A 474,174-nucleotide genomic window follows, 5' to 3' on the forward strand; every position below is an offset into this window, starting at 1 on the left:
TTTTCCGGTAGATGAGTCTCTAATGATATGTAATATACATTACTTATATGATGTGTACGAACAAAGATTCTTTTCGAAATATCATCACCAACGCTAACATCATTGACTACGACGATCTGATACGTAGACCCTTGGATGAATTAAATCATGTTGGTTTGACGTCTGCTTTGACGACGTGGAAATCTGCATTTTTGGGCGAGGAGCGGGGGGTTCTTCAGGCACGATGACGTCGCTTGATATGTGCCAGGACGCCATTAGAGAACCGGCGGCCCCACAACACGCTATGCAATGTATAATGCTGTCATCTCATATATTTCTTCACTGGGATGTCGCCAGAATGGCCGCTAATATGATCTTCTGGGAAACACTTGTTTTGGCAACGACTACCCGTATAGAGCATGCGTGAGCAAGTCAATAGCAGAAGATAGGACAAGGGCGTGAAGAATGGGAAAAAGCAGCTAATATTTGGAGTGGAGGCCTGCGGTGTTTGCTATGATGGAATCGCAGGGCATTCGTGAGATATTGACCATATCAACGATAACGGGCGGCAGATACATCTCGTGGCTACTGCCGAAGCGAATGTTGATATTTCAAGCGGACTTCATAATAGGTCTTAGGTACCTGATAGCTTTGGCAGACGCTTTTCTTCCTCTAGCCATGATATTGCCATGCTGTGAATGCTGTGACCGGGTTCTCTGTCCACATCACCCACACAGTTATCTCGTCGCCTTCCATTTTACGGAGATGGCACCGTTATACCACTTTCGTGAACGCGGAGTTGATACAGGGTCTGCTTCTGGCTCAGAGCGATCCTTCAGCAATGTTTCACAGGGGACATTTCGGTGGCTTGCTCTTAAAAAAGTAAACATGAAGGCGCCATTCAGCTCGCTCTTCGGGTGCGCACTCTTGAGTGGCTTTTGAGGTCCAATTGTCGAACAAACCAAAACAAACTTGAGAGTCCAATGCCAGTATTGGCGAACTTGATATTGAAAGATGGAACAGAGTCGTGATAATTTTGTATGTTACTTCCCAAGCTAGGTTCGTCTCCCATGCTCGAAAGTCAGGTTTGCTCAATAATCAACGATTAACGAGTATCTACAGCAATATGGAAGCTGCGGACCACTTATTGATTAGATCAAAGAGAGGGAAGCTGTCTCTCTAGATTGTTTGCCCGAGAAAAAAAAAGATTTGATGCTAATGTAAGGAAGATGTGTGTGCCAAATCTCGTACTTGACTCTGGTTTGGGGGTACCTGGAGAAGGTTTGCAAACGTTATATTCACCTCGAAACACACGATCCTAGTATGTCTGAGTCGAAGGTCAATGAATCCCTAGTGCAGGGCTGGTGACTCCGGGAATCATATGTGTCCTGCCATGCCAACCATTTTCAAAGGCATCTCGATTCGCATTCAAGATCGTCCTGGTACACCCTTCCCCCCCCCCAAATCGTCGAGGCTCGGACTGATCACATTGATTCAGATGTGTTTACGGGTGCTATTCTCCTTGACGGAGGGCTAAGGGGGTCGTCCATGGGGAAGCAGCCTCTGGACCGCAGCAATCCCCAACAGCACTCGCAGTACTCACAGCAGCTAAATTTGTCGCATCTAAACAGAGTTCTCGTTAGATCCTGGATACCAGAAATCTCATTGGAACAAATCAAAACTCATAGTCCACAGCAGACATCCTCAAGTCACCGCCACACGTGCACGTCCATGAATCCAGGAGATCCCTAAAGTTACTGGTCAACACTTGGCAATCTCTGGGCAAGACGTCAAACAGGATGCTTACTGGCTGCGCTGAGACAGTCTGATTCATGGCCGGGGCGGCCGGGCGGTTCGGCTGTTGCATGGCTACCGTATTGGCATCCCATTTGTTCTCGAGATGGACTTCCGGGCCGGCTGGAACCAGCTCTTGATGGTTCCGAACATGACGAATAGATCGGTCTTGCACAAGAAGAAAAGATGACAAGCAAAGCAAAGGTAGATCCTCAGGAAAGCGCAACCTGCGATGCCGAATCAATGGCTCGTTCCACAGATTTATCCCCTTCATGCTTCTTTTTTTGCTGATCTTGCCAAACTTGTGCTCAGTTATTCACTCTGCGTCAGTGGTGCCCCTGGGCCGCGTAACTCAGCGCCACGCTCTCTCCGCTGTGGATCCACCGAGTGCTGCGGTGCGGGTAGGGCTATGCAAGATTGGTGGCTTCGCATTTGCTTGCGTGGACATAACTGGCTAATTGGGGACGACGTTTTCAGTATGCATTTCATTGATCCGTGTGATGTCACTGTCCTTGAGATATCTGGACTGCTGAAGATATCTACGGAGTAGATTGGCCGTCAACCCTTTTGTAACTTGTGGCAAAGCTTATCCCGGACGATCGCCGATAGCTTATGTGAGGAAAAAAACTCAGGCAAAAATATAACCCGCCCGCCCTAAACTCGAGCCACAGATTGAGCAAATATCCGGAGAGGTCTTGGTAGGCAACCGTTGATGATCCCCAAGTTCGAAAGTTCTTGGCATCGTAGGGCTGCTCGGCAGACCCCCGGTTCGATTTCAATACGCCACCATGGTGGACATCCTCAACTCTGAGCCACAAGATTTATTCTTAGCATAGCCGTATATAAGGGTCGCAAGCTACGTCCCACTTACGAGCGCAAACTACAACCTCTCCATCCATTCCTCTCTTTGACCTTCTTTCTATCAGATATACTACACCAAAAAGCAAAGATGGGTCTTTTCTCGCATCATCACCACCACCACAATCAACCTGAAGGTGGCCCTCCTCCCGGCAACCACCAGGGAGGCCCCGGCGGTCCTGGTGGTCCTGGAGGATTTGGAGGCGCTGGCGGCCCTGGTGGCTTTGGGGGCCCTGGCGGTCCTCATGGCGGACCCCATGGCGGACCCCATGGCGGCCCTCACGGAGGCCCCGGCGGCCCTGGTGGTCCTGGTGGATTTGGAGGCCCTCCTCATGGCGGTCCTCATGGCGGCCCTCATGGTGGTCCCGGCGGCCCTGGTGGCCCTGGTGGCTTTGGAGGACCTGGTGGCTTTGGACGACCTGGTGGCTTTGGACGACCTGGTGGCTTTGGAGGACCTGGTCACCACGGCGGGCCTGGAGGTGGCCCTCACGGTGGCCCTGGTGGCGGCCCTGGCGGCCCCGGTGGAGTAAGTCAATATACTATCTTGCAGTCAACCTGGCCTGTCTAAGCTCTGACGTCTTCTTAGCGCGGCGGCTGGTAAGCGGAGTACGTACGGAAATGGGTATGAGGTGCGGGTGGAAAGGGATCGGGCATGACAAGCTGCATATGAGCCCCACGAAGGAATGTCAATGAACATTCTGCTTCAATGCACCATGACAATTTAGTGGTATCTGCGACGTGCCGAGATACATCATGATTAGGCGTCAAGACGGGGAACTCAAGGATCGCATGATCGGCATGAAGCAAAGTATCAGAAGCGGGAAAATACGATTTGATACGGGATATCTTGAAGTAAATGAATGCTTGCGAGTACAATCAGGGTATGTGGACATCAGTAAACCGGACACCAGCTCCTGTGTCCAGTCCTAACACGCTTCAATGCCCAATCATAATACCAATCAACTCCGTAAGCAGCGACCAAAGAAAACAAATCAGAAGTCCCAAAAATGAACGTGTCAAAGGCTTTCGTAATCATGATCATGATGCCGGTTCAACAGTGTTGAGGCATGGAATGACAGTAATGTCAATGTGGGGTAGAAATGGAGGCGTCTAGAGCGGCCGTCCAGCGGTCTTTCGCTGCTGACGTTGAGCTTTTTGCAAAGTCCGATATCGTGTGTTGCTCGCTTTTCCTTTCCAGGCCTGGTGTTTCCTCCAATAACGAGTGATCACCTCCTTCGCCCAGATAATTTCGTTCCTTGTTTGGACGACGGCCGCGCAGTGCGCAGCAAGATTGCGTGCAATCATGCGACGGAACTCATCCCGCTTTGAAATGTGAGCTCGCCAAGCGCGCTGCAGCACTGTGGCTGCGCGGGCGCGCTTCGAAGCTGAGAGCAATCGAGAGCAGAGGAATGCAAGGGCAGCAAGTGTGAAGTCTCCGTCAAGGAGATGCGATGAGGCTTTGCCTGGGGAGACGAGGCATGCTATTGTCATATATTAGTCTTTGTCTTGAAGAACCACTTCTTTCTCTCTGTGAATTCCCTTACCAAACTGAGAGCTACATCCCAACAATCGCAGGCGAGGCTCTAAAGACATCAACACTGAATGTCTATTCATCAATTCGGTGTCTTGATGGGCACTGCCAGTGATATAAGGCTCATACTCATCGATGATGCTCCCATAGATTTTGCCATCAGCAAAGCTGGTTGTCATGTTGCTGATGGTCAGGCCATTAAGAGCTGCCAGGATTGCAGCCCACTGCTGGAGCGATGCAGCATGCTCATCATTATTGGAAGACGGTTTCCGTGTAAACCATTGTTCGTCCTTGACCCAGTCATAGCCAAGTTGCGAACAAGCCTTGCGCTGGAGCCTCGCAATGTCTTTACTGAGATCCTCCCAGTCAACAAGGCCAGAAAGGCCCCATTTGCTGACCAGAGCCCAGAGGAGCGCGATGGTCTTTTCACGATAACCGTCCACAATATCTTCTGCGCGTACATCACGAAGTATTGCGCCGGAACCCTTGATGGGATTCAAAGCGGAGAGTGCGATTTGAACATTGTGAATTTTCGTTGCCCGGCTGACGCAGGGGTACTTCAGATGTTTGGAGAGAGGCAAATCCCTTTCATCGCCAAGAAGTGAAAGCGCCTCTCCCGAAGACAGAGTGACTTCGGTCAGGTCTTCGAGCTCAGTCTGCAGGTGCTCTGAGGTATAAAAAAGAACTTCAACAATCCTAGTCAGGCGCACGCCATCTCTCAAGTCCACGGCGATGTTGTCCATTAGGTAGTCATATTCTTGCAGCTGATGCTGTTTGTAAGAAACATAACAGCCAAGATGGCCCAGAGCCTTCGTGATGTCGCCAGCAGAAGGTAATAACAGACGGGATAGAGCATGGAGGACTTCAACAGAAGACTTGTAAGGAGATGATGATACAAACAGCCGACGAGGTAAACCGGTGCCCAGATTTTGTCTTGCTTGGTCCAAAAGGATAACGAGCACAATGCTTCGAAGAACCGTCCGACGATAAGACTTTGCGTGCGTTTCTGCGTGGGCATCAATCACATGATCGATATCATCGTTGTGCAGCAAGAATGCGTCCAGAAAGCGTTCGATTTTTCGGGAAATCGCGTTTCTGGCTTTGAGTTCGTTCCCAAAGGGCTCGCTCGCATGATCAAACAGATTGGAATCGCTGGAAACCTTTCGACCCACGACCGTCTCCAAAGCTGGCACCAATGCGCGAAGGTCATACGACTGGATCCAGATGTCAAGATACTTCCTCCGTAAGCCCACATCTTGCTTGAGACGACTGTCCCGGGCAAGGACATCTTTGGGGATACTCAATATTCCACATGATAAGGATGCCTGAAGTCGTTGATAGAGTTGTGTAAAGTATTCGGTGTGGTAGAGTTCAAGAAATTCTAGGCGAAGTGCATGTGGATCAATGGCAGTTGGGTCTCCATTAGTGCACTCAAACAAAGCATTGACCAACTGAGTGATCACAGTTTCCTGATGCGAGAGCCAGTTGTCTTCGTACAGAGAGGGTTCCGAGATGTTCTCTGTCAACATCGGATATTGGTGGTTCAACTCCTTCAATCTCAAAACATTTCCAACCTTCGAAGCACGCCCAGTCTGCGGATGATCACGTCGTTCTGACAATGCAGATGCGCGGGCGTTGAGCGATGCGGATGCATTTTTCAGACGATCCTTTGACTCAGTGCGAAGTCCTTTTCCAAGATGAAGAGAAGGTGGCAAGAGTTGGACACTATTCTGCTTTTCACCTAAGACACCCCGCTTTGCTGACTGCTTCTTTGCTCCGGCGACAGAGCTCGTAGACTCTGACTTTCTCAGCTGGTGGGTTGTTGTGGTGCGGCGAGCAGGTTTCGATACCGGGGCTGTACTGATTCTTTTCGGCTTTGATGGCACACTGGCTTCCGTGGTGCTTTTCTTTTCAATTTTGACGACAGCTCCGGGAGGAACATTCTCCTTGCCGCCATTTTTGCCCGCAACATCCACCCTGAACGTAGCTTCCTGCGCGATTTTCGTACTAGGTTGGAGGGGAGCCCTGCGGGCAGATACTGCCAAGGACTTCCTGGCTTGTCGTTTTGCAATTTGTGCTTCAAGGGTATTGACTTGGGTATCTTCCGCTACCGGAGGCACGGCATTTCCACAAGGGTTTTTGAGCGGACTAAAAAGTCCCATGAAAACGCTAGCCACGGTGGTATCATCTGGTGGGATATAGACTGTGTTACGCCGAACATTCTTTTTCAAGCCGTTTCCCTGATCCTCCCAATTCAATCCTTTGAGGGCAGGTCGTGCGACAGACAGGGATCCGTCACTGGTCTTCAGTTGGAGTGTTTGCGGTATTTGTAGTGTTTCAGACTCCAGTTTCAAATGTCGGGATGGCGGACTCGGGGCAAAGTTGACTTTTGGGCGGAATCGCTGGGCGGGTTGAGCAAGCAAGGATGACTTGCGATCAGAAGGGCCTCGAGGCACTGCATTTGGTCTCCTCCGTTTCTCTGCTGGGCCAGCCGGCTTCTCGGCAATATCTTCGTGGACATGGAATGTATTTCCGGCTCGATTGGCTCGTCGAGGGCGAACCCCGGTCAGGATCGGTGCTCGTACTTCGGTAGTGTATTCAATCTGTCCCGTCGGTTCGAAGACCGATTCGCCATCCAACAAGCTGTCGAACGTGTCGCTACCGCTGTGTTCACTAAATCCAGAGGACCGCGACCTCGACGGGCATGGTGTGAAGGCTTCATTGAGAATTCCAGACATGCTGTCGAGGCACGGGCGGTTGAAGGCAGATATTTTATCGGCGCATAAGGTCGTTGGAATGTAGTTTGGAGGTTGCGGTAGTCGATAGTGCAGTGCAACCTTGCAGCTTGCTGATCACAGAGAAGCGGTGAGGTTGATGCGTGGGGTGTTTCCCAACACACACTTGTTGGAATGTCGAGTAGGATAGTTGATTAGAAGTGGTAGCTGACGATAAACACGACTGCTACTGACGAACCACGCGTATCTATCGCGTGTCTGTGATCCAAAGCACCCTCCGTGCTGTTGACACGCGCGTTGTCTAGGGCAACTATTATTACCTAATATAGGTGGGGCATACAAACGTGACTGTTGAGCATCGCTCCTTCCCAAAGGAGAATAGCACCGACATGGCCCAACCAGGTAGGTGTGCACTTGCATAAACCCAAACCGGCTAACTATCTTTGTCATCTACTTGTTCAATGTACGGAGACAGTCCCAAAGTCTATCTTTGTATCCAACTACATTCGGCGCTATCCACCGTGTAATCTGCGTAGGCTGCAGCCGGAAGCTCGGTCGCAGGTACTTTGCCTTTGTCCCGCCCCCTGGCATATTCTAAACGACGACACCCTACTCCTCGTTCACCTCGGATCTACCGGCGGATATAGTAGATGAGTTGATCACAATCGGTTGTTGTATAGGCTACCAATCAGATGGATGGAGATCAGGGTCATCGTATTGGTTGACTGGTTGAACATGCAGGGCAAAGCTATGTCATTGCGAGAAAAGGAGGCGAGTGGGTCAGCAGCCCTAATTTAGACAAGTTAGACTCTCGTGACTTCTCCTTTCCCCGGATGATCCGTCAACGTGGCCGCGCCCCTAAGCTCCTTGTTCTTTGTTTCTTGTCTGAGACTGTTGGACTAGCATGATATTGTGACTGGAGTGTGTTGGTTGTTCTGCGACATGTCCCTAGGCGCGCGCCTTTTCCTGTAACAACCTTCGCCATCCCCCTCCACTCCGTCACCATTCCGCCAGCCCGCCACCTCCACTTCCATTCCTCGCTCTGCTCTCCGGCATGATTGTCGGCTATGGAGTCTTTTGTGCCTAAGGACTCGCCTCTGGACGACTACCTCCAAGGTACGTGTGGCCTTGCGACGCAATACGGAGGGCCCGCATACTGACACGCTTTGGCTCTAGGGGTGGGTGAAAGTGAGGAGAAATGGCCAGCGTCGGAAGCGAACGGCGATAGTGAACACGATGTCCCGCCCTCTGACTTTGCTCCTCGCGGAGCTTCTCGCTTCCAAAAACGTGTTCGCAACAAGCTCCCAAAGCCCTTGAACCTCCGGCACTCGCCACATGGGGCGATTGTCGAGAAACTATACAGTGCCTGCACGGTATGGCTCCTGCGATACAATGATGGGAAATATATCCTAACCTATGTGCCCATCTGTTTAGTCTGCCCTAAATGCACGTATTGCAAGAGGAGACAATGAGAGATTCCTGGAACAATTCGGATATGTCATCGTCGCCTCCCAGTTATTGAACGAGCACAGCGCGCCCTCCTACACATCCGCTGTGGACGTCCTTTCAGCATCGCAACCGGCCGAACTCCCCTCCCTCTCCACAACTTTCGGCTTGCAAGGCGCCCTTGTCACTGCCGCTACATCCTTCTCGATAGTTTGGTCACTACACTGGGGCCGTTCGAAGACTGGATCTGGGCTCAATCCACGTAAAGTCGGGATTTTGCTGGTTTTAGTCCCGGTTCTCGGAGTCTTTTTCTATGCATTCGCGAAACGACAATGGCTGAAGTACTTGCGGCACCAGGCGGTGGAAGCTGCCGGGACTTTTGTGGGCAATGCTCAGGGATTTGACTCGGCTGCTTCAGCTTCGGTGGTCTTCATACAAGAGGTGGAGCTGGTTTCCAGAGGCTACCGGATGTAAGATTTGTGCATCAGGTCGGGGAAAGAGTACGAACTGACTTGGCCTTCCAGAAGTACCCCCTTGCCCCCTATCAGTCGACTGGAGGACCAGGTGCAAATCCGACGGTGCTTGCGACTTCGGAGAGCTGTGTCTGAATGTTTTTGGTCAATCCTTGAACGCTATATTCGGTCGCAAAATATATTACGGCCTCTGACCGATGAAGCTAACCTAGCCAAATACTACGATATCTACGATATCGCACTCGAGGACCTCGAAGCAATCGAGTCAGCATTATCGCATCGGTCCATGGAAGACCAGTATTCGTTGCGGTTTCTGCGCGAATTGTTTGGAAAACTATACACTGTGAGAAAGAGTGTTCTATGCTGCCTCCTGGCGCTCAGTGCCGATGGAGATGGATCTGATATCACGAGGTGGAGTGCCGCCGTGGAGGAGATGCGCGAGCTTGCTGCAGTTACTGGAACTAGCATGGCCAAGATGGCCAACATCTTGAACGAGGAGGATCGTGAGTGTCTCTTTTGTCTTTTTTGACCTGCTCCGAGAGACACCAGCTAATTTTTGCAGGGGACGCCATCCCGCCGTCGCCGTTACCGTCCGCCTCTCCAAGCAAGGAGCATATGCGTGCGCAATTTCGGCGACTCAACTCCTTATCTCAGGCCGTTCGTGCCTTGCATGCCAAAATGCACATCATCAGCGAGGAGTCCAACGCCAATCTCGAAAAGTCAGAGGCTGGGGAATTTGAAGCGAATCTCCTTGTGCAATACGATGCCATCGGTGGCGATATCAGGGCTCTACTCCAAGAGTGGGAATTAGGGAGAGCCGCCATTGTCAACAATCCAGGTCGTCTCAGTGCCACAGATAGCTCCAGGCCCCCAAGTACAGCCTTTCCACTGTCTCCCACCCCTAGTCTTGGCGGTACTACCGCCGTTGAGGGTAGTCCGACCGACGCTCTCAAAGCCCTGAATGGGGAGAGCCGTCCAGATTTGACACATAGCTTCGATGACGAGGAGATCTTTGAAGCAGTCGTTCTCCCTGCCTCGCGAAACAAGAGAGCGTCTCTGACAAGAGATGAGCGTTTGGCACGCGTTCGAGAAGCCCGTGCGAATAAAGTGGCAGTTCAAGATAAGGCAAATGCAAAAACCAATATGCTCAAGGAACTGGAGATGGTCATCCAGCAAAGACCTCGCAACAATACCTCAAAACGGGTGACCAGTATCTAACCAAATACTGTCCCCAGAAGCTTCAGCACCCACACAGCCTCGCGCTCTCTTGTTCTTTTTGTTTTCTTGCTCAATGCGAAGCATGGCTTCACGTCGCCATAGCTTGCTGACACGATACCCATGAAATTTATAGAAGGATCCGGCGATGGTGGTGTTTTCAATGTTGTCAAACTTTCTTTATTTTCATATTTTTTTCGCTATTTGGCTATACAGGGCTATATGTGGCTTGTCTCATTTCGTTTGTATTATCACTTATTGGAGGGTTTGTTTCGCTCCTCGGTACAGTTTTCTCGCTTGCAGGTTGGGATTTTGGGGTCTCATTCCAGGCCTTTTTGTACATTGCAGCTTTCCTCGTTACCAATGGACCTGTATTTGATTATTTTTCACGCCTCTCCTGAGTTGCCCCTCATACATAGAGACGGATGTAGACACCTTGCAGCCTTGGGCACCACGCTAACCGAAAGTGGTCATATCGCCAAACGCGTGCGCGCGTGTTTCCCCACTAGCCCTCGAACGCGATTTCGCCTGAGATTCAGACCGCTGACTCTTCTACCTTCATTAGCAGCCTCAACTCTGGATTCCCCTCTCCCTCCTCCTCACACCTTCGCCGTCAATCCGCCGTTTCCCCGTCTCCCCCATTCTCTTAATACATTTCCTTTTTCAAAAACCCACAAACGCAACCCCACATCAACAGTAAGTGCACAAACTCCAACCCGACCGTTGTGCGAAGAGCCCAATTAACACGCTGGAACAGTGCTTGAGGCACGATTGGAACAGGCAAGCCTTCTGAAGCGCGTATGTAACCCCCTAGCATGGATACTTTCCTCGCCGTCGGTCCTCTATGCTGACTTTCGCTCTTCTAGGTCGTCGACGCCATCAAGGACCTTGTCCAGGACTGCAACTTCGACTGCAATGACTCCGGCATTGCCCTCCAGGCCATGGACAACTCGCACGTTGCCCTGGTCTCCATGCTGCTCCGTGCTGAGGGATTCTCTCCCTACCGCTGCGACCGTAACATTGCCCTCGGCATCAACCTGCTCTCCCTCACCAAGGTCCTGCGGGCTGCCCAGAATGAAGACATCTTGACCCTGAAGGCTGAGGACTCGCCGGATGCTGTTAACCTGATGTTCGAGAGTGCCGAGACCGACAGGCTAAGTGAGTATGATATCAAGCTCATGGACATTGACCAGGAGCACCTGGCCATCCCCGAGACTGAATATGCCGCAACCGTTGAGATGCCCTCCATGGAGTTCCAGCGCATCTGCAGAGATCTTAACGCTCTCTCCGAGTCCGGTGAGTATATCAGATTGCCGTATTCTGCGGAACGAGAAACGTGAGGCTAATTCGCTTATCTCCAGTCGTCATTGAGGCCAGCAAGGAGGGTGTCAAGTTCTCCTGCTCCGGTGACATTGGCAACGGCTCCGTTACCATCCGCCAGCACACCAACGTCGACAAGCCCGACCAGAACGTTACCATTGACCTTTCCGAGCCTGTCGCCCTGACCTTCTCCCTCAAGTACCTCGTCAACTTCTGCAAGGCGTCGAACCTGTCCGGCTCCGTAAGGCTGAACCTGTCCCAGGAGGTGCCTCTGCTTGTTGAGTACCCTCTTGGCAGCGGCCACCTGCGGTTCTACCTCGCCCCTAAGGTATGTGAAACTACTTCCGAGCCTGTGCGAGCAATGCTAACCCGCTCTCTTTTCCACAGATCGGCGATGAGGAGTAGATCACATGAACTGGTCAAGACCAGGCAAAACGAAGCCCCTACGATAATGGAGATCCCCTGACGGAGGCAATGACTTGTTACTTTTTTCTGCCCTACGTCGTCCCGGAATAGAAGGGATGGCAAAGTTTTTTTTCCCATGATAGTTTGTTCCAATTACATCCCGTGTGGTCTAATTAAAGGCTCTTGGGCTATTTCATCTACCCACCTTGCATATTACCAGTAAAGAGTTCCGGTGCTGAAATCTTCCATTTTGCACGTTCTGTACTACTAGCCCACAACAATGGGAGGTACAAGGATGCTTCCATATCTCGCAAAATCTTCGATTTCCTTTCTTTAACGAATCATACAAACAACCCAACCCTAAAGCCCAGCCCATCAAACACCATGTACAGTCAAGGACCCCATAAGAGAGACCTAGCAGGGACATGGCCCGCAACCCCACTAATTAGCAGAGTCGCCAAAAATCAATCCTTTTCAGACCCACTCCTGGCGCACAACGCAGCAACAGCAAGTGGAACGGGGGTAAAATACTGACCTGGGGGGAGAAAAAAGGTGAAGCGCCACCCCCGCCAGAATGATCGGAATCGAATGATACCACCCCCTCCCCGTAAAGGAGAGGAGCACAGTATGCCGCGTATTGCACTAAAGTGTCATCACACACAATCTCCGCACCGACGCTCCCATAGGGTATCGAACCAGCCCCCGAAGGAACCAGCCGTTTCCCCGGTATTTCTGATGCCGAATGCAGGTGTGTCGACTAGGTCACACCAGGCCCTCGCGGGCAGCACCGGCCCCCGGACTTCGCGGGCGAAGAGAGGGCGGGTAGGGTAGTTGGAGATTTCTCCGAATTTCTCATTTGCAAAAGGTCTTGGGCTGGACGAAGTCCAGGGCACCAAGGACAGGGGCGAACCCGCTGTCGTGTGTAGCAAAGAAACGCAGCATTGGCAGGGATGGCGCTTGAGGAAAAGAAAAAAAGAAGAGAGGAAGTGAGTCAAAAGAAAATGGGAAGCTGTGGGCTGTCATGTTGACCGCCTTCTGGAGTGGGTGCTAGTTGGGATTCTGCCGCGGAGTGGAGGAAAGCCTCCTAAGCTATGGTCGTGCACCTGGCTATCACTATCGAGAATGCCTTTTTGGACGATGAGAGAAAGTTTGAATTTATTTGAATGGATTGCCCTGTCCAAAGCTCTGGGTTGGAAGCCGGGAACACTGCGTAGCTTGATCAAATTATCACGATATGTTTTGTAAGGCAGCGAGCTCAAGCCGAACTATACAGCCCGGATTCCCCATCCTCCAGATACTTTGATTTGTTGAAATCAAATCTCTTCAAACGCTCGAACAATAAAAGACCTCCCATCAATGTTCAGTTTCTCTCCAGGCACTCTCCAAGGCCCTTTACCCTCGCCTTCAAATCCAGTTCTCATAGACGGCAGCACCGCTCCTGCCGTTCCAACTACATACCGATCCTTCCAGGCTGAGCTCCATTCCTCCCTTCTGACACTAACATCGGCCCCAGTCTTAATCACAGTCCAAGCTCCAGACTTATTCTTCTGTCGTTTATGAGTCTGAGACTGCTGCAGTGCAAGATAGGTGCCCCAGATCCGGCCGAGGAATGTCTTGGTCACGGTAATCTCGCCCTCTCTTTCCAGCTCACTGTCGTCAGACTCTAGCACCCACGACATTCCTTTACTCATCCCCTCGGGACCTTCTCTAAAGGGCAACTCCCGCCAGACCTCCTCGTACTCCGTTACAGGTGCCCCCGGCAGGTCAGGGCGGGGCATGGATCCTGTCTCAAGGTCATCACCGTTTGGCAGTGAGACAAACGTGCCGCAATCAACGCTCTCGAAGGCATTATGCGAGTCGAGCTCGTGAGTGAAGGATACGCGCACTAGAGAAGCGATTAGCTTTGACTCGAGATTAGACGAGAGTACTTGGTACTACAGACGAGGCTCTTGACTTTCAATCAGTCGTTGTCCAGCAATTGCCCAGTCCACTTGACCGGTCTCTTTGTCCATTCGCAAGTCTAGGTACCAGTCCTTAACAGACATGACGATTGTATCCGTCGTTTCCTGCGCAGGCTCGGGGAGCCATCGTAGGGAAATACGGGTGGAGAAGCGACAAGACGAAGCTGCGGGATTACCGGTATTGGCCATATTAAAACTTGATCGGTCTCCTATCCTTGGAAAAGGAATCAATGAAGTCAAGGGGCATTTAGGGGAACAAAAGCGCCCTTGCAATGACTGGATGCTGTCGGATGGATCGGAGTTCTCCAGATTCCGTGGGCCCTAATAGGGAAGTTTGTAGGTCGCTGCGGGTATTTGAACTTTAAACCCTAGAAAGTAGGGCCTGCGATAGAGACGAATTGGGTATGTCGAGGAGAAGAATGCGCAGCCTATAAGGTGGGTGTCGCTAAACGACACACCGATCGCTGCGGGCCTTATCGGCTTCCCCTCATGCCCCGCACATCGGCTCGAGCAGCTCTTTTGGAACACGGACTCCATGGTGGTTGATCACACCTGAGTGTCCCGCTTAACTATCGTCCGTATTATGCAACGGTGCCATTAGAAGCTGCGGGAACAAAGTAAAAAGCCGGCATAGTGAAAGTTCTTCTTTCTTATCACAACCTCGACCCGAATGATCCAGAAGACGATTCACTCAAAAGCAGCTCGCCGCAACGCTAATGTGGGCAATCGTGGAAGGCCACGCTGAGATTGTACAAATGCTCTTAGATCAAGGTATGAATCCAATGGAGGTTTGGAATGTCCAGGGGTCCGCGCTGAAGGCTGCCTCCATGTCCAGGAATATGGCGATCAAGAAGATGATAATGAGGAAAGTGGTGGTGATCAAAGGACAGAAGCATATGGAATAGAATACCACCTAAGATATGAAAAAATTTGAGCAGGAGTTTAGAGTCGGGCTTGAATTTTTATATAACATGGACTGTATATGGCCCTAGGCCGCAATGCTTCACTAGGTACGTCTGAAAATGAACGTGCTAACAAATATTCCCTGGTATCGAATTTTCACTTTTCAACTTGTCTACAAACATCAATGGTAACTCTTCACACGCGAAAGGTCATTCATTAATCTCATTTCAAACATGAAGATGCACCTATATCTCCGTAAAAGTCAATTTGCACGTCTGGCCCTTCGGTCGTGCCGAGATGATTTGATCATCCAGCTTCATAGAACCATTCATGTCAGGCGCCACTGTGGTAGTAAATCGAGAGTACACTTCCCGAACAAGTATTTTCATCTCAACCAGGGCAAGGCTAACACATTAAATATTAGTACACATCTTAATCTAGAAAGTGTAAGATAGAAAACTCACTTCTTCCCAGTGCACCCCCTCCCACCGACTGCAAAGGCAAAGAAATGCCTATTTCGCTCCGCAGCGCCTTTGGCATCGAGCCATCGATCGGGATAAAACCGGTCTGGGTCTGGAAACACCTCCTCGCAGCTCCGGTGCACAGTGTATGGCTGACAGCTTACAATTGTTTGTGCTGGGATGAAGTATCTATCGATCAATCTTCCTCCTGCGGGCACATATCGCGGTAAAGACATCGGGATCGGTGGGGAACAGCGCAAGGCTTCTTTGATCACTGCATCAAGATACACAAGGCTATCGAACGAGGCGTCAGATGATGAACTTTTCAACTCATGTTGTAATTTTTCCTGAAATTCAAGATTATGGGGCCGTGAGAGCTCCCACATCAAGAAGCACAGTCCGTCGCCGGTAGTGTCGATGCCCGCGGCCATGTGGTCCTTGCATTCGGCAGCTGCTTGCATGAGTTCGAGGCCCGATTCTTTACGCTTAAGCTTTTCCAGAAGCGTATATTCCTCAACCTGGGTTTGTGCAGCCATGTCCAGAACGAACTGGTTGGTCTTCGGTGCGCTGCGTGGGTAGAGGAACTTGGGGAAATAGGGCTCCCAGGAGGGAAGATAATATGCCAGAAGGCTTTCTGGTTTCACTAATCAGCACAAAGTAATCCGAAACAGTAAGGGAAAGAGTAATATTTACTCTGAAGGCTTTGGTGGTAAGTCAGCTCTTTCATTATCTCAAAGTCCTTTTCAATATTTAGTGACTTGAGCCCGCCCGGGCTGAACATGAAATGTGTGACACAGTCGACAGCATAGCAATGGAGGAGCACCTGAACTGTAAGGTTAGCAGGCAGGAGGGAAGTTGGGAGGGTTCAGTAAGCGTACATAAACATCAACGCTTTTCTTGCCAGCTTCTGTGCACTTGGATACGAAAGCCATTGCCCGATCCGTAATAGCAGCAAGAGGCCTTGCTTTCATGACGTTGGTCATCGCATACCGCTCGGCAAACAGACGCTTTCTCTTGCTATGCTGCACAATTGTCAAATAGTTGCTATGAGAGTCTTCATGCAGATGTCAACTTACATCGTCCTTGGATAGTGTTGAAAACAAGGTCCTTTCACGTAGGATTAGTCTAAGTCAACCCACGGCATCATCACGGTAACCCACTTGGTTTTGAATTGTTTGAAAAGGGTATAGAATTCAGTCTTGTCATAGCCACTGCCTCCAGAGGCGTAAATCTCTTTGATAGCATCTGAACCCGTGAAGGATACCTCATTGGGTCCCAAACGTACAACAGGGCCATATACTTGATGAAGACGATGGATGGACTCCCGTCTATTCGCTGTAAACTCCTGGTACTTGATCCAAAGACTTGTGAAGCGAGTGTACCAAGGACCTGGTACCTTGGATAGAGGTGAGACAAGCCCTTTGGCGACAAAATAGCCAAAGAGAAGGACAGCGCCCACCCACACCGATGACATAGTCATACCTACTGTGAAATGCAAGTTTTTGTCCGTAGAATGAACTGTCTTGAGAGCTCCGTGGGGGGTAGTGGGTATTTGAGAAGGCTGTTCACGGCCCTAAATATTTATACCAGAGCACTGATCCCATCAGGGTTCCTATTAGATAATTCGTGTATACTATAAAGACGCCGATAAAGGGACCGCCGATCCCCTCAATGTACCCAATATCCGCCGCTCATCGAATCGTGCGGGGATGAGGGGGTAGACGCGCGCTGAATGGCTTGGTGATGCCCCGATAACATATGGCACTTAGCCCCAATTAGGAAGGCGGAGGAGATGCCACGAATCAACGTCATCAAAGGGATCGGCTAGTAGCCCGTTTGGTGGATTGGCAGACCAAGCTTACTCCTCGCCCTTGCCGGCTAGCCCATCTGACCCCTATCGTGGCAGAAGTATGGTAAATGGAAGCTAAGTGATTGACATCCCATGTCTCAAAATAGACTTCCCAGCGACGAAGAAACGTCCAAGGATCCACCGACACAAATCCGTCTCAACCTCACTGGAGATCCTCTAAGCTCACTAGCATAATTTTTAAACGAAAACAAGAAATGGGTGAACTGGATGTGTGTTCCTTGCATGCAGTGAATTGTGTTTTGATTCATGTGGCCGGTATACTGGGGTCCCGAGGAATATATAGGCAAGTTCAGATGGGTTAGAGGCCTTATTTGAGACTCAGCTCCCGATTGAGGTTGGCCAGGGTGGTATGCGGCTCATGGAATATGGAAGGGGGCTCATGCCCATTCCAGCGTTATATGCGTGGTAGGGCAAGGAATTCAAATCCTGTCGTAAAGTTGCACTTTGAGATTCAAGACGAGCCGATAAGAAGGGATATGAGAGTGATCGAGTAAGTTGATCCGCGCTCCCCCACTCTCTATTTGCATCCTATTGCCGGTCGGGTCGCTGGCTTGTGCACGGAATGGCAGACTGGCAATTAGCCGGAAGCTACCGATAAACATTCGAATGTGCCTTGGAGAGCAGGAGACTCACACAAGAAAGGAGTAAACTCAGATTATTAGCTCGGTTTGAATTGGGGTTCGGAAGTTAATGCATCTGTCTGAAGAAGTATACCTGATTTCGAAGAGTATTGTAGGATGGAGCTGGACCGTCTTGCCCCAAGCGATACTCTGCACCTTCGGTTTGGACCTTGCATATGCACCTGCCCCGGGAGGGTTTCCGCATGCACAGGCCCCCTGAGTTCTAAGAAGAAGAGTTACACAAATCACCCTGCAAATTCCGTAATTTGCGGCTAGAGGAAAACAATTAAAGGATAGATACTGGTAGTTAGAGTGCGATGATAAGTGATAAGACAGGGAACTGTCATCATCGACATGAAGGCTGTTTCAGGCTGGCAGTCAGCTAAGGCATACATCAAGTCGGAGTTATGTATAGCTATTGATCTAGCTAATGAGCGCAAGAATTTGTCGAGACGGGGGTATTGGGAACAACATGTGCAAGCAAGTTGCGGTAACTGCGTCCGGAAATAAACAATAGTGATACTATTAGTTAGTCCCACCGTAAATGGTGCTTACGGGAAGTTGGCTTACTGAGCAACTCCCGGATTAGGTCAATGGTGTCGCTCAGCCATAACTAGTATTCCCAGACTAAGTCCACGCAAAAAGGAGCACACAAAGCTCTTTCGAGTCCAATTGGCGCAGTAAGGGTGCGGACCTCATACAATGCGGGCATAAAACATGGGGCTTCAATGGGATACGACTATGGAGGGCCGTGTACAGAGTAGCATTCCAGAGGGCCGGAACTCCGGCGCCCAGCCGCGCCCCAGCCACCAATTCAGCATATTTCACGGTGGTAACCAGCCACAGCCATCTGACTGGCCGGATTCTTGGCTGTGGTGGAGCCGACAGCATGTTTTGGCCTTGAGGCGTGTGGCGTGGGGGGTTTTGACCAGAGCCAGGGCAATTTGGGGAGCCACTGCAAGTGCGCTAGAGACCCCGCGGTTTCGCAATGAGTGAACAGGGGCTGAAGCGTCATGACAGGAAGACGATCAGCTCTGCTTTGGAGCCGGGGCCAAGAGTGGAGGAAAGGGAACGCGAGGAACGCTCGCCAGAGGCAAGGCAGCCGCCAAAAGGCGAAGAGCGAATTGATGTGGCCAGCTGCAGGTGAGCAACGGAGATGGATCTGGCCCGACAAGGTTTGGCGTACCTGTTGCGCGCCGATGGGCCTGGACCCACAGGAACCACCGCCCAACCAGGGTCGGCTCGCTGGAGAAACCCATCGAGCTGCGAGTGTCTAGAACCTCGAGAAAAAAGAAAAAGAAAAGAAACGGAAGAAAAGGGAAATAGGTTCCCAGCAATGTGAGAGGAGGCCGTAAGACCTAGGAGAGTCTAGCCCGTCGAAGCTGTGTGGTGGAGGAGGGATGGTTGTGTGGCCCGCCCGGCGCTGGTATGTGGACGAGGCGGGTGTGTCTGGGAGTCCAGTGACATGGGTGAGGGTCGTGACTGGTAAACCCCGGATGGATCCCCCTTTTACCGTTGAGGCTGCCATTCATTGTTTTCCACAATCCACTTCTCTCCTCCCTCCCGACACTCGTTCATCCTCCCCCATTTACGTATCTCTTTTCCTCTTGAGAGAAAGAGAGGAAGGGAAAGGCTTCTGGCTCCTCCTTTCTTCAATCGCTGATCCCGACCTCGCCTCCCACTCCCCGCCTACTGTACCCTGCGGCCTGGCCCAAACAATAATTCAAGCATAGAGACGAGTGCTCGTTCCACCATTTATCGTCGCAACATCACCCTCGCCCACGACTCGGCTGGCTCGAGCAGTGCACCTTCACCCTCCGATGTTCCTGCGGCTCGCTACTCGTGTTTGATTCACCCGGCCCCCATCCAACGAAATCGCCAAGCCACCGGGCACACGAGCCTCTCGGCGTTTCAACACACCCACGTATCAGGGACTGGCAGACAGCTGCACTGCGTTTCGCACCTGACTTGTCCTCCCTCGCCCCTCTCTCTTAAATAGCACATCCCACCGGTTCCCCGGTGGGCAAAACCGTCACTGTGCCTTCCGCCGCTCAGCACGCCGCCGAACCGAGCTCCGTCTCGGAACACTTCGGCAAGATTCACTCTCACGGGTCGCGCGCCTCTCTCCTCGGAGGGGCTTCGTTTGACCCTTCATTTGACCCTTCGTTTCGGCCACTCCCTGGTGGGTTTCGGGGTCGCGAAGGGTACGCAAATGTAGCACCGGCACCAAAAGCTTCCAGGATGTATATCCCAAACACCCTGTGGACGTGGTCCTTTGCCATCGTCACCCTCGTCCAGACAGTGGTAACGCTGGCCCTAGAATGGTATGCGCTTATTTGAAAGTCTCGTGGGATGAATATTGTGAGCACATGAATCGAATCTAACGGTCGCACATAGTTACATCTTCGCCAATTTCCAGATTCAGGAAAAATCGAACACGAGCCCCACCTCCAAAACAATCCCAACCTTCCTAGCTCTCTACAGTTTCGGGTTTATCTACGAATTAGTCCTCGTGTACGATGCGCTGAAGATGAAGAACACCATTCAGGTGATCGGGCTGTGTGCGTGCAATATCGGTCTCCTGATCTATGGCGCCGTCCAAGTGAAACAGATACAGAATGCAGTTTCCATCATGCACGACAACGGCGTCATTGACATGGTCGTCTGGGCCGAGTCACAGCCATTTCTGATCATCATTCCGTGCATTGTCGGGCTCGGATCCATCCTGATGATATTTGTGGCATGGAAGCTGTACGACGAGTTTGCATGGACAATCTACAAGCACATCAGCGCAGATCTGCGCATGAAGCGCCGCTTCCTAACCTATCAGATCTACATCGCTCTGCTGAAGTTCGATTTCTTTTTCTTCCTCGGCTTCACCGTACAGTTTTTGGTCGTGGTGGCGGAACACAACGCGGAGTTCTATTTGACCATTATCGCTGTCCCTGGGACCATCATTATCCTGGTCTGCGGTGCCTGGTTCGTCCGTCGGGAATCCACTGCCGGCATGATCATCATTATCGTAAGTGGTCCCAGCTGGGCGCAGGATACGACTTATCTCTAACCGGTTCTGTTTTAGTTGCTTTTCTTCGCGGCCATGGGATACTTCTGCTTCAAGCTGTTCCGCATGTACGCGCCGGTAACTTTCACGCAATACCTAACCGCTCGCCCGTCGATGACATTTTTCGCCATCATCACCCTAATCCTGATCGTGATTACCATCATCAACGCCTGCATGTGCGTGCACAATTTCCACCATGGCTTGAAGCCGCACATCAACAAGAAGAAGGGCCAATCCGAAGAGAAGACCACCGAGCTCTCAGACAACGTCAACAGCCAAGTTCCTTCCCGGATGATGATTGACTAATTGATCTCTTCGGTCTTCTTTGCCGACGTTGCAACTTGGAGCGGGTATTCCATTTCCTTTTTCCTTGCCCACTGCTTGCGTCTTGTGTCCCTTCGCACATCTTGATACTTACGCTTGAATCTTCCCTGCGTGTTTGAATATTTTGGCCTTTCGATATGATACCTCACCCTCGTCGAAGCTACTGTATGGTCTTCCTCTATCCTCCTTCTCAACATGCGCACGCCTTCTACATCGGAAGTGTGCTGTATTCAAAATTCCTGTGACTTGACTTGGCCTTGCTTCATTTCTTTCCCTTCCTAACACATCCTTCATGAAGTGCACTGGTGGCGTTTTTATTTTATTTTTCTTTCTGGATATGATTCCCGGGCGTGTTCTTGTCCCTTTCTGTTTGACCACATGTCACTTATGATGACAGATGCCCGCTGGCACTCCCCCTCTATGACCGTGACTTAGTTCTATCTAGGATCTCAGGAATCTCAAAATACTCAATATATTATGAATTACGCAATCTTTTATAGAACAATTAGCAGAGTATTGAGTAAACACCATACTGTACTTAAAACGAATGCCAAAGTAAACCGCAGTGTACAGTAACATCAACGCTGAAGCTTTCTCATTGGTGGATTGGCAGTATTTCATACATAACATACGCCGGAATCGAGTGGGATACCCTGTGCGTGACGGTGTCAATACATACACTAGTATCAATCAGGAAACCGCGATCGTGGCCTCAACTCCGCAACTTTGGACCTCTCCCCTTCACCCCCAACCTACTTCTTTCTCTTCCTCTCTCTCCCCCTCTCTTTCCTTTCAATCCTTTACATCACTTTAATCACAATGGTACGTTCATGTTACAAACTTCAATTGACGCGCCATTGGCACCCTCGAAAGTCGCCACTACCCAAAGCCCCCTGCCAAAACCTCCTTTCTAGTCCCAATCCCAAAATCCAGCTAACATTATCTCTCGTCGAACAGGCCTCCCCACGTCCCGCCTCTCCTCTCACCTCGGGTGCCGAATCTGGCCCCGACTCCAAGTCCGCAGGTGCAGCGGCCGCCTCTGGCTCGTCTATCAGCCGTCCTTCTTCGCCCACTCCCCCCGGCGGTCCCCGTGCTGCTATGCGCCGCCGCGCCGCCGCCGACCACAAGGAATCCCTGCGTAATGCCCGCCCTGCCTCTACCCGCTCCGCCGGTGCTGGCGGCTCATCTGGCACCATGCTGAAGCTGTACACTGATGAGAGCCCCGGTCTGCGTGTTGACCCCGTTGTTGTGCTGGTGCTCAGCCTGGGCTTCATTTTCTCCGTCGTTGGTCTGCACGGTAAGATTATATCTCATGCTAATGACATATCTGCATGGGGACTGAAGGGCTAACGTGCATGTTACAGTCATCGCCAAGATCACCCGCAAGTTCTCCGCATAAGCGAGTTCTCCCATCGACGACCTCAATTTCACGCATTCAATGGATCCGCTCCTTGACAATCGGCTACTTGCGTGACACCACCATCCTCATTCTCAACAACCCTTCCTCCTATACCCCGAGACATTTAGTCCTTTCGAAACCTTGTCGGTGGCGGCGCAGGGGATCTCCAGTTTTGGCTTTGCTGGTGTGATTCCGTTTTCTTGACATCTGCGGTGTTTTTCTTTATTTTATTCGGCGGTGCTTCTACGAATGAGCGAACGTGGGAAGACCTATCTGCTGTATAGGTCGGGTTGGATAGCACCGAGTCGGTTACCCGAATGCTTCCTCGCCCTATCGGGGTTCGCGCTAGAATAAGCAGCGGCAGCCCTGCGTGGACCGAGACTGCCCGGGCGGCGAAGTGACATCTGGCATTGTCTGTACCATATCAAACCAGAATCAATCTGTCTTGCATTAAACTATTAGTGGAGCCAGTATACGATACCTCATTTCATCCACTAGCCTAATCTTGAAAAATGCATCGATATCAAACCCTATCACAATATTGATATGACCCTTTCCATGGGTTGTAGCCTTGATGTCACAAACCATTTCCCCAATCTCACGGTTTCCCCATATGTGTTGATCGGCTCAACAAGCAGCTTGCCTCCATCAGTCAAACAACGTTGCTGATATTTAGTGCAGTGCGGCACGGCGTGTCTCGGATACTAATCATTCATAGACTTTTTGGGATGCATCGAAGGGCAAAGTGATAATCCTTCAGCGGCGAAACTGTCTCACTCATGTCTTCCTCGTCATCATTACTTGAGAGACTTTCCAGTGTCAGATCTACCTCGGTAGCAGGTGTCTTTCGTCTGGAGGATTTCTTGCTTCTTGAGTTTAACGCGGAAGTTATCATACGCCCTTTTACAGTTCGTGATTGCCAACTGCAATACAGACCTTGTAGCTAGAGAAAGCCTTTCGAGCTTCGTACCTCAAAGTGCTTCGTCTACGGTGGCTAGACTGGCCTACGCTGTGACTATCTCGGTCTTTATGTTGGATATCTTTTTGCGGCCATTTCCAATAGCGTCAATGTCATTAGATAGGGTGTTGAGCTTGTATCGCCGCATCCAGAAGTCATATGTATTAGTGATAAGATCTCAAGATTCCAGGCAACGGATGATTTACGAGTAGGGTAGTCCGGATCACAAGTACACGACTCAGAGCCAGGGAAGTCAGTATCCCACCATGCCATTTGGTCGAACCACTCTATTAATTGTTAATGTGGGGGACGGGGGAAGAATAAGTTGTCAGAGTCGCGTAACAGTTACTGTGATACTCATGCTGTTTGGAGTGATCTTCTCTCATTACCACCGGATTCAATCGGTCAAACCAATCACCTAAAGAGATTTCCATGACCTCGGAGTCAAACACCGCGTGGTAATTCAGTCCACGGGAAGCCCCAGTCTCCTGTATGGCTATTTTTCGCTGGAAATAACAAATATTTGTCATGGAAAAGCTTTGAATCGAGAGAGTGGTGTATATCATCCCCCAGATCCTTTTCCACATCTCACATGCATGACTGTCAAAGCGCTGCGAATACGACCTGGCTCGATTGTGTCCATCATTTCCCTCCTCGTCCGTCGGAGGGAGGCCATCCTTCAAGTTGACAGATGTAAGGGTAAGGATCGCCAGAGTTGTCTTGGCCGTGCTGAAAAGCACTCGTAAGGCGTTATAAGTCACATCAATAGAATGCAAGCGAAGCTCTTTGAGGTGACCAAATTTGATGCCTTTGGAAAGCCCGTCGAAAGACTGCTGCCTCATTGTGTGATATGAAAAGCTGAGCACTTCCAGCTTTGGTGCAACTATGTACAGAAGATCAAGGGCAGTTTCAGAACCCAGCTTTTCATCTGAACTGATTGACTCATGGCTTATGCACATGTGAAGATCCTTCAACTCGTCCAGTACCACTAACACCGAGTTGTACTGGCTCTAATCAAGGTCAAGACTCAAAGATATCTGGGCGCAAGTGATGGGACCACAGGTGCTCGGTTTCTTGACTTTATTGAACCGACAGTTGGGTTCTGTGAGTGTTTGAAGAAGCTTCGATAGCATCATAGAATTGAAGTCGCGTACGGCTAAAATTCATAGAAGACTAAGTGATCTCTTCCAAGGCGAAAGTCAATTTGCTTCTTTATACTGCGATATCCAAGACAGCGAAATCGATTTTGTCGGGGATCGAGTAGGAATGGAGTTGGACAATTTAATAGCCCGACTGCCTCGAGTTTCTTGAACCTTTTCACGCAGTTGCCAAGCCTAGCGGTAAAATCCCGCGATTGAACAAGGGTGAGATGATCTGCGACGATCGATTGATACGTCTTATAGCGTGCTGCAAGCTCGCTATCCTTGACCTTCTGACAACTTTTAGAGGAGACTGCCCAATCGGAAGATCCAAATTGCACTTGCTTCATTTCGTGAAAACCTTCGAATACTGTGGGTATCATCCAGAGTTCCCGAATCTGATTGCGTACTAGATCATTTTCGGTGATACTTTCTAGTTCATGGAGACCGTTGCTAGTGGCGATGAAGCGAATACTTGTAAAAATTTTCCTCTGCAAAAGCGTCGAGCGTATTCGTGTATAACGTCGAGCAGGTCAGTCGGAGTGCATTCCACGTCGACAGGTCCAAATAGCTGCATACCATACATATCAGCTCAACTGGGAGAGTGGTGATGTACATGGTGATTAATTGGGGCTATTGTTCACGAGATAATCTCAGGAATAGTCAAGAAGCAGATTCTTCCCTTCGCCGGGCGAGTGTACATGTGGCCTCGACCATTTGAAGTGCGCCAAGGCCATACTTGACTAACCTATTACCTATGGTAACCCAATTTCTCCACTGTGGCCCGAAGGATGGAGCCTAGGCTATCTTTAGTAACGCGTGAAAGTACTCATAGCACAAATACTACTAGATTTATGTTACAGTATCTACTTGCAGGGTAGAGGGCCTGTTGATCAGGTAAGGAGGAACCAGTGTAGTCACTTTTGAACAGAGACTGATTGTTAAGGAATCAGGAGGAGATGGGGAGATGTAGGACTTTGTATACTGGAGCACCTCATGGGATAATATACTAGTTTATATTTAATACTTCGGCTATATATGTCCCTTAAAAACCGGGATTAGCTATGTAAGTTAAATATATATTAATGGGCTAGAAATGAACTCCTTTTCCCTTTTACCGCTACATGGCAAGGCTGGGAGGCCGTGCGAGGCGCAGCCTGCAAAACCTTGTAAGTCTATATCGACTTCCACTTTGATGTGACCTCACAGTGTCCGGCGGGATGCGTTTCAGTTTCCCCACGTCTCAAAGATGGGCCATATTAGCCGAAGGGCCCTCTCAATTACAGGATGACCTTCCTCCAAGGAGCTTAGTGGCTGACTAGTATTGTATGTACACTACTTTCCTGGGATGTGATGCGTTCTTGTGTTTGAATTGCAATGGGTATTGCAGCTGCGATCCCCAGGATGTCGAGGACTAAATCTCCACACCCAGCCGAGTGACACCAGGCAAATAATCCATAACTTGGAGCATTTTTTGGAGGTGGGGAAATGATAGTTGGAAGACTTTTGCCGGATAGCTATTTAGGCAAGATCATGCAGACAGAATATTGTCTGTTTGCCGATCCACCAGCATTATCTGCACGGATGCGCTATATGTGGGTGGGCTTCCGTTGTATTTTGAAACTGAAGTATTCAAAAGGCAATTGAAGCTGACTTGAGGAGCTCCATAACCATGCTTGTCCTGTAGCAGATAAGTGATGATTACCTGCGCCGTAATCTTGCAACCGCTGGCACGAGTATCGGCCGACAGATAACTTGGCGGACATGAAAGAGGCATGCTGGCAAGAAGATTTTTTCATATGATTGAAGCACTGCTACCTTTCAAAGCGTAGTCGGGAAATGCATCGCGTGGAAGAAATAGTGACTAATATCCAAACAAGCGATTGGTCCAGCTTCACTGACACGGACACTAGATTCTTCTTTATTTTCCCCGATCTCGCTATTGCGAGCGCAAGGCCAGCTCTGTGGCCCAAACAAGCGCCACGGTGAATGCTGGAAGCCCGATCTAGAATGTCTCGTCGTGAGGAAGTGCACGGCTGACAATAACGCAACTATGTATCACTATCTCACCAATTATGTTGTTCAATTCCCCGTACAATGGGCAATCTAGAGTTTTCGCGATCCGATAGCCCTATGAGTACTTCGTATTCCGTACATAGGTCTGGAAGGAGTCCGGACATATTGTCTTGCTGGCGCGAATGGCGCAAGCCTCTGAGCCTGGCTGAGGGAGACCGAGACTGAGAGGCTACAGAGTACAGGTTCGGTAAGCGTGAACACGAGCACACGTTCGTTATATAATACGCTTAGGTTTTGCATAGACACGATAGAGAATGCACTCCAAGGTGGGATTTGGTAGCTAAACCAAACATGGTTTATCATAGGCGAGATAGCCCTTTGGGATGGCCGCCGACTGGCCCATCGGCTGATTTTCGCGCTGCCTCTTATCTTGTGGGCTCCGCGGAGCCAATCGCAGCCTCCAGTCAAGATGGTCTGATAAGCCCAACCACCACGATGATAGGTTGATTCCCACCTTCACGCTCCAATTCCACCCTCAATCCCGGGTCAAGCCCCTTCGGTCCTCATTCCTCCCATGTGGTGCCGTGGTCGTCCTGCCGTGGGCGAAGGGCCCGCCGACGGCGCGTCCCGGTCCCAGCGCCCAAGCCATTACGAGAGCAATGCCATCCTTATCGACGCCTCAATTTTGCGGGTCGTATCTTGCTATCCAAGCTCCTGAAGACCCATGCGTGTGTTTCCGGGGTTTGATGCGAGCGAACTCGGAGCTTGGGAACTTGACTCAGATGTGCGTGGTTGCTCGCATATATCTATGTTGTCCCCGCCATGGAATGAGGATATTTTGCATTCTGTAGGCTCTTGTTTCAAACCTGTTTCACTGCAGGCGGGAATTCAATTCTCTGTGATACCTTCAATTAGGTTCACGTTTATCTATTAGACGTCATACACTCCACGGCATCGACAATTGATCAGTCCCGTTGCTCTTCCCTTTCCCCCTGCCTCTATCGGCCGAACAATCGTACCCCACAATCATGTCGGAAGGGGTGGCTACCTTTGAAGCGCCATTGACGCAGGGCTTTGGCTATGGCATTATCCTGGGCCTGGGATTTGCTTTTGCGCTGCTGATGATCTTCATCACCTGGGCTCTGAAACGGTGAGCAGTACTTTTCTACCCCTTGCGGCGCGAGTCAACTAACAGGCTCTCGAACCCCAGCTATCAGAATGAAGTTCAGACATCCGAAATGTTCTCGACCGCAGGACGATCCGTCAAATCGGGCCTGGTCGCCGCTGCAGTCGTGAGTAGTTGGACATGGGCCGCAACTCTGCTCCAGTCTTCTGCCGTGGCATACAACTACGGAATTTCAGGCCCCTTCTACTATGCGTCCGGTAAGTGTTACGTTTCGAGATGGATATATACCATGACGAGAAATAGGAACCAAACGCTAATCTAGAACAGGTGCAACGGTCCAGATTCTCCTCTTCGCAACCATCGCAATCGAATTGAAGCGCCGCGCCCCGAACGCCCACACCTTCCTCGAAGTCATTCGCGCTCGCTACGGAACCACCGTCCACGTCGTCTTCATCGTCTTCTGCCTCATGACGAATGTCCTTGTCACGGCGATGCTGCTGACCGGTGGATCCGCTGTCATGACATCCCTCACAGGAGTACCCACTGCTGCTGCGTGCTTCCTGCTTCCAATTGGTGTCGTTCTGTATACGCTGTTTGGCGGTATCAAGGCCACTTTCATCACGGATTACATGCATACCGTGGTAATCTTAGTCGTCATCTTCCTTTTCGCGTTCTCCGCGTATGCAACCAACGCTGAGCTCGGCTCGCCAGGGAAAGTGTACGATGCGTTGGTTGCGGCCGCCAAGGCGCACCCCGTGGAAGGCAATGCGGAAGGAAGCTATCTCACTATGAGATCCAAGGAGGGCGGCATCTTTTGGATTATCAACCTGATTGGAAACTTCGGTACCGTCTTCCTTGATAACGGCTACTACAACAAGGCCATTGCTGCAAGCCCTGTCCACGCATTCCCCGGCTACGTGATCGGTGGACTCTGCTGGTTCGCCATCCCATGGCTGTGCGCCACCACTATGGGCATCTCAGCACTGGCCCTTGAGGGCTCTCAGCGGATGAGCAGTGGCGATGTGACCGCTGGTCTAGTTCTCCCTTTTGCGGCCGTCAGGCTGCTTGGCTACAGTGGTGCCGTCGCAACAACCTTGATGATCTTCATGGCCGTTACATCCGCCTTCTCCGCCCAGTTGATCGCTGTCTCTTCTATCGTCACATATGATATCTATCAGGCTTATATTGACCCCGCTGCCAAGGGCAAAAGGCTTGTCTGGGTCTCGCACATGGCTTGTATTGTGTACGCCATCATCATGGCGGGCTTCGCTACTGGTCTCTACTATGCTGGTATTGGCATGGGATACCTGTACCTTCTGATGGGAGTTATCATCTCCTCAGCTGTGTTCCCGGGCGCTATGACTCTGCTCTGGAAGGGCCAGAACTGGATTGCCGCAGCTGCATCGCCGCCGCTCGGTCTTGCCGTATCGCTGATTGCCTGGCTGGTGACTGCGAAGAAGGAGTACGGCACTCTGACCGTAGAGACTACTGGTTCCAAGTGAGTAACTCGAATTTGCGTCCCATGCTAAACATCTTTACTGACAAAATTCTTCTCAGCTACCCCATGCTTGCCGGCAACGTCGCTGCCCTCCTTAGCCCGGTCATCTTTGTCCCCATCTTCACCTTTGTCTTCGGCTCCCAGAACTATGACTATGAGTCCATGCGCGCGATCCGCAAGGTTGACGACACAGACGTCGCGGCCGCAGCGCATATCGATCTTGAGCTCGTTCCAGGTGAAGGTACCGGCCCCTCGGCAACAGAATCGGAAGAAGAAACTCGCAAGCTGAACCGCGCTGCGTTCTACTCGCGTTCCCTGACGATCTTCATGACGCTGGCTCTCATGATCCTGTGGCCTATCCCCATGTACGGATCATCATACGTCTTCAGCAAGAAGTTCTTCACTGGCTGGGTTGTCGTTGGCATCATCTGGCTGTTCTGCACACTCTTTGGCGTCGTCTTATTCCCACTTTATGAAGGTCGCGCCAGTATTGTGCGCGTTGTGCGGATGATGAGTCTCGATCTGATGGGTCGCAAGCCTACGGTCTATCGGGCCCACAAGGCGGATGGCGCGCAGGCTTCTGGCATCGCGACACCGGCAGAAAAGATTGGAGAGGAAGATAAGGGGGCGCTTGAGGCGTCTGCTTGATTTGATGGATCTACTTGTAATGTCTGCTTGGCCGGGCCTTCTTCTCCTGATCGGGATTTAATTTATGTATACCCCTTGATATGAGTGTCTTTATAATATCAACAATTTTTTTGGACTAATTTGATATCAAGCAAAGGTAGATTTCTGGAGAATGGCCGTTGGTGGCATCACTAAAGACCAAGAAACTCAACGCCTAAAAGTAACTGTTTGCCGAAAAATATTTGAAATCCATCCTGCTTTTGCCCCTCCAGTCATTTCAAGAAAACACTTGGATACTGCTTCGTCATGGAAATGTGTAACTCCAGGGACCTTCTCACTTGAAGTTACTTGTAGCCATCGGGCAACTGCTGGGCCCCATGAGCCTGTGGGGGCGGCTGCGGTTGAGGTTGTTGCCATTGAGCCCCAGGGGGAGGTTGAGGCCCCCATTGCATATTTGGGGGCGGTCTTGTGTCCGGCGTGATGTCAGGCCGGTCCCTGAATTTTGTCAGAATCAAATTTCGATTCAACTTTCATACGGACGCTGGGCAACTTACCGTAGGTCTTGAGTGAAGCGGCAAGTATAGCAGGTGACTTCCTACGAGGGTGTTAGCCATTATCATATCAGCGGAATATGGATATAATACTGACTTTATACTTGTGCATAGCAAGTGGGATCAAAGGCTGGATAAGGGCAATGTCAGTCGTCATGTATAAATCCTAGAGGACTAGATTGAATTTGATAAAAGCGTACAACAAAGCAGACAGTAAAGAATGGCCTGGTTCAAAGCCGTTAGTTCTAATTGGAAATTGGGGCCATGTCTATTTCTATTAGCCACGTACCATCGTGTCAGACAATGTCCGTTCCAGTGTTGGCCTGTGCGGAGCGATGTTAATCAGTTAAGGGTTCACGTGCATGACCATCACCCAAAAGGCCAAAGAAAGAACAGCATTGGCTCACAGTTGTAGCAATAAGCTCGGACATTCTCGTAGCCCTCCAGCATGGAAGTGAACTCTGTGCGCGTGTCAGTCTGGTGTAATATAGATGGGGTGGACTGGGTCCCGCCAGGGTAAACACCGGAGACAAGTCCTGACGACAAGTCCCACTCCGATGTCTGAAGCTGCTTCAACCAGAACTGTAACTCACCATGCGTGCCAAATGTAATACAGATTGCCATGGTGTCGATGAAGGCTGAGTAGAGAGCAAAAGAGAGATGAAGGGAGCATGCGAAGGCAGCGGCGTAGGGGCGCTGTGGCTTAGCTGCTTGGCGGGCACGTGAGGCCCATGTGATTTAAGGTTGAAGTGACAACAAGAGACTACAAGCAGACTTCCCCGCAAAGAAGCCAGAATTCTAAGAGACGCTCGTTTTGCAGAAAAAATGTCTCATCGGTATTTAGGTAAAATAAAATTTGTGTACAAAGTGCAACAATTCTCGTGCAGAAAGCGCTCCGGCAAAAAAGCTGAGTCATGACACGAAGACAAAATGATCGCTGTGGAAAGGCAATTTCGCGAGACTTCCCCATGAAGGATTCCATTTCTGTTTCCCCCAAGCGCACATATCCCGATTACTGGGTCTTGAAGAGGAGGATGGCGCAGTGGCCGAGGTAGAAGTAGATGAAGTGCTTCGTCTCTGCCGAAAGTTATGAGCGGGGGATTCTTGGTCACAGAGGAACAATTGACACTAACCATGAGTGACAAAACTTCCAAAGTTCCGTCCGACGACGCAATGCCAGGTAGCGCCCTTCCGCGAATCAAACTAGGGAGGTCATTAGCGGCGATGTGGGGAGGGACAGGGCGAGGGATAACGAACTTCTTTCTTGATGTACTGCGCAATGTCCTGTTGACAATTAGTGTCGTGTTCCACTGAATAGCTCCTGGGAGTGATTGTAGAGGTCCGTACCTTCTCAATGTGGTACTTCTCCATAGCCTCGATCGCTGAGGAATAAGTCAGCTGCGATTCAACTGTCCCGGGAATCCTGGGCTCCTACCGAGAGCAATGGCCTCCTGTTGCATATCCTCCGTCTATTTAAGGGTGTGAGAGCTCGTTTCGGGGGCATAGGAGCCAGTGTGTCCTACCATATCGACAGACTTAATCTGCGCTGCGGGAGAAGGTTAGCAGGCGGAAGTCCAACTCGGGATAAGGGCGACTTACCCTCCATCTTGTCTTTCTTCTCGGCGGCCATAGTTGCGGTCGGTTTCTCAAGAACCCGATAGGTCTGGACGTAAGGATATCGTCGGAGTGGCAGAGTGATGTTCGGATCGCAGCAGCTGCGTGGTGAAGGAGCGCGTCAAGCCCTCGACTGACCGCCTTTTGGACGACACAGTTATTGCTGGATTTAAGCGTCCACACCAAAAGGCTCTGCCCCTACCGCCTTCGGCCCATACAAGACAGAAAAAAAAATTTCCCGGAACTTTCAACAACTGCACTCGCCCTGGGCTTTACCTCCCGCAAACACTCATAATGGAGAACACTCGGGTGTTTGTCAGTGGCCTTCCGCCTTCTTGCTCTAATGATCAGCTTCGCAATCATTTTGCAACTCGCTTTGCTGTCACAGATGCCCATGTCCTACCCAAGCGGCGGATGGGCTTTGTCGGCTTCAAAAGCAATGAAGTAGCCAAGGAAGCTGTCAGCTACTTCAACAGGACATATATGAAAATGTCCAAGATCTCGGTAGATCTTGCTCGACCGGTACGTGAAGTTTGTCGTCAACTTGCTGCGTTTTCTTCTTTCTTTTGCCTGCGTTCCCGCTGACCAGTTCAGTTGGTCTTGAGACTGACCCAGTATTGTTGTAGATTGGTTCCAACCCCACAGAGCACGCCCATCCTACACGGAAACGTGATGCTGCGGATGATATCTCACCGGATAATGGCCTCAAGCGTAAGAGGGATGCCGACGCCAAGTCGCAGGACCCCAAGCTGCAAGAGTATCTTGCTCTGATGCAAAACTCGTCCAAGACCCGAACATGGGCCAATGATGATAGCACGGCCATGGCCCAGGCGTCCGAGCAGCCCGAGGTTACAATTAACAAGCCGACACAGGATGACAACACAAAGGAGGAGTTTTCTTCGCAACCCAAGAAAGTTCGTGTACAAGAACCTGTCACTGATGACAATGCCGAGCAACCTCAGCCCATGGAGGTGGACAAGAGTGGTGAGGATGAGGATAGAGACACATCGGCGCAGGAGGACGCTGAGGTCGCGGAGGCCGCGGAGGCCGAATCAGGTCCAGTATCAGATGCTGACTGGCTTCGCTCAAAGACAAGTCGTCTTCTTGGTCTTCTGGATGAAGATGAGCAAGCTGAATTCGAGCAACACAAGGATACCGAGCCAGCTGAATCTCGCAGTCCCAGCAAGGAAGAATCTCGCACGGCTGCCTTCGAGAAAGACGCGCCTCAAGTTGCAACTAACGATGAGGATTCGGTTGAAGATGTAGTCGAGCCGACTCCTGAGCAGCCGGACACGAATGTTGACCTAATTCGTGATTCGGCCCGCTTGTTCCTTAGGAACCTCGCCTATGACACAACCGATGCGGATCTCCAGCCGCTTTTTGCTCCGTTTGGAAAACTCGATGAGGTTAGTTTGTTACTATCAAATTCCCTATTCCCCCCCATATTTCCCATTACCCCAGCCGATTATGCTGCCATGTACCTCCCCCCATGTGCTAGCAGAGTGCTCGTATGATGATTGTCCTGATAGGGACATCCGATGCAAAAGCAAATGATGTCAACAGGCGAGAGATTTTAGTAGATGCTTCTCGATTTTCTGAAAGAGCCACACTCAATCAACACTTTTACACATACAACTTGCAATTTCTCTTTGGCCGAGTGCTAATGATGATGCAGGTTCATGTCGCTTTCGATACTCGCACTGAGACAAGCAAAGGCTTCGCTTACATTCAATATGCGAATGCGGATGCAGCCGTCGAGGCCTATCGGGCTCTCGATGGAAAGCATTTCCAGGGCCGTCTCCTGCACGTTCTTCCAGCTGCCGCCAAGAAGACGTACAAGATTGATGATATTGAGCTGTCAAAGCTTCCCTTGAAAAAACAGAAGCAAATTAAGCGCAAGATGGGTGCTACGTCATCAGCCTTTAGTTGGAATTCTCTTTACATGAATGTGAGTTGTCTTCTCCTTGTTTTAAAAGTAGCCCTGTATACTGATCATTCTAGGCCGATGCTGTCATGTCCTCAGTGGCAGAAAGACTTGGGGTGACCAAGGCAGATTTACTGGACCCCACATCTTCCGACGCAGCTGTCAAGCAAGCACATGCTGAAACGCATGTCATTCAAGAAACAAAAGCCTACTTTGCATCGAATGGAGTGAATATTGAAGCTTTCAAGGGTCACGAGCGTGGAAACACCGCAATCCTGGTCAAGAACTTTTCATTCGGCGTAAAGTCCGCTGAGCTCAGGAGCTTGTTCGAACCATATGGTCAGATCCTTCGGCTGCTTATGCCACCAAGTGGGACCATCGCTATTGTCGAGTTCGCAAGGCCCGACCAGGCCCAAAGTGCGTTCAAGGGCCTTGCATATCGCAAGATAGGTGACTCTATCCTGTTTTTAGAGAAGGCGCCCAAAAACTTGTTCGATGGCACGGCGACTGCGATCACTCTTCCTGAGGCTCAAGTCAAGTCTCAAGGATTTTCTACGTCCGACACCTTCGCGGCTGAAGAGGCTGAGACAGGCGTGACCTCAACCCTCTTCGTCAAGAACCTGAACTTCTCAACTACCAATGAGAAGTTCCTAGAGACCTTCCGACCATTGGAAGGCTTCGTTACCGGGCGCATCAAGACCAAGCCCGACCCCAAGCGACCTGGGCAGACCCTCAGCATGGGCTTCGGTTTTGCGGAATTCAGGACTAAGGCTCAGGCTCAAGCAGCTCTTGCGGCTATGAACGGCTACAAACTTGACCAGCACGAGCTTGTTATCCGCGCCTCTCACAAGGCCATGGATGCCGCGGAGGAGCGGAGACGCGAAGATACCGCCAAGAAAATCGCGGCCAGACGGACGAAGATCATCATCAAGAACTTGCCGTTCCAGACTACCAAGAAAGACATCCGGTCCTTGTTCGGAGCCTACGGACAGCTCCGCTCCGTGCGTTTGCCTCAAAAGTTCGATCGGTCAGCTCGCGGTTTTGGCTTTGCCGACTTTATCAGCGCTCGCGAGGCGGAAAATGCCATGGACGCGTTGAAAAACACGCATCTCCTGGGTCGCCGACTGGTGCTGGAATTCGCGAACGAGGAGGCTGTCGATCCCGAGGAGGAGATCGCGAAGATAGAGAAGAAGGTAGGGGAACAGGTGGACAGGGTCAAGCTCCAGCAGCTTACGGGCGGGGGGCGAAAGAAATTCACTGTAGGGGGAGAGGAGGACGAAGCATGAAGGTAGCCCGTCCCCTTTTGCTCTCCCTGCGAGAAGGGCGTCGAGTGGATTGGCCCGGTTGGCCATCCCTTGCGTGGTGGGGAGGAGACGACCATGTACGATTTCTTGCATACACTTTTGTTTTTTGTACCTGCGCTCGACAGAGAAAAGAGATACCCCCGAACACGTTCCTGCGGCTGTCAAATTTGGCCTGCAGTTAAGATCCGCGTGCAGCTCGTGTGCTTCTACTGTACCTGCTTTGTATCTTGCCGTATTCTCCTCATGGAAGGTGGCCGCCCTACTTTAGCCCTAACTCACCACCCCTCAACTGTATACCTACCTACACCTGTTCTCTGCTTCCACAACTCAACACCACCCCGACCTTGAACGGCAGGGTCATGAGTTATTTTTTGTGTCACTGGATCCTGCGCGGTCCATCCTCCAGATCATGTTGACCTACATTCCAACGCCAGTTGCTGTTTGTGTGTGGTGGTACATTCCTGGCCCTGGGCAAATAGGATGGCGCCGTTCACCGTTCAACATTCCTGCCAATCTTCAATTGCCACTGATGATAGTCGACTGTTGTCGGCACTCGTCCGCGCGATGGTGCTCTAAGGCCACTTCACGCAGCTCAAAATCTCCGAACCGCTCGTCACTGGATCGTGCTGCTCCAGCATCCCTTGCATCCGGGAACAGTTCCTTCATATCGTGCCCTTTCTTTACTCCTGATTTGCTGCGGCAAGGACGGCAGGCCGGCTGGTCCTTTGCTTCTCCACGGCAAGTGCCTGGACGCGCCGAAGGCTCTCTGGTCGAGAGGGGGCCTGTCCTAGGAGTATGGGAGTTGGCGTTCGAGGGACGTGGTGCCAGGCCAAAGCAAACCTGGCGTACCTAGCAATGTTGCTACTGGGACTACAGACCCCCTCCCCAAGGGAATTATGCTTCCCTATAAACACCATCGTGCTCGCCTCTCACATTCTCTTTCCCAGGTTCTGACATTCTCTTCAGACAGCTGCGTTCTTTGCCAGGCAGTAAGCATTGGGCGGTGCCTCTCTACTCCCCCTCCTCTTTGGAATCTGTCATTCTTTTGAGAGAAGCCCGTCCTTGGTACGCTCCATGGCTGCTGACTGGCAACCCGAGTGCCTCGTGCCTCAGAACCAGCCTTCGTTGGAGGCTGTGGGAGCTCATTCGGATCGAGCTCTTCAAAACACCTCCGGGAACGTCCAGTCATACTCGGATAGTCTCGCACAACATGATGTCGCTGGACGAGAGGAACACCTCCAGCAGCTAGCATTCAAGTATCCTCAGCACCCTGTTGCCCCTCACCCAGTATCAGCTCCCAACCTCCACCACCAGGCTGTGGCGGCTCGGCTTCATGCGAGAAAGCTACGTCGGCTCCACTCCGTTGGGCCCAATGTAGCGCCCCGCCGAGGACGAAGCTACCTCAAGTCCCAGAAGTACTTGGAATATCGGGCCCGTCCTCGACGAGACACCGGCAAGGATGGGGAGCCGGTCTGGTCCGATGAGTTGGAAGATGCGTTCCAGCAAGGTATGTGTCTGGTCGGGTCACTCCCTTAATTCGGTGCAAAGTGGGCTTTCTAATACGAACAACATCAATATAGCCCTCGAAGCAAACCCTCCTATGGGCCGGAGGAAGTGGTCTGAGCGAGGAAAGTCCTACGGGCGGAACGAGCTGATTGCCGAGTATATCTACAAATTGACCGGCAAGCGACGGACCAGAAAGCAAGTCTCGAGTCACCTCCAGGTGCTTGACTCATTCCTGAAGGGTGACCCCGATTGTGAGTTCCCGTTCTGAGGGGCAGCAGGAAACCACTGTGAATGATGTACTAATATTGGGTTTGTTAGGGGAGCGACTCGTTCGGGAACAGTCCGTCGACCGATCCAGTGGACATGCTTCAGCATCCGGGCCCAAGTGGAGGTCGTCTATGGATCACCATGCGACATCTAGCCATTATGGCGGTCATGGGCATCCTCAATATCATGATCTCATGAGGGCAGGGCAGCCTTACGGAGAAAACCTGCCACCGCCTCACTATACCCTGGGCTCCAGCATGCAGGATGCCGGAACCAAGAACATCCATGGCTTTAGTTTTGATATGTGGGTGAGCGCGCCTCAGCAGGCGAACCGCATCGACAAAGCCCTTCACGCATATACTCGGCTTCAGGGAGATCTCCACCACCCTATTGCCGCTCCCATGCCTCTAGAGAATGTTAGCGGATGGCGTTCATCATTTCCCCATGTGTCTTCGTTGATTGATGACCTCAATGCCCCCCTTGACTGTGACATTATCATGCTGGAAGTGAACCTCCAGCTCATGACCGACTTCCCTCCTTCGGGTTCCCGGCTCGGAATACAGCTTGATCTAGACTTCGGTCATCCCACTGCCGGCGATGTGCTCATGGTGAGCCAGATGGAAAACTGGACCTGCAGCACTCGGTTATACGAAGATGGACGGGAGCTATGGGAGACTTACCATGACCTTCCTAAGCCTCAATCAACCAAGGTCAAGCCACTTTTCGAATCATCTTGGTGGGCCAGACTCTTCACGGAGTTGACACAGGATAAGCGCATTGCCGAAGACTCCGGGCAGCCCGAAAGCATTCACGCCACTGATGAACGTACGCGCCGTTTCTTCCGTTCTCTGTCTGCAGTGCAGGAGATCCGCGCTGTTCCCCCCAGCTCTCGCCGCCTCTCGAACCAATTTCAGGGGCATCATGAGGAAAGCGAGCGCATGGCCATTTTGGTCTGGAAGTTCCGCCAGACCCGGCCTGGCGAGGTTGGAACAACCACTTGGCGACGACTGGTCCCTCCCCCAGATCGTACTTCGACCAACAGCCCACGTCCCAGCTCTGGGGTTGATCTCCCCCCGCTGTCCCTGGACTCCATTCTTCTCAACAAACCCCCCCAGGGCGTCTACCAAACGCCGCAGCCGCAAGACCTCCTCCACCACCAAAGCCAATCCCAATCGCAATGGCCGATGTACCCTTCGTCCCACGACAACGTGGCTAATATTTTCAACTCCTCCGGTCACCTTGATTTTTTGACCGCGATCACTAAACCCGAGGACGGCATGGGTGAGAAGACAGCCGTTACCTCGGTGCTGGACTCTTTTTCCGCCAGCTTGGCTCCAGAGACATCTCAGCCCACCAGGCTGAACGTCTCCAGCGGCGGGCCTGTGATGATGAACATGCACGACCTGCCCCTTTCCCACCAAAGCCTGGGCTACACCATGGGCCACGACGCTAGTCAATACGTGCCCTCACAGCAACACGGTGTCAATCTGCACGACAGCAACAGTGTCCTGAGTGGCTTCTTTCCCGGAAATGCTCAGTCCCTTGACGATCTAGGCAACGGGCAGGCCTCGTGGGGTGCCCACTCTAATTCCATCACCGGCGATGTTAGCGCCGGCGGCTACCACCACATCCCTTTCCAGACGGAGCACCAGGCGTCCGCGTCGCGTGAATCGCAACAGCCGCACCACTTCGACGGTCTCATGCCTCCGGATGATCTGATGGACAAGATCGTCGGACGTATGTCCAACAGTTCCAACATGCATGGGGCGGGCCCTGAGCATGCGAATGCCGCATATGCGGAGAATGGAACCGTGGATGCGGTTTAATGAACTGAACTTGACCAACTGAAAAGAAACAGAACGTATTGGTAATGATAATCTTATTTCTGGATCCCTGTACTCTTATACCTCGTCTTTCATATCTCTCTTTCTCTTTCCCCTGTCCTCTCTCCCTCCCCCTTTCTCTTTCTCTTTCCCTTCCTCTTTACCTTTCTCTTTTTTGTCCTTTCCTTTCTTCTCTTCTTCCTCCATTTTACCTTTACATGGGTTGAGGCAGCTTCGTTAGGATGTTGCCAAAAAAAATCCTGGAAATACAATTTAAACTTCAGCACCGATACATTCACTTAGTTTCAAAGTAATACAACACCCTCGGGAAATGCCGAGGGTGGGTATGTAGCCTGTATACCACTTTTCGGAAATGCTATGCTTCATTTTAGCTTCAGCTAGAGACTTGGCTATATCTGTGCAATGAATTGATTGTTTGGTCGCTCGCCAAGCTCTGCGATTGCATTGAGCAATCTCAATCGTCCATCAACTCGTGATCTATTACTGGAGACAGTCACCGAGGCGATTCCATGAATATTACTGGGCTGTTTTTGTGGGCTGGGATCTATTTGGTTCACGGGATCTTACATTTACAAGTTGGGCTGACCTCCAGTTCTATGATATGGACTTTGGAAGTATGTTAGGAAGTTCCTCGCTCATTGGAATTCAGGCAAATCGAGTTGTTATCATCCTCCGGCGAGAACAGTCTCTGCGAGAGATCTATCTGAAGTGCTGGAGATCCGTAGTGGTGCGGTCCGGTCCAGTCTCTTGCGGTCCTTGAAGCCGCGCGGTGTCATCGCACTGGAAGTATCTTTTCTTCTTAATCTCACGGCGCTCTACACTCCCGATGTATCTTTGGCCGACTAGGAGACCTTTATCGAGGGTGAAATCGGCTCCCTCTACCGAGTCGAACTAGATACTAAGCGATGTAAATGTCACCTGCCCATTACTTTCTTCGGTGCTTGCAAACTCGGGGTTCGAGCATGCGACAGTGGTGGCTTCATTCCCATGGCGAGGGTTTCTTCTCTTGTGAGGCACGACGTTCGAAGTTCTCGAGCGTGAAAAACGTTGCCCCTCGTTGGGTGTGGGAGGGGGTTCGGGCCCTCCCCCGGGTCATCGGTGCGGGGCTAGCTCCGCTCGGTACAAAACACGCCCGTTCTTGAAGTCACGGCTGATTGCGGCTCCAAAAATAACCAATCGGCCCGAGACCCCTAAATAGCCCCCACTACCCTCACAAGAAACTTGCTTGATCTCACGTTCTACCTTTTGCACGAAACTTCAGCTCTAGCTTCGAGCAAAGAACGTTCCAAGCCATGAGTGCGCTCAATATGATACCAGAGATATGGTCTCTGGTTTTCCAATTTGTACGCTTTATACTCAGTTCTTTTCTGATGCATGCTCCAGAATCTAACTTATCCTGAAATGCCATACAGTTAGCTACTAGGAATGATCTCAGAAATGTGTGCAGTGTATGCCGACTATTTGATGCAATCGCAACCCCTTTCTTGTACCGGTCACTTATTTTTCGCGATGAACCTATCAACGGACGTCACTGGTCCAAGTTTCCAGATGATGAAGATGTGAAGACACAAGATGAGGCCGATGATCTCTCCTTTGGCCTCTTGTGCAGACTTCTGGACGACCGCAATGATATGCTACGGGTGTTTGTGCGTGAAATTATTTTTGAAGGAGAATTGAACGATACGAGAACAGTAGATCGTGTTTGGTGCAAGCTGCAGCCGCCCAACGATGTTCTCGCTACCTTGGTAAATTGTCTACCAAATTTAGAGGTCATACAGTAGGTTGCAAACTGGCCCTTTTAAATTCTCTACACCGTTGATCAGCCTATGCTAAAATTCGGATATAGCTTCGAGAGGAAGCTTCCAATAACAGATAGGTTTGTGAATGCGCTTCTCAGCCATAAGAAATCTCCGAAGCTTCATCTCCTGGGAGAAGATGGCACAACTAGGGTCAACATTAAGATGCCCTTTGTACAGAAACTGCATACTTCTGTGGACACCCAAGCTAGAGCTCCCATAGACCATCCGGAGACAGATAGATCCGGGTTTCACGCGTGGGAGCCGCAGAGGTTGGCTTTGCATGAGCTTTTCAATGCCTTTCCGAATCTTGAAGAACTCTCAGTATCTGTCAATTGGCTGCGAGGAGGCTGTGCGATGGGTGGCCGGCCCTCTCCTACGAGGATACTAGGGCTTGATCTATCCGAAGATGCAACATTCCCTCCGCTTAAAAGCCTCTCACTGAGCGGTTATCCTGTCCAAGATGATCCCGTGGAAGATGATGAAGTGGCTCTCTGGCGAGATAGGTTCCCTTGGGACAGACTACACTCTCTCAGTCTTGGCGTCCAGCTACCAGAGTCTACCCCAGGGTTTTTGGAGCTAGCCACAGGAAAGGTGGCCAATTTGAAAGAATTTCAAATTACTAGCTACGATCCTTTAAGCTCGTCAGCCGAACTTGATGCCTTTTTGTGCTCCTTTGATACTCTGGAAATTCTGACCGCCAAAGGAGCAGTCCCTTCATTGACTTCGGTGATTCATCAATCCAATCTGAAGCATATTTGCTTACATACGATCGAAGACCCTGATAGGGAAAGAGAGACTCTGGACGTTGAGCAGATAAAAGACTTAAGTCAGCATTGCCCCAAGCTTACAACCCTGGAAATTGATTTGGATCCCAATGGCACATGGGTAAGTCGTGACTAGGATCCCTTCCGCTGCTGGAGTTAATCTTTATCGATTTAGCCCGACGATATTGTCAGTGTTATAGCAACCGGCTTCAAGAATCTTTGCCGACTTTCCATTCATGTCGGACTAGGAATTGCTCATGTGAAAAATGATGATTCAATGGAGGAGAAGTTTGCGCGAGTTTTGACTGAGTCAAAAGCACAAGACTTTGCAAAGCGGTTCTTTGAACTCAGAGGACCGTCCGTTCTGGAGATGATTACGCTTAAAACGGGCGAAAAACTGCGTTGGTTTCCGCAATGGCATCCAAGGTATGCCGACGCAGAAAAACACTGCGCCAAGATATTTGAAATCTATGCTCCTCTTGAAGATAATGACGAGCCGCGTCTCAACGAGTTGGAAAGCGACTATGCCCGTTGGATGAGAGGATTAGAGGAGGGCTACAGCGGCTTTCGCTCTCTCAATTCTAAGAATCACTCCAACGCAGATTCAAAGCCCCAACGGCTCAGCAGGTCTCCTCGTGTATTTAAAGATCCAGCTTTTCCACTTTCAACCTAGCACGCTGTGCTGTGCTTGTCTTCTACTGATTTACGGCTGTTCATCAGATTGAGGAAACTGTGAATTATGTGCAAAATTCATTGAAATTATGATATACATAGTAAATAGAGAACCTTCATCCCAACCCTCCGTACTCCTTGCAATCATCGAGCAATAGGTCCTGTATATACCGAGGATTGATGCCTTTCACCAGATATTCTATAGAGGCTCCAGTCTATGACAGTGATCTATATGATGCTGCGTAGCCTCGTTCAAACTGTGAGGCTACCAAAGGACCAACCAACCTAGGAAATATTTCCCCCTCATTTCCCCCCTCGAGACCAGGAAGGCTTCCTGCCCCTCTTGGCTGGGGTTCAAGATATCAGTGGCATATGGCGAAGTGATCTGACTCATATCGTCTACCTCAAATGCGTCCTAGGATTAAATACAGGCTCCCCATCTGAAGGATGAATTAACTTCAACGAACTATCCTGTGCGTCAGAAAACCAGAAAGACAACGGTTGGGAACTCGGCCAGCTTCGGAGCAAGACGAGTGAAACTGGCGCATATCTGATACAGGCGCTTAGACGTTGGAAAGCGTCTTGAAAGATTTCCTCAGCATCTCGGGTTTCTGCTCGGCATTGGGCTGGTAGTTGTGATCAGAGCTATTCAACGCCAATTGTACCGTTGCTTTCATCGTTACCACAAATCTACCGTATTGAGGGGCCTATCTTAACGGTCGAACTAGATTTGACTAAGAATACAAATATAGAGGCTGCCTGATGTGTCCTGACTGTGCGTGCTGATATTTGAGGCGGAGCAAGAGGTCCTTCGAATTAGATAGGAGTCCTGGGGTGTTACTTTTGTGGACGGTGCGAATGCGCCCTACAAGCCCGCGAGTTGGGATGAGACACGCCCCAAGAACTCGAAGCATATATTTGTGGCAAACTATATCCGGTTACCCTATGTTGGAAGGCAGGTCCGGTTCTAAGCATACTCTTATGCAGCAGTTCAACCGTACTGTGAAAGCTCAGACGAGCAAGGCTAAAACCACCCCATCTCTATCGGGGACGGGAAGACCGTTTGCCCTGAGTATTTTGGTCCTTCTTTGCCTCTTCTTTGACGAGAGACTTCTCCAATCTTCGTACAGACCCAGATTCGTTAATAAGGCCTTGGTCAGGCGGCGCCTAGCAGGAGATTTACATTTACCCGGAGCAAGGTTATCAGTAGGAGGCTCTTCGGGACCTGCGTACTCCGGAACAGGGATATCCTCAGCAAAAGCGTCTTCTGGTTCTGCGGGGACAACATTCTCATCAACAGAAAGCTCTTCGGATGTTGGGTACTCCGGAACAGGATAGCCCTCAGCAGGAGGATCTTCTGGATCTTCTGGATCTTCTGGATCTTCTGGATCTTCTGGATCTTCTGGAGCAGGATTCTCTTCCACAGAGGGTTCGTCGGGCGTTGGGTACTCCGGATCCGGATATACATCAAGAGAATCTTCTGGAGCAGAACTCTCTGGATCAGGTGGTGGGTATTCCAGAAGAGAATCCTCCTCAGCACACGGCTGTTTTGGAGCAGGATTTTCTTCCACGAAAGGTTCTTCGGGCGTTGGGCACTCCGGAACTAAAAATTCCTTGGCAGGAGGCTCTCCCGCATAGGGTCTCAGCCCATTCCAGAAGCTCTCCCCGGCGTATCTCGCCGGAAGGACTTCGGTTTCGTCTACCCGATTGTTTGTCTGACCGCAATGACTCTTCACGTTCTCGGGATTTACCCCAGAACGCAAGCGAGTGGAGAGTACGTTGATCATCATTCTCATCACCGTGTTGTCAAAATAGTGATCCTGACCAAAAGCGTTATGAAGCTCATCCCAATTTGGCTCAGATTCGCCAGATGGCAACGATTCTCGGAGGTTTCTTTCAATATAATTCTGCAGCCAGGTTTCGTCTTTCGGGAGCTTTGAAAGCACCTCCCTTGTGATTTGCAGTATATCAAACATCGACATGTCTTCGCCAAAGCGTTCTATGTACTTTTTGGCAAGGGCTTCGAGCGCAGGAAGCTCGTATATCCTGGATGCGTGGTAGACGAGGACGCTTTTCCTAAATTCTCGAGCAACATCGGATAGGCCGTCGTTGAGCAGGAGGTGAGCCGTCTCGTAACTTCCTGAATACAAGAAATGCACAAGTGTATGGCCAGCATCCTCGTGAACATCCGACAGGTCAATGCTTGAATTCAGCAAGGATCCGCGAAATCGCGGGCATTTCCGAAGAAAAGTCTCCGGAACGCCATAATTCTGATTCCCGATCGTGACTGTGACGATTGGAAGTTCGTATGGTCCACAAAACGTCAGATTCCGTCTCGCGCCAATAGATTGAGAGAGCTCACGAAAATAATGGTTGATCATAGTCGATCTTTGGGGATCCCAGATCACCTTTGGTCTGACGCGCCTCGAGTTTCGTCGTTCCCATTGTTGGTACCGGATAGTGTTGGGTTGGGGGGAAATGGAGGGGAGGGAGGAAACTGGGGAAAAGCGGGGAAAGGAATTATAAGGCATGATCAAGCACGATAAAGCACGTACTTCTGCCTCTGTTGTTAAAGTGACCGGGGTGCAGACTGCAGCAGGGAAATGCAGGGAGGAGCTGTGCTGCATGCACCGTCAAATGAAAACACTCCAGCAACACCTCAGGTGTACTAGCCAAGCCAGAGGAAACAGATAGCGCGGAGTCGGGGGCGCGGGGCCATGCGGCACTCCGCGCCCACGCGCCTACCACGCCCCGAGGGATAATTGCGCAGCCACTGTGTAGTTCGTTGCCGGGCTGCAGGGAAAGGACTGGTTCTGATGACTGAGCACTGTGACGCCGTACCACATGTCTCGCAAACGTACACTCTGCCAATCACCGCAATCCTGAATGACGTGAATTCTAGGGGAGAATTACCGTGGGGGGCGATGTCCAATTCCAATTCTCCGGTTTCTGGTCAAGAATGGCCCGTCTGCCGGGGCGGATAAATTGGTACAATTTGCAGTTTAACCGCAGGCCACTTTAGCCGGTATCAAGTGGGGCCCCGGAGATGCGTGTTTACCAGTGGAAGGAGGGCGTAGAGGGGCATGGAGGAGCGTGGAGGGGCGTGGAGGGGCGTGGGAGAGGGGCTTAAACGCCGGACTTTAGCCTGTCCGAGTCGAATGTCGCACTGCCCCTGGAGGGATTAACTTGTCTTTAAATCTGGCGCTCGCTGTTCGGTCCCTCCTTTTCTCCGCAACTTCCAGTCAGTGATACGACCAGACCTGCTCCCGCACCGCAATTGCTAACGATCGGGCAGAAAAGTTATTTGTCCGAACTCTTTCAAAATGGTTTCTCCTACCGTCACGCTGAATAGCGGCTTCGAAATGCCCCTCGTGGGCTTCGGTCTGTGGAAGGTCAACAACGACACCTGCGCCGACCAGGTCTACAGCGCCATCAAGGCCGGCTACCGCCTGTTTGACGGCGCCTGTGGTATGTTTGCAAAGCGTTCGCCATTCTTTCTACCTTTTTCGCAGGGCTAATCGGGACAATGCAGACTACGGCAATGAGGTCGAGGTCGGCCAGGGCGTCGCCCGCGCCATCAAGGAGGGGATTGTCAAGCGCGAGGATCTCTTCCTCGTTTCCAAGCTGTGGAACAGCTTCCACGACGGCGAGCAGGTCGAGCCCATCTGCCGCAAGCAGCTGGCTGATCTGGGCATCGACTACTTCGACCTGTACATCGTGCACTTCCCCGTCTCCCTGGAGTACGTCGACCCCAAGGTGCGCTACCCGCCTAGCTGGCAAAACGCAGAGGGCGTGGTGAAGCTGGGCAAGGCCACGATCCAAGAGACCTGGACCGCCATGGAGTCGCTGGTCGACCAGAAGCTGGCCCGCAGCATTGGTGTCAGCAACTTCAGCCCACAGCTGCTGATGGATCTGCTGCGCTATGCCCGCGTCCGCCCCGCCACCCTGCAGATCGAGCACCACCCCTACCTCACTCAGAAGTCGCTGGTCAACTACGCTCAGAAGGAGGGTATTGCTGTGACCGCGTACTCGTCGTTCGGCCCGCTCAGCTTCGTCGAGCTGGAACTCAAGAATGCGCAGGACACCCCCAAGCTGTTTGACCACGCTACCATCACGTCCCTGGCCACGAAGTATAACCGCACACCCGCGCAGGTACTGCTGCGCTGGGCGACTCAGCGCAACATTGCGGTGATCCCCAAGAGCAACGACCCCACTCGGCTGGCGCAGAACCTGCAGGTCACCGACTTCGACCTGGCGGCCAGCGAGCTTGAGTCTATTAGCGCCCTGAACCAGGGTCTGCGTTTCAACGACCCTCTCAACGTAAGTCACGATTCTGGCCTCTGGGCATCCCGATGTTATTCTGACATGATTTATTAGTACGGACTGGACATTACCATCTTCTAAGCTGTCCGATCAAGGGCTGGATGATCATACGAGGATGCACTAGATATTAGCCTTGGCGAGATCCCCCGACTCCATGACCTCGGGTGCTCATGTGTAATACGAAATGAACGAAATAGAATTCAACTGGATTTGAATGGACTCATCATGTTCACATGGAACAGTGTAAATTTCTGTAAAGAAGAGTGTAAGGGCGGTGTGAATCCATCAAGCAGCCTGAAGAGGGACCGGGTAGGCCAAACCGCCAAGAGCGGAGAGAACCAGCGGGACTTCACTTTTCTCCGCACTCCACGTGCTGCTGCCCTTTACTCCTCAACTTCAACCCCAACTTTCTATTCCAAATGACGTCCCCGGCGGCACTCGCCTTGAGACCCCTCACGCGGCTATCATGCCAGGTACACATCAGCCCGACGCCCAGGCCACGAACCCTGGCCGAAAGCAAGCAGATCTTCGCCGCACTGCAAAGCTTCGGCGAGATAGTGAGCTTCCGGAATCTCAAGGTAAGTCTTCAGTGGCAACGCCCTACCCTTCGCGATTGCGAGCTGCGATTAACACTGGTGTAAGTATGACATTCGCAATGACACCGGAAGAGAACGACCACTCCTCGCCATGTTCGACTCCAGCGATGCCGCCGAGCGCGCCATCGCCGCGTCGCCGCTGACGATCTCCCTCCCCCCGGCAACTACCTCAGCGCTCACACCCAATCCCTTCGCCTCCTCGTCTGCCTCGTCCACCGAAACACCTCAATCACCTCAAGCTCTGAGTCCCTCAGATCCGAAGCCAACAACACTAACATGCACCATCGAGGCTGCCAGGCATAACTATGAGCGGTCGACGCGGCGCAACCCATTTTTTCATGGATTTATGGTCGATGAGCGAAGCCCGATCTACAAGGACATGATGAGCGAAGAGACTGGCACGCCACTTGCAGGATTAGCGGACGTCCTCCAGCGCTCGAGAAGGCCCACATCCGTGAACCAGCGGTTCGGGAATCGGGTGCATTCTGAGCGGATGGGCGCCGGCAGCTTGACGAAGCTCTGGGAGATGGGCCAGAAAAATAGACAGAGTAGACATGCCATGTCGAGGAATCCTGAGAAACAACAGGAGAGGAAGAAGGTGAGGGGAATACTGGGATTGGAGGGAGGGGAGGCAGAGGCGGAAGAGCAGAGAGACGAGATGGGCCTTCCAAGTCCAGAAGACGGAGCGCCGAGGTCGCAGCTCGCCCGTGTGAGCTATGACAAGTTACGAAGCGCAAAGCGCACGGATAACAGTGGTTGGGGTCGCAGGAGACTCGGATGAAGTCAGCTGGCGCTCAATTCGCGGGATAGAAGGGGTGCCGAAGTCTGCTTTCACATATTCTGCAAGCCTATCCGGAAGGCTTGCTGCCTCAACGCTCTGAACCCACGTCAAGTTGAACCCTGGCTAGGTCCGAGCAGACAACATCTCCGGCCCTGGCCGTCATATCGTGCTTGCCCATGAGCTAGCGATCTCACGCATGATCCTTGATGGATCCATCAAAACCCATTCAGGCATATCCATTCTACGGGACGGGTTGCTTCGGGTGGCATACTCCGCGCTCTCACGCCCCAGTCGGTATTAAGGGTGGGATTCACGATATTTTTAAACCGGGAGCGGTTTATATAAGCATTGGACAAGCCTGACCAAGATATGTGAGCCTTGGTCGTAGATAATAGCATAAATGATACCCCCGCCATACATCCTATCCCAAAGCTCGATCTACGTATCTATAGTGATCTATTAGTACTGTAGACCTCAAAAAGTATATGGTGCCCTTGCAAGGCCATGACCCGTTTCGTTTCTCATGAGGTGATCCCCCTGCTAAAAGCAGACTATAAGACAGAATTCCCAGAGCCATCATCCCACCCCAGCCGTCAGGTCACATAAGAGTGTATAGAGGACCTAGGCCAGTGTGCGTTCTCAAACTCGTACATAGGCTGCAAAGAACACAGGGTTAGCACGGTATCAACCAAACCCAAGGACAAACGTTGCGTAAACATACTAGCATCGATTTGCTTAATGTGCGGCAATGCCAACCGCACCTTATTCCGGTACACAGCCGGCCCATTGGTTTGCAGCGGATTCCCCTCGAAATACACCGTCTCCAGCTTCTCTTTATCCTTCAGCTCGCGCTCAACCTCGGCGAAGCTGGTCAGCTGGTTATTAGATGCCCACAGCTCTTCGAGGTTCTTGAGTGTGCCGAGGTGTTCCAAGTGCGAGACCTGGTTGTTGGAGAAGTCCAGTATGCGCAGGGTAGTGTTGGACTCGAGGCCAGAGAGGTCGGTGACGGCGTTGTGAGAGAGGTAGAGTTCTTCCAGTTTGGGGAGTGAGGAGAGGCCGGTAATATTGGTGAGGCGGTTGGATTGAATGGAGATAATGCGAAGGTTTGACAGGGCGTCCAGGTTCTATAGATGGGTTAATGGTAAAAAACTTGTTGGACGCAGTGCAACCGCAAGCGTAGAAACGCACCTTCATCTCCGTAATCTTGTTCTTTCCGAGCCAAAGTTCTTCCAGGGAGGTGAGTGTTTCCAGGTTTTCGATTTCCTATACAGACACGTCAATCCCCAGAACCAATCTCCCAAATCCCAATTATTCTCTTCCATGCGAAACCAGAGCCACATACCCGAATCCGATTAGCACCCAGTTCCAAATTCCGTAGCTGATCTAAACCCTCCAGCCCTTCGATCCGGGAGATCTTGTTCTGGACGAAAAAGAGATCCGTCAACTTCTTGAGATGATCCACATTCTTAATATGCTTGATCTTATTGAAGCTGAGGTCGAGGTTGATGAGGTCGCGGAACTCATCCAGGCCCTTGATATGTGAAATGAGGTTATCGTAGAGATCGAGCTCGGTCAAAGTCTCGGCGATGTTGGGCGGAAAGTTGATGCGTGTTATTTGGTTCTGGCGCAGGCATAGTCGCTGAGAAGTCCGTTGTCAGCCCGCCGTTAACAAAATTTGAGACCTGTCGAGCGCAAAGGGTCCGCCGTGTTCACGCGAGATATAATCGGCGTTGGACAACCCATTTCCCACCCTCTCCTCTTTGTCGGACCGAACATAGGGTACGAGGGAGATATACCTGAAGTTTTGTGAACCGTTCCAAGCGTAACGCGGTGATCGACGATATGCGGAAATGGACCAGATCAATATCCTATCCTCAAAACCAAACCCATCAGCGATCACCTTGTCACCCGAAAGCGAGGCCATCCAGCAGAACCACAAACCTCAACATTAACATCCTCATGCGCGAGCAAGTCTACCACCCATCAGCGCCTTGTTCAAAGCTGTAAACCCCGCGCGTGCGCCGCCAAAAACCTTACCCTCGTCCGCGTCAATCTCCTCCACGGGCGGTGCGTCCGGGTCCGAATAGTCCGAGTCCTCCAGAGCCTCGGGGTTTGTGATGACAGCCTTGGCGTCGACGCGTAGTTTGCCGTCCCAGCCTTCCTTGTTCTTCATGATGGGCATGTTGAATGATGGAAGGGTTGACGGTGGCGGGCGGTGGGATGGTGCGATGCGATTGCGGGGAGCTTGCGGGCGGGCTGGCCGAGGTTCCGGAGTGAGCCTGGAATTTGTGGCGATGATTTCTGCCGGAGCGCGATCGCATCAATTGACATGCGAGCATGAAGATCTCGAGGATTTAAGCTCTATCTGAGCTGGATCAACATGAACGCTCAATACATCATCCGAATGCGGGCCGGGGGGAACTGTTCGATGCGGCATCCCACGGGCTTTACCACGGAAATCTACCATCTTCACATCACGTTTCACGTCTTTTACGTCTTTTACGTCTTTACCTCTACCAGATCTACACAAGTACTTCACACTGCGCCAAGCTACTGTTAATTCGGACAAGATGTCTTCTCCTTCTCAGGGATTATGTACAGCATAAAGCGCGGCAGAGTCGCAGCCAAACGAGCCATGTACATTGCACGTAGAAATCAATCCAGCGATACAATCCAAACGACCAACCCGCCGGCAGTGTGCAGAAAGAACGGCATTAGCTGACACCGCCCAGGAGGTATACCAGACTCAGCACTACCAAAGAAGACAGATCGACTGCATAGTCTTATATTGGAAGAGCTGGCAGCAGGGTAGCAAGGGTGGGGAAAGAACAAGGGACGAGGACAAGGCAGGGGAGGGATACAGGGGGAACATGACAACCAACAGACGCCTGCAGAATGCATTGGAGAATGCGGCACTTGGGAAGAGGAGATCAAGGCAAGACGGCAAGGAAATAACAGGGAGCATGACAGGGAATCGAATCGAATCGAATCGAATCGACGGGGAGTGGGTGGCTAGGAAATGGAGGGATGGTCAAGTGGCCCGCTCGGAGCATGGTCAGATAAGTAAGATCACAATGCCCAAGCTCGAAAACACAGAAGAGGAAAGAATATAAGGGGGGATAGGAAAACACGAAATGCCAGGCTTATGGCGGGCCATCCCGCCGGGGAAACGACGACAAATACATCAGATGGGCCACGACCCCCGGGGAACCAGTTCCAATCTGGGTCAATGGCCGGGCGTCGAAGAAGAAGCGAAGTAGAAGGCAAGGTGATGTGAGCAGGAAGGGTCCATGCCCATCACCGAAATGCTGGAAATATAGAGCAGGGGCTGGGGTTGAAACTGGAACAGGAACTGCAGTGGGAAAAAAGAGCTTTTTCTCGCGACCAAAAATGAACAAAAGGGAAGGACTCGCTTAATGGGGAATCTTAGGCGTAAGAGAGATCCGGACACGACATTCGTTTCAAAGGGTAATGTCCAGAACCATGCTGACATCTTGGACTTGCGCCCCAGCAAGATCCTCGAGAACCGGAATGAGGTCCAGCAGTTCATTGTCGTGTGCGTCAGAGAACCAGCTGCTGATGGGTATCGCGTGTTGGGGATGGAAGATGTAGGAGGTGGGCGAGTTGTCGATGATGATGGTTTCCCGTAAGTCGCGGCCTACTTGTGAAAGGTCCTGTTTGCAGGTTAGAAGACCGTCATCGCTGAAGATGACATGGGAGGTGGAGCGGAACTGACCTTGACGTAGTTCCCCTGGTGATTGTAGCAGCTCTCGCGGAACAGGCGGTGGTGCACCACATTATGGATGTCCAGTTGATCCAACAGGGGGTCACCATACTGTGTATAACGATTAGTCGTCAATGTTGTTTCTTAGTCGGCGCCCTCCCCCGGGTCGGGGGCGAACGTGCCTAGGAAGATGGCCAACTTACCTTTGAAACTGAGGCTGTGAACACCACAACCTCATACAACTCACCCACGCGCTTCATGAACTGATCCACACCAGGCCTTTTGATCACGTAAATGTTGTGATACTGACCTTCAATCTCCACGGGGATGGTGAAATCGGCACGCTCGAGGACCTATAACCACAGTTAGTCGGCATTGCATACGACTGTTCCTCCAAGCAGCGCACGTACTTTAAAGCTACTGTGCACCAGCGTTTCATCAAGATCCAGCACCAGACATTTGCGGTTCGACAGGTGTGGCAGGGCCGGCGGAAGCAACCATTGCTGCTGACCTCCCTCCGACATGGTGGAAACCTCAGGGGCCGGTGGTGGTGGTGGAGGGGGAAGCACGGCCGATGCCTGTGCAACTTCCTCTTCATGCGCTATGGTTTCGCCCTCGCCCGTCGCCGACTTCTTCGGGGTGGTCTCGGTAGCCGTGGAAGCTTCTGTCGCTGCAGTCTGCTCGTCTGATCTCGGAATATCGGACTTGGACTCTGGGATTATCCCATTCGCCGCCACAGCAGTATCTTCCTGCTCTTTGGCGCCCACCACCGGGCCATCAGGCTGACTGGCCCCAGCAGAAGCCCCCTCACCTGGCGCATCGGCCGGAACTTCAGAGATGCGCTCCTCCTCTTGAGGTTGAGAATGGTCGGCGGTGATCGCAACAACCTTCTCGTCCCCGAAGTATGTCGGGTCCCGAGACTCAGCGGTACTCGAGTCACCAGTATGGGCATCTGCTTTGTCTGGAGTGGGCAATCGAGTCGATGCAGGTGGCTGTTTCGACGTCCTCTTCGGAGGCACGGTACTGTCGTCACCATCGACATCGGGCGAAGAACAGCAGGTCAGGAACGCAAATAGCTTGGATCCCATCTTCTGCTCAGGCTTCGAGGGCCCATTCATCTCAGGGGTAGTCGGAGTCGTCGTCTCCTGGCCCTTTTCGACATTCGCCACTTCTTGTGTCCGTCGCGACCGTCGACTACTCGCCCGACTACGATCCCGTCTAATCTTCAAGATGCTGACCTTGGAGCCTCTCCGAGTGGACTCGTCCTGTGTTGCCTCCTCGGCCTTTCCCGAAGCCGATTGTTTATCTGTCTTGGAGGACCGTCGCGAGGGAATTGGGATCAGCAGATGGCGCTTCTTGGGTGCTTCGGCACCCTCCGCGGGCTCGGAAGCACTCGGAGGCAATGCGGCCGATGCAGAGACCGGCTGAGAGGATGCGCCAGCGTTCGATTTCTGAATGTCAGCAGCATCGGGGGCTGACTGGTCAGAAGGTTGTTCCGGATCTGGTAGCAACGAGGAGAGTCAACAACCGTGAATTTCCCGATGAGAGCGCATCATGAATGGCTTGCGCTGCCTGTGCGAAAGGGAATTACTGACCACTCAGATCCAAGTTCCCAGAGGAATTCATGGGTTCTTTACCCGCAGGCTCAGGAGCTGAAGCAGAGGGATCTCGCCCCGTGCTCGTTTCTACCATCGGGGGTAGCTGCAGATAGCGTGAATCTGCAAGGTCCAGCAAACGTATCAAAGCAAGCAGATATAAGAGCAAAGTGGCGCAGCGAGCTCAAAAGCTCAGCAGGTCGAGAGCGCGGCTACTGACGAAGTCAACACACCTCCTGGAAGCAGCAGGCGGGCAAAAGCGGGCTTTGTTCGCACGTACCCCCGGGGTGAACCAGCAACGTTAGAACGCCAAGGCTGACGAGACCAGCCCAAGCAAAAAGGGAGAATGCGACGCGGATGATGCTGGAGGGGAGAATGTTATGGGGGAGGCAAGAGAGGAGTCGAGGATGTCACGTGTGGGGAGGTGACTGGGGCCGGGCTGGACGTTCCCTTCAGGACTGGGCCTTTTCGTCCGGAGTCTGCACTGAGGGACGGACCAGGGCCAGTAACATGTAACATAGGCTATGGTATGCTCTCTACGGAGTACAGAGTACCTATGTCATGGGCGTGGCTAAGGGGCCTGTCTTTCACGGGCCATCTTACGTCCTGGTCGCCTTCTTGCGCTTCTGCGGTTCTACTCTCCTTTCACGCACTATTGCAAGCCCTCGGCGGCTACGGTCTAATTATCACCTATTATCACACCGGGGCGCGCCACCCAACTCGGGCTTAGGCCACTGTATCTCATCCCAGCGGATGACCAGTAGAAATGAATGACAGGTACGGAGTACCTCCTGCATGTAGAACTGCGTACTGCTCGGCAGTGCGGGCAGAGGGGGCAGAGAGTGCTGGGGAAACAGGGTTACGGACTCAGGACAACTAGCGCAGGGCCTGAGCCAGCAGCAGCTCCTGCAGAAGACTCCCGTTCATGATTCTAGTCGGGATGCACGATCGGGCTGGCCCCCACCGGAGATCGAGTGGAAGGCTCAGCCCAGGTCTGCCCCCTTTTTTGAGCTGGTGTTTTCGCCTACAGCGTACTGATAATCCCCTCGTGGAGGAGCTTTGACCTTAAGCCAAGTGGATGCATTGGCAGCCACTATTGGCGGAAACGGGGGCCTACTGCAACGGGGATTGGAGGTGACTGTGACCAATCCCCGACCGACATGAGGGCCTGCGGGCATGGCGCGCGAGCGGAGGGGGAGAGAGAGCAGGCATGGGGGAATGGCTGTGGGGGGAAAGAGCGTTGACCAGCCTGACCAGCAGCAGCACCTGCTGTCTCGTTCGATGGCACTTCCTATGGAGTAAATACCAAGCATAGTCCCATCGTTGCAACTACAGTATAACCCTTATAGTTGCCCGGGTAAGAATTGAGGCCCAGCTCGTGTTTGCCGTCAGATTGCCTTGCGACGACCTTGTGGTGACCTGGTGGTGGCAAGAAGGGATCGACTCGCCCTGTTGGGCAAGTGTTGAGCGTTCGCCGGACCATGTTTCCTTCCATGTCTCCCATGATGATCCGGGGGTGAAGAGGATCAGAAGATCCAAGTATGTAGCCGTCCTGCGCCTGCGTGTACCTCCGCTGGAGCTTTCCCCGGGCACGTGCCCTTCTCCGCATCCCGAGGTTCACATGCAATGATGCAACTCTCCCTTGGCTCGGCCTGTTCTTTCGTGGCATCTCACTCTCTCCAACTTCGCCATTCGACTCCATACTTTGACCTCGACTACCAACGTCCTAGGAGCTAGCCTCTTGCTCGCCCATGGCATACACCTCCCGTTAACACGCCACTTGGGCCCAAGAAGACGGAGGCCGACCTAGGGCTTAGCAAATGGCCGCCCAGTCGACCCTCCGGCGCCCGGAGGATCCCCTCCTGGCACTCTACTTACACTACTCAGAGATAGTCCGATCCCGAGTGAAACGGACTTCGCGAACGACTCGGCTGGTCGCGATCGTTGCGCTGCTATTGTCGATCGTCGGTTCGGGGTATGGAGGATACAGGTGGTTCCGCGAGCGGGCCAAGGATCGCGCCCAGGGCCGTCGGTTACTTCGTCGAAACTCCGGCATCAGAGGCAAAGATGGATCCCGTACTATCTATGTTCCCTACAAGGGATCGCGAACCTCGAAGGTCTTGATCCATCCGACAAAACCGACCACCTTCGATGCCCACCGGCGATTGTTCTTGAATCCCCCCGCATCGGCTCGGAGCATCGAAGAGGGCTCGGCAAATCAGATCCCTCCACCGACAACCAAACCGGGCCTGAACCTAGCCTTTCTGCATCAATTTTTGAGTCTGGGAAGCATCATGGTACCAAGATGGGGCAGCAAGGAAACCGGATTGCTGATGAGCCACGGCCTTTTCCTTCTGCTGAGAACATACCTCTCCCTGCTGATTGCGCGGCTAGATGGTGAGATCGTCAGGGACCTGGTCGCAGGGAGAGGAAAAGCCTTCCTCTGGGGCATCGTGAAGTGGTGTGGCATCGGTACTCTCGCCTCGTACACAAATGCTATGATTAAGTTCCTGCAGTCCAAGGTGTCGATCGCTTTCCGGACCCGCTTGACGAGATATATCCATGACCTTTACTTGACCGATAACAATAATTACTACAAGTTGATGAACCTGGATGGCGGCATCGGTCATGGCCCCGATCAGTTCATCACGCAGGACCTCACTCTCTTCTGCACGGCCGCAGCGTCGCTGTACTCGTCGATGGGCAAGCCCATGGTGGACCTGTTTGTGTTCAATTACCAACTCTACCGCTCTCTTGGCCCTCTTGCGCTGAGTGGAATCCTCGCCGGGTATCTCAGTACGGCGGTGGTGCTCCGGAAGTTGTCCCCGCCATTTGGGAAGCTCAAGGCCGTCGAGGGCAAGAAGGAAGGCGACTTCCGGGGCCTACACGCGAGACTTCTGGCAAATGCCGAGGAGATTTCTTTTTACGGCGGAGCCGATATTGAGCGCGTGTTCCTTGTCCGAAGCTTCAAGGACTTGCAGCGGTGGATGGAGGGGATCTACAGCCTCAGGATTCGCTACAACATGCTCGAGGACATGATCTTGAAGTACTCCTGGTCGGCGTTTGGCTACCTTGTGACCTCCTTGCCCGTCTTCCTTCCCGCCTGGGGCGGCTTGGGTGGTACGATGGAGCTCGCCGATGCACCAGAGGGAGTGGGCCGTGAACGAGGCAGAATGAAGGAGTTCATCACCAACAAGCGGCTGATGCTCTCGCTGGCTGATGCAGGTGGTCGCATGATGTACAGCATCAAGGATATCTCAGAGCTGGCAGGCTACACCTCGCGAATTTACACTTTGATCTCCACCCTGCACCGAGTCCACGCCAGCGCCTACTACCCGCCGCGTGGCTCGCACCCTGAGCTGTACTCCCTTGCCGATGCCCAGGGCACCACCCACAATGGCTTCGATGGAGTCCGCCTGGAGCAGGTCCCCATCGTGGCGCCATCCCTCTACCCGATGGGCGGCGATGAGTTGATTGAGTCATTGTCATTCATCGTTCATTCGGGCGACCACCTCCTCATCTCAGGCCCCAACGGCGTTGGCAAGTCTGCAATCCCCCGCATTGTGGCTGGCCTGTGGCCCGTCTATCGCGGCCTGGTCAGCCGACCCAGGCCTGTGGGACTCGACGGCATCATGTTCCTCCCTCAGCGGCCCTACCTGAGCGTGGGCACTCTGCGCGACCAAGTCATCTACCCTCACACCGAGATCGACATGCGCGAGGCTGGTGAGTCCGATGCAAACTTGCAGAAGATCCTCGATGCCGCGCATCTGGGCTACCTGCCTCAACGTGAAGGTGGCTGGGATGCTCGCAAGGAGTGGAAGGATGTTTTGAGTGGTGGAGAGAAGCAGCGTATGGCGATGGCCCGCTTGTTCTACCACGAGCCTCGTTACGCATTCGTCGATGAAGGAACATCGGCCGTCTCGTCCGATGTGGAGGGCTTGCTGTATGAGCGAGCCAAGGAGCGTGGTATTACTCTCATCACGATCTCAACCCGCGCATCTCTGAAGAAGTACCACACTTACAATATGACTCTCGGCCTCGGCGAAGAAGGTGAGCGGTGGGAGTTTGAGAGGATCGGCACGGAGAAGGAGAAACTCGGCGTCGAAAAGGAGCTCCAGGAGCTGCATAAGCGTCTAGACAAGGTCGAGGGGTGGAAGAAGCGCCGGGAGGAGATTGAAAGTGAACTTTGCAAGGTTTGGGCCCATGGCAGAGAGATCGCGCCCCCTCCTTACCAAGAAGAGGAGGAGAAACTAGCGTCAGAGAACGACGTAGAGGCGCCTGTCGAAGCCACCGTCTGAGGCAAACATATGAATGTCATGATGATGGAATGATTTGTATTTGAGTTCTCGTATATTCGAAGCGCCTCGTTCAATGCATGTTTACTCTTTACTCTCCGTTGCAACCGACTTTTTGCGAATCAATAAAGGTAGGAAAGATAAAGTGGATTTATTCTGCCTGATTGTGACTTCACCGCTATTTGTAAAGTGCGATAATAGATCACACCGCCTGCCCTAAAAAAACCACTCTCTTTGTCTGGCAACATCACGTGTACGTTATTGTTTGAGCTCCAGGGCATCGCCGCAAATACACCCCCCATCCATCCGCTCCATTATACTGCATATTCTCCAATCTCCTCTCGTCAAAAGATCCTGAGCACTTTTGAAATTCACTATCTCAATCCTGGTTGTCCTATCTATCACAGGGGCCTTCATCGCCCCGCAAAACACCCTCACACTGATCGGGCCATTGATATCCCAATATGTCGAGCGACAATGAGATATCCGATGACCCAAACGTGGTTGTCATTCCAGTTGAAGACTCCAAGAGTGATGGGAGCAAAGCTACCTGGCCTGTTAATGACAAAAATTCTCAATTCATCTACAAAATGCAGGATGACTATCGCTGGAGAGTTGACCTCGCTGAGAAGTGGGTTACGAAGGAGATGGGTCGTCTAGAGGATGGTAAGTGGTGACACCTTCCTTTTGATTCAGGTTCTACCCCCTTTGTTTGCTTGAGCGCGTTCTTTGGTCCGAACGACGCGTTTATGGGGTTGAAGAAGATCTATACGGTGCTGTTCCAAAACCGGTGCGCTCTTCACGCGTTCCGGCTATACCTATGTGTGGGCCCTATGCTTTGATGAGCTTAATGTGACTGATGGCGCTCCCATCCTTTGGACCATGTTTCCTCACAGGTTTATATTGCACGGTGGAATTATTCGTTACTTTACATTGCTTATTCGCTACATGTGCTAACTATTCACTTTGAAAAGGCGTGACCTACATTCTGGAAAAGCTGCCTGAGGGTTATGCTTTGATGGACCGGCCTCGAGGAACCAATCATGCCATAGTAAGTTGCTCTGATCCTGTGATCTCTGATATCTGACAAAACATCCTGATTGACGATGCAACAGCGAGATTCCTTTCTCTTCGGGCATCCCAGTGGAAAGTACTTCCAGTCCCGGGTCACTTTCTTCCCTCATTTCTACTGGCTGATGACGGATCGAGCTCAACCGTGCGAGTGTATTCCCTGTGCCAAGCAGAATCGGGGTTTCAAGCCTCGGAAGCGTAAGTCGCCCTCGCTCTACCGTCATTCGTGCTCCATGACAAGCCGGAACGTCTGCTCACCATCACCTAGGGCGCACCAAAGCCGAAATGGAGGCAGACAGGATAAAATCGAGCGGCAAGACAGCTTCTCCCAAGCTTCCCCTCGATGTAGAGGGCCCTGATTACTGGAAAATTCACATCAAGGACCTCAAAGATAAGGGCGAGCTGGACGAGGAAATCAACCACCCTTTCAACTTGGACTGGGTCCTTACCCACGACTTCCTCACTGACTACTTCATCCGTCTGACCCTGCAGCCGGCCTTCGTTCCCCGCCGCGGCGAAGTCGTCCTCTGGACTGCAACCCTCGACGGTAGACTGGAGTACAATGAGCAGACTCAATCGGTGCAGATGCGCGCCGAAGACGGCACATGGCTCGGCATGCCGGACTGGCGTGCCGGCGTCGTCACGCAGATCGCAGAAGAAGAATCCAGCTACCTCGACATCGTCCAGGAAACCACCAAGAAGAATCCGATCTCGTACTCCGGGTTCCGGGTCGAAACGCTCCCCGACCCCGTCGAAGACGACAAGTCCTACTCGATGCAGTATAAATACCTCCCCCTGAAATGCATCAAGCCCTTCGGCGCCTTCGAGCGCTTCCTGTACCCGACGCCGCGTGAGAAACTGCACCCGTCCATCGAAAACGCGCTAACGACCATGTCGTCGTACAGCCTGCTGCATAAGGTCCGCTTCAAGGGTAAATGGCCCAACGCGCGGGTCTACTGTAAAGGCATCTTCATTGGCCCGGAGCTCCTCGCTGTCATGGACACGGTCCGCCTGAAGCCCTTCGGCATGAAGGCCAGTGACCTGGAGGACAAACAGGGCCAGGTGAGAGGGGACATGGGCCCGACGGTCACGGACGTGATGGTCATCGAGGCGATATGGTTACAGCTCGACGAGTGTAACGCGGACCCAAGCAACGAGCAGCTCGCGCGGAAGACGGTCCCCTACATCGCGGGCAAGGTTTACACGCTCGACCCGCGCCGGCTGGAACGGGAAATGCCCTTTGCCACGGACCCGTTGCAGAAGCTCACCTCTTGGGAGATTGACAATACTTTCCGGCAGGTGGGCATGCGCGTGTATGGCAAGTGGTACCGGGTCGCGGGGGGCAAGACCTGCGTCGTGACCCCGGGCATGATACTCGGCCGGTGCTACGAGCCCGAGGCTACGTACCTGCACTACGGGAGCTTTAATCTGGACTATGACCTGCACGGCGTGCTGAGCGGCCGCCGCTTCTCGACTCAGGCTGACGGGCGCATCCCTGAAGGCGTGGAGTTCTTCTGGGGCGACTCGCGTGTGGAAACGCTCGGCCTGGCCACCATGAACGGGGTCGACGTCGGACCAGCCGCTGAGCAACGCGATGATCCTGTGCGATGGCAAGCCATTCTGCGGATTCTGCACGGGAGTACATCGGACGTGGACGTGAGGCTTGCAGATCTGCCGAGCTCGAAGAGCGTGGGCCGGCCTCCGTCGAAGAAAACATTCAGTGAGGTGAGCAAGATGAGCAAGCTTGTTAGTACCGGGCTGGGTGCCACTACTGAAAACGAGGAGGAGGGGAATAATTCTGCAACTGATGAGGGCACCACGTCGGATATGGATCTCTCTGAGAGCGAGCTTATGGTTGTGATTCCAATCCGTGAGCAGAGCGAAGGGCCGGAGTACGTGGATTGAAGCGGAGCCTCTTGCTTGTGGACATTTGTTGCAAGGAATTTTCAGTCCAAGCGGTGATTGATGGTCTGCAGCTTTGTCGATCTACTGATCCAACTCAGGACGAGGCGATTTGATATTCGGGGGCTTAACGACTGATGACTTGCATGCAATACCTTGTAACATAACCTAGCGATGAAATGGACCTGAAGAATTCAAGCAATGTGTGGGCAGCTCGGAGCTCGGAGCTGGTAGACTCGGATGTTCCAGTATTACATTTGACGTCCTGGTTTGATTGCCGTCGGGAAGTGACAGGCAGGATCGTCCCAACTCTACACCACCCAAGCACCAATTTGCCCTGAAGGAAGGAGCAAGCACTGGCCATTCCATTCTCTTTCATTCACAGCATATACAAATCTAAAATCTAATCCTCCCAACGAACCTATACAGCCGCCCCTTCGTAATTCTTCGCAACAACCCCCCTCGCAAACTCCGCAAAGGTCAGCCCCTTCTGCACCTCCTCCTCCAGATTCGGCTGCGTAAACACCGCCAGCGTATTGCGCGCAATCTTCTGCTTTCCACCGGGGCACTTCGCCCCCTTCACAAAGTGCGGCACGGCCCGGAACTTGCCCTGCGTGATGAGCTGCAGCGCCTCGCCCGTCTGGAACGCGAGGCAGTCCTTGGGGATGTTGACTTTGACGATGGCGCCTGTGCGCGAACGGATGTACAGGCCCGCTGCAGGGTCGGGGGACTGGGGCAGTTCGCGGAGGGAGGTGGTGGGCGAGGGGTCTGGAATGGGCAGGGTGGCTGCTTCGTCGAGGAACATGGCCGATGTCAGGCCGGTCAGGCAGCCGTGATCGACGTGTGTGGCGCACCAGTCATCGTCATCAACATTGGGCTCCTCCGTTGCCGAGGAGGTGAGTGCTGCTGCGGGGAAATAGTGTAGCAGGCGCGCCTTGGTCGTGAGACTGGTCTTCACCACATGTGTGAGGTACCCGGGCTTATAGCCCTCGACATTTGCCTCGGCGTACCGATCACAGGCTTTCGCGACGAGCGCCGCCGTGTCGATGATTAGCGAGCAGAGTGCCTCGACGCTGGGCCGGAAGCTGGGCAGCTTAGCCTCTGGTGGCCAGATATTCGGCGCGGTGTACTGGGGCAGATCGGGGAATCCGTCGGCGGGGGCGCCCTGCAGAGCTGGATCCTGATAGAACGCACAATTGACGTAGTATGAGCCCTTGAGCGTGTCGAAAGTTCCTGACTTGAGCGTTTCCTTGCCGCAGGACCAGCCGACTAGGTACTTGGACTCGGGGCTTTCGAGGGATTCTGTGGCGGTTAGCGAGTGGACGGATGCGATGAGATCTTGGGAGCGGGGGGGCCGGAGGGCTGCTTCTCACCCAGTTCTGATTCTGGAAGTGCTGCGAGATACGATGCATGGGAGAGGACCTGCGCCCGCAATTGGGCGAAGTGCTGGGGGAGGTCTTTCACAATGATAATGCCGAGCGAGGAGGGACCGAAAGCCTCGGTGAGGGTGTCGAAGGAGACGGTGCCTGTGCCGATATCAGTATCTGGACAGGCAATGTGTTATCCAGGAGCAGTCAGACCGTTTTCAAGATCTTTGAGACTGACAGTGACCGCCTGGGCCACGGGCGCTTGGGTGGTGCTCATGGTGGTTGAAGGCAGAAACAAATGCATGTTTTCCCCGCTTCGCGATCCAGGTCGATAAAACACGACGGGCCGCGCCGAGGCAGCCACGGCTATCGCCGGGCGAGCCTGGTGCAATCGAACCAGGGCCTCTACGCCGGAGCGATTGGAAAAACTGTAGGGTATGGCATGCCCTTGATCTCAGAGAAATTGAATATACAAAAACTGTCGTACATAACCGGATACCCCACCACCGCTGTCAGCCGCACCTACTCCGTACAGGGGACTGCATACATACTTTCCTCTGCGTGTTCCGTTGGCCACAGAAATATAAGCAAACCCCAAGCTGGAACAGGCCAATCCGGTGTGATGGTTTATTTGATTGTAGGGGCGTAAGTATGAGTGCCGATGGACGCACCGGCCTTGGCGGAACTAGGGCCATCGATCTCCTTGGCTTCTGGGCTAGATTCCAAGAGGGCCGGCATCATCTGCTGCATCGCCAAACATGAGGTCGGTAACTCACCGGGTCCTTTTTGCTAGCCTACCGGAATGTTTTGTTCTTGTAGAATGCTCGAGGTCGCTGGCGGGGAATGTATTGAGCTGGACGGAAGGGTCTGCTACTCGTCTCTTTATATATACCTCGATCTATATCGATCCCCCAGCGACGAATGAGTTGGAAACTTCTTATAGACTCAAAGCAGAACTGATATTCTACAAGTCATAGTGTATGATCTATTATCTATATTTCATTATATACGATAGGAGCTATGGAGGAAGAGATTGAAACGACACAATATCGGAATTACATGCCATTGAACCGAGAGGATATGAACAGACGAAAACTAGTGTACAAAGCCAGATATCTCACCACCGCCTTCTGCTCTCCCCTTCCCCTATTCATTCACACCACCAGGCCGTCTCGTCACTGCCCTCAAGTTCCCAAATGACAAGACATCGCCAATCCGCTTTGCCCCCGTAAACAGCATGACCAACCGGTCAATTCCGCAGCCCCAGCCGCCCGTGGCGGGCAGCCCCCACTCAAGTGCTTCGAGATAGCTCTCGTCAATTTCGCCAGGCTCATCAGCGGCCCTGCTATAGCGTAGCTGGTCCTCAAACTTGCGGCGCTGCTCAAACGGCGAATTCTCCTCTTCGTAGGTGTTGACCACCTCCTTCCCTTCGATAAACAGCTCGCCGCGGGCAGCGACGACTTGCTTGGTCGTTGGGTGAATGAAGGACTTCGATAGTGGGGAGAGGCACTCGGGCGGGTTGATGATGAAGGTTGGGTCGATACAGGTGGGCTCGAGGTAGATGGCACACAGCTCGTCGAGGAGACGGGGCAGTGTTGCGTTCGTGGGAAGGGGGAGGGAGAGGTCGTGGAAGAGGGTGTGCATGTTGGCGAGGGCGTCGGGGGCGGAGAGGTCGGGCAGGGAGCGGTTGATTTGGGTTTCAATGCCGGTGATGAAGTCCACGCGGCGAAAGGGTGTGGTGAAGGTCGCGGTGGTCGGGTTGAGGAGGCCGTCCTGGTTGAAGGCCTTGATGTGCTCGGCCATGCCGGACAGGAGAGTCTCCGTGATGCGCATCAGGTCGTCCAGGTTGGCGTAGGCCTGATAGAATTCACAGGTGGTGAACTCGGGGTTGTGTGTCTTGTCCAAACCTGTACATTCTGAGTTAATAGTCTCTTGACTTCATCTTGGGCCGAGTTGCGTACCTTCATTCCGGAAAGATGGCCCAATCTCAAACACCTTGTCGAACCCACCGACCACCAGCCGCTTAAGCCACAGCTCCGGTGCAATGCGCAGCGACAGTTGACGCTCGGGGAACTCGGTGGCCGCCGTCGAGAAGGGCCGGGCAATCGCACCACCCGCCACCGACCCAATGATGGGGGTAGTGACCTCCATAAAGGACCGGTCCACGAAGAATTGGCGCAGATACTGGATCAGAGAGGCCCGGGCCCGGATGATCTCCGCCGTCGCTGGGTCGGCCAGGAACTGGACATGACGAGGGTAGGGCGAGGTTTCGTGCGAGCGATCGTGGACGGGGACATCGTGCAGACACGGCGACAGCAGCCGTGGCAGTTCCGTGGCGTCGATGGTGAGCTCGCCCCGGCCAGTACGGTGCGGTCGTCCAGTGACGGCTAGGATGGAGCTTCATTAGAAGAAAGCATGTACTAGTCAAGCCAGCAACACATACAGAAAGCATCTCCGCGGCGCAGGAGCCGGTAGAATTTCTTAAACTCGGGGCCCTCACCCCCCTCGAGTTGACGCTTATTGCACATCACCTGGACTTTGTGTCCGTCTTGCACGATATCGAAGAAGATCAATTTGCTCCCGGCAAGTCTATAGGTACGAATCCTACCTAGCTAATCTAAGTACATGTCCTGATACCGCAGGGCCGGGAAAAGGCGACCTACCAGATACCACGACCGAGTCTGCATCTACTGATTCATTATCCTTCAGGTGGGCATAGCGACTGCGGAACTCGGCACAGCTGAGGGTCCGCGAGTCCACCGCCAGCCGCGGATAGGGTTCGGCGCAGACAGTGCGAATTTCCTGCACACGCTCCTGGAAGGCCTTCTCGGGCGATGCATGGGAACTCGAATACCGGATGGACCGGAGCTTAAGCTGGGGGGTTAGTCGGGACAGACCCCAGGGAGCTGGGATACGGGGGTTGGAAGGGCGCAGGCCTGCACTGCAAAGCCGAGTTAGCTTATAATCATAACCAATTGATGGCAGGCAATAGAGAAAGAGGCAATAAAAGATCAGAAATAGAATTCCAGTAAGTTCATGTGCCCGAGAGGGCATCAGTTGCAGCGGTTCTGAAGCAAGTGGGAAAAACTCATCATATAGCAAAGGAAACGAAAACAGAAGACAAAAAAAGGCAAAGCTTACCTGCTCCGCAGACCTGCAAGGCCTCGCAGCGCCCGGGGGCGAATTGAATGCATAGAAAGCCGATGCAGACTCCCACTCACATCGCGTGGGTGAAGAAGGAAAGAGGAAGGGGAAATCGAAAAAAAAAAGACGAGGGAAAACTCGGCGCGGGCGGACAGCCGCGCCAAGTGGGAAGTGGCCCAAGCTTCGCGACCTCCGACCTCAAGACTTCCGCATTTACCCTGCAAGAACCACATCCCGACTCCAACTAGCCCAACTACGTGAGTAGGACATCAAACTCCCTCCAAAGATAGCTCTTACTAATACCCGTCGATAGTTTGACTCTACTTCCCATTTCCTACCACCTCCCATCACCATGTCGTTCCTCTTCGGTGGCCAGCCCAAGATGTCCTCGGAGCAGAAGATCGCTGCTGCCGAGACTGAAGTCGAGATGATCTCGGACATGTTCACTCGGTAAGCATATCCAATAACAGAAATAACTTCACGTCATCCATCTTCCGGGGATAAATCTTGCTAACAATTCAATCCGACCAGTCTCACCGAGTCCTGCTCCAAGAAGTGTATTCCGACCGACTACCGCGAGGGTGACCTGAACAAGGGGGAGTCCGTCTGCCTCGACCGCTGCGTCTCCAAGTTCTTCGACGTCAACATTAAGGTCAGCGAGAAGATGCAGCAGGGCGCCGGCCAGCAGGGTGGCGGCATGGGCCTCAGCATGTAAAGCGGCAGTACCTGCCGGACACGATGAGCAAGCCCGCTACGGAGGAAACGGGGATGTAGAAACTGGAGCAGCTGGGGCAGGGAGCTGGCAGTGGACGAATTCGTGATGAAATGCCGAGTACAACTAGATGTTGATCTACTGCTAGCCTCGAGCGCGCCCGGCCGCCCAGGCAGTATTTGTTTTATGTCGTCGTGATGAACCACGCCTATATCATCACAGTTGTTTGCCGGCGCGGAACGCCGATGTTTATGTACAATAGGACAGGAAAAGGGGCAAATGGAAAAAAAGGAAGTACTATACAACACGTGGTCTTGAAGCAGACGTCAACGTCACTGCGCAGTAAGCCCGATCGACCGCCGTAACCAGGTAATCCAGGAAACGCTATGCTTCTCCTCGCCCTGGAGCAAGCCCTTAATGCGTGTTTCCACGTTCATGATGTGCCGCTCGAAATCGCCCAGGCCCGCCTCCATATCCTCGACTTTAGACTCGAGAACATGCAGCTCGTAATCCAATTTCGCGCCCAACAGCTCGACGTGCTTCACGCTGTCGCTGAGATGGGCGTGCTCGTCTGTGAGGAGGTCGCTAGATCGTTCGCGCAGCCGCTGGTAATCACGGAAGCGTTCCAGGTACACGGCGTTCAGCTCTTCGTGATGGTCATACAAGATGTTATTCAGACCATCGACGGAATCGACCTGGCGCTCAACCCATGGCACAGTATGTTCGCTGAGTTCTAGGATGCGGGTGCTGAAGATGCGAGCGTCCGATGCAAGCATATCCTCTTCTGCAATAGCCTCTTCTAGGTTCGTCGGGTCTTTGATTGTAGGCCGACCGCCCAGCGGAACCCAGCTGAGTACAGCCTCTTCGACATTGCTGAAGGAGAGGTGTCGCGCGCACCAATCGTTCCGTCGTGGGTCTTGGTTGTCGATAGTCCGAAGTTCTTCGCAGCTCTGTGGACGACGGAGGGCCATCATAGCTAAATCGGAGCCAGGCTCATCTCGGCCCTGTCCTCGGTCGCTTGAAGCAGCGCTAGACCGGCTCCTGACGCGTTCGAGGCCTGATTCCTCGTCTATCGTTGGGATGGGCTGCAGCCATGCTACTTGGTCTGCTTGCTCGGACTGCTCGTCGACTTCAAATGTGGGCGGCACAGTCTCAACGTGGATTTCGGGAGGCTGGACCTCAGTGACAAACTCCGCCGTGGCGGAAAGCTGATTATTCTGTTCGTCCTCTGGTCGAGTTCCGAACTCATCGCCCACCTTCGTTTCTGACGGACCAGAGCCACTTTTGGACTTTTGAGCGGACGTCTCAGTATCGCTGTCGATCTGCGGATAATACGCAATATCGTGGGTCAAGTCCACCCCTTCTCGTGAATGCTTGTGGTGATGTGAACGCAGGCCCTGTAGCCCAACGGCATCTTTAAAACGACCCAGACCAGCCCGGGCATCTGAAACTCTGCCACTGACACCCCTTTTCCGATGATCCCTTTCTTCTGGGATCACCAACTCAGGAGCCCTCCATTGTCGATCAAGACCAGAAGCCACCCGCTCGGCGTGCAAGTCCTCTGTGGAGTGTTTCTTCCGACTCGTCCAGACGTAACCCCCTTGGTCATCCGTCGTAAACATCATGTCTGTCCCCGGACCTCGTGTGAAACCACTGTCAATTCCACTTTTGCGCGGCTTCCCGAGCCACAGCCATTTCGCCCTGGAGCCGTACACGTACTGTACAAAGTTGTCGAGATCAAGAGTCTCGACATCGGCAATTCCGCCCTTCTCGCGGCGGCGGACCATACCCATGACCATTTCACCACCCTGTCCACTAAGCTCCGTCATGGTTGACTTGATCGCATCGGTCCATCCGTCTGCATTGGCTGCCTTGGCAGTAGCACGATGTAGTTTATCCAGAGTCCGCCGGTCCAATCTGCGAGACCGATTCATTTTCTGGGCCTTCTGAAAGCCGCCGATTCCCCTCTTAAGGTTATCGATGTCGAAGGCATCCTTTCCCACCGGGGCACCGTAGGCATGTAGTCGATTCCGAGCCCCCAGAAGCGTGCCCAGCAGAGCGGCGACAGTCGTGGGCCCCAAAACACCATCACTTGGCTCAACATTGTACAGGTCGGTTCCGATATCCGCCCACCAGTCGCTGATCGCCGTCTCAGTCACGTCGCATAGCAGACCGTCCACATACTCGGGGGCTAGCTTGTCAAACACCATCAAGGCAATTTGGCACTGCTTCACCAGCTCAAGAACTGCGGTATAGAGAGGTACCCGCTCACTCGTCCGGTAGAGCTGATGAAACTTGGCTTCGGTAGCAGCCAACGGCGGCTGAAGCTTCAAGCCCGCACGACCCGCGCAACCGAGCCGTTTCAGGTCCTCGTTCACGATAAAGTCTAATCTATGTTTCTTGAGATCGCCGTCAGGCACCGGAATCACGGTCAGGGCAGACGGAAACGAGCCCAGATCCGTCACCATGACCGCTCCCAGCGGCGTCTCCTTCCTCCGAGCATGGTATTGCTTCACGGCGTTAAAGTACATCCGCAACCGCGGCGACCATGTCGACTCATCCGTTGGGACGCTAAGCACGCCCACGACCACCGTATGTGACGGGTCTCCAGTGTAGGTCGAAATAATAAAAGTCGGGTGCGAGCGTGAGCAGGCCCATTGTTCGACGACGTATATCTCGTAGCCCTGCAGCGTCTCGCGGCGGTGCAGCACGTCGGTCGAAGGGTCTTCTTCCAGGTATCGGAGGGCGACCGCATCGGTGAAGACAATTTTCTGGTGACCCTGGGACGTAGGACGCTGGTCGGGCCCAGTCGTCTTCGAGGCAGGGCTTGCACGTATGCCGTCGAATGCCTTGGCAGAGTCACTGCGGGCGACCGCCGACGAAGGCGGTGCGTTGGCCTGCATCACCGCTGTTGGTCAATGGCAGGACTGCGGACGACCAGGCAGTCCAGGAGAGGATGGTAAGGAGCCTAAGGGGACAGCACCATTTGAACCCACGCACGCCCACCGCCACACCTCGGTCACTCAGGCAGGCGCCGAGCGTCCTTCGATCCTCCTGCAGTACGGGTCAGGTAGAGGCGACAGGAACATATCCTGGCGAAGGCTGTCGCGGCATGATCCAGCGCTGGCACATGCAATAATATAGAACACAAAGGGGTCTATCACCCTGTCAATCGAAAGAAGGTCGAGCGTGGGGAACCTCCGAGGCTACAGGAAGGCCGACGTCACTGCAGATGTGGGCGGTGAGTGACTCGGCATCAGGCACCCACTCTGAGGGAGCTTCTACAATGCGAGACGAGAGGCAGCAGTACGGAGCAGGGGAATGGCCCAGCAAGGGTCATCTATCGTTCCTGAGCAAGCTACAGTATTCATGCATGGAATGAGGGGGTTTGAAGTCGACGTAGACGGTCTACAGGAGCTAAAGTATCAAGGTCCTCAGTGACCTACAACCCCATCCGGGCGCGTCCAACATGAAAACTGATTGCATCTGGAATATAACTCTTCTCTAAAGGCCACCAACCTGGGTGACAACAGTAGTGAAAAGAATACCGCGATGGCACTCGTCGACCGGCTGGGCCATGTCAAAACGAGCACCGAATCCAAGCCCGATGACCTGGCAGCCAAGGGAGTTGGGGCAACTTCAATTTTCAAAAATTCCTGTCCGATCCGAAGACCAGACAGAGTGGTCAGTTTGGTAGTTTTCAACTAGCAAAAACACGATCTCGGATGTCTCCTCACTGATACGTGTAAAACCCGTGCACTAGGATGAAGAAGAAAAGAAAAAGAAGGGGAAAGCAGCGTGAGGGACGGCAGTATTTATACCCTCGCCTACATGGCGCTAGCATAAGCGAGGTGGGGTCGGACCTCCAAACAACAGCATGCTATTGGTCTGTGTGCTGCGGTGACTCTGAGATGACTCATCCCTTCCGGGTGGCTCCTCAAAGGGGACTAGTTCCGTTTAGCAGCTATCAGTGGGGCATTCGCCCGTGCGTACCAGAACATCTGTGCATGGTATGATATAAGACCTTATTCTTAAATGGTTCTAATAACTTACTATGCTTGTTCAAAAGTACTCGAAAATCTCAGTTTACTAAAGCTGTCTGCTTCCTCCCCTATAAGGCGGTAGCACAAGCGGCAGAATCAACGCAAAACTTTAAGAGCAAATTTCTCAGTAATCACAAAGGCTAGCAAAGCCTAAAGTAGTTTTTATAGTATCATTAAGGAAGGCTCTCATTAGCTCGTCTAGACTATGTGGTGGTCGAACCGCGAGGGCAGGCTTGTGTAAACAGAAAACAAGCCGTGTTGATGTGAAAACAGGTCCAGCGCCGTCATCGACAAACTCCCGCCCAAGGACTAAGCATGGCCGTGACGAATCATATGATAGGACTGAATTCCCATGAGTGCACCAGTCTTCGCGCCGTTTGCCTCTTAGACTCTCCCTACACTAATAATACCTTGAATCTATTCATCTGAGCTCCGTTATCTATATTCCTACATATTTATCTCTCTTCATCTTACTACCAGTTACTTCTTCGATCCAAGCCCGCCCAAACCATACCGCGATGTCAACGACACTCCAGCCCCCAGGTCACCCAATCGCACTGCGGCCAACCCACCTCCTCGCCTCGATGCCAGATCTGCTGACCGACTCAGCGACCACACTTATTATCACTCGGGAGAACACGCTATTTGGGCCGGACTTTTTAGTACACCTGCTGCGGTGGCACAAGTCTCTACACTCGCGACAGGGGCAGTCGCTACTCTTTACCGTAACCAGCAAGTTCTGGCGCAACTCGCAGCGCCGACAAATCCGAGACGCGTCAGGGCGGCCGCTATTAGAGCTACGGCGACAGTGGCGGCAGCGGATCTGGAGTGTTGAGCAGGCCGGAGGCGGTGGGGAGGAGCTTCTAAGCGCAAAGATAAGCTTTGCGATTGGGATGAAGATCTTGATACAAGTAACGAACGCACTACTAGCCCCGAGTCAACTAGACGAGTGCAATCAGCAGCAGCTTGAGCAGCACGCGCAACTCCAAGCCAATCGACATGCCGTAGTAAGTCAGAGGCCCGCAAATCGCTGCCCTCCACCACAGGCGCGACCCCCACCGCCATATAGCGCCGTGATCGCCAATCACACTAGCGACTACTTCACAAGCAGTAACAACAGCAACACGAGGGGCCTGGCTGAGGACGACAACGGCTTACTATACTTAAACGATGACGATAACACTAGTATATTACCGCCATCTTACGACTCCTCGCAGTACTGCTCGAGCCATCAATCTCTACAGGATTTACTACAGGCATTAGAGCCGCCACTGGAGCCGGCGCCATCTTCCTCCTCTACGTTCACGCCAGCGACACAATACTCGGGAACGGCAGCAAATAATCAAGAAGAGCTAGAGGTGCTACAGCTCAGCAACGCGGTGTCGACGGTGATGATGGGAGATCGGACTATCATCTGGATTCGGCGCAAGAAGATAATGAATTATCATACCCTATCGGGGGCTTTGCCGCAGTGGGAGGTGCAGATTGCGGAGGGCGTGGACTTATTACTAGTAAGTTTCCTGCTGGTCCAAAATTCAATATACCTTGATCAGCTGCCTATATCATACTATCGATATAGGCTAGCGATCTAGCGTTAGTGCAGTGCTAAAATTATGTATAGCCAGTATGTATCGTATTAATCTTAGCGGAGGTTGCGAAATAAGAACTAGAAGCGGATTAACAACTAAGTTCTGTTATTTGAAATTATATACCTGGACCTACCTGAATTTATCTATGGGGTTTGCCCAGTCTACATGGAAGTTGAACGCTTACCTATCTCCCTTCTTACCTAACCTAGATCCTAAGCAATGAGGGTTATAGACATTAGAAGGTCTATGCCTACTGTTCGGCTCTTCGGGCTGAGAGATATAATCGATATCATAAGGCTTCAAGTTATATCCAAATCGTATTTTAGCCCTTCAGAGGCTTACTGTACTATAACGATGATCATGTATCTCCGTTCATGCAACATGATACAAATTGACGATGGTTTGGGGGTGAACTAACTACATCCAGGCTAGCGTGCTTTCAAAATGGGGCTCGGAAAACAATTTGTCAGTGTAGGAGGGGAAATCTGATTTCGAATATAGCAGTATTGTTGAATCACAGACTCTTTTCCCTTGGTCGTACTATTTACCTGTGAAGGAGGGGTGGTGGAATCAGTCACGTGCCTATGTCGTAAGGCACGACGATCATCCGGAACAGCTCAAGCCCCGGGTCGCCTCGGCGATTGTTGACTCTTTCACCTATCAACTCCCCATAAAAACTGACGATAGGGCCCATAATAGGTTTACTGAGTCTCCAGAGTGCCCCAGACTACAGCTAGAAACCCCTTCCTCCGTGCCGGACCCTCTCCATGGCACTCTGAGGCCTTGCCGGGCGGTACCCTGAGCGACTCCGCATCGAGTACTCCGCAGCCTGTGCACCACAATGGATCTGGTTCAGAAGGAGCACGACAGGCTTCTGAAGAGGCTGAAGGCCTCACAGGGTATCAACAATGTCCAAGCGACCATCGATCTGCTCCAGTCCGCCCGGGACACTATCGCTGCTGGTCAGTCAAGATCGCCCAGATATCGTGGCATTCGGGATATGCCGTCCCGCTGTGAAGCACCGCTAGCTGACTGAATCTCACCTTCACTCTCGTAGACCCAAACCAGGCAGCAGTCACCTTGGCCAAGCTCCAGAATCCCGTTAAAGCATCTCTCAACTCAATTAACGACAGCCTCAAAGAAACCCACAGCGGGCTAAACAAGTACACCAAGTCTCTCGATAAGGTACCTCTCTCGCCACGGCCCCTTTCACCTCCCGATGCTCCCCCGCATGCAGTATACTAACCATCTCCAGCTCTTCAAAGACAGGCCCCTCCCCAGTACCGAGCACGATGCCCTTTCCGAGCAAGAACATCTTATCAACCGCGCCATCGCGATGCACCTCCTCCGTGAAGGCCAGTTCTCCGTCGCAGCCACCTTCCTCTCCGAAATTGCCGAGAAGAAAGCCTTCATGCAGAACCACCAATCCTCACCCGCTTCCCCCGAGCAAGCCACCAGCCTCCTAGACCTCGACGAGGTCCCCTCACCCGAGATTCGCAAGGAGTTCGCCTCTATGTACTACATCCTGTCCCAGCTCAAAGAGAAGAAGAACCTTCTCCCGGCCATCGAATGGTCTTGTGAGAACCGCGAGGCGCTGGAAGCCCGCGGCAGCAACCTGGAATTTGAGCTGTGCCGGTTGCAGTTTGTCTGGCTGTACCACGGCGAGTCGGAGCCGGGTCAGAATGCGCCCGGGAACTGGCGCGCGGCGATGGCCTATGCCAAGCGTGAATTCCACGCCTTTATCCCGCGCTACCTCCGCGAGGTGCAGCAGTTGATGGGCGCCATGGCGTTTTGCCCAAACCTGCAGGACTCGCCGTATTCCTCCATTTTCAATAATTCGACGGTGTGGGATGACGTGGCCCAGTTCTTTACCCGCGAGTTCTGCTCGTTACTGGGGTTGTCGGCGGACTCGCCGCTGTATATTGCTGCGACAGCCGGTGCGATCGCTCTACCGACACTACTGAAACTACAAACGATCATGAAGGCGAAGCGCACGGAATGGACGAGTGAGAATGAGCTACCGGTAAGTTCCAGTATCGAAAAATATTTGAATGATATCACTCACATGCGGTGTCCAGGTCGAAATTTCACTGCCCCCCTCGTACCTTTTCCACTCGATTTTCGTTTGCCCCGTCTCCAAGGAGCAAGCCACGGATGCGAATCCGCCCATGATGATGCCATGCGGGCATGTTATCGCGGAAGAGTCCCTCAAGCGACTCAGCAAGGGCAGCCGGTTCAAGTGTCCCTACTGCCCAAGCGAAAGCCACATGAAAGACGCCCGGAAGGTGTTCCTGTGACGAACTGACTGGATCCTTTCCGTTGCACTTCTCCCCTACTCATGACGGAACGGCAATTTCGGGACTACGGACTCTTCGGTAATTTAGGATCGGCGTTCGGGGAAGGTATCGGCGTTTCACTTGGGACAGAACACACCCTTCCGGTCTCTTTTTTTCCCCCTTTCTCTTTTGCCTTGTTTCTTGGCTAGTCTGAAAGTTGCTCGTAGTCAAATGCCAGATGATCAGCTGTACATGCGCCACCAGCACTTCATTTCCCACTTCTCCACTCTCCGACCTCACCAACTCTCCTAAACCGTGCCCGAAGCAGCCTAACTCGCCCCTAACCGGCCCTAGCAGTGCTAGCGGTCCCGTGACCACGCGCTCATTTGGCGACGCCCACCCGGGCCCCATCACCCTTTATACGCGTTTCAAACCCGTCATGACGCGTCGAGGGCCCTTCTCTTGCCCAAATCGGGTTATATTAGATAGGCTGATCGGCAGGCAGAGCCTGCAGGTACGGTGTATAACCACCGTCTGGGTCCCCGTCCTGTACTCCATACAATCATGACAGAACACCCCCCCAACCCGGGTGGCCCTTTGGTCGGAGCTGAGCTGCTAGTCCCAAGGGATAAATAGGGACTGGACGCCCCTGAATCGTAGAACGATTTTGCTTCTGCATCATCATTTCCTTGTATTTGGTACGTGTCAGCGCTCGCAGTTGCTCTAGAACATGGATGAGAGGAGTCGCAAACGGGCAATGCTGTCGAGAAAGGTCGCTCCGTCGGAGCATTTCTCCAGGTATCGCGCTGCGAAGGCCTCGGCCGTCCGGTCGAGAAGAGGGTTCCGCGATAGCTCCAGCTCGAGTGGTTCGAGACGGGTTCGGAGAAGACCGGTGTGCCCACCTGATATATCGTACGTCTCCTTCCATGCCTCTCTCATCTTCCACGATCAAACATAGGGCCTATCTAAATCGCCCCGAATGGAGCACTCCATATCCCCATTGATTCCCATTCCTTGCCCCCAATGCATCCCTACCCGTAACCACCCATATCCCTCTACATCGATGCTAACCCCCATCTCCAGCAGCCCAACACGACCCCCCACATCACCCATTGTAATGCTCCGCGTCGGCCCTCAACAGCGCCTCTTCGCCGCGCACGAGTCCATCCTCAGCGCCTCGCCCTTCTTCGCAGCCCACTGCACCACCCAAACGCCCAGCCCCCCACCCCCCTCCCACCCACACATCACCGCACCCAGCAAACGCATTGAGCTCCCGCACGAACAACCCGAAGTCCTCTCCTGTATCCTCGAGTACCTCTACAAAGGCGACTACTCCCCGCGTCTCCAACACAATCCCGCCCGCGGAACCTGGACACTCGAAGACGCCCTGCCCCCGCCCTCCTCGCCCGCTCTCTCCCCCAGCGCAGTCATCTGGCATCACAGCGTGAACGCCCCGATCCTGCGCGACACAGCCGTATACTGCGCCGCAACGAGCTACGGGCTTCCCGCGCTGGCGCGCCTGGCGCTGCGCAAGCAGGGTCTGCAGGCCGGGATACCAGCCAGCACGATCCTAGCCAGCGCGCGGTTCGCCTATGCGCATACGCCGGACACGGAGTCGCGGCTGCGGGCGCATTATTTGGCGCTGATTATTCGGTGTCGGGGGACTTTCAAGAAGAGCGGGACGATGCAGGTTGAGATGGAGCAGGGTGGGAAATTGTTTTTCGATTTGTTTGTTGCGATGTGTAATCATATGGTGAGTCTGGGGCTTGCATGCTTATTTCCTATTGAATGGGAGGCGGCGAGGGGGGGTTGCTAACTGATGTTTGGTAGGATGATGTGTTTCCGTCGGCGATGTCGGTTTGTAGTTCGGCGCTGGGGCACGGGCAGGGTCGATAGGTAAGGCGGTCTTGTTGGGCGTAATGGGGGTGGATAAGGGTTGGTATGTGGGAATGGTTCTTTTTTTAATAATTTTTTTTACCGCTGCAGGGTCGGTGGCCTAATATTTAATACCCGTGTACCACTAGATATATTGTTGACTGCAAGGTAGATTGATGTTGGAATGGAATTCGTCCATATCTTGAATATGAACTCATGCTATTGACTCTTCCGTATCAATGTTCATTGTGACCCGTAGGGATTTGTTGTAACCCCCATATCGTCTCATGGGCAGACGAATTAAAAATGTGGCTTTTTCGAGAGTGCGCCATGTGTATGGTCGGTTGACGCTGGAACCCCATAAATTCAACCAGTTGATCGGCAATTGCTGGACGCGATGAATTCTATCATGGCCTGCGGCGTTTAGTTTTCATGCTGGACCGAGAACAGTCGTAATCTTGAGTCGACTAAAAGTCGTTCGGCTTCCTTGGGCTGTGACTGAGGCCGGGGGTATCCAGAGGTGCAAGTCGTCGTAGAAAGGTGCTCATCACAGATGAGAACGCTTGATATTTTGAGAGGGGTTTCCTATGTGCAGGCCATTCTATACGCCGGTGCCGGGGAAGGCGGTGTTATTCTTGCTCAAAACGACTATGCCTCGTTCTCGCGCGATATAACCCTTCATGAGACCCTGCACAGGCAAATCATAAGGGATCACAGTCAGCTAATGCACCGAGCAATTGTTCAAGGATGGTGAATACTGACCTTGTACACGAGATTGGCTAACAAGCACTCGACCTCATCAGTATCCACCCGTGTCCGGCCTGTCGCATGTGTACCAATCCTCAGGGCAGCCGCAAACTCAGCCACGGGAACACGGGTCCGCCGAATAGGCGGCTGGCCATCTTTGGCCTCTTCAAACCCACCAGCAATGAAGACTTTGCGAAACAGGTTGCGCAACGCAATATCGCGCCCTCGCTCGAGCGGAAGGTAGATGCGCCTCTTGACGAACTCTGCCTCGCCCGCAGACATAGCCTGGTCGAAGCCCACAAGGTCGCCCTTGCGAATGCAGTTCGACAAAGAACCGAATAGTTGCTCTAACCGTGGGAAGGGCGCGAGAAGTTCTTTTCGGGGGAGGTGATGGTTCGTGACCAAGTGGCAGGGAATAAGGTATGTGAGAATCAACCTAGATGGACTCATGAGAAGGAATCCCAATAGATAAATGGGGGCATACTGACTCTCGGTTCTTAAAGGCCCCACGATGGCACAACCTCCACGCAGTAGACAGGTGCTTCTCAGCCTGCGATTGTTGCCTCGAATTAGTCTTCAGTCCGCTCATGACCACAGGTCCTTCCGTACCTCTGCATAGTTTTCATCCAAAAAGTGTATGACTCCGACATAGTACTCAAATGTGACGATATGAGACTTTGGAAACGCTTCAAGAGGCGGCAGGTCATCAGATTGAGCATTGAGGGCACGGAGGAGGTTCTTTGTCAGGCCAACGGAGTTGATCTATATCAAGTCAGTAGTCGCTCTCTATGGAAGCCAAGCATCTATACCTTAAAATAGGTCTTGAACAGCAGATTGGTAGTTTCATAGATGCCCCACTTGCGGGATTCCTCGATGGGCGCCCTATCTCGGTCAGCAATGAACCGCGAGTATATGAATCAGTTTTGACTCACCGGTCGCTAAGACAAAGAGTAAACATTCGATTCATAATTCGCGCCGCCTCCTCCAAGTTTGCATTCTTCTCAACCTCCACCGAAAGATCATCCTGGAAGCCGAAGCCCGACGAATCCTGCGACGCTGCTTCGACATCGGCTTTGATCGCAAAGGTGCGCAGGAATTTGCCGACTGTGTACAAGCACGGCAGCGTCCAGGCAGGGAGGCCAGAAGAGCCCGAATACCCTCTGATAAGGGCATTGGCAAGCTTCTTCCAGGCAGTGAAGATTGCGACGGCACTGGATCCAGGGTGTCGGTCCTCACACTTCAGCACCTCCCCCACTGCTTCCCAGTACGCCGCAAAGATGTCGACCCACGCATTCTGTTCGGGTTTTGGCACTTTCGGGCTCTTGCCATGGAATAGGTTGGTATGGAGGTCTTTGTTGAGGTATTGGATATTTGTGAACTGGTAGAAGGAGTGCAGCCGATGTGGGTTGTTTGGGGTCGCAATTGGCGTCAGGACTGCAGCGAGGTCTGGGCCTGAAGCGGTGCTGTAGGCGCGTCTAAACTGGTTAGCTAGCTCCATGTTGCGATAGCCCCGATAGCCGGGTGTATATCTCGGAAACCTAAGAAGCTTGCAGGGAGCGTGTTGAACTTGGTGGCGGTGCTCGGGTTGTTAATGTAGTTAGTCCCTTCGCCAAGTGTATGGACCAAGTCGCGGCACGTTTGGACAACCGATGAGCAGCCGCAGCTGGTGGAGCGTGTCGTGGCGGTGCATCATGATGTGGCGGTGAAGCCCTCCCTCCAAGCCCCAAGTGTGGCTAGTGGGATAATTTCCTAAGCCGGTTAGCGTGGTTCAAGGGCCTCCACTCGCTTAACCGAAGGGTGGTAGCCCTAAGCACATTGCAACACAATCTTTGATTTCTCTCCCGACGGCACCACTAACGACTCAACCACCACAGCGACAATCACAGTACGTATCACCCCCATTTGATCTGTTGCAAGTCCACTGCTAACATTCATCTTTCCAGATGGGTAAGTCGCCTTTTTTCGATATTCCAGCGATTTCCTCGAGGCGACTACGGTGTGTGCGATACGGTCAGATGAAATATCATGCGGAGCGACAACCCCGACAGCAGCGCAATAATTCCAGGACAAACCACAAGAGGAGGAGAATAGATGATTGACTTGATTGGAAATGATCGATATGGAGGAATTGGCACAACGCTGTCGATCAAGCATACGTCGCGGTCCATCTCGAAATTTTCAACTCCCATCACCCACATCCGCACATATCTTCCCCCTTCATCTGCTGGGACTTCTCCTCCGAAATCGCACGCACCGTTTCATCATCGCAAGGAAATCAGCACCGGGATTCAAAAAATCAGCACTCAACCAGAGCCATGACTGACGGATTCCTAGGGCGTCTTACTGAGTACCAGGTTATCGGGCGTCACCTGCCCACCGAGGCGAACCCCACGCCCAAGCTGTACCGCATGCGCATCTTTGCGCCCAACACCGTTGTGGCCAAGTCGCGGTTCTGGTACTTCATGTCTCAGCTCCGCAAGCTGAAGAAGTCCAACGGCGAGATCGTCAGCCTGAACGTCGTAAGTGGAGAGAACTGCCATCATAAATTCCTGTTGATTTGCATTCGTTACTCATTCGATTTCTCCCTCTCTAGATTGCCGAGAAGCACCCCCTGAAGGTTAAGAACTTCGGTGTCTGGCTCCGCTACGACTCGCGCTCCGGTACCCACAACATGTACAAGGAGTTCCGCGAGATGTCCCGCACCGACGCCGTCGAGGCTCTCTACCAGGACATGGCTGCCCGCCACCGTGCTCGCTTCGGCTCCATCCACGTACGTTCCCATTGTAGCCTGGCAAATTCTGAATACAATGTTCTAACAGACCCTTGCAGATCCTGAAGGTTGTTGAGGTCACCGATGCCGACAGCATCCGCCGTCCCTACATCAAGCAGCTCCTCACCAAGAACCTCAAGTTCCCCCTGCCCCACCGTTCCGCCAACCCGGGCAAGAAGCTGTTCTCCTACTCTCGTCCCTCGACCTTTGCTTAAATGTGATGTTTTTGGGGTTTCGGAGATGGAGTGTGTGGATGAAATAACTGCGATATGGCCAATAGCATGCATGAAAGATACTGGTCGCGTGGAAACGGCCTGTTTGTACCCAGTTATGGGGGATGGGTTGGATGTCGCTAGTCCCGTGTAGTGGCATCTGAGGATAAATTCAAAAAATCATCGGGTTCAAGTTCAGTCTCGTGCATCGTAGGCGCTCACATGCGACCCTACTCCTGCCATGTATGTGAACGTAGTTGGAACCACCAACTCGAATTGTACTTACGGCCATTTGAGTTTGGTTATATCGACTATATTATGACCTGGAGGGCACGCGGTCCAGACCCATCTGCTATCTATAGAGAACATTCGACTTGATTATTGAAGATCGTTAACTAGAGACGAGCCTAAGGTCCTCCGTTGAACTATCATTTCGGGGCGAAGCGGCCGATGCTTCGGGGGTTCAGCATGTCCCGAGCCCGAGCCCGAGCGCCAGGGCAAGCCTGGAGAGTTTCCTAAGCAGGGGCGGGTACCCTTCACGGGTATACCCCGGCGACGCTCAACTAGGGGTGTTTGGGAAGCACCCAACATGGGCAAATAACAATGCAGAGTAAGTGAGGATTATCACATCTCGCTCGTAGTACGCAACAGCCGAAAGTCGCTATATCCGCGAGGTCAAGAACCGCTTATTGCGTCATTGCGCTGGGTCGACAGCGGAGCGCCCTGTCCGCTTTTACATCCGATTTCTTCCCTCCCCGGCCTCCCCCAAACCCACTTCCCCCATCTCTCCCCAATTCTAATACCATCCATTCAATTTGAAGCCACCATGTTCGCTCGCCAGACTTTCCGCTGCGCGCAGCCCCTGAAGCAGGTAAGCCTCGCGGCTAGTCCCCCAAACGTCCGCACAATTACAAAACAAGTCTAACCGTTGCTTCGTCATCAACAGAGCTTCCGCAAGTACTCTGCTGAGGGTGCCCCCAAGGCCGCTCCCAACACCGCCGAGCCGGCGCCCAAGAAGTCCAACCTCACCCCAATCTATGTCGCCGTCGGCCTCGCCGGTCTCGGTGCTGGTTTCTACCGTTACAGCTCCAGCGCCAGCTCCAACTCCGCGCCTATCGAGCTCAAGGACCGCCCCAAGGTCTTCAATGGCGAATGGGTGGACCTCAAGCTTGCCAACATTGAGACACTGAGCCACAACACCAAGCGCTTCCGCTTTGAGTTCGATGACAAGGAAGCTGTCTCTGGTCTCCCTGTTGCCTGTCAGTGCACCTGCCCCCTCGATCAGAGTTCCTATCCGTTTCTGGGCTCCCACTGACACCCATGTACAGCTGCGTTGCTGACCAGGTTCAAGCCCGCGGGTGCTGAGAAGAACGTCCTTCGTCCCTACACCCCCACCAGCGATGAAGGTAGGTCCTCCCATACCCCCCTTGGATCCCAATCCGTGTAATTAACACCGGGCCCACCTAGATGTTCCCGGCTACCTCGAGCTCGTGATCAAGGCCTACCCCGGCGGCCCCATGTCCGAGCACATCCACTCCATGAACGTCGATCAGCGCCTGTCGTTCAAGGGTCCGCTCCCCAAATACCCCTGGGAGGCCAACAAGCACGACCACATCTGCCTGATCGCCGGCGGCACGGGCATCACGCCGATGTACCAGCTGGCGCGCCGGATCTTCAAGAACCCCGAGGACCGCACCAAGGTGACGCTGGTTTTCGGCAACGTCAGCGAGGACGACATCCTGCTGAAGAAGGAGCTGCAGGATCTGGAGAACACGTACCCGCAGCGGTTCCGCGCGTTCTACGTCCTGGACAACCCGCCTGAGGGCTGGACCGGCGGCAAGGGCTTCATCACCAAGGAGCTGCTGAAGACTGTCCTCCCCGAACCCAAAGAGGAGAACATCAAGTTGTTTGTGTGCGGCCCGCCTGGTCTGTACAAGGCCATTAGCGGCGGCAAGGTCAGCCCCCAGGACCAGGGTGAACTTTCTGGTATCCTGAAGGAGCTGGGCTACTCCAAGGACCAAGTCTTTAAGTTCTAGATTACTTTTGACTGTAGAATAGATGGGCCGGCGGAGCGTGTGCGCACAGCTCAGCATATACATTGACGCGTCGGTGGTTGTTAGGCGCGTACCCTAATGCGCCGCGGTGTCTCCGCGATGGTGTTATTGATGTCATAGGTAGAATTTCTAACATACCTTGTACCATTCGGTGAATTTTCGTTTCGTGTTCAAGACTAGTTCAAAGCTAGGGTAGAAGACAGAACTCATGTCGGCGCTGCGCTGGGTTGCTCATCTGGCGCATGGGGATTACTGGTCGCAAGCCTGCTGTGTGGCAGTGCAGGACCCGGGAGACCCAAATATATCACTCCCGAACACCTGTGCAAAACGGCCACCATGAGTTCAATCAATTTAGAACCCAAATGTAGATATCAGTCGCTACATCTGTTGAATATTGCACCTATTTAATGAATGGAAAATAAGGAAAAGTAACGAAGAAAATGCAACTCGATAAGTCGTCTATTTTCAGCTGACAGGGTTGGGGCACAACTAGTCATTATGTCACCGCCGGAGGGGGCGGGCGCCTCGGGTAGGCTGGGTAGTTTGAAGGGGGGGGGGAAAGGTGTGGTGTTGCGCGGGACGGGGCTGACTGACGCATGACCTGGTTGAGGCGACACAGTTAAGCTAAGCGCCTGTGAATGAGGGGAGTCCTAGAGGGGGGAAAGGCACAATGGGGGAGAGCCTAAGCCTAAAGCAGCGACAGGAGGTAGCTGAGGGCCGAGCCTGCCGGGGTGGTGCTTGGGAGAATGCCCGGGGGATTTGGGGGGAGTGCTTGCGGGTGGTTTGTGCGGGAGCCAGCTGGTGGACGGGCGAGAGACGCGCCCTGGTATTTAGTGGACCTCATCCCCCGTCTGAGCCGAACGGCTCCCCTATTCCCACCGGCTTCCCTCGCCCCCAAAACCCAACAAATTTTCTTCTTCCCTCCCCCCCCCTCCGGCCTACCCACCACCACCGTCACATCATTATTATGGCTCCTAAGCAAGATTCTGAGGCCACTGTGGCCGTGAATATCGAAGAGCTGCGCAACTCCAAGGATGCTGTAAGTCATTTCTTTTCCTATTGCCTTTCCCCTGACTTTTTCGCGCCTGTTTTTGCTCGTCGCGGTGCTTGCCCCCGTGGCCCGCCGCACCCGCTTGCGCGGTGCCCTACGCGTCGCATATAAACAGAGCTTTCCAGTTTGCGCGCACAAGGCCTATGGCCCTCGCTGAACTTCGGGGCTCTGTCGCGGCATCTTTACCTTCCCCATGAAAGCTTTGTAAATATGTTATTCCTCTCGTGTGGGCGGCGCGTCACCCATGAGCCATGCCAGCCCGCGCGTCATGTTTCCCGCAGTGAACCCCCTCAGCCCCCGGCTTGCTTACCTACCTGTCCCTGCACTAAACCCCCAACCCTCCAACCCCTTCACCCCGCATTCAGTTGAACCCTGAAGAAATCAAGATGGACTCGACCCCTCGTAGCTATCCCTCTGCCATGTGCATATGTCACTAACATTGGCCCCAGGTCATCATGCGCCTAATGGCCCTGCAATCCTACATTGCGGATCTGAGCAAGGCGTACGTCGAGCATGTCAACAATGTCATCAACGGCGGCCCCGCCACCATTGACATCCCCGCCATGCCCACCGGCTTGTCCGGTCAATTTGATCTCAACCGCGTCGCCAGCCCCGGCGTCAAGTCTGAGGCCGGCGGTCTCAAGAAGCGCAAGCGCGCCCCAGTGGACCCCAACGCGCCCAAGCGCGCCCTAACTCCCTACTTCCTGTACATGCAGCAGAACCGCACCAAGATCGCCGAGGATCTGGGCGGTAGCGCTAAGCCTAAGGATGTTGCGGACGAGGGAACTCACCGCTGGCAAACCATGCCTGCTGCCGAGAAGGAGGTTCGTATTTTCTCTTTTGTGCCGCTTTCTCTTGATTCCGAACTCCGGTCAGCGTCAACTGTGGGATGTCTCTAGCTAACCAGGTACCCTTGAATAGACCTACAAGAACCAGTACCTCGAGAACTACGAGGCGTACAAGCGCGACATGGCCGCCTACAAGGCGGGCCGCAAGACTGGCGATGACGACGCCGCCAACCAGCTCCAGCAGAGTATCGCGGGAGTCGAGAATGCCGAGTCCGAGTCATCCGACTCTGAAACCTCGGAGTCCGAGGAGGAGGAGTCTCCCTCCCCCCCTCAGCCCGTCAAGCAGAAAACCCCGCCAAAGAGCGCCGCCAAGCGCCGCCGCAGCGACATCAAGGCCGTGAAGGAGGTCGCCGAGTCGCCGGTCAAGGCCTCGCCTGTGAAGAAGGGCCGCAAGGCCGCGGAGCCTGCGTCGGTGAAATCCACTCCTGTGGAGCCTAAGCGCAAGGCCAAGAAGCGCAAGAGCGAGGCTTAAGATGGTAAATGTATCTTAACTGCAACTGCCACTGAACTCGGGGAGAGAGAGAGATATGATGCTATTGCTGAGTGGTAGGGGAACGAGATCGCCTTTTCTCCTTTCTCTCTTTTCTTTCTTTTTTTTTTTGGTTCGGAGGATAATCGGGGGATTTGATGGCGGGAGCGCAGTCTTTGTCTTGTTGATCTGATCGCAAGGGCGTTTTATGTGTTAAAAGTGTATTTATGGGGCCTGTGTCTTGAATGTTATTCATCATTGATCGGTCGACCTGTCTAACCCGTAGATATCAGTGCTTGTCGTCTAGTATATCCCGTAGTTTCGGGCGTATAATCTTCCCCGCTGCTTAGTTCCGGGCGCATATAGGGCGGGGAACCTCCACTAACTTCCCCTTGGTGGACTTGCCGCAAGACATTAGCAACAGCGTGACTAACCCGAGCCCCCGCCATCCAGGCGCCCAATCGCCAGTCGGCCAGGCCGGCAGCGAGCTTATCTTTTGTTATCGCGGCCACGGCAGTCGACGGGGTAGAAAACGAATGGATAAGATTAGTCTCGCATCCCATCAATGACTCTCCCCCCACATTCTCAATCCTCCTCCCTCGTATCCCTGGCTCTACCGGAATTGAGACACTGAATCCTCCTCCCTCTGCTTTAATATACGAATTCCCTCTCCTGATCCACCCCTCCCTCCCGATAGCAGTTCCCTCCTGTACGCCAAGCTCCGGGTTCCACCTGCGCCATGCAGCTTGTTCCGAAGGAGGTAGGTCGACCAGCCAAGACTGGCCAGGATGGCAATGACGCTAACTGCCCGCACAGCTTGACAAGCTCACGATCGTGCACCTCGGGTTCCTGGCGCAGCGGCGTTTGGCGAGAGGCGTGAGGCTGAATCATGCAGAGGCCGTGGTACGTTTTGACTGTAAATTGCTTTGTTTTGCGGGGCACGTCGCTGAGATTTTCTTCTTTACTATTTACATCACAGGCCTTGATCTCCAGCGTTCTGCATGAGGTATGATCTCCACTTTTCTTGATTGATGGCATAGCATGCGCCAATGGAGCCCGGGGCTAACGGCATAACCTGCGTATAGCTTATTCGTGATGGACACTACTCCGTGGCCGATCTGATGTCGATCGGGAAGACGATGCTGGGCCGGCGGCACGTCTTGCCCTCCGTGGTGGCGACGCTGGTCGAGCTCCAGGTCGAGGGCACCTTTGTGTCCGGTACGTATCTGGTCACCGTGCACCACCCGATCAGTAGCGACGAGGGCGATCTGGAGCGTGCTCTGTACGGGAGCTTCCTGCCCGTCCCGCGGCGCGAGGCATTCCCCGACCCGGACCCCGAGGACTATATGCCCGAGAAAATGCCCGGTGCGGTGATCCCGGCGAAGAATGCCCGCATTGCACTGAACGAGGGACGGAAACGCATTCGTCTGAAGGTTATGAGCAAGGGAGACCGGCCGATCCAGGTAAGTGGTGGGGAGTGGTGCTGTGCTGAGCTGCAAGCCGAGAGACCAATAACTGACGCGGAACAACATTAGGTCGGATCGCATTACCACTTCATCGAGACGAACCCGCAACTGCACTTTGACCGCATACAGTCCTATGGGTTTCGTTTGGACATTCCCGCTGGCACATCCGTCCGTTTTGAGCCCGGAGATACGAAGACAGTTACGCTTGTTGAGATCGCTGGCCACAAGGTTATCCGCGGAGGCAATTGGCTGGCCAATGGGCCGTTGGATATGAGTCGGACGGAGGAGATTCTCACCAAGCTGCAGGCGGCCGGGTTCGCGCATGTGCCGGAGCCGATGGCGGATAGTGCCCTGGTGACTGGGTTCTCAATGGAGCGCGAGGCATACTCGCGCATGTTCGGCCCAACGACTGGGGACTTGGTGCGCCTGGGCTTAACAAACTTGTGGATTCAGGTTGAGAAAGATATGACCAGCTACGGTGATGAGTGTGCCTTTGGAGGAGGCAAAACTCTGCGTGAGGGAATGGGTCAGGCATCTGGACGCTCGGCGGCTGAGTGCGTGGACACAGTTATTACGAACGCCCTGATTATCGATTACACTGGCATCTATAAGGCCGACATTGGTATCAAGGATGGCATGATTGCTGGAATTGGCAAGGCTGGCAACCCGGATGTCATGAACGGAGTACATCCCGACCTGGTGGTGGGCGCGTCCACGGACGTGATTGCCGGCGAGAACAAGATCGTCACGGCCGGTGGCTTTGACACGCACATCCACCTGATTTGCCCGCAGCAAGTGGACGAGGCTCTGGCCTCCGGTATCACCACCTTCCTTGGCGGCGGCACCGGCCCCAGTACCGGCTCGAACGCGACCACCTGCACCCCCGGGCCCAACCACTTGAAGAACATGATGCAAGCCTGTGACAGCCTCCCCATCAACATTGGTATTACCGGAAAGGGCAACGACTGCGGTGTCATTAGCCTCGAAGAACAAATCAAGGCCGGTGCCGCCGGCCTCAAGCTGCACGAAGACTGGGGCTCCACCCCGGCCGCTATCGACAACTGCCTTGCCGTCTGTGACCAGTATGATGTGCAGTGCATGATTCACACCGACACGCTCAACGAATCTGGCTTCGTCGAGCAAACCATCGAAGCCTTCAAGGGCCGCACCATCCACACTTACCACACCGAAGGTGCAGGCGGCGGCCACGCGCCAGACATCATCTCGGTCGTGGAGCACCCGAACGTGCTCCCCAGCAGCACCAATCCCACCCGCCCCTTCACCCTCAACACGCTGGACGAGCACCTCGACATGCTGATGGTCTGCCACCACCTGTCCAAGAACATCCCCGAGGACGTCGCCTTCGCCGAGAGCCGCATCCGCGCCGAGACCATTGCGGCCGAGGACGTGCTGCACGATCTCGGCGCGATCAGCATGATGTCGTCGGACTCGCAGGCTATGGGCCGCTGCGGCGAAGTCATCTTGCGCACCTGGCACACCGCGCACAAGAACAAGGCGCAGCGCGGCAAGCTGGCGCAGGACGAGGGCACGGATAATGACAATTTCCGCGTCAAGCGGTATATTAGCAAGTACACGATTAATCCCGCACTGGCGCAGGGTATGGCCCATCTCATTGGGAGTGTGGAAGTGGGCAAGGTGGCAGATTTGGTGTTGTGGAAACCGAGCACGTTTGGCACGAAACCCGTGCAGGTGCTGAAGAGTGGAATGATTGCAGTTGCGGAGATGGTATGCGTCCTCCTGACTACGGACCTGCGCTTTCCATTGCGTGTCGCTAACTGCAGTACAGGGTGATGCTAACGCCTCCATCCCCACGATCGAGCCCATGATCATCCGCCCGATGTTTGGCGTATGTTGTCCCCCGTGCCCCCCACCAGGCCCCCTCTCTTCCTCCCCTACTACCTATTCCCCGAACGACATCGCTAACAGCGAATAGGCCCGCGTTCCAAGCACATCGATCATGTTCGTCTCGCAAGCTTCCATTGATAACGGCACCGTGCAGAGCTACGGCTTGCGCAAGCGCATCGAGGCTGTCAAGGGCTGCCGCACTGTTGGCAAGAAAGACATGAAGTTCAACGCGACCATGCCGAAGATGAAGGTTGACCCGGAGAGTTATGTAAGTTGGCCCCGTCCGCCCCTTACCGGTCCGATCACGGCTTTCTTGCATGGGCGAGATCTCAATGGCCAGGCGTGAGGATTGTGCTAATACCGATTTGACGATAGACGGTCGAGGCTGATGGCAAGCTGTGCGACGCGGAGCCGGCGGCCGAGTTACCGCTGACACAGGCATACTATATCTTCTAAGTTCGGGGCTGGAGCTGTGCGATACTTTGGTGCCTGCAGGCGGCGCCTGTGTTCCTCGTTCGCTATCGCTTCCGCTCCCTGCCTCTGCCTCCCTGCCTCTGTTTCTTGTGTCACTTTTTGTTTTTCCCTTTCTCCCTTTCTCGCTTTGGTTTTCTTTTTGCCGTTTGCCACTATCCCCCCCCGCATTGGCCGGTTCTCGTATACCTCTCGAGCGTCTCTTACTATCTTCGGGAATTTGTTTCGTCTAGCAAGAGAGCGCCCTGCTTGTGGTTTGCATTGCTTTGAGTTTTAGTGCGGTAGCTACGAAAGTGACGACTCGTTTCTCTTTTATTTCTGGCCTATTGGGTTCTTGTAGGTTCCTGACGTACTATTTGTAGAATTGCTCGTCGCCACTGCCATCTATGATAGAAATACGGAACTTGTATAGTGACCACAGCTCTGCATCCGTCCACCCCTGCGGCCAGCGATCGGCCCCCGCCAGCCCCCGCCAGCCCCCGCCGGGCGCCACTCCAGGCCCGCCCGGACCTCCCCCGTCATTAACAAGGCATCAAAACCCATGCGCCCTCGTCCATTCGGATACCTGGCGCCGCGCCCCATTCCCATCCCCCCATGGCCACTCCCACCCTCTCACTGGGCCTGCCCCAGATCCACGCCACAACCAAACACAACAAAAGCACCCCGCCAACCAACGACTTCCTCACCGGCACCTGGCACGTCACGCACTCAAGCCTACCGCTCTGGAAAAACAAGCGCAACGTCCAGATCACCTACACTGCCCTCCCCGCCCAATCTGGAATCACCAAACTCGACGATCGGGTACAGTACCAGGCTTCCGGCTCAGACAAAATCAAGTCCGTGCATGGCGTCGACACGCCATCCCGATCGAACCAGGGGGCGTGGGACTGGCGTGGGAAGGGCTGGTTGGTGATTGCCAGCTCGCATTGGGAGTGTTTGGGGTTTGGACGGGAGGATGATGGGAATGAGTGGGTTGTGACTTATTTTGCGAAGACGCTGTTCACGCCGGCGGGGATCGATGTGTATTCGCGGCGGAGGGCGGGCCTGGGCGAGGGCATGGTGGAGCGCATTTTGGGCGTGGTGAGGGGGTTTGGAGTGCTGGAGATGCAGGAGTTGGCGGATGCGATTTTTGAGATTCCAAGGGATTAGTTCCAGTAAGTTGTATTGGGACGTGTGAAGTGTGATGTATGTTGCATAGATAGGATTAGGATTGGATTTTGTATATCGAGTACTAGTTAGATTCCAGAGTAATGTGTGAAATGAGGTGGTCCAATGCTGTTGAAGATCGAGCGTGGAGACTTTAGACCACACATACCCTCATCTCCTTTGACGAATTACACCGTGTATAGATTCATAGTACCTTTCGTCTAAGAATGCTCATTCTATTCTGGTTGAAGGGTTACCCCCGGCCAGGTCAACCCAGACCCACCGGACCGCCGTGACAGGACGGGTGTTCGCCCACAGCCAGACAGTCAGGCTCGGACACGTCCGATTTATAACTGGACGCCACGCTAGGAAAATGCTCTGCACATGGAATGCAGAGAAGGGTCGTTTTTAGCAAACGAGTTAAGAGGGTTAGACTAGCGTCTTACGCGGGTGCGGTCTGGCCACGAACTGCACTCGGGTTTCAGCTCAAGTTGAAAGTCACTTTTGATTGGTAGACTGGCAGGTACATGAGGGGGTGAGAAATAGAAATAAACATCTCCGGCAGAGATCCATAAGAAACCTATCTTCTGCCATCTCGTGAGAAATATGAAATATGAGCATGGGCGCTTCCAAAAACTATGTAGGGTATCACTAGACTTGTCTTTTCCGAGCAGGTTCGCCGGGGCAGTCTTGCCATCTGCCGACATTCAATGGACAGCAGGAGGCCGCGGGATGCGAGGAACCACATCTCTTTGCTACAGCCGTTGCCATCAATCATCCGCAGCGTCTGGAGACATCCAACATCCAACCGCAAGACCAGGGACATTGGCTCGTCAAACCCAGTCAGGTGCCGTCGTCGGTCATCATCGCAGAACCAAGTCCTCTCCCGACAGCCTGATTTTGCGCATCATTCACAGCTCGATCTCCTCTTCGCCGTGGTTGTCACCCGCCGAGGTGAGCGGGATATCCGCCCAGGCGGAGTAGCTGTCCTCCTTGGCGGCAAGGTATGCCGCGACTCTGGCGCGTCGGCGCCCTGATGAAGACCCTTCCTTCTTCTGCTGGGCATCAAGTTCTTCGAGCCGCTCGCGGGTAAGCTCTTCGGACCCCTCCGGTGTCGGAGACGGAGCGAATGCGGACTCGGGGAGTGATACCTGGCTGTCTAGAGTACCCAAAGTCGACTCGGACGGCATCTGAACGTGCAGAGACGATGGTTCCTGGGGCCCTTGAGTTGCAGCTCCTTCGATGTCGCCTCGCTTCTCAGACTCCGCGTCATCTGAACAATCCACCTTCCCGGTGGAACATGTGGAAGGAAGGGGTCCGATTTGCAACTCTTCGGGATCAGCATGTTCCTGAAGGTATTCGTGTGCGCGTCGAACTTCGTTCCGCTTTTCTTTGATGGTATCAGGGGTGGACGGGCGGGCATCTGCAAGCGAGTTGCTGGACTGGTCCGGTTCTTGGACGGGAGGCACTGAATCATCTTGCTCGACCGTTGCGAGAAGCAGCCAGCCCGGTTTAATGGCTCGAAGCTGTTCATAAGTCGGCGGGATGCCTCCGGGCCAGGGGTTCAGCTCGGTAGGGGCGTCAGGATCATCTATGACATGTTGAGGAGAACTCCCCTTTTTGTAGCTTTTTCGCAGCTCTGCCTTTGCTTCTTGAACCTCTCGTGCCTTCTGAGCAGCTTGCTTGCGCGTTTCAAGCCCGATGGGGAGACCAGGAGTGTCGGCGAGCAGGTGATTAAAGAATTCGTGGACGAGGTCATTTCCCTCTGAGAGGTCTCGGTCGTGCACTACGCAGGCATGGATATTCTTAGGTTTGAAGACACGGATGAGATGGCAGAGCTCGGAATACGAAGAGTGCCGTGCGTAGGGAAAGCGCTATGAAGGGTGAGTATAGCAGACGGCACCAGATGAGAACGGGTAGTGCTCACAATGACCTTTCTCCGAGGCTTGCCGGCCAAATTCTCCATGCACACGCGCTCCACGGTGTCGTCAAAATCAAGGACATTGGCAATGAGCTGGTCCGCGAGCTCATCAATAGTCAAATTCGAATCCGGCATGATACCATACTTGGTGAGCGAAAGTTTTCCGTTGCGGACCCGGAAGTCGGTGACCAGCCGCCATTCCAGTGTGAGTTTTTCTTGTTTGGTGTTGTCGGTCATGCGCTCGTGGCAGATTTTCACTAGATCCATGGCTGTCATTCCTTCCGGGAATTCAACTTCGTGTTGCGTGTACGCATCGCCCGAACCCACCCCAGACCCCATATCCGGCGCTTCAAACCCATCCTGGCCGCGCTGGAGGAATGGCTTGATGAGGACGGTATCCGGTCGACAGATCATAATACAGGGAGGCACACAGAGGTGAATTCGAGCCTCACAGATATCGTTGGTCAGACAGCCTGGAATGCTTGTGTTGCCCAGCTCGAAGCCATTGTAAGCTGCAGACTCATGGATCCCTCTGCCAGCCTCGGCGAAAGACTGATAGAGCCTCAGCTGGTATGGATCAGGATGAACCTGCGATGCGAGTCAGTAACAACATAAGATATGCGAGAGTTTGAAAGAGGGGCAGGGATTTTGGGCTCACCTTTGTATTCAGCGCCGCTGCAAGGGCAACCCATACTTCCTCGTACCCGAATGTCCAGGCTGAAAGGTGGAAGATGGTGTCCGGCGGAAAGCGCTGCACCTTTTCGAGAAGCTCCGCAATGCTGTCGGCCTTGGAGAGAAAGGTTTCGGGAGGCACACCGTCGCTATACAGGTGCGTAGTGTCGAGGTACAAATTATCGAGCTTCTTGCCGGCCAGCGTGTATGGAATCAGGACGGGATTTCGGACCAGGCTGTTGACCCACCAATTCTCCGCTGGAATTCTGTTAGCTGGGGAGTTAAGTCAGTGGATTCAGCCCCGCTGACCTCGGATATCGCCAGTGTAAAGTATTGCCTTGCCGTCCCCTTCAATCAGGAACATGACACTTCCAGGGCAATGGTTGGCATCGACAAGAGTCACCCGAATCCGCTTGAGAGGGGTAAGTTCGATCTCCGTTGGTGTATTGAGCGGGATCGGACGCTGAAGTTGTTAGCCACGGAAATCCATTCAAAAGTTCCCGAAATGACAGGTTGATTGATCCTTACCACTAGCTTTCCGAGGTGCCTGTATGTGACCTCCCGTGCTTCTAGAATTCCCGATCCGAAATTAATGCGATGCGGAAACCGTTCAAGACGCAACAGTAGCTGTTTCGGCCCCGGTCAGTTGGAGCCGCTTCGAGTCGCATTGGGGAAAATCCTACCTCGCGTGTGGCCGGAGAACAGTAGATAAACGGCGCCCGAAAGGACTCAAGGCCCTGGAGATGATCGGTGTGCACATGGCTGAGGAAGCAAGCCAGTGGCGGCGGGCGATCAGCGCTCTTCCGGAAGTAGTCGACTAGATGCTCTTCTCAGCTGATGTCCCAGGGTCTTTCTCAAAGGTTATACATACTCTGTATGTCCGGGAACTCTAGAATTAACTGTCAGCCGTGGTACTTGCGGTATGTTGGCGAAGTGCCACTTGCCTGCAACGACCCCGTTGAAGGTTGACATGATGGGGGCCGGGCTGCGCGGTGCTAGCCGGGCTTAGGCTAGGCGTGCGCTTGGTGTATTTGGTGAGTGGAGCGAGTCTGGCCGCGATGCGAATCCACCAAGTCCAGCTGGCGCTGCAGTTGTCGTGCAGGAGGGTGTGGTGGTGCAGGACACGACAACGCAGCACCGGCCAACAGGCCAACGTGGTGTTGGTGTTGGCGATGCGATCGATTAGTCGTCGGGGCATATGAGGATGAGTCGTTGGGCTTGCCCGTGACCAGCCCCAAACTTCACGTAGCCTCGTTCTTACTCCTTTACTCCTTTACTCCGCTGCCTCTGCCTCCTCTCTTTTTGTTTTCTTCTTTCTCTACGTAACTCTTCCTGTCGGTCGTCCACCTTCTCCCTCTCTCGCCATCTCCACCCGTCAAACTCTCCTGATGACTTGTTCTCCCCCCACCAGCGTCTAGACCACCCCACCGCCGGGAGCTCCCCAGCATCGTCGACAAGAGAGGGGCGGTTCGCCTGAGCGCCTGAGTTGTTTCACACCTGCGGCTGAGCGCCGCGGGCTCCTGGCAGATTCACACCCCTCAATCCCGATCCTTTCATTTCTTTCATTTTCACATCTCTGTCCTCTCCCCTCCTTCCACTCACCCTTCACTCTCTCACCAACCATGCGCAAGCCTTCGCTCGCTCAGACTGTGCACGACACGCTCTTCCCTCGCGCGCGCTCCAGTGACCCGGTGTCATTTGCTGCCCATATCACTCGCAATCTCGTTCCGGAGGTACGAATCGAAACAAATGCCTTCTATGGCCCACTCGACTGCATCGAAGCCCAGTACCCCGGCCTGGATTATGCCTACCAACCGCACCGCGTGAGGCTGGGCCGTTTCCAGTGGCACCGCCGCCTCTTCCGCGCATTCGATGAGCTCAGACTAACGGAAGATGAAATCTCGGAGCTCTGCTGCTGGGAAGGCACGAAGTCTGCGCGCCGGCGCTATGAGTTGGAAGAAGGCATCACGGTGCGGGACACAACCGGCGACGACATCCGCATTGCGACACCACCACCTCTGCCCTCTGTGACCATTCATCCCGACTTCTTCACCTTGACAGAGAGCTGGGAAGAGGAAGACTACGACATGGCTGCTGAGACCCGGAGTGATGACACTGTCCGCGCGAGCGGTTCACGTAGCTCTAGTGTTCTGTCCGATTTCCGCTCCCCCTTGGGCGACGATGAGTACAGCGACGAGGAGGTGGAGAGCTGCGGCGTGGCCCTCAACCATCGGCTACTGGCTGCAACGGCTGCACGCGCCCAGGGTGCCGACGTGCCTCTCGACGAGGACTACGAACAGTGGTTGAAGGAGGCCAACGAGCGCGGTGGCTACAACTGGATGGTTGAGGCGATTCGCGCAAACCAGCCATTGGGATTCCCCGAGGCGACGGTCTCATCCCCTCCAAGTCCAATCACTGACGCTTTTGGCGCGCGAACCCGCTCAATGCAAGTAGAGGTCATCCGGACACATGAAATCTCTCGGGCTAGGAATACTGCCTACTATCCGGACCCTCCAGACACCACCGAATACTTAGTGGCCCCTCGTCACTATCTGAACTGGGGCGAGCTTCTCTCGGAGGATGATTTGGACCACGTCTTCACCCCTCCACCTCAGGCCCCCCGCACTTCCAATACAGCACGCTGATCGCCTGCTTTTGCTTTTGTTATGACTGACCCCCAAAAGCCATTCGACATGACCCACGGACTGCATTTGCTGGCGCATTTCCCCTCGATATCTCCCTTTCGCATTCTTCTCTCCGAAGTGGACTGGCTCCGTTCCGGGCGTTTCTCTTTGCTGTTTCTATCCATATTTGTCACTTTCTTTTTTATCGCGGTTACTGCTCAAGGTTCACAAAACCCCAGGGGACGAAATCTCTCTGCGGATAGATATTTCAAGATTGTCTCCGGGCCGTCGTACGGCTCACGATTTCCTGTTTTATTTAATACCCTCGGCCCATTTGCTGTGTCATTTTGTGGTCGCTGATACAATTGAATTTTTCTATTATTTATTCTGAGCTTTGCATCTCACTGAATTTCATGTCTTAGATGTACTCGTGGACTCAGGAAAGAGGACTGTAGAAATTGCCCTGCTGAGTACATCAGTACGGAGTACATAATCGCGACCACCGCGGAGCTCTTGCGGTGGACCCGCCGATAAGGACGTCGATCGACTCCCACCTCTCCGACTTCACAATGCGTACCGGCGCGCTGCGGGCGCCGTGCTTTGCTTCTGCTTCTCCTTCTTTGCTACTCGATCGCACTAAAATCATGGGTCGCTAGAGCCTTCCAAAATCTCTCGCTCAATCGACAGCTGTTCCCATATGCCTAATAGCCCATCCCTAGCTCCGATCGTCGCACTACCTCCAGGATGATCAGGGCAATCTTCTATAGCAAATTCGACACCCAGGAGGGTAAGATCGCGAGCTCTTCATCCTTTCAGCTGATTTCATTGCTGACAGGATCATCCTACAGGTCCTAAAGTCGTCCATCAAGTCCCCGACGGTGCCATCGTACCCTCCTCCACCGCTCCCGCGCAGCCCCTCTTCCTAACCTTCTCTGACGTCTCCTTCTTCGTGATCCCCCGCCAGGAGCTTTGCGGTAACCTGCTGCAGGTTTGTACAAATGGTTACCGTATCCTGGGGTATCCAATATGCATGAAATCGGACCGCTACGCTCGCAATGAGTTCATCTTCAATTTCTGCATCGTGCTGACTGAGGAGGAAGACTTTAGTCAGTACAAGAGTGTGGTGCAGAAGCTGGCAGATTTGATGCACGCCTTGGAAGAACAGAACGGGTTCTTGTCGAGGGACTTCTCGAAGAGTGGCGAGGGAAAGGTGTATAGTCTTTGCGAGATGTTGATGGAAGATTTGAATAATTATTGCGAATGCATGATTCCTATTGGTAGGTTGCTGCGCTTTTGCTTGGATTGTGATGATGCTGACGGTGGCTTAGATGAGCTCAACACTTTGAACATCAAGTTGTTCCCCATCTATCCCTCCCCGCCGCCAGTCAAGGCGTGGCAGGTGCCTTTATTCACGGTACGGTACCAGGCCTTCATGGACGAGAACTGGGACCTGTCCCTGCAACGGGTACGGACACACTTTCTACGAGATACTTGAGCTCGTTGGCTAAAACCCAGCAGATAGTGCCGTATATCAATGGCGTCAACAGCGTCCGTATCATCTCTATTCTCGCAGACACCGACTTCTCTCTCACCTGCCGTGCAATCCGACACCTGTTGTATTACGGCTGTCTCTTTCTCTTGGATATCTTCTCTTTCTCAGCCATATACGCGCCAACGGCGCAGTTCAGCTCCGCAATCGGCTCGGACGAGGCCATGCAACTCGAGTGTGCGCGTTATGTAAACACGCGCTTCGCACCACATCCTCCCATCGGCCCTCAGTCACCACTCCCGTCGCAGATAGCTCCAGCAGCAGCGGCATCCAGTGCCGGCAGTCCTGGCGGTGCTGGGCCTCTATCAAGTCCGCTCACCGATGCCGCCCCTAGCCTGTCTCGCGACGACTCCCGCTTCGACGCGGAGGAAATATGGCCATTGATGGGCGATCTAGAAGACGCGCCAAACGGCAGCCGCAAAGTTGCCGAGACACCCGAGAATGACACGGTACCTGCGGGCCAAGGGCCCCGCGTCGTCGATGGCGTAGGAATCGTCGAACTCTACGCGGGCCTGAAACAGGGCCAGAGCGTGAAACAGTGGTACGCGCAACACAGCCGCGCGCTCGCTAACATCGATATCCGCCGCTTCATCACTTTTGGCGTGATCAAGGGCTTCCTTTACCGCGTGCACAAGTACGCTTGCGCCACTGGCCAGCCAGCTCCGGCACCACGCTCCTCATCTGTCGTCCCCGTCAACCTTTCCACCGGCCCATCGTCCCGTACCACAACCGGTAACAACACGCCCTACGCGGCATCCAGCGTCGGGGACGACGCGCCTATCTCCGCCCGGCGAGATGCCAGCCGTGAACGTGCGGCGTCCTTCCATAGCGGGAGCCGCGGTGGGACTGGGTCTGGGAGTGCGCCGTCTGGGCTGTATGGGGACGAGGAGAATGAGATCGATGATCGGACGCTTTCGAAGTATCTTGACGGAACGCACAGCTTCGATCAAATATGTACAGAGTTGGAGATTAGTGAGCGAGAGTTGACTGTTAGACTGAAGCGGTACCCGGGGAGGTACTGATTCTCCATCGGTGATCTCGATGGAGAATCTTGGGTGGGGCTGGATACTTGGTACTTTGAAGTCTGTCGCCAGTAGATACCCGAATCATGACTGTAAGCGCTGTTTGTACTTTCATTCGTCCCTGCATTTGCTGTTCGCTGTTTAGAGCAGTGGCTGGATAAGAGTCAGCAAGGTATAGATCGACCTTGCCCTAGACGCAATCGTGGCGCAACGTGGATCGAGTAGAATCAGATCTTGCCGCCCACAGCGCCCACAGCCTCATTGATCAGTATCACCTGCGGCTCAGCTGCCTGCTCGCTTATCAACCGCTTCTTCTTCGTCTTCTTCTCTTGCACCTTACTATTTCTACAGAATGACTTCAACGTGACCGGATCCTACCATGTCTGATCCCCGCCCCGTCAAGACGGTTGGCTTGACGCAGATTTACAGTCCCCGCGCCAACCCCACCGTAGATATTGTCTTTGTTCATGGGCTCAGCGGCCACCCCCGTAACTCGTGGACCAGCCAGACCGGCTGCTTCTGGCCTGCCGACCTCTTACCTCAAGCTCTGGCTTCGGTGCACCCGCGTGTCCTCACTTACGGCTACAACGCGACTGTTCCCTCGGTCGCCGCTGCGCGCCATCCCCTTCTCATACAAGCGGAGACGCTGTTATCCGACCTGGTGGCCGATAGAAAGGTGAGTTATTCGTATTCCAAATGGATTATCCACCTACATATACATGGCCTGGTGGACAGACCATTCCAGAGCAAGAACTGAATATGAATGACAGTTCCGAAACTGTTCTGAGCGACCGATTATTTTCGTCAGCCATTCGCTGGGTGGGCTAATCGTCAAATACGCCCTTATTTCATCCGATGAGAAGACTAACCACCTGCGATCCGTTTATATTTCGACGTTCGGCATTCTTTTCTTTGGCACGCCGCACAACGGGCCCGACATCGCCGATTGGGGTTCGTTGTTGCAAGGTATCTACTATGCCATTAACCCCACAGAGTCTAGAGAGAATTCCTCACTATTGATGAAACTGCGGTATGAGAGCACAAACTTGGAAAGCATCAACACTCGATTCTTAGACATCATATCCCGGTTCCGTATCTACTTCCTCTACGAACTTCGCCCAACGGAACTCAAGCATGCAACACCCTTGGAAACAGCTTCAGAATCATGGCTTGCACAATACCCCGCATGGCCTGCGTTGGAGGGGCGTGATAAGAGATCCCCGTTTAGAACGAACATCCGCACGGGATCTCCCAACAGCCTGAGTCGCACATCGACTCATACAAAGCCACAACCATTGCAAGAGAATGTTGAAGAGCCTGAGATTTCATCCGACAGGATGAAGAGGGTCGATGAAGTCAATCTCATCAAGAGTACTGAGATGATTATCGTGGATGAAGCATCGGCGGCACCACCTATACTAGGCGTTGACAGAATGGGTATCGAAGCAGACCACGTCCATATTTGCAAATTTAGTGATCAAAATGCTCCTGGCTTTGAGACTATAGCGAAATCTCTCCTCAAATACTCCCGCGAAGCACCCTTCATTATCGCAGACCGCTGGTGGAATGAGGAGGGGAAGAAAAATGCCTATGAAGGGCCAGGCGGTCCCCGAGAAGACGATGCCGGTAAGCCTGCTCTTTACCGCTCGATTCATTGTCCGCACACTACCCACTTGGTACTTGAGTATGGGATCAGTACTGTTGAACAGTCAAATATAGAGTTAGTGGCTAGAATTTGAATCGGGTACTGATCAGCTCGAGCAAGTTGGTCTGCCAGAGAGGATATGTTCCTAAGGGTCATCCTCATTTTGGCTGCTCCTCCCACTCCCTCCCTCAGGGCAATTGCTAATTTGACTACCTGTGAGGGCACTCTCTGCCAGATCTGGATAACTTCATGATCCTTGGCGAAGACCATAGTAGCTTGCCAGTCTCGACGAACCAGCAGCTCTTTATCGTACCACCAGGATTCCGTCCCAACGCAGGTTTTTTCGGCATGCAGAAAGAGCTAGAAGTATTACACTATCGCTTGTTCCAGCAGAGAGCTCATGCATATCGAACCAAGGCTGTTCTTATTTCTGGGATCGCGGGATCCGGCAAGACACACCTGGCACGAGAGTACGTCTACACGCATCGTGAGTCCTACCCGGGCGGAATTTTCTGGATTAATGCTACCTCCCGTGAATCGAAATACCAATGCTTCATGGAGATCGCCGGAGTAGCTAGGCTTCGTGGCCTAGAATTCGACGGAGTTCAGAGTCCCGTGTTTGAAAAACCCCTAGTCTCTGCCGTTCGTCGCTGGTTTGAGACGCGCCAAGAATGGCTTTTAGTCTTCGATGGGATCAAATTCACCGATGATGATGATCTTAATACCTTCAGATCTTTTCTTCCATGGAACACGCGATGCAGTATCATATATACTTCGGTCGACGCCACTCTTGGAAACAATATTCGTCTTTTCGAGCCATACTGCTTATCCATTCCTCGGCTAACGGTAGAAGAAGCTTGTAAGCTTCTCTATAAGGAGCTCGGAATAGAGATACCAACGCCAGACCAGACTCTCCGAGCCGTCGAGCTTGTGGAACGCTGCGATTGTTTGCCATTGGGTATTCATGCCTTAGGTCACCGTCTCAAGGCAACGGGCCAACGTATCGAGGATATCCAGGTGGCTCACATCATGGACACAGAGATGGCTGAAGCCTTTCTCATTGCAAGATTTCCTGGGTCAAGCTCGGGAGATGCTGGGGTATTGAGCCAGAATCCAGATGCCATGGACTTTGTTGTCACGGAAAATTCGACTGTGGCACATCAACTTGATACCGCGATAGACTCCGAGTTCCAATACAGGTCTGATCGAGTATTTTCTACAGGACCACTCTCGACTTTGAATACCCAGATCGCGCAGACAGCATCAGTGTTGGAGCTGGACGATTTGCACACCATATATTCTGATACTCTCACCATGGATGGTTCAATAAAGGAGGCTTATGTCGACGAGCTCGTTGCTGAGCTCCTCAAAGCTGTTTCCAGTTTGCAGATAGACTCGTCATCCATGGACCGGGTCACAAGCGCCCTGCCCGATTGCCTCAAAGCCTTTTCCTCGAGACTTGGGTCCGTGGAATCATCCCAACAGGTCCACCGAGATGTTCCTGTGTTTATTCATAAATATCGACAGTGAGTACTGAGTCAACTTTATCCCCAGGCACACCGTATTCCAATAGCTGACAACAAATAATAAAAAAGAGACATCGCCGATGCGTTCAACAAGTCACTGGATGCTACAACTACGGCACCCAAGTCCAGGGCGGGTGACATGGCATTAAACGAGAAAATGCAGCTCTGGTTGCAGCATAATGAGGACTCCGAGGGTGATGATACCTTAGCCCCAATCTTTGGAGACGACGAGGCGGACCTTGCCGGCCTTTTTACCATGCCGCCTCCAGAAATTAACACAGATGAAGACGTTGATCCCGTGATGCCAGGATTACAGAAGTACCGCGAGTGCATTCTCGGAAACCCAGCATATGACTGGCTCCTTGGTGATATCCAGAGGCATTGTCTTCTCATTCCATCACGCCCCGATGTGATGGCAGAAATTCGCCGAACCATTCTGCAAGGCTTGCCTTCACAGCTTCGTTTCAGCAGACGAGAATTGGTCCCTTCCTATAAAATGACATACACGGTGGAGTGGGACCTGGTTTCATTTTTGCAGGACCAGGAGTACAGCGAAGAAAATTCCAAAGCACTACCGTTGGTCATCACTCTCACGGGCTCTCGGGAAGCAGCCCAGGCACTCACATGTTCACAATATCTGCATCAGACATGGCCATCATCTGCGGGAGTGATTCTCGAGTTACTTCAGACCCTGCTAGATTATGAAAACAGAATTGGAGCCTTAGGTATACTATCTAGGATCATTCCCAGGAGGTATATATTGTTTTATTGACGGCTGATTGGCTCATCTAGGTGAACTCCCTGATGACATGAGAATTGTTACCTGGATTCCGTCGTTTCAGTACTCGAAGAATCCCAAGCTTGTTCAGACCCTGCTAGAAACTGAACCCATAATTAAAGTCTTAGGTATGCTATCTAGGCTCATTTTCAGAAGGCATGTATTGTTTTATTACCAGCTGACTGGCTCCTCTAGGTGAATTCCCTGATGGAACAAAGATCGTTGTTTGGTTTCAGTCGTCTGAGCACTCGAAGAACCGCAAGGTTGAGGTTGAAGTAATGGGTTCCGCCTATACAATCGCGGAAATTGGGGAGCAGCTCTCCTGGCTGGGATCCGCCCTTCGATCTTCATCCTGTCCAGATCACACAGCATACTGTCAGCCCCATGTTGAGGGATTCAAGGTCATTCAGGATAAAAGGCAAGGTGCAGAGCGACAATACGCTGCAGAGTTAAGTGCAGATATCTCGTTTACGATCAACGACAAGGCATTTCCTTCCAAGATGAATGGGGAGTGCTGGCACAATCTCTTCCGGAGTGCTGTTGTTGTCGAAGGCTACCCAATATCCCGACGACCTGAAGTTGGTGCTGTAAGTGGCCTTGAAATCCCCCTTCAGATGATGGCTCGTCTTGCACGGGCGAACTATGTGAATACCTTCCTGGGCGGACCAGTCATCAAAGGCTTCTCTGCTATGTTAGTTCCCACCGAAAATCACCAGGAGGTTATTATCTGGCATTTGGTACACAACAAAAATGGCGATCGAATTTCATACCTCGATAGCCCGGTGGTCCCTGCGGATGGAGTGACAGCTGGGCGGTTTTCACAGACACGTCACATCCTAGGATGGTGTTCGGATGCCAAATACCTCGCCGGTATGTGTTAATGCGCTACATAACTTACTTCGCTAAGAGTTTTGTTTTTTAGGGACGCGAGAAGCCAAATATGAAGAAGTATCAGGTTCCCGGCTTCCCCGGCCACGCGAGGATGGGCTCCTTAGCCAGGCTTTCATTTCCAGCGGACAGATAATTACAGGCGGCGTGTCTTTCTTGGTCGGATACAAAGACAGGCCTTTCCATGTGTCTCGGGGTGGATACCTCAGAAAGCTTAAGTGGATCATCCAGAAGTCTGTGGTCCTATGGGACGAAGAAGCAAAGCGCGGATGGCTGTTGAATGGAGCAAGCGCTCTCCTGCATCTTGTGCGTGCCTCCATAGTGCATGACAGTACGGGCCCTCTCAGTTCAGCGTGTGTGTTCAAATGGGAGAACCTGAAGGAACCACCAGGCGATTCAAGAAGCACCCCCGGGTCCGCTGTTGCAGTGCTTTTGAACGAGACTAACCGAGCCTTAACGATCTATCCGGGCAAAGATGACCAGGTGCAGTTTGAAGATCGAGTGGAGCACTTCTTGAACATCCTGGAGCAAATCTTTGATTATCAAGTACATAGTGTCGGGCCAGATGGCAGCGGATACAGTTCCAAGTGTATTCCCCGCGCACATTTCGAAGGCTGGGATTTTCACGATCTTGCCACTGAATCAGACCCGCTACACCCCCGATTAGCGACCTTCGCATCGAAGGGAAAGACTTGGGTTGACTTTACGCGCTCAATCCATGCAATCAATCTTCTGGGCCGTGGATTTGGGGCCCTTCTGGAGCCATCTGGCGTTACATGTCCTCACTGGGCCTCGCTTCCCAAAGGTCAATACTATCTGGCTGCTGGAATTGCAGATTTGAAGATGGTTCTCGAATATACTGGTGATTTGACAACAAACCCGATACGGTTGAGCGAAAACCTCGCGTGGCACAACTCAGCTACGGTCCTCGAGTCCTGTGGCTGCGACGATGCTGCCGCAGATCACGCCGACATGGTCCAGGTGATACTACCGGCTACCCTGTCAAGTAGTCCAGAGAAATATAGTGATGCTATAAGTCTGGCTCCTGATGGGGCAGTGGTCTTTGGATATAATCGAAACTGCCAGTGGCGATGGGGCGATGCTGGGGACCCTGAAAGGCACGACATCATGGCTAATGAAACATACCCCCTTTCCCCAAACGATGAGACTGGACATGGCAGCAGCAATGCACTCTCAGTTGGGTCCGAGAGTGATTCCCTCCGACTGTCGAGCACCCAGGTCACTTCGATGTCGACGGAAGACACCATTGAAAGTACCTCTGCTGACAATGAGTCGGCACGACCCAAGCCACTGGTCCGATCGTACACGAGATGGAACTTGGAATCTCTCAGGCCCGAGGATTACACTGTCGGTATTGTGTGCGCGTTACCGCTGGAGCTCCTGGCTGTTCGCGCTTTATTCGACCAAACCCATCCTGATCTCTGCCTCTCGGCTGCGGATTCGAACCACTATGCGCTAGGTAGTATAGGGCGACACAAGGTCGTCGCTGCTTGTCTTCCAGATGGTGAATATGGCACAAACTCTGCAGCGGATGTCGCGTCCAACTTGAGAAGGAGCTTTCACCACGTCAAATTCTGTTTGATGGTGGGCATCGGCGGTGGTGTTCCATCATCCAGAAATGATATCCGCCTAGGCGACGTCGTGGTGAGCAAGCCGATTGGCGCGAGCCCCGGCGTTATTCAGTACGACATGGGCAAGGCTCTCGAAAACGGTGTTTTTGAGCCATGTGGATTTCTCCAGCCTCCTCCACGACTAGTAATGACTGCACTCAGCAGCCTGAAGTCTGACCCCCATCTACCCGACGCCCCGCTCCAAGAATACATCAGAGAGATCGCAGCGTGCAGGAAGGAGTATCGGTATCCAGGGCCAGAGAATGATCGCTTATTTTCTAGCGTGTACACGCACAACTCCCACCACGCTACGTGTGATCCTTGCAGTGTTGCCCATGTCACGACGCGGCCAAGTCGGTCGAATCAGCACCCGCAGATACACTATGGACTGATTGCATCAGGTAATCGAGTCATGAAAGATGCCAAATTGCGCGACAGGTGGAGCGTGGAGAGAAATGTGCTTTGTTTCGAGATGGAAGCAGCCGGCATCATGAACACCTTGCCTTGTCTGGTTATCAGAGGGATATGCGACTACTCGGACAGTCACAAGAACAAACAGTTTCAGGAATATGCGGCGGCAACGGCTGCTTCATATGCGAAACTGTTGCTGTCTTACATGAAGGATAGCAATGACTTAGAAGGGATAGCGTTACGTTCAACTAAGGATGACCAGAGCCTGCTGGGTGTTCTCCGACGGGCCCTAGCATTCATTGGTTAAAGAATTTGACTAATAGTCCAATTTCAAGCAAGCCTAATTTTGACCTAGTAGATCTGCTGGTTCGGCAAGGTAGGTCAAGAACAGACTCAGTTGATTATCGTTGGTTTTGACTTTGACAGTTCCCCGGCTGCCTAGAAGCAACCACGTGCACCTGCCCAGAAAGAAAAACATCAACCCTCTACATACTGCCGAGGATGCGATCAACAAAGAGTGTATCTTTCAAGACAAAACCAGTATCGAGCACAAATGGTGGCTCCCGTTGGGTTTAGACCTTATTAAGAAGAGAGATAGAAAACGAAAGAAAAATCCCACCAACGCCGTGTCCGTCGTACCAGTCGTGTCGTGCCTAGGTATCATGTGCGCAGAAAAAAAGAATAAAAGTAATGGAGATGTGGTCAGAGACTGCATGGGGTGGAAGTTTTGCGGGTGAGACGAAAGGGTGAGTGGTTGAGATGGCGGGTAGTTTCAAGGAAAGATTTACTCCTCATCCCAAGCCTCCAGCTCGGCCTTCTCGTACTCGGCCATGGTTGCCGAGTCGAAGATGGTTTCGTTCTCAGATGGGATAGTGGTCATTATGTCGTCGAAGATAGGCAGGAAGGCATCGTTCCAGCGCTTACGTCGGTCCATGACGATCTTAGCGGCATCACCGACAGCAGGACGGGAAACACCAGCGCTGGCAACGTGGCTGCCACCACCAGCACCGCCGGGGCGGTGCTTGGCCTGCGAGCCCTTCTTACTCTTGCCCATGGTACGAGTGCGCTTGAGGTAGGCCTGCTGAACCTGGGAGTCCAGGTCGTCCTGGATGGTGGTGAATTCAAGAAGGGCCATGTGCTCCTGAGCGATCTTCAAGATGCGAGCCTTGCGCGCGTTGTTGGTAACAATCTGTTTCTTCAGCTCGCCCTGGAGAAGGCGCAGGCGCTCAGCCACTTCATCATCATAGTGCGCATCATAGTCGGGATTGTCATCAGCTCCCAGGAAGCCAATATACCGCAGCTCTGCCTTGGCACGCTCATCGAGCTGGGCGTGGTCGAGTTTGGCGACAGAAGTCTTAAAGCCAGTTGGGGAAGCGTCACGGAATGCAGTAGCCGGCGGAAGGGACTTGCTGTCAGAAGACTTGGGCTCCAAGCTACCGTTAGGCGGGTCTAAATCCATTGCGTCCCCGCCCAGACTATCGTTGGCAGGTGCATCGCCATTAGTGGAGGTTGCACTGTCCTCAGGAAGGGTGCGGTGCTCGTAGCGCAGAAGAGAGACCAGACGGCTGAGCAGGGGTCCGATCGAGATGTCGTTGGTTTCGGTCTTGTCGTCAGTCAACTGTTCGATGTTGCCACGGCCCTGATTCAAAGGGAGCTGATCCTTTTCATCCTGGCTGGGGTCGTAAGAGATGCCATCCTCCTCCGCCCAGATCTGACGGTAGCTCTTCTTTCCGCGACGCGGGATGATGAATGGAGTCGCGCGATCCCCCTTGTATCTGTTAGTGGTGGAAACCCGTGAAATCAGGTTGTAGAACTTACTCTTTCCTTTAACCACGCAATATCCTCCTCCGTGAGAGGTCGCACGTATGGCTCAATGTAGGCCTGGAAAGTGTTGGCGCTAACCTGGTTGGAAGGCTTGGCATTGCTAAAGTCCTTGTCCGGCGGCACACCAGCCATCATATGGGCAAGATCGCTCTTGGGGAAGCGGGCCACACTGTAGATTTCCTTCTTCTCATCATCGCCCATTTCAGGCTGGACGTCGCGAATATGGTAGACGGTGGGATCGTCGAACTTAAGCGGATTGTCGCCGAAAACTTGAATCTGGGGAATGGCTGGCTGGGGTTCAGGCTGGTGAGAGTCCTCACTGGATTCCGAGCCGGGAGATCTAGGCGCAGCTGCGCCGTCAGCCCCGGTAGCGGCGCCATTCGGAGATAGCATGGAAGGGGGTGAAAGTGAGGAGCTCCTGTCGGAAGCTGCGTTCTTCGAGTGCTTGGAAACTGGAGAAGCAGCTGTGGCTAGTCAGTCGTTGTCAAATGAAGGGGAAAAGTGAGGTGTGGAGTAATGGGTAAAAGGAAAGTGGAGTGGGAGCTCAGCAATCGAGCTATGAGTCGCATCACGCACCTCCCTCAATCTTCGTCTCGGCCCCATCCTGCCGGGCGAGTTCGTGGGCCCCATGGCTCAACGGCCGTTCCTCCTTTGTGCTCGACCTCTCCTTCCGCTTTTTCAACTTTCCTTTGTGCACCTGGTCGTCATCATCCTCGGTCTCCCGCTTCAACTTTGCACGCTCTCCAACCTCACGACTAAGCTCCTGGTCCTCCATGACCTCCTTCCGCTTCTGAGACATCTCTCGCATCCCAGCATTGCAAGCGTCTCCACGAGCATCCGCCATATCACTGAGGCTCTTCAAGTGTTCCACAAGGGTCTCGAGGGTTTTCGAATCCGGGATGTTTGGCCCGGCCACGAGGTCAAGCAGATCAGTGTATTGGCCATTTGCCAGGTCGATGAGCTTCGTTACATCATTCTCAAGATAGCTTGGTATTAGCGGCACTGCAACACCAGGTGCGCCGCCCGCATTCGATGGAGTTGTGTTGCGGCTACGCGACTGGCGCGCATCACGGCCTTTACCCTTGCTCTTATAAGCGGAAGGCATTCTGCCTGCTTCAATTTGGCAGCGGAAACGATAAGTTAGGTCAACCGGCCGATCTGGGGGCAACGATAGGCAGATAGAGGTATCGATCTGTGAGTTGGGCGGTTCTCAGAGGGCATCCGTGGATGTTAGATGACGCATGCTGCCAAGAGCTGCTAGGTCAAAATTCAACTCAAGGGAAGTAGGAATCTTCCCCGGTCGATGAAGGGGATGAGAGCTACCGTGGATAAGATGATCCGAAAGCTTAAGGTGATTTGACAGAGCAGTAAGCACCCAAAGTCGCGCGGTGCTCTCCGATCTGGGGCAATCTCCCCACGTGATATTGCACCTCCGGCGTTTCGGAAAAGCTAATCTCCGAGGCGGTGGGAAGCGCGGTGAGTAGTTCATGTCCATTCTGCAGGTTGTTTTTGAGGCCTGCGATCGCTCCAGACTGGACATTTTCTGTATTATTGTTGTCCTTTGTAGCAATTCATGAATAATAGAATACTTTATATCAGGTCACTGATAGCCTATTATAGGCTTTGTACAAGCAGAGTACAAATGTATCCCGGTCTAAACGGAGGGATACCGACCAGGTTGAACTACCTATATATAATCCTCGGAGTTCTACGGCCTTTACAAGGTGGGCAGTCTTGAGACAAGCTCAGATCGGATTTTGAAGAAGCCCATTCTTTATTCTCAACTCTTAGCTGCTCATTAAAATCTTATCTTCTAGGTCCTCATTGATATTCTCAGGACGATGTGAAGAAGAAAGCACTGCTATCTACTGTCAAAACAGAGGGCCGTTGAAGGGCGAACCGATCCCCCTGCAACCGGCATCCGCAAACAGCATTCCTAATCCGGTCAACATTCACTCCCTCCCCTTCGTATGGATTTCCTCATACATGCCCGGCGATTGCGGCTAATATTTCTCTTTTTCCCACTCTGAAACCAAGGTCACGGACCTTTTTTGCCTCGTGGCCGGCGACGCCGTCCACATTCTTGCGACGGACACGATTTGCCGTCGCATTCCTTGCCCGATGCTGATGCGGAATAGGTCAAAATGGCCGTAGTTGGGATTAGTCGCCGGGATCGATCAGGCATTGACTCAGTGCAGTTACTCAAAATAAAAGACCTTTCTCGCAACCTCACGATATTCTTTCGCTTCCTCGTCCAGCCACCGGCGTGCAACTCATCATGTGCATGCACCTATCTCGGTCACCCCGATCCAACAGCCGTCTACATCTCTTGTTCTCGCAAATAGAGAATTCTGCATACTTTACAGATCGATCACAACTATGTCGCGTACGACAGCCCCTCATTCGCTAGCCACAGTTGCCACGCTTTTTGCTGGCCCGGGCAGTGCGTCTAATTCTTCAGCATCGGTCAATGTATGTATAAGCCTCAGCCCTGGAATGCTCTCGAAAGCGAGTGTGCTCACGCGAGATTCTAATTAGGAAAATGTTGGATTTCGCTTCGTCCTCGACCGCACTGTCCAGACCCTCTCAGCCAATGGGATACCTGACTCCGGTTCTACCTCTGGCCTGCTGTTCGTCCCCAGCTTGGCGCCACAAGACCCATGCAATGATATCGCGGGGGCGTTCATACCAGAAACTGTCACTCGCCACAAAGATGTTTCAAACTTCGGATACCCGATTATTGGCATCGCCCCATGGGTTTCTGTTGATTGTACCCAATCGTTTCTGGCTGCCTCACGAGAGGTTGGCACGTACGCCCTCGTGTTCTTCGAACCCTCTTATAAGGAGTCTGGAATCCCCCCTCCGGCTAGTGATGATCGTTGGAACCTCAACGACGGTGGTCAGTGGAAAATCGATAACCATTACCCAATCTACGCGATACCTGGCCCCGCAGGCACGACTCTGATGCGTGAACTTGCCTGGTTCTCCGATGGACAGATGAATCGAACTCGTAACGGAAGCCATCCGTCCGTGCAGCGACGCGATAGCAGTGATAGATTGTTCACCATGATTGATAATGGTGAGCCATCTCAATACCCAAGCTCCATTCTCAATTAGTCGCTAATAGATCGGATGGCAGAAACTCAGACAAGCTCCAATCCGAGCCTATGGAGCTTCGTCCTCGCAATCCTGGGAACAATTTTCGGATTGAGCCTGATAATGTTCATCATCTATCATGTTGTCAACCACAGACGGCGACAAGCTCTTCGCCAACGTATTAGTGCCGGTGAAGTTGATATCGAGAGATTAGCGATGAATCAAATCCGGGTCCCTCGCGAAGTCGTTGAAGAGTTGCATATTTACACCTATGCGGGCCCAAGGCCTGCATCTGAAACAACACTAGTCAAAGAAGAGGTCGACACAAATATGGCAGAGCTTGATTTCGGCAGTCAGTCTCCCGAGCCACCCCAAGACCAAGCCCATGAGGAAGCCCACGAGGGAGCCCTCGAGGAAGCCCACGAGGAGACTCAAAAGGTTGTTGGCATTAGACGACCGAAGCCAGCAGTGATAAACCCAGGGAGTGAGGAGCACGCTGCCTCCCCAAACCCATATCGACTGAGCCATACACAAACCACCTGTGCGATTTGCCTTGATGATTTTGTCATTGCATCATCGACGGTCCGCGAACTTCCCTGCGGACACATCTTCGACGCTGCCTGTATCGACCCCTACCTTATGGAGACAAGCAGTCTGTGTCCATTGTGCAAGAAGAGCGTTCTGCCGTCGAGCTCGATTAATATCCCTGTGACGAACGCAATGGTTCGCCAAGAACAGGCCGCACGAGGAGGGACTTGAAGATTAATATTCGTTCCGCAAAGTTCTGAAAAAAATGGGGATCATCGTAAATAGCCAGCATCAACCAGCATTTTTGTGAATATGAAGCGATTTGTTTGTTAGCCTCCTTTCTCCATCTCGAGCAAATATTCACACACGAGATTTACTAGTTGTGTTAGAAGGGCGCAAAGTGTTATGTAATATGAATATCCTTTTTGTCAATTATTGTTAAAGATACATGTTTCTCAAGAGTGTTGTTCGCTTCAGGAAATTTTGTGCTGTAGCGAGAGATGTATTCCGAATCAAACTCGTAGTATTGTTAACTCCTAGTTAACTGGTTAAGTGATGAAAGCAGTAGACACCTGAGGCAAAAGGTTTCATGTGGCCCAGCCCCGTGACTGCGAGCCCGTGATTGGCCCCACAAACCAGACTCGGCTAATCGACTAGCGTCCCACACACATTCTCTTTCGCTAACCTTTCTCCCTCGAACTTTTCGCAATTGCGACAACGACAACCGACGACCTCGTGAAGCCGACAAGGTACGCTCACGCCAGATACCCAATTACACCTCGACCCAATAGTATTCTGACTTGCAGTTGTTCTAGATGGGTGCCCTCAAGTACGTCGAAGAGATCCAGAAGAAGAAGCAGTCCGATGTCATTCGGTTCCTGCTCCGCGTTCGCTGCTGGGAGGTAAGATAGAATCTCCCCGACCCTCGATTGCCTGACATCTCCGCCGAGCGCTCGTGTGCGTAGCCATAGGAAATGCCTGGATTCCTGGCATTACTGGACGGCTCAGAACCGAACCTCCTTTGGCGGAAATGAATTTTTTTGTGGCACAGCAATGAGACTTCTTTTTGGGTCTCATGTGTCTTGCTATACACTCGTTGAACTTTGCTGAGAGTGCATCAATATAGCTCCGCCAGCTGAACGCCATCCACCGTGCTTCGCGCCCCTCTCGTCCCGACAAGGCTCGCCGTCTCGGTTACAAGGCCAAGCAGGGCTACGTCGTCTACCGCATCCGTGTCCGCCGCGGTGGCCGTAAGCGCCCTGCCCCCAAGGGTGCCACCTACGGCAAGCCCACCAACCATGGTATCAACCAGCTCAAGTACCAGCGTGCTCTGCGCGCTACCGCTGAGGAGCGTGTTGGCCGCCGCTGCGCCAACCTGCGTGTCCTGAACTCCTACTGGATCAACCAGGACTCCACCTACAAGTACTTCGAGGTTATCTGTGTGGACCCCCAGCACAAGGCTATCCGCCGCGATGCCCGCATCAACTGGATCTGCAACCCCGTCCACAAGGTGCGTTTTTTCCCAGAAGAAAATTTATTCAATAAGATGAAAATGGCCATACTGATTCAATTTCTCATTATAGCACCGCGAGGCCCGTGGTCTCACCGCTACCGGCAAGAAGTCCCGTGGTATCAACAAGGGTCATCGTTACAACAACACCAAGGCTGGCCGCCGCCACACCTGGAAGCTCCAGAACACCCAGAGCTACTGGCGTTACCGTTAAGTGCGTTAATGCACTTATTCGGTGTTTTGTGGTGGAAAATATTGGCTGCATGTGGTTATCTTTTCGATCAATTCTCTCCCGGATCGTTTCATCTACGCTGGGTTCGAGTTTAATGCAGACCGGCAGGATCTGTTTCTAGCCAAAAAGCCATCTTTGTTTTATGTTGAATTCCCCCTGATTAACGAAGTATGACTGGTTCAACTCCATACCGGCGCTAAGGCTCTGTAGTTACTGTAAGATTCATTGTACTCACGTTTGGTCTTGAATTGTTGGCCTAGGAGAATTTCCACCGGCCTAAGCGGGTGCTCGTGTGCTTTGTCCGGGGCCGCTCGGTTCGCGTCCTCTAGCGCCTGGATCCAGTCGACTGGGATGATCTTCAGTGGATCACTGGGATAGATGCTAGCTTGAATGACCACAATGTTACTCCGTTACTTGACGAAAGATGGGCACTGCCAGGCACTTTGTTGGACGTGCCAAAAATAGCTAAAATAAGTCAAGTTACCCGCCGCTTATGTGCCTGAGGCACCTAATTGAGTGCACCCCTGCTCTGGTCGGCGGCTTGCCCAATCCGTCTGGTCTCTAGGCTGACTATGAGCTATTGCTACGACATCTCCTCAGTTCACCCTTTGTGCAAGCGTCTTTGGGTATACTGCATCACCTCAAGCTTGGATCATTTGTTCTCTTTGTCTGGATTGCTTCTTTTCGGCTGTAGCCCTTGATCGTGATACAAAGAACTCGTGCCTTCCACTCGCTCGGATCCTCGTTACCGGTCACTACCCCACGGTCGATTCGCATGCGTCGAGTACAAATACCGAGCTCCATACGCTGGCTCAACTTCTGGATTTCCTTATAGCGGTGATTCCACCAACCCGAGTCGGACAGATGCGCCCTCATGTCCTCCCGGCCTGGACGTGACCCGCCGCTGCCTCCGATCTTGAGCTCCGGCGTGCCTGCTGCCCCTTCGAATCCTCCTCGCAAGACTACCGTGGTTCCTGCCCCCGAAGGCGCTCAGAGACGCCCAGCAGAGCACCAGAATGCGCCGACGATGGCCATGATGAACGGCACTACCCCCACCGGCCCATACCGCCGGGGGCACCATCGGTCAATCAGTCACCCGTTCCCATTTGCTGGACTCGGGAGAAGACGTGGCAGGGCAAAAGCCAACATGTGGAATTCAGATTCAGACTCCGACGAGGTCACATACCCGCCGAAGCCTGTTGAAGGGAGCCCCCGCAAAGACTCGAAAGGAGGAGGGGACCTCGCAGAAACGAAATGTCAAACCTGCAACTCGACTGTACGATGGCCACAGAACTTGAAGACATTTCGCTGTTCTGCTTGCTTGATGGTCACCGACCTTGATGGCGAATCTTCGACTCGTTCGACCGAATCGAAAGGCTCCATCAAACCAGACGGTGAAGACCGGTCTCGAGAGGGACGTTTTAAGAAGCACCCCTACGACGAACGCCCATTACCACCGCTGCCGCCATCAGCACGGCCGTTAGAGCCGAGGCCAGGTATGTGACCACCAAAGCTGTTGACTTTCTACTCTTGGGTAGGAGTTACTAACTGCTGTCTTAGAGATGCTTTTGTCAGCTAAGCGCCTCAGTGACCTGATTGACAGATGTCTTTCGATGTACTTTGACGGTCTTCTAGATGGATCCCGATTGAGATCGGCACAAGAGGACAACTACAGTGGCCGAGTCTGTCCTTCAAAGCCAGAGGGCTCGTCGTCATTGGCCACACATAGCCCTAGTGGCGGTTACCTGTCGGCTTCTCGAGACCCTCGCAGCCGCAGCACGTCTGGATCTGGTCAACGACTCGGCCTGCCGAAGGATAAATCCACCTTATTGATGCCGCACACGGTTCAGTGGGGAGGCAAGGACGCGCCAATCCGAACTCGAGCCAACTCGGATCTACAGACTAGTCCAAAGGTCGATCGCAAACCCCACGATCGTCCAACTCAACATTCGGATTTGGAGAACAAAGACCGTGAATCTCGCTCCTGGGTATTTGAACGATTGGAAAATTACCTGATTGCTGCTTTCAAAGGCATCGACGTTATCAATTCATCGTTCTCAACCCATCAACCCTCCATTCGGTCGGCTAGTAGCGGCAACCCCCCGAGGATGAAGCTCGACCCAAGTGCCATGATGGAACCAGCATTAAATGAAGCAGTATTTGAGCCAGATGCCAAAACTCTTCTTTTGGGAGACTTGGCTGAGAACTCGTCTTGGTGGATGACAGAATGGGCCCAGGCCGAGGGCCACATGCCTTCCTCAGCTAAGGATGGAGCCAGTCACGATTCTCGCTTAGTATCCTCGAGAACTCCTCGAATCAACTGGGCCGAAGTGGGCCGGTGGTATCAATTGCTTCTCACTGCGGGCAGCTCTTGGGCAGAGCGCTGGGTGGCTAAGAAGCCTGATCGTTCACGTTCAGAAGCCGATTCAGTCCGGTACATGAGATGGGAGTCGGCGGATCTGTCTCGTCTGGAAAGAGAGATTATTGATTCACGCCTACACCTCCAGCGGACATTCCTGAAAACGGTCGAAAATCTTTTGAAGCGCCCACGCCGTCTCGTGAAGAAGGCGGACGACACCAGGTGGTTGTTCATATTGCTTGCCAATCCTTTGCTGTCATCACCCAGTGCTTATACTCCGACACGATCTGCACAAGTTCCACACCGTGATGGTCGACGGCCATCCCACCCGAATGAAGGCCCACGACCAGCAACCAGGGACGGCAAGTCTTCTCGCAAAGACCACACTCGCCACGGGGGCTCAAATCATCATTATGGAATCGTGAAGCGGATTCTAGGTCTGATGTCCAATGTTTCTAACGAATGCCATCACCATTTTATCTCCTGGTTCGCTCGATTTCCTCCCAGTCAATTCGAACGGATTGTGGAACTGATAGGCGGCTTTCTCACCTATCGATTGACTCGTCAACATGGCCGTAAGCGCTGCGAGATCACGAATGATGGAGATGAGCTTGTTCCAAGCTTCGCCAGCGCTGCCGGTAACACGCCAGCCGAGCTACATGCGGCTCTCAATAATCGACGAAGCCCGAACAAAAAGCCAGCGCAGAAGAAGGAAGCACCGGTGGCATATGCGGAAGACTGGCAGATCCGAGCCGGCTCAAGAATTCTGTCTCTGTTGTTCACCGCGAACACCGAAGGATCTAGGAAGTCCGACGTGCATTCGTGGGACCCAAGGACCCTGCGCTATGCTACCCCTGCTGCGAACCAGTCAGGACGTCGTGACAATTACATGGTCCCTATCAGTGCCTTCTACAACACCTTGCTGGACTATTCCGATCTGATAGCCGACTTCGAAATCTGGGAGTCAAAAAGCTCCAAGTTTTCGTTCTGCCAATACCCGTTTCTACTTAGTATCTGGGCTAAGATTCACATAATGGAGCATGATGCTCGTCGTCAAATGGAAGTCCAAGCTCGCGAGGCCTTTTTCAGCAGCATTCTCAACCATCGGGCGGTCAGCCAATATCTGATTCTGAAGGTGCGGCGAGAATGTCTCGTTGAAGACAGTATGCGCGCTGTGAGTGAGTCCGTCGGGGCAGGGTCTGAGGAGATCAAGAAGGGCCTCCGTATCGAATTCGTCGGAGAGGAAGGCGTTGATGCTGGTGGTCTGCGCAAGGAGTGGTTTCTTCTGCTTGTCCGGGAGGTTTTCGATCCGCACCATGGTAAGTAAAATCAAATCTTAGCTGATTGAAATCCTTGACTTATGCTGGGCAGGTCTGTTCATTTACGATGACGACTCCAAGTACTGCTACTTCAACCCTTATTGCTTCGAATCATCCGAGCAATTTTACTTGGTTGGAGTCTTGCTCGGACTTGCGATTTACAACTCCACGATTCTTGATATTGCCTTGCCGCCATTTGCCTTTCGAAAATTGCTTGCAGCTCCACCACAGAATACTGGCTCGCATCCATTAAACCATCACCGTTCGAGGTTCAAGTGCACATTAGATGACCTTGCTGAGTTCCGACCTGCACTTGCTAAAGGCCTTCGAGGCCTACTGGATTTCGAAGGCGATGTCGCTGAGACTTTCTGCTATGACTTTGTCGCTCAAGTCGATCGGTACGGAGAAGTTGTGACTGTGCCGCTGTGCACAGGAGGCGAAAATCGCCCAGTGACCAATTCGAACCGACGTGAATTCGTGGACTTGTATGTTCGCTACCTCCTCGATACAGCGGTGACCAAGCAGTTTGAGCCGTTTAAACGGGGATTCTTTACAGTGTGCGGCGGTAATGCTCTGTCACTATTTCGATCGGATGAAATCGAGTTACTGGTTCGCGGCTCAGATGAACCCCTTGACGTGACGTCCTTACGGGCAGTTGCTACCTATGATAACTGGTCAACTCACCGACCCGAATCAGTGGCGGTGGTGCAATGGTTCTGGGATTTCTTCGAAACCGCTCCGCCCCAGGCACAACGTAAGATTTTGTCTTTCGTCACCGGTAGTGACCGGATACCCGCCATGGGCGCGACTAGCCTGTCCATGCGGCTCGCTTGTCTCGGAGACGACTGCACCCGTTATCCGATCGCACGGACCTGTTTCAACACCCTGGGTTTGTACCGCTACGGCTCCCAGGAGAAGCTCCAAAAGCTGCTTTGGGATGCAGTTGTGAATAGCGAGGGCTTTGGATTGAAATGAGTCTTTTTTTTTTTTTTTTTTTTGCTCCTGCTCATGGCTGGGCCACTCATGATGGCTATGAATGTTTTATGGACGCTGGACGTTCGTTGGTTGTGCGTTTCCTCGACGCGGTGCATTCTGGACTCTTATTTCTTTTTGCTGGGGGTTAGAATCCACATGGCGGCGTTTGCTGGGTTAATTGCTCTTATCGAAATACGATATCTCTAGGCTGCCATCCAGTCTTCCAGTTAGAAGGAACAATAGCACGTAAATCAAGCAGTAGTTCGAGGATATCAAGGTAGCATGGTCCTGTACAGTATCCACAAGCCTTATGTTCGGCTGATGTGGTTTCCATAGATGCCGATGTATGCTGCAACTCCTCACTCCGCCTCATTCCACCTACCCACCCTTTACGCCGCATAACGGATATGAGTACAAATCTAGATCAAATTCCCGTCCTCGGCATCTATCCGCCAGACCAGCCTATGGTCGAGTCATAGGGCATGCCGTCCGCTTTGCCGAGCCTTGTCTGGTACTACAAGAACGAATTCACCCCACCCAGATTCCGTGTATATGCCGGGGGAAGTATATGTGGGATCGGGTATAATCACTGATGTTAATGGTCTGCTAAGCTCCACCGAGGTGGTATCGCTCAGCTGCTTGGCCTTGAGAGCCATGGTAGATCTATCCCAACCACCCCCGCACGCCACGCGAGCCGTAGAACGTATAGACTAAATATCAACGGACACTACCTGCACTGCCCCTGTGTAAAACGCCAAGTTTCTGGAGTCATTCAAGCCATAACGCTTGGTCTTTTCTTTCCTTTTTTGATTAAAACACCCGCACCGCGCTCTTTCGCGCCCCAGATTATGGAACCTCATGCATGCCCTGCACCGAGCCCCACATCCTCCCCGCCTTCCACGAGCCTGCACATTATTGTGTGTGCTATACTCTCCTGCGGTGCCGTCAGTTGGGTGGGTATCCAATTATGAGTGGATACGTTGCTAGAGGGGGTAGTTAAGTGGAAACCCGATAAATTCCCGTAGCCTTGAGGGTTCCTCCAGTTGCCTGTGTGCAACACCCTTTGCCAGATCTAACGAAAATTCGTGGAAAGGAGACCTATCGAGGAGAACAAGTGGCTATTGCGTAGTTAAAGTCACCTTGTTGAGATTATGTGCGTATTTAGAAAGCATTTATCAAGGGATCTCGTATGTCTCTTCTGCAAAACCTCCCTGCACGACAAGACGGCATACACCCGAAGTTTAGCCGCCGCAAAGTAAGATGGCCACTAGTTGCAAGTTAGCTCTCATAGGCCCCTCCACAACTACAGAAGGCAATTTCCCCAACCAAGAGCCGAAATGCGGGGTTAGCTTATTTGGCCTCATGCCAAGCGTGGAGAAAATTCGTACTGTACCAGCCTCGGATATCGTCATGGGTTTTACAAAAGAGGAAATTGATGGTGGAAAAGGTCTCTGCCCGGACTTTACGTGATACTCGGGGCATGTCATCACCGTCGGCAGACATTTAATGCCGTGTGTCTTGCGAAGGCGCGGAAAAGTATTTAGAGGGGCTTGAGCCACCTTCGGATACGCCTGTTGATCACAGACTCACAAGAAACTGGGCAAGGCCTCATTGATTGGAGAATTGCACCATGGTTTCTGCACAGCAGCTGGGAGTGGCAGTGGCCATTCTCTCGGTGTGTGGCCTTGGCTATGCGGAAAGCAATATTACTTCCGATATACACTTCTACGGCCAGTCTGAGCCGGTGTACCCTTCACGTAGGTTGGACTGCTTTCCATAAATCCCCATGTGTGCTATCTAACGCCACGCAGCCAATGGCACAGGATCTGGCGATTGGGCCAAGGCCTATGAAAAGGCCGCAATCTTGGTATCAAAGATGACGCTGGAAGAGAAAGTCAGTTTCATCCGTAGGCTCACTTACACTTCTATACTTATACTGACCATGGCTTTCCCAGAACAATCTTACGTACGGAGTCACTAGTACCGAGAACGGATGCTCCGGAAATATTGCACCCATTCCGCGACTTGGGTTCACTGGCATGTGTCTCCAGGATGCAGGAAACGGCGTGCGTATTACAGACTTTGTCAACAGCTATGCAAGTGGTATACATGTGGGTGCTAGGTGAGTCAAAAGATGTACCAAATCCTAAACTCCCCCAAGTCTAATCTGTGGGACAATGATAGCTGGAATAAGTCTCTTGCCTATGAGCGTGGCTGGCATATGGGGGGTGAATTCAGAAAGAAGGGTGTCCAAGTAGCGCTTGGCCCTGTTGTTGGACCGTTGGGGAGAACCACCACGGGTGGAAGAAATTGGGAAGGTTGGTGCCTGCAAGAGGGAATAAGATCTTTGCATCTGCTAACTTCTGGAAGGCCCCTCAAATGATCCTTACCTGGGTGGTGCAATTGCTGCTGCAACTGTGCAAGGAATCCAGGAGCAAGGTGTTATCACCAGCGTGAAGGTAAATCAATCCATACCGGAGATTATGTTAGCAGGTGTTCATACTAAATTCGAATAGCACTTCATTGCTAATGAGCAGGAGCTGTACCGAAACCCCACTGTCAATTCCGAGAATCAGACTGTCGAGTCAATATCTAGCAACATTGATGACAAGACAATGCATGAGCTGTATCTTTGGCCCTTCCAGGATGCTCTCAAGGCAGGAGCTGGGAACATCATGTCAGCTGCAAGATGAGAAGGGCTTTTTCACAAGCGGGAGCTAACTTCTTTTTAGGTGCTCTTACAACCGAGTGAACAACTCATATGGCTGCCAGAACAGCAAGACCCTGAACGGACTTCTCAAGACTGAGCTTGGTTTCAACGGATTTGTCGTCACTGATTGGGATGCTCAACACTCTGGTGTTGGAGCTGCCCTCGCTGGTCTCGACATGGCTATGCCTAACGGCCTCTCCTTCTGGGGCAACAACTTCACCGAAGCGTTTACCAACGGTAGTGTTCCTGTGTCTCGCCTGGATGATATGGCAACTCGGTAAGTAACCACCGACAGTCTGATACTGGTTCCACATAGTTTTTGGCTAACGGAAACGACAGCATCATCGCGACTTGGTATCAGATGGGACAAGATCAATCGAGCTTCCCTGCCCCTGGTGTTGGCATGCCGTACAATATCAGCGAGCCTCATACCATTGTAAATGCACTCACTCGTGATGCGAAGCCAACTTTGTATGATGGTGCGGTGGAAGGCCATGTTTTGGTCAAGAACACGAAGAACGCTCTGCCCCTTCAGTCGCCCAAACTGGTTTCTGTCTTCGGCTATGATGCCAAAGCTCCTGACACCTACATGCCCAATGGACAGTTTTTCCTTGACAACCCCTGGGCTTTGGGCTTCGAGCCGGCAATCTTCCAGATTGCTGATGCATTCTCGACTACCGTCACTGATGAGCCTTATGATTACCAGATCGCATTTAATGGCACCCTGTCCGTCGGTGGTGGCTCTGGTGCCAACAGTGGGCCTTACTTAAGTGCTCCTCTTGATGCTCTGCAACAGCGGGCCTATGAAGATGGCACCGTCTTGATGTGGGATACCTCAGTCGCTCCCAGCGCCATTGGGCTGATGGAGGCATCCGACGCCTGCCTCGTCTTCATTAATGCCTTTGCCACCGAGGGTATGGACCGTTCTGGGCTGCATGACAACTACTCCGATGCGTTGGTGAACAAAGTCGCCAAGACTTGCGCCAACACCATCGTTGTTATCCACAACGCCGGCACTCGTCTGGTGGACCAATTCGCCGACAACGAGAACGTCACTGCAATTGTCTTTGCTCATCTCCCTGGCCAAGATTCTGGCCGCGCCATCGTCTCTCTGCTTTACGGCGACGCGAACTTCAGCGGCAAGCTGCCTTATACCGTTGCCAAGAACGAATCCGATTACGCGACATTGTTCCATGATGGTGCAGTCACACCTTACGGCCTTTTCCCCCAGTCGGACTTTGACGAGGGTGTCCTCACTGATTATCGGTATTTCGACAAGCACGATATTACACCGCGCTACGAATTCGGCTTCGGTCTCTCATACACCACCTTCTCCTTTTCCGACCTCAAGGTCTCTACGCCGAAGAATGGTATCGCTGCATACCCCAGCGGAGCCATCGAGCAAGGTGGTGCCCTTGATCTCTGGGACACAGTTGCAACAGTCACTGCCAATGTCCACAATACCGGACGTAGAGCGGGCGCTGAAGTTGCTCAAATCTATGTTGGAATCCCCGGTGGCCCAGTGAAACAGCTCCGTGGATTCGACAAGGTCCTGATCCCAGTTGGAAAGTCTGTCAAGGTTTCATTCCCGCTGACTCGCCGGGATCTAAGCACTTGGGATGTCGTTGCGCAGAAGTGGTTGTTGCAGAGTGGAAGCTATAACCTCTATGTTGGCTCCTCGAGCAGGGACCTTCCTCTGACTGCCTCTATGAAAGTCGTCACTGATGACAGCCCTTGAGAAGTTTGTAAAGCTTGGAATTTTTGACGAGTTGTAGACTTACTTACGCGTCCATTGTGACCTGGAATCAAGTATCAATATTATGATGACCATTTCCCCAAGCTGTGCATTGTAGACCCTGGTATATAGTACGTGATAGCCGATTCATTTCAGCGACAAATATTTACAACGGTAGGTCGATCAGACACTCAGAAGCTTTCCAGCCTGATACAGAAGAGTGAAGCAGCTGACATTGCCCCACCACCACGCCACCGCACGAGTGTAACTCCATTTCGGGCTGTCAATGAAGATATAGACCGCCCCGTATAGAATGCGAGCGATAGTGTACGATAAGCCCGCCACATTGATTGTCTGCGCGGGAACGCCAGCATACGACGCAAACAGCAGACTGCCGACGAGTAGAGAGTAGTTTTCGACCGAGTTGGCATGGGCCGCTTCATTGCGCTTAAGCATGTTCAGTTGTTTGCGGGTGATTTTGCCGTCTCGCACAGCTGCATCTCCATATTTGACCAGGTCCTCACGAGGTGATGCTTGGTGGTCGATGCCGTACCATTGCTTCAGGGTGCGCGAGGAGAGGACGCCGTATGCCCAAACAAAATGGAAACCCAGGAAGGCAGGACCCAAGTTCGGGATTCGAGAGTCGAGTGAATCGGCGGCACGGAGGCCAAGAGCTGTGAGGAGAGAGCTCATCTTTGTCAAATGATGTTATTTTTAGTGGAGATTAAGGGATGTTGAGAGTCGGGGGACAACACCTTACCCTTATAAGCGTGGAAAACAATGGGGCTAAAATCTTAGCTAATCGGAGTCTCCATTGGATCGCGACTCGAAGACTTGTTTTAGTGGGACATCTTGGCCCCAGCCAATCCGGTACAGTTAATGAGACACGGAGTTAAAGAGAATATTGTGGTCGCTGTGGCGTCATTCGTGTAGTCGATTAGTAGTTACTGTCCTGGCAAGTCCAGAAGAGGCAATTGAACAACACAAATTTCTTAGAGGATTCGGAACTGTGTTTAAGGATTGTGTATCTCCCATAAGATTTCAACCTAAAGCAATCCCGGAAGGGCTGGTCTTATTGTATCTTAGTTTTCGTGTGAGTAATGTGTTGACAAGGTCGCTCTAACTGGTCTGAAAAACTCACAAGCGCGGTGAAAACATGTAAAATGAATACGGAACAGACGAGCTACATCCCGTTGTTAACGCCTCGATGACTTCCCATTGGCTCGACATTTGCGCACACTCCATAGCTGTACAACCATTTGCATCTTTGATACTCTGGCTGGCACCTTCGCCGAGCAAGTATTGCACCACGTCAGCTTTGCCGAGTTCAGATGCTTTGTGCAGGGGGGTTCCGAGACTCATAAACTGGAATAACGCCCGAGAAGGATAATGATTCTCGTACATAGTTGAATTAATTGGGGCTCCTTTTTCGAGGAGAAGCCTTAAGACCTCGATGGTGTCCGATCGACGTTCGATTGCATGATGAAGAAGCTGGCCTTTCCGAACATCTCCGCCATGTTTGAGAATGAGGTGAATCACGGATATTGGGGCACTTTGGACAGCAAAGGAGAATGGTGTGAGATCAATAACGCATTGCCGATTGGAATCAGCTCCATGATCAAGGAGCCAAGCTGCCATCTCCTCATCTGCAATAGCATAACTAGAGAAATGTTACAATGTTATCCTTGATGACATCGTCAAGATTATTGGGATACTGAGTCTCACCCTAGTACGGGAGGTTTAAGCTCGCTCGTGGGCTGATTGATATCCCATCCATTTTGGGGGAAAGCTTTCAGAGCATCCTTCCCCTTCACTTTGACGGCTTCCAATGCATATAGTGGATCCATGGGCAAGCCGCGATCAAGAAGCTCTTTGATGACCTGCGCATCATCTCGCTCGATGGCTGCGATCATTATCGCATAGAAGTCGCCTATGTCAAAGCCCTCCGGCGAAGAACTTTGTGAGTCAAGAATCTCCCGAAATTTCTGGATATCACCACTGACGCAGGAAGCATGCAATGTATCAAGAGTCACTAGTGGCGTTCGTGTTGGAATTTGAGGGTACTCGCTCGGCTTGACCGGAGGGTAGTCTGGCGGAGGCAGGACATCCATGGCGGGTGGATGAGAAACGATAGTAAATTGCTATCACGCTTACTTGGGGGCTGTTATTTCTAAGTTATCAGACCCCGGAACCGCGGTCCCATAAACTGAATTAACCAATTAGAAGATGTGCCTAATTGGCGGTGGGTTTTGCAACAAAGCGCTGTATAGTTCCACCGGCGGGCACTGAACGATGGCATGAAAAAGACATTAAAGAGCTGCCCCATAACGCTTGTGCGATAGGACTCTCTGTCTCCGATGCTTCTCTCATCAAAAATATCACTCTCAGACACTACTCAGACCATACCTTTTTTTGCGGCGAGGGAGTTCGGATTCCACGTTGGCCGTCTCCTACTGCCTCGTTTGGTACGAAAATGCGAGGGATACACATGAGGCCTACATGAGAAGTGAAAGAGATGGGATACGCGGGATCCACATGGTGCATCCGCCTTCACCTAAACACGAGAAAGCCTCCTTCTTTTACTTAGTGTCATGCCCCGAGCGTAAGGCACGCCCTCTCGGGTTTCCAACAACCCCCTAGAAGCTACTTTTAGTATCCCGGAAGCTATATAGCCCCTAGAAGTAGGCAGCACGTTCCTGGAGTGGAGGAAAAGATTTATAACAATGAGCCCTATGCTATATCGACAAACAGGGAATAGGAGGCTTCTAGCTATAGCCGTACGAGCCCCCTAATCCTTTACTAACTAAGTAGGCATCCTATCTTCCTATCTAAATACCTATACTACTCCTTTACATCAAGGACCTGGTGTCCGCCTCCTAGAAACCCTCACTCTGCAACCTCTATCACCAACTTCGTACGACTCACCCCCCGGGCTAGCACATCCAACCCAGCATTAATAGCCTCCAAACCCTTTCCCACAACCCTCGGTTCCGGGCTCGGCCTGATCGTCCCGTTGGCCAGTTTCTCCCTCAGCCACGGCCCCATCCAATATTGGAACTGAGCTACCCTCTCGCCTTCGTCCATCGACGGCATCACAAAGATGGTTTCCACCCCGTCTACCTCCTCCGCATCTAGAGGAATAAGCGGCGCCGACCCGATCTTCGCCTTCAGCTTCTCTCTCCCTTGATTATCCCTGAAGCCTTGATCATCCCTGAAGAAAGCTTTCAGCACGGCCTGGCATGGCGCCAGCTGCCCCGTGGCAAGAAAGCAGTGGCGAATCACTAGACCGTCCTCTCTGGCTGCGGACACAATCGCATCCACAACCCGCGGCTCTTTGTAATCGAAAACGCGATCCGCGCCTAGGGAGCGCACATACTTCTCATTCGCCGCCCCGGCCGTGGCGTAGACCGCAGCAAAGGGAGAGTCGCGATATTCCCGCAGTAGCCGGGCGGTTTGCACGCCCATTGTGCCCACGCTAGAGGAAGCGCCCCAGACTAAGAGAGCCTCTCTCTTTTGAGCCTTATTTTCCTGAGCTTCTCTGCTAGTATCGGCGCCGACTAGGGCAGCGGAGACGGCAGAAGAAGATGAAGAAGGAGGAGCAGTGGCTTCTCCCACCCGCGAAATCCCCATGATATCCCACGCGCTAAGGGGTACCTCGACGGCGACGGGCAAGGTTGCCGCTTGGTTCCAAGAAATACCCTTATCAGGAAGAGGCAGGACATGCTGCCAAGGGACCAGGCACCGCTCCTGAAAGGCGCCGTAGTTAGGATTGTAGGACCTCCAGAAGGAGGCGGCGTACGCGGCGACGCGGGTGATCCCCGGTTGGAAAGCACCGACGGGGACGTTGTCGCCGACTTCGAGAACTAGCCCCGCGATGTCAAAGCCAATGACCGTGGGGTAGGTGGGTATGAAGAGGCCTTGATCACGCATGTGGCAGTCCGCTGGGTTGAGGGCCACGGATTTGACCGCGATGAGGAGCTCGCCTGGGCCTGGTTTTGGCGTGGGGCGGGCTTGGACCTCGAAGGGTGCACCTTTTGCGAGGGCGACGGCGGCGAGGTGGGTGGCCATTCTGGACTGCTTGTATATGGAAGCGAAGGCTTTCGAGGTATAGAACTTTATGTGGACCGAGTTTGGTATTCAAGTTAACGAGTCATGCGTCGGATGCCGTTGGCAGTAGCATTTCTTCGTAGGATATCGAGGAATACTCTTCTTCTTATATATTAAGCTATTATTCCAAGCCCAGTATTCTTTGGGGCAGTGATGCGTCCAACGCAATCTGGTATTGATTAGAGATGGCGGATGGCTTCAGGGCAGATGTCGCGCAGCCAATCAGAGACTTCTGCACCCGAGGAACGGCTAGCGTGAAAGGTGGAAGATCCGAAAGAGGGTTAGCTTATGCGTGCCTATGGCGATGTGAACCTACTTAGCAAGACCGTCTCCACCTGCTCCGGATCCCTCCGTCATTGAATCCCCATCGAACTCGGGAAAAGTCCCACACAGCCAAGCTGCGCGAGGCATTGGGTAATTAACATTAACCAGGCATGGCTTCGACTTGTCCTAGAGAGGCGCGGGAGGGTAGGCCTCCGCGGAGGTCGAGATTTGGCTGCCGAAATTGCAAGCTTCGAAAACTCAAGGTGGGTGGCCGTAGGCTTTCAATAATCTGGCGCTTGGCTGATCGAATTTCCTTGGTCTGCTAGTGCGACGAAGGCAAACCACAGTGCAAGAGATGTAGTTCCTTCGGGGTATTATGCAACTTCATGTCGAACATCCCCGACCTCCAGCCCGTCGCCGCTGATGCAGGGCGGCCATTGGCAGTGAGAGGAAAAGCAGAGCTTCAGCCCCCTCTCACAAATGCGGTTTGGACATCCGACGCATCGACATCCTATCAACTGAACACAAAATGTCAAGATTTTATAACCCGGTATCTTGGACGAAGTCTCATTACCCCCGACGACCCTAATATGATACAAGTTAATCGCAAGCTCCTGAAACTAGCCTTCGCCGTAAGTTTTACTATACCAAGATTCTGTTTCATGAGACAACATGGAAGCCGGATGATCCATTATGGGCCTGAGCTCGGCTAACGGATGGTCTACAGTACCCTTTCTTAATGCATGCCTCTCTAGCTGTGGCGCTTACATATGACCGCCATCTGAATGGCTCCTTAGGCTGTCGTCGCACTCTAGAAGAGTGTTATCACTGGTCTCAAAGCACAGTTCTCTTGAACAAGCGGCTAAGAGAACCGATTCAGGCGGAAGATAAGGATCCAATTTGGGGCACTGCCGCTGCTCTGGTTATCTTAACCTTCTCATCCCCTGACGCATGTACACCGGAACAAGCGTGGCCTCTCAAGTCCTCCGACGCCTCCGACTTGGACTGGTTGCATATGAGCAAGGGTAAAATGTCATTGTGGCACATGGTTAACCCGCTGCGACCGGACAGCCTTTTCCGCGTCATGGCGGCGACCTATGCTCAGATGCATTCACCATTGCCAGAGGGAGGCATAGATGGTATACCCGCGCCCTTGGCCGCCGTGTGTGACCTCACAGACTCATCTACGGCGGAAACTAACCCGTACTTTCATGCCGCCTACGCGGTATCCCAGATTCTGGACCTCCCGGATAGCGAGGTCACAACAGGTCCGACCCAACTCTTCATGCGGATTATCCATGGCACTTTCCAAGACTTGCTCCGGAGAAAATACCCTGTAGCGCTATTGTTGCTCTATCTATGGTACCGCAAAGCAGGTCGCAGTATATGGTGGATTGAACTTAGGGCTAGAGTGGAATGTCCTTCAATTTGCTTGTATCTGCGGCGATATCATAAAGAGAATGGTGCTATACAGGCATTCCTTCCGGGGGGAGCTCTCGCCGATAGGTGGAATGAGTGAGGCTTTTGAAGCTGCAGGTCTGCCATTTACATGGCCAAAGAGCTCTAAGTGGGTATTTCGGGGGTATCAAAACTTTATATATAAGCACTGTAGCCTGGTTAAAGCGATGATTGTTGTTTTCTTGGCTCAAGGAATCCTTAAAGAGTGCAGTCAAGTACCTGTGACTGTCCCATGTGAAAGCATATGACTTTCTAAAAGCATCAAAACCGCTCTGACATGAAACTTGTGAGGATGGGGTGACTACCGAGAATTGCAGCACTAATGTTTATGCATACATGAGGTATCTCGAGGTGGGCTATGTTACATTAGACGTTTTCGGGTGCCTGAACATGGACCAGTTCAATCTTCTTGACTGCCTTTCCAAGTAAGACGGTTTCAGTGTAGGTGCACTCGTTTCTTTGGCAAATGGGTGGTAGCTGGAGTAAGATAGAAGAGCAGCCTGGGACGGTGCATATTGAAAACCAGATAGCATTAGCAATGTTTACCGATTCTCCGGATCAAAAGTCCTAATTAAATCATATTTGCACAGAATTCCGGTCCTGATACGGAGGACGGCGACGTTCTACAATCCCACAGTCGCAATTTCAAGTTGATCATAGCAGCTGAGATCAAGGGAGATTCAGGCCAGGCACACTGTCAATTGAAGACACAATTGGGAAAGTCACTGGTCAAGTCTAGAACCATTGAACGGCCAGTCTGGGGTAGCCCCTTGCGACGTGTCGAACACCCACACCGCAGTCGCCACTGTAAGATCTCAACCGTTCAACCGCATTGAAACAATCAAACCTCGGAAATCAGACCTGGCTGGAACTCTCGGTCCATCGATTTTCCACGACGGAACCTGTCGTTGGTTTGGCTGTGGTTCATGACTAGATAGTCCCCGTTGTCGCCCTTCGCGGCCGTTTCGAGAGACCGCGTCCAGGCCGGGCTCGATGAGTCCAATTCAATGCCCCTGTCTCTCTCAGCCCAAAACTGAGCTGTCACCCAATACCACAGCCGCGTGACCAACGCTAGTGTGGGCGACTGTTCGGAGACTGCTTTAATGATGAATGCGGGGCCGAACGGTTTTGTGGCTGGCCGCAGGAGGGGCAGTGGTGGAGTTCAGCGGTGAGGCGGACGTAGCCAACGCTTGTTCCTATTCGCGTCTCGCGACGGGCTTCGAATTCCAGTCAATTCCAGTCAATTCGAGTCAGATCAAGCCAGAAGATCGAGAGAAGATTTGCTGTTTCCTCGCTGGCACCGCGTAGATACCGAGCCGGGCCAAATGCACCGGTGAACCGTCGGAGAAGCGACCTCCGAAACCGATCTTCTTGCTGGTGGTGGGTTCTCGGTGCCTTGTTTTCCGAGGCGGGGCCGTGGAGTCGAACAATGAAGTCATTTCCCAAGCCCGCAACGCCCTGAAGTCATCGTCAAGATGGATCTGCCATTTGCAAAGTGGGACGACCCAGAACACTTGAATTTGGATCGATCTGGTCGACCTGGTTGCTCGCCGGAGTCGGTGCGCCACGACGCGACCCCAATATGCGCACCGTAAACTCGGCGGCGCGGCGTGGCGGCCGATGCCATTGGACGACGTAGCGGCTGGGCGAGGGGTCTTCGTAACACCCTTTGGCCCTGGCTGTGCTGTACAAGCTGTACAAGCTGTCCATGTTCGGAATTGAGGCAGTCTATGCGGTGGAGTCGCGCACAGCAGCAGCAGCAGCTCGGGGCCCGGCACGAGTGTGTCAATTGAGGGTCGCAAAAGTAGTTGAGCCGATGCAAGTATGCTTATGGGTGTCACCGGCGCCGATCTGGGACCCACACCTGTCCAATCCAAGCTGTGACTTCATCGGCCCTTGCTGAGGTTTGTTTTTTCGGTGGCCTGGGGCGAGTTGCATGAGCGTCGAGCCTTCGGCAGGAGAATTGCCCCTCCTTCGTGGAGGGTATTTAAGTCCCCCAGGCCAGGCCTGCTTTTCCCTCTCTTTCGATATTCTTTGTAACTGTACTTCCGTAGCTTCCGTTTCTGGACCTCGACTTTTGCTGTCAAATTTCTTACATACTCACACCTCTCCCAATGTATGTCGCATGGACCACCGCTTGCTGCGGAAATCCCTGCCTCGTTGCTATAAATGACATGATAGCTGACTCGCTGGCGCAGAAACCTCACTTCAAACATCCATAATGGGTTCCACACTCCCCAAGACCATGAGGGCCCTCCAGTACTCGGAGCCTAAGAAGCACAGCCTCGTCGAGATCCCTCTGCCGGAGCTGCGCGAGAATGACATCCTGGTAAGTCGGCCCCGGAACAATAGTTGAAACAGCGTGGCTAACCAGCATTGGGAAACCAGATCAAGGTCAAGGCTTGCGGTGTTTGTGGTACTGACCTGCACATCCATGAGGGTGAATTCATTGCCAAGTTCCCCCTGGTTCCCGGCCACGAGACAGTTGGCGTTGTGGCCGCCGTTGGCCCCAAGGTGAAGGACTTCCAGATCGGCGAGCGCGTCGTGGCCGACAACTCGGAGCTGTGCGGCACCTGCTTCTACTGCCGTCGCGGTGATGAGCTGTTCTGCGAGGACTTCCAGGCTCACGGTGTTACCATGAACGGTGGGTTTGCGGAGTACTGCGCCTACCCGGCCGGCCGCGTGTTCAAGATCAAGAACCTGTCTGATATCGATGCCACCCTGCTTGAGCCTGCCTCCTGCGCGGCCCACGGTCTGGACAAGATTGCCCCCAAGATGGGTTCCTCCGTCCTCATCTTCGGTGCCGGTCCGACTGGTCTGGTTCTCGCCCAGCTGCTGCGCCAATGCGGTGGCTGCCGTGTTGTCGTCGCCGCCCCCGGTGGTCTGAAAATGGAGCTTGCGAAGAAGCTGGGAGCTGGTGATGAGTATGTCGAGCTGTCGCGCCAGGATGCCTCTGCCCAGTACGCCCAGCTGAAGGCCCAGAACCCCTACGGTTTCGACATCGTCGTCGAGGCTACTGGCAGTGTCAGCATCCTTGAGGACTCCATTAACTATGTCCGCCGCGGCGGCAAGCTCGTCGTGTACGGCGTGTACTCCGACTCTGCCCGTGTCTCGTGGCCTCCTTCCAAGATCTGTAAGTTGACATCAGTCCTCATGTTTACCAAAAGACCAATTCTAACAGTGACCCAGTCGGTGACGAGATCACCATTCTCGGCAGCTTCTCTGAGACTTACAAGTTCCCTGCCGCGGTCGACTACCTGGACTCCGGCAAGGTCAAGGTCGACGGCATTGTCAACAAGGTGTACAGGATCGACCAGTGGGAGGAGTGCCTCGAGGCCATGCGCAACAAGAGTGCCATCAAGGCAGCCATCACTTTTGACTAGATTTAGAACTCGGGTCTGGTTGTGGGTCGATGGGATGCGTTTGAAAACCTTTACGATTTGATGAGATGCGAGCGTTTCATACCCATTTTCTTTCGGCAAATAGGATGATTCTTGAAATAGAACAATAAGATTGCCTTCTTGCAGACATGCATGTTTTGGAAGTGTTAGTATTCCGCGGGGTTCGCTATGGGAGAATCGGCTTTTTAAAAAGAGGCGCGGCGTGAGGACCTTGAGGTGCGCTGAGTAACCACCAAGGTCCCAGGAATTGGTGAGACGTAGCATGGCATTGTGTAGCGCGATGGTAAACCCGTTGCTTCGAACCTGGTTCCACATTTGGTCTTAAAATGTGAAATTTAAGGTGGAACTGGAAAATAGCTGACCTTTCTCAGTTTCTTAGTAGTCTTGGATGGCCAATTTTTGGTTCCTGCACATGACCATCTAGAACGGACAGCATACTCCGTGATGGCAGTTCGAATAACAGCAACACGCAGGAATGGTCTAACGTGACAGGTGCTTTCCAATTGTCCAGAATCTAGAGATTGAATTCCCTGTTATACATTTGCATGTACTCCGTAAGGGCAAGACCGTGTCTAATCGGTAGAGGCCCACTTATAGTTGAGTTGTCCGCGCGGAGCTGGCAGCTATCGATAAGCCCGCTCCACTCCACCGCATTCAAACCTCATTCTCCAACCTCCGACTTCACGCTCAACTCCCCCAATCCCACCTACACAATGGTCAAGCCCCTGACATTTAAGGGCGACAAGCCAAAAAAGCGCAAGCACCGTGACCCAGACAGCGAGAAGACCCCCAAGACCCGCAAAACCGACGCGCCTGACGTTGCGGAGACCGACGACAACCCGCCCGACGATCAGAGCTGGGTTTCCGCCGACACGCCGAGCGATATTGCGGGCCCTGTGGTCCTCGTCCTTCCGTCCGATGAGCCGACATGTGTGGCAAGCGATGCGATTGGCAAGGTTTACGCGAGTGCGCTGGAGAATCTGATCGAGGGGGACCCCGGGACGGCCGAGCCGCATGATGTGCGGCAGGTGTGGGTTGCGACGAGAGTAGCGGGGACAGAGTCGTTTAGCTTTAAGGGGCACCATGGAAAGTGAGTGGTGGCTATACTGTACGACCGTGCTGGGTGATGAACCAAACTAACCACGCGGTATAGATACCTCTCCTGCGACAGCCACGGCCTTTTCAGCGCGAGCGCTGCTGCTGTGTCGCACTACGAATCCTTCCTCGCAATTCCCTCCCCCGATATCCCCGGAACCTTTTCCCTTCAAACACGGGGTGGCGATGCCGAATCCTTCCTTTGCGTCAAAGAAAGCGCCAAGGCGACTGGCGGCGTGGAGATCCGCGGCGACGCGAGCGCGATATCGTTCGAGACGACGGTGCGCATCCGGATGCAGGCGCGGTTTAAGCCGCGGCTTCGCGTAGCGAAGGAGAATAAGGCATATGAGAAGATTAGTCGGAAGGAGTTGGAAGGTATTGTGGGAAGGAAGCTAGAGGAGGATGAGGTGCGGAGGTTGCGGAGGGCGAGGCGGGAGGGGAATTTCCATGAGGAGGTGCTTGATGTCAAGGTGAAGGGGAAGCATGATAAGTTTGCTTGATCTTAGTGGGTTGTGCATTTGTTTGTCTCGACATGGAAATCTTGTTCCTGGAGGGGGCACTGATGTGGTCACAGCTGCCTGGCATCCGCTCGATAGGTCACTATCCATCCAAAAAGACGCCGAACTTGGAGGGCCTTTATATATCTGAGTCAACTACGGGGGTTGGCGGCAATCTCTCATATCCGCAAAGGGCTAGAAGCTAGAAGCAGACCCCAGCCTTCGAAAAGTAGCTCAAGGAGCCACCATCTTGATTCAGCTATGGAAATAGAACTATACAATTTGCGTCCGATCCCAAGTCATCCGAAGTCGACAACGACACGGCGGGCTTGTCTGCCCATCGATCTGCAAGGCTTCCGCGGACTCTTCGGTGGCCGTTCGCAGTGGCCGAACTGGCAAAGACTCGGGTGACAAACATAAACTCATCCCCCGCTTGGAGGTCCTGAGCGATATCACGCGTGATAATCGGGATAAGCGTTCTCTGATGTGCCAGATTCGTATTTGCATCCGGCTTCAGAGCATGAGCTCTAGTTACTACACACGCCGATGAGTCTTTTCCCACACCAGGAGCAAGACCACTGGCTCCGGCTACTGATAGCATTAAGACCGAGTCACCCGTCTCCATCACTCCTTCACTAGAGCCAACATCCATATCTGTTCTTAAAGCACAAATGTCGGGGAGCTTCCATCCGTCTCGGGAGCACCGGCCTGGCGAGGCAAAGCCGCCCTCAACAGTGTGCAGGCTACGAAGCGCGGAGTTGATTCGGACTCGATGAACCCGAACATGCCAGTCCGGCCACTGGTCTGTCGGTGGGATTAGTGTCGTGTCAACCTCAACTTGTCTGTCCCCCCACGGGTACCATCGAACCGATGCAGCCTCAACAGAGGATGTACGTGAATGTGCTTTCAGAGAAACGGTAGTGAATCGAGGCTCGCAAGAACGCCATTTTACTGCCCACGTTTCAGCGCCATCTCTACTCAGTGCCAAGGTGCAGTCGGGTGCAACCTGCTGGATAAGGGGTCCGGTGGGCACCGAGAAAGCAAAAGTGGATGAGAATTCAAACTTGGAGTACTTGGCTTGAGTTGCTTTCATCGGCCAGGCGAGAAACTGAGCCGGCGACAGGCAGAAATGATGATTTCCCGCCGGATGATTCGTGAGGATCTGTCGAGGAGCAGGAACAAGGCGCGGTGGGAAACAAGGCGGATACTGCACTTCGTTTGCAGACCAGAAATCGTTATCTTGTGTGAGAGCAACCGCGATCAAAGTCTTGAGGCTCCAGTAGGGTGATTGTGGGGAGTTGTAGTCCTCGCACATATACATGTTCCTGCAGCAAGCGATGAGGATGGGTTTGAACCATATAGTGAGGCATGATCGACTCACGGGTAAAGCCATCCAATGTTCAGGGTTCCGTCCGAATGGAAAATGTCGTCCGAATGAGCGGCCCACCATCGCAGATGTCGCAGAAGGAAGCCTTTGACTCGGCCTGGGCTGGACAGAGGCCATGGCATATCAGACACGGGACTCACTGCAAGCGCAGCAAAAAAGGCACCGCATGCGAATCTGTAGGTGAGAGATCGGCCGAACGGTATAGCAGAGCCTAGCAAGTATCCCGTCAGCCCCGTGTTCAAAAACTTTGAGCTCGCAGAACCAAGTCGACTGCCATACCACTCGAGTCAAAATACTGCCAGAAATAGGCACCAAATTCCCGGGCCTGCTGTTTATATCTTGCGATTCTCTCGGGATCCAGATCCCCTGCGAACTTGGTGTACAGCAACTGGCTGAACTGAATGGCAAAGCTCCCAGAGTAGTAGTCGACCTGTCGCCCTTTGCCAATTGCATCCCGTCGCCTCGTTCGCTCGAATTCTGCCGCTTCTTCCTCTTCTTCTTGTGCCGTGAGCCATGGACCATCGCTAGACCAGCCATCAACGAGATAAAAGGAATCGAGAACTTGGAAATCTGCATGCATCTCATCGAGCACCTCCGCAGCAGGCACACCACAGATCTGAATGAGCGCGAGATTGGCAAACACCCGAAACCATCGCCAATTGTTATCGGGCATCTGCTTCCCATTTATCCCTCGCAGCCAAAACGTGATGTTTCTCCGGGTTTTCTCGTCGCGGCTGTGATATAGCTTCCCTGGAGCGGACAGGAGCGCATAGCTAACCACCTCGGCTTCCACCATGCGCTGGTCCATGTCGCGAATCGGACCCCAATATTCTGGATGATCGGGATCGGTTCCCGCAACAAAGCCCGGGATCCATGGCTCTATAACTTCCTCAATCGCCTCGGCAAGAGTACTGTCGGGGCAAGTGTTTGTCTCCACCGAAGACTGCCACGCAAGGAGGGAAGCTACTGCCCAGAGAGGTCGGGCGAACCCTTCAAGCTGCGCGGCACCTTCGTCGAAGTGAACTCTCGTGGAAACAGGAAGGCGGATGCGGGCGTTAGAGGGTGAAAAGTGACGGGTCAACGGTCGCAATATGGCCAAGGTCGCATTTACCATATCGCGCCTGGTACGGAAGGGATTGTCAGAGAAGCCAGATAATGTAGGCATGACGAGAAAATGGTCAATAGCAAATATACCGCGGTGACAGGTCCTTTCGCAGGAGAATTTCAATTTCCCGTAGATCCATCCTCAGACCCCCTCGGCCAGCGGGGTGAGTCCCGGGCAGCGGGCGAAGTGTCGGCCGGCCATAGGACCGATCGGTACAACTGCAATGCCGGATAGCTGATGGGCCCTTGATTTTCCTATATACTAGATCTAATAAGATTAGGTGCTAATCCCGTTCAATGCTCACGCTCATTCTCGCTTATTACGTCCTGGATGTACCAATCTGTCTATCCCAAACGGCACCGTGGACCACTCCAGCGAGAAATTCCACTCGAACCTTTAGCGGCTCACCTCTATCAGTCAGTCGACCACGACCGAAGCGAATGGCGATTCGGTAGGAGATGACGATATGAAAAGACTGAGCTGCTGGGGCCCAATGTATTACCCACTATCAATGCACAAATGCACGAACTATAACTATACCAGGACAATATCACCGCGAAAAGCATTCGTGCTGCCACCAAATGTCTTGAAAACAATGTGAATCGCTTTGTAAAGAGTCCGTACCATCGTTATTAACATATATTGACACCAGATCAGTACCCAGTTACGAGGACCCCGAGTGGATTCTACAGTCTGGTCCCAATGCTGGAAAGAATCTGCTTCGCGAGGCAGAATTTTGGACGTCTGGCGTTTTCCCAGGCTCAATATCCGCTCCACTTGAGCGCTGGACTAAATACCCCCAGACTGTCGCGACGGAGCAAACTCAGACCGTGTAATCCAGTCATTCCGCGAGTTAGGCGGGATCTGGTCTGAGCAAATTCACCACATGAGCTCTAGGGCAGACAGACACACATGACATGGCTTTCTCATTCAGCCCTCAATGCCGACCAAGCAGATTTTAGCCCTAGCATGTGCTCCACACGTATCTTTTATAGAAGGTATGCGACTGGAAAACATAGTATCAGGGGCTGAAGGCCCTGTCCAGCCTTCGAAGACACGTATCTTCAAGCCGTCGTCGGGATACCAACAAAGCGAAGCGGGATTCAAGAACCCATAATCCACAGGATAAATCAATATATGCTGAAATGTTGAGTAAAAGGCACAAGCAAGGTAGGCAAGATAATAAAGCGCAGGGGCACGCGCATCCGAAGGCAGTCTTGGATTATCCACACAATCTGATTCTGGTCATGCGAGCCGAGCTCACTCGAATCTATTGAGATAAAGAGGCTGGGTCACATAAGGGAAAGCACGAAAGTAACATGTAGAATGGAGAAAGTAAGCAGTAAGTGTAACGAATGTGCGGGGCCTGTATACCTAGAACAGACCCCAGGGTATGGATTCTAACTTGGACAGAGATGGACTGCACGGAGTAGTACACACGGGCCCACGACGCAAGAACGAAGGAAAGGAGACAAGAAGGACATGCTAAGAAATAGGAAAAAATTGGCATCCGGCCATGGCGTTACGGGCCATCGGGGGTAAGGAACATTCTTTCGCGGGAAAAAAACACAAGGCGCAAAGTTTTGGGTCTGAACGTGCAGAAGACACCGAAGGGGCGGAAAAACAGAAAAAGCAGAAACAGCAATGGAAAACGCAGTTATCGAACCGTCTAGGTGCACAAATCTCTTTGGTTACTAAGGAGAAAAAGAAAGGAGGAAAGTCGGAGTGGAAGAGAGAATCACGGTGCTGACGAATTGTACAGAGGATTGATTGTAGGGAGAGGTAAGGATAAACAAGGTCAGGAGTTGAGCGAAAGGCCCTGAAACCGGCCAAACCATTCTCCCTGTGGGGGATGTATGCGAGCGGCCACGTTGGAGCCGGTGCTGCCGGCTGGATAATCTGAGAAGCCGGTCTCCAGGGGCCCGAAGTTAGTGGGCGAATAGGGGCCGAAGGGATCGGCTGAGGGGCTGTCGACCTGTCGCGATGGCTGGGCGAAGGGCTGGTACGAGTCTGTGAACGTAGTACGAAGCATGCCGACTGGGTTTTCCATGCCCTCGCGGCTAGTTTCCTCCCGAGCTCCAGGGTAGGCTCCTGTGTCGTGCTGGGGATGACGGTCGGGTTGCGATGCGTCCTGGCTGTAGAGAGGGTTGCTCATGCCAGCCGATGGTCCTTGAAGGCCGGCCGAGGGCGGGGTCACAAATGACGCGGGGTTGATAGCAGACATCCAGATTCTGGTCTTATAGATCTTGAACAGATCGGTGACCAGGGAGTTGAAATTGATATACGAGTCCGCGAAGTAGTAGAAGGTGAGCTTTTTCCAGTCCCTGTAAATGAAGTTAAGTTCACAGTTCCCGCAAGAGCCACAGCAGGTCAACTTACATTTGGAACTCGGCATCCAAAATTTCCATATTCAGTCGATGTTCAGCAACCTTCTGCTGACATACTCGCTTGGCCTTGGCCTCATTCCCTTCCTTGTCACGCAGCGTGAGAATCTCATGATTCTGCGCCAGACGCTTGATAAGCTTGGGCTTGATATCTGTAGCGATCTCTTGGACACCATGGGCATGGGGACCCATTCCGCCAGTAGCACTGCGGGTGTTCAAGCCAGTACTGCCGACATTCGAACCCTCAAGTTGTCCCTGGCGGGAGAACATCATGAGCCATTTGTAATGCTCCTCGGCATATTGCTGCTTGAGCTCACGCGCCTTCTGCAGAGACACGTTGGCATGTTGAACGGTGCCTAAGTCCGTACCTCGATCTGCCTCGACAATGACAAGATCGCCAGGCTTGACTTGAAGGCCGGTATCCTCTTGGATGTAGAAGACGTCGGCACGGTGGCATTTGAAGGAGACGATATACAGAAGCTGGTTCTGATGAGCATGGGACAAAGCAGGTGGTTGACGACTATAGGCGCCAGACATGGCATATTGGTTCAGAGAGGCCGGGATGCCAGAGGAACCATCGCCGCGCAAGGTCTGCTCCCGGGAGTAGTAGGATTCTAGAGCCAATATCAGTCAACGTGAACATTGTATTGATGGTAATAGAAGGGGCTTACGCGGCTGCATGGACGGATTAGAATAGTCACCAATATTGCCATATCCGTCGTCGTGCTCTCCGAGCGCAGCTCGAGGGGCAGCCGAGTCGACGGAGCTGATCGAGGTCTGACGCATGGGGATGTCGGCAAACGAGTGGCGACGGCTCTGTGGCATATCGGCAGCGCCTCCAAACCCGAGAGAAGTCTGCCAATGAGCCTTACGCACATTTTCCAGAGCGCGGTTCTCAAGAGGCGAGGCAAAGGAGGAGAACTGCGGCTCTAAATTGGCCGAGTGCTCGGAGAAGCGCCGTCTGGTGTTGCCGCGCATGGGGCCATAGCCCTGAATATCCCGCAATTCACCCAGATCTTCAACAGCCAAATCTTCTTCTGGGACACCGCCTCGGATGCGGTGAAGCGGGTGAACTCCGCCTGCGACAGAGGCAGATGAAGACGCACGATCGCGGAAGCGGTTATCCACTTGGCCTGCGGCGGCCTGCTGACGGAGGATCGCGTTCTCACGGGCGAGCTGTTCGATGGTGCGGGCCTGGCTGGCGGAATAGTTCATGTCGCCGTCCGAGCCGTTGGGGCTTTCATCGCCGTCATCGTCCTCTCGAACACGACCGAGCATGGCAGGATCGTGACCTAGTTCACCAAGCACACTTGGCCGTGAAGCACGGGGCTGGCCCGAAGACATCTGTCCCGGGCCACGAGATCGACCACTCGGATACTGGGCTCCACCACCTGACTGCTGGTTTGCCATCATACCCAGGAGCTCCGGGTCCATCTGCCCGACTGAATACGACTGGGACCGGTATGTCTTGGGGGTTGGGTGCAGCGGGATCGAGAATGGAATGGCCGACTCGCCAGAGATCGTTCGAGTGATGGGGCTGAGCATCTCCTCGCCGAGAGGTCCAGTCGCAGGGGGTGGGTTGGTCATAGTTGGAGAAGGCACAATTTCGGACAGGCGTGAGGGGGGTTCCTTGCGGGACTCTGGATTCCAGATACCAGTGCCCCATGGGAACGAGCTTCCTCCAGCTTGGTTCCAGTTGAAAGAGCCGCTCAAGCCGGGGCTGGTGGTGTTGGCTGCCCATGGTGCCTGTTCACTGGACGGGCTTGCGGGATTTGAGGGGCCAGAAGAGAGAGGGCCTCCAGGCAAGGAATGCTTGCGTTGGACCGACAGGGGTACCTCGTTCAGCCACGAAGTCCGGCGCGCAGGTTTCATTGGAGGCGCCGTGATGGTCTGAGTCAGAGGGGCATGGTCTCCATCATCGTCGGACGAGGCCAGCGCCTCTGAGTCAGGTGTCGAACGGCGCACCCCCGGGTGACTCCTCTCGAGTCGAGCGGACGCAGTCGCCCCAGGCGCCGACGGGGTGCTGGATGTCATTATGGGGTGTTGTTTGTTAGATGGCGCAGCCATGGTCTCTGATTAGGAATCCTAGGGGAAACATCAGCATACAGAACCCTGGAAGAGAAGATTGTATTCATGCAGAAAGACTCAGCCGGCGCAACTTTGGACCCGTCTGAGAGAGGGCGAAGTGACGAGAGAGAAAAAGGCAAGCACTGGGGTGGCTAAGCGCCAGGGTAAGACGAACCGGAAGTTGGGCAAGCGTGTATGATGGTCGGAAGATACGTGAGAAGGCTGTATTGTATAGGCGCCTAATGGATCAAGTCGAACACACACAACAAAGCACCAGTCTTTGTTCCACGCGATCGATGAGGTTGGAGATAAGAGGTCAATCTCGATTTTTCGAGGATACGATGGATGGCTAGATGGATGCGCTATGTGCAACACTAGACAAAAAAAGAGTCAGTCATAAAATCTATAATCGTCATAAGAATCACAGAGATAAGTGAGTTGCAGGAGAAACAGCAGGTACAGAAACATGTCTTGGTCTCGAGAGCCACGGCTGGAGGGAGGTAGCATGATGAGCCGCATCAAGCCAAAGCGGGGAATCTCCACCACCTGCGACACGCTCCTGCAGCGTATTGCCCCATCCCATCGCCGACGACTGATAGAACTAAATCCCACGAGACAGCTTGGCGCAGGCAGCATGAGGGGTCAGAGCTCCCACGGACAGGACCGCAGACTCTCAAGATCGCAAGTATGGATATGCGCAGCCGCAAGATCGCGTGGCGTGCGACATGCAATAGGACCAGGCAACAAATGGACAACCGTTTCTCTCTCGCCAACACGTACCTGGCGGGCTGATAATTCTAGTAAGATTTTACCTCGACCGGGAGGGGCCAACCAGACGCCGTTGGGAAAGCGGATCGATAACGCAGAGTATCAACGAAAGGAGACAGAAAGCAGCCGGGATCGTAATCGTATCTGTCGCCGAGCGATGAATCCCTCGAGTGTGAGTGTTGGGGCGCATTCAGAAAGGGTACGGAGGAGGAATTGCGATGCGCGACTCACCACTCTAAGGAGATTGTGCCGTCGTGAGGAGGAAGCAGTCACTCTATCGGGGTGAACAACAGATGCGCCAGCGTGAATTCGTAGGTCTCGTGAGAATCGCCGGCTCCTTTACACGAGGCGTCCCGGTTTCCAGGAGGAATGGGAAGCAAATGCGACCGCGGGACCTCGAATTTTGGGGGGGGGGGGGGGGGGGAGGTGGGAACGCGCCGCAGTTTGAACTGGGCTGAATGCGCGCGAGTAGGGAGTGGGAGGTCTCCCACAACGATCGGAGGGCGAGAGGTAGAGGTGATTCCGCGAGTCTGAATTGGCGGTTCTTATCTATCTCTATGGAAGATCGAATGACCGCCGGACAAGGTGAGGGAATGCGCTCGGAAGGTTGGAGGGGAGCTGGTAGCGTGACCACGGATGACGTTGTGGAGCAACCGGAACCCTTTACGGGCGGCGCATGGTGTGGAATGAGATGGCGGTGGTTGAAGAGCGGAAAAGAAGAAAGAGATGAAGGTTGACCGAGAGGATGGGTAGTGGGATGATGAGGCAGAGAGGGGAAAGAAAGAAAGCAAGATGAGGCCGTGAGAGGAGGGGGGGTGTTTGTGGAAGAGAGCGCGAGAGTCGAGAGAACCGGTGGAACTGGGGTAAAATGGGGGGAGAACGGATCTGGCAACGTCGCTCCGATGTTCAGGGGACACGGACCACTACAGATGATTCCACGGCGTATGACTTTGGAGTCGTACCACGACCCTACCACTCTACCTTCGTAGTGTTCCTGGACTACTGAACTCTTCGACCTAGGGTCGTTTACGAAAGTCCCTCACACAAGTTGCCATAGGTAGCTGTTCGGCCCTAGGCCCCATGCAGGGAGGGCTGGCTCGTGCGGGTCCTTTGGAGGAGGAGGAAGCCGACGATCGTCTGGGGTCTGGATTGGTGTGGGAAGCGAGTCGGCCGCAGTATTTAAAGCCGCCATGCGCCTGCAGCCCCTGTCAGCCCACCGAAATACAGTATCCGAGTATCCCAAGTACGATCAGTACGGACTCGTGTACAGTAATATACTGTAGTATACCCCTCAATCACCATACAGTCAGGTGCCGAGTTACTGGATATCCATGTTTTCGTACAATGCATCTATATCTCTCGCACGGCCCATGAGGGTCGCACACTCTTGCGGGGTCGGCCACTGCTCTGCTCTTCGCCCCGCCTCTTAGCTATACCCCAAACGAGATATACTACCTTGCTACGGGGAGACGACTTGCCTAGGCCCTCTTCCTCATGCTATCCCTCGTCCATCGTCATCACATCGCGGACAACCCCCAACCCCCGGGGGTGCCAGCATCCCTGTCGACTCTGCCCTCCTTTCTCGGCCTGATGGGCCCCTTGGCGGGCCAGCATGGGATGTCATCCGGTATGGAGGGAGGAGCCCAATAGGCTGAATTCCCCCCAGTCCCCAGGAGGGGCTAATCCATCGGATGATTCTCTGCTGCTCTCTCGGGCCAGGATTTGCGTTTTGCGGGGGAAGCTCATGCATAAGAGGCGGGCGTGCTCACCAATCCCCCCACTACTAGTGGAGAGCATAACCCGCGACTAAACCACTAACTAGGTCCCTCGCGATGGGCCCCCTCGGCAGCCCTTGCTCTGGGGCAGCCGATCTCACACGCTACCGCGATGGGCTGGAGATACCTTCCGCCCGCCTTCCTGCTGGCTGCCTCTCCCCATCGACCCCGATCTGGACCAGGCCAGACAGCATATCAATGGTCGACTCGTGCCACAGAACCACACTGGCTGTCATACTGTCATACAGTCCTACAGACCTGAAGGTGCGAGAGCAAAGGCCTCCCCGAAGGACCAAGCCCGTCACCACCCCGGCACCAACCTAATTTACTTATCCTTTTTTTTTTTCTCGGATTCTCCGTCGTTTCCTAGAAGGCGGAAGGGATGCACACGACGTGGGCGTTACTGCCACGGCCGGCGCCGCGAATCACTGGGTGCTCCGAACCTCCGACCGAATTTATTCCTTGCCTTGCACTTGCAACAGGCCCAGGACTGAACTGGCCGGGCACCCCACGGGACTCTTGGCTGTTTGGCCGTTTAACAGGCCGCGACTGACTGGACAGCCTGCATCATGTAGACCATGGGCCCCATGGTCAATGGCCAGCGCGTAGTGGTTGACGTAGGTGGGTGCGGTGGATTGGGTTTCCGAATGTTGCAGAGCGCTGGAATGGTATGAGGCAGCAGCAAACAGAGAAAAGCCTCGCCACCCCCGCGGGGATCGATATACATTATAGTATACTTTGATATGCATGACTTTCATTCCACAATGGAGAAACATCCTTACATGTGAACCTGGCTGAGCATGATACGAACCCGGAATTGAAAAGTGCGGCCTCAGAGGAGGTCGGTTACTCCACCCCGCACTCCCAGTGGCCCAAATACAACACAAGATCCCATGGGCCCTCCCCATGCAGGCGGTCCGGTTTCCCCTCTGCGCGAGCCTCGCTCGACCCAGACCTCGTCTAGATCGCCGCCCATACCAGTGCCTGGCACGAGAGGTGGGCCTAGAATGGTGGATTACGTCGAGAATGGTCATTCACATCATGCCAAGGAATAGATCAATGCACGAGATGTAGTTGGCGTGGCTAGAACATAATATACAGAATTTGAGAGGGAAGGGGGTGGGAACGGCAACAGCAGAGTTTCAGAAATTCCTCGTCCAGGCAATGGTGTTCTCATTGAGGGATACAAGACACGAAAGGACTCATGGCGCACTGTCCAGCGGGCTGCTAGCCGTAGCGGCAGCACCCTTCTGCTGGCGCAGCTTCTCCTCAAACCGAGCAAACTCGTGCATGGAGATCGCCTCCTCCTGGTCGATGACTTGCTCGACGCCCTTGACCTCCTCGATCTAGAATAATCCCAAATCAGTGCACTGCTCGGGGATTGGCCAATCAAACAGGGTTGGAAAAAGCAGGGGGACCTTACGTAGTGCATCAGCATCGACTCAATGCCATTCTTCAGAGTCACGGTACTGGAGTCACAGGTCCGGCACGCACCCCGCAGCTTCAACAACACGATGCCATTCTCAAAGCCGCGCAGCTCGATATCGCCGCCATCCTCCTGGATGGCAGGCCGGATACGGGTCTCCAGTAGCTCCTTGATCATGCTTACAACCTCGTCATCCTCCTCGTCATAAACGAGCGAGTCGTTCATGCCGCCCTCTTGCGCGTTGTCGCTGCCATCCGCCTCCACCGTCGTCACAATGGTCTCGCCCGCGGTCACGGCCTGCGTGATCAGACTGAAGATCTCGGGCTTGATGTGTGCCCACTGCGCGTCGCTGGACTTGATCACGGTGATAAAGTCGGGGCCGTAGAAGACGGAGGTGACGCCTTCGACGTCGAGGAGTTTAGCGGCGAGAGGCGAGGGGTGCGGCGGAGCGAGGGTGGAGCGAGGGGACAGGTATTCGAGGAAGGTGGTCGGGAAGTCTTCGGGAAGGACGCGGGAGTTGGGGATGAACTTCAGGGCCTGAAATGAGAGAGGGAGAGTGTTAGAAATCGTGTGATAACCATGACCGCCGAAGAAAGGGGAATTTGAAACATACATCCGGGTTGGGTGTGTTTTCCGTCTGTATGAAGATCGTCCGCTTGCTGGACGGAGACAGCCCGTTCACCCGGCTCTGCGCCACAGGCTGCTGGTGCAGCCGTACCACCGGCCGGCGGCGGGTTTCGGACGCTGTGAGGGTAGGGAGCCGCGCCGCGCTGGAGACACTGCGGGATGCGTTGAATGCCGCGGGCCTGGCGGTTCGGACGCCAGCCTCGGAGAGGGGGTGGTCAACCGGGCGCCGGCAAGGGCTCGCCGGAGCATGTTGGTCGATGTGTAGCTCACAGACATATCTGAAGATTATATCCCAGGATCTGTGATGCAAATTCCAGTAGGTACAGTGTGAGAAAGATGTTTATCAAAAAATCAAGAGGCGCCGGAGGCGGGACTCTGACGCAATTCGCCTGTCACGTGATCATAGACAAGGGGAGATGACAAATCTATCTCTCAAATGGGCCAATCAGAGGAAATGCATTGTACATGAAGCTGGCCGATATTCGGACAGTGCTGCGGGTATAGTTCTCCAGACCGCATGGAAAGCATTTCACTGCTAATCAAAGAAAGTGAATTGGAATCCTAATACAAGAATCTGTATACTGGCCTTTCCACACATCGTCCTACCTCAGGGTATGGTAGAGAACATGATACGGTGTCCCCATTCTATTTAGATCGTCGGATTCAGCGGGCTTTGATCGACCTCAACCACTCTCTGTCTCCGGCGATGACGATTACTGTTTCTTCCGATAGACGCAAGGAACTGATCAACCGACTACAATCTGAGCATGCGATTTCTCGACATACCGTTTCGACCACAGCAGTTATACCTCGTATATTTGGAAAACCACAGTGGCAAATAGGGCGTCCTGGCCGCTCTTCCGTCCTGAGCGAACGCGGCTGTGAACAGTTTACAGAGCTTCGCCATATAGCCTTGTACTATAGATTAGCAACTCGGCAGCGCACGCCGCAAACCCGGAAAACGGCAAGAACGACTGTGACTGGTCGGCCTTGGGGAAATCGGCGGGCCTTTGTGGCCTGAGGCATGAAAAGCCCGAGCTTCAATTTTTCCTCGCGATGGTTGGAGAGGGGTGTGCGCCAGGGTTTGCGCCTCGTCTCCCCTCCACAGAATTTGGGGTGTTGACTAGCCAGATGTGAGGGACAAGATCTGAAACGCAGTGCCGTGACCCACCTGACAACATGCCCGGTTCCTGCGAGGTCTGCTCGTCCGAACCGTCCAAATATCGTTGTCCAACATGTGCGCTTATGAGGTACGAAACCCGACTTGCCGCTGCCGGTCTCTATTTGTGCAAACTCTCTAATCGTGCTGCTCTATTTAGTTGCTCGCTCGCCTGTTCACAGTCCCATAAAATATACTGTGCCCCCAAGGCTACGCCGACGAACGAAGAACCGACCGACAATTCTGCGGCTGCGGCTGCGGCTGCGGCTACACAGTCTCCCCTCCAAAACGGCGATATCGCCCCAGACGCTGCGAGAGATATGGCGACCAAGAGAAGCCCGTCCGCCCCAGCAGTGATCGCGGCATCGCCCGAGCTACAGGAGCTACTTTCTCGCTACCCTCAGCTCCGCAGTCAATTGCACGACATCTACCAAGCGACCCAGGAAGAGGAATGGCAGGAATGGTATAATCCCCCCACGAGAGGAAGACCATATGGCCGAGGAGGCCGAGGATCCTCCCGGCGCAGTCGAGGTCCATGGACGGCAGAGAAGGGGTTCAACCGTGGCCTAGGCAAAGTGCGCAAGCTCCGGCAAGATTATGAAGAAGGGTCCGAGACAGGTGTTAGTGTAGAGGCTTTTATGGAGTTCCTGGCTCTGGTGAACAAGGCCCAGACGCCTCAATGACAGGAAACGGCGTAACTGGTCGCAGACAGGTTTTCCGTGGGGATCTGATTTGCCCGCATGTTATTAGGTTTGAGGCTCTATTCATTGCGGGACAAGGGAACGAAGTCCGAAGTACGGAGTACGGAGCGCACAATTACAGAGTCGGCGATCCTCAACCCAAGGAGGATTTTCGGATTACAGAGACAGCTAGTCAACCGGACACACTTCCTGAGCTAGATAAAGGGGCAAATAGACCCATGGTTCAATGCAGTCCCCAGAGGATTGTCTGACAGCTGAATCAAGCCCTGGGGCCGGTGGGTTAGCAGCGCAGATAGCAGCCTTTAGCGTCCCGAGCTCATGCCCGCCCGGGGAGACCGCGCGCGGCCAGACCCTTAGAGACCAACCAGCGGCATGAACAAGCCCTAAAATTGGATACTCCGGCAGCAGGCCTTTGCACGGGCGTCACAATCGACGAGTCGAACTTGAGGCTTGCCCCTAATAGGCAATCCCAGAGGCCAAAAGGAGAAGCCGAAAGGAGAAGCACCAGCACAAGCCCCTAGGGCCATGCTGATCTGCTCGTTCTGCACAGCGGGAGAGTTCTCCCCTAAGGGGCAGGAATTACCACCACGGCAGTCTGGAGGCAGAGCTATTGAATGAGCGAATCCCACACCGGATGGCCTCCGCTGCGATGGTATTGGATCTTGGCCGAAGGAATCACAGCAGGCCGAGCAAGCGCCAGCAAAGGGCAAGGAATGGCATCGGCCAGTATCAGCGAGCCGGATGTGTGGCAGCTGTCTCTTAAGCGAGCCCGACGCTCCCGTCAGCCGTGCGGTTTTGGCAGTGGCGCCGCCACGACGAGACCTGCGGGCCCTCACGATTTGCGTGTGTGCTGGCCGGTGGAAAGTGGCCTGTTCATGTGTTCGTTCAAGCTGGCCCCAGTTCAGCTCAGGTCAGCTCAGGGCAGCATTTTGCTCAGCGAATGACGAGTCCGGAGGCGTTTAGTTTAGATGGAGTGGGCGAAAGATCTGGAGAAGGGGACCACCGCACACTCCAATGAGAGCAGAGAACGCAGCTTTTGCGCGCCCAAAAAAAAAGAGGCCTGGACATTCATTCCGGACTGCTCCACACTACTCCGTACATTGTGATCTGTCCACCTGCTGGATTTCTATATTTGAATTACACGGCCACTGTTGTGCCAGCTGCTTTTATCCACATCCGTTTATACTCTCGTTCCTCTTTATACTATCTCTTTTGATTGTCGGGCGCTGGTTCACCTGGCCCCGTTCCACGGTTCCTTGGCCGCCGCAACTCAGCTATCTCCTCGGAAGACTCGGTGCAAGTTCCTCCACCATTTTTTGTGGACGCTAATCGCTGGATTCGCTACAGTGGTCGCCGCAGCACTTCGTCGCTCTATCAACGGTGACCGTTGGCCTCAAACACCTCCCCGGAAGACTGTCTTTGCGTCCTAGTCTGGTCCCGATCCCATCCAAACCGACAATGGATGCGCGGCAGTGCGGGCTCTTCGGACACACGCAATAACCTGACTCCGCGTCCCTGCTTGCTGGGCCACCCCCCCCAATCTCTCCCTTGCTTCCGAGCTGTGCCCGCACGCTGCGATGAGTTCCCAGCAGACCCGCCGCGAGCGGGTGTCGAGCGACAGAGCGCAGGCAATTCCGGCTGGGGGAATGCAGCGCCCCGGCATGGGGAGCCGTACTTCGTCCGCCCCGGCAGGTGGATTTTACAAACTGGACGTGGGACGGAGACCGAGCTCGAGCTCGGCGAAGGCTAGACACACGTTGGTGGAGGAGGATGAGGGATCGTCGGGCACGAGCCATGATACTCCGAAGCGTTCACGCTCCCGGCACCGTGGGAATGAGGTGTGTATTTGTCAATCCGCGGGGCCGATCAGGTCTCTCTTGAATGTGCGACGCAGAAGGACCCTCGACTAACTGCAGTCCTCTTGCCTGCAGGAACCCTCCAAGCTGAGCTTACCGGAAGTGACGATTGCGGTGGTGGGGGAGGACAATGCTGGCAAGACGAGCTTTATCAAGTGCGCATTGGACATGAGGGGTGCCCCTTCTTCCGTGCCCACGAGGAAGAAGATGTCTCTGGATGGCGCGGTTTACATTGTGCGTTTGCTGGAGATCGACCTGAAGCAAGTCTCGCTCGACCGAGACAACAACATCCGATGGCCTCGTGTGGGCAAGGATTCTGCCGCTCCGATCATCGACGGGGTGTTGCTGTTGCATGATGCAACTCAGCCAGACAAGCTGGAAAAGAACGAACCACTCGCAGGTACGTCCGGTTCGGCCTGCCCGACCAAGCCCATGATGTGCCCGCCGCGCCGGCGTTTCTTTGCAGACCCTGAGAACGTTGGAGGTGGTGCAGCTACTCCTCAATCTTTTAGCTTTCGTCACTTACCCCCGTATGACATCTAGATGCGCTGCATGCTTCTCCTGTGCCGTTCCTCCTGGTTGCCTGCAAATGTGATCGGCAGCCCGAAAACAGCCAACTGGGTTCGATCCACGAGCGACACGAGATCTACCGGACATCCCCCGATTTACCGCGATCCCAGCAGATGTGCATTGCGCTGGTGCTGCGGTCGGTTATTGCCCGTCGAGCAGGTGAGTTTCGGTTTCTTTGTTGATATCCCCCTGAAGCACTTTTTTACTTTGCTGGTCCGCTCGCATCCTGGGCGACAACGGGATTGTTATGGGCTGAGCCGTCGCCCCGGCGAACTAAGTGGGGCGCGGGCCTAGCATTCGTTACCCTTTGCACTCTTGCCTTGAGCCCACCGATCGACACAAGCCCCAAGGAGAATGAAGAGAGGGGAGAAACTCTCAATAAATTCGTGGCGTTCCGCTCTTCCTGACGGCTGACTTTCTCTCTCATTCGCCCAGACCTAGCCGCTGCGTCTGACCGGGGTCCTGATCCTTCTCCGCCTCCGCCTCAACCTCAACATCCCCCGTCCGCCCCTCCCCCGCCGAGGACGACCACCAAATCTTTTCAACCCATCTCTCCCCGCGATTGGCACCACACCCGCGCCATTTCGGAAACCTATAGTGCCGTCCAACCTGGAGCCGCTGGCGGCTCAGCAACGTCGGTCGCGGATCGAAGTGTCGATGGGAACGGCGATCACCGTCTGCCCACCGACCCCTCCCATCCGTCCAACCTGGCGCAACAGCATGTTTCCAGTTCGTCTCGAAATGCCAGGAGTAACTCTCAACCGGTGCGACCGCAGACTCCGCCAACTGGCGCGCGGCTGAATCCACGCCGACCGTCTGCACAAGGAGAGAATTCTCCAATCCGGGACCATACCCGCCAGCGACTGCAGCCTGCCTGGCGACACAGCGGAGGCTCCGACACCTTTAACAGCTTTTTGAATATGGATGACGAAATGGAGGAGGGAGGACAGCCCGCCAGCCCCAGCGCCGTCGTGCGCCCGAAGCCGAGTAGCGAGAGCAATGCGAGTGCCGAGTCTGGATTGAGCTTTGATGAACTCGTCGATCGGCTGGTCGCCTTGCCCATGTCGAAGCAAGACTCAAAATTTACCGCGATCTTCCTCTGCCTCTACCGGAAGTTCGCTGCCCCTTCTACCCTACTCAATGCCTTGATCAGTCGGTTTGAGAAGAATGAGACGAGCAATGCGGATCAGCTTGCCCGTATGGCAGACCAGCTGCGCCTTTTGAATGTGATCGCATCCTGGGCCTCCGAATACCCCGGCGACTTTGCAAACCCTAAAACGAAGAAACGCATCAACGAGTTTGTTTCGACGCTTGAAAAAAGCCATTTCTATATGTTCGCCGCGAAAGAAATCGGATCATATCTCGACTCGAATGCCGAGGATGACGACATCGGATGGGCTTTCGGGGATGGCGCTGCCGACGAACCAAGTCTCACGGAGACGTTCTTCAACACCTCCGGCCGAAGCTCCCCTGCTCCCTTCCTTACTGGGATCTATGACGACGAAGAGGACGAAGAGGAAGAAGACCCCATCTACAGCATGAGCGGCTTGGATCTTGGCGAAGGGCCGCATGATTCCACGTCACGGCTCTCCGGAACCCTCTCTATCTCATCAAATGCCGACAAACCCTCCAGCACCCTTAACCAATCCTTCACACTTGTGACGGTAGAAGCGGCCCAAAAAGAGGCGCTGCGTCTTGAAATGACTGGCCGGACATCGCTCAGCAAAATTCAGTGGCGATTCTTCATGGAGACATCTGACGAAGAATTCGCCCGGGAACTGACCCGCATTGACTGGATTATGTACAATTCATTCCGCCCTCGCGATCTTGTGCGCCATGTCAGCCTCTCGGGCGTGGACAAAGACAAGATCAAGAGCTTGCAGAATGTTAATCGGATGATCAGGCAGTTCAACCATGTGGCGTTCTTTGTGGCAAGCATGATTCTCTTGCGCGATAAACCCAAGCACCGAGCGAGGTGCCTGGAGAAGTTTATGAACATCGCAGTGGTAGGTTTTCTACATATGCCGTGTTTTAGTAAATCCGCGTTCGCTAACCACATTCCCAGAAACTCCGCCGCCAAAACAACTACAATGCCCTGGGTTCCGTGATCGCAGCCATTAACGGCACCCCCGTCCACCGACTGACGCAGACCAGGGAACTGATCCCGGTCGCCAGTCAAAAAGAATTCATGCGACTGGTCATTCTCATGAGCACGCAGAAAAGCCACTTCGCCTACCGTCTTGCCTGGGATAACTCCTTCTCGGAGCGTATCCCCTTCCTCCCTCTGCATCGGCGGGACCTCGTCTCCGCAGAGGAAGGAAACAAAACCTTTGTGGGCGAAAATAAATCTCGCATCAACTGGAAAAAGTTCGAGGTTATGGGAGAGGTTGTTCTCGGTATCCAACGGAGCCAGAAGAGCCCTCATCCTCAAGCCCAGAAATTCGATGATATTGAACGGCTAATCCTGGACTCGAAACTATCCGGTGATGAAGAGGTATGCTATCCCAACCCCCAACCCTCTCTCTTACCGTATCTGACTTGACTCAAATAGGATCTGTATGCTCGCAGCTTGCAAGTCGAACCATCCACGGGTGGGGAAACTGGGCGCAGGAAGTTCGGCTGGCTTCGTGCGTAAGACCATGTACCACTCTCCTCTTAAAGGGTGCTCATCTTCCCTGGATCATTTGCTATTTGCTCAGATCCCATGTTTACCTACACCTACCTCTCTGCCAGTCTGTTCGCCATACCCCCATCTCACGTCGCTACGCTTCCATGATTGATATATTGGCTCCAACTTCATTTTTCTTTTTGCTTGCATGCTTTTCTGAAATGGACTCCCCTGTGTGAACGAGATGCCCCTTGGAACGAGCATGAGGGAAGAAGCTGCGCAACACTGCTTTTTTTTGTACATAATAAGCGGTTGTGGAGTGGTAATCATCTGCCGCGGTGCGGTGCGGTGCGGAGCACAATCTCTACCTCCGGACATACTCTGATGTCGTTTCTATCCGTAAAATCCGCGTTTCTGGAATTGCGTCATCGCTGTGCTGCATTTAATTCCGATCCTCTGCCCGCCACTTCCCTCGTAGGTTTGAGTTTGGCGGCCATGACCGCATAGCTAGCATATCACGTGATCAGATTCTGCCATCCGCCGTTGCGCATCTCCAGTGGAAATCCGAAGACAAAAAGATCTATCTCAATCCTAAGCAAACAACACACCCCCGAATCCCGCCAATCCAAAATGACCCAATCACTCGCCAGCCAGGCGCGCTCTACCTACCGTGCCCTCCTCCGCGAACTCCCGCGCCAAAAGCTCTCCACGCCCTCCCCACTGCACCAGCGCCTCCGCTCCGTCTTCCGCGCCGAAGAGCAGATGCCCTCCACACCATTCGCGCCGGTCCCCTCACACCCATCCACCGTGGCCGCCTCCTCTTCCACCACGCCCAGCACTTTTTCCATTCCCTCCTCACCCGAGGAACAAGCCATCCGCCTCCAGGAGGCCGAGCAGTTGGCGCAGTATGCCAGGGCGCAGCGCACATATAACGAGCTGCTGAAGCGGTATAATTCTGGCTGGGATATGGAGGAGGAGGAGCGCATTCGATTGACGGCTCGGCGAGTTGGATTTAATTTGCCTCACTTGCATGTTCCAGAGGGGGGAAGAGTTCAAAGGAGGAGTAATGGGGCTTTTAAGATTCGTGCACCGGCTCTACTTCTCCAGCAACGAGCCGGGGTAGAAGCACAGCACGCACGCTCTGAGTGTCCTTGGTCGGCACTCGGTAGGCTCATTGGCTCATTGCTTAGGATATCTTTGACTGGCATGAATCTGCGCTGTCTGGCAATCCCGATATAGGAGGGATGGAACACCGACCGGTTGGCAGTTATGCATTGTCCGTGGCCCCTGCGTGATAATTCGGAGCTCCAGGTTGTGCATACATAAAGATAAATCGGCGTTATCTTTTACTGGGCTTGTATACTACTATTTGATGGCGATTGTACAAATAAGATATTGAGCATATTCGACGCAGATTCGATTGTGTCGCACAGATGAATATCTATCTCTATTTAGATATGTACAGTATTCTCGCGCAGTGGCGCCGGTATGAGAGTTCAGCATTCTGTTGCTTTCCCACTTCGGGATTATTGGGAAACCAACTCGCAGGGCCACCATGTCAGATGGAACGGATGTCTGGACACCGGGAAGTGCCTCACCATCCAAATCGGCTGAATGCTGCACAAAGCAGCATTGGTGCAGTGTGGATAGCTGAACGGTGGGCCCTTGAACCGTTTTGTTAGGAAGACCATTTTCAGTGCCTTGGTGACCATGATGGTGCTTTGGGCCGGGGCTTGACCCTAAGTTGTGTAGTTTGTACCATCAGACCGGAGAGTTCACCCGTTGGTCAACTGAGCCCGTTCCATTTGCTTCAAGAGTGCTGAGCTGGTTTCCTCATCCTCCAGATTGACGCTAACTTCAATTGCAGTCTTGGGCCGGTTCCGGTTCAGACCGTCCAGCAGATTGCACGCTTTGCAGATGCGCTGACTTGAGATGTAGCCGCAGCGTTCGCAGTGGCCCAAGGTTTGTTTTTTGACCCCCTTTTGTTGGGAGGCATTCGACGGCCGGCCCTTCGGAAGTTTGATCTCAGTCTCGCGGGACTCAGCAGACTCATTCTCGACAAGTGTCTTCTCCATAGCAGCCATCTCGCCCCCGCTGGATCGTCCATTCTGGCTTCCGCAGCCACCAATATCGTCATCGGCTGCCACAGTGGATCCGCATTTGTTGCCGGCCTGGTTAACGTCCCGTGGCACGAGTGCAGCCATATCCTCGCCGCTTTTGACGATATCCAGAATTGAACTGGGGCGGATCTTCTCCAGGTCTTTGATCAGTGTACGGGCACTGCCGCGGAATGCCTCTGGGGAGTAGATACATTCGGTAGAAAAGTAATCGAGTTGGCGGTGGTGGGCGTAGAGCACGATCTCCTTCTCATATGCGTACTTGAGTGGCTTGCTGCGCTTGATATCTGATGCGCCGGAAGCAGTCACGATACTGGTTCCACGAGAGAGTCGGGGCAGGTCGGCGCGTAGCAAGTTCATCATCACAGTCTCCGCTACGTCGTCCGCATTGTGGCCAGTCACGACGTGCTTGATACCCAATTTCGCAGCGCCTCGGTCGAGGGCCTGTCGCCGAAAGACACCGCAGTATGTGCAGTTCCCCTTCTTGCCAATCTGTGCCACCACTTGATCCATTGTCCATCCGTACAGCTCGCCGTATCCCAAGATCTCGAGCGGCATGTCATACTGCACCGCATTGCGCTTCACGGTTTCCAGGCTGTCATCACGATAACCGCGGATTCCCTCGTCGATGGACAAGAGACATAGGTCTAGGCCGTATCCATATCGCTCATTCAGGGTCTTCAGGACTGCTGCAAGAACCGTGCTGTCCTTGCCACCGCTGGCTCCGATCGCGACTCGCTCGCCCGGGTAGAATAGCTTCGTCCCGGTGATCGTCTCGTGCACTTCAGTCTCGAAGACCTCCAGGAAGCACGCCCGGCATAGTTTGTGTCGGTTCTTCGGGCGTATGATGACCGCCCGAGCCTCCTTACAGTTGAAACACGCCGTTGGGGCCATGGTGTGCGTGGTGGTGGTTGGGACATGCAGCGGAGGGGCAAAAAAGAATTTATTTTCCCCGCGTGGTCCGTGCTTAGATAACCCGGCGAGTGTGAAGTATAAAGTTACTGTCGGGGGTTCATTCGATGCGCAAGGATTGACCTTCACTTTAATTTGAGATATTTGCTGCTGTTACCAACTGAACTTTGATAAACTTCACTCTCCAGATAATGTAGAACTTTTCTTTCCAAGGGGAAAGGTTAAAATATGAATATTTCAAGTCAGAATATTTGCAGGCGAAGATCACAGAGACTTCCCGAAAACAGTTGACAACTGAGGGATTTTCCATTTGCCAAGGGACTCCGAGGGGTTTACGCTGTGGCTTTCTCGTTTTGTATTTGATGGTGCTGTGGTGGCTTCCCTTTGTGGCAGAACAATCCAGCCATACAGGCCGGAATTTTGTTTTTCTTTGCCATCTGCTTCGCCAAATGGTGGATATGATGCCTTCGATGAATCAGAGAATGATGATAGGGCCGAGAACGATCTGCGAACAAATTGAGGTGCTCCAAATCGTCTGAAGTAAGCGTATCAGCTACCTGGTCAGACTTATCCTCCGCAAAGGCGAATGATGTCCCGATGATTTTGAAGTTCCGCGCGATATGGTGGAGATTAGATGAATGCCAATCTTCTTTGGTCCAGACTGGTTTGACATGCCAAGGGAGACGGCGCTCGTTCTTGAAGGCAACCCACCAGTCTTCGAGACGTAATCGGCGCTTCTCGCCGCTCACTGCATGGACACATCCACTTGATCCCACGGCAGTATGTACCAGGAGTCGATCAGCCACGACATCCACTGGAACCTCGTCGATTGTGGCCTCTTGGTCAGGGTTCTCACAACGGGTTGCAAGAACTATCTTCCGCCGCGGATGTATGGCATAGGCAGCCGCACAGGCTGTTGATGGCGTTGAATATGAAGTTGTGAAGCCATGATAAGGAAACTCATCCGCCGGTCCGACTACTGAAGGCCGAATGATAAGAATCTTGTCCAGAGCATTTTGTTCGGAGGCCTTCTGCAGAATTAGTCGTTCGGCAAGATGCTTGGCATAGGCATATGGCCAAGGAAAGTCGTGACTTTCGTACTCTTGAGAGGTACCGTTCGTTTGCAACTCCCTCCATATTGCAGGAGCGCTCTCATAGATGTCTTCGCTCTTTCCATCGAGGGTATATACCCGCTCTTGGACAGCCACATCGGAAGATTCGCTCAATTTCCAAAGGTGCGCATTGACATAGGCGCTGGAAAGAAATACAAATTTCTCGAGATTCTGGAATTTCAGGGCATATTTTGTAAGACAGAGCGTCGGCGCAATAACACTGTAAGATAGTTCTCGGAGCGAATTTTTGAGTTCGATTGATGATGCAGCATGAATGAGGATATGGACTCTTCTTTTAAGCATTTGTAAGTCTTCATCAGGAAGATTCATCGTTGCAGTGTCACCCAATTCACCATCCAGAATGGTCATGCATTTGCTCCGAGTAAGTGTATTCGCAATGGATACTGGTAGCATGTTGTTCCATTTTGACTCTGCTTTCCTAAAGTATATTGTCAGTAGGTAATACCTATATCTGCACGTCTATTTGAGAGGACTTTGGAAACCTACGTAAAACCACCTCGGCAAAGCACGTAGACGTGCTTCGGGGTTGCTTGGGTTAAAAGCCGGTAAAGCACAGCAGTGCCAATGAATCCTGTTCCACCCGTAACGAACAGGATCTTCCCATTATAGTATTCCCATATCATAGTTGCTGGATAATGAAGCTGGTCTGGCTTTTTGAATTTTTTCAAGAAGCGAGGGAGAACTTAAGAGTAAAGAACTATTGCTATGATAGGAGCTTTGGGTGGGTCTCCCGCGAACTATATAATTAGGCAAGTAAAAGCACCCGGTCTCCAAGCAAGTTTGGACCCCTGAAAACAAGTAATTTTTCTTCTGAAGACATACAACCTAAGCGAAAACCTCTGATGAGCGCCAAATGGAAATATACGGGGTTTGCACCCAAGGTGAGGGGGGGCGCAGGTTGTGTAACCCACACTGCAGGGGCCGCCTTTGGAGCGGGAACCATTCATATAGCGTAGCGCGATCGATGCTAGCGCTCGAAGATATGAAAAGGGCAACTGATTGTCTATTGCATTGGTGCTGACTGTATCAGTGGGTTCTACGACATATCATTGCTAGAATATGGTCCTAGGCCCGGCTCTATGGCCGTGTTCGGTTACCCTTAGTTCGCGGTTTGCACGGTAAGCTACCCTTGCCTTGAGTAAACCTATGAACATTAATTCCGCGCCTCGGCCCACGTGGTTAGGGGGTAGTGGTCAAGTATTCACTGCTTCATGCATAATCCTGGTCTTGCGCCTACGGAAGCAAACCCAACATGCAGGAATTGATAAAGAAGCAGACAGTACATCAGCCACAAGATGAATTTTCATCACAAACTTCACATGTCTACGTGACAGAAGATTCTGGCTCAGCAGATCACATACCGAATTCAGGCTCACGGAAGGGAAGTAAGTCGACGGTTGGAATGTGCATTCCCGCTGTCCAAAAGTAGACTTCTCATTTTCTGCCGAATCTAACGCATGAATGAAATCATGACTTCTCATGCTTGGGGAGTCGACGGGCCCCCCTTCGTCCTTCGGGGCTCGATGATCGGCGACCGCCATAGTGCGATGAGATTGTGACAAATTCTCTGTGGCCTTGGCACCAGAAAAGATTCGTTGAAATTCCTATTCGAGTTACATTCTGCGGCTTTTCCAAAACCACATGATTATTAATGGTGATGCAGTGGATTCTAAGCATGCTATTGCCCGCTATATCTTGATGCATTGGTACCATTAGTTGAACCGGAGAGCTTAAAAGGACCGCGCAGATGGGATTATGTAACATTTGTTAAATGGCGAAGCTGTACCTCCTTCAACTCGTCTTTCAATCCCAATAACCTCTCTCGGTGGCAACGATTTTGCAGATTAGGGCCTCGATATCTCACGAGGACCATATTCTACTTCGACTCTAATCGATCTCTGTCAACGGTGCTGTAAGACAGGATGCTAAATGGAATAATGCACCATGGAGGGTAAGCGGGTCTCTACTAACTGTTTCTGAAGAAAGCTGAGAAGTAGATCTCCCCTAATCAAATGTGTTTGTTTGTTCTACTAGATATCGCGCGATGTTGATCTAAAGCCAAATGGAACCTGCCTGCACCTAATGCCACTCAGTAAAGCAAAAATGTCACTATCAATTGCCAAAACTCCGAGTGAATGACATGATTGACGCTACGCTAATCGAGCTACCTGCTAGGTGGTGTTGACAAAGGCAACCGGGCCGAAGTGGAAGTGAACCTGGAAAATCCTCTGCGGGCGGGGATATCAAGCCTGAGATTTGGAAAGTACCTATCGCCTAGTGAAATCCACACAGGCTTGTTGTTTGTTGGTTTGCGTGGGGCCACAACCACCCAGCCAGGAACAGCCAACTAGCGATTTCGGTTAGACAAGTGTCAACAGAACGAGAGCACGTACACCGTATATTCCAGCATGACATGCAGCATGAATCCTAGTCCATTAGCGACGATTCAATCCATGATTTACCCAATCATATGAAAGACCAGGACCGGGAAGTAGCTAACAGGTGCCTCGTAGCTCCTTACTGTCGTGTTTGCCAAACGCATACACCAAGAGGATGCGGTGTGTTAGGATGGCTGAAGGTCACTGAGTGTCATCAGCGTGCTGGAAATACATATGAGAATCGGTTTAACTGATGCAATTAAAAAGCCGGTCGATATTTCAATCTACCACATTGAGCTCCGCGTGCAGCCCAGGTTGCTGGCCCGCCGCGTAAGCCGGGTCGATTTCGGAAACTATGAGCTACCCCGCGTCAATGCACACGAGTACATTAACACCGAAGGGATCGATCATTTTGGGTCCGTCATACCCGCAAAAAACATAATCCAAGTTTCACCATCTCGTGCTCAAGGAACATGGAGAGAATCGACGTTCATGCTCACTGTCTCCCACCCATCTATCGAGAGTGTTGCCTCCAGAATGAGTTTGCGGGAAAAGGTCACCCAGATGGAATGCCAGCAGTCCCGGTGAGTTCACTAGAAAACCGTTCCTTTGTTTTAATTTACTAAAGAAGGTTAGGAGTGGGATGTAGAAGCACATATTGCGACAATGAAAGACATCGGCATCACGAAATCTATCCTCAGCACGTCGTCGCCTGGCACTCATATGTTTCCCGGCGACAACCAGCAAGCCCGGGTCCTCACTCGACAGGTTAATACATATATGTCCACAGTCTGTGCCGAACACAAGGAACATTTTCTGTTCTTCGCGTCTCTTCCGCTTCCAGATGTCCACGGCGCCCTAATTGAAATTGATTATGCCCTTGACCGGTTGGGTGCTGTGGGATTCCAAATACTCACCAACTCGCATGGCATTTACCCCGGAGATCCACGGTTCAGTCAAGTTTTCGACAAGCTGAGCGAACGCAATGCTATTGTCTTCTTCCATCCGACAAGTTGCCACCTTCAAAATGCAGAGAACGGAGCGGTCGAGCGAGTGAACCCCCTGCCTGGAGTCCCAAGTCCACTCATGGAATTCATGTTTGACACCACGCGGGCTCTCACGAGTCTTTTTACATCTGGGACCGTCACCCGATGCCCAGGCATTACGTTCATAGTTTGCCATGGCGGTGCAACCTTTCCCCCAATCGTAGCTCGGATTGCCGAATTCTCCCATCTTCTTATGGAGTCAGGAGTTCCAATTAGCGTCGATGACATCAAACAGCTCCTACAGAATCGCTTTTATATTGACCTCGCTGGTGTCCCATTTCCAGATCAGATTCATGGTCTCCTTCGACATGTCGACTCCTCTAGATTACTATACGGGAGCGACTATCCATTCACATCGGCGCCCATTGCAGCATCTCTGGCGAAGAGATTGGATGAGGGGCTGGAGACTCAATTTGGACCGGAAATAAGAAAGCAGGTTCTAAAGACGAATGCTGAAGACCTGCTCTCCAAATTCTGACCATGTATTCGGCCCAGCAAATCTCGAACAAAGCATTGGAATATGGCCGTATAGCGCTAGAGATATGACATTAAACAATCAAAGCTTTAATAACGTATAGGAGTAGAAAAGAGCGTCGTATTTGGAGTGTTAATTTCTGTTCGTGGCAGTTGCATCCATTCCGAACGTTCCCGGTGCCTGCTTGAGCGTGTATCGGGGAAACGTCTCTATAATGGCAATGAGCAAGTGCATCCCACTGCTCATTCGTCCCTTCGAGGTTGAGTGCACAGCCTGAGACGCCACGTCAAGACATTTTGGTTTGCTAAACAACATGGCTTGAAGTGGCGAATTGAGTCTCTCGAAACGTTCCGGCGAAGCTGAGGCTCTAGCGGAGTTCCGATTTGGGCCCCACGCCCAGATCTTAGTCTATTTTTCTACAATTTGGTTCTTACCTGAATAGTTCAATGACAGTGACTAAATGCATGTTCATTTCAAGAGCGACTTCAGCAAAAGAAATTCAATTATTCCTCATCTGCGCTAACTATCTTTTTTTCTTGTTTCTATTTTTCAAAAATTGAGCTAATTGGGGGAAAGTTAAGAGCTCCTCTCAGACGAGAGCCATGATATCGGTCTTCATAGTTTCGATGGAGTGGCCAAGGAAGCCTAGTCCAGGCAATGTGTTGCTGATCCATGTTTCAGCCTTACCGTATACCAATTCCCAAACGCTTTGTGAGTCTGAATTCTTGTTAACAAGGAAACCCATCGCCAGCAGAGTAGCAACAGATTTTACTGCTTCTATGTGAAGAGTGTCAACCTGAACCAAATGGAGAATCTTGGCTTGAATTTCGGCCATGTTCAAGCCGAGCACATCAAATAACGCTTGGTTCCACTCCCAGTTTCCTTGGAAAGTTTGCAGTGCTACAAGTGCATGGACCTTTGATGGCTGCGTCGTGGTGGAGGTAAAACCTCCTTTATCATGCTCCTGTCTAGCGAAAGGTGATGTTTCTGCTGACAATCTGGCCGGTGCCGGTCCTCTGGCAGCACCTCCAAACAAGGGAGTAGAGCCATGACCAGTGCTTCCAAAAAGGAGCTCTCGGTGGCTGGTTGAGCGAACGAACCAAACGGCCCCGCGGATGAACGTCCTCCACCAAATATTGTTGAGGGTTGGGCTTGGGCAGAGGCTGCCTGGAAAAGGCCCGTTGATGCGGGCGGACTTGGTGTGGAGTCCATAAACCGCCTTTCCCTCGCATTCGATCCTCCAAACAACGAAGTCCCTCGGAAACCTTGATGTGCGTTTTGCGGAGCAGCTCCAAATGCGGATACCCCAGCTTGTTGCATATTTTGTTGCATACATGGACCACCTCTGGAGCCGAACGCACTCGGTACTGCAGAACTGCAGGACAACCTCATCATGGGCATCTGTGCGTAGCTTGGGCTCAGCCCACGTGTGGCTTGCCTGGCGGGACCCCCGAATAGCCCGGGGGAGTAAAGTGGCACTGTTCCTGCTTCGGTCTCCTTGGGCTTCCGTGTCGCGGAGTGCTCCGTTGTGGCATCGCTTTCCAAGGCTACAAATGAGCAATATTTTCCAGTGACCTGATACCTGATTCCTAGGCTCTGGCACTCGCGGGCCACTATACGCTGCTGTGTGTGCACGTGGAGTTGTTTGAATGAGTTTCCGTTGTCATCACAGGCGTCTTCCAGCCATCCGTGCTTTTCCTCCAGTTCGATCATTGCTTTGCGTGAAGCAAGTTGATGAATGGTCTCACCCCTGACTGAATCACCGATGGGAATTTGCAATTCCAAGGAACCCCACTTGGAACTAGCACGCAAGGTAAGAGACCGCGGAGCGCGGTCAGACGATCGAGGGTCCAGAAGGAGATAAACCGAGGTCCTGATGAATGGGTAAAGGGATCGAATTTGGTAAGGCGCTTGAAGGGTGCGAGGGGGAGAGATACTTGGGAGGCCCTGGTCATTTGCCTGCTGACAGGACTGAAGCTCTGCGTCGGACTCTTGAAAGTTGGCATCGAAGAGTGAGATATGCTGTTGAGTAGCGGCCGCTTTGGGCGTCTCGGGGGCCTCTTCTACCTCTGTTTCGGAACCTGCCATGGTCTCATCCGTTTCTAGGACTTCGAAGTCATCGTCCGCCTTACCATCATACTGCACCTCGAGCTTGTAGTCGTAGATATGAGGAGTGAGAGCCCCCTTGAGCATTCTTACTACCTTTCGATCCAAATCTTCATATTCAAGAACAGACTGCGAGAAACCATTACCTGATCGTGCGATTCCTTCGACCAATGAGTGCGATGCTGCATCGCCAATTGCCAGGGAGAAAAATCGAGCAGTGTTATCGGCGGCGGATGTGCGGACAAAGGAAAAGAGATCATCCTGACTGAAAATTTGTCCATCAGTGAGTATGAGAACTTCCAGATCTCTGTTCCGGAGACGATTTGTAACAGTGGCAACCACTGCACGTTGCATCTCTGTACCTCCCATGTTGCTGTCAACGGTAGATACAAAGCTCAAAGCATCATTCAGGCTGGATGCATCGTAGACTCTGCTGGTTGGCCAAAGGAAGGAATGGTGAGATCCAAATGAGCAAATATTGAAACAGATGCCGACTGGCAGGGATTTGAGGAAGATCTGAAGAGCGGCCTTCAGAGTGGGAATTTTGTCACGCATGCTTCCGCTCCTGTCAATGACAAAAACCACCTCTGGTTGAGCGGGTGGTAGATTGAATTTGGGAACCAGGGTGGCCATTAAGGCGCGCTGGCCCGCGATGGTGGGGTGAATTTCAAGTAACGCACAAGGGTTATCAAGTCCATCCGCTTTGACAATGAGAACAAAGTCTCGTTCCAGTAAAACATGGTTCTCTTTGGCGAGCTGCAAGGTTGCAGACGCCCTGGATGGTTCGAATGAAGAGGAAGAATCTATCGAGGTGGATGAGATCCGGCCAAGGGAGAATTTAATAGGGTGACTGGGGGATTGTATTTCCCGAATGATAGAAGTTTTTTCCATCAAAACATCGACCGTAATGGAGATACCTTGAAGGTTTGCGGGTAGACCACCTCCTGAAGAGAAAAAGGAGTCATGGGCCTGGCTCACGAGGTTTCCATAGCGGGGGGCAATGGAATTCGGCAAGGTGTAGCGGATGCCATCGTTCTGAGCGTCTTGCTTTAGCTCACCGATGAAGGTGATCTTAACGGTGATTGTTTCCTTTGCGGGAACATTGCCAAGGCGGATGACGAAGACATCGTTCTCGCTGCTGGAGTGGTCCATGATGGCCGCTGTTTGCTGATTAGCGACCGCATCCTGGTAATCGGCATTGGCCTGCTCCTTCGTCTTCACTTTGCTGTGGAGCAGGCGCGACCCCACGCGACACTCGAAACCCACCACGCTAACGCCATCGTAGAGGGGGAAGGTGTATGACACCTCTTGGACGAGAGCTTTTGATGGGTTGACAAAGGTCTGCGTGAGAGTAGTACGGGCAGCAGAGGAAAGAATCGTGGCGTGTGCCTGGAGCGAGACCTGCGGCAGATACTGCCAGGCGTTGGCGCTCCAGAAGCAACAACCACAGTAGTCCGGCATGACTGCGGGAGTGGGATGTGAGGCGAGTTAGACTGGGTATTATGGGTGTCAGGTTGATAAAGTTGACAAAGGTTGAAAAGCTGAGAGTTGATGAAGACGAGGAAGCAGAGAGAGAGAGGGCGATGAAGCCCTTTTATGCGGCGGACTAGGCAGCTACCGCGCACTAAAACGGAGCGGTCCTCTCCGGATAGCGCTTTCTCGGCCGGTTGTTGTGAGTGCTAGGGTGTTTGCTGATAAATCAATTCAGGCAGTAGCCAGTTTTAACAAACCAAGAAGCAAGTGAAAAGGGAAGTCCTGACGCTGGATCCTAAAGAATTTGGTGACCAACGAAGATATGATGCTGCCAAGCTTCCCCAAGTGGTGATGATCTCCGCGACCGAACCAAAGAGCCAAACAGCCCAACAGCCAAACAGCGGCGGACAGACGCGCTCGGGTTCCACCTTTGGCCCCACGCGTTTTTGCGCGCAGTATTGACCGGTCGCGCTTTTACTCATGTTTAAATCCGGTGGTTTTGCTAGCTAATCTAAAATAGTAAGGCCTATCTCACGTAAACCCTCGCGTACGAGGATCGTAGGATATGTTATCGTATTATCTTGCAAAAAAATAAATTCTATCGCTATTACCAATCAATGTAAGTAATATCCGTAGATTTAATTCGCGAATAATAAAGCGATCTATATCGCTAGTCATCCCTGGTAAGATCACCAAAGCGTAGAGTTAGGCCCATTTATCAGATAGCGCGCGAAAACGCAGCCTAAAATATCTACTTAGTTCATTTTCTCTTCGTCGGTAGTCCCCGAATGTTGCACTCAATAATCTACTTATCTCGTGGCGTAAATATATACTCGCGACGCTCGTCGATACCCCGTTCGACTGTATATTCGTTAGAGTAGAAGCTGAGTCCTAATTTTCGGTGACAAAGTATCGATATTCGAATGCCTAGGTACTAAAGATATATAGTAGTATATTTAGGCGTTATACTCGGACGAATGAGTATAAGCTACTTCCGACGATCTAAGCGGTAACCTTAGAGGTAGGCGGAATACGAGGCGGTCGGAAACTTATGGAAGGCTACTGTACATCCCTCACGATCTCCCAGTCTAGGACCATCCTTACCGGCCAAGTATTGACTTGATCGTTTCGAGACCGACGAACATCGTCGAGATACATGCCAGCGTATGGGGTAACTTGGCCTCCGTGGTGCTGTGGGGACGGTCTTCCGTTTAGAAGCCTTCCAATCGACAGGTCCACCCAAAATCATGCCGATATATCCTTCTGAGCTCTTACGGTCACGCTTATCAGCGAAAGATGCATCGCTGAAGAGCTGCTCTACTGTGGCGTCCTCGGTATCTTCTTCGTCTATTGGCGGGTAGGCGGGAAGAGTACATTATAAAGATCCATGGAAGTCTTGGACGGTCTCTCCCAGCGGCAAGTCGCTTTGGCCGAAACGTTGAGATCCACATCGAGCAACTCGGGAAAGCAGAACTGAACTGCCGTGCCGAGCGTCGGGAGGTAGCCGAAGCACTTAGCCGAACCTGGCGAACGGGCCTTGTCTGAGAATCTGCCTGGTTCGCATATTGATCGTCCTGCGTCCATTCTACCGGTCTCGGCCCGTTGTACATAAGTACCGAAGGCGTTGAGATGTAAGGGATGCGGGGAAATCATTTCGGTGGTACTTCTGCCCAAGCAATGTTTCAGACGCGACGTACGGAATCCAATATGAATGTGGGGCGAAGAATGGTGGCAATTAGGAGCTCACTCAAGGAGGTGATCCAAAGAAGTCATACTTGTATTGTATCATTATTGTCCAACGCCGCGAGCATAAAAAAATGGATAAATACATCTGTAATGGTAGACGTGTCTAAAGGGCATTTCATCCCAACCTGACGTCCAAGACTCATATGACATGATCCGAGAGAGAACATAAGACCCAGGACCCAATAACCAAAACCAGAGATAGAACACGAAGAACCCTGCCACCGAAACGCCGAGACCGTACTGACCCCTTGAACGGCGCATGCAGTAATAAAGAGTGTAGGATATTGAAACGAAGGTAGGGGGAGAACGCATGTCTGCATAGTGGACATGATATCAAGAAATGGTAGGAAAGAAAGCATCGGCGGCGTGAACGAAGGGTATTGTGACAGAAGATGCGTATCAACGGGGGGAAAGCTTTTGCCAAGAAGGAATAGGAGAGAGGGCCAGATCAGAAGGCAAGATAATAGAAGGGGTTAATAAAAGGGTACATGCGGCATAGGTGCTGGCATGTAGTGATAACATAAGATTAAATCGACGGCACACCAGTCACAAACTCATCGAGACCTGCTCGATTAGGCGTGAGGCCGACCGATGCGGCTCCCCATATAGGAACCAGTCGCGGAAGCCAGGAACCGCGCGACAAAACCGCCCCCGTGGCCGTGGCCAGAGACCTTCATCTTCTTGCTGGGCTGGCGAACGGGCTCAAAGGGTTGCTTCGCGTCGACGTTGACGAAGCTGTATGTCAAGGAGACAGACGGGCTAGTGGTGGAATCGGTCACCATCAGGTCGTCCGCGCCGTGGGAAGAGCAAGTGCTGATGCTGGCAGGAGTGCCGCGGGAACTAGGAGCAGCGCTGGATGAGCGAGAGCAAAGCGAGTTGAATGTCTCGGCGTGCGAGAGGGCAGGAACATCGCGGATGGAGGGCGGCGAGATGGACCGGCCGGCACGGTGGGGGGAAGTGCGATGGCGATGATAGGGGTTGTAGCGCTCCAGCTCCGCAACAGATTGGGGGGAGTTATGGGTGTTGTGGATGGCAGGGCAGGAGACATGGCTCGGTAGCCGACGCAGGCCGGTGACTTCGCTCGTTCGGCGGGAGTCAACCCGGGTCTCCAGCTTTTGACGCCGCAGGCGGTTGGCCAGCAGATCCGCAGGGGTGCCGAGACGTCGTCTGGGGGAAGTATGAGCACGAGGAATCGAGGGTATCTGGGGATGATGGGGGCCATACCGGTGATGCTGCTTCCACTGGTGCTCCTCCTCCGCTTTCCGTTCACGTTCCTGCTCCATGCGGAGCCGAATCGGGGCCAGGAACGGCTCCAGGTAGGTCAAGAGGTCGTCTTCCGTCACACGAGTCTCCCAGTCCAACAGGAAGAGCAGCTGCCGCTCCATCAAGTTCACCTCCGGTAGCGAGAAGCCAAACCCATCGTAGCCCTTCACCGCGGTGTATCGAGCCCAATGCTTGTTCTTCGGGCTCGAGTCATTCAGGTTCTTGGCGGAAAGGATCAGCGAGGCCAGGAAGATGCGGTGGACGGTGCATCGCATGCCCTTGGCCACGGGCGGGAGACGGGCCTGCAGGCGGCCCAGGTACACGAGGGAGCTCATGAGGGTGGGCACCTGGACCTGCGACCGAGCCACGAGGGATGCAATGAACTCTTCGATGGAGGGCAGTGGCGGCAGGGAGTCGGCCCCATCCATGGGGGGGGTGGAGGGCGGCGTCGGTTGGCCGTGCTGGCTAACGGTGTTGGTCACATGGGCCTCGCATCGGATGACCTGCGATGCTTGCTGGGCCAGGTGTGTCACCATCTCGCGCGAGACTCGGTGAGTGACGAACTCATCCAGGGCAGCGCGGTGGAGCGTCCGGCTGGGTGACATCGTGCTGTGTTGGTCCATCGCCATCATGCTGGTATGGGTAAGTGATGACCGTCGACACTGGTAAATAATGCCGTCGGGGGAGAGAGAAAACCGTTGACCAGCGACAATTAGCCGATGATAATCCGCTTGTCTCGGTGTTGGCACAATGGATGATTGGAATCTTTGTGCTGCTCTGAATCACGGCGAGACAGGGTATACTTTGTCACGATGAGACTCGAGGGGGGGGTTGAGTGGTATATCGACGATGATAAGATCGGACGAGAACAAAAGAAGAAAAAAACGTCGACACAAGAATGCAAGTAATGAGAATGAATAGCAAGCACGTAAATTCCTGGCCAGCAGGAGGACGATGCAATCAAGTAGTGCTGGGAGGGTGAAGGAATGTTGCAGCAAGGATAGTTGAGGTTGTCGTGTCAACCCTCTTATCGCCCGATAGCCCTAACTGAGAGACGAGGGACTGAGACCTGCCGAAGCGGAGAATTGAACCGGAGAGACAGCCCGCTGGACTATGGCAATAGATCGGACAATGTCTGTGACCGACAAATTATTTGACTTGATTCTGCAGGTTCGTGGATTCTTGGATTCGGCTTCGGGGGAGCGGGGGAAACGGCAAAGAAAAGGACCAGCTAAAAGGAAAAGGAGAGGATGGTGACGACGGTGGGCATGCGGATGAATCCCGTGAAGAATCTGGGAGGCGAGCTGGGAATACTTGACTAGATATAGCTCCGGTATGCGCCAACCAGGCGGCTGGGGAGGGGTCTCCAGGATGCTGCAAGGTGCCGGGGCCAGTCAGAAGGGCCGTGGGGAGAAACGACGGGGCCAGGGGGGTCGCGGACGAGCCCGCGCGAGGCTGCATAGTTGGATCTGAGATACTCGACCCTTTTCGCGCGCGAACCTGAGACGGCGACAGGAGCTGGGCCAGCAGGGCTTGGGCGGTGATTTGTCGAGCTTGGAATGTGGTGGAGCGTCGGCGATTACAGGCCCAAAATGCAAAATGCCTGACTAGCGTGTCAGCAGTAAAGTGTCCAGCCTAAGGACTCATTTGACTATACAGTCGCTTTTACAGAACCGAGTAGAGTGTATAGTCCCGGAATTCAACGCACTGTCGCTGCATTAAAGTCTAACCATACGGTCAACGCCCGGGCATGTAACTATTGACTATCGGCCAACTTTGTCTCGCGGGCCCAACGCCGTTCTTTCTTACTCCGATTGTGGTTCATGGTTCACCACCATCCCTAGATTCATGCGCGCCCCCAATATTGCACGGCCGCGACCCGGATTACTTGACCCCATGTCAGAAGCGAGCTCCTTCCTCACAGGGTTTCCGAGAATAGTTCCCCCCAGCGCTTGTAGCCCGTCGAAACCAAACCCCCTCGAGAAAACTGGGGGCGATCACCAAGTCGGCTAGCATCCACCCCGCCGTCCCCTGGCGAGGAGATCAACCGCCCAGGCCCACTCGGGTCCGCAGTGGAGTCGGGCTGGCCAGCGCCATCCCACGAATCAAGGCCGGTGGCTTCGTCTGTCCGATCCTGGCTGGGTCCTCGGCGGGGAGGGGAAAAGTACGTGCCCTTCACCCTCCCACTGATATACTTTCGATCGACCATGAAACTGGCGACTGTCGCAAAATTTCCTGTCCGAGACGCGGGGGACAGGAGGAAGCCACCCGGTCAGATACCATTCCTTCTTCCCCGTTCCGGAGAATGGCTCGACCGGAGGGTCAAAACCAAGAGTAGCCACGGTGTTTGTGTTCCTTGAACGCGCCCGACTCCGAGGCGCGAACAATGGGCCCCAGATAGGAGTGGCCGTCCAGAACCTCCTAGAAACCCAATAGAATCTGTCACCGGCCAGGATAATGAACCCAGGCACTGAGCCCGCCAGCGATAGCCCCCTGAGAGCCAGTCACAGGGAGGCAAAGGAGGGAACCATCCCGGAAGGATTTCAGGTTCCACGTCTCAGCTGAAAGGGACATCCCACTAGGTCTGCTCATGTCGTACGGGGGGAAGCCAAAAGAAATGACCTATGGCCTCGCCGAGCAATGTGGCAAGTCGCGTTTCAATTTGGCGCCCGCGAGATATGGGCCCAATCATCTCCCCCAGCCGCACAGTTGGCGACCGTCACTAAGAGGGTGTCTGTGCACCACACTCGCGGGGTCATTGGTGCCCCTGATCCCTGCCTTCATGCCAAATGACCCCTGTCACACGCCGAGCCACGAGTGGTGGGTCGCGGAGCGTGTTCGAGGAGAGCCAACATGCCAGATGACAGGGCGGGAGTGCCATCCGACACATCAGAAGGGATGGCAGGATGGCAGGATAGCAGGATGGGCCGAGGGGGGGGAGGGGGAGGGGGTGTCCGTCCGTACAGACCCATGGATGGCAATGGGAATAGTCTAACTACCTCGCATGAGGAGAGTCATATTTTCCAAGCCCTAGTTTCGAGTTATCTCCTCGGTTGGAGGGCTGGGAATCGATCTATCGACCCATGCCCAGTGTGCACCTTTCCTCTGCGTCCCTGCACGAACATGGACTCGGATGCTAGCGATGCATGCAATATTCCGACCGGCCCCGGACCGTGACTTGCATCGCGACTGCCGTTCTAAAAAAAAGCCACTGGGGAACCTCTCGTCAGCGCTGTGTGGTTCCAGGCCCATCCCATCCCCTCTATATAAGCGCCCGTCTCCCCCGCCAGCGCCTACACCCCTCTGCTCGTCCAGCACGCTTGCTGGCCATTCAGTTGGGACCCTCCCACTGTTGCTAAATTCTCCTGGGAACACTTTTGTCACGCTAAATCTATTGATAGAACAGCCCTGTTATTCTTAGCTCCCCTATGCGCTCGGTTGGGGACCCGCTGATCGGATGCTCCCGAATTGCACGCGCTCCCGCTGAGGTTCGGACACCGGCAGCCGGTCTCAATGATTTGGTTGTCAGATGGTGTTGCTCTTTGAGGCGATGAGCGTCTCGCGCAGTGGCATGATGACAGATGGACTGGGTGGCATGTCTCTGTGAGGATGAGAGGCTGCCATGGGATCGTTCAGTGGTGATGCCCCCGTGCACTGGTGGGTGCCGGCGGGTCCACGACGAACGATCAGACGAATGACAGGGGAGCTTGAAACATGGGCTCGTTTCAGGTTGCCATGGCACGTTGTTTCAGCGATGGCTTCGTCCTGCTGAGCGACTAGTGAAGTCACCCTCTCGCTAGACCCCCGGCCAGCGTGGCAGGCTGAAACAGCCAGCGAGCTAGACTCTGCTTGGTGGAATCGGAGTTGGTTGCAGCCTTTATTAATACGACATATCTACTTATGACCGGGTACGAATAGTCTTGTCCTCATTTCAGCTAGGTTTACGACACATGTTCAAGACACGCTTAGTGGAACAAGATTCCAGATCCATTCCTATCCAAAGACTTTGTACGAGAAACGAATTCCCTATTGACAGCAGTGGCACTCACTGCGAACACAAAGAAAGCAAGGGCAAAAAGGAGGGAGAGAAGCGAAGGGTCCTGAGCTAATCGCAGAATCTCGTGCTAAAAAGGGAGAAGAGAGGGAATAATACATCACAGGCAGTGTGTGGCATCTCATCCGAGGGCAGGAGGCATCCGAACTTGCAAGGTACACCACTTCCGTCGCCTCTCTTTCTCATGCCGTCCTTCTCCACAGCCACCATGCACTTCCCACTCATGCAACGACGACAGAGTACGAAGAGACCGTCAGCTTGGCGGTGCCGGTGAAGGGCTCCGTGCCGGCCTGAACGTCAACCAGGTACAGGCTGGAGCTCAGACCCTGATTCTTGATCAGGTAGGTGAAGAAGTTGAGCATGTCACCGGAGAAGCTGGTGACGGGGGAGCTCGCAACGAAGCTGTACACGGTCATCTGCCCGTTCAAGCCCTTGTACAAGCTCCAGCTGATCCCGTCGATGGTGGTGGTCGCAATGGCCGAGCCGGTGGAGGAGATCGGGCCAGCACCGCCCAGGGCAGCGAGCCAGACCATGATCTCATACTCGTCGGAGCCGCTGGCGCTGGAGCTCAGGAACATGTCGTAGGCGACGTCGGCGACGATGTTGGTAGTCGAGTAGCTATGACAGGACAACCGGTGGTCAGCAATCTATCTCCAATCGGTCCGAGGTCGAAAGCTTACCTCCACTTCCAGGTAGACTTAATGCTCTTGACGCTGCTCAGGGTCTTGGCGGTGAACTGCAGCGCAACATCGGCGAAGCTCTTCACCGATGACGAAGCTCCCGACCACGAGAAAGAGGTGTGCCAGGCGATGGTGGTTCCGCTCAGCGAGTCAACACCCGTGCACTGGGTGCCGGACGTGTCGGAGCTCTGGCCCCAGAGGTTGTTGTACACGATATAGCTGCCCGTGGTGGTCGATCCCCACTGGTCGCAGAAGTCGGCGCGACGAGTCAGCGACTTGGTCGGGATGGTAGCGGCATTGCTCAGGCCCGCAAGCGCCAGGGAAAAGAGGGAGAGAGGGGCGAAGGACTTCATCGTGATGGAGGCCTTGGTGAAAGGAAAGGCACTGACTCGCAGGAGGATTGATAGAAGGATAGAAGGCAAATAGGGTTAAGGAACGTAGGTTGTGGATTCAACTACGCAGCGACGATATTACCGGGGGTCTTCCCCATCTTATATGGCTTCAATTTCCCCGGGGACTTCCATTGCGGGTGACCAGCTCCGTGGGAGCGGCCGTGTCTCATATTGCATATTACTGCTCTACGCGGCACTCCACTAACCGGATATTCAAGAAAGCAAGCCGTCGTCGGGCAAAATAGAGCTCCCCCTTCCTGCCTTGTGCTTTTTGGGAGGATGAATTCGGGTTTCAGTGCGTTCATTCGTGCAAGTGCTTGCCCGGTGTCGAGAAAACGATCGCCACGGCCTCGGTTTACACGTCCCAGCCTCGTTTAGTGAATTTTTCCGCGACTGGAAATTTCACCCTGAGACGCGTTTAGAGTTGGAGTTGTCTGTGCAGATACGGGAAGATCTCCGGGCATACCAAACTTGAGACGCCGGCGCCGGTTGGGTGGACGGGAACCAGCTAGATCGAGAAAATAGAGTGGACCGGTCGCGTTGCTTGTCCGAACATTCGCCGGAGGATTGCAGTTGGTGGCAGAACGTGGGCCCCATTCATATCTATACTCGAACAGCATGGCCGGGTTCCGCCATCAGGGGGTTTCAGGGGTAACTAGTGATAACTAGTGAGCTTACACACGTAGATCTGGGTCTATCTGCCGCAGGTGGAGTCCCTCAGAGCATCGGCGAGACTCGATAGCGCCTTCAAGAATGCAATATAGATCTGACGACGCCTGTGTGAGGGAGAGATGCTTTTCTGCGCTTGTGCCGAGATTGGTGGGAAACAGTGACCGATTTTCAGCCACCGACGGCCAAGTCTCTATCCTGGTTGACGGGCTCAGCCGCCGGTCATGCACCCCGCATACCTCTCTGAGTCGGAAGAGCTGCATTTGACCCCGGATCGACGTTTAGAGTCGCAGCCGTTGAGCCTGTGGTGTGAACGTCGGGGCATGATCGGAGAGAGGGCCGTTTTATACTTGGCGATGATCAGCAGGGTTGTATCCACGCTCGATCAGTGAAGGGTGGTGGAACCCGCGAGCCGGACGGAGTACCAAAGGAGACAGTCCCAAAGCGATGACGGCATTCCTTTGTCAAAGAATGACTTCATTCAGTGGGTTACACCTGGACCTAGTTAAGTTGGTGGGGGTGAACTGGACTATATGGCTTGGAGTGCACGGGAACCTCCTATGCACTATATATTTTTGGGAGTAGGCGAAACTCACCAACTGTTTCTCCCCGGCTTCCCACTACCTTGCATCGATGGTACGTTTGCAGGCCTTTCTGTTACGAAGGGCCTGAGGTCATAAGGAGAGTCCAGACTTTGTGAGTGCGCGGGAGAATGCAATCCATTCAACCGCTCTGCCGCCTCATGTCCCCATTGCCGAAGGCATCCGACCACTCGGGCGGTGCCCGCAGAACTCGAGACGGTAGCTCGGCGTAGCAACCAGCCCTCCTGCACGATCAATCCCGCCAACGGATCCTGGATTCTCGAAGTATTTTGGAACTTTCGGCAGCTCGGTTCGGTTGAGCGCGGAGGCCCAATGAGAGCGGCGGTGATTCGGATTGGCTCCATCCGACATGGCGTGTGGATGGTGGACCGATGTTTATTGCGGGGGCGGTGCGCCAGGGGGCCCGGAATAAATTAAATTTCACCAGGGCGAGCTTCCCCCTTCCTCAACAGCCCCATCCTCGCGCAACCCACTCACGATGCCGTCTCAATCCTCCGCCGGCAAGAAGTCCTCCTCCGGCTGCGGCTGCCGCTGCTTTTCCCTCCGGAACCTGAGCCTCCTGGCGGTCTTCCTGGCGCTGTTCTCGGCCCTGTACAGCTTCCTCGACGCTCGTCTCAACCAGTTCTATATCTTTGATCCGGAGCACCTGCACGATCTGTCGCAGCGCGCGATCAAGACCCATGGCGAGGATACGCGCTCCATTGTCGACTTCATCGTCGCGGAGCTGCAGGAGAAAGTTGGTGAGAAGTATCTGAGCACGGAGGAGGAGTGGGTGTTCAACAATGCCGGTGGTGCGATGGGCGCGATGTACGTCATTCATGCCAGTAAGTGAAACTGTTCGAAACCAATGGCGCAAGCGCGGCGCATTGAAACTGAATCTACGGTTCCCCTTCCTTCGAATTGGGCCCAACTTACTAATTTCCCTACCTAGGTATCACTGAGTACCTGATCATCTTCGGTACGCCATCTCACTGACACCCCCTCTCCATTGATCTCCCCTGGTTCGCATCCTAACCACCGTCTTTCGCTAGGGACTGCCATCGGCACCGAGGGCCACACCGGCCGCCACACTGCGGACGACTACTTCAACATCCTGCACGGCACCCAGCTCGCCTACGTTCCTGGATCCTTCGAGCCCGAGACGTACCCCGCCGGCAGCGTCCACCACCTGGTTCGCGGCGAGGTCAAGCAGTACAAGATGGACACTGCCTGCTTCGCGCTTGAGTACGCTCGCGGCTGGATCCCCCCTATGCTGTTCTTCGGCTACGCCGACACCTTCTCGAGCACACTGGACTTCCCCACCCTGTGGGCGACGACGCGCATTACCGCGCGCGAGATGGTTGGCAACTTGCTGCAGTTCAAGCTGTAAAACAGTGGTTGACTAGTGGGACGGTTGCCGTATGAGGGAGTGGCATGCTGGAAGCACTGGCAGGGATTGTATATGTATGATTTAGACAGCTGGATTCGTGTTGTGTACGCTATGTGGGTGCATTGTGGTCACAAACCGGCCGTTGGGAACGGAACGGTGGATGGGTTTCGGCATAGAGCTACCAAAAAGACTTGGAGCAATATTAAATGGATTTCCTCCCTGCAAACGGATACGAGTTCCCCAGGCTGGTCTGCCTAGATCTTAGCCCCGTCCGTGAAGAAAGGGCCTAGCATCCTCGCCGCCTCGGCATATTCTCGCCCAGCATGAGGAGCTGCCTAGTGCGGCCCCAGCCGATTAACCCGAGGAGAAGAGTAGCCTCGACAACACTGGGAATTCCGACTCGGATCTGGTTGTGATCAGGGGATCACCCCCCGAGGTCCACAGCGAACCTCTCCCACAGGCAGTCATCGAGTGCGGGAAGGGCCCGCAAGATGCCTCGGACGCTGGGTAGAAACATAGATGGGATGCAATTGAGATGCACATTAGAGCTTCTTGCGGAGGTGAGCTGTTTGCTTGATGTATTCTGTCTAATAATGGAGAATCTGAAATCAAAAGTACCGCCTCCGGTTCCATCATCGTCTATCCCACCATGCAATGACAACCGCGACAGACCCGATCCCAGATATGTTAATGATGATTGTGAACCAAAGCACCAGGAGTTGCGCAAGATGCAACTTATTCGTTAATCGTTATGATTCACCGCAAGAAGGAGAGGATGACCCCACGGCGCCATCACAGAGCCGGAGCTTCCCAGGAATCACGCTTGATCTTCATCACGGCCGATTGCTTGTGCGGAAAGCTCACCTCGCCTTCTTTATAGAAGCCAGCTTCCTGAAGATACTTGATGAACCTGAAATCCACATTAGCAACGGATCCTTGACCGACTCAACAAAGCGCCTAATCAGTGACCTACTTGGCATTATCCACCCGCGGCTCCAGGTAAACCGTCTCAGTCCGCATATCAGACAAAAAGCAATAGTGCACCAGTGCACTCAACCAGATGGCGACGCGGTGCGGACCTCGGAACTCCTGCTCGCCAACAAGAACGTGGATGCCCCGATCGTAGTTGTCCACATGGTCTACCAACCGTCCCAGCGGGTCTTCTTTCACCCAGTAGATCTCAAAGTATCCGAATGGCTTTCCATCCCAGCAGCCGATCGCGGGGAAGCTGTGGCGACTGGTGAGATTGCCCAGCAGGAATTTCTCTTGGACATCCCGCTCGCCACTGACTTGCCACATGGCTTCAACCCGGGGATCGTTCATCCACCGATGCAACGTGTCGAGGTCAGATGATACGTTCTCGCTGAGATGTTGCTCAATGGATAATACCGAGGAGCTAACGGCCCGGTTAGGTGTGGATGGCCGACTCCCCGTGCTGCCTCCTTGTCCAGCACCTGGTTTGGTCATCGGCAGGAAGGGTACTCGGAATGAGAGATACTGGGTCACGCTGGGAACATGGCGCACATAGAAGACCTCCCCTTGATGCGGCGGCTTGGGACGGACGGGATGGCGCACACCGTTGGTGAAGGTGTACTGAGTGGGTGCCGGTGGGTAGTATGTTGGCAGATGACTAGCCGATGTAAAGGGTCCGGCAGAGGTGAACGTCCCAACATTGGCAGTATGAAACAAAGCTTCCGCCGGCGACAAGGTACCCGGACTCGACAGAGTATCCCGTGCTGGAGAGGCATGTCGAGACTGGAAGGGCGTCAGCGAGGGCGACGGAAGAGACCCACGCGGCGTCAGTGTGAAAAGGAACAGACGAGGGTCGAGCTGCCAGAAGCTCCGGCGGCTCACGAACATGTTCGACCAGCTGCTTGAGTCGCGCGTCTCCATGGGCTGCAGACCGACGGAAGAGTCCTGGCTAGCAATCAAGCCCATGCGCTCGAGCTTCTGCAGCAAGTTCCGGCCCTGGAAAATGCCCTCTCGTTTGATGTTCAGCAGCCACTCTCCCTTCGGCCGTCCATCGTGCGGTGTCGCGCTTGAAGCAACTGTTTCGAGATGCAGATCGGGCTCGGGTTCGTGGAAGTACCACCAGAGAGTAGCCCAGAGCATCATCGCAATCTGGCGCGTCAGCGAGGCCACTGGCTTGAAATCGCTGGACGGCGGGTTGACAATGTAGGAAATATAGAGGCAGTCGCGGTTCAAAGTGGGGGTGGTGAAGCGAGTGATGTTATCGTCGCTACCGCTGGACGAAGGGTGCCCATCCTCAGAGCCTGTCCGTCCTCGTTCTTCGGCAGGAGGATTCTTGAGGACCTTTTCACTGTGGATGATGATCGTCCAGCCCGGCGGGAAGGTTGAGTTCGAGCTGTGCGAGAGCGCGTCGTTCGATTTGAAGGTGACCCCGCCAAAAACGGGCGTCACGGTGAACGAGAGGCCATTGGGGAGGTGGCAGCTGGTGTGTCGCATGGTGATTGAACAGCGAAGCTGCTGCTTCTCGAGGTGCAAAGAATTGGAGCCGGCGCTGCGCAGGAAGGGTCGGAAGCACGAGACGGACTCGCGTGCTTTTTGACTTTGCCCCTCACTTGCGCGAGCAACAATGCAACAGTGCACCAATGGATGCGCTTAAAGGTATCGTGCTGGAGTCACAGAGAAGTCAGGAAGTCTGCACGGACTCGATGACTGACCGGATGAGAGGAGAGAGAGAAACGGTGAGGGCGATGGGAGTCGCATGGTGGGGGGAGGTGATGATTTATGATGTTGGCGATGACGCAGGCTCCCGCGACGGACTCTTTAACACCACACCACGCCACGCGCCATACACACGACGGCTTTTGGTCAGCGATACGATTTTTTGACTCCATTTATGTGGGTTGCTATTGGTATACAGGCCCCTGGAAGAATTGAAGGCAAGTGGAGCTTGTAACGGTTAGTCTTTTTTTCCTACGCCGGACTGGTTGGGCAAGGATCTCCGAGTTTCCCACTCAAAAAAACAGGGTAATATGGGCATTCATATAACTGCAGAAAGGATATTAAGACCAGAGGGTATACTACAAAGTCATACAAGATGCAAATCAGAAGTCGTCCACAGTCGTTCCCAGATTCCGCTCTCGCGCCAAGCGCACCAGGTCTCCGCCCGTCACCAAATCCATCAGGCCCAGCCCGACACTCTTGTAGATGACATTCCCCCGCTCCACCCACTCGCGCAGACTTTTATCTTCATCGACAACGTTTTGCTCGCTGGCCTTGCTAGTGGCGTGCCCCACCATCATTAGCTCGCCCAACTCAACAACCTGGTTCGGCTTGATGCCTGCCTGGATGATCTCGCCGGCCTCCTTCATAGCCGCATCTAAACTGTCGACGACAACGACTCCGCTGCGCCTCGTGTGCTTGTGGAAGTGGCGGTGGGGCGGCGTCACATTGACCTCGTCTCGGATAATATCGGGGTGAATTTCAGCCATGTGTTGCTTGTACGAGCCCACAGCGCTAATGAAACGGCCCTTCTGACGACCTTCTCGCGATGTAAGGAACTCGGCCGGGAAGAGGGGGGTAGCTGACGGGGTACAGCAAAAAATGGCATCGGCCTTCCGAACGTGCTCCTTCAGGATGCGGTGGTATTCGCCAAAGTCGCTGCTGACAGCCGAGAATTTCACATCGCGGCGCCACTCGGTGTTCTCTGGCAAGTAGATGTCACTAAGAAGCTTTGCAGCGCGGTCGAAAGAGCGGTTGACAATGTAGACGCGCCGAATCTCATCGCCACGCAGGATCAGAGCCAGCCGGATATGCCAATAAGCCTGGGTGCCTGCACCGAATATTAAAAGAGTGCGGACCTTCTTTCGCTTGTTGAAAAGCATCAGCGCTGCTAGGGCCGTGCGGAAGGCTGTGAGCTCATGGGCATTGATCAGTCCAAAGGGAAGGGATTCTCCGTCCAAAAGAGTCACACTTCCTCTGGGTGAGGTGTCGCGCGTCCCTGCCCCGGGCCAGGCACCCAGTGTGGATGAGATGTTTGTGGTGATGGGTAGCTGGTTGACGCATCCAGAGAGGAGTGTCGAGCTATCGGTGCTGTCGGCCCCGCCGCTGCTCCCTGTGGTGGTGGAAGGGCTGATCGAGTTGCTTTCTTCGAGAGAGGACCCCACAGACAGATCACTCATATCTGATGAGAGCGAGGCCACTGAGTTCCGTACGGAACTCCCTCGCGATCGGGACGATGTTGGCTCACCCTCGGCGACGTCAAACAGCGCGCGTTCCACGGCGCACCCCGCAGTGCCGCCGTCCTGCAGTGAGATCATCTTGATCCCGAGCGTCCGACCCGTGGAGGCGGGCATGAAGAGGGTGGTGCAACCATTCGAGCGGGTAATTGCAGTTCGCTGTGGCTGATAGGTAGCCGAGCAACCTTGGTCCTGGGATCCAGTCGAGTATTCCCGTAGGGCTTCAGAGAGATTTTGCTGGAGGTCAAAAACCTCATCGCGTGTGAGGGAGTGCAGCAGCTCCCGGAGCTGCGACCGGGAGAGGATGGTGAGCGGCATGTGGGTGGTTCGGATTCGAAACGATGATTGACGAGTATGTAGGAGCAGATGGAGGGATGGAAAAAGGGTGATAAGGTAGAGACAGAAATGCCCGGCCCTATCTGCGATTCAACGTTGCGAGTCAGCGTCAACGTGCCACGGGCCGCCCATTCGCCAAGATACTGCGAAATCAACTCACGGAGGGGCAACTTAATCCACCAAGCGCATACACAAAATCACCAACCACGCCAAGGGGGAGTCAGGTAAAAGGTATGGAAAGGCTCCAATTTAATCCAACTCGGGCGCGTCTTGATCTGCGATGTCTCCGAAGATGACGACAGACGCAACCGTTGAGGGTGGGGGGAGCGGGGTTGATCAGCGAGGTGGGCCGTTCATAGGAGAAAATACCCGCAGAGTAGCGCCCGGGTCTTCTCAGCTGTGTAATGCACAGATGACAAGTTCAGGTAAGTGTCGCAGGAAAGTGAAGGAGAGCGGCAAGTAAAGCAGCGAAAGAGAGCAGGCGATCGCCTCTTTGACAGCGACGGATCCCTGCCGCTTTCAGCATGGCTTGATGCGGCAGTTTGTCGTCGGCCGCCGATCAGTTACTGCCTGACTGCCTCAAGGCGGACGCGCTGACTGGACCGGCCTATTAATAGATTCATGGATCCTGAACGTCGACTGCAACAATTACACCATAATGTTCTGCTCCACGGTTTGGACAGGGCGGCTGAAGAGGCACAACGGCGTCTCTCCGAAGAATTGTGGCTTCTCTACCCCGCACAACTTTACTCGGGCTGAGACATACATTCAATTGTTTAATTCTGATTGCTGATAGTCTAGCTACTTATCAAGTCATTCCTTAGAAAGAAAGTATTTAGCTCCATTGTTGCCCTTCCTCAGATCTGAAATACCTCAACTGAGTTTCCAACCATTCTGAACCTTCATTTCGGCATACCACCTTTTCACGTACTCGAGCCCTGCGTGAGGACCATATACATCCGTTTCCCACTGAGGCAGAGGAGCACTCAGCCCCGTCTCTTGCAAACATGTCTCCCGCAGAGCCTCGATGCTGCCACCACGGTCATAAATAGGAGCATCACCCAGTTGAGCACGCTCCATGTGCATCCGTGCTCGCAGTTTCTCAGTTTCCTCCGTATCCACCGTGAAGTTGCGTTTCACGACGACTCCATATCCTCGACGTGCCCCGTCCATTGTCACCAGCTTCCGGGAGACTTCCAGCGCGACCTTCTCAGTGGGTCGGGTCAGTGGATCGCCCAATCCGCCTCCACCCCACGTCACCCATTCGAGAACATCCCCGGGGTCGATGCGAATGTGATCGCATTTGGACGGTAGAACCTCGGTGGGCGGACTCTCGGCAGACTTCGAGTACCGGTACAGAATTTTGCGAGACCGCTGACCAGGTTGTCCTCCCTTCAGGCCCCACGGCTTCGTGAACCAGCGATCGTCATGCAGACTGAATTCACCCCTGGCCAAGAACCGGTAACGGGTGCGCTGTGCATTGCCACCACGGTAGTAGCCAGGTCCACCGCTATCTGCGACACTCTCGTTGACCTCGATGCGCAAGGGGTAATTGAGCTCAATGCTCTCAGTGGGGATGGACTTGATCGCCGGGAAGAGGCAGTGACAATCGGGTCCATCACCTGCTTGTCGGGCGGGGACACCACCAAATCCAATCTGATATAGCTGGTACCACTCGCCGTCGGGCGTGAAACCGGAATAGAAGAAGTGAGGGGAGTCGCTGAAGCCGGCGGCTGCCTGATATGCCTCATTCTTTTGTCCGATGAGAGCCTGTACGATGTCCAAAGTGCGTCCGAGAAAGTGAGTTCGGCAGGAGATAGGGGCAGGTCGAACGGGCTTGAGCACTGAACCCTCGGGGATATATACATCGATCAAATCGTGGAAACCATCGTTGATGACCGTTCCGGGGGCGGCGGCGGCGACCAGGTAAAACCCGATGAACATTTTGAACATAGTCTCCGACAGGAAGAAATTGATGCCGTGTTCGCTCTGGGGAGAGGTACCACTCCAGTCAAATAGCAGCCGGTGGCCGTCAATCTTTTTCATGCAACACTGCAGAGCCCAGGGTCCTACGCCGTGACCATCATCATCCACAAAGTCCGTGAATGTGCTGTCCTTATCGTCGAACTGTCGCTCAACAATCTTTCTGAACCCGGACCAGTTCCGGTAGAGCAACTCATCGCAGGAGGCTAGGTAGACTTCGGTGCCGAAGCGGGTAGCCAGTTCTCGCACGCGAGTTGCTGCCATGGAGCATGCTGCCACAATTGCAGTCAGATCGGATCGATACCATGCAGGCTGGCGGGAATTGCGACACAGAAGATCCACCAGGTCGGAGTTCATCACACCCTTGGAGTACAGCTTGATGCAGGGAATTTGCACGCCGTCCTCGAACACCGAGGTGGCATTGATTGACATGCTTCCGGGAACAGTACCTCCAACATCAGTCAGGTGTCCAAACTGAGAGGCGTATCCAATGAGGCGATGCTCGTGAAAGATGGGAAGAAAGACGATTACGTCGTTCAGATGGCTGATGGCCCCCTGAACTTGGTAGGTGTCGTTTGTAATAAACACATCACCCTCCTCAATGGTTCCGTGCCAGATGTTCAGGAACTCAGTGATGAAACTGCCGAATTGGCCAACCAACATCTTTCCACTCGCATCGGTGATGACATTAAATTCATCTTGCTGTTCTCGAATTGCGGGAGACATACTGCAGCGCAACATCATCTGGTCCATCTCCCCACGAATAGAGGCCAGAGTGGCCGATATCAGTGTTGGGACTAACGGACTGCTCTTGACAAGATCCCTGGCCGACTCAGTGGTGTGATTGGTCGGCACAGCCGGCTTCTTGTCGAGTGGATTGATCAATATATTTCCAATGTTGTCGATCTCGCCAAAGTACCCAGGCAGGATGAGTGTGTTGCTGTCCATCTCTGAGATGATACATGGTCCCAACATGCAAGTCCCCTGCTTGGTGATTTTCTGACGGTCCCACAGAGTTGCCGTTTGCTCTTTTCCTGCTACAGTAATGGTCTGCTCTCCGATTCTTGCCTCAGCAGGCGGTTCGTTACTCGCTGCCCGGGTGACTTCAGGAAAATCAACGCTTGGAGACGCATCCTCGAGAACCACTCCCAGTCGCATCAACTCCAGCTCAAAATCAGGGAGGCAGTAGGTGAACAGTTGCTGGTGCTGCTGATCAAACTTCTCTCGCAGCAAGCGATGCCACTCAACAGTCTCCAATGCTAGTTCATCTGCCGTGAGGTCGACGGTGATAGTAAGGGCCTGTCCCTTGTAGCGGAGATCTGCCTGGTAGTCTGCCTTCCATGCCACCGGCCAGGATTCCCCGCATGATTTCCAAAGTGTGTCTCGACCTTGTTTCTCTAGTGAGTTATACTGCCCTCGGACCTCCTCAATGGTGGTCCCCGAGGCGAGGCGGATGAAGCTAGCCGATTGTTCATGGCGCAGCTTAGTAGTCACATCACCCTGAGCACACAGAATACCAGGGGAAGGAGGGATAATGACAGGCCACGCTCCTAGAAGCTGACCAACGGCGTTTGCATGAAGAGGCCCGGCTCCTCCAAAGGCCACGAGTGCAAACTCGCGTGGGTCATACCCCTGTTCGACAGACACAAGGCGCAAGGCCCCATACATGGTTTCGTTGATGATGGTGATAATGTCCTCGGCTGTCTGAGTGACGGGGAGGTTCATCTGTGAAGCAATGTCCTCTACAGCCGCAATGGCTGCATTAATATCCAGAGCGAAATCGCCACCCAGCAGGGTCTTGGGTAGATATCCCAACACCAGGTTTGCATCCGTCACAGTCGCTTGTCGCCCACCGTTTCCATAGCATGCGGGCCCCGGCATTGCACCCGCACTTTCAGGTCCTACTCGGAGGGTTTCCGTGAGCTCCATATATGTTGTGATAGACCCTCCGCCTGCACCGACGGTCTTGATGTCCACTGCTGGAGCGCGCACGGACAAGTCGCCGACCACTGTCTCTCTTCTCAACCGAGGCTGGCCATCGCAGATCAACGCGCAATCAGTTGAAGTTCCGCCCATATCCAAAGTAATCAAGTTTTTGTATGGGGTGCTCCGAGCAACGACATCCGCCACTCCCTTCACGCCTCCAGCTGGGCCCGACATCAAAATATTCACGGGGAGTTCCGCGGCAAGAGCCAGGCTGGTCAAGCCCCCGTCACTCTTCAGCACTCGAATATTCTCGCTCTCTGCACCAAGTTTGTCGGACAGATTCTGCAAATACCTCTGTACCACGGGCTTGACTAGTGTATTCGTACACGTCGTCACCGTTCGCTCGTACTCGCCCACCTCACGTAACACGTCGGCAGAGCAGGTAATGGCTACATCGGCGCCAAGTTCCTCGCGAATGGTTTGTTTCACCAGTCTCTCATGGGAGTCATTGCTGTAGGAGTTCAAGAGCGAAATAGCCACCGCCTCGGGCTTCTGGTGAGCGAGCTCACGCAGGCCTCGCCGCAAATCGGCAATGTCAACAGCCTGGACAGGTTCGCCCCGCACCGACATCCGCTCTTTGCACTGGACGACCCGCTCGAGGGGCACAATAGGCTCTGGAGGTGTCCAGTGTAGCCATGCCCCTAGGCCCCCTGGAATCTGAGAGCGACGCAGCGCGAGGATATCTTTGTGGCCTGCGGTCACCACGAGGGCGGTGCGGGCGCCTTTCCCTTCCAGAACCGCGTTTGTCGCGGTAGTGGTGCCATGGTGAATAAACTGAAACTTTCCTGTCCAGTCGAACTGGTCTTTGAGGTATTTGCGAGCTTTCACGATGCCGTTTTGGATGCCAATACTCTGGTCGGGGATGGTGGTGGGGACCTTTGCCCGCACGGTGTGGCCATGTGGGGTGAGAACATACACGTCAGTGAATGTGCCACCAACATCCACGCCGAGTTGATATCCACGGTCGGACTGGGAGACCGCCATGATGATAATGCAATGTGAGATTCTTTACAGAGCATCGCCCAATTGCGGTCGCAGCGTTCTTTAAGATTAGTGCTAGGGACCCCTGTAGGCCTTATCATCTGCGGCAAGGCAGCGAGAAAATGTGTCCATGCCCCTCATACCCACTGAGGGGGGGGATCGCTCAAATCATTCAAACCACTCAAGGTGCTATCGGGGCGCAATCAATGTCTGCATGTGGACAATCTGCCGTTCGCCCTACGTCAGCTGCTGGCACCGTGAGACGATCATTACCAATAGAGTCGTTGATGGAGGGCCGATCTATGCACCTAGTGCTAGGCGGAAGCTATGTGGGAGGTGTAGGCTACCACTACGCCCTGATGGTATTTGAAGCACGAGTTCGACTCTGACATTTATTCAGCCTCAATGGAACAGGATTAGGGCTATTGGTCGTTGTTCAAACCTAGATTCGACTATATGGCGCCTGGCGAGCGGGCATGGCAAGACGGCTGATGGAAATCTATCAGATGTCGAATACTTGCTGATCACCAAAGAACATTATATAGTGGCACGGAGTAGCAGTTTAGGTAGTTACTATGCAAGCACCTACCTAGGTAGTTTTTACCTTTAATTCAAAACTTGATATATCCGGCTGACGATTCTCAGCGGTCTTCTTTCATCAAGCTTCCTACCTTGTGCGAAGTCATGCCCGTACCTATCACTTCCTTTGTAAAAGGTACGTCGGTTCCATCTGGAGTGATATCCTTTTGAACAGTTTCGGGATACTCTTGCCCTTAAGCTTTATAGTCTCGTGTCCCTCTCCGATATCCTGTATACTAAGTTTGTTTTTCTGGATCGTATTTTTTTCATTCACTCAATTATGCGGCTGATCTCCGGTAAAACTACATGATTGCGTTTGTCGTAAATAATGATCCTTCCTTAGACTTTTGCGTAGGGAATCCACCCTATCTTAATAGCCGTCAATTGTGAAGTTGTTTGCGGTAGTATTATGTACGCTCATCGCCCATTGACCGCCTAGCCTCACTTCCCTTGATAGTCGCGTTGTTGACGCTGGCGCACACCCCACCTTCTCCTCCTTGAAAAATCCAGTCTTGAAACCATCTGCGTCCCAGTTGCCGCTGATGGCCGAAACACAGATACAGATTCTTTCGGATCTTCATCTGGAATCTCCCAGTGCATATGATCTTTTCCATATCGAACCAAAGGCACCATACTTGGCATTAGTTGGCGACATCGGCTACGTCAAGGACGACGGCTTTTTCGACTTCCTTCACCGACAACTCGAGATTTTCCGCACTGTGTTCCTGGTCCTAGGGAACCATGAACCATACCACAGCAGCTGGAACGAGACAAAGTCCCGGATAAAACGCTTCGAAGTGGGCATCGCAACGTCCAAGCCAAGCGAGACGCGCGGTCAATTTGTTTTCCTTGATAAAACACGCTATGACATTTCACCAACTCTCAGCGTGCTCGGGTGTACTTTGTTCTCGCAAGTGGTCGATGAACAGGTAGACCATGTCAGACTCGGCCTGAATGACTTCTATCATATTGATGATTGGTCAGTTGAAGCACATCGAGAAGCGCACCGTGCTGACCTTGACTGGCTAAACTCCGAAATCGATTCTATCTCGCGCCTGGAACCCGGTCGCAAAGTTGTCGTATTGACCCATTACTGCCCATTGACCAGCAACAACGTTGTGGATCCTCGGCACCGATACAGCAAGATCTCATCGGGCTTCATGACCGATTTGTCAAGTGAACGTTGTTGGAAGGGCAGCGTTGTCAAGCTTTGGGCCTTTGGTCACACTCATTTCAACTGTGACTTCCGGGATTTCAATCACGAAAAACGAGTGATTTCGAACCAAAGGGGATACTATTTTTCCCAGGCTGCAAGTTTTGACGCCGCCAAAATAATTGAAATCTAGCCAATTTCACGGACGGCATTGTTCCCATATTTTATTAGCCATACACCTCCTCCATCTCAGTGCACCACCAGCGATTCATACGGAAGGTTCGAGATCGATACACAAGGAAATACAATAAAGAAATTCATTATCTCAGCTCTAGTAACGAGTAAAGATTTCAAGTAACCCGTGGAGACATGATTGTTGATTTCACCTATTCTGGAGGCGACCCTTAGGGTGAGGTTATGGCAAAGCTAATCGAAGAGCAGCCAAACACGTGAATCTCCAACCCTTAGAGCATGATAAAATCCGCGATATTCTTCCTCGAGATCTTCATCAAATAGATCCGTTCCATCCACGTATTCTAAAATATAGATTAATTGCGCCATCCAGTAGGTTTCATAAAGAGTGTCGAGATCTCGGCAGATTAGAAGGATCAAGGCCTCGCAAAATTTCACAGCATGCGGGATCCGCACAAATGAAAGTTCCCGGGGAAACCGTCCTTCTGATGGGAGGGAAGAATCCGAGGCACTAACAATACCCGAGGACTTCTAGAACTGACTGAATCCTGCATCGTCAAATTCCCAAAGGACGTCTGATTTCTAGTACAGAGAAATCGCAAGCTCCTTGTCGATGTGCAGATGCTGAGAAGGAGGCAGAGTATGAGAGTCATGGAGAAACGGACAGCTCAAGCCTTGCGTGCAATGAACGAATCCGGATTCCTTCAGAGAGGATAAGGCAGTGGCTACATATCCATCGGGGATAACGAAAGCCACACCCTGCGCAATTTAGTTATTGACACAAAATGGAATCACAGAAGACCAACGTCAACGATTGAGGGGACTCCATAAACAGCTAACAAACAGGTGCCCCAAAGCAGGTTTGGTATACCGGCGGAGTTCAGACTTCGACAGATGTTTGCGACAAATTCAACGTCAATCGAGGTAGGTTCCGGCTGCGGATCAGTCATGGTTGTTGCTACAAAAGAAGCCGGCTAGAAGAACGAGGTGCAGTCAACGAAACAACTAAAGTGAAGAAGGAAGAAACTATGGAAGGGAATCCGCTATTATGTAGAGGGCTCTTGTATGGATTGAAATTCAAGCAATAATGATCCGGGGGAGTATCGAGACCCACCGACAAGGGATTGATTACGCCAGTCGGCAACTCTTCCAATGTACATCACCGCACTGGGACCCTCAGCCAAACAGTTCAAGCCCATGCAAAGTTCAATGCTAATATTTTGATCACGCCTGTAGGCTCTCAAATAGTAAGAGCAGCTACAACATCTTGCTTCCCCATCTTTTTTGCAAGTGTCTGGACACTTTCGCCGTTGAAATCCCGGATGGAAAAGTCCACCTTCTGGGTCCCAGTTAGCAATTGTATAACATGCAAGTCTCCCCCTTGTGCGGCGTGAAAGACAGCAGTTTCACCATCCCGCAAATTGAGATCAATATCTCTAACTTTCAGCAATTTTTCCACGATTTGCTTATCATTGACTGCAATGGCGTGCATGAGGGGGGGTTCGATTATGAGCATCCTGTGAATTGACGTTGACACGAGGACTGCGCAGAAGAACTTCCACAAGCTGAACATTACGACTTGTCGCGGCCCAAGCCAAAGGGCTCTTTCCCCCATTCGTATCCACTATTTCATTTCGGGCCATCAATAATCGCCTTTTATTCTGCTGCTCCAGTATGCAGAGTTGCATTTGATAGTCCTCGAAGGCACGCTGACCCGGCACACCGGAGTCGTCCAGGAATCTTAGGGGAATTCCGGCAGTGTCTCTAAAAGAAAACTTTTGTTTCTCGCTAGTTAAAGTGCTGGAGAAGGGAGGAAAATCATTTCTTGCTTCTGCCGTTTCTGAGCCCCTCTCTTGCGGTTGTGGCCGATTCAGGTCAATATGGGGGCAGGAAAGAAGGCTTTCAAAGTTTGGACTCTTCCATATCCCGGATTGAATGGCGCTCCACAGTGCTGCGTTGGCAAAGCCAGTCTCAACCCACTTCCGTACGAGAAACCGATCAACAGACGCTTGTGGAAATCCGACCAATGTTTCTTCCGTCACTTCCCTCGGTGGGATCTCGTGGAGAGGGTAGAAGAATTGCTTGAGAAAACAGAAGTTGCGTGAATGAAGACACACTAGTATGATCCGGTTCCAGATCGCATTTTGTACCATAAATTCTGCCACTTGAGAAAAAAGGTTCAGAGCCTCCGCATGGGGATGACGTTGGAAAAAATCGCAAAGCAAGACCCAGAGCATTGGTGGAGGCTTGGATGCACGCGCTATGTCGCCATTCAGAATCCATCGCAGGCCATGAGTCTCATTCGCTCGAATTAACGGCGGCAGAATCACATTTCCTGCGGAGCCTTGAACGAGGTCAATTACCTGCTTCACAAAACCATCATCGCCGTACCGAAGGACGTTTTCGAACACAGTTTCCAGGGGAGCCACCTTGCTATCAACTAGGAACGGATTGGAAAAGGTCTCGGAGGACAATTTCCGTGCGATGGCCCGACCTCTTTCAGTGGTGATAGACTCGGAAGTCGCCAGAAGGTGCAGAAAGGCGGGCCATTTATATTTGCCACAAATCGTCAGTTTTGTGTTCGGGCGGTCCATCAAAGTCGCGAGAATTTCCAGGTTGCCTTTCTCAGCCGCCGCCGTCAAAGGTGTTTCGGTTTGCTCGTCGATCTTGATCTTGCAATTTGCGTCGGCCATAAATTCCCGTTCCTCAAGCAATAAATTTACCAATCGAAGCCCCGCGTTGCGATCGGCCTTCGCAGCGAGGAGAAGGGCATAGTCGAAAAAAGTCCGATGCAAATGCAGCTTCTCCCCGTGTCGAACGAAGAGAAATCTCTCCCATTGTTGAAAAGCTGCCAGTTGTCGTCTAGGACATCCGTCTTCTATGAGCAGTTTGGTGCCATTTGCTGGAGAGTGCTGGTATTCGAATACCCCAGTTCCTATCAGAAAATCTGCAATCCCGTGAAAGCCCAGTGAGATAGCAGTTTCTAGAGAGCGATGTTTTTCTTCCATTCCGCAGTGTGGCCACAGCAGTTCGACAACCTCAGTATGCTCTCCTTGAACAGCGACTTCGAGAATACCGGGCTTTTGCCTTTCCATGCTAGCTCCTTCAGCAATCAGAAGTCTGCATGCATCTGCCTGGCCACTCTGTACAGCGGACCAGAGAGGTGTTTTCCCGTATTTGTTGGGGGCATTGACATCGCACCCTTCCTCAATCGCAGATTCTATGCCACCGGTGTCGCCTTGGCTCGCGGCTTTGCAAAGATCCATCGTTCTAGAATTGCTTGTTTTGTTGTTTTGAGATCGGACTGAGAGCTATACAGCAGGTGAAAGAGTTGCATCTATGTCTAGGGAGTTTTCACTCACGGCCGAGATAGAAAATTAGAGGAATCATAGGACCTCGACAATGTGACACGTATATTCGGGCCATAGTACTAACTTGATGCGGGCGCGTGGAGAGATGTTGTGGTTGGGCTAACAAAAGGGGGCGGCCCCAAGGACAGGCCAGAATGGCCCTTGGATCCAGTTGGGTGCTACTCTATTTTTGGCCAAGTTCTTGGTCAAACTCCGGAATCAAAGACGTACGCGCCTCGAGAGTAGCAGGAGGCCAGACACCCGCTCAGCGCGGCAAGTCTTAAGCTGCCCGAGCACTAGACTGCCAGCGCGCGTGGGTATCGCCTAAGATTGTGTTAGCACATGAAGGGATAACTTACCGCTTGCAACTGATTGGTTGCTGATTGGCCTATATCCGCTTAGTATTTCATATATGATAAGGGTGTAGGATAGCAATATAGACTTTGTAATAGCTAAGTAGTAGAGATATAGCGAGTAGCGGTGTGTCTTATAGGGTATTTTTAATAGCGCTTCCCCCCTATCTTTCTACTAAATCAATCAATATTATTCATCTTTATTAGGCCCGCTTAATATTACTCATCGTCTTTGCATACTAGGCTATATAGTATCCGCTTGCACTGATAGATTGGTTGGAGCATGTACACCTTGTATTTGTTGCGACACGCGAGTCGACCTCACGGGCGCCTTTTTCCCGAGGCCGGGCCTTCCCCTTGAACTCTCAATTAAATAGCCAGACAGCCCATCAGTATATTTCGTCCGCCACTGGCAGGTTAGCTTGCCTACTTGGCTATTTATGGTAACTGCAACTCAGGTACTAGATTTAATGCGGAAGTATATCTCATCCCAGCCTTGTGATAGTTCTCGTAGTTTTCCGGTCGAATTGAATCTGGTATTCCTCTCTATGACTATGCTGCGAGCTTTATTGTTGTGAATTGGAAGCATTTAGGAGGCCGTTGGGGTCAAGCACTCCAAAGCATACCGATTCCTCAACAAAGTTTGTTCCTCGCGCCGACTCATCGCCCAAGAAGTTGTGCGTTTTGGTCGGACAGAAATGGTTGGGGGCGCTACAGTGACTCAGATGATGAATAATCAAAAAGTCGAACTCAATTCCTTTAAGATAAATTGCAAGCTCTCTATAGTAGGAGTGATTCTAAAATAGAAAGTCAGGGAAGATATAATTGCAATCACTATGGGACCACCCAGGATCACCTTCTACTTTGACATTGGTAGCCCGTTCAGCTACACCGCATTTCACGTTCTTCAGGTACCTGGTCCCATATTTAAAATCAGCTTTGCTCTCAATTGACGGGTAATTCTTCGCTTGCTAATGAAATCGCAGAATTCTCCTCTGTTCACGGAATGCATAATCGACTATGTACCTGTACTTCTCCGGGATTTGTTCCAAAAGTGCCAAAATCCACCTCCAATCTTAGTTAAGAGTATGTTTGACAAATCAACCATTGTTTGCCTTGAACTAGTTTACCTAAATTCAAAATGAATTCTTCTTTCAGATAAGGCGCAATGGATCAACCGAGAGCGCCTTTATTGGGCTCGTCGGTTTGGCGTTCCGATGACCGAGGCAGTGCCCAAAGGCTTTCCCGCCTCGACGATCGACGCCCAGACGGTGCTGAGCCTGATTGCTGAGAGTTCACCCGAGAAGCTTGTCGGTGTCACTGGTCAGCTCTTTCACACATTTTGGGCAAAAGGCGATACATCCATTAGCACAGCAGCAAATCTCTTTCCACTAATCGAGAGAGAGCTTGACCAAGAAGTTGCCAGCCGGATTTTACAGGTGGTATGTAGTACCGATCTCTCCCATCTTTGGCTAGCTAAGCTAATCAATTCCCCACCAACCAAACAGGCAGAAAATCTGGAGTCGAAAGAGCTTTTGACAGACAACACGCAGAGGGCGTTTGATTCAGGAGCTTTTGGATTACCTTGGTTTGAATGTATCAACGCCGATGGCGAGAAAGAGGGCTTTTGGGGCATTGATCACCTGGGCCGTGTTGCTGATTTTCTTCATTTGAATACGAGTTTGGACCAGTCGTTCAGAGTTCTGCTCTGATGGAATGACGAGGTGAGGACTGTTTGCAGTTCATATATTGATACTGGTAATTCAATGCATCTCGGGATCTCTGGAAAGTTGAATTGATTAAGAGTAAGGGATGCTCTGTAAAACTCCGGGTCTAGTGCATACCGCTGTTATGCGTAAGGTAGTGTAGTTATCGCGAAGGCTTTCAACGCATATTATATTTATCCACAAGGCTTTCTACCATAACTTAGAGAGATCAACACATTCCCAAAATTCTGTTCTATGATTTCTCTATTTTTGGCTGTTATCAAATTCATACAAAATCCCAATTAGGGAAAGAAAACTGACTTAACTTGAGTGATACCAGTACTCCAGCCCCTTGTCATCTATAATGTACAGTGAATTCGTCCCTGCGACTTCCCTGAGAATAAATGGGCTTCTAGGTAAAGCTATTCAGCTTCTTGATGAGCGAATAATCATGCATCTTCAATGCTTCCCGGCGAGCCTCGCGGCAGACGTTGCCGCTTTACCCTCGACAACATCCGCCACCAGGAAAGTGTCTAGGCATCGGCAGCCGAGGCCATCTTTGAGTGTGATGAATGCGTCCCAGGCTCCGAAGACACCACTGGTAGTCTTTTCTCATCTGGCCCCTCCAAGAAGGCCAGGCTCCTGGCATTGCCAATGTCCTACGCGTCTGGATAAATCAAGCGTGGTGGGTAACTCGTTGGTAGCGGCAGGTTCGTTTGTTACTTATTCCTTCTACCGGACTTCTTCCTCCAGACTGGAAACACTGGTCCAGTTTTCATTTCTCATCATGCTTATCATGTTTGATTCTATCCCCCGCCGTGATACCCCACCGCACTATCTTATCACCGAAGACTCTGAGATCGGTTTGTAGTCCGAAGACTTCTTTTTTGCCGGAGCTGTAGCTTTACCACCTTGTAATTGAGGCTAATATTGAACAGTAGGGGTCTAAAATGCATGCGAAAAATTACTTTATATTTTGTTGCACCAGATTGGTGGCAGATACACTGTATAACCCCCCTCCATCCTAATCGGTACCTCCACCCGAGATCGAACCCGATCTCGGACCCCTCCCCCGCCCCGAAGTGCGCAATTGTCCCCTTAATGACGTACCGCCATTCTTCCAAACCTTTAATAACTCATGGTCCCGGAGTAAAGGGACTATAGATCACAACATACTATCTTACACAATGGAACCTTCAGGGCGGAGCGTCGCATTCATCGGGTGTGGTAAGTGGTTATTCTGTCAATCACAATGCAATTAACTCATAAACAACCCCCAGGGAACATGGGAGGCGCCATTTTGCACGGCGTGCTCGATGCTGCATTTTCAAGCAAAGAATCAAGCTCCTCGCAGTCGCGGCCAGTATCCAAATTCATCGCTTGCACGAAGACCGCCTCCTCGGCCCAGCGCCTAGAAGCCTCTATCCCCGCTGAGCAGAAGACTCATGTGCATGTTCTCTCCTCCCAGGCTGTCCCCGTGGACACTATGAAGGACGCAGACATTGTCATTCTCGGCTTCAAGCCGTTTATGGCAGACGAAATTCTCAGGACCAAGGGTGTAAAAGAAGCGCTTGCGGGCAAGCTAGTCATTAGTCTGCTCGCCGGATTGACACCGCAGAAGTTGGCAAGTATCATTCGTGAAGGCTCAGTTAGCTCCGCCAACGAGCCAGTGATTGTCAAGGCAATCCCAAATATGGGTGCGCAGTTTCGCAAGTCGATTAGCGTGATTGAGACCCCCGAAAGCCCGATTCCTGAGCATATGACTGAGGCGGTGGAATGGATTTTCAAGCAAGTCGGCGAGATCAAGTATCTTCCGCAAAGTCAGATGGACCTTGGATCTGTGCTCGCCGGATCAGCACTAGCGGCCATGACTGTGCCCATCGAAGGTATCCTAGACGGATGTGTGGCCGAAGGAATGAAGCGACCAGATGCAATGGAACTGCTGCTCGCTGGTCTGCGGGGTCTCTCCGCTGCTCTTGAGTCTGGAATTCATCCCGCGGTCCTTCGTGAGAGTATCTCATCTCCACGAGGATGCACAATTCAGGCGCTGCTGGCGCTGGAGAAGGCAGGAAGTCGGGCGGATTTTGCAGAGGCAATCATTAAAGGCACAGAGCATTTGAAGAAGACGAATTAATAGAAATAGATATAGATTGCTAGACACCGGGTACAGATGTACAGACTGGGAAGATACACCAGGTGTACACAGTGGATTTGATAAGTAAATGGTGCCTCCAGGGCATGAGATAAAATAAAGCCAAAATCCCGACAAACGCCATCGGGAAACGCAAAATGAATAATGTCAGGATACGATCATCCCCACATGTCCTTGTCATCCTTGACCAAATCATCTTCGTTCAATACTCGAAGGCCGTTTTCACGCTCTTCGCGTCTGCGCTCGCGCTTTGTCACTGTTCGCCCAGGTGTGAATGGTGTTACTGGGGTGAAGGGCATGTAAGCACTGTATGGTGTAGGCATGCCGGTGACTGGTCCATTACGTGTCTTCATCGGGCGTTCTAAAATGGTAGTCTTCGTTGCCGGTGCGCTTTGTAAGGGATATGCATCACGGAATGGCAGGTTAGACGGAGGCTGGCCCACAGTGGACAGATTTAGGGGAGTAGGTGGTGCACGGATTTGACCAGTGGGAGGCATTATCTGTGCTGTCGCAGGACCTGGTCGCGGCGCAGTTGGAGGGGGCCCGGGGTTATAAAATCGCGGAGAGAGAGGTGCTTGCTCATGGCCATAAGACGTAGATGCGCTCCTATCTGGTGAAGCGAGCGGCGAGGAAATCCCCAGCTTGCGGAGGGGGAATCGGGGAGACCGCAGCTTGCCTCCGTCGGGATTTGATTGCGACTTTGAGCTGAACAGCTTGGACAGGCGAGATCCACTCGACTTGGGAGACTTAGGAGACTGTAATGGCTCTCTGTACGAGTGTTCTGTGGCCTGCGATGCATGTCGATCGGTGAACGGATTGGTGTACTGGCTATCCGGAGAGTTGGTCTGCGAGTCCGCATCTCTCGCGGCGACACTAACTCCGGAGGCCTTCTGGGCATCATGCTCCATAACTGCCGCATAGAGCATTTCCATTTCATCCTGAGCTCGTTGGCGGTCTGACGCCACAACCGATTCGTCAACGGTGACCATGCTGCCGTTGACCGAGGTCTGTGAAGGTCGGCCTCCATGAGGAATGTTGCCCCAAGAGGTGGTAACCCCACTGGCCTTGCTCGGGCTGGGCATGTTCTGCAACCTGGGAGAAATGGGGCTGGGATCCATGTTGAGAGATTGCTTGAGCGGCTGCAACATTTCCATCTGAAGAGAGTAGTTGGATGAGTGGACTGTTTGACGAAGTCTCCGTCCGACAACCAGCAGCAGGGCAAGAAGAATCGCGACAAATATCAAGTAGGCTCCCGCAATACTGCCAATCTGAATTCCAAGGAGCGACTTATCCACTAGAGGACGACTCTCAGCAAAACGCTCAACATGCACTCGGCTAGATCCAAAAACTGGTACTGTATGGAGAACCAGAAGACAGAGCACTGAATGAAAAGGGGAGAAAGAGGCGACCGGGGGGAAGTCATTGCCGGCACCAGTATGTGACCAGGAGATCAGTCACGGCGGGGAAGAGAGAGAAATGGGATCAATTCAATTTTAAGTGTAGCGTGCAGTCAACTCGGCCTGATCGACATGTCGGAGCGGTGGTGCCGTCGAATCTGGTGCGAGCGAGTGGCACATTGTGTTCCAGAAGTGACGAGGCGGCAGGTGGGGAGGGGATCCGTATAAAACATCGGGAGCCACCTGGTGTGACAAGGTGAAGGGCATGCCGGGGCTGCAGGTGAAGCACCCGGTCAATAAGGCCTGTCGTTGGTCGCCAGTAAGCGCCCGCATGCAGGCTTGTCACCTACTGGGGGCCAGTCAGAAGCCGACATGCAGTCTCCACAGTGTGATCTTGGCATCTGGGAGACAAAACACCAGCCAACCAGTTCGTTTTGGGGCAAGTGCAGGAAATAGTTGGCGAGGGTCTGCAGTCGCATAAGCCGAGGGGTAGGGAGTAGCTATTGGAGAGACTCGCGGTGGAGCGGAGTGGTGTGAATAGGCTCATCTCACGTGCCTTGTATACTTCTGTTCCTGCCGTTGTCTCGATTCTCCGAGCATCACACCTTCCCTCCGCGATGGGATTCCTTCCTACTTGCACGCTATACAGCTATCATCCACTGCAATGTTTTCTTTTCCCCTTCACCATGATTCTTTCCAGCTCATCTCCTCCCTCTTACCATCGATCATGGGCCACAAATTTTCCGTCGTTCATGGTGTCAAATCGGACAAGTTCTACGAACAAGGGAACGCTATCAACGAAATCTGGGTTGGAGACGTCGAGATCATCTCCAGACTCCCCTTCGGCGATTCAGACATCAGTCAAGCTGGCTGGTCTCCGGGCAAATGGCCCAAGATTCCGTGGCATCATTTTATCATCCCTTTGAAACGTGATCTCAAGACGGTCTACGCCGATTCCGAGTACCAATCCAATTCAACTACGGTGAGATCATTCAAGGACTACAAAGACCGGTTCATGTTGATCCACCTAGGCATTCTGCTGGTGTTCCTTGTTTTCGGTGTTTTGCGGTTGATTTTGAAGCACAAACGAGCTCGTTTGACGCATCTGCGAGACCTCGATGAGGAAAATAGCCCTTCGTCGTGTGTATGATCATTAGTATCGTACCACCTTCCTGTTTCTGAATTTTCAAGGGAGTTTGGTAGACTCCTGTGGAAGCCCCCGGAAAAGCTTCGGAAGGGCATCTCACGTCTTGTTCAAGGACGCCTCAATCAAAGAGAATTGATTCTATTTCTATTTGCAACTCCCATCAACCTCTCTATTCACACACACACGAATTGCCTTTGAGCAAAGAGCGGCTCATCTGCAGCAACAGCCCTAAACTGTCATGCATCGCCAGACATTTGGCCGTCCTCTCAAGCCCAACTTTATCGCAGTCAACCTTCCCTTGACCGAACTTTACTTTACTACAATGGATGGGCTACTTCGCCTTCTACGAGAACTGGGACCCGATCAATTCGATACATCTCGGGATTGGGCTCGCCACGTTTGGCTTTGCTCTTTGCACTGCATCGATGACCGCTAAGCGTTATGCCTGAAGGTATACTGGTCATCGCTTCGATCCTTTACCGTCTCATCGACCTCGTCAATTTGATCTGGAAACACAGACCGGTTCGTGCTATGTATTTATCTCGAATGCATCAAGGCTCGGAAGATCTTGGTGGGAAAGCGTGATTAATGAGCGGGTTCTTCGAAGTTGCCTCATGGTAAATCAGTGCGTTAAACCCTTATTCGACGCACATTCGACGCACAGGTGGCGAGTTCTGGTCAACTGAAAATGGACGGTCATTGAAGTCGTGTCCTGGCGTTATCATTATTCTTTCGACCCGATCCATATTATCCACACAACATCATGCCCCATGGCCCCAGCTGTCCTATTCCTAGTCCTTTTTAGAGAATAAATCCCTCCAGAGTTCCTTCATTCCGTACCCCTTCTCTGCATTCTCCTCATATACACGCACCGACTGCGCTGTGCCCAGTGACCCGAGCATGCTCGACTTTGATCCTCCCACGGGTGCTGGGATGCGCGCACGCTCTGTTGCGCGTCGTCGGATCTCTTCTGCGAGCTGTGGAGCGACCTCGGCGAAGCAGGAGTTTAGCTCGCGGTCGAGGTTGATGTATGGTTTTTGCGCAGAACGCGGCGCTTGTAGATTGTATGAGCGGGCGATAGCGTTCAGTTGTTTGACGGCCAGCTCGTGGTAGGAACGCTCAAGTGCAAGGTAACTTTCATCTCGCAGCGGTGGAAGATGTAGCGTCTCTTCCGCACTCTCATCACTCTCAACCGATGCTTCAGGCGTTTCACGCTTCGATACAATCCGACCATCAGATGAAATTTCGGACACCGCCTCCTTGTCCTTGTCGTCCCGCAGTGAAGCTTCCACCTTCGCTTTCTTAGCTAGACGTGCCTCGGCTGCAGCGTACCCTCTCGCCCGCTTCATCTGCGCCTCCAGGGACCCGCCCTGGCTTGCAATTAACCTCGCAGCATGCCTCTTCCACTCCATGCGTATCCGTTGTCGGAATCGGCTCAGCTCCGAAGCAAGTTCTTGCTGTTTCTCGATCCACGGAGGTACAATCTCCTGCCGCTGAATAATCTTATTCATGAAGTACTCCGTGGTATCAATAAAGGCACTATTCGCATTATGGTCCGTCTCGGTATTGACGCCTTTCCCGCGTTTGATTTTCTGGAATTGTCCTCGCGCAATCGCATCTTCGATTCGCTCGTTGGCTAGGGATGACAGGCCCTGGATAGACATGGGCATTGCGTGCGCGCCGGGCGTCAGCTTCTCTCGCATTTCGCGGCGTATTGTTTCCCGCTCCTCGTCGGAGACGCCTGGGGCCTGACTCAATGCATATTTTGAGGTGCGTTCTTTTGCGGCGGCGAGGCGAGCTCCCGGGGAGCGTTTGGGCTTCGGGGCGGGTTTTAGGTTCACGGGCTGGGGGATCTTATATGGAGTGCGGATCGGTTTGCTAGCATCGTCAAGCATGCGGAGGGCGGAGTCGTGGAGGGCTTCTGTTCCTGTCCACGCTTGGGATGCGGCTGTTTCGCGTGAGCCTTGACCCGCACTTGCCTATAGGTTCGACATAGGTGTATTAGTTGTGGCGGCCGGACCATGGTATCGGATGCATGAACTCACCGGCATATTGAGAATAGAATGTGCTGCTGCATGTTCACTCTTGAATGAAGCTGCTTTAACTCTCTCCTCTAGTTGTTTCTTTAAGTCCTCTGAAAAGCCCGCATGCTCGATGTTGCGGCGCGCGGACCGGCCGCCCTCTAGGATCGCATCCTCGGTCATCTGAGACAAACGGCGACTCATAGCACCTTCGCTCGTCTCTTCTTCCTTCGCGGGCTCATCTCTGCGTTTTGCTTCTGCCTCGACCGAGGAAGACTCCGTATTCTGTTGTCTTCGTTGGCACGCCGCCGGGAGCCGTCTGGACGCGGGAGCTGCATGTCTCGATGCATGTACAGACACCCGACATAATTGGGCACTCCAAAGCTTTGCTCCAGACATAGAAACAACTGTTCCGTTGACACACAGAAGGCTCCTAAGATACACAAACAAAGCTCTCCCTTCAAGATGTAAGAAAACAGGTTCTCGAGTAGTGGCAAGCTGCCCCGAGATCCATCTTGCTTATGTCATCCACCTCCGCGGCGCCAAAACTTCTAGGGATTTTGCTGCGCATCTCTCCGTCGCAGGCGCGCCAACTCGATTGCTGTCCACCACCTCGACTGCGGGGCTCATTGCAGCATTTCCATTCACACCCTTTCTTCTTTTCTCCGTCACACTCGCGTCACATCGTGCTATTCTTTCGCCATGGCTCCCAAGGGCAATATTACCACCCGGCTCAACCCGCTCCGCCTCAACACCATCAACCACCTCCGTGTCCGCCGGCCGAACCAGAATGAGCAGAATGCGTGCGTTACGGTCATGTCATCGATGCTGAGTACGTATTTCCCTGGCCCGTTGCATTCAGGCTTGCCCAGGCACCGATTGATGCCGAGCTTGCCTGGATACAAGCGGGCAGCTACAACAATTGTCGAACTCCTCACATTGGATGAACTGCTGACCACAGTGTGCTGCAACCAGACTGCTGGGCTTCCCAAGGGTACGGCCACGAGGGCTGCGCCGCTCTTGAGGCGCAATTGCGCAAGTGCATGGACGCACCGGTACGTTTCACCTTCTGTATTCTTCCACCTCCCCCAACAACCCGCTGACAATCCCTCTCGCACCCTCCAGAAATCACAAGAGAAGAAGAAGAACACTGTCAACTACCACTTGATGAGAATGTACCCTAAGGTCGTGGGGCCGCGCAAGAAGGACGGTGTTCTGGGGTAAACGTCGTTTTCGACAGGGACGGGGCCTCCGTGCCAATTATCGAAATCTTCATACAGGAGTTTTGGGATCACACATATCTTGCAGGAACCAGTGCCAGCCACAGGTCTCGAGATCGAGGTTTAATGCCCTGGCTACGGCCTGCATGAGGTGATACGGGAGTTGGTCTTTTTTTTGCACATCTGTACAGTACATATACCTCCGTGGAACATGGCATCGCCTCAGAAAAGAATTGATTGTATCATTATCTCAGCACGCTTGGAACATTCCAAGATTTCTACTGAATCCAGTTTGCTCGGTGTCAAACCTTCTGGAATTTTAATATTAGCTTATTCCCTCTCGGGTGGACAGTGTAAGCATCAATAGCTTCAATGTTGTCATCGTTAACGATGGTCGTGCGGAAACTGGTATAGATAGCCGCAGCCACAAGTTTTATATCTATCGATTTATCAGCAGAGCGATTGACTATTGATGTCAGGGTTCAACAGTACCTTGCAGCGCGAGATTACTTCCCACGCACATCCGTCCTCCACTCCCGAATGCCCAGAACCAGCGGCGTCGCTCCTCTAACTCCTCGAGTGAATTCTCTTCTTTGAGCCATCGCCTGGGTTGCCAGGACTCCGGGTCAGGGAAAACTTCTGGGTTGCGGTGCAGCGAGTAAGCCTGCGCATTGACGCGCACGTTTGGTGGGATGTTGTCATACCCAGCTAAACTGCAGGATGGCTCCGGGGTGACACGAGGCTGGATGCCCGGAATTGGGGCGTGAAGACGCAGCGTCTCTGTGACGATGGCTTCGAGCAAGGGCAGGTTATCAATGGACTTTGCGGCCGGCAATTCCGAAGATCCCGGGAAGGAAATTGGAGGCTCCAGGGTGAGCAGCTCCTCGCGAAGCTCTTCTTGGATCTCCGGGTGTCGGGACAGTTGCCAGAGCAGATATGTCAAGCCAACCGCGCTGGTCTCGAATCCCGCAGTGAGCTGATCGTACATCTCGCATGCGATATCATTTAGCTGTTGGAGGCGGTCTGGTTTGACACCTTCTTTAGCGGCTTGTCTATCCAGGCTCTGTTTCAGCTGCTTGTAGACGATAGGCTCAACTGCAGGGTCGGTCGAGTCAACTGATTGTTCTGCCTTGCCACATAGATCCAGAATCCAGGAATCCAGCATGTCGTTGGCTTCATCACAGTACTTGGGGATGACATGAAGTCCCAGGCACTTCAGCCACCCAGTCAAAGAGGGCATCTCTTGGTGGTAGAACTCGAATGGCTTCCGGCAGAAGTACAAATGAAGCCAGTGCTTTCTGAAGGAATGGTCTTGAAGATGGTTGGTGCCATTCTGGAGACCAAAGAGGTAGCAAGAGACAAAGTCCATCGTTAGTCCTTGGTTCAGGTCGTGTACATCAAGGGGTTCCTCCAAGCGTGCTGCTTCCTGCAGAATTGGTAACAAACGATCTAGAATGACCGTCTTAGAGACCAACTGCAGATTCGGGGATGTCTGCAGGGTTGATTTGGAATAAATATTGGACAGCATCCTCTTGCGGATAGAATGTGTCTTGCTTCCGACCATGGTGAACATACTCACAGTCCTATAGAGCCATGTTAGAAAGGAACCCCTTATCTCATCTCAGTTGTCCGCGTTATTCCAACCTACCCAAGTGATCCGAAAACTCGCGGATACCACTCATGCTTCTCGAATCCGCCAGTATAGACTGACTTGATGCCCCCGTCGACGCAGTTCACCGAGATCTCGGACGGCCCGAGTCTCACAATCGGACCCAACCTCTCATGTGCGGCCTGAATTGTCCGGTTATTCTGCATTCGAAAGCGCCTCCAGAGCATCCAAACCGGAGAGAGGGGCACGCTCCAGTGTGCATTGGGGATCTTAGCCAGCGGAGAGACAAAGGCCGGGTAGATGACGGCCTTGTACAAGACCACGGCCGCGAGGACCACGGCCGTGATGACAGGAATCGAGACAGCCATGTCACGAGAAACTGCACATTCTTTGCCCGATTCTCTGTGTGATCTTGGTGTGGTTGGTGGTCAGTGGTCGTTGGTGGCACTCCCGGGCTCTTATCTTGTTCCGCCGGGTTAGGTAATGGAGCAGGCCCCGCGTGAGGAGAGCGATTGGGATGGTCCGAAACTGGTAAGTCGAGGAGATGGGGTTGATCAAAGTGGAGCTCCAGCAGATCCACCAGGGTTGGGCTTCCAGCAACAGCTAAATATGGATGGATGTTGGGCATCTTGTATCCTCTGAAGGCATAGTGTCGTCTAGTCGCGCCATTTGGAGCGGAGCCTATGGTTCTAGTACGGAACGCCATCGTATAAGTACTTTCTAAGCTTGTACCTATAGATTGGACAAGGGAATTGAGGACGTTTTACCCGCTCATTTAGGGTTCACGTCTCATGGTGTGCTGGCTGGGATCTGGCTGGGACCTGGCTTTTGCTCTGATGTCTGATATTCTGTCTTATCAGGACCCCTAACCCTAAAGCTACAGTAAAAAATTTAACATACCACACAGATCATCATGAAACACAGTATAGGTAGACGTATAGAGCGATCATACAGTTAGGACCCGAGAGCCCTGATCTCTCTCCATATCGCTTTAGCTCGGACTACTCATGTACACCTAGAACGCCAGTCTGGATAGGCGATCCGGCAACAGAGTGGAGAAAGCCGCAAATTTATACACCCAAGTTACTACACGCCTCTTGTTTTCTGAAGGGATTCAGAATGAGTTAAATGGTCTCAGTTCCATACACATGCCGTCCTTAGGTCGAGGTGCCCGTTGCATGCCGGTAGAATCGACCTTGCAAGTAGCACCGCTGCGGCGGGCCCCAGTTGAGCAGAAGCATATCTAGTGAAAGTTTGCATTAATCCAACAAAGAGATAGGAGCATGATCGAGAAGATGGCGTCCATACAGAAGTCGGCCACGCCCGTCGCCACGAAACTCCTGAATGTTGGTAGAAAGAGGGCTTACATTCATGCGGAGTACTGGGAGGAAACCCTCCCCCCCAAACCAAATTTTAAGTAGGACTACCGACTTCGTACTTATCCTTTCGAAGGGTACTAGGCTTTGACCGTTGAGAGCTTACCCAAAACCCTTCCTGGTGATTTCAAGTTGATCGACCTTGAGCAGAGAAACTATAGACGCGTGAAATTTTTACCTCAGAAGCGACAATAGGGTGTGCACACGAGCTACCACGGAGAGACCAGCTAGCTACATGCACTGTAGAAAGACAAAAGACACAATCCCAGTCCGAGCGATCGGCTGGTAAGAATCCCCCACAGCGGTGAAGGGAAGTATCAGAAAAATTGCTTCAATTCAAACACATATCGGACATGCATGTCCTAACTCAATTTAACAGCTTGCTGAAGATACCAGCACCGTCGCTGACGTCGTCGGGGTAGACATAGAATGCCAGGGCTAGTATTAAGTACCTGGTGAGCGACAATATGGTTAGAATATAGACGGAAAAGCGGTCTAGGCAGGGACGAAAGAACATACATTCCCAGGCACATGCCACCCTCCAGGTAATTCGACTTTCCATCCTGGATCAGCAGAGTCACGACCAACCCAGAAATAAAGAACGCAACAGTCTCGAAGGTCTGGAAATGCAAGGTCATTTCGATGTCCATGATCCAGCCTAGGATGACCAGGAAAGGTGTGACAAAGAGTGCAATCTGCAGACTACTGCCGATCGCAACCCCGATCGCGAGATCCATCTTATCCTTGTATGCAACCACCACTGCGGTAACGTGTTCGGCGGCGTTGCCGACGATTGGGATCAGCACCAGGCCGATGAAGGTCTTGCTCATGCCCGTCTTCTTCACGATGCTGTCAATGCTGCCGACCAGGTAATCGGCACAGATCGCCACCAGAATGGTCACGACGATCAGTACCACCGTAGCGGCCCATGGGTTGAGCAGGCGCTCCTCTTCCTCCTCCTCCTCCTCCTCCTCACCACCGCCGTTGGAGTTCTCTGCGTCATTGCATTCTTCGAAGAGGTAGGCGTGGGAGCGGAGTTGGAAGTAGAGGTACATCACGTAGATGATGAGCAAAATTATGGACGTGCCGTGGGACAAAGTCAGGATGTTATCGCGTGCGCTTTTCTCGGACTGCGACAGGGCAGCGTAAAGAGTGGCCGGGATGATTAGCGAAGCAGATGCCACCGCCATCAGGGATGACATCGTGGAGGCCACAGTGCTGTTGAAGGACTGCTCGCTGTGACGGAGACCGCCGACCAAAAAGCAGCAGCCCAAAACCAAGAGAATATTGGAAAGAATACTGCCCAGCATGCTGGCCTGGACGACACGAATCTGGCGGTCCTTGAGGGCAATGATGCTAACCTACAATGGCATCAGGTCATCAGCATTCGAATCAATCAGTACAAAAAAGGCCCATCCAGTCAGTACTTACAATCAATTCAACAGCATTGCCAAATGTGGCGTTCATCAGACCGCCCAGGGCCTGACCCATCGTAGCCGCAAGCTCCTCCGTCGCAAAACTCAGCAGCGAAGCAAGCGGAACGATAGCCAAGAAATTGAGCACAAAGATGGCGCTCGAGTCCCAATGGAGGACCCCGGCGATGATGCCCAAGGGCACAAAGATCAACAGGACGTTCACGTAGTCGCGCACCAGGGTCAACCAGGTCAGACGCGCGACATGCAGCGGCCAGCGCACCCAGACACGGTCATCCTTTAGATGGTGATGATGGCTGCCATGCTCGGTCTGCTCATGCGGCGTGAGGCCGGAGACGGAAGAAGACCGATGTCCAATGTGACCCAACAGCGCGGTGTGCTCACCAGGCTCAAGGTGGCCATTGCCCGAGGAGCTCATCTTCCTGCCCAGACCGCTATGCCTCCGCACTTGCGTTCGAAACTCAACGGAAGCTGAGGGAGAGGAACAGGAGTCAGCGAGATGTGCAAAGCGAAAGTCAGAAATTTCTGGCTCATTTGGGGGGTCGGTATATGTCGTAGGCGGAAGGAGCGGAAGAGACAAGAGCCCAGATCAACCTACACATATTCTTTTGTTGCGAGCCACGAGCCAAACTTCCAACGGAGGCAAGCGGAGAAATCGGCGGGGGGTTCCAGCCACAAATCTGTGGTTCCAGTTGTTCTACTTGCGACGTAACCGGCGAGGGTGAGGGTCCGTCGTGCAAACAGGTGCGCAAGGACCATTTGATGACGACGGACGAGAATCGGTGGGCATTTGCGGTGATGCACAGCCTCGATTTCTTGTCACAGCACACGACACTAGCGCCTTTCGGGTCTGGGTTGGCGGAGTAGGTGGGAGAATGGAACGGTATGGGGGGCTTGGAAACTTGGGACGCGGATCGGAAGGCCCACCCCGCATTCGCGGCGCGGGGTGTGATTGGGCCCGCGGCGAGCCAAGGAATGCACTGCCACAGAGCATTCTGCATCCGAAGAGGTTTCATGGTGGAAAGCCAAGACTTGAAGCTGTGAGCTGTCAAGGGTTGTCATCAACTGTTGGCTGAGAAGACGTATTTTATGTGGCTAGTAATAAGCTACATCCATCCTTCGGAAGCAGACGACGTATAGACTGACTAGGGAAGACTATGCAGAGACAGGAGTTATAACACATGGTATCTATCTCGGAACACCCAAAACAGAAAAATCCCCCGGTCCACAGGTAACAGAAAGATACAGTAGAGTATAAAGAGAATAAAGATAAGGGAGAGTTACATCAAGGGAATAGTGAGTCACATCAAGAAGAGGAAGGAAGGGAGAAAGGAAGGTAGAAAGGAAGGGAGCGTAAACGTGAAAAAAAGGGTGCTGTAGAATGGAATGAAGGAGATTATCACTCCTCAGGAAGCGTGTCGTTGGCTTTAAAGTCCATCCGACTGCTTTTGCGGCCAACCCCCTTCAGCAGACTGAAGCGTCGGAAAACCGAGTCGCGCACCCCGCTGTTGGAGCTGTGGGCCGGGTGGTCAGATACTGACACTGATGCCATAGAGGTACCGTTCAAGCTGCCTGGAATGTCGCGGCCGGGGTGGGCACTATCCCTGGTAACTGGATGCGGATAATCGCGCGTGGGTGGGAGAGTAGACCAACCTCCGCTGGAGGCAGGGGCCGGCCGCCCGGAGGGTGAGCCGAGCGCAGCGCTCGCGGCAGGGCCTCGGTGTTGCGAGCCCGCGCGACTGCGACCGTCCTGAGACTGGGCGGCAGTGTCGCGGGATGCACTCCGCGAGGGGCGCTTCTTCAGGGATGTGCCGTAGGCATCATCGCCAGCAGCTGCGACGGATGGAGAGGAGCCATGCTTGATCTTCTCTCCGCCGAACCAGCTGCGACGCTTGTCGCTCTTCCCACCCCGGGACTGGCTAGTGGCTCGGCTGTGGATGGTGGCGGTGTCGTCCTCGGCACCTTCTTCTAGGTCACCTGCACCATTCAGGCCCTTGCTGTCAGACTGCTGAATAGTGAAAATTGAGTTCGAGGTACCATGCGACCGCTTGAAGGGGTTGATGATGCTGATGCGATGGCTAACCGACTGCCGTTCCGACCGCTTACGGGTGTGTGCATTACCCCGGGAGGCCCGGATGAGTTCTTGTTCCGGGCTGAGGGATCGCTGCGCGGCCGGGTTGCGACGCGTCTCCAATGATGAAGACTGGCGAGCGGGCTGGGTGGGTGTTGGTGATGAATACTCGGGCGGGGAGGTCGAGAGGGAGGCGAGCTCAGGATCAAAGACCGCCTCGAAGCGGCGAAGGAGCTCGGCCTGGGTTGCTTGTTGAGCAGGTCGTTGGTAAAGCGACAGCGCGTGCTTGATTGCCAGGGCATGGTCGATGAGAGCAACTGCAAGAGCATTTTCCATCGGGTCCATGGTCTCTGGCTCATCATTCACCTCAGCATCAGCGTCTTCACCCTCCGCCGTCTCCTCGTACTTTTCTTCCTTCGTTCCTTGGGCACCACTCAGGAACCCGCGGTAGAGTGCAACGCAATTGGAGGAGGACGACCGCATCTCGAGCAGCTGCTCTAGTGCCTCGGTCAGGTTCGACAAGCCGTTATCCTCGCCCGATGCAGCGCGGTGCTCGAGGATTTGCAGTTCCTGCGTCTTGCGCCATGTCCGTTCAACGGCGGTCTGCAGGGGAGACAAGGCAATCTCCTGAACGGAAATAACTTCGCTGCGGCGAAGGATGTTGGGGAAAGGCTCCCCAGTGGTGAAAATAAGTTTCTCCACATACTGCTCACGTACGTCTGAGCTGCTAGTGTGTCTCCGAGACGTGGCCGAGAAACGGGAAGGATCCGAGATGAGCAAGTGCTCACGCACAGAGCCAGGAACCTTGGACCGTTGATAAACAGGATGAGAAGTGTCACGGTGAGCTGTGACGCTGCTAATCTGAAGAAACTGGCCCTCGTAGTCGGGAATTTCACCCGAGGACATAATCTGAGCAGTCGGGTGCTCCCGCTGCATACGATCCACGAAAGATGCTATGCGCTCTGTGGGGGGTCCTTCGAAGATGAACTCCTTATCGCGCAGACTGGGTGGGAATCCAAGACCCTTATAAACAACGCGGAAGTACCGGGGGAACTGTTTGCCGCCCTTGGCAACAGATTCGTAGATACGAGCCATAGAGCTCTGCGCCCGGGAAAGCTTCGCGAAGTCCATTGTCGTGCTCTCGTAGTGTGCAGCAAGCTCCTTGTAGCAGGCCAGAGCAGGGGCCCAGGCCATGGCGTTCTCGAAATGCTGGATGATCGAGAAATATAAAGACTCTTTTCGCTCGAACGCCGTCTGTGCTGGGAAGGCTGGAGTCATCAGCTCTGGGAGAAGTTTGTTGACATCCCATTCGTAAAGATCGGCGTGGAACTGGAGTGCAAGGCCAGCTTCAGTAAAATTGTCGCAGGCAGCCTGGTGATCGGCTAGTTCGTGGACATAGCGGATGAAGATATCCTCGCGGCCCATATCCTTCATGTACTCCATAAGCTTCAACGCATGCAAGCTCTGGGTCGAGGTGCTACTCTGAGAGGCCACCAGAAGGTCAAGAAGTTCATCAACGGTGGCGATGAGCCCCTTGACAGCATTGAACAGATCCTCTTCAGATGCCACATCACCCTCAAATAGGTCCAGCAGCTCGCCAATGAAGATCTTCTGACTAACACTCTCACTCATATGCTTGACCTTGAAGAGAGAGTCTAGGCTGGAGATGATTTCGGTCTCGATGATGGAGATGTCCTGATTCAAGTCCCACTCGCTGAGGATCATTGTCCGGAGAATGTGAACAGCGGCATGGCGAAGACCCTCATGGACGCTCAGACAGAGTCCAATGATAGGAGGCACCAGGTTCGGAACATACTGAACCTGATAACCACCCAGCTTCTTCAGACCAAACCGTTCTCTCTCCTCGTCAGTAGTATCCCATCCAATTGCCTCCCATGTAGAGTGTAACAGATCAGCACCCTGTTCACGAACATCACCGGCAATCTTCCAGACCGCACGGCGTTTCTGTTCAGGGAAGGTTTCCAAAGCAAGCGTATCGCTGGATATGACCTTAAGTAGCGTCATGAAGAACGACTCCCAGAGCTTTGTATCGAAGTCATCGGCGTCATCGGCATCAGGTAGGAGCTTATCGATCAGGAGCAGGGCAAGGTGTTCCAGACTCTTGATTGTTGCACGATGGTTATACACATGGAAACTAAACCAGCTCTCAGGATAGGCCTCGCAATCAAGAATCGAGTTGTGGGCCTCAAGTGCTTGGGCAACGAAGGTCGCAAGCTCCAGCTCCTTGAGCTTAGGAGTCTTGGGAGACACAATCTTGGACAGAGCAGCCATTATGGCAGACAGCTCAACCAATGCCTCATCAAACCTCTGGGGAGTATTGGATAGCTTGACTTGGAAGGGAAAAGTCTTGCTGAAGAGGATGGACAAATATTCCGTGTCGTCCACCCCCTCAGTCGCAATAGCGCAGTAAGAGGCAACAATGCTTGGCATGAAGTCGTACAGTTGGGCATCCGGCTGGGTTAACAATTGAGCCACAATTGCACTGCTCAGGCGAACCTGGTCACGATACTGATCTGAAACATTGGCGGTAGAGCCCCAGTATGGTGCCAGCCAGCCGACGCAGCTGGAGATAAGAGTCTGCCTCTCCTCGCCTGAAACGAAGATCTCAAATTGGGTGTAGCTCTGAATGAGGATCAGCTTGTAGAGAACCAACATGCCAGTCACATCCTTGCAGGAATCCATGAAACTCAAAGCGATCATAATCATTTCATCGCGGCCAAGGACCTTGGAAAGCTCAGGCAACCACGAATGGAAGTGCTGCACAATCAGGGTCTTGCTTCCAACCAAAGATGGGGAGGGGTTCTTCATAAGGCTTTCCATGGACTTGAAAATGGTGTGCAAGTCCCGGTTGAAGGTCGACTGGACAGAGGTAATTCCGATGCCTTCCTCCTTTGCTTTTTGTTGCTCACGGGCATTGATGATGAACTTGAGCAGGTGTCTTCCAACCTTGAACGCCGCGCGGAGATGGCGAGACTGGTGGACATCAGTAGCAGCGTTGAGAAGCCGTAGGTAGCTGCGGATAAGGCATGGTGTGACGAAGGGGAAGTTGAATTGCTCGTCGGCGTAATGGTCAACCAAAGGACCCAGGTTGAACCGTCGGTCGTGAACAATACCGAGCACAGTAACCAGGTTATTGAAAATAAGGTCCTCGTATTCCTCATTACCGGCGTTCTCGACAAGAATTCCGAAGAGAGCATCGAAGACCCCGCGAAGCTGCTTCACGATCTCGATCTCAGGTACGAAAGGCAAGCGCTTGAGGGTATCGAACACCTCGTCGACGGGTCGCTCTTTCCAGTTCAACAGACTCAAGATGACCTGATCTTGCGAATACTCTGTGCTGCACAGGTGGGTCTCGAGGCGCAAGGTTGCCAGAGGTCCCGTCACCGCTTCATCCTTGGCCGACTCATTCTTGCCAAGTGCACTCCAGGGTAGGTTCAGGTAGGCACCCTTCCCGTTCTCCATGCTGGAGGTCTGCTTGTCATAGGCGTGGAGCAGCAAAGAGTGTTGGCCATCTCGGATGAAAGCTTGCTGGTCCCAAAGAGGCATCCAGGCCAGGGCAAAGGGAAATTCCGGTGCATCAGCGACGCTCATGATCATATGTGAGCCGGGAATCTTCTCAGTCGGAATATTCAGACGAATGGTCTGATACCATGGCGTGCCACGTTGGGCAATTGTAGTTCTCCAGGCAGTGTGTGAAGTATTGGCAGACGAGGGGAAGACACATTTATCTACCCGAGCACCAGACGCATCCCGAACCTCTAAGGTAAGCTGAAGATTGCGAAGGCCGGTAGTTGGTTGCAGAGGAATCTGGCCAGCGGTCGGATGAGAGAGAAGAGCATCCGTGGGAAATACAGCTTGCGAGATTGTAATGTAGATATCCGATCGTGGCTTCGCTGGCGCCTTAGAGAAACCGATGCGGCGGGTCTGAACAACATCTTGAAGAATTGTGGGATTCTGGCGCACAAGAGACTCCGGGTCGAAGCTAGTAAATGGGTGCAGATGAAGATGTAGACGGGCAGTATCAGCACGCACATAGCGTCCAGTTGGGCTCGGGAGCAGGATGTGAAGCAACTTTTCAAATCCGTCAGGGTGCCCTTCACCTTCCTCACCCTCGCGAGGAGGAGACCAGATGTTGATGATGGATTCCGTATCCCGATCTTGTCGGAGGATTGGAGAGACTTCCAGGATGCCTATACCAATGGTCCGGATGGCCGAGCTCTCCTTTGCTGGGGCAGGCTGGGGAGTCACGGGTTTCTGTAGGTGGGATGAGCTACTCGATGACCGTGGGACTCCCTGGGCAGCAGGCCGGGGCGTTTGATCCAGAGTTGGTGAGCCCCGAGCTTTGGGTGCCCACATCATGCTGCGTCGTGTTCTCAAGCTGCCCTTGACTGAAGGTTGAATCCCGCCAGCAGCGGCTGTCTTGGGGGCAGAGGGATTTTCTCGTGACATCGATGATCGGGAAACAGGCGTGTTGTCAACGGTGGAACGGGATTCTGCGGCACGCACGGAAGCAACAACATAAAGCTGACGACCGTTCGGAGAGCCATCACCAATATCAGTAGCTGCGAGTTCAGTGAAGAGCGTCTTCAGTCTGTTGCTCTGCGTCAGGCTGACAAACTTATCAGGAGATGGAATGTCCAGGCTGTAGGTTTCAGACAATGGGTTGAATGCTCCACTGTCAGATCGGGAGTACAGCTGGATTCCGAGAGATACAGGCCCGGGTGCATTTCCGGATACTGCATTGATTTCCAATAACAGGTGGTTCAAGGCAGTTGTATCAGAGTGGGCGACGGGGCTACTATCCAGCATGCTCATTTCGGACTGAAGCTTCGCTAGCTGAATAGCCGAGTCGTCACCGGTCAACAATCGGCCTCTCTGCTCAGGATCGCGCACAATAATATCTCCGCTCAACATTCTGTTGGCTTTGACAAGCTTCCAAACTGTCTCATCTCGAAGCGCGTCCTTCTCCTTGCCAGTCAACACATTGTGGAGCAATTGGCGCCTGGCAAAGTCCAACTCTTGCACGATTGTTGACATTTCCTCCAACACATCATACTGACGTGCCAGCAGCAATTCATGTAAATTCGTTGAGTGCCATTCGCGCAGGCATGAAGCGATTTCGTCGACCAGTGGCTCTGTGAGGGACGTGGGTGTCTCGTCGCCAATCTTAAGCATAGGCACAGGGGCAGCAGGCTTGGGCGCATCGGGGTCCCGGGGAGCAAAAGTCACAGGCGTGTGCGGGATCGAACCGGTTCGGTAGGTATGAACAGATCTTGGACTGGACAGGCCGGACTCGTCTATTTTGTGAATGACAATCTGCGCGGGCTTGCCCTTCTTTGCGACCACTACATCCGACACCTCACCGCCGGTCTGGGAGTCGGTGATAGAGTAGGCCACACTGCTCCGCGACAGTAGCTCTGCTTCTGGCCCGGACAAGGGCACGCGATCGATGCTCTTCCGATCACCGTCGCCATTAAGTAGCGCTTTATATCCCTCGCCGTCACCCAGCACTTCGCGGATCTCGATGCAGTTCCGCGGAAAGATGCCGGAGAAAACGCGGGCCTCGAGAGTCTGGCCCTTGGTACTGGTCAATCCCGCCAGCAACGACGGCGGCGCAACAAGATATCCACGGCACCATTCACCGTTCAAGCCACCTTGTTCAATTATGTACAATTCATCGCCGAGTTCGAGGGGGAGGTCCGCCGGAGAGGAGGGGTGGAACGGGTAGATGGCCACCGCAAAGGCAATGCGAGGCAGCGGCCGCCAGGGCATAACTGCGGCGACGAAGCTGGTTCAGTGGGCGCGATCTGAAGAATGAGGCCACGAGCTTCGGCTCTCAACGTTGTGTGCCGATCCCCGCAACGGGCGGACTGGGGAATTCCGATCGCGATAATTCAGGCAAGGGAGGCCTGGGGTTCACGACGGGGGAATGTTGGTCTGGTCACTGAAACGCGTCATGCAGTGGAGGTTCCAGCTCATCGGGTCCGGGGGAAAAAGGAGAGGAATGGTGCGATCGAAGGAATGCGACAGCTGGAAAGATCTAGCGGGTCATGATTAGGAGGCGCTGGGGTTCTCGGGGGAGAGTGTGGCTCAATTGGCACGGGCTGTTGGGGGCCGAAGGGGTTGAGGAAAAGAAGCAAAAGCAATGCAGGAGAGAGCGACAGTTGTCACGATCACCTGCCACCGCAATCGACGCCTCGAAGGGTCCAAAAAGTTGCATTGGGTATCCGTGCCCCCTTGCGAAACCTTTCGCGTTGTGGAGACGAACTTGCTCCCCTTGGCGAGGAACAGTGGGGAAACAGGGGCGTTACTGGAGGGGAACTCACCGTGAGAAGAAGGAGAGCCGGGCGTAAAATTAAGAAGAATCAGAAGAAGGTAAAGATGGAATGGACGCAGATGAAGAAGAAAAAAATGGGGACACGAGAAATGGGGGAAAGTAAAGGATCAAAGAACGCAAATCACCGATCTTAAGTTTCTCTCCCCACACCGACCGCTGGGACATACTCCGTTCAGGTTCACTAGCCCAGTTGGCAAACCCAGTCGTAGTTCCAGCTGGCGAGGATAACTAATGCGGGAGCTGACTGCTGCTGCGTCAGATGAAACAAATTGTGTTCGGAATTGGAGCTTGTTCAGGCGAGTGTTTCCTCGCAGAACAACAATGCCCGAGACTATCGCGAGGTAGTTGGGAGGAGAGCTATGAGACTGAACGGGCGGAGTTACCGCCCTATCCCGGTGGCTCCCCATCGGCCTAAATCTATGATAATAGCTAATGATTGATTCGCGAGGGATGTAGGTCGCTTCCATTGCTATCTCTTCATCACCCTGTGCAACATGCACTGCCATCCTCGCATCGTCGAGTCGTTGGAGCACAGACCAGAGTGTGCCCCTGAGCGTAAGATGAGATGGCCTCGAACCAGTGGGCCAGGGCGTGCGGATGCACCAATCACCTCCTGCGGGACAGGGCAGAACATGGTAAGGTGTCGAAAATAAGAATTAAGAGTGAAAGAGGGATCAAGAAGAATAGCAGAACACGTTATGGAACATGGGCACTCTATAATCAACTTCCTGCAGAACGGGATATATGGTGGCTATGTATATGACACAAACAAGAACCGCAACCTCAATATTGCGCCTGGCGAATGACCCAAATGCCTCCAAGAACCTCAAACATGAGAAGAAAAAGCCAACGGGGAGGAAGTAGAAGCGAAGAAAGGCAAAAGTGAAGACGGCACAAAGTCAATTTTCTCATTTGCGAAACATGGTAAGGGCATCCTCCTTGCGCCATTCCATCTCCAGCTGTCCCTCGTACACTGTGTCGATGATTCGCCGGGTGCGGTCCCATGCATCCTCGTAGCGAAGCTCGCATTCCCGGAGCACCTTAAGCACCAGGCTGCGGCTAAGACCAGGGTCGTCGGCGTCGCCGAAGTGTTTTTCCACCCGCTTCTTCAGCATCTCCACGCCTCGCTTGATTTCCTTTGCATCATATGAGGAAAGCACCTTCTTGGCCACCATGCGTGAGTGGCTGGCGCGTGTTGCAATCTCGACGAGGTTACCATTGGCCTGCAAAATCTCAATGGACTGGATGAAATCAAGCAATTTGCCCAGCGGCCGATGTATGACAGCGTCCAGATAAAGTTTCATGTGCGCCTCGAAGTCTTGGCGCGCTCGGTCCGCCCACCGTTCGAGTACCGGCAGGCTGTGCACATCAACCTCCTCGACATAGTGATTCATGTTCTCAATGAGGAGAATGTGGTAATTCAGCACCTCCTTGTCCTCGGGGTCTCCGGCGCTGGCAGCGACACCCGGAGCTTGACCCGGCGCTTCTTTGGCGATGAACTTGAGCGACTCCCACATGGCCCGGTTGATGCGGTCATATGCATCGTTGACGCTGACTCGGATGTCACAAGTCTCAGCGACCGAGTGGGCCAGCATGTTTTCGACAGCTGTGCAGAAGTGGGGGAAGACTCGCATAAAGGAGATCACGCCCTTTCGCTTGTTGACCTTCACCTTGGTGTCCTCGATACCGCGAAGCTGTTCATCCACGAAGCGATTGAATAAGCCCATTAGACGCGAGTGGAGCTTCTGCAGCGCGTGGATGATGAATTCTTGATTACTATCGTCGAGTTCAGACATAGCAGATTCGAGAGCGAACAAGATGCCAATCCCTTGCCTGAAGGTGTGTTAGTAGGTTTGATCATCCACAACAGCATTCAAGACCGGCAAAACTTACATAGGATCAGCTTGGACTGCCCAGTCCACCATGCTCTGCAGGTCATTTGGCCAGAAAGAATAGACCTCATCCATAATCTGCTCAACGCGCTTCGCCATCTGCCGGTCGGGGTCATGCGACAGTTTGGCAGAGAAGTCTGGGCACTGACGATCCTCTGGGCTTGCAGCAGCCACCAAATCCGAGAAGTCAGCGCTAGCAAGGGAGTCTAGATGGAAGAATTGAACAACAAAATTCTGCTCATCCGTGATCATGCTCACTGTCTCTCGCAGAGTGGAAGCAAAGGCCTCGCACGGCTCCACCTTGCCGGTGTGTTTCTTTTCACCCGAAGCCAAGCGGAGACCGGTTGCAGCTCGGATGGTCTTGCCGCGACGAACAGTAAGCTTACGAGCTGCCATGGTGATGCCCTCGCCTTCCTTCTCTTTCTCCTGGTGAGTGAAAAGGAGCTCTTGCTCCTCTCCAGTCGGTTTACGAGCCATTTTCTTCCATGCCAGTGTGTTGTCACGGAAATCGTTCTGATAGGACGGCTTGGATTGTTGTTCGTAGAGCTGAACGAGATCATTCCATTCCGACATACTGATTTCCTTGGCAAACAGCATCAATGGATGATATCTCCACACTTCTCCACGGAATTGCTGCCGTGCAGAGCCGTCCAACTTCATGGGATCCCTGGGCGAGCTGGTCAGAGCATCCACCCGTTTTTGTTCGGCCATCTTGAAGGCAAGAGCCATGAATGGCTTGAGCCGTTGCAGGAATGTCATGGCGGAATGGCGGTACTCGCCCTTCTTCTCCTTGATGGCACGCATTTGGCCGAATTCAGTGTTTGCATAAACACCAACGCTGGCGTCAGCCTGGCGCTTTTTGTTTTGACCAATATCAGCGTCAATCATGAGCATGGCCTTGTACAGCGTCGACAGGGCGCTTTCGGTATCCTTCAACCCATCAGGGTTACTCAAAGAAGCCTCCTTGAGGGGGCGCATCTCAGATGTTGAGATTGACAAAGTCTTGAGAAGAGTCTGCAGCTCATTCTGCAGGAGCTTCTGGTTGGCAGTTTGCACCTGCAAACCCTGAGACTGAGCTTCAATGTATGCAACATCTTCGTGGAGAGTGTTCAACTCGTGCGAGTACAGAGTAAGTAGGCCATCCAGCTCCTCACACTCTTCAATGGTCTTGTCAATGAGGACAGCCAGTTGCTCCACCTTGCCCTCCTGCTGCTCAAGATTGCCAAGCCAGCTGGTCGCTTCGACGCGGCCGATCTCACGGCGCACATCTGCTTCCAGGTCCTCAATCTTCTGCTCTTCGCCCAGTCGCCCGTTCCATCCCAGATCTGTCAGAATATCGTCAAAATCGATACCACGTCCATCGAGGACACTGGGGTCGATTCCAAGGGACTGGCAGTATTTGATGGTATGGTCTTCACGGCGTCTCCGGCGACGACCCTGGGCAGCTGGGGATGGACTTCTCGAACGACTATCAACCTTTGCAAGATCTGACAATGAATCTTTGGACTCTTCGGGGGTAGGATCCGGAGAAAGTAAAGGCTCCTCAACTGCATGTTGGGTGATTTCAACAGTTGGTGTAGGAGGTTGTGAACTAGCGGCCGCCGATGCCACCGACGTCTCCCTTTCTGCGGCATCATCTACAGAGGTTTTCAATGTATCATTGGTAGATCTGGAGGGGGCTGGAACAACCCCCGTTATACCATCTGGGCCTACCGCCTCAGCCTGTTGTTTCTTTGCTGCTGCGAGGAGACGCTCGCCGGCCCCACCAGGGCGTGGTTTGAAAGCACCATAGGTGGTTGCAGCTTTGCGGAAAGCGGTCGCAATATCTTTTGCGGACTTCTTTTTAATCATTGGGCCTAGGCCTGGGCGATGTGCCTCTGCCCCTTCATCTGCCGCCTGAGAGGGACTAGTCGGAGATTCACCCTTCGGGACTTCGGTTTCCGCCGCTGCGGATTTCGATAGTTCTTCAGCAGCCGCGACAGCTGCTGCAACTTCAGGCTCCACAGCTAGTGGCGAAGATGGCGCCTCAGCTTCAGGTGTGGGTATTGGCTTTGGTACATCCAGTGCAGCTGTCGGGGTGATAGTATCTGGTGTAGGGTGGTCCTGGTCCTGGGCCGCCGCAGATGCTGTCTCAACACCATCACGATACGGGGATTTCGGACCGATGCTGCTTCCAGGGCTTGCAGTGACGCCTCGAGTGTCGCTGGTAAATGAGCCAGGGGTAATAGGGCGCAGAACATCTGTGCTACGCTTCGGTTCCAATGGTCTAGGTTCGGGTGGTGGAGCTGCGCGAAGTGACGGCGGGATCGGTCCACGGCCTTCTCGGGAGGGCGGTGGCCGGGATTCGTCTTGAGCAGTGGTATGGCTAATTTCATCGGCAGTATTGAGAAACGTTGTTGGTGAGTCTTTGCTTTTTAGTTCCGCTCGCGGGGGTGGGGCAGTGGGTGGTGGAATCTGAGGTGGTCCGAAGGGTGAAGGAGCCGGCTTTGAAGCAGTGGATGGGCGGTTCATTTGTTCATGACTCTTCTGAGACCGGAGCACGGGATCCTCCGAGGGTCTGCGCCGAAGTTCTCGAGCTCCATCGCGGCTCGGATCGCGCTTGAATGATGGCCGCGGCGGGGGTTGTTGCTGGGGAGGTTTAGTGATTTCCGGCGTTGAGCCAAGATCACCTCGTGAACCCAGTGGAGCTGGACCTGGAGCCGCTGAAGGGTCTGCACTGCCGACAAGCAGCTGTCGTTCTCTCTCATCGAACCCAATGAGGTTCGGTGCTTTGCCTCCGGTATACTTCTTGTAGATCTTCACCAAACTGCCAATGAAGAAATCCTTCTCCTTAGCACTTCTAGCATGCCAATAATAAGGCTTTCCCACAGTCACGATAAACCCAAGATCCCCTGCCCAATCCTTTTGTTGTTGTTCGGCTGGAGACTTCGGCACGAAAGCGCTATATGATTGGATCGCGGTAAGATCGTCGAGCATCCAGGTTTTACCAATTGAGAAGGTGCCATCATTATTCTCACGGGCCTTATGCATTCGCACACGGCCTGATCTTCGAACCGACACGATAATGACGCGAGGTTTCTTATTTCCGGGAGCTGAATCTGGCGGGGCAGGGGCAGAGGGGTGAGATGCATCTTCGGTGATGCGGACGTGGGTGATATAGGACTCGATCACTGTAGACGCCAGAATTATCAGCTTGAAGAACTATAATATCGCCTTTCTCAGTCGGATGTGACAATGCCCAGTGAGCAACAAACTAGACAAGTCGACTTCGGCCGAGTACCCAGTAAACGTCACTCCAGCACGTGTTGTCATCCCCTGAGGAAGAAAGTATCCCACTTCGTAGGCTCAAAGGGGCAAATATGGCCATGTCACATACAAGTTCCGTCATTATCCTTCTTGGAGTAGCAACTTTGAACGATGCGCTTCTTTTCGTCCTCGAATTTCTCGGCCCTGGACATGGAGGTGTCTCCGGAGCCGGAGCCGGAGCCATTGCGAGGATCGCCTCCGCGTCGCGCATCACTCGGCGGTGGCGGGCGGGGACGGTCACGGCCGTTCATTATCGCGTCTCTGCCCAGCCAGGGGTCACCGGGTACGATTCTGAAATCCACAAGATCAAGGGGACATGGTCGGGATGACGGGGTTGGTCTCACAGTGGACTCCCGTGCGCACGGTACCTAAAGCCAAATTGCCGTCCGCTAAGTGAGAATGCGGGTACTATGGTCAATCACGGCAAGCAGGGGTGCAACGAGGGGGTCGTTGGAAGCAATGCCAAGTGGGAGGAGTTGGAGGTGAATTAGCTCATTATGTTTGGGGTTGCGGGCAGGGCGGAGAGAGCTCGTGGGAACAGGTAATTGGCTTAGCCCGGCTGCAACCGCTACTTACACTCTGATAGCTCTGTTTTCTATCAGATCAAGGTAGCTTATAATCAGATCAGTCCGAGCGGTATCTGCTTGTGCTTTCATTTACGATCTTTTTTTGTCAACTCTTGATCGCCTTTTCTTTAAATCTGCATTTGCGTATACTCACGCGGAGTACCGATCCCACAAGGCACTACGGCAGAAATATAGAATCACGTGCGAGTGGCATCTGGACGACCGCCTGGCCGGCTCCTCTTCTGGTTCCACTAATAATCAATCAGTCCTTTCTCACCGCCCTGTCTATACTTTTTTTTCCCTCTTTTTTTGGGTTCCTGGAAAGCGACTCTCTAAACAGTCCCCGTTTCCCCCCTGTGTCACTTTCCTTCTCGGTCTTTGGCGATCGCGCAACTGGGCTACATATACCTGTCTCGGTCAGGATCCATGGCCCCCCTCAAAGAAGGCTTCGGCCAAAAAGGTAGATATGACGTGCTCTTTCCCAATCACCAGACAGCTAACGGGGGACTCTCGTGGATAGGTCGAAAAGAAAACCGCCGCTTTAACCCCTCAGCTACTCGGTGCAATTGCGTCTTTCCTGTCCAAGAATGGCTTCACCGCTACCAGTGCTGCATTCTCCGATGAGTTGAAGAAGACCGGCAACGCCAAGGTTGATGGAAAGAACGCCCCGTCTCTGATTGAACTCTTCCAGAGACGGGACACTACCTCTTCCAGCTCGGGATCTTCTAGTTCGAGCAGCAGCTCCGATAGTGACAGCAGCTCTGATTCCGAGAGCGACGCTAGCGACTCCGATACTAAGATGGAAGATATCTCCAAGGCGCGCTCCTCGTCTCCCACTTCCTCTTCCTCTTCTTCCTCGAGCTCTGACAGCGATGCTGATGATGAGGAGGAAGATGTTGCGGCTCCTGCTCCCGCCCCTGTTGCTCAGAAGGTTGCTGGTGTGAAGCGCAAGGCCGAGTCTAGCAGCTCCTCCTCGGACTCCAGTTCGGATTCTGAATCTGAGGATGAAGCGCCTAAGACGAAGAAGGCCAAGGTTTCCAGCAAAGAATCTTCCTCCGACTCCAGCTCTGAATCGTCTTCCGACTCTGATTCTAGCTCCAGCAGCTCGTCCAGCTCAAGCTCTGATTCTGATTCCTCCGACTCCTCCGATTCGGAGAAAGAAGCCACCGAGAAGGCAGCTGCAAAGGTCTTGAAGAAGGCTTCAAAGACCCCGCTTCCAGAATCTTCGAGCGACAGCTCTGACGAGGAGAAGACTGGTGGTGTTCCCGTGGCCAGCAACTCGTCTTCCGATACCAGCGCCACTATGTCTGCCTCTCCAGTCACCGAAAACAAGCCTCTGCAGCATGCGCAGACTTCTTCTTCATCCAGTGCCAGCCCCGCCCCCGGAAATGGCTCAACCAAGAAGAAGCATGTCGGTGCTCGTCCGACCCCTCTGGCTGCTCTGAGCGCGCAGCCCTATGACGGTTTCTCTAACGAATATGTCTCCTACGCCTACGCAGACCGCGCCTATGCCGATCTCTCCGTTACGCGCGGCAAGGGTTTCACCAAGGAAAAAAACAAGAAGAAGCGCGGCTCTTACCGTGGCGGCCCCATCGATATCTCAGGTGGCAAGTCCTTCAAGTTCGACGATTAAACGACTTCCTCGCTTTCCCATTGTATCAGTTCCTTTGCTTCATTTAGGCGATACGGAAACCAATAGAGGCTGCATCAGCTTTCTTCCAGCTCATTATTCCTGTGGGAGTTGCTTTACTTTTTACCGCCTGAGAGGGGCGCGACACATCGCTGGGTTCCCTTTTACCTAGTTTTTTAGCTTTCGGTGATCATATCACGTCGCTACGCACTTGATTCACTGCCTGTGGACGAGCTACCCCTTTTTACTCAGCATGGCGCTTAAGGAGCTCCGGGCGATCTTTCCGATCCTATGATTTGCTTTGTTACATATTTGCTTGCATCTGTTAGAATATTACTAAAAGTTAGATACTTCTGTGACTAGTTCCCATCGAATGGTACTCACCTACATGGCAGACAGTGTCAAGCATACAATACTGCCGATTCTTTGCGTCCGTTCACTCTATTAGCTTGGAATGACTGTATCGGAGTCATTTTTACTTAACTACAACGATACCGAATCGATCCCCCTCGGTGTCCAAGGAAAATTTCGAGCTTGTGTATGACGACCAATTCCACCAAGAATTTGATGCAACCCCCCGAAAGCTGCAGGGTTTGACTTTCTGCAAGGAGCGAATTTTCTGAATGGAACGCATCCGGTACTGCCCGCGAACGCAGGGAGAACGCGGGTCCCCGTCATGTTCCGTACGGTAGCCTGCAGCTTGTCTCGAGCCGGCCGGTACCCTTCCATACGCTGACGATCGACTTCATCATCGGTTTACCACTGTCCAAGAAGGGTTTCGACTGCATAATGACGATGACCAATAAGTTCACCAAGCTTGTCAGTGACGTCCCCGATAAGCAACCCGGATCGAACAGGCGGCAGAAGAAGCTTAGGCCGCGATTTATCACTCCACATTGATATTTTTGGTTTTCATCGAGCTTCGCTTGGCGGCAAGATCGATAATGTCTGATGTCTAAACTTCGCTCTATAACTTTATAAGTCTGTATGCAAAAATGCTTTAACCGTCCTGCCGCCGCCATGCCCCAGGCTTCTCCAGGGCTTCCCACCGGCGATCCCAGCCAGTCTCGGCACCCCTGTGAGCATCTTTGAGTCTGAGATTCCAGGAGCCATGTTGTTTCCTCAGCTTGGAAGTGGTGGTCAGATCATCTGGGTCCGGTCTCTCATATCCCGCCACCGTGATTAAGCTGGACTCGTCCGCTGGCTTCATCTCTGCATCAAAGCCGAGGTCGAGATTGCAATCATACCACTCCTTCACAGGTCCAGTCAGGTCATCCGTTGACGCAAAGTCAAGGCGGATTAGGCCGCCTGCAATGCCAGTGTACACAGTTGGCGAGGACGGCGAGGGAGTGGACATGCTGTATATAGGGCCCCGGTAGGAATAGGAGCCCATTCGGGTAGGACGAGAAGTGATGTGTCGATTGAAGGAAGGAGGGGGTTGAGCAGAAAGGAAAATGTTGAAGTCTTTGCTGGGATATTGGCCTTGATTATGCTCAATTGGGGCGTTGCTTGGTGCTGCTGCTTGGGGACCCCGTGCTTCCAGGTAACTATAGCTGGTGCAGCGGAGATCAAACAGCTTTATCAAGGCATTGCCCCCCGATCCAATGAGGAATCGATCATGTCCAAATGCCCTCACGCTGTATATAAAATTGTCGTCTGTTGGATCTTCGTAGGTTCCTTCATAGGCCCGGGGAGACCTGAGATCGTGAAGTCTAAAGATTCGTTAGCTCGACGTCCGGCATTTTTGATCAACCACGAGAGTCATACCGAACAGTACGGTCACCCCAGGCGGCAAGGAAAACATCACCGGGAGACCCGGCTAGTGGATGGTAATTGAGGGGCTCGATGGCGCTGATCGCCTGGCAAGTATAATGGCCCATTTTGCTTTCTACATCCAGAGAAGAGACGCGTATCGTCTGCTCAGGGAAGAGGCCATCTGGTGAGATTCTCGAAATCACCAGAGAGTCCTTGCCATCCATAGTGGCGACGGCGATCCGCGACGATGATAACAGCTTTGACTTGCGGCCACGCGAGGATCGTTCAGGGCGAATCCATGCGAACGGCTGAACGTCTTGCTCATCGGTGTCAGTATGGTAGAGTGCCGTAGACCCTTGAAGAAATTGAGCACACATTATGGAGGTAGAACCATTTATCAAGTCTGTCTCGTTGAGTTCCAGCCCTTGGGTCCGAAATATCTTCTTGTCATCGTAGGTGGCATCGGCTATGGAGAGTGCGATATGGCGAATATCGCCTTGTCTCCGACCAAAGATCACATTCTCAGTATCTATTTCTTTGCCGTGCTCCGGTTCCAGGAGGTGTAGGCCAAGAATATCATCATGGCTACTGGGCTCATTCACGTCGTTGAATAGGACCCAATTGTTACGCTGATGTTTTCCGGACTGCTTGGTTCGCATCAAGAGTTTCTCACCAGCGCCCCATGCAAGAACTTCTTTCTTGTCTGCCCAGGACCCGCCATTCCAGGCTTCATAAGAGTCAATGGGAGGGCGATATCCCATGGTGGGATTGTCCCGTCGCGTCTCCCTTTGAATCCCAATGCGGGTAATGGTCTCAGGCAGGATCACGAATCGACCAACAATACCCAGCCGGTCAACAGCGCGTGAGCGCGAGGTAAGTGCACATGCTGCATCTTTCCAAAAGGGTGGTGTTTGAATTGCTGGAAATTTATCCTGAATGAATGCTCGGAACAACCATGACTCTTCGGCAGCGATGATCTTATATATTCGGCGGCAAGTCTGTGCCAGGCGCGTGATTCCGTAGGCACTTGGAATATGTAATGCAATATTGCAAAGAATCTCTGATGGAAGTTCAGGGAGTGTTATAGTGGTCATTCTCGTTCACGTATAACCGAAATTCACCTCAAGAGTTCCGTGGTCATGGCTATTGGTTTCTGAGCTCGTATTTGTTGATGGCCGAGCCGCATGTCAAAGCATATTGCTGTCCGAAGGCCGCTGTTTTGTAATGTAATCCAGCTTCAAAAGAGTCATAGAAAGCTGAGTAACGAATTATTGCAGCCGACTAGTTAAATCAAAATTTCTCTAAGACCTTGTCTTTAGCGGTTCGTAGCAAGGAATTGCGGCCTTCCTTTGAATGTGCGTTTACATCATCTGCGGCGAGAAGCCGTTTACTAAGCAGAACCGGGAAAAGTCCCATGCAGACCGCAACCCGCTGAGTCTGCAGACATCAAGATCACGACCACAACCCAATCCACAGCCCAGGGGTTCTTTTTTACATAATGCCACCCCGGCTCAACCTCTTCACAGCGAACAAGGCGATTTCCGCCCTTTGCCAGCGCTCCTCTGCCCCGCGCGCGCAGCGGAGCGTCGCTCTGCCTCTCCGACTCCACGACCAGAAAAGATGGAACTCGTCGCAGAGAAACAAGAAAGCCCTTTCGCCGGATGAGCAGAAATTTCCCACCCAGGACCAGCTGCCCCATGTCGGTGAAGAGGCTGCCGAGATGGACCGGATTATGAGCAAGGAGAAGAGCTGTGATGGACAGCCGTCAAGTCCGGAGTTGGAACAAGGGAGTCCGGTTGCTGATGTGAGTAGCCTACAACGTGTATTTCTTGGTCACAGAGGTACTGCAGGACGATTCAATTGACCATGGCCTTTTCGAGCAGATCCTGAAACGCGACAAAGATGGCCTGAAGCACATGCCGAAGGTCATGCAAGACCAATTGAAGAAGTCTGGCGGCTCCCGCTCATTCTCAACTTCCGCTCGCAGCCTTCTGCCAGACATGCAGAACACCGAATCCCAGGACGACATTTCCGCCGCGGTTCTTGCCGAAATGATCGAGCAGGTCAACGAGCAGACCGCTGCGCGGTTGCCCGAGGGCTTGAAGTTTGATGTGCCGGTGCTACCATCCGAGAAGAAGACGCTGAACTTCCGGAAACGCTACGACACGATGCAGGACCAGTTCACCAAGATGCTGATGCAGGATGGGAAGCTGGCCCGCGCCCAAAAGGTGTGTCCAATTTGTCTTGTCTCGGCAATATGAACTCACCTTCCAATTTCTCTAGAACATGTCTATTATTCTGGACCACCTCCGTACCTCCTCACCTCCCAACATCAACCCCCGCCGTGCTCTCATGGGCGGCCCTCCCGCTCCCCAGCTGCCTCTTGACCCCGTCCTCTACCTCACTTGCATCGTTGACTCCGTGGCACCTCTCTTCCGTATTCGCCAGCAGAAGGGTATCGCCGGTGGTGGCACTGCTGTGCAGGTTCCTCACCCGCTCAACCTCCGTCAGCGCCGCCGCGCCGCAATCAAGTGGATTCTTGATGCATCCGAAAAGCGACGTGACGCACAGCTAGCACACCGCGTGGCCAACGAGCTGGTGGCAGTTGCTGAGGGCCGTAGTGGTGTATGGGAACGCAGAGATCAGCAGCACAAGATTGGTATCTCTGGCCGTGCGAACCTGGGACTTGCCCCTCGTCGTCGGTAAACTATCAGCCCTGGTGTTTTCTCTTTCTTCTTTCTCCTGGTCAATTCCTTTGTTAATGGGTCGAAGGAGGGGTCTTTGTTCGTGGAATCCGAGCATTCTTTTCAGCATCGTCTGTACATGTAGTATATTTAGTCTGGTCATATGGATTTGAATCCTGGTTGTATCCCGCTCCTTCTTTTCAATTAGGATTCGCAGGCACACATAATTTCTGCCACAGAGCTCGTTGGTTTTTTTTTTCTCGTTCATCGGGACTCAACTTTTTTGATATTTAGACCTCCATCTTCGCTTGGTATAGCAGTACCGTGATAGGCGGTGACGTCGCTGACTCAGACAGCCCGGCCCATACCCGATCGGGCAGGCAAGTTCCTGATGCCATTCACGGCTGTCGCGAACGCCCCGAAGAGAAACCCCTAGCCAGAAAGATGCCTCATCGTCTCAGGTCGTGTCTCGGAGAATAAGAACCAGGGTCGAATCCAGTTGATCAGCCGCGCGCCATCCAGTCCCAGCCTGACCACCAGTGCAACCCGCACAGCCGGTCGACCCCAGCTGACCACACTTCGATCCGCCTGGCGCGCCCCGCAATATTTCCTCTTTCCTCAATCGGACCCCCTCCTTCCAGCCGGACAATCGCATCATCCAGGCCGATCCCCCTCCGGCCCCCCCAAACGACGGTGGCTCCCCCCTCGAACCGCGAATCTTTCGAGCTCGTCGACTTCAACGCCGCCAGTCGGTCCCCCATCGCGAGAGCAGCCGAGTTTGTAGCTGCTCGCGCACGCCAATCCAGATACGCTGTTAAGCTTTTCGAGCCTGCCGCCAGCTCACGGTCGCTAGCGAGACTTGGTTCGGAACCACACGCAGAGGCGAGCCCGGAGAAGACAGCTTCGTCGCAGAATCGTCTACGGGCCTCTCGCTCCACAAGACTTAGGTTCTGGGCCGAGGCCCTTCGCCGCCGGGCTCATCGTGCAAACCCAAACCGTGTGCTGGTTGCCGGTGACCTCGAGACTGCCGCCAAGATGAAATTCTCGCATAGCATTCAGTTCAATGCGGTTCCAGACTGGAGCTCCAATTACATTGCCTACAGCAATCTCAAGAAATCGTGAGTTGACTTTTGCCTGTTGCCTTTCTTTGAGCGTCCGGGTGACTTGTTTCCGCTTTGGGTTGAGTTTTGGATATGCTCGTGGATACAGCTCAAGCTGCAACTTAGCGCGGGTGTTACATCGCACAGAATGATGTGGATGCATGGGTGGGATATGTGTGGAGCTCTTGTACTATTGAGTGTGCTAACATTGCGATTTGGTGCTCAGGATTTATACTCTCGAGAAGCAAGTTAACCGAACTGAGGGGCAGTCCAGCGCGGATGTCGAGTCCGCGCCCTTACTGGGCACTTCCCAATTAAACAACCCGGACGGGATCTTCAAGCGTGCCCTTGATGCGGAGCTGGACAAAATCTGTACCTTCTATGAGCAGAAGCAGGCTGAGATCTTCCATAACACGGAAAAGCTGATGCAAGAGGCCATGGATTATCTGTCAGAAACAGACGGAGTCAATATGGACCCTGTCAGCGAGACCGTCATCAAGGCAAGGATGTTGAGTTCAGCCTCGCGATGGAGCGCTGGAAGCGTCTTCCGTAATTTTGGAAATGGCCAGCGCCGGCGTTCGAGTGTGAGCGAGGAAGACGGAGATAGCGACGATGATCAGGATCCTTCAGCGTCGCTCACCCTGCGCCGGCGGACGATGCAGTCGACCGATGGCGAGTCTACAACCGACGACCCACACGCGGGTGATATGGCAGATTCCACGTTCTTTGGCCAGGCAGGCAGCCGCAGCCGTCGGAATTCTAACTTGAGCGACCAGGCTTTCTTGGCTCTGTATAATGCGGGCGTGTCGCTGAAGAAGCGTCTCATTGAAACCTACGTTTCTCTCTGCGAGTTGAGGTCCTTCATTGAGTTAAACAAGACTGGCTTCTCCAAGGCGCTGAAGAAGTACGACAAAACCTTGTTCCGCAACTTGCGCCGGGACTATCTGGCCTCTGTGGTCAACTCAGCAGTGCCGTTCACTGATACCACCATGGCTGCCGTGGACAGCCACATCGATAAGGTCGAGGGCGTTTACGCGGACGTCGTCACCAAGGGCAACCGTGAACTTGCGAGTCGCGAGTTGCGTCTCCACCTACGCGAGCATGTGGTCTGGGAGCGAAACACCGTTTGGCGTGAGATGATCGAGATTGAACGGCGTGCCCAGGCTGCGAATGTGGGTATTCGCCGGACCCTTCTGGGAGGTGATGAGGATCCAGCCACTGCCCGGCGCCAAGGTGACAAGCAAGAGATCCGGACGCAGGAAGTTGCTACTCCTCTCGGTCGAATTCATTTCCCCGTGTGGCTCTGCAGCTTGAGCTTCGGCACTTTGATTCTCAGTTTTGCTGTGTTTGGAGCCATGCTCTCAGTGCCGATTATGGAAACCCCCGAACAGCAGAACTGCCTGGCGATGCTAGTGCTTGTCAGCATTTTGTGGGCGACTGAGGTAGAAACCCTGTATTGTTCGAATGAATTTCTGTCGCTAACGATTTTCCGTATAGGCCATTCCGCTCTTCGTCACTTCGCTGTTGATCCCATTCTTGGTCGTCATTCTGGGTATTATGCGTTCAGAAGACAAGCCCCACAAGCGCCTAGGGCCGAAGGAGGCAACAGGCTTGGTATTCTCATCTATGTGGACTCCAGTGATTATGCTTCTGCTCGGTGGCTTTACCATTGCCGCAGCTTTGTCCAAATACGATATCGCCCGACGCATGGCCATGTTTGTTCTAAGCAAGGCTGGGTCCGAGCCAAGGATTGTCCTGCTAACCAACATGTTTGTGAGCATGTTCTTGAGTATGTGGATCAGTAACGTCGCCTCTCCCGTGCTCTGTTACTCAATCATCCAACCATTGCTCCGCAACTTGTCTCCCGATTCCGATTTCGGCAAGGCGCTCGTCCTGGGTATCGCGTTGGCTGCCAACGTCGGCGGTGCTGCGTCTCCAATTGCATCTCCACAGAATATCATTGCCCTGCAGAATATGTACCCGAGTATCAGCTGGGGAACTTGGTTCTTCATCTCGCTGCCTGTGTGTATTATCTCGATCCTGCTGATATGGGGCCTGCTGCTGGTCACATTCCGCCCCGGCCGCAACGCAACTGTGATCCCCATGCGCCCCGTTAAGGACCGCTTCACCGGGACCCAGTACTTCATCAGCGCAGTCACTCTCGTCACCATTGCCCTCTGGTGCGCTAGCCACCAGCTCGAGCATGTCTTCGGTGACATGGGCGTCATCGCCATCATCCCACTGGTCCTATTCTTCGGAACCGGTATCCTCAACAAGGAAGACTTCAACAATTTCCTCTGGACGATCATCATCCTCGCCGCTGGTGGTCTGTGCCTCGGCAAAGCTGTCACCTCTTCTGGCTTGCTGCACACCATCGCCTCCGGTATCACGGCCAAGGTCGAGCATCTCAGCCTGTACAGTCTGCTTCTCGTCTTCTCGGCATTGATTCTCGTCATCGCCACTTTCATTTCGCACACCGTCGCCGCTTTAATTATGCTGCCCCTTGTTCGCCAGATCGGTGTCGGCATGGAGGACCCCCACCCGAACCTGCTGGTCATGGCTGGTGCACTCATGTGCTCCGTCGCGATGGCGTTGCCCACGAGCGGGTTCCCTAATATGAGTGCGTTTCTTGGTCGAATTTTCATGTTCTTTTGCTATCCGAAACCATTACTGACTGCGTTTGCCACTAGCTGCTATCATGACCGAGGTCCCGCAGACCGGCCAGCGCTACCTTCAGGTCCGCCATTTCCTCACCTGCGGCATCCCGTCCAGTCTGATGGCCTTTGTAGTGATTGTGACCATTGGGTATGGACTGATGTATGTTGCGGGGTTGTAAGATCTCTTCTTATACTGGGAGTTGTCTGTCTTGTCCTTGTTTTGTGGTATGTCCGTGGTTGTCAGTTGACGCGACTTGTTGGGAGTTCACGATTGAAAGATAATAAAGTAAAGAACGGTATATAAAGCGTGACTTACCCTCCGCCTGTCCTTATGTTCCTCGTTCTTCACCGTCCTGCTCGGGGTTTTCTACGCTGACCGATGCCCCACATGTTTTACTGCTATCGGTTTACAAGTGTGAATAGATTGGTGGATGGAAGATTGCCGGACTGCACATACTTCAGTCAGATTATAGTAGATCAATGGATAACTAATGGGTAGACCGGTGGTCTCGATGTAGTCAGTTTGGTACTATCATTTTTGATATCAACCAAGTAAGCCCAGCAATACGTCTAGCCACTGAACTCAGACGGCCAATGACACTTGTCCCACAGACCCGGTTTACTACGGTCTTCAGCCCTTACTACGGTCTTAAGCCCGCCGCCCAATGGGTTAAAGGGTTAGGGAAAGGTCCAACTGGAAACTTTCAATAGACGCGGCCGCCACACGAGTGTCTACGGCGAGGTATTATTCGCACCACAGCCCGAGTCTGAATCATGTGGTCTTCATTATCCCATTCGGCCGAAACTGACCACACTATATGGGAGACTACTGTACAGTACATAGAAATGTTCATCACAGACCAGATACCAGAGCGGCCGGGCCAGATCTAAAGAAATGGGCAGCCGAGACAAAACTGGGAAAGAAAAAGAAGACACAAAAGCAGTAAGAAAACAAAAGAAAAACATGCCCAAGCCATGCAGTCCTGCATCTTGCATCACCGGAACCATAGACAAGTCGTCGCGGAAACGTAGCCACTAGGGCTGAATCAATCATGCGGAGCAGATAGACCAACAAGCGCAGATATAACACTTTGTCTAGCCGCTGTAGACAGGATAAATTAATTACTAGAACGTCAGTCAGTGAAAAGAACACGTCAAAAAAAAAAAAGGTCAACTAGCGCAAAACCGATCATTCAGATCAAGCAAAGTATGTCGGAGTGGGTGTACGGAAAGAAGGATACTGACAGCAATCCCAAGGTCAGATCACCATGGATCTTGGCCTTCAGCTGGATCTCAATGTCCAGATTCAGATCCAGCCGCAGCCGCAACTGCTCGTCACGGCCGCCATCATCCTTCTCCTCCTTCTGCCCGCCGCCCAGGATCCCGCCGACGGCCTTGCCCGCCGACCCGGTGACCCCGTTCAGCGCATTGCCCGCGGTGTTCTGGACTAGCTGGCCGGCCTGGTCGACGCCGCCGAGGCCGCCGAGCGGGCCACCGTCTTGGCCTTGCTGCTGCTGCGGCTGGCGCGTGCGGCGGGTGCGCTGACGCTGCTGTGGCTGGGCGTCCATGTCGTTGCGCGGGATAGATTCAATGTCTGAGTCTTGCACGCGCTGGGGTGGGCGCGTTTTGCGGCGACGACGTTCGGGTTGAGCCTGAGGTTTGGGTTCGGGTTCGGGCTCGGGCTCAGCGCCGTTCTGCTGGTTCTCGTCTTCGTTCTGGTCGTCTGAGTCGGGCTCTTGCTCGCGCGGCTCGGGCTGTGCTTGGTCCTCGTCGGCGTCTTCTGCTTGAGGTTGTTGGGACTCTTCTTGCTCTTGCTCTTGCTCTTGTTCTTGCTCTTGATCTTGTCCCTGCTCAGAAGGAGGCGGGGTCTGTTCTTGCTTGGCTGGGGACTTCTTGCCTAGCTTGGGAGGAGCACGCTTGGGTTTGCTGGGGGTGCTGGGGGAGGAGTTGGGGTTGGAAGTGGACGGTTCCTGATCGGCCATGGTGGAAAGAAAAGAAGAAGATGGGACGAGGGGCGGGGTGGAGGGGAAATATGAACTGATCGGATGGAGACTCGGGTTATGAAGGACCAAGCGTCACCAGGGCAGTTGTGCGAGGGATGTGGGAGGGTCCAGCTGCAGATAGACAAAGGCGAACTATGTAATTGACCCTTGCGGTATATGATGTAGGCGGATACCACACGACGCCGCTTGTTTGAACCAGTTTATATCATGGAGCCACAAGACGGGAACAAAACCGGTGCTGCTGGGTGCATGAGTGCCGCCTCCGACGTCAGATGGAGAGGTCTGGGGTATATGCTTTTTTTGGATGCTGCAGCCTCTTGTGGCTTGGACGCCTAGCGACAAGGTACCGTGCAATTGAGCGGTGGTACTCTATGGGTGGTACCCTGGGTGATATTCCAGCACACACCCAACCCTCCAGTGATTGCAGTCGAAATATCTGAAAGTGGGGAGGGATATGACGTTTGTCGGGAACAGGATCAAGACCTGGAATGGCTCCGTATGGAGGGGAGGCTATGTAGCGCACAGGCGTGGCGTTTTCTCGCCGACCATATCATCCGTACCAGGGATCGGTCGTCTCAATCGTACTGCCATCTGAGAGTCGATAGAGTCAATATCCCTGTCGGGACCGCGTCGGTCGTTGCGGCACGACGCCCGGACCAGCGAATGGCAGCAGATCGCGGGCTGCGAAGCAGGCACAGAATTCGAGGCCCACCCGGGGATCCGCCAATCACCGTGCTGGTCGGGGCATTTTGACACTGGCATCAGCCCCGTTCTCCACTATTATAAATTAAGTAGACGTAAGACCGTTGCAGGGTTGGCTGTGGTACTCTCTGGGAAGCTGGGAAAGCGGTGCAATGACGCCACCCGGCGTCAGAAATCAGGCGTGGAGAAGTCGCACGGGTGCACGGCATGGTCCGTACGTCCAACAAGACAGTTGTTCAGCCACAGTCCCAAATGACGATGGGTCCAGGACGTGCCCAGTTGTCTTTGGGCTGGACTGGTTCGGGCCACGAGGATGTGGCTGTTTCCACGGGACGTTCCACGCGAGGCAGGCCGGCAGTGACCTACCCGAGTCGGGGGAAGTATAGGCCCTGGTGCGCATACCGCAGCCCGGCCTATACCCACGGGGTCAGGCCTGGCACGGTGGGACATGCCGGTGGCCTATGGCCTATGGTTTATGGCATGACGCGGTCCTCGTCTGAAGAAATTCATTGGTAACAAAATCAACCAACGTGGAGATGCGTTGCAAAGCCGCCGCCAACGTCATGGTAGAGTGCGCCTATGATGCTCGCCCTCCTGGGTTGTCCCGCAGCCGTGCCTCTGTCGGTTCAATCAAATCATATCATATCACCGCTTGCCTCTTTATTTCTCAAATCTCTTTCTTCTCTAGCTGCTCTACTTTTGGTTCCTGAATCAGAGGCACTTCTTGTCGTCCCCCTTTCATATTGTTCTTTCGTGTCCTTCATCGAAGACCCTCACACATCCACCATGGCGACTGCCGAGAAGACCCAGGAGCAGCAGAAGCAGTTCAAGGTGCCCGATGAGTACGAATCAGGCGAAGACTATGACAGTGCCGATGACATTGAGTACTCCGAAGACGAGGCCGACGACCAGCCAGCCCCGAAGAACCAGCAGCTCCAGCGCCGACGGCCAAAGCAGCAGCCCCAAAAGCAGCTGGATGAGTATTCCGACGACGACGACGACTATGAATCTGAGGAATACGATGACGACTACTCCGATGACGACCTGATGCAGGGCAAGTCCATGCAGCCCTATTCGCAGGGCACCACCAATATGGCCCCGACGGGCGGCATGAACGTCATCAACGAGGAGAAGAAGAGCCTCCTCGACGAGGAAGGCATGAAGCTGAAGCTGGAATTGAATTTAGAGATTGAAGTGGAACTCAAGGCTCGCATCCACGGCGACTTGACTCTGGCTCTGATGTAAGTTATGACCCTGACTGGTGTTCCCTGCTAGGGGCCCGTAAAGGACCGATTGCTCAACGTGAACTAGGAGTTGATTTCCAACTATAGTGCATAAACTTCGCCCTGTCTCTTCCTTTTTCCTCTCAGGTCGACCGGTCTCTTCGAAATAATATCGCGCAGCTGGATCCGCTCTCCGAATGCCCATGATAGTTACGACCAATGACTTTGCCTCTCAGTTCTTGCTTGCTCTGCTCTGTCTGCATCCTTCGCCCATAGAGCCGTCCCCCGTCTTGATCATCGCTTCATTTACCTTTTTCAATTTCTTTTTTTACTGAACCGGTTGTTATTTTCTTTCCCGTCTCATTTGTTCTGGATTCCTTGAAACCATGTGTGATGTGTGATGGGCGCGGCGTAGGAGAGTCAAACATAACCGATCTTGTACTACTTACTGAGTACTCCCATGTATATATTTCCTCAGCAATCAAAGTTTGTCGGTACCTAGGTGCAAGGGTCACAGTGACAGGTTCCAGAAGATCCATTCATCTGTACTCCATGATAATTTGATTTCCGACCGCAGTCTTGTCCACCGAGTGATGAGGTATGCACATCTGCACGTCTCGGATCTCTGAACATGGTGGAGGGCCGAGGTTCGGGGCTTGGCGCAGATCGACGGGTGCAGGTCTACTTTCCCTTTCACTCCGCAACCTTCACTTTTCGCCCAGCGCAGTCCAGTTCCCCCCCCAGCTTCAGTGTTCCCTCAATCCTCCAAACTTTACCTAAGCAAAACAGCCTGCATCCTCGTCATCCGATTGCAGTGCTCACTTCACTCCCATATCCCCCCACCATGTCGAAAGAGTTCATCATCAAGCACATGAACGCCGACCATGGCGATTCTCTCCAGCTGTACCTGCAAGCTTTCTGCGAGATCAGTGCCCGCAAAGCCAAAGGAGCATCCCTCGAGGATCTGACCCTTTCCAACCTGATCATCAGCGCTCACGGCACCCGCTACAGCGTTCCCATCCAGCCCCCGATGAAAGACTACAATGAGGCCCGGGGACGCCTAGTCACATTGCACAAGGACAGCCTCAAGAAGATGGGCCGCTCGGATGTCACCCTCACCGAATACCGCGCGCCACGAGGCTACCAGGCCGTCATCTTTGCGCTGGTTCTGTTCACCTACGCCACCTGCTGGAGTCGCGGCAACCTCCTGCCGGGCGCATTCGTCTACGAAAATATGGGATTCAAGTTCGTCCCGGACTTCGCCCACTTCATCTACAACATCTGGCCGGTCTTTTTCCCCTCCGTGGTCGGCATTCATGTCTTGGAGACGGTTGCACTGGCGGTGCTGCGCCTGCGGCCTCTCGGTGTGCCCTTCGGATCGAAGTTGTGGTTCACCTGGGTGGGTTCGTGCTTTATTGAGGGCTTCGGAGCGTTCGTGCGGATCGGGGCTATCGTTCGCGAGGAGCGGGCGAGGAAGGGTACGAAAATGGAGTGAACAGGATGCTTAAAGGCACTGCTGTGCCAATAGAAGAGGGAAAAGGCACATTCAGAGCTGTTCTCGGGAAATGACTATTCAATCTTCAAATTCAATCTTCATGACATCCGAAAAGTACGGAGTAAACAGTAGTTAGACAAGAGGGTAAGCCACTCTCAGTCGGCTGGAAGAGGCAAGTCCGATGAGTCAGCAGCCGAGTTCTGTAATCACGAGACCTGCACGGGACCACACAGAATTGGCGCTAGCTTCTTAGGGGCTAGCGTCGCTTAGGGCAACCGCACAAGCGAGCGACACACTGGCCCTGCGAAATTCGACAGACTCTAAGACAGCATCGCATCTCCCAACGACACCCTACGACAACCTATCCGTGTTTCTGGTGAAGGGCCGCAGGTTAGAGGTGAGTTTACACAGACGCCTTTTCAACCCCTCGTTCCTTTTCTTCTGCTTCGTCCGAGTCGACATTCGGGGTTTTCGACCACCACGTTCGGGGCCATATTCAATTCGAGATTTGTCTCGCCTCGTCTACGACTCTCCACCACCTTTCGCCAATGAGCTGAACCCTCAAATAACTACGATCAATACCGATACTCGCTTGGAACGAACCAGAAGGACTGGGAGTTGGAGGAATATCACGCCGGACGAGTTCGAGTTCTAATTTTTATGACCTTGAAGCAGACCCCTCCATCAAACCGCAAACATGGGTATCTCTCGTGATTCTCGCCACAAGCGCAGCGCCACCGGTGCCAAGCGTGCTTTCTACCGCAAGAAGAGGTACGATATCTCTGCCAACTGAAACGGGGGTGGTGAATTTTTGGAGGCAGGAGCGAGTTGTGTGGTGATATGGGGTCATCTACATTTGGGAACGAATTCTTACTAGTCTTCCAACAGAGCCTTCGAGAAGGGCCGCCAGCCCGCCAACACCCGTATTGGCACCAAGCGCATCCACTTGGTCCGCACTCGTGGTGGCAACCAGAAGTACCGTGCTCTGCGTCTCGAGTCCGGTAACTTCTCGTGGGGCTCCGAGGGTGTTGCCCGCAAGACCCGTGTCATCGGTGTCTCTTACCACCCTTCCAACAACGAGCTGGTCCGCACCAACACCCTGACCAAGTCCGCCGTCGTCCAGATCGACGCCGCCCCCTTCCGCCAATGGTACGAGGCTCACTACGGCCAGGGCATCGGCCGCAGACGCCAGCAGAAGGCTGGTGAGACCACCGAGGAGAAGAAGAGCAAGTCGGTTGCCAAGAAGCAGGCCGCCCGCTTTGCCGAGCAGGGCAAGGTCGAGGGTGCCATCGAGCGTCAGTTCGAGTCCGGTCGCCTGTTTGCTGTCGTCTCTTCGCGTCCCGGCCAGTCCGGCCGCGTTGACGGCTACATCCTGGAGGGTGATGAGCTGGCTTTCTACCAGCGTGCGATCCGCAAGTAAACGAAAAAGCAAAAGGGAAAACCATTCGGTTTGGAGGCCGCATGGGTTGTCGTTGCACGGGTGGTTATCGGAGTTTCAACTATGTTTGCCAGAAAACTTTCATGATCTGGGCATCCACGGATGCAATGTCTGTAGAGCTCTGAGCCGTCAATTACATGGGAATGATTCCTGTTTACGTTACTTTGCCTTCCTCGATTCACGGTAACCTTGTAGACCTCCGTAGTAGCTGCTTCGATTTGGCGGGGCGAGGAACTTCGCTGACTGACCGTTGCCTCCCACCCGAATTTCTCGAGTTGACGCTTCCTTTTCCTTCCTCTCTTCCCCTTTTTCCCTTAAAATCTCTCCCACTGTTCTCAACGTACCCCCACGGCCACGATGGCTTCCTCCGCGGGGATCAAAACCCGCATTTGCATGATCTCCGACACGCATACCGCTATCCCCTACTCCCCACACCAAACCTCCTACGCCTACCGCAGCCCACTCCCAAAGGCCGATGTCCTCCTCCATGGCGGTGATCTTACCAAAGTCGGTTATAGCGTCGAGCACGAGGCAATGGTCTCGTTACTCAAAGCGGCCGATGCAGAGCTGAAGCTTGTCATCGCCGGGAATCACGACATCACCCTCGACGAAGAGCACTTCACCAGCTTCGGATATCGGCGCCACCGTCGGCCGGAGTGGCTCGGTGGCAAAGGTATCCTCCTCGAAGATGACGAACAGTCCCTTATGAAGGCTATTCGAGCCGGCGGCGAGCCGCCGCTAGAAGAAATGCAGACCTACGTGCGGCGCGTCAAAGACATGTACACTAATGAATCGGCCCGCGCGGCGGGAATCCGATACCTCGAGGAAGGCGTCCACAGCTTCACCCTATCGAACGGCGCAAAGCTGACCGTTTATGCCTCGCCATACCAGCCCGAATTCTGTCGCTGGGCTTTCGCCTACCCGCGCTCCCAAGACCGCTTCAACCCTCTCCCTCCCCGGCACAAGCAACCCCGCACCCGAAAACCCCGTCCCGAGCTACCCTACAATCGACATTATGCTCACCCACGGCCCTCCGGCCAGCGTCCTTGATCTCGTTGGCAGAGACCACGGCCACGAGCAACATGTCGGGTGCCAACATCTCCTCCGAGCAGCCGAGCGTGCCCGGCCACGCCTATATATGTTCGGGCATATCCACGAGGGATGGGGAGCTATGCGCGGGACGTGGGATGCCTCTGGTGGAATCAAACAAGAAGAGGTCCCTACTGACAAGGAAGACATGCTGGAGCAGCGGGCGGCATTCTGCGATATCAGCTCGGAGAGTCAGCGGCCGCTGCAGTACGGGGCGGAAACGCTCTTTGTAAACGCCAGCATTATGACACTTGGATACCATCCATATAATGCGCCCTGGGTGGTAGATTTGGATCTTCCGCGCGCCAATGAGCGGACATGATCTGTTGCTTGTACACATATGGCTATGATTTGATGAGAAATGAAAATTGTGAGCGTACGAGGTAGATATTTTTGGACCTCGCTCTTTAATGAAGCCTTCATCTCCGTCCTGGGAGTACCTTTCAACACCTTAATTCTCAATGCATAGACTTAAGATGCCATTCTCTACGGCGGAGAGAGAGAGAGGGGGAGAGAGAGAGAGTGTGTGTGTGCGTGTATATAGGATAATGAGGTAGAAGGGCTGCAAAATAATCTTCAAAAGCCTTTCCTTTCCCAGGAGATCGTCAACAGACGCCCCTCTTCCGCAACACATATCCATACCAACCATGAAGCCGCATCTCACATTCCACAACAGGCCCGCAAGGGATGCTATCAATTCCCTCTTTCGGTCTTCCGAAGACCTAATTGTAACCCCATGCTGTGAGAAATTGGTCTTGTGAAACCAGTAATGCTGCAGAATTGACAACGCGTCCATGCTTTGGAGATAGACACCACAAGCATGCTCGTCGGGACCAGCTCCAGTCCCGCTTCAATGCCAAGAATTTGAGGCAAATCAGCAGCGTTCTGAGAGGTGGGTCTCCGACTTGGCCCGCATAATGGATGTCTTGTGTTAGGCTTTTTGCCTGGCATGGAATAGGATTCAGACATTAGAGGCTCAGGCAGCTATTCGGTATTGACCTTTTTGGTCTGTCAGGATATTCTAGGGGGATAGAATTAGTAACGGTTGAATGGTGATGGGTAGGTACCTACCTATGCCCCCTTCGCCGAGACGATATATATCTGGAGTTGCTGTCTGCTAAGCTCATTATGCTGTACCACAGATTGAACTACCCCACCACATTGTCTTGTCCGAAAATTCTCAAACCTGAATATCATAATGGAATGAGACGAGAATAAGTCAGTGAGGGAATCGACATGGAAGTGGGTCGGATGCTACGTAGTACGACTACATCGACCTGGCTGTAGCCCTGAAAGTTCATCGAGCGAATGTAAAATACGTGGCATTGTTTTTTCTGTCTTTCTTCAGACTCTTCCCAGGAGCTAGACAGTGATTATCATGACATACCTACTAATATATACTCAAGGACTGCATTGCAGAAATAGCTACTAAGAATAACCCCATAAAATGAATCCATACCGCAAGCCGCCGTAATAGGAAAACGAGATACCGGCCCCGGGAGCATGAACAGGAAGTAAAAACCAAGGAAGGAAGAATATCCGGGAATCCGACGCAAATGAGCCACCAACACCTGAATAAGAGGGTCTAAATCGTGAAAAAGAGTGTCAAGTCCTTCAGGCACCACCGAGACCTAGTACGGATTAGTATTTGATAAGACTTTGGAAATATGAAAACTCACCGGCAGCATAGGCCAGGTACCAAGTCCGGGAAGCACCCCCGTCAATCCAGCTGTAGTCAAACTTGTGCTGAACAAAGAAGTCCCACGAGGCCCGGGGGTTGATGAGGGCAAGATTGGCGAACAGAACACCCTTCCAGCCACCATCCACCCCAGAGGCAGGGGTTGAAGCGTTGGGGGAAAACATCGCTTGCCACTCCTCAGCGACAAACTGTGGCTGGCGGGTATAGCCGGAATTGGGGAGCAAAGGCAGCATGTGGATGCCCTGAATATACTCCAGGTTGTTGCCGAAATAGGTGGTGTGGTCGACCTTATTTTCGAACAGAATGCCAGTCACCTTGTTCGCGATGAAATTAGGCGGCTGGTTGGTGTTGTTGCTCTGCATGAGGAAGTAGTTGTGGAGCGAGCGGCGCAGGATACCCAGCATCATGTTACCACGGGCTTCCATGCTGGCATCCCCAGTAGTCCGCCCCCACATTTTGATAGCATAGGCAAACATGGTATCTTCGGATGTCGACTCTTGGTCCTTTCCATCGAAGGACTCGAAGAGACCCTTTGCCCACGAGTGGCCATTGAACCAGTCAAAGGAGCGGGAGAAGGGGAAGTGAGGGTCATTCTCAACAGAGTTGCCGGCATCGCGAACAAGCATGTTGACCCACTCCTTGTTTTGAGCCAGCCAGGTTGGGTCAAGGGAGCCGATAATAGCGGCAGCCTGAATGAAGTAGCCATAGTGGAAGTGATGATCATTGTAGGCAGTGTTTCCGAAATCGGCGTTCAAGTCACCAGCATAGCCAGCAGTCGAAACAACACCCTTCCAGACCGAGTCATAGGCGAGTGGATACTGCTGCTGATTCTGCACGAAGCGAGCGAAGGACTTCTTGAGTTTCAGCAAAGCTTCGTGGGCAACACCAGGGTTATTGCCCAGGTTACTGACGGTCCAAATCAAGGTCGCGAACTTGCTCAGGGCCTTGCCACTATAGTACATACTGTTGAGGTTGGTCTGGCCATCGATATCTTGCTGCAACTCGACAGGAGCAATCTGGCCAATGGCGATCTGAGCATGCTCAGAAAGTGTGTGGACATTTCCCTTTGTAGGCGACCACGGCGCGAAACCCATATCCATCGGAAGATCAGGCTCGGCCATGATCCAACTCTCTCCAATGACAGCAGTTGCGTTGCCTTTGGTGGTAGTGCGCAAGTGGATGTCGGTGGTACGCCCTCGGGTGCTGCCATCAAAGGACTCAAGGTGATGAGGCAGAGCGAACATGATAAGGGGGGTGCCATCCGCGTTCTTGCCAGCCTTGGTCCACGAAAACTTATAAGTGCCCGCCGTTCCAGTTACGGACCCAGACACAGCGCCTGCAACAGGATACACACCAGCAGAGTTGTCATAGAACTTCTCGCCTGACTTACCAGCAGGGTTCTTTGCAATTTGGATGGTACCACTGAATCCAGGAGGACCGCGGAGGCTGGACGTGGAAATCAACTTGAAATCGGGGTTCTTGCCATCATCAGGCGTAGCGTAGAGCAGCCACTCGGTGTCATCCTCAAAGAAGACCTGATACTTGAAAATGCCCGGCTTGGGGGATCCAGCATCGACGACCTTCCGGAAGAAGACTCCACTCTCAATGAGGGGCTGCAAATCGCTGTACACACCAGTCACATAGCCCATGCCCTGAACAACGGGGAATGTTATGTGCTGAGCGGAACCACCCGATCGCTTCAGGACAGCATGAGCTGAAAATGCCTTTGGCTCTGCAATGCTAAGAACACTGGATTCATCCAACTCAGCTGCAGACAGAATAATGTGCTGTATGCCGACGGGGTTGATATAGTATGCCACTGGGCTGCCAGGGATCTCGTGGTTCTGAGGACCATAGGCGAGAACATTGGCCGCCACATGAGTAATACTCATCCCCCAGCTCTTCAGGGTTCCACCTCCTCGAGACCAGGCGAGAGAATACGGCTGTGTGAAGCTTGCGTTCGTTTGCGATCCCAGAAAGAGACCTGCATAGAATTTGTTGGTCTCAATTGGATTGGTAGTATTCGCCTGATCAACATTAGAATAATTTCGGCCGTGACAGAAGTCCTCCACGACTTACATATTTGTTTTGAACCGGGTGGTCATGACGAGTCTTTATGTTTGCGGGGACCGCACCAGTTGCGACTGGCTGGAAGATATCTTGGTTGTTCATCGGTACCGGGTGGCCTCCCGGAGGTCCAGTAGGAACGCCGACTATTTAGGGTCAGCTTGTGGAAGGCATTGATGATGGCAACTGTGTTATACCCACCTGCAACAGAAGATGACGTGGCTGAGGGGGCGTCTGACGAATCGTCTGGTGAGTCGTCTGGTGAGTCGTCTGGTGAGTCGTCTGGTGAGTCGTCTGGTGAGTCGTCTTGTGAATCGTCTTGTGAGTCGTCTGGTAAGTCGTTTGGTGAATCGTCTGGTGAATCGTCTGGTGAGTCGTCTGGTAAGTCGTTTGGTGAATCGTCTGGTGAATCGTCTGGTGAGTCGTCTGGTGAGTCGTCTGGTGAGTCGTCTGGTAAGTCGTTTGGTGAATCGTCTGGTGAATCGTCTGGTGAGTCGTCTGGTGAGTCGTCTGGTGAGTCGTCTGGTGAGTCGTCTGGTGAGTCGTTCGGCGAGTCGTCCGCAGGAGCGTCCGTCGGCTGCGATGCGGCTGGCAAGGAGGTGCTCTCCGGCAATAACAAGCCGCCAATGTCGTCAAGGAAGTGACCAACGTCGAAAGTCGGAAAAGGAAGCCGCGATGGATGCCCGCCGTTCTCAAGTGCAACTCGATAGGCCTGGCGAGGGACGTTAGTATTACAACTCATATAGCTTGATTTGTACACATCAATCGGCTTGGTTCAAGCACATACTGGTTCCGCCGCAGGGATGGCTAGTCGCTGATTTGACGGAGGATACTGAGTCTTGAAATCTGTTTTTGGTTGTGTTGCTGATGGCTTCAAGATCTTTTCAACAGCAGTGCCCACCGGTTGCGGCAGAGAGTTTACTGTATCTGCAGCAAGAAGCCATGTTAGCACGGCTGTAGTTTTCCAGAAAGCAGCCATGGCACCGGATGTCAATTGGTCCAAATAAGAAAATGGATTAATCCAGTGGATTCAATTGACACTGTAAACAACAAGCTATATCTATGCTTCAACTCGTCGTCTTGAGGACACGAACTAAACAGCACAGTGCAGCTGCTGGATTCTCGAGAGGGAGAATCGAATATACACCAACAAGGAGAAGAGGATCGGGATCGAGGGGACAGCGACTTACAAGTATGCTCTATAAATTCCAGGAGATGCAGTGAGCTCCCAGCAAGCTCAGGCTGGATTGTTGTGAATGGCGTGCAGAAAGAATTCCGGGACCGCAGATCCTCATGGAAATCAGGTGCGTGGATGTCCTCACAGCAACAGAAACGAGTGGCCGGAGCTGCCGCGGGGTGGGTAGTGCGTGTTTAGTCCAGCAATGTAGGGCGTAAGTTAAAGACAACAATGGCTTGCTGAGATGGTGCACGCCCCGTCCGCGGATGTTGTCTCCACTACCAGGAATGTGTCGCGGGTTTGGTAAACAGTGCGGCGTACTCGGTGCTGGCCACAGTATATTGCACACGGTGTTCGATGTCTGTCCCCACAGGGCGCTTCAATTCAAGCAGACTGTTCAGGGAGTTGAATCTTGTAAAGGAGCGCTCCGCGAGGGATGTGTGAGTCCGATGGGGTCGTAGGCCACGGTGTTTGTCGTGGCAGTGCCAAGGATGTGGAGCTCGCGGAACCCCCGTCAACCCACTCTCAATTTTGTGAGAGTCCGCGATGACTCGAAGCCGATGCATTACTAGCAGATCCATGGTGCTATCTGAGGGTCCGAGTGATTCATCCATGAGGCATGTCGTGGTCGGCGGGAGGGTTTACCCAGCACGGCATTGAAAGCCGCGATGGTGCGCAACATTCCAGTGCTCGGTTGAGGCTGGCCCGTTTTGCCCTACGGCGCCTCCTCGTCATCAGAAGACGCTTGAGCAGCGCGGTGACGACATCCCGGGCCATGTGAGAAGAAGGCTGGGAGTGATACATGGTGGATGATGTCGGGGTGAGTTCTACGGCAACCCAAAGTGATCAGCCCATCTACATAAGAAGCATACCAAGTACGTACTCTGGACAGCGTCCAAAGTGGTGAGATACAAGCCAATTTACCCATGCGATAGACACAGTGTAAGCTAAATGGTATTCTTTTTGGGCAGCTGAGCACTGCAGCTATGTCTGCCGTGCCAAAATGGGCAATGAAAATGAATGTACATGTCTTCAAGAGGGTATCGTGACAGATCTTCACTAGATGGGCTTCTCCATGGGCTTGATAATGCCCGGCTTGAGCATCACACGAGGCTTGGTGCTGCTCTGGTAGGTCTCCTTAGTAGACCACTCAGGCCCGATGGGCATCCGCAGAGACCGCTCGTACTGCGCCTTGGTCTCAAACTCATGAGGCAGCTGGCTAGCCAGGTACTTTTTGTTCTGGAGGAAAAGAGTTAGCTCTGATGTGCGAATTGGTATAAGCAGAGATAACATACCTTCTGGATCCGCTTCTCGTTGATGATAACACGAGAAAGCTTGGCATCCTTGCGCTTCTCGGGCTTCACACCCTCAACAACAGTCAGGTCGCGCTTTTGCTTCTTCTTCTGCCTGTTACTGATGCCGTCACCGGCCCAGCTCCCCCATCCATCGAGCGTGTTGTCGACAACTTTGTCACCCTCCTCTGCAATGGTGTCCATCTTCTCCTGCTCGAAATCTTGAACAACCTCATCACCAGCGAACGCTCTCTTGACAAGGTCATGGTTCTTCAACAGAACAGGCACACTGTCCTCATCGTCACTGTCGTTCTCCTCCTGCTGTTGCCTAGAAGCCACTGCTTTGACAGTTTTGATTTCCTTGGCAGGGGACTTGATCTGCGAAACCTGAGGTTGCGCGTCAAGGGAGATATCGACGGTCTCCTGAGCATCCGCACCAGCGCGTCGGCGGTTGTTGCGTTCAGTTTGAACCAACCAGGGATTTTCTTCTTCGGCCGGCGGCTCCTTTTGCTGACTGAACATCTTCTGTGTTGATCGAGACGTGGTGTTGGAAGCAAATAGAGCAGTGTTCTGCTTCGCAGAACGGTCGACAATGATGTCAACATTGTGATCAGTCACGGCGTGCTGTCGGGTCTCGTCTTCCGAGTCAGAGGCCTCTTCAAACTCGTTCCTCGGCAGAGCTTTCGCCTGGGGATTTGCCTCCGTCTTGTCTGACTGGCCGAACTTGCGTCGGCCGGTCTCCGACTCGGCCTCAGACTGCGAGTCCTCGCCATGCAGCTCACGGTTGAGCCGACGGAGCTCCGCATCATTTTGTTCCTTGCGAGCAGCTTCGGCGTTCTTCATGAACTTCATGGAGAATAGGCTGGAATGAGCACCCTTACCCCCATCATCAGAAGCGCCACCTTCCAGAGCGGCGAGCTGTTCGCGCATCTTGCGCTTCTCTCTATCTTCAGCGTCGGAGGCCCAAGGATCCTCATCTTCTGACTCAGAACTCGAAGAACCCAGGTAATCTTCATCTCCCCGAGACACACGCTTTCCTTCGATGCGCTTCCGCAATTCCTCCTCTCTCATGGCCAGATCAGCAGCACTGTTCCGGGCTTCTTCGTCCCACGCCGTGCGTCCAGACTCCTTGTTGCTCTTAGCCCATTTGCTATCACGGTGCTTAGAGCCCATACGGGCCTCAGCTCTCTTCCGCTCGTTCTCGTCCCGCTCCATCTCGTCGAGATCGACACCAGATTCGAGAAGAGCCTGGCGCTCCCGCTGCTCCAGTCTCTCGCGCTCTTTTCGGTGGACGCGGCGATAGGATTTGCTCTTGATCTTTTTGATCCGCTTGGCACGAACTTCCTCTCGGAAGAGCAAGTCCCGTCGCTTTCTCAGCTCAGCTCGCCGAGCCTGGATTTCTTCAATAGGCAGCGTGCGGGCCTGAAGTTCTTCAAAGCCTTGGACTTGGTCTTCGGCGGACTTGCCATTGGCTTCAGCCAGTCCACTCTCCACCAGAATATCGTGAATAGTGCTCTCCAAGTCGGTCTTAGGCTTAGCCACATCTAGACGATGGAACTGTTGCGCATCGGGGTCGGGTAGGGGGAATGTGAGGTGCTCGGCTTTGCGGTTGGCCTTGACCGTCTCGAGCCATCGATCGAGAGTCTCCTTGCTCTTCTCGTAGGCGGCAGTCCGGTCAAGCTTATCCTGTTGGCGCTTCGCCAAAGGAGCATCAAGCTTGCCTGGAATGCCCGTTTTAGATGCCTGAGCAATAGCATCCACATGCTTCAACGAGCTTTTGAGGCGGGAATCCGTAATGGTGGGTAGCAGATCGGCAACGGTCAATTTGCGAGAAGACGTTAATCCGTATACGGTCGGTGTGCCCTGTTCTTGCGACTTCTGCTTGGGTTTTCTGGCTCTTTCACTCTCCATCGACTTAACAAAATCTTGAAGTTTGGATAAACCATGTTTCTGAGCAGCTGCATCGTCGTCTGAGAGAGACAGTTCGGTATCGTCGTCACTGGGGTCATCTTCACTGTCGCCCTCCGAGCCTGAATCCTCGTCGCTATAGTCCCCGTTCGCAGCCTTCCTGGCCTTATCTGCAGCCTTCTTGGCCTCCTTCTCCTCGGCTGCTGTATTCATATCCCAGGCGGTAAGAAGATCAATACCATCTTCATCGTCGTCATCCTCCTCACCAGATTCCTCTTCCTCGGACCCGTCGACATCTTCGGATAGATTGATTCCTGCACGCTTCTTCTTATCGGCTCTCTTTGCCTTGGGCTTGGACGTGTGCGAAGAGCTGCCGCGGAAGGTGAAACCCTCGAATCGCTCCTCGTCACTGGATCCGAGGGCCTCATCGCTGTCTAGAGATTCGTCATCATCGCTGTCAACTTGTCCCAGCTTCCACGCGTGGCCTTCGCTATCGCTTCCGCCTTCGTCTGATGCGTCGGTTCGGCGCTTCTTGTAAATCGGGCGCTCATTCTCGTCATCGTCGTCCTGGCCTGTGGGCCTTTTCCGCCATTCTCCGTCATCGTAGTCACCAAGACGATTGCGCCGCACACCCAATTTGGTGGGGATTTGTTCTTCCGCGCGAGAGAGCGCGTCTAGTCCGCTGCCCTTCTGGCGTTTTTGGGCTGGTGGCCGCGGCGCACCACGGTCTTTCGGACCCCGCGACTGTGTCTGTTGGCGAGGCATGGCTCCGAGGTGAAAAGAAATGAACGAAGAAGACCAACAGCTTCTGGTTCGTACAATGTAGTACAAAATGAACCCAGTCACTGTGTGGTGGAGGGGTTTGGTGGATTGTTTAACTTGCGTTCCAACTTTTTTTTTGCTCCAGAAAAAAGTTCTCGGCGTAGCGATTAGCGCGGGCCCGACCGCCCAAACTTTCGCCCTCACACCTGACGGAACTTCGCGACACCCGCTCTTCCTGTCTTTTGCCTACTTCAATCCCCACCAACATGTTCAAGCCCTCACAGCCAATGATGGCGCGCTTGCGCCTGACTACTAAGCAAGTCAATGGCGGCTACTACAAGGGTAACCGGACGGGCTCGATGGGCTTCTTTGACCGGAAGGGCAACTATGTGATCGACTGGAAGAAAGTCCGCACTTACGTCGTCCCCGAGGACCTGGACTCATTCAAGGTAGGCTCAATCGCAGTACTAGACATTCCCATCGCTTGTACAACCCTGCTCACCGGTAACAGCTTACTCCTTTCGTCTCGAAACGCGTGGAGCCAACACCCTCTGTGTACAAGAAAGAGATCGAACGGAACGGACGAACGGTCACTGTGATTGACAGCCTCAAGGGTCCTGCTTTCCTGGATCTATGGTATGCAAGCAACCCAGAGGAGGTTTTGGAACGCGAAACGGCCGAGATGGAAGCCTCGGATGAGTTGGAGGGCGCAGGACGGGCCTCGAAGCAATAATGCAATGCTCTCATCAGTCATAGACACTTGACTTGAAGCTTCCACGACCGCCACCACGCTGTAAGTGTGTGATAGTCCCCCTCGTGTCTCTTGCCATCCCATGATTCTGACCTTCATCTAATTTCAGTGGCTGAGCAATTCACTTTGTCATCTATTTCTACACCTCCCGACGGCTGCATACCCTCCGATCTACCATTACACCGCTCGCTGGCCGATCGTATCCTTCATGTATTATATGTACAGCATATTTGATTCACATTGGGCGCAGGGCCCATCAGCATGCAGCACTTACGGATGTCTTCATCATCATCTGCATAGTGCTGGACCAAGTCTCGGTAACAAGGAGTTGGGATGGGAATATGGGATGACTTTCTCAATCCACATTTAAATTCAATTGTGGTTATAAAAATCACTGAGTATTATCCTGTAGAGAGCTCATACTCGCTGAGCCTGCGTTTAGCCTGTGGTCAGCCTCGTACCTTTTTTCAGGCACAGCGTAGGATCTTTGCCGAGTGCGTAGCAATAGCGTGGCAGTACCCACACGATTAGACAAGCGGTGCGTGGCACGTGTGCCGAACCCGATAAGACCGCCATGCGCCCGTATCGGAGCCGGCGTATGTCATAGTTCTTCACGCTCGCTTCCATTTGCCCAGAGGCGCGCTATGGGCTTGCACCTCATGTGTTTCTTGCATCTACAGCGCCTCTCTTTTGCATAGACCACTTCCTTCGATACCTCTTCTGCGCCCTAGGGCTGGAGGCCAACACCACGATGTTCCAGTCGTTCACCGGCAGCTCTCGGCGTCCGAGGCAGGTCAACCTCAGCGGCCGCACCAACAACCCCTTCGCTGCGTTTCCGGGCAGTTCTCCCGGCCGAACTACTCCTCATGCCACGACTCCACAGAGTGCGGTTGCAATCGCTCAGCAAGAACGCCTTCAGAGACAGCGGGAGAGGGAAAAGCAGAATGCCGTCCGCGTCGTCCAGCGAGGGTGGCGGGGTTATCGCAGCAGAAAAGCTACATATGGCTTGTGGAGGTTAGAGTGGGATAACAACGAGCGAGAAATGGCGGGGGCGAGTGGCTTTATGGCAGGTATCGAGGGCTCTGCCGATGATCTGGCACTTGCATCGCACCGTCCTTCACCGTATGCCACCGCGGACCAGTGCCTGATCCAACTCCGCCTCCTTGTCCAATTTGTGTCAGCACGAAGCCGTGAAGATGTCCTACGACTTGTCTATTTTGTCGATGCCTTCGAACAAACGTTTCGCACCCTACCGACGATCGCAGCTGAGGGCGAATGGACCAACCTTCTCAGAGGGCTTGCCAAAGTGGTCCTAAATGTGCTGCACTCAGCCTCCAATCATTCTGTCCCTCTTACAGCAGTGGAGCCTCTTCTACGAGCTGTGATATTTCTCGCGGGATTGATACCGAAACAAATGGCAGCTCTCGCAGACACTTATTACGATACTATGGCATATTTGACCACCAACATGTCGAACTTGCGTCTATCGGAACACAGCAACGGAATAGACAGGCCAGGGGTCAACCCTGAGCTTCTCAAAGAAGCTGTTCTCGCTGTTCTCCGACCAATCACTTCCGAGACTATGTCTGCTTACGAATCGTTTGCCGTTTCGTACCTCACAATCCCCAGTCTCGAGGCCTACCTGGGCAAACTGGATGGGCTCGCCGGACAAATAAATTACAGAATGCTAGCACTGGCAGTCTCTAGTCGTCTGAGTGTTTCCGCACAAAGATCTGGCCTACTAGACGATATGCAGGCGCGCACTTGGCTGTTAGCATACTTGATTTTCTTCCAACAACATACCTCGGGCACCCAGAATAGCTCGCATGCCCCAGAGCTGGAGTTTGTGACCGTCGTGTCGGACTTGTTGACTTCAACGGCTGCGTATCTTATGCAGGGCTTAGAGGTGGAGGACTCGACCGATATGGACTCTCCCAGAGGCGTACGGCCTTTGCACCCTTTCATCAAGGACCAGATCAACGGTCTCTTAAACCAAAACAGCGTCACTGGACTGCTTTCCCGTATTCGATCGTCTCCAGTTCCCCAGACAACCTTGACAAGAGACAGCTCTGAAGCAGCGAAAGAAGCCAGAGTCCTTGCAAAGTATGCATTGAATTTACTGCGAATATTTCCCCGACGAGGCGATGATATCCGGATGTGGCTGTACTTAGGGTCGGCTCCATCTGGAGAACTGGCATCTGGCCAAGCAGACGCGAAGATACCGGCTATCAAATATTTCTGGCACGCATCTAGATCAAGTCGCGTTTTTCAGATCATCAGCAGCGATTCCACAAGAGTCCTTCCACTGTTGCAGCAAGCGAAGGAAGCTGTCGATCTGCCTCAGGACCAACGTGATCAGGAATGGACTACCATACTTCTCTTCCTTGAGCTTTATACCTTTGTCTTGAAGGTTATGGATGACGATGAATTCTTTTCTAGCACGTCTTCTCTTACATCCTCCGACAACACCAAGATATCATGGACCAGGGAAAGTGCATTGCCGCTGGGCGATATCAAGGACATGACGGTGTTCCTCAAGAACCTTGCTTTCACACTGTACTGGAACGCGGTTGACTTGACTGAGCCAGAACTGGGATCGACAGCTGTAAATCTGAGCAGCTATTTCAACAGTACCAAGCAGACATCCGGTCCTTCAGAGTCCGTTCCCGACACGAAGGATCTTGGATCCAAGACCCAAAACAACAATCTTCCTGGGGTGACAGGTATTCCTCTCGAGTACTTTAAGGGGCTTGTGACGGGCCTGTTACGAATGTTGCATGAACGAGAGTAAGTCAAATAATTGAAGATTGGGGGCCTGATACTCACATTTGGTTCATCTTTAGCTCGCGACGGAAATTCCTGCCTAAAGATCATTGGCTTATGACCAGTCGATTTGACATGGAAGGCTTTATCTCCGCTGTTGTTGGAGAGGAGGAGAGAAGGCATGAATTCCAAGCTCGAGCGGAAGATTCCGATGATACCGATCTGATGAATGCCGACACGAACACGCCGGTTGGCCTAGCGGGTACCGGTCATGCACAGCAGACTATCCGCCTAGAGTCTTTGCGCCGTCATCAGCAGCAGGTCGCTCGTGGTAGAGTACTGGCGGCTATTGCACCCCGACTTGAGATTCTTCGAAACATGCCATTTTTCATTCCATTTACCACCCGAGTACAAATCTTTCGCGAATTCATCTACCATGACCAGCACCGTCGGCGGCACGGACTGGTCGATCCGGATTCCTGGCGTGCCTCTGTAGCTCAGGCTACCATGGGCCAGATGATCAATGGGCATCCTGCTGTTCAGGATGTCCTGGCTCGCCATCAAGCCGAAATTCGACGCGATCATGTGTTTGATGATGCCCTGGCCCAATTTTATCCCTTGGGGGATGGCCTTAAGGAGCCTATCCAGATCAGTTTCATCGATCGATTCGGTGCCATGGAGGCTGGCATTGATGGCGGGGGGTGACCAAAGAGTTTCTCACAAGCATCACCAGCGAGGCATTCAAGACTGAAGATGGCTTTAGCATGTTTGCAGAGAATGATCAGCATTTGCTGTATCCTAACCCCACAGCTGTCGAACAGTGCAAGGAGCAACTGCGTCAGAATGGACTGAACGAGTCGAGTGCTGAATGGACCGGGCAAATTCGTGATCTTCTCCGTCGATATGAGTTCCTTGGCCGGGTAATTGGCAAATGTCTCTATGAGGGGATTCTAGTTGACGTCAATTTTGTGCCGTTTTTCCTCCTGAAATGGGCCTTGACTGGTGGCACTGGATCGGCGATGAAGGAGTCCTCCTACCGGGCCAACCTGAATGACCTAAAGGATCTTGACCAGGGGCTATATCAAGGCCTGGTGAGTAATTACGTAACATCATTTTATCACCGCACATTTAACTAATTCCTTTGCTCCAGCTGCAACTGAAGAACTACCCTGGTGACGTGGAGGATTTCTCCCTGGACTTCACGGTGACTGATACCATTCCGATGCCTGGGTCGGCGAACCGCACGGTGACGAAGGAACTGCGATACAATGGCTCCAAGACCCCCGTCACGAACCAGAACCGCTTAGTTTACATATCGTATATCGCGCGGTATCGATTGCAGGTGCAGCCTGCCATGCAGACCAACGCTTTTCTGCAGGGTCTCGGGCAGATCATCCAGCCCGCTTGGCTGTCCATGTTCAACCAGTCCGAGCTGCAGACCCTGGTGAGCGGCGAGACCGGTGATATCGATGTGGAGGATCTCCGGCGGAACACACAGTACGGCGGCGTGTATACCATTGGCGATGACAATGAGGAGCACCCGACCGTCCAGCTGTTTTGGAAGGTGATGCATGAGATGAATAACGAGGAGCGACAGAAGGTGATCCGATTTGTGACCTCGACACCGCGTGCTCCGCTGCTCGGGTTCAGCCATCTCAATCCGCGCTTCAGTATCCGGGATTCTAGTGAGGATCAGGAGCGACTTCCGAGTACAAGCACTTGCGTCAATCTCCTCAAACTGCCCCGCTACGCTAATGCCGACACACTGCGCAATAAGCTGCTCTATGCGGTGAGTTCCGGGGCTGGGTTTGATTTGAGTTGATGTTATCCATCCTGGCTCTCATCTCGATTTTTGATTCTATATTTTTTTTGCCTCATTTTTTTCGTACTCTGTATGCAGATCCACAGTTCTCATTTATCTGCGACTCGTGTGTGCATAGCTTTGGCGTCGAGCAAATAACGGGCTGTTCATTGGTGCACGAGATCAGCCGAGGGCAGAATGTTATCGTAATGTGGGAAATCCCTTAGATAGTGATGTACTGCGTTAGCCTCGTGGCCGCCTCGGCCAGACTCGTGCCCGCCGGAAGCCGTTGGATGAGGGTGTACTTCTTTCAAGAACCAAGTGTGACATCTTTTAGATAGCCGATTTTAATTCATTGTCTTCTAGCCCCTGAACCATTCTATCTAGTTCGTTCTGCCTTTTCGTCTTCTTTTATACTTCCCGTCTCGTGACTGCCCACCTCAACGACAAGCCCTTAAAGCAGCACCCACCGCCTGCCACATCGGTACTAGCGCGGCCCTCTCACTTCCCTCCGAGTTTTCCAGAACGCCGCCTTCGCGGGTTCACTTTTTTTTTTTCTTCATCCCTCGATCTTCTACACTCCCCCTCTCTTTCTCAGGGAAGTCTTTTTACCTTTCGACCTTTTTCGAAAGCCTAAAAAAAAATCCCCAAAAAAAACCAGAAAAACCCCCTCGAAAAACCCTTTCATTTATCTTATCTCACCCCTCCCCATTGTGCGGTGTGTGGAAGATTTTCATTCAACCGCCTTCTCCTTCCCCTTTCAAGGTTGGTCGCGTCCCTCAATCTCTCTCTACGCACATCACCGCCCCGTTCCTTCGCTTCGCTGTGCAGTCAGTGGATTGTGTGTCCCTGGGGATCTCCATTAATCCTGCCCGCGACTTCGCTCCCATCGGTGCAATTCCTCCAGAGCTCTTTGTTTTCGTGGAATCACTCCCCTGTGTATGGCCATAGCCGCATACCCCTTTCACACTGCTTCCCTTGATCCTCTTCCTGATCGACGAAATGGTGGTTCTTGCCAAACGGACTGCATGGCCTGCAGTGGAACGTCGTGGATTCTTTCTCTTCCGCCCCCTCCCCACAGCGAAACTTGGCGAGTCCCTGCTAAACTTTCACAGTAAAGACAGAAAAAATCCAAAATGTCTGCTGAGGCTGCCACCAACCCCCCCGCCGCTGAGGCTCCTGTCAACGGCACCCCCGAGGCCAACGGTGCCCAGGATGCTGCCGACGCTCCCGAGACCACCGGCGAGGGCGCTGCGGCTGCTGCCAACAACCAGCCCCACTCGGCTTCCCTTTATGTCGGCGAGCTCGACCCCTCCGTGACCGAGGCCATGCTCTACGAGCTGTTTTCTTCCATCGGCCAGGTTGCTTCCATCCGTGTCTGCCGTGATGCCGTCACCCGCCGCTCCCTGGGCTACGCCTACGTGAACTACAACAACACTGCTGATGGTGAGCGCGCTCTCGAGGATCTCAACTACACCCTCATCAAGGGCAAGCCCTGCCGTATCATGTGGTCGCAGCGTGACCCCGCTCTGCGCAAGACCGGCCAAGGCAACGTTTTCATCAAGAACTTGGACAACGCCATTGACAACAAGGCTCTGCACGACACTTTTGCAGCCTTCGGCAATATTCTGAGCTGCAAGGTTGCTCAGGATGAATTCGGCAACTCCAAGGGCTACGGTTTCGTCCACTACGAGACCGCTGAGGCCGCCAACAACGCCATCAAGCATGTTAATGGCATGCTGCTGAATGACAAGAAGGTCTTCGTCGGCCACCACATCTCCAAGAAGGACCGCCAGAGCAAGTTCGAGGAGATGAAGGCCAACTTCACGAACATCTACGTCAAGAACCTCGACCAGGAGATTTCCGATGATGAGTTCCGCGTTATGTTCGAGCAGTTCGGCGAGATCACCTCCGCTACTCTGAGCCACGACCAGGAGGGCAAGAGCCGTGGCTTCGGTTTCGTCAACTACTCCACCCACGAGAGCGCGCAGGCCGCCGTTGAGGAGATGAATGACAAGGACATCAAGTCCCAGAAGCTCTACGTTGGCCGTGCCCAGAAGAAGCACGAGCGCGAAGAGGAGCTCCGCAAGCAGTACGAGGCTGCCCGTATGGAGAAGGCCTCCAAGTACCAGGGCGTTAACCTGTACGTCAAGAACCTGACTGACGACGTCGACGACGAGAAGCTGCGTGACCTCTTCAGCCCCTACGGCACCATCACCTCCGCCAAGGTCATGCGCGATTCCGCCACTGATGGCAGCATCTCTCCCGACTCTGAGAAGGAGGGCGAGGCCAAGGAGGAGGAGGAGAAGGAGGAGGAGAAGGAAGAGAAGGAGGAGGAGAAGAAGGAGGATGAGGAGAAGAAGGAGGAGGAGGAGGAGAAGAAGGAGGACGGTGAGGAGGAGCAGGAGGGTGAGATGGGTGAGAAGAAGCTTCTTGGCAAGAGCAAGGGCTTCGGTTTCGTCTGCTTCTCTAGCCCCGACGAGGCCTCCAAGGCTGTCACCGAGATGAACCAGCGCATGGTTAACGGCAAGCCCCTCTACGTCGCTCTTGCTCAGCGCAAGGATGTCCGCCGCAGCCAGCTTGAGGCCAGCATCCAGGCCCGCAACACCATCCGCCAGCAGCAGGCCGCTGCCGCCGCCGGTATGCCTCAGCCTTACATGCAGCCCGCCGTCTTCTATCCCCCCGGCCAGCAGGGCTTCATCCCCGGCGCCCAGCGTGGTGGCATGCCTTTCCCTCCTCAGCCTGGTATGGTCATGGCTGGCATCCCTGGTGGACGCCCCGGCCAGTACCCCGGCCCCTTCCCCGGTCAGCAGGGCGGCCGCGGCATGGGCCCCAACCAGCAGATTCCCGGTAACTTCCAGGGCATGCCCATGGGAATGCAGGTACCCGGTGGTATGCCCAACAACATGGGCTACCCTATGCAAGGTCAGTTCGGCCGCGGCGCTGGTGGTCGTGGTCAGGTCCCTGGTATGCCTATGGGCCAGGGCATGCGCGGTGGTTTCCGTGGTCCCCCCGGTGGCCAGATGGGCCGTGGTCAGGGCCGTGGTCAGCCCGCCCCTGCCGGCCAGCCCGGCCGTGACGAGTCCGCTCCCGCCGCCGGCATGAGCTCTCAGGCTCTCACCTCCGCCCCCCCTGCCCAGCAGAAGCAGATGCTCGGTGAGGCTCTCTACCCCAAGATTCAGGCTCAGCAGCCAGAGCTCGCCGGCAAGATCACTGGTATGCTTTTGGAGATGGACAACACTGAGCTCCTTGGCCTGTAAGTATCTATCTAACCTCTGACGATTGGAGTACTATATGCTAATCCTTCTCCCAGGCTGGATGATGAGGAGGCTCTCCGTGCCAAGGTTGACGAGGCCCTCAACGTTTATGATGAGTATATGAAGAACAAGGGTACCGAGGGTGAGGCGACTGGCGAGTCCAAGCCCAAGGAGGCCGCTAAGGAGGCTTCCTCGGAGGAGAACAAGTCTTAAGTGACCTGTCTCGATGGTCGAACGCCTCGCATACGATCGTGACCGAAAGCTCCAGCTCGCTGTTGCTTTCTGCACCGCTCGGAAAAGCTTGGACGCACGTTTTGATGACAATTTTCTTTTCTTTTTTATTTCCTTTCTACCATTGACCCCTATTTCTCGCTCTTCCCCTCCGAAATCCTGATATCCCTCGGTTTGAAAAGTTCTGTCTTAGGCAGTGTCACCTACTGGTGTTTAGTGAACGCGGCACGACATTCGATTCCAATTTTTTTTCTCTCTCTTCTGCCTCTCGTACACTTTCTACACTTCCTGGAACGCCCCCATTTCCTTTCCCCGCCTGGGTTCAGAGGCCTGAGGGGACTTAGCGCTGTATCTGGGGGTCGGTAAAAATTTTTCCCTCTCCTCATTGGGCGCTGGATGCGATTTATGTTCTACCTTCCATTTTTTTTTCTTGATGGTTATCGTTTGCCGGGTTGGAGTTGTGACGTCTTTCTCTTCTTGTTCACCGATCTGCTGCTTCGTGTCTACCTCGTATATTGAATTTTTATCCCCTGCGAATGTAAGATAGAGTTTTACGTCTTCCGCACGAAAGGACCTTTTAACAGGTCTCTGCTGCTGCGCTCTGGTTCATCAGCGTAGCGCTGTCAAGAAATGGGATGGCTATGAGCCCACTTTGCTTTCAAATAATCTTCCTTATTAATCAATCGAATTCTTCGTGCCGAGTGGAAGTCTGATTCAAGCTGCTTACTCAGCACGTAGATTGACCGGCGTGGGCCGGTTTTCATCGAGACATCGGGCGAACTAGTTGAGTCAGAGGCTGTTGCTTCAAAATTCACATGGGTTGTATCGTAATGATCTGCCCAGGATGGAACGGCCAGAGTATGTGCCCGGTACCGAGATCGGCTCGTTGACGGCACATTCCAATGAGGACAGCCAGTTTGTCGGCAGCTCCAGCGGCGTCTACTTCATCAACACTGTCAAGCGGGCCTTTTCAAACGGCCTTGATACATCTAGATCCTTAGAGACAGAGTTCCCTACTGCCGAAGATACGCTGGTAGGGGCCGAGGACTCACCAAGGCTGAAGAGACGGCGCGCTACACCTTCCAGAGCGAATTCCGCCTCCTCGCCGAGAGCAGGGGGAGTCACCCTCCCAATGGGAGTATAGCACTGAAGTTGCAGCCTATCTAGGCAATGCGCCGCCATTGGACCTAGCAAAGGAGCTTATGATGGCCTACTTCAAAGTCTGGCATCCTCTCTTCCCGTTCCTGCACGGTCCCACCTTCTTGCAGGCGATGGAGAGCTTCTATTCGAGCACGCTGGAAGAACCGTCGAGCGAGGACACCAGCCCAGACCACCGAAGAACCTGTTGGACGGTGATTTTTCAATGTATATTTAACCTCGGAGCCTTTCTCCGTCCTGATTTGGAGCTCTCGCCCGAATGCCGAATCCACTCCCCGGGCAGCATGACTGCTTTACTAGGGAATTTCTCAACACGGCACGATATCGCCTCTCTACAAGCACTCCTCGCTGTTCAGGTCTATCTTGTGGCAACCATGTCGCTCAGACTGGCGTCAACGTTTGGCGGGTGTGTTCTGCGCTCTATGCTTCATGCTGGATTGCATCGTTGTCCGTTCCGCTATGCCCAGCTCTCGTCGCATGATCGCCAATTACGGAAGCGGATTTTCTGGTGTGCGTATGCTATCGATCGGTACCTGAGTCAGGCCCTTGGCCTGCCACTCGGTATTCAAGATTCGGATATCGATGTCTGCTTGCCTGCAGCGCCGGAGATGCACTTCCCGGCGTGCGGGAAGAATTTGTCTGCGAAACGGTCTACTTCGGGTTCAACAACTGCTGACTTTGAGCCTGAGCATCTCATTGGATGCAGTGATAATACCGAGCACTGCCATGGTCTGGTTGCCACCAGCCATAAGAGTGATGAGGCGGAACACTGCCTGAAAGAAAGTGTCCTGGCCAGCTACGTTGCCTCCGGCACACTCACTGGCCGGGCTCTGGAGCTATTCCACAAGTCTATCCTAGTTCGTTCAATTCGTCGAAGCGCAGTACTATTCTTGGTAACAGATGTTCACAAGTGGTGGAATAGCCTTCCTCTCGACCTTCAAGGACAGTCGGCAGTTGCCAACAAGGAGGCGGCTTCCTCAGATACCGACAGCCCTTTTGATTTCGGGCCATTCTTTACCGTCTTGTATCAGCACCTTATCTTGATTATCCACCGACCATCACTTTCATTGGACCCTGCAACAGCAGAATTTTGTTCTGGGCTGCAGACATGCATTAGCGCGGCCCGGGCGATTCTTGCGGCGTTAAGGACGCAGGTGGATCGCCAGCAAGCCTTTTTCTGGCCGGGATTCCTGTCAGCTGCTTGGATGTCAGGGCTAGTGCTAGCCTTTTCTTGTCAGCTCAAGCAGTATGTTCTTACAAAGGGGTTGCAGTAAGTCCAGCCATTATGCTAAGATGGATTGTATCCCGGAATGCTAAGTCTCCTCAGGGAAATTGACGAGTGTTCGTCGTTTTTACGGCGTATGTCTACGCAATGGGAGACTGCCAGGCACTGTTGTATGACCTTGTCAGTGCTATCTGCCAAGATCAAGCAGATGGAAATCAACCCGGATGCGGCAGCCACGTCGCACGCCTATGCTCTGAGAAACATGGAGAGAGAAAATGATTTCTTGGACACGTCTGATCTAAATGTGCAATCAAAAAGAAAGTCTCACAGCCACTCTACAATCCCAGCAGACCGGCCACGCCCTATCATGGCGGAAACAATCGAAAACTCAGGGTATGGCCACAGGGGACCTGGATTTGATCCGGTATCAGTAAGGTCTCAGCATTCGACCAACTTCAATGAGGAACCTTTACCGGCCGAAACTCCACCATCCCAGACACTGGATTTTCAAGATACAACTCCAAACTATTCAACCCTAGGCCCGAGCTTTGATTTGAACATGGTCGATCTACTTGGTGGGGCGGATTTTGATTCGTTACTTGATATAGTTGGGCAACGATATCCCAGTTTCTAGATATGCCCATTGAGTAGGTATCTATCTGGCAATGGCACTTACTTTTCACACCTTATATGTTAGTATCAAGAAAGACACAAGTTTGAAAAACAAGAGCTCTTCAGTTGCATAACATGAAACGCAATTGAAAACCTATAGATAAGCAAAGGGGAATAATTGATGTGCCTAATTCCTCCTTTCTATTCCCACTCATCTGTACCATATCACTGCATAGGATTATGAGGAGGGGGAATCGGCAGAGCATACTAGTGTAGGATTGATTTGTCACTATGAATTTTCCGGAACACAGCTCGGTGGTCGAAAGGCAGCCCTTCGGCGTGCACACGCCTCATCCAAGACAAAACAATTTGTTCTGCTGCTCCATGAACTGCCTCATTGTCCGTAAAGCCACCAACCACCTCGATAGAGACCCAGAAAGGCTCCCCTGTGCACTTGGGATTTTTGGTGATAGTCGCAAGCTGGTCCCGAATGGCAGACCGCATTTTCTGCAGCAGTCGGTAGGGCGTCAGGTGGCTGTCCCTTTCAGGATCGAGTTTCACATTCACCCAGCGTTTATTGGGACCATCGTAAGCTAGTTCCTTGCTATCACGTTCATCAGGTAGCTTCGGTGTGTGTTCCGCCTTCGTAGCTTCACTGTGGTCATACACCCACCTAGCTATGTGAGTATCAAGAGCGTCCATCACCCCATGCTTCGCATCAGTATTAGCCTCCAAACTTTTGCACGCTTCCAAAAGAGCACGGGTTAGAGGTTTGCTCCCGGGGACTTGCATGTTGCGGTTCGAGACGTTAAGACTTCAAGGTTGACAGACTGACAAGCTTGGGTAAACTGAATCTCAAGTGTTATTGAGTATTCCAAGTGCCTTTTGTGGTGAGACCGGTATGAAGGGAGGGGGATGAGGCCGCCTAAATGTACTGTTCGGAGACAAAACACGGGCTGTACACTGTCCTGAATCAGTTCTTTGTATATCCAGTGGCCCATTGTCCGGGGATGGTTTGGGTGGGTCTTTCTTCAGGTATTTATTTATATCTTTCAAAGGTATAAGAGGCAATGGTGAGTAAAAGAAGTCCAGCTATTGAGAATATCCTTTCCTTTTGTTGTCCATTCACCCCCCAGGTAGATTTTCCCATGGTCTCAAGCGTCTCACGCTTTGATCTTGCCAATCTCGACACATACCGCGTCCACCACTTCCTGCGTGCTCGAGGTGCCGCCCAGATCTGGTGTCAAGATGCCCGCCGCACATACGTTCTCCACACAAGTCATCAGCTTGTCAGCCGCATTCTTCTCGCCAATCCACTTGAGCATTTCTGCAGCCGACCAGAAAGTCGCGACCGGGTTCGCGACACCCTTGCCAGTAATGTCGAATGCACTGCCATGCACAGGCTCGAACAGAGATGGGTTCTTACGGGTGGGATCCAGATTACTCGATGGCGCGACACCAATCGATCCAGCCAGGGCCGCAGCCAGATCGGATAGGATATCCATATGCAAGTTGGTGCCGACAATGGTGTCAATGGACTGCGGCTTGGTCACCATGCGCACCGTCATTGCGTCCACCAGCATTTTATCCCAGGTGACATCGGGAAAGTCCTGGGCGACAGAAGCCGCAACCTCATCCCAGAGAACCATGCCATTACGCATGGAGTTGCTCTTCGTCACCACAGTCAACAACTTCCGAGGCCGTGACCGCGCCGTCTCGAACGCAAATCGCATGATGCGTTCAATACCGACACGGGTGAACATGGCCACCTCTGTGGCTGCCTCCCACGGCTGTCCCACATGCGATCGGCCTCCTTGGCCCGAGTACTCGCCTTCGGAGTTCTCACGAACCAACATCCAATCGATTCCCTCAGTTGCTGTGTTGAGAGGGCATTTGGTTCCAGGGAAAGTCCGCACCGGTCGGACATTGGCATATAGTTGCAGAGGGCCTCGAATGGCAAGGAGAAGGCCCCACAAAGAGATATGGTCCGGTACGTCTGGAGCAAAGTTAGACAATGTGCGGTTAATAAGTGGAATGATTGTGCAGCGTACCTGGAGCACCCACCGCACCGAAGATCCCTGCATCGAATTTGCGAAGAGTGTCAAGTGCATCTTCCGACAAATATCGTCCGGTTTCCTTGTAGTACGCGGTTCCCCACGGGATATGGGTAAATTCAATTTGAAATGCTCCCAACGTCTTTGCCAGTTTCTCGACCACCTGAATGGTGGCGCTGACGACCTCGGGCCCGATGCCGTCTCCGGGAATGGAGGCAATCTTGTACGACGGAGCCATCTGGAATTATCACAACCACGAGGAAATGCACTTGTAACTGGTATCCAAGTAGACCGAGGATTCAATGAAGAAGGGGAATCTGGCCTCTTGAATGAACATATATATACATTTTTCTGGCCAACGAGATCATTGGGCACTGCCGGAGGCTGTACACCTCATCGGCAGAACTTTTAGGCGGTTTTATTCCCCGCTTTCGCCGATTTCCTTCTTCCTTTCTTCCAATTTCACGCTCCCAACTTTGGCGAAAAAATGGCGAAAATGAAGGAGAAAAAGCCGTCTAGAATTACGATGGCCTGCAATGCTTGTCGGTCGAGGAAGCAGAAGGTACGCTGTCTTGGTCCACAGGCATTTTGGCCTGTCGCTAACGCATTCGGAATCTATTTTAGTGCAGTGGGGAGAAGTAAGACTATCGATTATTCCAGGCAGTACCTTATAGAGTAAGTTAGATCTAACGGCGCCTCTTGAATGATAAAGTCCGGTTTGTCGACAGTGCTTGGAGTACAATCGCCCTTGCAACTGGCCAGAGCAACTCAGGCGGTACGTGGGGACTGCCTCTTAGTGCGAGGCGAGACGCTCAGGAGCTGACTATGCCTTTCAGGGGACCTGCCAAAGGATACATTGAAGCCTTGGAGCATCGGCTGCAGGTGACGGAGAACGCCTTCTTGAAATTGCTCGCACAAGTCTCGGACTCGCAATTGTTGGATGCATTCCCCGATGACGCATCTTTCAAACAAGACAGCCCTCATGGATATACGCCACTCGCAAGACTTGAGAAGCAAGGAATCGAACACTGGCCACAATTCCCCCTCGACACGGCGGACAACATCCGACAATGGCAGCACGTCTGCATCGGCCCAGAGACGAGTGGCTCTAAGCGACGGGTCGTTGATGCCGATCGTTCTGCCATTCATCCAGCCCCTCAAGATAGTCGAAAGAGGAAACATGCAGCATTCGAAGAGACGGACAGGCAAGTTTCGGGCACTAATGGTCGGGTCTCTGGAATACCTGGATCTCACTGCGGGCTTGAAACACTGTCTTCGCCGATTGCGTTTCACCGGATCCAAGGGCACTCATTGCTTCATTCAGAGACTCAGATTGATCTTGATCCAAATAGAGATGAGTCCAATGAGGCTACAGGTGCCGATGCAGCAGCCAATGCATCGATGCATGCAGATGGAAATGCCGCAGAGAAGATCACCAGTTCCTGGGAGGGAGCACCCTCCCTCGACTTCCAACAGAAGTTTCTTTGGTGAAAAATGAACTTCAAGGATAGTACAATCCATTGGGCTGTTCCAATTTGACGCCTTGAACAGAACGGTGATCCTCCGCACCCCCGGAATTACCCCGGCTGGCGCCCCGCAGCGCACTGCTCGTCGTCTGGAGGTTTCCCCGCAACACTGCCATTTACGCTTTGATCTTGGCGGCGTAGGCGGGCATGCAGTTGACCAAGTGGAATAGCCCCACGAGGCGGGGGAAAAGGGGTCACTGTCTTGGTGTTGGGGCTTCGTGATCCACAAGTCAGATTGGCCCCAGGATATGGGCAGCTTTCTCAGAGTGTTTCTTTTCCATGCATTCATAAATTCCCCTCGGGCACGTCGGCAGTGCAGTCTTCCAGTTTAGCTGTTAAAACAATGGCCATCAAAAAGGTATCCCCACCCGGCCGGGTATTTTCGTCAGTGACTTTATTGAATTCTCTTTTAGGTGATTATCGTTGGCGCCGGGCCCTCGGGCCTGATTCTCGGTCTTCTGCTCGCCAAACAGGGAATTGAAGTCGAATTCCTCGATGCCGGTGCATACCTCGATGAGCAGCCTCGTGCAGCTCACTATGCAACACCTGCAGCCTACGAACTGGCGCGAGCCGGAGTTCTCGATGAGGTAAAAGCAGTGGGTATTCAGTGTAAGAGTTTTGCCTGGAGGAAAATGGATACCACATTCATCGCGGGTATGAAACACGATGTGCTACCGGCGGATTATCCCTACAGTATGGTCGTGCTTCCTCTCGACCGACTAGGGAAGGTATTATACGAGCATATCCAGAAACAGCCCACAGCAACGGTCAAATGGTCACATCGCGTCGCGCGCATTGGCCAGGACCAAGACAAAGCGTGGGTAGACGTTGAAACACCAAACGGCACCACGCGGTCTGCAGCAGACTATGTAATTGGTTGCGATGGAGCTAGCAGCACAGTGCGACGGGAGTTGTTCGGCCCCGAGTTCCCTGGAGAGACTCTGAACGCACAGATCATTGCTACGAATGTCGGTCATTGTGGCTTTCACCCAGTTAGACAGATGAAGGGCTGCTAATTGCCAGACTTAGGTATACTACGATTTCAGTCGCTATGGCTACTGGGATAGCAACTTCATTGTTCATCCCAAAAACTGGTACATGGCAGCGCGCATCACCACAGATGGATTGTATCGAGTATCCTACGGTGATACTCCTGGGCTCACTAGGGAGGAATATATTGCACGCCAGCCACAACGATATGCGGAGATCCTTCCCGGGAATCCCAAGCCAGGCGATTACAAGATCACCAACATAAGCCCCTATAAGCTGCAGCAGCGGTGCGCCCCAGATTTTCGTGTAGGGAGAATTCTCTTGGCAGCGGATGCAGCTCATCTTTGTAACCCGTTGTGAGTTTCAATACCCTTGGAAAACACTAGACCGGGCGCTGACTTGATGGAAGCGGAGGGCTGGGTCTGACCGGCGGCATCGCCGATGTGGGCTGTCTCTACGACTCGCTGATAGGTATTCATAACGGTCTTGCAGATGAAAGCATTTTGGATATTTATAGTGCGGTCCGGAAACGTATCTGGACCGAAATAATTGATCCCATGTCTCGTGATAATTTCCGCAGGCTGCACGACCAGGATCCAGACAGCGCGCGTGAAAATGACGAGTTTTTCCAGATGCTCCTTAAAGCGGAGTCTGACGAAGAACTGGCAAAGGAGTTGGCATTGGTGAGTCTGATTGCTCCGTTCAAGCTTACTTTCGTGAATAACTGCTAATTTTGAAAATAGGGTCTAGAAGTTCTGCGGCATGATATGACGCGGTACTATACGGACTTCGCTGACGGTGCTAAATTATAGAGGACCCACTTTTCATTTCAATGAAAAATTATTCAATTACGTCGGTATCTATCTATGCGTTTCTGAAACGTGGTAGAAGGCTCAACTTGTCGCGCGTTATTTGTGTTCATACTTGTAGCTTAGATGGAATTGAATCTACGTCTACTCGTCGACTTTCTGAGAGAAACTTTGCTTTCCTAGTGGCGGTAATTCCTTCACTGGCGACTATCTTTTTTTCTCTCTTCGTTTGCTAGCCACTAAGCCGAGCCTTTTGGGATTGGGACTTCCCGCATGAGCGAGACAATCGATTGTCTCCTCCATGGTTACATTGGCCTCCGTGGGTCTCCAAACGGGCCTCGGCCTGGCACTACACCGCCTTTGGCGCCACACGCGACACTCAAACGGCAGCAGGTTTTCTCCAGTACGTCTTGTCATCCATCAACATTTATTGCAGCTCTAGCTCTTCATGTCGAGATGGGCTCCAAAACACCCGAGAACGAAGGCCGAAATGGCGGTAGTACGTAGAAGCCTGACCACGAAGCGGCCAATAACCTGCTTCTGACGAATGCTTATTCTCAGCAGATGAGCCCCCGAGCTCGCCAGCAAATGCCACCGGCGGAGAGCCACGCGGAGCCCATCTGTCCCGCGATGGTGACGGCAGCCTTGGAGATGACGGCGGAGATGACGACGGCGATGCTGACAACGGGGCCTGCGCTGCTCCCTTGTCGCTAACCGGCCAACCAGGATCGGAAACTACTTCCAAGAAAAAGAACAAAAAGCGAAAGAAGTCAAAGAAGAAGGCTTCGTCATTGACCCAGTCATCTCCCCCGCGGATTCCGTTGAGTGAATTGTTCCCTCCTGGCCAGTACCCAGTTGGAGAAATACAGAGTTATGCACCAGTGGAGAACACCGCTCGCACCACTGCCGAGGAAATTCGATACCAAGGGCGCACGCATCTTGAAGATGACAGCCTCTTAAATGACTATCGAAAGGCGGCTGAAGTGCACCGTCAGGTCCGGCGATGGACCCAGGAATTTGCTCGCCCGGGCAAGACCCTCACAGAGATCGCCGAGGGGATTGATGATGGCGTGAGAGCCTTGCTAGGCAATGATGGTCTCGAGCCTGGAGCTGGCCTGGTTTCGGGCCTGGGATTCCCAACGGGACTAGCGCTGAACCATTGCGTTGCGCACTACACACCCAATCCTGGACAGAAGGAGATCATTTTGCAATCCAGCGACGTCATGAAGGTCGACTTTGGTGTTCATATCAATGGCTGGATTGTTGACAGTGCGTTTACTATGTCGTTTGATCCATGCCATGACAATCTGCTTGCGGCCGTCAAGGATGCAACAAATACTGGCATCAAGGTAAGAAAAAGGATCGATTTGCCGCATGTCGAATGGGTACTTACGGTTCCTAGAACTCTGGAATTGACGTCCGCATCAGCGATGTTAGCGCCGCTATCCAGGAGACCATGGAAAGCTACGAGGTTGAGATCAATGGAAAGACCTTCCCGGTGAAGCCCGTTCGAAATCTCAGTGGCCACAATATCAAGCAATATCAGATCCACGGCGGCAAATCAATTCCATTCGTCAAGACCAAGGATCAGACTAAGATGGAAGAAGGGGAGATCTTCGCCTGTGAGACATTTGGGTCAACGGGGAGAGGAATGACAATCGATGGTGTGAGTGCTTGCCCATTCAATGGATATCCGAAGAAAGCGAGACTAACATTCCCATCAGCCTGGCGTGTACGGTTATGGAAAAGACCTGGATGCGCCGAAAAGGATTACGTCGCACCTGGCTTCTGCCCGGTCTCTCTATCAGAAGATCAATGAGAACTTCGGCACTCTCGTCTTCTGCCGCCGATATCTCGAGAGGCTCGGCGTTGAGCGATACCTGGCGGGTGTAAGCATGTCCCGTACTGGCAATTGACTTGTGTGCTGACCATAACAGATGAACAACCTGGTTTCACAAGGTGTGGTCGAAATGTACCAGCCTTTGATGGACATTGAAGGCTCTTACTCGGCGCAATTCGAACATGTATGCGAATCCACATTTCGGTGTCATGTCACAGCTGACCATTCTAGACTTTTCTGCTCCGTGAATCGGGCAAAGAGGTTATCAGTCGCGGAGCCGACTACTGACACAAACCCTGAGATGGCTGTGCGTAGGGTGAGTTGAGTTGATGTTTCTCGATGCCATCCAACATGGCCCTCACCTGTGAAACTGGCTTTGTATGTTTCGACGCCATTCAACCTGGCGTCATGCTCTCAGAAGCGTACTTTCGTTAAGATTAGCTTCGTTAAGATTAGCTTCGTTAAAGATCGTTCTGGTCTTACTGCCTCACCTATTCATAATTTTCCGTAAACCGATGTAAAATTTCATAAGCGATACGCCCCAAGCAAGAAACAAGTAGTCGCATAGGATGGCGACCGAGCTTTTGGGAGGTGAATCGGAAGAATGGCCCTGGCGCCACCATTTTGGGGGCGCTTTGCCTGCCTGTCCGCGATGATTGGCGGTCGTGTAGACTTCATCAATCATCAACAACACCCCGCCAGCGCCCGCCATTTGACGCACGTTCCTCGGCCCAATGTCGAGAATGCAATTATTTTGACCGTCATGGAGACAACATCTTCTCGCAAGCGGCCACGGCCTGTGGTATCTTGCCTCCGATGCAGGGAGAAGAAGCTGAAATGCGACCGGGCTACGCCCTGTCAGAACTGCACCAAAGCGGGCTGCGGTGCCCGCTGCACCTACAATCAGCATCCCCATCCCATTGACTCTCCCCCCAAGCCGAAGCGAGCTCACTTACCTGCCGAAGTGCTTGAGGATGGCCGGCGAACGCTTGGGGGCCCCGGGGCGGGTATCATCGAGGATCTCCACCAGCGCGTGGTCAAGCTAGAGGAACTCATCGCGCTTCAGCCAGATGCGGGCAATTTTGGCCCGATCAGAGATGCCTTTGTTCAGAATCCTTGGTAGGTCCCGTCCTACTTTTCCCTTTTAATCTTCTCTTCTTATACCAATCTTGCATCAGGCCTCCATCTGACTCCAATTCGTCCACCTCACCTTTCCTAGGGACGCTAGTTGTCAAGGGATCACGCTCTCGCTACCACGGGCAAAATCATCGCATCACACTTCTGAACCAGGTAAGCTGGTGGGATTAAAATATCACGCTGTGCTCTGCTGACGCGTCTCAAGTTCCCCGAAGCCAAGGCATTTATCAATCACTGCTCTGCAGACTCTACACTTGTGGGGTTGGCCAAAGAAGTCCAGTTTCTCCAAACAAAATCGCTGGCTTCAACCACCTCTCCCGAGTCTCTTTCTGGGTTGGATAGTTCTGCCGAGCTGCAGAATCTTCTGAGTTCTCTTCCTCCTAAATCCGCCTGTGACAAGCTCCTGGAAGTCTATATCACCAACTTGGAGAAAACTCTCAGAATCATTCATGTTCCTTCTTTCCTTCGCCTGTACACATCCTTTTGGCAGCAATCTGATCAGCAGTCTGTGCCTACCGTTGTACCCCTTCTCACAGCGATCCTGGCCGTTGCTATTTCCTTTGATCCCCAGACAACCTCCTCCGATGATTCATCATCATGGGAGTACCTGACACAAGATGCGGTAAAGTCATTACAGGCCTGGTTGTCCAAGCTTCCACGAAAACAGCGAGTTGATTTTGCCACACTGCAAGTTGAAACGCTCCTGTTGCTCTCCTATCAACTACGTCTTGAACCCCCAGAAGAGTTATGGAAAGCCAGCGGCTCCCTTGTCCGCTCTGGGATGATGATGGGCTTGCATGTCAATCTCTCCCAGTCTTCCAACCTGTCTTTCTTCCAGGCAGAGTGCCGTCGACGACTTTGGATCACCATTGTGGAAATGGATCTCCAGGCCTCCATTACGTCTGGCATGCCGGTTATGACCCCCGAGCTGGATTTTGGGCCTCTGACACCGTCCAATCTCAATGATGCTGATTTTGACGAGTCAACATCTGATCGGCCATCTGCCATTCCACTGAGCGAGGAGACCGACTCTATCGCTCAGATCACTCTAGCTGCCTCGTTATCACATCGGGTCAGGGTGATGAACACAGTGCAACATACAAGCCCGCGTGACAACCTCAGTGAGCGTGTCAAGCAGGGCCAAAGGCTGCAGGAGTATATCTCCGAGGTTCCTTCCCACTTGAACCCAAGACATGATGCAGAAAATGCGAGTCCCGCCCTTGTTTTGAACCGCGTTCTGCTTGACATATTTCTTCGTCGCCCTCTACTCTGCCTCTTTCGACCTGTTATCACTCATAGCACCCCTGAAGATCCATCCTTCCACAGCATGCAACGAGCATGCTTGGATTCCTCGCTTGCCGTTCTTTCGTATCAAGATTACTTTGACCCCAACATCACCGGGCTTGATGTTGTTAACCCAAACGCGTACTGGAATGTCTTCCAAGCCTTCTGTCAGAATGACATATTGTGGGCAGCTCTTAGTGTATGCGAGCACATGAAACTGCCCGCCCAACGCTTAACAGCCCCATCCCCAGCCTGTGATACTTCCCAGCCCTTTCAGTTTCTGTAGCCAAGCGCCTAGCAAAGCTAGTCTCAGCCGGCTTGTCGACAACACACTCGACAGTCTCACGCGGCGGATACACGAGAAAGGCAGCAACGTGAAAGATCTCCTTCTTCTCACCGTTGTTCTTCAATCCGCACGTTTCCGTGGATCAGCGGAACAAAGAGAGCAGCGAATGCTACAGGGAGCAAAAAGCATCCTCTCTGCCTGCCGTCAGTATCTTCTTTCGAAGGCTACCGAGCAGTTCGTGTCATCTGATCTGGCAGATTTGGCACACATGGTATCTGCCCTGTCATACAATTTGAATCACTTGCTCACATGCCAACAGATACAGCCTATAGAGCCTATCGCTTTACATAGCCATAGTCGGCAGCGGGTATCCACTCCTCAGTTTCAATTTGGGGACATCGAGCAACCGCCATCTGCACTCGCAGCCGAGTTTGACAGTTTTGTCGGAGATCTATTTTCAATTGGTGATGAATCATACATGTGGAACATGTGAACCAGAGAAATGGAACTCAAGCTGGAATGGAGACACAATCCGCTGGGAAATAGAGAAGAAGCAGTGGAGACACACCAAGTACATGTGTTTTCTTCGAGGGTGATCGGATTGAGAATGACAATCTTTTGTACTTGGACTATTCATGACTTCAGGAATTGATTGGCTCCTCCAACCACCACGCTCGATGTAACATGCAATTAACCAATGAGCCACTCTTGTCTATGTGACGTGCACTCAAAAAATACCAAAAGGGTCAATAAATCCTTCAGTTCGTGATAACTGGCGCGCTGTTATCCCACCGCGACTCAGTGGCAGCGTCCACGAGAAAAGAAGCCACGCTTTTCCGGCTTGCACTCGCCATCAGGGGCACACCCTTTCCATTCTGAGGCCACTCGCGCACCGTTGTCACATCCGTCTCCACCAGCCTAGCCGGGCGGACCATTACATATGTGACCCCACTATCTCGAACCTCTTGATCAGTATGGTTGTGATCTTCATACTGATAGCTCATATTTGACTTGCTCATCAATCCGCGCAGTAAGCAAGACATGTTGGGCCACGAGTGGCCCACGCCAAAGGCTTGCAAGATGACAAGTTTCTTCACCCCGACCTCTTTCATAGCCGTTACCACATTGGCGTTGCTATCTGCCATGAGTCGCGGCGGCGATCTCGGGGCGGCGAACGGGTTGTCGGAGGCTCGTGGGGCATTCAGAGTGACGATCACGACGTCAGGGATAAAGTGGTTGAACGCTCTCCTCACATCGGAAATGCTCGTTGGTGCTCCTATTTCAGAGTCACTAAGTCACTAAGTAGTTCTTCGACCTCGGAGAAATCAAACGCACCTTGGACAAGCTTGATGCCGTCGAAGCCTTCCATCGCCACCGGGTCCCGCACCAGAGCTGTAACTCCAAGTCCTGATAGAAATGTATCAGATCACGACTCAGGTGGAAATACAATAGCTCGACTAACCTACCTCGTCGCAGTAGCTCTTCGATAACGAGCTTGCCAGTACGGCCACTTCCGCCGATAGTGAGAACATGCATTTTAGAGTATCGTTGGCAGGAGAGTGGGCACTAGGGCCAAAGAAGGTCGATGGGCGGTAGTTGATGAGTCTCGGGAAAATGGATTTGATAGCAGATAATCCTATAAACAATTATCACTGGAAATTTTGTTCCCTAAATAGTGCTTTCACGCAACAAACTCGGGGTCCAGTCTATATAGTTCGGATCCGAACTCGGATCCGAGATAATCGGCGCGCAGATGTTGGACCTTGCGGGAAACTCAGAACATCTCTTAACCTTCCAACTAACTCATATTAATTCTTTGTCTGTTGGTCCATGTATGGTTCAATTCTCCCATTGAACCAGGATGAGAATTGTGGTATAGAGCGCAACGTTATCTCCGACCGCATCGGTCTTGGCATAGGTCAGGTAGATCTCGTTCTGAACTCATAGCATTCTTCCTGATCAAACGAACAATATCACCACTGAAATAGCGTTGTGAGTTGCATTATTTCTCGAAGCTTTCAAAGTCTATGTGCTGCCTGCAAGGGAAATCTACCGATCATTTGAACAGTGACCACACCCCGGGATAAACCAGAATCCATGTACATTGTATAGCATACAGGATTTGGGTGCAAGAGAATATGCGGCCGTTTCAAAGATTCTCGATAAGCCGGAGCATACGGCTTGAACAATGCGGGGTGGAGGAGGTCGATCACCGCACGGAGAATGTTTCCAGCGTGGCCCGCCAAGCGCAGCTCGCAAGAAACCGCCCTGTCTCCTTTCAGGTGTTGACGCCCCAAAAGAAGCATGTCTAATAGAAAGATACTACGGCATTCAGAATGTTGTTTGAGCACCTCTGCTCCTTGTCAGCTGGTCCCCTTCTGATTTGTAATTTCACCTAATGCGGCGGGCAAATACGAGGCATGGATGACTCACCATTGCTTCCCTTCAACTAAAACGCTTCTTGGCCGTGCTGAATCCCTTCACGCCCTTCTACTGAAAAACAACCCGATAAGAAGTATTGCATAGTCCGTAGTTGAAAATGGTCCATCCTCCCGAGCCCGAGATTGTCCTGTATGATCTGGCCTGCACCAAGAACGCCTGTTTCTCTCCGGCGGTCTGGCGCATCCGCCTCATGCTCAACTACAAACGGATCCCATACAGAACCATATTCCTCGAGTTTCCAGACATTGAGCCAACGCTGAAAGGACTGTGAGTGCGGTCTGCAATTTCTGCTCTTGTCATTCAATATCCGAATATCCGTCTAATCTCGCATGATTCTCCAGCGGCCTAGAAACCCAGACCAAATACACGGTCCCCGCCATCCATCATGTGGCGACCAACACGTATATGATTGACTCGATCCCTATCGCGCAATTCCTCGAGTCAACCTATCCCGATCCACCCGTGCAGCTGACGTCTGAGCTCGGTCGCGAGATCGAAGCTCAAGCCAGCGCTGTGGTCGGCACAGTCTTACGTACCTCACTGTTGCCCCGCGAGATAGGCATCCTCTCGCCTCGCGCGCAGGAGTACTTCCGACGAACTCGCGAGGAATCGCTTGGACACCCGCTTGAGAAGCTACTGGACAAAGAAGAGGACAATTGGAACGCTTTAGATGACCGGATCCGTGCCGTGGGCGAATTAATGCTGACAAATAAGGCAGAGGGGCCATTTGTGCTGGGAGCCCACCCAATCTATACCGACTTCTTCATTGCGGGAACTCTTCAGTGTGCGCGGATGGTGGACGAAGGTGTGTTTCAGAGGATCATCAAGTACCCCGGCTATGGGGAGATTTATGAGGCGTGCTTGCCCTACATGGAGAAGAGGGATTAAGCTCGTGAAATCAGAGTGCACTCCACGCATGGCATGAGATAATACGAGAGCTGGTAGTCCTCGGGAAGAATTCAAGCAGACACTACCTTCAATGCCGTTCGATATTGGAAGTGAGTACTATTTGCACGGGTCGTTGGACGGGTATATCTCATTTTCAGAATGAAGTCAGGATAGAAGGGGTAGAATAATGTTCATGACCACTCTTTCTGTATTCTTCCTTTCGATATCCATTGATGCCAACTGCGCCACCGTCTGAGACCGTGATTTGGGCAGTGGGCCAGTGGGCCTTCTCCCAGCATCCAACATGTCTGCTTTGAGGAGCCCATGTAATTAGAGAAGATTCCATCTAATCTCGTCCAATTTCCCCAAAAGAGCGGTCAGAATCGGAAGGCCGAGAAGCAAACAAGGTGGATGAGCTGAACAAAATGCGGGTAGGCAGAATCGAAAGTGGATGAGCTGAATCTCCTGTCTGTGCCAAGAGATCAACAGGGAAAACTAAATCGCACTATTGAAAGTAGGTACATCGCCAAGGCATGCGATGGAACAATACCCGCCAGTGATCAGCGGGGATCACCCCAGATTGGGCAATTGAGAATACAATCCTCAGCTCAGCTGTTCAGGCACTGACCACAGACGCGAAAGATGAAAAAAATTCATAAATATGTTCAGGTGTTCGACTCTTCATAGCCCTCTCTTCCCTGTTGTACGACCCGCGCTTCCAAAATGCAGTACATGACAGCGCTCGTGGCGCTCACTGCGCTGGTGCTGCCCTCCACCGCGGTTCCTCACTCTGTTGGTGCTGCCCGACACACTCCCGAGGTACAGCACCCAGGGAACCAGGAGAAAAATCATATCTAACAGCCGACAGTTTAAATTCCCCAGCCATTGCTACCCCAATCCTTGCGCCGGCATCACATTTCAAAATGACAGCTATGTTTGCGGTGATTCGCGTCTGGGGCCTGTTCAGGCACCGAGAAAGTTTCCCTTAGACAACCAGCTCCGAACCTATGCGCGATTTGGCTCGCTGTGTCCTGCAACCTTTCTCGAAAAGTGGGCCGGCTCTGCCAGTTCCAGCGCGTCATACAAATACCCACCCGCGAATGGCTTTGTTGCCAACACTCACGGTGCCCCGATCGTGGGCAATGCCACTCTATCCGTGGGCCAGAAAGTCGACCGCTTCGGCTCGGAGTACGGTTCGTTCCTGGCACCGCTCAGTGCACCGTACATTGAGCGGTCGCTACCACCGAGTAACTTGGATACCTATGATGGTGATCATCCATTCAATTATTATGTGTACCAAGTGACGAAGAGTTTCGTCGTGGGGATGGGGCCTATTGCGCCGTGGTTCGAGCAACCGGGCATGGGCACTCAATTCGTGACATATACCAACGTCAAGGGGCTATTAGAGGGCGGCTATCTGCGTCGCTTGACGCCGGAAGAATATGACGAGCCCCAGGAGTACTCCAATGACTATACCCCTGGGCCTTCTCAACGATGATCTTGTCGGATAGCCTATGCCCTATAAAGGAAAGAAGTTATTTACTACTTTGGGACACCCAATATTCAAGGGTTCCGCCCGCATTTCCCGTTTGCCCACACAGCCATTCAACGTTGTTGACTCAAATATGGATCAGTTCTAGGTCGAGACCTACGCCTTCATCTCGACGGTGAGTTCAGGAAAATGCAGAAGAAGGTGGCGTGATTGGTAAATCAGACCGTCCATGTAGTTGCGTCCCTCTGGTGGATTTGGACTTATTAATCGCCCAAGACAGAAGTCACGAGGACGACAATCACGTTTTGGTCTCACGCCTCCAACCAAAGTTCGAATCGATGCTTGAGTACAATGCAATATTCTCAGCCATGCTGCAGGTAATATGGTTCAGCCTGAACGCCTTGTCCTTCCCCAAGTTGACCAAGCCCACCTGTTGCTCCTTTCAATACTTGAACAGGAATAGTTAGCTGTAGTTTACATGGGGCGCCGCACATGGAACCCCTTATAGTGTTTTCACAGCTCCTGCGCTGTCAGAACGAACATTGCGTTTTGAAACTCATATGCAGTGGCAGAACCCCTATGATGGTCCTGTTCAAGCCGATTCAACTCAGTTAATTCTGGTCAGATCCAGATCCCCACCCCAGCGTAAGCTCTTGGCTAAGACTCTCGCAGTCTCCGGAGCTTACGGATAGTCATGAACCCCTCCTCTCTATACTGTCCGAAAGATCCCTGATCCCTCGACATTACGTGTTCGCGCTTAGGACTCCGGCCAGCGCATCAGACAGAAAACTCGCGTCGCTCAGCCTCAACGTACGGCTCGACAGGGTGGCCTGATGAGGTCAACCACCGTTCGTAATTGCTGTGCGGGCAAGATCGCAGCGAATGGCGGGTAGGCGGGCTGCACCGCCAACCGGAGGCTTTTGGTCCCCCGCGGTCAGCTGCGCTCACGCCTGAGTTCCTCCGGAGGTGGCGATACCCGACAAACCACTAATCAGCAGCATGATTCGTATTTTCTCACTTCTCATCGTTCTTTTTCCTTGCTCTTCTTGGGTAGAGCGCGTCATGCCTAAAACAATGTCTAGGTGGTTGACATCCGCATTGTACCAGGAATTTCCCCTCGTGACCGACCGTTTGGCGGGTCGACTATTTTTAGTGCCCTTCTACCATGGAACACCAGGAGGTTAGGATTGAAATGGTAACAGGACTTGATTACGGATACCCCAATTGAGAAACTGCATAGTGAGGATTATGGAGAGCATACGAAGAGCTCCGCCCTGTTGAGTTGGTCACTCTTTCCCATTTCTGCAGGTTCGACGCGCCAAGACTGTCTCAGGATACTCGATATCAGCGTCACCATTCGTGTTTCCAAGTAAGGCAGACCATCAAGTAGTTGGAAAGCCATTGTGAGTTCTAAAATTGTCCTTGGGGAAATGCCGATGTCCTTGCGAAGACAGGACATTCGAGATATATAAAAGGTCTCTGGTTCCCAGTAAGATACAACGAATTCAGACAGACGAACAAGTACGATATACACCCAAGCATCAACCCTAGCAAAGCACCCCTCCTACCTTCTCTTCCTCTCTACAAAATGAAGTTCTCCGAGATTTTAGCTCTCTCCATTGCCCTCGCTACCACTGCGAACGCCAGCCCGATCAAGCGTACTGAAGAGGTTCAGATCACTTTCATCGGCGTGGCCGATGCTCAATTTGCTCAGAGCTTCCCCACCGACGGTTCTGATGTCTCCATTAGTGAGTTTATCCCTGATTTACATTCTCACAGCCTCCGGTACCAATTTCTAACTCCTCTAGCGAACCCACTGAGCATCTCGCATATCGCATCCAGCACCAACGGCATTGATTGCACCTTCCACGGTATTGACAACAGTGTGACCACCGTCAATGGCGCTGAGAGTGTCGACGTCGGCCCCCCCTCAGACACAGGTCTCTGGATCCTGCCACAAGCAGACTCAGCCCCGTGGAAATACTGTCTCGGTCACCTTTATCGGGGCCGCCGATGCCAAGTTTGAGCAGGTATTGCCCACTGACGGCTCTGCTGTGCAAATTAGTATGTCCACCGATATACATCAGACAATGATATTGGGAGATGAATAAACAAGGCTAACTGCAACAGCGAACCCCCTGAGTATCTCTCACATTGAGATCGATGCTGCGGGTGTTTCCTGCACCTTCAGAGGTATTGACCACAGTGTCACCTCTGTCACTGGACCGGCGACGGTCGATGTCGGCCCTCCTCAGACCCAGATCGAGGGCACATGCCGGGCTGTCTAAATCAACGGTGAGGAGGAGAAGCGTGTGGGAGGCGTGGACATTCAACAACGGCCACGGTGATCCCATGTAATACTCCCCGTTTGCCAAGCATTTGAGAAAGAGAATAGCGGGAAGGATGAAGCAACGACCCAGGCATAAAAGAGAAGCCTAAGCATGATCAGGCTTTGACCACTCCTTACTATTTAGATGAATTTTGTCGATAGGTCTAATGTATACTGCGTCTTCTTTTGATTCATTAATGAATATTCAGATTCATCCATTAAACGGTACCTCATCCACCATCTTCCTTCTTCTTCGTACACACTGTTTACTGCTCTACTATGAACTACTTGGAAGATCATGATCAAAAACCGAAGTTAAGGATGATGCCATCTCAGTCAGAACCGGCCAAGGTGAACTCTACTATATTCGATGCCGGAATTACCAACCGCGGTCTCCCCCCATTATCTGCCGGGTCGACTACCCGTCCACATATCGAACTGGATAAAGTCACCTTCGTGCCGGCATGGTCCTCCTTCCCGCCCCAATCCCACCAGTTGACGGTGCCCCCATGGTACTGCACGCAGAACGTCTCCCCAACATGCGCATCGCGGGGAATATACGTCCAGCTCCGTCCCTGGATATACCGTGAAAACGCCCACGATTCCCCCGGTCGGAGAGTGGTGAAATTATCGTGCCCGGTGACGTTGACGAGCACGTCCGGATCATCGTAGATTCTGTATGCGTCGTGAGGGTCGTCGGTGTCAATTGGTTCGAGGTCTGCCCCTTTGCGTCGATAGAGTTGGAAGCAGTCATTTGCCACTATGAATCGGTGAAAGATCACGGTGTGGAATGTAATTGCCTTTGCCTTCTGTGATATAGAGGGGTGGTAGTGGACTTTTCCGGTGACCTGGTAGGGAACCTGGCGATGGATCGTGGGAGGACATTGCAGTTCCACGCTGAGAATGGGGGCTCCAGGCCTACCATCCACCTCTGGTTAGATCTGATAACATGAGAAAAGATAGAGAGAGAGAGAGAAAACATACACACGATCCTCATCCCGAACAGGCTCTGGAGATGCCCTGGGCACTGGAAGAGAAGGCACACTCCGTACCGAGAAGAGCGTACGCACTCCCCCTGGTAATACTAAGACATCCCTCCCCGTCTCTGAACAAGCCCTCAGCTCCTGCCCGAGACGCTCCTGCTTCGACCCCCAGTCCCACAGCCCAATCGTGCCCCCCGGCCAGAGCAGTTCATACGTCTCCCCCGGCCGCAGCTGCCGTTCCCAGTGCTCCGGCAAGCTAGACTGAAAGGATATCGACTCTCCCGTCTTCAACTCCCAGAGACGCGGAGTCCACTTGGTAATGCGGACAGAACCAGATTGGACCAGTGCCGGGTTGTAATTGGGCTCTGGTGCAATCTCGACCTTCTGCAGCGCGATACTCTCATCGGCAGGTCCATCTCCATCGGCGGAGGGGACGTGACAGAGCAGGATGAATCCGCCACGCACGAAGCCATCACCAACTGGGCTCCACTTGAACAGACACGGTCTGCTATCGTGGTCCCTGTGAGTCGGAAGTCGCCGGATAGTAAAGAGGAAGCGAAGGGAGCTATCGATGTCCAGTTGCAGGTAGGGGGTATCTAGCCTAGCGAGAGATCAGTCTGGCTGGTCCCCGCTCTCTTTCGGGGGTTCTCGACCGAAACGAATCAAAGATGAGGACTCACGACCGGTCGGCGTCGGTGAATGTCACATAGGGACGGATTTGGTCGTCCATTATTCGGTGCTTGAAGGAACAATCTGTCTGTTAGCGTGGGCAGAGTCACATCCGGCTAATATACACTCTCCGTTAGGGTGGGGGCGAAGACCAAGGCAGCGTTCACCTATCACGAACCGCTGGACAGTTCGCTTGAGCTTGTGCGCCGGTAGCTTGGCAGGACCTCTTCGCATTTCCGAGGGCATTTAGGCTTGAGCCAACTAATGAGTTAGGTGAATCACTTTAGTAACTTATATAGCATAGCTTAAACGGGTTCGTTATGCTCTAACAGGGCTAACAGTATACTCGGTAGATGCGCTAATCAGCGGCTATCGCTAGGAATAACCTCGCCCCGGGGGCACGGAGAGCCTTCGGATTGGCCCGCCGATCAGAATGGCCATGAAAAGCCCCCACTAGCCGAGCAAACCCAAACAAAAAGCCTCAGAGTGGTTCTCCGATAAGCCCAGTTCCTGACTGCAAAAATTTGCCGGTCTCAGAGTTGCCCCCATAAAATAGGAAGCCGTAGAACCACGCTCAGTACAATCCCCCACGCACCACCCCACCACCATGTCCCAGGTTGTATACATCACGCTGGAACCATCGGAGTCGGATCGTGTAGACGATGTCCCGAAAAGACAGCCCCATTGGGTCCATCCGAATTTAATTGAGAGCGTCGACCCCGTTAAGGGCCGCCAGATACGTGCGTCGGACCTCATTCCGAAAGGCACCCGCGTCCTTGTCGACCACCCCTATGCCATTATTCCTGTCGTGGATGAACCAGCGGCCAACGAGGATCTCATTTGCAGCAATCCCGCTTGTAATCGTCAAAGCCCGCGCCATCTGGGCCGGTTCCTGTGCTCAAATGCATGCATACCGGACGTGGCATGGTGCAGCAGCACTTGCAGAGACGCTGACAAAGCCCGCCATGACTTCGAATGCACTTGGTTAAAACGATATGCCCAGCCCATCCGAAATAAATGGGGCGAGTACGATTTCGGCATGTTATGGCTGATTGTTCGGCTGCTTGCCTCTCGGGATAGAGATCCGCATGGTGAGAATGTCGCACCGAAGACTCAGCAATGGAAATATGGCTGGTCCGGCATTGCCTCGTTATGTGGATCTTCCGATACCTGGTCGCATGAGCAGGTTCGATCATGGACTACCCTGGTGAAGAAGTATCTCCGGGACAGCCCCGTCCTACCGCATGGATTGACCGTGGATCGCGTTCTTCACCTGATCTGTCAAGAAGAAGCGAATTCGTTTGGTCTCTACCCACGAGAAACGGGCATTTTCCCACCTCCGCATCCGCCGGTCGATCGAGGAGAGCAATATGCTGCGGCCGTCTATCCAACTGCGGCAATCGCGAACCACTCGTGTATGCCCAATGTAAGCATGCCTCCCTTGATCGTGAAGGGACAGTCTCGAAAACTAACTTCCCTCAGCTAATACACAAGCCCGATCAAGACGGCCACATGGTTTTTACCGCCTCTCGAGACATTCTTCCAGGCCAGGAATGTTGCATCTCTTACTTCGACCTAACGAAATATACGGACCTAACTTCGCGCCGCGAACATCTGCGAAAATCGTTCAGATTCATATGCCAGTGCGAACGATGCATCTCTGAAGAACCCGCGAAAGAAACCAATGAGTGGACCTCAATGCCGATGATGGATATATAAGGGTCTCACTACCCTTTCTTGATGAACCACCGTTGGGAACCACGACCTTCATAACTACAGACTGCATAGCGACATACCTCCACGATCACAGCGCCTTTCATTTTCAATCAGCAAACAAATCTGCACCTGCATTATTGGTCAATTCGATATAGAAAACTACTAGAAACTCCATTTATGCTTCACATCGCCTTGAGGTATCTTGCTTCAGCTGAACTTCGCTGAGACAAGAAAGCAGCATCCAATGATCTAAGGTAAATCTATCTAAGCCTCTGTAACATCGTAGATTAACTCCCATCATGCGACAACTCCTTTGCTCTTCAACTCCTCAATGCGCTCTTGACTAAGCCCCACCACATCCCGGAGTAACACATCTGTGTGCTCCCCCAAAAGCGGAGGCGCACTGCGGATACTCGGCTCTGCCTTTGAAAACTTGACTGGTGGACTTATCACCTTGATTGGGCCACAGGTCGGATGGTCAATCGTCTGAACCATACCGCGGGCTTGCACTGTATTACAGTAAGCATACCTCTACTCCAATAAGGGCTCAAGCGCGACTTGCCATGTTCATGGTTCATTGTCCCTTGAATGTCATTGACAGCCGCATACGGTAAACCACTCCCCTCGAAAACCTCTTGCCACCGGCGCGTTGTACGCTTCACCAACTCCGCTTCCAGTAAAGGCTCCAGCTCAGCGCGGTTAGTTACGCGGTCATTGTTGGTCACAAACCGAGCATCATCCTTCCACTCAGGCTTGCCGATCTTGTCGCAGAGGATGCCAAAGAGACGATCATTCGCTCCACCAACGAAGATGTCACCATCCGCAGTCTTGAATCCCTGGTACGGTACAACAGATGCTGTCAACAACCCAATATTAGTATTCCCACTTGAGAGTAGCACGATCAGTTTTTCTCACGATGAGCCGTTCCCCATCTTCCCGAATCCTTCGTCCCGCTGATCAACACCGACTGTCCCATATTAGCCAGGGTTGCAACCTGGCAATCACTCAAGCACACATCAAGATGCTGTCCCTCTCCCGTGTTGGCCCGCGCCAATAGCGCCGCCATAATGGAGTTACAGGCATACAGGCCTGTCGTCAGATCGGTGACCGCAACCCCAACCTTGACTGGTGGACCGTCCCTGGTACCCGTTAAATGCATCAGCCCAAACTCAGCCTCGACCATCACGTCGAAGCCGGGTCGGTTGCTATAGGGGCCTGTTTGGCCGTAGCCTGTGATACTTGTATATATGAGACGTGGGTTGATTCTGCTGATGGTCTCATAGTCCAGGTTGTATTTCTTCAAGGAGCCTGGGAGGTAATTTTCAACGAGGACGTCACAATCGCGGACGAGTTGCTGGATGATTTCGATGCCCTCGGGTTGGGCGAATGAGAGGCCGAGGGATTTCTTGTTTCGGTTGACCTGTGCGTCTTTTAGTTTCATGAAAGGATAGAATTTCACCGATTAAATGCTCACAGCAAGATAGTATGCGCTTTCGCCGTTGCCTGTTCGACCGTCGGTGTATGCGGCAAAGGGAGGGCCCCAAGCGCGGGTGTCGTCGCCTCGGACGGGATGCTCGATCTTAATAATCTCGGCCCTAAGAGAAAGGACTTGATCAGTCGGTTGCATCAATCATCTGCTACCCAACATGATTCAGTACATACCCCAAGTCACCAAGTATCTGTGTGCAGTAAGGCTGAGACCCTCTGTCAGTATCCATTGATTTCTTTTATACAGCATTTATCAAAGCTGCCATGAGTAAATGACACCTACTCCAGCCAGGATCCGACTCATATCCAGCACGCGAACGCCTGCCAGCGGGAGTTTCTGTCTGTCTGGCGACTTCGCAGCCGTGGCCAAGCCTCGGCGAAAGCATAGCCTGCCAGGCCATGCAGGGGGAGGTGAAACCCTTGCCACCAAGGCTACCCTAGACAATGAGAGGCAATTCATACCGAATGGAAACAGAGACAGGGGCTATTGCTCTGTTGAGAATGTATACTTCTCCAACATTTTCAATTGACTCCAGAGCACAGCGTGTTTTACTCCGCTCCCTGGTCGTGGAGAGCCCCACTGCTCGATCCGCAGGTGGGTTCGACCCCACCTGGGCTCAATCCTGGGCGTCGATACAGCGTGCAGTGCATAGGATTACATCTCCGAGTGAAACAGAAGATTGTGTTGGATTATAACTCAGAGAACAGTTGAGATTGAAAAGGAAAGAAAATTCAATTTGCACTATCTACATGGAGTATTGACATGCGGAGAGAAAAAAAAAAGAACACCATATCCGGAAAAATTCTAATGGGGTGTATGTTTCCCTATGCAGTTACAGCTGCATGGGCTTGAGGTGCTCAGAGACCTTGAAGGGAGCGGCAGTCTTGCTGCGGATCTCCTCCACGGTGATACCCTCGGCGTGCTCGATCAGGGTCAGACCCTCGGAGGTGCTGACGTCAAAGACAGCTAGGTCGGTAATGATGGTAGAGACGCAGCGGGGGCCGGTCAGGGGGAAGGTGCAGTCTAGAGAAGGTGTTAGTGGTGTATGAAGGTAGAGGGTCAAGAGGGTCAAGAAAATGTGTCAACGTACCGGCCAGAATCTTGGGGTTGCCCTTCTTGTCGGTGTGCTCCATGGTCACAACAACCTTGGTCTTCTCGGGGTTGGCAACCAGATCCATGGCACCGCCAATACCCTTAACCTTGCCGGGAAGCATGAAGTTGGCCAGATCTAGTGCGTGTTAGTGTATCCAAGCGTGGATCTTCATGATAAAAATTGGGTGTACATACCACCGTACTGGCTGACCTGGAGGGCACCCAGCATTGTGAGATCAATCTTGCCAGCGCGAATCATGCCGAAGCTCTCGTGAGAGCCGAACAGGGAAGCACCACGGCCCAGAGTGACAGTCTCCTTGCCGGGGTTGATCAGATCGGGGTCCTCCTGGCCGGGCTGGGGGTAGCCACCCAGACCCAGGATACCGTTCTCAGCCTGCAGGACAACCTCGACACCCTCGGGAAGGTAGGACGGGGCAATCAGGGGGATACCAATACCGAGGTTGACGTACATGCCGTCCTTGAACTCCTTGGCGGCACGCTTGACGATACGCTCACGCCGGGCGGTCGCATCACCGGAGCCAGCAGCAAGCATCTCAGAGGGGTCCTTGGCGTAGGTGACCTTCTCGATCTGCTTCTTCTCGGTGCTCTTGATGACCGCGTCGACGTAGATGCCTGGCAGGTGAACGTTCTCGGGAGCAATCTCGCCGACCTCAACAATCTCATCGGCCTCGACAATGGTGAACTTGGCGTTCTTGCCCATAGCCTCATTGAAGTTGTTCATAGACTTGCGGAATTGGCAGTTACCCAGCTTATCGGCCTTGTGGGCCTTCACCAGAGCGTAGTCACCAAAGATCGATTCTTCCAGAAGGTATTCCTTGCCGTTGAAAACGCGGGTCTCCTTAGGCTTGGACTTTTCAGCCACAGAGCCATCCTTGTTGTACCGAACGGGGAGTTCACCAGTTTGAACTATAGGGCCATGTGGTCAGTTCCGCACATCGCTCGAGCATCCAGACTGAAGTAACTCACCAATTGTACCAAAAGCAGCGGGGGTATAGAAAGCGGGAACACCAGAGGCTCCAGCAGCACACTTCTCAGCGATGGTGCCTTGGGGAGTGAGCTCCAGGGCTAGGTCACCGCTAAGATACATCTTCTCGAACACCTTGTTCTCGCCAATGAAGGAAGCGATCATCTTACTGATCTGCTTGGACTCGAGTAGCTGACCTGCAGGGGGGGAATATGTCAGCACATGCTCTTCTTCAAGAACAAATTGCCACAATTGCAATTGACAGTGTGAGAGGACATACCGAGCCCAGCGCCGGGCATACCAGCATTGTTCGAGACAACAGTGAGGTCCTTGATGTCGGGGCGGTCACGCACAGCGTTGATCAGGGTGTTGGGGACACCCGAGAAACCAAAGCCACCGACCAGGACGGTGGCCGGACCCTTCATGTCCTTGATAGCATCGGCGGCAGAGCTCGCGCGCTTGTCTATGGCTCGCTTGGAGGTCGAGGCAGAGAAGTTCCGCCGCCAAATGGGGCGGAACACCGACGCCGCAGGGAAAGGCCGCGACATGGTGCTGTCGATTAGCTTTGAGAGATCACTGAGGTAGGTGATTTCTGAACCAGCAGAAAGAGAAGAAAGAAGGGAAAAAAGACTCCCATCGCGAAGTTGACCCCATCCCGCAAAGCACCCTTCGGCTAGGAACTGACCCATAGAAGCCGAAAAAACGCTTAGCCGGGGCAGCTACCGCCTATTTCCCCACACGCTCGGAGAGGGAGAGCGGCGAGCCCCTAAGGCTTTTGCCGCCATCGGAAGCCGACCCCACAAGCCTACCCGATATTAGTCCGGGTTGGTGACGCCCCAGGGAATGTGGGTTTGTGCTCTCAGGATCAGAGGTCGTGATGCGGGGTGGATGACAGCTCGCACAATGCGGAGGATAACATTGTGGCATCTCGCACACGATAGTGTCGATGGAGAAAGTCTGATATAGGTGGAAGAGTGTTTTCGCCCGTCACCAAAAGTCAACTGCACCGCGCTGTATGGTAAATTCAGCGTATTGTGACGTGTACTTTACGGGCGGAACTGGCGTCGGCAGGTGAGAAGATGTCGGAACTGCCTGGGGCGGTACGCAACCCGATCCTCGCGGTCCGTGGTCGACTTGCGATGCCGGTGACAACAGACGGAACCCTAGGTTCGCAGAAACGAGACAAAATGATGAATCCGTTAGACCTTGCCTGCTTTACCTTTTCCACTCGATTTGAACCCTCTGTACTCCGTACTTGCAGATCAACGGGCGGGCCGTTCCCCTCACTTCTCCGCTCTCTGTGCATCTAGACCGTCTCAATGTGTGCAAGCACCTACCTCCTCTGCTGACTATAAAACAAAAATAATAAAAGATCCCATCTTTCAAATTATTATATTTAATGGATGAGGTAATGGATAATAGTATAACTAATAAGATTACAGAACTGGGGTAATCCCGTTCCACTAAAGACTTGTCAGTGCAATCATATCACCTCATATCGTGGGGTTCTTTAGCTTCTTGTAATCATAGACTTATGGTCCAATAATCTTGAACCTTGAGCCGCGCACGCGGGATTACCCCTAGCACTCAAGCACAAGCAAGGCTAGAAAGAGGGGCACTGCTGGATATCAGAAGTTGTAAATGTTCTGGTGTGCTACAATGGCTACCGGAAATACCGTCCCTGCAACACCAGTACGACTCTTTGCAAAGGCTCAGCAAGCCAAGTCCGCTATCTTTAATATCGCCACCAAATCACAGCGCGATATAACACAGGTTCCTGTGCCTCAGGGCCTAAGCGACAATGCATTCTATGAAACCATGGATGAGCACCGAGCTGTGCCAGGTAAAGACATGTGGAGTTTGCAACGAAGCTAGTTGATGGATGGTATGACAACTCCCCTAAGCGTCTCAAAACAGGCTAGCTAAAATTCAATTTCACCAGGTAAATGGTGAGTCAGTGGTTCATAACCGTTCTGTAATATCGAAGGATAGGTAACTCTAATCTTTGTAGATCCTAACACACATGATGGGATGCATATGGACAAGGACGACTTCGTTGCGTCAGTTATAGTCTATCCAAGCAGTGTACACAATCATCCCACTCGAATCCCCAAGTATAGTCTTGTAAGGAAGACGGCAAGGATCTTCATAGGGTGGGAGTGCCCCACCACCACCATGGGGAGCTGCCTCGGAGCTCGCCATGATGTAGCCGGATCAAATCCACAATTCTGCAAGTTGGATGTTCACAACTTCTGGTGACCTGTTATACTACAGTTCATAGTCCAAGTACGACAGAAACATGTTACGCAGGACCGCTGGCGAGGCCCTCAAGAAGGGCCCTAATGATGTGGTTGTCCTGTCCGCAGTGCGGAGTCCCATCGCACGGGCATTTAAAGGTGGTTTCAAGGATACCTATCCCGAAGAGATTCTGATGCCTGTATGTGACTAGTATGGGTTGGATTCATTGATTTCTTCATCACATATCTCTGACACTTCCAGGTCATGCAAGCTGCCGTGCATCGAGCTAATATCGAGCCGGGCCAGGTGAACGACGCCCTCATCGGAAATGTGCTTGCGGAGCTGGGGTTCGCGAAAACCGGTCGCATGGCTCTCAATGCAGCTGGCTTTCCCAACTCGACAACCTTCCATACCGTCAACCGACAATGTTCGAGCAGTCTACAGGCTATCACGCATATTTCACACTCCATCTTGGCTGGACAAATCGATGTCGGACTTGGTGGCGGTGTGGAAAGCATGTCGCGGAACTATGCGACACGAGGTATTCCTGTAGATGTGTCTGCAACTCTGAAGGAGTCGCCTGTAAAGGATGCCCGGGACTGTATTCTGCCTATGCTGCAGACTTCGGAGAACGTCGCATCGCGGTATGGAATTAGTCGGCGCGAGCAAGACGAGTTCGCAGCGGAAAGCCAGAAGCGGGCTAGTGAGGCACAGAAGGCGGGCAAATTCAATGCTGAAATTGTGCCGATTCGAGTCCGGCATGTCAGTGAAGGTATCGACGAGATGACCTTCCAGGTTGTGGAGCGCGATGAAGGCGTTCGCCATGGAGCTACTGTTGAGAGGCTGTCAACTCTCAAGCCTGTTCTGGAAAATGGTTCCAGTACAGCTGGAAACTCGTTCGTCTCTATCTGCGGATATTTTTACTTGGCCCATAGCTAATAACCTTTCTCTACAGATCACAAATATCTGACGGTGCATCAAGTGCTATTCTTGCGCGCCGGTCCTGGGCTGAAGCACATGGCCTATTGCCCATTGCCCGTTTCGCCGGTACCCAGGTCGCTGGGTGTGCGCCGGATGAGATGGGAATCGGTCCTATCTTTGCTATACGAAACTTGTACAAGTATCTTGGCATTGAGAACAAGGACGTCGACATTGTGGAGATGAATGAGGCCTTTGCAAGTCAGTCGATCTACTGCCTCCGAGAGCTAGGTATCGACATGGCCAAAGTCAATCCAAATGGTGGTGCTATTGCCCTTGGACATCCTGTTGGCGCGACTGGTGCCCGACAAGTTGCTACTCTTCTCGCGGAATTGCAGCGACAGGATAAGGAGATGGGTATTGTGAGCATGTGTGCCAGGTTAGTCTTCCGTATCTGTATCCATACCTCTTGGACTGACCACCTACTTCTAGTACTGGTATAGGAGTTGCATCTCTTTTCATCCGAGAGTAGATGTTGTGATAGACTAGATCCCAGCTACAGCTATACAACGTAAAAAGTTATAAAGGCTGGATGCCTTGCCTCAGTCCCCTCCATATTTTGCCTTTACCTTCTACTTTGTTTGTAATCTCACTTCTGTTCTTCTCATAGAGGGCGACCGTTTTACGTATGGATGTCAGGAGAGAGCGTTGGTTTGAGAGATGAGGAATGTGCATGGAACTGTGGAAGAGGGATTACCGTAGACTCGTTAGGTATAAAAATGTTTCGATGACTTTTGCGAGCGAACTCCTATAGCCATCATGTACAATTTCATCTTCAGCTTCGCCTTTCATCACTCTCAGCCCCACATGGGACGAGTTGTGCAAGTGGGGTCAGAGTCTGCAGTGCGGGAGAGCCATCGCCCCTCTTAGGATGGTGGACCCTCCGGGGCAGTATTTCGACAGCGTCAATCCAATTGCAAGGGTGTAGATTTTCATAGCTCTTAACTAACACCTTTGAATTCTCTTGTCCATATAGGAACTTCCTTGAATACAATGTCGCCATCTGTGTGTCTCGCACGGCTGTCGCGGATGACTTTGACCCGGCCCAGTGTTCTCGTCAACATCACCAGCGGGCGGAGGTCAATTGGCTTCGTGAGCGCAATTGACTCGCGTATCTTTCGCACGCTCTTTGGTACCGAAGAAATTCGCAAGGTGGGTTTATTATGCAGAAGATTTGGCACTTTCTTCTCGCTGAATATTGCTAATTTCATGCAGGTCTTCGATGACGAAGCATATATCCGCCGGTGTGTAGATGCAGAGGCAGCTCTGGCACGGGCGCAATCCCAATGCAATGTCATCCCATCAGAGATTGGAGCAATGGTGACACAAAGATTGCAAGAATCAAAGCTGGACTTCGAGCGACTGCGGCACGAAACCGAGATCGTCGGCTACCCCATTCTGCCTCTTGTCCGTCAGCTCTCAGCGATTTGCGGCGACGATGCCGGCAAGTATGTGCACTGGGGAGCCACCACACAGGACATCATGGATCTGGCGAGCGTATTACAAATGAAGGAAGGATTGGACATTATCGAGAGGCTGCTGAAGGATGTGATCAAGACTCTGCGAGAGCTCTCGGCGAAGTACAGAAACACCCCTATGGCTGGACGTACGCATTTACAACATGCGCTGCCGGTTACCTTCGGATACAAGTGCGCCGTCTGGCTATCAAGCTTTCAACGCCACCTTGAGCGACTGGAACAACTCCGGGATCGGGCACTGTTGGTGCAGTTTGGTGGTGCCGCAGGCTCTCTTGCATCTCTGGGGTCCGGCGACGACGGACTGCGTGTTCGAAAGGCTCTAGCAAAGGAACTCGGTCTGAATGATCCTTCCATTACATGGCACGTTGCTCGTGACGGCGTAGCGGAGATTACCAACTTCCTGGCCCTGATGGGCGGTTCTATGGGCAAGTTGGCACTAGACATTATCATCATGTCGTCCAACGAGTTTAGCGAAGTGGCGGAGCCCTTTATGCCTCATCGGGGAGCCTCGTCTACCATGCCGCAAAAGCGCAATCCCATCTCGAGTGAGGTGATCCTGGCTGCCTCCAAACTCCTCCGCTCAAACGCAGGCCTAGTCCTTGATGGCATGGTTGCTGATTTCGAACGCGCCTCAGGCCCCTGGCACTTGGAGTGGGTTGCCATTCCAGAGAGCTTTGTGATTGCCGTTGGTGCGTTATCTCAGACTCAATTTGCACTATCTGGACTCTCTGTCAACACCAAGCAAATGCTGGAGAATCTTCACTCTACCAAGGGATTGATTGTGGGAGAGGCTGTGATGATGGGCATGGCTCCTCATGTGGGCCGTCAGCGAGCTCACGATATTGTCTACGAAGCATGCCGCGAGAGTATCGAGAATAAGCGTACGCTCCTCGAATGTCTTCTGGAAAAGGAAGAAGTAACCTCCAAAATGAGCCAAGGGCGCCTGGCTGAGCTGTGCGATCCTGTCAACTACCTGGGCGCATCATCAAGGATGGTGGATAATGTACTAGCCGTCGATTGAATAGATCTTGCCTACCAAGCAATTGTCTATCTTGGTTTGAGCCACTGTAAATAGCATCAGCCATGAAGCATTGATTAGACCTTAACTCTCTGAATCAGTATTGCTATGCTATTCCTAAGAGCATCCAGGGGCAACGAAAGTAAACTCCACAGTATGAAAGAGGCCATGCATTGTTTTCACTCACCAACCCCTAAGTGCAGGCTATGTTCACCTGCTCCACATCCACAAGGCCCCGCAAGAAGGAACTCATGGGCCCATGGACAAACAATCCCCGACCGACCCACGACCAAAACTGAAATCTCGACAGGGCCTCACGAGGTCGATGTGGGTCCTGTAGAATGTGGGGGTTAATCCGCTGCGGTTGATCCAAGTGCTCCATATGGGTCTTGCAAAGCACAGAATGGGATGCCCTTTTAGCAAAAGCCGCGTTATAAGCTAAGAAAAGCGCGTGGCAACCATTCCGCTGCCATTTGACTATACTCATGTTACTCCATCGCAAACTCTGATTCAAAGCACCTATAGTATTCGGATCCATCTACACTGTCGACAACAATGTCTGCTCCGCTGATTCAGGAGAGGAAGCCGGTGAAAGACCTGCAAAAGGCGTTTCATTATACGGACACGATGTCGCGCAAGCCAACGCGAGACAATGATCCCTATGAATACCAGGCAGGTTTTGGTAACCGCCACCAATCTGAGCTCATCCCCGGTACTCTCCCGGCAGGACAGAATAATCCCCAAGAAGCCCGCTTTGGATTGTATACCGAGGGCATTACCTACTCGGCCTTTGCGGCTCCTCGCCACGCCAATTTCAGCACCTATATGTACAGGGTACGACCTGCCGCTGCTCACAGTACGTCATGAAGATTTACTCCCAGCACATAGCTATGGGCTCCTGGTGCTGACTCTACTTCTACAGATGGCTACAAAGCCCATATTCCCCACAAGTCCGACATTGAGAATTGTTTCCTCACCCTCAACCCTAAGGTGGCGACACTAGCAGAGCAATGCGAATGGGCACCCTTTCCGTTACCCAGGGAGGACGAGGAGATCGACTTTGTCGATGGTCTGCACACACTTGGTGGAAGTGGAGATCCCAATCTGCGCGAGGGCATTGCCTTGTATGTCTTTATGATCAATACGGATATGAATCATCGTGCGTTTTGTAATACAGATGGCGACTTCCTCATCGTCGCCCAGCTGGGCAATTTGGATATCCAGACAGAGCTGGGCAAGCTGTTCCTGCAGCCCGGCGAAATATGTGTTGTGCCTCGTGGCATCCGGTTTCTGGTTCGTCTAGGTCCTGGCCACAGTGTTGCACGAGGTTATATCACCGAGATCTGGGGGTCAAGCTGGGCATTGCCGGATTTGGGTCCCTTGGGTGGGCATGGTCTTGCTAATCCTCGCGATTTCCTGCATCCTGTGGCTTATATTGATGAGAATCTGCACGAGGAGTGGTCGATTGTGAATAAAGCGAATGGGCTGTACCATGCTATTGAGCAGGATCACAGCCCGTTCGATCTGGTTGCGTGGCATGGAAATGTTGTTCCTTATAAGGTCAGTCAACCGTGTACCGAAACAGCGTACATGCTCACACGACGCTTGCAGTACGACTTGACCAAGTTCTCCTCGCAAAACGCCACCTCTATCGACCACACCGATCCATCGGTCAATTGTGTCCTAACAGCCCCATCTCGCGACCCTGTCACTCCCCTGGCCGACTTTTTGTGGTTTGGCCCGCGCTGGGATGTAGCTTCCAACACCTTCCGTCTGCCATACTTCCACCGCAACTCGGCCACCGAGTTCCTGGCAAGTTTGTACGGCAACGGTCTCGGTCGATCTAATGACTTCTTGCCGGGCGGCGGGAGTGTTGAAATTAGCCACACGCCGCATGGCAACTTCAACGAAGCCTACGTGTATGAGATGAAGAACCAAGTGAACGAGCCACGCAGGATTCTGGAAAGTGAGCCATTATTGTCTTCAGCCGCCGAGAGAGTTCGTACTAATCATTGCAGACCAAATGACCATTATGATCGAAAGCAGTCGGTCATTCCTATTCACAGAATATGCACGCACTGGCTGCGGGGCTTTCAAGAATCAAGGCACCGACCCGAAGGTGTGGGATGCGTTGCCGGTATGTTGTCATCGACGCCAGCCAAGACCGTGCAGGTCTAATCAATGTATGCAGGACAAATTCTCGTTGTATCCGAATATCCACAAGATCCTCAGGCAGGTCAAAGCAGACAATGAGGCACGCAAGCAGCGGTCGGAGACTTACTATGATGATGGCCGGCTGGCAGAGCTAGTCTGTCAATAAGAGAGTCTCAAGACTCCTTGTCTCGAACGCAGCTATGCAACTGTCATTCCTTATACCATAATAGCCTCCAGTTGCTTCGTTCTCCAGCCTGACGTCAACCGCGTCGGTATTTGGGGCCACTCCTAACTGCCGGCGGGGAGGATAAATGTTTTGGCCAATGAGCAACTCGGCAAGCTCGCTGATTCAGCGGGACAAGATCCCAGATGAATGCGATGAATGTACTACAGAAGTTCGTCTACTCTAAATGCGACTCATAAATTGAATCCTCTTTTCCTCTGCTCCCCAGGGCAACAGCGCATGGCAAAGCAGACTGACTCGTATGGATCGGCGGAAGGGCTGGGCCGCTGCTTAGGGCTCGGAACTGCTCCCCCATCGCTCCCCACGGGGAATTTCCAGTGGCTTGCACTAGAGGGGCCAATGCGACATGCTCACCGTAGCCCAGTCCCCCCAACTGCGTCTCGTAGAGTTGCAGGGACTCGGTCCCGCACCAGCCCTATTGGACGTGAGGAGCGGGATATCCTCGTTAGAACAGTCCTCTGGAGAGCAGTGCTCCGTAGCAGCCAGATTGTCCATCCTAAAAGAACAGAACGTTCAACGCGTCGCGGTCGGCTTAATTCCGGGGGCTGACTAACCCGTTCCCCTCTCTCCGATCTTTCCCAAGCCTCGTGCGCTGGTGAGCTTTTATCCCTTTTCACTCTTGGAAAAAAATAAACAATGCACCGGGTTTTCTGATGTGTTGTTAAACCGCGTGCTCCGTCATGGTCCTTCGAAAGTGCACCATCTGTGACCGAAAGTTCAAGAAGACAGAGCATTTCAAGCGCCACGAACGGTCACGTCAGTATCCCGTCTTCGAGGGAATGGATGGACGAGTTGACAAGTCTAACTCGCCGAGCAGATACTAAGGAGCGTCCGTATGAGTGCAGTGTATGCCATAAACGCTTTTCCCGCAGGTAAGACCAATTGACCTGCGTCAAGGGCTCCGCACCACTGTGGCAGGGCCTGCTAGTCATGCTTGTTGCAAAAATTCTGACGGAGAGTGGTATGCAGCGATGTCCTGAGCCGACATGCCAAGGGACACAACCAACCCGGTCCCGGTGCAAATTTGGCTGCGCGAAATGGGTCGCTAGGGGAACAAGCTCAAGATCGACGGGCTTCTATCATCACCGGCGCGTCGCCAACGCTGCGCGGTTCAGAAGATGGGACATCTCTTCTCCCCACTGTCGGCGCAGAGGCGCACCAAATACCAAACCTTCCTACCCCGCGCGACATGGCCCCCTCAGCTACAGGGATACCGCCGTCATCATTGGACTTCTTGGCGGATATCTCTGCTCATCATGGCCGCACCGAACCCGACATTAATTCTATGATGCTCGATGAGCAGCAGCCATACTTCGGCTGGAATGAAGTGACCCCTGCAGACCAACATGCGCAGCGGAATGGTATAGAATTCGAAACCGTGCCGAATGATATGCTACAGCTATGGCTCGAGCCGCGTACCGATACAGGATCCAATCACGGTTCTCTAGATCTGATGCGAGATGGTCATTTCCCTACAATAAGCGACAGTGTGTTGCTCACTCCGGACCCCCAGAACCGTAATTCCATGGACAGCGGCAAATCTGGCTGTGATAATATTCCAACTGAACGTTTCAACAAGGTTCAGCGGTGTTGGCTCGCGCCGCCAAATCACACCGGTCGACTCATGAACAGCTTGTGGCGTGACATTGTTTACACCGACGCTGATAATATCTTTTCTGCTTACTCGTTAACTACTCCCGGCGAAAATGGCCTGCTTCAAGGATCTCGATGTGGCGTGGACGACGATTGCAGGAGGCGCCTCCAGGCTGCATTTGGCCAGGCCTTTACCTATCCGCAATTGCAGTCACCTCGCAACGGGACTGCATCCCCTTGTACAGCGGGCTCGGCTTCCATTTCTTTTGCGAACTTCCCTCCGGCAGAGATTTTAGACATGGCTCTAGATCTGTACTTCCGCACTTTTCACCCCCTTGTACCATTTGTACACCTTCCGACGTTTTCCGCAAAGAAGACGCGCCTGTCGCTTCTCTATGTAATGTGTCTTATTGGCATGATGTTGCTAGGGACTAAGGGGACCGCGAATTTTGTCTCAAGAAATTTCACAGTGGGTATCCTGTATATTGTGAGATGCACGTATGAAGTGCTAATGCAGGCTATAGCATATGCTCGAGAAAGTCACAGCTGATCTTGCAAAGTGTACAATGGGGGTTGAATCTCCAGCCAGCGCGATGTCCATTTTTGCTACAGCTTTCTTATTCTTGAACCTAGCTGTTCTTACGGGGGTATAATCTCTCTTACTTTTGTTAGTGGTTGTTGTGGCTGATGGTTTTTACAGGAGAAAAGTCATTTGGAACAGTGCCAGATGCTCTATGTCAATCTCATGTCGGTAAGTGCACTTACGAGTATCTCTTCTGTGGTTAACAAGCTAATTTAATGATTTGGCAGATAACCCAACGCCATGGGCTCTTTGCTGCAACCGAGGGTCAGATTCTCGATATGAGTCTGTTTGAGGCAGTACCCGACATTGACATGAGATGGAAGGCATGGAGTAAGGTTGAGTCTACGAAAAGGTAAACTCCCCTCCACGTCCAACCATTTATCAGCTACTAACTCTTTTTGACCAGAATCATTATCGGATTACTCCTTCTAGACTCGTGGTACTCTGCACTTCTCTCAACAAGCCCAATAGTTGTCCCCGATTCGATCCAAATCATCATACCCTGCAAAGAAGCTCTTTTTCGGGCTCATTCATCCATGCGATGGACCCAGCTGATCCGCAGCGGCAAGCGAATCCTGATGCCCACGGTGCTGGCACCGTCTGAAAACATCAACATTCCCACCCTCGAAGGACCGATGGATGAATTCTGCATCCAGGCGGTCCTCGCAATGATTCAGCTCCGCCAGTCCGAGGCCTACCACCGCCTCCTCTCCAATCGCGCAAGCTATCCGTTCGCTCCCTGTCATACGTACGCCATGGATGGCCGTGCAAGATGCCTCCCCTCTCTTCAGTCCCAAATCTCAAGCACCTATGGTGAAACGATGGAGCGACTGAATCCCAACGCCCTCGTCATGTGGCATCACATGTGCATGATGCTCACAGCTGACATCCAGATTTTCGACTTCGCCGCTGGACGAGCTGGGCCAGCCCCAGCGCGAAAGGCACTTGATGATATTGCCGAATGGTCGCAGACGCCAGCGGCGAGGCGAGCATGTCTGCACGCTGCGCACATATACAAAGCCATGACTAACCGCAAAGCCTCCGACCACCCCACCTTCCACTCAGTCTTCTCACTCTTCTCCGCGGCCCTCATCCTGGGTCTCTACACGTTCATGGTTCCCACCTTCTCCAGCACGCTTTCCAATGTCGGATCTATCGAGCTGATGGACGATATCGATTGGCAACAGGTCGGCACCGAGGGCTTCACGAGCTTCATGGAGCCACGGGGAAGCCAGGCCTTCTCTCCAACAGATAATCCAGCTGTGAACTTTATTCGCAACGGTGCAACGATCTACTTGCGTGGCGTGCCCTTCCAAGGCGGGTACCAGTCTGCGCGGCGGATTCTCCTTGATTATGCGAACCTGCTCAAGGACTCGGGCAAATGGAGTGTCAAGAAGTTCTCGTATGTGCTTCATATCATGAGTGATGTGCTGATGGATGTGGAGTGAAGCTTGAGACGGTCTTTACCCTGGAGAGCATACCCACTCTTCCGATCTTGTGTATACTAGTTTACTCTCCCGGGCCTAGACGGCTGGGAGGATTGATGGCTAGACCTGTGATGAATATGACCTGAACGACAGACGAATAGGTGAACATACTCAATATTTTGCTTCGAGACCGATCTATGTTCTCTATATCTCATGCAGATCCCATTTTTACACGCTGGGAAATAACTCATGACGCTAAATACGCAGCATGCCAACAATTCATAGTCCCCTCCTTACCGATAGAGGATCTCATCAACCATCTCCCCAATAGCCAGGCAACTCGTCAACCCAGGACTCTCAATCCCCAACAGGTTCACGAACCCAGGGAAGCCCTCTTCCTCCTGGATGACAAAATCCTGAAATCCCTTGCCCACATTCACCGCACCGCCACGACCCAGCTTTGGCCGGATACCGCAGTAATCCAACGCAATAGCGGATGGGTCCACGCCAGGCATATAGGACAAGATCTCCGGGATAGCCTGTTCCAAACGCGCACTACTAGGCTGCAGATCATTCGGATCATCCACCCATTCGACATCCGGCCCGAAGCGAATCCGCCCGCCCATGTCAAGCGTCAAATGCGTGCCCAGACCACCATAGCCCGGAAGAGTCACTGGGTACACCAGCACCGACGTGCGCGGTCGCGACGCACCATACGAGAAGTATGTGCCCTTCGCATAATGCGGGAAACGATGACGCTCCGCCGGGAGCATGAGGTTGTTTATCGCGCAAGCGCCGTGTCCTGCGCTGTTGATCAATGTGTCAGCGGTAATGCTCGTCACGGAGCCATCTTCGTCTGATACAGCCGTAATCTGATACCCGCCGCCAGCGACAGGCTCGACGCCGGTAACACGCGTCTTGAACACGCAGTCGCCGCCACGGTCTTCAAAGTCGCCTTGTAGATATGTCATCAGTGAGTGGCTGTCCACGATTCCGGTGGTCTCACTCTCGACGATGCCGGCGTCGGCTTTGACGTCAGGCTCGCGGGCGGCCGCTTCTGCGGCGCCGACGAGCCGGGTCGGGGCGTCCCCTAAGGACTGAGCATGGGCGTGGACACGTAGGCAGGCTTCCCATTGTTCGGGGGTTTGAGCAACAATCCATTTTTTGGTGTTGCGGTGGGGGATGGCGTGCTTAGAGCAGAGATCGTAGAGGAGGTTGCGGCCACGAATGCAGAGCTTTGTTTTCAGGGAGTCGGCCGGGTAATAGAGGCCGGCATGGATGACCTGGTTGTAATAGGATTGTGTAAGCTCACGTATATATTGGTTTCGGGTGCCTGGGTGCCAGGTGTGTTCGTGGTAGACAGGGGTAGGGTCTCACCTCGGAGTTGCGACTGCTGGTCTCGGTCCCCGGTGCATCGTGTCGCTCGAGGAGGATGGTAGACGTGCCCTCGTGCGCTGCCAGTTGTCTTGCGACTGCAAGCCCAACGACACCGGCACCAATTACCTGTTCCAAGTCAGTCAAGAGCGCTTGGAATGTATGGGAGCTGGGAGGTATAGCGCTCTATCGCCTGGTGCAACAAGGAAGGACTCACAGCATGTGTGAAGTCCGCGCGGTGGACTCTCGCGCTAGAAAAGCAGCGGCGAAGCGCGGGAGCTCTTCCCGCGATCCCACGTACCGACATGCCAGGTAGAGCGGATTGAGGAGTTGCAACAATTGACCAGCAATTGGCGACGGGATACGGAGGTGACCCCGCGGACGGAGATCGCGCCGATCGCCGGCTCTGCCTCGGTCGATCAACTCCCGATTGCAAGACATCTACCAAGTACGGTGCAGGGTAGCTGCGGAAACAAGATATATTACTTAAGGCCAATTAAATGATTCTATTCAAATAGAGGCTATCTAATGCTCATGGAGTCCATGTGGTAGAATGTACATTTCCCAGACGCCGTGTGATCGCTAACGCTTGCTGCAGTTTTTGAGCATCTCGTCCAAATGCTATACAGTTATATTAGCGTATGTGGATGACTTTCACCGGGAAAACATCTCACCTGTCTCTGCTCGGTTGCTAATTTGCCTTGGGTATCCTGGGGTCTGGTCAGCATCCGCCCCTAACAATCATTTGAGGAAGTGAGCGTACACTAATGATGGTCAATATCAATGAATAATTGTTAAACAGAAATCGCTCTCTGCGCTTGGCGTCGGTGCCATTTCGACTCAGCTTCGCCAGAAGCGTGTCGAATTCACTTCTCAATCGGGCCAAGCTGTTTGCGACAGGCTCATCATCCCCAGCGTCACTGCTGAGGACAAGGATGCCGTGTAAAAGCTGCCCAAAACGTTGTGTCAAAAAGTGTGGTGCCGATGACTGCTTCAAATCGTCTCCGCCCACAAGAGAGAGCGCCGAAACCGCACTGCGTCCGGTGTTGGAGCCAACTCGCTTGAGAGATTCCCCATGAAGATCCATGATCACCTGGAAGCGCGGCCAAAGACGCATGTTGATGCCATTCACGTAGGAATCGGCGACAGGAACTTTACGGCGCTGGAGCTCAAAGGCTGAGTGCTGGTTTAGACGCACACACATCAAGACACCCAGTGAGTCGGTAGTGGTGTCGATCAGCTTCTTCGTAAGATTTTGTCCCAGGGCGAAGACCGCCTCGAAGATTTCCATCACCTTGCGCGAGATTTGATGGAATGTCAATGGAGAGAAAAACTCGGTGAGGAATGAATACTCAGCAGACACGTTGTCCACCAGCGCAACATTGAAATTTCGGAATGGTACTTCGATTCCATGATAGGCATTGTCTTCTTCCGCTAGGTAGGACGACAAGGCCTGTTGGTTGCCGTTTCGAAGAATATCGATCCGCCGACCCAGGGAGAAAGGATCGTGGGCGGCAGAGCCAGCTCGGCCGCCAGAGAGAATATTGCCTGTTCGGTGGGCGGAGGGATCGCCTCCTAGCACTTCGTTCCGATCACTCGGGTAAGTCTTGATCTTCTCAAGGGCCTGGAGGTAACGGGTGAAGTTGGAAGTATAATACCAGCGCATGGTATTGATATAGGCCTGGGAGATCTCCTCTGCAAGCTTCGGATGTGCCTTCAAGAGATAACTGTAAAGGTCCTTGAACTTCACCAGCCGTAGCTGCTGGATAATTTGGGAATTGACGTTTGGGGACCGCATGGCTCGAATCTGCGACACCAGATAATCTCGGATTCGTTCAATCGCCTATTCCCACGGTCATTCCACCTCCTGGTCTTAGCTCTGACTCCAATGCGACGTACCTTGTTTTTCACATCCACCAAAAGTGGCCGCACATCTTCAATTGCCTTAAAACCGCTTGAAGATGATGCCTTGTCTTCTATGCTGGTTGTCCGGGCGTCCATCTCATTCAATGCGCGCACCCAGTTCTCATCCATAGGGCCCTCGACAAGCGTGCGAACCGCTTTGGGCGAGATGCTTATTTCCTCCACTGCCGGGCCCAATAGTCGTTCCACGTTCCGTCGGTTCTCCAGCATCGCGTTCAGTTGCGTGGAGCGTGTCTGCAGGGTTTCAATCTCGGCTGAGACTACACCCAGTTCCGTCTGAAAATCATTCAAGTATAGCTCGACCGACTTCGATACATCATCACAGCCAGTTATTGACGTGTGTAGGTCCTGGAACTTATCCCGCTCTTGATCGAATTGCTTCACTGTTTGCGCGTTGACCTCACTTCTCGTGGTCTTTCGGGTTGACTGCGCCACGTCGACTTTGGCAACGAACTGCTCCAGGCTCAATCCATTGAAATCAATCGCCTCTACCAGGTCCGTTGGCCTTGATCCTGACTGGGTCGCTAGCTGCGGGGCGACCTTGTCCGCCTTTCCTGTGCCAATGATCCCATTCAATACCTCTAATGGGTCCGGGACGGAGGCCGGACGGGGCCGCTGGCCGCTTGTTTGTCTCAATCCCGTGCCATTTGATCCACGCCCCGTACCTGGAAGGGAGGTCGTCGAGTCACTCGGGGTCAATAGTAAAGATGTGGACGAGGTTCTTGGGGTCGCGCCGGGTCGGTTGTTATAGGGGCCCCGGGAGAGTTGGGCGGAGGATGACCGGGGTAGAGAGGGAGCGCGATTCACGCTGGGGGGAGTCGACTGGCCGGAAATGCGGTCGCGCCACATTGTGCACCGGGTAGGAGGAGGTGCATGGGAGAAAAAAGGACTCCCGGGGGCCGATGGTCGAGAGAAAGCGAAAGAATACCAGGGGAGTATATACACGTCGCTCACAATACCACTCCCGCAGAGAGCGCGTAAAGAAGCAGCTGGCCTTCTAACCGCCCCCGGGGGCACTAAACCCAATCAGGCCGTAGCGACTAAGCCCCCCACCACAAAGCCTTTTTCTGTCGAGAAAACTTCTCCTCTTTTCACTCTCACCACCTTGCTACTCTCTCCCACCCATCTCTTTTTACCCCCACTTCATTCACCATGGCTGACGAGGTACGCCCACCCTTAGACACTCGCCTCATGTGCTCTCCCCCATACAACCCCCCCTCCCCAATCGCTCGGCTGGGTTGTTCATCAGCCCCGCATCTTGAGCCTCCCCTCTTTCGGTGCAACATGCAACAACCCCTCTCGAGCATTGGGACGCCCCTCGAAGCGCACACAAGGCACAATGCCACTTATGTCACTAACGCGATCTATAGCATGAGATGACCTTCGAGACCACCGATGCCGGTGCGTCGACGACCTTCCCCATGCAGTGCTCTGCTCTGCGCAAGAACGGTCACGTTGTGATCAAGGGCCGCCCCTGCAAGATCATCGACATGTCAACCTCCAAGACCGGCAAGCACGGTCACGCCAAGGTCCACCTGGTTGCCACCGATATCTTCACCGGCAAGAAGCTGGAGGATCTGTCTCCCTCCACCCACAACATGGATGTCCCCCATGTCACCCGCCGGGAGTACCAGCTGGTGAGTCTTTGCCCCTCCTCGCCATGCGCCAGCTTACCCCTCCCTCTGTTCCACGCACACCCCTCGGCTAACAACTCTTGTTCTAGCTGGACATCACCGACGATGACTTCCTCTCCCTGATGAAGGATGACGGTGACACCAAGGACGACGTCAAGCTGCCCGATAGCGAGGTTGGCGAGCGTATCGTCAAGATGTTCCGTGATGAGGAGAAGGACGTCAGTAAGTAATCCCTGAACTTGTTTCGTGTATTCCGTCAAGGCACCGTTTGTTCTGACTCCCCTTCTAGACGTCATCATCCAGACCGCCATGGGTGAGGAGGCCGCCATTGAGGCCAAGGAGGCCCCCAAATAAGCGCCTGGTCCTTGGATCTCTCGCATTTTATGTCAACCGTTATGTTCAAAATGGGCCTCAGCCCCCCAAAAAATTCATCTTCAATGGTTCCATGGAGGATACGATTTTTGGACAATTGACCGATTGTCCATTGCTACAAGGTCTGTCCATCATCAAGCCTTGGGTGTAGGCTGGACCGACGAGAAGAGTTGCTTTGGTTGGCATGATACGTGTTGTCCGAAGAACAGTTCTGCGTCCCAGCATCTCATGATAGTGTGACGAATGAATAATTCCGTAAACCTTTGCTTGGTCCCAATTTCTAGTTCCATGAAAGCCATAGATTTGAAGCGATCGCCAAAATACTTGCTTTAAGTTTAAGGTAGAGAAAGTAAAGAAAAAGGAAAGAAATAATGATCTTCCAGACAGTCTCTGTTCAGCCGTTTCCTTTCTATACAAGAAATTTAGTGTTGTAGGCCAAAGATTCGGGAATCTACTCCTGGCGGTCGCTAGCAAATGAGGCAGAAAAAAAATGTTCCCAACGTTCAGCAACCGCAACAACATCTTATCGCAAACATTCCCTCCCAACCAGCATGACCACATTGCCTCGGCATGGAGTATGTCATCCGAGGGGTTTGCGGCCAGGAGGGATGTCGTGAGCGACGATACTATCTCGATAATGGCCTCTGGTTTTGCCGGCGCGGCCATTTGCAAGAGGTAAAGGACCCCGGCCGCACCTGACTGCCTTGATTTACCACCGGCGTCATTAAAAGCCACAAAGCGGGGAAGACATCGATAGTCACACTTATTTTTTCGTACAGGGCCGACAAGTCGAAGAAGATCCGGATGATTTCGGGACCCAAGGCAAAAAGCACCGGGTGAGAAAGGAAAGGGAAGAGAGATCACGGAAGAGTGTGTAGACACCTTTTTTCCCACGGTTATCAGTCGTCATTAACCAATACTTATAGCATATCGTGGTCGCCAGGCGCATACTCTCTTTCTGCAAGCTTATCAGATAATTCTTTGGAAGCAGTGCCACGCTTTAGTCCACGATCATGGATTTCCCGTGCAGTTCGAGGTAGGTCTATTACGAAAGTACCTGTATGATTGAAAGAAGCAAAAGAATCTCACAGCATTTTTCAGGCCGTGGTTCGTGATCTGTGGGGCTTCAGGCTACAAGACTTCGCCCTGAGGATCAATGCAACCGCAGACGATGATGATGATGACGAAAGGGAACTCTTTAGCTCCCAGCCTGAGACAGATACCTCCGACGACCCAGGCTTCAAGTCAAGAGGGAGGTTTCTTGAGTGGCCTCGTCTTTTAGATTCTGTCGGCCTTTGCTATCTGGCGGCCGTTCTAATGCGGCTACCTGTTTGTGTCAGCGACTTTCACCGGTAAGTCTCCTAGCAATGAGCATACTACTCATCTCATTTATGTCTATTAACCCTCGGTTTGTGTATAGCTTGATAATACGCCAGGATGTCCCTTATATTCGGGCTACAAGGGCTATCCCTCACGAAATGAGAGATAAACTTCCTCCTGAATTTTTTGCAAGACTAGATATTCATGTGAGCAATCTATGTAACCCGTTCACTTTGATCAAGACTAAGAGCTAATTTGTTCTCCAAAAGCAACTTCCCAGAATAGAAACTCTACATCGGGGTTTCGTGCAGCTTGCACTTCATTACCAGCGTCGGTTTGAGATCGCTCTTCCGCCTTTAAACTCATCTCTTATCCTATATCGTCACATTAAGAGACTTGCTGTCCCAAGTATGGAGACAATTCATCCAATAATTTACCAAATAGCTGAACCTAACATATTACCAGTTGACGTGTATGAGACGGTCAAGACCTTGAAAGGCCTCGTTGGTTTTACCTATGCATTTTCTGCACCGGCACAAGGCACCAAACGGAAGCAGACACTACACCTACCGGAAGTCCAGTTGATGGCGCTCGTCGTTATAGCCACCAAATTACTCTTCCCTTTCGACGATCTGGAAAGGCACCCCGCCACAGCCAAAGAGCCCGCCACTCAAGCTATAGAATGGCCCCTGTGGGTGCGATCCCAGAATCACTTCGATAATCGTGAAATTGCCTGCGGAAATATTGGGAAAGACCAAGTCATTCAGCTCACTGATAAAGATGTACTGAACATGGCACCCAGTCAGCTCGACGAGTATATGGACTGGTATGAGAGCAACTGGATAGATAGTTCCCGGACCATGAATCCAGTTGCAGATATGTTCCCAACCAGCCGGACGACAGATACAGCCGCTCAACGGCAGCCGATGCCGGCTTCAACCCTAGCGACCGCCGCTGACCCAGAAGAAGCCCTGGATGTCCTCGTACGCACAGTCATGCAAGAACTGAAGCCAAAAAAGGTCGATCCGGATCAAGAAGAAGACGAACGCCGACCGGGCTCTTGGTACCGGCGATATCGATGGGAATCGCAACTCCCCGAGACGGCCAGGGCTTTTTACAAACTGGCTGCGCAGCTCGCGGCTATCTCCTTGCCGGCGCTCCTCCATGCTGTCAATGTAACTGAATGGAGAATTGCAAAAACTATAGAAGATCAGCGACGGGCGGAATATTTCAGTCTGGCAATGGATCTGGATATGGAGGGTGCAAATGACGACAGTGCCGATGATATGGAGGAGCTGGAGGAGCTGGATGAGTTGGGTGTTGGAGATGGATCATAATATATTACTTGCAATATAAGATTAGGCTTGATTGATATTTAACCATTTCCTTCGTTGACAGATGTTGATCATGGAATGTGCTTTGCCCATTAACCATCATGTCCAAGCTTTTAGACAATAGATTGGTCCATTAGGTAAACTTGAATCGATGGATTCCTTCTAGGAAATCAATTGACTTGAACTTCTTCGAGTGGGGGTTGCATGCCCAAATTCATGATCTTGTTGACAAGTTTCCGGCGAGTAGGGTAGGCTGCTGATCATTTCTCTGCGAGCTGTTGTAGTTAGTTATAGTTCGGATGACGGCTGGGCCAAAACCGGCGGGAGCGATTTGCTCACGTGATGCAACCTCAAACGGCAGCCGCTGACTAGGGCTTAGGGCAACGCCGGCCCGCGAATCTGCCCACCCTTGCTAAGCGAGAATTCCTCAAATTGTCATCGCCTCCTCCGCCTCGAACTCAGCGACCGACCGCCGACACCAACGAAATATCGCAACCAGTACGTATCGTGAAACGCGCCTGGACGCATTCCTGTGACCCGTGTGAACTCATAAGCTAACGTTTTCTTTTTTCCGCGTGTTTCTAGTGCAGATGTACGTCTCCTTGAATCTCCAAATGCCTCATGCCCGCGAATTGCCCACCGACGGCCCGCCAACTCGCACCAAATGCACCCGGAATTGAAAGGAAAGAGTGTGGGCTAATACGGCTCAATATAGTTTCGTCAAGACCCTGACGGGTAAGACCATTACCCTCGACGTCGAGTCGAGCGACACCATCGACAACGTCAAGACCAAGATCCAGGACAAGGAGGGCATCCCCCCTGACCAGCAGCGCCTGATCTTCGCCGGCAAGCAGCTCGAGGATGGCCGCACTCTGAGCGACTACAACATCCAGAAGGTACGATGATGTGGACCCAGATTTTATATTTGATGACGGCATGGATCGGATATGGGCATTGGGTGTATTCACGGTGGAATCGTGGTTCAATATGCAAACTACAACTTTGCATATTGTTCACTGTGATACAAACGAGGAGGAGATATATCCATCTGTGCCGGATTCAGGACTGCGACATACTTGGAATTTGTGACTAACCTCGGATTCAACTTTATAGGAGTCCACCCTCCACCTTGTCCTGCGCCTGCGTGGTGGTATTATTGAGCCTTCCCTCAAGGCCCTTGCCTCCAAGTACAACTGCGAGAAGTCCATCTGCCGCAAGTGCTACGTACGTGCACCCTACCCCTCCACGCGCAGGCGTCGAGAAGCTCTCCTGCATTATTCGACAATTCCTCCTGCTGGGCGTCGCAAACCCACGATCTTGATCGAAAGGCTAACATATTTTCTATAGGCCCGTCTCCCCCCTCGTGCCACCAACTGCCGTAAGAGAAAGTGCGGCCACACCAACCAGCTCCGCCCCAAGAAGAAGCTGAAATAGACGATTCGCTTTTCGGTGTTGTGCTCGGTGCGCTGTGGTGCAGAATCCAGGTCTGGGGTTTGGCTGGACTGCGACACGGAGAGGTTTTCATATGGCGTTAGAAATGATGAGACAATCACAGCCACAGTCATACTATCTTTAGTTGGCGCCTCCCGGCTTTCACGTCGCAATCCATGAATTGAAGTAAAAGTTCAAAACATACATATATCTCCCAGCCTTTGACCCTTCTTCGTTACCATCCGGCCCAGCCGAAAGTAGAACGTAGGATCGAACTTTAGTGTCTATATTTAGTTTCGTCTATTTACGACCCAGGTTTGATCTCCGGTGCGATGATCCAGGCAGGTCCGTGCTAAATGGGCCAATGATGTAATTGAAATATATATCTGGGACTTAAGACTGCGAAACGAGCGATAAGAGATATATAGTCTGACCGGTTAGGTAGGTAGAAGCAATGCCGTACCTACTAAATCATCTCCATGTGTAAGAAAGAGTGCCTAGGCGAGTACCCATAGGTACCTAATATATATACACGCATTACGTTGTACCACCCGAGGAATTAGCTACAAGTTGGAGCATCAGCCATACTTAACAATTCAAGTGCAAATACAATTCCGATTGAAACCACGCCAGCCGTTGACGGCTAGCGATGACAAATAGAATACATGCATCACCCGTGTGGAATACAACGCCTGTAAGAAAACGGAACCACGTGCTACCTGAGCAATGTCGACGAGATGTCCAGAACCGTTTAAAACCAATTGTCCTACACGTCACCAATGTCCCTTCATGACTAGAACATCACCCGCCGCTTATCATCATCGTTATCATTGTGATCCACCTTGTTCTTCTTCGACACAGGGCTCCCGTGGCTAGAAAGTATGTCAGAATGCGGTAGATTAACAACGAACAAAACGAGGGCAACTCACGCAAAGAAGAGAATCTTGATAGCAATAGCCAGGCCCGCATGCAGCACGACAACCAGGATCAACAATATCTTGCTGGCCTTAGCATCCGTAGCGTTCAGGACCGGGTACAGGTTCCGCAGGAGGAAGAAGACCGTCCACGCAAAGCCAACACCAACAAGCGCCCAGTTCAGCGCAGTCAGCGGGCTCCAGCTGACAAGCGCAATGCCGATCCAGACCAAGTTCGAGTATCCATACAGTGCCCAGCACTCGATCAGGTCAGCCGTCGAGCTCCCGAACCAGCGCAGTGCACCCCATAGCGCAATAGGCAGCACACCGGTGTATCCATAGATCAGGCCCGCCGCACCAGATAACAGGGTAAAGTCATACTCGAAGTGCTCGTCGTCATTGTTCGACAGCCACTGCGAGATAGTTCCTGTCAGGAACAGGATGACCACGACGGTAGTCGCGATCCAGATGGGTCCGTACAGATCGGCGTTGCCCTCGAGGACATCCAGGAAGTTCGATCGTGGGTAAAGGGCGGCCATACAGCGCCGCAGCACCTCATTTGTGTCGACGTCAAAAAATCGCTCGTAGTAGTGGATCGACCACCAGCTGTGCTTGGTCGGGGTGCCGCCTGGAGACCGGTCACGGCCACGCGAGGATCCGCCTCCCAGGAACGGTGCCGAATCGCCATGAACCTTGGGGCTGCGTTGATCGTTCTCGAAGTCTGCGTGTTGAAAAGTTCAGTGGTTAGAGCTTTCGATGTAATGCGTCGGTTGTGCGCTCGGAGGGGACTCACTGGACGGGTGGAACTCAAGGTCCTCTTGCAGGTCGGTATGCCCGAGGTCGCCCTGTTATGCTGTGAGAATTGAAGATGGTAAAGCCGATTGATGCTGCACCTACCTCGGCATCCACGTCTACAACCACGTCGTAGCCCCGGTTCGCCATGGTGTGGATTGAGTTGGAGAGCTGGCGTGTTATCGGAGAGGTAGAAGTGTACACATCAGCTTGCCGGCGGACGGAACGCCACACTTAGCCACTCTGCGGGCCGTCCGTGCATGGATTAGGTACACACACTGCCTCGCAGCACAAACAACAGTAGCTAGGCTTGGTTTTCGAATATCCTTGTAAAGGATGGGACACATATTTTTCACGTTCGCTTCGTTGAATAATAATGTACAGATCAATAAATCCAAGCTAGTTGTCTATGAGAGGTTCTGAAGACCGAGTTCAGCCCTTGAGCATGGCCTGAAGTTGGCCGACATAGGACCAGAATGAAAAATCAAGACTCTTTCTTCGGATGTAGATGGATGCAGCGCCAACCAGTATAGCTAATGCCACAGATCCGACCGTCCTCCGGTGCTTCCACGCGAACTCGAGAGCTTGCTTCCGACGCTCCTCATCCTGCAGCTGCCGTGTTTGTTGTTGGAACAATTGTATGGCTTCCTCGACGTTGTATGGTTGAGATGAATCTCGCGAGGTTTTGAGTACGCTGCAGTTTGGAATACGTTTCCACGCGCGAAGAGGCAACGACTCGGGGGGATTGTCTTTGAAAAGCTGAGATGCACTCAAGATAAGTCCATCCAGATTAAGTGGACATGGCAGTTTGGACAGAGTAAAGTGCAGCATCTCCGGCTCATCCACCGGGATATCCAATAGTTCTTTCTTTCGGGAGAGGATGATCGCCGCAAACAGGTAGATAGCTACCACTGGCTCCCGAGCAAGAAGAAAGTCGAACAAACGGGCAATATCGCTATACTCTTGAATGTCATGAGCATAGAGAGTGAGGGTCGCGGCAAGGGCAAAAAAGGGTTGAATATTCGCGAGATGCCTCCACAGTGCGGGATCGACGGTTCCGACAATTGCAGGAATCAGCTGTAGATGTTTCAAGGCTGGAGTGAGCGACGGGAGCATATAGTCCCTAATTTTGAAGAGGGATACGTGCGCCATGGCCGACGCAGCCTTCTGGGCCCCTAGTACCAGAAGCAAGACTTGCACGATATCGTGATATCCTTGGAAATAGCATAGCATAGGATAGTTCCTCAGGATCAGCGTGATTAGGTCCGATAATTGCTCTTTCTTTTCTAAGAGCTCCTCCTCAGGGACTAGCTAACCGGTCAGTCATCTTCAATCACTCACCAGTATCTTCGTCAGACTTACCAGCAGGATAATAGACAAAAGACCGGTTGACATCAAGCTGTACTTGGTCCTCGTCGGCATGTCGTGGTAAGTCGTTTAGGGGTTTCAAGTCGTCAGGTCGTGAGTTTGTGTCACATTGTAAGAAAATCGGCCCTGTATCAAGACATTACTCCCACTCACCTCCCACTACTTTTTCGATTTCTTACATGCTATCTGTCTCAATTCGTCGTCCAGCAATCCGCCTTCACTGGTGGCATACAAGACCAACGCTTCCACATCGCGCGCATCGCATGCGCGGCGGATAGCGGCTGCTTTCTCCGCTCTGACATTGGCCCGCTGTTGGGCCCCGACCGATTCTTCTGACGGCTCCCTGGATATGGACGACTGCTTCTCGTCATATGAGACTAGCCTTGTTCCAGAACTGCTATCGCGTGGGTTCGCGTTTGATGGGTCCATTGCTAGCTCAGGTGTCTAGAGCTTTTGTACAACGGTAGGATGGCTTGAGTGGGAAATGAGCTTGCTATGAAAACCGTAATATTTTATCAGGCCATCCGATCAAGGGCAATTTTCATGTATCCGACTTCCCAGGGATACAGTTCAATGACCGCGGCGTCGATAACCGTCGGCACCCCTAGTGAAGATACAAAGGAACGATTTTCAAGCCGAGCCAGGTCACTGTAAGCTTCGAAATGGATACCGGAGGCCAATTATGGGCGGCGTGATCGTTTTTTGTTTGAAAAGGTCTGTTGCAAATGAAGCCAGCAACGCACCTTTGCCCAGAGTCAGAACGGCGGCGGTCCCACCTCGTAGCCTGAGGCACCAAACAACGTGATTCCCTCCCACCTACAAAACACGGGACGGTAGCGCCGGTTCCTACGCCTAAGTGCATCGACGGCTGATCTTGGAGGGCATCGCGGCAAGAAATCGAGAGAGAATCAAGTTCAACGCAGTTGCCACTTGTTTACCACACTGCCTTGGAGTCCGGGGGTCCTACTGCCTTTCCAAAAATCACCCCGCAGGCGGTGCGTGTAGCTCACAACCAGAGCTACTTTAAACAACGTTCAGCCACAAACTAGACTTGGTCGACTTGTGGAGAGTGAAGGAGGATAAAGCCTCTGATATGGCTTCATAAAGGATCTAAAAGATCCACAATTTGCATTTGCTGGCTCATCAGCTGTAGGTCCTAGGATTTGATCACCGCGTTTATACGGGAACTTGCATATATTAACGTTCATCATAGGGATCTGAAGAAAAATAAAGCCCAAGGATTGCCATGAATCAGTCGATGCCAATCGAGACTGTATTCCAGACTAGCAATAAAAGTATTGTGTCTGCATTCATATACAATCCCGTCACTTTGGCATTTACGGGTTGAACAACTGTGTTAAGCGCCATTGCCTTGGACCTATGGTCCACTACAACGATCAGCAAGATTGGCCAATCCTTTCATTTAAGTTCAGAGATTTCAGTGTGCCCTCTCATTTCAACGCACTATTGGACGTCTTCCACTCTTAAGTGGCGTTCTCTTAGGGTGGATATCCTGGCACAACGTGAACTGAATACAGCCCCCGCTGTCCACTTGAATATTTATTAGTAGTCCTCCCGTTTAGGACTGTTATATCCGCGCTTGGCTTCAGGGTATATTTACACAATCCCGGTTGATTCTGGCGACTCTTCTTCAACTGAAACCTCATCGCCCTCGTCTCCTGCCTTTCAAAATCCCACGATTCGCCTTTCAACTCTCTATCACTTCATGAATCCCTCTCAACACGACTCACTTGTGGCTAGAAAAATACTTTCAATAATCATTCAGTGATCATTTTTGAGTCTGAGATGGAGGAGGAACAGTTTCTCACGCGCTCGGCGCGTGAAGTCACTGGCCTCTTCACCCAAACTATCCTCCCTAGCCCTATCGTCCAGTGGATTCTTCCCGCCCGTCTCCGCAGCAAGCACCATAATGATGTTGTATTTGTGGGCCAACGCCGGGTGCAGATCAAACAAGCTTCCCCTGGTGGCTTTCTTGAAGATGTCACTGAGAAGAACGATTTTGATCACCCCATCGTGGGGGCAAAGGTAATCGATGTGAACACCCAACTTCCATGGGAGACGCAATTACATACAACTGGCGTCGATATTCAAGATGATCTCGAAGTCCTCGACCGCCTCCCTTCTCAAATTCTCGTGCTTTCACTGGAGATGAAAGAGCTTCAGTTCCTTTACTGTCCAATTTCTGGGGAAGACAAGTTCGTTACACACCGCCGGCCTTTGCCGGTTGACGTCGACCTCGCCGATAGGTTCGGCAAGCATATCGCCGTGGACCCAAAGTGAGTATGATCCTCTTTTAGGATTCACAGAGGTGCTGAGCTAAACCATGTGTAGATCACGAGCAGTCGCTGTCAGTGCCTCGAACCACTATTTTGGACTGTTTCTTCTCAAGTCTCCCAAGGAAATTCAGCAGCAGATGACTGAAGGGAAGCTCGATCCTATCAAGCGGGTATGTCTTGGTACATTCATACGTTTTACATTCATATTGATTGGGACTTCTGCAGGAACACTTCTACAGCTGTGATGGAACTATCCAATTTATGGAGTTTCTGTATCCAAGGACCGCCGATGACAAGCGAATTATTCTGCTTATCATCACATCTGGAGCCGAAGGCTCATTTGCCAGGATTTTCCAATGGGACGAGGACGACACCACACTACTTCGTCAAAGGTGTACCGAGTTCAAACTCCGAAAGGAGGATAGATTGCCCACAATGATCGTGCCACTGACCAAGGAGTCTGCATTTCTGGTCGTCACCAGCATATCCATGGCAGTGTACCCTTCCGACTCGTCGCATGCTCGACCCACCAGATATCCGCTCATAGCACCCGATGCCATTTTCAAAGAGACTTCTTTGTGGACCCAATGGGCACGACCCGCTCGCAACTGGCTTTATAGCCAGAAATACGACGGCATCTATCTTTGCCGCGAAGATGGCTGGATCTATTATCTAGAGTTCGGTAACGAAGGTGCACTAGAAACCCAAACTAGTTTGGGTCAGCTTCACTGTGACGTCGATTCTGCATTTGATGTCCTGGACATGGGTCACGAGGGAGGTGACTTCATTCTCGCTGCCGGGAGCATGGGAGATGGCGGCCTCTTCATTCAAGAAGCACGAGACAAACCTCAATGTGTTCAGAGGTTCCTCAACTGGGCCCCTGTTACGGATGCTGTTATAGTGCCATCAAAGACCCATGGAAAGCTTCAATGCGACGTGTCGCGAGATCGTCTATTTGTTTGTTCTGCATCTGCCTCCGGTGGCAGCGCACTTCATGAACTTCGGTATGGTTTCGAAGCCCAGGTTGGAATTACAGTCCCTCTCGATGATATGTCAAGCATACGGGATTTGTGGACTATCAGTTACGACGCCAGCGGGGCCGTCTATGTCTTGATCTCCGATCCTATGTCCACCTTGCTTCTCTACATGAACCCAAGTCTTGAAGATGGAATAAGCGCACTTGACGAGGCAGAAACTGGCCTTGATACCGCACAAACCCTGGCAGCGGGCTGCACACCTACGGGCGTCCTCATTCAGGTCACAGAAAAAGCCACACACCTTTTCGTCCCTGACGATATCTCTCTAAATGCATGCGTTCCACATCCGCCTGCTTCTACCGTTGTTGCGGTGGCTGTTGATGGTCCAAGCTCGGCGGTGATTACCGCTATTCGAAGTAACAATGAGCTTAGACTTCTCCTCACACGGGTTGTCGTGGATGATGCCAATGTTCGTCTGGAGACTACCCAATCAGTTGAAATCAACAGAGAGCCCGTGTGTATGTCCCTTCAGACGTTGGGACAAACAACATTTGCTTTTATGGGCGACGGTGATGGCACAATCACAGTCTTCCATGTCGAGCAGGAGACCATTACGTTCTTCTTGGATGCCAAGATCTCAGTTGACCGAGCCGACGACATTTCTAGAGCCATCGATAGTCTTGCCATGATCCGCCAAACCTACCATGGTGTTCTGCGCGCACATCTGTTGTGCGGCCTGCGCAGCGGCATACTTGTGCCATTTCAGATTGACTTCAATGCCCGTACTCTGATCGGTAAGTCCGTCAAATGTTCCGAGCCTGGGCATTCAAAGGAAATACTTTTGAACAAGACTGATGTTCAGGTCTAGGTTTAAATCAAATGCCACCGAAGCATGTTGGAATGACATCGCTTCGACTCCAGAGTAAGGGTGCCTTTGCCATGTTGATCTGCGACAACGAGTTGTGGCGTGTATCAATTAATGCCGACGGCGTCCCGAATGAATGCTTCCTCTCGCGAGTCTGGATCACAGATCAGAGCAATGTAAGTGCAAATCAGCCATTCATCTGATCGATATCGAATAGCCGCTCACTCCAAATCTAGCCTGCTTACTTCCCTATCGGGATTCATGGCTTTGGACTTATCAACTCGCAAGGTCTAGAGACTCAATTTTCGTTGGGTCCATTGTTCTGCTTTGCAGACCGACAGCTTCTGATTTGCTCTTTGGATCGTGAAGCCAAGATCGTTCCTCGCCGGATAGGCGTGACTGGCACCACTAGGAAGCTAGTATATTCGAGTCACCTCGACAGACTTATCATGTCTTACGATATGGCAGAAGTCGAAGATCCTAGTAGGCCAGGTGATATTACTATGCGCTCATGGCTTGCATTCGTACGTCCAGATACACAGGCACCTGTTGACTCACCAGACCAGTCTTTCATTCCTCTCCCTCACACCTCTCGGGGAGAAAAGATCACTTGCATAATGGACTGGGTGTTTGAAAGAGGGGGTCACATGTATCACCTCGTTGCAATCGGAACAGGAATATCGGGGACAATGGATCTCGGACTGCGAGGTCGACTTATCCTCGTGTCCGCGACTCGAGATCCAAATGATCCCTCCGAGGTGCGATTCGTGACAAAACATGTCCAGGATTGCCTTGACGGCCCGGTGCGTGCAATCGCAGCCTATGACAATACACTTCTTATTGGCGCAGGAAAGACCATCCGTCCAGTGGCTCCCAAAGGAGCGACGATCAAATGGGCTTCGAGAGGCTGGAAAGAAATCCCTTCCCCAGCGGTGGCCATCACTGTTTCAAAGCCGTTCGTCTACGTCACTACCGCACGGCACGGATTTATTATCTTAGAAGTCCTGGACGATGGGCACGGACTCCACTTCCTGACGCTTCTTGGTCATGATTCCAGGCCACTTGACGGATTGACTCACTACGTGACGCCTGGTGAATCCTCTCTTGCGTTCTTGAGCGCCCGCGGTGGAAGCATTCGCGTCGGAAAACTTTTGAGTAGCACCGAACTTCACACGGATCAGGTTCTCACCACCCCAGCACCGGAAGACAACTCCCTGTTTGACTCCGTTCTGCAATTTCTTCCTAGCTCCAAGATCGATCATCTCCCAAAGTCGCCCCGGGAGAGAGGCGGTGCGATTTACGGTGTCGCTCTCAACGGAGCGGTCTACCGCTTCTCAATCCTTCGAGAGGATGAAGTCCGTCTTCTCCTAGCCTTGCAGGATATATGCCGAAGAGACGAAACCCTTTACACGTCCCTGAGTGCGCGCGAGAAACGCAAGAGGTTCTCTTGGGCTGATCCTAGGAGGGACAATTGCCAGGTGGACGGGGATATTCTGAAGCGTCTAGCTCAGCGCAGGGTAGACTATCTCGAGGACCGGATCAATGCCCTTGATCAAAAGCGAGACTCATACCCAACATACGACTCTTTTATGCGGAACGCCGCGCTCAAAGTGTTGGGACCCTCAGACAACTACGTCCATCAGGTCGTGGGATGGCTTCGGCAGCTGCTTCACGTCGAGATTTGATGCGTAACTAACTATGTATCCGGGGCATCTCAACTTCAGCCACTTCTCGTGATTTCTTTCTTTGGATGCGGGCAGTCGTTTATTATGATTTTCCCCGTGCGGCGAAAAGAGATGAACCTAGTCGAGGTCCGTTAGAATATGAAAATACGTTCTATTCGCACTTGTATCTGCAAGTGTAATTAAAAAAGACGTAGAAACATGTAATATGTTATTACAGGCTCGTTCATATGACACAATTAGATAACAAACCAAATGAGGCTGTCAGGCGGTTGTTGTGGACAGTGGCAATCTTGGAAGACCGCGGGTGAAGTCAAACAGCATTGTTCCCCACCATTCGATGGATTCTTCCCGAAATTCTTTTCCTCACCCACCCCTCTCCCTTGGCCTACCAAATCAGACCTTCTTTACCGGGGATTCGAATTTGGTGCATAGAACTCGTCTTTTTCTACTCCTTTACCGACTTTTCGCCGTACATTTCCCTCGGCGACCCGCAGCCCGCAAGTGAACGGTTAGCTCCGTTTGTGCGCCCACTGCGTTCCTCCGATCGCCCCTCGACTCGGATTTCGAAGAACCATAAAAGACACAAGAACAAGCACCCGATACAATGGCGCCCAAGAAGAAGGGAAACAAGCGCCAGGAGGAGGACTGGGAGGCCGAGCTCGGCGAGACTGCCTCCAACGTTGAGGCTCCCGCGGAGGGCCAGGACCAGGACGGCGGCGAGAATGACGCTGAAGAAGAGTCCGGTGGCGGTGGCCTGATGGCTGCCCTCCGTAAGAACAAGGCCCGCAAGGCCAAGAAGGGCAAGCCCGTCAACGACTTCGTTGAGGGCGAGGATGCCGGCGCCGATCTAGCCAGCAAGCAGCCAGAGGAGGGTACTGTAGACGAGGATGATGTCTTCGCTGGCAAAGCCCAGAAACCCGTCAAGGATGTGCCTCCTCCCGCGGCGGCTGATGATGGCGAGTTCCGCGTGAAGTCGAAGAAGGAGAAGGAGAAGGAAAAGAAGGAGCGTGAGAAGCAGCGTAAGAAGGAGCAGGTATGTTTGTGGGAGATCTTCATTTTACTATTCTATCCAGGTTCGGCTTTACTGACCCCATACCCGCGACATAGGCTGCTCAAAAGAAGAAGACCACTCCTGCTGAGGCTGCGCCTTCCAAGCCTGCCGCCGAAATCAAGAAGGATGAACCAGAACCCGTTTCGGCTGCCGCAGAGCCTGCTGGTAAGGCCAAGAAGCTCCCTGCTCGTCTCGCAGCTCTTCAGAAGCAACAGGAGCTGCTTCGCCTACAGCGTGAGGAGGAAGAGCGTCTTGCAGCTGAAGAACAGGCTGCACTGGAAGAGCAAGCACGTCTGGAAGCCGAGGAGGAAGCGAAGCGCGAGGAGGCCCGTCAGCGAAAGAAGGAGAGGGAGCGTGAGAAGAAGGAACAGCTTCGCAAGGAGGGCAAACTGTTAACCAAGGCTCAAAGGGAGGCTCAACTAAAGAACGAGATGCGTATGAAGCAGATGTTGGCCGCTGGTGGCAAGGTTGCTGGTCTGGAGCCCGGCGCCGAGAAGAAGCGTCCTGTCTACGAGAATCGCAAGAAGAAGGGTGTCAAGAAGCCAGAGGAGGATCTTGAGGCTGCTGCCGAGCGGGCTCGTGCTCTGCGTGAAGCTGAAGATGAGCGCCGGAAGAAGGAGGCCGAGGAAAAGGCCAAGGCTGAGGCTGCGGCTAAGGTCGAGTCTGCTCCGGCAGAGGATGTAGATGCCGTTGATGACTGGGAGCAAGCCGCCGAGGCTGACGACGACGTCAAGGACAGCTGGGATGCTTCTACCGACGACGAGAAGTCTGCTACCAATGGCGCCGCAGAGGCCAAGGACGAAGAAGGGGATGAGGACGACTCTGAAGAAGACTCTTCTTCTGAGGAGGACTCTGAGGACGAGGAGCAGTCCGCCAACAAGAAGGCCATCGCTCTGCGCAAGGCTGAGGCCGCGGAGAGGAGAAAGAAACAGCACGAGGAGGCCATGGCTGCTCGTTCCAAGGACAACCTCCGCTCGCCCATTTGCTGTATTCTTGGTCACGTCGATACCGGAAAGACCAAGCTTCTGGACAAGATTCGTCAGACCAATGTGCAAGAAGGCGAAGCTGGTGGTATCACCCAGCAGATTGGTGCTACATACTTCCCTGTCGACGCCCTGCAGCAGAAGACTGCTGTCGTGAACAAGGACGGCAAGTTCGAATTCAAGGTCCCAGGTCTGTTGGTCATCGATACCCCTGGTCACGAGTCCTTCTCCAACCTTCGTTCAAGAGGTTCCTCGCTTTGTAACATCGCCATTCTGGTCGTCGATATCATGCACGGTCTCGAGCCCCAGACCTTGGAGTCTATGCGCTTGCTGCGTGACCGACGCACTCCCTTCATTGTGGCCCTGAACAAGATCGATCGTCTGTACGGCTGGAAGAAAATCGACAACAACGGCTTCGAGGATAGTCTGAACATGCAGAACAAGGGTGTCCAGAACGAGTTCCGCTCTCGTCTGGAGGCCACCAAGCTTGCTTTCGCCGAACAGGGTTTCAATTCCGAGCTCTTCTACGAAAACAAGTCCATGGCTCGCAATGTCTCCCTGGTGCCAACCTCCGCCCACACTGGCGAGGGTATTCCCGACATGCTGAAGCTTCTGACCACCCTGAGTCAGGAGCGTATGACCAACTCGCTCATGTATCTGTCTGAGGTTGAATGTACTGTTCTGGAGGTGAAGGTTATCGAAGGTCTTGGTACCACTATTGACGTCATCTTGTCCAACGGTATCCTTCGCGAAGGTGATCGCATTGTCCTGTGCGGCCTCAATGGACCTATAACAACGAATATTCGTGCACTATTGACGCCCGCCCCACTTAAGGAATTGCGTCTGAAGTCGCAGTACGTTCACAACAAGGAGGTCAAGGCCGCCCTTGGTGTCAAGATCGCCGCCAACGACCTGGAGCACGCTATCGCTGGTTCCCGTCTGCTTGTTGTCGGCCCAGATGACGACGAGGAGGACGTGGAGGACGAGGTTATGTCCGATCTGGAGAACCTGCTCAGCCGTGTCGCCACCGACAACCGCGGTGTCACCGTCCAGGCTTCCACCTTGGGTTCCTTGGAAGCCCTCCTGGAGTTCTTGAAGGCCTCTAAGATTCCTGTGGCAAACATCTCTATTGGTCCTGTCTACAAGCGTGATGTCATGATGGCCGGAACGATGCTTGAGAAGGCTAAGGAGTATGCTGTTATGCTTTGCTTCGACGTCAAGGTCGACAAGGAAGCCGCTGCCTACGCTGCCGAAGTTGGCGTTAAGATCTTCACTGCAGACATTATCTACCACCTGTTCGATGATTTCACCAAGCACATGGCTGAACTGACCGAGCAGCGTAAGGAGGAGAGCAAATTGCTCGCTATCTTCCCTTGCGTTATCAGCCCTGTTGCTGTGTTCAACAAGAAGGACCCCATCGTCATTGGTATCGATGTCATTGAGGGAAGCCTGCGGATGCACACTCCGCTCGCGGCCGTCCGTACCAACGCCGCCGGAGTCAAGGAGATTGTTGACATTGGCAGAGTGTAAGACCACACCACTCACTTCTAGCTTATCCAGTCGTGTACTCTTGCTAACAAATATTGCAGGACATCCATCGAACGTGACCACAAGGCCATCGCAGTCTGCAAGAAGGGCCAGCCCTCCGTCGCTATCAAGGTCGAGGGACCCAACCAGCCCATGTACGGCCGCCAGCTGGAAGAGAAGGACCAACTGTATTCGCACATCTCGCGTGCCAGTATCGACACCCTGAAGGAGTTCTACCGGTCTGAAGTCACCATGGAGGAGTGGGCTCTGGTCAAGAAGCTGAAGCCTGTCTTCGACATTCCTTGAACGGGAGGCGCTCCGCCGACAATACAGAACCTACTTTTCTCCCCGGGATGACCCAGCCCTGGCCCATCGTACAACAATGCCTCGTAGGGAATAGTCCCCTGACCTGCTTGATGCGGCATTTTTGCACAACCTCGTGGGAACGACTGAGAATGTCGGGACATGACTATTGCCATCGAAAAAGCGGGAAAAGTTATATTGTGTTTTTGATTGCGATATGATATGGACATACCAATGAATGACCACGACTTGAATGGACCAGGCTCAAAAAGTTGATGTCAAGTCTTCTGTACATGACATGGGAAGAAAAGCGGGCCCCTGACTGGTTTTGATACCAGAAATATTTTTTTTGTTATAGTTGCTCTTTTTAATGGACACACTGTTAGACTTGGACCACATTTCCATAGACCTCTTACCCTTCTCCACAGTAACATTTCATCTACACTAAGGACAGTCATCGTACAGCCTATGTAGCTCATTTTATAGCCCACATAACCCCATTCACTATGTACAAATTACCAATACTAGTCCATGCACCTTCTCTCCTATTATTCACGCATCTCCATCCCACCGCTCAGTTTTCCCCCCATGCCTCTCCCAATCCAACCAGCTGCCATCATAAACGCCCAAACGCTCAGGATCATACCCCGCCTGAACTGCCAACTGCGCCGCGGCGCGCCCGCACACCCGCCTTGCAGTAAAACACAATTTGCTGCTCCGTATCCGCACTCGGCTTCGGGAACCCGAATCTTGTCTCAAACTCGTCAGGTGTTAGGTAGAGTGCGTCGGGCTGCGAGGCGAGCGGGATGTTGATTGCGTTGGGGATTATGCCGGTGCCAGTGAGCTCGGCGGGTTCGCGGACGTCGATTAGGATTACGGGGGTGTGTGATGGGGAGGGAGTTGAGGCGGGGAGGGATGCGTTTATCTGGACATGGTTATCTGTTAGATGGCCGTTTCTCTCAGTAGTTTTGTAGGGGCCGGGTGAGAAGAGGGAAGGGTGTGGATATCTGACGTACGTCTTCAAAGCCCCATTGTCGCAGCACGGGGCCAGACTCGCCGCTGTTCCACCGAACTTCCTTGCGGAGTCTGAGCGTACTCTGGGTATTTTTCGACCATGTTGGCGCGAGAGAGCTGCGTCTCTGGGTAACCGAGCTGAGTCCTCGGCTGGCGACGGAGAGAGCTTCGCGCTGGAGCGAGGTGGCTGAGAGAGTCTGGCGGGCAGAGGCTCTGGTGGCAGTGGAGGTGATGGCAGCGGCTGAGCGCCGAGCAACGAATTGTAAGGATGCAACCATGGTATCTGAGGCGTTGACTGAGTAGAATAGGACCTGGGAGGTTCTCGGAGGTGAAGCCGATGGGTTGCGGGTATACCGTGATGTCAGTGCCGGATGTGACCGCCTGCTGGGTTGGGGTCTGCCAATAAAAAGGTCGAGTAACTGCAGGCTGTACTGGGTACAATATACTGCATCGAATGGTTTTTCTGGATGTTTTTGAGGGTATGAAGGTGAAGTAAATAATCGAAACCTGTTTCTATTGCAAGGTGGATGCTTTTGCATCCTAGCGCTAAGTGATGGTAAACGAGCCACTGTATATCCACCAGAGTGCTCATTGACAGTTGGCTCCCATTTCCTGGGTTTTACAAGGCGAAAGGATCCTTTTCCTAAGCATGCCACTCGCAATCCGTAGCAAACCTTCCTAAGATAGTTGGAGAAGGATTATATGGCGGAGGTCGCGGCAACGGGCGAATAGTTAGCCCGAGGTATTAGTAAAGGCGGCGCTAGGTAACTTAGTTAGTAGTTAACTATTCGTTGTATAACTAAGAAGTTTTGTACGCGAGGTATTAGATAATGAGTTAAAGAGATTCAGAAATACTGCTTCATTTTCTAAAAAGCGAATAATCGACATAGTCTTCGTTCAACTAGATATCATATCTATTCCTAATATTAATTCCTGACTACTACGCCGTCAACTAGATAAGCTACTCAGGGAACTAACAATTTCTGAGGTTGGTAAAGAGCTGCCAACGAATTCGACAAATATGGTGTAGGGGTTGCATGGCGACTAAATTACGTAGAGACTGATGCGCAAATCAATCAAGGAAGTATGTTGGGAGTAGACTGAGATGCGTAGGTTTTCCTAACGACTATATATATTGTTGAGCCTACCACGCCTGGACATTCATAATACTCAAATCTCATGAATACAACTATGTACAATCCAGAGGCCCAAACCCAATGGAACCAATTCAAAAGAAAAAGAGAAACAAAAACAACCGAATTAATATTATTCTTAACAAGGCCCTACGGTTGCTCCCGACCAGGAAAGAAACAATAAACAGAACACCCCGAAAAATGCTCAACTGCAGCGATCCCACATAGGCCGCTTCCATACACAAGGGGTATTAGGGGTTATTTCGAGAGTGTCGCTCCTAGCTGACGACTGAGTGCCCGGGGCAATCGTGGCGACTTTTTGAGTCTGCCAATGGGATAAATAAACCATGCCTGTCAAATCAAAGTGAGAGAAGAAATGAGGAAAGAAAGGCCCCTCCATCTCCAGGACAGAAAGACCGTGCTGAAAGCGTCGCCGAGCCCTTTCTATCCGGAGGTTGGGGCCGGGGTTTCCAGCTTGGTGCTTTTGGGGTTGGCTGTGGACCAGAAATTATGCGCGAGGGCGGAAGGTGAGCAGGCAGTCATCCTGAAAATGGAGTGTTAGCTATTGACTTATGGGACGAAAACAATTGCCATGGTCTAAAGAACGTACCTGGGGGAAGATGGTGGCGAACACCTTGATGTCCTCGGAAAGGGGAGTGGGGGTATGCTCCCAGTCCATCTCCATACTGGCCTTGCCGATCATAGCCATCAGCGACAGCTGGGCATAGGTCTGACCCAGGCAGTAGTGGGGACCCGTGCCAAAGACCAGCCAGTTCTTGGTTTGTTGCTCGGCGGTACCAGTGATCCAACGCTCGGGCTCGAAGGAATCGGCGTTGGGGTAGGCCTCCTCATCGTGAGTGGCGGGCCAGACCGAGGGAATGATCATGGAACCCTTGGAGACGGTGATCTTGTCGGTGATGGGGAAATCCTTCTTGACCAGGTAGGGGACCATAATGACGGGAGGGCGGTAGCGGAGGGTCTCCTTGACGACGGCGCGGGTGTAGGTCAACTTCTCGAGCAGGTCCATCGAGATCGGGACGGTGCGGTCACCGCCGCGGACAGCCAAGTTCTCCTCGCGGACCTTGTCGAGAATCTCCGGGCGGTCGGCCATCAGCTGGAACAGCCAGGTAGAGGCGGCGCTAGTGGCATCCTGGGAGGCGAATAGGAAGGTGAAGACAGTCTGCGCAATCTCGAAATCGGAGAAATCACGCAGAACCTGAGGAGGCTTCTCGGAGGGATCGACCTGGATACCCTTGGCGATCTTCTCACGGTACTTGGCGGAGTCCTGCTGGGCCTTAACCCAGGCGTCCATGATACACGAAACCTCACCACCGGCAGCCATGCGAGCCTTGCTCTTAGCGGTACACTTGGAGAACTCCTCGAGCACCATATCGGCGGCCTTCTTGCCGTACCAGGTCTTGGTGAAGGGCAGAATGATAGGGAAATTGACCAGCTCGAGGGCAGCGGTGATCAGGTAATAGTCGTCGGCGACCTTCTGAACGGCCTCGTCGGACATGTAGTAGCCGACGAAAGTGCGGCAAGAGAGGGCAGTCATGAGCTCACGGAAGTCCGGCATCCAAGGAGTGGGGGTGTGCTTGGTGGCGGCGGACTTGTCCACGAAGCGCTTGAAGTACTCGTCAAAGACCTCCTCGGCACGGGGCAAGTAGCTGGACAGGGCCTGGCGGGTGAACAGGCCATTGAGGCCCTTGCGGTACTCGACGTGTTCCTTGCCGTCCAGGAAGACCCAGTTGGACTTGCCGAGCAGCTTGTGCGCGGCATCCACGACACAGGGCTTGACGTAGCCGGGAGAATTGAAGATCTTGCGGGACATGTCACGGGTCGAGGCAATCACGACGAACCTTTGTCGCATATATTAGCCAACTGAGTTCTGAAGTGTCGACCGTACACTGAAACCCAACGTATACGGGGAAGACCAACTACCAAATCGAGGTGTAGGGTGGCTCACTTATGGAAGACGGAAACACAGCTTAGCTCGCCGCTGTCCCATTTCGCCTTGTACTCGGTGAACTTGGGATTGACGGATTGCAGGAAGGGGCCCATAAAGGGGATTTTGTACGCGGGACCAATGATCTTGCCCTTCAGGTAGTGGTACTTGACTGTTGTTAGTGAAAAGGGGGTGATCGTTAGCACTTGATCCAAGACGCGTTGAAATTCCAAGAGCAGCTTTTCGGAGACTCTGGAGAAAACCAGACTTACATTGATCGTAAATGACGGCACCAATGAACAGCGTCAGGATCAGCTTCCAAACGGTGAAGCCATCCAGAACAGAGGCGACGAGGCCCGCCGGCGCGAAAAGTTGCGGCGAGATGGTCGCATCCGCCGACGGCGAGGCAAAGCTCCCAGTCATGTTGACTATGGTGAAATTCCAGCCGGGTGACGCTAGAAATGGGAGGACCTTTCTTTCTTTTTGTTCTTTCAAAAAGATCCAGCGACCAGGAATGGGCGCGGACTATCAATGCTGGAGAGGTGGAGAGAAGAAGAAAGGAAATTGGTCAGGGGCGGGAACGCCAATTTGCACCGGCGTCGGGCCCGGATCCCTCAGGTCCCGCAGGGGAAGCCAGCCATGGTAGGACTGGCGGGGCCTTGGCCATTAGCCATAAGCCATAGAGATGCATAGGTTATTGTTTCTGCTGCTGGGCTCCGCATAGTTAATTTGTGTTATGTTTTATGCTCGGGCACCATCTCGAACGGGCTATAGGGTGAGATAGGGGTATATGTTGTTATAAGTGATCACTATAGCAACCCTTTCTCCTCATCCCGGATTGACGATTAGAAAGCTAGATAGTCCGCGATAGTCGGCGATGCGATGACGCCTCCACTGGTCCTGTACGACGCTATCTATGGCTCTCCCGATAGTCCACCCAAAACCCTGCAGGTCCAACTCTTTTGCCATTCGCTGCTAGGCATGAGAAATAGCGTGACTCGGCTCGCCAAATCCCGCTCGTCATGATTGGCGGATGCAAATTCGAACGAGGGCTCCGGGCGGCACGTGCGCCGATAAGCCGGCCTTCTGACTAAGGAGCGGCCCCCATTGGGCCAGCCGCATATACTGTGCCGAGTACAACATCACGAACGGTTACGGACGTAGTACGAAGGCAAGGAGGGTACATAAAATCGACGTGGATATGCATGGCGCCTACCTAATCAACGACAGTATTACTGGGTACTTTTCTCACCGACCACCAAACCCAAACCATCCCCGGCTCTTCTTCTCCTCCGGCGCCGGGGAAGGGGCCTGCTCCTGCGCTTGCGCTTGCGGCTGCCCTGCCTGTGGGTAGTCAATGTAGTTCCAAGCCACGTCAAGGAAAAGCGGCTTGACAGGAACAGGTTGCATCTGGGGCGGGTACGGCACCAGATTGCTGAGGTCGGTTTTGGCACCGAACTGGTGCAGCCGCTCCACCAGTGGGCGCTGCTGGCTCGAGCCTGACTCGGCATCCAGGCGCTCCAACGTCACAAGTCCGCGGTACTGAGCGACAAGACCGCGCAAAGTCGATGCCAAGTTGCTTGCTTGGGCCTGCGAGACCTCCAGCTGGGGAGGGCCCTCGGAGCTGGCGGCAGTCTGCGGGGTGGCCGAGCTGGCGAGGTCAAATGCCTGAGCGAAGAGGGCGAGTGCCTCAGTGGGCTTGCCCAGAACGCCGTGGGATCGTCCCAAAGCGAGGCATCTGAGCACAGAAAGCGTCAGTTATGCATAGCGGGGGAAAAAGGAAGTCTCAAAACCTACCTCAGGGCCCGGAAGTAGCGCCGCTTCGCCTCGAGATCCTGCACAAATGCGGTATCGGCAGCAACACCAGGCAGCTCCAGAATGAACTCCAGACTCTGCAAGGTCGAATCATACAGCACTACGCGCTCGCGGAGCTTGTTCAGCTTCTTTCCATTGCCCGCGCTGCGCTTGACAGCCTTGCCACTCTGGTCAGTCGGCTCATCTTCGAACGTCAGGCCGTCCTGTTCTCCACACAGCACACGGTTGCGTCCAACTCGCCATCCAACAAGGCTGTAGTTGACAGCCGTCCGAGTGATCTGGAGCGCCTGCATTCTCTTATCTCCAGGGTCCACACCCTCGTTGGTCAGGTCATCAATAGCACTTTTCGTGGCATCGACTGCGTCCTGACTGGCAATAATGACATTGTCGTAGGCAGCAGCTTGATCCTTTGCTGTAGCAGATTTTCCAGCATCTGCCAACCAAGCGCTGAGACCAGTTTCCGCGGCGGAGGCAGCGGCCAATGCCTGAGAAATAGAAGCATCGTCCAGCGGGACAGTTCGAGATCTCCAAGTCACGGACTCGGGTAGCTGTTGCACTTCACCCTCTGCAGTCCTCCGCGTTCCAGCGGCTTCTTCAGCGAGGCAAGACGGGTCGATCTTCTCGACTTCCGCACGAATCTTGGAATCAGTGGGGAAGAATTCAATGGCTAACGACGAAGTCGGCTTGGAGCGAGGAAGCTTCATCTGATAAGCAGCGTAGCGCAGGCTGGGGTCGACGGTTCCAGTAAGGAGGTCCCGGAAAGAATCCTTCTTCTCCCTCTGCCCCAATGCCGTGTAGATCACCCGAGCGATGGCATAATCATGTAGACATTGGTCCCATTTCCGCTTCTCCAGCCACAGCGCACCAGAAATTGTAGCCAGATAAGCGCGAGCTTCGAGGATGTCGATATCGCTGGCCCCGGTGACCGATTGCTCGTGAAGCAATGTCACGAGAAGTTGAGCATAACCGGTGGCTTTCTGCAGTCGCGAAATGATATGACGTCTGGCAGCACCAGAGACACCCTTGGCGGACGGATCTGCGGAGTGTGTCGATTTCTCATGCATGGCTTGCGCCCATGCTCGTTCGGATCCGAGAAGCAGAAGATGCACATTTCTGGGAGCACGTAGAAACAAGTCAACAGTGTACATGCAATAAGCAAGTAAATAACACCTACGACACACTAGCTCCAACATTCTCAGCAGTCACGGCTGGTTTGGCAGTGTACTTGCGGCCTTTAGGCGTGGCCTGTCCCAGCTTCTTGCGGAGTTTGTGCAGCTTGCGAGTGGCATGCGCCCGGTAGGCATTGTAGTCGCCCACAAGGAGCACCTCCTCTCGCTCCTTGAAGATGTAATCGGTGATCTCCATGGCTGGGGTTGGATTCGCGAAATTGAGGGGGTCAAGTCCGCAGATTCACTTGGTGGGTATGCGAAGGCGGTGCCCCGTTTCGGCCAAACGAATGGCCCGACGTCCCCGGCAATTTCCAACCTCCGAATCTTTTGCGTGGTTGGCCTTCTCCAGCCTATTTTTCTTGCTTTGCTTTCCTTTGCTCACAACTGAACGCCCTAACCTTGGGCTGGAGACAATCTAGCCAATCGTGATTCCTGTGAAGGTCGACTCTCAGGGCTTCCTTCGCTAGATTGTCTGCAATCCTTTTTTTGTCCCGGTAGGTATGGCACCACCCTCAACAGCTTATTTGGATGCCAGAGCTAGCAAAGACACTGCGCGAATAGTGATTTCTGACATCAATCCACAACTTTAGAGGCCCCATATACGATATGATGCAGACTGTGGATCCTTTTAGGTGACTCCAGTGTTTGACGCCGCGACGATCGGGGGTGATGCTCGAACGAGCGGCCGGCTGCCTCGAGAGCGCGGGAAGGCGTTTCCTTCGAGATCCCAATGGCGCCATTCGATCCCGAAGGACCCTTTCTCGTCAATTCTGGAAGCACAATGCCGTTGGAGGGGATATTGCCAGCTATTTCGTCGCGTTAGTGCTGCCGCCTTGTCAACAGCCCTCGGCCTCTGTTTTTCACATTCCGGCCGAGAGCAAAGCTGCCAACGATGGGGGATCGCCGTTCCTTGATTTTCTCTATCCACAAAGAACCCAGGAGTTTGCGGTATCCCGCATTTCACGACATGCTAAGCGCCTGGGGTTGCGCCGCAGGAAAAGGACCCTGCTTGGCTTTTCGAGACCCTACACATCGAACGCCTCATCACCCTCCAAGCCAATTATTGTCGAGGATTCGAACGCATACGAAGCGAGCTCCGAGACGGCTGGGGCGGAGGCAACTAGATCTTCCAAGGGTTATTTGATCAGTTTGCTGGAAAGGCAGAAAGACGACTTCGATCGAGCATGGGTGCTTTATATTGCTGCTGGACGACCCTCCGAATGTCGCTCCGCGCTATGTGCCTACCTCAGCAGGTCGAAAGAGACTGTAGACCAGGGTCGGATGTGGGAGGTGTTTCAACAAATCCCCGAAGATAGCCTTTCAGAAGACGATTTTCTCCGTGCCGCTGAATCTCAGCTTAATTCTCGAGAACCCTCGAAGCTGATATCGATTTGCCAGCAAGCCCTTGCAAGAGGATTTGGATCAAAATGTTGCACTTTATCATTCACCCGCTTCTGGAGAGCTCGAAATTGGAGACGTGCCGTGGAAATCTGGAGCTTGGTGTCGCAATCCACAGGGCGGGCTTCTCAACCGTCACAGAGAAGATTATTTAGTGAACTTGAACAAGGACGGCTTCCTTGGGATGCCATTTCGTTTGGGAAATTTGCCGCGCACAAATTGAACCAAGATGCCCGCCACCTTGCCGATTTCCTACTCGACCACATCTTTCGATATCCTTATGTGCTCAGATACGCTTCCATGGGCGCCCTAGTGGAGATGTTTCGGATTTATCACGAGTCAGGTTTTCTGAAGCCTGAGCACTACCTCAACACGATCAAGACATTTCAATTGAGTGATTCAAGGTCGGTTTTTGTTCGATCAATAGTGTTCTACCGCATGATGCGCCGACAAATGCCGGAATTAAAGCCCCCTGAATCGTTGTTCAGTGGTCAGTTGAGAGCTCTCGCCTCATTCGGCATCACCTCTGGGGTTCAGTTTTTCCTGGAGGACCTGTCCCATTTTTACGGAAAACCAAATCTCCTAGTGTACAGGGATGTTATGAAATCGTTTGCACGAGCGGGTGACGTCGAAAAGGTCAATTTCGTCTTCAATAAACTCGTCGAGGACCATGGCCCACCCCGGAGCCGCAAACTTTTGACTCCACTTCTTGATGTTCATGCGCGGGCTGGCAACGTTAAGGAAACCACCAAACAGTTCCAGAGGATCTCTGACGAATTCCATCTTCAGCCGAATACGGTTTGTTGGAACATTCTTCTCAAGGCTTATGCCAACCAGGAGAATTTAGCCGGCGCCTTTTCAATCTTCTCGCAAATGCAGCAAGCCGGTATTTCCCCAAGTGCACACACGTTCGGCACATTGATGGCTCTCTTTGCGAAGCGGGGAGATATTGACACTACTCGTCACCTGCTCAAAGAAGCGGAGCGGCACCATGTCGAAATAACGATGCCCATGCTGGACACCGTTGTGCAGGTATACTGCATCAACGGGTTGTTGCATCAAGCTGAACAATTTGCCCTCGCCTGCCGAGACTTCAAGGTTGAAGGGTCGCCATTAAGGATGTGGAATACACTTTTGTTTCACCATGCATTCAGGGTAGACTTTGTGGCTCTCAACCGAATCTGGGGGCACCTTCAAGCGGCCGGAATACATCCAGATGCCATCACTTATGCAAGTCACATGCTCATTCTGGCTTTGGTTGGAAAAACGGACCAAGCGAGGAAAACCCTTCGGGACCTTCACAAGAAGCGGGTCATCCAAGCCACAGACCTTCACTACGCGATCGTTTTGTATGGATATGTGAAAAGCCGCAATCGGGAAATGGTGCACGTCATCTTTCAGGAAATCGAGGAGCGCTTCGGTGAAGGCGAGACGCGCTCTAGCCTCTTGAGACTCAGAGGCCAGATTGAGCACGACCTGCAAGCACGAGAAGACTCCACCAAGGACGGTGCCGATCTACGTTTGAAGAACGCGGAGCAAACCTTGTTGGCATCTCTTGAGTCTATCAATCGCCCCGCCCGAAGTTTTAGGCTTCCCTCATCTAAACCCGTCGGGGGGGTCCTCGGCGGCGCCTTCCAGGACTCCTACCTCGCCTACCGTATCAAGAATTTCGGCTTAAATGGTGCGATTGAGGAAGCCCGGCAGCTGTTCCAGGAATACATCGACACAAGAAAGGCTACGAGCTCCCACGAAAACGGATCCGAATCCGCACCAATCCGCCTTATCGCCGCCATGATGCTTGCTCATTTGAGAGCAGAACAATATCCGGAAGTCGAAGAGTGTTGGCAACTCGCGCTCTCCAATACTATGAAGATAGCCAATCGTGTTGACCTTGATGAACTTCTGCGGGCCGAGTCGTCCTCACCAATTGACTCTGCTGCAATGAAGTCATTACCGGGGACCACCAAACCACTAATTTTAGGGTCTATCTTCGATGGCCAGGAAGACTCGTCACTTGATCGCGTACCCTTTTCGAGTCAGGAGTCAGTCATTATTCCCTCGCAGCGCTTCGTTCTCTCACGCCCTCTATCCATTTACATGCGAGCATTGGCATATCAGAACAAGACCGAGCAGATGATCAAAGTGGTGGCTAATTTTGAGCGGACTGGTTTCCGGTTGAGTACTTTCAACTGGTCAACCTATGTGCAGATGCTGGCGGCTTCTGATCGATTTCAAGATGTGGTAGAAGCCTTCCGTGTGTTCGAACGTACTTTCATGCCCAATTTCCCCGATTGGGGGCGACTTCAGGTTGGACAAGGGTTGAAGCCATTTGGTGTGCCATTCACTATCCAGCAGCTTGAAGACCCCCGACATTTGCCACCTCCCTCGGGCAGCGTTGGCAAAGTTTCCAAGCCGTATTGGAGCAACATCAATCCCGGCTTCATGCAGCCTACCTACATCTCCATGGTATATCTGGCTGCCGCGGTCGAACGCATTCGAGATCTTAGCATTCTGAAAGGTGGCACAGAGCTTGCGAAGCTCCATGCCACTGCACCTGACACCATAGAGGAGATTGGCAGGATGCCGTACCTCCGTGATAAGTTCCAAGGCGTTCTACTTCGCCATCGTTCACAACAAGCCGACAAAGACGGGCAGAAGCGACCTCGCCGGCAATCGGTAGCCGGGGGTGGTATTCTGGGCATTCATTCTCGTAGTAGACACGTGGGACCCGCCGGCCATCCTGGGCGTGCTCAACGAAAGCCGGTACAACTATCTCCCACTGTGACATTGTCTGCCGAATTGGAAGCCGAGAGAATCCGCCAAGCTGTTTTTGGGCCGAAGCCTACAGGACCTGACGTGCAGGAGGAAATTTTTGCCCCTGATGATCGGGCTGATCTCGAGAGTGCCATTCGGGGCCGCCATTTCCGAAAGGTCTGTCTCAACAAGATGAAGCAACCTTCCGAGAAGAGGAATCGAGAACTTGCAAAGAATTGTCGTCCTGAGAGCCAAGAGCCCGAGGAGTGTATTGTTGAGACCGAACGAAGTGATCTCAAGGACGAGATTCAAGTGGAGCGTGAAACCGAGGGCGTTGAAGATGCAGAGGAGGCGTCTCAAACCGCAGGAGAGAAGACACAATGAAGTGTGGCCTTCATGTATAGTGATGTGTTTGTTCTTTTAGCCACTGTATATCATATCTACATAGATTCCAATGTATTATATCTCCATTTCGCACCACAAACAACCCGTCATTGCGTTTCAAGAAGTGGTACACTCCACATGTACTTACGCTGCGTTTCCACACGAGTGTCGAAAGGCCATCTCCGCCTGGTGCTGTAGAAGCCTTTGCTGCTTTGAGGCAATCGTCGGAACTCTAGGTAATTCCGTGATTGGCTGCTAAGGGATCGTCGAGGGGCTCTCGTGGTGTTCGGCCATTCCAGGAAATAGGGTTCCAAGGAAATGTGGGCCATGTCTGCGTTTCCCACAAGCCCATCACTACCAAGTCTCAGTGCTGGAACACCCTGAGGCCTGCGTGGTTTCATGTCGAGTCATCTGTCTGGATATAGTCTTAACTCGGCACGTATAGAATCATCTTTTGTGAAGGGTCTGTTGACTTCGGTAGATTGCGCAAGAAGGACTGGGAAAAGGCTAGCATTCAAACGGTTGGGAGAGTGGTTGCTTTTGTTTAGTTCGCCAGTCGTCACTTTTGAGGAGGATCGACATACAACCTAGCAGTGAACACGAGAATCCCACCAGAGGCTGACCTGAGAGGTTGCAATTGAGTTGGTACCTAAGACATGTATCAGCCAACCCCGTATCGCATCTATCAGCACCATATAATTCTGACCGTTTGGCCTGTCGCTGAGGAGACTGATAAAGTCCCGTCCAACAAAATCAACCACCCCATCTCTGCACGCCGTATACGAAAGGAAATATTCATATAGAATAGATCTTAAGTATTTGTTGCTATCTACTCTGTATCGATGACTTCGGGTCGTGGACTAGAATAGATGGAATGAGCAACATAGATTGTTCCAATCTCATACTCGCAGAAGACCAAGCTGCAGCTGAGTGGATAGTAAAGGGCCAAGTGAGAGTACTTATATCAATCTCTCAGCGGAGAACAAGGCCAACGGTCTTTTAAGAGACTTGGCAACTTCCTTGGTTTATTTACCATCTTGGAAGAATGAAACCGCCCTCAAGACACAATTGTTCTTGAGCATTCCAAAGTTTACAAACAAGGACGCAATAACCCCACATCGAACGAGTAAAGAACACTCTTTATGACTCTCGACATGACGAATACTGGTTACGATCGGACTGGACTTTACAAGAAGGACACTTTTACAGGACTAGCCCCTTATCCACTCAGAGAGCGAAACGCGGCGAGTAGTAAACATAGATCCGGAAGGACAGATGGTATTACATAATCAGACGCGCGCCGCGTCGTGGACGCGTTTCAATTTTGCCCGATCGGGCGAACGCGCACCTCCCAACTTTCAAGCTCGTCTCCTCCCCCTCGACTCGCCATTCCCCGACCGCATTGAACACCGCAACCATGGATGGAATTCTGCTGCGAGACGAGGCTGCGCAGGATCGCGTGCGCGCTGCCATCGAGTTTCTGGATCCTAGTGAGTCCCTGCGACATGTGCTCCCACCGCAATTGATCTAACGTTGTGGCTTTTTTTTTGGCTACAGGTGATGTACGAGCACGCAGGTTCGTCGGTCTAGACTTTGATCTACCTCCCAATGCAAACTGACAGAATGAAACAGCTATCGAGCCGACATCGTGGTGATGCTGAACCGAGGATTGCGACGTCTGACGGTGCGTTTTTTTTCGTCCTTGAAAAGGCGGGAGAAAGTGGCTGATGATCCTGCAGGTTAGCATCGATGAAATCCGAGCACACAACCGCGAGCTTTCCGACGGGTAGGATTTAAGATTTCCCTGTATGGCGAAAATCGGATTACTGATGTTCTCCTTCAACCAGGCTTTGCATGTCCCCATTCGATTACTCGCAAGCTTTCGACCACGCCCTAAAAGAGGTGGTTAAGCGGCTGCCCAACCGCCCCGAAAAGGAGAAGCTGGATGAAGTGGTGTGTTTTTTGGACTGGATTAAAGCGTTTGGTGTGTACAGGGTGCTAATACATCGCCTTGACAGAATTACTATTGCGCCTATGTCGGAGCCTTCGGAGAATTTTCTTGCAACCCACGCACCCTGGGCTCTCAGCACCTGAACCGCATGGTGTCCCTTGAAGGCATTGTGACAAAATGCTCCCTTGTTCGGCCAAAGGTGATCCAGAGTGTTCACTACAGCGAGAAGAAGGATCGTTTCTTGTCGAGAAAGTACCGTGATCAGACTATGACTTCGAGCGGCGCTACGAGCTTGAACGTTTACCCCCAAGAAGATGACGAGAAAAACCCAGTAAGTAGTATCCATGCACTCTAAAGTGGTAGGAACAAGCATCTCATCTATGTCTAGCTTATCACCGAGTACGGTTACTCGACCTACATGGACCACCAATCGATATCGATCCAAGAAATGCCGGAACGAGCCCCGGCCGGTCAGCTGCCCCGCAGCGTCGATGTTATTCTCGACGACGATCTTGTCGACAAGGCCAAACCAGGAGACAGAATCCAGCTGGTCGGTACCTACCGTACCCTCGGAAACCGAAACGCAAGCTCCGGATCGTCCACTTTCCGTACAATCATCATGGCGAACAACGTCATTCAACTTTCGTCGAAGGGCGGCAGTGGCATTGCGCAGACCACCATTACGGACACCGACATCCGAAACATTAACAAGATTTCCAAGAAGAAGAATGTCTTTGAGTTACTGGCCCAGTCGCTCGCTCCTAGCATTCACGGACATGACTACATCAAGAAGGCCATTCTGCTGATGCTGCTTAGCGGTATGGAGAAAAACCTGGATAACGGTACTCATCTTCGTGGTGATATCAACATCCTCATGGTCGGTGATCCTTCAACAGCCAAGTCTCAACTTCTTCGTTTTGTGTTGAACACGGCTCCTCTGGCTATTGCCACTACTGGTCGTGGTTCCTCTGGTGTCGGTTTGACCGCTGCCGTCACTTCCGATAAAGAGACTGGCGAGCGTCGGTTGGAGGCTGGTGCCATGGTTCTCGGTGACCGTGGTGTGGTCTGCATTGATGAGTTCGACAAGATGAGTGATGTTGACCGTGTTGCTATTCACGAGGTCATGGAACAGCAGACCGTCACCATTGCCAAAGCCGGTATTCACACTAGTCTGAACGCTCGATGCAGTGTTTTGGCTGCTGCCAACCCCATCTACGGCCAGTACGATCCGCATAAGGATCCACACAAGAACATTGCTTTACCGGACTCTCTTCTCTCCCGTTTTGATTTGCTCTTTGTCGTCACGGACGACATCGAGGATGCCAAAGATCGAACGATTTCCGAGCACGTTCTGCGCATGCACCGTTACCGCCAGCCCGGCACCGAGGAGGGTGCTCCGGTGCGCGAGCAGCTCAACCAGACCCTTGGAGTGGGCATTGAAGACCGCGCGGATGCCAACCAGCCTACGGAAGTGTTTGAGAAGTTCAACGTCATGCTCCATGGCGGCATGGTTAACACAGGCCGCAACCGTGGAAAGAACGTGGAGATCATCAGCATCCCTTTTATCAAAAAGTACATCCAGTACGCTAAGTCTCGTATCAAGCCTGTTCTGACCAAGGGCGCCGCCGACCATATTATCGCCGCGTACTCTGCTCTGCGCAACGACGATCTGGCCAGTTCCCAGCGCCGCACCTCTCCTATCACGCCTCGTACCCTTGAGACGCTAATCCGCCTTTCTACCGCACACGCCAAGGCCCGCCTGTCCAATCGTGTTGATGAGAAGGATGCTAAGCATGCGGAGGCCATTCTGCGCTTTGCCATGTTCAAGGAAATCCTGGAGGATGGGCGCCGCAAGCGCCGCAAGGTGACCACGTTCGATGACGAGTCAGAAGAGGACAGCGAGCCCGAGCTCAATGATGATGACGATGACGATACCCCCTTCCGCGGTACTTCGACCGCCACCCCTGCACGGGGAGCCACGACAAGAACCCGCGGTGCCGCCAGCTCCGCAGTCGCAGACGACGAGCCAGACAGCCTGTACACGTCCAGCCCGCGCGCGCAGCGTCTACGGTCCAGCCAGACTACTCGCACTCAGACTCAAACCGAGTCCCAGATGTCTGTGGCTTCTACGCAGCCTGCCTCACAGTTGGTCCAGTCTCAGACCGATGACTCGCAGTCGACTTCCGCGTCGGCGCCCCCGATCACGCCTGCCCGCATGGCTGTCTTCCGCCAGACCTTGGGTCCTCTTATGGGCAGTAAGGTCTTTGTCGACGGTGACATGACTAACGTCGATGAGCTTATTGAGGCCGTCAACACTGCTGTACGCACGTCACCGCAACACGGTGCTGCGCACGTCTTCTCGCGTCCCGAGGCTATCCAAGCTTTGCAGAAGATGAACGAGGAGAACCTGTTGATGTACGTCCCCCTCCCCCCACCCTTTTATGTTGACCTATGTGCTTTGGTTGACTAACTAATATTAGGTTCCTCGACGACGATGAGAACGTCTACCGTATCTAATCTATGGTGTTATCGCCACCACGCGATTCTTTAATGCCTAGTCATAGAGGAGAAGCTAGGCTATTCTGGCCGTCATTCACGAGCATGCTTTCTAGTTTGTTGCATTGGGATGATATCATGTTTGTGTTTACTTGGAGTATGGAGTGGATGCATGCGGAATTCGGATAGGCCCCCTTTATCAAGAATATATGGATATTGAATGTAAACATTGTTGTACCAACCTCTGCTCTCCTCCTATCGTAAAAACTATATCGACCTAACTTAGCACGTTGATGAGTGAACCCTCTGTTTTTCATAGTCATATGTACATGTCTTTTTCATCAATATCGTTTCTGACGGTCTGTCCCCGGAAAAGACGCCTATCGTGATAGTTTCATGTGGCGGTTCACGTCCTTGTAGAGCAGGTAACGGAATTTGCCAGGCCCACCCGCGTAGCAGGCCTGCGGGCAGAATGCGCGCAACCACATGAAGTCGCCTGCTTCGACCTCCACCCAGTCCTGGTTGAGCCGGTACACGGCTTTGCCTTCCAGAACATAAAGCCCGTGTTCCATGACATGGGTTTCTGCGAATGGGATGACACCCCCCGGCTCGAAGGTCACGATGGTGACATGCATGTCGTGACGCAGGTCGGTCGGGTCCACGAAGCGAGTGGTTGCCCAAGCACCGTTGGTGTCCGGCATCACCGAGGGCGCGATATCCTTCTCATTGAGGAACAGTGGGTCAGGCTTATCGAGCCCCTCCACCGATTCATAAGCCTTGCGAATCCAATGGAAACGGGCGGTCGTCGCGCCCGCGTTGCGGAGGGTCCAGCCACTCTGCGGCGGCAGGTAGGCATAGCCGCCCTCGGCGAGCGTGTGCGATTCACCTGCCAGTGTAACGGTCACTTCGCCTTCGACCACGAACAGCACCCCTTGGGCGCCGTCGTCGAGTTCGGCGCGATCACTACCGCCACCCGGCTGCACTTCCATAATGTATTGCGAAAAGGTCTCGGCAAAACCGGATAGCGGACGGGCAATCACCCACAATCGCGTCTTGTCCCAGAAGGGTAGGAAGCTCGTCACGATGTCGCTGAATGTGCCCTTCGGGATGACCGCGTAGGCTTCGGTGAACATGGCGCGGTCGGTGAGAAGCTGTGTCTGTGGCGGCAATCCGCCGGTAGGTGCATAATAGGCACCGATTTTCTTGTCGTTGACCATGGTGGGCAATCCTAGGGTGCCAAACGTGCTGCGTGCAGGTGTGTCACGGAGAGTCCCGGCAATCTCGGCGGGGCTTTGCTTTAGCACCGACGCGCTGGTCCCTTGTGAACTTTTTGTACGGAGGATACAACAGATGAGCGGAGAGCGGAGAAGCGCAGAGAAGTCAAATTGAATATTCAGCTATCGGGAAGGGATCAGAAGCCCGCTAAAAGCCAATTCGCGCTGGTTCTCCGGCCTCGGGGAATTTCCGGCGTTGACCGAGTGTGTTCGGGCTAGACCGATGGTGGGATGGTGGGGGTCCGGGGTACACCGAGATGCACGTGACTGCCCTGTAGCGAATGAGAGGCGGAGTGACAAGGTGATAAGTGATGAGTGATAAGTGATAAGTGATAAGTGATAAGTGATAAGTGATAATTACCATACGCAAATTAACGCCCTCCGACTCGCTATGGAGTTCGTTTGCTTCCTAGTACTCTCTACTATCCCTCCAGAAACGAGAAAAAGAAAAGCCAAAAGCCAGGGGCTGGATCCAAACTTTTGACTTTTACAACTTCATTTGAACCAAGGCTACTCAGATGGATAGTTTCTCATCTTTTCTGAGATATTCCTCCGCAGACAGACGGTAATATGCCCGCTGAGAACATGTCTAGCTCAAAGCTAAAGCAAACAGACCAGGATGTCCTCGCCTTACTCTTAGTTTTGATGCAGAGATGCACCTAGACGTCGAGGTTGAGACGTCGTATCCTATTACCTTCACCATCACGCGGGATGCAGATGATCCCCAGAGACAACCATGCATTATCCATAGGGACCCTATCGAGGATGGGGTTGGCCAGCCGGGTATAATGCTGTTTCAGTGCACTTCTGAGATTTCACACTACCTGCATCCCGTTTCGGTCGACCCTGATCAGTTACGAGCAAAGTCCCTTCAACCACAAGAGGTATCGACGTTAGACCCGTGCTTCAAAGAATTGGTTCCAGGTGCTAGCGTCTCCTGGGAGGTACCCCTGCCGGATGTCTACTTCGATTCTTTCCGACCAGGTCAGTTCTACAATATTCTCTGGGTAGGAGGGCAAATCCCTCTGTGGGACTGGGGCACGTTAGCGGAGCACAGTAACGGCAAACTAAGCCCCAAGTCCCCTGCCCTGATCCTTCCCGGCGGGCTCGTTAAGTCGCTAGGCATTATCGCCGAAGAAAGCGATATCGACGAGGAGGCCCCTTTGCCACCTTCACCGAAGCCTCGCCTGGCGTCTGCGAGGGTGAGTGGCGCTCCAATTTTGAGCCTCAGCCTCGCAGGACCCCCTACACTATCGTTCAAAGATCGAACTTCTGCGGGTAGACTACGTTATACCATCACAGGCACACTGTCGTATAACATAGATTCAGATGCTATGAATGGCGAGCCAGTTACATTTCATACATTCAGGTTCAGAGAGGTCGACCGCCGCGTGTGGGGATTTAGGCTCTACTATGGGGAAAATAACCAATGGTGTCCTTATGAACCTAGTGACCCTTACAGGTACCGCGAGTACAGATATTCTAATCCAGTGGCGAACATTGTCGGCCGCAACGATCAAAATGCATTTGCGGCCCTTAGACCTGGAGAGTCGTGGTCTTTTACACGGGAAGTGACTGAATTCCCGGAGAATGCAGCGCCCGGTGATCAATTTCGGTACGGATTTAAAGGAGCACAGCTTGACTGGTGGGATTGGGGACATCTTCGAGATCACGAAGACACTGTAGTCTGGATCGAAGAGATAGTATGTAACCCGAGATACAATGGAGGACGACCGGTGCTTATCGTGCCAGCTAGTAATTGGGTGGAGTTCGCACTAGTTGAATGACAACCTTATCGCAGTTAACAATGGCTAGTAATCATTACCTATGAAGAAGTGTCGTGATAGGTAGACGTCTGTCAATGTACAATGTTCCCCAAAAGTGGTTCGGTCTCGCCTCCTTCTCCTCGTATGCTGACTTTGCACGAAGACGAACGATGTAAGGCTAGACCTAGAAGCACCGCCTGGCCGAGTGCGAAGACAAAGTGGTCGAAAATGATCCAACCAACAGTGTAGTACCAACCATTGAAGTTATTCCAACTATACTCACCGTTCCATGTCTCATAAGGAAATTTGAGACTCCATATCCATGTCACTGATACCAGCGTGAAGACAACAGCTTGTATGGCCAGACCCAGCTGACTCAGGGAGTTTGGAAAAGGTACAGCCAGAATCTCCCGGGCTTGACAGTAAATACCGCAAAAGCCGAGAAAAGTGAGAATCGGGAAGATTATCATGACGTGTATCTCGCCAAACATAGAGGAGAAGATTCTTCGAGCTAAATCGTCGTCAATGGGTGAGATTGCATCGATGATCAGAGGAACGATTGAGACGAGAAGAAAGCTGATGTATCCCGTGAGTAGCGAGATCTTCCGGTCGCTGTAGAGAAGGAACTGCGTAAACCTATGGGAAAGTGTAAGTGCATGCACAGACTTCTTTCCGTGGACTATGATAACAGTCCTACAGTGCCAGAAACGGGGCTGTGACCACCGCGCAGTGCCACAGATTGAATCGGTCCCCTTGGCTAAGAGGACTATGCAATAGGACGGTGCCATTAGGCTCATACGCAGTGTATAGTGCGTATACGAAGAGTGTGAACTGCTCTGTGGCGCGAATTAAATTCCATAGGGTGCATAACGGAGAGACTCCGTGGGTGCTCTGCTTCCTCTGGATGCGCAGGATTTGGGGAAGAAACGAAGCGACGGTGAGGATCAACAAGGTACTGGAAACGTTAGTGCGGGTTTCAAGAGAGGCCCAATGAAGGATGCGTACATGCGACACCATATATGGGGCTCTGGGAGTGACATCTTGCGTGGTGCGAGGGTATTGACGAAATTCTGAGAATCTAAGTGGCTCCAGGGTAACTGCGGCCAAAGGTCTGCTTAAAGAAAGGGCCCCTCGAGTCCTCCGCTATCTCTTCGTGGAAAATGGCTAACTTAATTAGTTAGCGTATTCCACGGGCAAGTGAAACACACGGTCCAGTGAAACACCCCAAAACACCATATTAAAGGCGATATTTTGTATTCTTATATCTCAACCACCATGTCTCTATTCTGGTTGAGATTCAGATGGATGATTCTTAATTATACTAGTAGTTATATACGGGAATGCGAGACTCCATTTCGAAGTGCTAACTTACCAGGGACCCGTCCAACACTTGGTCCTGCAGGGATCTTTATTGAAGATCAGGCGAGCGGCTTCCCCTTGACGTTAACCAGATAAACATTCTTCGCCAGTCCTTGAACCTGCGCTTGATCGACGACTCCGTCACCATCCCAAGAAAAGTCGACTGTGCCGCCGCCGCGTACGCGGAGGCCCCGAACGCTACCACCCGCCCAAGTACGGGGAATCGCCGGCCCCAGGACGACCGTGCGGCGCGCAGACTCGGAGGAGGAGCTAGCAAGAGGCATATCAACGACAAGCATGCTGAGCACTGCGCCCACCAGTCCAAAATTGGCATCAATCTGGAATGGCCCCGAAGCAGTATCGCCGCCGCTATAGAGCGAAAGCCCACTTGAACCAATGTTTTGATCAATGGTCAAGCGAAGCTCGTAATATGCTTCTTCTGTATTGTTCAGGCGCGCCCAGCACGCGGATCTCCAGACCTTTTCCCATCCCGCATTCGAGTCCGAGATCCCGGGCCCGCGACTGGTTAGAGAGGTCTTGACAGCCTGTTGGATTGTCGAGTTGGTATATCCATTCTGATAGGACGAGATTGACCATCCTGGATACCAGCCAACCAAATGGGATAGGTGCCGGTGCTCGTCACCTTCTTCGTCGTACCCGTAGCTATCAGGGAGCTTCCATTCTTTGATCTCTCCCCAGGAACCGATGTGTAGTCCCTTATCCAGCTTGGCAAGCTTCTTTTGCACGTCGGCGAGGAACGTCTGGTCGCTCTCTTGAACCACGCTGCCTATCTGCAGACTGTTCTCGAATACCTGGTAGATCAGCTGTTGCCAGTGAGTGCATCCAAATGTGACAGGGCCATGCTCCGGGGAGGTGCACGGATTGACGACGAGAGAGTTATCATTCGTGAATTGGTCCAGCTGTAGCTGAGACAGCCAAAACTCCGCAACGCCTTTGAGCATCGGCCACCCCTGTTTACGGAGCCAGTCGCGGTCGCGAGAGTAGTCGTAGTGGTCCCAAACATGTTGCATCATCCATGCAGGGGCAGCAGGATAATCAGCCGAGGTCTGCCAAGTTTTCATCCTGATCGCAGGTCAGTTGCAACATCCGTCGCATAGTTCCAAAATCGCCAATCAACGTACCCCGTATGCCCAAAGATATTCATTTCGTCGTGCGTTACCCATCCGTCCCCTCCATAGATTAGCTGGGCGGATTCTGCCCCTCGAGGCATCCAGGTCTGCTCCATGTAATTGAAAAGAGGCACCGTTAATTCTCCAAGACCTGTGGCTTCCGCGCCCCACATGTTCATTTGCAGATTGATGTTGGCATGATAGTCTGCACCCCACGCTCCGCTCAGGGTTGAGCTCCAGATACCTTGGAGATTCGGCGGGAGACTGTTTTGGCGCGAGGAGGAAATGAACAAATGCCTTCCATAGTCAAACATCAGCTTCTCCAAGAAAGGGTCACCCGCTGTTGAATTGGCGCGATATCTAGTAATCAGTTCGGAGAACTCCACTTCAGAAGAGCCCTGGCTGTCCGGCAGATTCAAGGTGAAGGTGTTTGCCAGTGAACCATAGTCCGCCACGTGAGCAGCACGAAGCTTTGTCTCTGGTTTTGCATGAGCAGCAGCTGCCAGTTTCTCAACCTTTGCTGCAGGGTCGTCGCCTCGAAAAGTGAAGCCATTGGCGGCATTGCCTTTTGCAGGGTCAAAGTCTGTGCCAGCCGCGATCACAAGTGTCAGACTTGTGCTTGCAGAAGAACCAACGCGAAGAACTCCCGTTGAATTGTCGCAGACCCCTGGAAGTGAGCTTTGTGCCATGATATCATAACGCATTCCAATTGGAGGCCCCTCTTGGGTCAAGCCGCGCAAACGGGTGAACGAGGGCCCGCAGGTCGTACGATATAGGGATGCCGATTCCACGAGCTCGTCAAACCAGACGGACACATTTGCCAGAGCCACAGGAGAAGTGAGGTGGTAGACACACACTTGATCGGGGTAGCTGCAATAGATCAAAGTAGTGTAAGTGCCAGCTGCGGTGGAATAACTGGTCGTATGTATGCCGTTGCTCAGATCCAAAGTTCGGTTATATCCAGTCACCTCAGAGATTCCCTCGATATGGACGGTGAGATTGGCCAATGAGTGGTAGGAGCCATAGCCACTTTCATCTCCATGCAGTAGACTATCATCTGCAACAGGTAAGCGTGGTTTCATCTCTCGCAGATTGAGGGAATGTCACTTCCTATTCCTGTCTGCCAGATCTCGGAGCGGATGTTGCGCAAGATGCCCACCAGGCTAGCATTTGGGTTTCCGCCACGATATTCCTAGAGAGTCGGTGTCAGTATTCCCAAACTCTTGACAACTAGAGGGGATACGCTGTACCTCAACCTGAAAAGGTCCTCCACTCCAAAGGTCGTCGTAATTGAGGTTGAGCTTCTCAGTACCCGCCGCTGCAAAGGGCATCGCTAGGACAAACAACCAGTCGGCGCGTTGGAAATAATCAGACCGGGCGTATATGCGGACTTACCACCAAGTTTCCCGTTTCCAACAAGAAAGGCTTCATTGGTCGTGTCCCAAGAAGCTGCATTGGAGGACCACAACGACGCAGCAGCAGCAGCGAGTGTGCCACTGCTCAACAGGAGCAGACAATGCATCATGGCAACTGTTTTTCTCCACCCCTTTCAGATGGCTCTGGTAAACACAATAACACAACTAGGCGCATACCAACTGCGGGTTTAAATGAGTTGAATCTCCTCTCGGAACAATTCGAAACCTCGAAAGTATCGCCGCTTTCTAGTCACCCTTGCCAGGTATTTCATCGAATCCCCGCACCACTGCAGGTTTTCTTTGGCGGAAAATTAGCCAAGTAATCGGGTATTTGAGGACGTTGCATCGGAACGGCTGAAGCCAAGTAGCCAAATCCACATGCCCGATATTTAACCAAATTTTCCGATGCCAGAAATTGCGATCTTACGATGTTAAAGATGGGTTCTTTACTGGATAGTCGAGGGCCGTCGGCGCCAGTCTTGTAGAAATAACCGGCGGAGCTATCAATGTAACCTTATTCATCTAAATGCTATATTCTTGCGGGGCCACGTATCGTTGGTAGCCTCCGGTCCATCCAGGCATCAATGAGACCTCAAGCCTATTTTTTGAACCAACCCGAAGCAGCAGCATCCGAGGCAGGAGTTGTATAGTAGTCTTGTACCACGTCAATGATGTCACCAAGCAAAATACTACTTTATATGCTTCCAATAAACAGGAATGAGATTACAAACACACAGCTCTTCTCCTAGGAGGGAGAGGAAGAAATAAAAGTGTGCTCATATCCAAAAGAAAGACAGCAAAAAGCGGCGTTGTCCTAGATCGTAAAAGAAGATAGAGAGACGGAGCGGCCAAACGGCTGTTTAATCCCGTTGACTCGTACATTCAAGGATTTTATAATCAGCTTGTCTGGCCAAACATACAAGGAATAAATAGTGCCCGTGCCAATTAGGACGCTCGATACAGAACGGATTGGAAACATACACGATGGCGGACGAAGAATCCCTAGATGCCTGTAGTCCTTCATAGTCCGGTTCCTGAATCGCGCACCCTGCCGGAGAACTGCGAGGGCAAGCTGCGCGACACGACGGAAGAATTGTTGCATCGTTGAATCAATGACTCAAGCCACTAAAAGCCACTATACTTGGCTCTTGCAATACATATAGCCATATAGACCGCATGGTCAACATCCCACGAAACGATCTCTATGAACGGGGTATGACGCACTACGAACGCTAGGAAATATCAGAAACTGGGGAATACTAAGCCAACAACGGGGAATGATGGGGGAACCCTAGGCACAGCGCAGGAAGAACCGGGCGGAAGGAAAGAAGCAAGATATTCTCATGGTCTAAACTGAGGGACTCGGATCAGGTACGGAAGTGGGTAAAAAATCCTTCTCTTTCTCGCCCATTGGCAAAATACCGGAATCGTCCGACGAAAAGGATGGGGTACGGACACCCTCGCGGATTTGTGCCTGTGTTAGAGGCGACAAGCCGCGACGCAGTGATTTGGAGCCCTTGCGCTTCCGCTGTTGGGGACTACTTTCCGCGCCCGAAATCGATGGTGTGGTGCTTCCGCGGCGGGGACGGCCAGAGGCAGAGGATCGGGATGGAGGACGGTCCTCGACATCGACTGGAGTGCTGCTGAGTGAGGATGTGCGAGAGTGGGATGAGTCGGAACGAGTATCGCGGCGGACAGAAGTCGCGCGGTACTCCTGGTTGAGCTTCGAGGAGATGGACGGGGCGTGAGATTGATTTTGAGCATGAGACCGGAATCTGGGCTCGGATTCGAGAGGTTTGTGGAGTGTGGCTGAGACCAGGCGGCGGCGCTGCGAGGCGCGCCAGCCCAGCCCGAAACGCCAAAGCCAACCGCCTTCAGCCTGGGCAAGCTGGCGCTCACGCTCGCGCAGTTTGTGACGCATCTGAGTTCGGCGCTCGTTCTCCTTTTCCCAGAAGTCAGTGCGGTAGTCGTCCCAATTCTCGCGAAACTCGGGGGAGAACGATTTGGGTAGCAGAAGCAGCCGAATATAGTCGCCCCCAGAACTGAGGTCTTCCTCCACCAGGCCGGACTCGCTGTCGCCATTGTAGTACTGCGGGTAGTGCTGCCGACTACGCTGCTTATCGGAGGGGTGACGCTCGACGAGATGGAAGTTGCCTGATGGGGAGGGGAAGAATGGGGCGGAGAAAGGGAACAGGAAGGAGACATAGGATAGCAATTCTTGCCACCAGGGTCCACGGATCACGATGATTTTGGTGTTCATCGTGCGAAGGCCACGGTTGGCCACGGCGAGCCATCGTCGTGGCCAGCGGATACCGCGCTCCCATTGTCCTGTTCCCCAGACAAGCAGCGCTGTCACTACCCCACCAAGTAGGGCGACTTTCTCCCCCATTTCAATCACCCAGTATACTGAGCCACCAACACCGCGCCCATCCTCTCGAGGACGCAGGAACAATGCATATGCAAAGTAGGCGATCCAAGCGGCAAGGAGCAGCAGGAAGAACGTATTTTGGCGGCGGCGCTCGCGCAGAGCCAGGTATTGTGCGCGCAGCGATGCTTCCATGATCAGCAGATTCAGGTAAATTTGTGGCGGAGAGGAAGGCAGTGTGGCCAAGGGATCTGGCGTCGAGGGCCGTGGCGCGGACGAAGAGTCCGATGTTGGTGCTGGGGTGGGATTCGCCGGCTCCGGCGTGGGAGCGCGGGCGCCGGGCGGAGCGCCCTTGACGAGCTGGTCCAAGGGCGAGGTCATGATGTTGGAGATTATAGTCGCACAGGAGCAAATGCGTCCCAAATTAGCGGCCGTGGCGGCCCAGGGCGGTCGTCATCGTGGGTGGAAGCGGAGGAAGGAGAGGGTCGGAAGGGTAGGGTAGGGTAGGGTAGGGGATGCAGATCGCGGCGACATCATCTCTTCCCGCCTTGCCCACCTTCCCACTGTATACACTCTGCGTTCGACTCGACTAGGAGATCCGACTCTGTCGCACTCTCTGTAGAGACAAAGTTCCTTAGAGAGGGTCACTTCTTCAATCTATTCCAGTTGCCTTCCGTCGGCGTTTAATCCCTCCGACTTTTGCGGTTCTGCGTATGCGCCTGGCTGCCTGTCGGGGTTAAGCGGCGTGGCCGATTTGTCTCCGGGTCGACTTCTTCAGCAGTCCATGAGCGTCGCCACTCAACTTCTCCCAGTGACAGAAAGCGTCTGTCAGTCTGGCTCTCTCTCAGCGAATTCGTCACGCTTCATACTCTTCCCAGTCTCGCGATTTTGGGCCAATTCTGTGCGCCCGCTTACGTTTGCCACCTACTCTCTGGGACGTCGCCATTCCTCCTCAATGACCTCGGAGTCGCTAAACTCATCTCAAGAGGACATCCGCGAACACGCACAGCGTCGGACAAGGATGCAAGGCCAAGAGGGAACGCCATATGCTGCCCGCGTCGCTGCTGGGGCGGCGGCGGCCAGCAGCTCGTTCTTCCCGTTGGGGTACCGCGAAGGATTCAGTCAATGGGTAGGTTGCTTGCGCCACGCGCATCACGGTTGAATACACTGCTCATTCTCTATGCTTGCTCTAGTGGGCTCGTCTACCGGCTGCTGCGGCCGAGCACAAGGTCCTTTCCTACCTTCCATATCTCCATCACCAGCCCCCAACCCACCTCCAGACTGGTAACTTGGCGGGTTTCCCCAATGGATCTACTCCAGACAGTCTGCAGGCTGCAGACCGCAACCAGCAAGGAGAGATTTCAACCAACTCTCTCAATGACCCCTATGGCCCCCGCCGATGGAGCTCCAGCATGGTGGAGCTGACCGGAAAAGACCGCGCGCTCAATGAGTTCTCGGTGGAGCGAGTGGGCGAAGAGGCCGATCAGCACTTGGTCATGCTTCATGGCTACGGCGCTGGTCTAGGCTTTTTCTACAAGAATTTCGAGCCGCTCAGTCGGTTGAGAGGCTGGCAGCTACATGCTCTGGATATGCTGGGCATGGGCCGGAGCACGCGGCCGCCTTTCAAGATCAAAGCCAAGGAAAGGGAGGAGGCTATTCGTGAGGCCGAAGCATGGTTTGTGGATGCTTTGGAGGAATGGCGAATCAAGCGAAAGATTGATCGCTTCACCCTGCTCGGTCACAGTCTAGGTGGTTATATGGCAGTTGCCTATGCCCTGAAGTACCCGGGCCACCTCAACAAGCTCATCCTAGCCTCTCCTGTGGGTATCCCCGAGGACCCATATGCCGTGACGGCGGACGTACCCGAGCCATCGCAATCCACGCTTGCCAACGAGATGACCCAGGACCAGCGAGACATCACCTCGTCGGCCGCGGTTCCGGGATCTACCCCGAAGACAGCCGACGGCAGCTTCATCACCGGCCGCAATCCCGAACCGGGCGCTGAAAGTCGCCCACCGCGTCGCAATATGCCTAAGTGGTTCGCATATCTGTGGGACGCGAATATTTCCCCCTTCAGCTTGGTGCGCTGGACCGGTCCGCTAGGCCCGCGGATAGTGTCTGGGTGGACCTCGCGCCGGTTCTCCCATCTCCCAGCCGAAGAAGCAAAGGCGCTGCACGACTACTCATACTCGATCTTCAGCCAACGAGGCAGTGGCGAATATGCCCTTGCGTACATCCTCGCGCCCGGCGCATTTGCCCGCAGTCCTCTTATCCGCCGCATTCATGGCGTTGGACGCCAAATGATTGACGCTGATAACAGCCCACTGCCCAACCCCGCCACGACGTCTCCGTCTTCGTGTTCGATCTTCTCCAAATCATCAGTTCTGTCTGCAGCTCCTGAAACCCCTCCAGCAGAGACTTCTCCCTCAGCCGCACCCCAAGCGCCAGCCCCTCGCCGCGAGAAGGGCCTTCCAATCGTTTTCATGTATGGTGACCACGACTGGATGGATGTCTCCGGTGGCCACGATGCTGCAAACCGCCTCGAAGAAGAAAAGCAGCGCGTCCTGGCAAATGCCACACCAGAGGAGCGACAAAACGACCAAGGTTCATCCAAGGTCGTTGTCATCAACAGAGCCGGGCACCACCTTTACCTAGACGGATGGGAAGAGTTCAACAAGGTTGTCCTATCCGAGATGGAAGAAGTAAACCGGCGGGAGCGAGGGGCGTGAGCCTATTAATACTCTTTGAAGAAGTGTGTCGTCCTCGAGTAATGGACTATGAATATTTATCGAGGCGTGATCGCGTGATCTGAAAGCTTGCGTGGGTAATTTGGTGTTTTGTTCCCCTCTAGGAGTTTTCTGGATTTTGTCCTTTCGACTTGGACTTCTGTCTCTTTCGAATTATTTACATACCATAATCCATATAACTAGAACATAGATTTTGAACAGAGACGATTGATTTTGTGCTTGGGTTCTTCAATTGAACTTCGGTGGCTATATACCATGCTGTGCAAGGAGGAATTTACAGGGGAAAAGATTCGGGATTTGTCCAATGTCATCCGATTTGTTCGCCAATGGTGCCTACCCTTGAATGAGGACCTGCAATACTTCGTCTCCGGTGTCTCACGCTGGTAGGATAATGAGCCATCAGTCGCGTAAACCCCAGAGACGACGCATCTCGGTCCTCATTCGATACACCCGTGCCCGGGGTTGTATACCCACTCGCGTAAGGTGTATCCTGTGCCGAGAGCGGGGCAATGTAAGATCCCCCGGTTCCAGGCCGTTGCAGGGTGAAGTAACCACCACTTCCAGATCCGAAGCTCCCGCCGCTACTCCCGAGGAACCCAGAGCTAAAGCCGTCCCCAGAGCTTGAGAGATATGTGTTTGTTTGAGACACACTACTGTTCGCTAGATTGTGGGTGGAAGGTCGGGTCTGCATTGGCGAGTATGGTTGTGGTGTCATGAACGGTGCAACTCTTGATGCCGAAGGTGACACGGCGCGAGCCGTGTGGTCTGGCCGAGTAGAGAGTGCGAGAGATAGACCACTTCCTGTACGGCGGTCGAAGGTTGTAAGCGCTGAGGTGGTGTGGGAGCGGTGGTGATGTCTTTGGTCTCCACGGTGTTGAGTGTGATGAAAGCGAGGGGAAGTCGTTGATGCGAAGGCATGGAAGCTACCTCCATTGCGGGTATCAATGTAATCCATGTTAGGTGGGGTATTTACAGAAGATGCTGTATTTGATCCAGCTCCTAGGGTCACGACTTGTGAAGGTAGTTCCAGGCGATGGTTCAATGACAGCCAGGCAAGCTCGTCGGCATCGAGATCACCTTCGGGGTCGACTTCGCCGCTGACGCTCTGTGCAGATGAAGAGGACGGAGAGCTGAAAGGCTTTTCTTGGGCAGAATGGGATGTACGGGGTCTCGAAGCAGGCTGTGCATTTCGATATGAACGCCAACCCCCCACACCTTCAAAGTCCCGTCTCTCATCGCCACCGACAGGAAGGTTCATGAAAGGTGTGGCAGGCAAGTTGTGCGCCTCAGTCATGCTCCTTGCGTAGGACTTCTTTCGGTGCTTTGACGGGTCATCAGAGACACCTGTGAGCGTCCAGGATGCGAGGGGATCATCGTTGTTCAGGCGAGCTTGGATCAGACCATACGCCGAGGTGGGCCGTGAGTTCCCAGCAGCGGGGGTAGAAGGCTCCGATGCAGCGAATGTCAAAAACGACGAACTTGAAGTCGGAAGCGTAAAGAAACTGGCGACCAGGCCATACCCAACCTCAAGGTAGACCACGGAAAATCGCACGAGTAAGGTGATCAGGGCCAAGGAGACGGTTAGCCAGGCCGATAGTATTAGTGGGATGCAGACCAGCCACAGGATCGGCAGCGCCAACAGCGCTGCGAGAAAGGCGCACGTCGAGGCCATTGAGAGCCTGGAGGAGAATCTCCTCGAGGGCGAGGCCCCGAGGCCACAGCCGTGTTCTTATTGTTGTTCTTGCAGGTGAGATTGCGGAGTAATGCATGTGATACCCCACTTACATCATCCGCATGGATTCGACCGCAACATCCCATGAGCCCCGTCGCTACTTCCCTCCTTGCTCACCATGTCCATTTCCCAGGAGACTTCCCAGCATGCCTTCCCCTGGGATCTCGGCGTTTACGACGCGCACTGCCATCCGACCGATACAATGGCCTCGGTCGCCAGCATCCCCTCCATGAAGGCGGCGGCCCTCACGATCATGGCCACGCGCGGCGAGGATCAGGAGCTTGTGCAGCAGACGGCGGAGTCCCTCAATGTCCACCAGAAGGTGGCACAGGAAGATAAAATTGTGCCGTGTTTTGGCTGGCATCCGTGGTTTTCACATCAGATCCTGGATGATACGGAACCAGACAGCACGCAACAAAAAGATGCGCACTACACAGCCGTCCTAACACCCTCGCCAGCCGACGATCCTGAGTTTCTTGAACACCTGCCACAACCAAAGCTGTTATCCACATATATAGCGGAGACACGGAACCGATTGAAGCGGTTTCCGAACGCCCTCGTCGGCGAGGTGGGCTTGGACAAGTCATTCCGATTGCCCGGTGCCTGGTCACAACAGGACCTCGATAATCGCGATGAGGAGCTTACGCCAGGATCGCGCGAAGGGCGGCGTCTTTCTCCGTACAAGGTGAAGCTAGATCATCAACGAGTAGTATTGAAAGCACAGCTGCGACTAGCGGGGGAAATGCAGCGCGCCGTCTCAGTGCATAGCGTACAAGCTCATGGGGCAGTCTTTGATGTGCTGAAGGAGCTGTGGAAAGGGCATGAGCGTCCCGTCGTATCGCGACGAGAAAGAGAAAGACTGCAGGATGCTGAAAGGGGCACTCTCCGATGATGAGGAGGAAAAGCAGAACCATCAAAACAAGGGCCGACCGCAAGATAATCAACAGCCACTTTCATTCCCTCCGCGCATCTGTATGCACTCCTACACTGGACCTGTCGAACAAATTCGGCAATTCCTGCAGAAGTCGAATCCATCGGATGTCTACTTCTCTTTCTCAGCAGTCATTAACTTCAGCGGTGCACCGGCGCGGAAGGTCTCCGATGTGATTAAGGCGCTACCCGCAGAGCGCATCTTGATCGAAAGTGACATCCATGTCGCTGGGCTAGAGATGGATAAGCTGCTCGACGATGTGGCGCGGCAAATCTGCGAGGTGCGCGGATGGGAGCTGCGGGAAGGCGTCCGACAACTCGCGGAGAACTGGAGGCGTTTCGTCTTCGGTTGACACTCCCAAGTCTCATACCCGGTCTAGTGCAATTTGGACTGCATTGCATCGCAATTACCGAAATTACTCGGAACATGAACAAACGGCACATCAATGCGAACAAATGTGAGCAAAATACATTCCCAATATCAACTATATAAAGATTTTCGAAATTATATAACACTGTATATCTCTATCAGAAGGTATATGAGGATAAGGTTGTGTGCGATCGTTTTCGACATGGTATCGTATGAAGTCTTTGTGTAGCATCTCGTAGAAAGCGCTGCCCTGCGTATCTCATCTCGTCGTGAGGCCACAGGGTCATAGTGGGAAGAAAGGCGTCGGGAATGAAGATTCAAACTGGCCCAAAGATTGGAGGATGGGTAGTCGGGAGGAAAGTGGTGGGAGGATAAATCGAGTATATACAACAAGGAAAAGACACTAGCCGGGGATCCAGCCGCCATCTTGCATGAGGTCCGCCATGGGGGTGTCCTGCCAATAGATCTGCCGCCATTCATCTTCGAGCTCCATCAGACCTTCCATTGCCATAGGAACGGGCAGATCGGAGTCCGTGAAGGAGAAGAGCTGTCGCCAGTCTGGGTAATCGCGAGATTGATCTATCTGATCGACTTGCATAGCGGTCGAGTAGGGGTCGTTCCTTTCCAAGGGGCCAGCATTGAGCCTGAGCGGTGCTGTGATCCAGTTCTCGAATCCCGGATTTGCCTGTGGCGACAGTGTTGTCTGTTGCATCGGGGTGGGCTCGGGTGTGGGCACACCGAAGGACATCGGCCGTGGAGTCTGCATGGCTGCTGCAGGAGCGGGAGGAGAGGTAACTTGCAAAGCCTTGATGGGAGGTGGCGGCGGGGGCTGAGCCTGGGCGGCAGCGTACGGTTTGGGTCCCCCACTGGTTGCCATGCGGAGGTCCTCTTGGAGACGCTTCGAGTCCTCGAAGAGGCGCAGGATTGTGCCTGCGTGAACCCAATATTCGGCCAGTTCCCGGAGAGAAAAGGATGCCGAATCGAAGCGACGCAGGGCGTTGATCGCGAGGACTGGATTAGAGAACCGAAGCTCTACCCGGACTTGAATCATAGCCGTGAACAAGGTATGAACGCCAGTGTACCAGAGGAACTTCAAGCGGTCATTGAGCCTGAGCTCTTCGAAGATGGAAGCGATGACCCCAGCAGCAGCACTACAGATCTCAGCGTCGTGTGGACCATAGTCATCTGAGTACGCTGACGCTCGTGGATGCGGCCGATGCAGCAGAATAAGGAAATTGTTATACGTTAGATGAAGCATGGCAGACCACGGGTCCATGTCAGATGCTCGGAGGCGCAGATTATCAGGGAGCTTCAAAGACCAATTTGCCAGAGACTCATCGGCTTCCTGGAGAACCGCCTTGCGTCGTTCATCCGTGGCGCGAAGCCCGAATCGGTCTCGGATGAGATATGAAATCATAGTACAGAGCTCTGTGAAATGAATCACAAAGTCAGATTGTACATGAGGCCCGCAATTCTCGAAATCGGCGAGGGTCAATGGAGACACGTCTGAATCATCCAAGTTGCTAGCAATATGCTGTTAGCATCCACACGGCTCAGAATCAATTTGCGACATCACATACATAGCTTGAGGACGACCGTATGACAGAGAGACCATCACGTCGAACTGGACCAAGATGAACCACAGTCGTCTCCACATCCGCCGATCGCGGGTGACAAAACGGCTAGACACCGGGTTGCGATGCATTCCAAGCCCAGTGGCGATTCGTGCAGCCACACCGACCCAAAAGTGAGCATCTGCGGCAACATCGTCATCTGCACTGTCCGAGTGCCAGGTCAAAATCAACGCCACTTGAACGAGGATATCTCGATTTCGCTCAATGCGGTTGTCAAACAGGTACTTGGTACGGCGGAAGAAGATCTCTTTCAGCGCATCTCGCTCCGCCTTCGGACGAGAGACATGTGAGCCAACAAGTAGAATCGCTTGGAGCAACAAGATTGGCGGGGGATCGGCAGGGTCCCGATTCCGGTACTGCGTCATGAACAAATCCTCATCGACTATTGGATATCCCGGGTTAACGCAAGTGAAGTATGCCTGCACTAGCTCATCCGCTAGTGCGGGCTCGGGGAGAGTGAGGGCATCCATGAGCAGCTGATCATGACCGGTTTTCATTTGTCGCCGTGGGATCTCGTTGCTGGCGAAATGGTACACATCATCATCCTGATCTCGCTGCTGGCGGATCAGGAAGGACATATTGGAGTGTTCATGACCAACATAGAATGCGCGTACGCCTCTTTGGATTTCTCTTCGACCAGATTCTTCCTCATCAATGAGTTTCACGAGGTGCTGTTCCATCTCCGTGTGTGCCTCGTGGGCATGCGACAAGTCCGGGCTTTGCCGCACGAATGCTTCGGACCCGGGATTCGGCGGAAATCCATGTTGTTGTAGATTGCTTGCCAGTGGTGTTGTCCCAGTGCCGCTTGGAAACGTGGTTGGGAAACTTGAAGGCAATGGTGTTCCTGCTGTAGTCGAAGGGTTGGCGATATGATCTGACGTCGGTAGAGGCCGAGATCGGATCGGAACGGGATCAAGAATCGACCGCACCGCAAGACGCTTTTTCTTCTCGTGGATGCGGCAGTCGGCCTTTCCGGAGCCGCGACAGTTCGTGCAAGGCAATCCGACAACACGGGCATCACAGCGGACCTTGCGCCGGTGACAATGGACGCATGCTGCCGAACCTAAGAGATTTTGAGCCACCCGATCAGCAAACGTGATTGATTCCGCCAAGACAGGGTTTGGGAGCCAGCCCCAAGTAAAAGGGCTATCAGACTCCTCGGTGTGACAAATTAGACCCGAGCAGGGTGTTCATAGAGTGCTTACCTTGTTTGCGCTTGCTCACCCCATCCGCGAGCGGCGAGGGAGCGTTATCGTTGGCGGAGGACATGGCTGGAGGATCATCGACATCATTCCATGTGCAGATCGGCCACTGCTCTGCATTCTTCTACGAGCAATTCTCGCCAACACGCTCAGGGCATCATGAGGCACACAGGCGATTACCGAGGGTAAAAGGACAATCAATGCGACAGGGAAGCGAAAAGTTCGGGAAGTTAAGGACTGCGGGATCGGGTCCGGTGGAGTCTCACGTGGTGCGGAGATGTTGCGGATTATGTAACTGAATGGTGGAAAAGACTCTCAGACACGAAAGATAAGAGTCGGAAAGCGTAGGAGACATACAGGACCGAAAGATATCGCATTGATAAGACGCCTACATCTACAGTCATGCCACCTTGGGGACTGGAAAGCGCTCGTAATACACAGCCAATAGTGGTGGCGTTGATAGGGCTTATCGGGAAGAACGAAGTATAGCCGAAGGCTGTCTTCTTCTATCGCAGACCGTAAGAGGGTCCCTAGGAAAGGCAACGGTCATAAATACACAAGTACTCGGTTATTTTAACCACCCGATTCCCGTAAGAACTCCAGAAGTAACAGAGCGGCGAGTAGCCCTTACTAGAAGGGTCCTGCTTGCCGCCGCGTAAGCACAAAAACCCCCCGGATTAGGACAGGTCCCTTCTGCCGTTCCAAATGTATATCAATCACTCCACCACCTCGAATAGCCCCAGAGATTTGTTAGCCAGACAGTTGAGAGAGAAAATCTCAATAGTGGTACTCATAGGACACTGGGTAAAGAAACCCAGGGCGCCTGCACGCCTCACGCTTCCGTTCCTTGAATCCGAAACGCCGACAGCCTTCTTTAGCAAGACTTGCTTTATGGAAAATGACTGGGAGAAATGCGTGACTGATGCCTTCCGACAATGTCGAGTGCCACTAGTACGTCTCTCCGCCAGCACCGTTGTGCGGCTGCCCGACCATGGGAGGGTATCCGTACGCAGAGGCATCTTGGTCGGCCGGGTCCAAGCTTGGGTTCAGGATACTGTTTGCACCCTCGGCACCCTCCGGAAACCCAGCAGGACGAGCCTGGCCGGCCCCGCCTACGGGGCCACCGGCCCCATAGCCACTGCTACTAGGGCGGCCCTGGTTCTCGCCTCGGGCGGATTGAGTCTAGAAGGCTATCAGCGCCACATCTTTCAAATGATATGCGAAGTAGAACTCACTTCGCGGTACTTGGAGAGGTAGATCTTCAGGGCTTCGGCGTAGTTCTCAAATCCGAGCGATGTCATGGCGAACAGGATATCCTCGCCGTTGACGGTCTTGCGCTTTTCCTGCTGGCATTTCTCGGATGCTAACCAAGCGTATCAGTCAACTGCTCGCAAGCGAAAAGTACAGGGAATATGTCTCACCCTCACTAGTGATAAACGAGATGAACTCGCTCACGCACTCTTGCATACATTCCTTGGCTTCTTTGGCGATTTTGGCATTTTCAGGCAGGGCGAGCTTCATGATACGAGCAACTGTCAGAATTGAGCATTAGCGCATGATCTCTCATCAATGAGAGGCAGTGGTCAAATGTTGTCATGGAGGGGGAATGAAATAAAACATGAGATGGCAGTAATTGAGAGAAAAGACATCAGTCTTGAGCCTGTAGACAGCAAGCAGTATTTGGCCAAACAAGACATAAAATTATCGCAAGGGAATCAAAAAAAGACATGAGAATAGAGCTGGTCGGCATATAAGGTGGTTCGAGGCGGGAAAAAAGAGAGTAAATGGTGATGGTCAACCATTAGCAGTAAGGTACGCGCAAATCAGAACCGAGAGCCTGCAAGGAAACGCAACTAACCATTCGCAATCGGAAGCCACCGATCTTGCTCCTTAACCTCGAACTCGCCCTGGCCCTGTGCCTGGGCGTCTTGCTGGTCTTTGTCCATTTGCTCTTGGTCGTCGCCGGATTGCACCCCAGGGTCTTCATGCTCCTTGGGGGAGTGCGACTGTGATTCAGACATGATTATGAGTAGATAAAGTTGCGCGCGGATCCTTTGGGCGTCAAGGATTGTTGTTCACTCTGCTGGCAACGACCACGTCAGATCGGTAAGATGGCGCGCGATCAAGGATTCCGAGACAGCCTAGGCTGGGTCGATATAGAGAAAGATGTATTGGCTGGGTACAAACCGCTTCACGGTAGCCTCAGGGAGGAGAATGTCAGCCAAGTGGGGGATTTGGCAATAATGGGCAGGAGCTATCTGTACTTGGGACGCGCGCGCGATGACACCCGATTAGCTTGGCCAAAACGGGAATGGATCGGATGAGGGTTAGGGAGGAAGTTCTGTAAAGGAAGCGCGATCGCGTCGCACCAGCAGCTGCAGTGCGAATGCCAATTATGCAAGCCTCACACGTTGGGAGGGGTGAGAGAATGGAGAACCTCGTGAGCGCAAGCTGAGGGTGGTGGTGACGCGGGATGCAACGCGGGAAGCGTCGCAGGTGGGTCAAGCCCGGGGGTCTCGAGCCCAGCTGGACTCACGTCGCGCAGGGCCGGGGGTGGGAGGGCAGAGCTAACCTTTAGGATAAACAATCCAGGGTATCGCGGTGTAATTAGGTACAGTTTCTGGTTATTCCGATTCGTCTGCACTAGGGTCAGGGCGCTGGGAGAGGGGTTGGGGAGGAGAGGGTCCCAGGTTCATCCGGAGGGCGAATTGGCGAACCAGAACTCCCCCCGAACGAGCGCGGCGGTTGGCTACTTACCCAAGTAGATATGAGCAGGGAGATATTCTTGAATTAGGAACCACCACAGCCACAGTGGGACATTCGCAGTCAGTGCACTAGGATTGCTGGATTCCACTGATCTTCCGAGGATGAGGTTGGTAACGAGTCCAAGAGTCGAAGAGGGGAGCCCGCCAGCCGTCGTAATCGTCTCCTATCTTGGCCGCCTCAGGCAGACGTTTGGCTTACTTACATACAAGGAACCGTCATTTACCGCACTTCGGTCTGGGAAACGGAGACTGCCTTCCCAATGAGTGTAATGAATTGTATGCCCCATACCACCTCAATTTCAGTGGATAATACTTAATAATTCCACCTGCATGATGAAATCAGATCAAATATCATTTCAATCTATGACCTGGCAGGATGACAACCAGCTGTGTAGACCGGTCACCGGGGGTTGGGTTGCTCAGGGCCTGACGACACAGGTTGGCTCCCGAGTCAGGCACGCAGGCTTGCATCAATCAACATGCAAAAGCAACGAGGGTTTCAAATGATGATTTGGCATAATCCATGTGCAATTTTCGGGCATTGAACCCTGCTTTCCTGGTTTGACATCGCATGTGCAATGATATCGAGGATATCGGACTAATTATCTGTAGGCTAGATTTGAAAAAGACTATTGGCATAGTAATGGGCTGCACAAGACCCAGTATACTCAAGCATTCCGCCGATCTTATTGCAGTGTGGATTATGATGGATTTTTATTTCGTCATGGCTGAAGTGAATCATGCTAGCTTCTCTAATTTTGGTACCATTCCCATTAACGCCCATAGTCTCCTGCTCACAGGCTCCAATGTACCCCGTAGGGAATAGCCGGGTATCAAAAGGTACAACCGAAGGAGATTTCCTTTCAGGGCTGCACAACCTGGATGTTGTTCTTCTTCTGCAGAGGCAGATAAAAGGGAAAAGGTCAACACCACACGTCCCAGTCTTGTGCTTTAGGGGCTCAAGAAGCATCCTTCCAACAACATGCACCTGCCGGGAAGTAGGGCATAAACGTACCTTCCAGCTATCCAGCTCTGTCTGCTTTGACTTGTATTGCTTTAGCATATCCTCCAGCACCTGCTTCAGGCCATCCGAGTTTGTCTTGAGGTTCGGCAGAACATCCTGCACCGTGCGCTCGACCAGAACACCGTTGACCAAACGGAAGCATTTCCGGTCTTGCGGAAGAGGGTCCAATGTCTCGATCACAAGCCTGTGCCCGACAATATGGTATTAGTCTCCATGGTGTCCAATGCGCTCCCTCTTTGACCCCAAGAGGCAGGTCCCATCAAATGGTATCCCCTCTGTGCCTGGGCGATATGAAGGCAGCGAAAGCCACACCAAACTCACTTGTGCTCCTCGGCCTCCTGCTCGATGTCACCGATCTTTTGCGCTAATTGTTGAAGGGTGTTCTTGAAATTGGTGTACTGAAGCTGCAGCTCTGTAGGGGGAGGAGTGTGTCAGCCATCGCGTTCTTTTGACAGGATACGGACCAGGAGTTGCCTTACCCTGCTGCTTCTTTGGGTCTACCTGCTGTTGGCTGGACATGGTGACGGTGTGCTGGCTCGAGACAAGTAAGGTACAGGAAGCTCAAAAGCTGAGATGACGACGCGGGGCCGCTGCTGCTTAATGTTCCGCGGGCCCGGTGGCCACAATGAGATCTTCTCCCACCTTTACTAATGGACAGCAACAACAAGTGATAAATTATCTATTACAATATAGGAACCAGAAATCAGGTTGGATACTATCTGGCCATTTCATTATTAATTAGCCAGTCTGCATGAGGTGGCGCCGTGGCCTCCAAACAGATTGAACTGACACGTGACTGATAACAACTTATTTGCACTGTTTGTCTGGGAATTCCCACCGCGCGAGACACGCTGCGAGAATCCAACTTCCTCTGCAGATCACCAAGTCACGCAACTGATCCAGACTTCGTGGAGCTGACCCCTGGATTGGGTCAATAATCTCGTCATGGATCGCAGCGGAACGGGCCACGGGCTGCCGCCAGCTAAACGGCAGAGGACCAGTCACTTCCAAAAAGACAAAACCCAAGCATTCAATGACTGGGACAGGGATCGCTTGCGGAAGTCAGGTCTTGCGCAGGACACAGAAACTACGGGTGTCTCGATGTTCGATGATGAAGAGGATACTCGAGTTTATCTGGATGTCCACGACCTTCGACCGCCGTTCCTCGATGGTCGCACCATCTTCACTACACAGTTGGATCCGATCTCCGCCATTCGAGATCCACAGAGTGACATGGCTGTCTTCAGCCGAAAGGGAAGCAAGGTGGTACGAGAACGCCGGCAGCAGCGGGAGCGGCAGAAGCAGGCGCAGGATGCGACGACAATGGCAGGCACCGCGTTGGGGAATCTGATGGGTGTTACGGAGGAGGAGGAAGGTGATAGCGCTGTGGCTGCGCCAGTCGAGGAGGTTTACAAGCGGGGGGGAAACAAGTTTGCACAACACCTCAAGAAAGACGAGGGCGGTGCCAGCTCGTTCAGCAAAACCAAATCTTTGCGGGAACAGAGAGAGTATCTTCCTGCCTTTGCGGTCCGAGAAGATCTGCTGCGAGTGATTCGGGACAATCAGGTTGTTGTGGTTGTTGGTGAAACAGGCTCTGGGAAAACAACCCAATTGACTCAGTTTCTCCACGAAGACGGTTACTCGAAACTCGGCATGATCGGGTGCACGCAGCCTCGTCGCGTGGCAGCCATGAGTGTTGCAAAACGTGTCAGTGAAGAGATGGAGGTAGATCTCGGCGATCTTGTTGGATACGCCATTCGTTTCGAAGATTGCACAAGTGACAAAACGGTAATCAAATGTGAGTGACATCCATCATTACGATACGTGAGCTATGAGCATACTCGCTAACATGCAGTCTCTCAGATATGACGGATGGTGTCCTTCTCCGAGAGTCCTTGGCTCAGGCTGATTTAGATAAATACTCATGCATCATCATGGATGAAGCACACGAAAGAGCTTTGAATACGGATGTCTTGATGGGTCTTCTCAAAAAGGTTCTTGCTCGACGCAGAGACCTCAAATTGATTGTGACATCGGCGACGATGAATTCAGAGCGCTTTTCACGCTTTTACGGTGGAGCCCCGGAATTCATCATCCCCGGCAGAACATTCCCAGTCGATCTCCACTTTTCAAGGTCCCCTTGTGAGGACTATGTCGACAGCGCGGTCAAGCAGGTCTTGACCATCCATGTCTCACAAGGTCCCGGCGATATTCTTGTTTTCATGACTGGACAAGAGGACATTGAAGCAACCTGCGATCTCATTGACGAGCGGTTGAACTTGCTCAATGATCCGCCAAAGCTCAGTATATTGCCCATTTACAGTCAAATGCCGGCAGAGCAACAGGCGAGGGTCTTCGAGAGGGCAGATCCAGGTGTTCGCAAGGTCATTGTGGCTACCAACATTGCCGAAACCAGTTTGACTATCGACGGAATCATGTATGTGGTAGATTCAGGGTACTCCAAGCTCAAGATGTACAACCCCAAAATGGGCATGGACAATCTTCAGATCACCCCCATATCCCAAGCCAACGCCAATCAGCGATCTGGTCGTGCCGGACGAACTGGCCCCGGAAAGGCTTATCGCTTGTACACTGAGGCAGCCTACAAGAATGAGCTTTACATGCAGACGATCCCGGAAATCCAGCGTACAAGTCTTGCCAATACAGTGCTACTGTTGAAATCTCTCGGTGTTAAGGACCTCCTCGATTTTGATTTCATGGATCCTCCTTCCCAAGAAACCATGTCCACATCTCTTTTCGAACTTTGGGCCCTTGGAGCCCTAGACAACTTGGGCGAACTCACGCAGCTAGGCCGCCGCATGACACCGTTCCCTGCCGATCCCGCACTCGCCAAGCTCATCATCATGGCCGCGGAACTATATGACTGCAGCGAGGAAATGCTCACCATTGTCTCCATGCTCACGGTCCCCAATGTCTTTTACCGCCCCAAGGAGCGCGAAGAGGAGTCTGAGTCCGCCCATGAGAAGTTTTTCGTGCATGACTCCGACCATCTAACTCTCCTCCATGTGTATACACAGTGGAAGGCGAACGGCTGTTCCGATCGCTGGTGCACCAGACATTTTCTTCATTCCAAAAATTTGAGACAGGCCCAGGAGGTTCGTGACCAGTTTCAAGACATCATGACAGCTCAGAGGATGCCACTCATTTCCTGTGGCACGGACTGGGATATCATCCGCGAGTGCATATGTTCTGGCTTCTACCATCAAGCGGCGCGACGGGGTAATACGAAGAGGGGGGGAGTACATCAACCTTCGCACTGGCGTGACTATGAATTTGCACGGGTCAAGCGCCCTGTCTGGGCTTAGCGATTCTCCCCCATTCGTTGTCTACCACGAGTTGAGGTTGACAGTGAGAGAGTACATGTCTGTTGTAACGGCAGTCGAACCAAAAGTAAGCTTTCCATTCTCTTTCTCTTCCACCCCCCCATGCACATGCATTGACCAGCTAACCCCATTTCCCTAGTGGCTTGCCAAGCTCGGCGGCGTCTTCTACTCTATGAAAGAAAAAGGCTACTCTCACCGTGACCGTCGTATCACAGAGCGGGAATTTAATCAAAGTGTGGCCTTGGAAAAGCAATTAGATGAGGATCGCAGGCATGCCCAGGCTCAAAAGGCGCGCGAGGAGGAAGAGGAGCGCAACGGCACCTCCCGACGGAAGAAGGAAATTGAGGTTGGATCGGTTGCGCGCAAGTCTGCCGTCATCGGGGGTGGCAAGAGGCAAGTTGGCGTTGTGGCCGCGTCTTCCTCTCCATCACCCCGACCCGGCGTTGGAAGCAGTGGTTCTGGGGGCAGTGTAGTGAAGAGACCCACAGGACCTAGGAGGCCAAGGCAATTCTAGCGGGAGGTCGTTTAGGGAACCTCTTGCATGAAAGGCAACAACATACATACGATTTTGTACGATACGAAGCACCTTTATTAGACACCTGGACTTGTGAGACAAGTTCAGAATCATGGGAACAAAGATACCCGGCGCCCCATCTAGAAACAGTTTAGCGAAATAGTTACTTGCTTGCAACACCATTATTCTGACGCCATGTCTCGCATTGATAATTTTTATACAAAGAAACATGATCATTCAATATGATAGTCCAAGTCGGTAGGGGAGGTATAGTTGTATGCATCTGCATTTACCCCGTGAAGAAACGAGGACGAAGCTCAGCAGCAGAAATCAAATTTGTCCTGCTCTTCGTCGAACGGACCAGCGCCAGACAAAGCGAAGAGCGAATGTCTTGATGGATCGAAAGGGTTGAGAGGTTTAGTTGATGAAGTTGATGCAGAAGAAGTGTAGAATCAAGCTTCCGAAAATGTAATCGGCAAAGGCTCTATGAGGTATATTAGTATCAAATACGACCACCCAAAAGGCATATTCATATCCGGTAACAACTTACCTCTCGTGCGAGGTACTCGTGCCCTGTGCCTCATTATCCTCGTCTGCGAAACGCGCATTCTTGCCCTTAGAGCTGGGCTTGCTGACTGAGCCGGAACCGCCATCACTCGTCTGCATACGGAGACTGGCTGTGAGCACGAACTGGCCAACGGCAGCGCTGAAGCCACTCAAGAAAGCGTTGAAGGGCTAACGAGGAGAAGAGCAGTCAGATCGGTGTCATATTCACATAGCAAATTGATTGAGAGATGAGCAAACCCCCATGATGAAGTTTTGAGCAGGAGGCATGGTCAGAATCAACGTACATAGTTTCCGGCCAGCACGCAGTACAAGAACTGGAGTCCGCCGACGAGGACCAGGAAGGCCATGAAGGCGTCCAGGAGCAATGTCCGCTGCGGTGTCGTGGCGAGGTACTGCCCCCAGACATGGTGCGCAATTTCAGCCGCAGATGCATTGGTCTTCAGGGTCGAGGGACCGGAAGAGAGAGTTGGGGGCGTAACGGCTGCCGGCGCGGAGGTTGTTGAGGCCGCGTGTCGTTTGGAAGGCATGATGGCTGAGACTGACGAGCGTCCAGGGTTGGTGGAAGTTCAGAAAATTCGAGGGAGTGTTCCGCAAGATCTCAAACGGAGTGACGCACTCTTGAAGGTGATTCAATGTTGTTGAATGACACAATGGCGTGGGGAAAGGAAGATCAATTGATGCCAGCTGGGAGCTTCGTTATCGGTGTGGTCACGTGGCAGATATGCAATCATCCTGGACGGCGGCCGAAGGTACACTTCCGCGTTGGTATTAACGGCACTGCAATGTGGACGTGCTACAGACTTGCTCGTCGCTAGATAGCTATTCCAAAGCGTCCTATAAGCTTACTGTTCTCCTATCCTTGGACTGCCTTTTGCAGTTTTGTTGGTGGGTATTACCTGAGCGTCTCAGTTCGTCGTTGATGTCGTAGTGCCATTGAGATTCAGGCAACAACAAACAGAATATTTGTGGTTCTAAAGCGACGCTACTAAAACTGTTAAAAATTGTTCATTTGATTCGAATGGGACTTATACTCATACCTAATTGCGGCCAATATGCTGCATTTAGTATATCCTCTGTAAACACCACCCCCCTCTGAAGATTCAAGTTCGCAGTCAATAGTAACATTAAGCGTGACTGCCAAAATTGAGTAATAGAACACTCTACTGATTGATTGGGAAAACGCTATAATTATCTATCTTCATTCCTGGAACTGGTGATAGATATTTCCATAACAATACAGAGAACCCAGGCTTCCCTTCACATCCTAGGGACTGTACATAACAATCGAAGCTCGTTTACTCGATTCAGTCAACCCAAAATACAGAAATACCAAACAATTGCCCCATCTTCATTATATCCTCTCAAGCGCCTCACCAAACTATCTCCACTGTCCGGCATCCTCCACACCCCTCGCAACGCGCTTCGCGCCATCTTCAGCCCCGGTACCCGCGCTGCCAAGCGCGTCGCCGACAGGCTTGCCAGCACTACCGGTCGCACTGTTGATAGTATCGCCCACACCGCGCGTCGCGGCTCCAGCGACGCCGCCAACCGTGCGAGTCACTCCGCCCACCGTATTGCCGACTGTAGAAGTAACGAATTTGGCAGCACCCGTCACGCCACTGTCTTGGGAGGAGTTGATCGGCATTGTTTAAGAAGAATGTGGTATGCTTTGGTGGTTGGTTTGCAGAATAGAATTTGCAGAAGTCAACTTGTACAGTGGAATACTCGTAGGTTTGATTATAATGATAATTCTGGGGGTAGAGGTATGGTGTGAGAAGTTATATGATTTCGGTGACACTGGGCGACATTGTTGGACCCGCGGCACCTATGATGTCATTGTTTACGCGGCGCGATGATGGTGTGGCTTTACAATTTAATCCTCGTTAATCTATCACTGGTAGCGGCAGAGTCAATTGAAAGGTGACGAAGCAAGCACCCAGGTGCTTGATTAATATAATTTACTTTTGTATCGTGGGTTGACTGCCTTTGTGTCTGGGAACCTGGGTATCAGACTTGGCTGGTGTGTTATCCAACCAGTCTACCAACTGTGCAGGACTAGCATCAAAAGGCGGCAGCATTAGACCAGCCGACGGTCAATACTCTTCAGATATTCGAAAGATCCTTCTAGGTGTACCTATGTTTGATATTAGATTTCTACGCGTTCATAGATCGTCTTTTTTTGAACTTGAGCCACAGAATTATATAGATTCGCCGAACTCGAAATTCAACGTAACACATTTGGTCAGATTGTATTACTGAATATGGACATTATCAGGGTATTTTCACAGGAGAGAAGATAAATATAGAAACACTGAGCGGGGGGGATGTAAAGATCGTTAAAAAGCCAACACATGAACACCGTATTTCGTCACGTCGTGATAAACCAAAAGCCAGAGCAGAGGAGGTAAAGCGCCGCCAAGGTATCATCTATATCTGAACGCCAGAGTCCAGAATGGAACCGGGAGGCGGGGAGGGGAGGGGGACGCCATCAAATTATTAACTAGAGAGAATCATGAGAACCATTCTGTAACATTGGGAACCTTGGCATTTGAATCCTCGTTGTCGACGTCCATCTGGAAATCCCGCATGACTTTGTCCCATTCGTCCCAGCTGAGCGAGGCAGTATCGGGGATATGTTCCTGGGACATGAAAGGGTTGCTCATAGGGGTATTAAAGGACTGTCCTGTGGGTATGCTGACCGCCGGAGCTGGGCCCTGGATAGGTGGATTGTCGAGGGCCACTGGAGCAAGGAAGTTGGTATTAGGGAAGATGCTCTGCAGTGTTTCCCACGGCGCCTGATTCAAATTAATGTCCAGGTCAGATTCCATTTGATTGTTTGGATTGGATGGAGGAATTGGCGAAGGAAGCGGTGATGCATTTGGCATATGGATATGAGGGAGAGTCTGATGATGTGTCATCACGAGATCAGTCGGTTCAGGATTGTATGCTGTAAGGTTCGGACCGAACTTGGCGACAAGTTCTTCCTGTTGCTTGGCTCTAAATGAAGTGGCTCGTTTCATCAATGCGGCCAACGGCCGCCACAACATGCCCCTCTTGTGTGTTGCCTGGCGTTCCCAGTCCGTGTAAATACCATTGACCGCGTTCCAAGCCCGGTCGGTGACGGGGCAGATTGGACGGACGCACACCTCAGACAAGACAAAGGCGAGTCCATGCCATTGCATGTTGGTCCGGACCAACCATCCCCATTTCGCGGTCTTGGGATCGGTTTCAAGGAGGCGGCCGAACTCAAGAACCTCAATGGCGGTCAGGAACAGGCTTTGGCGAGTTGCCTGGGACACGGTGGTAACCCGATCCCTCCGCGTCATCGGATGATGAACAACCAGCCATAGCTTTGCGAGAATGAGCCGTCCTACCGTTGCAGTCGCCCAGTGGACCGGGATATTCATGTCGCAGTGTTTGATATATCGCTCCTCGACACGGTCGCTGATGACCTGGATCAGTCGCTCACAGCGATCGATCCCAGGAGTAGACTCGCCCATACGGAATCGGACACCGGGGCAAGAGTAATTAGCGCGCCGTAGAGCGCTCGTAATTTCGCAACGAATGAGGCAGAAGGTCACATCAGTGAAACCAACCCGTTCTTCCGGGGCCACTGTCATTTCTGGTGTGATATCGTCGTCATTGATGTTCAACGGGAGCCGAGTGTCGTACATGCTTTCGTTGATCAGCGGATCGGTTCCATGATCCTCGGAGGAACGGACATCCAGAAGACAGATATGCCACCACAGGCGTCGGCGCATCTCCGTCTCGAACGGCTTGAGAGAAAAGTTGGTCCCATCTCGATGTACGCCCAGACCCTGAGCGAGGCGCAGGATAACAGAGTTCATGGACCACACAAACTTGGAATCATCCTCCCGGCGAACGCAGATCAGAAAGAGAACCGCCGCCTGAATGAGGATTAAACTCTGTGTGTTAAGCAGGCCGGCCCTTGAGAGTGCTTGTTCCACGGCAAAGCGATAGCGTTTGACCAGAATGGTTCGGTCCTCACCTAGTCGGGCCATGCACTCGTCAGGTTTCAAGCTGACAATAGCGGACAAATAGATAGAAAACACGAGCGCTTCGTTATTTTTATCCAACGAGTCCGGATGCTGCGCTGCCTCGACCAAGAGATTCCGAGCCGTTTCTTTGTGCACAAGGGTGATCAAAGGAGCAACATTCTCTTTATAGGCTTCCCATAACATCGACACCTTGGGTAGATCCGGGTGGAACTCTCGAAGCGAGTGGGACAGGGAATAGAAGCCGAAAAGGAAGCCCTGGTGGGAGCCTGAATGGGAGGATTCTGGAGAGGGAGTATCATCTTCTTCGGATGAAGAGTGATCGAGGAGGTCCTGAAGTTCTTCGATCTGGGATAGTTAGAATAAGGTTGGTTGCTGGGGTGGGACAGCTTGTCAGCAGACAGGGAGAACAACGTACCTCGTCCCCAAGGCTTGCCCAAAGCCGATTGCTCACATATCGACTCCTTCCTTCATCAATAACCAGTCTTCCGAACTCATTCTCGAACTTCTTGGGCGCAAGCTTCTTGGGATCGTCATTCTCGAATGGGCAACCAGAGTCCGGGGCCGTCGATGCTTCGGCTTTGCTTGATGACGCGGTCGCAGCGGTAGGAGGAGCAGAGGGGAGGGACGCAAAAGTCAAAGGCGGCTGAGTCGGCGAGACACTGGATGTAGACCCGCCGTTCTCAGAGTTTTTCCCGTTCAGGTGCTCGATGACGCCCTCCAGGCGCCGCAAGCGCGAGAGTAGCTCCGTGTCGGGCGGACGCTTGGATCTGCGCGGGGCGCGGCCGGGTGGGGGGAAGACACAGTCAATGCCAGCCTTGACACAATTGGAGCAAGGCGAGCGCTTGTTGCAGCGGACCTTGCGGCGGCGACACGTTACACAGCTCCGCGAGCTGGCGATATCCGGGGCCGGGCGGGAGGCGGTGGCGGGCATGCCAGGCGGCGCACTGCTCGGAGCTTTCTCACTAGTGGGGGTGGGAAGCAGCGCCTCCGGAGAGGAAGGGTTGAACGACATAACAACACAGCAAGAGGAGATGAGGTCTCCCGCATTCTCCGCCCGTCCAAGTAAGGCAGATGTGATACACGGGGCGGAAAAGGTCAGAACGTTTCTTGGAGTTTGCCAGAATTCATAGGGGCCAATCCACATGTGACCCGTGACTCAGCCTGCTGTTCTGGACGGAGACTGCCCGTTTGGGGGATTACGCGCTATCCCCGACAGCTCGCCTGCCAGCCTTGCGGTCCTAGTTTTTAGGAGAGGCAACAGACTTCTTTCCTATCTCCCCTGAAGTTATCATGTTAGGCTACTGATTGAATCTTCTACAATTACTGAAGCTGAACTGCCTTGTCAATAATTTGTCAGCTCCATAACTGACAAATACAGAAAAGCCTTATGTAAAATCCCGGGAAGTAACTAGCCATGGTAGCTTCGGTAACCCCATCCACGGCTTACGGAAGCTTTTTCCACCCCGGACGTTAGGTAGTTTCCTCGGTTCATCAACATGGCTAATTTTCAAAAGGAATAAATTTGTCCTTAGCTACCTATGTGGACGCCTTCGTGTGAACCGATTACTGAACTAGTAGATCGGACCGTCACACTGATATCCTCACCAGCCATGCCAGAGGGCTCTGTGGTTGAAATATAACTAGCTAGGCTATGTATTTGTGAAAACGTTGAATATTTCCATACAGTAGTCAGTTTTTTTGTTGGCAGAACACTACCTAGAAGGGACATTGTTCAACATGAGTTATTACTCTGATGCCAACATATATCAGAATAGGAGAAAATAAGGGATTGTCTTTTTTTCTATTTATGCTGCTCGGAGACAAGCTCCTGCATCGAGTCTTGTCCGATTCAAGAATGCCAACATGTGTTGTAGCCTTGCCACTCTGACTCCCCCCACAACTCGAATGGAATCCCTCCCGATATACAATCATAGCAGTGGTGATCATCCATCTACTTGTCCATCTGATTTGACGTATAGTCTCACCAAGTCACAATCTATCTGAGAGTCTCAAGGGGACTGAGTACACACCAAAAGACCTATGAACAAATGTTTACTCATTGACCCATATGATTCTGTACAAAATTTAAAACAAGCTGCGTGTCAATATAGGTAGCCCCTGCCATGCATGTCCACTATGCAATTCGAACGCCATGTAAATGCAAAAATAATATAGGGAGAATGCTCCAAAACCATCACGCTGAAGGTGAAACACGAATGCAAAGATGCAATGTAAGTACCGAGAAAATGGCAAGCCATGCGAGTGGCTCAAGATGCATCCATGCGAACAAGAGGCCGGTTGCTAGCCGAGAGGGTGGGTATGTCGCCCATGCGCCAGCCTCGGCGAAGAAATCGTTTCATTTTGCGCCTGGAATGTTGTTAGCAGGGGCAGTCAGGACGATAGGGCTGGTGTCACTCACTTCATCTGCTCCCAGATCTTGGTGTCTTCGTTGAATTTGTGCCTGGAAAACGGTCATCAATGAGCGCATGCCACAACACAGTAAGTAATGATATAACGCATACCCTTGGAAGTCCTTGTTCGTCAAAGAGTTCGCCCCATACTCCTCCTCCAGAAGCTCGACATACGAGTATGGAATCTTGACCGGCACTTCCTCGAAGTAACTCTCGCGCAGCGGGAAAATCTGGCTCTCCTGGTAGTGATGGCGATCCTTGCACATCAGCGCCTCGGAGTCGCCCCGTTGACGCTTGCCCTCGTCCTTGCGCACGGCGGTGATATCAATAAACAGGCCGGATGACTTATCGATCCAGCGCGCATCAATCACGTTCAATCGGTCTTTCTCGCTACGCACGACGTAGTTGGGGTTGATCTCAAGCAGGTACGTGCGGCCGCCGTCGACACCGGGTAGGTCGAAGTGGTGGTCGGTCATATTGTAGTATTCCGCCAGGAAATGGATAGTCGGCTCGGAAATCTGCACATCCAGGTCGTTGTCCCACGGGAAGATCTAGGGAACAGTTCTTTAGCGACAATGTTGCTTTGGATGGCTCCCCCTCCCGAGGGGTCGGGGTCAGGATCAGGGTCGACGCTGGGGAGCTGGGAGCCCGGCAGAAGGGGGGCACCACCGTACCTTTTGGTTCCACCACCAGGAAAGTAATGTGCCGTGCATGATCCATGTTTCGGCGCCGATGGACGACATGATTGATAGGTAGGTCTGGATCAAGGCGGAGAGGTGAGGGGTGACTTCATCGTCGGGCAGGGGCTTATCCGCGAAGCTGGGAGGGCGTTAGCAGCGCATGCGATAGGGGTGCACAATCAGGATGCATACCGGCCGTCATAGTGATAGTGGAAGCTGGAAGAAGTAAGTTAGTGACACTAGGCATGGATCGTATTTGAGGGATCAGCATACGAGGATTCCGCTAAAGATTGCACCAGTCAGCGGCTGATCACCAAAAGCCCCATTGCCAAGACCGGGCGCCTCGGGGGAGGCTTATGGCTGGTGGATGGTACTCACTGAAGTATTTCGTCCTGGGAATCTCGCCTTCGCTTTCGTAGTCCTTGGCGACACTCTCGCGTACGCTCATGAAGGTGCTGTCCGCGGGTTGGGCCACGACGAAGACGGAGGCGGACAGAAGCCCAGAGAGCCCCAGGAGGCTCGAGGCCGAGAATCTCATGGTTCGTATAGCGCTATACAAAAATCGACATATGTTCGGCTCGGAAGGTATATACACAAAGCCAGAGGTTGTACAGGGCGCGGTCGGCCTTTAGGGAGGCGTAGCCTGTTGTCGCGCTGAAAAAAGAAAGGGGGTCGGCGTCTCGGAGATCGGGGGGAAGGTTGTGCGAATGTGTATGTACAGTACACCGCAACCACAGAAAGAGAATTACGAGAAAAGGTGAGGGAGAGGAAAAAGGGGGAGTCGGGCCGGGAATCTGGTCTCTAAAAGACTTCGATCTTTTAGTAGGATCGGTGGGGAGGAATGGGCCGGGAGGATGAAGGGCCGGCAGATAAACGGGGAAAAGAAGGGAGCGGGAGATAAATCACTTTTAACCACGGAGCTCTGTACGGAGTACTCGTTTTCGTGTGGTCAGTTGCCTGTTTCAGCGACGGCAGATCTTTTCCGCCCCGAGGGTTCCGATCTATGAATTGACCGTGGCTTGGTTGGCTTGGTTAGCTTGGTTAGCTTGGCCTTCGGGTCTTGGCTGACAGCCTTATTTGATTTCCCGTTGGCTCTCCCCTTTCTCGCCTACAGTCTTGGAGTCTTGGTTATCATGGTTGTACTCCGTGCAACGAATACCCTGGACGAAGACCGACCATCGTATTCGTTCAGCGCGTAAACCGGCGTTGATGTAACCGGAGGGATCCGTGGTTGACCGCAAAAAAGCCTGCGACCGCGACTACGTCAAGACTCGTCAGCCGTCAGCTAGTGTTTGGCTATCGCTGGATTATTGTGGGGAACCGCGTGTCAGTGGCGGAACATCAGATAAGAGAATCTGCTTGGCACCGCCATTCTGGAGGACAGTTTACAGTTATGGAGGATCCGCGATTGGTGTCTGCCAAGAAATGGTGGAATGCTCTTATTTTGGTTTATTTATAGTGGTTGGATCTTCATACGCGGATGGGCCGATATTTGATGTTGTCTTTGTTCCCCGATCGTGGGCGACTACCGAAAGGACGGATCCATTGTGTGACGAAGCGGTCTCGTACAAAACTGCCTGTCAGTACCTGATTTCTGTAGACATCTCCACTCCATGGTGAAATCAATGAAACTTAACCTGCGAACCAAAAGCAAAGAGCATGAATGTCATAGGGATCTTGAAGATACTGTACTCCGTACTTTTGCTGTACGAGCGGCCCCACATGCACTGCGCACCGCCCGGTAGAACCGATCAGGAAGAGCGTACGAGCGCTTGGCGCACGGTATTCTGTTCTACGTATACTCTGCAGTCTCATTGGACTCTCAGTTTACCCGTCTAGTTGCCCAAGCAAGCATGGAAAAATATAGGTTGTAGCCTACGCGGCCACGGCTGCCATCTTCCGAGAAACTTCGATCCTACTCGTCGAGGGCAGCAAGTAGCGGAGAGACAAAATGATGCGATTCGGCCGGTGCCCAAACGCATACGCGTCCCCAAGAGGTGCGAGGACCGTGCGTCCCGCAGCTCCGCCAAAGCACCGGCGCCAGTCCCATTACAGCGCCTACCCACACACAGCCTCTCTGTGCAAGCGGGCTTCTAAGAGAGCTAACTGTTGAGCCAGCGCCACCGGGCTTACGTCGCATCCCGCGGGCCATACGTGGACAAGCTCGAGACCGGCGCTCTTGAGGAGGGCCACTGGTCGCGTATTTGCTCGAGCGAAGCGAATGAGCCCATCATTTGCATATCGGAGATCACCGAGGGCAGCAACACCCCCGACTCCGGGAGCATCGTTTCACTAATGAGCAGGAACGAGTCCGGGCCCATGGCCTATTGGACATGGCCCAGGATCTGGGCGGCTTGTTTGTCGGGCCAGTCGTGCAGGATCCTCCGCATGAAGTACCCCTTGGCGTTCTTCACGGGCTGCGGCTGGAAGAAATCGTGACTTTGGGCCTCGATGTCGGCTGGCAGATCCGTGGCGCCGGCGATGACGGTGGGGAGGTCCTGCAGGATCAGTCTGCCACGCAAATCGGGGAACTGGTGCCGGAGCCTCTTGAGATCTTCGCCTTGGCCCCCGCCGATATCCACGAGGAGCGGGTCCGTCTCATGGGATACCCGCAGCCGCGCTGTGACCGGAAGAACGCGAACCAATCCTGGCCACGCCGGCGGAAGGGCATCGCCATGACGGTGCTGAAGGCTTGGCCGTAATAGGGGTGGGTGCGGAGGAAGTCGAAGTAGTGGGGGAGGGGAAGGCGAACTGGAAGAGCCCGTTGAAGGTATCGCAGGGGCTTTGCCATGTGTTGGATTGGATGTATTCGGGGAGCTTCGACAGGACTGCTGTATAGTGGGTGCTTGGGGAGATATGTTAGATGAGTGGCATAATCGATTGACTGTATGTCGTACCTATGAATGACGGCTGCGGAGAGGGGAGAGCTGGAGACATAGGACGCGGCCAGTGGAGTCGAAGTGTATATATCGCGATCTACTTCCTCGACCACCGACATGGCAGCCAGGAAGCCGACGATGCGCTCTAGTCCGGGAACGCTCGTGAACAACTATGCAGGGACCAGCCCTAGAGGAGTGAATTGATATCACACTTACAAGCAACGGGTCCGCACCAATCTCTCTGAAATCCTGCACCTGGAATGATCCATCCGCAGATTGGCCGGCCGTGGCGGCAATAGCGTCAAACCGCTTCAGATCAACCGCCAATCGGGATCGCCATGGCTTGGTGGCTCTAACGGACTCAATCAATATGTTTGTAATTCTCCACCAGGGAATGCCGGTGCGCTCCACGGCATACCGAGAACACGAGGCGAGCCGTGGTGTCGAAGGGCGTTTCCAGCTTTCGCTGGAGCCGATCACATGCTGCAGCTGGCGGTCCTGCTCGTCCAGCGCCGAAACCGCGGCGGTTGTGGCGTCGAGGTTCTGGATCAGCTTGGCATCCAGGGTGGTCATAGGAAACAGGGGCCGGGATGGGTCTAAGGTTTACTTTGGTTCGTCTATTCTTCTGGTTCCAGCTTGGTCTTTATCCTCGGGTTACATACCGCAAGGCCGCTATCCCCGAATATCCTGCGTCAGCCTTGTCCTTCGGATAGTCACGGTACTGCATACCTGCTTACGAACGGCCTCAACCTAATCCCGCGGGTTCTCGAATAGCCCGAAGTATAAAACCACGACGAGCGGACGGCGCGGGCAATTTCCGCGTCGAGGATGCCCACCGCGGAGGTCTGACTAAGATTCCAACTGCCCACTGCCCACTGCCAACTTCCCACTTCCCACTTCCCACTTTCTCTTCCCATCCACTCCCGGAGTTAACCTCAGGAACCGAGTCGCAAGAGCACCCGAATTGGGCAATCGGTCGGACCCGTCGGGGCTGGGGATCGTTTCAAACTTGCGAACCAATTGAGGCGGGCCAAATACAGTGCTGGTGGGGAAGGGGATTCCACAGGGCTAGTGATTCGCCATGTCTAAGTTTTAGGGTTCGCCTCCAGCCCAGAGGCAGCACAGGACGGCGTCTCATTCGCGACTATCTCGCCAGATTTACGTCCGTTGGTGTCGGTGCCTGTTCCTCCCTAATCCAGCACACCGGCCCGTTGGACCCTGACTTCCTTCCGCAGTTTATTCGCCTAATTCGTTCATCCGGCCCATTCATTCCGGTCTCTTTCGACCTGCAGCACCTGTGCTGGTTCGTGGGCCTGGGGGGCCATGGGGGCGATGCTTTCCCCCCTCTTCCCGAATCCACCTCGACTTCTACCCCATAGTAAGGGTGACAGTTGCGGTGGATCGCTGTGGGACGAAAGGGCAAAAAAACACAGTTAACCAACCACCAACGGTCAATCGGCCTTTACGCAGAGAGTTCCTTAAACCCAGACCACCGAGCCGTAAAACTGAACGCGTTTGCCTAGGCTATGAACCCATCGCACCACTACCACTTACCTAACACGAACACACACACTGTCGCATCGGCCCCTGGGAGTCATATTCTGCTCGTTTTAAGCTTCGGCCCTGAGGCAGACTCGCTGCATTGGCGAGGTTTTCCTTCTCGCTCGCACATGATCGTAACTCGAGCCAAGCCTGCCTGGCCCTCCTCCCCCCCCTCTCGCTGCTGGGCCTATTAAACTTCCCTGAGGCTTTTTTCTGCCTCGTCCGCTAAAACACTAGCACGTCGGACGAAGCCGTGGGCATCTCGAGATCTGCAGGAGTTGTGAATCGATGATTGCTCGTGAAGATTGTCGTCGATCCCTCTTCCTTGTTCATGTGGACGTGGCATTTCATGTCATCTCCATGCTCGCCGTCCCACCTGCAGTTGCATTCGATACGATGAGTCGCAATCCCCTGGTTGAATAGTCCCTGTTCTTTCTCCCTCCCTCTTCCTCATTCGGGCGCTTCCTTTGCGTGATCGACACTTGGATCGAGTCATCCATACCTCATCCCATACCATTGAATGGACAGCAAATATTCAAGATATCTTCATTTCCATTCATTATCTAGTGTGATTCGCTCTCTTCCCTTCGCCTTCTTCCTCTCTGACATTGTCCCACCGGCTGTGTGAACATGTCAGAGACCTCCACGACTCCCCATGGTGAACCAAGCACAGCCCAGTCGCTCCCGGCACAGCAGTTGAACCGCTCATGCGAGTCGTGCCGCAGCCTGAAGGTGCGGTGTCTGCCCAACCCGTCCACGCCGAACCAGTGCCAGCGATGTGCAAAGGGCAAGAAGGCCTGCGTTTTTGTCGCTCCCCAGCGGCGGCGGCCCCGAAAACGCACCGACTCGCGCGTAGCCCAGCTCGAGAGGGAGATGCGCATGATGCGCTCCCTGCTGAAGGATCGCATCCGGGAAGAAAGCGAGCCAGAGTCGCCCGAGGGGAGTGATGGCTCCCCCGATGAGTCGAGCGAGATGGACTTGCACGACCATCTTGGCCCCATCCCGGAAGCTTCGACCAGTGCGACGGATTCGGTTCGCTTCATGGACTACTCGCCGGAGTTGATCCATACTGCACACGCGGAGATGGCCGGCAGTGGCCCTCTTTCCGCGCCACCGTCGTTCTCCGGTCTGCATATGACCTTTTCACCCGATCCCCAGCCTCCAGCGGAAGATGTGATCGACCGGGGCATCGTATCGCTCGATGATGCAGAGCAGCTGGTGGCGTTCTTCATCCATGAGCTGACCCTTTTCTTCCCGTTGGTGGTTCTGCCATCCACTACAACGGCCGCCCAGCTGCGACAGACCAAACCGATCCTCTTTCTTTCCGTGATAGCGGCGGCGGCGATCTCGATCGATGCGGGACTAGCGGGCGTCTTGAACCGTGAAATGGTCCGGCTCTATGCAGCGCGGTTCTTCATCGAGGGTGAGAAGTCGTTGGAGTTGGTGCAAGCGCTGCTGCTCATGGTCATCTTCTATTACCCCCCGGCTCGCCCTTGAAGTTGCAGTTCTATCAGTATACCCATATCGCCTCGACGATGGCGTTGGAGATCGGCCTGGCCACAAAGCGCCGGGTGTCGAAGAAGAAGTCCGACCGTAGGAATAGGCATGAGCCCCATGATGAGCTTTTGGCGGAGCAAGCCAGGGCCGTTCTGGGTTGCTACCATCTGGGCTCAACGTAAGTATCTGGGTGTTTCCTGAGTGGGTGTTGGATCGTCCTAACATTTGGCCGTGTAGCGTTGCCATGAAGACCCGTCGGCCGAATCTGCTGCAATTCAACGATTGGATGGATGAGTGTGTGAAACAGTTAGAGCGATCGCCACATAGAACAGACCGGCAATTGGCGGTTTGGTTCGAATTACAACGAATCACCGATGAAGCGATGTCTTCATTCGGCTTGGACGACACGAGTGCCTCATCCCCCTTGACCGAGTCGCGGGTCCAGGCTGTATTGCGATGGTTCGATAAGCGGATGGATGCATGGAGGAGGAGCACCCCGAATGACATGCTCACAGGTCGGTCCTCACTTTGCCATCCCGGACATCCCACATCATGAGCTAACCGTTCCGTTGACAGTGCCCATGATCCTCGAATATCGATCCGCCGTCCTCGCCATGTATGAACTCGGCGTAGGGGAAGGCTACCGCGACCCGGACGCTTTTAAAAAGCGCTACTTCACGCTCCCCGCCCTCGATGAAGACAGCCACCGGCCATTGGACCCGCAGATGAGTGCGATCCGCATCGACATCAACGTGAAATGGATGAACGCGGCACAGGAACTGCTCGACGCAGTCCTGACCTGCAGTGTGGACACGATGCGTAGAATGCCGAACCTGACATACACCCGATTCGTTATGGCCATGACCTCCCTGCTTAAGATCCATTTCTCCGTACGCACGGGTGCCCTCGGCGAGGTGGTGACTCCGGAAACCGTGAATGTCGGCTACTACCTCGACGCGATGGCGGATAAGTTGGGTGAGGCGAGCGGCGGCGGCAAATACAAGATCCCGAGTCGGTGGTACCATGTGGTGGCTGTCAAGGGACGGGACTGGCACGAGCGGTTGGAGAAGCGGTATACTGGAGGCGGCGCCGGTGAAGTTGGGTCGGGGATGGTATCAGCGAGTCCGTCCGCAGCCACGGAGCCGATTCCCTCGTCAGGCCATCTGCCGGGGTCACAGGACCATCCAACACACCTGGACCCGGTCAATCCGCCAGCAGTGGACTCATTCTCAGTCCCTCCGGCTGTGTCGCATATGCCGCCTGGTATCGACAGTATGCGGAATGAATATGTGGCGATGAGCGGGGCCGGGATGTGGCCCATGGATGGGGGTCAAGGCCATGGCCACCCCCAATTCTTCCCGTCCGTGCCTGGGGGATATCACCCATCTCACCCCCAAGCAACGACCCTACCCCCTCAGTTCACATATGATCCGCAAAGAATGCCTCCACCGGGCGGAGGCCCCATGCCGGGGACGGGCATGGAGCTGGACGGTTGGCTTCCGGACGGGAGCATCTTCGGCATGCCTCCACTGCCGGAATTCTGATCGTGGGTAAGAGGGGGGGCGGGTATAGATTTGGTGAAAATATTGGGAAATCATGGTTGAGATCATCGGAAACTGGGACGATCTTTTTCATTGGCATCGGGCGGAGCGAATGGCATTCTGTCGCTGGCATAATGCTCGACATATACATCTATGCATCCCAACATCGGCAAGTGTATGAACAGGTAGAAAAAAGGTAGAAAAAGCTGGCCCACGAAATGAGGAAGGACGTCAAGAACATAATTAATAAGAATAAGAAAATATAATATCCACTCACAAAGAGCAGATAATATTCATCCCTAGAGCAACAAGAGCAAACGAACAGTGGACCATAGAAGAAAGCGGCACGGTATAGATCGAGTATTGCACCGATAAGAAGAGCGAAATGAAAAAAAAAAAGAAGAGATGCCCCAGCCCGCCGGCACAGGGCCTCGCCGATTCAAATACACCCAACCAGACCACCAAACTCGAACTCAACTGGCCCAAAAGCAGACCTCCAATCCCATCCATCCAGTGACCGATTTACCCAATACCCAACCGACCCAGGCCTCCCTCATCCTCTTCCCAATGGAGTCCGAGTCCGGAGCGGCAGTCCACAGCGCACAGTGGATCGGCGCATCGGTAGAAACGGAAGTTCCGCCTAACATTGCGTGTCCGACGGACGGAAAAATGAGACCCGATCCGGCTAAAATGCGCCGGTGGGGACGGATGGGTTGGCAGCTTGGCGATGGTGCAATCTATATTTTCCTTGGTCCGTTGGGCTGTTTTGCTGGATCGAGATTTCTATAAAAGTGGAGGTGGTTTCGACTGGTTGGGGGTGGAGGGTTTACTGCCGGGGGACATTGGGGCAGAGGCAGAGGCAGAGGCAGAGGCAGAGATGGGGATGGAATGGAATGACATGCATGAGGTCGACGCTGCGCTTGCGCTAGCAGGAGGCCGCAATTAGTAGGGTGTAGGTTTACGAGGAAGGTTTTTGTTGAATGAAACGACGGGTCATATGCTGTGATGTGGTGACGGTTAATTGATTGCTTGAGGGAAACGTGGCCCGTTAGGGTAGGGGCGTCATATAACTTCGTCGCAGGGGGCTTGGAAACAAAGGTCGCTATGTTACGAGTGCGTGTGCGTGTGAAACGGGATATATTCGTCAGGTTTCCTCCGGGAGAAAAGCTATAGAATTCATTTCATGTGCATCTCGCTGATTATTAGTCGGGCTGTACAGATGGAACGCCAATACACATCAATTTGTGGAACCCAAGGAATCCGTCACCTGGTGATACTTATCCACGACTAGAATAAGGGGGGGGTTTGAAACGACTGTGTCCCGGAAAATCAAATCGCTCCGGGGGATCAATGGACAAATCATAAAAGACGCAACCGAAATCAAGTGACAAACAATCCAAAACAGGATATCAGAGTAACGTAAACGCTTCCAGCGCGTCCATGAACCCTGCAATAGCGCCGATCCCCGCCAGCCCACGAGTGGCGCTGCGTGTCAGCGACTTGTGTCGTTCCTTAGCCTCTTCACGGGAGGATCGACGGTGCGAACGAGTCGGAGATCGTTGCGCGGAGCGAGGCGGCGAGGGCCGAACGCTGAAGCTAGACTCGGGGGATGACGATGAGAGCGGGTACGCCGAGGGGTGGGGCCGCGGCTGCAGGAGATTGTTATTGTAGCTCTGCTGTCGGGTCCATGGAGTATCGAATTGACCCGGTGGTGTGGTGCGAGGTGAAGGGATGGGCATTGCAGCTGTTGGTACTTTGGGCTGACTGTTTGGAATAGATCGTGGTGGAGTGCTGGTATAATCTTGGGGCGCGTGGTATCGGTAGGGCTGTGGAGGGGGTCCCGGGATATGAGTTGGTGCAGGCTGGCCGGGCAGAGGTCCTTGTGAACGGGGGATAGACTGGTTTGGAGGTGGGACGCTACCGCTGGGATAGGCGGAAGGTCCTCGGTCCGAAACGGGACTGGGTGGGTATCTGGAAGAAACGCTGTTGGAATGAACACGGCTGCCGTTGAACGTCACATTATTTGGTAGCGGACGCGAGGTGGATCGTTGCTCGCCTTCGTCACTTGAATCGGTTATTCGCGGGCTCTTCGGATGGGCTCGTCGACGCCGTTGAGATTCATCGGCCTCGGGTTCGCTCTCAACCCGTGCTTGATAGCTGGAGTATTGCCGACGTAGCTTCGCTGCATGTTGTCGGGCTTGCTGTGAATGAGGCTTGCGCCAATCGTCCGTTGCACCCTCCAGAAAATAGCCGTGGGAGCTATGGCCGTCCCAATCTGAATTATCCGAGTCGTCTCCGCAGTCAGACAGGACGTAGGCACGTGGTGGACTTGATTTGGTGGTATCGGGGGATGGGTTTCGGGTGCCTTGAAGCTTGGAAGGATCCAAAGGTACCCAAATCAGCAGCAGGTGATTCATCGCACCTTCTGAAAGATGTACCATGTCCTTTGGTGATCGCTCCAGGTGAGTTAAGCCTGTGTCACTATCTCCAAAGGTCACCGCAGGCAGTTTTGAGAGATCCAAGCCTTTGGTTGCAGTCACCAGGGGCCTCAATGCCGAGGCCGTACTTGAGGAATAACTGGAGGTAATCTTCTGGTTCGTCGGGTCGTTCGCAGCATCCACGGCCTCTTGCTCCACAAGATCCCATAGGCGATCGAGACGCTTCAAAGACCAGTATCTGACGATGATCATATTCTGGGTCTCAGCCTTTTCTTGTGCAATAATATCGTCTGGAACCAGTGCAGACGCAGTCGACTCGGCGCTGCGTTCGCTTGATTTTAGCAAGGCGCCCAGTTGCAGAATCCGAGTCATCACGATCAAGCTGAGCTTGAGCGATTCAAGTTGTGCTAAAAGGTAAGTGACGTGTTGCTTTCGAAAGCACCACTTCAACCTCTCCTGCATGGGAATCCAGCTCAGGTCCTCGTTGGTATCGGTGCCTTGCAGCTTATCCAACATATGCTCGATCTCAACAAAAACCATCTGTCCCTGGCTAGCGATTTCCCAGGCTTTCTCCGTGGCTGTGGGGGAGCATTTCAGGTTTGGCTTCTCCAGGTCCTGCCCGAGATGTTTCAGGCTCAACGCAAAGAGCGAAATGCCCTTGGCGATGCTGTGTATCTCGATTCTAGATTGTGCAAGCTGACAAGCGGCGGCATTGAGGAGCAGCGAGAGCCGGAACCCAGCGCCAGCGATGCGGTTGAGGGCAGCTTCAGGGCCTTTATGTGGATCAGAAGTCCACCCAGTGCACGAATCCGTCTTCATGCCTTGCGCCATCGTCATGAGGAGTAACTCTCAGCAGCTGTTCAGCGCAGTGGTTCAGGTCGTGTAGTGAGAGGACAGATAGAACGGATGAACATGATGCGAGAGGTCCGGAATACCTCAGGACTGCAGTCGCCACGAGTCGAACATTAAATGTGCCCTGGGCCTATTGGACCCTTCCTGTTCCCCCCCTCTTTCAGAGCCGCAAGTGTTGTGCATATCAAGTGACTCAACCACGCCCGTCAGCGCTGAGGCCCCCGCGTGCATGACGCCATGGCTGGAGCCCCAGACGGTCTCCCTTTGGCCTGAAGTGGTCAACGGAGCCGATCTGCAGCCTATCCCGCGCTAGCGCGGGCGAGGACAATGAGATTCCCCGTTTGATTTGAAACCCGGGCGACGGTCAGCAAAAGTACCCAGTCGTGCACTGCCTCGAAAAGCAGGTAATCAAACGAGCCCATCTCGAACAGTGATCGGCATGACGTGCCGCTGCTCCGTGTCCTCGTATCGACGCTGCGCCTTTATCAGGACTCTCTCGCCCAGCAGAGCGCAACCACATGCAGTCGACCGGGACGGAGTCGCAACTCGTCGTGATAAGGTCTCCCACCGACCTTCGGGACAGAACTGGACCCGACGGGAGTACAGTATGGCGCAGTTGACGGGCCCGGTAGAGGAAACACAGAAGTGCCGAAGCCTTGGAGATGACTCGCGATGGCCGTCTGACAGGCAGCTTGGATACGTCGGCATGCGAGATATTGAGATATCGCATAGCTGATGCGTACTGTGGGGGATGATTGTGCTGTTTTCATAGGAAGTAGGGGATTTAAGCTGTTTATTTCGTAGCAACTCGGCATTCCCGCTGGCCACACACTTCCGCATTCGGCTCCTCCTTGGTGGCCGGCGGTTCGTGATTTCCACGCCTGTCTTCGCCCTTTTCGATTACGCTGGATTTTTCTATTTTTGAGAGACCGACTCTTGTTTGTTTCCAGTCGCTACCTATCGTGATACAACGGATCGTCGAATCTATCGTGGCTTCTGTTCTGGCGGTCCCGCGGCAGTCCTCGCCGCTCCTCCGCCCCTCACAACCAACCTCCCTTTCCCGCGTGGTCGCCCGATCGTCATCTGCGGAGATATCCCCAGTCCGATGACCACCACAGGATCCACCATCATCGGACACCGGGGAAATTTAAGACAACATCGCCCTGTGCTGCGGGACCTCTGATATCGGGGCCGAATGAGTGTGCACTCACGGGTGCTGAGCTACGAACGTGCGAAGGAACGCACCCAGAGACCGGGCTTCCGAACCAACCACTGAGCTCGCAAGGGCCCTCTGTCTATGTGAAATCATGCCCGCTGCAGGTGTCACCATCAATGGCACCTCCGATCAGCCTGCACCGCCTGCATCAACTCCCCCACAGCCCTCCAACACGGGCTCCGCCGCCTCCGACGATACGGGCAACGAAACGGAGAACATAAAGCCTCAGGAGGGGACAGAATCAGATTCGAAATCCAATGCTGGATTGAAGGAATCGAAGGAGATACCGCAGGAGCTGGATGACTTCGGTCTTCCTATTCGAACTCGCTCGAAAACCGAACAATCCCCTAGCGGTTCCCCTGAAGATGCCGATCGTCACCCCGAAACGGCCAGCCCGGCGGCCGAGAAACTAGGGAAGGAGGAGGGAGTGGATGTGGAAACGGATAAGGCCAAATCAGAGCAAGGGACCGAGACTGTTGAGGCGGGGTTAGAGAAACAAACCGCACAGAAAGACACGAAGACAAAGTCTCCAGAGCACAATGTTGCACCTGCCAAGGAGCTTCGCGGCGAAACCTCCTCTCCCCCACCTCCATATCGCAGATCAATGTCGAAATCAAAGGGCGCACAAGTCTCAGAATGGTCCCACCAACGAATGGTCCAACAACCTCAGCATCACGGCGAGGAGAGCGAGGAAGAGGAGGAAGACCCTTTGGATTGGCAGGCAATGCCTGCCCTGGGAGAAATGGACTACTACGATGACTATGGAAGGATGGTCGCTCGTGGCGCTCAAGAAGAGGACGACGAGGCCGTATACAGTGGACTAGGTGGGGCTGGAAAAGGATATACTCGAGTTCAGCTCGATGAAGACGCTCAATCCGCCACCAGCATGGACGAGGATACGAGCTATCTTTTCCGGGAAGCAGCTGACAATTCTGCGGGTGTGGAAGGCGAAGAGCTCCGCGATACCGTCAGCCAGCTTCAAGCCACGAAGGATCTCCTCAACGAGACGCAGAAGATTGCTTATGTCGGTGTAGTCCGTCTGGCAATTCATGGGATGAACTTTGAGCTGAGCGAAGTACCCATGACTAAGGCATCCCGCAAGGTGATTCTGAAAGCCCATGATGCCATGAGGAAATGGGGCCAAGCAATGATGGGGCGATTGTATATGCATATGGATATTAGCCCAGCCGAGCAACTCATGATCGAGCAGCTTGCTGGACACGGTGTGCAGCCTGGAGACCTGGTGCGCCCGCTCATGCAGAATGCGCGTGTCAAGAACCCCATGGCAGAGGACGAGCCCAAAAGGTCGACCTCTTCGATCCCATCTCCCACCGTGAAAACCAATTCAAGCCCCGAGATGTTTACTGAGACCGAGACTTCTGAAATCGGTTCGCCACCACCGTATGATGCTCATGAGGGCGAGGAAGATGTCCCAGAAGTCCAGACAATATCCCAATTGCCGACGTCTGACCGAATTGATATTGACCTTCGGTGGACAGTTCTCTGTGATCTATTCCTCTTGCTGATTGCCGACTCAACTTATGATGCCCGATCACGGACATTGCTTGAAAGAGTGGGCGCAGCGATGGATGTAACCTGGCTGCAGATCTCCCGATTTGAGAAGCGCGTGACAGACGCTCTGGAAATGCAAGAGCAAGCCGAGAAAGAGACCTGGGATGAATCGGAACACATGGAAAAGCGCCGAAAGGCGACCCTGACGCAAAAATATATGATTATGGGCCTTGCCACAGTCGGTGGTGGTCTTGTTATTGGTCTCTCGGCAGGGCTATTAGCTCCTGTGATTGGAGCTGGTCTTGCAGCCGGTCTCACGACAGTGGGCCTTTCTGGTACCAGTGCGTTCTTGGGTGGAGTTGGCGGTACTGCCCTCATTGCTTCGAGTGCTACTCTCGGCGGAAGTGCCATCGGTCTAAAGGCTTCTCACCGGCGTACGGGAGCGGTCCAAACGTTCGAATACCGTCCTCTTCACAACAACAAAAAGCTCAATCTGATTGTAACGGTCTCTGGCTGGATGACTGGCAAAGTCGATGATGTCCGGTTGCCGTACAGTACCGTGGACCCCATCATGGGGGATATTTACTCTGTTCTCTGGGAGCCTGAAATGCTGCTCAGTATGGGTGACACAATCAACATTCTTGCTACAGAGGTAAATCTCAATTCAACAGTGATCTAGAATCAAGACTGACTGAATCTCCTACTAGGCATTGACACAAGGTTTACAGCAAGTGCTGGGCAGTACTATATTGATGGCCCTGATGGCCTCGCTGCAGCTTCCACTCGTCCTCACCAAGCTTGCCTACCTCATCGACAATCCCTGGAACGTTTCGCTAGCTCGTGCCAATGCGGCAGGTCTAGTCCTGGCGGATTCCTTACAGGACAGAAACCTTGGAAGCCGGCCCGTCACGTTGCTGGGCTTCTCCTTGGGTGCACGCGTCATCTTCTCATGCATCAAGGAGCTAGCTGCCAAAGGCGCCCACGGACTCGTTCAAAATGTTTATCTCTTTGGTTCGCCGGTTGTGGCCAGCAAAGATGAATATCTGAAGGCGCGCAGCGTGATCTCTGGTCGATTTGTGAACGGCTACTCCAAAAACGATTGGATTCTGGGATACCTCTTCCGAGCTACTAGCGGTGGTATCATGCGCGTGTCTGGCCTCGCACCCATTGAGGGCATCCCAGGCCTGGAGAACTTCGACCTCACTGAAACCGTCAATGGCCATATGGACTACCGTGCTGCCATGCCCCGTATCTTACGACAGGTCGGATGGGAGGTCTTGGAAGATGAATTCGCAGAAATTGAGGACCCGGATCCCGACAATCATGCCGAAAGACAACGGGAGCTCATTCGGGAGATCGACGAGGCTCGCCGAGAAGCGGAGTTGAAGCCAGAGAAAAAGCGCTTTGGTATTTTCAAACGCGGCAAGATGGCAGAGAAGAGAACATGGGAGACATATGGTGTTGATCGCAACTCTCCGCAGCACACTTTAACCGAGGCCAACAGTACCCCGGGTTCCGTCCTCTTCGATATCGAAGCCATTCGAGCCGAATTGGCTTCGGAAGCGATTGAGGTCAAGCAGCTAGAATCTACTCTTCCCCCGATGAAGCTAAACCTAAACCCTCCATCCTCCGAGCCATCGTCTGTTCGACCTGCGACTCCGGTCGAGAAAGAGAAAACGCTGAAGGAGCCCGGTCTCCCTTCTCTTCCTCGTACAGCGTCGGAGCCACAGCTTTCCGCGGGAATCCAAACCACACACATCACGACCGATCCCGCCATCTTACACAGAGAGGAGCCCGTCGAAATGACATTTGACACCTCCTTCCACGACGGCCGTCAACACCATTTCGACCCGCCAGCGCGGCCCGAACTGCGGTCTTCGTCCACGATGCCTACGGGCATTGGTGCTACTGCAGTTGGGGCCATGGCTATGGAGCCCAATGCTTGGGCCGATTATGATCATGATCATGGCCATGGCCACATGGATGGTGAGATCCAGATGACGTTTGAATAATGACGGGATATTGCTTTTTGTTTTTTACTCCTTCTTTCTGTTTTCCCTCAGACTTCCATAGCTTTTCCTGGGACTTTAGAAGGGGCATTGCTTTGCATAAGCGTATGGGAGATCAATTGTGTATATGGCTGAATGGCTGTTATGTATAGCAACAGTGAATCAAATCAACAGGCAGCTTCACTTGCCATTGTTCTCTCGCGTAGCTATCTGTGCTTGGCTGTCTTTGCTGTCTTTGCTGCGAGTCTCCACGTGGTGGGGCTTGTCGTTGTTGGTGAGGTGTGTCACGCGTGTTTCCCTCACGTAACTACAGTATTGTCTTCGTTTTCTCCCCGCCCAGATCGCAATTCGTGGTCGTTGGGCCCCCTGGTAATATCGTTTTGTCAATCCCTCCTTTAATGTTAATCGCGTGTGCCCGTGCTTAACCGTTTCGCGCGGTCGACGCGACCCGTTCCCCGGTTTCTTATGCGCGCGCGCAACCACGGATCCCGTGTGCCATCCTAACCTTTCCAACACTCCAGCCGCGACGTCACCTCCTCTATAATGCGGGCGCATGCAAAACCCGACTCGAGCTACGCGTCGAATCGTCTCACGAGAAACAACCAACCCAAGAGACATCTGCTGTCGAGCTTCAACAAGGACGAGGGAGCGAGCGTTGAACCGACGGCCGAAGCGAAACCCAATGAGCAGGAGCCTGCTATGAACACAGTGCCCTTGTCGAGCGATGACGAACCTTTGACCGATCTGGACTCTGTCGATATTGACTATGAATTCGAGCCCGAGCCACAGGAAGCAGAGCTGAAGCCCGAAGACAAAAATGAACCTGCGACGGACGCAGATCCTCTCAGTTCCAGCGAGGACGAATTGAAGGACGAATTGAGTGACGATAGCATCGAATTCCGGAGACCCAATGAGATCGTTCACACAAAGACCTTGGAGGAGAAGCTTGCAGAGGAAAGCTGGAGTGCCCCGTCGTCTGCGCGGAGGGGAGGCATGACGAGGACCCTCAGCAACATGATGGGCGATAGCGATGAGGATGATTTCCTCGCCTCCTGGTCCTCCACTCAGAGCTCCAAGCGGGCCAGAACACACACATACAAGTCATCAACCTCATTATCTCGAGTTCCCAGCTTCGTCGCTCGATCGTCCGCCACGCCTGATAAACGCTCCCCGCAGACTAAGCTTCAGGCCCACACTGCACAGGGCAAGAAGGCGACCAAGTTGTCAGACTCCGAGCCGGATGATGGCTTTAAAGTTCCCAGGGAGATTCATGCCCCGAGTCCGCGTAAGCCACGGCCCGGAAAGAAAACAAGGAAATCGTCGCCCGGGTTCAAAAATCCTCCTGCTTTCTCCATTGATTCCAATTCCCATTCCTCCCTAGGGGCCTCATCTTTCAAAGAACCGCAGTCTAAAGACCTGGATGATGAGGATTCTCTCCTTTCCTCTTTAAGTTCACTCCCCAGCTCTCCATCTTCCGAAGCCAGGGCACAACCACGCCCAGCATTATGTCCGATGTGCAAGGAAGAAGTCGACCCGAACTTGCTCGAACAATTCCTCGCTCAGCCAAAGCAACGTGTTCGCGAGCAGCAACAATTCTGTGCATCTCATCAACAACAAACGGCTAAGAAGGACTGGGAGTCCCAAGGCTATCCGGACATTGACTGGGACACATTCGATGAGCGTGTACAAAAGCACTTCCCCGAGCTTGAGAAGCTTCTCATCCCAGACTGCTCTTGTTTCTACCGCAATATTCTGAATTCGACCCTGAGAAGCGGGAAAGCGCAGAACTTTCGTCTTACCCTTGCTGGCGACGGTCTTGAGACGATGTCTTGCGGGTATTATGGGACAAAAGGATCCGGGAAGATGTAAGAATACCATAATGAGTTGGTGCTCACGGTACTGATATCTGGCCAGGCTGCAAGCACTCACCGATCGATTCGCCTTGAAACTACGCCGATTAGCTACATCCGACCACATCGTCAAGCAAGCAGGCGTCGTCGGCTACGCTCAGTCTGTCCTTGTTCCCGAGCTCGCAGTTCGTTTGGTCAAAGAGGACATGGGAGTCAGTGATGACACTGCGCGCCAAATTCTCCGGGAGAGCATTGCTCTCGGTGAGAAGCTGAATCCTGCTCTGGACGATGTGGTACCGATTCCAGATGAACTCGAAGAGTCGTTCACGGAGTAGTGTCATCGCATCTAAAACAGCTTTATCTGGGTCCTTGAGCTACTCTGTATAGCTTTGATCCCCCATTTGTTTTCGGATTCAGCTGCCTCTTTTTTGCGACCTTAGCGATTGTATATGATAGCTTTCGTGATACCTTGGGGCTGTATACTTCTATTTACTAAGATTCAATTGATATGCATTCTCCAGTCAAAAGTCGAGGAGTTGAGAGTGGATGTTATACGAGGGAATCCACAGAGACTGAAGGCATCCGTGCTACTCTTATGGAATGTCAATGATAGCATAGGGATGTATCAGCATTAGTGAGTTCATGAAAGTGGCATCTAATTGGGACCAAACTAAATTTTCTACAGTATAGATCAGCATAGACCTATGATAAGATATCGGCCTTCCCGAAGAGGCAGGTGAATAGCCACCGGGGGCGGCCCAGTCCGCCAGAAACCCTTAGTCATCCGATAACGCGATAACGTGCGGAGAATGAGAAGCAGCTCTTCTTTCCCTCTTGCAATGTGTCAACGATGAGGGAGAAGGTAGAAATGCCGTTTTCAGAGACGACACCTCTACTTGAGGTCAATGTCGCGCCGCGGCGGCATCGGTACCCTCACCACACCCTCCGCCGCACATGTACCTTTCTGCTCGGCACGCTTCTCGTGATTGTCGTCATCCTCTTTTTGATTCCGTCCGCCATCTTACCCCGCGAGCACGGCTCTATTTGGTCCTATTTGCCATGGGCGAACCCATATCCCCATGGTGCCTGGCCTCAGGGTGACGGCCTGCCTTATGACCAGCTCCAGCAGATCCTCCTCAACACCCCATCCGCGGCCAAGGCCCGCGAGTGGAGCGAGTACTATACTGCCGGACCCCACTTGGCAGGCAAGAACTTGAGCCAGGCGCTCTGGACGATGGAGAAGTGGAAGGAGTTTGGCGTGGAGGATACAACCCTTGCTTCTTATGATATTTATCTAAACTACCCATTGGACCACCGCCTGGCCCTGCTCAAGAAGTCGGGCGATAATACCGAGGTGACCTTCGAGGCCACCCTAGAGGAGGATGTGCTGGAGGAAGATCCCACTTCAGGCTTGCGCGACCGGGTACCTGTTTTCCACGGGTACTCGGCCACGGGTAATGTCACTGCCCAGTTTGTGTATGCCAACTTCGGTACCTATCTGGATTTTGAAGACCTCCTCAACGCCAATATTACCCTGGAGGGTAAGATTGCTATCGTCAAGTATGGTGGCATCTTCCGTGGTCTCAAGGTGAAGCGAGCACAGGAGCTCGGTATGGTCGGTGTGCTTATCTACAGTGATCCCCAAGAAGATGGCGAGATCACCGAAGAGAATGGTTACGAGGCATACCCTAATGGCCCAGCGCGGAATCCCAGTGCGATCCAGAGAGGTAGCACACAGTTCCTGAGTATGCAACAATCCTTTTTCAAACTCCATACTGCCCGCAATCTAACTATCTGATATAGGCATTGCTCCTGGTGACCCTACCACCCCAGGATATCCATCTAAGCCTGGCTGTGAGCGTCAAGACCCTCACAACTCCATTCCATCTATCCCGTCGCTTCCTATCTCTTATCAAGAGGTCATCCCATTCCTAAAGGCCCTCAATGGACATGGCCCCAAGGCATCTGACTTCAACAAGTACTGGCAGGGCGGTGCTCTTGGCCACAAGGGTGTTGAATACAACATCGGGCCTTCGCCCGAGGACATTGTGATCAATCTCAACAATGAGCAGGAGTATGTGACTACCCCCGTGTGGAATGTCATTGGTGTTCTTAAGGGTACCATTTCGGACGAGGTCATTATCCTAGGCAATCACCGTGATGCGTGGATTGCTGGTGGTGCCGGAGACCCGAACAGCGGCTCTGCAGCGATGAATGAGGTGATTCGCAGCTTTGGCGAGGCGTTGAAGGCTGGATGGAAGCCGCTGCGCACTATTGTCTTTGCTAGTTGGGACGGTGAAGAGTATGGTCTACTCGGATCGACCGAGTGGGTGGAGGAGAACCTCCACTGGCTGTCCAAGGCTAACGTCGCATACCTGAACGTCGATGTGGCTGCTTCTGGCACCGACTTTGGCCCTCGTGCCGCTCCCCTGCTGAACCAGCTTATCCATGAGGTTGCTGGTTTGGTGGAGCACCCGAACCAGACTGTTCCCGGCCAGACTGTGCGTGACGTTTGGGATGGTAAGATCGCGACCATGGGCAGTGGCAGCGACTTCACTGCCTTCCAGGACTTTGCGGGCGTGGCCAGTCTGGATTTCGGCTTCAGTCGCGGGAAGAACGATCCTGTCTACCACTACCACTCGAACTACGATAGCTTCGCGTGGATGGAGAAGTTTGGCGATCCGAACTGGTCCTACCACATCACCACCACGAAGCTGTGGGCACTGGCAGCCGCACGCCTGGTCGAGTCGCCTTTGATCGCCTTTAGCGCCGGCGACTATGCTGCGGGGCTGGACTCGTATCTGCAACGAGTCAAGCCCGCTGCGGACAAGCTGCCCGAGAAGGCCCACTTCGACTTTCTCCATCTCGACCGGGCCATCTCCCACTTCCAGGCGGCCGCAACCAAGTTCGATGCCTACGCAGCGTCCTTGAACCAGCAGCTGGACGAGCACGTCCCCTGGTACCACTGGTGGAAGAAGGTTCGGCTGTACTTCCAGATCCGTATCGCCAATGACAAGTACAAGGGCATCGAGCGGGCGTTCCTGTACCAGCCCGGTCTCGACGGCCGCAACTGGTTCAAGCACGTCGTGTTTGCGCCGGGCGTCTGGACTGGCTACTCGGGAGCCACCTACCCCGGACTAGTGGAGAGCCTTGACGCCGGCGATGTGGAGAATGCCAAGGTGAGTGACAGCTCTGACAACGTGTGGGACAGACACCCAGGGCCCCGCCTTACTGATTACTTTGTTCCCTATAGAAATGGAGCCGTATCATCCAGGAACGGATCGGCGCAGCGACCAAGCTGCTGTCTTAGTCGGGCGGGATTCCACCCGGGGTTGTAGTCGGGGTGGTCCCATTGGATGTCGAGTCGAGTACTTTTAGTATACTCGGTATACACTTCTCGGTTTATACCCGTGTTGTGCTTATTGTTAGTTGTCGTACAGTCAAACTAAGAGGATGTTATGATATTATGATATGCTATTACATTTTACAGCATGCCTTTGCACCCCTTAATGCCTTGGCAGGTCAAGTTCGATTGGATGCAACCTCACCGCGAATGCAGGCTGACTGCAGCGATTGCCGAGTCTGCCGGGCGGGGCCTGCTGGGGTTCTACCGACCACCCGTACTATCGACGGAGTGGCTTGAGGTCGAACTAACTAATCCAAGCAAGGTCTAGCAAGGTAAGAACCTTCAAGTGGTCTTGGTAGTGCGGCTGATCTGGGCCTTGGTCTTTCTTCTTTTTCTTCCTCCTCTCCTCTGCTCTCCAGCTTTTTCATTTTTTTTTCCCCTTGCATTTGGAGCGTGAGAGAGCCGGCTCGCTAGATTACGAGAAGCAGTCAAACCCATAAAAAATGCACAAAGCTAAGCTGCCGGTGCGGCAGCTGTTGATCTTGTGTAAGTCTCATTTTTCGCATCTCTTGACTCATCGAGTGCCTTCAAGCTGATGTGGTTAGCAATATGTCGCTTCGCCGAGCCCAGTAGGTTCCACCCCCCAACCTATGAGATCGCAGATTTTTTGAGTCGCCTCAAACTGCGTGTTGGCCTATGGTTCATGCTAAGGAACGCGCTGTAAATAGTCGTCTTCACTTCCGTCCTGCCCTATCTGGTACGTTGTAAAACCATGCCGCGGCTTCAAGCTCGGCCATCTCGCCGAGCTCACCACCACCTCCTCCCAAACTCCGTCTCCTCTTTTTTCGCAACCCCAACCCCCCCGGGAAAGAAAAGACAAACCTAGCTAACAAATGCAACGCAGCCTGAACTCATCGAATATGTCGGCGTACCGGCGCCTGAAGTTGCCAAATGGGCCGGCATCGCGTCCGCGGTCGCATCGGTGAGTCAAGCCATCATGGCCGTGCCCTGGGGGACGCTGTCCGACCACGTGGGCCGCAAGCCGATTATTCTCTCGGGGCTGACATGCACCATGCTGATCTCGATCATGCTGGGCATGTCGCAAACCTTGACTATGGTGCTCGTCTCGCGCGCCCTGATCGGCCTGATGAACGGCAACGTCGGCATCCTGCGCACCATGGTCGCCGAGATCGTGCCCGAGCGCGAACTGCAGCCGCGCGCTTTCAGCCTCATGCCACTCGTCTGGACGATCGGGAGCATCTTTGGGCCCGCGTTTGGCGGGGCCCTGGCACGCCCGGCGGAGAAGCACCCTGATCTGTTCGGGGGGTCAGCTTTCCTCAGACGGTTTCCCTTTGTGCTACCGAATATAGCGTCTGCCTGTTTCTTTCTTGTGGGAATTACGACCGGGTTTTTGTTTTTGGAGGAGACGCTGGAGACAAAAAAGGGCCGGTATGACCCTGGTCTTGAGCTGGGAAAAGCACTGACTAGGCCGTGCACGTCGCGCAAGAAGCGCCTGGCTGAGTTGAAAGGCGTTGATGAGGAACGGACGTCTTTGCTGCCTGGCGAGACTCAACCACAGCAGAAGAAAACGAAGCCCGTCGTGCGGCCGAGCTGGTCCCATATCTTCACGCCTCAGTCTAACCTGGTTCTCCTGTCTTACACTTTGATGTCGGGGCTCTCCATGGCGTTTGACTCGGTCTTCCCAGTTTTCTTGCACTACCCTGTACAGAATTTCCACGACAACCCTGACGTACAGCTCCCCCTCAAATTTGCCAGCGGCTTCGGTGTCGGTCAGTATCCTCCTGCGGGTTTACCCAATCACTGGAAGTTGTAACAACCAGCTAATAACCCATCAAGATGCTCCCCAAATTGGCATGTTCTACACCATCACCGGCATCATCGGCATGGTCATCCAGTTCCTTTGCTTCCCACCAGTCGCTAAGCGCTACGGCGTCCTGAAATGTTTCAAAGTCTCCGCCATCATCTTGCCAATAATCTTCTTCATCACCCCTTTCACCGCTCTAGTGCCCGAGAAGCTGCGGGTTCCAGCAGTTCTCGCGGTCATGCTCGCCAAGCTCGGCGCGACTGTGTTCGGAATCCCGTGCAGCACGATCCTACTGACCAACTCCGCCTCGAGTATGACTGTGCTCGGCACTTTGAACGGTGTCGGGACAAGCGTCAGTGCTTTGGGTCGTGCGGCAGGTCCGGCTCTTATTGGCGCTGCCTTTTCGTGGGGGGTCAAGCAAGGCTGGGTGATTGTTCCTTGGTGGTTACTGGGCACGCTTGGACTGACGAGTGTCATTCCTGCGTTTTGGATTATTGAGCAGGAGGGTCCTTACCGTAAGCAGGAGGGAGAGGAGGAGGAAGAAGAAGAGATCCACGCCGAGGAGCCTCGCGGCAATGGATACGGTGCTATTGAGGTGTCAGCCGACACCGGGAAGAAGATTACTCGAGACGATTGAGGCGAATTTTGCGATGCGGGTTCAAGACTAATGTTGCAGCGAGCATAGCCGGGTGCATACGGGTTAAATGTGTTATGAAAGGCATGGTTTGAATCAGTCGTATATGCATGATGACTAAAAAGTTTATATAGAATGTGAAATGTGAAATGTTCCAACCTCTCTACCATTACCATCATGCCTCTCAATCCCGTCCTAGCTAGCCGTATTTGCTGGCACAAACATACTTCACCCATCTTCCAGATCCGTTGTAATGTTAAGATCCCAGGTCCTCTCCAGCTGATATCTACACATTCTTCCGCCCCCCAAATCTTCGATGAACCTTCCCCTAGCAGGATCCACCTTCAACATACCGTTTCAAATCCTCATTGAACGACTGAAACTTCTCCGCCATGTGACTTCCATCAGTCACCTTCTCAAGAAGCGACAAGACACCCCCAAACACCTCCGTCTGCACAAAAAGCGTCGTCTCCTCCGTCTCGCTAGCAGGCAGGAACTTGAAACTGTGCGTTCCGTGGAAAACCCAATTGCTCCCAAGCGTTCCACACCAGGCGAATTCTGTGGGGGAGTTGGCCTCAACTGACGCGGTGAAAGTTCCCGCACTGAGCGTTATGCGGATCTTGTCACCGGGTGTGAAGGCGTTTTGCGTGTCTTGGCTCAGGGAGACGATGCTGTCAATAAAGCGGGTGTGGTAGATTGGGAGAGCGGCGAAGTTCAGAAACTATACAGAGGGAGAAAATTAGACTGGGAGGGTTTGGCATGATTTCTTTTTAACCAAAGTTTGTAAGTAGAAGAGAAGATGTACATACAGCCTTCCGAACTACAGCGGGTGGCGCGTTGATGATAATTTTGGTATCAATCATGGCGTTGGTTTCCAACTTGGGATTCGATTTCCAGGCAAGCAGTACTGATGTGTAATATCAAGGTCTTCTGATTCTGATCGCGTAGTTCTGCGGATATTTTATTGGAGTTATATACCTGCCTAGATTTGGTACGTCTGTGCGCACTCGCGGGTTCTCGCGACCTTCTCGGCATGTTTTCGGGGCCCAAACTGCCATATTAGAGGATTCGGCGGTGCACATCGACGAGCAGAACCATCAGGCGAAAGACGCACTTATCGGGCCGCAGCTTATTGCTATGGAGACTATTGCCAGAAACAATGAGGAGCAAGGGCTCTCGAGCGCAACACTGTCGCCAATCTGAGATCTGATTCGAAAAAGAGGGTGGAGAAAGGTGGAGGAGGAAGAGCTAAATGCGCTGGTCGAGGAATTCTAATTTTTATTTTTTTTTCGTGCACTAAAAATCTTCTCGTGATCTAGTATGCTTGATGACTCAGGATAGCTTTGTGGTTGCCCTTGCATTGCTGGAAAAGAAGACTGAAGACTGGCCCCAACAACCCCTGTCATACGTTTTGTGTTTTGTATACTTCGGCCTCGGCCATCCGGCCCCTCCGCACGTCATGTCATCTGACTAATGCCCCAGCTCCAAAGTTATCCCCGACAGGTCCGGACGATCAAGAACAGTCACCCCTCACCACATCAAAGCACCCTCAACACGCTCAATCGCAAAATGGTACACTGTCCCTCCCCCATCAGCCTCATCAAAACCACCTACTAACCCACCACCAGTCTAACGCAAACCCCCTCCCCACCAATTCCGCGATCGCCCTCTCCCTCCTCACCTCCCTGGGCGGTGCAATCGGCTACGCGCGCACCGGCTCGATCCCCTCGATCGCCGCCGGCCTCTCTGTCGGCGCCCTGTACCTTGTGAGCTTCCTGCGCCTGCGCGCAGGTGAGACCTACGGCGAGGAAATCGGCCTGCTAGCGTCGGCCGTGCTGGGCGGTAGCTCGATCCCGCGGGTGATCAAGACCGGCGGCAAGCCTGTGCCGATGGGCCTGTCTGTCCTGGCTACGTATGGGCTTGTTGTGTTTGGGCTTGCGTTCCGTGAGAAGCGGGCGGCTTGAGCGGTGGGGTTGATTCTTTCCTACACAGTTGGTTTGGCTGTACGGGATAGGGATAGCCTGTGGACGGCATGAATCTGGGGCTGGGGGGGGAAGAGGTCTGCCCGAGCTACAGTTTCTTTTCTCTTTAGTGTGTTTTTAGCGAGGATACTCCCTCAAATTGATTAATCAAGCTTGTGTCTGGCGTCTTTTGATGTCTTTATCTATAGTGTCAAGACGATATTGTACACCTACGACCTCCAATGCCTCTGGCGTGGAAGCTCCTCAGGATGGGACATAATGTTCCAAATCATACATTCAAAAACCATCGAAGAGGGTGGTTCCCTACCTCTAGAGCGCTAAAGATAAAAGAAAGACTTACATCAAGAGTGAGATGGCATCGTCGATCCGGCATGCAGAAGGACCCACCTCGTCCAGATCCAGTTGGAGATCCAGATCCAATGCCATGGAACAAGAAACGAGTAGAACAAAGTAGAAAAACGGACTCGGCAAGGGCAGGAGACGTACGGTCGGAATCCATCCTTCCCAGTCCACCAGCGACCCCGATTAGTGTGCGGGAGACACTCAAAACCGACAGGACTCACCAACAAGCACCATGGTCGCGCACATCGGGATAAGTCTCAAACGCATTGGCATCAGCAGTGGCAGCGTCTTGCTCATGCGCATGTTCATGTTCACTTGTCGCCAGAACTACTGATGGATCAGGGCAGGTAACAAAACACAGCCAGCCAAATCAAATGCTCATCTGTAGCTAGAGTATGCGTCGAACTTAGCTGGAGTCCGGGGCCCGGTAATCCCTCCATCCCTGCAACGCGCAGAGCACCTCGCGTTTTCCGTCTCAAGCTCTACCTCATTCGGTCCGTTCCGTTCCGTTCCGATCGATTATGCTTAATTAGAGGCTCGCTCGCAAAGTTTTAATGCGCCGGGTCGACCACCGAGCCGGCGAGCTCGGTGCGTGCGAATGTGTACCGCGGGAGTTGGGCCATCTTCTCCTCGGGGCTAGTCGTTTCGTCGGAATATATCATGCGCGTATTCTTGGTTTTGTCCTTCTTAGCTGGTTTCTCCGCTGCAGCGGCTTGCTTTGCCGCGCCCGAAATCAGGTCATCAACAGACGAGGAGACCTGTCCGGAAACTTGGCTCGCATCGCCGTTGACGTAGCCGGGCGCTGCTGTGGGCGGGACTAGGTGGCCCATGTGCATCTGTTGCATTTGTTGCGCATTGACGGGAGGTGCGCCGAAGGCGGGCCTTTGGGGGAGGCCGGCAAGTGTTGGCAGGCTCCCTGGTCGAGGGGGAAGATTCGAGTCGGTCGGGGGAGTTTGTTGCTGAGGGAAGGGAGGGGGAGTAGCTCCGTACCCGGGAGCGGGGAGCTGGCCGGGGAATGGCTGAGGTGAATATCCGGCCGGAACGTAAGGCGCTGCACCAACCGGGGAGAATGTCTGATAGCCGGGGCTTGCGGTCTGTTGGTAAGGGGGCGCGGCTACGGCTGCGACTGCAGCTGCGGTGCCTCCATAGGGTTGCGGGTACGAGTGCTGCTGCTGTGCGGGCGCAGCTGTAGCTATGGCGGGTGGTCGTCCCTAAATAAGCTTTGTGAGTTGGACTGGATTATAACCTGCGTAGTGGGGAGCAAAAAGCCTACATATGTGGGGGGAGTTGGCGCAGACTGCCCAGCACCCACGGGCGTTGCCTCTCCACTACTACCTCCTGCAGCGCCCTCAGCGCGCTTCGCACGGTGTGCTGCCAATCGCGCCTTTATATCTGATACATTCTCCAGCTTCGGCTTCTTGTGAGGCTGGCCATCGGCTCCACTGCCCGCTGGAGGGTTGCCAGTCGTAGCCTGGCGCTCGGCCTCTGCTTGGTGGAACTGAGCTGCAACACGCTGGTGGTGAGCTTGTAGCACGTCGTCGGGGACACCTTCCATGCCGAAAATTTCCACATCGAGGCCTGATCGGTTAGGCAGCGCATTTTCGATCTCCGTAAGCTGTTCCTTATGGACTTGGCTCATGTGCACCGATAATCCTACAGGCGCATTGTGTTAGATCCCGACGTCGAAGACATTGTCGCAGGCATGAATGAGAGACTTACCTCCCGCAGTGTTTAGCCTGCGATAACAGCGCTCGCACTTGAAGTGCTTGGCCTTCTGGTGCAGTGTCAGAATCTTGAGGTCGTCGAAGTCGCGCTCACAGTAGTAGCACCATGGACGAGCCATGAGCTCGTCCAGCGAGGGACCACGTCTCTTCTTGCCCATTGTGATTGCAAGGATATAAGGCTGACAACTTCAGAGTTCAGAAGCCACTGACTTAAGACGGAGTGGACTAGGACGGTGCGGTTGCAGTGTGACGCAGCAATATGCGAAGGTGAAGTGACGCAGATTGGCCCTGCGCGAAACCGGTCACATGATAAATTTACATTCACACACGTGATTGATTGACACCTGAGGTTCTTCTCCATGCATCCATTGGCCGCGTGCTTAACTATCATACACAAACAGAAAGAGAAAAGTAGAATACACGCCTGGCCTGAGTGCCGGACCGAAGTCCAGGCCACTGGCCTCCTGTTAAATGTACAACCCAATTTTGCGCTGAAAACAAACCCATGGAAACCCAAACCCTTCCCATTGCGCCTCCTCCCAGCCAGGACATTATAATGGAACCCACCTCCAGCAAACCCGATCGAGTAGACCGGCTCCGCTCTCGCAGCCTGCTGGATGGCCGTGAGAGGCCGGGATGAATGCGAACATCAGATGAAACTCAGAGCTGTCCTGCTGCGGCACAAGCAGAACAGCGCTCACTTCATCTCTATATACGTTTTGTTAATCGTCTTCTTCGCTCAAATATCATGATTCGATTTGTAAACCGATCACGCGACACTGGCGAAGTTTCAATGCTCAACCCCTAGACACCTCGGTGGTGAGGGTCATGGGGTGGCGGCGGACCCTGCAGATGTCCCAGGCCGTACGGAGGCGGGTACGGGAACGGCGCGAACTGCGGCATCGGCTGGCCCAGCTGAGCCACCGGGGGCTGGGCGGCGAACGGGTTGGGCGCCCCGTAGTGGGTCATGCCCAACGACGGCAGAGTCGGGCCAGGAGCCGGCCCAGGGCCCAGGTGCTGCGGTAAACCCATGGGGGGCATCCCCATAGGGGCCTTAGGGGCAAGGTTGCCTGTGGGAATTGGTGCCAGTGACGGTGAGCGACGACGGCGGCCGCTAGGGCGCGGGACATCCTTGACCTTGCGGGTTTCGTCAGCCGCCCGATCAGACTCAATCTGCGCCTTGGACCGCTTGGGGTTACGGATGCGGCCTTCGCGATTGAATCGCTCCCAGTGGTCCAGCATGGCCTTGGTGCGCTTGGGGTTCTTGGAGTTCATGATCTTTTGGCGACGGGCCTCTTCAAGATCCTCCACTGTAGCATCCTTCTTGATGATCGGGGCAGTCTTAGCAGACGTAGGCGCTTCGGGCATGGGCGAAATATCAACGAAGGACGAGGTAGTGAGGTCCTCCGTAGAGCGAGCCGCTTGAGGGGTAGTAGTAGAGCTCACGATGGTACTGGCGCCACGGCGGCCCCGTCCACGGCCTGAAGTAGGGGTGTAGGCGCCTGTTTGATTTGCATCAAGAGATGTGCGAGCAGCAGCGGACGGACGGCCAATGCCACGCCCCCGGCCACGCCCACGACCTCGGCCTCGGCCACGGGGAGTGCTCACAATGGCTTGCTCTGGCTGGTATGCTTCAAAGGTAGCAGCAGCGCGGCGGCCACCACGGCCTCGAGCACGGCGCTTGGTCGGGTGGATCTCTTCTTCAGACTCATTTGCTTCGGGAGATTCATGCTGAGTCTCCTCCGTATCGGTCCTCATACTTGTATCCACTTCTGCTGCCTTGCGCTTACGAGTCACCTTGGCCTGAATGGGCGCCCGCGGTTGCTCCCACAGCTTGGGAACGAGCTCGACACCATCGCGAACCACAGGCGTCCAGTCATCAGGATTGCGTTCGCCTGGTGGAACCTTGGAAGCCATCTTTCGTCCCTGGGCAGGAGTTGGGACAAATCCTCCTTGGACAAATGGGTTCTGAGGAATGCGGCTGACTACTGTGGCAGTGTTCGCCTGGAACGGATTGTACTTGTAGCCGTAGAGCATGGCCTCCTTCTTGTCTTCGAAGTCAAGATCAGGCTCTGGAAGTCGGGCCATGGGATACCCGGCCTTTTTCTTATTACCCAGCAAGAACTCTCGCTTGGTATCTTCCGTGATTGCGACTCGATGGTGACGGTGGGCCAACAAGTAGAGCTTGTCCAGGGCAAGGTATTCGTCCTGCCAAACTTTCATCGCAAAGCCAGCTGCTTCTGTGGCCGCGTAGAGCTCATCATACGAGAGCAATTCGGGCTTCTTCAGCATCTCGACGAGGTCATCGAGTGAGTTGGTCTCAAGGAATTGACCCTGCTCGACCTTGGTCTTCTTGTAAGGGTCAGGCCGAATCATCGGCTCAGGCGCATCCCGCTTCTTCGGCTTGAAGTCGTAGAAGGCGTGTTGCCAGGTGCTGTCCACTTTGGACTGCTCCTGTTCATATGTAGGCGAGAACTTTTTAACATCATTGACTGTCCAGATTTTAGGAAGGCGAAGAGCCATCTCGGGTCCCTGCCATTCTGCCACGCGCTGGCGGTATTCCTCGGGGAAAGCACTGCGGGGGTTGGAAAGCTTGTTGAGCAGGTTGTCAAGTCGTTCTTGTCGTTCAGACACGGGATCCTTTGCTTTATGGTCCGGTTTGATCTTAATAGTAGGCGCAAAGGACTTGGCGAGGTTGATCTCGGCTTCCGTATCGCTGCGAGTGCCATTGACTGACGGAGCCGCAGTCTCAGGCTCGGCAAGCTCTTCCTCGCCAGCCTCTCCTCCGATAGGCTCGCCTTCTTCAGGCTGATTGACATCATTGAGGCCCTCAGCTTCGGCTTCGTCCTCTTCTTCCTCCTCCTCCTCCTCCTCCTCCTCTTCTTCTTCTTCTCCTTCTTCCTCCTCCTCCTCGTCTTCCTCTTCTCCTTCTTCTTCGTCCTCATCTACTTCTTCATCTTCTGCCTCAACGCCTTCCTCATTGAGGTTTAGTTCATCATGTTCTTCAAAGTTGCTATCTTCGACATCATCAAATCCCAATTGACTGTCAATGTGATCAGGGTGATCGGCAGCAGCGTGCGCATTCAACACATCTTCTACCGTAATGGTCTCATCATGTGGGGAGTCCAGAAGCTTCCCGCACCAGTCGCACTTGATTTTGTGCGACTGGGGCTCTGGGGATTGAGAAATTTGAGTAGAAGTAGACTGGGGGCGGAAGGGCTCGGAGAACTGGCGACGCAGGGGAGAATCCTGGCTATCGCCCACATCGGAGGACGGATTGTCCATGTCCACATCGCCCCGGGGAATGGGGGCCATTTTGAGAGGGGGAAAGAAAAGAGTCAGGGGAAGATAGAAAAAAGGCAATCCCAGTCTGTAGATACACAAGACTGGGCTCAAGCAGCACGCGCAGTGCCGTGAAGAGAGGAAAATATGAGTGGCGGGTTCTGTATAGATGAGTTAGTTTTCGGGTGGGCAGTTCGCTTGCGGTGCCAAGACGCCCGTAGTAATCGCAGCGCAATCCCGGGACTCGCTCGGGTCAGGGGAGTACTGCGGGTGCAGAAAGGGATCCCAAGAGAAACACGAAGCCACGAAATCGGCAACGATGATAACACCAAAAGATGGGATGTGATTCTGAAGGAGGGTGATACCCGAGTGGGCACCAGAGGATAGAGGCAGACACGGTCGCGGCAGATTGTGTGGATCAGGATCTGACCCGAAGTGTATTGCCAGAGTACAGTGGAAAAACGGGCAGCACACGCGACAGCAAGGACTTACCATAGAAGAATCAAGAGGGCGCACAAGGCTCAGTCATCCACGGACACAAACCCGAACGGCCAATTAATAGTAGACAGGAGCGAGGTGATTCGGCCACTGGCGCAGCGGCGCGCGAGCGGCTGCCAGGGATGTGTACTTGTTAAAACGGGGAAGGCTGGGCGGGCTTGGAGCAGCGCGGCCACGAAGCAAGAAAGAAGAAAGGAGGGAAGGGTGGGAAAGGGTCGGATGAGATGAATGCAGCGCAAGCTAGCAATTCCGCGAAAGAAGCAGGTTGTTTTGGCCGCGGCGCGCCGGGGGTACAAAGTTGTATGTAGAAGGAAAAGGAAGGGAAAGAAAAAAAAGGATCTTACAGCCGGGGCGGCAGCGAGAAGGGAAGAATGAAAAGGGCGAAAGGATAGTACAAGGAGTAGCAGATCAGAGGAAAAGCTGGGTGGGGGATGGAGGGAAGGATGGCCAGGGACAGGGTGAAGCTGAAGGGAAGAGATTTGAGGGCGGGTTTAGTTTGTACAGAAGCAGATCTGGTCGAGTTGGTAGACTCTTAGTTAGCCTGACTGTAATTCTGGAATGAGTTAGTGACCATTACAACGGGCCCCACAGCCCCCCGGGGCCAATCAGATCCCCACCATCTACTAGCCACTTCACTGGTCAGCCGGGCCATGCGAGGACTAAAGCACTAAAGCACTAAAGCACTAAAGCACTAAAGCACTAAATCCTGTCTATCCCGTCGACCGCCGTGAACCATACAGCCCGCTATCAGCCTCGAGTTTGTCGTCCGATATGGTCCCCAAGTCCCAGATTCCTCGCTCTGATCTGCACGTTCGTGCTGGGTAGACCGCGATCGATTCCCCCCATCTCCCGTCTCTTCCGAGACCGAAGGTACAAAAGGTGGAATGATTTTGGCGCAACGAGCACTTCACTCTATTAATCACGGCATGCCTGGCATCCAAGCCTTGACATCAAGCCCGTAGACCCAGCGCGGTTGGTCGACCATGACGGCATCATCAGGGGCAGTCTGCCGCAAGGGGAGACAGACCGGGCCCAGGGACCGCATGGGCCAGTCCCTATACTCCAGCTAGTTTTCAGTTGGCTCTCGAATACATTTGACTATAGTATCGATAGTGGCCAAGTGAATGACTAGGAGGGAGAAAATAGGCATCGATCTGATCTGCCCAGAGTGGTGGTTTTGCCCCGACTCCTTGTTAGCCCCCTTAGTTCCAATATCCGCCTGTCTCAACCCGCGAGCACGGACCGCCCCATGTTGGCTTTGCATCTTATTCCGATTTCTCACGGCTGCAGGCCAATCGCATCATGAGGTCAAATGAGTTACTTGGGGTACTTTGCAGAGTGAATTACGATGGAAAAAGGGATATCTGCGGTCGCACCACTATTATCTGTTCGTATCGCCACGTCAACTACTACCTTTCTGGTGCCTCCCGGGGCGACGCCTCGACGTCTGGCTTCTGAACTATATCGTATCGCTTACGGGATACTTCGCCAGATTTCTGGGGCCTTCGATATTGAATACGAAGCTTCTCATGTACTGTAGTGAAAACCGGTATATCATTGCTATGCAGATCTTTTTTTTAAGCCGATTGGGAGAGTGATCGCTGAGCACTTCGCCGCCTCGTCGGATGAGCTGACACCAAACTGTATGATTCCCTAGCATTTCCCGCGCTTTGCAACCGTCAAGGTTGTTTGTATCTGTCTGGAGGAATATACAACTAGATACCTACAATATTTGCAGCGTGCGTAATGGAAATACCAAAGTGTTTGTTGGATTAATGGATATACCCAAGCCCCGGCCCAGAGAAACGCTGCTCAATATTGTTTTCGACAAGGTATTCTACATACATTTCCCCCCATATCTGTCCCCATCTGTCAGCTTAGGCATTCTTCTCGCCGACATCCAGAGCCACCAAAAACCGGCTGACACAGTTGTACGCTGCCACGGTGGCCGTGATCTCGACTACTTCCTTGTCGCTAAAGTGGACCTTCAGTTCCTGAAAGACCTCATCGGGCACAGTCACCGTCTTGGTCATAGCATCCGTGTACTTCAACACCGCCCTCTCCTCTCGGCTGAATGTCTTCTCGGCAACCTCGCTCGCAAAATCAACCTGGTCATCGCCAACAAGCTTGAGAGCTTCATCGCTCAGTCCGGCTTGGGTGAGCAAAGGCTGATGATGCTCCCACTCAAACCATGCGCGATTCACCACTGCTACGCGGCTGATCGCAAGCTCCGTGATCAAAGCTGGCAGACTTGTCCGAGTACGGATCGCCCCGATGAATGCGCCCCACCCCTCGGTTACCGGGAACGAATGCAGCAATGCTAGATCGAGCGGGATAAGGCCGATCGAGCCACGGCGTGCTTGAACACTGGAGAGAACGCTTGCCTCCTCTGGCGTGCTAGTCGGTGGGGGGTTGGGGACGTAGGGGATACGCATTGTAACGGTGCTCTTGGGGTTGGACTCGAGTAGAGGGGTAGATCTAGAAAGCGTGTTAGTTGGCGGGTAACCGCGGAATACTCGCCCAATGGCACTTACGGCGTTTCTGTGCAGAAAATGTCTTTGTGAACGAAAGATTGTTGGGTTTCAAGACATCAATGGCTTAAAGAAGTCTCCCGCTTGGGGGGAGGGTGATTATTTATACCATTCCCCCCCGCGCGTTCCGCCATGCCGGATGGATCCGCGGCTCTCCTTTACTGCCGCGGGTGTCGGATTGGATCCGCTCCGCTCTTCAGAAGACATGGAACTTGTACAACCTTGCGGAATCAACGGAACCAAATGGAGATTGTACTGGGCAGTATATCCTGAAACAAGATGTAGATCAGCGCGAAATCCGTGCGCCCGCGAATGTCGCGCGTGGCAATAAGTCTATTCAACTACTATTCCCAGCCATATTCACGATTTTGGTGTTCTTGCTCCTTATAACATATCCCGGCTGGTCTTGAAAGTCAAAAAATATGAATATATGTATCTAACCTTGTCAGGGAATTGTGCCGGGATTGTGCCGAGGCATTGTGTTGTGATCTATTGTTGAGGATATATAGTTAGCGTGTTCGGAGCGTGGGGATAGGTTCAGGCCTACCTATACACCCACCTATGAGAACTTTCGGGATGAACCCAAGCTATCTTTTGGGAAATTATAATATCTGATCCCCACAGACATATATTACAACCCCAATCAGCTCCTAATGGCAGGTTGTGTCTAACTAAAGTGCTGAGGATGCAGCAGAAGCGGGTCTTGGCACACGGTCCCCACTCGCAGTGCCGCCTTGGGAGCTCCAAACAACGGTGTCGTCACCTCTCCTGAACCAACGCTCGCCTTCCAACTCGCCTACCATGCCTCCCAAAGGCGCAAAACCTACCAGCGATGAGCTGCTAGCTCAGTTTGACAACCTCGGCATCGAGCAGTCGGCCAACAAGTCGTCGAAATCCGCAGCAGCAGCCACCGCTGACGACAATGCAAAGGGCGAGCAGGAAGACGTCCTCGCTGAGCTGGAAAAACAAGCCGCCCAGCGCCCAAGCAGTGGTCCCGGTACTCCACGTTTATCCGCGGATAAAAGCCGCTCAGCGACCCGGTCTCCTCGCCTCAGTGCGACCATCGAGCGAAGCAGCGAGGATAAGACCCGACTATCGACGGAGGCCTCCCGCGCGGGCGCTAAGCAGGAGCAACAGAAGCAAGAAGCTGAAAATGCGGCTGCCCAGGAGCAGGAGCAGGGCGGTGGATGGTGGGGAGGCTTCTTCGCTACAGCAAGTGCTGCCATGAAGCAGGCTGAGGCTGCAGTCAAGGAGATCCAGAAAAACGAGGAAGCCCAGCGATGGGCGCAGCAAGTCAAGGGCAACGTCGGCGCCCTGAGAGACTTTGGTAAATATACCTTCGCTCTATAGCATACTCTATATACAACATGCTAATCATGTCTCGTTCGACAGGCGGCGAGCTTCGCAACATGGCCATCCCAACTTTCACCAACCTCATCCACACCCTCGCTCCCCCGATCTCCTCGCACGAACGCCTCCAAATACACGTCACCCACGACCTATCGGGCTACCCCGGCATTGACCCGCTCGTCTACGCAGTGTTCTCACGGGTAATGTCCCAAGTGGAAGGCGGCGACCTGCTCGTTATCCAGCGGGGCCAAGAATCCGCCCCGAAGCGCGGCCTCGACGTCGGCGGCTACATTTCCAGCGCAGGCTGGAACGACGGGCCCTGGTGGCGCACAGTGACTCCCGGTACTCCTCGCACCATCAGCGCAGTACGCGGAGCTACCGAGGCCTCCAAGCTAGCCCGCGCCAGCGCCGAGGGCTATGCATCAGAGTACTTCTCGTCGCGGGGCGGTATCGAAGAAGCCGCGAAGCAAGCCAGCGAGGACCTGAGCGAGTCTAACCCTGTGCGTAGCAGCGACATCTTCCTCGCCATTCAGGCCATCAGCCAGACTGTGTCGGACGAGCTCTTCAAGGCCGGCGCATCGGCCGAGAACGCCGCGACCGGCATCGTCGCCGCGCCCGACACCGACGAGGAAATCGCCTTCGCACTGTACCTGCACGACCCCGTGCACGGCATCGCCTTCCACACCATTTCGCAGAGCGTGCCGGCGAAATGGATCGAATGGCTCGATGCGTCGGCGCCGGCGACCGAGAACCCGGATTCCGACGATGCGGATATCCCGCGCGCGGTCGTCCCCGAGGCTATTGCTGAGATCATCGAGAGCGGCGGTGTCGACCCCCGCGAGTGGGTCGCCGAGTGGGTGGAGGAGACGCTATCGCTGGCAGCGGGGGTTGTTGCGCAGCGCTATGTCGCGCGTCGTATGGGCGTTGGCGAGGGCGGTTTTGGTAAGGGCAAGATGCGGGCTGAGCCGGCGTCGACGGTGGAAAGCGGTGCTGGGGAGGCGGCGCGTGCGATCTAGATGGGCAATACACTTCTCGACTTCTGTCGCCGTCATTGGGCGACAGCCAGGTCATGCTGTTCTTCATGTGATACACCCTCAGGTTTCCTATTGCTTGCGCGTTGCCGTTCCTTTTCCTACTTCAATTTTTTTTTACCATTTCCAGTTCTGCTAGCGCACACGGCCCGCTATGTCCGGTCTGGTCTGGTCTGGTCTGGACATCCTATGCGCCTTGGTAGCGACAGTCAATCGTAAATGATGTTTCACGGTGTAGACATTTCCATTCCAATTCCATTCAAGACCGCGAATCTAAACCTCCTCCTTCCGTTTACGTCGTTCTACTATGTACAAGTGCGCCAGCGGAAACTTCCGCTCCTCTATACCCGTCGCTCTGACAAGAATTCAAAATCAACAACCCATCAAAAATCAAATGATATATGCTCCGCGCTGCAATATGGAATAGCCCTGCGCCGGGTCGGAACACGAAACGAAAAGAAAACATTAAATATGCATTCATAAAGCCGTGTCAGGGTGGTCAATGGGCCCGAAGCCTGGAACCTGGATTCTTATTGATCCAGATGCAGCGGGCCGTCCAGACCGGGGACGTGCCAGAAGTTGGCACGGAGAGCGGTCACGCTGAATTGTGCGTTAGTATATCGCTCTGCTACAGGCAAAAGGAGAAAGGGCAGCTCGCTGTACTGCAGACATACCTGGTCGCTCCGTTCAAGACAGTATGCGCATCCGTCCCCTCCTCGCTCTCCTGGAGCCTTTTCTTCATATCAGATAAGTCAGCCGACCACTTGAAGTGGCGCTGTTTGCGGCGCGGCTTCTCCACCTCGACATGCCCGTTGAGGCCATTCACCATACTGCCATTCCGCTGCTCTTTGTGGACACCGTTCGTTGTACCATTCGCCAGCTCGCTGTTCGGCTCGGCGCCATCCTCGGCATACAGACAGCCGCGCGACCAGTAGTACGGCAGGGTGCGGGTGTACTGCACGGGCTGGGTCTCGACGTCGAGGCGCATTGGGATATTCAGGTTATACAGCTCAACGCGTTCGTCCCACTTGCGCACCAGGTGGTCCACGATGCGCACGGCCAGCCGTGACGCCGCGGCAATGACGTCGGCGGGCTGGGGATCTTTGCTGCCGAAGGAGATGGCAATGCCACGCTGGCCGCAGAACACGGCCTCGAGGGCGCCGCCGACGGTGCCCGAGGACAGATTGTAGATGGTTGAAGCGTTGCGGCCGTGGTTAGGGCCTGAAATTACCAGGTCGATGGGCGGGCGGTCCGGGAAGAGACTGTATAGGCCGAGTTGGGCGCAGCTCGCCGGGGTGCCGTTCTGGATCACGACCCAGTCGAGCAGGTGCGCGGATTCCGGGCTGGGCTCGTAGTGCTCGTCCCAGGAACCGTCGTCGCGGAAGGAGTCCGGGTGTACGAAACTTGCGGTCAGCGAGGCTTCGATCAGGTGGGCTTTGCCGATCCAGGAGCGCGAGGCGGCAGGGATGGCGACCGAGACTTGGTGACCGACGGCGTGGAGCTCGTCCACGAGCGGGCGCACGTAGGGCGAGAGACGTTTGTTGGGTGGCCCGTCGTCGTTGACCAGCTATTGGGCAAGAGAATGGGTTAACGGTTAGTTTCTGGGTCTTCAGGCAAAGAGAAAAGCAAAAGTGCCTAGAAAGAATAGAAGCAAAAACAGTCGCATGTCGCAGAAAAGACCCAGTATAGACACCCAAACCTCAAAAATGAGTTGCGCAAATATATTTAGGCTTCGTTTTCGTGGTTTCTTCTCTTGTCTGTAGTTTTCTTGATACTTGGCAGTGCAGGTCGGCCCCTTCCCCCCAATTGCCACTGCGACGCTCAGAAACAAGAGGCCAAGCAAAAAAAAAAGAAAAAGAAACGAAAGGAAGTCGGGTTTGCGATAAGAGCTCTCGTGATCAAGTCAAAGCTTCCCCGATTCAATAATCAACGTACCAGAATATGCATGCTGGACTACTGAGCCAGCGTCAAGCGCGTGTCGAATTTATTGGGGATCGTGTTTCGTTTCGTTTCTTTTTCTTGGCTGGTGTCGAGCCTAAGAGTGCCCGAGGTCTGTGGCAGTTCAAAAAAGGGCCCAAGGAGAATCAATGAATAGTCACCCCCACGGGTATTGGGGACCCCGACTTATATGGGGAAAGGACATGGCCATTGGGTTCGGATTGAGCCATTTAAAATTACCGGCACACCGAACGGAGAAATCTGGCACTGGCTGGCCACGGTGAAGCTGTTCAGGCTGCGGGGAGCGGCAATGGACGGTGGGAAGACCGGATGGAGTTTGCGGTGAACCGATCGGTTGCGGTCGGCAGAGTCTGACGCTGCGGAGATCGGAGCAGAGATAGGGGATGCCATTATTTCTCGGGGGGTGTATCAGTGGCTGAATTATTTGTCTTGTTCGAATTCGGCATGGCGTATTGTTCAATGGCTCGATGTTTCGATGATTTTATAGTTCCCTAGAAATGCTAGTTGTACTTGGAGTTCTCATGGACCGGCATATACTTCAGCGCTCAACCCGGGCAGATCACCGGTATGGAATGCACCAATCAGCGTGAACAAGGGTCCAAGCAGACTAAAGCTACAGTAGGATAATTCTCCCTCTGACTAATCACCATACCACCAATGACGGATGTGGTCCGGAAGGCTGCCTTATGTTTCAGGCTTCAGAACGGAGCGCCTTCGCCTGTCATGGGTATAGACCACCACGCTCGCTATAATAACAAATGTCGTTCCGCTTTCGTCTCTTGACATCAAGGAGGCAGGTCCCTAGGCTCAGTGGAGCTATACATGCTAAGCTCGTCGATATACCGACTGAAGAGTGTGAGCACCAGCATGGCCCAAAGGGGCATGTGGGGCCACGGTATACATCTGCACTGCATGCTCGGTGCTACGGACTACACGGTAGCTTGTGGTCTGGCTATGATCCATTTCCGTCCATTTTTTTTCTGTTCCTGTGGTGCTTTAATAATCCGATCCAGGTTTCTAGCGCAGGAAACCGGAGTTATAGGGGTTTAATATGGAAATGCCCCTCCGTCGGCCATGACCCGTGGTCAATGCCCACGGGTCCTTACTATCAGGGGCGATTTGCTGATCGACTCACGTAAGATCATTCCACCTCGTGCGCTCGGGGATCAGCAGGCCGTGGCCTTGTCGCAGCGAAGAAGCAAAAAAAGGCGGGCAGACTTCGTAGGCAGATTCCGAATCCAAAAGCGCATTGCCATTCCAACTAGCTAGGACTATATATCCCAGAACTCTCGCTGGATCGTAGGTCCCGTCCTCGTCCTCTAGTTGCTCGTTCCCAACGGCGGTCTGTGCGGATCCCGAGACACGCTAGAGACGATCGCAGCACGCAAAACTTTGTGGTGGGGAAGCCCGTCAGCCTTCTTCTTCCCCTCGACCATCATCCATCATCCACACCCTCAACACACAGCCCAACTCTCGAAAACGCCCTCCTCGACTTTGCCCGTGCGCATCGCTGCTCCCGGCGACCGATCCACATAGCGAAAGCGTACATTCTCCCGCAAAGTTCGCAAAGGGCCATCTTTTTGCGATCTTTGCTCTTGCCTGGTCGGCAACCGACGACGACCTTCCAATCCCTGCATATCCTGTATGGACTGTGGAAGCGCTGCAACGGCTGCGGGGATTGACCCCAAAATTCTGGACAATTGGCAAACAGACGGTGCCTTTTCCGTCGCGTCGTGGGAGCATCTCGGATACGACCAACCTCCCGAGTGGGATACCAGCCAGGACTCGAGCCAGTGTGCCGATGTCGCGGACCTAGGCGCCTTTCATGACCCGCTAACGGGCGCGCTGCTGGATCGCTCCGGTGATCGCCAGCGTTTGGAGAATAGGTGCGCACCATCCCAATGTCCGAGGCCTCATCGCGGAGGCTGAGGGTCTGATGTGAGAGAAAAGAGAAAGTCTAACTTTGATTTGGTGCCGTGGTTTAGGAAGCACAATGGAACGGTAGACAACTTCAACTATACTGATGGTGTCGTCGAGGGCACCGGCAGCGGCACCATCAGCGGCACCATCAGCCCTCGCACGCTGCCTTCGTCGACCGACGACAACTTTCACGCTGACGAAACGTGGTCGCATTTCCAGCTGTTCAACTCGGTCTCCGCGGGCGTGAACCTCGAAAACCCCATGCTTTACCCTTATGGCAAGGTCCCCACCAACTCATCTGGCGCTGTGATTGTGGAAGACGTGGGGGAAATGCCCCAGGGCCAAGGATTCGCAGATGCTCCGGCGGAAACCATCATGTTCCATCAGGTGCCGCCATCGTTCCCCATGATGGCAGAGCAGTGGCCCGAGATCCCACACGGCATCTCGATAGCGAATATGCCCGGGCAAGGGGATGTCCCGCTGGCGATGAACCAGAATAATGGCAAGGACCCGAGTCTGCGTGATCTCCAACCATCCATCCGATCGCTCGAATCCCGATGGCTCAACAGCCTCGAGTCGCAACTCCCTGTAACACAGATGACCCGGCCCTCCCTACACACGTCGCAGAATCATGGCCGGACTGCGCAAGATGGATTTCAGTACAAGTCTGAGAGCTCTTCGGTCTCCGGCGACGTGCCAGGGATCTACGAGTGCTCGTACTCTGCCACGAGTGACGAGACGCCGGCTTTCGCCGATTGCCAATTAGATGACGATGCCCAGTGGAAAATCCCGACTCCAGACGCGAGTTCTCCAGAGAGCGCGCAGCCAATGGCCAAGACCACTGCGTTTATGGTTAGCGAGACCCCATCCGAATCCATGATGAGTACCCTTCCCGCGCGATCTCGAGCCTCCTCATCGGCTGGTCAGCGCCCCCCGGCCGGCCCATGCCTCTTGCCATGCAGTCAGTGGCTACAGTGCGGAAGCGCAAAAATCGAACTCCTGGGTCTTCCATGGATCAGGCTCTGCCAAAGCCTTTGCAGATCGTCCAAGAGGATGGACAAGGCGGATCAATCGCGTCTGCGGATTTCGTGTCTCCTCCACGAGGTGCTCGTCGCAAGGGCCCGCTGAGCATGGTCGGACGGGCTAATGCCGGCTTGCGCCGCAAGAATAAGGATACTTGTGTTCAGTGCCGGTTGAACAAGCGCAAGGTTAGTCTTGAGAGCACACTTACTTGGTCAAGTCAAGTCGGAAACTAATTAGAACAGTGTGATGGAAGCGCACCATGCGATGCCTGCCGCCCTACCCTCCACGAGCAACCATGTGCCCGTGCCTGCTTCTCTAGCATCGTCGAGTTTGGTACTTGCAACTACATCTGTGCGCATCCCCCCCCTTCTTTACCCTTCCAAACCGAGTGCCGAACAGTGGACTAACTTGATTCAGCTCAACGAGCCGTCAACCACCCGACTGTGGATGGTGCTAGTAGAGTTCGAATGGCGATTCCGTCCGAATTTGACCTGAGTCAACTTTTGTCGTTCCTCAACGAGCGACAGGGGCGCTTCAACATCCGCGCCAGTCAGGGCTGGGGCTCTCTGTATGTCCTCGACCTCGGCGAGACCTACAAGTTCCTCAAAGGGCTGAGCGAGTACAACGGCAACTCGAAATCGACTTTTCTGGAATTTATCGATCGCCGCATTGTGGAATCCAAGGACAAGTCTAAGAATTGGTTGTCTTGTGTCAAGGACTGTGACCCAATGGCCCAAGCCTACGTGAGTTTTTAACTCCTGATCACACAACAGTGCTATGCCCACTAACCCGCTCCCTTTGCAGACTCTTCTCTCACAATGGAACAACATGCCTTCGCGCGCCCAGTACACCTTCGTCCCCCTTGACGGCAATGGCCAAGAACGCCCGATGGACATCAACAACCCCGAAGAGCGGCGCGACATCCTGCTCGCCGCGCAGCTCTCTCGCATCGTCTGCCGCATGCTCGAAGTGGAGGGCTTCCGCAAACTGGAGCGCGACTTCTACAACATCAAGTGGAAGCAGATTTCGCATGAAACCCACATCCGCTTCTTGGGCGAACTGGGCCAGATCCTGCTCACGCTGCGCTGGCGCGTGTCGTGGTGGAAGCGTCTGGGCGACGGAGGCCAGGCCCCCGACCCGTCCCAGCAGCACTACATCGACCGTGTCGACCTGCTCTGCCGCATCCTGTACGTCTACTACACCTGCGTGCTGGCCAAGCTACCCTCATGGTCGACTTCCGATGTGCCGAAGGGCATCTGGTCGTCGTACGCGGATTCGGAGAATGCGGTGTGGGACGATTTCCCGTCTGACCCCTCGGACGCGGGCTTCCAGTCTTGGATGGACCGCGGTCAGGAGCTGATCGAGTCATCGGGCGTCCCCAGCCGGATCTCCAAGTTCTAAGGCGAATTGAAGGGGCCGCTCCTCGATCGAGCGGAATACTTACATGGCATGGAATGGCAAGGGTGTGGGCGGCACTGGAGTTGGCTTAATGATACCCTATTTCTCAGTTCGTTTCTTGGTTCTATTTCTTTTCTTTTTCAACCTTTTCTATTCTGGATCGGCTCTATTTGCGTGCTTTATGGACAGATCACGACTACCGATGCACTTGCACACTTTCGATACTTTACATCACCGTCGCCCGTTTTATGTTTTAACGATCTCCGCTTCTGGTTTCCCATCGACAAAAACATGTTGACACATCTTCACACATGAAAAGATTTGAGCTTCCATGTCACATAATTCCACTTCTTCTCGTTACGAGTTGATCAAAAGATTAAATTTGAGCAAACCATCCCCTTCCTCTCTTAAAAACATAGGCAGAGCCAGAGCCCCTCGTTGGCGTCTTACAAAGGGAGCAAGTCCATGTATGCCAAGAGGACCTTCAGTGAACCGTCAATTCAAGAGAAACTCGCAACGCACAGGATTAGAATAACAGGGTATCACATTTATGAAATCGTCTTGCTAGCCTAGCACGATCTAGACATGACCATCACAGCGCAGCGCAGCACAGGACCAGTAAACAAGTAACCACAAGAACCGACAATTCGCGACCGCCGCCGTTCACTTCTTCTTGGTGCCCTTACCACCCTTGTCCTTCTTGCCTCCCGCCAGAATCTCCAAGTGGCCCGCCTTCGAGGCGAGGCTGCGCTCCGTCTTCGAGACCAGGCCAGACGTGAGTTTCTAAAGGGAAATAGTCAGCCTTCGAGTCCAGCGCGGCATCTGTATCGGAGTCTCAAAGACAGGACCATCCCGCGCAAGGTAGGGAAAAATGAGAATTGAGATCTGGGAGCCCTAGGCGGCTGAGGTGGTCGTTACCTTGTTCAGCTTGGCCACCTTGATCAGGGATCGCTTCTTCGGCGCAATTTGACGGGGGCCAGGCTTAGTTCTGGAAGCGACGAGTGCGGAGCTAGGGATTCCGGCACAATGTTAGATCGATCGCTCCTTTGAGACGCTTTCTCATGCGGATGGGGATAAATCGTACCGCTTGGCGTTCGCCGCGGCCGGCTTGCTCTTCTTGACGATACCCTGGGCCATGCTGGTGGTATCGGGGAAGCGTCAACCGAGTGGGTGGATTTTGAAAGGTATCGAGTACTGCCAGCAGCACGGTGGTATGGCTGTGGTGGAATGAGACGAATTACGAATTCTGGAGGCGCGGTGGGCGGTTGTCGGGGAAAAATCCTTATCGAGTCCAACTTATCGCTAGTCACGTGATGTGAAAATATAGTTGCCGTGTGGGCCAATCAGCGTGAGGCTTTGTGTTGTTTTGGGTTGGGCCCTTGATAATAATAAATAAATAAATAATAAATACTAAATAATAAATAAATAAATAAATATTTATCTCTTTTTAAAAAAAAGGAGAGGGGGGAATAAGAGGGTAATAGGTCCTATTTATAGAGTATAGAGCTGGGTGGTCGATAGGAGTAAATATCGATCTTTCCCAACGCTACGTCTTTGATGACACTGGACTAATATTACCTGACCAGGCATTCCTCGGGAGTGGGGATGCGGCTGTGATCCAGGCATGGCGGAGGCGGTGGAAATGCGTATTTGCAAACATCTAGGTATGGGCCGGTGCGCATGGTTGTCTGGACCATTGCGAATTTGACTAGGCGGTCGTGTTGCTGAACTTGAGTTTATCCGGGATACATGAACTGTATATGTGGTGATTCGTACGGAGTAGTCTGCGCAGGTAGAAAGAGGCGGTAGATGTCTACACTGGTGACTCTGGTGCTCAATTATCTGGGGTAGAAGGTAATATGGGGAGAAGGATTTCATCGAGATGACTGTGTTTGGGGCGGATGTTGGACGTTGAAGGGAGACGGGGATTGAGGCGCATCGAAGGTCAGGGAGGCTGAAGATCGACACGTTCATCCACTGCCAGAACAGGGTCCCTTAGTATCTACAAGGCTGGGGTGGGGCCGGGCAGTCAAACTGTCACCGCAACTACCGCTACCTCTACCAAGCATAACAGCCAGAAGAAACCAGAGCATAAGAGGCATGGAACGTGACATTACAAGCCGGATCGTCGACGGCTTGGATTCCCTTGAACATACATCCGAAAACAAAACATGGTATTTGAAACGCGCGCAAGCCCAGCTCAAAAAGAACAGAGAGGAAAAAAAATCGAGTTTCCATAATCAAGGTCAAGATTCAATAAGTTCAATAACCTCCTCATTAATGGCCTGGTGCAGGATAGTAGCACCTACACAAACCAGATTCTTGGGCGAGGTCATAAGAAAGGTAAGATAAACAACACAGGGTGTGGGTCGAAAGATGAAGTAGACTGCCGGCCCCCACGAGGGGTCGTCCCGTTCCATCCCACCACGTCCCCTCCGGTCCATTGAGATCAAGAGATGCTCAATTTACAGAGCCATGAAGGCAACGAGGCCGGCGACGACGGCACCGAAGGAGATGACGTTGCGGCCAGCGGCGTTGAAGGCGGGGGTGGCCGAGGCGCTGGGGGAGGCAGTGGCGGTGGACTGGACGTAGGGGGTGCTCTTCAGGGTGCTGGAGCCGGGCGCAAGCGTGGAGGCGACGGGGGTCGTGGTCGGGGGCGCGACAGGGCCGGTGGCGGTCTCCTCGGGGCAGATGGTGGTGGTGACCTCCCACGAGCTGATGACCGTGGTGGACTGGGCAGCAGCGGAGGAGCTGGCCTCATCCTCGGGGCAGTAGGTGGTGGTGACATTGTCGATGACGGTCACGATAGTGTGCTTGGAGGGGGAGGGGGTGGAGGAGGGCGCGGCAGTCTGGCTGGTTGTCTGGGTGGTGGTGGTGGTGGTGGCGGCGGGGGTGGAGGAGGTGGTGGTGGTGGTGTCCGAGCCGGCGGGCGCGGAGAGACCAAACTGGGTGGACCACTGGTAGGCACCGTGGTTGGCACCGGCATCCTCGACGACGATGAGCATGCCGTAGTGGGTGACATCGGGGTCCAAGCTGGTGGAGGGGGTCCACACGAAGGAGCCAGAGTTGGGGATGCTCTCGGCAATGACCTCCTTGGGAACGACATTGCTGGAGGGGCCACGCAGGAGCACCAGGGAGATGGTCTTGCCGAGAGTGGGATCCCACTTGATGGTGTAGGCCTGGCCCTCGGGAACCTGCTCGTTCAGGCCGGGGGAGCGGATGGGGTTACCCTCGGGTGCCTTGTTGTAGTCGGGGGTGGTGTAGGCAGCAGCCAGGGCCGCGAAGGTGGAGACGAGAGCAGCGAAGCGCATTTTGGAGTGTTTAGGCAGGGGACTGCAAAGAATGACTGAAGGTGGGAAGGTGGGAAGGTGAAAAGGTGCACAAAGGCAGCAAAGAGTGACTGGTGGGAGGAAAGAACGACTGTGGATGAAAAGAAGGGAGGGAAAGAGCGCAGTGAAATAAGAAAAGGCCAGGCGAAAAGGAGAGCTAAGCCGGACAGGACGAGAGTACACTGTTGACGACAGGGACGGAGCCCGGCGGGTGGAGTATTCCCCTCTACCCTAAACTGGCTCTACTTTTGCGAGACCTGCATTTCAGAGCCCCATTCGGGCCCCCCGCCAAGCATCGCGGGCCAACCAGCTCCCGTCAGCGGGCACAGTGGGCCTTCCCTCAGTGTCTCGTCCAAGCGACCGTGGGTGGGAGGAAGTATACACGCGCTGTCACCCTGCAGGACTACGCCACCGGACACGAGATCACCGGCTATTTTGGTCTCTGGTCTCTGGTCTCTGGTCTCTGGGTCAGATCTTCTGCTCTTCTGGTCTCCTGGTCTTCCGTCCGGGAGGAAACTGTACATCGGCCAGGTCTGTGTACCGGGCCTGAATGCAACGCTGCCATGCTGTGATTGCGTGGGGCCTGCGGACCCCCCCGGCTGCGGCTCGTGGAGCTAAGATGGCTAGGCCAGAGACAAGTGTGCTTGGGAGATACCCAGGTACCAAGAATATGGACTGGTGTCTCCGTAATTCATCCCTGAATCAACTAATCCATCGTGCAAGGCTAGTCTGTGGCGCGGGCAGTGCGACACGGTTGGCGGCCACGGGCTGTTATTGGGTTTATTGGGGCGGGGGGCCTTTGATTACGGGGGCTTCATGCATTACGCGCTCAATACGGACGCCGGGCCTGATGTGCTTGGGAATGCGGCCCGTAAGATTAAAAATGCCAGTGGCCGGCCCGGCTCAGTGGATGGACATGAATGGAATGGGAATAGGGAAAACAGTAGGGGAGGACGTGAGAAATACCCTGGCGCTGGCTAGGGTGAGAAATGTCGAGGCGATGATTATGATTCTGCTCGGGAGAATGCCGAGGTCCCGTACAGGATGATCTGTATCTCGGTCGGTACAGTACTAACTCGATACTGGAGGACGGATCCGAACCAAAGAGGAAAAAAGGAAACAGGCCAAGTGGGACAGGGCGGTCCCCGGAGAATATCCGGCCATACCGTTGATGAGCAGGATGCGATGGATCCCCCAGGATGATGAGCCTTTGCGGCCAGAGGATGGCCGCCAGACATGGCGGGGGACCTCGTCCGAGTGGATACGCCTAATTCTTCCAGAATGGAAAATAGGAAACGAAAGAAAAGCGAGTAAGACAGAAGACAGAGAAGCCAAGGCGGTCCGATCTCTGCCCGTCGATACCGCGCTGTAAGCGGACGCCACCGCCTCGTGTGTATTTCTCCGTCAGCCAGCGGACGGACCCTGACCTGACTCGGACGCCGCCAGTCGAACCACGCCGCCAGTGATCGGACTTTCCTACGCTCGCTTGTTCACGATCGTGGCTCCCCATCGCACGACGATCGTGGCACCTCCACACCCACCAGCCCATCGCATCCCATCCAAGCCACCACAAACGGCCGATCCCACCGGTTCGTCGGGCATTTTGATACCACCGGTCACGATCAACCGTTGATCAGGGGTAGCGGAGGGGAACCAACCCAACGGGAAGCCCACCGGGACGCAGCGACGGGTCCAGGGACACCCGGACACGTCCATGTTTGCGTGCTTGGTTCGGACCACGTTGTACCACCTGTACGCAGTACGAGACACGCGATACCACCGAGACCTCAACGCACAGATCACGTTGTGGCTGATCGCGCCTTCTGGGAAATTTGGGAAATTTGGGAAATTTGGATTGTCTCAGCGCTGCACGCGGTGATTCGCCGGGCGAATTGCCTGTTCCTGAAAACCCAGCCTGGTGGAGAGGCCGCTAAACTCCCTCGGGATGAGGCCAGAGAGGATACTCATCTCCCCCAGCGCATCCCCGGACATCATGGTCTCATTGGCCCATTTGTTCATGGGACGTGCTTCCCCTTTCGCACCTGTTTACCGTCTTCGCTTCTCGCTGGGCGCCGGGCGCTGAGCGGCCCAACTTCCCAGCGCACCCCATTTTCCGACCGGCCCCGCCACTATTGAGACCCGTCCATGGCTCCTGTGCTCAAAATAGTAGCCTTCGCTCAGGACAGCCTCCGTATGGAGACGGCTGTTGTCTTAGCAATCGCGGTGTCTGCTCTCCACTCGTGAACTAAGATCGATGATCTTTTGAGTTCAGCGTGGATCGCACCCTCGCGCAGCCGACTCGGTGCGGATACGATGCCAATCGCGATCTACTCACCTAGTGCTCGCGATGGGTCTGCGAAGGGGCGCTTGACATATCAGCCCTGTTCTGCTCTTGGTTCTGTATCGATGCACGGAGATAACTATGCGTGTTCTGTACATGCATCATAATCCTTCCAGACGCCCCCCTCAGGCCCGATTCTAGGCTGACGCGGTCATGCGAGCCTCGATGCGATACGACCGGGCTGAAGGCCAACCTGTCTGACCTCTCTCGATCTTGGGCGAGACACGGTTACGAGCCCGAACGCCAGCTGAGTCCAGCTTCTGGACCGAGACAATGCCTCGTCCGGCTGACAGCACCGCGCGTGGCGGATGTCATCGCTCGCTTCACAGCCAGCCTCCGTGCTATTTGCAGCGTCGGGTAGAAACAAGATTCTCCAGGTTCTCGCCCGTCACCCCAAGTTGGACCCAGTCCATCGAGATGTCCGGAGTCGCGTTCCGGAGCACCTATCTCCCCATCCTTCCCGAACAGCGAGGCTCCCATCTCGCACGCATATCCCGGCTGGAGGTGTCAGTAATTCGACGAGGGTCTAGGAAGGGATGGGGATTAGGGACACCCTCGAGCAGTATAGGTTTGTCGATAAGCTCGACTACCGTAGTATGACCTTCCGGCCATGGTCTTCAATAGCCGTACCCTTCTATCGCAGTACTTCACCCGGTATCAGACGTGGTCGCTGCCCAGCAAGACTATATCCCCTTCCACGATATCTTCAGCCAAGATCGATCAGGAGGTTGATTGGGTGGTGGGGGTCAGCCTGCGCCCTACTCGATCTCGGCTGAAGATATCGTGGAAGAGGATGTAGTCTTGCTAGGCGACCACGTCTGATCACAGGTAAAGTACGGGGATAGAAGAGTAGGGCTATTGAAGACCATGGATCCGCGGTCGGGTGGCCGGAAGGTCAACCCTTCACGCCCCAATCATGCCTGGTCCAGTGCCTCGACCACCTCCAGCAACGGACTCGCCTCCACCATCGCCAGATTTCTCTGGAGCGAGGCGAGGCTGCTGACGCCAAGCAGGATGCTGTCCTTGCCGCCTGCGAGCGGGTGGTCGAGGATGATTTCCCGACCGTGGCGCGGAAGCAGGAGATGGGCTGTGTTGCGATGTTGCGGGCGCTGCGCTGGCGCTGTTAGCTACGGAGCTGACGGTGGTTTCCTGATGTGCAGAACCACCTGATGTCGCTGCACTGCACATGGCCTCGTAGAAGATATCCAGGGACTGCCCTTGCGTTTCGCCTGGGTACGTGCGCGCCGTGTCGACTTCGTAGCCGACAACACATTGCTTCGCCGGATGTGTTCCCCTCCGCAGTCTGCCACCGGTATAATTACTTTCCATTTAGTCTGCACTCGGGATGATGTAGATATTTCCCGATGGTTCGGGAGGCCGAGTGCTCCTGCGAGACTAGGGACTTATCTGATTGACAACCCACATGATGATTCGTACTTATATGGGGATAGACGGTAAAGGATTTGGAGGCCGAGTCTGCCACCTGTCAGCCTCCCACATATGCGATAGATAACTGCAATGGAAGCGTCTTGATTGTTGTTTCTGTCCTTTGAAGAATCCCGTAGACCCATAGATTCGATATTCTCCAAGGATCTACTCCCATTTGATACCTTTTTTTTGGCTGTATATACTCATCGCTACTGTTGCTCGAAAGTAGATACCAATCATATCTCGCAGGACTTAACATTGCGGCTTCCTAGCATTCTTCCAATATGCCCTTACTTCCGCCAGAACGCTCTTCAATTCTCGATCTCACCTAACTTCTACACTTATCGATGGTCTTTTCTACCTAGCTCCTAGCAAAGTGTTCCTAATTAGGAGCATAGGTAGCGGACGGCTATCAGACCGTACTATCCGAAAGTATATCAAGATTTGCACCGGCGAGAGGATTCCACACCATCGGCGGCTCAGAGGAGGCCTTGTCGTCACCGTTGTCACACTACCTATTTCAATGGTGATCTATGCTAGGTACTAGAGGAGGATATAGGGGGAATGCCTATACCCGTTATGAGTGCGCTTTTTGCTAGGGCTAGCTTAATAGGGATATCTAATAGGCTAAACATATACCACAGGTGAGTGCAACTCTAATGTAACTATGTTGCGACTCGTACTACGTAAACCATAAACTAACAATGAGTACCTAGAGGCAAGCTCATCTCAAAAGTGGAGGCAATAAGCGGAAAATACATGCAACATATTTCTGGGAGCCGATGCAATACGAGCAGTGGTTCCCCTGATCAATACCTTTGAAGTTGGATTAATTTTCACCACCTGTGAGTAACAATATCCCTAGAGAATATACCCGGTTGGTTGCTTCGCCCAACCTTTCTCCAAGAGGTTTGGCCTTTACGGTGAGCGTGTGGGAGCCGTGCACCTGGTTGTGCCTCGCCACTCGTTATCGCAGGGCGCATAGTCCGAGTTGATGTCTATGGCTAGATCGGAGTACTCGAATCCTCCGCGCCTTGGAGCTAGTATTGTCCAAACTGTCCTCGGCGACCGCCGTCTTACGGACCGGTGGCAACAAGATCTGAATATCTGAATAGAATGAGCTCTAGAATTAAAAAAATATGAGACGTGAACTCTGATAGCGGTTGGAAGATCTTGGTACATCTGGTGACTGGTTACATATTGAGAATAGGTCGGCATGTTTAGGTACACGGGGCGGAATCGAGAACACGAGAACATGTAAATCGGTTACGGAAGAAGGTCCATATTTAGCTCTTATCCTTGGGTCGAGTGAGGATTTGTGGGTTGAACGAGGGCAATGTTGACTATGTGGTCAGAGCGCTTCGGGAGGTCGTTGGGAAACAAGTAGGGCTTGATTGAATAATGCTCTTCTGGTTTGGTATTCCTTTTTTTAATCGTGCAAAGACTCGAGCTGGAAAATGTTGAATAAGACATGAACATGGTAATGTGCACAGCCTGAACAGAGCTATCGCTTCCATCATAGTTTGATACTATTGATAGTCGGGTGTCCACACATGTTCCTATCAACACAATCAATCAGACCACCACGGACATCATCCCACTAATCCCGTCCCAAGGCGCGGTAATCAGCCGAGCCGAGCCAGCTCAGCCGCCGAAAACCGTGAGAGAGAACGTCATCGGTACTAATCCTGCTCATCGTCCTGGCCTGACTGATTTTACTCCATCCAGGTGACAGTCTTGGTTTGCAGGAACTCGTCATAGCCGGCGACACCGCCGAAGCGGCCGAACCCGCTGCTCTTCCAGCCACCGTGTGGCAATGTGGGCTCATCATGAACAGTCAAAGCATTGATGTGAACAGCACTAGAGGGAGGATCGGGTTAGAATAGAAGGTCCAGTATAGGGAATTGGGGCAATTCGGTATAGCTTACCCAGAGTCGATCTGCTTAGCGACGCGCAGGCCGCGGAACAAGTTTTGGGTAAACACGGCAGCCGTCAGGCCGTACTCAGTATCATTGGCCAGCGCGATGGCCTCGTCCTCCGTGTCAACGACCATCAACGACACGGTCGGGCCAAAGGATTCGGTCGCATACACGTCCATCTCCTTAGTGACTCCGTCAAGGATCACGGGGCGCATGCAGGTGTTGACAGACTCGTTGGAATTGGGATCACCAAACAGCACATGAGCCCCGCGGGAGACGGCATCCGAGACCAGCTTCTTATTCTTGGTGACAGCGGCCGCGTTGACGAGACCCAGAGCCGGGGCTTCCTTGCCGAATAGCTTCTCGGCGTTCTCAGCGACCTTCTGGCGGAATTGGTCGGCAACACCACGCTGCACGACGATGCGCTCAGTGGACATGCAAATTTGTCCAGACTGCAACAAAACAAAAACAAAACATTAGAGCAGTGATCTATACGTGAAACGACAGGATAAACTTACGTGCAGGAACGAGCCGAGTGCGCAGCTCATAGCCGCTTTATCAAGGTCGGCATCGTCCAGGACAATGGCGGATGCCTTACCACCCAGCTCCAGAAGCACAGGCTTGATGTACTTGCCAGCGGTTGAGGCAATGATGGCGCCAACATTAGTGCTACCCGTGAAGTTGACCTTGCGCACCGCAGGATGGGCAATCAGGGCGGTAGTGATCGCGGCGGCATCGGCCGGCTGGTGGTAAATGACATTCAAGCATCCGGCAGGAAGACCAGCCGCGCGGAAGATATCGCCGAGGGCCCAGAAGCACTTGGGAGAAAGCTCGGAGCCCTTGAGGACGACAGTGTTACCAGCCGCGAGGGGAAGAGCAACCGCGCGCGCGCCCAGGATATAGGGCGCGTTCCTGCGAACATTTCCGAGGTTAGTGACATATTCAATCAATCCCTTTTACAGAGGTGCTCTATCCTTACCAGGGCGCAATTCCCAGAATCACCCCGTACGGTTCCTTGAAGACCATAGCACCCTCTCCATCCAGCGTTACACTGGGCACAATTCCCTCAATGGTAGGGATACGCGCGGCAAAATCCTTGATGAAGTTGACACCCATGTTGAAGGTGTGCTCGACGAAGGGCCGCCCCGCACCGGTCTCCTCCTGCTGGTATGCGATCAGCTCCTCCTTCCGCGAGGCCATGATCTCGGCGGCCTTGAGCAGAATGTCGCGGCGATCATAGGCCTTTGTCTTGCTCCAGGCCGGGAAGGCAGCCTTTGCGCTGTCAACGGCGCGCATAGCATCGTCAACAGATGCGCCGGCGCAATAGCCAGACAGCTCGCCGGTGGCGGGGGCGTGGACCTCGAATTTGACGTCAGTCACGACCGACTCATTGTTGATGATAAGCGGGGTCACCGCCTCTGAGCCGTTCTGGGCCATGGTGATGACTTGTTTCGGGATGAAGGACCGAGATTTGCGATTAAGAGGTTCGTCAAGGGGTAAAGTCGCAGGACGAGGGGTCGATCGACTTTAACCCATCGATAGTCGGGTAGCTGATCTTTGCCGAATGGAGGGCATGTGGGGAAGAAGGTGAGGGGCAGTGGATGGCAGGCTATAGCTCCGGTCTTCGAGACTATCTCCGACCTGATCCCGGATCAGAGGGGGCGGGTATGTCCGCGGCAGATGGGTCTGGCCTCATAGCGATCCAGTCTCGACTGCAAGTTCCTTGACTGCGAGCCGAGTGGGGGACAAGTCCCGAGTTTCGCATCCATGGAAAGAATCACTCAGCTTGGCGGTTGGGCTGACAAAGCTGCGAGCTGTCGGGCCTGTCGGGGGAATTCCGCGCTGCCCCGCTTCGACTGCGCGATTCTGCATCTTCGTCCACTCCTACTGCTTTACGCGAAGGGAGACATAACGATGACGAAACAATACAAAAGGGAAAATAACAATTGTTGACATCAAACACCACCCCGCATGCATTTAAAATTCTTAACGCCTGAACATTTGGATGTTTCTTTTGAGAGCCCATTCCCGCACGCCTAAAATGCCATGGCCATTGCTTGCCTTCCGCCATTCCCTCTTCAATTGGCCCAGATCTTTGTCTCACTAGATGAGGATTGTGCCAAGTCCGCAAAGGGACACACAGATGCCCTCGATGCACCGAACTGGGCCGTCTGCGTCGTTTGGGCAGAATGTGTGGACGGCGTCACGCTAGCAATGCTCGCCGTATCGTCGTCGGCAGAGCTACTAGAACTGCTTCCCAGAATCGTCTTGTCTCCGAGACATCCTTCTTTGCCCGATCCAAAGCTGTACACAGACATTTCATCCTCGTACTCTTCGCCGTCGCGGAGCCGCCATTTGGCGAACAGATCAAGCTGGATACACAGAATCTTATTGACTGCCCGGAGAAGCGCAATCTTGCGCCGGAGGGAGATCTGCGGGTGGGACAGGAGTGCCTCTATAAAAATATCTTGGATGTAGCCCATGCAGGCGTTGATGTGGATGAATTCAATGTTAAGAGGATGCAAGCGTCCCTGGCCGCTGTGCATCATACTTGGAGCTAGTTAGCAAAGTGTTTCGACCAAATCTCTGCACATGTGAACATACCCGACTTTGCTAAGATATCGCCAAAAGTCCATGCTGGTAGGATCCTGACATAGCTTGATGAGGTACCAGCGGAGGAACATCTTGCGCCGCCGAATCTGCGGGGTCTCCTCATGTAGATAGTCTTGCTCGGGCTCCGTCTCAATGGCGGTTGATCCGGTATGGAAGGCACGCGAGGTAATGTCATATTGGAGGAGCTTCTTGTATACAAGGTTGACAACGGCAGGGATGAGTTGCTTGAGGTACTTGGATCCACTTTGGAGTGCTTCGACGTCGGCTGGTTTACAACATGCATTAGCTTCGGCACAGGATGAGTCGTCCGAATTGCCCAGAACGGGACGATTCTTACCGGAGTTGAAATCAAGAAACTCATGCAAGTACTTGATTCTGTCGTCAAGACTGACGTATAGTCCCTTTCGGTCGATATGCTTGGGCTCGGGGCCTGGACCTAATCCATAATCCACTGGCATTGTTGGCAAGGGGTGACCGCGGAACCGTTGAAAGTGGTATTATAGGCGTTGGTTCAGTTCGGTCGCGGACAAGTGATATCTTCTAGAAAGATCAAAGAAGTGGCAAAAGGGGGTTAGTGCCACGATTCAAGTAAAAGTCCGGAGAATAATACGGGGGCACAACGGGGGTACCTCGGGACATCCGCATGGTGAGGACGGTCCAATTTATACTCATCAGCTCCGTCGCACGTCCGCATGTCCGATGTCCGCGCGATCCGACCATTCAGCACGATCGCGTGCCAGATAACACTGCCCATCAGACCAAAATAGGGACTGGCTTCAAGCTGCTGTGGAGTAGAACTTTATCCCAGAAAAAGGGAGGGGGGGGGGAGGCCCACTTTCTGACGCTAGCTCACCACTTGGGATAAGAATGAGGATCCGAAGTCTCTGAGAAAGATACTCTATCGAATCAGACCACTGACAAAAGGCAAGAAGTTATGGCTCCGGCAGACAACAAAGCATCGGCAGGTGTAGGCTGATCCGTGCAATTTCCTCTACCCGCATCCTCCACTGACAACGCCAAAGTACCAGCCATGAACTTTGTTGCGCGGTCTATTGAAAGATTAGCTTAGAGTACAGGATAAACCGGGCGACCACGTGGAGAGCGGAGATAAAGCCCGCTCGTATTAGAGCCCTGTGTAGACGCACTGTTGCGCTTAGGTCGCGGCGCCATTATTCCGAAATCCTCGGGACTGGGCATTGATATGAACGAAGAACAGGAATACGACGCAAATCCCGAATCGCGCTCGTCTAGGCTAGACTCCCACAAACGGTGGAGGCTCACCGTTGACGGACGATTACTGCCGACTCCGCTGGGTTCCTAACGGTTTCGTTTTGGACAAGGCCAGATCCACTTCTGCTCGGGACCTGCTCGGAACGTAGGATTTGTTCCCATTTTGTGCTTGCTGTGCTTTTTTTATCTTGCTTGGACATGATCAGGCGATGGGCAACCGGCGGCGTGCAAGAATTTCGGGATCAATGCCGCTACTGTTCAAAAAGCAACATCCGCAGGTCTTCCTTTGTAGCGCATCTTAAAAATTGAAGGATTCTGGCATAGCATGGCAAATTTCCTAGAAACGGTGAGCCAAGATTGTTCTAACGGGAAGAGGAGCGCCAAAAACCCAAAAGAAAAAAATTGTGGGACCGGAGGAAAACCAAGGAGGACACGACAGTGGGCTAGGGAAAAAGCGCCCCGTCAGAGAACGCCTACATTCCTACATATTACCAATTGCTGGGACAGGCTTCTGATCTCACCCAACAAGCGACCTCTATACTCAACCCGGAACCGTGTGATGGTGTGGCCTGATGCTATTCGGGTGGACTCGGCCGATGGGCTGATGACCAGGAGCGCTTCCGGTTGGACTTGGCTCCTAGGTGAACAAATAGAATAAAAATATTGCGAACAAATCTACATCATAAAAAGGGGCATAGAGGAGAGAAGCGGATCAATCCTTCAGTGCCTGCTTTCTCGAAAGATCCACAAACTAACTATTTGGCGGTTGGCGTCACATCCGACGGCTCAACTTTGAAACTGAGACGCGCTAGGACAATTCTCAGACAGCCGCGCTTGACAATCAGCAATACATGTGTTGATCACTACTATCAGAGAGGGTATTGGCCTGGAGGCGTCGTGCCTGCCCCGCGTTCCGGCACGCCTCGGACATCGTCACCATGGGCTTGACGTGCCAAGTCAATCTAATTGAGTTTGGTGACGCCAGTGACAACTGAAGCCGTCTGCTTTGGGCACCGGTCTTATCTTTTACAAGCAAAACAAAACTCAATGGCAGAATTTGAGGGAGAAATCTGAGCTATCTACCATTGGGGATATGATGAATCACAGCACACTTCGAGAATAATCTATGCCAGACACCGTCCGGATGCTGGAAGGGACACGGGGGGTGGGGGCATTAATGTGGAAATTCAAGCGTAAAATGTACTCTGTAGAGAAATGTAATTCAACAGGACCGGGGAAGTCTCCGCAAAATGAGAAGACAAGTCTGCACATATTCCTTTCACCCCGCTTACGGACTCGACACGGTCGCGTTGCTGCGTGCGGCGGCAGCGTCATACAGACCTTGGATATCGGCCTTCCACTGCGCCTCATCGACTCGAGCCAAGCGGCGGTCGTAGGTCATCAGCCCGTTGACTTCGCCCTCGACATCAGTAGTCTGGGTCCAGATACCCCCACTGCATGAGAACCGCTTCACCTGGTCCCGCAGTTCAGCCAGCATGATGTGGCTGCGGTAGTTCCAAATGTCGATAGTTTGATCAAGCTCATAGGTCTGGTTGATGGTATTGATGGCATTCTGGACCTTCCAGAGACTAAAATTGCTGTCAGGCAATCTTCCCATTCCATTATGATGTACACACCACTCACTGTTCAATAGAAACATTGTTTCCGAGACCACCGAATTCACCTTGGAGGCCGATCCTGGTGTCATCGTACGGGCTTGAATCGATGGAGTAGAAGGGGCTGCCACATTGAGGGTTGGCATAGTGGTGGTTATCCTGCCTTCCATGAGTAGTGCACGTTGTGAGGCCATCACAGGTATACTGACGCTGAAGTCACCAGCACCGTGATCATGCCAGCCAGTCGTGGAATCCACCAGTCGCGTGGGATCCAACAGCTTGACCCCTTCTGTCAGCTCAAATTCGGGCAAGACTTGAGGCGTTTCGATACTGCCACACTCCATTGAGATTTTGCCATTGAGACCGCTGCAGTTGCGGCCGTGGATACTCGGGCCACGGATTTAGGCCCACTTTATCCGTCCATGGCGTCGTAAGTGGTGGTTCCTTAAGAGCATACTTGGCAGCACGAGGCTGGATAGCCCTCGGTCTCCTGCCTTCACTACTCGGAATAGCCAGGCTAGTGGCCACCAGCAGCAGGGATACAACACTCCGCAGCAGCTGCATGATTTCTGAAGTTGGGGTAAACCAAAACCTCGTGCGAGAGAAACAACTGGAAGTAGTCACTGTCGGAGAATTCGCTTGCCTCTTCCCCACAGAGCGCCTCTCCGAGTTTATGTATTAATCATGCAACGCTACATAGAGACTCGGACTACAACACGGCCGAAATTGCCCAGCAATTGCGCCATTCTTGCTGGACCCAAGCAGACAACACAGAAAACGGGATTCCAAGACCCGAAGGTCCCTGCACGCTGCGGGTGAGCAATTAGACCGGCATCTTGGACAAGCACTGCCCAGACCTCACAAGGCATAGCTCCCCTATGAGCCAGTCATCCCCCGCACGGAAAATGCATGAGAGATTCCGATCTTGGAAAACCAATGCTGTTGGTGCCGATTCGTGGACCGATGCGAGGATGCACTGCTGGTTACTGTGAGTAGGGCCCTAAGGGTTATACTTACCGAGTCCTACTACGAATCCTAAGAGTATTTCTTAATCGTACCGTTGCTATAAAAAGCCTTACTACGGGTTAGATCCTATTAAGTCTCTTATAGGATATACTAGAGTACGTACCGAGTAAGTTAGTTACTAAGTATTACTACTAGGTAAGCTCCCCTACTTATAGGTTAGATTATCTTAAAGTAAACCGTAAAGTATAAAGTTCTAAAGGTAGTAACTAAGTAATAATATATAATTAATCGCGAAGAACTAAATATATAATACTAAATAAGTATCTTTATATATCTAGGTAGTCCTTTATAATAGTATAGATAGTAGATAGTATAGTAGTAGATAGGTCTTAGTACGATCTACCTATATACCGATCTATCCTTCTACTACTAGAGATTATATACTGTTTTACTAGTGCCTTGTACTTAGGGTATAATCTAGGTATAGGTAAAATAATAGCTATTTCCTATATTAGGCCTTCTTAAGGTATACCTAAGTATATCGAGACGTATATAATAACGCTAATCCTTAGCGTTCGTAGAATGATTGGGTCACGGTTGCTCCTTAAATAGCTGCGGCCCCTACGCCTTCTTGAGGTCTGTAACAATTAGTAATAATAAAAAGGAGGATTAAGAGCCTAGTATAGAGGATATATAATAGATCGAGAGCTATAATAATAATTTAGATAATAGGAAGACTAATAATCGAAGTAAGTAACTATAGCGTAAATAATTAAAGAAATAATTATCCGAATCTTTCAATAAGGATAATAATAACCTTCTAGAAATACTAATAGATAGGGGTATATAGAGACAGTCGGGGCGAATTCGGAAGTAACCTAGGTTACCTAATAGATTTTAGATTAATTTAAGATAGTCGATATTATATAGAAATAATAGAATTATATTTACTAAATTAAAATCTTTAAAAATAATAATTATACTATAATTACTTAAAAAATACGTAGGAAACTATATAAATAATATACACTTAAAAAGGTTACGAGGCTAGGTATATTTAGCCTATTTAATATCTACTAGATATCCTTAAATATCTAGAGGATATTAGGTAGTATACTATATCTATAAAATTAAGGATTGCGGATATTAGGTAATATACTATATCCGTAATTTACAGAGAGGATAGATATCCATGGATATTAAGGATATTGCCGCAGTCTAGTCCTCGGTAATATAGCTATAGCGCTAGATATCTAGCACTTTCGCTATATAGGCCTTATCGTATAGGTTTAACTAGTCCGTTAGCTATTTATATATTAATACCGATATCTTACTAAATAGAGTAGTAGATTAATATCTCTATATATTTCTAAGGTTTTACTTCTATATAGCCCCCTTTAGCTTAAATTCCTATACTAATCTAACTAGCTTCTCTCTTATAGTCTTTTTATCAGCTAGGATATTATACTTTTCGGGGTAGGTTATTATAAGGATATAGGCGTTAATATCGGCGAGACTCTTATAAATAATATAGCAAAACGCTCTCTCCTCTTTAAATAGTCTAATAATATAGGTATATTTAGTATATTTAGCTTCGGTAAGTATCATCGGGTTAGTTATATCGGCGTTAACTTCGCTCGGCCTAAGGAAGGTATCCCTTAGTTTATTAGGTAGCTTTCTAATATCATCGTCTAGAACGTTAGGGTCGAGATATCCCTATATCTTAGGGCTATCGCTACCGATTTAATATAACTAATCTATACTCTCTATTAGGCCTCTGACCGGAGCCGTTAATCCTAGGGGATTATATTTAACGCTTAAGTTATCTCGAAAGACGTTATCTTTATATATAAATCAGGCTGATTTATAGGGTCTTCGAGCGGGACCTATAGTCTTTTAGTATTAGTTAAACTACCGCTAGGTAGCTATATAGGCCTAATTTAGGAAGCTTACGTGGATAGAAAGATCTAGGCGAATTGATACGTATCTTTCTTAATAATATCAACAGGCTATCGGGCTTATAACTATTATAGCAAGCTAATACTACATAGCCTAGTATGCGAGGATAATGAATAAGATCAAGCGGAACTAATTTGTATAAATAGAATTGATTAAATCAACAGAAAAACAGGGTCAAAAGCGCTGCTAAAATAGCCCCTAAGACACACCGCTATCCGCTCTGTCTCTGTTACTCAGCCGTCACAAAGCTCTCTTTGCTGCTCTGTAGACTAATTACATAAGAAAAGCTAAACGAATATAGGCCCATCAGCAACCAATCAGTTGCTAGTGGTAAGTTATCCCTTCATGTGCTGACACATATAATTAGTCTATGGGACAGCAAAGAGAGCCTTGTAACGGCTGAGTAACGGAGACAGCGAATAGCGGTGTGCCTCAGGGGCTATTTTAGCAGCGCTTTTGGCCCTGTTTCTCTGTTGATTCAATCAATTCTATTCATACAAATTGGTTCCGCTTGATCTCATTCGTTATCCTCGCATACTAGGCTATACAGTATCAGTTTGCTGTAACAATAACTTTGTAGTGCAGTATGTGAATCCCTATCTCTTCCCGGGGGGCTTCAAGCTGGTCAACATTTGTTTCTTATTCCGGTTGGGTGGTCAAGACGACCAACGAAGCAAGTGCCTAGGATGCCATCCGTTCAATGAAGTCACAAATTTCACTCATCTGAGCGAGTATATCCTGTTCTGATGAACCCAAACCTTGTATCCACTTATGTTGAAGTTGCGGAACGCCTAGTAGAGCTCCGCCGGGCCCGTCGCTCCTCAGTAAGGGAAATAATTGCTTTTATGTTGTGTTCTTGAAGGAGCCCTGGATGGAACAACCTTTGAATATCTCTAAGGATGAGACCAGTAACAATCTGCGTCATCCCGGGGTTAGCCGCTATTTCCTACTACCGGTCCTATTCTATCCGAGTATCGCATTCGACTACAGTTTGAGCCCTGATGGTATTCCAAGCATGCTAGCCACGTCCAGATCAGCAGCAGTTGATAGGTTCTTTTAGCTACTGTAGGCTCAGATAAGGCACCAACTCGATCTATACAACATGTGTGCAGAATTGAAATGCATAAAGCTACGTGTTGTATTGATCGCCCTAACAGTCTAATGTTGGAACTAGTGAATACCATTCCCAGCTAACCCATTCCTGGCAGCCTTGGGTCCATGAATACCACCCGCCACACTCAATCCACCAGTGACTTCCATAAACCGAAACACTTCATCATACAATGACCCATCCCGAACAGCCGCGTAAATGATTGATACCCAAGAGCCAATGGTTCTCTTTGGACGGCCATCGATCATATTTCCTTGCTTGTCTCCTGCCACGGGGTGCTCCACGAGGCCCCGGTGCAGGGGCACGCCCAGCTTCTCGCGAACAAAAAGGTAGATCGCCTTCGTACCTTGACCAAGATACTCCGGTGTTGTTTGATTTTGGAAAAATTCATCGCGGTGGCGCAGATATGACTCGAGAATGAGAGTCTCGAAGGACTTTGCCAAGCTCGTCACTGTCTCGACAGAAAGAACAATAGGGATCTGCTGGGCGTTGGAAAAGACAGCAACGACCAGCGACTGTGCGGCCTTTTGGGATCTTTCGGCAGCATCATATAATGCAGCATCATACCAAGAAGCCTCAAATTTTTTCCAGAAGGTGGTGAAGAACCTTTCCTTTCTATCAAGGTCATGGGCATCAGGGAAGAGGCCTCCCACAAGCTGACGGGCTGGCTCCTCCAGACCTGCAATGAAAGTGCGGTGGAGTGTACGAAGATCCACACCCTGACACCCTGCGTAGAGTGCATTGGCAACAATCAAGGAAAGACACTCCACTGCAGCCATTGTCTGGCGCGCAGAAAGGAGACCGAGGGAGTTGATGGCTTGATTGTGCATCTCGGCCGATTGCACGTGGTTACTGACTGGATTGGCCAGGAATCCCAATTCAGATGTATAAGCAGCGGTGTCAATGTCAAGTCCCTTCAAGCAAAATGAGCAACTAGGATCATCGGCAGCCAAATTTGGCGGGAGACCATTGCTCAAGTCGTGATTGATCACCTCGCTGACCTGGCTGAATAGCATCTTGCCAATTGACTGCAAAGCCAATCGAACCTTCTCTGTGGCCGATGTTACTGCTGCAGCCTGGAAATTGGCCCCGCAATGAATGTCATTATCCTCACTGTTGACCACCGGGTTGTCAGAGGTAGAGTTGAGCTCTGTTACAAGCTGCTTCTCGGCACTGAGGAGGTCCTCTATCTGTGGCGAGAGCCATTGCGGGGAACTGCGTAGTGCATACCGCTCCTGGGCCAATCCTTCAGAGAAGCGGTCTTTGGTCCGCTCCAGCCCATATGAAAGTCGTGAGCCCTTTAGGAAAGTTCGAATGTTCTGAGCAGCCTCGATTTGACCTTGATGCGGGCGTACTGCAGCAATGAACGGATGGGCCCATTCGTTGTTGGCATAGAGAGCCTCGGACAAAAGGGCAGTCAGCAACTGCGACACGAGGGCAAGCTGGTTGGCTTCATAAAGACCCAGGCTAGCCACGGCAGTGGCAGCAGCAGTTCCGTTGATCATTGACAAGCCCTCCTTTGGTCCTAAGACAATGGGCTCAATGGAAAATTCGTTGAGGGCTTGCTGCGCTGACATGATGCGAGGGACTCCCTTGAGTCCTCCAACACGAACAAAAACATCTGGGCTTCCCTGAATAGTTCCAGTAAGGTATGACAGAGGCATCAAATCCCCAGACGCGGAGACGGAGCCTCGCAGGGGCACAATGGGCACAATGTCGTTGTCTAACAGCTTGATCATCGAGTGAACAATGTTGGGAGTCATAGCTGAGTGACCGCGAATATTTGCGTTGCATCGAATAGCTGTCATAGCTCTTGTCCACGCACTTGGCATACTGTGCGATTCGAGATATTCATGGCGACTCGGAGAGTCGGTTTTGTCTTCCTGGGTCAGCACAGCGGTTTGGGTGAGCTGCATCAACGCTCGCTGCAATCCGTATAAGTCTGGGGTGCGGGTGTCGGCGCTGCCGCCAAAACCGGTGTTGACCCCTGATTTTATACTCGTTAGGGAAATTGATTCTTCCAGCAGGGCTAAGGATGATCTGGTCACCTACCATAGAGGTAGTATCCCTTCGAGAGATAGGCTTGTAAGGTCTCAACACTCGCTTCAACTCGCCGGATGACGCTGGGGTCCTCAGAGAGGGCTAATCGTACACCGTTCCTGAAAACAGCGAAATAACCAGTCAGCCTTAAACTTGCTGTAAAGAGAAGATATTGTGAGAATTGGAAGCCTCAACCTTGCAATAGCAACCACAGCTGCCAAATCCAATGTTTGGCCGTCTATGTGGATAATGCCGGTTTTGATATGAGTGCTGAACTTGCGCCATGATTGCACAGCTTGGCTTGCGTGTGGGGTGGGCCACTGATGGTGGATGTCATATTTTCGCTCAGGAAAAGTGCTCCCCATGATGGTCGTGAATGAAGGATAAAGAAGATTTGGAGATAGAAAGAGTGATTTTTCAATGCGAGTTGAGGCCTACTTCAAACAGGCTGCGAACCTCGTGGTCTTTATAGACGAGCTGATTTAGAGGCATGATACTACAATGCACTATCACCATCTGCTATGCTTGTCTCATCTCCACCAGACGCAATAAGTCATCTGACTTGCAGTCCCCTCATTTCAGAGATAAGGGTGATTCTTTCCACTCACCGTCTTTTTGTAGACTTTGGACCACTCACAAGGCAAATGGCTCCACAGCACTAGTGAGGGAGGAATATACAACTCGCGATATTGCCTCAATGTCATAGTATGGCCAGCAAACTTAAACGTGTATCTGCAGCCATGTGAACTAAAGATAAGACAGCGATTAAAAGTCTAAATTATCCGTAATACTGAACAGTAATCTGGTAATAAAATTTTTTCCTTTCAGCTATCACCGATACGCCAAAGTGTGTCTCAAAGTATGATGACCTTTAGATTCTAAGCCAGTCCTTCTCCCACGTGGCGTCTACGCACTGATTCATGTTTGCAGGTTTCTCAATGGGTGGCAGAGGAATCTATTCATTTTGCTCCTTAAAAACAATGTCACGTTAGATCTACATATCAAGTATAAAGTGCAGTGCCTTGTTTGAGCATGGCTTAGGTGTCATTAATGGAAGAGGGGTATAAATGCTTCACGCCATAATATCAATGCAAATACTCTATAAGGATGGAAAAAAAGAAGATATCTATGTGATATGTGAATTATGAACCGATATTAGATTCCCACTGCGTCCAATGACATAGAGAGGGTAAACAGTAGGCTTTTCTGTATGGGACTTTTTAAGGATTAAAGCCCTTGTAACCTTGCTGTATAAGACCGATCCTTAGTTTAGCGCTAAAGAGGTACGGAAAGTTTATAATAAAGTTACGGTAGGTACTTAATTGAATTAATTCTTATCTATAGAGAACCTATACACACTTCTACATATCTAGAATTATAGTAGGAAAAAGAGCGAAAAGTCTATTATAACGAGTTAGCTCTCTTAGGAAAGTAACTACGAGCTCCGTACGGGAAATCCTTCAGGATTCGAAGTCTCTATATTAGATATAATATAATCGTTAGAAAACTGCCTCTTACGATAACCTATTACGCGAATATTGCTCGCTTATTATTACCGATTAAGTATATATTGCTAATTGAGGAACCTTAAGCATTGGCCTAGGAGACGTATATAGCAATATATATAGAAAGATTAGCATTCTGTAAGCATAGTAGAAGCAGACTAGGGGGAGCAAGTGTTATACTCTTCTATTTAACCGAACAGAGGCCTATTTACAAGACAGAAGGGAGATTCAAATAGTCCATAGCAATTTTATAGCCTACGAATGCACAACATTCAGTTCTATTTAGAGTATATCAAAGGTAATCAAATTCTCTTGCAACTCTTTACTCGTCTGATCCTCTAGTGAAGGTTCCTAATACAGAATCTCTGTCATCTCTTGCTGGTACTGGAGTGCGGTGATATTTGGGTACATCGGGGGCCTCTCCTCCGTCACGAACTGATCGATTGGTCCAACTGAGACCTCTCGGTGCGCTTTCAAGAAAAACACGGACGAATAACGTGCGGGGATGTAGCCTTCTTTAGCGGTACGCAGCTCAGGTGGAACATTCACCTGGTGAAGGCCGGCCTTGACAACACCATTAGTCCAGCGTTGGAAAGTTTGACTCGTGTTGACAATCAGCTCGTTCTCATCAGATGAAATAATAGGCACAAACGTAAATGGTTTGTTTCTATCTTCAAATTCGAGACCACCGAGACTGTCTTGGAAAAGAAGTGTAATGATTCCAAAGTCGGTGTGCGGCCAGGCCCGTTTGATTGTTCCGGTTTGAAGTCTCTCAACAGATACAGGAGGATAGTGAAGCATTCGAAGCTCCGATGCTGAGGGTATACATCGCTCCACAAGCGAGTTTCTGGGCATCCCGAATCCGACCTCGCATGCCCTCATGATATGACGAGAAACCTCCTGTGCGATGTCGAAGTACTGTTCGATAAATGCCTTAAAGCCCGGAAGATCTCCTTCGCTGGGAAATTTGTTAGGAAACTCGCTATCCCCGCGAGGGCCACAATCAAAATGCTCCTAGACACGAATTAGCTTCCTGTTGTTTGCATTTTAGATGTGACCGTCAATAGATACAAGCCTACCTTCTCATCAAGCAATTCGCCTTTTCCCTTGGGTGAGTTCTCTGCATTCTCCTTGTGTAATTTCGACGTAGTTTCTGTACCTTTCCGGCACCACCCTCGTTGCAAATTTGAGCCTGGATGATGCACGATCTTCATTTTCACCTCATCCGGCAGCTGGAAAAATGCCCGGTCCTAGCCAAGCATGAGCTATCAGATTGTTTCCCTGAACAGTTGATATCAACGCATGGAATAAATACCCAGTGCCAGATCTGTTTCACAAAGTCTCGAGATATCCCGTGGTTTTTCAAACGAACAAATCCATGATTCACAAAAGATTCAACTAGCTGCTTTGCGGCTTGTTCCCGTTGATCTTCGTTTCCATGCAAGAAAAGGCCAAAGTCAACAAGAGGTAGTTGAGTCACTGTCATTTTGATGTTGCTGTCTGAACAAGAGATAATCAAAGTCGAGGCTTGGAGATATCAAATGTGTTGCGAAATACACAAGACCATGTGATAGCCCATGTCAATCCTTCTTTGGATAAGATTTATATCGGGCTCCTTTTTCCTCCATCTCGGAAGTAACTATAAGAAAATGACGCATGAATTTAGTTCAGTTCGCTTCAATGTTAGCGGGCCCGCTTTCAAAATTCGTTTTTATTTTATGTTATCATGCTCGTGGAGGAAGGAATGACAAGAGTAGTTAATCCTCGAGTTCCCGACGTAGCAACGGGGCGTAATTAGCGTTCCTCTTACCATCCAGTGCCATGTCGATCCCTGAGAGATACGACTGAGTATCGTAATTGTGATTCACTAATTGAAATGCCCATCTATAGAAACAGATTGAGAAGAAGGATCTGTTTCTTTAGCCCGTTCGCTGCCCCCTTTTGCGCTTTTTCATCACGAATTGCTACATACAGTAAGCCCCATGCGCTAAGCCAAGCTACTACAGAGTTCGTCTGACGTGAGACTTTAGTAGTGTGGATACAAGAAAGCGAACTGAATCCTTGCAAGTGACAATTCCAGTTCTGATCAAACTGAAGTCTATCTTCCTACTGTCCTGACGTATGTAACAAACAAACCGAGACATCTAGCGGTGAGCGCCTGATTTCCCGCTCGAAAAATGTGACATCTGCCGCTGGGGCAATAAAACCACAAAGTTCTAAGCAAGTTTGGAACTTGTTCAATCAAATAGTGATTCAGGGTGGATATTTTGCGTCGAATTGGGCTTGACAAATTTCGAGAATGATACAGTGGTGTAACATAAGTATTTAACCTCGAGTACCTCAAGATCCACTTTTGCCTGACCGCCTCCTTTACCGCCTACTTTGTTAGTATGCCAAACCAGGACACTTCAACTTAGGAAGGCCTAAAAATTGAGAATTTTAATTATCTATGAGAGACTATATCCTCTAGGGTGGCATACTAGCTATTAAATTGGATTGGATTTTGGAGGTTTCTGTCGGGCAGTATCAAAATAGTGGGTCTTAGGCCAAAGTACTCGAGGTCAAATACTTATATTACACCACTGTATATATTTAATACTACGCTTGCAGAATGCTAATCTTTCTATATATATTACTATATACATCTTCTAGGCTAATACTCAAGGTTCCTCGATTAGTAATATATACTTAATCAGTAATAATAAGCAAGTAATATTCGCGTAATAGGTTATCGTAAGAGGTAGTTTTCTAACGATTATATTATATCTAATATAGAGACTTCGAATCCTGAAGGAATTCCTATACGGAGCTCGGAGTTATTTCCTAAGGGGGCTAACTCGTTATAGCAGACTTTTCGCTCTCTTCCTTCCATAATTCTAGGTATATAGAAGTGTAAATAGGTTCTCTGCAGATGAGGATTAATTTAATTAAATACCTACTATAACTTTATTATAAACTTTCCGTACCTCTTTAGCGCTAAACTAAGGATAGGTCTTATGTAGCAAGGTTGCAAGGGCTTTAATCCTTAAAAAGTCCTATGTAGAAAAGCCTACTATTTACCCTCTCTATGTTATTAGACGCAGTGGGAATCTACTACCATAATGCGGAGGCTATGCCAGAGAAGAGTATGAAATACTATAACATAATAGCTGATGTATATTTAACTCTCTTACCTATGTATAATTTAGTCTCTTGGCCAATGATGGTGGTTTTGGTCCATTTCGGCGCTCCACTTATAGAAGTACAGTGCTACGAACAACACCGAAGAGGAATGCGAATGGCCCTGAGGACTTGTATATTGTCGGACAGAATATAGGGTAAAATACCGCTAGACCAGAAATGCACTATAGGCAGCATCCTTAGTCTAGACGGTCATTTCTTGTTCTGACATATATCTGGCTTGTCACGTGTGATATCTCGTCTTGGCACAGTGAAATTAGCTGCAAGATGTTAGGGGCAATCAAGCGCTATCTCCGACCATATTCTAATCAAGTTGTTCTGATGCAGTTCACCCGAATAGGGAACATCGAAGAATCCTGAGATATCCACCTGAACGACTATCACTACCACTTTGCTAATTTCCCCTAATTCGTGCTAAGCGGAGCTGTGGATAGTTATCCACCCACCCTGTGGGTTGGTTGACCCGCCAGGATCTCTTTGAACTGTTTTGAAAATTACTAGCCTTTATTTTCCTATATTCGGTGTTCAATCCGCCCATAATTCAAGAAATCCTCTGGAGTCAAATTTGCATCAAATTGCTCATAGCCGTCTATCATGCAGGACGGTGGGCTATGGTTGCATTCTTTAATTAAAGTTCTAACCAACTTGCCATTCGAGTTGACACCAGTCCGCAGAAAATCACGGTGGGGGACTTTTGGCTTTCGCGATTTGCGTTAGCCAACGGAGGACAAGCCGAGTCCGAGTCACGTGTGTTTGGGTATACCTCACGATCCCCAGGTCAACAACAAAGAAAGATTTCGATTTCAGGGCGTGAGAAACAAAAATCGGAAACGAGGCCAAAAGATAAGCAAAGTCGGCGAGACTGTGCCGAAACATTCACTTCTACACCTACTATCAAGTCTAATAGCAAGCTACCCACCCTCTTCTCCAGTCCCGCTTGGACTGTACAACCTGAGATTCCTCAATTTGACAATCTGAGGGGTTATATGGTCTCCCTTAGAGCAGCTGAGGGTGTTATATCCTCTCAATTACCGCCAACAGCCGATACCACTCCCAGGGAAAATGCTGTTACGACAGATCCAAATGAAATATTCTGGGATGGTGACGACGATCAATCAAATCCTAAGAACTGGAGCGTTGTACGCCGGTGGTCCCATATTGTCATCATATCGCTTCTGACTCTTACCACGTATATGCCCATTTCCATTGTCCCAGCATCTACCCCGGGTTCTATACCAGAGCCTAGACTAATGCTCTTCTATTAGGTCACTCGGCTCATCGATGTTGGCTCCAGCAGTGCCGGAGGTAATGAAGTCTCTTCACTCCGATAATTCAGAACTTGAGTCTTTCGTTGTTTCAATTTATGTCATTGGGTATGCGGTGGCGCCGCTGCTTGTGGCGCCGCTGTCAGAACTTTATGGTCGCGCGATTGTGTACAATGTCTCGAATGTGATCTTCCTCGGAGGGACGATCGGATGTGCTCTTAGCACAAACGTAGGAATGTTCCTCGCGTTTCGTCTACTCTGCGGCTGTGCTGGAGCTTCACCCCTTGCGCTAGGTGGAGGCTCAATTAGCGACATGATGGAGCCTGAACGGATGGGAACTGCCCTGGCGATATGGGGTCTGGGCTCGTTGGCCCCACCGGTATGGCCTTATCCTCGTTTTCATCCTAGGAATATTTAACTCACCGTGACACGAATGCTATGGTAGGTATTCTCTCCTATTGCTGGTGGATATATTAGCCAAGCGGTAGGCTGGAGGTGGATCTTCTGGGTGATTGCTATTCTAGTATGTGCTGGGGTAACATTGCTTCTCCGCGGTGAAAGCCCATGCTGATGATATCACTGTGGCTCAGATGGGCATTCTCACAGTCGCGTCTCCTTTCTTAGTACAGGAAAGCTATGCTCCGGTCCTTTTGGAACGCAAAGCAAAGCGCCTGCGCAAGGAAACAGGCAACCATCGGTTGAAATCACGCATAGGCAGACAACTATCTCAGAAAAGTCTAGTTGTTGACACTCTCATCCGGCCTCCCCGAATTCTTTTCACATCGCCAATTGTGATAATCATTGCAGTGGACACTGCTATAGTTTATGGGTACCAGTATCTAGTCTTCACAACACTTTCATACATCTTCCAAGATCAATATCATCTATCAACGGGTCTATCAGGACTTGTATATTTAGGCAATGGAATTGGGACAGTTCTAGGTATTGCCCTGCCCCAATCCATTAGCAACGAGCTGACTTTTCATGGCAGGAATTTTTATCATCGGCTATGCATCCGACAAAGTCACCGAGCGAAGAAAAGCAAAGGCTTCAAATCCAGAGGAAATTCTCCCGCCGGAGGGCTGGCTCTGGCCCATGCTCCCTTCAAGCTTCCTAATCCCTGCAGGTCTATTCTGGTACGGCTGGTCACTGCAAAGAAACGCATTTCCAATAGTACCTCTAGTGGGATTAGGTGTGTTTGGGTTCGCCATGATGGGCATCTTCCAGCCAGTGCAGATCTACGTGGTGACCGCATTTGAAAAACATGCTGCGTCTGCTATGGCAGCGACTACCGTGCTGCGAAACCTGGTGGGTGCTTTGTTGCCCCTTGGGGGTCAAAGAATATATGATACTCTGGGTATGGGGTGGGGGAACAGTCTACTTGCATTCATTTCTTTGGCACTTGTACCGATTCCATTTTTGATGATCAGATATGGAGAACGTCTGCGAAGACGAGATCCAAATCTGATAATGTTCGTTAAATAGTGCATAGAGACATTGATTCTCATTTAGAGGGGCTTGCAATCGTTTTTCTGCAAGTTTCTCTCCTTAGACTTAGTACTCAGATAGTTTTGACCCATGTTGCCTAATATTGAACCCTTTCCACTATACTCTACGCTTCTCTCCCGGGATACAAATCATACAAGTCACACAACTTGCCATAAAGAACAATGCTGCAGCTACCATATATGGCAAGCCCATGCTGATGCCACCTTGTCGCAGGCCGCTTCCAAATGCTGCAGCTAGAATTGGCCCTGCGACAAGCGAGCCTAAGCTTTGCGCGAAACCGATACCTGTGTTCAACACTCCCACCTGAGATGGAGAAACCAATGCTGTGGCCAGACTCCGCAGCGCCGAGTAGAAGCCCCAGCCAAGTGCAAACAGGCACAGACCAGAAATGAACAACTCCGGAATGGTGGCAAAAGCCATGAGAACCGTACCTGAAGTAAGAATCCATGCACTTCCCTGTACAACACGGAGGTCCTTGAGCACCGGAGACCAGGACATCTGTCTACTCAGCCATGTAGACAGCCGAGGAAGAATAAGCAGTAGAATGACAAGGTTGATAACTCCCTTCAATGTAATGAGGAAGCTGGCGCGTGCGATACTCCATGAAAAGCGCTTCGAGGCGTATGGAATGATCAGCTGAAAGGCCTGCTTGCTGATGCCGGCGAGTAGGAATGCAAATACGATGAAAGCCATGTTCAGATCCCAGCCTTCCATGTGGGTGGTCCGGATGTGTTCCCAGTATCCTGTCACTGTCTGCTTCACTCGCCGATACCCGGACCTGTGGTACTCAGGCTCGTCATCATCGATTTCGGCTTCCACACTATTATGCACAATTACTTCTGAATCAGCTTCTTGCTCCGAGTTTGACTTTGAGTCGTGTCGTGTCTCGGAAACTAAAGCTGCGCCCAATAGCCCCCCTAGCTGGAAGACTATCCCTAGCAATGAAGGAACCCATGGACTCCACGTCATGAGAATGGCACTGATAGGGGTGGCAAGTATTTCTCCTAGAAGTATTACAGCTGCTATTGTGTAGAATATGGATGCCCTGGTGAATTGGATATAATTATTAGCAACCCGCCATACTGAATCGGCAACAATCCGCGCTTTACCTACCGCCGGTCCATTGGAACCACATCCGTAATCATAGCATAGGCCATGGCTGTTGCCGTCTGAGGTCCACCGCCAATGAGCTGAAACACAGGCGTTGCCCATATCATCCTGAGGGGAAGGGCCACATTCCACCAACAGACCAAACGCGTGGTAAACTCTTCTAGTATTAGACCGATCAAGCAGAGCACAAGAATGGGCTTGCGGCCTATTCGATCCGCCGCGAGGCCATATGGTAAGGCAAAGACAATTCCAGGCAACTGGTCAATAGTCTCCTTCCAACCGATCAGAAATGCCAATTCCCCTTGAACTTTGGGAGACTTGCAGTTATCACCGGTCCCAATTCGGCGACATATAAGCGATTCGAAGATCGAAATTTGAGGAGCCAAAGTGAGGGAGCTACCAAAGTCAGCTGCGACAATCGAGATGCACACGAGGATCAGAAGGCGCAGTTGAGCGTGTGACAAAGGCGCAGGAGAGGCGTCCGGGATAGCGTCGTGGCGACGCGAGCCTAAAAGAGGCGTCTCCTGCGTCGGCCGTTCCGAATCTTGCGGTGTCAACATGAACGAGGACGTCGGCGACCAGTTCTTTGATTGATGCAGCTCGTGAGTGTTGCTCGGGACTGTTGCTCGGGACTGTTGCTCGGGACTGTTGCTCGGGACTGTTGCTCGGGACTGTTGCTCGGGACTGTTGCTCGGGACTGTGGCAGGATTCCGATGCCAAAAGGCAATTTCTCAGGGGGAAGGCAACAGCAGAATTGCCCGCCCTGGAGCCTTGGGCTGAGGAGATGTGAAGCGGTGAAGGCTGAGCGGACGGGAGTGGGGCCTCCGGCGATCATCTAATAAAGGGCCCCACCCGTCTCCTAGACATTTAGTGCTTATGCACCATCGCACTAGCTAGTGCCTTACGTTTCATACAGCTAGTTATTTTCAAGTTGCGGTATCATGTAATTTACAAATTCAATCCCTTCGTATAGGGTACTACGGCAAGACCCGAATGATCCCCCTTAATATCACCATGCCGGAGAAAATTTATAAAGATCCGCTTTCTACACCTCTCTACTGGTCGTGGCAGAAGTTCAACTAAATGCCCAAAATGGCTGAACAATTTTGGCAAGATACACTTGCCGGCTTCGAAACCTCTTCATACCCTGTTCTACCTGCACTGGGATATCATCCTTCGATAACTAGCATAATCGAACATGAAATCGTTCGGATTGATTGTGCCACTAGGTACGATGATCCATATACACTGTCCACCAAGTTACAGGCCGCCTGGGCGTTGCTCTTGGCTCAGTATGCCAACACTCAAGATGTGGTATTTGGAACGACTATGAATTATTTGCAAGCAGATCCAACCTTGCAAGACGCCCTCCTACCTTTACGAATACCTATCAATCCGGAATCCGACTTAGCACAGTGGTTGAAGGCAAATCAGTCCCGAGTAGCGGCAATGCAGAAGTTCCAACCCTATATGAGCCTGGATCAAATTCAATCCTGTTGTTCAGAAGCCAGAGAGGCTTGCCATTTTCGGACATCACTTCTATTGAGAGATAAAGAGCCAGAAGTATATCCGGTACGTTCAACTCGCTTGACGATATATATATTCCATCGTGCATGACGACAACGCTGACCACCTCACTGCGGTATGTGATTAGGGGAACCAACTATTCTCGGAAAAGAGGGCTATACCTGCAGACTCCCTAGCTCTGATCATTGAGTGTTTCCCATCGAGTTCTTGTCAGACACTACTTCTACGATTTCACATCGATGAATCAGTCATAGACGCTGCACAGGCTCAACTAATGGGCCTCCAGCTCGCCCATCTGATCCGTCAGCTGTGTGACCCTGCTCTGCACCAATCACGAAGGGTAGTTGGAGATCTTGATCTTCTTTGTGATGAAGACAAGAAGCTTTTATGGAAATGGAATGGCTCTAGACCCAGGAAGACCAATGCTTGCATCACTGATCTCTTCGCCTATCAAGCCAGGAGACGCGGTCCCTATTGCGCTGTGCACGCATGGGACGGAGAGCTGAGTTACGCTCAGCTTGATGAAATGTCAACCCAACTAGCGGCATGGCTCATCCATATTGACGTTGCAGGCCCGCGGCGCATCGTCCCTATTTGTTTTGACAAAACGATGTGGACGACCATCACCCTCTTAGCCGTCGCAAAGGCGGGAGGTGTCTTCATAATGCTGGACCCCCATCAGCCTTTTGGTCGCTTGAAGAGTATCATGCAGCAGATTCAATCAACCACAATTCTTGCGCGGCATGATACGGCCAAGCTGGCTCGGTCCTTGGCTGAAAGTGTCATAGTCGTGGATGAAGACCTTCTACAACATAACAGTGATATCTCGTCCGTTGAGATCCCAGCCTTATGCGGCAAAATTTCTCCCTCCGACCGGCTATACATCGTTTTCACATCTGGTAGCACCGGACTTCCTAAAGGTGTCACCATCTCGCATGCAAATCTCTGTACTGGAGTCGGACACCAGGCAAGGGCGATAGGTTTTGATACTGGAGTTCGCACCTTTGACTCTTCGTCATACAGCTTCGACGCCTATGTCTTTAACACTTTCCATACTCTCCTCACCGGTGGATGTCTGTGTGTCCCATCAGATGACGACCGCATCAACAACTTGCAATCGGCACTGCAATCGATGGAGGTCGAGTTTGTGCAGCTCACCCCTTCTACCTCCCGTCTTCTAGACCCGAGCAAGCTCCCGCGTCTACGCACGCTCCTCCTCACAGGAGAGAAGATTAACCGCAATGTGCTTGAGCCATGGCTAGAGACTGCGGGCCGAGTGCGCGTCATTAACGCCTACGGGCCATCTGAGTGCACAATAATGTGCGCGGCAAACCGCAATATCAACTGTATCGAAGACGCTGAGAGCGTCGGATTCCCACTGGGTGCAAATCTTTGGATTGCTGATGTTCACAACATCCATCGTTTGGCACCAGTGGGTGCAGTAGGCGAGCTGCTTATAGACGGCCCCATTATTGGCCAAGGCTATTTCAGGGATGAGAGCAAAACTCAAGAGTCGCTTGTCGATATACCCGGTGGTTATTTACCAGGTATCGCGTTAGCCCCGGAAGTTCCAATCTTTCGTACGCGGGATCTGGCAAGGTATAATGCAGATGGATCGATCTCATTCATTGCTCGTGCCGACACGCAAATCAAAATCAACGGGCAGCGAGTTGAGATTGGCGAGGTCGAATATCATGTTGGTCAATGCCTCCCAGAAGGTGTCGATGCCATCGTGGATGCCGTGGAGTGGCCATCAGGTCAGAAACAACTGCTCGCGTTCATCTACTTGGGGCAGGACGACGGACTGCAGCTTTTACAGTTGATCGATAAACTGGACGATAAATTATCAGATCGATTGCCTCAATTCATGATCCCATCCGCATATTTCCCACTGCGCACGATCCCAATGACGGCGACTGGCAAGACAGATCGCAAGGCCCTTCGGCGAATGGCACTGGTGGCACCCGATCAGCTTATGAACGTTCACACTCTACCGGAAACTGGTGAAACGTTACCGGCCCAAGATCTAGATCGATCTATGAACCCCGTGGAAATGACATTAAAATGGCTCTGGGAGGAGGTACTGAACCTGAATAAAGATGCGCCCCCCAGTCTCGGTGATAATTTCTTTGCTCGAGGAGGTGACTCGCTAGCAGCGATGAGACTTGTCACTGCCTTGCGCCGAGAAGGATACAGTAATATCAACGTCGCAGACGTTTTTCAACATCCACGTCTTTTTGATATGGCATTAGTGATGGAAAAGGGCCTTGGACAGTCTTTAGCCGTGCAAGATGCGATGCCGACGCCATCAACACCGTTTTCTATGCTACTTGGTGACACTCCCAGCGCGAAGTTGGTCGATTTAGCTTGTGAAAAGGCCTCTAAGATCTGTAAATGCGAGGCGGTCGAGATCGAAGACATTTTCCCGTGCTCCGCTATTCAAGAGGAGATGGTCACATTGGGGTCTCGTAACCCGAAAGACTTCGTCACCCAGGCCGTCTTCCCTTTGCCTCCAGGTGTTGATCTATTTCGATTCCAACGTTCTTGGGAGAAAGTCACACAGTCGGTTCCCATCGTCCGTACTCGTATTGTTGATACGAAAATGGCCATCGGTGATATTGCGGCCGACTATGATCATGCCTTCTCCCAGGTCATCGTCAGTGGCGACGTGCCGTGGACTGAATACTCCGACCTTGACAAGTGCTTGCAAGCCGAGAGAGGAAATGGCATGGGACTGGGGGAGCCTTTGATGCGACTCGGGATTGTCGGAAAAGACAAGTCGAAGGAACAACAGTCCTTACGCCTTCAGGCAGTTCTTACCATGCATCACGCTGTCTATGATGGCTGGTCAATGGATCTCCTAGGCAAAAAGATAGCCCGGGAGTACTATGGTTGTGAAGTGTCGAGAGTATTGGACGACAGTATACTCCCGTATCGAAACTTCATTCAGCATCTGAACTCTTTGGACCATGACGTGGCCTCGCGGTTCTGGACTCGATATCTGAAGGACATTCATTTGCGCCCGTTTCCCATTCTTCCGATACCAAATTACAGGCCAAATGCCACAGCTTTGCATAGCCACGTTATATCTGGAATCGAATGGACCAAGGCTACGGGCATCACCGCGAGCATCATCGTACAAACTGCCTGGGGAATGGTATTGTCTAAGCACTCCTGTGCCAGCGAGGTAGTCTTTGGAGCGACGCTACTTGGCCGCCAAATCCCCTTGGCTGGAATCGAGCGAATCGGAGGGCCGATCATTGCAACAGTCCCCATGCGAGTCGTCGTGGACTGGGATGGACAGAGTGCGCGTGATATCCTGCAGCGCATGCAGGACCAGGCTGCGGAGATGATCCCATTCGTCCATCATGGAATCAAGCGCATTCGTGAGTTGGGTTACGACATGCAGCGAGCCTGTCAATTCCAGACGTTCCTGGTTGTCCAGCCGGTGTCTCAGTCGGAGATTCGATCACCAGAACCCCCCTGTTTGATCTGGGTGATGGTCGAGACGATATCCAAGCCTTCAACACATATGCCATCATGGTTGATTGTGTACTCGCTCGCGATGGTTTACATCTCCGTGCGAGCTTTGACGAGACAGTTCTCGGGAAGAATAAAGTCCAGCAGATGCTACGCGATATGGAGCATGTTGTGAGGTCTCTCATATCCGAGTCTGAGAAGCCCAACAAGCTGCGGGAGATGGGTGTCTTGACAGAGGAGGAACATGCTCAGATTGTCGATTTCAATCAAAAGGGACAGATCTTCCAGATGATTGAGATTGAATCATATATCAAAAAATCCCTTCCTGAACAGGTAGTAGATGCCGCGGTCGATGTTGTCGAGCTTCCAACTCTCTCGAAGCAGCTGATGGCATTTGTCTGCCTCGCACAATGTGATGAAGACAGATCTTCTCAATCCGACACAATCCTCTCTAATCTTATGGAATTACTGGGTGAAAGGTTTCCTTCTCATATGAAACCCTCTTGTTTCCTTCCTCTTTCTAAAATGCCAAGATTGGAATCAGGGGGTGTTGACCGTGAGGAACTGAGACACATCGCACAACGGACACCGACAGACAAACTAGTGAATCGCTCGACTCTGATCTCGCTTGCGGCAAGCAACAATGATCCCCCAAGAACCCAAAATGAGATTCTCCTTCAAGGCCTGTGGGCATCTACATTGGGAGTGGAAAAGTCCTTGATCAAGAGAAACACTTCCTTCCTCGCCCTCGGAGGCGATTCTTTGAAAGCTATGCAACTTGTCGCTGCCACCAGGGAGGCAGGATTTACGCTTTCAGTTGCCAAAGTTTTACGCACCCCTCGCCTGTCAGCTATGGCTGCACAAACCCTGAAAACACCTGCAGGAACACTGTCTTCGCTCACAGATAGCGTCAAACCATTCTCACTGCTTGGACAGAATGTGACCAGAGAATCTCTTGCAATAGCCTGCAATCTTCGGCCAGAAGACATTGAAGATGCTTATCCGTGCTCACCAATCCAGGATATGATGCTGGTGCATACTGCTCGGCGGGCGGGTGAGTTTGTCTCACGGGGCTACATTCATCTTCCAGCCCACGTTGATATTGCGCGACTGAAAGCAGCGTGGTTTGAGGCGATTGCTGCGAACCCAATCCTCCGCACGCGCATCGTGGAGTTTGCAGGTCAAGGGCTATTGCAGATTGTGACAAAGCGTTCTCCTGTGTGGATGGAGTATGATACCATGGAGGAGGTACAGCAACTTCCTGTCGGTCTAGGAGAGCACCTACTCTGGTTCGCACTTGTGAGATCTCAACATGATATTGCGATGGCAGATTGTGATGTCAGCCCCTGTGATGATGCCTCTGCACAAACTGCTGGAAAGGCGTCCAAAAAGAGATCCTCAAACGCCACTCTAGTCATGACTATCCACCATGGTGTCTATGATCGATGGTCTGCTTCACTCATTATGAGGATGGTTGAGTCCATATACCGTGGAGAATCTGTCACACCCAATCTGCTTCCATACAACCACTTCATCCAATACCTTGCAAAGAACGTCCACACGGAAGAGTGTCAACAATTTTGGGAGAATTATTTGGCAGATTGCAACGTACCACAGTTCCCCGTTCTACCAAATCCTCAATACCGGCCAACAACCACAAGCATCCGGAAGCGGAGACTTGATTCCATCGCATGGCCTATGGAATTTACTCCGGCTACGGTATTGAAAGCGAGCTGGGCCATCCTGGTCTCTCAATTCTGCAATTTTGGTGATGTTGTCTTTGGATCCACTGTCATGGGCAGACAAGCACCCCTTGCTGGAGTCGAGCGTATCGCCGGTCCAACTATTGCCACCGTCCCAATTCGGGTGAAGATAGACTGGGGCTCGGCGGGACTGCAAACGCTACTTCAAAATATACAGTCAGACGCGACTGGCATGATTCCATTCGAACAGTATGGTATTGGTCGTATACAACGACTTAATCCAATTGCCCAGCAGGCTTGCCAGTTTCAGTCTTTGCTTGTCATTCAGCCACCAGAAGATGTTGGCGCTGATGAAAACACCATCCTGAGGCTGCAACTCGGGGACGACGATCTGAAAGGAGGGACCTACGCTCTTGTCTTGGAATGTGTCTTGGACGACCCTTCGTCTTCTTCAGCGGGTGGGGTCTCGGTGCATTTGAGCTTTGACGAGCATGTCGTTGACCTCGACCAAGCAGAAAGAATGCTAAATCAGTTCGGACATGTTCTCCAAGATATCTGCAAGCCTAGTGAGGCCATGGATGAAAGATTGCTGTCGCAGCTTGATTTGCTTTCGCACGTTGACAGACTACGGATCTCGTCATGGAATGCCACAGTCCCACCGAATATTAATCGCCGTGTGGATCACTTGATAGCCGAGCGTGTAGAAGCCTATCCAGATGCGCCAGCAATCTGTGCCTGGGACGGCGAGCTGACATACCGTCAATTCTACGAGAAGGCTCGCCTGTTGGCCTACTGGCTCGTCGTTGACCAAGGCATCGGGCCTGAGGTAGCAGTTCCTATTTGTTGTGCGAAGAGCATGTGGACACCTGTGACAATGCTGGCTGTTATAATAGCAGGTGGATGTGTTGCGACCATGGATCCGTCGCAAGCAGTAGACCGTCTACGCTCTATTACTTCGCAGCTCAGCCCACGGCTGGTTCTTTCGTCAGACCCGACGAAGACCATTGCCGAGCAGTTGTCTGAAGCCGTCGTGCATGTCGTGGATGAACGGCTGTTGCATGGCATTATGGGACCTGACCTTGCCAAGGATGACTCCTGGATCCCCATTATTTCACCCGACAATGCAGTCTATGTGACATTCACGTCTGGTAGTACCGGAGCGCCCAAGGGAGCTGTCATCACACACGCCAATGCCTGCAGCGCGATGACCTACGTTGACCCCTTCATTGGATTCGACAAGACAACCCGTGTCCTGGATCTGTCATCATACAGTTTTGATATGATTTGGTATGATTTTCTTCACACGTTCTATGCCGGCGGTTGCCTTTGCGTTCCATCCGATGACCAGCGCCAGAACAATATCATCGGCGCTATCCACGACCTGCGCGTCAACTATCTTGACATGACGCCTTCTTTGGCCCGAACTCTGGATCCAACTTCGCTCCCCATGATCAGAAAGATTACGCTCGGGGGTGAAGCCGTCCAAATGGACGACGTTACCAGATGGGGACCGGAGGTGGAGATCCGCAATTCGTATGGTCCATCCGAGTGCACGGTGTCCAGTACAGTCGCTCGCTATGGAACGGATTTTACGACCAGTGTCAACATTGGCCCTCCACGGGGATTGAATGCTTGGGTCGTCAGCTGCCTTCAACCAGACAAACTGGTTCCTATCGGGGCGGTTGGCGAGCTTGTCCTCGAAGGTCCATTAGTGGGACGAGGATACATCAACAATCCTGATAAAACAGCCGCTGCGTTCATTACCTCCCCCGTATGGCTCCGATGTGGAGGAGAAGCACTTGCCTCACGCTTGGAGGGTCGATTCTACCGGACGGGCGACTTGGTGAGATCCAATAATGAAGGGATATTGACTTATATCGGCCGCATTGATACTCAAGTCAAGCTTCGTGGACAGCGTGTGGAGCTCGAAGAAGTCGAGTACCATGTTCGAAAACTTCTTCCAGATTCTTTATACGCAGTTGCAGCTGAAGTAATCGAGATATCGAGCTTGCAAGACTCGGCTCACAAGTCCCAGCGATTGGTCGTGTTTGTCTCGCCCACTGATTCAAGCGACAGCAACAAGAGCCTTTCTCTAGAAGAACCTATTCCATTATCTCCAGAGATAGTCCATGGCTTGACCAGGAAACTTACACAAATCCTTCCTCTCTACATGATACCAACCGCTTTTATGGTACTGCAGCAACTCCCTTTGTCGTCTGCAGGAAAGCTCAACCGCAAGAAACTGCAAGAAATTGGCGCACGCGCACACTTGGATACTATGCACCAGAGAGGACCAATGGAAGAGCCCAAAACAGACCAAGAGAGGGCCCTGAGGAAGTTGTGGTCAGATGTACTTGATATATCACCGGACTTGATCAGCCGTCAAGATAGCTTCCTTGAACTTGGAGGTGATTCGATCACTGCGATCCGTCTTGTTGGAGCTGCACGAGCTAATGATCTGCCCCTATCGGTCTCTGTCATCTTCCAACATCCGATTCTCGAACGAATGGCAAACAAGATTACCACCACGAACGCTATTTTGAAGACCAATGAACATGTCTCTGCCTCTTGTTCCACAATCAAATTGCTCCCGAACATCGCCGAGATTGCAAAGAAGATAGGATTCACGGATGATTTGATTGCAGATATCCTCCCCGTCACAGAATTTCAGCGCTATGCCGTTCACTGCGCCTTCCAAAAGCCTCGTACAGAGTGGAATTACATGACCATGTCTTTCAAGGATGCATCCGCTGCTCCTAGACTAAGTGCTGTCTGCAAAAAACTTGTCTCGTCACTCGAGATTCTGAGGGTTGTTTTTATGCCTTATTCCTATGAAGGCGAGTTTGTCCAACTCATCTTGAACAACTCGGAACCCAATATTCATATCCATTACACTCGAGACAAGTCTTTGGACCAGGCAGTCGAGGAGGTTTGCGAGAACGACCTCCGGGGGGACATTCAACCCGGCTCGGTCTTCGTGAACTTCTTTATCCTCCAATCAGAGCATAGTGACGAGACTCGACTGCTGATGGGGATCTCTCACGCTCTTTATGATGCAATCAGTCTTCCACGGATAGCAGAGTACATCAGCTCACTATACTATGGTTATCCAGTGCCTCCTGTGTCTGACTTCTCGCTCTTTGTTCGAGTCCCCGTTCCTCCCTCTGCGTTCAATTACTGGCGTACGCTGCTACAGGGTTCCTCGATCCCCGTCTCGGTGGTTGCTGACCAAAGCACAGTGCAGAAACCAGGGAGGCGCAGCGAACTACGCAAGATTGTAGAATTCTCACATTCTTCGAAAGAGCTAACGGTCGCGACAATCTTCACAGCAGCCTGGGGCTTCGCTCTATCTCAGACAACTGGCAAAAATGACATCGTCTTCGGCCGCGCGGTATCGGGACGCGCAAATTCTTCACCCGATATAGATATCGAGAATGTGATTGGCCCCTGTCTGAACCTTGCTCCCGTTAGGGTGATAATCCCTTCGACAGGCCTGGGTGTAGCGCCCACGACAACAGATACAAAAGCTATCATCCATTCCCTTCAGTCTCAGTTCAACGACTCGCTTGATCACGAAACAGTCGGGTTGTCTGAGATTGTAAAGCATTGTACAGACTGGCCTTCTGGGGTGAGATCATTCGGCGCAGTCATCTACTTTCAAAATATAAGGGAGCAGTCACACAACACAAGTCACGACATTCATCTCCAGCCAGTTATGTTAGATCGACCAGATCCCCCAGAGCCGGCGCGGCTCAATGTCTTGCCCCTCGGAGGTGGCCTGTATTCACTGGAACTTTTGGTTCCAGAGGCACAAGCGGCTGAAGCAGAGACCTGGTCTGAGCTACTAGAACGGATGGTGAGATGGCTGAACCATGCTCAGGAATCGTTGAACGAAACAAAGTAGATCACGGCACTACTGGTTGGGAAAGTGAGCGGAGAATGACAAACCACCGATGTGTTTCAATTTTTATTCAGCTCCTTGTAATTTCTATTTAAAGATAATGTAAAGAGATAGTCTACTAGTCAGGGTAGATGCCTGTTAATCAGGTAGGAGAAAGGTACTAAGTCAGATTGCTCCAAGACTGTTTCTTGAGGAGTTCGAAATCTCCTCCTCATGGCTCCATTTATGTATAGTCTCTCCGTCAAAACAGGAAGGAGGGAAAAGCTTAGAGCAAAGAGGGGTAATAGGGAAAATACGAGACTGTGTAATATTAATAGGGTTCCCTGACGCAATGGGCAATTGCTGTATAGACTAGTACGAAGGATGTCCAATGGGATGATGTTGATCAGATTGATTGATGATGATCTGTAAGATCAGGGGGAAAGGCCTGTTGAGAGGCCGACCCCTAACGTAATTCCCGCCCGACCGGAACACCCGCCCGACCGGAACACCCACCCCCATTAGGATATTTTGAATATTAATATCTCTACCAAAACACATGAATTTGACCTTAATCTAGCGGTTTTTACAATAATTGACCTTATGTCCGACCTGCCCGTACCTACTACACTTCGGTGGAGCTTTTCTGATTAGCTGAGCTGGTTAAATAGCCTCATCGCCCTACGGCTGCGCTACTACCGGAGTGTCTTCAATTGGCTGATTCAGCTGCTGAACTAGCTATAGGCCCTCTTCGACCGTGAGGCCTCCTTCGTGCACTATCTGTTATTTTAATCGTGTGCGTTTTTAGCGTATTTTCTCATTCGCGGTGTGTAGAACGCTGTTTTCCTGCGCTAATAGCGCGGCCCTATAAAGCGAGATATAAGCGCCTTTGATAATCTGATCTAGTACGGTTTTTAATAGGCTCGGAGGGCTATTTAACCGATATCTTAATAGACCCTTTAATATCGAAGCTGATTTTTGTAATTGGACGACGGTTCTAAGTATTTTTAGGCTAAATTAGCTATACCTAGTGTAGGGTTAGCTATTCGGTGGCGACGGCGTTCGGAGTAAGATATTAAGCTTCGAAAGTACTCGATCTACGTCGACCGGAATAAGACTAGTAGTAGCGAAGCTATTTTGAATAATATAAGATTAAAAGGCCTCTATCCCGGGCGTACTCTGCGAGGAAATCGAATTTGTCGATGTAGTTATACGACGTACGAGCTAGATCGCTTATATAGCGACTATATATACGTTTTAATATAGCGAAATACTTAATATTAAGCGGTTATAAAAGATACGAAGAGTACGGAGGTATATAAAGGGGTATAATATGATTTTCTATATAGATCTAGTCGAATTGAGCCGTAAGATAGCTACCGTAGCTATTAAGAATTAATAACCGATATTTCCCTTTTATATGTATCGTTGTCGCTAGAATGAATAGCTTCTATAGCTACCGAAGGCTAATTTTATCGGTAGTCTAACTATTTAGCGAGACCTCGATACGCTAGTCCTTTAGAAGATAAAGCTTTTCGTTGAACCACGACGCTATAAAGTTTTTACCTTTAAATATTACGTATAGTAGTAGCGAATAGCCACTAGCGCTTACTACTTCGATTATAGTAACCTATTTACGATTACCTAGTTATAAAATCGATCGCCGACCGTAATATTCCGCCCTTATAACGACCTTCTGTGTAGCTATAATCCCTATAGCGAAGCCGGTCTCGTTAAAGTTATAGATATCCTCTAGTTAGATTAGACCTCGCCAAAGACCGCTTGGGACCAGACCGGACCGGGGACCGGACCGCACTATGTAGGGCTTGGTCCTTACTTTTAGGACCGCACCACTGCGGTCCCGGTCCCCCGTACGGTCCTGTAAATAAGATAAATATAGGAAACCCCGTAATATATATATTTTATGTAAAATCAGTTAGTATTTTTTAGTATTCTACTTTTATTCTTTATTTATATAGGCTAATACTAGCTTAAAGAGGATTTCTATAGAAAAAAACTAATAATAATAATTTCGGCCGAAAAAACCTAATTCTTTATCTCTACTAATTATATATAAAATCTATATTATATCTTAATCTCTTTAGAATACGCCCTGATAAACGCCTCTAGATATTAAAATTAGGTAAAGGGATCTTATTATCTTCTACCTTAGAAAGCTAGCTATTAATAGCCTTTCTCTTCCCTAGCGCTCGTTAACTAGGCTATTAAGTAGATACTTCTATAGAAGTGTCTATTATCCTACCTTCTTTATTATCGCTAATAGGATTAAACTTCTTATTATCTTACTTAGTATTATCTTACTCTTTCTTTACTTACTTCTCTTAGGTAGAGAGAAACTTATCTATTAGCGTAAGCTACTCTAACTATATATTAAATCTTATTATATATATAAATATTATAAGATCCTAAATAGTATATAGGCTTAATAAGCCCTAGTAATAGTAATATATATTATAAGTAGAGTTAAAGAGCCTCTCTACCCTAGAGCTACTAGCTAGAGTTATAAAGATATCTCGGGTAAGGCTTACTAAGATAGGATACTTTACCTTATAGGCCTTCTAGAAGATAAGTAATATTAATTAGATAGTATCTAGAGAGATTAGTATTAATAAATATTAAGATATAAGTAAAATTAAACTTACTACTTCTAAGATATCTTATAAGTTTATCTAGAATAGTTAGCGCTAACTAGAGAGAGTATAAGATATAGGGCCTACAATAGGTCTGACAATAGGGCCTATAATAGGTCCGATAATTAAAGAACCTAAGGTTCTGCTAAATCATTCATTACCCCTTTATATATAAAAATACTAAAAATACTATATAACTAATATAGCTAGCCGAAAATAGCTATTACTATATAACTAAATATATCTAGACTAATATAACTAAATATATACGGCTAGCTAAATATAACTAATATTATATAATCTAATATAACTAGTGTAATACTATATACTAGATTAATATCTAATATAACCTAGTAAGACTTAGCTATAAATATAGGTAAAAACCCCTAGCTAGAAATAATATTATTAAGCTTTCTTACTATCTTCTTTACTATTTTTCTATCTATTTTTACCTTCCTTCCTATCGTATCCTCTAGCTTGCTTAGAGGTTATAAGCCCGAGTTACTCTACTAAAATTTTCTAAAAATCTTTTTACCCTACCTTTTCTTCTATATCTTTTATATACTATCAAAATTATTAATATATTTTATATCTTACTATATATTATTAAGATCTTCGATATCTTAATATATATTATTAATATATCTTCTTTTAGAAAGATATTAATTAAAAAACTTATTAGCAGTAAGAACTATATCGAATAGTCTCTTTAGATAAAATTAGCCTTAATTAAAGATGATCTAGTTAATCTAATCTTAGAAGAGAAACTATTAACTACTAAAAATAACTAAAAGGCCTTAGTATATATTAAATTATTCTACGCTAAAAGACCTTTTCTATTTATTAAATATAAAGAAAATATATATAGGGCCTAGTAAACGCTAGAAATACTATATAATCCTAAAGGATTTATAACTAAATATCTAACGTTTAGGGAGTTCTTTAATATATTATTAGTTAATTTTAATATAATAGAAGAATATCTTAATAAGGTTAAACTTCTATTAGATAATCTTATATTAAAAGATCTAATACTGCTAGAATAGGCTATAATTATATAGGTTCTGAATAGTCTTAATAAAGACTACTAAGGATTTATATAGAATATTATATAATCGCTTCGATAAGATCTAAAAGCCTATACCGTTAATATACTATTCGCTAGCCTAATCGATGAGGCTCGCAGAAAGATATCGAACGAGAAAATATATAATATATTAAATCGATTCAAAAAATAGATATAAATATTAAATAGCCGTTTCTATAGTAACTATAAGAAAATAGGCTATCTTATTAATAATTGCTAGTTCCTTTATACTAATAAACGCCTAGCTAGGTAAAAGGTAAAACTAAACGATTTAAATAGGTTAAATAGACTAAATAACTAGAATAAAATTATAAAAAATAATCAAAATATCAAAAATACCTAAAATAACTAGAAGAAATCTAACTATTTCGTAGCTATAATTAAATTAGAGATTTCTAGTTAGAAATCTAATAATACTAAAGATATTAATACTTTATCTTATATTAATAAAGATATTAATATTAATAAAGATATTAATATTAATAAAGATATTAATATTAATAAAGATATTAATACTAATACCCTCTTATATAATAATTAAATAAACCTTAATAATATTTATATCGATATAGGTAGTTTTAATCTAACAGACAATCTAATAGAGATAAATACCCCTATATATTAAGAAGAAATATATACTAATATAGCTATATTAGATATAAAGCATAATAGATATAAGGTTAAAGAAAGAGATATTTAAAACTCTATTAAAAAAGGCTACTATCTACTAAAAGTTGATTTAATTATCGATACTACTACTACTATCTATACTATATCTAAACTATAATATTTCTATAGCTATATAACTATAAATAAAATAATTCTATAGGGAAAAGCTAAATCTATTAAAGTTAGATATATTAGTAATATTATAATACGGACGAATACTAACTATATCTATATTATCCGAAATATCTTATATATACTAGAACTAGGTATCAATATACTTAGTATAAATCGACTAGATAATACTCTATCTTTATTTACTAAAGATAAAGTATATATATACTATACTAAAAATAACTAAAAGAAAATAACCTTTATAGGCTATAAGAAAGATAGCTTATATAAGACTACTATTAATATTATCTACCTAAAAAGAAAAGATCGATCTAAAGCTATCTTAGCTATAAGATCTAATAAGAAATCCTCTATAAAATTATAGTATAAATATCTAGGATATATCGGCCTAATACTATTAAAGAAAATACTAGACTAATTAAATATTAATATATTAGTAGATAATATATCTAACTATATTAATAATATATACAAAATTTACCTACTATCTAAATATAATAGATCTATTAATAAAAGATTAATAGATTAGAAAGATTTTAATATAGGCGAGAGAATTTATAGCGATATTAGTAGGCCTATTAGCCCTAAGACTTTTAATAGCTATATATACTATATAACCTTTCTAGATAAAAAATCTAGATACCTAAATATTATATTGCTAAAATTAAAAGATTAAGCCTACTAAAGCTTTAAAGACTATAAAAATCTATTAGAAAATTAGACTAAGACTACTATTAAAGAGTTCTTTACTAATAATAGTACTAAATATATTAATAATAGATACTCTATATCTCTAAAAAGATATAGTATTATTTATCAAAAATTACCTACCTATATAAAAGAGCCTAATAGGCTAAATAAAAGAATAAACCTTATATTACTTAATAAGCTTCGAAGCTTATTAATATACTTAAAATTAGACTAATAGCTTTAGGGAGAAGTATTACTAGTAGTTATATATATATATAATAGAACGCTATATAAAGCTATTAGTTATAAGATACTATATAAAATATATTATAGTAAAACGCCTAAAATTAATTATATTAGAATATAGGGCTCTTTAGCCTATTACTATACGAATAAATATATAGAAAAACTTACTCTACGTAAAAATATAGCTATATTAGTAGGCTATAGTAATTAAAAGTACTATAAACTATACGATATAAAGCTAAAAAGAACTATATAGTTAAGAGATACTATAATTCTTAAAGGAAAATTCCTATAAGATTAAATATATATAGCTAAACCTATCGATATAACGTTAAAACCTATAATACCTATATCTATAGCTAAAGCTAAGGAAAATAACTATAACTAAAAAACTAAAAATATTAATATTAATTAAAATAACTAAATTAATATAAATAAATAAAAATTAATTAATACTTTACTAATATATAAGATTAAAGTTTAAATACCCCTATATAAACCTAATAATTAATATAATATATTAAAAGATTAATATAATATTAAAAAAGAATATATATATAATATAGAGGATACTATATTACTAAACTATATTAAAAATATCTATATAAAAAATACTATAGATTATATACTATCCTCTATAACTATAGAAGAACTAAGCTTATTTAAATAAGCTATAAGATTAAATAAAAAAGACTAATAGTATAAGGCCTATCTATATAAAAATAAAGAACTATTAAATTAAAATACCTATAATATTATTAATATCCCTAACGGTATTATACTAATTAAAAGCCGGTAGGTCTTTAAGAAAAAGCCTATAAATTAAATATAATTAATTAAAAATAACTATATAATAGATAAGAATTAAACTATAAGATAGAAGGCTAGATAGGTTATATAAGGATTTTATTAAAAGCTTAGTATTAATTTTCTAGAGACTTTCTCTACTACTATACGTATAGAAACCTAGTATATACTACTTATTATAGTAGTTAATAAAGGCTAGTATATTATATAATATAATATCAAAAATATATTTATATATATTAATATTAATACTAATATATATACTATATTACCTAAGGGGCTATATAATAACGAAAAATATAAAAATAAATACTACTACCTAAGAAAGGTACTATATAGCCTAAAATAAAGCCCTAGGCTATAGTACTAATATTTTACTACTATAGCTAAAGCCTTAGGGTTTAATATATTATCTTATAATAAAGGTATATTTATAAACTATTAGATAAAAGCTATATTAATAGTATATATTAATAATATATTATTTATATACTCTAATATTATATATATAAGAGAAATAGCTATAAAAGCTAATAAATATATTAAACTAGAAGAGATTAGTAAAGTATTAATTTTGCTAGGTAATAATATTAATATTAACTATATATTAAAATAGATATATATTAATTAAAAAGACTATATCAAAAAACTACTAGATAAGTTTAATATATATAATAGATTCAAACTTAGCTAAATACTAGGAGAAGCTAGTATTAAACTAAAGAAAAATATATATAAAGTAAACGAAAAGACTATAAAAATATATTAAAAAGAGATCGGATGTCTACTATTTCTTAGCCTAAAAACTAGGCTAGATATAATATTCTCTGTTAACTACTATATAAGATATATAAGTAATCTATTAGATAATTATATTAATATATTTAATAAGATATAGAAATATCTATTATATAGCCTAAATATTAGCCTAAAATATAACTACTTAGGAAAAAATCTATATATAAAAGGCTACTCTAATAGTGATTAGGATAGTAACCTTGATAACTGTAGATCTACTACTAGCTATATCTTTAGCTTATTAGGTGATCTAGCTATAAATAACCTAATAAGCTAGACCTCCTAGCTATAAAAAACTATTACCCTAAGCTCTACTAAGGCAGAATATATAGCTATAAAAGAAACTATAAAAGAAGCTATATATATCTCTAATATATATAACTATATAAATACTAAATTAGATCTTGGCTATATATCTAATATACCACTAATTCTAGTAGATAATAATAGCGCTATAAAATTAGGACATAACCCTGAATTTTATAAAAGATCAAAATATATTAATATATAATATTATTTTATAAGAGAAGCTATATTAAATGAAAAGGTAAAAATAACCTTTATACCTACAAAAAGTTAGCTAGCTGATCTATTGATAAAAACTCTATTAAAACCTATATTCCAAGAATTAAAAGAACTAGCAAATCTAGTTAATATTGAAAAATAACCTATACTATATCATACTATAACTATAACTATATTAATATAACTATACTAAATTATAAACTAGAATTATATTATAACCTATATCTATACTAATCTATATATCTACTAGCAAATCTAGTTAATATTGAAAAATAACCTATACTATATCATACTATAACTATAACTATATCAATATAACTATACTAAATTATAAACTAGAATTATATTATAACCTATATCTATACTAATCTATATATCTATATAGATATATAGATTAAGGGGGGATATAAGATATAGGGCCTATAATAGGTCTGACAATAGGGCCTACAATAGGTCCGATAATCAAAGAACCTAAGGTTCTGCTAAATCATTCATTACCCCTTCATACATAAAAATACCAAAAATACCACATAACTAATATAGCTAGCCGAAAACAGCTACTACTATATAACTAAATGCATCCAGACTAATGCAACCAAACGCATACAGCTAGCTGAATGCAACCAATATCATACAATCTGATGCAACCAGTATAATACTACATGCCAGATTAATATCTAATATAACCTAGTGAGACTTAGCTATAAATATGGGTAAAAACCCCTAGCTAGAAATAATATCATCAAGCTTTCTCACTATCTTCTTCACTATTTTTCTATCTATTTCTACCTTCCTTCCTATCGCATCCTCTAGCTTGCTTAGAGAGAGGTAGTAAATCTTAGAAAGATATTAATATTAGATATATTATTATTTAGTAACTAGGTTATTAATATTAACTATACCTCTATATAGCGCTATTAGTAAGGCTAGATATAAGTCTTAAGGGACTCTTAATACCGTAGTACCTAATATTTCTCCTATTCTAGTATCTTAAAGAACTTAAGCTTATTTCGTAGCCCTAAGATAATCCTAATTATATAGAGATTATTTAGAATATTATTAGTCTAGCTATAATACTCTATAAGCTTTTCGCGCTTATACTCTAGTACTAGCTTTATTACCTTCTTCTACCTAATATTCTTTCGTACTAGCTATACCTTTATTTTATTAATATAGGTAAATAAGGTATTATAGATCCTAAATATATTATAGATAGTTATATTAGTTATAGTTAATAGAGATAAAATAAACTTAAAGAAAAAGTAGATAATTAATAGTAGATAGTTAACCTATCGCTATTTATCCTTATCTAGCTTTATATTAGTTAGATTAAACTAATTATAAAACCTATTAAATATAGTCTATAGCTAATATACGTACTAAAATATAAGAAAGGTAGAATTCTAGCGTATTTAGATATCTTATATTAGTATAAGCTTTTATTCGTTTATCTAAAATATATAAAAGCTCTTACGGCGCTAGGGGCTTTTATTAATATAGATTACTATCTTCCGAACCTAGAGAATAATATATAGTTAATACTAAATAGAGAAATAGTAGTAAAAAGGAGGTATAGTATACTTTATTTAGGGTTTATATAATCTTTTAATTCTCTTACTAGGCGCTATCTCCCTAATCAGCCTATTCTATCTCTTCCCTATTATTTCGTAGGTTCGTATCTATCTAGCTAAGAAGCTCTTTAAGACTAAGCTATATAATATATATAATATATATAATATATAGTATATAAATAATTAGTATATAACTAGGAAGCTTAAGAGACGAAATAGTCTCTTTAAGAGTAGTTAGTAATATACTATTATTCGATATATTATTAGTTATAATTATAAGTATATAATTAGTAATCTAATACTTCTTAAATAGCCTAAGTAGAATACTACTTAGATAGGTACCTATATAGGAGCTATAGAGAGATTTAAAGCTAAGTAGAATCTTATAATAGTTCTATCTAAGATTAATAAAATAGCTAGTAATTACTATAAACACTTAGCTAAAAGGAGAGGTCTAGTAATCTAATACTATAGAAAGCTTAGTACCCTCTAGAAGTATTTAAAGTAGAGACTCCTAATATTCGGTAACTATTTTCTAAAGATACTAATAGATAGTCTTAGTACTAGGAATTTTAAGGGTAGATAGGGTAGAGGAAGCTATCTCGATAAAGATATAAAATTTAGGGTATTTAATAAGCTAAAATAGTAGGCGTATAGTAATAATAAAGGTAGTTAATCTATCTATCTAAGCTTTTAGTAAGAAGCTTTTATTACAAAAAGGAAGATTTATCTAGCGATAATTATATAAATTAGTATAAATTAGCCTTATAGATAGGATTTATACTATATTTAAGATTATCTTTCTAATATCTTATATCTTACCTTTTCTTTTTTAATAGATAGTAGCTTATAAGTAATACCTATTTATAGTAGATATTCCTCTATACCAGTCGGTAGGATAAGTAAAGATATAACTATACTATTTATATATTACCTTAAGAGATCTATTAGAGATAGAAGTAACCTAGTAGAAATATTCTAAAACGCCTACTTAGCGTTTACCCTTAAAGATATTTCGTACTATTTTACTTCTAAACTTAGTCTTTCGCTATTAATCGATAAAATCTTCGTTAACTATCTCTATCTAAAGAAGAAACTACTTCTTTCCGTATAGACTAATAAGCTAGAGGGTCTCTAGAATTAGTATAGATATCGCTAGTTATATAAAAGCTATACTAGCTATTAAAGTTAGTATTTTATCTTCGTCTAGATTAAATAGCCTATTAGATATAAGAAAGAAGAGTATATCCGGAGGGTTATCCTTAAAGACTAATAAAAGATAGTTATTAGAGAACTAGGATACCTAGCTCTATAATATATTAATAAATAGTATATAAGAGAAGGTAGGAAGTAAGGCTTAGGGGTAATAAAGAATAAGGCTAGGGGGTAATAGGAAAGATATATAATTATTTTTTTATCTAGATAAATAAATAATTAGAGGGATTATTATAAAGGAAAAGTAATAGATAGATAATTTAAGATAGAACTAACTAGATTCTAGATAGTAATTAGCTAATAAGACCTACTCTCCTACGGTCTTTATAGTCTAAAACCGTAAGGACCGCTAAGGAACCGCTAAAAGATCTTAAGGACCGCTAGAAGATTACTATCCCCGCTTAAAAATTACTACCTTAGGGGTAGTAGATTATATATAGGTTTCTAATAGCTATTATAGCTATTAGAGAACTAGGCTAAGGATATTAATAATATCTTAGTATATAGCCTAGATTTCTAACAGCCGTCGAGGATTTTATAACTAGGGAAATCAATAGTATCTAGATAATAGATAGTATTAAATTCTAATAGCCGTTAAAATTTCCGACGGCTATTAGAAATTAATACTAAGCATATTAGCTAGCTAATATATATTTCTAACTATAAAACTAACAAAACTCCTACCCCTCCCTAACCTCTCTACTAGAGTAGTAAAATACTTAAATTTTAGTTAGTTCTTATACTTAAATAAATAATATTCTAATATATAAGCTCATTTTACCTACTTTATTAATAATTAGGCCTAATTTATAATAAATATTAGTATATATACTAAAACAGTATTTAATAACAGTAATAAACGCAGCTAAATTATTAGTTTATACGGCCGAAAAAGGAAGGTCTTAGCAGAATTATAAATATATAGGGGACCGTATAGTAGACCGTAAAGGACTATAGGGGACCGTAGTACGGTCCTAGCTACTTTGAAAAAAGACTAAGGACCGGAGGGCCCGGTCCCGGTCCTAAGATTTAGGACCGGACCCGGTCTTTGGCGAGGTCTAAGTTAGATACCGTTCGCGTCGATAACATCTTATACGGTCGTAAACTAGGCTCGTAGTGAGGTAGGGTCTTCGTTTTAGGCTCTTTAGTAATCGTAGCGTCTAGAGAATACTAAACGAAGCTTAGGGCGTCGTTATACGAAGCTTAATAGCTAATTTTTACCTATAGTAGCTAGAGGGTCTTCACTACGCACAGCTAGTAGAATATTGGCTATTTCTCGCACCGTAGAGAGCCTAGGCGCTACACTACGCATATCTATAACGTAATTCCCTGCCGTTCGGAACACCCAAAACACCATACTAAATACGATTTCTCAGGTCACAGTATATCAACAACGAGAAGTTAGTTTTACTTGATTCTTAGAATAGTATAATTTCATAGTATTAGAAATACTATAGTATAGCTAAAATATTCAGAAAATGATTATTTACTTGCATTACCAAAAATACCCTTAGATCGAGTGATGAAGATATATATATCTATATTATCACGCCTCAAAATACTTCTCGACCTAACAAAAATACCTAGTATGATATATCAAACACTAAGATATCCTAAGACTACATACTAGGCCTTGAGCGTTGAAATATGAAGTTGTAAAATATCGCATTTAGTATGGTGTTTTGGGTGTTCCGAACGGCTAGGTGTTCCGAACGGCAGGGAATTACGTTAGAGATAATCTACTTAGTAAGCGAATCCTCTTCGGTTTGGGTTAATTTATGGCTAGACGGGCGCTTATCGACGCGTAAGGTCCGGTGGTAAGCGCACGCGTATAGTGTAGTGAGTGGTATTCTATATAGCCTCGCTGCTGCGCGGAGAGTGGTGATACGGCGATTTTTGATATCATCAAGGGCTAATAAGATCTTGCCCTCTTGATTGGCCGCTTTCTGCGCAGATTCGGGCCGAATTGGTGGCATAGTAGGTGGTTGAATTAGATGGGTGGTTTAGAAGACGCGTTTTTTGAAGAGGTGTTCCGGTCGGGCGGGTGTTCCGGTCGGGCGGGAATTACGTTACCAGACGGGCATGTTTCTGTCTGTGCGGCCGATACTCGGCTGTTACAAAGCCTGAGTTATTATGTAACGTAATATTACATACAAAAACATAAGGAAATTGGGCACTTGATGAATAAGCCCGTTGTTAGTGGTAAGTTACTATAGAGTAGTAACTTACCACTAACGTAATTCCCGCCCGACCTGGCCACCCGGCCGACCTGGCCACCCCAAAACACCATACTAAATGCAATATTTCACAGCTTCATATTTCAACAATCAAAGCTGATTATATAGTCTTGGGATATCTTGGTGTTTAATATATTATACTAGGTATTTTTATTAGGTCGAGAAATATTTTAGGGTATCACAAACTAGATATATATATCTTCATCGCTCGATCGGGGTGTATTTTTGGTAATAGTAGTAATTAATCATTTCCTGAATATATTCGTCATGCTATAATATTTCTAATGCTAAGAAAACATATCCTACTTAGAATCAAGTAGAACCAATTTCTTGTTGTTGATATACTATGACCTGAAAATTCGCATTTAGTATGGTGTTTTGGGGTGGCCAGGACGGCCGGGTGGCCAGGTCGGGCGGGAATTACGTTAACAACGGGCTTATTCATCAAGCGCCCAGGTTTCTTATATTTTTATATATACAGTGGCGTTCCATTAGTTTGAAACCCTCCGTTTTGACCGCCTTACTTTACCGCCCACCATATTAAGCCGACCGCTCCTAAACATGCTTTAATACGCTTAGTATATGTGTATTCTTCTGTTGTTTTATGCAATTTAAAGCTATTTAAAGCTATTTCGACACTAAAAATACCTCTATACTAGTTTTTGGTGTAGAATACGAGGTTTTAACTAGCAGAAAGTGTGGCAGAAAATTATGTAATCAAATGGGAGGGTTTCAAACTAATGGAACGCCACTGTAATACTAGCTTACAGAGAAACTCAGGCTTTATAACAGCCGAGTATCGGCCGCACGGACAGAAATACGTCCGTACAGCCAGGGGATAGCTATTCAACAGGCAATCCCCCTGATTTTCGATCATCATCAATCTGATCAATTATATCTAGTCCCATTGGACATCTTTCATACTAGCCCATACAGAATCAGCCCATTCTGTCAATATATGGAAGACGTCGTGAATTCGATCATATTGCTGAGGTAAGCTTAGACGGTAAGCCCGGGAACCAATAGATTGTAGTACTCGGAACGGCCCAATGTAGCGCGGGGCTAGTTTCTTGCTGCCTTTTCAACCTCAGGTTCTTTGTTGATAATCAGACAAGATCGCCCCTCTTGAAGTGCATCGGTTGGTGGTCTTTATTATAGTGTTTGGCCATGGTTTCGTTTGCATTTCGCCAGTTTTCCTGCAATCTTTGACGGAGTGCTTCAAGTTTCTCAATTCGTGCGGATGCCGCTGGGACCTCTCCTAAAGCCGGTTCGCCCTCGAAGCGGTGTTGGAAGGATGGTGAATAGCCCAATAAGGCCTGGAAAGGAGAAGTCTTTGTGGTTGCGTTTACTGCGTTATTGCAAGCGAATTCTGCGGACCGGAGTAGGTTTGGCCACATGGCCTGGTCTTCGGCTACAAAACAGCGCAGGTAGTGTTCGAGGGTCTGGTTAACCCGTTCCGTTTGGCCATCGGTTTGGGGGTGAAACGCGGTTAAAGGCCTAAGGCGTACTTTGGAGATGTAACAAAGGCTTGACCAGAATTTGCTTGTGAACACAGAGCCACGATCGGAGACAATGCCGTCCGGTGGCCCAAAACGCAATTCAACCTCATTATGGAATAGCTCGGCAAGTTCTGCAGCCGTGATCGTCATGGAGACGGCGAAGAATAACGACCATTTCGTGAATCTATCGACAATGACAAGGATTGAGTCCACTTCTTTGTCTTGGCGCATTGAGGGTGGCAATCCGGTGACAAAATCCATCGAGAGCTCCGTAAATGGCCGCGAAGGGATTGGCAAGGGCTGAAGTTCTCCATATGGCTTATGTCTCTTTGCGGTGACACCTTGACAGGTCTGGCAATCCTGTACGTATTCGGCAACGTCTAGGTGGAGATTCGGCCAGTGATATTTTCTTTTCATTAGCTCAAGTGTTCCCGATCGGCCAAAATGGCCAGCAAGAGGGTCATCATGATGAATGCTTAACAGTTTGGTTCTCAGGTTGCTTCCCACAGGAATGTAGATTCGCTCTTTAAATTTCAAAAGACCCTCAGGTCCTATACTCCAGCCCTTGAACCCGGGGTTCGTCTGCTTTACGGCAGTCTTTCGGCGCTGAGTTTCTGGGTCTTCATCTTGAAGTTGCCCAACAAGCTCCTTAAGGTCTTTACCTGCCTCGGCAAGGTATGCCTGCTCGGAGGCGCAAGCTGGCCCCGCCTGCGCGTTAGGGAGCCGGCGCGCACGCCCGATCTCCCCCCAATCGATTGCACCAACCGTTTCATCCCTGTCTTCATTCTCTTCGAAGTGTGGGATATCCGAGGTGAGCGCACTCACAGTCAGCGACCTCAACAGAACGGTGATCAGTCGTCTGCGATTCGCTAGCCATTCGACGGCTTAACGGCGAAATCAGGTCAACCCCATGATAGTCTAACGAGAAGTGTAAGTACGGGAGTTTGTATGTCGCAGGGTCTCGACAAACCGAGCGGAACAGGCGATTCTATTTTCGACATTGCTGGTGCGCGACGCTGGCAAGTAAGGCAAGGGAGTGATTTTCGACGGAAAGGACAAAGACGAGGACAAAGAGGAAAAGGCCGGAGAGGGGCAGATACATCCTATATAGGCCTCAACTACACACGTATTTATCGGCTCAATCTAAAATTCGCGTTCAGCTCGCTTGTAGAAGACCCCGGTCGAAGTACCCGTGAATCATATTTTGCGCTGAAATTTTCCCAGGAGCTAAAATTACGTAGAAGGGGAAGGAATACGGTGAGCTTCATTTACGCTTTAGTCGAACTGACACCTGTTGACTAAACGGCGTGGACTGCGGTCGTTCTTCTTCTGGCTTCCGTCTTCCGAACCCAGAGCCGCTGCGGCGGTCGCACCTCCTCTGTTCAACCGTGTCTTCCCGTGCTTTCAAGCCCCATCTTTAGCCAGAGAGCTATCATGCTGTGCTTTGGTCTGCTCTGCAGTGCTATTGTGTTCTTTAGTACCAAGCTCAAGGAGCTACACTAATAGCGCAAAAGTCTGGGAACGCGCTAGTGGATTTTAGCGTGTTTACATCGTATCTCCCCCGACCATTGGTTTTCTTTACACCACTACACCATGGCTACGCGTTCGTTTGGCACCGAAATCAGTGGAAATCGAAGGCGAAACGCTGAATTATCCCCTGAGCAGCGCTCTGCTATAATATAAGGCAGAGAAATGAATATATCGGTTACCAAACTAGCCGACCAATTCAGCTGCTCACGCAGCACTATTACACGCACAGTTCAACGCTTCACACAACGCGCAGATATTAAATCGAATCCTCGAAGCGGCCGCCCACGAAAGTTTACACCCTCGGATTATCGTCGTATCTTTCGAATGGCTCGTCGGAATCCTTGGTGGAGCTATAGGGTGCTACGCGCGAATACCGATAGAAATCCGAGTCGTAACACTCTTCGGCGAATTTTAAAGACTTACCAACTTCACAAACGACGTTCACGCAAGCGAATACCAATATCGGGAGCTACTGCACGGAAACGATATAAATTCTCGCGGGATTAGGCTACGTTGGCTAAGGGAAACGGCCTTGAAGAGATGATCTTTTCGGACGACTGTTCCGTAATACGGAGATCGACGAATGGTAAGCGTTAGGTGTGGCGGTTCTACTCTGAAGCCTACCGACGTGATCTCGTGAATCTTAAGCCTCACGTCAAGGATATTACGTAGATGGTGTAGGCTGGAATATGGATTGGTGGACGTACGAAGTTGATCGTTATGGAATAAGACCCTACGTCGCCTCGAGGCGGATATTCGGCCGATTCCTATATCGATACGCTCGAAAACGGCCTTACTCAATACTACAAACCTAGTTATATCTTCTAACAAGATAACGCGCGGATTCATCTAGCCAAAAAGGTGCAAGATTGGTTTGAATTACGGGGGGTTTATGTATTAGATTAGCCGTCGCATTCGCCCGATATTAACCCGATTGAGCCGGTGTGGAGGCTATTAAACTTAAGGTCTTCGAGTTATATCCTGAATTAGTCAATATGGGCCAATCTCAAAGCGATTGGGCCTATTTTAGGCATTATTTAGTTACCGCATAGGATGCATTAGATCAACGGGTTATCGACAGTCTTATACGGTCGGTTCCTAGGCGTTTGGTGGCAGTGCGACGCGTACGTAAATATTACACAAGATATTAGGCTATATTTCGATAGAGCTAGTTAAAATCTACAATATCATGAATTTTTAGCCAGAAATATTGACGTTTTGTAGTAGAAATATATATTTTTAATAGGGGTGGTTGATATGGCTAATATTACCTAATAACCGGGTGTTCCCAGACTTATCGTCCAGATTGTAGTAGGGGTTCACAGGAATACGAGTAAGCAAAATTGTTCTAATTGAAAGGAAGATTGATTGTTCCTATTATTTCAGATTGAATAAGTAAGAGAATATGACAAAAGATCAATTTGATATCTGAATAACTTGGTTCTTCGTATGGATACCTCGGGAGTTATTTCCGATGGTGCGGTTTTTTCCTGATCTGCACCAGCTCCCATACCACAACAAAATCTTCATTCATGTGTACCCCCTAGGAGCCAGATACTTACTACACAACACTCATGGCAGCTCGGCTACTCGGCATGGTCGCTCACTGCTCTGCAAGACTTCGAGCACTCCTTGATGTACAGCGAGATACGCCTGCCGCCGATCCCACAACAGCGTCTCACGATTGTCACAGACCTGTCGGCGCTGTTGATCCTCGCTCTCCAGCCAGGTAGTAAATTTGTGGAGCAGGCGGTGTTCCTCCTCCAAGCGGATCCGGTGGGCCGAATGGATCACGTAGCACTCCCACAGACACAGATAGAGATCGAGGAGGCCGATGGCAGTGGACGCGTAATGCGGTATCTTGCATATGATCTGCCTCATCTCGTCTGTAAGAGAGTGGGCCGTGGCAGCCGCCACTTCCTAGGCATTCGGTCAGAATCAGCTATACATGAGAGCATGAAAATGCGCACCATCGGCTTTTTAGATGCCGAGGGTGTCTTCGCGTGCTGGCCGCCAGATGTGCCAGATGTATCTTCTTTGCCCAGAGACGCCAATTTTCTCTTCGGGGAACGCTGCGGAAATTCTGATCCAGATGAATACATGAGAAAGGGAGGGGGAGCAAGGCAGCTTCGTGGGGCGTTAGCGTCTCGTTTTCAGCTTGCGGCTGATCTGGATTGCTCTGTCCCACGAGTTTCTTGACTCTAACCAAAAAGCAGGATACGGTCAAAGAAAAGGCGATAACTGAGAGTAAGAAATGAATTCTCTGAGAAGCTAACAACAATTCAGGCCAAGCCGAATTGAATACTAAGTATATGCTACAGCTTGGAGATGATATCCAGCCTGCATGCAGCAGGCTCCAAGCTGGCCGCAGCGATGTTCAAGAAGAAGACAAACTCCGAAGAACCACTACCAATAGCAGTGGATAACCTAAATGAGAGAAAGAACGCAAAAGCAATGATTGGTATAGGGGTCATCCCTTAGCACTGGCCGGGGAACTGGCGGCTGGTGACCGGGTTGGGAAAGACACCACCGGCGAGCTGCATCTGCATGTCCCATTCGGGAGCACCTTCGGTCTTCCAGGTCCAGTAGAGCCAGCCATTGCCCTTCTCATAAGCATCCAATTGACCCTCAATGAACTGGCGGATGTTGGTACGATCGTCAGTGGTGAGAGTGTCGATGTTGCCGACAGACTTGCCGTCACAGCTGCCGAACCCTGCAGTGCCCGTGTAGCTTCCGTCCCAGCGGGCGCCAATTCCCTTGCCGTTGAGATACTTGGCGCAGTCGGTCATGGCACCAGTCCATTCGCCAACAATAGTCCACTTGTCGGAGTGGAGAACGTGGTCATTAACAAAGCCACAGGCATTGCTGACATGGGACGTGGCGTCCATAGCAAGCAGACCGTCGTCGAACACTTCGTAGTGGTGAGTATCCATCATCACATAATAGACGCCAGTGGACGCGCTCATGAAGCCGTTCCAGGATTCGGTAGGCAAGAACCCATCATGGAGAATAACCGTGGTTTCCTGGCTTGCCTCACGGGCAACACCCCAGGAGTCATAGTAGTACTGCTTGAGGCCATCCTCATTCACGCCACCGGGCACGCTCGGCTCGTTCAGAGCCTCGATTGCAGTGACAACATCGGTATCACCACCATACCGCGCAGCGAGAGCCTGGAGAGCGATTTTGGTGTTCTCCACGGTGTCGCCCTGCTGCCAACCGATGGCACCACGCTTTCCACTGTTGTCAAAGCCATTTTGAGATCCAGGGGCTGTATCACGATGTCAGCCAATCTGATTATCAAACGCAATGGAAATTTAGCTTAGCTCACCGCCGTGCAGGTCAACCACCACCTTCAGGCCAGCAGCACGAGCCCAGCCAATTGCAGCATCGAGGTAATCCAGCTGGCCATCGACGTAGGGGTCGCCGTCAAGATGCTGCAGAGCCCAGTAGCCAACAGGAATCCGAACATGGTTCATACCGGCTGCTGCAATCTGACTGAAATCATCCTGGGTGATAAAAGTGTTCCAGTGCTCCGAGAGAACATCCCGGCAGTCTGCTCCAAGTGCGGCACAGAGGGTGTACTCATCAACGGCGGCGTCACCGGCACTATCAAAGATCGAGGGTGTGATCCAGGGCTCCAACACCAGCCAGCCACCGAGGTTGACTCCACGGACCTTGTCGGCTCCGTAGTCAAAGGCAATACCACTGCTGGGGAATACTGTTAGTCTACCATATACATGAGTCTTCATTGCACCTAGTTATCTCCACTCACACTGCCGGAGAGGCAAGGGCAGCCACCAAAGACAGCCCGAAGACGCTCTTCGAGAATATGGACGACATTCTGATCTGGTCTAGGTTAAAGTCAAACCTTAAAATTCAGGAGGCTGGACTTCGGAATGAAATGAATGAAGAATGGTGGCAAGTGGCTTGGAGATTGGCGACTATAAGTAAATTCATACCGATGCTTTGGCTTCGACTTGGCCGGATGCAGGTGAAGGGCAGCTCGATTGCTTGAGAACGGAAAGCTCCAGGATTTCTGAAGAAGATAAACCACTTACGTCTCGCGAATCGACTTGTAGATCTCTCCGTCAGGTGCTTCGGCCAACCTAACAGACCTTCCGGGTATGGAAGGCGACCTGGCCGAAAACAGAAGATGGTGGGTCGACGTATCCCCGGGGTCTGGGGTTAATAACCCACACAATGGCTTTCTTGACAGAAGGTCGTAATTCGACGCCTGGCCCCGGTTTTCTGGAAGCCAGTGGGGACTTGGATCAGACGACAGGGTGGATGTCAGAAAATTAGGGGGTCACAATAGGTCACAATAGGGCTCAGACATCGGCGATCGAAATGTGAGCTCGCAGCACAAGTGAAGAATTCGAGAGAAACATGGAAATGTAGACGAGGTTAGAGCGAGACGGGATTACCCACGCCGCTGCCTTTCTCGGCAAGTCAAGATGGAAAGAGTGCTGTGACGCGGCCATCCTGGCACCTGCGGTTTTCATGGTGATGGTGTGTACCCGCGCATCTATAGGGTTGCCATTTCTAGTTTCTCGATCAACGAGCTTCGGACCTCATGGCCCACCCCCCATCATCGAGTTCTCTCATTTCGTGAATTGCTATAACAAATGGAAGTGTCTCAACTGCGGAGTTGGCACGTCACGATGACTTTGCGAGATGTGTCGAGATAATGACTGCCGCTTGCGGCAAGCAGCATGCCGGCGGCCTGGAGATCGGCCACGTGTCTGAGAAGCCCCTTCGGATCAGATTCCAAGATCAACGTGGTCCTCGGTATATGCCACTTCGGCCTGTCTGGCTGAAAATATCTGAGGTTCAAGGCGAGATGTTGTTGTGATCGCGTCGTTAACAAATAGTCGATGCAGAGCACATCGTCCGTTGTCCATTGCTGTGCAGTGTACGTGGGATCCGACCGCGACTGGGGTCTTTCTGCCCGTCGATCGCTCAGCTTGGCCTTTAAACTGGCACAGAAAAGATCAAGCCTTCGCGAGCCCGCATTCTCTGGTCTATGATGTCCAAATCAAACCAGGTTCGTGAATATCTCGGGTGCTCCCGATGTCGAGCCGCCCGACTCGCCGTTTTCGGCGACAATTCCATTGTGCCTCAACTCAAACCCATGACGCATCGCCTATGACCTATGATCCTCCCCGCAGACCAGAATTCAAAGGATCGACCGTCAATCAGGGAGTTGGGTATCAGAAGCTCAGAAAATTGCCACTGCGACTCGAGGAGACTCCACAAGTTCCGGGGTGGGGACGCCATAGCGTAGGAGTCGTGTTTGTAACGCTAAGATCGCAATGAATGCAGCCCAGGAATGCACGTGTCCTACGCCAACCCACTTGGCCTGGCAATTTAAGGCAGAGCTGAAAGGTGAGGCGCATCGGATGACTGCGAGCCCGACCGATCGAGTACCAAAGCCTGCCACTGCACCAGTAAACAGGATCTGGTAAGGTATTCAGATCCGCGTAACTCATCCGCGCAAACTTTTCCTCACGCAAACAGCAAGCGCTTGTGTACCCGAGCCAAATGTCAGTGGTCTTGCCTGGTTCTGTATAGGAGAGGATGCGTAACAGGGTTTCTAGCTCTTCAGCCAACATTCAGCCAGGCTACCGATTTGAAATTTTGAGAAATGAAGATGTATGATACACAATCTGTAAAGGATCCAAATCCTGAATTGAGGATAGGTCAAACTCTAGCGTAGCCACTATCGTTCACACCCTCGTAGTCGCGAAAGGGCTTGGGGGGCTTGGTGCTGGTCATTGTACACTGCCACAGCAATCGCCTTTTGTCATCGTCCTCCTTATGCTTCAAAAGCTGGCCAGTAATGCTGTGCATGACTCCACGATTGTGGAAGACGACCAGGCCGCCCTCTTCCCAGCGGTGCGCGTAGATATTTCTTGCCGTATAAATCTTCCTCTGCATGTTATAGACCACCTTTCTCACTTCCTCGACATTGTCCAGGACAGTGATAGCCCCAGTATGTGGGTCCCGTGTGGTAAGTTTGTAGACACAGCAACCGTGAAATTGGAGGAAAGGTCTATCTGGGTTGAGGGGGTTTCGCCAAACCATCTAATAGATCCCATCTGTTAGCGTAGTGACCGGTTTTTGGACATAGCAATGCGGGCAGAACGGTTGGGTCGAAACTCACGGGATGCTCTGCAACTTTGTCCCAGGCCCAGTCCGACCGTTTCTCAACTGGAACTTCGCGACCAAATCTTGGAATAGTCAAGCCATCTTCAGAAGCCTTGCATTGTCTGATATACTCGTAGGCCTGGGGAGCATATGTGACCGTCGTATTGAGAGCAAATTCCTGTTCCTCGGGAGTGAGAATCTCGAAAGCACGAGCGCCGGAGAAAACTGAAGAAGAGTTCAAATTAGATTGAAGCTTTTTGGAAGAAAGAATTACTGTTGACTCACATGCTGTCGCACCAGCAGCAATCTGCTTTTCTTCTCCATCCGGAAATTTGATCTTTTGGTCGGGCATATTGGGCATGCGAATGGAATGGAGGATGGTCACTTCGCCCGGCAATCTCTCATAGAATGGGGTGTCCATATGCCACCTGTATGGGCGAGTGTATCCTTGATCTAAGCTTTTTGAGCAAGAGGCTCTTCATGAAAGAGAGTATGGTCCTATTCCACGGATAAGCCAAGCTATTATTTTATACCAGCCGGAGAAACCGACCAAATGCACAACTTCGAGCTCTTTGATACCCTCGTAATCCTGGAACCTTCCAGAACCAACAATTCCAACCTGCGGGGCTCTAGGTATTCTGCCTGTTTTGTATGCAGATAGAATATTCCTTGGGTTGCTCACGGCGTTCTCACCCGCAGAATGAATATCGGTCGCATTCGAATCAAATATCTTGGCAAGCTTGGGAAGGACTGTAGGATCGATTCCCTTTTGCTTAATGATCACAACCTGGTTCTTAAGCAAGGCCTGTCGTAGAGTATCCTCGTCCTTTCTGGTCAGTTCTTCGACGTTCAGAATTGGCATTCCCGGAGCCAGCTGGATTTCTGCGCCAATAGCTGAACTCTGTCTGATATTCTTTGGAAGGAGATTGACGACCAGGCTTGTTGACTCAGACATGTCCGTAGTAGAATAATCAAGATTTTCTTTTGATTCAGAAATGTGTTGTTTCATAATATGCCTCAACTATACTCTCTCTTATATAGACTTGTGAAACTAGAACAGAGCGGGTGGGTCCACAAACCCATCCGCAACTATCTCGAATTTCCATTAGAGATTAGATCCCTACTTATCTGTAGATCTACTTTCTCCCAGTTTAATACTGAATAAAAAAGTCGTCTCATCTAAAAATTGGGATCCTCTTGGCGGCCGAGCATAGAAGAATCACCCGCATCTATCGCTCGATTAGCACGGAACAGAGCAGATTTCCGCCATATAAAATCCATTGATCTCTTAAACATTTATATTTGGAGATTTACCTGGGCATCTCACCCATAACAAGTCTCATCGCTCAAAATGGGTACTTCAGCGGTGTCTTACAAGCCTCTCGTCAAGACGGCCAACTCTCAAGTGGACTTCGGAGTTGAGATCCATGGCCTGGAGCTTGAGAAATTGACCGGTAGGTGCCTTCCAGAAAATGCCCTGAAAATATTGCTAAAAGTTTTGAAGACGACGAATTTACCATACTTCGCGAATATACGAGCACCAAGTTCTTGTGATCAAAAATCAACGCAATCTCTCCCCTCGCGTGCAATATGAGCTTACGCGACGGTTTGACCCTTCAGCTGGTATTTATAGCCACGGAAAATCTATCGACAAACGCAGTGTTCTTCACAGCGACCTCACTACAATTCCTCATCAACCACAGGTCCAGGTCATTGGACATGATTTTGTCAAGGAATATGAAGGGTTGACGAACCTCCAATTGAGACACCCTCATCACAAAGCATTTCAGAAGCTTCCCATTCCAGTGGTAGAGGATCAGCAATTCACCCATTTCTATCGGTGGCACATTGACTCTGCCATGTATGACCTTGATCCCCCGCTTGTCACTTCCCTCTTGGCTGTACAAGTTCCCAAGGGGCGCCGCCAGATATGCCGCTATGATGATGAAACCAACACCACGCTTGACGTGCCCCTGGGAACAACGACATTCTTCAGCGGCTACCGTCTTTATGAACTCCTTTCAGAAGAGGAAAAGCATTTTGTCCAAACCAGCCAAGTCGAATACGCGCCACATCCATACATATGGATGAGCAAAGCCAACTGTTTCTGAAGGGCTGGAACTTTCAGAGGATGAACTCCCTCCCTTTGAGGTTGAGAAGATCAAACCCTATCCAATGGCATGAAAGAACCCCGTTAATGGAAAGCTGACAATGATGGTATATCCTACTTGCGTTCGTAGGATTCGTCTTGAGGACGGTCGGGTTCTTGACAACCTTTCTGAGATTCGGGAACGGCTGTATCGGTTGCAGAGGCGTGCAATTGATCCCCAGTATATCTACGCTCATGACTGGCAAGAGGGGGATCTTGTGCTCTTTAACAACCACGGAGTGATGCATTCCATTGTCGGCTCATTTAAGGATGACGTCGAAGTGAGATTGTTCAGACTGTGTAACATGGCGGGGAGCCGGCCCCCCTTGAGTCCGAAGGATAGCTTCCCATGTCCCTAGCATTATTATGACACGGTTCTGAAAATTCCATTTGCCTTAATAACACAACATACGTAGTCTGCTTGATCAGGAATGTGTCGATTATGTGGTACGAAATTGTTGTTATGATGGGACGGGCCGAAGAGATGCAAAAGAGCGCCCATGTCCATTGGATAGTGCAAAGAATCAAACAATAGCCATTACAAGATCAAGTAGGTGGGCGTATGCAAAAATACAAAGTCAAACCGGAATTCTTCTACCAGAAGAAAAGATCAATACTGCTTGTTCTGTGTCATGTCACTGAGAACGAGTGACTGCCGAGTTTACCGGCAAAGTTTTACTACGCCAAGTTCAAGTACCCGCGAAGTCTCGGCAAAAACAATCCAGATTTGAAGGATAATTAAGTGATCGGGCAGTATATGATGCCGTCCTTACATCTTCATAGATTTGGGGGCTTTAATTTGAAGCTTCCCAGCAGGGCACGCCGATGAGGAAATATCCAACTCGGCCAGATCCCTTAGTAGCAATCCAAACCGTCCCTCCCTCTGCCGGATGCTATGCTCTGCACATAGATCGGTACAACGTTCGCCACGGACTCGTCCTTGGCTAGCTGCATGAACAATGCAGATATACTCCGGAGTTTCAATGTCAGTAAGGCGTGCGCTAGCCCTTCGCTTACACAACTAGAGCCGCTTACTGGCCGGCTGGCACAACACGTCCCCGCCCGGCGTCGCGATAAGATTATCGCCCTCCCACATGGAGAGCGTAAGAGCTGTGATTGCAGCTTAATTTGGTTGTTCATTTCCCGGATCTTCACCATTCCATCATCCGACGTCCATGTAACTCCACCACGTTTGTCAACATGTAGGCGATCCAATCGCGACCTTAAACCCCTAAGCGAAGCAATACGACGAGAACCGTATAAAAGGATCAGGAGTCACGGCTAGCGATGGGATAGGGAGTTTAAGCGCGTCGAATGCAGCTGAAGAATTAGCAATGGCTATGGATAAGATCAAGTCCCTAATGCTCTCCGTTGCAGTGGCCACTGCCCTGGAGGCGGGGGCCATCTCGCCGAGAGCTACGCCCACTCAGCCCGACTGGTTCCAAACATCGCCTGATCTCTATGCAGGTTAGTGTCGGCGAATGTATCAGGGCGAGACAAATAGCTAACATGGAGTTAGGCACAGTGGCAACCGGTGCTGCTCCATTTCTAGCAGAGATCAACCCGGCGCCTTTCGGCGAGGCTACCTACGTCCACAATGCTCCATTGGAAACATCGGAGCCGATAAAGGGTGCTCATGGACGGAACATCTTTCACCTGATGGGTGATCTAAGGTAGGGCACAATACATCTCTTCATATATATAGTTCGCTTACCCTCTTTTCAACAGTCCATATTTTTCGCCGGAGGAGGGCTTTTGTGTTGATGAGTATCCTCTGCCTAGGGGTGCTAATATCACGCAAATGCATTTGCTTCAGCGTCACGGTGCCAGATATCCCTCTTCATCAGAAGGACTGGATTCATGGGGCGCTGGTATTGTCAATGCCACTGCCAAGGGTACTGTTTTCCAAGGAGAGCTGGAGTTCTTGAATGATTGGTCCTACAAGCTGGGCAAGGAGATCCTTGTTCCCAAAGGCCGTCAAGAGCTGTTTGATTCTGGTATTCTAAACTTCTACAACTATGGCCATCTCTGGGATAACTCGTCCAAAATCGTGGTACGCACCACCCTGCAGTCTCGTATGCTTGAGAGCTGCGAGAATTTCTTGGCTGGTTTCTTCGGGCTGAACTGGAGAAACCATGCCAACATCCTGGCCACCATCGACCCAGCTACCACCGGCGAGTTCTCTTGCACCAAAGAGGGGGAGACCATAGCGGACACAATCGAGATTCCCGTGGGCACTTGGATGGCCACCTACCTCAAGGAGCGAACTGCCGAGCTGAAGCGTCTGGCAGGCAACTACACCTGGACTGTCACCGATACCTACCACGCTCAGTCTCTCTGTTCCTACGAGACCATCAGTCTCGGCTATAGTGACTTCTGTCGGCTCTTTACCTACGAGGACTGGGTGAACTATGCGTACCTGATGGACATCGAGTTTGCGGGGTATTCTGGCTTCCACAGTCCCACTGGTCGGGCCCAGGGCAGCGCCTGGGTGGAAGAGTTCTTAGCACGCATCGAAGGTCACTTACTCGACGTACCCGCCAATACCACTGGAGCTAACATGACTCTGGACACAAACCCTGTCACTTTTCCCCTCGACCAAAAGCTGTACTTGGAGTTCACCCATGACGCCAACATTGTCTCTGTTTTGACTGCTTTTGGGTTGACGCAGTTTGCCGATCCGCTTCCCCTTAGGTCTTGCGCGTTCTATATGTGCTCATACAGCAATGAGTCGTGATTGAAAATTCCGGTACGATTGAAAAGAAGGCACGCACCTAAATATTAGCAACCTCCATCCTCGAATTATGCTCGATATAACTAAGGTAGTTCTCAAACTAGAGTTCCAGAACCACATTAGTTCTGGAACTATCATAGTTCTCGAAGTGGGGTTCCAGAACTAATGTGGTTCTGGAACTGTAGTTCTAAAACTGCAGTAGTGCTCGAACTCGAGTCACAGAATTACTGTGGTTTTCGTGCTACATTGGTTCCAGAATCAATGGTGGGCCAAATACACATGTCAAGTTTGGCCTACTTCTGGACTACTGTGCCATTCTCGCATGTCGCTCAAGGAGAATTTTTATTGGCTCACTGCTACTCCTTGCTCCACTTTGGAGTGCCATCAATCAGCCTCTAGGAACCGAGTCCGTAGTTCTAGGAGCAAAATGGTTCCTGGAGCCTACTGGTACTGTACGTTTCTAGGGCCTACTGGTAAGTTCCTGGAGTCCCTTCAGCTGTCCCGAGATGTACATGCCTGCCTCTAGGAACCGAGCCCTGGGTTGATCTACAACCCCAAAAGTGGACTCGTCAGTGTTGAGGATCGGAGGAGACAGACCCACATGGCGCATTTGGGTCTCCCCTCGACGCGAAGCTTTCACTCCAGTGCCCTACATCTTGTTATTAGAGTCGACTTTATCTTTCTCAGTGTTGATCATTCATTTGGAAAACATGTACGTGAGACCCTTCACATGCTGTATGTGTTATTCTGGACTGCCGTCGTTCCCCTCAAAATACGAGTGGCGTCGCTGTTTAAACTCGGAGACATTCCACACGGTCGCAGAGAACCAACGGCTGCTTCCAGGAACAGTGCATGTAACGACAGGAGCAAAAGAGGTTCCCAGGACCAAAGAACACAGTTCCCAGAGCCTTTTGAACCGTCTCTAGGAATTCCAGGGAACAGGGTTGCTCCTCGAAGGTCATGCTCGGCTCCTGGGACCGACAAAAAGACTGTGATCACCTCATGCTAATCCGGAACACTTGTGGAACAGGCTTTGAAGCCATAGATCAGGACTCTACTGGACTACACCAGCTCAATCTCTTCCTGGAAACACGACACGTGTTCTTGGGGCGAGCTGAAGTGGCTCCAGGAGCGTATCAGTTGGTTCCAGGAACTTTTTTGCTCCTAGAACTACGGACTCGGTTCCCGGAGACAGCAGGTCGATGTCACTTCATTGTGAAGCCGAGAGTGATTCAGCATGGGCCAATCAATCTACGTAAATGCCAATAAGGCAAAGGGGATTGTACAGTAGCCTTTTTCCACATGAGGTCATCAAGATATCACAACTTTACTCCCAGATCAAGTTGAATGGGATTCGTCAAGTAAATTATAATCAGAGTAGCCCTTTTTCTGATTCAAGTAATGCGAGACGAGAGAAAGTGAAGGAATACGCCAAGAGTGTTACTTCCACTTTCCGCGTGCCGTAACCACTCATATCTGCGGGGCATATCTTGACCGGCCCGCGACGGGAGCTGAAGCTGCGTGGCCCAGGCCCGGACAAGTGAATATATGAATCGAAAGTTTTACGGGGGGATGTTCCTCTTCTGGCCTGTCGACGTGGACACACATTCGTGAGGCCCGTTGTGGTCCCAGGACCTGTCACTGCCTTAGGCAGTCTACGGGCGGCGGCACTATAATCCAACAGCCCTTGGCTGTCTGGCTATTAGGCCTACCGGGCATCATGTTATATAAACATCACCAGGAGTATTTAGCTTAGCGTCCTTCCCATAACGGGAAGGACAATCAATTATTCCGTTCTGATCTCTTATCTAGTAGTAAACCCTACAAGACCCTACCTCCTATAGTAGGCTAGGAGGGGTCCTAATAGACGGACCCCTCGCTAGCACAAGAGCAAAGGACCTAATATCCTAGATACCTCACAGAAACACCCTTATAGTCGAACGAATAGCTACGAAGCTATAAAATTATCGACCTCGCTAGCGAGGCCGAAGGGAAAAAGGGACGAGGGCCGGGATACCCGGTACCTGTAGAAACAGCGGAAGGGTAGATCGCCGGTTATATTAGGGAGAAACCCCTAATAACGTCCCCGGGAAGGAAAGGAACGGTAGACTGCGGTAAAGCCTATCCGGCCTACCGACCTAACCCGACCTAACCTATAGTAGGTTAGGTATTAGGTTAGGTTCTTAGGCCTATCGTAGGTAGTAGGTTTAGGTAGGTAATCTGTAGGTACCCTATAGGCCTAAATGGGTTATAAATACTATAAATATATTATCTATATTATTTATATAGTCTTAGCCTATATTTTTCTGTCTTAGCTATTACTAGTTTACTTTTTAGTAGAAGGATTACCGCCTTTCTTTTAAAGTGCCTATATTTATATATTAGTTCTATAGTAATATTATATATAAATTAGTTCTATAGTAATATTATATATAAATTAGTTCTATAGTAATATTATATATAAATTAGGTTAATTTAAATCTATTTAATAGACTAGTAATACTCTTACTAATTATTATTATCTCTAGGATACTTCTTATTATATAATAGACGATATACTTAGGTACTTCCTATCTTAGGAAGGTTATTATTATTATCTATAACCTAGTACGCCTCTTCTAGCTCCTCCTTATTCTCTTATAGTATATCTTCTTTATCTAAACTAATAGGATTAAGCTTAAATAGATTAATCTAATTAGATATCTCTTCTTTTTCTTCTTTTTTCGATACTTTAATCTCCTCTATAGTAAAGAATTCTTTTATTAGAGTATTTTCCTCTTCCTATAGATTAAACCTTATTATATAATAAAATATTATTAACTCTTTAATTATATCTATCTTTAAGCGGTCTTACTAATAGTAATAAATATCCTATATAGTATTAAATAGGCGTTTAATATCTATATCTATTATAAAGATTACTAGGATATCTTATATAAGTACTATAATCGCTAGGAACTAGTATTAGTTATCTTTCTAGAATAAAAAAGGCTATTTATTTAGAGGATCTATAAATAGTAAATATAAGAACTAAGTAAGAGATAAATAAGGTTAAAGTAAATAAAAAAGCTTATTACTATTAAGATATTATATAATCTTATTTTTTAGTAATAATATATTACTATTATATATACTAAGTATTAGACTAAGCTATAATCCTTTCTGAGATAATAATTAAAGAGTAGATTAACCCTATTAAGATTTAAGGTACTCTTAGTAAGGAATTAAGTACTCCTTAAAGCTTTTATAATATCTATTATATTATTTATTATTCTAGTCTCTAATTATAAAAAACTAAAACTTATTAATTAAAGTAAATATTATTATAAATATATATAGATTACCTTAAATATTATTAGTTCAACTATAATACTTACTTAGTTATATCTTTATAGACTTAAGTACTTTAAATATATTCTTTTTCTATATTAACTTTTTTCGCTAAAGCTAGTTAATTAACTATTTAATATATTTAAAAAGCTTATTATATACTATAAAAATAAGATATATAGTTATATTAGTTATCTTTAAAAACTTATAAGTAAAATTATAGAAAAGCTATATAATCTATAGAAAGTAGTTAATCTAGCGTTATTTATTGTTACGATATCTACTTGCAGGGTAGAGGGCCTGTCGATTAGGTAAGGAGAAACCAGTATAATCAATTCAGAACAAAGACTGATTCTTAAGGAATCAGGAAAACATAGAAGGATGTAGAACTCTTTATAGTAGAGTATACACTCTAGTAAGAGAGGGGTCGGTAGTGTTTCGCTAGGGTATTAATATATAGTATACCGAGGTATACTATCTCTCTAGAGCGGGGTAGCTTCGGGACTACCCGGGAAGAAGAGGGGGAGCTATCTGTTACGGACCTCGAGAGGCGCGAGGACCGCAGCTATTTGAGGAGTAACCGTAACCTAATCATCCTACGGACGCTAGGGGTTAGTGTTATTACGTATATCGCGGTATACTTAGGTACGCCCAAAAGGACCTAATAAGATAAGGTAGCTAGTACGGCGTAGGAAACAGCTATTATCTTACCTATACTAAGATTACGCCCTAAGTATAAGGTACCGGTAAGACTGTACGTAATCTCTAATAGTAAAAGGGTAGATCGGTATATAGATAGATCGTACTAAGACCTATCTACTACTATACTATCTACTACCTATACTATTATAAAGGACCGGATATATAAGGATATTTATTTAGTATTATATATTTAGTTCTTCGCGATTAATTATATATTATTACTTAGTTACTACGTTTAGTAATTTATACTTTATAGTTTACTTTAAGATAACCTAATCTATAAGTAAGGAAGCTTACTTAGTAGTAATACTTAGTAACTAACTTACTCGGTATATATTTCTAGTATATCCTATAAAAGACTTATTAGGATCTATACCGTAGTAAGGCTTAAATAGTAATAGTATAATTAAGAGATATACTTAGGATTAGTAGTAATACTTAGTAAGTATAATCCTTAGAGCTTTACTTATAGTAACTAGTTAGTACTATATAATATATTAATTACCCTATCTTTAAACCTTAAAGTATAGTTATTATAGTAGGTAATAATAGTATTTTAAGTAACGTTTTAAGTAGATCGAACTCTATACCTACTAATATATAACTTATAGAGATAATATCCTAGTTATAGGAATAACTTATATAAATAAATAATATTTATATATAAACTATTATTAAACTATTAAAACCTAAGTTCTATTATAGCGAATAAACTAAGCTTCGTTCCTTTATAACTTAGATAGATATATAGCTCTACTTAATTAACTATATAGAAGAATCCGATAGAGTTATCTATGCCTCTATCTACCTATATAGATAAGTATTTAAATAGTTTAAACCCTATATTAAAGAATTTAACGATAAACCCCTAGGAGATTAGAGAGAGATTACTAAAGAAGTTTTTATATCCTATAAAAACTTTAAAAAGAAACTTAAATAGACTTTTAGTAATATCGATACTATAAGAACTATAGAAAGATAACTCGATTAGCTACGATAAACTAGATTAGCTAGTATATATACCGCTAAATTTTAGTAAATTATTTTATATCTCGACTTCGACGATAATACCTATATTTAGCTCTTTAAACGAAGACTTAAAGATAATATTAAAGATAAACTTATAAGAATCGACCGACCGGAAGAACTCTATAAGATAATTAAGCTTATAGTTAAGTTCGATAACTAACTCTATAAATATAAGCTCTAATAATAAGAGTAGTGACTAGGAGGAAACCGAGGAACAGTACTATACTAATACTACTACTATAAGAGTAAGTAAGGATAATAGCGACGATAACTAAGAGAGTTATATAGAGATCCCTATAAGCTATAACTAATAGAGCTTAACGTAGCGAGACTCCTAATTAAAAAAGAAAAACGATAAAAAGATAATAACCTATACTTTGAATATAGAAAGCTAGGATATCGGGCGTATAAATATAGTAGATATAATAACGTAAAACTATAGGTATATAAGTATAATAATAGATATAATAATATAAAGCTATAGTAGCTATAGATAACTTAAGATAGTAAAGTCCGACCT

General features: G+C 51.8%; 171 protein-coding genes across 171 annotated transcripts; 86 read left to right on the forward strand and 85 right to left on the reverse strand.

Annotated features, from left to right (window-relative positions):
* Nucleotides 1–2,722: 2,722 nt before the first annotated feature.
* On the forward strand, nt 2,723–3,232 carry N7482_008154 (uncharacterized protein; the record flags this gene model as incomplete). The annotated part of the gene is made up of 2 exons (XM_056690278.1): nt 2,723–3,157; nt 3,218–3,232. 2 exons carry the CDS (start codon nt 2,723–2,725, stop codon nt 3,230–3,232), a joined length of 450 nt encoding a protein of 149 aa, XP_056540043.1.
* A 509-nt stretch (nt 3,233–3,741) lies between these two features.
* On the reverse strand, nt 3,742–6,900 carry sha1 (putative calmodulin-binding protein Sha1; the record flags this gene model as incomplete). The annotated part of the gene is made up of 2 exons (XM_056690279.1): nt 3,742–4,112; nt 4,176–6,900. 2 exons carry the CDS (start codon nt 6,898–6,900, stop codon nt 3,742–3,744), a joined length of 3,096 nt encoding a protein of 1,031 aa, XP_056540044.1.
* A 1,064-nt stretch (nt 6,901–7,964) lies between these two features.
* Nucleotides 7,965–11,756, forward strand: N7482_008156 (uncharacterized protein; the record flags this gene model as incomplete). The annotated part of the gene is made up of 9 exons (XM_056690280.1): nt 7,965–8,013; nt 8,074–8,270; nt 8,332–8,813; nt 8,868–9,319; nt 9,379–10,026; nt 10,789–10,829; nt 10,898–11,327; nt 11,393–11,679; nt 11,739–11,756. The coding sequence occupies 9 exons, from the start codon at nt 7,965–7,967 to the stop codon at nt 11,754–11,756; spliced, it is 2,604 nt and encodes an 867-aa protein (XP_056540045.1).
* Nucleotides 11,757–13,069: 1,313 nt separating this feature from the next.
* On the reverse strand, nt 13,070–13,906 carry N7482_008157 (uncharacterized protein; the record flags this gene model as incomplete). Its single annotated transcript, XM_056690281.1, has 2 exons — nt 13,070–13,641; nt 13,699–13,906. 2 exons carry the CDS (start codon nt 13,904–13,906, stop codon nt 13,070–13,072), a joined length of 780 nt encoding a protein of 259 aa, XP_056540046.1.
* Nucleotides 13,907–14,865: 959 nt separating this feature from the next.
* On the reverse strand, nt 14,866–16,555 carry N7482_008158 (cytochrome P450; the record flags this gene model as incomplete). Its single annotated transcript, XM_056690282.1, has 6 exons — nt 14,866–15,025; nt 15,085–15,724; nt 15,775–15,904; nt 15,960–16,103; nt 16,158–16,188; nt 16,242–16,555. The coding sequence occupies 6 exons, from the start codon at nt 16,553–16,555 to the stop codon at nt 14,866–14,868; spliced, it is 1,419 nt and encodes a 472-aa protein (XP_056540047.1).
* Nucleotides 16,556–19,812: 3,257 nt separating this feature from the next.
* N7482_008159 (uncharacterized protein) lies at nt 19,813–20,938 on the forward strand (the record flags this gene model as incomplete). Its single annotated transcript, XM_056690283.1, has 3 exons — nt 19,813–19,895; nt 19,969–20,593; nt 20,651–20,938. The coding sequence occupies 3 exons, from the start codon at nt 19,813–19,815 to the stop codon at nt 20,936–20,938; spliced, it is 996 nt and encodes a 331-aa protein (XP_056540048.1).
* An 837-nt stretch (nt 20,939–21,775) lies between these two features.
* On the forward strand, nt 21,776–22,355 carry N7482_008160 (SEC61-beta family protein; the record flags this gene model as incomplete). Its single annotated transcript, XM_056690284.1, has 3 exons — nt 21,776–21,778; nt 21,914–22,253; nt 22,321–22,355. 3 exons carry the CDS (start codon nt 21,776–21,778, stop codon nt 22,353–22,355), a joined length of 378 nt encoding a protein of 125 aa, XP_056540049.1.
* A 5,141-nt stretch (nt 22,356–27,496) lies between these two features.
* On the forward strand, nt 27,497–29,740 carry N7482_008161 (sodium:solute symporter family protein; the record flags this gene model as incomplete). The annotated part of the gene is made up of 4 exons (XM_056690285.1): nt 27,497–27,618; nt 27,679–27,851; nt 27,922–29,092; nt 29,152–29,740. The coding sequence occupies 4 exons, from the start codon at nt 27,497–27,499 to the stop codon at nt 29,738–29,740; spliced, it is 2,055 nt and encodes a 684-aa protein (XP_056540050.1).
* A 323-nt stretch (nt 29,741–30,063) lies between these two features.
* Nucleotides 30,064–30,894, reverse strand: N7482_008162 (rhodopsin family protein; the record flags this gene model as incomplete). The annotated part of the gene is made up of 6 exons (XM_056690286.1): nt 30,064–30,214; nt 30,274–30,314; nt 30,368–30,400; nt 30,471–30,495; nt 30,560–30,593; nt 30,678–30,894. 6 exons carry the CDS (start codon nt 30,892–30,894, stop codon nt 30,064–30,066), a joined length of 501 nt encoding a protein of 166 aa, XP_056540051.1.
* A 388-nt stretch (nt 30,895–31,282) lies between these two features.
* On the reverse strand, nt 31,283–31,900 carry N7482_008163 (dynein light chain DYN2; the record flags this gene model as incomplete). The annotated part of the gene is made up of 7 exons (XM_056690287.1): nt 31,283–31,347; nt 31,404–31,473; nt 31,528–31,554; nt 31,618–31,652; nt 31,706–31,739; nt 31,794–31,816; nt 31,870–31,900. The coding sequence occupies 7 exons, from the start codon at nt 31,898–31,900 to the stop codon at nt 31,283–31,285; spliced, it is 285 nt and encodes a 94-aa protein (XP_056540052.1).
* Nucleotides 31,901–32,178: 278 nt separating this feature from the next.
* Nucleotides 32,179–35,094, forward strand: mrd1 (RNA-binding ribosome biosynthesis protein MRD1; the record flags this gene model as incomplete). The annotated part of the gene is made up of 4 exons (XM_056690288.1): nt 32,179–32,406; nt 32,511–33,290; nt 33,560–33,832; nt 33,886–35,094. 4 exons carry the CDS (start codon nt 32,179–32,181, stop codon nt 35,092–35,094), a joined length of 2,490 nt encoding a protein of 829 aa, XP_056540053.1.
* Nucleotides 35,095–36,186: 1,092 nt separating this feature from the next.
* On the forward strand, nt 36,187–38,711 carry abaA (transcription factor AbaA; the record flags this gene model as incomplete). The annotated part of the gene is made up of 3 exons (XM_056690289.1): nt 36,187–36,619; nt 36,693–36,869; nt 36,937–38,711. 3 exons carry the CDS (start codon nt 36,187–36,189, stop codon nt 38,709–38,711), a joined length of 2,385 nt encoding a protein of 794 aa, XP_056540054.1.
* A 1,310-nt stretch (nt 38,712–40,021) lies between these two features.
* N7482_008166 (uncharacterized protein) lies at nt 40,022–41,965 on the forward strand (the record flags this gene model as incomplete). Its single annotated transcript, XM_056690290.1, has 4 exons — nt 40,022–40,072; nt 40,142–40,506; nt 40,576–41,413; nt 41,468–41,965. The coding sequence occupies 4 exons, from the start codon at nt 40,022–40,024 to the stop codon at nt 41,963–41,965; spliced, it is 1,752 nt and encodes a 583-aa protein (XP_056540055.1).
* Nucleotides 41,966–42,974: 1,009 nt separating this feature from the next.
* Nucleotides 42,975–44,345, reverse strand: N7482_008167 (uncharacterized protein; the record flags this gene model as incomplete). The annotated part of the gene is made up of 1 exon (XM_056690291.1): nt 42,975–44,345. One exon carries the CDS (start codon nt 44,343–44,345, stop codon nt 42,975–42,977), a length of 1,371 nt encoding a protein of 456 aa, XP_056540056.1.
* Nucleotides 44,346–45,287: 942 nt separating this feature from the next.
* N7482_008168 (uncharacterized protein) lies at nt 45,288–46,368 on the forward strand (the record flags this gene model as incomplete). Its single annotated transcript, XM_056690292.1, has 3 exons — nt 45,288–45,432; nt 45,497–46,284; nt 46,342–46,368. The coding sequence occupies 3 exons, from the start codon at nt 45,288–45,290 to the stop codon at nt 46,366–46,368; spliced, it is 960 nt and encodes a 319-aa protein (XP_056540057.1).
* A 385-nt stretch (nt 46,369–46,753) lies between these two features.
* N7482_008169 (uncharacterized protein) lies at nt 46,754–47,664 on the forward strand (the record flags this gene model as incomplete). The annotated part of the gene is made up of 2 exons (XM_056690293.1): nt 46,754–46,865; nt 46,958–47,664. 2 exons carry the CDS (start codon nt 46,754–46,756, stop codon nt 47,662–47,664), a joined length of 819 nt encoding a protein of 272 aa, XP_056540058.1.
* Nucleotides 47,665–48,371: 707 nt separating this feature from the next.
* Nucleotides 48,372–49,846, reverse strand: N7482_008170 (putative protein phosphatase PP1 regulatory subunit Sds22; the record flags this gene model as incomplete). The annotated part of the gene is made up of 6 exons (XM_056690294.1): nt 48,372–48,788; nt 48,853–48,927; nt 49,007–49,303; nt 49,461–49,532; nt 49,606–49,637; nt 49,702–49,846. Coding segments are annotated over 6 exons (1,038 nt in total), but the record flags the coding sequence as incomplete, so codon positions are not given.
* Nucleotides 49,847–51,125: 1,279 nt separating this feature from the next.
* psrA (putative general stress response phosphoprotein phosphatase Psr1/2) lies at nt 51,126–53,014 on the reverse strand (the record flags this gene model as incomplete). Its single annotated transcript, XM_056690295.1, has 5 exons — nt 51,126–51,338; nt 51,401–51,499; nt 51,592–51,741; nt 51,799–52,889; nt 52,984–53,014. The coding sequence occupies 5 exons, from the start codon at nt 53,012–53,014 to the stop codon at nt 51,126–51,128; spliced, it is 1,584 nt and encodes a 527-aa protein (XP_056540060.1).
* A 1,789-nt stretch (nt 53,015–54,803) lies between these two features.
* On the forward strand, nt 54,804–57,281 carry pxa1 (putative peroxisomal ABC transporter (PXA1); the record flags this gene model as incomplete). Its single annotated transcript, XM_056690296.1, has 1 exon — nt 54,804–57,281. One exon carries the CDS (start codon nt 54,804–54,806, stop codon nt 57,279–57,281), a length of 2,478 nt encoding a protein of 825 aa, XP_056540061.1.
* A 1,353-nt stretch (nt 57,282–58,634) lies between these two features.
* Nucleotides 58,635–60,254, forward strand: N7482_008173 (uncharacterized protein; the record flags this gene model as incomplete). The annotated part of the gene is made up of 1 exon (XM_056690297.1): nt 58,635–60,254. One exon carries the CDS (start codon nt 58,635–58,637, stop codon nt 60,252–60,254), a length of 1,620 nt encoding a protein of 539 aa, XP_056540062.1.
* Nucleotides 60,255–60,672: 418 nt separating this feature from the next.
* On the reverse strand, nt 60,673–62,356 carry N7482_008174 (uncharacterized protein; the record flags this gene model as incomplete). The annotated part of the gene is made up of 3 exons (XM_056690298.1): nt 60,673–61,553; nt 61,625–61,795; nt 62,290–62,356. The coding sequence occupies 3 exons, from the start codon at nt 62,354–62,356 to the stop codon at nt 60,673–60,675; spliced, it is 1,119 nt and encodes a 372-aa protein (XP_056540063.1).
* A 408-nt stretch (nt 62,357–62,764) lies between these two features.
* On the reverse strand, nt 62,765–65,203 carry N7482_008175 (uncharacterized protein; the record flags this gene model as incomplete). Its single annotated transcript, XM_056690299.1, has 5 exons — nt 62,765–63,525; nt 63,580–64,005; nt 64,062–64,226; nt 64,282–64,524; nt 65,101–65,203. The coding sequence occupies 5 exons, from the start codon at nt 65,201–65,203 to the stop codon at nt 62,765–62,767; spliced, it is 1,698 nt and encodes a 565-aa protein (XP_056540064.1).
* A 603-nt stretch (nt 65,204–65,806) lies between these two features.
* Nucleotides 65,807–68,377, reverse strand: N7482_008176 (putative Sin3 complex subunit (Stb2); the record flags this gene model as incomplete). Its single annotated transcript, XM_056690300.1, has 1 exon — nt 65,807–68,377. One exon carries the CDS (start codon nt 68,375–68,377, stop codon nt 65,807–65,809), a length of 2,571 nt encoding a protein of 856 aa, XP_056540065.1.
* A 1,658-nt stretch (nt 68,378–70,035) lies between these two features.
* Nucleotides 70,036–71,126, forward strand: N7482_008177 (uncharacterized protein; the record flags this gene model as incomplete). The annotated part of the gene is made up of 2 exons (XM_056690301.1): nt 70,036–71,028; nt 71,097–71,126. The coding sequence occupies 2 exons, from the start codon at nt 70,036–70,038 to the stop codon at nt 71,124–71,126; spliced, it is 1,023 nt and encodes a 340-aa protein (XP_056540066.1).
* Nucleotides 71,127–71,947: 821 nt separating this feature from the next.
* Nucleotides 71,948–73,403, forward strand: N7482_008178 (ubiquitin-protein ligase RMD5; the record flags this gene model as incomplete). Its single annotated transcript, XM_056690302.1, has 4 exons — nt 71,948–72,068; nt 72,164–72,291; nt 72,362–73,129; nt 73,185–73,403. The coding sequence occupies 4 exons, from the start codon at nt 71,948–71,950 to the stop codon at nt 73,401–73,403; spliced, it is 1,236 nt and encodes a 411-aa protein (XP_056540067.1).
* A 1,042-nt stretch (nt 73,404–74,445) lies between these two features.
* Nucleotides 74,446–75,198, forward strand: N7482_008179 (BTB/POZ domain-containing protein; the record flags this gene model as incomplete). The annotated part of the gene is made up of 1 exon (XM_056690303.1): nt 74,446–75,198. The coding sequence occupies one exon, from the start codon at nt 74,446–74,448 to the stop codon at nt 75,196–75,198; it is 753 nt and encodes a 250-aa protein (XP_056540068.1).
* A 660-nt stretch (nt 75,199–75,858) lies between these two features.
* Nucleotides 75,859–77,502, reverse strand: csn12 (the record flags this gene model as incomplete). Its single annotated transcript, XM_056690304.1, has 6 exons — nt 75,859–75,945; nt 76,020–76,440; nt 76,493–76,554; nt 76,614–76,766; nt 76,814–76,886; nt 76,937–77,502. 6 exons carry the CDS (start codon nt 77,500–77,502, stop codon nt 75,859–75,861), a joined length of 1,362 nt encoding a protein of 453 aa, XP_056540069.1.
* An 817-nt stretch (nt 77,503–78,319) lies between these two features.
* On the forward strand, nt 78,320–78,989 carry N7482_008181 (60S ribosomal protein eL20; the record flags this gene model as incomplete). Its single annotated transcript, XM_056690305.1, has 3 exons — nt 78,320–78,523; nt 78,598–78,774; nt 78,834–78,989. 3 exons carry the CDS (start codon nt 78,320–78,322, stop codon nt 78,987–78,989), a joined length of 537 nt encoding a protein of 178 aa, XP_056540070.1.
* An 823-nt stretch (nt 78,990–79,812) lies between these two features.
* Nucleotides 79,813–81,022, forward strand: N7482_008182 (cytochrome b5 reductase family protein; the record flags this gene model as incomplete). The annotated part of the gene is made up of 4 exons (XM_056690306.1): nt 79,813–79,857; nt 79,933–80,245; nt 80,315–80,392; nt 80,454–81,022. The coding sequence occupies 4 exons, from the start codon at nt 79,813–79,815 to the stop codon at nt 81,020–81,022; spliced, it is 1,005 nt and encodes a 334-aa protein (XP_056540071.1).
* Nucleotides 81,023–82,007: 985 nt separating this feature from the next.
* Nucleotides 82,008–83,411, forward strand: N7482_008183 (uncharacterized protein; the record flags this gene model as incomplete). Its single annotated transcript, XM_056690307.1, has 3 exons — nt 82,008–82,079; nt 82,541–82,915; nt 83,013–83,411. The coding sequence occupies 3 exons, from the start codon at nt 82,008–82,010 to the stop codon at nt 83,409–83,411; spliced, it is 846 nt and encodes a 281-aa protein (XP_056540072.1).
* Nucleotides 83,412–84,147: 736 nt separating this feature from the next.
* N7482_008184 (urease Ure) lies at nt 84,148–87,196 on the forward strand (the record flags this gene model as incomplete). The annotated part of the gene is made up of 8 exons (XM_056690308.1): nt 84,148–84,168; nt 84,225–84,311; nt 84,388–84,414; nt 84,494–84,871; nt 84,944–86,620; nt 86,682–86,741; nt 86,829–87,008; nt 87,116–87,196. The coding sequence occupies 8 exons, from the start codon at nt 84,148–84,150 to the stop codon at nt 87,194–87,196; spliced, it is 2,511 nt and encodes an 836-aa protein (XP_056540073.1).
* Nucleotides 87,197–87,805: 609 nt separating this feature from the next.
* On the forward strand, nt 87,806–88,360 carry N7482_008185 (uncharacterized protein; the record flags this gene model as incomplete). The annotated part of the gene is made up of 1 exon (XM_056690309.1): nt 87,806–88,360. One exon carries the CDS (start codon nt 87,806–87,808, stop codon nt 88,358–88,360), a length of 555 nt encoding a protein of 184 aa, XP_056540074.1.
* Nucleotides 88,361–89,268: 908 nt separating this feature from the next.
* Nucleotides 89,269–92,148, reverse strand: N7482_008186 (uncharacterized protein; the record flags this gene model as incomplete). Its single annotated transcript, XM_056690310.1, has 8 exons — nt 89,269–90,231; nt 90,285–90,866; nt 90,937–91,208; nt 91,260–91,413; nt 91,479–91,577; nt 91,634–91,767; nt 91,822–91,839; nt 91,905–92,148. The coding sequence occupies 8 exons, from the start codon at nt 92,146–92,148 to the stop codon at nt 89,269–89,271; spliced, it is 2,466 nt and encodes an 821-aa protein (XP_056540075.1).
* A 424-nt stretch (nt 92,149–92,572) lies between these two features.
* On the forward strand, nt 92,573–93,595 carry N7482_008187 (uncharacterized protein; the record flags this gene model as incomplete). The annotated part of the gene is made up of 1 exon (XM_056690311.1): nt 92,573–93,595. One exon carries the CDS (start codon nt 92,573–92,575, stop codon nt 93,593–93,595), a length of 1,023 nt encoding a protein of 340 aa, XP_056540076.1.
* Nucleotides 93,596–94,318: 723 nt separating this feature from the next.
* N7482_008188 (nitrogen permease regulating protein NPR2) lies at nt 94,319–96,145 on the forward strand (the record flags this gene model as incomplete). The annotated part of the gene is made up of 4 exons (XM_056690312.1): nt 94,319–94,361; nt 94,423–94,851; nt 94,903–95,039; nt 95,093–96,145. The coding sequence occupies 4 exons, from the start codon at nt 94,319–94,321 to the stop codon at nt 96,143–96,145; spliced, it is 1,662 nt and encodes a 553-aa protein (XP_056540077.1).
* Nucleotides 96,146–96,524: 379 nt separating this feature from the next.
* N7482_008189 (esterase/lipase family protein) lies at nt 96,525–97,884 on the forward strand (the record flags this gene model as incomplete). Its single annotated transcript, XM_056690313.1, has 3 exons — nt 96,525–96,821; nt 96,916–97,340; nt 97,518–97,884. 3 exons carry the CDS (start codon nt 96,525–96,527, stop codon nt 97,882–97,884), a joined length of 1,089 nt encoding a protein of 362 aa, XP_056540078.1.
* Nucleotides 97,885–99,473: 1,589 nt separating this feature from the next.
* Nucleotides 99,474–103,331, forward strand: N7482_008190 (Pfs domain protein; the record flags this gene model as incomplete). Its single annotated transcript, XM_056690314.1, has 4 exons — nt 99,474–100,041; nt 100,109–100,222; nt 100,290–100,964; nt 101,017–103,331. The coding sequence occupies 4 exons, from the start codon at nt 99,474–99,476 to the stop codon at nt 103,329–103,331; spliced, it is 3,672 nt and encodes a 1,223-aa protein (XP_056540079.1).
* Nucleotides 103,332–103,808: 477 nt separating this feature from the next.
* N7482_008191 (histone acetyltransferase NGG1) lies at nt 103,809–105,953 on the reverse strand (the record flags this gene model as incomplete). Its single annotated transcript, XM_056690315.1, has 3 exons — nt 103,809–104,792; nt 104,843–105,312; nt 105,425–105,953. 3 exons carry the CDS (start codon nt 105,951–105,953, stop codon nt 103,809–103,811), a joined length of 1,983 nt encoding a protein of 660 aa, XP_056540080.1.
* Nucleotides 105,954–107,227: 1,274 nt separating this feature from the next.
* Nucleotides 107,228–110,196, forward strand: N7482_008192 (60S ribosomal eL15 domain-containing protein; the record flags this gene model as incomplete). Its single annotated transcript, XM_056690316.1, has 7 exons — nt 107,228–107,320; nt 107,387–107,747; nt 107,988–108,596; nt 109,130–109,221; nt 109,288–109,374; nt 109,599–109,982; nt 110,056–110,196. 7 exons carry the CDS (start codon nt 107,228–107,230, stop codon nt 110,194–110,196), a joined length of 1,767 nt encoding a protein of 588 aa, XP_056540081.1.
* Nucleotides 110,197–111,088: 892 nt separating this feature from the next.
* N7482_008193 (HECT-type E3 ubiquitin-protein ligase) lies at nt 111,089–114,867 on the forward strand (the record flags this gene model as incomplete). Its single annotated transcript, XM_056690317.1, has 3 exons — nt 111,089–111,710; nt 111,790–113,892; nt 113,945–114,867. The coding sequence occupies 3 exons, from the start codon at nt 111,089–111,091 to the stop codon at nt 114,865–114,867; spliced, it is 3,648 nt and encodes a 1,215-aa protein (XP_056540082.1).
* Nucleotides 114,868–116,497: 1,630 nt separating this feature from the next.
* N7482_008194 (beta-glucosidase) lies at nt 116,498–119,315 on the forward strand (the record flags this gene model as incomplete). The annotated part of the gene is made up of 8 exons (XM_056690318.1): nt 116,498–116,624; nt 116,679–116,761; nt 116,823–116,989; nt 117,052–117,185; nt 117,238–117,326; nt 117,384–117,544; nt 117,600–117,854; nt 117,917–119,315. 8 exons carry the CDS (start codon nt 116,498–116,500, stop codon nt 119,313–119,315), a joined length of 2,415 nt encoding a protein of 804 aa, XP_056540083.1.
* A 180-nt stretch (nt 119,316–119,495) lies between these two features.
* N7482_008195 (Ankyrin repeat protein) lies at nt 119,496–121,423 on the reverse strand (the record flags this gene model as incomplete). Its single annotated transcript, XM_056690319.1, has 4 exons — nt 119,496–119,986; nt 120,073–120,098; nt 120,454–120,972; nt 121,038–121,423. The coding sequence occupies 4 exons, from the start codon at nt 121,421–121,423 to the stop codon at nt 119,496–119,498; spliced, it is 1,422 nt and encodes a 473-aa protein (XP_056540084.1).
* Nucleotides 121,424–122,198: 775 nt separating this feature from the next.
* N7482_008196 (zinc-binding alcohol dehydrogenase family protein) lies at nt 122,199–123,380 on the reverse strand (the record flags this gene model as incomplete). The annotated part of the gene is made up of 1 exon (XM_056690320.1): nt 122,199–123,380. The coding sequence occupies one exon, from the start codon at nt 123,378–123,380 to the stop codon at nt 122,199–122,201; it is 1,182 nt and encodes a 393-aa protein (XP_056540085.1).
* Nucleotides 123,381–124,422: 1,042 nt separating this feature from the next.
* On the forward strand, nt 124,423–125,202 carry N7482_008197 (uncharacterized protein; the record flags this gene model as incomplete). Its single annotated transcript, XM_056690321.1, has 1 exon — nt 124,423–125,202. The coding sequence occupies one exon, from the start codon at nt 124,423–124,425 to the stop codon at nt 125,200–125,202; it is 780 nt and encodes a 259-aa protein (XP_056540086.1).
* Nucleotides 125,203–126,371: 1,169 nt separating this feature from the next.
* Nucleotides 126,372–126,851, reverse strand: N7482_008198 (uncharacterized protein; the record flags this gene model as incomplete). The annotated part of the gene is made up of 2 exons (XM_056690322.1): nt 126,372–126,599; nt 126,654–126,851. The coding sequence occupies 2 exons, from the start codon at nt 126,849–126,851 to the stop codon at nt 126,372–126,374; spliced, it is 426 nt and encodes a 141-aa protein (XP_056540087.1).
* A 511-nt stretch (nt 126,852–127,362) lies between these two features.
* Nucleotides 127,363–128,524, forward strand: N7482_008199 (zinc-dependent alcohol dehydrogenase family protein; the record flags this gene model as incomplete). The annotated part of the gene is made up of 3 exons (XM_056690323.1): nt 127,363–127,470; nt 127,530–128,274; nt 128,331–128,524. 3 exons carry the CDS (start codon nt 127,363–127,365, stop codon nt 128,522–128,524), a joined length of 1,047 nt encoding a protein of 348 aa, XP_056540088.1.
* Nucleotides 128,525–129,255: 731 nt separating this feature from the next.
* Nucleotides 129,256–130,137, forward strand: N7482_008200 (uncharacterized protein; the record flags this gene model as incomplete). The annotated part of the gene is made up of 2 exons (XM_056690324.1): nt 129,256–129,632; nt 129,696–130,137. 2 exons carry the CDS (start codon nt 129,256–129,258, stop codon nt 130,135–130,137), a joined length of 819 nt encoding a protein of 272 aa, XP_056540089.1.
* Nucleotides 130,138–130,393: 256 nt separating this feature from the next.
* N7482_008201 (DUF2264 domain-containing protein) lies at nt 130,394–132,686 on the reverse strand (the record flags this gene model as incomplete). The annotated part of the gene is made up of 3 exons (XM_056690325.1): nt 130,394–131,459; nt 131,516–131,732; nt 131,801–132,686. 3 exons carry the CDS (start codon nt 132,684–132,686, stop codon nt 130,394–130,396), a joined length of 2,169 nt encoding a protein of 722 aa, XP_056540090.1.
* A 1,738-nt stretch (nt 132,687–134,424) lies between these two features.
* N7482_008202 (PSP1 family protein) lies at nt 134,425–137,044 on the reverse strand (the record flags this gene model as incomplete). The annotated part of the gene is made up of 3 exons (XM_056690326.1): nt 134,425–134,950; nt 135,006–135,624; nt 135,682–137,044. 3 exons carry the CDS (start codon nt 137,042–137,044, stop codon nt 134,425–134,427), a joined length of 2,508 nt encoding a protein of 835 aa, XP_056540091.1.
* Nucleotides 137,045–140,822: 3,778 nt separating this feature from the next.
* N7482_008203 (NifU family protein) lies at nt 140,823–141,971 on the reverse strand (the record flags this gene model as incomplete). The annotated part of the gene is made up of 3 exons (XM_056690327.1): nt 140,823–140,966; nt 141,044–141,583; nt 141,660–141,971. Coding segments are annotated over 3 exons (996 nt in total), but the record flags the coding sequence as incomplete, so codon positions are not given.
* An 881-nt stretch (nt 141,972–142,852) lies between these two features.
* Nucleotides 142,853–143,515, forward strand: N7482_008204 (uncharacterized protein; the record flags this gene model as incomplete). The annotated part of the gene is made up of 1 exon (XM_056690328.1): nt 142,853–143,515. The coding sequence occupies one exon, from the start codon at nt 142,853–142,855 to the stop codon at nt 143,513–143,515; it is 663 nt and encodes a 220-aa protein (XP_056540093.1).
* A 1,577-nt stretch (nt 143,516–145,092) lies between these two features.
* On the forward strand, nt 145,093–149,862 carry N7482_008205 (putative Ras guanyl-nucleotide exchange factor RasGEF; the record flags this gene model as incomplete). The annotated part of the gene is made up of 8 exons (XM_056690329.1): nt 145,093–145,371; nt 145,465–145,789; nt 145,933–146,118; nt 146,395–147,965; nt 148,025–148,453; nt 148,511–148,586; nt 149,079–149,686; nt 149,758–149,862. 8 exons carry the CDS (start codon nt 145,093–145,095, stop codon nt 149,860–149,862), a joined length of 3,579 nt encoding a protein of 1,192 aa, XP_056540094.1.
* A 480-nt stretch (nt 149,863–150,342) lies between these two features.
* N7482_008206 (putative PP-loop ATPase superfamily protein) lies at nt 150,343–151,578 on the reverse strand (the record flags this gene model as incomplete). Its single annotated transcript, XM_056690330.1, has 1 exon — nt 150,343–151,578. One exon carries the CDS (start codon nt 151,576–151,578, stop codon nt 150,343–150,345), a length of 1,236 nt encoding a protein of 411 aa, XP_056540095.1.
* A 350-nt stretch (nt 151,579–151,928) lies between these two features.
* On the reverse strand, nt 151,929–153,352 carry N7482_008207 (Male sterility NAD-binding; the record flags this gene model as incomplete). Its single annotated transcript, XM_056690331.1, has 2 exons — nt 151,929–153,147; nt 153,216–153,352. The coding sequence occupies 2 exons, from the start codon at nt 153,350–153,352 to the stop codon at nt 151,929–151,931; spliced, it is 1,356 nt and encodes a 451-aa protein (XP_056540096.1).
* A 2,228-nt stretch (nt 153,353–155,580) lies between these two features.
* Nucleotides 155,581–156,631, forward strand: N7482_008208 (amidohydrolase family protein; the record flags this gene model as incomplete). Its single annotated transcript, XM_056690332.1, has 2 exons — nt 155,581–155,691; nt 155,744–156,631. 2 exons carry the CDS (start codon nt 155,581–155,583, stop codon nt 156,629–156,631), a joined length of 999 nt encoding a protein of 332 aa, XP_056540097.1.
* Nucleotides 156,632–157,217: 586 nt separating this feature from the next.
* Nucleotides 157,218–160,195, reverse strand: N7482_008209 (VIT and vWA domain-containing protein; the record flags this gene model as incomplete). Its single annotated transcript, XM_056690333.1, has 2 exons — nt 157,218–158,175; nt 158,232–160,195. The coding sequence occupies 2 exons, from the start codon at nt 160,193–160,195 to the stop codon at nt 157,218–157,220; spliced, it is 2,922 nt and encodes a 973-aa protein (XP_056540098.1).
* A 2,330-nt stretch (nt 160,196–162,525) lies between these two features.
* On the reverse strand, nt 162,526–163,848 carry N7482_008210 (cyclin family protein; the record flags this gene model as incomplete). The annotated part of the gene is made up of 1 exon (XM_056690334.1): nt 162,526–163,848. One exon carries the CDS (start codon nt 163,846–163,848, stop codon nt 162,526–162,528), a length of 1,323 nt encoding a protein of 440 aa, XP_056540099.1.
* A 3,643-nt stretch (nt 163,849–167,491) lies between these two features.
* On the reverse strand, nt 167,492–168,303 carry xgeA (putative endoglucanase; the record flags this gene model as incomplete). Its single annotated transcript, XM_056690335.1, has 2 exons — nt 167,492–167,888; nt 167,951–168,303. 2 exons carry the CDS (start codon nt 168,301–168,303, stop codon nt 167,492–167,494), a joined length of 750 nt encoding a protein of 249 aa, XP_056540100.1.
* Nucleotides 168,304–169,751: 1,448 nt separating this feature from the next.
* Nucleotides 169,752–169,964, reverse strand: N7482_008212 (uncharacterized protein; the record flags this gene model as incomplete). The annotated part of the gene is made up of 1 exon (XM_056690336.1): nt 169,752–169,964. One exon carries the CDS (start codon nt 169,962–169,964, stop codon nt 169,752–169,754), a length of 213 nt encoding a protein of 70 aa, XP_056540101.1.
* A 127-nt stretch (nt 169,965–170,091) lies between these two features.
* On the forward strand, nt 170,092–170,982 carry erg2 (C-8 sterol isomerase ERG2; the record flags this gene model as incomplete). Its single annotated transcript, XM_056690337.1, has 3 exons — nt 170,092–170,437; nt 170,545–170,571; nt 170,645–170,982. The coding sequence occupies 3 exons, from the start codon at nt 170,092–170,094 to the stop codon at nt 170,980–170,982; spliced, it is 711 nt and encodes a 236-aa protein (XP_056540102.1).
* Nucleotides 170,983–171,774: 792 nt separating this feature from the next.
* On the reverse strand, nt 171,775–173,448 carry N7482_008214 (GNAT family N-acetyltransferase; the record flags this gene model as incomplete). Its single annotated transcript, XM_056690338.1, has 2 exons — nt 171,775–171,892; nt 171,956–173,448. 2 exons carry the CDS (start codon nt 173,446–173,448, stop codon nt 171,775–171,777), a joined length of 1,611 nt encoding a protein of 536 aa, XP_056540103.1.
* A 605-nt stretch (nt 173,449–174,053) lies between these two features.
* Nucleotides 174,054–175,505, reverse strand: N7482_008215 (putative proline utilization protein PrnX-like; the record flags this gene model as incomplete). Its single annotated transcript, XM_056690339.1, has 1 exon — nt 174,054–175,505. One exon carries the CDS (start codon nt 175,503–175,505, stop codon nt 174,054–174,056), a length of 1,452 nt encoding a protein of 483 aa, XP_056540104.1.
* An 891-nt stretch (nt 175,506–176,396) lies between these two features.
* N7482_008216 (uncharacterized protein) lies at nt 176,397–180,476 on the reverse strand (the record flags this gene model as incomplete). Its single annotated transcript, XM_056690340.1, has 1 exon — nt 176,397–180,476. The coding sequence occupies one exon, from the start codon at nt 180,474–180,476 to the stop codon at nt 176,397–176,399; it is 4,080 nt and encodes a 1,359-aa protein (XP_056540105.1).
* A 1,118-nt stretch (nt 180,477–181,594) lies between these two features.
* N7482_008217 (uncharacterized protein) lies at nt 181,595–182,398 on the forward strand (the record flags this gene model as incomplete). The annotated part of the gene is made up of 1 exon (XM_056690341.1): nt 181,595–182,398. One exon carries the CDS (start codon nt 181,595–181,597, stop codon nt 182,396–182,398), a length of 804 nt encoding a protein of 267 aa, XP_056540106.1.
* Nucleotides 182,399–183,866: 1,468 nt separating this feature from the next.
* N7482_008218 (ankyrin repeat domain-containing protein) lies at nt 183,867–185,663 on the reverse strand (the record flags this gene model as incomplete). Its single annotated transcript, XM_056690342.1, has 1 exon — nt 183,867–185,663. One exon carries the CDS (start codon nt 185,661–185,663, stop codon nt 183,867–183,869), a length of 1,797 nt encoding a protein of 598 aa, XP_056540107.1.
* Nucleotides 185,664–186,936: 1,273 nt separating this feature from the next.
* N7482_008219 (2-hydroxychromene-2-carboxylate isomerase) lies at nt 186,937–187,812 on the forward strand (the record flags this gene model as incomplete). The annotated part of the gene is made up of 4 exons (XM_056690343.1): nt 186,937–187,011; nt 187,087–187,186; nt 187,259–187,542; nt 187,609–187,812. The coding sequence occupies 4 exons, from the start codon at nt 186,937–186,939 to the stop codon at nt 187,810–187,812; spliced, it is 663 nt and encodes a 220-aa protein (XP_056540108.1).
* A 1,181-nt stretch (nt 187,813–188,993) lies between these two features.
* Nucleotides 188,994–189,940, forward strand: N7482_008220 (pyrroline-5-carboxylate reductase; the record flags this gene model as incomplete). The annotated part of the gene is made up of 2 exons (XM_056690344.1): nt 188,994–189,033; nt 189,087–189,940. 2 exons carry the CDS (start codon nt 188,994–188,996, stop codon nt 189,938–189,940), a joined length of 894 nt encoding a protein of 297 aa, XP_056540109.1.
* Nucleotides 189,941–190,116: 176 nt separating this feature from the next.
* N7482_008221 (uncharacterized protein) lies at nt 190,117–191,112 on the reverse strand (the record flags this gene model as incomplete). The annotated part of the gene is made up of 1 exon (XM_056690345.1): nt 190,117–191,112. One exon carries the CDS (start codon nt 191,110–191,112, stop codon nt 190,117–190,119), a length of 996 nt encoding a protein of 331 aa, XP_056540110.1.
* Nucleotides 191,113–192,082: 970 nt separating this feature from the next.
* N7482_008222 (uncharacterized protein) lies at nt 192,083–192,505 on the forward strand (the record flags this gene model as incomplete). Its single annotated transcript, XM_056690346.1, has 1 exon — nt 192,083–192,505. The coding sequence occupies one exon, from the start codon at nt 192,083–192,085 to the stop codon at nt 192,503–192,505; it is 423 nt and encodes a 140-aa protein (XP_056540111.1).
* A 788-nt stretch (nt 192,506–193,293) lies between these two features.
* N7482_008223 (DnaJ family domain-containing protein) lies at nt 193,294–194,727 on the reverse strand (the record flags this gene model as incomplete). Its single annotated transcript, XM_056690347.1, has 2 exons — nt 193,294–194,481; nt 194,548–194,727. The coding sequence occupies 2 exons, from the start codon at nt 194,725–194,727 to the stop codon at nt 193,294–193,296; spliced, it is 1,368 nt and encodes a 455-aa protein (XP_056540112.1).
* A 498-nt stretch (nt 194,728–195,225) lies between these two features.
* On the forward strand, nt 195,226–195,747 carry N7482_008224 (mitochondrial 37S ribosomal protein mS37; the record flags this gene model as incomplete). The annotated part of the gene is made up of 1 exon (XM_056690348.1): nt 195,226–195,747. The coding sequence occupies one exon, from the start codon at nt 195,226–195,228 to the stop codon at nt 195,745–195,747; it is 522 nt and encodes a 173-aa protein (XP_056540113.1).
* A 298-nt stretch (nt 195,748–196,045) lies between these two features.
* On the reverse strand, nt 196,046–197,720 carry N7482_008225 (cytochrome P450; the record flags this gene model as incomplete). The annotated part of the gene is made up of 3 exons (XM_056690349.1): nt 196,046–196,182; nt 196,236–197,326; nt 197,392–197,720. 3 exons carry the CDS (start codon nt 197,718–197,720, stop codon nt 196,046–196,048), a joined length of 1,557 nt encoding a protein of 518 aa, XP_056540114.1.
* A 1,375-nt stretch (nt 197,721–199,095) lies between these two features.
* Nucleotides 199,096–200,579, reverse strand: N7482_008226 (Vacuolar calcium ion transporter; the record flags this gene model as incomplete). The annotated part of the gene is made up of 3 exons (XM_056690350.1): nt 199,096–199,180; nt 199,248–200,089; nt 200,160–200,579. 3 exons carry the CDS (start codon nt 200,577–200,579, stop codon nt 199,096–199,098), a joined length of 1,347 nt encoding a protein of 448 aa, XP_056540115.1.
* Nucleotides 200,580–201,560: 981 nt separating this feature from the next.
* On the reverse strand, nt 201,561–208,025 carry N7482_008227 (guanine nucleotide exchange factor DCK1; the record flags this gene model as incomplete). The annotated part of the gene is made up of 1 exon (XM_056690351.1): nt 201,561–208,025. One exon carries the CDS (start codon nt 208,023–208,025, stop codon nt 201,561–201,563), a length of 6,465 nt encoding a protein of 2,154 aa, XP_056540116.1.
* A 1,473-nt stretch (nt 208,026–209,498) lies between these two features.
* On the reverse strand, nt 209,499–214,039 carry N7482_008228 (GTP-Rho binding exocyst subunit SEC3; the record flags this gene model as incomplete). The annotated part of the gene is made up of 3 exons (XM_056690352.1): nt 209,499–210,423; nt 210,484–213,652; nt 213,859–214,039. The coding sequence occupies 3 exons, from the start codon at nt 214,037–214,039 to the stop codon at nt 209,499–209,501; spliced, it is 4,275 nt and encodes a 1,424-aa protein (XP_056540117.1).
* A 65-nt stretch (nt 214,040–214,104) lies between these two features.
* On the forward strand, nt 214,105–215,987 carry N7482_008229 (nucleolar and coiled-body phosphoprotein 1 family protein; the record flags this gene model as incomplete). The annotated part of the gene is made up of 2 exons (XM_056690353.1): nt 214,105–214,152; nt 214,875–215,987. 2 exons carry the CDS (start codon nt 214,105–214,107, stop codon nt 215,985–215,987), a joined length of 1,161 nt encoding a protein of 386 aa, XP_056540118.1.
* A 997-nt stretch (nt 215,988–216,984) lies between these two features.
* Nucleotides 216,985–218,833, reverse strand: N7482_008230 (uncharacterized protein; the record flags this gene model as incomplete). Its single annotated transcript, XM_056690354.1, has 2 exons — nt 216,985–217,696; nt 217,752–218,833. 2 exons carry the CDS (start codon nt 218,831–218,833, stop codon nt 216,985–216,987), a joined length of 1,794 nt encoding a protein of 597 aa, XP_056540119.1.
* A 404-nt stretch (nt 218,834–219,237) lies between these two features.
* N7482_008231 (putative plasma membrane phosphate transporter Pho87) lies at nt 219,238–224,359 on the forward strand (the record flags this gene model as incomplete). Its single annotated transcript, XM_056690355.1, has 7 exons — nt 219,238–219,490; nt 219,552–219,967; nt 220,023–220,441; nt 221,086–221,541; nt 221,750–222,965; nt 223,021–224,143; nt 224,214–224,359. 7 exons carry the CDS (start codon nt 219,238–219,240, stop codon nt 224,357–224,359), a joined length of 4,029 nt encoding a protein of 1,342 aa, XP_056540120.1.
* A 1,014-nt stretch (nt 224,360–225,373) lies between these two features.
* N7482_008232 (uncharacterized protein) lies at nt 225,374–226,162 on the reverse strand (the record flags this gene model as incomplete). The annotated part of the gene is made up of 1 exon (XM_056690356.1): nt 225,374–226,162. One exon carries the CDS (start codon nt 226,160–226,162, stop codon nt 225,374–225,376), a length of 789 nt encoding a protein of 262 aa, XP_056540121.1.
* Nucleotides 226,163–227,671: 1,509 nt separating this feature from the next.
* N7482_008233 (uncharacterized protein) lies at nt 227,672–228,130 on the forward strand (the record flags this gene model as incomplete). Its single annotated transcript, XM_056690357.1, has 1 exon — nt 227,672–228,130. One exon carries the CDS (start codon nt 227,672–227,674, stop codon nt 228,128–228,130), a length of 459 nt encoding a protein of 152 aa, XP_056540122.1.
* An 822-nt stretch (nt 228,131–228,952) lies between these two features.
* On the forward strand, nt 228,953–229,603 carry N7482_008234 (DUF2470 domain-containing protein; the record flags this gene model as incomplete). Its single annotated transcript, XM_056690358.1, has 1 exon — nt 228,953–229,603. The coding sequence occupies one exon, from the start codon at nt 228,953–228,955 to the stop codon at nt 229,601–229,603; it is 651 nt and encodes a 216-aa protein (XP_056540123.1).
* A 697-nt stretch (nt 229,604–230,300) lies between these two features.
* Nucleotides 230,301–231,023, forward strand: N7482_008235 (40S ribosomal protein eS8; the record flags this gene model as incomplete). The annotated part of the gene is made up of 2 exons (XM_056690359.1): nt 230,301–230,374; nt 230,492–231,023. The coding sequence occupies 2 exons, from the start codon at nt 230,301–230,303 to the stop codon at nt 231,021–231,023; spliced, it is 606 nt and encodes a 201-aa protein (XP_056540124.1).
* A 375-nt stretch (nt 231,024–231,398) lies between these two features.
* Nucleotides 231,399–232,452, forward strand: N7482_008236 (uncharacterized protein; the record flags this gene model as incomplete). Its single annotated transcript, XM_056690360.1, has 2 exons — nt 231,399–231,911; nt 231,976–232,452. 2 exons carry the CDS (start codon nt 231,399–231,401, stop codon nt 232,450–232,452), a joined length of 990 nt encoding a protein of 329 aa, XP_056540125.1.
* A 1,292-nt stretch (nt 232,453–233,744) lies between these two features.
* On the reverse strand, nt 233,745–236,875 carry N7482_008237 (glucan endo-1,3-beta-D-glucosidase; the record flags this gene model as incomplete). The annotated part of the gene is made up of 5 exons (XM_056690361.1): nt 233,745–233,761; nt 233,810–235,856; nt 235,909–236,042; nt 236,098–236,608; nt 236,684–236,875. The coding sequence occupies 5 exons, from the start codon at nt 236,873–236,875 to the stop codon at nt 233,745–233,747; spliced, it is 2,901 nt and encodes a 966-aa protein (XP_056540126.1).
* Nucleotides 236,876–238,132: 1,257 nt separating this feature from the next.
* N7482_008238 (UTP14 family protein) lies at nt 238,133–241,038 on the reverse strand (the record flags this gene model as incomplete). Its single annotated transcript, XM_056690362.1, has 2 exons — nt 238,133–238,312; nt 238,369–241,038. The coding sequence occupies 2 exons, from the start codon at nt 241,036–241,038 to the stop codon at nt 238,133–238,135; spliced, it is 2,850 nt and encodes a 949-aa protein (XP_056540127.1).
* A 263-nt stretch (nt 241,039–241,301) lies between these two features.
* N7482_008239 (mitochondrial 54S ribosomal protein mL41) lies at nt 241,302–241,768 on the forward strand (the record flags this gene model as incomplete). Its single annotated transcript, XM_056690363.1, has 2 exons — nt 241,302–241,484; nt 241,547–241,768. The coding sequence occupies 2 exons, from the start codon at nt 241,302–241,304 to the stop codon at nt 241,766–241,768; spliced, it is 405 nt and encodes a 134-aa protein (XP_056540128.1).
* A 769-nt stretch (nt 241,769–242,537) lies between these two features.
* On the forward strand, nt 242,538–246,371 carry N7482_008240 (HECT-type E3 ubiquitin-protein ligase; the record flags this gene model as incomplete). Its single annotated transcript, XM_056690364.1, has 4 exons — nt 242,538–244,573; nt 244,630–245,250; nt 245,274–245,640; nt 245,700–246,371. The coding sequence occupies 4 exons, from the start codon at nt 242,538–242,540 to the stop codon at nt 246,369–246,371; spliced, it is 3,696 nt and encodes a 1,231-aa protein (XP_056540129.1).
* Nucleotides 246,372–247,486: 1,115 nt separating this feature from the next.
* On the forward strand, nt 247,487–249,820 carry pab1 (polyadenylate-binding protein; the record flags this gene model as incomplete). Its single annotated transcript, XM_056690365.1, has 2 exons — nt 247,487–249,606; nt 249,664–249,820. 2 exons carry the CDS (start codon nt 247,487–247,489, stop codon nt 249,818–249,820), a joined length of 2,277 nt encoding a protein of 758 aa, XP_056540130.1.
* An 862-nt stretch (nt 249,821–250,682) lies between these two features.
* On the forward strand, nt 250,683–252,855 carry N7482_008242 (transcription factor domain-containing protein; the record flags this gene model as incomplete). Its single annotated transcript, XM_056690366.1, is given in 3 exon segments — nt 250,683–250,958; nt 250,978–252,266; nt 252,324–252,855. 3 exon segments carry the CDS (start codon nt 250,683–250,685, stop codon nt 252,853–252,855), a joined length of 2,097 nt encoding a protein of 698 aa, XP_056540131.1.
* Nucleotides 252,856–253,100: 245 nt separating this feature from the next.
* Nucleotides 253,101–253,625, reverse strand: N7482_008243 (uncharacterized protein; the record flags this gene model as incomplete). The annotated part of the gene is made up of 1 exon (XM_056690367.1): nt 253,101–253,625. One exon carries the CDS (start codon nt 253,623–253,625, stop codon nt 253,101–253,103), a length of 525 nt encoding a protein of 174 aa, XP_056540132.1.
* Nucleotides 253,626–253,996: 371 nt separating this feature from the next.
* On the reverse strand, nt 253,997–255,125 carry N7482_008244 (isocitrate/isopropylmalate dehydrogenase family protein; the record flags this gene model as incomplete). The annotated part of the gene is made up of 2 exons (XM_056690368.1): nt 253,997–254,829; nt 254,885–255,125. The coding sequence occupies 2 exons, from the start codon at nt 255,123–255,125 to the stop codon at nt 253,997–253,999; spliced, it is 1,074 nt and encodes a 357-aa protein (XP_056540133.1).
* Nucleotides 255,126–255,712: 587 nt separating this feature from the next.
* N7482_008245 (uncharacterized protein) lies at nt 255,713–256,378 on the forward strand (the record flags this gene model as incomplete). Its single annotated transcript, XM_056690369.1, has 1 exon — nt 255,713–256,378. One exon carries the CDS (start codon nt 255,713–255,715, stop codon nt 256,376–256,378), a length of 666 nt encoding a protein of 221 aa, XP_056540134.1.
* Nucleotides 256,379–256,756: 378 nt separating this feature from the next.
* Nucleotides 256,757–258,215, forward strand: N7482_008246 (FAD-dependent oxidoreductase; the record flags this gene model as incomplete). The annotated part of the gene is made up of 5 exons (XM_056690370.1): nt 256,757–256,789; nt 256,827–257,381; nt 257,443–257,690; nt 257,813–258,086; nt 258,147–258,215. 5 exons carry the CDS (start codon nt 256,757–256,759, stop codon nt 258,213–258,215), a joined length of 1,179 nt encoding a protein of 392 aa, XP_056540135.1.
* Nucleotides 258,216–258,668: 453 nt separating this feature from the next.
* Nucleotides 258,669–260,340, forward strand: N7482_008247 (Methionine aminopeptidase; the record flags this gene model as incomplete). The annotated part of the gene is made up of 6 exons (XM_056690371.1): nt 258,669–258,711; nt 258,774–259,561; nt 259,615–259,878; nt 259,937–260,101; nt 260,150–260,236; nt 260,284–260,340. 6 exons carry the CDS (start codon nt 258,669–258,671, stop codon nt 260,338–260,340), a joined length of 1,404 nt encoding a protein of 467 aa, XP_056540136.1.
* Nucleotides 260,341–260,704: 364 nt separating this feature from the next.
* Nucleotides 260,705–263,252, forward strand: N7482_008248 (Zn(II)2Cys6 transcription factor; the record flags this gene model as incomplete). Its single annotated transcript, XM_056690372.1, has 5 exons — nt 260,705–261,171; nt 261,231–261,342; nt 261,395–262,672; nt 262,725–263,030; nt 263,079–263,252. 5 exons carry the CDS (start codon nt 260,705–260,707, stop codon nt 263,250–263,252), a joined length of 2,337 nt encoding a protein of 778 aa, XP_056540137.1.
* Nucleotides 263,253–263,517: 265 nt separating this feature from the next.
* On the reverse strand, nt 263,518–264,295 carry N7482_008249 (uncharacterized protein; the record flags this gene model as incomplete). Its single annotated transcript, XM_056690373.1, has 3 exons — nt 263,518–264,035; nt 264,095–264,166; nt 264,226–264,295. 3 exons carry the CDS (start codon nt 264,293–264,295, stop codon nt 263,518–263,520), a joined length of 660 nt encoding a protein of 219 aa, XP_056540138.1.
* Nucleotides 264,296–265,298: 1,003 nt separating this feature from the next.
* On the forward strand, nt 265,299–266,089 carry N7482_008250 (uncharacterized protein; the record flags this gene model as incomplete). The annotated part of the gene is made up of 2 exons (XM_056690374.1): nt 265,299–265,468; nt 265,543–266,089. 2 exons carry the CDS (start codon nt 265,299–265,301, stop codon nt 266,087–266,089), a joined length of 717 nt encoding a protein of 238 aa, XP_056540139.1.
* A 723-nt stretch (nt 266,090–266,812) lies between these two features.
* On the forward strand, nt 266,813–267,587 carry N7482_008251 (TNT domain-containing protein; the record flags this gene model as incomplete). The annotated part of the gene is made up of 2 exons (XM_056690375.1): nt 266,813–266,908; nt 266,958–267,587. The coding sequence occupies 2 exons, from the start codon at nt 266,813–266,815 to the stop codon at nt 267,585–267,587; spliced, it is 726 nt and encodes a 241-aa protein (XP_056540140.1).
* A 1,582-nt stretch (nt 267,588–269,169) lies between these two features.
* N7482_008252 (uncharacterized protein) lies at nt 269,170–269,869 on the forward strand (the record flags this gene model as incomplete). Its single annotated transcript, XM_056690376.1, has 4 exons — nt 269,170–269,329; nt 269,390–269,499; nt 269,546–269,645; nt 269,712–269,869. 4 exons carry the CDS (start codon nt 269,170–269,172, stop codon nt 269,867–269,869), a joined length of 528 nt encoding a protein of 175 aa, XP_056540141.1.
* Nucleotides 269,870–270,242: 373 nt separating this feature from the next.
* On the reverse strand, nt 270,243–271,623 carry N7482_008253 (uncharacterized protein; the record flags this gene model as incomplete). Its single annotated transcript, XM_056690377.1, has 3 exons — nt 270,243–270,828; nt 270,895–271,494; nt 271,574–271,623. 3 exons carry the CDS (start codon nt 271,621–271,623, stop codon nt 270,243–270,245), a joined length of 1,236 nt encoding a protein of 411 aa, XP_056540142.1.
* Nucleotides 271,624–272,169: 546 nt separating this feature from the next.
* On the forward strand, nt 272,170–273,281 carry N7482_008254 (SET domain-containing protein; the record flags this gene model as incomplete). The annotated part of the gene is made up of 2 exons (XM_056690378.1): nt 272,170–272,988; nt 273,045–273,281. The coding sequence occupies 2 exons, from the start codon at nt 272,170–272,172 to the stop codon at nt 273,279–273,281; spliced, it is 1,056 nt and encodes a 351-aa protein (XP_056540143.1).
* Nucleotides 273,282–273,575: 294 nt separating this feature from the next.
* On the reverse strand, nt 273,576–274,996 carry N7482_008255 (CaiB/BaiF CoA transferase family protein; the record flags this gene model as incomplete). The annotated part of the gene is made up of 5 exons (XM_056690379.1): nt 273,576–273,787; nt 273,841–274,134; nt 274,194–274,698; nt 274,753–274,873; nt 274,941–274,996. 5 exons carry the CDS (start codon nt 274,994–274,996, stop codon nt 273,576–273,578), a joined length of 1,188 nt encoding a protein of 395 aa, XP_056540144.1.
* A 23-nt stretch (nt 274,997–275,019) lies between these two features.
* Nucleotides 275,020–275,286, reverse strand: N7482_008256 (uncharacterized protein; the record flags this gene model as incomplete). Its single annotated transcript, XM_056690380.1, has 2 exons — nt 275,020–275,203; nt 275,276–275,286. 2 exons carry the CDS (start codon nt 275,284–275,286, stop codon nt 275,020–275,022), a joined length of 195 nt encoding a protein of 64 aa, XP_056540145.1.
* A 313-nt stretch (nt 275,287–275,599) lies between these two features.
* Nucleotides 275,600–277,392, reverse strand: N7482_008257 (3-oxoacid CoA-transferase; the record flags this gene model as incomplete). Its single annotated transcript, XM_056690381.1, has 5 exons — nt 275,600–275,790; nt 275,858–275,995; nt 276,055–276,786; nt 276,847–277,041; nt 277,125–277,392. The coding sequence occupies 5 exons, from the start codon at nt 277,390–277,392 to the stop codon at nt 275,600–275,602; spliced, it is 1,524 nt and encodes a 507-aa protein (XP_056540146.1).
* A 1,111-nt stretch (nt 277,393–278,503) lies between these two features.
* Nucleotides 278,504–278,719, forward strand: N7482_008258 (Vanillyl-alcohol oxidase; the record flags this gene model as incomplete). Its single annotated transcript, XM_056690382.1, has 1 exon — nt 278,504–278,719. One exon carries the CDS (start codon nt 278,504–278,506, stop codon nt 278,717–278,719), a length of 216 nt encoding a protein of 71 aa, XP_056540147.1.
* Nucleotides 278,720–279,143: 424 nt separating this feature from the next.
* N7482_008259 (thiolase family protein) lies at nt 279,144–280,503 on the forward strand (the record flags this gene model as incomplete). Its single annotated transcript, XM_056690383.1, has 3 exons — nt 279,144–279,281; nt 279,344–279,978; nt 280,038–280,503. 3 exons carry the CDS (start codon nt 279,144–279,146, stop codon nt 280,501–280,503), a joined length of 1,239 nt encoding a protein of 412 aa, XP_056540148.1.
* Nucleotides 280,504–281,053: 550 nt separating this feature from the next.
* On the forward strand, nt 281,054–282,559 carry N7482_008260 (class-II fumarase/aspartase family protein; the record flags this gene model as incomplete). The annotated part of the gene is made up of 2 exons (XM_056690384.1): nt 281,054–281,212; nt 281,276–282,559. 2 exons carry the CDS (start codon nt 281,054–281,056, stop codon nt 282,557–282,559), a joined length of 1,443 nt encoding a protein of 480 aa, XP_056540149.1.
* Nucleotides 282,560–283,111: 552 nt separating this feature from the next.
* Nucleotides 283,112–284,876, forward strand: N7482_008261 (uncharacterized protein; the record flags this gene model as incomplete). The annotated part of the gene is made up of 4 exons (XM_056690385.1): nt 283,112–283,412; nt 283,479–284,522; nt 284,623–284,693; nt 284,748–284,876. 4 exons carry the CDS (start codon nt 283,112–283,114, stop codon nt 284,874–284,876), a joined length of 1,545 nt encoding a protein of 514 aa, XP_056540150.1.
* A 758-nt stretch (nt 284,877–285,634) lies between these two features.
* N7482_008262 (transcriptional regulator family: C2H2 zinc finger and Fungal Specific TF) lies at nt 285,635–288,578 on the forward strand (the record flags this gene model as incomplete). Its single annotated transcript, XM_056690386.1, has 7 exons — nt 285,635–285,714; nt 285,755–285,826; nt 285,924–287,016; nt 287,072–287,194; nt 287,248–287,298; nt 287,358–287,482; nt 287,537–288,578. The coding sequence occupies 7 exons, from the start codon at nt 285,635–285,637 to the stop codon at nt 288,576–288,578; spliced, it is 2,586 nt and encodes an 861-aa protein (XP_056540151.1).
* A 272-nt stretch (nt 288,579–288,850) lies between these two features.
* Nucleotides 288,851–292,703, reverse strand: N7482_008263 (uncharacterized protein; the record flags this gene model as incomplete). The annotated part of the gene is made up of 7 exons (XM_056690387.1): nt 288,851–289,840; nt 289,935–290,060; nt 290,149–290,182; nt 290,233–290,372; nt 290,606–290,641; nt 290,695–291,774; nt 291,831–292,703. The coding sequence occupies 7 exons, from the start codon at nt 292,701–292,703 to the stop codon at nt 288,851–288,853; spliced, it is 3,279 nt and encodes a 1,092-aa protein (XP_056540152.1).
* Nucleotides 292,704–293,006: 303 nt separating this feature from the next.
* Nucleotides 293,007–293,842, forward strand: N7482_008264 (Eukaryotic translation initiation factor eIF-5A; the record flags this gene model as incomplete). The annotated part of the gene is made up of 4 exons (XM_056690388.1): nt 293,007–293,018; nt 293,225–293,491; nt 293,578–293,710; nt 293,778–293,842. 4 exons carry the CDS (start codon nt 293,007–293,009, stop codon nt 293,840–293,842), a joined length of 477 nt encoding a protein of 158 aa, XP_056540153.1.
* A 588-nt stretch (nt 293,843–294,430) lies between these two features.
* Nucleotides 294,431–297,072, forward strand: N7482_008265 (TFIIB-type zinc finger domain-containing protein; the record flags this gene model as incomplete). Its single annotated transcript, XM_056690389.1, has 8 exons — nt 294,431–294,535; nt 294,640–294,730; nt 294,787–294,896; nt 294,962–295,212; nt 295,281–295,386; nt 295,450–295,588; nt 295,646–296,497; nt 296,894–297,072. 8 exons carry the CDS (start codon nt 294,431–294,433, stop codon nt 297,070–297,072), a joined length of 1,833 nt encoding a protein of 610 aa, XP_056540154.1.
* A 1,666-nt stretch (nt 297,073–298,738) lies between these two features.
* Nucleotides 298,739–299,801, reverse strand: N7482_008266 (Yip1 family protein; the record flags this gene model as incomplete). Its single annotated transcript, XM_056690390.1, has 4 exons — nt 298,739–298,817; nt 298,875–299,580; nt 299,653–299,704; nt 299,757–299,801. The coding sequence occupies 4 exons, from the start codon at nt 299,799–299,801 to the stop codon at nt 298,739–298,741; spliced, it is 882 nt and encodes a 293-aa protein (XP_056540155.1).
* Nucleotides 299,802–300,083: 282 nt separating this feature from the next.
* On the reverse strand, nt 300,084–301,448 carry N7482_008267 (TBC domain-containing protein; the record flags this gene model as incomplete). Its single annotated transcript, XM_056690391.1, has 3 exons — nt 300,084–300,958; nt 301,014–301,145; nt 301,199–301,448. The coding sequence occupies 3 exons, from the start codon at nt 301,446–301,448 to the stop codon at nt 300,084–300,086; spliced, it is 1,257 nt and encodes a 418-aa protein (XP_056540156.1).
* Nucleotides 301,449–302,825: 1,377 nt separating this feature from the next.
* Nucleotides 302,826–306,843, forward strand: thtA (the record flags this gene model as incomplete). Its single annotated transcript, XM_056690392.1, has 5 exons — nt 302,826–303,316; nt 303,372–303,486; nt 303,542–305,087; nt 305,162–305,334; nt 305,395–306,843. 5 exons carry the CDS (start codon nt 302,826–302,828, stop codon nt 306,841–306,843), a joined length of 3,774 nt encoding a protein of 1,257 aa, XP_056540157.1.
* Nucleotides 306,844–307,447: 604 nt separating this feature from the next.
* Nucleotides 307,448–310,710, forward strand: N7482_008269 (putative mitochondrial translation initiation factor IF-2; the record flags this gene model as incomplete). The annotated part of the gene is made up of 3 exons (XM_056690393.1): nt 307,448–307,876; nt 307,951–310,403; nt 310,467–310,710. The coding sequence occupies 3 exons, from the start codon at nt 307,448–307,450 to the stop codon at nt 310,708–310,710; spliced, it is 3,126 nt and encodes a 1,041-aa protein (XP_056540158.1).
* A 549-nt stretch (nt 310,711–311,259) lies between these two features.
* On the reverse strand, nt 311,260–311,999 carry N7482_008270 (uncharacterized protein; the record flags this gene model as incomplete). The annotated part of the gene is given in 3 exon segments (XM_056690394.1): nt 311,260–311,340; nt 311,354–311,632; nt 311,724–311,999. The coding sequence occupies 3 exon segments, from the start codon at nt 311,997–311,999 to the stop codon at nt 311,260–311,262; spliced, it is 636 nt and encodes a 211-aa protein (XP_056540159.1).
* Nucleotides 312,000–313,362: 1,363 nt separating this feature from the next.
* Nucleotides 313,363–315,222, reverse strand: erg5 (C-22 sterol desaturase erg5; the record flags this gene model as incomplete). Its single annotated transcript, XM_056690395.1, has 4 exons — nt 313,363–313,398; nt 313,465–314,713; nt 314,821–315,004; nt 315,072–315,222. 4 exons carry the CDS (start codon nt 315,220–315,222, stop codon nt 313,363–313,365), a joined length of 1,620 nt encoding a protein of 539 aa, XP_056540160.1.
* Nucleotides 315,223–316,047: 825 nt separating this feature from the next.
* On the reverse strand, nt 316,048–317,979 carry N7482_008272 (signal recognition particle subunit SRP68; the record flags this gene model as incomplete). Its single annotated transcript, XM_056690396.1, has 3 exons — nt 316,048–316,537; nt 316,597–317,727; nt 317,789–317,979. 3 exons carry the CDS (start codon nt 317,977–317,979, stop codon nt 316,048–316,050), a joined length of 1,812 nt encoding a protein of 603 aa, XP_056540161.1.
* A 473-nt stretch (nt 317,980–318,452) lies between these two features.
* On the forward strand, nt 318,453–322,319 carry N7482_008273 (putative translation regulator (Cya5); the record flags this gene model as incomplete). Its single annotated transcript, XM_056690397.1, has 1 exon — nt 318,453–322,319. One exon carries the CDS (start codon nt 318,453–318,455, stop codon nt 322,317–322,319), a length of 3,867 nt encoding a protein of 1,288 aa, XP_056540162.1.
* A 1,417-nt stretch (nt 322,320–323,736) lies between these two features.
* N7482_008274 (MCM DNA helicase complex subunit MCM3) lies at nt 323,737–326,787 on the forward strand (the record flags this gene model as incomplete). The annotated part of the gene is made up of 7 exons (XM_056690398.1): nt 323,737–323,809; nt 323,960–324,003; nt 324,059–324,105; nt 324,167–324,272; nt 324,338–324,601; nt 324,659–326,685; nt 326,751–326,787. The coding sequence occupies 7 exons, from the start codon at nt 323,737–323,739 to the stop codon at nt 326,785–326,787; spliced, it is 2,598 nt and encodes an 865-aa protein (XP_056540163.1).
* Nucleotides 326,788–327,146: 359 nt separating this feature from the next.
* On the reverse strand, nt 327,147–327,983 carry N7482_008275 (uncharacterized protein; the record flags this gene model as incomplete). The annotated part of the gene is made up of 1 exon (XM_056690399.1): nt 327,147–327,983. One exon carries the CDS (start codon nt 327,981–327,983, stop codon nt 327,147–327,149), a length of 837 nt encoding a protein of 278 aa, XP_056540164.1.
* A 710-nt stretch (nt 327,984–328,693) lies between these two features.
* Nucleotides 328,694–329,827, forward strand: N7482_008276 (uncharacterized protein; the record flags this gene model as incomplete). The annotated part of the gene is made up of 1 exon (XM_056690400.1): nt 328,694–329,827. One exon carries the CDS (start codon nt 328,694–328,696, stop codon nt 329,825–329,827), a length of 1,134 nt encoding a protein of 377 aa, XP_056540165.1.
* Nucleotides 329,828–329,898: 71 nt separating this feature from the next.
* N7482_008277 (uncharacterized protein) lies at nt 329,899–330,846 on the reverse strand (the record flags this gene model as incomplete). Its single annotated transcript, XM_056690401.1, has 3 exons — nt 329,899–330,442; nt 330,504–330,761; nt 330,812–330,846. The coding sequence occupies 3 exons, from the start codon at nt 330,844–330,846 to the stop codon at nt 329,899–329,901; spliced, it is 837 nt and encodes a 278-aa protein (XP_056540166.1).
* Nucleotides 330,847–331,224: 378 nt separating this feature from the next.
* On the reverse strand, nt 331,225–333,820 carry N7482_008278 (glycoside hydrolase family 95 protein; the record flags this gene model as incomplete). Its single annotated transcript, XM_056690402.1, has 5 exons — nt 331,225–332,248; nt 332,308–333,352; nt 333,403–333,487; nt 333,546–333,628; nt 333,691–333,820. 5 exons carry the CDS (start codon nt 333,818–333,820, stop codon nt 331,225–331,227), a joined length of 2,367 nt encoding a protein of 788 aa, XP_056540167.1.
* Nucleotides 333,821–335,058: 1,238 nt separating this feature from the next.
* On the reverse strand, nt 335,059–336,456 carry N7482_008279 (Spo7-like protein; the record flags this gene model as incomplete). Its single annotated transcript, XM_056690403.1, has 1 exon — nt 335,059–336,456. The coding sequence occupies one exon, from the start codon at nt 336,454–336,456 to the stop codon at nt 335,059–335,061; it is 1,398 nt and encodes a 465-aa protein (XP_056540168.1).
* A 574-nt stretch (nt 336,457–337,030) lies between these two features.
* On the forward strand, nt 337,031–338,804 carry N7482_008280 (putative alpha/beta hydrolase; the record flags this gene model as incomplete). The annotated part of the gene is made up of 2 exons (XM_056690404.1): nt 337,031–337,204; nt 337,269–338,804. 2 exons carry the CDS (start codon nt 337,031–337,033, stop codon nt 338,802–338,804), a joined length of 1,710 nt encoding a protein of 569 aa, XP_056540169.1.
* A 325-nt stretch (nt 338,805–339,129) lies between these two features.
* On the reverse strand, nt 339,130–340,494 carry N7482_008281 (uncharacterized protein; the record flags this gene model as incomplete). Its single annotated transcript, XM_056690405.1, has 1 exon — nt 339,130–340,494. The coding sequence occupies one exon, from the start codon at nt 340,492–340,494 to the stop codon at nt 339,130–339,132; it is 1,365 nt and encodes a 454-aa protein (XP_056540170.1).
* A 178-nt stretch (nt 340,495–340,672) lies between these two features.
* N7482_008282 (TatD family hydrolase) lies at nt 340,673–341,837 on the forward strand (the record flags this gene model as incomplete). Its single annotated transcript, XM_056690406.1, has 2 exons — nt 340,673–341,381; nt 341,431–341,837. The coding sequence occupies 2 exons, from the start codon at nt 340,673–340,675 to the stop codon at nt 341,835–341,837; spliced, it is 1,116 nt and encodes a 371-aa protein (XP_056540171.1).
* A 420-nt stretch (nt 341,838–342,257) lies between these two features.
* N7482_008283 (Zn(II)2Cys6 transcription factor) lies at nt 342,258–344,757 on the reverse strand (the record flags this gene model as incomplete). The annotated part of the gene is made up of 3 exons (XM_056690407.1): nt 342,258–343,377; nt 343,435–344,551; nt 344,694–344,757. 3 exons carry the CDS (start codon nt 344,755–344,757, stop codon nt 342,258–342,260), a joined length of 2,301 nt encoding a protein of 766 aa, XP_056540172.1.
* An 881-nt stretch (nt 344,758–345,638) lies between these two features.
* On the reverse strand, nt 345,639–346,711 carry N7482_008284 (nuclear transcription factor Y subunit beta; the record flags this gene model as incomplete). Its single annotated transcript, XM_056690408.1, has 4 exons — nt 345,639–345,872; nt 345,926–346,053; nt 346,112–346,222; nt 346,549–346,711. The coding sequence occupies 4 exons, from the start codon at nt 346,709–346,711 to the stop codon at nt 345,639–345,641; spliced, it is 636 nt and encodes a 211-aa protein (XP_056540173.1).
* Nucleotides 346,712–348,318: 1,607 nt separating this feature from the next.
* N7482_008285 (putative prefoldin subunit 2) lies at nt 348,319–348,998 on the reverse strand (the record flags this gene model as incomplete). Its single annotated transcript, XM_056690409.1, has 4 exons — nt 348,319–348,351; nt 348,471–348,663; nt 348,801–348,891; nt 348,959–348,998. The coding sequence occupies 4 exons, from the start codon at nt 348,996–348,998 to the stop codon at nt 348,319–348,321; spliced, it is 357 nt and encodes a 118-aa protein (XP_056540174.1).
* A 426-nt stretch (nt 348,999–349,424) lies between these two features.
* Nucleotides 349,425–352,337, forward strand: N7482_008286 (putative mRNA splicing factor RNA helicase (Prp16); the record flags this gene model as incomplete). The annotated part of the gene is made up of 4 exons (XM_056690410.1): nt 349,425–350,277; nt 350,343–351,606; nt 351,680–351,890; nt 351,963–352,337. 4 exons carry the CDS (start codon nt 349,425–349,427, stop codon nt 352,335–352,337), a joined length of 2,703 nt encoding a protein of 900 aa, XP_056540175.1.
* Nucleotides 352,338–352,754: 417 nt separating this feature from the next.
* N7482_008287 (putative oligosaccharyl transferase subunit Dad1) lies at nt 352,755–353,440 on the reverse strand (the record flags this gene model as incomplete). Its single annotated transcript, XM_056690411.1, has 3 exons — nt 352,755–352,821; nt 352,888–353,072; nt 353,189–353,440. Coding segments are annotated over 3 exons (504 nt in total), but the record flags the coding sequence as incomplete, so codon positions are not given.
* An 842-nt stretch (nt 353,441–354,282) lies between these two features.
* N7482_008288 (uncharacterized protein) lies at nt 354,283–354,549 on the reverse strand (the record flags this gene model as incomplete). Its single annotated transcript, XM_056690412.1, has 1 exon — nt 354,283–354,549. The coding sequence occupies one exon, from the start codon at nt 354,547–354,549 to the stop codon at nt 354,283–354,285; it is 267 nt and encodes an 88-aa protein (XP_056540177.1).
* Nucleotides 354,550–355,414: 865 nt separating this feature from the next.
* Nucleotides 355,415–357,935, reverse strand: N7482_008289 (putative C6 transcription factor; the record flags this gene model as incomplete). Its single annotated transcript, XM_056690413.1, has 2 exons — nt 355,415–357,268; nt 357,339–357,935. The coding sequence occupies 2 exons, from the start codon at nt 357,933–357,935 to the stop codon at nt 355,415–355,417; spliced, it is 2,451 nt and encodes an 816-aa protein (XP_056540178.1).
* Nucleotides 357,936–359,338: 1,403 nt separating this feature from the next.
* Nucleotides 359,339–360,552, reverse strand: N7482_008290 (uncharacterized protein; the record flags this gene model as incomplete). The annotated part of the gene is made up of 4 exons (XM_056690414.1): nt 359,339–359,384; nt 359,446–359,885; nt 360,009–360,153; nt 360,329–360,552. 4 exons carry the CDS (start codon nt 360,550–360,552, stop codon nt 359,339–359,341), a joined length of 855 nt encoding a protein of 284 aa, XP_056540179.1.
* Nucleotides 360,553–362,143: 1,591 nt separating this feature from the next.
* On the reverse strand, nt 362,144–362,335 carry N7482_008291 (uncharacterized protein; the record flags this gene model as incomplete). The annotated part of the gene is made up of 1 exon (XM_056690415.1): nt 362,144–362,335. The coding sequence occupies one exon, from the start codon at nt 362,333–362,335 to the stop codon at nt 362,144–362,146; it is 192 nt and encodes a 63-aa protein (XP_056540180.1).
* A 3-nt stretch (nt 362,336–362,338) lies between these two features.
* N7482_008292 (uncharacterized protein) lies at nt 362,339–363,466 on the reverse strand (the record flags this gene model as incomplete). The annotated part of the gene is made up of 3 exons (XM_056690416.1): nt 362,339–362,765; nt 362,912–363,063; nt 363,110–363,466. 3 exons carry the CDS (start codon nt 363,464–363,466, stop codon nt 362,339–362,341), a joined length of 936 nt encoding a protein of 311 aa, XP_056540181.1.
* Nucleotides 363,467–365,065: 1,599 nt separating this feature from the next.
* Nucleotides 365,066–365,932, forward strand: N7482_008293 (Zn(II)2Cys6 transcription factor domain-containing protein; the record flags this gene model as incomplete). The annotated part of the gene is made up of 1 exon (XM_056690417.1): nt 365,066–365,932. The coding sequence occupies one exon, from the start codon at nt 365,066–365,068 to the stop codon at nt 365,930–365,932; it is 867 nt and encodes a 288-aa protein (XP_056540182.1).
* A 38-nt stretch (nt 365,933–365,970) lies between these two features.
* N7482_008294 (uncharacterized protein) lies at nt 365,971–367,476 on the forward strand (the record flags this gene model as incomplete). Its single annotated transcript, XM_056690418.1, has 3 exons — nt 365,971–366,110; nt 366,170–366,447; nt 366,509–367,476. 3 exons carry the CDS (start codon nt 365,971–365,973, stop codon nt 367,474–367,476), a joined length of 1,386 nt encoding a protein of 461 aa, XP_056540183.1.
* A 1,406-nt stretch (nt 367,477–368,882) lies between these two features.
* N7482_008295 (uncharacterized protein) lies at nt 368,883–370,742 on the reverse strand (the record flags this gene model as incomplete). Its single annotated transcript, XM_056690419.1, has 1 exon — nt 368,883–370,742. One exon carries the CDS (start codon nt 370,740–370,742, stop codon nt 368,883–368,885), a length of 1,860 nt encoding a protein of 619 aa, XP_056540184.1.
* A 1,328-nt stretch (nt 370,743–372,070) lies between these two features.
* N7482_008296 (TMCO4 family protein) lies at nt 372,071–375,503 on the forward strand (the record flags this gene model as incomplete). The annotated part of the gene is made up of 2 exons (XM_056690420.1): nt 372,071–374,143; nt 374,199–375,503. The coding sequence occupies 2 exons, from the start codon at nt 372,071–372,073 to the stop codon at nt 375,501–375,503; spliced, it is 3,378 nt and encodes a 1,125-aa protein (XP_056540185.1).
* A 540-nt stretch (nt 375,504–376,043) lies between these two features.
* N7482_008297 (RTC4 family protein) lies at nt 376,044–377,685 on the forward strand (the record flags this gene model as incomplete). Its single annotated transcript, XM_056690421.1, has 2 exons — nt 376,044–377,365; nt 377,415–377,685. The coding sequence occupies 2 exons, from the start codon at nt 376,044–376,046 to the stop codon at nt 377,683–377,685; spliced, it is 1,593 nt and encodes a 530-aa protein (XP_056540186.1).
* Nucleotides 377,686–378,200: 515 nt separating this feature from the next.
* On the forward strand, nt 378,201–380,660 carry N7482_008298 (M28 family metallopeptidase; the record flags this gene model as incomplete). Its single annotated transcript, XM_056690422.1, has 3 exons — nt 378,201–379,095; nt 379,154–380,529; nt 380,604–380,660. The coding sequence occupies 3 exons, from the start codon at nt 378,201–378,203 to the stop codon at nt 380,658–380,660; spliced, it is 2,328 nt and encodes a 775-aa protein (XP_056540187.1).
* A 539-nt stretch (nt 380,661–381,199) lies between these two features.
* On the forward strand, nt 381,200–383,158 carry N7482_008299 (MFS transporter; the record flags this gene model as incomplete). The annotated part of the gene is made up of 4 exons (XM_056690423.1): nt 381,200–381,242; nt 381,425–381,453; nt 381,601–382,486; nt 382,554–383,158. 4 exons carry the CDS (start codon nt 381,200–381,202, stop codon nt 383,156–383,158), a joined length of 1,563 nt encoding a protein of 520 aa, XP_056540188.1.
* A 325-nt stretch (nt 383,159–383,483) lies between these two features.
* N7482_008300 (SRPBCC domain-containing protein) lies at nt 383,484–384,018 on the reverse strand (the record flags this gene model as incomplete). Its single annotated transcript, XM_056690424.1, has 2 exons — nt 383,484–383,876; nt 383,965–384,018. 2 exons carry the CDS (start codon nt 384,016–384,018, stop codon nt 383,484–383,486), a joined length of 447 nt encoding a protein of 148 aa, XP_056540189.1.
* A 706-nt stretch (nt 384,019–384,724) lies between these two features.
* On the forward strand, nt 384,725–385,119 carry N7482_008301 (TMEM14 family protein; the record flags this gene model as incomplete). Its single annotated transcript, XM_056690425.1, has 2 exons — nt 384,725–384,727; nt 384,784–385,119. 2 exons carry the CDS (start codon nt 384,725–384,727, stop codon nt 385,117–385,119), a joined length of 339 nt encoding a protein of 112 aa, XP_056540190.1.
* Nucleotides 385,120–386,030: 911 nt separating this feature from the next.
* N7482_008302 (putative C2H2 finger domain protein) lies at nt 386,031–387,361 on the reverse strand (the record flags this gene model as incomplete). Its single annotated transcript, XM_056690426.1, has 3 exons — nt 386,031–386,690; nt 386,753–387,132; nt 387,199–387,361. The coding sequence occupies 3 exons, from the start codon at nt 387,359–387,361 to the stop codon at nt 386,031–386,033; spliced, it is 1,203 nt and encodes a 400-aa protein (XP_056540191.1).
* A 646-nt stretch (nt 387,362–388,007) lies between these two features.
* N7482_008303 (uncharacterized protein) lies at nt 388,008–390,518 on the reverse strand (the record flags this gene model as incomplete). The annotated part of the gene is made up of 1 exon (XM_056690427.1): nt 388,008–390,518. The coding sequence occupies one exon, from the start codon at nt 390,516–390,518 to the stop codon at nt 388,008–388,010; it is 2,511 nt and encodes an 836-aa protein (XP_056540192.1).
* A 2,342-nt stretch (nt 390,519–392,860) lies between these two features.
* On the reverse strand, nt 392,861–393,418 carry N7482_008304 (carboxymuconolactone decarboxylase family protein; the record flags this gene model as incomplete). Its single annotated transcript, XM_056690428.1, has 1 exon — nt 392,861–393,418. The coding sequence occupies one exon, from the start codon at nt 393,416–393,418 to the stop codon at nt 392,861–392,863; it is 558 nt and encodes a 185-aa protein (XP_056540193.1).
* An 897-nt stretch (nt 393,419–394,315) lies between these two features.
* N7482_008305 (DUF5427 domain-containing protein MTC1) lies at nt 394,316–395,880 on the forward strand (the record flags this gene model as incomplete). Its single annotated transcript, XM_056690429.1, has 2 exons — nt 394,316–394,841; nt 394,907–395,880. 2 exons carry the CDS (start codon nt 394,316–394,318, stop codon nt 395,878–395,880), a joined length of 1,500 nt encoding a protein of 499 aa, XP_056540194.1.
* A 545-nt stretch (nt 395,881–396,425) lies between these two features.
* N7482_008306 (5'/3'-nucleotidase SurE) lies at nt 396,426–397,842 on the reverse strand (the record flags this gene model as incomplete). The annotated part of the gene is made up of 3 exons (XM_056690430.1): nt 396,426–396,495; nt 396,570–397,462; nt 397,831–397,842. The coding sequence occupies 3 exons, from the start codon at nt 397,840–397,842 to the stop codon at nt 396,426–396,428; spliced, it is 975 nt and encodes a 324-aa protein (XP_056540195.1).
* Nucleotides 397,843–399,498: 1,656 nt separating this feature from the next.
* Nucleotides 399,499–402,198, forward strand: N7482_008307 (uncharacterized protein; the record flags this gene model as incomplete). Its single annotated transcript, XM_056690431.1, has 6 exons — nt 399,499–399,740; nt 399,840–400,696; nt 400,750–400,982; nt 401,040–401,148; nt 401,215–401,540; nt 401,602–402,198. The coding sequence occupies 6 exons, from the start codon at nt 399,499–399,501 to the stop codon at nt 402,196–402,198; spliced, it is 2,364 nt and encodes a 787-aa protein (XP_056540196.1).
* Nucleotides 402,199–402,858: 660 nt separating this feature from the next.
* On the reverse strand, nt 402,859–403,332 carry N7482_008308 (DUF2462 domain-containing protein; the record flags this gene model as incomplete). Its single annotated transcript, XM_056690432.1, has 3 exons — nt 402,859–402,978; nt 403,114–403,204; nt 403,280–403,332. 3 exons carry the CDS (start codon nt 403,330–403,332, stop codon nt 402,859–402,861), a joined length of 264 nt encoding a protein of 87 aa, XP_056540197.1.
* Nucleotides 403,333–404,660: 1,328 nt separating this feature from the next.
* N7482_008309 (GPI anchored serine-threonine rich protein) lies at nt 404,661–405,506 on the reverse strand (the record flags this gene model as incomplete). The annotated part of the gene is made up of 1 exon (XM_056690433.1): nt 404,661–405,506. The coding sequence occupies one exon, from the start codon at nt 405,504–405,506 to the stop codon at nt 404,661–404,663; it is 846 nt and encodes a 281-aa protein (XP_056540198.1).
* A 1,189-nt stretch (nt 405,507–406,695) lies between these two features.
* N7482_008310 (uncharacterized protein) lies at nt 406,696–407,660 on the forward strand (the record flags this gene model as incomplete). Its single annotated transcript, XM_056690434.1, has 2 exons — nt 406,696–406,863; nt 406,971–407,660. The coding sequence occupies 2 exons, from the start codon at nt 406,696–406,698 to the stop codon at nt 407,658–407,660; spliced, it is 858 nt and encodes a 285-aa protein (XP_056540199.1).
* Nucleotides 407,661–408,779: 1,119 nt separating this feature from the next.
* Nucleotides 408,780–409,194, reverse strand: N7482_008311 (uncharacterized protein; the record flags this gene model as incomplete). Its single annotated transcript, XM_056690435.1, has 2 exons — nt 408,780–408,979; nt 409,032–409,194. The coding sequence occupies 2 exons, from the start codon at nt 409,192–409,194 to the stop codon at nt 408,780–408,782; spliced, it is 363 nt and encodes a 120-aa protein (XP_056540200.1).
* A 1,814-nt stretch (nt 409,195–411,008) lies between these two features.
* N7482_008312 (aldehyde dehydrogenase) lies at nt 411,009–412,649 on the reverse strand (the record flags this gene model as incomplete). Its single annotated transcript, XM_056690436.1, has 4 exons — nt 411,009–411,153; nt 411,222–411,664; nt 411,731–412,124; nt 412,192–412,649. The coding sequence occupies 4 exons, from the start codon at nt 412,647–412,649 to the stop codon at nt 411,009–411,011; spliced, it is 1,440 nt and encodes a 479-aa protein (XP_056540201.1).
* A 641-nt stretch (nt 412,650–413,290) lies between these two features.
* Nucleotides 413,291–414,283, reverse strand: N7482_008313 (protoglobin family protein; the record flags this gene model as incomplete). The annotated part of the gene is made up of 2 exons (XM_056690437.1): nt 413,291–413,762; nt 413,817–414,283. 2 exons carry the CDS (start codon nt 414,281–414,283, stop codon nt 413,291–413,293), a joined length of 939 nt encoding a protein of 312 aa, XP_056540202.1.
* Nucleotides 414,284–416,343: 2,060 nt separating this feature from the next.
* Nucleotides 416,344–417,015, reverse strand: N7482_008314 (uncharacterized protein; the record flags this gene model as incomplete). Its single annotated transcript, XM_056690438.1, has 3 exons — nt 416,344–416,644; nt 416,700–416,830; nt 416,881–417,015. 3 exons carry the CDS (start codon nt 417,013–417,015, stop codon nt 416,344–416,346), a joined length of 567 nt encoding a protein of 188 aa, XP_056540203.1.
* A 3,751-nt stretch (nt 417,016–420,766) lies between these two features.
* On the reverse strand, nt 420,767–423,112 carry N7482_008315 (uncharacterized protein; the record flags this gene model as incomplete). The annotated part of the gene is made up of 3 exons (XM_056690439.1): nt 420,767–422,694; nt 422,760–422,866; nt 422,943–423,112. 3 exons carry the CDS (start codon nt 423,110–423,112, stop codon nt 420,767–420,769), a joined length of 2,205 nt encoding a protein of 734 aa, XP_056540204.1.
* A 1,491-nt stretch (nt 423,113–424,603) lies between these two features.
* N7482_008316 (isopenicillin N synthase family dioxygenase) lies at nt 424,604–425,738 on the reverse strand (the record flags this gene model as incomplete). Its single annotated transcript, XM_056690440.1, has 3 exons — nt 424,604–425,266; nt 425,332–425,502; nt 425,568–425,738. 3 exons carry the CDS (start codon nt 425,736–425,738, stop codon nt 424,604–424,606), a joined length of 1,005 nt encoding a protein of 334 aa, XP_056540205.1.
* A 2,602-nt stretch (nt 425,739–428,340) lies between these two features.
* N7482_008317 (MFS transporter) lies at nt 428,341–430,182 on the forward strand (the record flags this gene model as incomplete). Its single annotated transcript, XM_056690441.1, has 5 exons — nt 428,341–428,659; nt 428,727–429,076; nt 429,143–429,220; nt 429,288–429,639; nt 429,689–430,182. Coding segments are annotated over 5 exons (1,593 nt in total), but the record flags the coding sequence as incomplete, so codon positions are not given.
* On the reverse strand, nt 430,124–431,876 carry N7482_008318 (uncharacterized protein; the record flags this gene model as incomplete). The annotated part of the gene is made up of 3 exons (XM_056690442.1): nt 430,124–430,161; nt 430,341–431,251; nt 431,320–431,876. 3 exons carry the CDS (start codon nt 431,874–431,876, stop codon nt 430,124–430,126), a joined length of 1,506 nt encoding a protein of 501 aa, XP_056540207.1.
* Nucleotides 431,877–433,117: 1,241 nt separating this feature from the next.
* On the forward strand, nt 433,118–441,930 carry N7482_008319 (uncharacterized protein; the record flags this gene model as incomplete). The annotated part of the gene is made up of 2 exons (XM_056690443.1): nt 433,118–436,229; nt 436,289–441,930. 2 exons carry the CDS (start codon nt 433,118–433,120, stop codon nt 441,928–441,930), a joined length of 8,754 nt encoding a protein of 2,917 aa, XP_056540208.1.
* A 17,205-nt stretch (nt 441,931–459,135) lies between these two features.
* On the reverse strand, nt 459,136–459,665 carry N7482_008320 (uncharacterized protein; the record flags this gene model as incomplete). Its single annotated transcript, XM_056690444.1, has 2 exons — nt 459,136–459,483; nt 459,534–459,665. 2 exons carry the CDS (start codon nt 459,663–459,665, stop codon nt 459,136–459,138), a joined length of 480 nt encoding a protein of 159 aa, XP_056540209.1.
* Nucleotides 459,666–460,040: 375 nt separating this feature from the next.
* Nucleotides 460,041–461,403, reverse strand: exg1 (glucan 1,3-beta-glucosidase; the record flags this gene model as incomplete). The annotated part of the gene is made up of 3 exons (XM_056690445.1): nt 460,041–460,831; nt 460,892–461,271; nt 461,336–461,403. 3 exons carry the CDS (start codon nt 461,401–461,403, stop codon nt 460,041–460,043), a joined length of 1,239 nt encoding a protein of 412 aa, XP_056540210.1.
* Nucleotides 461,404–463,263: 1,860 nt separating this feature from the next.
* Nucleotides 463,264–464,665, reverse strand: N7482_008322 (TauD/TfdA family dioxygenase; the record flags this gene model as incomplete). The annotated part of the gene is made up of 4 exons (XM_056690446.1): nt 463,264–463,647; nt 463,727–463,935; nt 463,996–464,138; nt 464,244–464,665. 4 exons carry the CDS (start codon nt 464,663–464,665, stop codon nt 463,264–463,266), a joined length of 1,158 nt encoding a protein of 385 aa, XP_056540211.1.
* A 396-nt stretch (nt 464,666–465,061) lies between these two features.
* Nucleotides 465,062–465,821, forward strand: N7482_008323 (Taurine catabolism dioxygenase TauD/TfdA; the record flags this gene model as incomplete). The annotated part of the gene is made up of 2 exons (XM_056690447.1): nt 465,062–465,164; nt 465,256–465,821. 2 exons carry the CDS (start codon nt 465,062–465,064, stop codon nt 465,819–465,821), a joined length of 669 nt encoding a protein of 222 aa, XP_056540212.1.
* Nucleotides 465,822–467,193: 1,372 nt separating this feature from the next.
* Nucleotides 467,194–468,596, forward strand: N7482_008324 (histidine phosphatase family protein; the record flags this gene model as incomplete). Its single annotated transcript, XM_056690448.1, has 3 exons — nt 467,194–467,326; nt 467,379–467,532; nt 467,588–468,596. 3 exons carry the CDS (start codon nt 467,194–467,196, stop codon nt 468,594–468,596), a joined length of 1,296 nt encoding a protein of 431 aa, XP_056540213.1.
* Between the last annotated feature and the right edge of the window lie 5,578 nt (nt 468,597–474,174).

This window comes from Penicillium canariense (genome assembly GCF_028826845.1).
Source record: "Penicillium canariense strain IBT 26290 chromosome Unknown utg000006l_segment0_segment0, whole genome shotgun sequence".
Taxonomy (NCBI): domain Eukaryota; kingdom Fungi; phylum Ascomycota; class Eurotiomycetes; order Eurotiales; family Aspergillaceae; genus Penicillium; species Penicillium canariense.